The sequence below is a fragment of the Lineus longissimus genome, chromosome 1 (genome assembly GCF_910592395.1).
Source record: "Lineus longissimus chromosome 1, tnLinLong1.2, whole genome shotgun sequence".
Lineage (NCBI taxonomy): Eukaryota > Metazoa > Nemertea > Pilidiophora > Heteronemertea > Lineidae > Lineus > Lineus longissimus.
In genome coordinates this window covers 15,999,092-16,575,807 of record NC_088308.1, presented here as the reverse complement: position 1 = coordinate 16,575,807, position 576,716 = coordinate 15,999,092, and the positions used below count along the sequence as shown (strand labels likewise).

At 41.1% G+C, this 576,716-nt stretch overlaps 20 protein-coding genes and 1 long non-coding RNA gene across 48 annotated transcripts; 12 read left to right on the top strand and 9 right to left on the bottom strand.

Moving 5' to 3' along the window:
- Positions 1-9,343: 9,343 nt before the first annotated feature.
- Positions 9,344-15,517, top strand: LOC135488905 (E3 ubiquitin-protein ligase RING2-A-like). The gene is made up of 3 exons (XM_064773837.1): positions 9,344-10,107; positions 10,907-10,969; positions 11,689-15,517. Exons 1-3 carry the CDS (start codon positions 9,363-9,365, stop codon positions 11,868-11,870), a joined length of 990 nt encoding a protein of 329 aa, XP_064629907.1. The 5' UTR covers positions 9,344-9,362; the 3' UTR covers positions 11,871-15,517.
- Positions 15,518-18,234: 2,717 nt separating this feature from the next.
- LOC135488914 (uncharacterized) lies at positions 18,235-53,321 on the top strand. 6 transcript variants are annotated; one of them, XM_064773859.1, is made up of 22 exons: positions 18,235-18,286; positions 18,577-18,742; positions 19,990-20,106; positions 21,854-21,976; positions 22,262-22,366; positions 23,774-23,845; positions 29,443-29,522; positions 30,235-30,346; positions 30,843-30,917; positions 31,700-31,788; positions 38,892-38,965; positions 39,837-39,913; positions 40,911-40,994; positions 43,319-43,467; positions 44,929-44,989; positions 45,614-45,692; positions 46,013-46,107; positions 46,570-46,824; positions 48,354-48,426; positions 49,138-49,319; positions 51,997-52,131; positions 52,718-53,320. In XM_064773859.1, exons 2-22 carry the CDS (start codon positions 18,593-18,595, stop codon positions 52,895-52,897), a joined length of 2,367 nt encoding a protein of 788 aa, XP_064629929.1. In that variant the 5' UTR covers positions 18,235-18,286; positions 18,577-18,592; the 3' UTR covers positions 52,898-53,320. The 6 variants fall into 6 exon arrangements, with proteins under 6 accessions (XP_064629929.1, XP_064629919.1, XP_064629949.1 ...); XM_064773849.1 differs by lacking the exon at positions 18,235-18,286 and adding an exon at positions 18,391-18,440 and having other exon boundaries at positions 52,718-53,319; XM_064773879.1 differs by lacking the exons at positions 18,235-18,286; positions 22,262-22,366 and adding an exon at positions 18,391-18,440.
- Positions 53,322-59,348: 6,027 nt separating this feature from the next.
- LOC135488897 (uncharacterized) lies at positions 59,349-65,834 on the bottom strand. Its single transcript, XM_064773824.1, has 5 exons — positions 63,230-65,834; positions 62,823-63,058; positions 62,321-62,474; positions 61,585-61,712; positions 59,349-61,252 (listed from the first exon to the last, which is right to left on the bottom strand). Exons 1-5 carry the CDS (start codon positions 63,285-63,287, stop codon positions 60,932-60,934), a joined length of 897 nt encoding a protein of 298 aa, XP_064629894.1. The 5' UTR covers positions 63,288-65,834; the 3' UTR covers positions 59,349-60,931.
- A 19,019-nt stretch (positions 65,835-84,853) lies between these two features.
- On the bottom strand, positions 84,854-117,620 carry LOC135488889 (uncharacterized). 2 transcript variants are annotated; one of them, XM_064773812.1, is made up of 6 exons: positions 117,496-117,620; positions 105,225-105,281; positions 98,827-98,951; positions 96,440-96,575; positions 90,678-90,743; positions 84,855-90,143 (listed from the first exon to the last, which is right to left on the bottom strand). In XM_064773812.1, exons 1-5 carry the CDS (start codon positions 117,502-117,504, stop codon positions 90,723-90,725), a joined length of 348 nt encoding a protein of 115 aa, XP_064629882.1. In that variant the 5' UTR covers positions 117,505-117,620; the 3' UTR covers positions 84,855-90,143; positions 90,678-90,722. The 2 variants fall into 2 exon arrangements, with proteins under 2 accessions (XP_064629872.1, XP_064629882.1); XM_064773802.1 differs by lacking the exon at positions 96,440-96,575 and having other exon boundaries at positions 84,854-90,143.
- Positions 117,621-118,034: 414 nt separating this feature from the next.
- Positions 118,035-121,472, top strand: LOC135488870 (uncharacterized). 3 transcript variants are annotated; one of them, XR_010447074.1, is made up of 4 exons: positions 118,035-118,790; positions 119,458-119,521; positions 119,873-119,948; positions 120,156-120,412. It is a non-coding gene; the product is annotated as an uncharacterized LOC135488870 (long non-coding RNA). The 3 variants fall into 3 exon arrangements; XR_010447075.1 differs by lacking the exon at positions 118,035-118,790 and adding an exon at positions 120,447-121,472 and having other exon boundaries at positions 119,271-119,521; positions 120,156-120,226; XR_010447073.1 differs by lacking the exon at positions 118,035-118,790 and having other exon boundaries at positions 119,271-119,521.
- Positions 121,473-129,163: 7,691 nt separating this feature from the next.
- Positions 129,164-134,972, top strand: LOC135488847 (uncharacterized). Of its 6 annotated transcripts, none has more exons than XR_010447068.1 (5): positions 129,164-129,725; positions 131,755-131,823; positions 132,614-133,541; positions 133,925-134,077; positions 134,598-134,972. XR_010447068.1 is itself a non-coding variant. In XM_064773779.1 (5 exons), exons 1-5 carry the CDS (start codon positions 129,648-129,650, stop codon positions 134,618-134,620), a joined length of 363 nt encoding a protein of 120 aa, XP_064629849.1. In that variant the 5' UTR covers positions 129,184-129,647; the 3' UTR covers positions 134,621-134,972. The 6 variants fall into 6 exon arrangements, 1 of the variants encoding a protein (XP_064629849.1); XM_064773779.1 differs by having other exon boundaries at positions 129,184-129,725; positions 133,502-133,541; XR_010447072.1 differs by lacking the exon at positions 129,164-129,725 and adding an exon at positions 130,864-130,953 and having other exon boundaries at positions 132,211-133,541.
- A 1,944-nt stretch (positions 134,973-136,916) lies between these two features.
- On the bottom strand, positions 136,917-143,071 carry LOC135490592 (uncharacterized). The gene is made up of 7 exons (XM_064775848.1): positions 142,913-143,071; positions 141,423-141,644; positions 139,893-139,982; positions 139,306-139,545; positions 138,710-138,868; positions 138,097-138,285; positions 136,917-137,782 (listed from the first exon to the last, which is right to left on the bottom strand). The coding sequence occupies exons 1-4, from the start codon at positions 142,923-142,925 to the stop codon at positions 139,385-139,387; spliced, it is 486 nt and encodes a 161-aa protein (XP_064631918.1). The 5' UTR covers positions 142,926-143,071; the 3' UTR covers positions 136,917-137,782; positions 138,097-138,285; positions 138,710-138,868; positions 139,306-139,384.
- A 1,784-nt stretch (positions 143,072-144,855) lies between these two features.
- On the top strand, positions 144,856-155,173 carry LOC135490471 (glutathione hydrolase 1 proenzyme-like). The gene is made up of 11 exons (XM_064775754.1): positions 144,856-145,173; positions 147,024-147,146; positions 147,437-147,546; positions 148,241-148,436; positions 149,032-149,195; positions 149,407-149,565; positions 150,305-150,441; positions 151,316-151,509; positions 151,936-152,173; positions 152,819-152,932; positions 154,362-155,173. Exons 1-11 carry the CDS (start codon positions 144,998-145,000, stop codon positions 154,512-154,514), a joined length of 1,764 nt encoding a protein of 587 aa, XP_064631824.1. The 5' UTR covers positions 144,856-144,997; the 3' UTR covers positions 154,515-155,173.
- A 4,106-nt stretch (positions 155,174-159,279) lies between these two features.
- On the top strand, positions 159,280-195,395 carry LOC135488840 (multidrug resistance-associated protein 1-like). Of its 2 annotated transcripts, XM_064773755.1 has the most exons (30): positions 159,280-159,666; positions 160,608-160,790; positions 163,957-164,079; positions 164,779-164,916; positions 165,287-165,445; positions 166,401-166,462; positions 167,022-167,165; positions 167,677-167,694; positions 168,015-168,209; positions 169,375-169,552; positions 170,710-170,964; positions 171,528-171,731; positions 174,108-174,339; positions 174,930-174,996; positions 175,471-175,597; positions 176,324-176,500; positions 177,153-177,320; positions 179,895-180,081; positions 180,460-180,547; positions 181,023-181,140; positions 182,780-182,993; positions 183,849-184,159; positions 186,791-186,990; positions 187,808-187,934; positions 188,502-188,603; positions 189,132-189,278; positions 189,602-189,760; positions 189,943-190,109; positions 191,770-191,964; positions 192,438-195,395. In XM_064773755.1, the coding sequence occupies exons 1-30, from the start codon at positions 159,595-159,597 to the stop codon at positions 192,547-192,549; spliced, it is 4,629 nt and encodes a 1,542-aa protein (XP_064629825.1). In that variant the 5' UTR covers positions 159,280-159,594; the 3' UTR covers positions 192,550-195,395. The 2 variants fall into 2 exon arrangements, with proteins under 2 accessions (XP_064629825.1, XP_064629834.1); XM_064773764.1 differs by lacking the exon at positions 167,677-167,694.
- A 21,707-nt stretch (positions 195,396-217,102) lies between these two features.
- On the top strand, positions 217,103-230,581 carry LOC135488835 (uncharacterized). Its single transcript, XM_064773742.1, has 3 exons — positions 217,103-217,187; positions 228,044-228,221; positions 228,351-230,581. Exons 1-3 carry the CDS (start codon positions 217,138-217,140, stop codon positions 230,355-230,357), a joined length of 2,235 nt encoding a protein of 744 aa, XP_064629812.1. The 5' UTR covers positions 217,103-217,137; the 3' UTR covers positions 230,358-230,581.
- Positions 230,582-243,503: 12,922 nt separating this feature from the next.
- On the bottom strand, positions 243,504-244,922 carry LOC135485423 (uncharacterized). The gene has a single exon (XM_064767466.1). It carries the CDS (start codon positions 244,920-244,922, stop codon positions 243,504-243,506), a length of 1,419 nt encoding a protein of 472 aa, XP_064623536.1.
- A 670-nt stretch (positions 244,923-245,592) lies between these two features.
- Positions 245,593-246,168, bottom strand: LOC135485361 (uncharacterized). Its single transcript, XM_064767344.1, has one exon. It carries the CDS (start codon positions 246,166-246,168, stop codon positions 245,593-245,595), a length of 576 nt encoding a protein of 191 aa, XP_064623414.1.
- Positions 246,169-249,436: 3,268 nt separating this feature from the next.
- On the bottom strand, positions 249,437-250,426 carry LOC135485300 (uncharacterized). The gene has a single exon (XM_064767206.1). The coding sequence runs from the start codon at positions 250,424-250,426 to the stop codon at positions 249,437-249,439; it is 990 nt and encodes a 329-aa protein (XP_064623276.1).
- Positions 250,427-266,687: 16,261 nt separating this feature from the next.
- Positions 266,688-268,988, top strand: LOC135485150 (uncharacterized). The gene has a single exon (XM_064766963.1). It carries the CDS (start codon positions 266,688-266,690, stop codon positions 268,986-268,988), a length of 2,301 nt encoding a protein of 766 aa, XP_064623033.1.
- A 335-nt stretch (positions 268,989-269,323) lies between these two features.
- Positions 269,324-270,676, top strand: LOC135485068 (uncharacterized). Its single transcript, XM_064766837.1, has one exon. The coding sequence runs from the start codon at positions 269,324-269,326 to the stop codon at positions 270,674-270,676; it is 1,353 nt and encodes a 450-aa protein (XP_064622907.1).
- Positions 270,677-282,642: 11,966 nt separating this feature from the next.
- LOC135484971 (uncharacterized) lies at positions 282,643-284,499 on the top strand. The gene has a single exon (XM_064766727.1). It carries the CDS (start codon positions 282,643-282,645, stop codon positions 284,497-284,499), a length of 1,857 nt encoding a protein of 618 aa, XP_064622797.1.
- A 4,014-nt stretch (positions 284,500-288,513) lies between these two features.
- On the bottom strand, positions 288,514-352,214 carry LOC135488812 (transient receptor potential cation channel subfamily M member-like 2). 4 transcript variants are annotated; one of them, XM_064773704.1, is made up of 27 exons: positions 352,163-352,214; positions 349,484-350,453; positions 348,508-348,584; positions 347,599-347,776; positions 346,917-347,097; positions 344,575-344,738; positions 343,814-344,018; positions 343,177-343,342; positions 342,403-342,641; positions 341,541-341,647; positions 340,228-340,362; positions 339,047-339,112; positions 334,081-334,213; positions 325,700-325,801; positions 324,463-324,624; positions 323,188-323,287; positions 307,096-307,321; positions 306,282-306,418; positions 305,587-305,791; positions 303,511-303,654; positions 302,627-302,881; positions 302,206-302,380; positions 301,100-301,262; positions 297,392-297,582; positions 295,065-295,197; positions 294,187-294,306; positions 288,514-293,541 (listed from the first exon to the last, which is right to left on the bottom strand). In XM_064773704.1, exons 2-27 carry the CDS (start codon positions 350,384-350,386, stop codon positions 293,274-293,276), a joined length of 4,935 nt encoding a protein of 1,644 aa, XP_064629774.1. In that variant the 5' UTR covers positions 350,387-350,453; positions 352,163-352,214; the 3' UTR covers positions 288,514-293,273. The 4 variants fall into 4 exon arrangements, with proteins under 4 accessions (XP_064629774.1, XP_064629789.1, XP_064629782.1 ...); XM_064773719.1 differs by having other exon boundaries at positions 349,484-350,450; positions 352,163-352,204; XM_064773712.1 differs by having other exon boundaries at positions 352,136-352,191.
- A 3,046-nt stretch (positions 352,215-355,260) lies between these two features.
- Positions 355,261-527,297, top strand: LOC135488774 (caskin-2-like). Of its 11 annotated transcripts, none has more exons than XM_064773590.1 (20): positions 355,261-355,951; positions 376,308-376,370; positions 387,593-387,644; positions 412,343-412,440; positions 446,321-446,466; positions 468,570-468,665; positions 471,006-471,136; positions 472,538-472,646; positions 473,186-473,294; positions 476,703-476,797; positions 496,474-496,582; positions 498,064-498,285; positions 499,780-500,012; positions 509,189-509,380; positions 512,076-512,186; positions 512,683-512,784; positions 513,228-513,366; positions 514,128-515,765; positions 517,868-517,961; positions 521,778-527,297. In XM_064773590.1, exons 1-20 carry the CDS (start codon positions 355,855-355,857, stop codon positions 521,890-521,892), a joined length of 3,951 nt encoding a protein of 1,316 aa, XP_064629660.1. In that variant the 5' UTR covers positions 355,261-355,854; the 3' UTR covers positions 521,893-527,297. The 11 variants fall into 11 exon arrangements, with proteins under 11 accessions (XP_064629660.1, XP_064629650.1, XP_064629749.1 ...); XM_064773580.1 differs by having other exon boundaries at positions 512,073-512,186; XM_064773679.1 differs by lacking the exon at positions 376,308-376,370.
- On the bottom strand, positions 426,568-477,619 carry LOC135488805 (uncharacterized). The gene is made up of 8 exons (XM_064773693.1): positions 477,616-477,619; positions 431,059-431,079; positions 430,538-430,599; positions 429,878-429,989; positions 429,316-429,382; positions 428,692-428,728; positions 427,885-428,096; positions 426,568-426,792 (listed from the first exon to the last, which is right to left on the bottom strand). Coding segments are annotated over exons 2-8 (618 nt in total). The 5' UTR covers positions 431,061-431,079; positions 477,616-477,619; the 3' UTR covers positions 426,568-426,666.
- Positions 527,298-548,943: 21,646 nt separating the features above from the next.
- On the top strand, positions 548,944-573,546 carry LOC135488767 (RAD50-interacting protein 1-like). The gene is made up of 14 exons (XM_064773567.1): positions 548,944-549,103; positions 550,980-551,221; positions 552,156-552,329; positions 553,864-554,001; positions 554,747-554,906; positions 555,288-555,401; positions 555,658-555,883; positions 556,277-556,414; positions 556,683-556,882; positions 557,764-557,904; positions 558,302-558,465; positions 558,918-559,098; positions 562,833-562,951; positions 563,508-573,546. The coding sequence occupies exons 1-14, from the start codon at positions 548,960-548,962 to the stop codon at positions 563,713-563,715; spliced, it is 2,349 nt and encodes a 782-aa protein (XP_064629637.1). The 5' UTR covers positions 548,944-548,959; the 3' UTR covers positions 563,716-573,546.
- On the bottom strand, positions 565,757-568,245 carry LOC135484797 (protein FAM200A-like). Its single transcript, XM_064766508.1, has 3 exons — positions 568,202-568,245; positions 567,761-567,927; positions 565,757-567,648 (listed from the first exon to the last, which is right to left on the bottom strand). The coding sequence occupies exons 1-3, from the start codon at positions 568,243-568,245 to the stop codon at positions 565,757-565,759; spliced, it is 2,103 nt and encodes a 700-aa protein (XP_064622578.1).
- Positions 573,547-576,716: the final 3,170 nt, after the last annotated feature.

The following is a 576,716-nucleotide window of genomic DNA, read 5'->3' as shown; positions in this document are numbered from 1 at the left end:
TGAGAAGTTTGGTTCTGGCCTTTCACTCTCATGACTCCCTTTCTGTGGTAACAAATTATTACGAACGGTGTATCCCTGGTAAATCTCTGCAATCTGCTCAGCGATGTCGTTGTGTCGCGGCATTGAGGAGACTGACGATATAATGATGAACTCCGACTGGACTAGTCTGAACAAGAAATCAATCGACGTGGAAGTGTAATACATGTAGTTTGCAATCTAACTCCTCCGTCAGTTTATATCGGATGACGACAAACTTTTTCTGAGAGTCGAGATTGATACAGAGTATGTCTTGGCGGGCTTTGATTTTGGAATTCTGGAGCGATGATGGAGAAATTGCATTTTCTGTTGCTTCCATATAAGGGCATGGTGATCATCATAACGGGAGATTGCCAAAAGTCAACAGGAGTTCTCATTAGAATATGGAGGCATTTCATGAGTCATCAGCGCGGAAATATACAGAAATAAATACAAATTGCAAGACAAAATCAGTGTAAATTGTTGAGGTACCTGCTAATGCTATTTATTCTCCCATTTTCTTTCAATTTCAGCTGCTTTATTCACTTTTAACTGAGAGAAACAACCCCTTTGATCTGTTGATGGCTTTGCATGTGATCATGTGATCCATCGCCTTCACCATATGCAAATATTTCTAAACACCTACCAATACTCAACTCCATACTAGGCTCATTGTACACAACAAGATAAGGGATCTTTTTGTTTCGTGGCTTTGGAGCGTTAAGCATACATGTATGGCCCATAGACTAATCTATTTTGTGCGCGATAAGTACAGCAGGTAGTCCGGGGGCCTGATGTGGTGCAAACTTTCTGGTTGAGGGGATTTTCCGAGTTGTGTCTTGGTCTTCCTTTGTTGGCCCCGAAGTTGACTTATGTCACCTTCGCCCCACGCAATACACAACTCCATACTAACCTCTTTGCACACAACAAGATAAGGGATCTATTTGTCTTTGAGGTTGTGAACAGAAGCAAAAAACATGACTTCAATTGTGTCGTCATTCTTGGTCAGCATATTTTTAGCTAGCCATGTGCTCGTCCTGAATGATTAATAGAGTTGTGCGTCATCTGCATAAAAGTGGCGATTAGGACCGTGACTCCTCAACAGGTCACCGAGAGGTTTTGTATACATGGTAAACATCTTGGGCCCCAAGACAGACCCCTGGGGAACACCATATTCTAACAGAATTGGGGTGGACTGAGCATTGTCAATTAGCACTGATTGGTATATGTCAGTTAAGTATGATACTACCCATTATAAAGATGTTTTGAAATCGTTGTAACAGGATGTTGTAGTCGATGGTATCAAATGCGGCTGATGGGTCGATCATAACAAGCACCACAGCATCACCCCCGTCCAATGATTAAAGGATGCCACTTTGCACCTTAAGTAGGGACGGAGACACCATTCTCAGTTTGACCTAGTACGCCAACATACGCCCAGACCGTTGTGCTGGCTCGCCCCATGCTGTTTGGTGTAAGTTTTTACCGTCAGTGCGATCTTGATAGTGTCAAGATGGCGCCCCATGAATGTCACAAAACCAATGAGTTGCCCAAAACTTCCAATAGATTCCTTTCTTTACATACGCATAAAGTGTTCCTTCACAAACGCATAAGAGTGGAGGTTCATCGACCGGTCTTAGATTTAGGTGTAAGTTTGACATTGCGCCGGGAGAGTCCACCGCTCTGGCTATTGAGCCCTTGGTTTGATCAATGAAACCGTTTGACTTCTTTATCGATATTCTCAGTGCAGTTGATACATGGAAAGAGGTCGAAAATACAATTAAACCCTGGGCGTTAGATCCTGGCGAAATTTCTGAATATTACAGGACGGGTAAGTTTAAAGGGGAGACATGAGTAGACTTAAGGGGGAAAGAGTTCGTTAGGAAAGAGGGTTGCAGGTGTTCACTGGTACTCCCAGGTTTCCGTGACTGTCTTCCTGTCTTTCTCCGTGATGGTAGTCTTGGTGTAACGAACTGGCATGTCTGTGTCCAAATGGGTCTTCGGCATAGGGGGCGTAAGTATCGTCGGTGGTGGAGGCGGGACATTCGGGACGGTGCGATCGAAGGTCGACGGGGAAGACGATACACGTACCACGCGAGATCTAGGGATGTAAACTTCGTCGTCCGAAGCTTCAGTCGAACTCAAATTTTAAGTCGCGCTTTCCTACCTCGACTTTAAATCGCACGGAGGCAGAACTCTAGGCGGTGGTGACATCCTGGATATATCCGGCAGGGACGCAACAGGGTCCATAATCTCTTTCATGTCGTGGCGGGTTGACGTGATATCCGCCAAAATTGCGGATAGCAAGTTTGGGGAACAGGTACTCGGTGTAGATGCAGTTTGCATTGGCACCAAAGCCGACAGGACATCCGGTTAAACGTCCTGAGCAATCGTCGCTTCTACTGGGACTGTCGAAACGTCCATGGTGGTGACTTCTTTGTTCGTGTCGGACATGGTGAGAGGCATCATTTGGTTGATCGGGGTAGGATCTGTGATGACGGAAGGAACGAGATTAGCCGGAGACATTGTGAAGAGTACTAATATGGAGTCGCTTGCTTCTGGGTCTACAACGACGGAAGGAACGTGAAGATGGGATGGAGACATTGTGGAGGGTACTCGGGAATCGCCCGCCGCTGGATCCATGATGATGGGAAGAACGAGAAGGTGAGATGGAGACTGTACTGATGGTGATTCGCTGTCGTGGATTGCTATTCCGGCCTCAACCCCAATGTCGCGCTGGTGTTTTCGGCGGTAGATGGTAATAAGGACGTCAACTCCTTCAGCGACACGGTGCCGTGCATTTTTAATTGATTCATGACCTCCGGCTGTATCTTGCCGTTCTTATCGAAAATGTTGATGGAATTGACGGACTCGCTCCTATGTTTATCGTGGCCGGTCGACTTTTCTGAATGATGTTTCGGATGCGACCTTTTTTTGGACTCTGGCGATTTCATCTTTGGTCTATTTCGTGGCCGGTTTTCGTTCGTTGATCTTGACGTCTTTATGCGATGAGAACAAGAGTTGGTGCTGCAACGACCCAGTTGATTTGAACGACCTATCGCAGTCTCTGCACTTATACTCGTTTGATGTCTTCATTATAACCTGAAGAGAAGAAAGCAGCTGGTTAAATCCATGGCTAGGCTGTAGAATTCTTAGTAAATTCTTACGTGTAATTCAAAATTATTCTCACCCTCCTTTCCATAGTCTCCATCTACCACTGAAAGTGAAACGCCCCTTTGTCCAGTACAGCAAGTAAGACTGTCATTCCCTTTTCCCCCTTTAAATTTAGCTCCCTGATTACTACCTCCATCACTCGAGCCTTAGTTTGGGTTTGTTGTATGTGAAAATACAGATACTCTAGTTTGACTGTTTGAGATAAGAAATAAGCTTTTGAATCCGAGTTGAGTGCCATAAATCATCAAACTGGTCGCTTCTTCACGTAACGTAACAGTATAAATTGTCTCTGTGTGTATCACATTGTGTGGTCCATTGTTATGCTCTGTGTACATTTCGTGTACATTGCACCGCTACGGTTTTCTTAATGTTTACGTTTCAAAACTCCATCTAAAACATATTTTCTTCCTCACCTAATCCTTTATTACGCCCAGATGATGTATTTGCGGTCACTCACCTCATATTCTTGCTATGCAAATCATGATATGATCAAAAGTTTGATGAAGAAATCAGAGATTTGATAGGACACTTTTGACGCGCCGTCGGACTCTTCTCCGCGCGCCTGGATGACAGTTCTTTCGGACAATCCACCGTGTATGGCAAGCCAAAGCGGAATTTATTCAAGACTTTAGAATTACCATTCAAGAAGTTAAATATAAGTTCAAGAAGGAAATATATGTTCAAGACTAAAATATGTTCAACCTTGAATCAAATGTTTTCAACCTTGAATAAAATATGTTCAACCTTGAATAAAATATGTCCAACCTTGAATCAAATGTTTTCAACCTTGAATAAAATATGTTCAACCTTGAATCAAATGTTTTCAACCTTGAATAAAATATGTTCAACCTTGAATAAAATATGTTCAACCTTGAATAAAATATATTCAACCTTGAACAAAATATATTCAAGACTCACGTGACCATATTCAAGACGCACGTGACCACAAAATTGATGACGTAGAGCGTAGAATCTGTGGTACTTCTGATGCGTTCTGTTTCACGACATGATAACACTCGAACATGTCAAAAGACAACGAGAATCCGATACAGTGGTGTCGGCAAAGGTGAGAGGCATTGCGCATTTTGAACCTATAATTTGCCTGATATGTCTGTGAAACATGTATCGACTCTGACATTCACTCGGCATCCATGTCATGATGTGTAGGATTACAGTACATGTCAGGTGTAGGCGGCTAGGTACGTGTACAACCATGTGTCAAAACCTCCTGCGAACAATTCGAGCTCCGAAACGCAACACAAGTACCATATCAATTTTGTGGTCACGTGCGTCTTGAATATGGTCACGTGAGTCTTGAATATATTTTGTTCAAGGTTGAATATATTTTGTTCAAGGTTGGACATATTTTATTCAAGGTTGAACATATTTTATTCAAGGTTGAAAACATTTGATTCAAGGTTGAACATATTTTAGTCTTGAACATATATTTCCTTCTTGAACTTATATTTAACTTCTTGAATGGTAATTCTAAAGTCTTGAATAAATTCCGCTTTGGCTTGCCATAACCGTGTGCCGATTGAAATAACGTCACGCCTATGCATACGATCTCTCTCATGTTTTAAGACTTTGTAGTCAGAGATATTGTTGAGACAATGGTGTACGTCATTTTCGGGTTATGACTCCATCTATGATACTATTTTTGCAAGTTTTACGGGTCACGCCTTCTACGTCCTGTGATCCGCGTCAAATCACTTTACGTTGACAACGACGTACACTTTCGGTCTGGACACACGTCCCTCAGTCATTCTTTTATATTTCCTAAACCGTACATCAAAATCTCACTAAATCCTGAAAACGAATTCTTATTTATGTCAACTACCAGTAGTATGTAACCATTTTAAGGTTATGTGCTTTGAGTTTAAGATATTTAATGACAAAGCTAGATAAAGTGCGATTTCGTCGTTTTATTCTACTGACGTAATACCTTAGACGCTCGAGCTTCCAGTGTCCGACACCTGTTTTAGAAGTTAAAATAATGTAAGATTTAGACATGTAACCATTATCAAAATTTGTATATATGATCTTGAGAATCATTAGAAAGATTTGGATGGGTACGATTGAAGGTTATATGTTTCGTTATAGAGTTATCGAGGCGATCGTATCGGTATAAATTGAGAATGCGACTTCACATCCATTTACGTTAAAGGCTTAACCATTACGCATGGCGGCGTCATTTCCTAGATGCCCTGTGTTTAGTTCAAAAGTGCTCAAAACTCTTCCATTAAAAAGCCATGGAAGTTTTTCCTATCTTTTCTTCTAAAAATATGGGATCAATTCCATGTTTCAGTTTTCTGGTTATTAGAACCGCATGCTTGCCGTTTCGAATTATATTCGGCATTCCCTCTCAAAAATTGACTAAATTTCGGGTCACGTGACGTGATTCTAGCCTCGTGATTGGATGTGGCGTGACGTCGTGAAGCTATGAAAGACGTAAAATTTTGTTATGTAATCACTCTTGACTTAGGTCTCAAGCCGGAAGGTTGGTACTCAGGCTCCCGGCGGGCTCCGTCCCGTCGGGACGCCGCTGGTGTAGTTGAAAAGGGTCGTGAATACACTAATGTTCTACTTTAAATGGCATCGGGCCACCCATGGCTTATACTAAATATGAAAGCAAATAAATGAAACGACAGTTAGGTTATGTTGCTGAGCAAGGTTATGAGCATGATCGATACAATACCTTATGAGACAGAAAGATGAAAAGAAATCTATGTTTTCGATAAATTGATGACTTTGTTGGCCATTTATACCTACCCACAAACTTTGTAGCGGCGCCCTTCGGATAACGTACGTTGGGATCATCTATAGAGTACTTGGGTTATCCTATTCATATATTAGACTTGTCAAGACAAGTCTTTAACCAGGTTGTGATAAACCACAGTAATGGTTGTGACAATGATCAAGTGTGACACTCCATGGATGGTGCTATATATCAGAAGCATCCGGTACAACATCGAGTCAACAAGGAGGAAAATCGCTATAAGGCTGACAGTCCCAACAAGATGCATGTATGTGGGAAGGTGACAACTATGCAGACACCACAATTATCAGAACCGATTTACACGGAAATTCTTTTCAAAAGCAATTTTTTTTAAATCCGCAAACGAATAGACATAATTTTTTTCTTTTGTAGACACCGTTCTTTTTCCGACTTCCCTCCGTTCCCAGACGTTGCTTCCATCCTCCGTCCACTTACTTAATCCTGAAAATCCATGTCTCTATTACGCGTTCTGGTCTCCCTTCGTCCTTACCCTTTCACGACGAAATGTCTCTGTTCTCTCGACCAGTGTATCCAGGCTTGGTGGGAACACCATCGCGACTGTCTGGGTCGGAGGTGCTTGTGGACCGGGTCCTCTTCGAGCTGGAGCTGGTCTTGATATGGGTCGACTACTGTGCCTTGATTCGGGTCGGCCACTGTGCCTTTGATTTGGGTCGGCTGCTGGGCCTTGATTCGGGTCGGCTGCTGGGCCTTCTTCGAGCTGCAACCCTGACTCGAGGTGTGCAGTTGTTGTCCTCGCTGACTCCTCTGCTCTGTGCCCGGTATGCAGCAGAGTCCCTCGCCGGCTGATTCGATCCGGCGATCGCACCAGCCGGTGGCCCTGACGGTTGACACCTCAGCTGATGCGATCGTCGAGCTCTCCTCAGCCGGAATCGCCTTCCGCATCCTCCGCAGACAAACTCTCGTATACTGTAACAAAATAATTGCACACTTTAGTCGTCATATCTTTTTGGTCGTTGAATGTTCCTCTTGGTTCTCACTATTCCGACGTCTTCTTCGATCGAGGGCTGAATACACGTCGACTTCACCTCGGTATCTATCGTCTCCGGCACAATCTCGACGATTGGCCACGGCTCTGCTTTATTTCCCAAATACAACTTTAATCGATCGTAATGAATGACGCGTGGGGCTACATTTTTGTTCTTTTGAATCCTATAAACAGTATCAGAAAGTCTCTTTATAACTAGATGCGGGCCGCTCCAGTTGCAACTCAATTTGGTGGTCAAACCCTTCTTATACTTATTTAGGATTGTACACCCACACAAAATCACCGATCTTAAACGGACGTCCATGATGTCTTTGGTCATAGGTCCTCTTTTGCCTCTTATGTTGATTTCCGATCTGTTCTCTCGGGTCTTCAAATGCTCGTTCAAGTCGTGAGCGTAAATCTGTGGTGTATTTGGACTTCGACTTCCTCTTGTTCGGGGCTTCCGTATAACACGTCTACGGGGAGGGTCATTTCTCTTCCAAACATCATGTAATATGAGTTTTCTTTTGTGGTGCTATGTATTGCGGTGCGATATGCCATCATGGCGAACGGCAGCTGTAGATCCCAATCCTTTTGGTTTTTCTTGACCATCATGGCCAACGATTTTAGAAGAGTTCGGTTCTGGCGTTCGATCTCTCCATTGGATTGAGGGTGTGCTGGAGTGATCCGTGTCTTTTGTATGTCAAGTATCTTGCATACTTCCTTTACCCGGTTAGACTCGTAATTTGTTCCTTGGTCAGAATGTAACTGTCTGAAAGAGCCGTATCGACAAATGAATTCTTTCACGATAGTCCTGGCTTACGGTCACAGCTTCTTGATTGGGGAGGGCATAACCCTCTATCCATTTCGTAAAATGATCGCCCACTATAAGATGATATATTTATTCCTTCTGGCTGTGATGGGAAGTGGACCCAAGATATCAGTGCTAATTCTTTCCATGGGGAGTCCTACAAGATATGTTTGAAGATGTCCTTTGTTTCTATGTGGTGGAGACTTCCTTGATTCACATTTGTCACATTTTCGACAGAGATCAGTAATGGTGTCCTTCATATTTTTCCAATAAAATCTTGCTTTGGCTTTCTCATAGGTCTTCTGGATGCCAAGGTGGGCTGCTGTTCTAGTACTGTGCAGGTGATGAAAGAGTTCCTCTCGAAAATCTGACGGCAGAAGTGCATGGTTTCAATTTCAGTGTCTTGCCGTCATCCGACTCGTATCGTTGGCACAACACTCCATTTTTAAACTGTAACTGATTCCACATAGACCAACAGTGTTTGTCACCTTCACCATTCAAAGACACAGTCTCCCAGGAGGGTCTTTTCTCGTTATCTTCCATTGTTTTGATGATCCAACGGAACTCCGGTTCAAACCTTTGTGCTTCATGAAGGACATCATCAGACCATTCGATCGCTCTTTCAATGTTAACCTGAGCTACTTTCTTAATCGGTTTACGTTTCTTTCATTGCGAAACCTAGTGGCGGCAGAACCAACTAGCATTTATGATTTGAGTGCAATATGCATGCCCGCATGCCCTCATGGACTTTTTGTGCGATGGTGAGTGATTTATAGGCCTAAAAATATCACATTTTTATAATTTGGCGGGAAATCGCCACAAATCGGGCGGTCACGGTCAAATCTTTCGACGCTATACTGTCGAGGAAATCGGGTTCTCCCGTCTCAGTTCTTTTTGGACAGGCCCCACGTTGGGCGCCAGATGTTAAGGTCGATTATCTCCTCCTTTCAGTCCGCGTTTTATTGAAAGATGACTCGTGGTTACATCATAAATACCAACTTTTATTCTCAAAATCTGAACTTCGTTTGGAAACTCCAAGGGCGTCACCGCAGTGCTGAATGTTAAAGGGGCAGTGGCCCTATATGTGCCCGCCACACATATCAATGCTTTGTAAGTGTGGAAAATTCATACCTGCAAAAAGTTCGATCCCAACTTTTTTTGTACATGTGTCTGATTTTTTAAAACTTCTTATAGCTAAAGCTCTTACATAACATGTTGCATAATCCAAAACTATTCATGTTGTAATACTCAAGAGTCACCTCTTTCATATCCATAGCTTGGCTGTTTCCATGGTTACCGGAAAATGAATCAAAAACATAGTCAGGGGCTACAATTAGACCGGGGCTACAATTACCCCATTTTACCTTATAAGTCAAAATAAAATCCATTCAAGTAAAAGCATCCGAATTTTTTTTCAATTCCCTTATTTCTATACATACAACACCCTGTAAGAATATGCGCCATCTACGCCGCCATCTACCGTGTATTGATGACACCACTCTTCGTTCCGTTTGCCGTATCGCGCCGACTGTACCCAATTTAGCGTTACCCCATACACATGGACTAAAAAAAGCCCGGATGTTGACAAATTTGCAAAGATGTCGAGTGAAATTCCTCCTCCAAATAAAACCTGGGAGCTCAGTCTCTATGAGCTGCACAGGACGCCGCAAGAGGCGATTACCGATAATACAGAGATAGCAGTTTCTCCTAGAAGTCTGCATAGCGAGCTGATGTGCCCGATTTGCCTCGATATGTTGAAAAATACGATGACAACAAAAGAGTGTTTGCATCGCTTTTGCCAGGACTGCATCATCACTGCACTACGCAGTGGAAACAAGGAATGCCCCACTTGCCGCAAGAAACTGGTCTCAAAAAGATCGTTAAGACCTGATCCAAACTTTGATGCCCTTATCTCAAAAATATACCCCAGCAGAGATGAATATGAAGCGCATCAAGAGCGTGTTTTGGCCAAACTAAACAAACATCATAATCCCAGTTCGTTGAGTCATAGCATCGAAGAAGGTCTTCGGTTACAGGCGATGAATCGTGCTCAGCGAGTCAACCGGAAACATGCACAAGATGACAGACTCGATGGCCTTTCTGATGCTGATGGAATGAACAGAAAGCGACGGGCACAGTCTGAAGAATCCGGCGCCGAGACGAATTCATTACACGAAGCGGGTTCTGAAGCATCGCACGAGACGAGCAGTATCGTTATGCCTAAAGGTTTCAATGAGATAGAACTGTTATTTAAACCTCATCCTAAAGACCTCATTAGCACAGCTCCAGAGGATACTTCCGTAGATGATATAAGATACATCAAGACAACTGCCAATGCCACAGGTTGGAACCCTTATGTATTTTTTGGTTGCTAACTCTGGTCATCCTAAACAGCATCCACCAGGTTTAAAGTCTGGTAAAGTCATCAAAATAAAATTTAGTAGCCATAAACGAAATAAGTACACCATAAAACACATTCATTTCCTGAAAATTTCATGACATTTAGGTGTAAGGTAAGGGAGCTAATGTCTAAAATCACAAGGCTCCTGTGGCAGTGGGAAGCCATATCATTTCCTCCAAGTCAAATCCAACATGACCGCCGACTGGCTGGTGGACACTGGTACATTTTAATCTCGTACACAAATGTCATGAAACGTTCAGGAAATGTGGAAAATGTCCTGATTATTTCATTTATGACCATTAGATTTTATTTTGATGACTTTAAACATGCTTTTAAACCTGATGGACGCTGTCTAGTATGACCCGCTGACTGTACTATTGAGCTATTCAGTTTAATCGGGAGCTGAAGGGATGCATGCTAATTTAATTAATAAATACTGTTGTCCCGAAGAGTGTTCTGTCATACTCTCATAGTATACTTAATTTTGATTCCCTCATTGCTAAAAAATGCAACAGCTTTTGTTTGTGCTGCTGTCAAATGCATTTTGCAATTGTTAATTTTCTTTTCAGCTATGGTTATGAGCAAATCAGTTTATCCGAAGAACAAGACAGTTCAATAAGTTCATAGTCCAGTCGCACCATAAGGCGGTCCACCTATTATATACACTTGAATTGACATTGACTCGGCCAAGAGAAACATGGAATATTCATATTCTTAATTTTCTGCTGTTATATTTTTCAGTGGATCATCTTGCTAAGTACTTGGCCATGCGTCTAGCTCTAGAAAAACAAAAGAATTCGGATGGTAAGGGTTACTGCTTCATTGTCTTTTCAGAAGATTTGTCAAATCAAATCAGTCAGTAGATACTGAGTCATGAACTAGACATTTTATTTTTGGGCAAAGTGAGCTCTTCTTGAACTGTCATCATTAGTGGAACCCACCGAAATGTATGATTTCAATGTTAAAATAGTGTTAGGCAGTGAGGAGACAGGTACATGTATTCTCATGCTAACATCAGCACAGTTGTCAGACTTTCTTGACCTCTTTGATATTAAGACATCAACAGAACTGAATGTAAAGGTCAGTCAACCTGATACATGTACATGTCCTTGTGAAAGTCCTTATATGAGCTAGAGGTAAGCATTAGTGTAAGGAAGTACAGTAGAACCTCCCATTGTGGACACCTCTCTATTAAGGACACTAGTTTTGGTCCCAAATTGGTTGTTTCCATTCAATTTGACCTCTCTAATCAGGACACCTCTCTATTAAGGACAGCACTTGTCAGTCCCATGGATGTCCTTGATGGAGAGATTCTCCTGTAAGTAGAAGTAAGTAAACAGTGTCTTGTATAGCGCCCTTTCCATGTGCACTTTCACAAAAAGTACTCCTTAGAGAGCATGGTCTTTAGCCCAGTCTTGAACCTGGCTGTGTACGTTGGCAAGCAGGGGTATTTTCCTCCTCGTCGTCAAAATCCCACACACAAGTTGACCCATTTTACATAACATCCTACAACTTGTTTTCAGGTGCCCAAGGCACTCCAGTAGAACAGCTCAAGTACAGCATCTACGTATCTGAAGGCGGCGGAACTTTCGCACTCTTGAATGGATCATTTACTCTAGATCAAGTGAACGAAAAGCATTGGAAAGTAAACAAACCGTTGGAAATGTATTACACTCCAAAAAAGGCAGAGGCCACAGAGAAATAAGTGGAATCTGACTAGACAATCTGGTGCTTCATGTGACATAAACTTCTATGGGTCATCCATAACGAACATAAACATACATTTTGGACATCAGGCCTTTTCAGGAGATTTTTGTACGGGAGCTATCGGTCACTCCCGCAATTCTGTCAGGGGAGCTATAAAAAATCACTTCCCTGGGATGCCCCAGAGGTGAGTGATCACTCCCATCAGGGGAGTAATCACATCATGCGCAGTACATTTTATTCTCGCCATAGAACTAAGGAAATTTCTCGCCCAGCAGATAGGTTTGTCTCAGCACTGACAGTAGCGCTCCTCGGTTTCGGAGTTGCATTATGATAATGAGCTGCACTACGCGAGGGTAAGTTCCCAATGTTTGGTCATCTCACTAAATAGTCTCGCACAACTACCTCACTTCAACGTTAGTTGCGGTGCCGATGGAAACCAAAATGCACATACTCCGGCAACAAAGACTTGTGTGCGATACTACGGTGTGAGTGAATGATTGCCTTGCGCATGACTCACGATTCTGCGAAAAGTGATCCTGCTGATTACGAGGTATTCTGGGACGCGACATGCACTGTCGGATGCAAGATGACGAGTGTGAAGGTGCCCGTAAATAAGTTTTCTACAGTCGCGAATATCGACATAATCATTGACGAGCACGAAAAAAAGAACCTCTCAAAAATTACCACAGGCGTTGATTTTGTCACTCTCTCGTCTGTTTTCACGGGTGTAGTGAATCACGCTGGAATGACCAAAGTAAGTTACAGGCTTGTACGGGCGCCAGCGTGATCACGCCCGTCTCCTGAAAAGGCCTGGGACGTGCCATATATCAGTTGGTTACCAGTTGGAATGTCTTCATACCAAAAGGTCCTCAGGAAATGAAAGTGAAACAAATAATTGCTTTAAGATTCTGTTCAAGCTCTACTACAGTCTATCTTTTAGAAAACAGTGTTCTTATTTGATTTGTTTTGACTGTTGGGTTGTTGGAAAAAGACTAGTTTGATATTTAATGCATTTTGTGTACTTTCTCAGGACTCAAAAATGAGAAAAGGAACAATTGAGCTTAGAGCCTACAAAGTTGCAAGTAAGTGTGCAGCAAATGCAACCAAAACATGTATTTTAATTGAAGGTTACCAGTTGGAAAAAAAGATTGGTGATTTTTCAAATTTTAAACTATTATAGCTAGGGCGATTAGCTGACCTGGTGAGGTTTTGGCATGAGGATGTTTTGACTGGACTCCTATCCGTGTAAAAATCCATGTATAACTTGCTAATGTTAAAGCAAATGTATTGTGTTCTTAAATGGGTCATCCTAAACAGTGTAACCAGATTTAAATTTAAGTTTAAAAGTTCGCAAAATAGAATGTAATGGTCATAAACAAAATGAGCAGACCATTTTCCACAATTTTGAATATTTTGTGATTAAGATTATGGAGGTGTTTAAAATGTACCAGCATCCACCAGCCCAACCAGCGGCCATCTTTGATAGACTTGGAGGAAATGATAGGGCTTCCTGAATTACCAGAGGCTTGCGATTTTTGAAAACCACCTCCTTATCTAACACCCAATATGGCATGAAATTTTTAGGAGGCGTGTTAGTCTACTTGTTTCGTTTATGACTACTCAGTTTTATTTTGATAACTTTAAACCTGACTTTGAAACCTGGGGAATGCTATTTGGTATGACCACTTAAATCTGATGATCCTCATTTCTCTAAGTAGCAAATTGTGCTATTTGGATGGCTCAACTGTGCATGTCAGTGCTGAGAAAACTAAGGAGTGAGTGGTGTCCAAGGTTTGTTTTTAAAAAGGCCTCTTCAGGATGTGCTGAAAACTAAGCTAAAATTGGCATTCTTTAATTCCAGGAATAGAGAAGTGGCTTCAATATCTTCCAATGTAGAAACTATAATGTGTTCCATACAGGTTATTGTACTAACTCAAGATAATTTCAGCTGATACATTTACCACATGCTGTAATGCAATACATGTATCAGTCTAGCAACTACTGTCAAGTATAATTTCTAACCTAGTGTTGCCTTAATAAAATTAATGTGAATACTATGTGTTACGCCAAATAGCATAATAATTATTGACATGTCATAAAAATGGACATAAATCAAAAGTGTTATGTAAATGAATGTGATGTTTCTACACTACAATAACATGTATCGGTAGACCAACAATTTGGGATTTCTCTTGCAAGTTTTCTGGTACCTATCTGTTTGTTTGAGCAGAAATGAAGTAGAAACATAGTGGAAAAGCATTTTACCTTCTGCATCCTAAAGCAAAGGTAAAGTAGCTGAATGCAGTGATGCCTTAGGCTAGATCTATTATCGAGTTCACGTTTTCTAATGTAACGTGTCACCTCCACCGGTGAAACGTCACTTGTGACATGAAGAACGAACAAGTCATTTCCATGACGTGTCACGATGTCACTTTTCACCCTCTCGACTTGTTTTTAACCTGTTAACCGCGTAATTTTGTATTTGTTAACTGCGTCCTATTGCGTGATTAAATAGATAACACATGCACATCCTCATCGAACAGCCGCTCCGTCTTGCATGCTTTAGCCATGATTCAGCTCAAAAAGTGGTGCCAGTGGCGACCCGTAGTGTTCTGAAAGGAAACTACACTGTAATGACGATCTGAGAGGATTCCCCATCGAGTTTCTGAGTGTTGTTTGGACTTAGGTGAGTCACAAATATAGGACGCCATATGACGTCTTACGCAATGCACGGTCTTTAGGCCAGGACGTCATATGGCGTCTTACGCAGTTAACAGGTTAAGTATGACAAGTTACAACATGGACCCTACATAACTCTAGTCTAATCAATTGAAATTGAAAGAATTTTGAGGTACTGATTTTGAAGTCAGTATTGTGTTGTACATTGTGTATGGGTTTCTTGGAGTGCCAGGCACTTTTGTCTGCATGGCAATGAGTTTGTGTTTTCAGGGATGATCAGGAATGAATTTGGGTAAAAGTGGAATGCAGTTTTTTCCGACTCTCTATCCAAGAGTCATGGGGTCAAACCCCATGGTCTGGTCGCTGTTCAGTCCACGGGTTTAGTTCTAGATAGCACTACATGTATATCAGGTGCAGTACCTTGAGTGCTTCCTGAAAGGGCTGTAACAGTCAATTGTGTAGACTGCTTGTCAATTTACCAGTTCTGTGAGGCAATTTCTAAAGCGAATATTCAGACATGTCTTTTCAAATCACCTGGATAGTGCAAAGCTTTTTGATATACTGTTTATAAGAGGCTATTCATGTTGTAACAGAGAGTTCCATTTGTCTTTAAAATTAAGCCAAGCTAATGTAGCAAATGCAGTAAATATATCTCGGAATGTGCATGAAACTTCAATATCATTTTTGTTTGTAAATCTTTTCTGGCTAGTAGGCCTACATGTTCGAGATGGTAATTTCTGTGATTTTGGAAAGTGTAAACGTCATTGGGTTGGATAATGAAAAAGAGATTCTTCATATTTTGTTGATGTACATATCAACTGCAATTTTTGTGTATTGTGGTAAAACACGTACTGTTATGATTGTAGTATCTTCAAAACTAATCAGTGACTGTGTTAAAGTGTTGTACAGTAATTCGTCATCGTGTAAGTTACTGTGTTTTGTATAAATACATCTCTTGTAAAATTACATGTAGACGTTTTGAGTTTTTTCGAGGAGATGGCGTTGTTCACCGGCTCAGAGACAATGCACCTGATCAGAGAGCGCACTCTTGCAGCTAAACTGGAGGTAGTACATTGGAACCTCCCTTAGTGGACACCTCAGTAATAAGGACACACTCTTTACTAAGGACAATAGTTTTGTTCTCAAATTAGTTGTGTCCATTCATGTTGACCTCTCTAATCCGGGAACCTCTCTATCAAGGACAGTACTTGTCAGTCCTGAGGGTGTCCATAGTAGAGAGGTTCTACCGTATTTGTAATGCCATGACCAGGACTGCCTGATGAAATTGTCCATAGTTTGCAAATGTTTAAAACTACGAAGGAGTCGTAAAAAAAACCCGAAATCATGGCAACGAGGTGATTTGGCAGGTTGTGACTATTGTCCCCTAAGTCCTTAAAATTCAGAAGTCGAGACCATTCAGCCTACTGTTCTCTTCAATGCCGCGCAAGATGATAATACAGCCCTGCAACGGTCAACTCTACACGTACACATGAGGAACATCTGTCCATCTACCAGTACCCCAGCAATCTACTTGCTCTTCCATTTGTATCTGCCCTGACGACAAGCTGCTATGAGCAGTTTTTCAATAAAGCTCCAAGGGCGCTGACGCCTGTGGCGACCAGAACAGTTGAGTTGGTGGTTTGTCCAAAAGGCACACCTCTTCAGTCCTGTTCCTTTCCGACCGGCAATGAAGGGAAGAAAAAAAACGGGAAGTCAGAACTTGGCAATGCGAGGTAACATCTACATTTACCTAAAGATCTGAGCATGCAAACTTGGGCTGGCTGGGCTCTGGGGGGAAGTTGGTATATATTCCTTTATGGTCTCTGTGAAAACCGCTCACAGTCATAATCACCTGGCACCTAGACATTTTGGGAACATTGTCACGACTATACACCGGTTTTCGTCCAAACTTCCGTTACTATTGTTGCATTCTTCCACAGGCCAGGGATACGAATTCATGTTAAACCAATGGGGGGGGGGGGGGGGGGTGTCTTCGTCAAGCGCGTAAACGGGGATTGCGTCATTGCGTACTATTAAGTAAAAAAGACAGCTCGTCCACCTCTGAAGTTAACTTCATGATCATTAATTTACCGAACCCAATGAGTAAGAGAACGCAATGGATCCCGCCAATGGATGAACACTTTCTGTTCACCACCGGACTGAGAAAAAATCCGAAACGACAAACAGTTTGAATAGGAAAAGGAACGAACTTGGCCGAAACTGCAAGACATTGTTATAATCAACGGGGACACACTCGGGACAACCTTGATTAAATCATGACACACACGTAGGACATGGACGGCAAAATATTAGGACACACTCAACATTATCAGTTTAATGAATAAATGTAATATATAAATGTCAAATTAACCCCAAACCTTTAGCAGTGACGATATGAACACACTCCGTGGTGTATTTTGCTTTGCAGTCCACGAAACTCCACGGTAACCCATGCCCTCCGAGTTCGTATGAAAGTAAACGGGGGTTGCTTTTAACCAATCAATGTTTCCTCATCATCATGTCAATTGGCGGAGTTTTATCGCCGAGAAGTTCCTATAAACAGATTATATAAGTCCAACTTTGGGGCGATTATGTGGTAGGGCGGTCCCCCATAAAGGCCAAACATATTTAATATGATACTGACAAAGTCCCTATCAAACTCGGCATCTGGTTGTGACGAGGTCCCTACAAAGAACAAAAAGCGTGCCGTGTGATTTGATTTGACCTTCCTCGGCTCTTATCGAGTCATTCCGAAGCCACATTGTGTCGCTTCCCCCAGGCTGTGACTGGAAGGTTAATAAAGATTGAACCTCGTGGTGTTATTTTGAGTGTGAGGTCGTGACAGTCTCCAGGTTGTGACTGTCCCCATAATTGCAATATAAACCTGACTCAAATTGTGACATATTGCACAAACCTGACATATGTCTCTTGGTTGCTTGCGACTGACGGTTACTGATTACAAGTTGTGACTATTGTCTTTAGGGAGTTTTCACAAATCCCCCGAAACGCCAACGTGAACGCTGATCTCATTGTTCAGCAGGTTGTTTGAGCTCCAGATAACGAAGTCGAACAATGGGATAGGTATTCACGTGGACGTTTCGGGGCCCTTGTGAAAACCCAAGTCCCTATCTGACTTGTCCCGCACGTAGACAGACCTGACAGGAGAGCCTAGCCATCGAAATCCCCACGCTAGAAACAGCGAAAAGGGCCAACATGTTAGGCGGTGGTCAAAAGTAATCTCATGTACAATAGCTGTCGGCGAGTCAAGAAATAGAATGAAATTACTGTTAACATTGACTCAATAGGAAACTGATAACAGCATTTTCAATTGGACGATTTGTTCGAAGGTATCTTATTTCTATACCCACGTACTTTAATCCGTCGACGAACAAAACAAGTCCGACAAAAAGTGCCACAGGGACACAGAAATTGATATTTAGGCCAGCGATTGACCTGAGCGGATTACAATTCCAGACCATATAAATCAACTTCTGACCTATAAAACAATAGTTTAGATCGATAATCAATGTCAATAGTGTTATGACAGCTAATCGTTATTTATAAGGTCGATGTGACCATTTCATTGTTTCTAAACATTGTTTTAAACAATTCAAAATTTGGTTATTTATCGTTAGATGGTTACTAGCTGTCCAATGATTGCTGACAATTTACAAGACGAGATTGTTTTCTTACCGATCCATTACTTTTGGCCTTAATTCCTTTCCGTATTGGCTGGTGAGGCGTGTTTTAATAACCCATCATGTTTTACCGGGCTTAGTGACTAATATCGTGATAAGTCTTATCACAATCCAATAATAGTATCGATTTGTTAAAACAGTATTAGGCCTACTTGCACTCATGCTGATATTAGAGAAAATACAAATTGATGGTAAGTCCTTGAATTTTCACCATGATTCGTAATGCTGAAAATCTAATTTGCTAAGATCCTGGACTCAGCAGCTAGTGTCAATGTCCACGTTTCGTGCCGTCTGTGTTAATTTGAACCATTTTCTGTACATTTCTAGATGAGTAGGAATAAAAATGGCCGAATTCGACGGCCATGCGACTTCGCTCTTCCAATCAAAACCTCACCCTATACAACGACGCGTGAGTTACGACGACCACGTGACGCTGGCGAACCAAGTACAGTCTGGAGAAAAGCTTCTGAAGCGGAGAGCTACTGCGAGCAGAGTGAGTTTCATTATCATGTGAAAAAAACCGAGTTCATAATGTACAATTACAAAATGTAAAGTCACGGAGCACACGTTTGATAATCATTCCTAATTGCCCAGGTGGTGAGGAAGGTTCCATTGTCGAATTCGGCAAGTTTTAAGACACAATATTCAGTCTTTATTAGTCCTTAGGAGATTCCCACATTTCTTCAGGCCATTATAGGTTTTCATTGAAAACTATACATTAAACCTGGGCCTCCAATATGAAAACTGACTGTGCACAAATCGCCTGTAATCATTTACTTCGTCAGCGCAACATGTAGAGGTTCTCCAAGTGCATGAGGTCATGTAATATGGCGCAATGCATTAGAAATTTTCCTGACTTGGCAGGATCTCTCAAAGGCCCAAGCCCTCACACGTACCGCAACCCATTGGCAGTCAGTTCTGTACTTTCAAGGCCTAAGGAATTTAATTGAAAAAGAAATATCTGACCTTCGGAAAAATGGTTTTCTTTAGCGCGTAAGAGAAGGTAACGCTCTTCAAGTATTTTCTCCTAGTACAACAAGAAAGTAATCGAGTTTAGAAAAAACTTCATGATTGTAGCTTTAAGGGCCAGGATAAATTCTCAACTGGCTTCCTAAACATTTGTACTTCGTTCACACTTAGTTGCCAATTTACTCGTTCTGGCCACCAAAACTAGTCACCCGTCTGGTTTCCTTTGCCACAACAATAGCAATAACAAAAACAATGATTAAGTTACTCAGTGAGAAATCATTACTTAAAGAAGTTTTTGAAGTAACCTGATCACTTCAACTTGGAGGCCTATCTGTCAGAAATGTGTATTCTTCCGAAAACAAGTGGTTCAGTTTAAAGTTCGCCTGTCACCATGATAGAGGAATTCTTTAATATGTCCGAACAGAAAAGCTACGATAGCAAGCAATTTAAAATGGATGCATTACGTCGCAGGCGGTCGGAGCAGTTGATTAAGGACCATTTCCGTATCAAAAGGGGCTCTGCACCAGCCACGGTAGGTTCAAGAACCATTTTTACCGACGAATATTGAATATTCTCCCCGACACAATCTAACTACATGTAGTTTACAGAGGTCGAAGATCACTTACTGTGTTCCCAATGCGACTTCAACATTGTGAGCGAATTACAGGCATGTGATTCATGACAACCTCGATAAAACCATGTTACCTCTCCTATAACTAATACCACATCTATCTTTCTAACAAGTGTCGTTTTTCTTCCCTATTCCTCAAGCCTTCTTCACTAGATTTAGATAGCAGTGTGATGTGTAGTAGCGATTGCAAGGAATGTACCGTTATCAGTCCCAAGTACAGTCCTGATGGTATCACACTGGGAGGAAGCACAGACAGGGTAAGACCATAAAGAAATACTCATGGTCATGCACCTGTATCAAACCAATCAGCTCACGGTTGTGCACGAAAATACTCGTTCAGCTTGAGATCATTGCGTGGTCTCACCATACCAGTTGAATGGTAATTTCCATTTAGAATATAGTTCTTCTTGAATTGTGAATAAGTGTGTTTAAACTGAAGATAATGGTGAAGTTTTAGTCAAATTGGCTTACTTATTTGGTTTTGGGGCTCAAATTGATCAACTCGTCGTGGTCGAAAAGCTGATTCGTGGGTTAAATGCCGTCAAAATCATCCCCCTAACTTCAGGCCCCCCAAACCATGAAATTATCACACATAAGGCTGACGTTACATAGGCCTCATTCGTTCACTTCCCACATGTCACGTTCCATCTTTACTTAACGTTCCTCGGTGGATGCACGGCCTTGTGGCATGCATTCAGTGAGGAACGAACGCATTAAGGGGAACGTGACATGTGGGAAGTGAACGAATGAGACCTATGTAACGTCAGCCTAACGTACAACGAAAAGCGATTTTTCTTTTTTTTAAACTGGCGGAAAGTACTCATAAACTGCATTTGTAATTGGCTGTTGATTCTAAAGCAATATTAACACGTTTTTATTCAGTTAATAAGCTCTTCCCAAACATGTCACATGGACCGGGATCGGCTTGATCTGATGCATCTGATGTTGGTATTAAAATGCAACTGGCGTGCTGAGTCAAAACAGACACTAATGAATTGAAGGCTTGACACTGGTTCACATCCCCGGTGTAACCGGGTGATTTATTGATTGCAACAATGATTGGTTATCTTCTGCTGCGATCCGCGGGATATGTAAACAACACAGCAACAGAATACAGATGCAGTGTTGACCTTCTGATCATCAACTCGTAAATGGATGACCTTAGTTTCTGAGTTGTGGTGGAATTCTATTTTTCTCGACTGTTGCAAATGGCAACTTCTTCATAATATGCGGGCAAGGATTAGCCTGTAAGAAATTGGAATGTTGATGGACGTGATTCAGCTTCAGCATGGAATGTATTCTGACCAAGTAGGGATCGTCCAATGTCATTGCCACTGGTGGCAGTTAATCTGGTGGGTTTTCACGTTTAGCCGTTTTAGACCTGAACCGCTTCTAATAAGGCTAAACGTGCAATACCCGCCTGATTTGCTACCACTAGTATGCTACCTCATCCAAATGATCTCCATTTCTCATAGGATCGATCGTTTTCAACACGTCAGCTAGCTCTGCTGATGTCGTTTTTTGAAATGGTTAAATTCTGTTTGTTGCTTCTGATTTTGGAGCAAGTCCTTGGGAGATGGATTGCCTCTCCTTTTTTGGCAAGCCAATAGAAGATGGTGCCGTGCATTGTATTTCAGAATCAACGCTTTTTTACTTTGAATGCACATGATATGATACATTGACAGCTTACTACAGTGTATTTCAGCTTTATGACTACAGCTATACCGTAGCTTTTCACCTTTTGTGTTGACCTACTTTTAACGAGGCCAAAAGCGGCACTTAACCCTGATGGGATGAATAATATCATAGACATACTAGTTTCTTTGATATTTGTTTTTTGATTATCCATGCAGTTAAAAGCTAAGTGACAAATTATGGAACATAAGGCGAGCTTGGAACTCCACCAGCGTGACAGCGCGTCATAACTGCATGCACATCATCAGGAATAATATAGACTATTTATTATTTCTTGCTATAATTGATCTTTTTTATATGAATGTTCAGATCCCGGAGATGCCCAACTACTTCGAGAATCCGATGGAGAGTGGTGTGATCGTCCCGTCCGCATCTAAGAGGCCAAGCTTCCAAGCCATTGCCAGGCGCCAGAAGAGACGAAGTCTAGAAAAGGTCAGCAGTATTGCCATACCGCGCCGTATACTGATTTCTGTCAGGAGGCCCAGTCCGTCAGACAACTACTGAAGTGTAGATCAGTATACGAAGATCACTTAACAAATAGTTGATGCTGATACTCAAGTTGAATATGAGAAGTAACGTCTAACCTGTAAGCAATACAAACACCGAGAGCAGCTTTGGTTTGCTTTAGTGTCGGGTTAGAGGAAAATTCCTCTTTTTTCTAAGCGTAAATGCATGTAGTTAAAACTAAAAAGCTCTGATCATGACACAATGTTACAGATTAACGAGGCCTCCGAAGATGAAGTATTCGACTCACCAATGCCGAGTCCAAGGCTTAAAGAAAGGAAAAGCAACAAGCTTCAAAGGAGGCTTAGCGCCGATGACGTAAATGTGCATTTCATAAAAAGTTGCTTCTGCACGAAAACCCTTGCTTCTAGCAAAATTTGTTAGCTTTGGCTCGGATTGTTGACCGCTACGACATGTCTGTAAGTTCTTGTACCATGCTTGGCTTTTCACCTCTGCTGCGATGCCGCCTTGTTGTGCTTACATTTTACATTGCATGTGCTAGAAAACACCCGTAGGTCTTCCGTTACAAGCTTTTCACATGTTACGTTGTTTTGCCCAGGTGTGACAGTATCAACTTCACAGCGTTGTCAGTGATATCTGATCACTGAAAAACCACCTTGCCCGCGGTCAAGCACGGCACGGTCCAGCAAATCCCCACACAATATGGCGATTGGAGATCAGCTTATTGATACAAAAATGTGCGGTCTTCGAACGGAATTTTCTCCGTCATTGGTAGAGAAAAATAAGTGATGTTTATACATATTGAAGTTGGTCACAATCATAAAAACGAGTTATGTCCATTGTGCTCCACGTTGTTTCAACGATTGATTTTCATTTTCAAATAGAAATATTGGCCGGAATTCCCCACCAACATGGAGAATGTCAATTGCACACTCTTGTAAATCGCAAGACAGTATTACACACATCCTTCCCGAGGGACGATTCATACACGTCATATTTAAATGTTTCACGAGATTAAAGTTTAATATAGGCCTATAACATCTTCATCGTATCATAATTCATTAATCCTTTTATCCGTTATCACTGAGAGCGGTGAAAGACCGTAATCCAATTATGGAGAAATGTTGACATTCTATCTTGTCTGTGTCATAAAACCACCAGGTTTGAATTCAGGTGAAAAGTAATGAAACTTTCATTTTTGATGCGATCCCATTGAAATGCAGACTCGGATGAGAGAGATTCTGCTTGAGATGTGGTGAAATGTTCATGCTTGACCTGGTTAAAGCAAACAATACAAAGGTTGCCCAGCATTAATAAGAGATGGATGACAAAAGTGGTAGGCATGCTGCGCGCGAACTGGATTGCATTTATGGATAGCGTGATTGAAGTTGCATTCCCCAAATCATGATCATGAAGAAGAAAAAAAACACCGGCCCCACAGTAGTATAAGAATTCCAATCATATCAACTTCCATTTTATCGATGGAAAATTCCTCGATTTGAGTCGGCAGTTGGGAAACCAGTGTTATTTTCTTCACAATTTGCTTGCTTCTTTTCAGTGTAGTTTTTTAAACAATTGGTAATGTATGAAAAAGGAAAGATGATTACAAGAAACTACAATGTAGGATATTTGCAGAACATGTCTTTGACTTCCTCCAGGAATTACACTGTACATGTACTATGATTTCTGGCAGTAAACGTGCTCTTTGGTTTCTGCCTTCACTTTCAACACTTTTGAAAGAGTTTCTTCTCATTTATGTTGTAGGCAAATGTTCTGTCACTCCGTAACCTTGGCTCACTGGCGAGGTGGAGAGTCCGAGGAAGGATTAAACCAAAGGTAAGAATCTAATGTCAGCATTCAGAATTATTACTTCAGGATACGTAGCAACGTAATATTTTTTGACAACTTCCATTCATGGAGATTCCTTAGATCGCCTTTTATCAGATACTCCCAATTGTAAATTATCTTCCCCGAAAAGTGTGCTCATTCTTTGTATAAAACCTGACCGGGACTTGATAAGACTTGATGAGCCTTACTTACAAGGCCTTTCTTATGCTTTACCTTCCGCACAGAAAAAAAACATGAACATTTGAGGTGAACTGCCGTATAAATGTCAATATTAGCTTTGAAAAGAAAACTGTTCTGCGAGTCGGTATTTGAACATACTACGAATTCGGCGTTGAATATGTTTTTCTTACTTGTGGAAAGCAAAAGATCTGACAAATGAAGTCTCGTTGGTTTAATGAAGTCACGTCGGCTTAATGTTCTGGTCCTTATCGGTGTATCCATCTACTTGTACCTTGATATTTCCCGTGGTCCTTCGGCTAAATGTAAAATGAATTGCAGATCTGTAACGTGGCTAGATAAAAGGCCTAAGTCGTTTACAAAAAAATTAAATTCGCAATTGAATTTGAAATTTTTCCATTGCGTAAATATGCAGTAGATATAAAGTTAAACATTGCCGTTGTTTAGCTGGATATGAAAATACAACCGATTGCCAAGTTTCAGCAAATTCGTATGCATAATAACTGCACTATGATATTGTGTATAACTGCATTTCTATTTTCCTGGACAACCAGTAATTACGTACGGCCTACGCCTTCTGATATGAATTGACATGTCCCTATTTGGGTTTTTACGAGATTAAAGTCAGTATATCATGTAACTTTGCAACTGTTTTTGTGGATACTTTATAATTGTGATATAATCACCTGATTCATCATAATAAGAGTAATACTCGGATTTGACCATAACAATCAACATTACCCACAAGCTCGCACCCATTTTGGAAGGAGAATGAAATGAAACACTGGTTGGTATGATAGAATTATGCCATAAGCCTGTAAACGTGCTCCTTTGCTGATGTGGCCTTGCGTCCAGGACATGGGGGCCATTAGTCCCTATACCAATGATGTACATTTCATTTAGCTTCCACCTGAGGGCGAGCTTGGGGGTAATGTTGATTGTTATTGCCAAAGTCATGTATTACTTTGCCTCCAAAATGTTGTCACGAGTGACACTAACATTTTGTATTTGGCGGTGCGACCTATCACCAAACATTTAGCTTAGATAGCCCAGAGGAACTCTCATAGCAAGACAAAAATTATTTGCTTGCTTAAAAATGGGGGGGGGTGTGTGCTTAAAAACACACATTTTCATGCAGAAAACACCTGCACGAGCAATATCGTGATTGTCTTCGCAAACAAGCGTATTCTGTTAAATTGGAGTGCAATCAAGCATACTGTGATAAATTTGGAGTGCAATCAAGCATATTGTGATAAATTGAACAGAATGTTCAGAATTCGTCACCTCATTATAGCAAAGAGGTGTCAAAGGAGTCATCGTTTACCCATTCTTAGGAAACATAGCTTATTTCGGTTCCTTTGATCAGAAAGGAGGGGTTTTAGAGATCCCACTCCAAATATCAAATTGGCCGAACTCAACAATCAGGCCCCGTAGAGGACATTCAGAAGTAGATTTCTACATGTAAGGGCATCCAAACAGAATGCTAATAGGCTTACAGAGCATGATATAACGTTAGCATAGGCCTACAAATAAGTAGGTTACAAAGCGTTTGTAGTGTAAGCCAATGTTTGCTAGTTTTAGTGTATAGTGAAGAATCAACATAATATTTATTAACTGTCTATTAGTTTAGTGACGTATATTTTGTAAAGTTGTTCATGATAGTTTCATTTGATCTTGTTGGCGGTTAATTTTCTGTTTGCGAGTGCTTCTGACATGTACATGCAAGCATGGAAGAAGCAGAACTGTAATCGGAGCTTCGAAACGATCTAAGCGATTTGAGGATCACACGCTTCTGGATATTTCATTCGTTTCTCACAGGACTGCGAAGACTATGGAGGGATTCTAAATTGCCGGAAATATTTCGGTGATAGTATTGCCCGGATCAGCCCACGTTTGCTACAAGGTTCTTCAAGTTAGTTTTCCGTGTTCGTTATGCTGGCGGGGAGCACACCGAGGTAGTATGCTAGATCGTGTCGAAGAGGTCTGTAAAATCCTTTAGAAATAGAAATATCAGAATATTTTAACGTCATTTGTCATCTGAGACATAGGCAACACAATACCACTGACACCAACAAAATGTCAGAGGCATATAGCGCTCCTAGCCTTAAATCCAGAGGCACAGGCCGGGGTTTTGCGAAGTTAGAGTCCGATGAAAGTCGCTGGTTTTGAAGAGAAGATCATATTGTATATACACTTAGAAGTGAAGATTTTTGAGCTTTTCAAAAAGCTTTTAAATGTTTTTCGGCCAACACAATCCCCGTAGAGTTCTTTCTGTAAAATGACAAATCTCCTACAGTTTGTGAGATTCTGAAAACACGACGCTTGAAAACCTCATTGGGGTGCATATTCGTGTTGGCTGAAAATCCTTTAACCTTAAGGGTTTTTCAAAATAAAGCTCAACAACCTTTATTTCTAAGAGTGTAGTGTTCTCTGCCTTGTGGCCAGTAGGACAATTTGACCCACAATGTTGCGTATTCAGACACAAAAGGTCTCAAATAATTAATAACGCTTTCATCTCTCAGTGACAGGAGACATCGCACTCATAATCATATTAATGCACATTCTGTGTAAGACAATATTGACACAGCAAGTCACGAAGACGATCTCTGGACCACCTCTCATGCAACTGATTTCAGTCATCAGGTCAAGCTGAAACGTATTCTTTAGAGTCTTTACAACGATTTCGGGATATCTTGATCTTCTGTTTCAAGACAGCAGAAGGCTTGGGATTTTCACAAAATCATGCCCGCTATTCGGATGCCAAAAAATTGGCTTGCCGTCAAGATTGACTTCACCTGATCTTTTCACCGTTGCGGACTGAACGCCAAAGATTAGCCTGCTGGTCAGATGGCAACTTGCAGTTAGCGGAAGGTTGAGGCTCGCGTTTTGTCAAATACATTTCTTTGAACAATCCGGAATACAGCCAGAGATACATGTACAAACGATAAGGAATGGCTATTGCATTATTTTCCGCTGTGGAAATCCTTTGAGTGATCGTTCAGTGTTATAAACAACCAGATTCAAATTCGTACGGCGATTCTTATAACGGTGATTCTTCTATGGATAAGTAAGAACTTGTCTTCACGAAACTTGTTCAAATTTCTTCACTGGATTATATTGACCAAAAGATCAACGAATCGTCGGAGCCTGTGGTGTGGTGAATAACGGATGAACTCTTGTACTGAAAAGGAAACGAATGTACTTTTATTTTGCAAAAATGGCTACAGTGTCACTCCCTAGACTGAAAAACGTAACGGAAAACCGGAGAGGTTCGGAACCAATTGGGCTAGCGAAATCCCGCCCGAATGAAAGATCCTCCCAGCCAAACAGAAGAGGATCGGAGAACCTCGGGGCTCAGATAGCTGGCCTCAAGCTGAGGTACCGGCACGGATCGGAGCGGTCCATCAGAGAAGGCGTGGAACATCGGGCAGGTCGTCGAAGAGGTTCGGAGAACTTCGGGGAGAGGTCAAAGCCTTTCGGTGTTCTCTTCAGGGATGATTCCAGCGTGAAATCGTATGCGAGTGTCACATCTTCAACGAAAGTCAAGCGAAGGTTATTCAATCGTTCGAGGTCGTCGATAGACGAACAGAAGGTAAAATGATGGCAGGTCTACCGAGTTGGCTATATACATGTATGCGACGGTGTGTAATTTACCATGTACGTGTACTCTAAAAAAATCCAAATCCAAACGATATCCTGAGAGCCTATCCAATTTGCGTTATTCCTGTTCAGAGAGACTACTCCTTCTTTAACAACCAATATTGTAGATGGCATCTTGACTTACAAGGGCTTTAAATACAATATAGCTGATTCATTGATAATGAAGTGTCGCTAGTGGACGCTGTTTAATTAGGATGACCACTTGTGATATAGAATCTGCACCGTCAGGGGGTCCTAGAATGTGTAGATGGGTACCTTTATACAATAATGAATTTATTAAAAAGTGGGATGGCCCGGCCCCCTCCATTTGCTGTATTTTGTGGTGTTGGCATCTCTATACATGTATACAGTGATGAAGTATTCTTATCAGACTCGCGCCTATTGCCGTCAACAAAGAAAACGCAATGCCGAAATACAACATGTATCTCATAAATGCACTGATCCGACCAATTTTATTTGTATGAAACAAAATACTATATCGCGTACGGCGGATCGAGTGAATATATAGACCAGTCTTGCAATATTATTTCAAATAGAGAACATGGTCTCTCTTACTTCTTGCTCGTTAGGTTTTTATAAAACGTTTAACAAGATTTGAACATAAACTTTAAGGGCAATTAACGATACTTGGGCGTCAAAATGGAGAAGTCTAACCATTCAATGTTTTTATAAAACTAATTTCTTTCTTTCAAATGCCTTGGGCCAACAAGACAAATATGGGTCATTTGGACTCAGTTATATTCGAAAACATTTTCTTTAGGGCTTAAAATCGCACTTTAAATTCGGATCTGCGATATATTGAGCGGTCAGTCCGTTAATGATCAACGAGAAGCGGTCATGTCAGTTTAGGGCAAACTCGAATTATTGATCTGTCACGATTTGTTTTCAAAGTGGCTTTTGAGAGATATTACATATTCTAAGTCAGTTCAATCCATTGATAAGTTTAACCATTTAACAAAATGCCATTCTAATGGAAATATTTTCTTTTGTTGGTAAAGAAATATGAACGGCGAAACAGGAACCACAGAGGCTGATTTAGTGATAATAAATTTGAAAAATAAAAAGCCATAGAAAATTCTTGAGAGCCCTGCTTGATTTAAAATTTCTTGATTCATTGAGAAATATAAAGCTGACTGCTTTGTTGTTTTTTTCCTTCTTACTCACACTTTGTGTTTTGACAACCGTTCATGTAAAAGAACACATTAACAACACAGTGAGTGTAAGTAATGAAATCGTGGCCTTTGTTTACAGTGTAGTGAATTGTTCCCTCTTTCTTTCTGAGTTAAATGCGAGAGAATGTTGTGTTTTTTTAGGAATTGATACCGGTGCTAAAAAGGGCTTGGTTCTCTCACCAAACACTGCGAGCGTGGAGCTCTTATTTAACCAAAACCTTGATTGCCGCCTCGTTTTGGCCAACATGGCTCCCACGTTCTTAAAAAAACTGCGTTCTGATTGGTCAATTTAATGTCAACACTTAATGTGAATTATGTGGGACATAATTCTGAATTAGTGTTGATATTAAATATATTGCGATGTGTCCACTCCGGCCAGCGATAGACGTCAAAATGAGACACGGTGGACGCATGGTGCATTATACATGTAGCCTACACTGTAAACTTTGGTTAATCAAAGTGTTTAGAATACCCACCGACGCCGTGATTGACTGCTGATAATTTATGCAGTGATCAGTACTATTATTATCAATTTTTAATAAAAACAGGTTCATTGAGATTTTCATTGTATTTCAGGTGCCACCGCTTGTGCGGTTTAAAAGAATTGGACGAGTTGTTCTCATCTGTGTCGCTTGGTGTCGTTATAGCTTCCAAAAGTAAGGTTGTGTGGGTCATTCGTTGCTACAGACAGGCTTCTCCTCAATCTCAATCTCCAAGCCTCGTGATACTTGCAACGTGTACTAGCGTACTTTGCTCCGCGGCAAATGCTGGTTATCCCCCTCATTGAGAGATTGGCCCATTCTGTCAATAATAGCGTTGAAGGCTATGGTTTTTATTTCACCCGGCGGCTTATGTACCGAATAATAATGAAGAAAAAACAAAACTCTCGCATCTCCAAGAAATTATATACTGTAGGCCCGATAAGTGTGGAGAATTGCTACCAGCGCCCTGGTGGCAGACTTAAATGACGACGCAGCAGACCAAGTGGAATGATTGTGAACCAAATAATAAGTAGAAAAATAATTGAAAATGGAATACATTACGAATATTACTATTGAGTATATACACGTATCATTTTCAATAATACTTAGAAGGTTTTTAACAGGATTAGAACATAATTTCATAATTATATACTTATCACTCTTGCCTGGAGCTGTAATATTTTTTGTAAAAACTCTTTTTGTCGGTTGAACGGGGATCAACACTCGTCTGACCATTTGAGGGACGAAAGGACGGAGTTTGTCGTGCCGTACGGCAATGGACAATTCGCCTAATAGGTGAACGAAACGGTCATTTAAGCACCCGTATATCGTGTTTTGTGATTGACCATTTTTCATATTTTACGCTATATTCTTCTTGATGTTCCAGAGCAGAGGAGGTGAAAGACCAACTGTTGTCTATCACACAGTTCAGTGACGAGCCCCTCGTCGCTAGCAAGGACTTACTGTTTGATGTATCCATGTACAAGGCCACGAGACATGTAAGTAGACTGTCTTGACTTTTACTTGACCGAAAATGGTCCGCAATTGACATTACCACTTTCTAGCGCAAGATTTCCCGGACGTCTACTTGCCTCCACCATAATAATTTGTCATGTTGGAAGATTTTGTGGGGTGGCGACCCCTATACCCCCCCCCGCTAAAACACACACGCCCTCCCCCCCCCGCGAGGGCCTATTGCGATTGGCCAGTACAACATGAAATCCAGGGAAGTTGTTGGAGGTTCCCGTTTATCGTAAGTGCTGCATATGAGCAGTATATTACTGATGAAGTATGACTTGAATTCCTGGTGTATATTCAGTTCCGACATTGGCGAACGCCAAGCTATCTAATATGCAGTTTTGTATCATTTGCAAGATATGAAATAATGTGGGAACACGCTAAATCATGGTTATGCCGACCACACGGGTGAGTTTCATTGGTTTCTTGCTGACGGTAAAAGTGGCAAGTGCTTTTATTGTCGATTTCCTGTTTTAGGAACGAGTCTCACAGGAAGCAAAGCGAATTTTACAGTTAAATCCAGAACATAGGACAGAAAAAGACATAAAATATGTGAGTAGAGAAGCAGCATTATCAAGTCCATAGCTAAGATACGCAATACTACTGCTAGTAACTACAGTCCATCCGCAAATGTTATGTCCGCATCGTTTGAGGCTCTGGAAGACGAACTACTGGTCGGATTTCCTTTTAGTTTGGTTTTTATTGACATTGCCTCAAAACCAAGCATGATTGTTTCATTTTAGTAGCCATGGTAACGACATAATTTTTTTGTTTGCATTTATATGTGTACATTGACGCAGTGCATTGAATTCGGACATTTTCCGCTCTGTACGGTTTATTTCCCGACCTATCTGGATGAAATATTCAGGTTATTATTTTCAGGTTATTATATTTTTGTGCCCATCTAATCATGGGCCACAAATGAATAAGAAATATCCAGAAACCAAACATGGCCATTCCAGGCATCATCCAAACGACCCATTGGACTTCGCTGAAGAATTGCTTTCATTTCTGCCTTGAGAATGCTGAACCCTTAAAATCATGTTTGGTTTTGAGGCAAGGATCGATAAAAAACAACCTTCAAAGCAATCCGACCAGTAGTTCGCCCTCCAGAGTCCCCAACGGTACGGACATAACATTTACAAACGGACTATAGTAAACTGTTGGCTGATATTCACAAACAAAGGAAACTTTGTACGATATGAATAAATACATTCTCTGCGAAAAGGTTAAAATAGGAAAATACAAATATTTACTCTCATATTTTTGACGGTATTGTTAGTTTATACTAACTTCTGTGTTGGTGCCAGTTAAATTACATTTTTCTCTTTCAGTTACAAATAGCTCTACGAAATATCAATGCTTTTGCGGAATATCCCAAGAAAATACAGAAAGCAATGTGCCAGGTTGGATGGTGTGAAAGGCAAGTGCAAGTCTTCTTCTTCGCTGCGATATCTCATGTTCTTGGCAGGTTTTGCAACCCTTACGAAGAGCAGCGGACTGACAACGAATAAACGATGTGTGTAGTGAATGAATTTCATCGACAACGGTTTTCAAGAGTTCTCTTGGTCCTATATGTACGCTGAATTACGAGTGTCGTGTAAATGAAATTGCGCAAGACACACACCATCGTACTTCGTCCAATGTAAGGTAAAATTGGGTAACTTTTTTACCTATAACTTAGGTAATGCAAGAGATTTCCCAGCAGATTCACAAAAACAGCCCGGGATATTGTAGTGGCACCTCTTCCAATAATGCTGCAATATATACAATGACCCAGTGGCTTTGGGGTAATTTGCCCTTGATAATTTCAAATTACTTGTTTTTTATGCATAAGAACACTTTTTTTCGCAGGTTTATGGTCTTTATTTGTAATAAAACATTTAGTATTATCACAATCTAGGTTGAGACGTGATTTTGCTGGTATCAAACGGTATTTATTGAACACATTAAGAGATATTCGATGCAATCACTTACCAACAATTTGAACATATCGTCGCAAATCAGACTGATTTTAAACTGGTGTTAAAACACAAAGTTCTATTTATCACCTCTGTTGTACATAACACCTTGTGTCAGACTCTGAATTGAGTGACGGTCTTGTCGTGCGCCGTTAAAAACTTTAGTTTCAGGGATGGGTCATGTATCAATCCCAATTATAGCTGGCATCACTTTAATGGTAATGCAATGTACATGTACCATGCGAAATGCTGCTATCCAGTCAGTGGTGTGGCTTAAACTAGAGACCCCAGTGACTTTGAAAATATTTTTTTTCGAAACAATGTTAGATAAACTAGTATGAAACCTCAAATGTATCATTGTTGGTACATAAAGGGTTACCATTTTATCTATTTTATCTAAATCAGATAGATTTATGATCAAATAATATAATTCAGGTATAAGAATGAAGAAACTTAGCATCTTCATGATTCTTGACAGGCTTATTGAGCTACATGTATTTATAGGGGCTACAAATCCCCCGAACCAACGGGTTACAAATTACCCGAGGTTACTTTGGTCAGAAAAGTGTATCTGGAAAATTTACTTTTAACAATACAATACAATACAATGACATCAAATGCCACATACAACATTTTGTACACTCAATACTAATCGCCTGAACCACGTTTCAAATATATAATTGCTCTGTAAGTGTGGAAAATTCATACCTGCAAAAACTTCGATTTGTTTACTTCTTATAGCCAAAGCTCTTACATAACATGTTGCGTGATCCAAAACAATCTATTTTGTGATACTCAAGAGTCACCTCTTTCATATCCATGCTTGGGTTGGCTTAATAATTCCATGGTTATCGGAATATAAATCAAAAACATAGTCAGGGGCTACAATTAGACCAGGGCTACAATTACCCCATTTTACCTTATTTTGCCGTTCGTAATAAGAATTACTAAGGCTGCTTGTTGTACAGCCATCCTATTACGGGTATTCGAAAAAGCTGGACCGCTGGTACACTAGATCTTGACTCATGGAACACCAGCGCGTGGATTGGAGATCGCTCAGAAAATGGGATGTTACATTTTTAGCTCACCTCTTAGCAGAGGTGAGCTTATCCCATACCGTGGCGTCCGTCGTCCGTCGTCGTCGTCGTCGTCGTCGTCGTCGTCGTCGTCGTCGTCGTCGTCGTCGTCGTCGTCGTCGTCGTCGTCGTCGTCGTCCGTCGTCCGTTAGCAGGGCACGTTTCGTAACTGTTAAAGCTATTGAGTTGAAACTTGGTACACATGTAACCTTATGTAATGACACCTGGGAGACCAAGTTTCGGTCCGATTCGTTTCATGGTTTGGCCACCAGGGGGCCAAACGTTAAAAGTGAAAATATGCAATATCTCCCTTAATAGTAGTCGGGAAATTTTGAAAAAAATATGGTAGGTACTTCTAGCAAAGGTGCATCATATATCCTCCGGGTTTTTGATTTGACCTCCTTTTCAAGGTCACAGAGGTCAAATGGTGTAAATTGGCCGTTAGGATGTGACGATGGCACGTTTCTAAACTGCAATGACTATTGATACCAAATTTGGTACACATTTACCCCTTAGTCAGCTGATCTCAGGGACCGAAGTTTTGTCCAATATGATTCACCACTTGACCACCAGGGGGCAAAATCCAAAAGCCTTAAAATGTGATTATTCCTTAACTTCTTGCCCGATTGCCACCAATTTGATATCATGGGTACATCTAACCACCATACAGTATATGTCACACAGGTTTTTAGCTCAGCTGACAAGCTGAGCTATTCATATGAGTAAATGGTAGAATGAATGTCCGTCTGTCTGTCTGTCTGTCTGTCTGTCTGTCTGTCTGTCTGTCTGTCTGTCTGTCCGTTAAACAGGCACGTTTCAAAACTATGGTGGATAGGCGATAGATTTTCCCTCTGAGGCATTGAGACCCTTCAGGACTCCTGAATAGACCAAATGTGGGTCCGGCAGGATGAGCGGTTTGGCCACTAGGTGGCACCGAGCGAAATTTTCCAAAAACTTTGCCAGCAGCTGATTTCTCCTAATTCTTCAAGTTGGGGATCATGAATCAAATCTAATCTTATAGAGCAAAGCTTTCTCTTTCATTATCAATAGGCGTGGTTCATGAATTTCTCACCAGGTGGTGTTACTGGCGCAATTTAGTGAGCACCCCCAAGAAGAGCATTTTAAATTTCGCGCGAGTTATCCCATGCGCAGCGAACGTCACGTCTCGGAGTCTGCGCAGTTCAGACGTAAGGAGACCATGCTATGGAATAGATCGCGTTCTGTCAATTCGGAGGTAAGTTCTCATTAAATCCACAATTTCACAGGCGATAATATTTGGCTGCTTGTGTTATTGCATGTTGATGACATTAGGGAAGGCTTGGATTGTTTAATTGGATGTGATTAATTTGAAATAGTTCGTCGACGATCGTTGAAAAACGATCTGAAATGCAGCTTGGTCTGAGAAACGATGTCAAAGTCCGGCTTTAAAGCATGGATTACTCAACAAATAACTCTTGTCACATAGCAGAACTAATGTGAATAAACAAGACAATAATAAACATCGTTCCGATATCATCGGGTAAGGTTGCCAATGTACATAAACAGTGTAATTGAGGATCCACTCCGGCGATTTGAAATGTCAACAAACAGTAAATGCGATAGCTGATACACACTGACACATGCACACTGTACATAGCGCAATGCTTCAAACGGGGCCGATTCATCACTCTTATCACAATGTATTCTCAATGAACTTCCTTGATCATTCGGCCCTAGCGCCTTATCAGTTGTTGTTGGCCTTGTATTTGATATAAAACTTGGCTAGCTTAGCTATCTATCAAAATTAAAATGTTATCTCCTCATCATGTTTTGCAGGAATGATCTGCACTACTGCAGCTGCATTTGAACATATTTGGTGACCACATCACAGATGACCAAGAGAGAGGATCGAGCTATGACTTTGCACATCCCATCGACTTCGGTGTTCACCAGTGCAATCATCAGAAGAGCCATTCAATTTTAGTATTCAAGTATTTCATTCTGTACCTCAAAATTGACTAAATAAAGAAAACCGCATGTGGCAGTTGGTTAAAAAAATCAAGTCTATCTGTTTAAAGTTTTTACTTGCTATCAACATTTCAATGGTGGCATTCTGCTAAGGTTTGTAAGAGTTTCACTTGACTTAAGCAGGGTGTACACTAGTAAAATATTAGCAACATTTTTACAACAATTTTGCAACAAGCCCTTCAAGGCCCTGTGTACACTAGCAACAAAATTGCAACAAATTAGCAACATTTTTACAACATGTTGGTAAATTGTTGCAAACTTTTTAGTGGGAACAAAGGGAAATGGGTATTTTGGAGGGAAAATGGATGATTCCAAGGAGAGAAGATGTGTTTTGAGTGCTACTGCAGCAATTTTAGCTGTCATTGTTGAGAGATGGAAGAGGCGGCGAAATAACCAAAGAGAATATGGACCAGGCCCTGGATCAAAATGAGGGTGGATCATGGGGCATACCACTGCCTGTTAAAGGAGTTGCGGCTGACTGACAAGCCGTCATACAAAAACTTCCTGCGAATGGATGAAACTTCTAGAAAAGGTTTCATCACCCTACGAAGCAAGACACTCACTTGAGAGTTGCTATACCTGCTTCTTGTTCAAGTCACATGACTTCAGGTAGATCACATGACGCAAATCCTATTTCTGATTGGCTGAAGAGTTTGCAACATTTTTACAACATGCAACAAAGAATTGCATTGCAACAATTTTACAACAATTTTACAACAATTTTACAACAATTTACAACATGTTGTAAATGTAAGACGCGTTTTGCTCTGTACACACTACGCAACATTTTTGCAACATTTGTTGCAACTGGAAATGTTGTAAAAATGTTGCTAATATTTTACTAGTGTACACAGGCCTTTAGGCAATAATAGAGTTGGGTAGGGCATTTTGTTAATGTTACCCTTTTAGTTAGGGAAACTGGTGCCTTCTGCATTAGGTGGACCCTACTTGCTCATCTGTCAGACCGGCCTCACACGTCGGCAGTAGAGTTTAAGGTCCAGTCTGCGAGATTTACCCATTTCTACCCAGCCAAAAGCGGGTGATTGGGCTAGTCTCTCCATGTGATTCAATTCGCATGGATTCTTGTGTCCTGTGCTGAAAGGCTCCCTCCACAAGGGCAGACTACATCCGGTGGCAATAAAGTATGGAAGAAAGACAGAAGACGACCAATTTGCGAAAAGGATCATCATCATCATCATCATCATGGTAACAGCTGAGGATGAATCATGTTGCTGTGTGTAGAATTGATGGTCCAATATAGGTTAGGTTATCTGTTAGCGCACACATTGCAAGGGTGGAGCTTGCTTGAAGTAGATTGCGCCAGTCTACCGTAATTCACTGTTACACATCCAGAAGCTAATATCCTCAGGCTTTGAGTCCTTAGTTTAGTAGAGTTTGACGAGTAATGTAATATATACGAACAACGCAGCAACAACTCAGCTGAGCGCCGGGCCCTTGGGCCTCTTGTTAATTTGACCTTCTTGTCAAGGTCACAGAGGTCAAATGGCGTAAATTCGCCGTCAGGCCGTAACTATGGCACGTTTCTTCACTGCAATGACTATTGATCACAAATTAAGTACACATGTACCCCTTGGTCAGGTGATCTCAGGTATCGAAGTTTGGTGCGATCTGATTTGCCGTTTGGCCTCCAGGGAGGGGGGCCAAATCCTAAATTCTTCAAAATGCCATTATTCCTAGTAATGACTTGCCCGATTGGCACCAATTTTATATCATAGGTACATCTAATTCTAACAACCATTCAATGTGTCACCCGGGTCTTCTTTGATTTGACCTACTTTTCAAGGTCACAGAGGTCGAATGTACTGTAAATTGGCCATTTTGGGGAAATTGTAATTGCTTGGACCTACATCAAACCTAACACTACATGACACAAGACCATGCTCTTTATCCATCTTTCCTCCACATGAGGTGAGCACAATGGCCCTGGCCATTTTTCATTAAGGAAGTGACTATTTGGCAAGCCCGGCTCACCAAACAGCGCCTTTTTCATGCCCTAGATGGAGAGCCGAACTCATGCATATTCAACCATCCAGGAGCTCATTATCATTCGTGGCAAAACGGTCAGCAACACTGGAGTTACAATGAAACGCCTTTAGAAATGCACACTAATGCATTTAACATGCTTATCAGTTAAATCACGTTTATGACTTTTTTTGTAAATCCATACAGTCATGTACATGTACATGCTTCTTCATGGATTATTGACCAAAACCCGAGTTTAGTAACAGAAATTGAATCGAGAGCGGGAAGTCGGCCATTGTTAAATATGCGCATATAAATTCGAATATGACGTCACTGCTCTCTGATTGGCCAACATGTTGTAACCTCTCCGGCTCGCCAAAGAGGGTAGTATTTTTGCCCTGTTTGGCAAGCCCGGCTTGCCGAACAGGGTGGCTTTTTAGTGCTGTTTGGCAAGCGGCTCTCCAAACAGGACAAAAAAAGATGCCTGTTCGGCGAGCGGCTTGCCAAATAGACCCGGCCATAAAGCCTATATTTAATGCACTACATGTTGTACTGTAGTGTAGCCTACCGGTAGGCCTACATTGCCTGCTGCAATACTCAGCCTCATGCTGTCTAATCGAATGCCGCGACTCAAGTACATAACCATTCACACATTGACTCAGTAAGTTCGTCAGCTACAACACAAACCTTCTGTCAGGTTTGCAGTTCATGTAGAACCAGCGGTAATAGCCCTGAGATTTCTCTGGAATCCATGTTGACAGTGCCAGTGTGCGCACTTGAGGCACATGGTGGGAAATGTTACTGCATGTTGTACTGTAGTGTAGCCTACCGGTAGGTCTACATTGCCTGCTGCAATACTCAGCCTCATGCTGTCTAATCGAATGCCGCGACTCAAGTACATAACCATTCACACATTGACTCAGTAAGTTCTTCAGCTACAACACAAACCTTCTGTCAGGTTTGCAGTTCATGTAGAACCAGCGGTAATAGCCCTGAGATTTCTCTGGAATCCATGTTGACAGTGCCAGTGTGTGCACTTGAGGCACATGGTGGGAAATGTTAGGGATTTTGTAACTTGGCAATCCATTCAGGCGGTGGCGATCAATCAGTCACAGTCCAGTTAATCCCGCAGTCCAGCAGATCCAGCTTTTTCGAATACCCTCCTAGTACAACATACGTTCTTGTCATCTCCGCATAAATCCCCCCCCCCCCATAACGGTAGATTCGGTATGCCATTTTGGTAGGGCTGCACCTCTGTATTGGACGACTGGGTTGCTTCGCCCACAATAGGCATGCTAGGTGCAACCGGTCACTCTGAGATAACTTTATGATATCAACGCGGGCGATGATAATGGCACAGATACTAGTGCAGTCATTCAGCAATTCTTGTATATTTCAAGGTGTACAGTTTGAAATCCTGGTATACATGGATATGGGAAGAACTTTATTGTGATGTTGTCAAATTTTATATTCATATATATTTAATCTTTTCGTTACAGCTATGAAAGTAAGCGTGCCATTGTGCGACAAGGTCATCCTCCAGTAGCATTTTATTTCATCTTATCGGGAACAGGTACGTTGATGCAGGTTTAAGTCGTACATTGTTTATCATGAAATTGACTATAGTATGTTTTGGAGTCTTTTGGGAGAGCGCAGTGGCACAACGGATGAGAGTCGGCCTTGTGAACGGGAGATCTCGGGTATCCACTAGTGGGAGGCTTTTTCTGACTTATCAACGGTTTCTCTAACTTTTTCCTGATTTGTCCAACATTTCTCCGACACTGTCCAACCTTTTCCCCGACTTTGTTCAAAATGTCGGATTTCCATGAAACCTGTGAAAAAAATAGTTCTTCCCAAAGTAGGCCATTAAAGAAGTGCGAATATTAATTAGCTCCTCTCATTGGAGCCTTTGCATGTCACACATGAGTGCATCTGGGTTGATAAGTTGCATCAAACCGTTGATAAGTCGGAAAAAGCCTCCCACTAGTGATCGGTGCCGCTGTGTAACTCTCAACTGGCCTGAAATGACATCGTGTGCGCAAGCTTGTGACTGCTCTTGGTTCTCCAGAAAGTGTTCTGGGTAGGCTGGGTTATAATATTTGCGATTTTTATCAATCCTACATGTAATAATAAACTAATTTGCTGAAGATGACAGGGCACCTCGTTGGGCTGTTTCCTTGCTATAAATTTTACTGTTTACCATTTATCATCATTCCAAATATGAAGGAGAGACAGAACCATAACAGTTAGCCATGCTAGCCGTATCTTTTACAACCAGTTTAAAAACGTTTAGATTTCATGTGAACAATTTGATCGAATATTGTGAAATAAAATTTGCAATGGAAATCTATGTCGAATGGATCAAATATTTAACACTTGCAAACAAATTCTATATTTCAACATGCAGTGAAATTTATGACTGTTTTTTTTCTTCTTATTACTAGTTGTGGTGACAGTATACGACAAGGAGGCTCAAGTAGCGCGGACGATATGCTTCCTCCATAGGGGAATGGAGTTCGGGGTAAGTTATTCTAACACAAGCTAAAATGGGAAGACGTTTTTTTTTGATTAAAAAGATCTTGTTTTGGGCCCTATTTCACACCCCTGACCCTCAAATCAGCCAAAAACGCCATTTTCATGTAAAAAAATAGCCAAATTATAGCCGCTGACCGTTCTCAATGATTGCATAAATGTATTGGCTGCAGTCAGGCAGTGTAGTTATAGCCTATGATATATACATATTTAATCGACATCGAAAGACGAGTTTAGTTTTGTTTCATGAGATGATATCGTAGAAATATAGGTTTTGGAGATTTTTGAAAAACCTTTTAGCCGACACAAATATAGCTTACCCGTAGAGATTTTTCAGCGAAAAAACCCCAAAGCTTTGTGTTTTTGGAATTGCAAAATCAATTAGTTGTTTTTGATAATCTTACCGAAAACCTCCAAGGGGTGCAGTGTTGGTCGAAAAGCCATTAAGCATTCCCAAGAGCTCAACAACCTTCGAATCATTTCTAAAAGTGTAATGCCTGGCAAGGTGGCTCGCCCGATAACTCAAGCCTTGGCGACGTTTTGTTGAACGTTTAAAGCAGGCAAAAAACATATCAGACGTTACATCATGTGTTGATTATTACGTACATGCACTGAACAAACTAATTGATAAAATGCCTGTTGGGTTATGTCATATTTCGGGGCTTTCAAGCTACCAAGTATCGTATCCGCCGTTGCTGATCAATGTATGGTCATCCAATTAACAAATTGCTGTATTACCTCAGTCCATCACCAGTAAAAACTACACTGATTGCCACAACTACCAAAGAGTCAATATCTCTACCACACCAATATGATTTATAACGCAATAGGCTGCGTATTGAATATCTAATGTCAATTTAATGTAATGACGTGGTTTGAACGCATTGTTCCGAATAGACTCTCCAGCTTATTTAGATCACTCCATATTGAACTGTTCGTTCAATCAACGCTCAACTGCTAAAAAAATGTTTCTTGGTTTCCTGCAGGAGTTGGCATTAGTAACGCGGAGCATACGACAAGCAACAGTTATCTCGAAGAGTGCTGTAGAACTACTCTGTATCTCAGTTGAGGTAGGTGAAATATAGACAAGCAGCAATCTTATTGAAGTCTGCTGTGGATCTATTCTGTATTTCCGTAGAGGTAGGTGAAGGACGGACAAGCAGCAGTCATTATTGAAGTCTGTTGTGGATTTACTCTGTATGCCAGTTGAGGAAAAGCGGGCAGTGGCCCAGCAACAGGGATTGAAGTCTGTTGTGGAATTACTCTGTGTGTCGATGAGGTAGGTGAAATATAGACAAGCAGTAATCATATTGAAGTATGCTGTGGATCTATTCTGTATTTCAGTAGAGGTAGGTGAAGGACGGACAAGCAGCAGTCATTATTGAAGTCTGTTGTGGATTTACTCTGTATATCAATTGAGGAAAAGCGGGGAGTGGCCCAGCAACAGGGATTGAAGTCTGTTGTGGAATAACTCTGTGTGTCGATGAGGTAGGTGAAATATAGACAAGCAGTAATCATATTGAAGTCTGCTGTGGATCTATTCTGTATTTCAGTAGAGGTAGGTGAAGGACGGACAAGCAGCAGTCATTATTAAAGTCTGTTGTGGATTTACTCTGTATGTCAGTTGAGGAAAAGCGGGGAGTGGCCCAGCAACAGGGATTGAAGTCTGTTGTGGAATTACTCTGTGTGTCGATGAGGTAGGTGAAATATAGACAAGCAGTAATCTTATTGAAGTCTGCTGTGGATCTATTCTGTATTTCAGTAGAGGTAGGTGAAGGACGGACAAGCAGCAGTCATTATTGAAGTCTGTTGTGGATTTACTCTGTATATCAGTTGAGGAAAAGCAGGGAGTGGCCCAGCAACAGGGATTGAAGTCTGTTATGGAATAACTCTGTGTGTCGATGAGGTAGGTGAAATATAGACAAGCAGTAATCATATTGAAGTCTGCTGTGGAACTATTCTGTATTTCAGTCGAGGTAGGTAAAGAATGGACAAGCGGTAGTCATTATTGAAGTCTGTTGTGGACTTACTCTCTATATCAGTTGAGGAAAGCGGTGAGTGGCCCAGCAACAGGGATTGAAGTCTGTTGTGGACTTACTCTGTATATCAGTTGAGGGAAGTGAAGGATGGACAAGGAACAGTTTTTTAAGCCTGTTGTGGAATTACTGATCAGTTGAGGGAAGTGAAGAATGGACCAGCAACAATTTTCTTTAAGTCTGTTGTGGAATTACTCTGTATATCAGTTGAGGTGAGCAAAATATGGACAAACATCAGTCATAATGAAGTCTGTCAATTGTGGACAACACTGCATATCAGTTGAGGAAAAGCGGGGAGTGGGCCAGCAACAAGGATTGAAGTCTGTTGTGGAATTACTCTGTGTGCCGATGAGTTAGGTGAAATATAGACAAGCCGTAGTCATAATGGAGTCTGTTGTGGAATTACTATTACTATCACTGATACACAGTGTTCCCGCTTTTCCTCAACTGATGATATATAACTGTATTATCAGTATAACTGATATTATCAGTTGAGGAAAGCGAGGAGTGGGCCAGCAGCGGGAATTGAAGTCAGTTATGGAATTACTCTGTGTAACAGTTGAGGTAAGCGACGGTGGGCATAAGCAACAGTTATATTGGAATTACATACAGTTGATGTATGCGAGGGATAGGCAAGCAACAGTTATACTGAAAATTATACTTGAGGAATTGATACCGAACTGGAGTATTAGTTGACTCTACGCCTCGATTTCAATCCCGGCGGTCTACATTTTAGCTCGACCCCCGCGGTTTGGTGAGATATCGATTTCTATTCTAAAACATCACAAATTAAACAACGAATAAATGTTGAGGTAAGCGAGGGATGGACAACCAACAGATATGCTGAAGTCTGTTGTGGAATTACTCTGTTTATCAGTTGTGGTAAGCAACGAATGGGCAGAAGCAAGTTATATTGAACTCTGTTGTAAAAAAATGATTTTGCATATCAGTTGAAAGCGAGCATTGGCATTACCAACAGTTAATTGTGGAACCACTACATGTATATAAGTGTGGAATGAACATGCAACTACAGCTATATGGAAGTCTGCTGTAAGTCGGTTATACCATCTCTAAGATATTTCACAAGTGCTTGAAATCCTAAAGCAATTAGAACTCCTTCGAAACGTGGATGCCAATTTCAAGGATGGGAGTCTGTTCTATGTTTTCAGAGAACAACCGTCGAGGTTAAAATTGGCATTCACTTCATTTAGAAGGAGTTCTTATTGCTTCAGAATTTCAAGTTCCGACCAAAATGTTGGTACCTATGGTCAACCCTTGAGGTAGGGACGGTTGGCCCACAAGCGCCAAAACTCTCTGCTAACACATCCTTTTTACAAAATACTTTGTATTCTTTGTAGGATTTCGAAGACATCTTCATGGATGGTGGATTGAAGAACGTGCTTGACCCGGACCACCTGAAATTCCTCAAGAATATCTCGTTCATGAAAAACTGGCCATTGGAAAGACTCAGCGATGAACCGAGGAAGTGTCTCTTTCACTACTTCAAGTAGGAATTGGCTTGATTTTTGCTTCTCATACAGTCAGGTTGTATGAAAAGGACCTCGGTCCGTGTATTTCCATTCAAAATATGATTTTGAGGTTGGCTGACGCGTTGTAAATGAAAAAAGGGCTACAATCTTGAATTTGAATTATCCATGTTATCTATATGTATACCGGCGTCATAATGAATATTCTTTCTCTTGGTTGTTTTAATAGACTTATTCATTAGAAACAATGGTTGTTTTCTAAAAAGCACCAGTTGGTAAAATAATGCTATTCGTTTTCTCCCCAAGGTTCATTAGCTCACCTCTTAGCAGAGGTGAGCTTATCCCATACCGTGGCGTCCGTCGTCCGTCGTCGTCGTCGTCGTCGTCGTCGTCGTCGTCGTCCGTCGTCGTCCGTCGTCCGTTAGCAGGGCACGTTTCGTAACTGTTAGAGCTATTGAGTTGAAACTTGGTACACATGTACCCTTATGTAATGACATCTTGAAGACTAAGTTTTGGTCCGATTCGTTTTATGGTTTGGCCACCAGGGGGCCAAACGTTAAAAGTGAAAATATGCAATATCTCCCTTAATAATAGTCGGGGAATTTTGAAAAAAATATGGTAGGTACTTCTAGCAAAGGTGCATCATATATCCTCCGGGTTTTTGATTTGACCTCCTTTTCAAGGTCACAGAGGTCAAATGGTGTAAATTGGCCGTTAGGATGTAACGATGGCACGTTTCTAAACTGCACTGACTATTGATACCAAATTTGGTACACATTTACCCCTTAGTCAGGTGATCTCAGGGACCAAAGTTTGGTCCAATATAATTCACCACTTGACCACCAGGGGGCAAAATCCAAAAACCTTAAAAATGTGATTATTCCTTAACTTCTTGCCCGATTGCCACCAATTTGATATCATGGGTACATCTAACCACCATACAGTATATGTCACACAGGTTTTTAGTTTGACCTTCTTGTCAAGGTCACAGAGGTCAAATGGCGTAAATTCGCCGTCAGGCCGTAACTATGGCACGTTTCTTAACTGTAATGACTATTGATCACAAATTAAGTACACATGTACCCCTTGGTCAGGTGATCTCAGGTACCGAAGTTTGATGCGATCTGATTTGCCGTTTGGCCTCCAGGGAGGGGGCCAAATCCTAAATTCATCAAAATGCCATTATTCCTAGTAATGACTTGCCCGATTGGCACCAATTTCATATCATAGGTACATCTAATTCTAACAACCATTCAATGTGTCACCCGGGTCTTCTTTGATTTGACCTACTTTTCAAGGTCACAGAGGTCGAATGTACTGCAAATTGGCCATTGTGGGGAAATTGTAATTGCTTGGACCTACCTCAAACCTAACACTACATGACACAATACCATGCTCTTTATCCATCTTTCCTCCACATGAGGTGAGCACAATGGCCCTGGCCATTTCATTTTTACGTTACAATTCTGTTTTTCTTCCAGTCGTGGCCAAGTGCTTGTTAGGGATAGTAACTACTCTGATTGGATATACATAGTGAAATCAGTGAGTAATCAACATTTTGCTCTCCTTTACACTAATCACTGTACATGTACATGATGTATGGTGTACGGGATTATCGTAACATATGTTACTTGCACGATATCTGACTTGCGATACGACGGTACGATCTTTCGACTAGGTTTTTCTGCTAGGTTGGACGTTGCACCCATCCAAATTGATGCTTAAACACCCGAATCTATCGATTGCCTCAATTATCAGCCACGTGACAGAGTAAATTCATGTTTGCTTTTTAACACCACTCATGCAACTGTGTCGTATCAGGTGACTAGGTAGCCTGCTTTTTTATAACAAAATTGAAGTTTGCTTTGATATCAACTGCGGTAGACACTTTAACCCCGTCCTGGACCCTGTAAGATGTAGTGGCTTGAGTTCTGCATCTTACCCCTATACGTCCGATTTCCACCTTGATAAAATGCAGTCTTAGCGCGTTCAAGTGACTTAGCGTGGGACTTGAAATTTGTGATCTCGGAGCCTTGTGTGTCAAGATTGGAGTAATGAAATTTTATCGACCTTAAAGTTAATATCGTAGTCACTGCTTTGTAATTGTCGATGCAAAAGGTGAAAAAAACCATTAGAATTTCAAATTTTACATTTTTTTCTTGGCAGGGAAGTCTGTCAGTGATGAAGAAACTGAAACAAGTTCGGCCGAACTTACACGAGAGAGTGGAGGTGAACACAGACGACGGTAGGCGCTCATACTTTGTTGAGAAGCTTTTAGCTTATATCGACATTTTGTCGTTCTGGCTGTTGAGTAACGGAATGAAAATAAAGTATCAATGTGGCACCCATCTAAACTGTGGAAATTGTCCCGAAATTATAGCTAGGGTGATTTTAGCATTCAGCAAGAGCGGACATCCCGTGTGGGGGCCAATAACACGGCTACCTGACCCGTCTCTCCCTAAGAACCGAAGTTGTGCCATTATAACTCTTACTTCTTGATCGATCCCTAACAGAACAAGGTCGCCATCTTTCACGAGTTTTTTGTTGTTAATGCTCCTGTTTTAGATGACAGTCCAAGGGATACTGAGAAGAAAAAACAACTTCCGAAAAAATCACCCGACAGACTGCCGCGAACTCTTTATGAATTGGAGAGACAAATGGTAAGAAAGTAGAAATAGAGAGAATAGGAATGACATCCTAATGAAAGATGATGTTAAAGGGTGGCGGACGACGTTCATGCAGAAACATGTGCTAGTACAAAAGTAAATCATGTTTCGGCCTATTATATTGTCACTAGTATCCTAATGAACGGGCCAGGCAGAGTTTGCGTATGTGACACACTCTTACAATTTCCAGTCTCAGTGTCCGGCGCCAGTCGAGAAAAGGGGCTGAATTGTACACCCTGCAAGTTGGTGGCCAACTAAGCCGACAGCATCGGAACGTGCTGCCAGCGGGCGTCGTACCAATGTCCTCAGCACATTATTTCGTGAAAGAAGTTATGTCTAACACTTTGTAGTAATTCATTTGTCGAAATACAGTTTTTGATTGGACAAAGCTACCGGAAGTCTCCCCAATTTCTATTGTCGGAAATCTCTGATGTGATGTTTTAACCCTTCCTTTAGGAAAAATCACTGCCTGGTATCCACGACCGCCGAGAGAGACTGGGAACCATAGATTACGACACGATCATAGAACAACGAGTACAACAATTCAGGGAATTACGTCATCAACGCCATGCAGTGCTGCCGTCTATTGAGAAAGTGGCACAGGAACCCGAACCCGACCCAGACAAGAGTCCGGATGTTGTCTTGGATGAGCTGTCCGAGGAAGATGAAATCTTATTTGAAGAGAATCCCCTAATAACAAAAACTACCAAGGTTTGTTCATTTAAGGAATTGAACCTTGGTTGAGTTACCAAGACACTCGAGGGTGGAGCTATAGGCGAGGGTTTGGACGAAATTTTAGCTCCACCCGAGAGTGTCTTGGTAACTCAACCAAGGTCCTCCGCCGAGGGTTCAATTTCTATTCTAAAATACCTCTAACTTAAAAAGATAGGCCACGAAAATAACTTGAATATGTGCGAATTTGGCAAATTCCATCCATCGCCGGCCCGGAGCGCCAGTAGCGCCGTTGTTTACATTATGTTACGGCAACGTTACAGAAAATGAGACATGTACATTTTGTACAGCGCGCATAGGAAGTCCGCATCGGCTCGCTCAAGTGATGCTAAAATCCGCGCAAATGGGCTATTTGGAGCGTTTTTCTCGGCAAATATGTGTAGTGCTCATTAAAAAACTTAGGGTGGTTGATGCTTCCTTGGCTGATTTGTGTTTGAAGCAGTGTTTTGAGAGCCTCAAACTTCTGAAGTGAGCTGAAATTCCGTACGGGGTGACGTGTGCATGGTTTCCACATTTTAGTGCAACCCGAGGGAACTTTGGTAGAGCATCTTGGTTGCGTGTCCAAAACACTCCACTCTCAGAACGAGGCTTATGCATTTTCCATTTAAAAGTTGACTTTACGGTACCAAGGTATTTTAGAATACTCTATAACACCTACAACAATGATTCATTTTAAAGTGGATTATGTATTTGCCTCGATATGACCATAGAGGTTTTGGTGAGAACCATAACCTCTTGGGTTGGCATAAAATGTGTCGGAAGCAGATTCTCGCTGGCCCTAACCCATGGCTGTCTCACCAAACACCGCTTTGTCATTTCTCCCACTGTTATTTAATAATACAATTCATCAACGACCAAAACACTCCTATATTCATAGGTGAAATCGACGCGCGATTGTGCTGTCATGAGGTATTTGACCTCTACACGTCATTCATCAACACAAAAAAAATTATAATCACATACATGTACATGTATTGACATTTATTTGTCATTACTCAGTGTGGTGGTATCAGCGTTTTTATTCGGAGTATTTTATTTACCATATTACATGCTACTGTAAACATACAGTTACCGTACAAAATGTATATTCAAAGCTCCCCTCCCCATCACTCAATTATCCTCGAATACGTTTATCAGTTGCATGCTCCTCCCCTTGCACACATCGCTGAGTTCTGTCTCTGAGTTGGGAGTAAAAGGCCCTCGACGTCAAACTCTTAGAGTAACTTTGTAAAGCTGAGCGCACACATAGGTAAATGTCTACGAGAACATGTCGTGAAGGTCTTTAAAATTCTTTTTAATATTTATTTCGTTATATAGAAAAACGAGCTAGCATTCTATGTTATGGCGTCAGTAGTGTGGTGTAACCATAACTGCCTAACCTGTGCGAATGACCTCACAAACATTACCCCTGCTTTCCTATCTTTAGCAATCCAAAGGCATGTGGGTGTCCCGATCGGAGCTGAATGGCATCTTGACTAACATCCTGACCAATATAGTATTTTCTTCAGGGTGCGTTCCTCTCGACTGGTAAGCGAAAAAAGCCTGTCTCCAAATGGAAGAAGGAAAGGAAGAAGATGAGTAGTAAGTTTGTACTTACTTTTTGTGACAAATGTTGAGGTTTTTCATAGCATGTCTGACGGATAAGTGCACTTAGGGTATACGATGAATGACTGGAAAAGGTTTAAGGTTAGCTAACGGTCGTGTAAAAAGACAAAATCAAAACACTATAGAAATCACTAAATGGACCTTCAAGGATAAGTTCGTTCTCATACATTGTGAATGCCTTCATTATTTGCACTGCAAATGATTAATATACTGGTCAACAAGTGTGAACTACCGACACTGACAGGCTTGTTAATATCATTTTCATCATCATTTCTGCATGCTGACTTCATAGGCTGATTTGGGTACTCCAGTGTCTGTGTGATTATTCAGCAATCATTGAATAGACTGTCGACAAATCTCTGTTAGAGTTGATTTGGGCTTAGACGCCTCCATTGCTCAGGGGTTAGTGAACTGATCTTGTAAACCAGGGGCCGCGAGTTTAAAATCTCCCTGGGCGCTAAGTGTGTAAGTTCTTTACCCATTTGGAACAATGTCACAATTATCGCCTATCTACAGAATTATTTTCCCTCACACAATGGATACACAATAGATTTCTATTGTGCAAGGGAAAATAATTCTGAGCCACTCGTAGTGGGGCAGAGCCTTTATTATCAGTCGGCACGAACGTTCATTTTGGCTGATTACCTGGTACAAATTAGATTTAGGAAGCCATCGTTGTCCTTTCAGAGAACTTACAGGCACTAGAAGCAAAAGTAAAAAAAGGTGACGACACGCTCGGACGCAAGACTTTAGCAGACGACCTCGACAACAAACCAACAATCTTGCCATTCGGACGTGAAAAGGCCACGGAGGCTGATCTCCATCCAACATTCATCGTGGTCCAAGTCCTTGAGAGAGGGCAGTATTTTGTGAGTCAGTTATAATTTACGAACTAAACGAGTTTGCTTTTGGAACGGATAGTTTTGCTAACGAGGCAGTCCATTACACCCTCATCTGTGACGTTTGCTTTGAAAATGACCACGGGCAACCCAAAAACAAGCAGTCTTTAAAAAGACTGAAGGGGTGGTTCGAATTGTGGGCAGGGCAGGGACTGAGTTTTTTGCGCATATGATGGGGGCAATCTGGGCAGGAATTGTTGAAATGTGATGTGGTATCATCAGAGGAACCTGTCGTAGATGTTTTCATTGTAAATCTATATACTAGGTAGCAGCGTTCAGGAGAAATTACCGACACACATACTGTATGCATTGAATTAGCTGGCCACCACCAGGAGATCAAAATAGGCCTATATTCATCATTATACATGTTCTAGGATGACTGGGGAAATAGACGCATGATCAGTCCCATAGGAATTGTCCGCATTCAGTAGGCCTATGAAGCTTAGGGATGCAATTGCGAATTGATCTATGATGGCTTATTGCTAGAACATATATAATGACAAATATAGCCCTATTTTGATCTCCTGGTGGTGGCCAGCGAAATGCATACAGTACTGTATTTATTGTAATTCAACTGTGTGGCGCACCAAATCAGGTGATTCGAAATTCCCGCCACGCTTACTCGCGAACTCAATTGGCTATCGATATGCGGCAGCACCAACAATTTAGACGGCGCGGATTTTTTGGCGACTAAATGTTGAATATCTGCAAAAATCAAGTTGCTAATCCACCAAATCAAGGTGAAAGGCGAATATCACTGTTAAAGGGAACTGGAACCGCCGAGCGATTTATTCAACTTTTCGACTTTCACCGCCCGAGAAAGTCAAACTTCCAACTTCCTATTCGAGTTCAGATTTGTAGCTCCGCCCCCAGTGCCCGAGCATGCGCAGTTCAATTTGTTATTATTGAGAATCATGTGAGAATCACGTGAGTCATGCGATCTTTCATTCATGAGTTTTCGTAGTAAATTCCATAGTAGTGACGTCACTCAATGATTGACAGCTAGGCGCCATGTTTCATTCATGCCTTGTTCTGATCACCCGATACGCGGGAAATGAAAACGAGGTCATACGAACTGGCTTGGTGGTTTCAGTTCCCTTTAATGCGATGCTGCTGTGAAAAAGTGTAGCATTTGATGGCGCCAGCAAGCTAAAATGTGTACATTCACATCGCGTATTGACAGCTTGACCTCCACAAGCAGACAACCGACTCAATATAAGATTACTACGCTATACATCGGCGATGTATGGAACAAAATGGGTATTAAATAAATCATTTATTCAGCAGGTTATAGCGGCTATTAGTAAATTCAAGTGGGCGAATCCAGAAGTATTAAGGTAGCAGGAAGTGTTGGGCGTTTGTGGTTTCTGAGTCTGAGGGGGTTGGTGTCTGTTGACTGTGCTTTAAGTGAGACTAGGCATGGCGCCAGTCTCTCTTAAAGCACAGTCAACAGGCATTTGGTCTCAGTATTTGAGTAAGTACAGAATCAAGGCAGCTCAGAGAGCAATGATTGAACGATGCTGTGGACAAGTCCAAGGATACTGCATCAGTCACGACCAACTTCTCATCAGAAAGCGTCACCACCAGCATATTCAATGTTCAGTTCCAACCTGTACCAGTCCAATGCACGCCTGTCATGGTCAGCAGTGGTCAGCTTAGCGCGATATGGAACATTCTTCCGAAACTCAAGCGAGGGAAGTCTGCTCATTAGCATATCTCGCGCACTGCTCCTTCTTGTCAAACATCGTAGTGAAATCGTAATGGAAAACGTATGGCTTTGCGCCAGACATTGAGACTAATAAGTGAAGAACTAATAGGTAAAGAACTTCTACTTGCGCGAGACTGCTGTGATAAAATTATCATTGCAGAGACTCCGGTAACGTACACATATATTTTTTACAATCAAAAATGCCCTCAAAAGACGACATGGAATGATTATTTTATTGATATTTCCTACTATATACCTTCCAATTATCACTTTATACAAATAGATCGGCGTTAGGTCGCATGCTTTTCTTTCCTGGTGACACTATAAAGCAAAATAGTTGCAACCCCGTAAATGCGCTATAAGTCCAATAATAAGTGACGGTGACCCGTTATAAATGTTTCGCCATCTTCGCTTTTTTACCGCTATGCGGCGCTTTGGGCCCTTGCGTCAAGCTGAGATTAATCTGAGGGATCTAAGCAGAATAGCATTATCTTTTTGGACGTTACAAACATGAGAACTAATTTGTTCACGCAGATGCATACATGGGACTATAGAGGAGTAAAAACTAATTACCAAGCACAGATGGTGGTTCGCAATCGAACCATCAAAAAAACCCAAAACAACGCTCTGACAACGTTGACTTAAAATGGTTCAAAATAAAGCTCATGCTCACATTAGCATGACTAAAGATCTTTTCGTTTGGTGGAATAGCATACTGATGGTGGTTATAACGTTATCGTGGTACTGGAGAGTATAACTTCTAATACGGACACTGGGGCTGACAAATGTCATTGAACAGGTGTCCTGAACACGGAGGTCGGTTTGAAAGAGATCAATGAACAATTCCATACTTAAACAGAGAGCATGGCATTACGGCTCGTGAACGGAAAGTTAGAGTCGCGTTGATACCTCTTTAATAAAAAAAAAAAATTTTTTCAGGGCGTGGGCCAGATGGTGTTCCGGGAGCAAACGAGCCTCAGCATTGTCAGCAATGGCGCAGAATGCATCATGATCTCGAAGAAGTTTTTCAAGGAGCACTCAAACGATATGATCATGCGGGATCTAAGGAGAGGGGTGAGTTTAAAAGCCAGTATGTTATTTAACCAAGTTTATGAACTAATATGTGGAGATTCAGTCAAAGTTTTTGCGTCCAAACAATGATAACCACTACTAGTACTCTGTCGGTGCTGTTACATATTACAAATATTATATGCCTTTTGTAAGACGTCACCAGCAAAATAGCATCGACACCGAACAGTATGTCAATATGGTGTACCAGTTTTGAGTGTCCCAAGATTGAGCGATTTTTTCTACTATCAACGTGCCATTGCGCCGCATGCTTGAAATGCATCACATTCTGTGTGACAGTCAGTGTTATACTTCACTAAAATGCATTTGCAGCTAAACATGGGTCGGATACTGACAGTAGACGTTGAAAGTGCTCGGAAAAATAGTCAAATAGCTTGGCTGTCTAACATTATATTCTCGTCGATTTAGAAATCGGAAGTGTTTTTTCTGGTGACACTATCGTCCTGTAACGATCTTATTATCACCTGCCATTCTGTTCTGTAGTGTTCTTTTCGCAGATATTCACCATTTCCACAATCTGATTAGGATTAAACGAAACAGACATGACAATCTTCTCTCTCGATATTTTCAGGAAATACCCTATCCAATGGAAGAAGAAATGCAGGCGAATCTTCAAAACTCGGTCAACTGGGAATCCCACCGGGCTAAGACCTACAACACAATCGCCGAAATAGTCGAAGCCAGGAAGTTACGAAAACGGCAACTTCTTCCCCTGAGCATTGAGAGCATTCATAAATTTGGAAATACGTGACAAGACATGACTCGATTTGTGTTGTCTCCCTAAATAGCGCGCTGCAAAGGACCCTTATTGTCAAAATGCATCACAGGTACATAAAAATAGTTCTTACTGATCTATTATTAGATGAGTGTTGTCAATTGGGCTGACGTTTTTATCTTCATGTGCCTGTGAATGCATCTATAGTCATTATGCAAACCGGATACCAAGATCAATATAATTGGATAAATTGCATATATGGATGTAAACATGGAGCAGGTTTTGGTAAAATTGGTTTGGTCGAAAAGGCCATTTTACTTCATGATATTGGTTTTTTTGCTTATTCCCAATAAAGATCATGCCGATCCACCGTCGTTGTGCGTATATCCATCCTTCACCGCCGATAACTCCCCCCTGATCGGCCGTCAGCACTCAGTGACCTTTGTGGGCATGTTTTCCCCTGTGGAAAGCCTATGGAAAGCTGTGGACAGCTTAATTGAACTTGTTCAATTTTTAGAGATGGGACAGGAAGATGGCTACGTGGGATTTAGAAAAAAACATCAAGATTTTGTGATCTTTGGGGGGCGCAAGAATGTCTTTTCAACGTCAAGTCCCCTCTGTACCGGGTATTAATAAACAGAGAAACAGAGAAACGAAGAAATCGAGAACTTCCCCCATCGACTAGTTAGGCCTCGTCTCCCAATGCATTGCTACACAAAATCAGTACTTGTGTGCCAACAGCCATTTTGTTTTGTTCAAAATGAAGTAGCATCAATTCAAAACAATTAAGGGGCGTATAGCCATGTAGCAAATCCTGACCTAGCTTGGACAGTTTTGACTGTGTATTAGGTTATTAAAACCAAGAAAACAACCACTAAAAACCAATCAACCAAGACTTTCGTTGGGCAATTTTAGACCTGGTAACCTCGTCCCTCCTGCTTGTTTGGTCCTGGGGACGAGGCTTGTTTCGTAAGGCGGGTAGCGTCTGGCAGGGCAACAGAGTCGAGAATATCGGAGATGAAATGCTTTATTTCTCACGTCGGACTACGATCTACTGTTACACCGGGTAGATCTAAAATACAGACTTTGCTAATTAAGACTGGACTATGCTGAATACTCAACAAGGCTGAAATGAGATATGAAGTGGGGGTGCAACTTCGCCGTGCCAGGTGTACATCGGTGTTTTGAGAAGGGACGCAGATGGGAACCATTTTACTGACACTTCTCTTAATAACTGAATGGTTTCATTCTCCTATCCAACCAGTAAATAAACGGTCTTAACTTCTGCACTGGACATATTATACACCTCCAGAAATGCACAATCACTCTGTCTGCAATGTGGAATTAGCATACCAGAAGGGCCTTCTGTGCCCGGCTACAGTGTTTCTCCCTCATGGGTTGAGCCAAAAATAGCATGCCAAATAGCATTAAATTTCACGCCGTACATTATAGACATAGGTTTTAAGGCCTAACTACTCGATATGGGAAGTTCTCGATTTCTTCGTTTCTCTGTTTCTCTATTTATTAATACCCTCTGTACCACGATAGGAACGCAAAGAGGAAAAAGATAGCCGAAATCGCTACTGAATTGGACAACACTCACTCGTGGTTGTCGCACGAGACACGCACTGAAAGCCATCATAATTGAAGACCAGGTGTTCAATGAGTAACGGTTCCAGGGATGCTCAAGTGACCCAAATGCACAATGCATGTTGTATAGAAGAACGGTAACTTGATCCGGAGGTTGGCACTCTCAATTCAGGCCGTCATTTAATTACTTTGTGTCGAGCAATTTGATTGGTCACCCGTTTATGATGGTGTGTCCGACAGATTACCTGGCGGGAGTTATCGGCGGTGAAAGGAGGGGACTTCAGGACTGATAAGTCGGCATGAATAAAGATACGTCATTGACACAAAGTCGCTCATTTTTGATCCCCGATAACAACGTATAAACACGTATATTTGACAAACACATACATGCTGGATATGAACACTGTGCTTTATCAAATGCATGACAATGACAGAGTAGCTGGCCAGAAACTTTGCATGTTATAAAAAGACAGTATAGAGTAGCTCGTTTTAACACTGAGAATGCATATAAGTTATTCATCCTAGATCGAGGGTCACCCCAGGCATACAATTAGTAGACAAGTGTGGTATGATAGATTTATATAATGATAATACACAGGTAAATAGGAAATTTTCTAAAAGTGATAGGAAGGCATTGCTGTCGAAAATTCAGGATGCGCTTTTGACTAGGTATATATATTGCTGATTGACAAAACCGGCGGGCTGACATGCCAAAGTTGCGTACGTACAAGTTATTGAAAAGGATTTTAGTGTGGATGGTTATGTGGTTACGCCGCTAAGTAGAGCGAAAAGGTCAATCCTTGCAAGAATGCGAAATGGAACTTTTCCGCTCAATATCGAACACGGACGATACAGGGGTATACCACTGAAAGATAGAATTTGCCGAAATTATGATAAGAATAGTGTTGAAGACGAATACCATTTCCTTCTGGAATGTGATAAATATGACACAGAGAGGAACCATCTATTTAATTATACCGCTACGTCATTTGGCGTGGACCTCATCAGAATAAAAAATGAGTGTGCTTCTGTCTGGCTCAGCGGCTGGTCGGGTTGCGGACTGCATACGTCACATTTATGCGGGTATTTTGGCGAGTTGCACATCGCAGTTAAGACAACTGAACTTATACTGCGTGCTATATGCTATTCCTAATTACATGTAATTCAACTGCCTGCTAATTTCTTAAATACTGTATTGATGTGTGCTTTAAGACGGTATGATACTATGTGAATTGTCGACAGCATTCCATGAGGCAAGTGGTCTCGATCCGGATCGAACCCGCACCGTCTAAATGGGACTAATCAGCTTGCTTGTGTAATCACGCCAACGGTTCAATATAGATAATTAAAGCCGGACACCTATTAGTGAAACCAGTCAACATTGCAGGGTGGTCTATACGCCAGGGTCTACATATCGTGTGTAGGACAGGTGTAAAAGGAATGGACGTCCTAGGAATGCAGGACCCCATACACTCTAAGAACTATTTTATCATTAATAGTAAAATTGTTACTATTTAATGGATTAATATTGCACCCACATAGAAGTAGTAATTTTTACTACTTCAAAGTAGTTAAGATGTTTAACCAAATAAATGGTAACTTTTTCTACAATTAAATAGTAATTATTTTACTGTTTTTGATAGTTATTTTTGATAGTTAACTATTCCTGGTGGTTTTGGTTGAACACTCCTCTACTGCTGTAGAACCACATAAATAGTTAAATTTTTACTATTTCTGAGAGTTGTTGTTGCCATTACTATTCCTTGGTGGTAATATCCGTGGGCCGTATTTTGGGGCAGGAAAACATGATTCTGCTGCATTTTTGTATCCAACAGTCAAAACAAGCATGCCATTGGACGCCAGTCTAGTTACTTTAGTCACTTCCATCCTGCCCTCACCTAGATGGAGACGCCACAAGACATCCAGCTGAATCTATAGTCTGTCCACAACAGGAAGAAAAGAGTATTTTAATTTTAACAACAATTTAAAATTTATTCAATAAGAAACATCAACTGCAGTGTACTACCACATATCACATAGTTTGAATCATAGTGTATTACAACAGTAAGTACCAATGCTTCCACCCCACCCCCCCATATCACTGTAATAAAAGCAATGGAATGTATACATAAGTATAAATACACAAATTGCGCTCCCTCTCTGAATAGAAATTCATTGGCCCATGTCAGTTTCAAGTATTTGCTTGACAGCATAACAATTCAAATAACAAAAAAAGATTTATATCACAAAACACCTTGTACTAAACAACATACAATTTAATGTCCACCTATGGATATAAATTATAACAAGGTAATGTACATGTATATGAATGAATATCAATAACAGTGATAATATGTGCAATATTAATCTCTTCATTACACGGGTAATTTTGTCCTTTCCTCGCCTAGACCCCCCCCCCCCCCAGAATATAGTTTTTTTTTCTCCATATATCTTAAAAAAAGAATGTGTCCTATATCATATAAATCAGTGTATCAAGACTTCTTGATAAAATACATGCTTACCATTTTTTATACATGTACATTTTGAATTTATGTATACACCCACAAGAGATATTATTTTTTCTATATTGGACAAAATGGATGAAAAGTACCATTGCAATATGATCACAAAGTTGGGCAATATCACTTGATTAAAGATATTACACTGAAACCAGTACTAACATTCTCTCCAAACACAATATGACTAGAGTCGAATAAAACTTCACAATTTTAGCCCCCCTGTGATTTGGCAACAAATATTAAAAGTGGATATGAACACAGTGGAGATCGAGATTGGCATTTCAAATTTTCATGGTGATTAAGATTATTTTGACAGATTTTGGCACAAATTAGATACTAGTATTAGGAATACACTGCCATCAGTTTTCATATGATATTGACAAAATACGGTTATTAAAGATGGTTGCCCGTATCCCAGAAGGTAAGTCAAAGTGCGATAATTTTTGGTATGTCAAATTAAGTGGTCATAAGACATCCACACACAAAGTTTCAACTTTCTAGATTCAAGAGTAAGTAAATAGCCACCATTGTTGACAGACCGATAGACAATATTATGAGCCAAAAAACAACATCATTGACAATGGGAATAAAGTACTACCCGATTGTACCAACATTAAGACATCACTGCCATAAATCAAACAATGAACATTTTACATGTTTTTACAGGTCCTCTACCTTTTTGAAATCAACTCAATCTGCATGAAATCTCACAGTCAAAGGGAGTTAACTGTTCTTTCCGTAGAGCCAAAGTCAGAGCCATACTATAGATCTATACACTTGATTGGGAACATCGATCATTTACAAAAAAGTTAACATGCCAATTCATCTCATTGGAAAATACATTTTCGGAAGATTCTTCTGCTAACTTTTGGAAGACTTTTTCTTTCCAATGGTATGCTTTACTTTTCGATGAGACCATGAGATGAAATGGCCAGGGCCATTGTGCTCACCTCATGTGGAGGTAGATGGATAAAGATCATGGTATTGTGTAATGTAGTGTTAGGTTTGATGTAGGTCCAAGCAATTACAATTTCCCAAAATGGCCAATTTACAGTACATTCGACCTCTGTGACCATGAAAAGTAGGTCAAATCAAAGAAGACCCGGGTGACACATTGAATGGTTGTTAGAATTAGATGTACCTATGATATAAAATTGGTGCCAATCGGGCAAGTAATTACTAAGAATAATGGCATTTTGAAGAATTTAGGATTTGGCCCCCTCCCTGGAGGCCAAACGGCAAATCAGATCGCACCAAACTTCAGTACCTGAGATCACCTGACCAAGGGGTACATGTGTACTTAATTTGTGATCAATAGTCATTGCAGTTAAGAAACGTGCCATAGTTACGGCCTGACGGCCAATTTACGCCATTTGACCACTGTGACCTTGACAAGAAGGTCAAATTAAAAACCTGTGTGACATATACTGTATGGCGGTAAGATGTACCCATGATATCAACTTGGTGGCAATCGGGCAAGAAGTTAAGGAATAATCACATTTTTAAGGTTTTTGGATTTTGCCCCCTGGTGGTCAAGTGGTGAATCATATTGGACCAAACTTCGGTCCCTGAGATCACCTGACTAAGGGGTAAATGTGTACCAAATTTGGGATCAATAGTCATTGCAGTTTAGAAACGTGCCATCGTTACATCCTAACGGCCAATTTACACCATTTGACCTCTGTGACCTTGAAAAGTAGGTCAAATCAAAAACCCGTATGATATGTGATGTATCCTTGCTAGGAGTACCTACCATAAAAATGTTATGAAAATCAGACCACTATTAAACGAGCAATCAAACATTTTAACTTTGGACATTAAATTTGGCCCCCGGGTGGCCAAACTAAGAATTTTTCAAGATGCCCGCCTGGCACCCATATTGGCTATCACATTTGATAAAAAATCAAGGATTTAGTAGAGAGTACATAGATATACATCCAGATCAAATTTGGTTGCAATCCGATCATTAGTTTCGGAGTAATTGTACTGTGTTTATTTTTCAAGATGGCTGCCTGGCGGCCATATTTGATGTCCGAACGGCCGAAATTTTAGGGGTGGAATAGAGAATCCCCAGATACATGTCCACACTGGTTTAAAACCTTCTAGCTAAAATAGATAGGAAACATGCTACTGTTCAGTGAATCAGCAAACTTTGACCTCTGTGACCTTGAAAAGGAGGTCAAATCAAAAACCCGGAGGATATATGATGCACCTTTGCTAGAAGTACCTACCATATTTTTTTCAAAATTTCCCGACTACTATTAAGGGAGATATTGCATATTTTCACTTTTAACGTTTGGCCCCCTGGTGGCCAAACCATGAAACGAATTGGACCGAAACTTGGTCTCCAAGGTGTCATTACATAAGGGTACATGTGTACCAAGTTTCAACTCAATAGCTCTAACAGTTACGAAACGTGCCCTGCTAACGGACGACGGACGACGACGGACGACGACGACGACGACGACGACGACGACGACGACGACGACGGACGACGGACGCCACGGTATGAGATAAGCTCACCTCTGCTAAGAGGTGAGCTAAAAAGCAATAAAATAGAGTGGCAAAATTTATGTAAATCTTGTTCCCAATTAAAAGTATGGATCTATATTTACTGGTATACACTCCAAGGCAGTGCACATTGCACATAAGAAACATCTGATTTGAGATACTGCATATCTTAAGGAACCACTAACATTTTCTCAAAGAACTTACTTGTTGTGTTAGAAAACTGCCAAAGTACCAAAAAGTAGCATCCTGGGCCCAAAGCCAACAAATTTTTATAGCATGTTTCTTACCAGTAATAGGACCTTGCAAAATTCCAAATGTGCTTAAATAATGAGATTCCAATGATCACCTGTGATAGGGTTGTTGTAAATCTAAGATTTTTTCTCACAGTTCTTTATCTAGCAAAACTGCCACTGGCAGGATGAAATGGTCCATGAATCATGTGCTCACGTGTGTGTTCAAATAGATTCAGCTGACTTTGACCTCTGTGACCTTGAAAATAAGGTCAAATAAGAAACCCATTAGTTCTGAGATGCACCCTTGCTAATGTACCTACCATCAAAATTTCGTGAAAATCTGACCAATTAAACATTTTAACTTTGGACCTTTGCCCCCCCCCTGGTGGCAAAACAGTGAACTATAAAAGACCCCAGTTTGGTCCATGAGTAGGGGTCACCAAGGGGTACATTTGTACCAAGTTAGGAATCTGTAGCTAAAGCAGTTACAAAACATGCTGTCTTGCAAAATGGCAGTGCCATAGAAAAACGTTTATCCCATGCCCGATGTCAGTGAAATCCAGTGCACAAAGTCACGTTTTGTCGTATCAAAACATAATTATTCCACAAAACCAGCCGAAATTGGCGCAAATGTAGCCCACAACTGTTTTCGAAGCACGACTGATGGTTTATGATAGCCCCAACGCCAGTGATTGCATATTCAAAGACAATAAACGACCGGGGAAATCCGACTGAAACAGCGGTCAGTCCGGCCATGAGATAAAAATACCAGATACCACACGTGCGAATCCAGACTTGCATTGTTGAAACAGTGTTGCAGCCGAAATCAAACTTCTTGCCCAAATTTTCACTAAAAATGATCGAAAGAAATTTACATACACAAAACCACTCGAGTGGGATTTCTGAGGTATCAGACTACACCCCGAGTGATGGTCTTTGGCTGGAAACCCCCGAGAACCTCTGTGACCTTGAAAAGTAGGTCAAATCAAAAACCAGTTGCTTATTTGATGCAACATCACATTTACTTGTCAACATTGAAATAATTCCTTAAACTCGTCACATCCTGCAGTCTCGGGGGTTTCCAGCCAAAGACCATCACTCGGGGTGTAGTCCGATACCTCGGAAATCCCACTCGAGTGGTTTTGTGTATTTACCTCTGTGACCTTGAAAAGTAGGTCAGATCAAAAACCAGTTGCTTATTTGATGCAACATCATATTTACTTGGCAACATTGAAATAATTCCTTAAACTCGTCACATTCTTACTGATGGCTGTTTGCCCCTTTCTGACAGGCACTTGGTAAACCAAATCCTGCAGAAACTCCCAAACAATGTGACAGCTTGCTGGATAAGCGATGTCCAGAACAAAGAAAAGCTTGAAGCAGCAGTCAACTGCTTTCAACAGAGATGTCTGCTCCACTGCATTGCGCTCAACAATAACAAATGATTGAGTTGGTTTATGGCGATCCCCAAGAGCTAGAATGAATGGTTGGACCTCTCCCTCTACAGTGTCGAGGAAGGCTGCTATGTTTGTTGTTGCCTGCAAGTACAATTCAAGATAAAAAATCAAGCATCATGTCTTGTTTTCCATTGCATTAATTCCGTATCATATTACAAACAAACAATAATGTAAAACATCAGATGAAACATTAAAAATCAGAATCAGAAATAAGAAATAATCACAAATAATCCTGTGAACTGATCAGAAGTTACAACCCCATTAAAGTGTAAGGAGATAATGATCAGTAGCAAATATAACTCCTGAGTGAATTACACACAACACCAGGTTCATTAATACTTCCGAGTCCAATTTTCTTTATATAGCATACATGTAGCAGGCACAAGGCATGTATGCCTACAACAGATATTTACCTGTTTGAACCTGATGAAAGCATTGGCTGCTTCCAAGTTTGATGGTCTATGTACCACATTTGATGACTTTATTGGCTTTGGTGGTAGTATGTGTGGCAACAGTTGGAGGGCCACCACACTTTCTTCATCTAAAAATAAAAGATGAGATAAATAATAAAATATGTTGTCCTTCATAATGGACCAGGGCTTGTCTGTTCAAAGCTTTGCTGGCTGCTAATGGTGGTAAGGTGGCCGCTAAGCATCAGTTTTCTTAGCGTGCTGCCATGCCAAGTTTGTGCCATTAAGCTGAGCGGTCGCTATGTCACTGCTATGTAAGTTGAATCACAAGGCCTCCGCCATGGGGTGCCACTAAGTCTTAGCAGCACCTCAAGGGTGACCCTAATATAGTGATAGCGGTCACTAAAACTAAGCGGTTACGAAACTAAACCAAGCATGGAACAACCGTGTCGTGGAGTGTGGTCGTTTTGTGTAAGGCATTATGTTTGTAATCCCAATGTCGTGGGTTCAATTCCCGTCACTGCCAGCATATGGCAGCAAGTGTCAAGAGAGGGTATATGCATAACCTGTTGTGGACTCCCTCCTATGGCCAGTAAATATTACAGTAATACAGCAATCACTCACTTCATTAGAATGAATGCCAAGAGAGAGAGAGATGAACATTCTGTTGGTACTATGATAGCATTTACTTTGAAATTATAAAAATTGTTTTGTAGTGATGTGAATGAACAACAATTACCTTCATTCAGGACGTCTTTGACACCTAACTTCTCACGCCAATTGCCACGCTTACCAGCTGAGGCATATGTAATGATCCGTTTGCCAAAAAAGCCATCCCAGAGTTTGGTGAGTTGGCTACCATTTTCGAATAAACAATCATAATCCTGTTCAATCTGAAAAAGATGAAATAAATCAACAACTGACATGAAAATGATTTTCGAATGAGTTTTACAAGTCTAATGAATACCTAATAATGCCTTTCATGTTGACAAGGGCAGGATCACACCAGGAATGAAGCTATTCTGAAAAGTGACATCATACTTTTATAGGGCTGTTTGTGCCATTCATTTGCCTCTGATGCCGATTCAGCACTAAATATTATCTTTGCAGAAGTGTCGATCATTTCGATGTACTGCGAGATGCGAGAGGCCCATTTTGGCAACTTTGAGTTACTCAATCTTGCCTGCTAAGCTGCTGCCTATACTGTCCCTTTAAAGTACTCAATCCCATAAGGTACTTACCATACCAGGATCTAACAACCTTGGATTGGATGCAAGAACCGATTTTATGGTCAGTTCTGGGTTGCTTGACAGGTTCCAGTACCTGCTGATTGCCGTCTTCCTCATGCACTCTCTCACCCGTTCCTTGGGAGCGATGTTGTGGCGTAGCCATGAAATCATCTGTTCAGCTTCTTCAGGTGAGGTATCGTCCTCCAGCTCACTAGTGGCTGTCAGTGTAGTGGCTGTCACTGTCATGTCTGTAAAAAACAACAACATTACACGATGCGTCGTTGGAGGTACCTCCATGATTTCACAAACTTTACAATATCTTTAGATGGGGTTTCTTTTGCAGACTGATTATGAACAGTTCACACAGCAGTACATGTAAGCATGGCTTTAGATGAGTGGGAATACAGTACAAATTTTACCTTCATCTTCAGTTGTAGTGACAAAACAACTTTTTGCTTTCTTTCCCTTGGTCTTCATCTTTGCCTCCTGCTTCCGTATGTTGTTTATTCTGTCATGAATAAAGCCTTTGGCAGGTTTCCTATCTCTTGCCTGCTGATAGAAGGCTTGCTGGAAAATGGATTGAAGTGTTAAACAAATGTTGCAAAGCTGAAGCACAGGGGTGTATACTGACCATGTTCAACTTCAGTTGACTTAAACAATGTGTCACAATTCAATACAAGGAAGATCAAAGCATGGTTGCATAGGCTCACCACAAACCAAAAGGTTTCCATCTCCGGTAGCAGTTGAGTACATGTAAAAAGCATTGGGCTACACTGAATTTGAATTACAACCTTATGCACACTAGGCGCTCACATTGAAACTGGTCTGGCAAACTGATTTACAGAAATCCTTATGTAGAGTCCATTGAATTGATATTAAGGACAAGATCAGGACTGCATTGTCTTGACTTTAGACTGAATGTTTTTTTAGGTCTTGGGCCCAACATGACGACAAGAATTTGGTTATCAAAAACACCCTGTGGAATCAACTGCAACCTCTCCGAGCACCTCCTGCCTCACCGAGAAAATGGCCAACAAAGCAAATCTAGTCTCAGACTGTGGGGTGAGAAAGGCCTTATTATGTTCACCAGATTTCAGTGTTTCCACTCAATAGACTATAGATAGACCGCAACTTTTCAGTAATGTGAGATTGTAGAACTAGAATATCATTGACATTGAAGGACGTATGTTCAATGTATAATTATGGATTTATTTGACCGATTGATATGGGAATGCACTTGACACTTCTCTCGCCATGTTCTCTCGACCAAGATACAGCGTGTGAGGTCATGATGTATATCCCTCCTTATGTTTGAAATGAAAGTCCTCAAGTATAATGTTCAGTCCTATGCAACACCAGTCTTTTAGAATCAAAATATCACTCAGTATGCAAATTACTATTGAGAATTCACAAAATAACTTGAATGAAATTACAATTGTCCAGAATATAACCAGGAATAAAGAACAGGCAACAATTGTCCTCAAATACAGACCTCAAAACCTGGAGGTTGCTTTTAAAACGCAATTAACCATAAACGAGTCTCAAAACACAGCTACATGTAGACCATCTGAACCATGAGAACACACAAACTATAACAGAGTCAGGGTAGACAACCTGAACTCTGAGCTCAGTACAGGGTATTATTCTGACCCTAGATCTATAGTACTGGCTTACACGTGTATATATATCGCAAGTATTAAAATAAACGTTTATCTAGCATTGAGTATCGATACGTTTCGTTTGAACGAGTGTCAGTTGATTACACAAAATCGTTGAGATACGCCGGCGTTTTCCTGTCTCAATTTGAGCGTCAGGGCGGTTCATCCCTTGCGGCTGCCGGTATGATTGGATTTCCTAGACGTTGTTCCACGATTTTTCGTCTCTATCTCCGGTTGTTGACTAAGCCCAGTGGCTGTTGTATCTCTGTCAATAACATGTCAGGGTGTCACTGGCATGACCATGATGACTGGTCATGACACGTACAGCAATGTAGCCAGCTTGAGATTGTTAACTCCTGGAAAACTTGTCAATCTATCTTTGTCGGTTCCCAATGTCATGAATGTCAATGATGATGATAGGCTGAGCTACTACGAGGCCTAAAAAAGGCCGAAGCGAAACACTCTCGTCAAGTCTCGAAGTCAAAACACCACCACAGCCACAGTGTCAGTGTCAGTGCTGACAGGGCGACAATACGGTAGTGTCAGAATACGCCAAGTATTTGACGAATATATATCGCCCTTATTCGGTTGTATGTCTATCAAATCATGCAGTTATTAGCCACTGATTAGCTACGCCACAAAACAATTGCACAAAATGTAAAATCTACGCCGGAAATGCCGGATGTTGTCAGTTCTGAGTGGATGCTGCGCCACCATGACTTGAAAAATTGAACTGAATTGTTCTTGATGACGACATTCTTTGGCGGGATATTTGAATTTGTATACTATTTTTCTAAGTCCCCATTCCTAACTTTGTCTCTCCGATTTGCCTTGTTAGTGGCGAAAAATAATCCCAAATATCATCTAAAACATTTTCCGATATGTTTTGCCGCTATAATTCCATAACCAGACCAGATGATTTCGGATTATTGAAGGCCGAAAAAATTTCCTATAGCGCGTCCGTCGCAATGGCGGCGGCGGGTGCGCAACTTGAACACGGCTGACAGAAATCATGATTTTTTTCAGTATTGATCGATAAATATATATTTATATTTCTTTCTTCAGGTGCTACAGATATTCTTACCTTCAAATATTGGAATGAGCTCCTCCATCCCCCATGCTCTTAAATGATTTTCCATCTAAATGCTGTTGCGCGTCTTGGAAAAAATCGAAGCGGGAAAAAATGGCGGCGATTCTAAATTACCGTCTGCGCACGGGAAGCTCTTTGATTGGTCGAGACGTTTACTACCAAAGTAGTAAATGTAGGAATAGACACTTTTGATTGGTCAATTCAATTAACTGCACGGAAATAGTAAACAGCACATACTAAAACAACTGCGAAAGTAGTAATCAGAACCTCTAATAATCATTTAAGTAGTAATATGACGTTAACTTCTCAAAATAGTAAATGAATTAACTACTTTTAGCCCGAATTTTTTAGAGTGTACAATTGCTGTGTATTGTCAACGAATGTAGTAAATGGTTTGGTTAGTGTAAGCTACATAATCTTCAACAAAATAACTCGGCGACTCTGCATTTCTTTTACACCGGGCATGTAGGTGACCTACACGTAGGCCTTTATGACAGATCGGTTATCGGTTTTGATAAGCAAGTAGCCCTATAATTGCAAAGGCAAGTAATCTTAGTGCCAACTGCTTAACACGCAGTTTCCATGTAGCCAATCATTTGTGTCCAGTACCCTATGAGTTCCAGTTGTAGAAGTCTAGATTGTCCTCGGATAGAATGTCCGGGATTCTTTTTTGCGCTTGAGCTTATGACGTTCATGGCCATGGCCATCCGTCAGAGAATAGAATAGGCCCGGACACTTTTTCCAGGGGGACATTATCTACCTCTACAACGGATTATGTGGGTTTGCATTAGACTCCAGTCAAAATGATTCATTGTGTCAGAGCTTTAGTTTACAATGCATCCCATATAATGCATCCCAGTGTGTATAGGGACAGAGATAACATGACATGTCAGGGGAAAGCTCATTGTTGTGTTACACAGAACGATATAACATGGTATTCAGCCGTTGTTACGAGTATCGTATTTTGATGACCGAGTTACAACCAGAATGCAGGGACAAGTTCACCTTAAGGGTCGACCACGGGAGTATTTCAACCACGGGAGTGTTTCATCAACGAGTCTCTATTAGTAATCCACCGTCCCGCAAGGCGATAACGCCTGGCATACTCCGCAACACCACGTACATGACCATGTTCGATAGCGGTTTCACAATCTAGTACATGCCTAAGCCTGGCTGCAACAGAATGGCTGTTATGCCGTCTTGGTACACGTCCCTGTGGCTCATTCCCATCGTTTTCTTGGTTCATACCTCCTACGCAGGGTATGTGCAGACGCATTGTCAGTTTGAAGGCACCCTGCAAACTTAAAGGGACAATACCAACATGAAGTACATGTACCTTGGCCTACTTCAGGAACACACGATTGAACCCATGGGCCTAATAAGAGCACCAAAGAAAAAATATCCATCATGAAATCAACGCCAGTCATAGCCTTTTTGTGTCTGCTTCACTGATCACACAATGCGATCAAACATAACCACATAATACCCCTATTTTGGGCCTCGAATATCTTCGAAACCAGGGCCTACCACATTTCTGATCCACCACCAACAGGTGATTTTACTGTATCACTGGACCTTCAAGTTGCTTCGTCTCATATACATGTAGATGTAAATGTTGACTAATTGTTCCTCTCGAGCTGAGAAAAGTATTTTTGGTGTTTCTGCACATGCACATGCACATGTATGTATAAGCACACGATTACTACACTGTCTGTAACGGTAGGTGATAAAGCTTGGAACCAGTGAAACCTTGAAACCAGTGATAAACCTTGGAATCAGTCCTAAAAATGCATAAAAACATGAAATAATGCCATTGGAACCTAAGGTGGTTACGAATCAATATTTGGAGCTTATTTTTACATGATCAGATCGGCATTTGACGGTAGTTTAGAAATCAGTCGCATATCCGATTCAATAATCAATATTTTAGAACAACCCAGTCATACCTCGCCTCCAGTGTACATTACTGATCTCCCAAATATAGGCATGCACGTCACGACACGCCCACCACACACCCATAATATGGACCAATCAGCGCTCCGCTTACTACGCCACCACACAAGGCCTAATTGAACTACGGAGCGGTGTGATCATACAGGGTGATACAGAGAAGATTGACTACATCATGCAGTACCGGCTGGCGCTTATCCGCAGAAACGTAGATGAAGGTTTATTACCGAAGGTTTTAGCCGGGTTTGGAGATGAAAAATGTGAATAGATTCCTTCGCTGTGAGCGATTTCGTACATATTCATGTACACATCGAGGGGTGTAGAGATATTTTCGTGATGTAACCAGTTCAAAGTGGACACATTTTTTAGTGATTCCCGTGTGCATGTTTGTCATATCTACTGAGCTTTATCAGAGCATTATATATACAAATGTTTCTTCTAATAAAAACGTTTTATTTTAGTATATGGAATACAAAACAATCACAAAAGCTTACTTTCATCGAAGAGAAATAATTAGATATTTGCAAATGGCGGCCCGTCATGAATATAAGTTTATTTTTTAACGACAACAACACATTTCCAATGCATTCAATGATGACGTCATCCTCCACAAAAAGGTTGATTCTGGAACTACCTGCAAATTGCTATCAATAAAGTCAGCTTGGACGAGATTGGCAGTTGGGAGGGTATAAATCGTGGAAGGAACGCGCCCGATTTCACGCGGTTCTTGCACAGTGATTCCACGGTTTAGTACTGACTATTCCAAAGTTTATCACTGGTTACACGGTTTCACTGATTCCAAGCTTTATCAACTACCGTCTATAACTACTTGTTACGAATAAAAATCTATATCGTATGCATATACACTGTACATACATGACATAGATAAGGATCAGCTCTACAAAGAATAATATTACAACAAATTGTGATGTCATCAGGACTAATGTAAATTGTTGAGGTTCTGACAATTGCTATAATATTGTTCAATCAGCCAATGAATGATGTGGTTACACTAAAGACCATTTCATACAGTTAAAACAGCTATTGCACAAGTGGAAACTTCAACAATATCATATGGTTACAACAAATTGTCCACTAAATGTGATGAGCTGTCAACAATGCCACTTAGTTAAAACAACGAGTAGATGTTTTGAAACAGCAACAACATCATTTGTTAAAGTACAACTAATATTGCTGCGAAGTCATCAGTCACAATGCAACTTGCTAAGATTCACTATTCCGATTGGTCAAAGTTACTACGAAATGGTTAGATTTTAACAGTTGCGACATATTTCATATGTCAACCATTTACCTGTGGTTATGGTAATCAACTATTGAATTGCTGTTCCTAATAATCGATTTATTGAATCTGGTTAGTGATGACCATAACATATAGTTGATTTCAACCATTTCATTTTTTGATCACTTTCGCAGAAGAAAAAAAGACCCGGTACTGATTTTGATCACTCTCACAGAAGACAAGTAGACTCAAGGCGGATACCGATCACTTTCACTACAGACAAGTAGGCCCAGTGCTGATTCTGATTACTTTCACAGAGGTCAAGTATAGGCACTGTGCTCATTCGGATTCTGAAGACAAGTTGGCTGCAATTCGCCAATTAAGCAGAAGCATATACCCGTGGCGCGGGCTGTTCGAGGTATAAAAATCGGATTGTGTGGGTGCTGGTATGTTGTGGGTTTTGTGTAAATGGGGTGCTGGTTTGTGAGCAACACTTTTTTTCATGAGTGCAATACTTCTTGAAAACGGAACAATGTAGCCATGTGCATGATGTACAGGCGTCCACAATACTAAACCAATTCTCGGAAAACCAAGATGGTGCAGACTGGTGATGTACTCGATATCAGCCAGCGATTAGCGCCAGAATGGTTTAAGTTACCGGTGTGTGCGTAAATCTTGTCTCCCGTTGGGTACATTGTGTCCTAAGATGAGCTATTTGTGAATAAATGGCTGTCTGGAGGTGGAAAAGCAGCATTTTTCCTTCAGATATGGGCGCCGCCATCTTGCATGCTGGCGTCAGTGACGTCGATTTTGATTGGTGGATGATGCGCGCATGGAAGGGACCATTTGAACAGGACATCTGATTGGTTGATAGCGGAGGTGGGAGGTGGCTCGGCAATTTTCGTGACGGTAATAATGCAGAGAAATTACTGATGGACTTCTCGGCGAAGAGATTACTTGGAGCTCTCCAGTTGACGTCATCTCCACAAAGTTGTTATTTATTCCAAAACCACCAAGATATTCGACGTATGACACCCTCAGTGACACTCTTACTTATGATCCACACCTACGAAGCCAAAAGTTGCAAGAATTCGTCGCATTTCCGAGGCCCAATTTTGAAACAAAAATCGCCTCCTATTTAGTGGCCACAACGCGCATTATAGTATAAATTAAAGCATATAGGCATGGAATATAATCAAGGAGGACGCGATATATCCGCAAATGCATTTAGTGACACTTAATTGCCAAAGTGTGACCGGCACAATATTCCTCCTTCCCAACAACCTCAAACCGGCTCAATGTATGCTCCAAGAGTCATGAGGGGTCGCTTAAATGCGAGTGAGTTTGTTTTCTAATTTCGGTTCATTGTGAAATTCTGGGCCTTTTTGACTGTTGCAGAAATGACATCTTTATCCACGATCATCATAATTCATCTCTACCATTAAGACATCGTCACATTTCCTGTTCTCTGGGCCCGAGAACAAATGAAAAAAAAAACATTTGAAAACAGACTATTGCTTGGTCTGTGAAAACCTAAAGTATGTGTACAAAGGGGAGCAAGTGGCATAAAATGTCGTCAAAAATGTGTGCTAGACTCTTTTCAATGATATGCATAAGTACATTTCAAACGATCGACTCATTTAAGCAAGACCTATGGCAATCTTTGCATAACAATGCATCTTGTGATCCAGTAGCACCGTTAACACCGTACGATGGTAAGGCGCCGGCGGACCCTCGTGGGAACGAACCCATGTCAGGGTGTCATACTGTATTTAGCATTAAATGATACTAGCATTGTACCCGTGGCGCAGGCAGGTTCAAATGGGCTATACCTTGAATAGATTGAATTGCAATGAAAATATAATGCAATATCAAAGGAGCAATATCGAAGAGACAAATTAAACCAACCATTTGTCCACAGACTCGGACCCTGTGGTGTGCTGTATGCGTGCATATAAAAGTAAATCAATTGGTCCGAATGAGATGATGAGGCAATGTGAATATACCTCGTTCTTTAGTCAGCAATATGCCCCTTTTTATACGGAGATGAAGGAGAACCCAGATAGGCCTTCACATGTCGGCCTCCAAATGGCTCGGACCAATTGCACTATCACTACTAAAACTTTAAAATGCGTGCTCCTCCTACATGTAGCATGATCTCGGGCAAGGCACTTAGTCGACAAGCAAGCTAGAAGTTCAGCACCGTGAGCAGCTCCTTGATAAGGCCATGCCAAGTTCAGAGTGCCTCTTCAGATACATCAAGTTTTGAAAGCTGTGGTGAGCACATAAACATACCATTGTAACCTTAATTTGAAAATCCCTTCATAATCAAGGGCTAGCTCTGGCTAATACAGTACCAATATACGATAGACCATCAATTTGACCCCAGCTCCTTACTGCAGGAAAACCCAAGTCCAGCAACCAAATGTATCAAAATACATTTTTGTTTACATTTGAACTGCACACATGCGTTTGTTTACAATTTCTTTCCCGCGAAATCTCGAAGATCAGGTGACCTACAATCGTGGATTGAAAATAACATTAACCTTGGTTCAGCAGGTCAACACGTGTACAGGCTGTTCCAATCATCCCCCTACAGCCAGCCGTTCAACAGGTAGTGTTAGTCACCCCACAGGGAGTGCAGGTGATTCATTAATCCCCTGCATAACTGAACAGCAATGGCTTGGCTTCCGTGAGTGATAAGGAGAATTGACCGTGTCCGATTAAAAATCCCTCATTACTGCTCCGCTGAAGTAAATTTCCGAAAATAAACATGACGTTGCATCAGGATAACATATCACCTGCAAACGTGCAAAATTTCGAGACGAAACACGACCCCCAAATGGCACTTTAGCGAGCCGCCTTATAGTATTATGATATAGATCAGCACTAGTTGCTAGTGCATCCACATCGTATCATCTCTAGTATGTATTCTTGGGCAAGTTTGGCACCATCCATTGGAATGATGGCTCCATAGTGTCATAGTGACCTAGCTGTTACTGACATTCTTCCATCTAAACCCTCTATAAGATTCACAATACGGGTTAGTCAAAGTTACAACATAGATGTAAAATGCTTATATTTTAACAATTGTGTCAAAGGATTGCTTGAAAGTGAGCCAGTGTAGAAGTAGAAAATGTCACGCAGTCTTGCCGTGACGACAGTGGAAAAAACGGGTATTTCGAAGGCAAAACAGTAAACGAAGCGGCAAACTTTGTTAGTTGCTTGGTAAATTGCTTCAGTGGAATACGGCCTTCGGCACCCTCAATAATTATCTCCCCGTTTTCCGAAAAAAAATTGGGAGATATTGTATTACCGTTCGCCGTCAGTCCGTATGTCTGTCCCTCAGTCGATGTCAGTCCGTTCGAAAGTGATATCTCCTCCTAAACCGTTTAAGTACCAAGTTGAAACTTTGGTGCATGTTTGGTACTCCTCCACTGAGGACATATTGCGGGCCGAGTTTGTATATGGTCCTGTGAAAATATTTCGCGATGAAAATTTCCGCTGTCGAGGTCAGCCATAGGTGGCCAGAAGTAACACTTTATAATTTTCGTTAAGATGGCAGGGAGTCTGCTTTGTTTTCCCATATCTATGCAAAACAGTACGAAATTCCATGAAAGTGCTGAAGACCGTTGATATAAAAGCTGAATTATTTATGATATGTCTGGCGCCTAAAGGGTATAAATACGTGCCCGATTGCAACCAATCTCATATCATGGGTACATCTAGCCACCATACGGTATATGTCAAATCAGTTCTTGATTTCATCGAATTTTCAAGGTCACGGGGGTTAAATGGCATAAATTTCTCTGCTTGTTTCAATAACAATTAAGCGTTCAGGAATTTGATAGCGTTCCTTATGCGGCTTTTATCTGAAAATATATCTGATCTGGTGCGGGACACCAAGCAGGATATCCGCTACATTTGTAAGACAAGAACTGCCTCTCGTACAGCCAAGTCACCTCCTGGTCTTGCTTGAACCACTCGGGACATTTATCCCAAAGTATTCTCTGAAATTGAAACGTAAGATCATAAGGTAGATGACATGTACTGCGACCAGAGGGGGCCTGCGTATATGGCAAGCCGTCTGTCTAATAATTAAGAAAACCAGGTTTTATTGAAAAAAACCTGGTTTTCTTCTTAAAAAACTTAGTATCATGGAAGAAAACCATGTTTTCTTCCATGAAACTAGGTTTTCTTGCAAGAAGCATAAGTTGATTAAAAAAACCTAGTTTTCTTTAAAAAAACCTGGTTTTTTTAACAAGATAACTTGGTTTTTAAAATCAACATATGCTTCTTCCAAGAAAACCTAGTTTCATGGAAGAAAACTATGTTTTGTGGAATAAAACAAGGTTATATGCATTTCTTTTTCAAAACCAAGTTTTTAATGAAAAATACCAGGTTATTTTCAAAACCTAGTCTTTTTACCTCGTCCCGGACAGGCCCAAGCATGGCAGGGGAGAGGTTGGACTTTGCTTACCCGGGTTAGCAACTCGGGTTACGGATTCCTCAGACCTAGCACACACGCCCCATTACGCTTACGCTGCATGCGCAGAGAGCGCGTCGATCGCACATGTCAGAGGTCGAATGTCACAATCAATAGTAAGTTTTCTTTCTCACTTTTGTGCCCGGTTTTTAAATGATTTGCTAGTGACTCGTTACTCAAAACACTCAGCTTCAAATCAAGAGAAAGATCGTTGCGTTTCTACTACATGTATGTTGATTTCAGTGCGCTGATGATGCTGCATGTAGGCCCTATGCACAGCTCTGACCAGCTCAGTGAGCTGACAGTGACCTAGTGACAGCATCGCAATCGGATTCGGAGATAGAATGTGTAGATGCATGCGAGATGCATGCGTAGGAACAGTCGTACCAAAGGCTGTGCCACTTTGTGATCGAGTGCTCTGACAAAGACATCAATATTTATAGTCAAATCAAGTCCATTTCAAACTGGCAACATGCATAAGTATACCTAACGGACTGTCGCTGTTCTCCTCATGTTGCAATGGCAGTTTATTCACGATTCAGCAGTAGTAATCAGCAGTAATCGATCAGTATTTCTTTTCCAACTTATATGTTTTCCAATCCCTGGGTCAAGACAAACGTTACAGTTTTTCAGCAATATCTCCAAAGGTATTTGAAATAAAATATCGAAGTCAATCGACTCTCTTTGCCATCGTGATAATTCGACAAAAAAAGTCAGCGGAGCTCAGCTTTGAGCACATGCCAAGGTTTTCCACAGGCTCACCAGTGCGATACTCAATTGAAAGGTCCTTTGTTATGTGTTGTCTTACCTTATCTACTGCTAATCCCGTTTCCCTTAAGTCCACGCGGGCCTCGCCCCGCATAATGCCGTCCCCAGGTGATGAACAATCTCGGCATGAAAACAGGTCAACGTACTCCTCATTCGGGTTATTCCTCTTAGCAAACTTGTAATGAAATTTTGCGTATTCCAAAGTCTGGCATAATGAAAGAAATAGCAAGTGTTTATGACAAGATGAGCGACATCAATGAGATATGTTATTGCCTACCTCCACCCCAACACACCCACGCACGCGTATACGAAATATCTTCATTAGGATTAGTCTTGGGTGCTCAGCAGTTAGTTTCAAATATCGCAGTTTATCAGAATTAAAAGGAAGAGTAATGATACCGGTGTAACGTTTAAGGTTGTTCCCCATATTTCGGCAGTGTTTCTAAACACGTGGCAGCCAGAGAGACCATGACTTTTTAATCGGGGGAAACTGAGAAAAACTGTGAATCTTTTGTTTTGGGTCCCAATGATGGCCGACACACAGAAACGGAAAAAAATTGGCACTAATGCATGTTAACCTATGCATGTTTACTGCTTTTGTTGTCTGTCATTTCCTGTTCATGTAGAGGGCGGTTCCAGGATTGATCAGAAAATGTGAACAAATGTTCTGTAACCTATTTCTGCACAATTTATACTGTATATCTGCAGTGCTCTATACAGAAACTCCGTATTTAACACAAGAACCGGCCCCTGCGTCCCAAGTAATGCCCAAGTAGGGGGCGAAACGGAGTTAATCGCGACAATATTGTGTAATTCGTCCATTTATTTATTTCTTTTTAATACTGTACGGGTACGACAATAACAGATTTGAAAACTCAGGCCGATTCAACGGTGAATAATCCCTATACTACTAGTCTATGGCACTCGATGTGGATTTCTTGGTAGATATTTCTAGATGATAACTTGAGCACATCGTCTAATAGGTTTGTATCAGGTGTAGCTGTCCTGAATAAATAGAGAAAACAGTCTTTTTGTAATCCTATGCCTGTTTCAGGGTACAAATTGAGCTTATTTCAATCATGTCTGCATAAGTTGTGAAGATTATTGCATGTGCTGTGTTGTGTAGCATGTACAACGGAATAGGCAGATATGATCATAAGCACTTGGCTGAAAGTGTTCTACATGTATAAAATGACTTAATATGCAATATAAGACGGCAGACTGTCCTCTGTGGTTACTTTCATGCACTGCCTTGGCCGCTATGGTTACACTTGTACAGTCATGACAGTGACATACAGGTAACCATAGCGAACAGTCTGCCTTCTTATATTGAATTTTAAGACACTTTGTAGAACACTTTGAGCCAAGTGCTAGTTATCATATCTTTCTATTCTGGTGTTTATGCTACACATCACAGCACGTGCAATTATCTTCACAAATTCAGAAGATATGGGAGAAATCAGGGTAGTTGATAAAACTTGGAATCAGTGAAACCATGTAACCTGTGCTAAACCATGGAATCAGTCCTAAAAATGCATAAAAACATGAAATAATGCCATTGGAACCTAAGGTGGTTACGAATAAATATTTGGAGCTTATTTTTACATGATCAGATAGGAATTTAACGGTAGTTTAGAAATCAGTCGCATTTCCACAATCTATATTTTAGAACAACCCAGTCATACCTCGCCTCCAGTGTACATTACTGATCTCCCAAATATGGGCATGCACGTCACGACACGCCCACCACACACCCATAATATGCACCAATCAGCGCTCCGCTTACTACGCCACCACACGAGGCCTAATTGAACTACGGAGCGGTGTGATCATACAGGGTGATACAGAGAAGATTGACTACATCATGCAGTACCGGCTGGCGCTTATCCGCAGAAACGTAGATGAAGGTTTATTACCGAAGGTTTTAGCCGGGTTTGGAGATGAAAAATGTGAATAAATTCCTTCGCTGTGAGCGATTTCGTACATATTCATGTACACATCGAGGGATGTAAAGATATTTTCGTGATGTAACCAGTTCTAAGCGGACACATTTTTTAGTGATTCCCGTGTGCATGTTTGTCATATCTACTGAGTTTTATCAGAGCAATATATATACAAATGATTCTTCGCAAAAAAAACGTTTTATGTTAGTATATGGAATACAAAACAATCACAAAAGCTTACTTTTGCTTTCATCGAGGAGCAATAATTAGAGATTTGCAAATGGCGGCCCGTCATGAATATAAGTTTATTTTTTAACGACAACAACACATTTCCAATGCATTCAATGATGACGTCATCCTCCACAAAAATGTTGATTCCGGAACTACTGGCAAATTGCTATCAATAAAGTCAGCTGGGACGAGATTGGCAGTTGGGAGGGTATAAATCGTGGAAGGAACGCGCCCGATTTCACGCGGTACTTGCAGAGTGATTCCACGGTTTAGTACTGACTATTCCAAGGTTTATCACTGGTTACATGGTTTCACTGATTCCAAGCTTTATCAACTACCAGAAATCAGCGCATTTTGTACCCTGAATTAGGCATAGGTCAACAAAATCTAGCTTTTTCTACTTATTCAAGACAGCTATATCAATTTAAACCTACCAAAAGATGTCTTTAAGTTATCATCTAGAAATGTCTACCAGCAAATCCACGTCAAGTGCCACAAAACAGGAATTATTCGCTGTTGAATCTGCCAGAATTTTCAAATTTGTTGTTGTTGTCTGCAAGCGCTCGTGGTAACCATAGTGACTTGCTGACACTGTCCGAATCCCCAAAACTGTACATGGTATATAAAGCAGCATATGGTGAGCCCGTTTTTCGATCACACAGACCTCACTTTCCATGACCACTGCGATGCTAATATGAGCTGGATATAGCCAACAACTTCACAGGCGTTGCCCTTTTTATCATCTCTGAACGCAGTGTTCAGAGCGCAGTGTTAAGAGGTGATAAAAAGGGCAAACACGCTACACTTGCCGAACATATCAGAGGGCTGATCGGAGCAATAGCGATGGTCAGCGGCATCACGCTAACTTGTTACCATTGTGTATGGCCTGTTATGTGTAGCACTATGCGATTCACTGATTCATTCAATATTTCAGTCAGAAATCGAATGAATAGTTTCTTTAGTGAAAAATAAATCAAATAAATTGTCAATCGAATCGAATGATAGGTTGTTTTATCAAAAATGTATTGGAAAGAGTTTAAAATATCAAGACCGAGATCAAACAATCTCATTCGATTCTTACAAATCACCTATTCAATATTAATCGCATAATTCGTCATATAGATTAAAGTACATTTCGATATAATCAAATAGTTCTTACAAAAAATTGAATGATAATTTGATTTTAAGAATGAATGTTCATTCGATTCCATATCAAATGAAAAGCAATATTCGATTTAAAAATCAAATGGTCTATTTGATTTAAATCGAATGAGTATTCGATTTCTAAATCAAATGGTCTCATTCGATTCTGCTCCTATTCCATTCGATTCTAATTGGTTGCTAGTTTGTCACGTGACTATGATTGACCAATCAAAATCGAATAGAAACCTACAAAAATCGAATGACCTATTCGGTTTTAAATCGAATGGTCTATTCGATTCTGCTCCTATTCCATTCGATTCTAATTGGTTGCTAGTTTGTCACGTGACTACGATTGACCAATCAAAATCGAATAGAAATCTACAAAAATCGAATGACCTATTCGGTTTTAAATCGAATGGTCTATTCGATTCTGCTCCTATTCCATTCGATTCTAATTGGTTGCTAGTTTGTCACGTGACTACGATTGACCAATCAAAATCGAATAGAAATCTACAAAAATCGAATGACATATTCAATTTTAAATCGAATGGTCTATTCGATTTTAAATCGAATGACCTATTCGATTTAAATCGAATGAGTATTCGATTTCAAAATCGTATATACTTCTTATTTGATTCTGAAATTGAATATACTTTGATTAAATTGAAAGATTTGGTGTAATTAAAATCGAAAATGCTTCGTTTTTTGACCAGTTAATGCGATATATTTGAATCTGATTTTGATCTATTTCTTTCACCTTTTGATTTTTTCTAAGTTATATTCGATTATGAATTTATAGTGTTTGATTTGATATACAACAAGAACAGTATTTTTTGTTGATAAATGTTTGAAAAAAATCGAATGAATATGCAAAAAAATCAAATGATTGAGGGAAGAATCGAACAAAGTTGATTAAAATCGAATAGATAGACACAAAAATCGAATTTTAATTGCAATGTTGCTCAAATCGAATTTTGCTACAAAAAACATGCCATAATTGTGTGTACAGTGATGCCGTTTATATATGAGGGTAGGTGATAAAGCTTGGAACCAGTGAAACTGTGAAACCAGTAATAAACCTTGGAATCAGTCCTAAAAATGGATAAAAACATGAAATAATGCCATTTGAACCTAAGGTGGTTACGAATCAATATTTGGAGCTTATTTTTATATGATCAGATCGGAATTTGACGGTAGTTTAGATATCAGTCGCATATCCGATTCAATAATCTATATTTTAGAACAACCCAGTCATACCTCTCCTCCAGTGTACATTACTGATCTCCCAAATATAGGCATGCACGTCACGAGACGCCCACCACACACCCATAATATGGACCAATCAGCGCTCCGCTTACTACGCCACCACACGGGGCCTATTACGAACTACGGAGCGGTGTGATCATACAGGGTGATACAGAGAAGATTGACTACATCATGCAGTACCGGCTGGCGCTCATCAGTAGAAACGTAGATGAAGGTTTATTACCGAAGGTTTTAGCCGGGTTTGGAGATGAAAAATGTGAATAAATTCCTTCGCTTTGAGCGATTTCGTACATATTCATGTACGCATCGTGGGATGTAGAGATATTTTCGTGATGTAACCAGTTCTAAGCGGACACATTTTTTAGTGATTCCCGTGTGCATGTTTGTCATATCTACTGAGCTTTATCAGAGCATTATATATACAAATGATTCTTCTAATAAAAACGTTTTATGTTAGTATATGGAATACAAAACAATCACAAAAGCTTACTTTTGATCTCATCGAAGAGCAATAATTAGATATTTGCAAATGGCGGCCCGTCATGAATATAAATTGTGGAAGGAACGCACCCGATTTCACGCGGTACTTGCAGAGTGATTCCACGGTTTAGTACTGACTATTCCAAGGTTTATCACTGGTTACATGGTTTCACTGATTCCAAGCTTTATCAACTACCGTTTATGAGTGAGTATAGCCGATCAACTTCATTTGGAAATAGATTGCATATAAATGCATGCTGTACTTTTTCGTCAAGGTATTGACGCGCGCTGTGTGGAAGCTGAGCAATGTCAATACTTTGAGGGTCAAGATGACGTACCTGCGGATTTATCCTTATTTTCATGAAGACAATCCTTTGGCTGGCCTGATTGCAGCCTAGACGTCCCTCTATTTTAGATCTTCTGTAAAACTTTGTATAGCTCATTTTTCGTAGTGTGACATACTCACTACCCCTATCAGTTGAATTATCAAAATAGCAATATATCCTGATAGAAACATCAGTCTGTCCACCAATGAAGAGATTATATTCGCTGCCTACGCCACCGCCCGTTGGATAGACATCACTGCATTTCTCAGCCTTTGTGTGGTAAACATTGCATTTGCTTTTGCTGAAACGTTCGTGAAGCGAATGAGACAGCCGGATGGCCCAAACCACTCCATTGATAATTTACTAAATAACCTAAAAAGCCAGCAAGAACAGTGCGAAAACGGGGCTAATAACAATCACAATACAGTATAACATATGAAAATAACGTCCTCCCCAACATTTTAGACTCGAGCTTGTAAACTGCTGGTCAGATTATTTTGAAATATGATATTTCGCATTTCTAAAAGGTGATTCCAACCCGCATATTGGTATCGGGCTGTTTTACTCCTATCTCGTAAACAATTTGAAATATCGACAGGCTGAGTGTATTGAAAACAACTGGCGCCAAGATGGGGTACCCGTACGTTCGAGTGGGAGATATCGTCGTTGATGTACTTTTCACTACTATCAGTAACTCACAGAAACATAAAAACCTCAGAATAAACTGATTGCAATACATAACCGACGTTGTTTGAATCCTACAAAAAGTCTATATAAAGAACCAGAAAACAAGATACCTCCGAGATTGATGGTGAAAGAAAAAAATATTTGGACAAACACTATGTAGGCCTACAGTAATCGTGAAATATCAAGGACTTCTGAAGAGTAAAAAGAGGAAGTACAAACGGGAGCAGAGCCCAAATCTATTATGAAGATTTTGTCACCCCTCGTGGGAGAATGGTGAACTATTTAAGTGGCGATGCTGTAGAGCTCTGCTACTTCCTGTACTTAGAGCAGGCTGGTAACTCTAGATTCCGTTCATGCTATTTGCACTGCCTCTTTTTAATCTCCAGAAATAACCTTCCCCATGATATTATGATACATGTATCTTAAAAACTCTCTCAGGAATGTGTATACTGTCTCAGGTTGACCACAGGCGTCAATATTTTGAATAAAACTTAAACTCCTATAGCAATGCTATAGAACTCTTTAATAATGAAGTGAATGCCACTTTCAAGGGTGGTATTCTTTACTCTGGAAAACAAAGAACTGACGCTAACCCCTGAAGTCGGCATTCACTTCGTTTTGAAAGTGTTCTAATTGTTAGGCTAGCTGAATTCTGGGTTGTTATCATCAACATTCAACTTTACCTTTCAAATAACCTTAAAGAGTCACACCCATCCTGACAAATAATCTTGCTCCCAACCAACTGGCATCTCATTTCAGCACTGGTATATTCAAAAGTAATGCATTGATTTGATAGCAAACACATCATGCTACAAATGAATATGTTCCTGACTTCTAAGGCCGAAGAGAGAGCAATCAGTGGCTGGCCCAGAAAAACGTTTCTGTAATATGTTCCTGTTACGTTGCTTAATGAAACTCTTGAAGTCATGTTCAGTATACCTGGCCGTGAGACACTCATACAGTTGAAAAGCAACACCTGTGAAGAGTTGCACCATGGCTTCACCTTGGAGCACACCGCGGTAAAAGTCTTTAGATCGTGTCGCCGAGGTTTTCTCAATAATTTCTTGGCTGGATTGCTTTTTCAAATTGAGTGCAGCCGTTTTTTCTTCCATTGGTCTAGGTTGCAAAAAGCTTCACCACTCTTCATACAAATATATGTTCAATTATAGTGATTTGAAATCATTGTGATGCAAATACTTTTCAGTGCCACTTTTGAATTCACATTTTTGCCCGCAGCAATATTAGAAGTAATCGATCACTAATTCTTTTTTTCTTGTTCTAAATTCGCGATACTTCGGCATGAGTAATGAACATAGCATATTCAGAAATTCGATTTCTACTGTAAAACGCTAGTGGGCTACCTTGTTACTCATACTATAAGTCGGTAATTTGCTTGTCCATATAAATGTCCATTATTTTGGGCACATTTTCTAAAACGGACCGAGATTCAACAACAACACAGCGACTTTTTTCGAATAAAATAGGTTTTTATTAAATTTCTCACCAGGGTTGTTCGACAGGCGTGACGTAAAATTTAATTGATCAAGATTATATTTAAGGAATTGAACCCGAGGCGGAGGACCTTGGTTGAGTTACCAAGACACTCGAGGGTGGAGCTAAAATTTCGTCCAAACACTCGCCTACCAAGACACTCGAGGGTGGAGCTAAAATACAGGGTTTGGACGAAATTTTAGCTCCACCCGAGAGTGTCTTGGTAACTCAACCAAGGTCCGAAGCCGAGGGTTCAATTTCTATTCTAAAATACTTCAAACTTAAAAAGATAGGCCACGAAAATAACTTGAATATGTGCGAATTTGGCAAATTCCATCCATCGCCGGCCCGGCCGGAGCGCCGGTAGCGCCGTTGTTTACTTTATGTTACGGCAACGTTACAGAAAATGAGACGTGTACATTTTGTACAGCGCGCATAGGAAGTCCGCATCGGCTCGCTCAAGTGATGCTAAAATCCGCGCAAATGGGCTATTTGGAGCGTTTTTCTCGGCAAATATGTATAGTGCTCATTAAAAAACTTAGGGTGGTTGATGCTTCCTTGACTGATTTGTGTTTGAAGCAGTGTTTTGAGAGCCTCAAACTTCTGAAGTGAGCTTAAATTCCATTGACGTGACGTGTGCATGGTTTCCACATTTTAGTGCAACCCGAGGGAACTTTGGTAGAGCATCTTGGGCTGAGTTCGACTGTAACTCTAGGGTCGGCTTAGAGTTCCTCAGGCGATGACATCATGCCTTAAATGCGCATGTCGAGTAGGGGTAGCACGCGAACGCAGTCGAGTCGGTTCGGGTTGATTTGGTTTGTTTAAACATGGCGGATATAGCGGCAATATACGAATTTTTAGACTTCATTTTTCCCAATAGTACAATAGATGTAGAGCTGACAAGTTAAGAACATTTATGGACACTATGTTTGTTCGCCAGAAGGAAATGGGTGCCCAAAATAACTGGATTTGCAGAAAATGTTATCCCGCAATTCAGTTTGCAGGACTTCAGAGCCCACTTCAGAGTTGGAAGGGGGGTGTTCGAGACACTTTTGACCGAACTTTATCCCGATCTGGTTTCCGAACATGTCGGTGGTACAGAACCTGTTCCCCCAGAAAAGCAATTGCTGCTTTTTTTATGGTACATGGTCAACGAGGGAGAATCGATGAGAGAAGTTGCCATCCAGTTTGGATATAACAATGTAAAAATCACGAATTTATCCCTTACGTTTTCGAGGCCGCCATTTTGTCACGTGGTTTTTGTCGAGTCTGCTGAGTTCAACGCTCATGCCATCGAGGGTTGAGCCCGAGTAGCTAACTAGGTCAGATATGACGTCACTCGGGTCGGTACCCGCGGAATAAATGAAGTTCGACTGGAGCTCGACCCGACCGAGTCCAACCTCGGGTTACAGTCGAACTCTGCCTTGGTTGCGTGTCCAAAACACTCCGCTCTCAGAACGAGGCTTATGCATTTTCCATTTAAAAGTTGACTTTACGGTACCAAGGTATTTTAGAATTGGCGTCCATAATGTATGTCGTCCGACGTAACGTCTTTTGGACGTATTGTTAGGCAAAGGCGCTGGGAGAAACACTGCTGAGCTGTTGAAAAACCATGGTCACAGTTCCAGGAATTTGATTTGCCCGAGCAGTCACAGTTGCTGATGTAGGCCAATCAAGAGTTGGTACAGCAATGTTTTTGGGCACGAAATTTGCTCTAAATGGGTAAAGTCGTAGTGGGCAGGAGAAGCACATTTCAGTGGGTACTGGGCATGTCCTCACTAATCAGACTACATATGTCCATTCGAACGACAAATGAACGAGTTGAACGTGAACCCTATGTAACACACCCAAGAAAAAGGACGGATGAATCGTGACGCGTGAATCGTGACGTGTGAAGAGTGAATGGGTCACGTATGGCAAGCCAAAGCGGAATTTATTCAAGACTTTAGAATTACCATTCAAGAAGTTAAATATAAGTTCAAGAAGGAAATATATGTTCAAGACTAAAATATGTTCAACCTTGAATCAAATGCTTTCAACCTTGAATAAAATATGTTCAACCTTGAATAAAATATGTTCAACCTTGAATAAAATATGTCCAACCTTGAACAAAATATATTCAACCTTGAACAAAATATATTCAAGACTCACGTGACCATATTCAAGACGCACGTGACCACAAAATTGATGACGTAGTTGCTCATGTTTTGATGCTTTACGGACTTTCCCGAACCCGCGTCCGGACTTTCCCGAACCCATGGTACTTGTGTTGCGTTTCGGAGCTCGAATTGTTCGCACGAGGTTTTGACACATGGTTGTACACGTACCAAGCCGCCTACACCTGACATGTACTGTAATCCTACACATCATGACATGGATGCCGAGTGAATGTCAGAGTCGATACATGTTTCACAGACATATCAGGCAAATTATAGGTTCAAAATGCGCAATGCCTCTCACCTTTCATTCTTAAGGCCGACACCACTGTATCGGATTCTCGTTGTCTTTTGACATATTTGAGTGTTTAGGCTATACAGGCAATCAATCATGTCGTGAAACAGAACGCATCAGAAGTACCACAGATTCTACGTCATCAATTTTGTGGTCACGTGCGTCTTGAATATGGTCACGTGAGTCTTGAATATATTTTGTTCAAGGTTGAATATATTTTGTTCAAGGTTGGACATATTTTATTCAAGGTTGAACATATTTTATTCAAGGTTGAACATATTTTATTCAAGGTTGAAAACATTTGATTCAAGGTTGAACATATTTTAGTCTTGAACATATATTTCCTTCTTGAACTTATATTTTACTTCTTGAATGGTAATTCTAAAGTCTTGAATAAATTCCGCTTTGGCTTGCCATAGTCACGCGTGAAGAGTGAAAAGTGAATAATTCATTCCTATGTCACGTTGCCCAGGATTCACTTTGTCACTTGTCACGAACTAACTAACTTAGGCTTGAAAACACGACGTGAGGATGAAAAGAGACTTCGTGAATCGTATGTAGCCGGTTCCTTGGAAATGACTTGTTCGTTCTTCATGTCATGCATGAAACATGAACAGTGACGCGTTATATGTGAAAACGTAAACTGTATGTAATCGTGCACCAGGGTAATCAAGTCACAAAGTTTGTGCAATTGTCGATCAGTTCCGGCGTAGATGTGTATGGTGTCTTCATATTTGAAAAAAAAAATCTTTTCTGAAAAGCCAGTTTATTGCGTCCTGTCGACCCAATGTCAGAAAAAAAGAAGTATGTGATAACCAAGCAGTGTGGACTACTCGAACACTACTTCCCATTACGAACCAATTGCAAACTGTACAGAAGGTATGTATTCATAAAAATCACCGAAGGGTATGTCACAGCATGCACCAGAGTGTACAGAAGGTGAGGGTTGCGCCTAGCAACACCAGACAGAGAGCACGTGTTACACTCCAGAATCAAGCAACAGAATCATCACATCGACACATTAATTTGTTTTAGCAAATTTTATTTCGCACATGAAAAAAATAAAAACTTGTACTCTAGACTCGTCGACCTACGACCGTTTTGGAATATGCAAACCAAGCCCCCAAAGATGTTAATATGACTTTTGTCATTTGATGCAATTCAATATAGTTCAATCGAGATAGCCAGTAGCGCGGCGACAGCAAGTTGGATAACATTTCTGATCATGCAACATGTCTTGCCCTTGACGTTTTTGTGTCGATTTCTTCAAACTGCAAGGGCAGATAGGCCCTGAGCTAATCAGGTATGAAGGGGCCTTCGCCTGTCCAATGCGTATTGTGCTGGGGGTGGTCATGCCCCGAGATGATGAACCGGTGTTAGAACGGTGAGTCTAGAGTATTTCGTATCAATTGATCACAACGTGTATATTTGGACAATCGTCTAGGCTGCATGGTCTATACTATACTTGCTGGTTTACCGAAGAAGACACTTGCTCCATTACAGCGTGTTCAAAATACTGCTGCTCGCATCGTTTGCAGAGTCAGGAAGTTTGATCACATAACACCCACTTTGATCAAGCTTCACTGGCTGCCTGTGGCAGAAAGGATTGACTTTAAGGTGTTGCTTCAGGTGCACAAGTGCGTGCAGGGTGCAGCTCCCCAGTATCTGAGAGACCTTGTTTCTGGGAAACCTGCTCCTCGCACAACCCGATCAGGTGCTTTCTCGGAGCTGGTGGTTCCCAGAACCAAGACTTCTTTTGGGGATCGTAGTTTCAAGTGTTATGGACCGCGTCTATGGAATACTCTTCCATGCCACATTCTGGACACTGTGGACACTGAAAAATTCAAGGGAGCGATAAAGACCTGGCTGTTTGTGCGAGCTTTTGGAGAGGGAGCGCTGTGAGCAAGGACTCTGTCCATGGAATAGCGCTATAAAAGAGACTGTTATTATTATTATTATTATTACTATTACATTCATCACGAATACAACATTTATTTAAAATAAAGGAAAAATCGGCCATTCCCCAAGGTAATGTCCAAGGTCGAAAGACCATATTGTTAGAAGCTTCTTACTTATCTTATCTTATCTTAGTCAAGATTCTTAAAACAATCTTACCGTGATTCTTGACTGGGGGAATTTTACGCGGGACCCAACTGTAAAGCCGAAGCGTTCATATCTGGTGCAAAAAAAAACCAAAAAAAACCTTGGAATCAGTGAAACCATGTAACCTGTGCTAAACCATGGAATAGTCAGTACTAAACCGTGGAATCACTGTGAAATATTGATTCGTAGCCACCTTAGGTTCAAATGGCATTATTTCATGTTTTTATGCATTTTTAGGACTGATTCCAAGGTTTATCACTGGTTTCACGGTTTCACTGGTTCCAAGCTTTATCACCTATCCTCATATATAAACGGCATCACTGTACGCACAATGGTAACAAGTTAGCGTGATGCCGCTGACCATCGCTATTGCTCCGATCAGCCCTCTGATATGTTCGGCAAGTGTAGCCTGTTTGCCCTTTTTATCACCTCTGAACACTGCGCTCTGAACACTGCGTTCAGAGATGATAAAAAGGGCAACGCCTGTGAAGTTGTTGGCTATATCCAGCTCATATTAGCATCGCAGTGGTCATGGAAAGTGAGGTCTCTGTGATCGAAAAACGGGCTCACCATATGCTACTTTATATACCATGTACAGTTTTGGGGATTCGGACAGTGTCAGCAAGTCACTGTTCACTATGGTTACCACGAGCGCTTGCAGACGACAACAACAAATTTGAAAATTCTGGCAGATTCAACAGCGAATAATTCCTGTTTTGTGGCACTTGACGTGGATTTGCTGGTAGACATTTCTAGATGATAACTTAAAGAATCTTTTGGTAGGTTTAAATTGATATAGCTGTCTTGAATAAGTAGAAAAAGCTAGATTTTGTTGACCTATGCCTAATTCAGGGTACAAAATGCGCTGATTTCTGGTAGTTGATAAAGCTTGGAATCAGTGAAACCATGTAACCAGTGATAAACCTTGGAATAGTCAGTACTAAACCGTGGAATCACTCTGCAAGTACCGCGTGAAATCGGGTGCGTTCCTTCCACAATTTATACCCTTCCAACTGCCAATCTCGTCTCAGCTGACTTTTTTGATAGCAATTTGCCAGTAGTTCCAGAAAACACCTTTTTGTGGACGTTGACGTCATCATGGAATGCATTTGAAATGCATTGTTGTCGTTAAACCCACTCGATTTCAGTGATTTTGAGCTCGTTTTCATCTCCAAACCCGGCTAAAACCTTCGGTAATAAATCTTCTTATACGTTTCTTGTCATGCTTAAGATTATGTACGGATAAGTGCCAGCCGGTACTGCATGATGTAGTCAATCTTCTCTGTATCACCCTGTATGATCACACCGCTCCGTAGTTAAATTAGGCCCCGTGTGGTGGCGTAGTAAGCGGAGCGCTGATTGGTGCATATTATGGGTGTGTGGTGGGCGTGTTGTGACGTGCATGCCCATATTTGGGAGATCAGTAATGTACACTGGAGGCGAGGTATGACTGGGTTGTTCTAAAATATAGATTATTGAATCGGAAATGCGACTGATTTCTAAACTACCGTCAAATTCCGATCTGATCATGTAAAAGTAAGCTCCAAATATTGATTCGTAACCACCTCAGGTTCCAATGGCATTATTTCATGTTTTTATACATTTTTAGGACTGATTCCATGGTTTAGCACAGGTTACATGGTTTCACTGATTCCAAGTTTTATTAACTACCTTTACAAATAGGTACAACATCTACCAGATACCAGATACTCATGTCGATTTCTGACAAATTTTGGAAAGATCACATAACTGACACCTTAATGTCTGACGTTAACGTGACGTCATTGACTCAATCTTTGATTGTTGCGTATTATATAGAGAAAACGCTGAAACGAACATACATGTAGCTATGTTTTTTGTTGATCAAATAAATCGTCTGTTTGTGCATAATGTTAATCTGATATCCTTGTTATCATATATACCAACGAGTACCAAATTTTGATAGTATTGTCCTTTAGATTGGTCAGTTCCTGTTTTAGGAACAGGAAATTATTCAATGACATGAATAGGTCATATTTAAAAGAGTCAATCAGATGTCAGGGATTTTGTCATCCGCCAAAATAATTAGCATACGACCAATAGCCTCTCTGACTAATTTATATCAACCACAGCCCAGATGAAATCAGGGGTTGATGTTTGCTTCTGTTCCCTGCACACAAACCCCTGAAACATCCTCTCTCATTGGCGGAAGTGCTTGCACAAAGCCAAATGCGCCCACCTGTGGTGTCTTATCTCTTCAAAACGACCGGTACCCTTGAATGTCTAGTATTTTAAACACTTTGGGAATCCATAAAGCAAAACCCCCTTAAGCTGTAAAACTAAGACCCGATGAATAACGCCTTAGTAATGGCTGTGTATCATCACAACATGAAAACTATGCTTGAATAACTACATAATTAGTGATGTTTAAATTTAAATAAAACTAATACCATCTAAGCAATAAAACTATATGCAAGACTCAACTCTAAAACTAACACCACATATTTTATGCTATAAAACTATAACAAACCTGAAATTAAGACCCCCTCTAAGAATGACCTCACTGATATCTTTCATTATCAAAACTTATCAACTTGACAACTACCGGTACCGATAACAAAACACCTGAACAACACCTCAGTAATGACTGTGCTCATCGAACTTGAAAACTATGCTTGAAATCTAGAGAAAAGTCATGTTTAAAAACAAATAAAACTAAGACCCACCACCCAAAGATGAGAGAGAAGCATTTTTCTCAAGGGTCTTGTAGTATAGGAGGATATTGGTTAAGGTGCATCGGGATCTTGGTATGGTAGTGGGTTTCAGTTGTATAGAGGTCTGAAGTCTTAGTTCTATACACAGCCTGTTAAATGGTAACATGACGTCAACATGGCGTCAAAACTAAGACAAAAGTTGACGGCATGTCACAATAATGCAAGACCCAAGTGACAGTCGGCGCCATGTAGCGGTGGCTGTAGTTTTGCTGGTACATCTCCGATGATTTCTGAGCAACTTCTGCTTCGAATTTCAATGAAACCTGCTCATCACATACATTGCTTGTCATTCTTCAAAACAGTAAATTAGCTTAAAAAAAACAACAACAACAAATAGTATGAATTACGCAGTCTAGACGAATAATACTGGTTAGAATCAATCAGTATCAATTCGCAACCTACGTTTTGTGCCTATTTCAATTATAAGTAGCTGAGATGGGCGTGGTCGAATAGCCATTTCTCTTTGTCGCTCAGTCCTGGTTTGACGCATGACATATGCACTGCCTTCCAGCCAAGATGACCAAGCTTCATTTTACAAGCTGTCACGTTTAGAAACACTGTTCGGTTTGTGCCAAATCGAATTTCAAATGTGCAACTCAATGGTGATGCGTTGAAAAATTGGCCTGTGGTGATTTCCAGAGTCGCCCCAGGCGTACTCCAGGTGTCAGGATCGATAGTGCTGCCGAGGACCTTTCTTCAGAGATACAGGTCTTGACGTGCTGTGACTTGACCAAATAAATAAAAACTGGCTAGATTCGCGGTAACCAGTATGATTGTGACGAGCGCGAAAAAAAAACGAGCAAATTTTGTCTATTATTTAGTTCTCTGCTAGCAGCTATACGTTCCAGGGGCTATATGTTCTCCCTTTCATTCAGGGTGATGATATTTTTCTCTGGTAAGACCACATGAAGAGCTCTTCAAATTAAAGCATGTCAGATGGGCATATACAATATTGTGATTGAGTTACGACAAAGAATGAAACAATTGGTCAAAAGGAGGTTAATCTTCATGTAGTGACCTTTCACTTTGCTGATAGTTCAGACGAGGGGTGTGGAACGGACCCGGAAAATAAAGGTCAGTTCTGATTCTGCAGCAGGGCAGTTCGCCGTGTTTAGGTTCGATTTCGTTTGCTTCCTCGCCGTCACGTCTTCGCAATTGCTCTTTCAGGTCCGCCATTATTTTCTGCAAACTCTCAGCAGCATCATTCAGTCTATCCGTTGCAAACTGAGCCGGATTTTGACTTGGCGATCCAAAGTTGATCTGCCCCCTGATTGTTTAAAACAGAAAAAAAATTGTAACTGGGATGTGGTAAGGTAAATGTAGTAACCCATTAACGTCATGAGTTCCTACCAAATTTTCAATCATTGATTATCTGTCCGTTTTGTTTCGTGCTCTGAAGCACAGGTGTGACGTATTAGGTGCATCATATTACAACAGATATATGACCAACTAAATATACTATACTCTGCTGGAAACTGCATTCAAATATCTTATTTTTTATCTCTGTGTTATTTTTAAAAAACGGTGGACATTCACTTTTTGGTAGGACTGTACACGAAAACGTATCACCAGTGACCTAACGATGTCAGCGTTACCATTGTATCTTATTTACTCTTATTTTTGCCAAGGTCGAATAATTTTTGATTATTCAATTTTTGAGATCAAATTCTAGGTCTAAATACTCACTTTAAGGTTTCTGAAAATACCTTTATTCCTATGAGTGTTGGGACTACAGTATCTTAGGCGGTTGGATCAATTAAATTTCATTTTTAAGATTACTGCACGATACATAAAAGCTTACCAGAGCATTGTATTTATTTGTCCAGTCTGCATATCGTAATCATCATCATCTTCTGTCTCGGTTTTCCTAAAAATGACAAAAAGCAATTTAACCCAATGTAGCCGGGTGTTTTTAAACCCAAGACCTAAGAATCTATAAAACTTAGACCCAACTATAAAACTCAGACCCAGAGGACTATAAAACTAAAACCCAACTATAAAACTTAGATCCATAGGACAATAAGACTAAAACCCAACTAGAAAATTAAGACCCATAGAACTAAAAAAACTAAGGCCTTTACAGAATTTCGGAGAGAATATAAGAGTCTTTTAATTAGCTCAAAAAACATCTTATGGCCAATATTCATCACATTCGTAGAAGTAATATATATTTAACCCACTTTCCCGAGCTATTTTCACCAATTTCAGCCCAAAAGACCCCATTTTGTGGATTTTCTTGGGATGTCTCAGAAAAACACCCCTTTTTGACATTTTTTTCATATCGAAAACCTATGTATACAGTAGAGCAGAATCTGGCTGAGCTGACTATAGTCATATCCTAAGTTATTGTGGTATTCGCTGACTGTTATATAATCAAGGTCAATGCTGATAAAGTGAATATGATATAGAGTTCACTTGAGTTGCTGCTTTATTAACCATATCTTGTTCTATCTATACTTGACATTCAATAATAATGTAGCATATAGAGGTTTTGGTCTGCAAACTATTTCTGATTCTGGCTTCCACTCATCGTAACCATTACTCCATCCTACGAGAATTTTGGTCTGATTGTCCCTTTTCTTGAACCATTTGTTTCGATATAGAAAAGTTCGGTTTAATCTGTATAATCCACGCGCCATCTCTTCCTCAAGTTTGGGGGCATCGTTGTTTTTCCTGCAAACAAAGAGCATTTTTTTAAATTTGGCACAAGGTACATCAGCTAAGGAACACATTCAGTTGACAAAGTGAAAAAAATGCAGAGAAATGTCACAAAGAAGAATTAAGAAATGTACTTACATAAAAGCTCCATTATTCATCACCCACAGAATTCGAAACAGAGTATTTTTGTACATTTCAAGTCACTTTACAAAGTGCGATTGTCTCCAGCCTCAGACACATGGCATTGTTTAGAGAAAGGTGTCATTAGAAAGATTTATTTGTCTACTTGTCCATACCACTTGGAACTTTTCGGCTCTTGGTGTCTGGGGTGAAGAAGATGTCACATTTGATGAAAAGTCGGGGGCGCAAATTGCTATTTGATGCCTGTTGCATTGTAAAAAAGGCTGAACTTGAACTGTCCAGCGGAAATTTCTCCATGAAAGGAAAGCTTGCATATTCACATAATGCATGTCATTGGAAATCTGAGAACCTTGTGTTTTAAAACCGATTGGAAAAAAATGACTTCATTACCAGCAGAGGCTCGAGACGGGTTTAGGTGACAAAAACAGGGTTGCAGCATAGGGAAATAGCTCAGCCTTATCCATCCACCGCAACATATTTGGTGGGAAATGATATTATTGGAGTTTTATAATTGGGTCATAGTTTTTTAGTCCTATGGGTCTTAGTTTTCTAGTTTGGTCTTAGTTTCTAGTTTGGTCTTAGTTTTCTAGTCCTGTGGGTCATAGTTTTCTAGTTGGGTCTTAGTTTCATAGTCCTATGGGTCTTAGTTTTATAGCTGAGTCTTAAATTTATAAAGTCTTAGGTCTTAGGACTTAGGTTTATAGACGCCCAATGTAGCCATATTGATCAGTATCAAAGACGCGAATAAAAGGATCGGGCAAAGTAAACCGGGGTTTTTTAGATATAAATATCTAATAGAATCTAATAATTTTAACCGAAAGCGTCCTTCAAAGGGACGGTTTTTGTTGCTGCGACCTGCGACCATTCGAGCCGGAAAAATCTCTCTATTGCGACAGTCAACAATCGGTATTTAATAGCTGCGCCCTGCAATGATCAAGTTACATAGCAATTACCGGTTTTACCCCCAGACGAGTGGTATTTGTATTGCTAATCGCAGCCATAATTGCGAGACGTTGCGATGAAAATCTTTTGTTTGCAGGGTACTGACGAAACGAGTGCAAGCTGTGCCTTGCGATATTGTAGAGCCCGCACTCTGACGGAAGCATCATATACATAATATGTATTATACGTTATTGAGTTTGTACATATTATGTACAAACTCAATAACGTATGCAAACTGGGTATATTCAAATGGGACACCGCCATGTGCACTGCCTGTTCTCAATAGACTGCTCTGTATTCCTTGTTCTAACCGATTCGACAGTCCGCAGCACAGAATCTCATCAGCGAACTTCATTAGTGCCGGTGTAACAGCCTTAAATGTCCCGAAAGAAAAATTTTCTTCGCTATCTATATGGTGATAGATAAAGGAATGGCCTATAATATGCAATAAAGACCTGTAATAAATAAAGACCTATAATATGCAATACAATAGAAATGAGACATATCCCAATCTTGACTAGTTTATACTTGATTGTAGAGATTCCAGAACGTCTTTTAATATTAATTGCAGCCCCCAAATCTGACCACATCATGACGAACTGGCAAACAGTAGACAAAGGTATATAGGACCACTATAAAAAGTGAAAGTTGTTAGCCTATCTAAATATCCAAAGTAGGTTACTAGGCCATGACCCACTCTGGAGATTTTACACCATATCCAAACTAGGTCACTAGGTCAGGTCAACTTTCAAACTTCTCACACACAAAGTAGGTCAGTAGGTCACTAGGTCACTAGGTCAAAAGTTCATAATTTTCCCCAAGTAGCCCATATACTACTCCCATTTGTGTCGTATATCACTGGAAACGCCCGATTCCCCTGATTCTGCAGGATGTTAAATCGGGCATTTTATTTCTTTAAATAAATCATAAGCGTCGCATTTGCTCCTAGCTCTGTTCACCATCCCAAATGGCAATGTTGCCAATTGGGCCGGACAATCAGGGAAAACCCCAAATATTATACGTTTCTTCCTGAATAATTCTTACAGTGACCATTCTCTCGTGAAAGACTGTTGCTTACGCTACACAAAAATCAAAAAAATATCGAGGGTCAACCATTGAACTTTTGAGATATGTTGAATTTTGCACAAATCAGCGAAAAACGCACCAACTTTCAACACGGGGCCGACGCACATCCCAAGTTCAGTGTACACATACGTCGGCTACAACAGTAAAATGCGTAGTTTCTTGTTAGCCGCCTATTGAGTAGCGCTCCAGGTTTCTGAAACTCCAAAAAAAATGTATTCGCCAAAACAACTGCTAAATCAACACTAGCGTACTGTATGGCAAGCCGTTTGCTTCAAAAAGTCGAGATGATTTTTTTCAAGTCGAGATTTTTTTTTTCAAGTCAAGAAAAAATATTTCAAGTCAAGAAATTTCTTCAAAAAGTTGAGATTAGTATTTTCAAGTTTACATATTTTTTTTTTCAATTCTACAAGTTTTTTTTTAAGTCGACTTTTTAAATATATATACATATTTTTTTTTTAAGTAAAAAAATTTTCATTAATTTTTTTATATACAACTTATCTATGGCAAGCCGTTTGCTTCAAAAAGTCGAAATGATTTTTTTTCTAGTCGAAATGATTTTTTTTCTAGTCGAAATGATTTTTTTCTAGTCAAGATATTTTTTTTCAAGTCAAGAAAAAAAATTTGAAATTAATTTTTTTTTCAAGTCGAGATATTTATTTTTCTTCTCATTTAACTTATTGAAGTTGAATCAATTAATAAAAATTTCACTGCGAGAAAAAAATGATTATAAAAATAAAAATAGTGTTTCTAAAATATAATAATGATATACCGAAATAGTGTCGAAAGTAAAAATTTCATACTCGAGTAAAAATTTCGTACACGAGAAAATAATCAGTCGAGCGCTACAAAAATAAAGTCGAACATTATGACGTCATCCGTTTTTGTGTACATTGCGCGCGCTGTTCCAATTCAACACCTGGCCAGCCGCGATCAGGCCCGTGTGTCGTGTTATTCTGCAAACCCTCTATCGCGTGCAATACCTGATCGTTAGTGCTGTGCATATGCACCAAGACCTCCGCAAAATCTTCTGCCAAAACGGAACCGGCACCGAAGTGATCGCATGCACGTATATACAGCGCACTCAGAATTCCTAGAATGTCATCTAGTAGCCTGGAACAGTTCTCTAGTTTGTTTTGATCTAATGATTGTCTGGCCCTTTCAGATCGCCGGACCAAAGCGGGACACTGACGCAGACACTCGGCAATGTCAACAACATCGCCTCCTGCCATCTTGCATACTGTATAGACTGGTCCCCTGCTATGTATATATGTGGGCATTAGAATGCGAAGTCAGCAAGAGAACGGCTGGGGACGAGTCGACATACTGTACACGAAAAGTGATGACGTCATAATGTTCGACTTATTTTTCTGTCTCGAATGTGTTTTTTTTTGTTGAATAGGAAATTTGTCATTTGCAATAACTTTTTATCGACTTGAAAATTTTTTTTTAAGAATTAGAAAAATAATCAACTGATAAGTTGTATATAAAAAAATTAACGAAAACAAATTTTTTTTACTAAAAACAAAATATGTATATATATTTAAAAAGTCGACTTAAAAAAAAACTTGTAGAATTGAAAAAAAATGTGTAAACTTGAAAATACTAATCTCAACTTTTTGAAGAAATTTCTTGACTTGAAATATTTTTTCTTGACTTGAAAAAAAAAATCTCGACTTAAAAAAAATCATCTCGACTTTTTGAAGCAAACGGCTTGCCATAGTGGGACATGAAAATTTCGTATTCGGAAAATCTGAGCTACCTCTCGACTTGGATTTGTCTCCGGACATTAGCCTGTAGGTTCTGACCTTAAAACTTACAATGTTACTGGCCATGTTGACAGAACAGCGTCAACAAACACTTTATAGCAAACTAACGGTTTCCGCGTGTTCCCTTAGTGAGAATAGGTGCAGCTTTTATAGAGATTCTCTCTTGAAACAAAGCAGGCCAGGTTGTCACTCTTCTACTGTAGAATTAGTGGTCTTTCCTGATAATAGAGCCTTGTGTGTTGTTGCGCACATCAATTCTTATTTAGAGCGAACTAGAGATCTCAGAGAGGATTCCGCTGACAATTTGTTGCTTAGCTTTGCTCGACCTCACAAGCCTGTTTTCACCGAGACAATTTGACGATGGATTAAACTGGTTATAGAACTGGCTGGAGTTAACACCAATGTGTAGTGTATGAAGTGTATGGATATCCTTCGGGGCTGTATGGTCTACTCTACTGCATTAATCACAAATTGGCAATAAAAAATGATAATAAATATAGAAAATATGGGCCATTTTCCAAGTTAAAGTATTTACGCGTGACTCATCTATGAAACCTAAGCGTTCAGACATATTGATGATGTCACATCACTGGCATCCAATCATGCATATGATCACGTTACTAGCCTAATCTGCGATAAAACAATCAAACATATGTCTCGAGGTAAAATGTCGATGATTTTTTTTCTTTGTGATCCCGAGGCTTTTTATCTAAAAGTTATCAGAGACACATTTTTTTTGAAATTGGTAAGTCATTGACACTGCGATTTTTGTGGCGTCCTACCAATGCCGTTACTGTTCAATAGTTCTAATTGCTGAAATTAAGACGAGATATGACGCGAGATTGCTTCAAATTGTGGACACTTTTGTCAATCCATCTGCTGGATATAGGACTTTAAAGACAGCAATTTTTTTCTCAATTACCCAATATTACCGTGAATTTTTAGAAATGAACACTAGTTAAGTACCTACCGGTGACGATGAGTTGTATGTTTGACCATAGCATTTTGTCGTTGTCCAATCTGTATCGCATTCAGGACTATCGTCACGCTTCGCATTCCGACTTCTAATATGTTCTGAAATCGCCAGGCCGTGAGGTTCGCAAAGTCTGTTCATAGAGAAAACAATTTCAGTGGCGTTTGAAATTCACACGCAGCATGCATAAGGGTTCTGCAATATTGATGATGCGGAAAAGACTAGTATGAAAATCCACTTACAGGACAAATGAATTTCGTTTCGATATACAGTCAGGGCGGTGTTACAGTTTTGCTGTACGATGGGTATTTCGTGCCCCCCCCCCCCCCGCCCCTCGGCCAGCAGACGATCTTTATCAAAGTGGTTTAAGGAATTGATACCTAACTGGAGGTATTGGTCACCCATACCGTGAGGGTGGGGCACAAAACGACCAGTCTTTCTTGAGACATTGATGTCCATGTAAAAGGGGTAGGTACCGCTTCTGCAAGCGTCGAAATCAACATCTGATTTGCTCCATTTGAATAGGAGCAAAGTCATCGTTAATAATATCGAGGTGTTAAAAACAGCCTTATTACTGTACGATGGTAAAACCTCCATCCATGCCTTAAACCACGTTGACCTGTTAGAATTTCATCTCACTGACGATTTGGACCAATTGTAAAGCATCAAAATACCGATTTTATAAATGAAAATGTTTTCTTTAATTGGTTATTGTGGGATTTCTATCCTTTAAGTCGTCGTTTCCGTCGTAATTTTCCTTGAATATCATGATTATTCGCCTTGTGTTTTTGCATGGAGAGCTATAATCTTTTTTATTAAGTCTGGGAAATTTTGTTTCAACACGGACCGTCCGTGGTTTCAATTTCAACTTTTAGGAGATGTTGATTTTGGACCTTTTTTACACTTGTGGGAATATACGATTTTCATGGTACAAGATATAACAAACGAAAATATTCATTACCAGGGGATTTGTTGTTGGCCATCGGCGTTCGCGCTCTGAAAGCCACAATGGCTGTGTGAGGAGACAATGTCGTCGGCATTTCGAATAGGTAATCCCGGGTTCGATCCTTGGTCTAACTCAAACCTCACTAATCGTTTGTTTCTTTTCGTTTCTTTTCGTTTTTTCGTTGGATTAGCCTCACTAACCATACACGTTCAAGACGGATCGTATAAGAAGAAGAGAAAGAAGTTGGCTGGTAAATTTGAGGGGCCAAATAGTCCCTTCGAACGCTTTCGAAAGCGTTTGAAGGGACTGATGGTCAGTTGCACCTGTGCAGAATCAGAATAAAATACTAGAATTCCGAAATTTGCTGGTAGCAAATTTGATAGTCCCCAGGTAGTCGTCATGTCAACAGAGTAGAAAGCGAGAACATTTTGCGCCGTCGTATTCCGATTTGACTGGTTAGTGGTGAAATCTGCTTTTACTTTAGTTCTAACGTTGTCTGAATTAAAGATGCTTTCCCAATGCTTGACTGGTCCGGCAAGAGGCATTGACAGGAAAACGTGACGTCATTTTGGCCATTCTTCTTACCGCACGCCCTCCCTCTCCGTAAAACTTCCAGACATGGTGTGAAGTGGGAGGGCGCACAATGGGAACCACACTGCCGCGATGTTAATAGTTTCTATTTATAGAATTCAGCGGCAGAGATTTTAATCAGAGAAAAAGTAGATTAACTCGGCTAATCTCAATGGATTTTACCCAGGAATGTTTTCAAGGCGAGAGAAACATCTGATTTAAGTACTGCGCTTATTAGATTTCATGTTCATGCCGAAGATTGGCCTAAAACGTGGACGAAAAGAGTGCATTATCGAGTGTTGGAGAGGTCACGTGATTGGACGAGAAACCTGAGCGAAAACAATACTGACTCCAGCTCCCAGAGAGGGAGGAGTTGGAGTCATAAAAACGCATCTAAAGCATCGAAATATTCTGAGTTTTGAAAAATCTTTTTGCGATAGTCCATGAATCGAATTGGGTTTCTTTATAATACCTCCATCGTCCCATCGCTCGACCAACTCCTGAGAATAATGACGTCATTATGACGGGGCGGAGCTTATGCTAATATATCAGCGTCTCGCCTCTGCGCATGTCACAGCGCATGTCAGATTGAATCGCAGCTTGGGCATGTTGGGAGAAGACGATCAGACGATATCTCAGCAAAAATGCTTCAAAAGTATCGAAATACTCAGGATTTAAAAAATACTTTTGCGATAGTCCTTATATGGAATTGGGTTTGGTGGTGTAAGGGTGATTGATTTCTGGTTTATGTAGCCGTTTTGCTGGACTACCGCAATAAATGTGTTGGTGGAAGAAAATAACAGTTTCGAGAATTCCAGTGATAACAATATAGTCCCCAGACGGGATCTGGGGCCTATAATTACTTTACCTTTCTTTCTCGTCCTCATTCTTCCTCTCTTTGGAAGGAATTTCGACTTCGCTATTAGGCTTGCGCAAGAAGATACACTCAGCTTGCTCTATCTTTTTCTCCTCTACAAATTTTTTGACCTCAACCTATGATATATAAAAATGGTAAATTTTAAGCAAGTTTTCCAGAACCACTGATATCGCATTCTTGACATTGGCACCGTCAGTATTGAAAGGCCTAACACATCTTAATAGCTTGCTTATAATATCACAAGTTAAATCAGGCCCGATTTTCAAAGATATGGATGCAAAAGCGACTGCGTTATTGGACTTTTAACGAGGGACATTTAAAAAAAAAACACATATTATTATATTGTTTGTACTTTTAATAATCAACAACGGAAAAAATCAAAAAAGCATTCGGCCGACATCGTTAACCTCCATAGTTTTCGCAAACGTGAACACCTATCATGATCAGGAGGTCGAAGAGGTAATGGTTTTACGCTGGCGTTGGTTTTACCGAAAAATTCATCAATTTACTTGGATTATTTTCCTGCGGACTGATACGTTCTGTACGGGAAATTGGCAAAGGTATCTTTAAAAAATAAAGGGATTTTTTTCGGCAATTGCGTGCACCCCTTGGAGACTTTTTACCTAAATGATTCAGAATCTCAAGCTCTTATTCATATTTTACTGAATGAAATGGTCCAGGGATCATGTGTTCACCTCGAAGAATGTTGATGCATGTCATTTGCAGTATACATGTACAATACTCAACCAACAAAGGAGCAAATTTAACAAGTAACAGCAGAATTCGCAAGTTAGTGCAATAGAGCAGAACAAAAGCTTAAAGCAGCAAAACATGCAGGGCACGCCTGTTAAAGGAAACATGCGATTCCATGTAAAAATTGCAGTAAGCATTAATGCCACGTTTTTTTAATTCGTTGGTTTACGGGCCCGTCGACATTGAAACATGCTAAACCGGGAACAAAAAAATTGCGGGTATAATGGTTATCGAATTAGACTAAAAATCAGAGATGCTGTAGTGAGTACATCGATATATACATGAAATTTGTTTGCTATCCAATTATCAGTTTCAGAGAAATAGGGCGTTGTTCAATTTTCCAACATTTAGTTTCAGAGTGGGCCGGGCCAATTTTTTTGGGGTAGAATAGGGTGTCCCCAGATACATGTCCACACCTAAGGTTTAGAACCTTCTAGCTCAATTGAAACGAAACGTGCCACGGTGATTTAGCGAACTTTGACCTCTGTGACCTTGAAAAGTAGGTCAAATCAAAAATCCGTATGATGTGCGATGTATATCATTGCTAAGGAGTACCAGCGCTTCATTGCACTATGCATCGAATTCATGTCGATTGACGGAGTCGAGGTTAAGGTGGCAAACGGCCCGGTGCGGAATCTTGGAGTCATGTTCGACTCTGTGTTGTCTATGACCTCACATGTGAATAGCATTGTGAGCTCAGGTAATTTCCATCTCAGAAACATCGCGCAGGCTCGAAACATGTTAACACGAGACGCGACAAGAACTCTCGTTCAGGCTCTTGTGTTGTCCAGGCTGGATTACTGCAACAGCCTATTGTTTAATATATCCAGTGAACTCTTATCAAAACTACAAATGGTGCAAAACAACGCCGCACGTCTGGTGACTCGCACTCGCAAACGGGACCATATCACATGAGCGCTTTGAGACCTGCACTGGTTACCCATACGAGCGCGGATTGAGTTTAAAATCCTAACAGTTGTCTACAAATGTTATCGCCAACTGGCCCCGAAATATCTGGAGGAACTGTTAGTGCCGTACGCACCAAAGCGTGCACTTAGATCTGCGGACAAGAACCTTCTCGTCACCCCACGGTTCCAAAGCTCGAGTTTTGGCGGGAGAGCTTTCAGCTCAGCGGCCGCATTGGCTTGGAACTCTCTCGGCCAAGGCCTACGCCAGGAAGACACTCTGAACAAGTTCAGGAAGGCTCTAAAAACTAAGCTTTTCAGAAAACATTTCTCACGCAACTAATGACTGTCAACTATAGTGGGGAGCGCTTTTGAACATTTTCAAATGGAAACAGCGCTTTATAAATTTAACTTTATTACTTTATTATACCTACCAAAAAATCATGCAAATCCGACCGAAATCACGGGTCCTATTGCATGTTTTATGTTTTTGCATTACGCCCCGTAGCGGCCAAACCAAGAATAATTTTGGAACGACATTTGGTGTGAATCGCCCCAGGGCCCTTTGCAAAACTGACATATCACATTTAATAATCGCGAATATCCGGACTTGTGAGAAAGATAAAAACATGAAACCGAATGACATGAACGTTTGTACCGTTAGGTCATTCAATGAACTAAATCGGTTTCAAAGTCAGAGCTCAAGGTCTTCTCATTTAAAAGACACCTCACCCACTACGGCTCCAAAACATGACTGAAGCTTATTTCTCGGACTTCCTGGCTCTATTATTCCAGTACAAGTCCATCCCAAGGGGGGTTCTCCTGGCAATCGACTCTCCCGGCCTTCCTTTTCTTTCTTCTAAATATAAAGGCAACTCAGGATGATCCGATCCTATCACCAATTCCACTGTCTTTCTTCCCGGGCTTCTAAGGAATGGAACAACAGCCCAGTGTTCCCAATTATACCTCTTCTTACACCAATCAAGGATGTGCACACTTCTGCATAGGTCGACCATTGTCTGTGCTCCTATCCTTCTTCTGGTATTATCATCTAGGCTCTCCGGACATTTTACATCAGGCTTTGGCTTCGCAGTATTTGGTTTAGCAGGTGTCTTGCGCTTGGGCTTCGAGTTTGAGGTGGCAGCGGTCGACGTAGAGTTCTGGTGAGATCTCCCAAACTTCTTGTTGCTTCCGGCATTTTGGTTGGAATTCCCCTTATTGTCACTGTCACCATGGGTGGATTCCCTTATCTCACGTAGCTCCAATCTCCTATTCACGTATTCGGACAACCAACCGCTAATAGAGATGAGATTCTCATGATCCGGCTTGCTATCTTGGTACCTGAGAAAGAGTTTCTCCGGGGTCTTCTGGATGACAATGGAAAGGATGGCTGAATCTCCTATCAATGCAGACTCCCCACCTTGTTCTCACAGCGCCATAACGGCATCTTCAATGTTGTCAGCAAATCGTTCAAGGCCTTTTAAATCGTCTTCCTGAACTCGGGTTTATGACATCAGCTTTCTCGTGTGACGTTGAATGAGTCGTCGTTTACCACCACAGCGATTTTCTAACTTATCTAAGGCCGCCTGGCACTAAACTTGAGTGTCGCCGTACTTCTCAATCAACTGAAGGTGTTTTCCTTGGAGAGCGGACTTAAACATAACCGTCTTATGCCGGACTGGCACTTGGACTTGGTCGATAAATAAATCGAACTGCTCACGCCAATCAAAATAATTGTCCTTTTCCCTTTAAAAGTGCTTCAGCTTTGGGTTAGCTATTCCCTGGAAAAACTGTCGTAAGGCTTTATCATCAGTCTCCTCAGGTAAGTTGGTAAACTGCCTGGATGGGGTCCTACTTCGTTGACCTGGAGTCTCAGCTGCTGTTTCATTGAATAGGGATGACCGCTGTGCGTCCTCTGAGTCCTGAGATGAAGGTCCTCATGCGGTGTCTGGTAGCTCGGCTCACGCTTCGTTGAAGGTAAAATCGGCAATATGAGGTAGATCTGGGAGTGGTCGGAGTTGGCCTGTCAACCTCTCTGGCTGCTGAAACCCGATCTTCGGCTTCACATCGCTCCCCGGCTTTACACCATCTAGTAGATGCGCTGATCATGTTGATCTCCCAGTACCAACGTTGGTTCCTCTTTCAACATCCCAATATGAGAGTCCGCTTTTTCTATTTCTGTATTCTTGGCCTCCATATCCTTGTTATCCTCAGGCTGGATTGCCCTTTCTTTCACTTTAGGTTTTGGTCTTTTCTGTTACAGGTTCTACGGAAGCTGAGTTCTGCTCCCCGACATTTTGCTGCTCTTTTGGTAGGTAAGCTCCCAATTCACGTCTGCAAGATTCTTTCAACAACTGCATCACGTTCACCCCACTGAGTATATCAGTGTGAAGGCTTCCCATGTACTCTAATGGCTGCTCATCGTCTCGGGCACCAAGATGCTGAATGATGTTGTCAGATATATCCTCAGCGTACACCTGGCAGGTGACCCTCCAACCTTCCATCTTGTCGGGACTGTCGGCATCACCCATCGTTCTAAGCTCGACACAAATTCAAATTCCCTAGTTCGATTTCTATAAATATCAAAGATTCTATGAATATCCGGTTCCTATATCTCCGGTTCGAAGGACCATGTTTTGGCGAAGGCTGTATAAACTATCAAATATAGATGGCGTACAAGTGCAATTACGATGTTCGAAACCAATGGTGATTCTTACAAGACAAACTGATCCAGTTGGTTTAGAGTATCACACGTTCAAGGTCAAGGGGATCGGCACAACTGTGGTTCGCCTTTAGACTATTCTCGATCCAGATACGGGGGTAGTGCACCAACAACGGAGGAGTGTAGTCTGACGAAGGTTGATCCTCTTGGCCGGTACAGCTTCTGGTCGGGTGGCTTATAGAATCGCTTTTTCAATTCTTCAAGGGCATTGGTATAATGGTGGCTTGTAGCCGTGTATAACACTGACGTTTGCTAACTATTAACTGACAGTGCGCTATACGTAACGAGTACGAGAACGGTGCTTCACACAAATACACACATATAAATTGATGACTTGAATATATAACACGCTAAGCGTATTGAGATAAGTTTTAAATATAGCTGCAGTACGATCTAGTAACTGAAGATTGGCATTCCCGAAACTGAAATCTTTAGAAGTATTTCCGACTAAAATTCTATACTAGATCGCACCAAAAGTCGTATAAATATGTCCGAAGGAGCAAACACCCCCCTAACGGAACTTCACCAACATCAAATCTATATATATAACTGCTTGGCAGGTGGCGACATCTGGTTGCTAACAACGATTGGCAGGTGGCGACATCTGGTTGCTAACAACGATTGGCAGGTGGCGATATATGGTTGCTAACGACGATCGGCAGGCGTCGACATCTGGTTGCTAACGACGATCGGCAGATGGCGACATCTGGTTGCTAACTACGGCGACTGGCAGGTGGCGACATCTGTGAATAACTATACTGGCGGTGTCGACATCTCTGGACTACAATTGTAGACAACTACGACAGACTGGAGGAACCGTCCAGACCACAAAGGGTTAACCAGCCTAAACTACGACTGCCAATGCATGCAACGAAAACCTCTCAAGTGCATCAAATTGACTACTAAAATTCTATAAGTTTCTAACTAAACTCTTTCTGTAGACTGAAGTCTATTCATGGTTTTAGTTTAAGATTAGAATTAATTGGCTTCCGAACTAACTTCAACTGAAAAGGACAGCCAATAAGTATACATGAAAAGGGGTTACTTTACTAAAGACTATACACTGAATGCATGTACAAAATGTACTATGGGTGGCCGCCCTTATAAAGTAATATAAGTTTTTATAAGATCATAAGCTTAGGCAGAAACGTCTTCAAACCAGCTGACAATTTCACACTAATAAAGGCATTCACAGTCTCATACTATGAACTTGCAACGCAATACATGAATAATACTTAAAAAGAGCCCTGCCCGCTCCTCTCGGCTGCTCGGAAGAACTTTTCCGTCATCAAAAATGCCGGTCAGAAATCGGTCAACTGTACTCGCTCACAATCAATTCGGGAATGCACCGAGTAGCTAGCAATTTCCCGCGAAGTTACCAATTGTTAATTTGACCTTCAACCTGCTTTCATTTTATTTTCTATGGAACTATTTCCCAGGATTCCATACGCCACCGAAGGTCAACAATGGGGAATTCTCCAGGCGAACTATACTGTGCATTTGGTCGGAACATTTGGGTCTAACCTGGTTTTGGTAATACCGAATAACCATGTTGGAACTATAAGAAATTCAGAATGTCTATCTTCTTGATAAAGTTGACATTTGTTACAAAAGGTTATCGCAGACACAATGGCGCCGATTCCGCCGGAAATGACATTGCATTTTGTTTGATATGTACTTTTTTTTAAATTAACCACTACAAGAGTAATAGGATGACTATTGGTTTGAAACATTTATAGCGCCTATATCATATGAATGGCAACGAGAGGGCAAAGTTTCAAACCGTTTCCGTTTGATACTAGATGACACATTTAATTTAAAAAGCGGGCGTTTTTTTTAGTTCAAACGATATATATATATATATATATACATTCTATATGCTACAATACGACTAACTGGGAGTCCTTAATCATGAATATAACGGTTATTTGTTCGACAAGCAAACTAATTCTGGCATATCATATCATCGGGCCAGTGTTAAATTATAATGGAGCGATCTCTATACTTACCCAGCTTATTTTGTCTTCTCCTTTCAAGTCTTGGTCGGGTTTCTCATGATCGTTACTCTAAAAAATACAATCAATCATGTAACAGAATTGGGGTATTAATAAACAGAGAAACAGAAAAACGAAGAAATCGAGAACTTCCCATATCGAGCAGTTAGGCCTTAAAACCTATGTCTATAATGTACGGCGTGAAAATAGACTAATATGCTAGCACAGAAGGCCCTTCTAGTATGCTAATTCCACATTGCAGACAGAGTGATTGTGCATTTCTGGAGGTGTATAATATGTCCAGTGCAGAAGTTAAGACCGTTTATTTACTGGTTGGATAGGAGAATGAAACCATTCAGTTATTAAGAGAAGTGTCAGTAAAATGGTTCCCATCTGCGTCCCTTCTCAAAGCACCGATGTACACCTGACACGGCGAAGTTGCACCTCCACTTCATATCTCATTTCAGCCTGTTGAGTATTCAGCAGAGTCCAGTCTTAATTAGCAAAGTCTGTATTTTAGATCTACCCGGTGTAACAGTAGATCGTAGTCCGACGTGAGAAATAAAGCATTTCATCTCCGATATTCTCGACTCTGTTGCCCTGCCAGACGCTACCCGCCTTACGAAACAAGCCTCGTCCCCAGGACCAAACAAGCAGGAGGGACGAGGTTACCAGGTCTAAAATTGCCCAACTAAAGTCTTGGTTGATTGGTTTTTAGCTCAGCTGACAAAGTCAGCGGAGCTAGTCAAATAGCTATTCGATTGGTGTCCGTCCTTCCACCCATCCTGCCATCCTTCCATCTAGCCATCTGTAGACAAAGTTGGGCATTTTGTAATCATACAACCGAGGCACTTCAAATCTAGTCTTGCTTATAAACACCGCAGAAAATGTTGCTTACGGAAAAAAATTTGGGCGATTCGACTCAAATTCAGCTCCCCAGGGGGCAAAATGCGTAAATGAAAAAACAATTTTTTGACGCTCTATTCCAGCAGATAAAAGCTTGAAATAAAGTTGAAAAGGTCTTCATGATACAGAAGTTTTGATATAAAATAGATTAGTGTCGATTTATATCACCAGTTGGCGGTAGTGAGCAAAACTGTTGTTTGACCCCGGATGACCCCACTTTAAATTTCCCGCCGCGAACTGACATGAAAACCTCGAACCAGGGAATACCGGACTGCTGGTATTGCCAGTGCATCCACTGTATGAACGGCTCGTCTGGGATAAATTGACCACTGCGCGGTCGAGGTTACCTGGAGTACTATCATCAAGAAAATGGCGGTGACCTTTTTATTTCTACCGGAGCGATGATTTTGTAAGTGACAAATTTTCTTATTTAAGCCTTTACGGAAATGTATTTTGGTACGAAACTTCACACGTTTATAGAAAAGATCAACGAGAATGTGTTCAAATGCCCTCATAACGATGAGTTCAACGGAATTTGGTCAAAACAACCTTCGAATGGAGTCAACTATCTTTGCGAAATTGAAGCGACGACCTCATTATTTATCGTAATTTATCAGATCTGAGTCCAGCTGATGGGTGATGTTCTGATTTGTGTTCAAACTATTGGAAACTTCGGAAATTACACGTAGTTCTATTAGTTCTACTATTCTGCAGGAGTATATTATAGCCATTGATGTTGACAGCTAAAAGCACGAAAACTTTGTTTTTTTATCGAACTGTATCGAGTGTGATCGAATCGAATGGATGTGTCGATCGTCGGGGCGGATTGATATGTGGTTGTGCGTCCAAGGCGATTAGGTCATTCAGTTAGTTTGAGAAAGATCATGATCACGAAGATGCGTGTTGTGTTATCATAACCGGAAAATAAGTTGAAGTTATTAGTAGTACTACGATTCTTACATGAGTAAAAAGTACGTTTTAAGCAACACAATAATGTTACTCTCACAAAAAAACTGTCAATTCTCCTTACCACTCACAGAAGCCAAGCCATTGCTGTTAAGTTATGCAGGGGCTTAATCAATTACCTGCACTCCCTGTGGGGTGAATAACATTACCTTTTGAACAGCTGGCTGTAGGGGGATGATTGGAACAGCCGGTATACCTGCTGACCTGCTGAACCCAGGTTAATGTTATTTTCAATCCACGATTGCAGGTCACCTGATTTTCGAGATTTCGCGGGAAATGAAATTGTAAACAAACGCATGTGTGCAGTTCAAATGTAAACAAAAATGTATTTTTGGTACTTTTGGTTGCTGGACTTGGGTTTTCCGCAGTTAGGAGCTGGGGTCAAATTGGTGGTCTATTGTTTATGGATGCTGTTTTAGTCAGAGGTAGTCCTTGATTATGAAGGGATTTTCAAATTAAGGTGACCATGGTCTTTTTATGTGCTCACCACAGCTTTCAATACTTGATGTATCTGAAGAGGCGCGTGGAACCTGACATGGCCTTACCAACTGAACTGAACTTCTAGCTTGCCTGTCGACTAAGTGCCTTTTTGGCCGAGACATTGCTACATGTAAGAGGAGCACGCATTTTAAATTAATAGTAGTGATAGGACAGTTGGTTCGAGCCATTTGGCAGCCGACATGTGAAGGCCTATCTGGGATCTCCTTCTTCTCCTTATAAAAAGGGGCATATTGCTGACTAAGGAACAAGGCATATTGACATTGCCTCATCATCTCTATCGGACCAATTGATATACTTTTATATGCACGCATACATCACGCCATTTCAGGGTAATGTCTGTGGACAATTGGTTTGATTAATTTGTCTCTTCGATATTGCTCCTTTATTGCATTAGATTTTCATCGCAATTCAATCTATTCAAGATATAGCCAATTTGAACCTGTCTGCGCCAAGGATAGATTGGTTCCCGATCGACTCACTAGGGATACGCAGTAGAGCACAATGTCATGAAAAATGACCCTTTGTATTGTAAATTCCAATCACCTGCAGGACAGGTCAATTTCTCTCAATAAAATTAATTTTGTTGACTCCTGTAATCTCTACCTTATTAAAAAAAAAGACAGTGGTGTTAGTCCCAAACTGGTAATTTCTATTTATTTTGACCTCTGTTAAATCATGATACCTCTCAATTACAGACAGCATTTTGTATCCTTGTGCTGTACAACCCAGCCTGGACATACCACAGTTGTCCATGGAGAAGTCTCATCCTCTCTGACACTTCTTTTCTGTAAAGCTACCGATACAACATACTGAACTAGGGATATCTTCCGTTGCCTCCTGTAATATTTACATACCATGGCTGATTAGTTCAATCATATTTCATCCAGCTGGCAGCTCTGCATTGAAAATTTTAGTGGTATTTTTTTTTTTTTTTTTACAAAGAGTTTATTCGGTTTATATTGTACATGTATTTTACAGTTAAAAGCCGAAGGCTTAAACTACTGCAAAATAAAAATATATGCAAATAGTTACATAAGTCTATGAAGATACGAATAGTGACATAAGTTTTTAAAGATGATTTGAAGAGATATACAGAATATATAATTGAGAAACATGTGAAGTTGATATGTAGTGAATTTCGAAAAAAGAGAAAACAAAAAGGATAGATAGTTTGGAAAGTGCAGGGGGGCGGGGGTGCAAGAGTTAGGAATGATCATACGAGTTTGGGGTTGGCGGAAACGGAAAAGAGGGGGGGTCAGATATTTTTCTTTGAGTTAGATTGGAAAACGATTTGTGGATGAAATGAATTTTAGGGTTGATTTGATAAGGAGAGCATTTTCGAGGTTGGAGAAAGATGGATGGCCGTTGAGAAGGATGTTTGAGTTTAGAGTTGCATTATGGATGTGTGTTATTTGGAGGGTATTGGCGATTAGGGAGTTGCGTTGGTTTTCGTACTTAGGACAGTCGAGAAGAAAGTGTGAAGAGGTTTCTGGAACATGCATTGGGCACATGAGGCAAGTGGGGGTTTCCGAAACGTGGTTTAGGTATAGGTCAGATGTTAGTCCGCTGCAGTTGCTTCGCATACGTGTGAGAATGATGTTAAGTGGGCGAGGGCCGATGTCTAGCCAGGAGGGGATTGGTTTGATAGAGAATTCTGGCAGTTTGGTTAGGGAGTATTTGTAAGAGTTTAGAGTTGGTTTCGCACGTATAGAAAGGTCGAGAGCATTCCAGTCACGGATTGTAGAAGGGAAGAAGCTTGAGTAGAGGCTATTTGTGCGGCAAAGGAAAGGTGTTATATTGTTGTTTGTAGCTAAACGTGTGTTATGGTAGTGACTATCGACGGTTAGTTCTGGGATGAGGTCTTTGAGGTAGGTTGGTGCAAGTCCGTTTAAAATTTTGTAGAACATTACGAGGCGATGGAATTTCCTGCGCTTTTCGAGTGGTAGAAGGCCAGATTCTCTGTAAAGGTCGCGGTGGTGAGAGCTGATTGTTAATCCTGTTATACATCGCATTGCATTGATTTGAGTTTTTTCCAGTTTTGCTGCTAAGTTCTGGGGGAGTCCGTCCCATACTACGTCTGCGTATTCGAGCTTGCTTCTGACAAATGTCTTGTAGAGCGATAGTAAAGTTTGTTTATCCGTTTTGTATTTGATGTTTTGTAGTATGCCAAGTCTGCGGTTTGCGGTCGTAACGATTGACTGGATATGGTCTTCCCAGGTTCCTTTGTCGTTGAAAGTTAATCCGAGGTGCTTGTGTGACTTGGCTTGATCAATTACGACGTTGTTGAGATGACAGTGGATAACAGAGGGTTGTCTCCGCCTGCTCGTAATCAGATACAGCGTTTTTGTTGCGTTGTAGGTGATGGCCCATTTCATTGCCCATGCGTAAAGTTTGTTTATATCCTGCTGGATTTCGGGCGTGCATGCTATGAGGTTTCGTGATGCGAATGCGTTTGAAGTGTCGTCGGCAAACAGTCTCGTTCTGCCGTTGGTTTCCTCCGTGACGTCGTTTATGTAGACCAGGAACATCAGTGGGCCTAGGATAGATCCTTGGGGGACGCCAGCGTTGACTCGAAGCCACTCTGAGGATTTTCCGTTGATTACAACCCGTTGTTGCCTGTCTTGGAGGTAGCTCTTGAACCATGATAGCAGGTTTCCTCTGATGCCAAACTGGTAAAGTTTCGATGCGATGCCTTTATGAGAAGTCTTGTCAAAAGCTTTGGAAATGTCACAGAATAGTGAGAAAACTTCCTTCTGTTCGTCGAGGTCCATTAGTAATTGATGGTTTATTTCAAGGAGTTGGGTAACTGCAGAGTGGCTAGCCAGGAATCCAGATTGGTTCTTCGAGATGAGCAAACGGAGATGGTTGTAGACATTTCTGTGGACAATTTTTTCGAAAAGTTTTCCTATGACACTGAGGAGGGAAATGGGTCTGTAGTTGGATTTATCATGCCTGTCACCTTTCTTGAATATGGGGGTAATGTTTGCTTTTTTCCATGTTTCTGGGAATATGTTTTCATTCAGGGATCTGTTGAAAAGGATGTGGAGCGGTTTGGTCAATTGGAGCGTCAATGAATGAACTATGCGAGGGCTGATGCCGTCTGGGCCGATGGCCTTGTTAGTGTCCATGATGGCGATTTGATCGGCGATATCCTGCTCTGTGATTATGATGTCGTTGAGCTCGTTGTTGGTGAGGTTTGGGAGTTCTCCTTGGGCGGGTATGTTTGTCTCATCTACGTTGCAGATTTTGGCAAAGTGAGCGTTGAGGATGTTGGCCTTGGTTGTAGGGTCGTCTACGGATAAACCATTGACATTTAGTGAAGGAGTTGTGTTGTTTTTGCTTTGACCGCAGATGCTTTTGGCGAGTTTCCACCAGTCTTTATCCTTTCTTCCATTTTTCAATTTGTCCGTTATCGACGAAAGGTGGGAATCCTTTGCCTTCTTGATCAGTGAGATAACGTGGTTTCGTTGTTTTTTGAAAATATCATAATCGATGTTAGAACCGGATTTCTTTGCTTTTCCAAAGAGCTTGGTGGTGAAGACTTCTACCGCTACATTGAGGTTGGCCGTGTGTAGAAGGTTGTCCCAATCCACGCTTGACATTTCTTGTTTGAGGTCATTCCAGTTTGCCTTGCTGAACTGCCAGATCGGGCGCTTGAATGCTGCTTTGGGGTTGGTTTGGGGTATGTCGACTACCACGGGACAATGGTCGCTGATGCCCTGAGGGAGGACGTTTACATCGGAGAAGAAGTCGGGCTGACCTACAATTATTGGATCAATGAGGGATTGGTTGTGAGAAGTGAAGTGGGTCGGAGCATTGACGAGTTGGAACATGTTGAGGGAGTCTATGAGGAGTGATAGGTGACCTGGGTTGTCTTTCAGTAGGTTTTGGTTGAAGTCTCCAACGAGCATAACCTTTTGCTGACCAAACAAGCCGACGACGTTTGAAACGTTAGCATAAAGTTTGTCCCAGTAGGCGACGGGGAGTGCCGGATTTCTGTAGCCCACACCGATGATCAGGTGGCCCGTTTGGTGGGTCACCTTGACCCATAGCAGTTCCAGTTCTGGTTCTTCGAGGTGATCTAGGCGTTCGCCGATGAGGGTGTCGGAAAGCTGGAGGCAGACTCCACCACTTGCAATGGTCAGATCCTTTCGGAATACGTCATGGAAGCTTGGTACAAGGATATCCTGGTCTGTGATGGAGTTGTCTAGTCTGGTTTCGGATATGAATAATATGTCGATGTCAGGTGGAAGTTCCGCGTAGAGGTTGTCAATTTTGTTGCGTAGGCTGTTGATGTTGATAGAGGAAAGTTTGGGCCCGGGATTTAATTCCACGTCTCCTGATAAGAGGATTAGATTTGAAAAGTTGAAGTGTGTGGTTGGGATTGTCGTGACGCTAGTCCCAGCATGTTCCGATGGAGAAGTGATGGCGAGTAGAATGCAATGTACGGAGAAAGCTAGCGAAGCTAGGAGTAATATATACAGAATGTACGAGGGCATGGTGTCAGGGGATGTGTTACACCTGTTTGTGCTCAATTTCCCATTTAGTTTTAAGGATAGTGCCTTGATGTTGCGTTTCGAAGAGATGAACGAAAACGATATTTGTTGGAGGGTGATGTAGGACTGGATTGAGAAGGGGTTAAAACGGTTAGCTTCAGGCGCGTGCCTGGATGAAGTGTGGTGCATTGGTGCATGAATGACAAAAAAAACGAAGAAGTAGAAAGCAGAGCGTCTAAGCATAGCCCTGTACAGGGCGAGACAGTTTATGAGTGGCGAAAGTGATCGTGGTGAGTGGGCCGGTAGGCCTTGTCGGGTAGATTAAATGGATAACGATTTTAATGTTGTGGTGGGATGAAATTGATTGTGATGACGGATAAGTTGAACAATGATGATAGAGCATGTTTTTGGTAAACATGGAATTGGTACATGTAATTGTGGTTGAGGTAGGATGTGCTTATTTTTGGAGGATTAAATGAATGAATGGTGAGGTCCTGTGGTAATGTATAGTGAATAGGAGACGATATCTATAATGATATAGAATTGTGTGGAATTAGTGGCTGCTGGGTTCGAGATAGTTTCTATCAGGGTGACAACTGGGGGTGCTGAATAGGAGTTGGCTGATGGTACTGGTAGCAGTTTTGGCTAATGAGAGTCAAAAAGGAATCGTGCTGAGGATGGGCCAGGAAGGCCAAAGATCTTATGAGTTGGTTTGAAGTTTTTAATAGCCGATGAGAAGAGTTTAGTTGGGTCGCTAGAAGGAAAAAAAAGTTTCAAAAGTTAAAGGGGCAGGTCGGAGAAACGTTACGATTGCTACATTGTTGGCTACGATAAAGAGAGATATTGATATGGCGTCACATACGTGATTTAGCCCCCAAGAAAGGCCATAGATACAAGTGTTACAGTTTTGACTGCTATATGATAGATGTTTGGTGTGGCGCCACATTCATAAATTAAGCCAAGGGCAGGCCACAGATACTAGTGTTAACAATACTGTCTGCGATAATGAGATATATTGGTGTGGGGTCACATTCATGATTTAGCCTGGGGAAGGCCACAGATACCAGTGTAATCAATTTCTGACTGGAGTGGTATAACGTGTTCTCTTGACCTTCAAACAGTAGTATAAAGCCGATATTTACTACTTTGCACCATCAGTCCTATGTTATTAGGTCATCCAGCTGAGCGCCAGGGCCTTGGGCCTCTTGTTAGTGGTTGTTTTCTTGGTTTTAACAACCTAATACACAGTCAAAACTGTCCAAGCTAGGTCAGGATTTGCTACATGGCTATACGCCCCTTAATTGTTTTGAATTGATGCTACTTCATTTTGAACAAAACAAAATGGCTGTTGGCACACAAGTACTGATTTTGTGTAGCAATGCATTGGGAGACGAGGCCTAACTAGTCGATGGGGGAAGTTCTCGATTTCTTCGTTTCTCTGTTTCTCTGTTTATCAATACCCACAGAATTGGCCAAACGATATTAATTTAGCTACAGAGTATATAGGATTGAGGAAATTAGCCCACCTGCTGCAATGTTAATAGGTTGTAAGACAAATTGTAAAGTTTTTAAAGTGCGCTAACGACAGATGGGAGTCATATAGATGAAGGAGTCATATAGATGAATAGTGTTCTCAGAGAGAGTGAACATGTGCATTGCATGATTAAAAAATGGCGGGAATTTTGCCCAGAATTTTTGGAGATTCATTTTATTCCTCAAGCTAGGAGGCCGTTCAGTTGACACGGTTCGTATCGAAGCTAACAGAATTTTTCTGAAAATCCTTGATTTAGTTTCACATTTAGGCTCGAGGTGGATCTATTTTGCTTGTATGTTTCTGAACAGAACACTTTTCAAAAGCTCAGATCCAAATTTAGACCAATAATTCGATGAGCTTGACTTCTCTGTCTTATAGAAAGCGTGTTAAAAAGTGAATGGCGGTGTCGCCTCCTTCATTGGCAGATGGAGACATGTAACATACAAAAATATTCGCACCGGGATGATTTCCGGGCACAGAGAAGTGTATCGTGATCAAGTCAGAGCCTTATCAGTCGCACATCCCGGTTGAACCTCTTTGGATGCAATGAATGTCGTCATCCAGCAACATTCCTGGCGGTGAGGGTTTTCGTGTGTCCGAGAAAGGCCCGGAAAAACTCGTCGAATTATTAAAGTCAAATATTGACTGGATAAATATTTCGCGAGTGTATAGAACTTGATGGCAACGAAGTTCTACCTACGCAAAATTTAAGCAGTCAATACTTTGTTTTAATAATTCGAAGTGTTTTTACGGGCCTCTCTCGTACGCCTGGACTATAATATTCTCTGCATGTCCGCGACAAATATACTGTGTCGACGCTATATCAAGCCTGTCTAGCCACTCCTGTCACATAAAAAAAATGTATATATAGTGGGCTTTTCTTCGACACCGTATCTGTCGGGTTTTTTTTAAAGTTTTGAACTCGTCATAGAGACTCACAGATTGACATAAATTCCTCTTCGAATCATAGGACACGCAGTCTCAGCTCACTAACTTTCGCTAGTAATATTTTTCAGGATTTTTTTCTTTCCACATGAGCACGAGCACGTCTGCGACGTGTCTCGTCAATAAGCTTGTTGTTTGTGCAATCAGGTGAAACCAGTCAAGGGGTGTCTGTCTTGCAGCAAATGCTGTTGGCCTTTTGATGGTCGGGCGTTTGTGTTTTCTGGCCGCTGGGGTTTTATGCATGCATGTCAGTGACTTAAAATTAATTCCTCGTCCATGGAATATTTTTTGAAACCCCACTTTACATTTGGATAACCTTTTTTAACCCACATCATGCACGGTACACTGCAACATACGTTGACCTGCTACACAAGTATAACTCAACCCAGAGAGAACCACCGCACAACCACCATCAACCATGTCAAAAAGTTCATCTAGGCTTTTTCTGATCTCCCGCCTGGGCGGCTTCTTAAATGGAATTTCTACAATATTTATTTATGTAACTGACCTCAATTCGTTGTAATGGTAATTACTTGCGTTTTGTATTGGATATACACGTATATATATTTCCGATTCAACGATCTTAACCAGTTTCACTAATAATAGGGATGTGACCGCATGACCATCATGTCCTTAATAAAGCTGACGGGCTGAATATACATTCCCGAATTAGACCGAAGCCAAGCTCTCGGGAATGTTTGTGATGTGCATTTGGATCTTGTACAGAATATACCCATAATCCCCAGTGCATGAATCGAAAGCGAGGCATTCTCTGCAGACTCCGTAGGGTGCACATCGAGTGAGAGCGTCCAGGGATTAGTACATAAAATATTCGGACGAATAAGTCTGAACGAAGTCGATGGGTGATCATGATGCGCATAATACTGATTTTTCGCAAATTCCCCGAAAAGCCAACGCCAACGCCTGTCCCATTGTTCGACATCGTGGTCAGGAGCTCGAGCAATGGGATAGGCATTGGCGTTGGCGTGGGTCCACCTAATGTGCGTCCGGAACTCTGTTTGCGCGTCCGGAGCGCGTCCGGAAGAGAAAGTGCGCGTCCGGAACAATTTCCTATGTAAATATGAACCTATTGTTGCATTAGATGGCTTAAATAGCATTTTAATTCCATGTAGAGAAAATAAAATTGAAAAAAATCTTTTTGGTGACTTGTATTTTACAATTTTCAGCGAGGTGGTTAATTACTAATGCCATACTCATATCCCAACTTCCTTACGCGCCTTCTCCTGTTGTGGTCGTCTAAGTCGGTATGAGTTTGTCTTTGCGTGCCGTTGGATAAGGGGCAATAGCAATTATTGTGAAGCCAATTTGCGCTTTTAGGGGGGAGGGGAGGGGATCGAGGGGGCGGGGAGGGGGTCAACAAAATTCATTTCATGTGCTGAGACACCAGATACCAGTCTAATCCATTACAACACGGCTACTATCGAAATTCTGCAACTGCAACAACAATTGGTTGAGGAGAAACGTCAGTAAACTGGGATTTGATGGCTGTGTAACACCCAAATCACCCCGCTGAAAATTGTAAAATACAAAGTCACCAAGGAGATTTTTTCCAATTTTATTTTCTCTACATGGAATTAAAATGCTATTTAAGCCATCTAATGCAACAATAGGTTCATATTTACATAGGAAATTGTTCCGGACGCGCACGTTGCAAAAAATCAATGTCCTGTCATTTAGAAACGGTCTTAGATCGGTGAATCTAGTGTATACTCATCTCAACACGTATATACTCATTTTTTTTAAGAAGTCGGTGATTATGCCCAGGATTTGGATACAATTCATAGGCCTGCTCATAGAAAGTATTTCACTGTAACTCTTAAGCTAAGCGCACACGGGCGACAAAATGACAAAAAAACCTGAAAACATTTGTTTTCAAATATTTTTTCACAATTTGTTGCCCGTCTGCGGGCGACAAAAACAAATGTTTTTCGAAAACATTTGTTCTTGAAACAGTTTTCGAATATTAAACATGCAATATATTTTTGACCTAGTCAAAATGTTTTTCGTCGAAACGTCGCCCGTTTGCGGGTGACTGCAACGAAACGTAAAACATTTTTTGCGTCATCATCGTCATTAGCCAATCACGATGACGTTCAACGTCATGTGATACCAACCAAGCCAGGTCAAAATGGCAGCGCCAATTTTAAACGAAATGGAGTTGATTGTGGATGAAGAATCGGAATTGTGGATGAAGAATCGGAATTGCATGAATTAATATCTTCTATTTTTCCGTCGGCGACGGCGGTTACGAAGAACGAGCAGAAATGCTAAAATTGTGAGGCGGTTGTTATGCATGGCGACCGCCATCTTGGAATACGTGGGTGTGACCGGGGGTATGACGTATGGCGCAACCATGGTTACCCCTTGTTTTTGACGTGACCTGTGACGTGACCGTGTCATTTTGTCTCCCGTGTGCGGGTGATTGAAACAAACACGACAAAGACGCAAAACATTTCGAAAACAACTGAAAACAAATGTTTTCAGTTTCGCTGTTATTTAGTTGCCCGTGTGCGCTCAGCTTTAGGTTCATTGATGCGATCGCAATTTCGCTTCGCGGGGTTCGAACCCAAACACTTGCATGCGCACCAAATTCTAAGGCGTTGAGGGAGGCGAATAGTTTTTGCAGCATGATATCTCTAAGGAAATGGTTCATTTAATCAGAACCGCGTGTCAGTCCCACACCTAAACAGGGAGTGAAATTTGATTCACATGATTCACTCGATTTCTGAGCAACATGAAATGTGGGGAATGCATGGTGGCGATTCAATTTCAAGTTCTGGGTGAATTTTAATGTCGGTTCCTGACCCTAGACAGGACAATGTAAAGTGTTGGGTGGGGTAGGGTAGGGTGGTAGGTAGAAGCCTCACATTTTAAGTCGACCGAAGCAACCATATCTACTTACAAATACAATACTTACACTTTGCATCGTGGCACTTGTTTAGTTACCAGTACAGATTAAAAAAGAAATTTGTACAATCTCCCAAGAAGACAGTTTTAAACATGGTTTATCTGCTCCCGTTGCTCATGTTGGTTTAATCTGAAAGAGAAGCGTCAATAGCAACTTGTTTTATATAGGCCGGTCACGTTCCGATTAATCTAACCGCATAACCAATAAATAAGCCGCAGTCACGATACTAGACGCAAGGGCCCAACGCGCCGCGTAGCGGCAAAAAAGCGAAGCTGGCGAAACATTTATAACGGGTCACCATCACTTATTATTGGACTTATAGCGCATTTACGGGGTTGCAACTATTATTCACAATGTGATCTTATTTCTGTTCCTGAAAAGTTGTTTTCAGTGTATTTTCTCCTTGAAATCGATCACTTCAGGTACTATTACTGTGCATACCTAGCTAAATTAGTGTCTAGTTTCGTCTCTGATGACATTTATTTCGTAAAAATCGCTGTTTTTTTCTAAAAAGGTGTTTTTGTGGTCATTTTGGCTGTTTATTTCGAGAGTACGGTAGGAGGTCATCGTTCACTCGATAACTCTTTTTAAAATGAAATAAAAGCGTTTTAAGATACATGATATGAATTGATATTAATATTCGTTAAGTGGGATTGTCGGTGGACGTTCATTGGTGAACAGTTGTGCTGGAATTACGAAAATATATCGATATCGTTGAGAGTTCATTCATTAGGGGCCTGCTCTCAATTTTCCTTACAACGCCTCTAGCACTGGGCAATTGCCACCATCTTGAAAAGCAGTGCCGCGGATGGCTATCGCATCCCCACTACGCATGAGAACACGATGGCTGCCCTGCGCTGCATTGATAGTTCGTAATAAATTCACATAAAAACACACCAGAAGATCTCCGATTTTATTTACAAAGATCATATTTTGTTATTTATTGATAAAACAAGCCATTTTACCACAGCAGGTGACACATATTAGGCCTGAATAAGACTTTAGAATTTGAAGTGGTGGTGACGATGCCGATATCCAAGAAGGCGGAAATATACCAGTGGTCAAATCTCATCTATTTTGGGTAATTGCATCATTATTTCTTTTTGTGATTGGTGATTTGTAAAATTGAGAATGATTGAAAAATCAGTATTTTTTCACCCAAAGGCATGAGTGAACATTTGATAAGTTTATTGTGATTTAATTGGTAATTTGGTCGACATTTTGACAATTATATTTAGCAATATTTCGATAAATGCGGACCTGCTTCTTCCTCTTTTCGCAGTGACGGTGTTTCGATAACTCAGGTCAGTTTCACGGCAAAAATAAGTGGTAGTTTTGAAATTCGAATGTGCATTTATTGATGTAACGATAAAGTACATTTCGGAGAATAATTAGTGAAAGTTTCAGTAGGTGTCGATTTTTGTAAAGTAGTGTATAGGCGATGGATTGGCTCAGCCATGTGCTCGTCGTGTCAGCGGGGCGCAAGCCGTCATGGGATGGGGGATGTACACTACTACAATGCACGTGATTGATGGTTGAACATTCATTCTCGTTGACAGTGTATTATTGAAATATTTGATTGTGATGATGGTGTATTGTACTAGGCCTTGCATGCTCCCAATGTGTGGCATATTTCACATTGATACTACCAGTATCAATTACAAAAAAATAGATTGTGAGTAACAATAGGCCTACAAACAATGCTACATGTCATGAGGGTGGGAACGGGGAAGGGGGGGGGGTAACTGTCTCGACGTCCCGTTAGGAAAAAAGGCTTACCCGTTTCCCAATACGCAATTTTAGCCGAATCGTGACGCAAAACACGGCTTGTCTCGAATCCCGCTAAAATAAGGGTGTCTATCCCGAATCCCGACAGTTATTTTCGGCCCATCCCAGTGTCCCGAAAATACCCGTTCTCCCCCTCATACATAGTAGACCATATTGTCACATTGATGTTTTCTTTCATTACAGTTAGACTTCGAGATCTACATTTTCGACAAAGGCCTGGTGTAATATTATTACGTACTTGATGAAGGTAATATTAATTTCTTCAAATATGAAGCATGACGTTAATGGAGTACCAGCACAACTTCATTGACTGCTACGTGGCGCTGGTGGAAACTAAGGTATTGCATCGCTCATATCACTTGAAAAAAACATTTACCCTAGTTACGACCAAAGCTGCTTAGCATAGGGCGATACCTCATCAGGAGCGCCACAATCATATCATTGGTGTGAAAGCATTTGTATGAAGTTTTTCAGTTCTCAATGTGTTCGAAACCTTAATTGTGAATTTGTGCACTTCGAATTCAAATTTACGTCACTACGTTAGTTTGACATCCATTGATGTCACGGTAATTTCACTGTTATGCTGTGCTGCTTTCAGGTTTAATGACACGAATGAGTACAAGTACATTACATTTTTCGACGAAGGCCTTCTGTAATTTCATACGCTTCTTACGGTTAGTATTGATTCATAATTTCTAGTAAAAAAGTTAATTTTGAAAGTGAAAAATATGTTACAATACAATAGACCTGCAAATACCATATACGCAAGTTTTGAACAAATATCACACATATTCCCCAGTTGACTTGTGATGATATTGATAATGGTGGTGGTGGTGTTATCATGTACATGGCTTCTAACGTAGTAAGTGTTTTCTTTTCAGCAACATTCAATAGATTTATTTACTGTATTATCATTTCGACCAAGGCGAATTCGACACTTCAATTACACAAGGTTAGTAACTTTTGTTCACAAAATCCAAATGGAGGCAAATACAGAACAATCAAACTTAGTCATTCCAGTCAGTTACTGAAGCACAGTGAAAACTGTCGGGAGCAGTGCAACTGATGGCATGTCAAACTTCCAGTGACTGTCCCTGTCCATATATTTCAAGACAGTACAAATCTTGTAATCATTTTGTTTATGCAATGTACGTTATTATGTATCATTTCAGCACAATCAAACTTAGTCATTCCAGTCAGTTACTGAAGCACAGCGAAAACTGTCTGAATTAGTGCTGCTGATGGCATGTAATTACTCTACTACTACTACCAGTGACAGTCAATGTCCAAATATTTTCAAGTGTGTGAAATTAGTACTAGTCTACTTCTTAGTGTTATTTGAATGCAATGTATGTTATAAAAATATTTTTTCAACACTATATCAACATTCTCATTCCTGTCAGTTTCTGAAAATCAGCTAAAGCAATCGCTACCAATGCAGCTGATAACAGCAATTCTTTTTGTTCCCAATGCCCATCCATGACAATATATTTCACGCATGTGACAATCATGTAATCATCCTGTTTTTTGTGTTCTATTCATGCAATAAATAAATTCAGTATTTTCAAATCATTGGTGCTACAAAACTATTCTCATTATAGATTATTCATATTTTATAAAATGCTGTCATGTCAAATTTTGTGTCCTAGTATAAATCATAATGAAGTCGGCATTTTATATACAACTTTTGTACTCCTCCTAAATAAACATACAAATCTTGTTTTATGTAAACTTTGTATATGTGACCCGTCACAGCAAAACCAGGCGCATGTCGCTCTGAGCTTGGCAGGTTGAGACGGACTGTTCTAATCTTTCATTAGCGACACCATTTCTTACCAGAGTGCCTCCTTCATTCATACATCTTGTACTTTAACTCAAGATACCCATCTTTGAATATTTTTAGTATACCAAGTACTACAATGTCAATGTATTGAAGTCATGTTCTTGTAGTGTTATTGGCTTTCTATTATCTTGTCAAAATACCACTTGGTTCTCGCAAAATCTCAATAAAAACAAATGCTATTGCATGTATTGCATATTCTAACAGCTATCCACTGTATCGATTTATCCATCATCTGTACTATTTGTCACAAAAATGTTATATTATGTAAATCATATTTCATTACATAATGCACACTGCCAATTACTGCTGAACCATTCATATGTCATTTAAATAAATAATTTTCAACTTTTTAAAACCGTCTTATAGTACTGTTCTTGTCACTTAGCTGAACCAATTGCTCTATAGCATGAAATTTCCAGAAATGCCCCAGGGACTGAAAAGTGCTGTTTTAACAGAGAGGTGTCCTAAACTGAGAAGTCGAGTTGAATGGAAACAACCAATTTGGAACCAAAAACTACTGTCCTTATTAAAGAGGTTGTCCTCAATAGAAAGGTGTCCACAAAAAGTAGGTCCACTGTATATGAAAGTACAAACCCTGGTACATGTAGTGACATCATCTACTCCTCGATGTGGACACCTGCAAATGCAGCGACAATGTCACATCAGTTATTTAATTCATCGTCCTTTGTGCAGATGGCACCACCCATCAAACATGTTGGTGACGAATAGTGTCGCAGCATTTCGTCACCGAGCTTTCACGAAAATGCACTGTCATTCATTCAGCCATAAGTGTAAGACTGTAGGGTTGTTTCCAACCAAACCATGTTCGAAATGTGTCAAGCATTCGGAACACCCAAAGACTGATTAGAGAAGTCAAAATTGAATGGAAACAACCAATTTGGAACCAAAACTAGTGTCCTTATTGGAAAGGTTGTCTTTAATAGAGAGGTGTCTACTAATGTAGGAACCCTGGTTGTGACATTGTCCACTCCTCCAGCTGCACACCACCAAATCCACAACAATGTCACACCAGTTATTTAGTTCATCATGCTTATGGTCATTGTACTTTCATCTTATGTAAAATGTAACTTTTTACACGGTTTCAATAAACGATTTGTAATTTGTAATTTGTAAATTATAAATTTCACTAATAATTTGACGCCGCCAATTCCACTGGTCTTCGAAATACGTAAGCTACACTGTTGACGACTATGACACTCCTCACAAACCACATTGTGAATCAGACGCCGATAGGCTTGTTTTGCTTTATACTGTCACCAGGAAAGAAAAACATGCGACCTAACGCCGATCTATTTGCATAAAGTGATAATTGGAAGGTGTATAGTAGGAAATATCAATAAAATAATCATTCCATGTTGTCTTTTGAGGGCATTTTTGATTGTAAAAAATATATGTGCACGTCACCGGAGTCTCTGCAATGATCATTTTATCACAGCAGTCTCGCGCAAGTAGACGTTCTTTACCTATTAGTTCTACTTATTAGTCTCAATGTCTGGCGCAAAGCCAGACGTTTTCAATTACGATTTCACTACGATGTTTGACAAGAAGGAGCAGTGCGCGAGATATGCTAATGAGCAGACTTCCCTCGCTTGAGTTTCGGAAGAATGTTCCATATCGCGCTAAGCTGACCACTACTGACCATGACAGGCAAGGAGGATACCGCGGTGACGTCACGGCTTTTCCAAGATGGCGCTGTTATATTGTAAACAAACTCGATCCACGGCCAAGGGAAAATCAAGTCATCAAAAAAGTTAGATTTTTGAATCAAATCAGAGTTATTAGTACTTTTCTGCTATGAAATAAGTCTTCAGACAATAAGCTATCATTTGAATAATGAAAAGTGCTGTTTTGATGGGGAAAAATAGGTTTTTTAAACCAAATAGCCGGGCACCGATCTTCCAAAATTAGCGATGGTTTCAAAACAGTCTCCCAGATATGGGGCAATCTCTTCATTATCATAATGGGATTTGGAGGCATGTTTACAGATTTTACAAGTTCGAGACCTGTAATACCTAAAACTCACATAGATCCCCATAGATCCCCTCTATTTGTCGAGTTAGCGCCCCTGTAAGATCATGCATTTTCGGACACTAGAACGAAATCTTCCTGCGGATATCGCGGTTTCGGTGATGATTTAAGGAGAAATTGACTGTTCTTAGAGTTGTATGGGACAGAAATGAGTTCATACTTCATGAATACATGAATATATTATGATATGGGCGGGCTTCTAAGTCAAAACAATAACAAACTCAACTGCATCTCTACTGTATATTGCGTAGTGCATTGCCTAGTGTATTTCGTAGTGTATTTTAGCGGAGACATTATTTCCGCACTTTGGCCACGTCAAACGTCTTTTTATTCGTGGAAGTTAATCTGCTCTGTAAATTTTATTTTACACAGGAAGAATCCATACTAGGTATTGCAATATTTCATGTCTATTGGTGTTTTTGTGTACAGGAGCGCACCAGACAGTGAGACGTGGAGATGTGTTCAGTGCTGGTGCTGTCAGTAGAATGAATCTGATTGGCCATAGCGATCACTAATATGGGTCGGGATCACGTGATGTGACGTCACCGCGGTATCCTCCTTGCATGACAGGCGTGCATTGGACTGGTACAGGTTGGAACTTGAACATTGAATATGCTGGTGGTGACGCTTTCTGATGAGAAGTTGGTCGTGACTGATGCAGTATCCTTGGACTTGTCCACAGCATCGTTCAATCATTGCTCTCTGAGCTGCCTTGATTCTCTACTTACCCAAATACTGAGACCAAATGCCTGTTGACTGTGCTTTAAGAGAGACTGGCGCCATGCCTAGTCTCTCTTAAAGCACAGTCAACAGACACAAACCCCCTCAGACACAGAAACCACAAACGCCCAACCCTTCCTGCTACCTTTTACTTCTGGATCTCTTTCAACGGGATAGGGATGTTGAAAATTGGGTATTTTCGATTTTTTTCCAGCAAATATCCAAATAAGTATTGCTTTTCACTTAGAACGAATTAAAATTTAGCAAACTATCATAAAGTACCTCCTCGTCATAATCATTTGTGAAGTTTTCATAGATTTTGCTGATTTATTCGATCCTAAATTATCCAAAAAAAACTATAAAATATTTAGTGTCTGCCATGCATCGGTGTAAAGGAGACATAGTTCACTGATTAATTTACATTTCTATTATCTCCAACAATAGGATCAATGGAGGCTCCCCCTATTCAAAACAAATTGTGTCTAGGCCTGCCATTTCTGTTAACCGGATCAATCATTTTTTATTCACATTTTTTGGTGCTAATCGGCAACACCAAAACGAACTGGACTGATAATTGAATATATTGGTTGGATGCCCAATGATGCATACCTGAACCTACCTGTAAACATGTACAGTCTATCTCATATTAATATAAACACCTACTTCATACAATATCTCGGAAAATGTAATGCACAAAATTCAATGCAATGAGGAACCGGTGAAAATACTAATAATCCGCGACGTGGCGCTGATACACAACTCGGCCACGACGGTGTCATTCCCCGACTTCTCTGACCAATATATTAGGACCTCTTCGTTAAATTTCAAAGTTTCGATAATATCTAGTATGGAGAATAGTAGTGAATTAACAGATCCTAAAACGTTTGAAATAAAAATTCTGTCAGCATCATACTTTGATAAATAAACTTCATGATATTTACCTCGAGAACAGAGCGAATGGCGACGTCATGCCTTGCGAATATCGCGTCTGAAATGACGGTGTGACGCTGCAAGACGTGACAGTCGTTGTTTTTAATCTGGCTGCGGGTGAGCGCCTCTGTTCAAGGGGTGAATAGTAAAGTTTATCCATCAAATTAAGTATGTTCCTCACGGAATTTTCTTTTTAAACGATTTGGGATCTATTTATTCACTACTATTCTCCATACTAGATATAGAAACTTTTAAATTAAACGAAAAAATTCTTATATATTGGTCAGAGAAGTCAGGGTATACATATTTTCCAAAATAAATGGAAATTAACGTAGGCCTCACTTTCGATGACGCCTTCATCACCGAGTTGTGTATCGGCGCCAAGTCGCGGGTTAGTTTCGGCGCCGGTGCCTCATTATTAGCATTTTGTCAAAATAATTGGTTTTCTAAGCACAAAAGTACATGTACATGATGTATTACGACAGGAAATGTTATTGCTTAAAGTTTTCATCATGAAGTCGAACTTTTTTTTCAAACTTACAAGAACTTTTTGATTGCTAACTTTTGAGAAAGTTTTCGCTGAAATGATAAGAATGTTCACTTCAGTTGTTAGAATTGCAAACCAAGGTGTTGTCGATACAGTTTGTCCCAATTGATGGCATTTGTTTCGTTATATCTCCATCATCCTTTTTTTTAGTTTTGATGAAATATGTAAGTATCAATGATCTTAGAATTTGGTGTTCTGTCGATTTGAGGAAGCCAAGGAATTCTTCAAAAAGATTTTCGAAAATATAAACTTTTCTCATGAGTCTTTTTTTAAATAGCCGATTACATAATGAAAAACATATGCAATTACATTCCTGACATAATCTATGATTTGAAAACAACAATTCTTACAATATGCTAAAAACTGCATTGAATTTGCTGCATTATTTCAGAAGATATAATTATGAAGTAGACGTTGATATCAAAATGAGTAAGACTGTACACGTCCGATACCAGAAAATGATTCGCTGAATGAATGACCCAAAAAACGGTCTGGTATTATCAAAAGGGAATGATTGATGGTGTGGCTTATTTACGTCTTACCATTGCGCTTTCTCAAATGTGACTTTACATGTAAATAGGTTAGGGCGAGTAAAAAATTAAAAAACTTGTTTCTCGACCCCGCCCGCCCAAATTTTATCCACGGCCCCGAAAATATTGAAATTTTTTTATTCCACATTTTGTCACCAAATCATGGTTTATGGTGTTTCCTTAATTCTAGTGTGTGTTGCGGGGGGGGGGGGTAATGTCCTTATGTCGAAGTACAGACGTACTTCCTCCTGAAATCTGTTTAAGTGCCCTCCATCCCAAGGTAATGAAAGGATTCGGACGAGAAACAATGAAAAAATACTTCCCCTCGTGATTACAATTCTTTTGATATACGCTTCCAAACCGCACAAAACTGTTGTACAAAGCGAATAAAGAAAATAAAAAATGAATAAATAAATTCTTATACGGCACTTTATAATATACGACATTCCCAAAGCGATTTGCATACCTCATATATCCTAATGCAGAAACTTTAGAAACCAATTCCCAGGAGCGCACATGCCATGCATACTACGCTCTAGTTGGCCATGTTGGCAAACTGCCTTGGGCAAACTGGTACCTATTTGGCCTGGAACCAACGACCTTCTGATAAAAAATTGACCCTCTTCCACTGGGCCAACGCGCTCCCCAGGTTGTCGTCCCCTTAGATCGTAGAAAAAATATTTTGACTAGGAGGCCATGTTGATTACATCGGAATACCATTATGTGGGTTTGTGAACGTCTCCTAGTCCGAAGGCCCGCTAGTCTGGAAAAAAGGCTCACTAGTTCGAAAGGAATACGTGTTATCCTGAATGTTAGGTAATATTACGCCAACCCAACTTTCTCACCAAAAGAATAATCATCAGTCATTAGCAAAAATTACATTTCTTTCAAATGATGGTTTATTTTTCAATTTCGAATTAGCGGGTCTTTGCCCTAATTTCGGAATAGTGGGTCTATTTATCATTTCAGATTAAAAAGCGGGTCTTTTTCCTGATTTCGGACTAGCGGACAATCGGACTAGCGGGATCTTTTTCAAAACGAATTTTATAAAGTGTACCTTTCGGAATAGTGGCTCTTCGGACTAGCGGGCCTTCGGACTAGTGACCTGTAACCTGTTGGTTTTACCCTCTAGTACCCATATGATTTGAATTTCGAAATTATGACAAAATCTGATGAGTTTCCGAATTAAAGTATTCCTTACAAATTTCATTCAGGAGGTTTTGCAAATTTGACACTAGCATTCACTGAAAACACGTTTTAGGGGTTATCGAGACATTTGACCAAATAGAGAAAATAACTTCAGTCATGGCAAGTAATTGCTACTTTTTAAGAAAAATGTTGAATAGGGAAAAATCACTGGAAATTCGGATTGAAAGTATCGGTTGTCTCGCCGAACACCGCGAGGATGAAGCTAAAATATGGGCGGGAAAGCGTGGCGAGGTGCACTGTTAAATACATAGAAAATGATACAGCATTGCTACCAAGGCGTCCTTTGCCAGCGTTTCTGGTTGATTATCGCCTAATGCTTTAAAATAGCGTAGCTATAATCAAACAGTCAGGAGAGAGGGCTTAATGTATGTTATTAAGCCCCCCTTTAGGAGGGGCTCTTAAGATACACGTGTGTGCGGGAGTAGATAATGTAATGAATGATGAGAAATAAAGAGAGATTGTATATCCTACAAACAATTTTTTTTGGTATTTTTCTGAATTAACTCCGTTGAGTTTACCGATTTCTCCGCGATCTTCCGGTGGTGGTTGCTATCCCATTGGTTGAAATTAATTTAAATCTTCATGGGAATTCGCTACATCATATGCCTAAGAAATTGGCCAATTATATTAATATTTTTATCAGAGAAATATCCGTCCTAAATAATGACAGAAAAGGGTGGTTTATTTCAATTTTGTGTCGACAATCGCACACACCCGTCCAAAAAAGGCACTTTAAGAAAAACAAATACGTTTTTCCAGCTTAAAACCACACTGACGACTAAGTTATATTGGTCTACTGCCCAAATCTGAAGTATCAAATTGAATCACAAACTAGAACTAGCTCTATTTAGCTATAGTTGCGTGAAAAATTCGGGTGAGCGACGTACATTCTGTACCCTAGCGGCCAATAATTAAACTACTTTCAGCCGTCTGCTCCGGTCTCGTTAGGGAGTTTTTCCCAAATGTACGCGATGATGACGTGCCCCATTAACAGGACGTAACATCTATTTTAAAATGCGTTTCGAAAGTGAATGCATGAGGACAACCCATTTGTGTCGTATATCACTGGAAACGCCCGATTCCCGTGAATAAGGTCAATCACAATGTATTACATTACCAAAACAAAAATGTGTCGGAAGGAACTATATGGATGGTCCCATCGCACCCCCCCCCCCCTCCAGCAGTATGACACAGAAGGGCTAGTTGACTGTTCACCGGGGGGGGTTGGGGGGAGCTTCCCCCCAACGCACTGGTAAAAACCTATGTCGACGGAGGGGGGTTTGGGGGGGTGTCCCCCCATTGTAATAGCTGTAGTTGTTAGAGCTTGCACTTAACATATGCTCGTAGGGGGGTTCGGGGGAGCTCCCCCGACCTAAAGGGGGGCTCACTAAGTTCTTGACTTTACATATTAAACCAGTTGGTACGCTGATAATTATCAACTTACTAGTATTCTCAAATATTTTGCGGAACAGACCACTAGATACAATATCTTCACTGAAGCTATATTAGAATTACTAGACAATATTTGAATATTTGGTATGATCTATTTGGAGGAATTGAAAGGGAAATGAAAAAATATCCTGTTTTACGAGATTTCCATAGTCAATTACCGAAGGCTCCGCCTAAAGTCTATTTTACCGATGGGAACAAGATTGGTCTCCAATGTCAACGTAGTCTCCTCCAAACAAACGTGGTATATGTACGATTGACATCTGGCCTTTATATCGTGGGCATTCTACGATTAATGAACAGCCAATCAGGAGTCCGTTATAGTGAAGGAGGTTAGGTTGTTGATCTTTTGTTTTAATATATGGTCACTGCCCGCTTGTCCCCGCTCCCCGGGCGCCCGCCCGCCCGCCCCCCCCCCCCTCCGATTCCACCCTACCATAGACCCTGCATTTAGGCCCTACCCTTTTTAGTGCAGGCAATGCTTTGAATTACCGAACATCTGCCTTTGACGTCCCCGTTATGCGCTCCGACCGTGCGCCCCGACCAGTACGAACCGCCGGTGTAAAAGTAGAAAATGTCCCCTGGAAAAAGTGTCCGGCCCTATTGTATTCTGCTATAATAATAATATTTTTATGGTCCTATTATCGGGTCTATCGAGACCATGACTGACAATGCAATAGCTCAGAGATTGAAGCGCATAATAGAATCCTTTGTTTCCCGGACATTCTATCCTAGGACATTTTAAACTTCTACACCGGTCCAGTGTGATCGTTATTGTAGTCCTCTGAAGATATCAGCCCGAGTCAGCTTGCCAGCACAAGGAAAATAGTGGAAGAGTACCCTCCCCTGATCCCCACCCATAAACGTGCCCGCCCACGGACCCCAACCACCACCACGCCTTTGGCTGCACATTGATTTTTTTACTCTCTCCGCCTCACGTTTGATTGGAAATGCCCCCAAGCTCAGGATGATAGGCCTACTTTTTCCTATTCCGCTGGGTGATGAGTCAACCGAACGTAATCACGACGCCAACGGAGGTTCTTCGAATGCATTGCGAAAGTGACGAAATCAGCGCCTCTAGTCTCAAGATTGCGAAATGCTCCAATTCATTTGTCGTAATATATCGCTTACCATCGGGACGAAATGGATTCTACCAGTAACAATAATGATACAGGTAATAGCATGGTTAATGAAGATTTAGCAGGTATCAATATTATTGTGAAGTTTTCTTTACATAATCGACATTGGCGGCGTTTGGCCAACCAAACCAGCCAGCCCCTTTCGGTACAGCCTGCATACAATGTCAATAACATAGGCCTATGCACATGATGCATCGAATGTAACTGAAATGAAATGCATGAACAGCAGGGCAGCTGCTGTGCAGACTGACAGAGGTATAAAGGGCTAAACTTTAGAATCCCCGATCGGAAATGACGTAGTTTGATCGCATTCAACTATAAATCCATTGAACAGTGGTGCTTGGTTGGTCAACCGATGACCTTTTTTTGGGGTGTGATCGGGGATTCTAAACTCGTTCCGTATAAAGTTATTTATGGACCCTTGACATTTAATAATAAGCGGAATCTTGATTTGTTTGCTTGTTTCACCTATAGGAGATGGGTAGGCCTATTACTATTATTGGTATTATTGTTAATGTTATGTTAGGTGAGCACACTCACTGACAGTGACACTCACACTCACGGGCCATCATGGCCATGGCCATGCAGACGCAGTGACAGTGTGGGCTATTATATATCACATAAACTGTGAGATGCAAACTTGTGATATCGCGATATGGGTAGGTAATCATTAAGTGCATCTCACGGTTTATATTATAAGCCCACAGTGTGACGACAATCACAATTGAATAATGTCGATGCCAAAATCATGAAATGCGAGTATCGTATAGCGAGGCTATAGTTTTGTCCAAGTTTGTTACGAACTGACTACGGGTACGGCAGCCGTATCCCCAATATGAAATTGAATTAAATGCCGAATTTTCATCGTTTACTGAACTTGAAAAGGCAAAAAGAATATATGAAGATGTAAACTTTTGCAAGATGTATACTCGGAGGTCTCGAACGATCGAGAAGTGCCTGAAACGGACGCCGAAGCGGCACTTTAATCCACAACTGCAGTTTGGCGAGCTGCCGTACGAATAGCCAAAAAATGTTCAGATACGGCTGCCGTACTATAAAAACCTAAACGGCAGTGGCAGTGACGTAACCGGAGGTGAATGCTTTTGCGCATGCTCAGATCACTGCCGTACGAATAGCCAAAAAATGTTCAGATACGGCTGCCGTAGGCCCTACCCGTATCCTCGGCCAAGTTGTTATGTAAACTTGGAAATCTGGACTTTTACTACAGCAAATACATTACAGTCATAGGCTTACTCTGAAAAGGTTCCCTTCAAACTTTTCAAACAAAATTGGCATTTGGATTGTGAAAAAAAAGGATGCAACTGTGACTCTTTGATCTTTCCCGTTTCCCTCTCTCTGCAACCAAACAATGGAGAGAATAAAGTTTTAATCCTTCTCGTATTGTTCTGGACACTCTCCACGCATGCGAGGAGTTTGGTCAGGGTCTTTCTCGAAACTGTCTATTGTACTGCCACATCGTGAGAAGATGATGGTATGGTACAAATGTAGATAGCCATGGTATCTAGCACTGCATTTACAGAAGCTTAGCAGCCCACCCGGCCTTCATGTAGGCCTACCGGTACATTGATTTAGTTAATGAATTATGAGTGACTTCCTCACGCACGCTGTTATTGTAACTGAACCACTGAGGACCAGGAATGCTTATTAAAAGTGGACCCACAATGATTATGATGACAGTACAGTACTGCCACTTTTTAAAGGGTAATTAAATTAGCGCCATGTCTGCATGACAGAAATAGTAAAATGGGGATACAAAGCAGACCTGGCGATATATTATCGTGCAATGTTAGCATCATTGGGAATTGCCATTCTAAATTTTAACTTCTTCATCTTTGCGAAAATTCGGGCTGCATAGCAGCCATCTTTTAAATCTTTTTTCTGATTTCATTGCCAATGGTTGTATGCAGAGGTACAAATAATACCCAAAAGATTCAGGAGCAGATACACTGCCACTAAAAGTGACTGACAATAATCTTCAGATTGTGGCATGTGACCTCTTTGCTAGACCGTCTGACCCAGATTTGTTTGCCTTCTCTTTTACAGGCTGCACCAGCAAGTAGGCCTGAGGCAACTTCTCAACCTGTGAACAATAGGAAGTCAGTCAAAGCTAAGGTATGTGTGTGACCAAGTTTCCATCACCGAATTCTTTTTAGACCTTGAGATTGTTCGGACTTAACTTGTCATGTCCAATCTGTCATCATGACTTTATGGGAAAACCTGTGGCATGTTTGTCAAGGTTCCGCAGCAAAACATCCCCATAGCATAATGCTGCCACCTCCGTGCTTCACAGTCGGTACGGTGTTCTTTGGATAACCCCCCCCCCCCCCCATTTTGCCAACGTACTGCTGGTAGTTGTGGCCGAAGACTTCGCTTTTAGTCTCATCAGACCAAAGAACACTCCTCCAGAAGGCTCTGTATTTGCCCACATGTTCTCTCGCAAAGTTCAGCCTTGCTTCCCGGTAGCGTTTTTGAAGTAAAGGCTTCTTTCTTGCCCTGCAGCCTCGTAGTCCACTACGATGCAAGACCTTCTGGACAGTGGACAGTGACACATTTGTCTCTGTAGCTTCTAATTCCTGGCAGAGGTGTTTCTTGGTCGTCTCGGGGTTAATGTGCACCTTTCTAACCAATGTGGGCTCATCTTTGGCTGTCAGCTTGCGCTTTCTTCCTGACCTTGGTAAGGTTGCTGTTGTCCCTGGGTCCCTGTACTTCCGCTTTATTGTCTGAACTGACGCCCGTGGCATATCAAGCTGCTTGAAAATGGCTCTTAGTGAAGTACCAGACTGGTTCAAGTGGACAGGCGACTCTATCAGATCTTGAGAGTACTCCTTTGACCCCATGATGGCTCTAGTCTAAGCTGGCAAATGACCTGAGCAGAAACCCAGTCCATTTTATACTGCTACAGTGGCGCCACCTGAGCTATGACATAATCATGATGGTCAACAGGTAGTGGAGACAAGATAAAAGCCATTGCATAACATATTTGCCCACCTCAAGGCCAAACAACTATAAGGTAGGTGTATGTAAACTTATGACACTCTGAAATATGCATTGTTTTCAAATAGAGCTCATAAAAACAATGAAATTAATGAAACAGAAGTATGTTTTTTAGTTGATGACGAGATGTGATGATAGACTTCCTGTAAACTATATACTCTTCCTGCGTTCTGTAGTTGCAGAGAAAAAGACAGGGTTATATCATCCTTTGAATTGTATGTAAACTTTCGAGCACGACTGTACTCTCTAATTTTTGCCTTGGCCTCCAGAAATAATAGTGTATTTTCAAATTCTTTCTTACCAAACCTGAGTGTGTGTTATTATTGCACCACCAATATCCAATTTGATAACCAGTACGCATGTACCCAATGGTTTGGTTGTCTAATTTTCTAATTGTAATTTCTAATTCTAGTGTAAAAGTCAATAGTTCCCTTTTTTGTCATGGTAATGTTGTGGGCATTTTCTATTCTTGGCTCACATGGGTGAGCTTATATCCTTACGATTTCATCTTGTCCAGCATTGTTGGCTTTGACTTTGTCTGTCGTTAAGCGATTTTATCATATACCCTAAGTGCAGTGATCTGGCAGACGTATATGATAAATAGAAAACTGCACGAGTGTCTGATCCGAGTATCCAGATTGCACTCGATGAATTTCTACGCAGGTCGAGAGCTTTTCAAGCCGTAGAAAATCATCTCGTGCAATCTGGATACTCGGATCAGACACTCGTGCGGTTTTCTTATTGTACATGTAATGTAAGAAGCACTATCAATGGAAACACGTACCACTTTTTTCAGAAAAGAAAAGCCAGCAAGGGAAAAGCAAGCAAGGCGAAGGGTAAGAAATTTTTATTAGATTCAAGTTGCCGTGTTGGAAATAACAGTGGTCATAAGATATATAGAAAATGTAGCACTTGTCTTCATGGCATCATTGCATCACATCATCAGGAGGATAGGATTTTTGATAGAAATTTGCAACCATAAGCTGATTTAGAAATTTAATTTGCGGAGCAAAAACAAACAGTTATGTGATATTTCCATTGAAATAATGGACTCCTCGGAGTGCATGATGCAATGAGATTACAAAGAAACATTCAGCCAAATGTTCAGTTGTTGAAAGGTTTAATGAGGAACTGACCCCTGTATCCTCATATCCAATCGGGGGGGGGACAATTTGGTCGCATGGCCATCAGAATGAAATGTAATTGACTTATTTTGCAGGAGACTATTGCGCAGCTGAGAGAATAGACAACTACGACCCCAAAAACAACACGTATTACATAAAGTGGCAAGGATATGATGCGTCCCACAACTCATGGGTAAAAGCGGAAGACGTAACTTCTCCTCTCATCTCTTCTTACAAAGAAAAATTAGGTAAATCATGATTGAAAGGATTATGGCTGTGTGCTCTATGCAGTTGATGTTGTAGTGGTTGTGAGTCAGGCTGATGCAGCAGTTTCTTAGAGGTAGTGCCCAATTCAAACAACTGTAGCTTATCACATAATTATCGTTTATCAGAATTGTGGAGTCAAAAGGAAGGATTGACAATCAATTTATTGAAATTCCTTCAGATGATACATTAAAAGATGTCATAAAACTCACCTGTCCATTCAAAAGGCTTTTGTATTGCAATTACAGAACGGTTTCTATTCAATAAAAACACTTCGCTGGTGAGAAAATTGTTGGGAACACTTCAAAGCAGTGGAAGTCTTTGGTTCAAAGGCATCTCAAACCAGTATGAGGTTGCAGCATGAATGCAGTGTAATTGAGATTTGCTTGTTTTCTTCGCCTTAATTCCATATATTTTGGTAGTGTACCCTTGAAGAAAATGATATGATGTCGTGTGATACTAATATCTGCATAATAGTGGTTCTTTTAATTTCCTCTATTTTAGGTTTCGGAACGCACAAGAAGTGATGCACCTCATGTCTTTCGATTGTTGAACAAATTTATGTGAATTTGTGCAAATCCTCCTGCCTGTGTTTTTTTGTTCAGTGGAATTCACGTATTTCGGTATTCCTTCTTCACCTCCACGCATTATTCATTCTGACATAAACTCACATGATCACTTTTGATGAAAGATTACATAATGGATAATATTGAATTCGTGCAAATATTGTACAATGTAAACTTATCATATCTTTCAAAGGTCTCATTAAAAGTAAATGTAAGTTACATGTACATGTACTGTGGAATTATTGTTTTTTCAGACAATCTGTGGCTGTTGTATACATGTATCATTCAATAAACGTGGCATTTTTCATATTATTAGATACATATATAGTCTTGCCTTTATCTTTGCTACCTCCCAGCGACTTGACTACATGTATTATAAGGGACCATCTCAAAAGTATTTTGAAGCCTAAAAGACTACGGGTAAGTCATTTAGTCTTTTTGAGTGTGGTCACACCCAAGACTAAGTGACTTGAGTCATTTTTGCTTCAAAAAACATGTACCTGTGAGATGGTCCCTGAATTCATACCTTGAGACAATATCCAGACCGGCACTTAATACTGAGTTTCTCTTGAATTGGCATCCATAGAGAAGTCTGGCTACATGTGCTAGGATTGCAAATTACAGCGTACTTAACATGTACATTGGACTTGGAGCCTCCCTCGGTGGATACCTCTCTAATAAGGACACTGGTGCTGAATTGGTTTGGGTGGAATTCCACAACCAGGACGCCTTTCAATTGCAGACGATATTGGAGTGTCCTAACAGCAAGGTAACACTTTACTTAGACAACGTCACGTCCAACAAGAATACACCTGCCACATACGGAAATACTGCCTTTGAAGACGTCATTCAGAATGTTTGGGTTACTTAAGGATTTGTCACACCCACCCAGAATATACACAAGATGTCATTGAAAATGCTTAAAAAAATGTCACATCCAACCTGAATACGCCGAACGTATGGAAATACCGTCTCTGAAGACATTATCCAGCATGGTCGGTTTACTTTCGACACAATGTCACATCCAACCTGAATATGCCTGATCATATGGAAATACCGTCTGAAGACATTATCCAGCATGGTCGGTTTACTTTCGACACAATATCACATTCAACCTGAATACGCCTGATCGTATGGAAATACCGTCTCTGAAGACATTATCCGGCATGGTCGGTTTACTTTCGACACAATGTCACATTCAACCTGAATACGCCGGACCGTATGGAAATACCGTCTCTGAAGACGTCATCCAGAATGGTCGGTTTACTTTCGACACAATGTCACATCCAACCTGAATACGCCTGATCGTATGGAAATACCGTCTCTGAAGACGTCATCCAGAATGGTCGGTTTACTTTCGACACAATGTCACATCCAACCTGAAAACGCCTGATCGTATGGAAATACCGTCTCTGAAGACGTCATCCAGAATGGTCGGTTTACTTTCGACACAATGTCACATTCAACCTGAATACGCCTGATCGATCGTATGGAAATACCGTCTCTGAAGACGTCATCCAGAATGGTCGGATTACTTTCGACACAATGTCACATCCAACCTGAATACGCCTGATCGTATGGAAATACCGTCTCTGAAGACGTCATCCAGAATGGTCGGTTTACTTTCGACACAATGTCACATTCAACCTGAATACGCCTGATCGAATGGAAATACGGTCTCTGAAGACGTCATCCAGAATGGTCGGATTACTTTTGACACAATGTCACATCCAACCTGAATACGCCTGATCGTATGGAAATAATGACTCTGATAATGTCATTCAGAAGAGTTGGGTTTACCTACGTATGATATAATGTCACTTCCAACCAAAATACTGCAGCTGCATATGGTATGTAATTCAGAATGATGGCTTACTTGAGACAATGTCACATCCAACCAGAATACACCTACCGCATACTGAAGCACAGTCTTTGAAGATGTCATTCAGAGTAGTTTGATTTTTCTCAGTAATCCAACAGCCCGCTACATGTATACGTGTACATGCAGGACAATACAATGGTCAGTCACTTCAAAGCGTGGCCTTCAGGGGATGGCACAAGGACAAGGGCAACTTGAATACACAACCTTTCTCAGTCAAGATGAGGCAGATGCTACTTGACCATACACATCTTTGACACCTGTCTGCTCATTTCCGGCAAAAATTAATGGTTCTTTATACATGTAGGCAGCCTGATAGTATCAGCTGTGTTCACCCAAGGTGAGCAACAATGAAAACAAGTGCATGTATTTTGATGCAAGAATCATTTAATTGCTGCTGAAATTCACATTCAGCCAGTAATACAAATCTGCTTATACATAATTGGTGGATTCACAATATATCAGATTACACAAAAGGCATTTTCCAAGGTCCCTAGTGGTCCGGCAATAATTCTAAGTCGTTTTGGGAGTTGCAGGACATCAGCCTAGCCCCCTGCGGTCAGATAAAAAAATTAACCAGCAGCAGGTACCCCCCTCATGATTAAGTTCGTCCCGAGGGCCGGAACATCGCTGTATCGTCGAACAGTTGGCAGATTCCTGAGCGCCAGACGAGCAAAAAAACTCTCACTGAACAGTTTTGCCTCAGTTGACACTTTTTGCCATACGACGTCATTTTAGGGTCGTCACAACACCTGATTTGTGGCGTAGTTTCCCAATAAACTGCATTGGAAGTTCGAACTTTCACTACAAAAAGTCACCTTATTCACAAACATGCTTCTTGAGAACCTCTGCAAGGGCCTTAAGAGATGCCACAGAGTTCCGAAAACGTTAGCATCTCGTGGCATACTTTGTTAGCTTCGAGTGACATTTGGGGACACTATACCCTTTTAGGCAAACTTAGATCAAATCAAGTCGAAAAAGATCGGGATTTCTGAAATAAATCCGGCTTCAAAGGGTTAATTACACGTACTCAATGCCAATGTCATCACAATCCTCCTCCTCAGAGCTAGACGCATCCTCCTCCGAATTTGATTCTTCACCACCAGGTTGCACCTCCCCTTCCTCAAAATCCACCACGATCTCTATGTCAGTGTCTATACATTCAAATACATCTGTTGCTTCTAGGAGAAGGTCTGTGTAGAATTCCTTTGATTCCAGCAGCAACTTCACCAATCCATGGTTTTCTTAAATAGAAGGAGAGCTGGACATTAAAATTCTGAAGTCATCAACAAAGGCAATGCACATACATCTGCAAACCAATAGTTTATGTCTGTCCAGTTAGATTAATGAAAGGCATTCAGTTTGAATTAATTCAAAGTAGGGCGTAGTACATTTGTATTAGTAAACTGAACCTGAGCTGGGAAAGAACGAAGTTGCAATCAGATCCAGATCAGCATCCACAGCCCAGATTAATTCAGAGGTAGTGCCACAGCAAGACAAGTACATGTATGCATCAACCTCCACAAATGTTGGGTAAAAATAATTGCATGGCCACTACCTTGGTTTTTGATGGCCTCATTGTTCACGGTGTTGATTCCGTCTTCCAAGGTGTTGATTTTTTTCTTGAAGAAAAGAGCAGTTGATACCATCTCTTGAATGAGCACAGGCAATTCCTCGATGTACCTGGTCATGTGTTCATGTATATCAACTATTTTCTTCTTCAAAGCAAATGTTTCTCCCTTGTTCCCTGAATTGAAGAAACAAATATTAGGACTACAGGCTAAAAGTTTCTTGCTCCATCCCTCCTACATGTACATACGAAACGCTGGTAAAAATACATGCTGGATATGTCAGAAATGTGACTATAAGATTGAGGCGCAACTTAACATTTCACTTGCAACCAATGCTACATTGCAACCAAACTGTGTTAAATGTACAAGGTAGAATGTACTTTACATCACTTGAAGACCAATGTACCAGTAAGCCTAGAGCAAAATGCCGACCCAGGCTTTAAACCTCAAATTGCTTGATAAACAACAGCTAAATCAATTTCTCTGAACAATCGAAAATGACTGCAGGACATTACCACTTGGAGTTATTTGTGTCCTGGACTTTGTGTTACATGTACTAAGTGAAGTTTGTGGGTAAATGAATATGAAGTGAATGCCAACCTGCAGGATTATGCCAAGGCAACAAATAGTCCTCTTGCGTGACTTCGTCCACAGAAACATGACAGTCTGCTTTTGAATTGTACAGTGTAACACAATGCTGAAGTTGCTTTCTCTCCTTTTCAAGACGCTTTCGTAGAGAAGCCCAACTCTTTGAAGCATCTGAAATGAAAATGATAAACTTTTAAACTGATCTATATAGCAGTGAACTCGACATGCATCGTAACTGCACAAACTGCTAATATGAAGAAAGCCCCTTTAATACTGTCGTGTTAATTGCTATCTTTCAAATCATGTCATGTTATTTAAACCAATGAACTTTATAAGAATCTGAAAAGAATGAAAGTGTGTATATAATCAAATTGAAAAACTCCCGAAGATAGGGCAGAGGCTGGAAAACCTGGTCAACAAACTGGGTTGACCATGGCACAAGGAAAACCGTGGTGTTCTTGCAGCTTCTATCTTCAGCTCCAGACTCTGAATCACATTCTAGAGAACAAGTTGTGTTTTGATTAAAGAGCTGTGTTCCTTCAGTTATTTTTAGTGCCTGTTACATGTACACTTTGAAAACAAATTTATCTCCTATAAATATATCATACCTGATAACAGCTGACGACGCACATGAGACACAAATTGCACATGATGAACTATGTTTTCCCATTTTCCTAAGTATTGACCTCAATACTGGCTCCCGCACCTCCTCCCAACTCTCCTCTTGTCTTTGCTTCCGGTCAGCATGCGCAACAAAATGCCTTTCTTCCATTCAGATTCAGTGCCTGGCACTTCAGTACTATTGGAAGCCCGAATCCCATTCAGAAGCTCCATAAGTTCAGCTCTCACTGTAAATTAAAAGTGCATTGATAAATACTACCGAGAAAGAAAAAAAAAGTTCCTAAGTGTTGATTCGAAAATACCATTATTTGCCTTAATCAGCAGCCAGTGTTGCCCAATTAACCTTTAAAAAAGAATAAATCATTTGCAAACTATAACCTGACTTGTGATCAACACAAAATTCAAAATTTAGATGAATCAGTTAACGTCGTTTGACCTCTGCAGCCGTAAAAAGTATGGTAGGTCAAATCGGAAACTTACTCCTTATAAAATACACAACTTGATTTGTGTCTTGGAATAGAGCCAACTAGCTGATGAATAAAAAGACCTTAAAGTTAAAAGACAAATCACAAACCTTGCTGGAACACTTGAAAATCGAAAGGTGCATCGATTTCTACTTCATGATTACTTGGTAGCAATTCCTCAGGAAAGTCCTTTAGTTTCTCTGGAAAAACAAGCAATTTTGAAATTAAGGCCAAATGCAGATTACACCAGAAAAGATGCAATTTCTTCCATGGAATTTCTTACATAATGAAATGGCCAGGGCCATTGTGCTCACCTCATGTGGAGGAAAGATGGATAAAGAGCATGGTATTGTGTCATGTAGTGTTAGGTTTGATGTAGGTCCAAGCAATTACAATTTCCCCAAAATGGCCAATTTACAGTACATTCGACCTATGTGACCTTGAAAAGTAGGTCAAATCAAAGAAGACCCGGGTGACACATTGAATGGTTGTTAGAATTAGATGTACCTATGATATAAAATTGGTGCCAATCGGGCAAGTCATTACTAGAAATAATGGCATTTTGAAGAATTTAGGATTTGGCCTCCTCCCTGGAGGCCAAACGGCAAATCAGATCGCACCAAACTTCAGTACCTGCGATCACCTGGCCAAGGGGTACATGTGTACTTAATTTGTGATCAATAGTCATTGCAGTTAAGAAACGTGCCATAGTTACGGCCTGACGGCGAATTTACGCCATTTGACCTCTGTGACCTTGACAAGAAGGTCAAATTAAAAACCTGTGTGACATATACTGTATGGTGGTTAGATGTACCCATGATATCAAATTGGTGGCAATCGGGCAAGAAGTTAAGGAATAATCACATTTTTAAGGTTTTTGGATTTTGCCACCTGGTGGTCAAGTGGTGAATCATATTGGACCAAACTTCGGTCCCTGAGATCACCTGACAAAGGGGTAAATGTGTACCAAATTTGGTATCAATAGTCATTGCAGTTTAGAAACGTGCCATCGTTACATCCTAATGGCCAATTTACACCATTTGACCTCTGTGACCTTGAAAAGGAGGTCAAATCAAAAACCCGGAGGATATATGATGCACCTTTGCTAGAAGTACCTACCATATTTTTTTCAAAATTTCCCGACTACTATTAAGGGAGATATTGCATATTTTCACTTTTAACGTTTGGCCCCCTGGTGGCCAAACCATGAAACGAATCGGACCGAAACTTGGTCTCCAAGGTGTCATTACATAAGGGTACATGTGTACCAAGTTTCAACTCAATAGCTCTAACAGTTACGAAACGTGCCCTGCTAACGGACGACGGACGACGACGACGACGACGGACGACGGACGCCACGGTATGGGATAAGCTCACCTCTGCTAAGAGGTGAGCTAAAAAGGGTGGAAAAGACTAATTTTTCTGGTTTTATTTTAAAGATTGGTGAGAAATTTTAACGAGGTATAGCAGTGATAGGGTTGGATTTGTAGGCATAAACCATTTGTCCAGAACATATAATTATCAGTTAATTGCACAAATGTAAGACTAGTCTAGCAGCAATATTTTTCCATGTATAAAGCCTAATTGAATATTGATGGCTCAGACGAGGTGAAGGCATTTGTCAACCAAAAACAATCTACCTGTCGTTGAGGTTTTCTTCCCTTTTCTTTCTCTTCTGGGAACTGATGGACCATCTATAGCACCATTGATGTCCCTGGATGGAGCCTTCACATATGGCTTTAAGTTCTTTTTAGGATAGGTTTTCCTCTTTTCCCTGCGATAGGAGGCAGCCAACTCTTTGATTCGTGCATAATGCCCTGCATTCTCGCAAGAAGGATTATCACCATTACCATTGGATGATGCTGAAAAACAAACACATAAAGTGACAAATACTAATAGTCAAAACTATGACTTAGCCTAGACAAAATACAGCCTCCATGCAGGCAACACTCGATTTATGATTTTAACAAACACGAAATACTTTTCTACTGAGTTTTGTAACACCATGATTCTATCCAAATGGGCCATTGTGCGCTAGAGTGACAGGCCTTTTAATTACGTGGAGACCTCTACACCCTGTATTTTTTTAGCCTATTTTGGGGGACATGTTTTTTTGCTTTTTGGCTTAATTTGGGGACATTTCATCACGCCAATTTGCCTGAACAGCGATGTCATAAATCAAAGTTAGTGACTGATATCACCACATACACCTGAAAAATCATAATTTTAGGGGAAAACTTTAAAATGAGGCCATTTGGATGAGATTTGGTTATGTTAGGGGTCAAAAAACGCTTCAGGGGGTCATATTTAAAAAAAAAAGAAAAAAAAAGACCTAATTTGGGGACATCCTGTACGGTGTAGGAATCATGTAATTGAGAAGCCTGAGTGACCTTATACAGTCCTTCGTAACTGGGAGTGCTGACCTGCCAGATTTCGGTCTCATGTTCACGGGCTTAGCGCCTTCGTTGCTCAAGAAATAGGCAAAGAACCCCCCCCCCCCCCCCCCTGCGATATCAGGCTACGCCCCTGAACGTTCATGTGATACATGTTCTATGTTATTTTCGAATTGGTCAATCACTGTGCATGAGGTGACTTGTGACAAGACATCACATGGAAATAATTAATGCGATGACAGGGTAATCGGCCTGGGAAATATTGAAACGCCACAATATTTGAGGCCACAATTCATGAATTACCTCTTTTGGCAGAATGGCAGGCACGCCGGTCTAAGTCAATGAATGTGAAATTTTGAATTTATGGTTAGGGCCAGGGGGGCGGCCTGCCCGCCCGGCAAGCGTGGCCACACAGGGTAGGCTAGGCCTAGGGGGTGGGCATGGTGGGGGGGGGGGGACTATCCCTACCATTACATCAATCATGAATCATCATCAATGTGTATGTCAATGATGACAAATAATGATGAAGATGTCCACGCATCGAGCATTTACATACATTTACGGCAGCAGCATGGGGATGCATCTCATTTATCAGGTGGTAGGCCTAGCTAGGCACGTGCCCTGCTGGGCCTGGGCCGGGGCTGGGCGACGGCCATGCTTTTTTCTCAGATCGATTTAGGACAATTAGCCTAGGTGACAAAAAAACAACACCTTGGCGACCATCTGGCTATACTTACCACCAAATTCCATGGTCAGGATATTTGATGCGGTCCTAACTATGACATGGTCTACGTTTCATAGCCTACCGGTACTTCAAACCGTAAATAGCAATGGAATTGAGCAAAACTGAAACACTACAACACCATGAACACCATCCGATAAATCGAATGTCGCACGTTCTGTATCCCGCGAGATCTCGAAACTACTGCGCACAGGCGCGAGAAATTATATAATAGCTCAATTGCCCCCTACCCCTTCAATTCAGCTCAGGCCCCCTCGACTAACTACCTCCACCCCCCCCCCCCAAATGTAAAATGATATCGTTTTTAGATTTGCTGTCGGTGTAGTCGGGGTTTGTTTGTCAGTCAAGGGGGCAACCGAACGGGGGGGGGGAGTTTCACGTGCCTGTGCTGCTGTTTTAGTAGCGGCAGAGGCAGTGGCTAAAAAAGTAGCACGAGAAACGAGGATGAGCTGATATAGTTCTCCAGTAAAATGGGTTGCCGCAAATATTGACAACTTTAAAACTGTCGAAAACTTGCGTGAAGATTTATCAGAATAATTGAAGAGTCATGAAACTATATGATTACTACAAACCTAATGCAAATCTAAAACATTCATACGGGCTGGTTTTGCGAATAGATGGATACCTTTGTTTACAAAATGATGTCACTCTGACGTCACGCATAACTTAAAAGATACTTCGTTGCTATAGTTCATCATTATCCCACTGTAGCGCAATGTCTGTTTAGTTCCACCCCTAGCTGAAAGGTGGGGCAGCCTGATTTGGATCGTGGGATATGTACGTTATAAGCCACTAATACCAATCGTAGATATACCACTATTGTTTGCGGAGAATGCACTGCCAATGTACATAAAATGAATGCGCGTCATAAAACATAACCTCATGCCCGCATCCGAACAATACACGCACCTGCCCGTTTCGGTTGAACTCGTCCTCCCAGAACGAACAGGTGTGCTTGTCAATGCAAAAAGATGTCAAACGAGGCCTTGAAGACCACACTTCGCTCTTCCAAAACAGTATAAAAATCTTGCGGGTTTCCCTACTGTGTCTTCCATAGCCCGCGGGGTTGGGGGTTTTCTTTCACACTTTTATAGCAATAGTTGCGAACGGCTTCGTGGTTAAACGATCATATAGTAAAAATGAAAGCCATTAAATGTCATTTGGTTGCATTCGAATTATGGTCAATGTTGTGGCCTGTTCTCGATGTTTATGGTGCTGGAAATGTCTATAATGGTGTTGCTTGTACAATGTAAATAACAAGCTGGGATGTGGTTGATATGTCAATAACATGCAGGTTGACGCCAAAAGTTGGACCCGAGCGCATTTACTGACTGCCGCCCCCTCAGCGCCAGAACTATGTACGTCATGACGATCCAAATGAAGTTCTGGCGATAAAAAACGTCTTTTGACGTAAGAGGCAATTAGAATATACAAAAATTGGATGTACCGACTAGCCGCAGATGATTTATTCAGGGATACATGTACGTCGTGGTTTCCTTTCATTGTATGTGTGATTTGGTGATATGCTGACATTTGATGTGCCCTGTGCATGTTGATTCAGTTGCAGAATCTGAATCTTGCCCATATGATCATCCGCAAAGACTTGTTTATGTCAGCAAAATAGTGCTCAGCTGCAATATGCCCCGATTGTCATAAGTGCATGCAATAAATGATTGCATGAAGGGTTTGAGATTACGTTTACCCAAGAACCTCTTCTGTAATTACTATCATTAGTAGTGTGATCAATGGACAGGTGGCTAATGCAAATTAGACAAATTATATGTAGTATAATAAATTCACCTGCTGTTCAGTGTGGTGGTACTATTTGATGCTTCAAGAGCAGGCGTATAATATTTAATCGCTGACAGCATTTAAGACCATAAAACATGCATAAAAAAGGAACTCATCCCAAATCAGGCACTTCTGCAATCTCCGTAGTGCACTGCGCTTCGAATTTCATTTTCATTGTCCGAGGAAGAAAACGTGTTAGTTTACCTTTTTGGCAGGGATTAGTTACCCATACCAATACGATTGTTGGTAGACGCAAGCTGTCGGTATAAAGTTAACTGAAGCTCGAATCATGGGTATTAATGCCAACTTGTGGGTTTTTAGTTTCCTGTACGTGTCCGCATATGTCGCACTGCCATTAACGCCACCTTGGAGGAGGCTCGACGAGAAGACATGCATCGGGAAGGAGAAGTCGTTTAAAAATGCCGCTGTGGCCACGGACAACCCACTCTGCTCAAGTGTAGGAAGGTCAGTAAAACGTTGCTCTCTTTTTTATGAATTCAGAAAAACGTCGGCTCCCGGTACAACTTGCATTTCTCCAAAATGTAGGCCTTAATCTGTATCAAGCTTTAGTAGAATTGAAATATTCAAAGCGCGATTTCTATCACACCGATTGGGTTTTAAAGTTACAAGAGCGTAAATCTTCTCATCAGTAAGCAGACGTCAGCATGTTTATCATACAAAAATGTGTATAATGACAGTTTTATCTGATAAACAATATCATTTTATTTCGAAGCGTGACCACATCCAATATCATGATATACAATAGTGTAACAAATAGTGTACAAATGCCCTAGTCTCTAGATCGAGTGATCTTATCTAAGCGCTGCACCCGTCGTACGAGTTTTTTGGATCATGTTTCATGTACCATTGAGACAATAGGGAGTTTTCGCAAAGCCCTCAAAAGTCTACGTGAACGTCTGTCCCATTGTAATTTTCGATTTCGTCATCAGGAGGTCGAACAATGAGCGAGGCGTTCACGTTGGTGTTTCGCGGGATTTGCGAAAACTCCCTAGTGTCATTGATTCGGTGTGCGGATACCTTCGGGCCAAAGACATCATTCAATGTTAAAAACATCCCCAGTGTGTACGTTCCAAGAATGAAATGTACTTCTTTCCAACAACTTCCGGAAGAGTATACTTCCAACCTGAGTTCATGCAGCTCAAGCAGCGCCTCTAGGTTTTTATGCGCCACTACCTTAAAAAATGCCAAAATTTCAAACTCGTTTTTCTCGTAATCACCTAAAACATAGTTCGACGCTTTGCCAGCAAGGCAGTGTAGTGTCTGCTGTTATCCATTGAGAATTTTTTTAAATAAAAAAACGTGAATGAAATCCGTCAAAAGAATATTGTTTCTATACCTTGGTTATTTGGGTCTACGAATATAATAAGTGCGTATCGTTTTTTGATTCAAATGTGTTGAGCTTACCCAAGTTATCCACAAATAATCATGCGGTCGGACATAACCCAAATTTTGTTTCTGGCAATATCTCATAACATTTATTGGCTTAGAATCTCATAAATAGGTGGTCATTCCCAGGTAACCATGGTCTAGCTTTCAGATAACACCATTTTTATCAACACTGAGATACAGTATACAAATTAGATGCCCGACATATATCCTGAGATGTTGCCAATAAAGAGGAAATAACGTCATGACCCACATCATTTGCATAATTCACATACATTCAATGTATAGACTAAAGAACGATGGGCTTATTATGTGTGTAGGCCCTGACCACCTTGGTACAGACACCAACTTCGTGTTGTTATGACGCATATATATGCATGTACCAAGCTATAAGCCAGTTAATGGAATTTCAGTAATACACTTAATTTTCATATTTTGGAAAATGTAAAGGGATATCACATTCTCCAAGCGTCGTCAATGGTGAGCGTCGTCAATGGTAACCATCGTGGCCAAGTCGCCCTCGATTTACTGACTCTGCCGCAGTTGGTTCCCAGCCACCTTTCAACAATGGGAACAATCGACGGCCAAAAATGGTCATAATGGAACGTATCTAAGGTTGGATACGCATGCGCGCAATACCATCGCGTGTTCTACTTTTTCAAATTGGGGGACAAGGGATAGTTTCAGCGTTTCTGGTGTATTCATTTCACGTACTTGTTCAAGGTAAAACTCCGGCCGACAGTGGTACGTTTTATCAATATGACTGAACAAATTGAGGGACCGTCATATCTTCTGTTACTTTTAAATGCCCTGCATGTACGTGTTTTTTTCTTCGACTTCAAAGTTACATTTCAAAGTTACGTTTCATTTTGCGGAAGACAAACCATATCCATTTCCATGTGTTTCAGCTATTTTCTTGAGAAGGGTGGAAGCGTCGTCGATGCTACAGTAGCAGTGTTTGCCTGTCAGTCAGTCGTCGACTGTCATCTCACCGGCCTCGGGGGAGGTGGGCGGATGCTCATCTATAAAAGGTAGGCGAGAATGAATTCTAATACAGTTTTGTAATTCATGTTAACAAATCCTTACAATTCGTGTTTGACTTTGAAAAGTGACCCTGATAACCGAGATACGGCAAATCATTAAAGAGCCACCAGAATGCACGAGATTGACCCATAGTAGCGCAATCGTAGTACAGTAGCAGTGTTTGCCTGTCAGTCGTCGACTGTCATCTCACCGGCCTCAATCATCTTTGGCAGGTGCTGAAATTTGAATCAATTTAATCTACGTATTAAAGCTATATGATATTTAATCTTATCCGCAGAGATATTGGCAAGGTGTTAGCTGCTGAGGCAAGTTCTAAAGTCTATAGTCGGCTTCCGAGCGACCTCTTTGAAAAGGCAGACAATGCGGAGGTGGATAACAAGAAGAAAGGTTTGGTCCTCGAAGTATTCCCTGGGTATTCAGTAAGCCATCCCGCGTGGTAAATGACTATTGTTGTGTTCTGTAGTCTTTGAGCCAGAGACCTGAACGGCGTGGCTTTAGTTAGGCGGGCACTAAACGGCTGGCAAGAAGTAAATGTTGGCGGGATTGGAATTTCAAAGCAGACTTTTATCTGAAGTATCCGGGACCTTTGGAGTCACTGATGGGAGTCGTTTTATCAAATATATAGCTGATTCCACTAAAGCGGTTTACCGTCGCGGTTCTGCCGCTTTCACATGTTTGTGGTCAGTTACAGTTGCCGAGCAATTAACACACATCGAAATCAATCAAACAAGAAAGCAGGGCTGTTTCTTGCTTTTGCAGCTGGCATATTGGAAACAGACCAAAGGCTCGCATTACCACTGCATATTCTTTGTTAGCGGTCCAAGGTGCTTCTCTTATCAGAGGAATTGCCTTAGACCATGCATAACCGTATGTTCTCTGTTCCTCAAGGGGTCAGATCAATTCTCTATATTAGACAGAAGTCTGTTGTCCTTCTCTGTTTCTATAAAAAAGCTATACTAACGTAGTCTGCGCAATGACAAGAAACGTTCATTTTGATTTTATTTAAATGAGTGGCATTTAGTAATCACAGTCATATGGATATCTGTAGCAATATACGTATATCATTGATCTAAATGTATAGGTGGTGCATTTGTGGCAATCCCGGGAAGCACAGCCGGCATATGGGAAGCTCATCAAAAGTTCGGAGTCTTACCATGGAAAGATTTATTTGGGCCTGCCATAGAGATAGCAGAGAACGGCTTTCCAATGGGTGCCTTCATGCACGCTGCAGTCACAGAGAGGCCCTACCCTCAAGTGCTGTCTGATGAGACATTAAGGTAGGGTAACAAGCCTGGAAGTAGATGGAGGGTCATCTATGGGGCTTGTGTAAAACGTCCAATTTATTTCGCTTTTGTTTATTTCTGTAACATTTTGGATAACAGTACTTGAAACCCGACCTTAAGGTGCGAACTAGATGCAATGGATATACATGTATTTGTCGTCGGATTTTTTGGGCTTTCTTCCCCATGGACAAAGTTCAAATAACGAAATGCTATTCCAAAAAACAATGCCAGTTAACAAGCCCAATGTGAAAGAAATCACTCTTAGGAACAAAGGTTTTCGAGCTTCTGAAAACTATTATTCAAAGGTTTTTCGGCCAATACAAAGATATTCACCCCGTAGAGAGATTTAGGTACTATGAAAAACCGCAAGTAGTTATTGAGATTGTCAAAAACCTAAGGGTTCTTCACTACGCTAAAAACCTCTACTGGATGCATACTTAGTGGCCGAAAGACAATAATATTTTTTTCAAAAGGTCAAAAACGTTCATTTCTAAGAGTGTTGCTTCTGGTATACCGTCGACGAGGTGCAACTTTTCAAGGCATCGCAGCTAATTTGCCCAAAACATTATTCATAACATTGGTTTTGTAGGTCAGTGTTCGTCGACCCCAAGACAGGAGATGTAAGGAAGGAAGGAAGTATCATCAGGCTGCCACTATTAGCCAAGACGTTAAAAAGACTTGCGGTGGACGGTGGGACAAGTTTCTACAATGGAAGCCTGGCACGTGATATTGTAGCGGATGTGAACGAGAAGGGTGAGACATGTCAAATCGGGTGGCTCACGAAAGACGAGTCAAGGTTGTCATAGGTCTGTGTCTTTTATATTACAGGCACACTACTCTCTGCCACAATCAATTATAATCTGAGGTCCATTGGTCAAATATTTTGCAAATGATCGACCAGTGGACAAATTTGAGAAAGTATGTTTTAAGACTTCCACGTGACACATAATCATTCTCATTGCAGGCGGCTTCTTTGAATTAGACGATTTGAGTAATTACAGAGTCAAATGGACGGAGCCTTTGAAGATAACTTTTAACGGAACCTTTCGCAATCTGACATTATATAACGTCCCTGGTCTCAGTGGTGGCATCTATCTTCAGTCGCAGTTGCTCCTTTTAGATGGTAGGTCATGTTCTGCTTAGTTACTCTTTTTGGTCCGCCAAACCTTTGAAATTACAATCTAAGTCGAGTGCATGTTACCGCAGGGCCAAAACTATGTCTAAAAGCTTCAGAGATAAGGCGCCAAAAAATATCTTTCACAGTATTCCGAAACTTCTTTGTGGGAGAAATAACTAACAAATTGCCAACAGCGCACCAAAACAGAACAACATTTATCATTGTGTGTCACCCCAAATAAAAAAAAGGGCAAGCAAGACTTGGCTCATGAGTTACTCCTTACTTTCAAACTTCTAAGTCAAAACCCTGGCGGGACGGTACAGTTATTTGTGCGATAGTGATAAGATAATGACGAGGCAATACAAACGCAACCATAATTGCCTCCTGATGGGTAAGGGTTATCATTTAACTAGCCGGAGGTTAACCAAGCGGCCGCATATAGGTTCCTATGCAGCCGCTTGGTTAACCTCCTTTTTCCTATGCGGCAGCTTGGTTAACCTCCGGCTAGTTAGATAATACCTCAGTGGATCTAAGGTTTTAACGCTCGTTCAAGATACGAAAGATTTACCAACTAGGCAGTCAGGATTGGTATATATCTACAGCTATGTAGTTAATATCCATCATTTCAAGTGTCGTGGCCTAGCGTGGGGAGGCTTCCCATAAGCTAGAGCCGATTTGCAATTGTATAAAAGCTGTTTTACAATCCTACACGGTGATACGAGTAGTATATGCTGTTATTTTACAGGATATAATGTTACAAAGAAAGATGGGTTGACCATTGAGGGTCAAGCAACTGTCCGCCATAGGCAAATGCAGGCGGCACGGACCAGTTTCTGTTTCATGAGCCAAATGCGAGCGCAGGATGATGATAGAACACTTCAGGTAAGTGACGTTACGGTCCGAAAATACAGCGTCTGCTTCTAAGACTCATCTCAGTCTGCTTAGTTAGTAATTGTTCCACATTTATTTTATCGATCATGATTATAATTTGGCGGTTACTGCGCTTAATACCAGTGTTTATATACCGGCCGCGAATTTTTTTTTCCCTACGAACTTTTTGTCCCCATTTGCATATGCGCATGCGCACTCTAGTCAAACATCCACTTTGCCGCATCGCATTGACAGTGACAATGGAAGAACTCGACCGTGATAGTTTTCTCGTTGAATGCGAGCATTGTTCGCCATCCTCTATCAATAAAGTTCTTTTGGCGGTAGGTTTTGATGGCAGAGAAACCAACTGTTTGATCAATCTGTCAGTAGCCTAGATCATTGTTATTTGATCCAAATCGCCGTAATTTACTCATCAGACTGAGCTACGTTTCCACAGAGATGTAGCCTATAGGCTACATACATCATGTACATGATACACATGTATTAAGATCCAAGTTCTTTTCACTGTCAATGCGGCAAAGTGGATGTTTGACTAGAGTGCTCATGCGCGTATGGAAATGAGGACAAAAAGTTCGAAGGAAAAAAAATTCGCATACCGGCCACCCAGCCCCAGAATAGAAAGAAAAAGTAAAATTCTCACAAAAACCTGCCTCCTGTCTCTGTTCCAAGTGTCTTGAATCTTTGGGTGTTATCATTCACGCCATTCTGATCCACTCCTCACCAATTGGAAATGAGCAGATCTATTCGCGTACAGTCATCCTTGGTGGGTAAGCATGCTCTGTATTGAGTGGCAGATTTGAAACAAACTGAGTCTCAACGTCTCACTGAAAGGTAACATGCTCTAGTCCTGAAAATATATTTTTAGGTCATGGAGTACATGCGCGATCCGGCATTCATGGCGACCATTCGAAATGAAATGAGGGATGACTCTAAATTACCATACCCTGGTATTTGCGACCAGCCAGAGTTCCACCCACCGTCCTTTAACGGCACATCTCATATTTCCATTGTTGCTCCCAATGGCGATGCTGTGGCATTTACTTCAAGTATCCATAACTAGTACGTACAGTGGAACCTCTTCAGCGGACACCTCCCTATTTAGGACACTACATTTGGTCCCAAATAATGATATAGGCGTTCGCTTTGGCGTTTCGGGGATTTGCTAAAAGAACCTCCTTTTTAGTGAGTTTCCGCAAAGCCCTCACAACGTCATCTTGTCACCATGATCAGGAGGTTTAACAGTGGGAGTCGTGGCGTTCGCGTTGACGATTCGGGGGCTTTAAAAAAAAAAACAATCATCATTATGGCCTATCGTCTCAAATTTCTTCTAATCAGACACTTGTGAACATTTTCGACATGACATTTCTGCACCTCCGATGTAGCGAAAATTTTTGGATGGGTGTAGTCATGTGTAAATCCGAAAAGGGAACCAGAGTTTTACCGTGAAATTTTGAACGCACATAAAATTATCTTACTTTTTCGCAGCCTTGGTTCAACAGTCATGGGAAGGAGGACTGGAATTACATTTAATGACGCCATTAATGACTTTACGGACCCGATGGAATACCAGCAGTTGGGGTTGGTACCTGTTAGTAACAGATTGGAAGCAAACGCAACCGCCGCGGGCATGCAAGCGCCCAGTATATTCACAGATCAAGATGGCAACATTAAACTCGTCACCGGAGCTTCAGGCGGCGGCAAAATTCCTTCAACCATTGCAACGGTAAGTCCTTAATCGAGTGTTTGTTAATTTTTGCAGCCAGTGGCATGCATAGAAAATCGGAAGTGCGTCCACTTTTAAATGGATTTTAGGCTCGGCCAGTGCTACTCGGTAACTAGCCAGAAATGGTAGAGCGTGGCACAGACTGTGCGCTTTTATGATTTCCACATGAAAGTTTCTTGATTAGGCTCAGTGGAGAATGACTGTAAAGCGCTTTGAGACACATGTGCAGTGTACTAGATAAAAGGCGATCTAAATGTTTAAAGCGCACTGAAAGAGCTTTCTTGACGATTAGTTGTCTTGTGTTGATACCCTAAAAAATTTATCTATTAAAATACATAATGTAAGTCCTGTGGCAGCTGCTAATTAAACAAAGTAGATTTGCAAAAAGTAGGCTGATCAACATCCATTAACCTTTTTGGAAAAAAAATAAAGACAATTACATAATAATTATATTGGTTTACATAATAATTATATTAATAATTTGTAAACGGAATCGGGATTTCCAAGAGCATTGCGTGCCTTGTCTGAAAATTGTGAAAATTGTGAAAAAAGTGCAGGATGGGACCTATTGATTTTGGTAACCCAGATGCTTGACTCCGCTGTCTGACTGTGCAATCTAACACGAATTTGAACATGTCTTTTTAGATAGCAAAGGATGTCCTGATATTTGACAAGACAGTGAAAGACGCAACCGATTCACCGAGACTTTACCTCCACAGGTTTGCAGGAATAGATCAGTTCGCTGATTGCTATCCAAAGGTACACATTTTATCCTACCCTACATTAATCTGTGCAGTCTGGTATAGGAATCACACACGTTGTCGGGTGTATGATTCCCGCACTGGTACAACAATCTGCACTCGTAACCTGGCTTCAGCATTGGACGTCAGTCACTACACAACCTGCACACAACCTTAAGGGTGGACCCAAGACTGGTATATATCCCAATTTCCTTCGTATTGAATGGCAGGGTCCCAATCTATTCTAAACCGGGACATTGAAAATCCGGGTTGATACGGCAAAGGGTTAGAATCATTCCAGATTCCGGCCGTGTTGAGCGACAACCGACCAACAAGAGTGGCATTGACAAACTACACTACTATGTTATTATTCACAATGATAGTATGCAATACGTAAATCAATCCCCATTTTACATGATGCCGCCAATTAACAGGTAACGATGAAGGGCAAACTTCTCGCAGACTTCAAGCGGATGAGCGGATATTACATGAACAAAAATGTTATCAGAACTCAATATGAAACATTTAATTAACTCTGAAATATCGACGAACTGTTCTTCTGACGCATGAAAACAGAAAGAACGGAAGTTGAAGCGTGCATAGTGTGAGTCAGGCGGCGTTGCTACATGGACATGCAGCACACACGCTGGTGGGCAATTTTGGCTGGAAAACCTGAGCATGCATTTCGTCCCCGGATTTTTCTACTTCACTAACGCGACCGATATAGCCGATTCAATGGAAAAATACAAGATTTGTATTGCTTACAAACAGCCTGCAAAACAAAATGATATGGTCAATAGACTCTACTTCCGGGAAGCGGCTTCCGGGAAATATAGCTTGATCGTTTGTAAAGTGTTTTTGGCATAGTGTGGACAGAACAGAAATTGCCGGTCTCTCATGTCTGTGACGTTTATTGAGTTTGGCGACAGATGTCGTTGTGTCCTTGTCGGCACTGTCCCCCAGCCGGTCAACTTCTGAGTTTTTGCAATGACACCGTAATGTCAACGTGAACGCCTATCTCATTGTTCGACATCGTCATCATGTGGTCGAACGATGAGATAGGCGTGTCACGTTTGCGTTTCAAGGTGTTTGCGAAAATTCCCTATTGTGGACGCCACTAGAAAGGTTCCACCGTATATTAGCATACGTGTAATTGACTACAGAATTCCTAAGCGAGCCTCATCCCTTTTTCAAACAGTATAAATAGATGGAAATTAACGTCAGTGTAGAAGTAGAAAATGTCCCCCTCGAAAAGTGTCCGGGCCTATTGTATTCTTACGAATTATGGCATATGGTAGCCATGACTGCAAATAACTTAGAAATTTAAAGCGCATAATAGAACCTTTGTTCGTTGGAAATTCTATCCCTTCCGACATTTCATTTCACTGGTTACTAAATGTTCGTGGACTAGGCTGTTATTTACACAACTATAATTCTTGTCCTTGCAGGCGATTCTCAAAGAGCTTCGAAAGAAAGGCAACTTGCTAACTGCCTTTGACGAAGGAATCAGAGAATCGTGCGCGCAGTCAATTGTCATGAAGGACGGGCGCCTCTCCCCGTATTCTGACCCGCGGAGGCAAGGCTGTACCGATGGATATTAACAGATCAAAGGCTGAATAGGACCACTTCTCAGGAAGAAAATTCTCATTTATAAATTGTTGTGAGAGTATTGTGTTTGAAGATATTACAATCGAGGCATAGAACCTGAATCATCTTGAGAAAATCGCCATACAGAATAAGCGGGAATATTCTAAAAAAAAGGAATAAGACAGGACAATTACAGACAGTCACGATTGGGATTATCGCAATTCATTTCGAGCTTCACTGACCTACGGATAGATAGTAAAGTGGATATTTTCAAAAGGTCTCCCAAGGAAGTGGCTTCGATCGTTCTCAGACCCAACATTATTCATTATCGTCAATTCCAAGAGGCGACTATGGTTGTTCATGCCACTATATTTACAATCTGTATTAAAAACTACTGGTATGAGCCTTGGACATCATAGACCTTGCAAATTTATTTGATTTTATTCAAAAAGCTAGTTCTCTCTTTTACTTTCTTTTCCTCATTGTTTTACATGGCATGCCAAAGCCAAATTTACTCAGGACAGAGTTTTTACATCAGGACTGTATCTTACGCCAGAATCACGCTTCAAATTTCGAAACTGTACAAAAAAATCTCTCAGGACAAAAATTTTACAACAACAGGTAACCGATTTCTAACCGTATAATTATTTTCCTTCAGAATAATTCATTTTCCAGTTTCAAATATATTTGTCAGTACCGCAAAACAGGCCAGGATTTTGTTTTCGTTCAGAATTTTTCCGGCCAGGACACACGTGGCTCATGCAGAACGCACGCAAACTGTTGACGTCATAATCTATCCAATCTGGCCTACTCGATAGTTTAGCTGGAGACACCCTCCGCACTAAATGGCTGGTTTCAGAGAGGGATACGGAAAGCGATGTACGAGCGACGAGAATTCCCTCCCCTCAACAGAAGTTTGAATCCAGCGAACAGACTCGAACTTCATAATAGTCTTATAACCAACACCAGTTGCGTAAAACTCTAAAACGTCAATGGATGGAGCGTAGTCCGAGCTGATATGACCAGCAGAGTTGAGCATACGGGTCTGCATTAATATACATTTACTTCGTGATCAGGAAACTCTGGTGTGTGTCCGGTGTTTGTCCGAGTTTATTCTGATTCCACTACAGGATCTCCGGGTTAAATAAGCCCGGAACTAATAACACCGGGTTTATTATACCCGACGATCATCGGTGGGTTTCGCACCCAGTTCTGGATCCGGGTTTAAAAGCTGTAGTCGAAGTAAGACTTATATTCTTGGTGAGGCTTTTAAGCAGGTTCAACCTCTTTACGCAGAGGTCATTGCGTGCTCTATGGTCGCTTTCACTAACCCCTCGGCCTGGTTGTTCAAAACAAATGTTGTCACTAACGCTGGCGTTATCTACTTCAGTCAAGCCTTTAGACTTAATGCCAAGGTATGTTAACCTGACGCCAGCGTTAAGGACAAAACTTGTTGTGAACAACCGGGGCCTGGTCACATGTTAAAATGAAACATGTTTGATTCGATCAAGGGCAGCGTCAAATAGACCCCCGTCAACCGACAAATCATGCATCAGAGGCACCATTTTCTATACATTTCTGGGTTCGTATGAATCCAGAGAAGACGTCTACGGCATTTTCATTGCATTTAATTCATAAATGAACCGATAGGTGGCGCCAACTTTGACACCATTTGGATCCTGAAAATGGTAAAGAATTGACCAAGATCTTCAAACGGGTCTAAAATCGGTTCAAAATGAATGATTTGGGAATAACATTACCACCAGCTGATAGCCAAATGCACCTTGTTTCTTTATTTGATGCGAAAACATGGGGTCATCTTGGGTTTTTTTCTCTATGTAGCCTTGTAATATTGACACTCACACAACTACGCCCAACCTCGCGTGGCACATGGAAGGTATGTTACATATTAAGAGCAAACTGGGGCTTGGGACCCGCTTCAAATTGCACAGATGCTACATGTAGGCTCATAAAATCACCAAACAATACTCTGCACATGGAAACTAAGACCAGGGCGTCAAAGCAAATTGGAACAGAATGGACCCATTCATGAACACGGAAACGACCCGCGTCTTAAGAACTTCATTTCTTTGAGGGGACAAAACGGACCCGTTATCACTGTGTAGTGCCACCTTTGGAATGCAAATAAGATGTAAATAATGTTTTGACTGGTGACAAAACAAACGCACTGGTAGTCACGTGGTTCAATATTTGTCACATCTCAAAACAAGAGGAAAAAATGGTGACAAAGGTCATCAAAAGAAAGAATGATGACCGAGAGTGATGGATTGCTGTTAGTACAGTACCTTATGCCCGCATGCATGCGGCATGCTGTACAGTGCCGCACGAACCATGACAATGAAAAAACACACCCATAAAGCTCAGGGGAAAGGGCCGCAGTCATCCACAAAACCATTTACTTTAATGCGATCACAAATCAATTGACAGAAAAACAGAACTTCATAGACACGGATAATATATGAGCTAAGGTGATATATAGCATCAATGCCATCACAAGAAACAAGAAAATAGCGTGTTCTCGGATCAATTAAAAAGGATACATAGAAGAAGCACGTGTTACAAATGCCAATTCCGGCGGTCACGTGGTATATGACGTGTGGGTGTTACCAGAAGCTACGGAGCAGGCATTTTGAATTGCTAAGCAGGTAGTCCCCGGATGAAGAGGTTGAAGCAGGTTGAGCCAAGCCTGTTACACTCTGGGGCCCTGTACACAATTAAATTTCACATACATGTACATTCCCTGTACATTCTATGTAAATACATTTTTCTGATTTAAAAAAAATCAATGCTGTGTTTTTCTTCAAACCTTCCATGAGCATAGTCCTATATCTTGACAACTCTATGTACGAATTTAAAACAATTCCAATGATTCTAACTTGTGTTATTGACATTTGTCTGAGACATGTCAGAATTTGACACGTTATGGAGCCATGTTTACCCTACAAGACCATGTCATTCCACCTAAGAAAACCATGAAAAGGAGTTCCAATTTTAAAATCGACCTGTAGTGTGTTAGTTAACATTATTCCAAATCAAAAAAGTCTAATACATGTATCATGTTTACAAACCAAAAAACTAACATTCAACACCTTATTCAAGCATGGCAGGACCTTTTTAGCATTTTATCATATTTGACCCATGGTCTCACTGAACAGTTAATAGTGACCTCAGCCCTTTGGCCTATTACATGTAAAATAGCCCTCATCTACTGGCGTCCCGAAACCGGTGTGACAGCGGATATAGTCCCCCTGGAGTCATAGTCCGGTAGCATTGTATTTGACCAATTAAGCAGCATGATCTATTGTAGCAATGCGGGCTATTGTTACACGGACTATCAGCCCTAGGACTACTATCCCTTGCACACCGGGACAGTTTTACGTAGTCACATGCACGGCTATCCCAAATCAAAAGTGCAGCATATCATGTATCGAGTTATTTAAAAAAGTGTCTCTCTCTCTTTCAAGATATGTATTAACTAGGTGGACAGATAAAACTTGTCTAAAATTTGTACCCATCGCAGAAGTCTTGTCATACATTTTTTTTATACACATTTGTATTAAAAAAATTCATATATCAGGCGTTTGGAATATGTGTTAAGTCAGGATGACAGTGCTTTTATATTGCCCTACTTTCCGTCTTTGAAATAGTTCGAGTGGGTCAAAATAGAACGCCAGTCTGGGCCTCGCTGTTAATATTCGAAAAACACGTATTGCATACTTTTATTTTTTTCCAATCAAATTCTCTTGACATCATTCTTTTCTAGGGCGAACTCAATAGTGCTATTGATAGTGGTGTAAATGGGCGCAATCAAGATACCGTGAGGCCAATATGCAAAACGATTTAATCGATTGAGCCTATGTTGATTGGTTAAAGGCCTACGTCGATCGTTAAAAGTTTTTGAATTTGTAATTGAATTAGAAAATTTCCAATAGCGAAAATACGTACTAAATATAGATTTCAACATTGCCGTTGTGTAGACTTTAAAATACGAATCCTATGAATACCAAGTTTAAACAAATTTGTATTCATGATAATTGCACTACGGCGAATTCTATTCAACTGGACCACCAGTTATTACGAACGGTGTACCCCTTTAAGAATGGCATATTGCGTTTTCATTTTATGGCACACGAAATGCAAATACTTTACTGATCATTTATCTTAAAGGTGACCTGAAACGCATTTATTAAAATTTTAACTTGGGGTATTAATAAGAGGACAAAACATAAGACACACAAGTGTGAAAACCGCTTTAAAATAAAACTACTCAGTAATTCAAACATTCCAGGTGGTGCAGGAAGAACAAATTGATGATGTACATTGTGCTGTACTGAAAAAAAGTTTTGATAGCTTCATGCTTATATGTTAATTACCTTGTCACAGGTATGAGCTTTTAGTGAACATGTTTATGTACAATTTTAAAATATAGGCATGAAACTATAAAAAACTTTATTTCGGTACAGCACAATGTACATCATCCTTCACCAACTGGAATGTTTGAATTTTATACTTGCCATGAGTTCGATATTGATGCTGTTTTCACCACTGTGTTTGTTATCTTATGCCCTATTATTTTTTCCCTGAGTTAAAAAGTGTCGCAGGTGACCTTTAAATGGAGATTTGCAAAATCATGTCAGTATAAATAATCATATGTTTGAACAAGTGGGTTGGCCGACATGTAGGTATACAAAATAAATTGGGTTATTAGTACAATGATGTTTATGATATAAATCACAGGACACAGTAGATGAGGATATTTTGTGTTTCCGACTGGAAGACTGTGATATTCAGTTCTGGGATTCCGATCGGATACATTAAAATACACATGTTCGTGCAGCTGGTTCGTTGCCACGGTTGGAGAAATACATTCTGATGCTGCATCGCAAGCGTATCGTTTGATATGAAGTCAGATCAGTAGAGAAAGGAATAGGAAATTGATCAGAGTGAATGCATGATATTCAAGTAACGAGGAGGACAGGTTTTTTTAGTTGTTTGTTAGCCATTTCTTATTAATTGACCAAAGCAAGTCCAACCAAGGATAGCCGATTAGCTGTTTGCGCTTCCGCCATCAGGATGGTGGACGGGCAGATTTACTTGGATGGCTGGTGTGGCAACGCGTCATCTGGAAGAAGCTGGGCGTTTTGGGTGAGTTGATTGACCTTTTCTGTTCTGTGACAAATAATTATGATTGTTAATTAAGATTCGAATAATTAAGATTGCCGGTGTGAGGCTCGTGGTTATCCCGGCAGTTATTCGCTCAATGTAATGGCTACTAACGATTAGTTTCTGATTAAGTATATCGGAGAGCGGCAGCAATCTTATCCAGTGAAAGTGGATTATATAGGTCCCCAATTTTAATAGTTCTTCCAGTTTTTGCGTTGTAAATCAAGAATGTGTTACTAAAGAGAGAGGTCTCGGGGCACGTCTTAATAGACCAGACTACATGATCACACAATGGAGTACGTAATTTTGTTTCATGAGCAGCAACAGGCCGTGATATACTGCTCGTATCATACAACCAAGTCGTAAAACGAATAGTACTAAAGTGCCCTTGGTTCTTTCTCGTATATCGATAATGGTTTCCCGCTAAGCTGTCAGAAGCTCAAACATAACGATCGTACCCATGTACCTGTATAACATAGACCGTGAGTACGAGAGTAGTGATGTTATCTGTTTGGTTTCGATTGCTATGCACAACCGGACGGTTTCCCTGGAAACTGTCCTATCGCTGGAGTCACGCATAAGGGTCACGTCGAAACAGAAGAATTCAGTAGATGATCCAGAAAACTGGACTAAGACGTGTCATTCAAGACGTTCATTACGTTTTTATAGTGAAACTTCAATATAGCATTTTGCAATAATGCCTGCAGATATGCTCTTGTGTACTATTATCTAAATTTTCCAGACGAGTTTTCCTTGTCTTAATCATCCGCAGCCGATTGATGTAGGGAATTCTCCCAATCTCCTAGCTTCGTCATAGTAACCGTCGCGAAGTGAAAAAAGTTACATCTTTCGGGAAACCCCTTAGCATGTGTTTGGCATTCTCACCAAGTATTTTAGTAATTCCCTTTGCTCCCTTTATCCAGGATGACCAGATTACGCTCAACACTACCGTGCCGCACTTCACCGAATGCTTCATGTTGACAGTGGTGATGGGCTTGCCATGCGCCTGCATCATCATACCAGCTCCATTCTACATCTTCTATCTCAGCACGCTGGCAACAGTCAGGACCTTCAGACAAATCAGCAACCTGAATATAGCGAAAGTGGTGAGTCAACTACTACATAAGCTCGACGCAAGGACCCAACTATTTTGTTGTATATTGTCACGAGGAAAGAAAAGCACGCGACCTAACGCCGACCTATTTATGTAAAGTGATAATTAGAAGGTACATGTATATAGTTCAGGAAATCTTAATAAATAATCATTCTATATCGTCTTTAGAGAGCATTTTTGATTGTAAAAAATATATGCCTACGTCACAGAGTCTCGATCTGCAACGGTCATTTTTATCACAGTAGTCTCGCGCAGCCAGAAGTTATTTACTTATTAGTCTGGCGCATGCCAGACTTTCTTTGTACGAGACGTTTTCAAGCACGATGTATGTGGGCAGAAGCAACGCCGCGCAAGATTACCTCGAGCAGGGGCTAATAATACATTATGCTAATGAGTATACCTTCCTCATTGAGTTTTCCCAGAATGGTCCATATCGCGCGAAGCTCGGGACGGCATGGTTCCAAAAAACACCTGAGTGCCTCAACAATAACAAAATTACTTCTTTTTCAATGCTTTCACCATTCAACACTTATTCTGGTCACATTTTCGCATTGCTACAATGAAAGACCTTATACTAAAACCACATGTCTGTTGACTGTGCTTTTAGAGAGACTGGCACCATGCCTAGTCTCTCTTAAAGCACAGTCAACAGACACCCCTATACTCCCTCACACTGAGAAACCACAACCGCCCACCCCTTCCTGCTACCTTAAAACTTCTGGGTACTAAGAACGATGTTCTCAATGTTATATTGAATTTTAAGAGTATGATATTAAGTTGTACTACGTCTTTCTACTGATCGACACTTAGATTTGGGGTCAGACACACCCAGCGCTATCCTCGCCACTGATCTTTATAACACTGGGCATGGGCGCAGTCCTTGACATGCAGATTATTGGCTTCGCACTGGTACTCTCCTTAAAAACTTATTACAAAAATTTATCGGCCCAATGGCCTGGTTTCAGTCGATCATGGGCAATAAGCCAAGAAAAAGCTCAAACGGGAAATTACATTATTAAACGGGAAGTTCTGCTGTTTCACTGGTGATTTGGTAACCACAATACACGCGAATAGGATAGGCCCTTTGGACATGAAGGGAATGAAGCGAACTGTAGTAACACAACTGTAACTGGTGGTCGGTGGCGATATTTTTCGAATTTTTTTCTTGCAACTTTTCTCTTTTATGGGTGGACGTATTTGAAAAAAAAATTTGTATAGTTTTGCCACGTATGCATTCCAGATAAAATCACTCTTTATTTGGACGGGAATGTAAAATGTTAAGGGAATTGTAAATCTACGTATTTTGGCATCAAGTTGTGTATCCAATCAAGGAGACAAGAACGAAGTTTGATGCAAAAGGAAATAAATACTAAAGGTTGCCTTTACATTTTCTTTCTTTATGTTAAAGATGTTTTTGAGGAAAGCTAAGCGCACAATAATGCACCGGACCCCAGTCTTTAAGGCTTGGCCAAATCAATACGTGTTTACATATCATTATGATAACAAGTGTGGGTTTTGATGTCTTAACTGTAAAGGCCACTCACTGAATGAATTTAGGGCAAGTTTGTTGGTTATAGGCTGCAATTAAAAAAAGAATATGCTCAATCATTAGATGAATGTTCGCCGTGCTATGTTCCTGCATGATGATATTGACATTAACAATGAATGAGATATCTCAGATGAGCCGCAATGAAAACAATTGGACTATCAAAAATGATATTTAGCTCAACTGGGGAGCTAATGACATCACGTATTATTGTCCGTCGTCCGTCGTCCGCCATTCGTCGTCCGTCGTCCGTTAATAATGGTGGCACGTTTGCTCACTGTAGAACGTTGAAACATGGTGTGTGGATGTCTTATGACAACATGACTGGACACACAAAGAATCATCGGCATTTGACCTATTTTTTGGGCTCCAGGCGGCCATCTTTGAAAACCTTATTTTGTCAATATCCCATGAATGCTGATGGCTAGAACCATGTCATTTTTATTGTCAATAATTCTGATGAGACTACATGACTTCCTATATGGGTTTTTGATTTGACCTACTTTTGAAGGTCACAGAGGTCAAACTCTAAAATTTCAGCAAAGGTGGCAAGTTTCATCAAGTTCACAGAGGTTAAACTCTATAAGTGTCATTGATAGTGCCACATTTTGTCATATTAAAAAGTCAATTTAACCTCCATGTCTCATTTCATCTACCACTTAATCATTCCCAGGTGAGCACAACACCAACAATTAACACTTTTCCAACCCCAACCCTTGACCTGACCCAGTGAACATGGTGTAGACACATCTTGTTTACGAAAAGTATGGCCGTCCAGCTTGTATAGTCCACTCTTACATTTATCACAAATGCGAAAATCATAGTATGTACAAAATGCAGACTATTTTCAAAGTTATGGTTTGATACTCTTGATTCATCTGTAAAACCTCATCGCGCGTAAATAGTGATAACGTCACATCAATGGCAGCCAATCATACTAACTAAACCTGCAATAAAGCAACCAACGTGTTGGGTGATATTATTCTTTAGGTTGAATGTCGATGTTTTTGTTTTTGTTGTTGTTGTTTTGTTGTTGTTTTGTGTTCCCGACTTTTGATGTTTAATCCCAAATTTATCACTGGCACATTTTTTTAAAGAACATGGTAAATCACTGACACCGTCCTACAAAATGTCATCCCTGTTTAATAGTCCCAATAGCCTCTGTGCTGAAATTTACACGAGATTTGTACATCAGAGATGTATAGGCCTATATAGGTTTGGTGGACTGTGGACGATTTGCTTCGTCCTTTCAACGCAAATTCAACAGACAAAAACCTTTCGGTAAATAACATATTCGTTGCATAAGCATACAGTAGAACCTCTCCATCACGGACAATCTTTGAACTTTACTAATCCTGTAACTTAATTGAGATGTGTCCTGATTACAAAGAGGACAAATTCAATGGGAACGACCGGTTTGGGTACAACCGCAGGGTCATTAGTAGAGATGATGTCCTTCATAAAGAATTGTCCGCTAAGGTAGGCTTCACTGTAATACCTTTTCAAAAATTTCTTCAGTTAAAAAACTACCAAGACTACTCTGAACTACCTCACTGCATGACTGGGGTGCACCAATTAAGGTAAAAATGTACATGTATTCTGTTTTCTTTAGGTAATCAACATTTTGGTGTGTATATTGGTGCTGGCGGAGCTGGTCAGACAAACCGTTTTTCCAGTCGATGGTTACCTGATGCCCGTCATCTACGTCATGTATTCAATTTATTCTTTAACACAGGTAAATCTAGCAAGCGTTGTTATCAATCAACATTATTATGACCTCAAAAGCGATAATTTCATAAAGATCGAAAAAGAATTCCCGATCCTCTCTTTGCAGATCTATGCATTGGCAACGCACTGCGATTAGCTTCATGTATGTTGCCATGACGTCACTCCATTTCTTTCTGAGTGAGCATGCGCAAGAGCAAAACTGTCGTTTAGTCGTGCAACTTCCATAAAAAGAATCAGCAACTAGAATTTCAGTTCGGTACGAAGTACTTATCATGATGTCACAACACTGCAATTAAGCATCTGATTGGTATTTGCAATAGTGACGTCACCTGGACATCACCAAGACCTCACCAAGACACCTGGACGTCACTAAGACATCCTGGAACTTGGCATTCACGGGTTGAGCTTCAGACCCATCCTTTCTAGCCCTATATAGTCGATAACATCATTTAACAGTAATGACAGTGCATAATTTCAGGAATAACACTGGATGCATGGATTTTGAGACCGTTTTGAAATAATGCACCTCAAATATTGTTAAATTGGCAACCCAATATTTCCTGGGTACAATAATGGTCACTTTTAAAGCCCGTCAATAATCAGAATTGGTACTCTGTACGAGACTTTAAAGTATTGATTTCTTATCTCTGTTCTTATGAGTTTTTGTTTCATTCACCTATCAAATCTGCTTTTTGTTGTGTTATAGATTCTTACGACCATCATCATGCATGTCGAGTACAGGAAAGGCTTTCATACTTCAGGCCTGATGTTTTTATTCTGGTTGATCCTGTCCTTAGCTGGCTTGATACCCTTTGTCGCCAGGATCACTGCCGCTGTAGAGGACGTAAGTAAGAAGATCACAACCAGCTATATGTATCCGGAAAAATTATGATAGCATCGGGTTTCCTTTTAGATTATAGACAAAACATCAATACTGATAAAAACGTCTTGACATGGTGCAAAGGAATGTCTCGGTCCGATACGGGCAAAAATTTTGATATACTTAAGTGTGAGAAGTATTTACGTCTCGCTGCATATGATGACAAATAATTCAGGCAGAAGCAATTCAATAAGTTCAACGGTTATTGAAATAGAGCTAATTTAATTACCAAAAGTCCATATTATATTCAAAATTATAACTAAGTTCTAGTTTTTTCACCCAATAGCTAGTTAGTTAAACATGTTTGTTTAATCCATACTGATATCCATTTCAGGAGACGTACATCAATCGCATTGGAGTGTGGAAATTTGCGTCATTTTACATAAGTTATATTCTGATATTTGTTGAACTGGCGCTGCAGTTTAAGGCGGATATGGCGGCTCAAGACTGGGACAAATACATTTGTTTGGAATCTTATGATAAAAAGAAATCGGTAAGCTAAATATCTATAATTGAGCATTACTAATACATTTGACAATCCTCTTGACTTCCACATCCAAACATGCGACATATCAACGCCAAGAGAAAACCAAATACGAAGCGGAACGAAGTAGAAGAAGAACGTGTAGGCTGTATTAGATAAGAATTAATACTAACTTAAAGTCATTCTGAGCCAGTTACATAATATGACAAAAACTAAGTATAATTTAGGATGTGGCTGGAACTAGCTTCCCAAGTTTGACAACAGGGGGCTAAAGTGGCTCCTATATGGTCATCGCTCATACTGGTTGTCTGTCATTTGGGTATCATGATAAGATAAACAAAACTAATCTGTACTTTTAAAGCCAATGAATAAAAAAATGGTACATGCATATCATAAATGATATCCTAAAAGCCAACTGAGACATGCAAGGGCCCATTTTAGCCCTAGCAAAGGCATATGAAATAGAGAATTTCGCTCTCTGGCGAAATGCCCTATGTTACAACTCTGACAGCGAGATATCTTTATAACTGAACTGCAGTCATCGAGTGTTATCTTCGATATCGGTGAACTCAAAAAAGAAGAATTTTCAAATCGATAAACCTGGTCTTTATATCCGCAGGACTATTTAAAAATCTTATCCGAACATGATTTCCAATTAAATATTATTCTGATATTCTTTTATGATACATCTCTGTGAAAGCGTTCTTATACTTAATGAGGTGGAGCTAAAATGTTGACCAAAACCGAGGCGTAGCCAAGGTTTTGGCCAACATTTTAGAGGACACTTATTATTACCTTACATTATTATTATTATTATTACAACATCATAGAATGGTTACTGTATTTATAGTAAATCCTTTCCCACATTTCATTAAAGGCAATTGGAATATTGCAAACGTTTTTCTCGATGCTTCACTGATACTAATTGAATTCTTCGCCTAATGTTTTCTCTTTTTCCTTCCAGAAATGCTGTCCGGAGCTAAAAGCATCATTTGCTTCAAGAGTGATGTTTGCGTGGATGTTTCGGTAAGAGTCCATTTTGTGTATCATGAGGATTCATTCCAAAACTGCATTTTCCGGGCATAATTTCATTTAAACTCTATTGGCGTTCTACATTCGTTAGGGAATTTTCGCCAAGCCCCCGAAATTATCCCAATGTTCGACATCGTTATTAGAGGGTGAAACAATGAGATAAGCGTTCACTTTCGCATTTCGGGGGATTTGCGAAAACTCCCTAATGATTCGTAAATGACGCGAAGCAAAAGGGATGTCAATTGTGATTTGGACTGCATTGTAGAACATGCATAACAAAACATTGGTAGTAACTTTAAAGGGACAATATAGGCAGCAGCTAGACAGGCAAGATAAAGTTACACAAAGTCGCCAATAGGGGTCTCTCACATTTCACAGTACGTCGAAATGATTCACGCTTGTCTGAGGAATATATTTAGTGCTGAATCTGACATGACCCAGTGCTCTTACTGTATATATTAGCCACCTGAAGATGGCCAAATTAGCCCCTCTGCTCCTGCCTATATCTTCCCCCTACTCTATAAATATGTTATACATGCATATATCATTTCAGTCTCATGGTTCAAGGCTACAGAAAGACACTAGTATTCAATGACCTTTGGCTGATGAGACCTGTTGACTCGAGTAAATACATCTTTGACAAGTTCGTAAAAGCTTATAGAAGTCAGAGGTCCAAGCAGAGGAGAAAGGAAAGAAGGTATATTTCTCTTGTTCATCACACATCTTAAATACTAAGATCCGTGCCTTTCAATTAATCATATCACTGATGATTATATGTAGTAATGATAATACATCATACACACGTAGGCGTCTAACATGCTGATCAAACCGCTCTCCTCACCAAAGTGAGTGATTCATGAAGAATAAAAAAAACGACTCTTGAAAATGTCTTTGCTTGGGTTTAACACTATTTGCTCGGAAAGACCATGGCCTTTGATTATATGACAGACGCACACAATAAGATTCCGCGATTTCCAAAACCTGCCCTAGATATCTTGACAGAAAAACGAACAAGGTGTGAATATGGCCGGGTTTCAACCCTCTTGTACACCACCAGTTAAACTTTGTGGACACTTCTATCTTGATTTCATTGGCAGCCAATAATGCAGCTGCAGTGTTAGTTGATCTACTTCTGCCTCCCTCCCAACACTCTACCGGTATAGTTATCATGTCCATCAAATCTTTCAACACGCCATTTTACTTTTCAGTTTCTTTGACATTATCAGGTATAAAAACCTTGCGTTATTTCTTGGCACGTGGCATGAATAACTCTCTTGCAATTTACACTATGCTCTTACGATTTATTTACACTAATGATCTTACAATATACGCTGCTGCTATTTCTTTACACTTTACACTCATCAGATTCATGCTTTCAATTTTCACTACAATTCTTGAATGCTTTAATCAATTGTATTCATTCAAAAGTTTTACTGCACATGTAAACTAGTGAGGTGAAACAAATTATATGCATGCCTCTAAAAGGGCCCATACATGCCTGAAATGTGCACTTTGAAAGCGAACGTCATCGTCATTCCGTTTTCAGTAGCAACACCGTTGAGTTCACTGCAAGTGTTAGTAATGCCGATCAACCAGAAGTGATCATTAGTGATAATGGAGGAGAAAGAAGAATATCCATGATGAGCATTTATACCAAGGTTTTCGGATGGACATTCTTTCACTCGGGCATCTTCAAGCTTCTCTCAGACGCCATTACTTTTGGTCAGCCGCTTCTCCTTAAGTGAGTACAAACTGCATTGGCTCGCTTGTGTAAAATGATTCATTACTTTGTAATAAAGTGTAAGATAAGATGCTTGTCGATTTTTTCAAAGATATATTGCATCTTCAGAGGTTTTTCACCTTAAACTTGTCCTGAGAATTCTATCAGCTGAAAAAAAACCGACAAACGTTAATATTTAGCACGATTTGGGGCAAAAATGCGCTAAATATACGCACTATTCGAATTTTTCTTTGCAAATTTGGTCTAATTGACAAAGAATACAAGTTACCCCATCATATAACTTTGCACAAGCCGTTTTCTCCTAATTTTCTATGCTAACATTGTATAGTCGAAATATCAGTTTTTAGCCTAACTTGCGCTAAACATACTTTTCAAATACAGCCCGAGGACTTCATTGAGACTTGTCATATTTTATAATCATAGACACCAGTTTTCACATAAAGACATTTTCTAATCACGTCTCGTTAGACTGCGCATGCCTAACCTTGAGAGAAAATAACGACAAAAATGAAAGTTCGCCGGAACATTATTTCTCGATTTCTCATCCGTTTTTTTACGCATGCATGCACATAAATACATATCCATTGGTTACGGCTTGGAACTGTAACCCTAGTTAAATCAAGTATGGATTAAAGATCTATACTCGGTTATATCAATGCACATGCGCACATGCGTATACCCGGATGCGAAATCTAAACATTTTGTGCTGGCTTTTGCCGACCGTTTTGTTCATTCAAAGACCTTAAAGGCCGTGTGTAATTACTGGTGGTCCATGAAAATAGAAATGCAGTGACACACAATTTCGCAGTGCAGCTATCATGCATACGATTTCTCTGAAACTTGGTATTTATAGTATTTGTATATCTGTCGACACGACTGCGATACTGAAATTTGTATTTAGTACTGCGTGTCAACGCCATTGGAAATTTTCAAATTCAATTACAAATTTCAAATTCTTAACGAACGGCGTAGGCCTTTAAAGAAGTACTGTACATTTCCAACGATACCCAATGGCGTCCAGATATTCCATCGAATGTCCTGCCAGCACTTCCTGAGGAATGCTGCGCAGGGCCGTTAAAGCGAACATTTACTCCTGATGTCCACAGGATGTGCCAGCAAGGCGTTATCCATATTTTTCCTAACGCTTATTGCGTTCTCTTTTCAGTCTTATGATACAATTCATTGAAAGTAATGATAGCTATCTGTGGAAAGGTTACCTATTGGGTGTCTGCTTGTTTGGCGTGTCATGGCTGAGGGCCATCTTTGCTGGACACCATATGAATATCAACCAGATACTTGGAATGAGACTGAGGACCATGATCACGGCAGCAGTCTATCGGAAGGTACGGCAGCGACATCGTGGATTTCGTGAATAATAACATATCGATTAAATTCACAAAAATTATGTTTGATTGGAAAAACCAAAGTTAGCTTTGTAATCCGCCAAAATGAAAATGATGAAAAATCTACTTTTGCCAAACCTCTATTTTGCATGCGCCGATTCGAGGTCTTTCCCGTCAGGATTTGTGCGTACAAGAAATAACGAATAACGCGTTGAAACAAAATTGGAAGGGCATCAAACACATTTAGAAAAATAGTTTACTGATGAACCACAGGAAGAACAAACATACTGCCATAAAAAGTCGCCCATTCCTTTAAGTTTGTCCCCATATTGTTTTTGGTTTGTGGGACCACGTCCATTCGTCCCGAAGTAGCTAGTGGAATTCAGATTGTCTCACTTGTGCGCTTATTTTACCTTCGGAACGAGATCTTGCCAGAACTGTATTATACAACCCAACAAAAGACTAGCACTGGGCGATATCCTGGTGACCTCACTGAACGAGGGATCGGCCAGGTCAGGGCAAACCATATCAATCAGATAATGGAGCAAGAATGGTAACCCTTTGCCCGACTGGCTTTGGTTTTTGTGTTAGATCACCCGGTCTATACACTTTCTCACTCAAGGAGTCACACCAGCTGTAGTAAATGGGATTCAGCAGGTTTGGGGACTGGGGTGGGCGCTGATCCATATGGAAAGATTGTTTCAGACTATGGCATAATATCTGTCTAGAAAAAAACATATCCAAAAGTAATATACGGGTGCTCCATGACATTTGATTGACATGTGTCGATCACCTGGGACCCGGGACACCTATGCAGGCAACGTCTCTGGGACCATTTTGGACATTGGTTCTTTGGCAACTTTTCTTTAATTGGTTAGAGAGAACAAAACTTTCTGCAATATTTTTTTAGAATAACGCATGAAAATACCAGATCTACTATGAAAGAATTCCCACATTAACCGGGCGAGTAAAAGAATAGGGATTTATTTAACCTTGAAGTTCTTTATCCTCCCGATATACGTTTGTGGAATGTAGATACTCAGATAGGGAAAGTTGTAGAACATTAAATATGTTAAAGGGTTATTTGGCGAAAGATTGCTTGAAATACCATTATGCAAGTTACCTGCTATACAATTAAGATGCACATTCGTTTGCAGTCGTTGCTGATAAACAGCGAAGCTAGGAAAGGATATACCTCGGGTGAGATTGCCAATCTGATGTCTGTGGATGCGCAGAAGATGCAAGATGTTCCCATGATGTTGCACTTCACGTGGGCAGCACCTTTGACGATAGCTGCCGCGCTGGTCTATCTTTGGACTATCCTGGGCGTCGCCACTCTAGCCGGAATCGGTGTTCTTGTCATAATATTCCCCGTCAATGTTATTTTTGCAAAATTGTCAAGGACCTTATTGGTAAGTACTGACATTTAACCAATGGGGCTGACTGTACTACATTTTCGCAGAAGGATAGGTTCTTTCATTTGAACTTGAGTTTTAGTATATGGAAATACATCCCAAATACAAATTCCAACATCGAAGTGTATTGATATGGTGTGTGTATTAACTGATCGACCTTTGTGCTTAAATTTGTATCCTTGTCCGGGGATGCCTGTTCATGGAAGGAAAGCCTATGCTTTAAAACAGATGTTTCATTCGTTGAGTTTGTATTAAGTCGAGTTTTCATGACTTGGATATAGGATTGGAAAAAAAACCCACAAAATAACACTATTCGAGAAAAACGTTTAGGCATGATGTTATTTTGCCCCTTACCTCGTAGTGAAAAGAATTCAATTCTCGACTAATACACGGTCCCCTTGTCTATAAAAACAAAGCCCGCTCGCACCTCTAGGCCCATTATTCTACTGTCCTACCAAAGGGTTGTGAGGGCAGATCTTGATGATAAGGACTCCCACGAAACAGCTTTCATGCTAGGGGCCTTAACAAAATAAAAGTAATGGCCAAATTTAAACTTTCAGTTTGGCACCATGAGATACAAGGATGCCCGCCTGAAGACGATGACTGAGATCCTGTCCGGAATGAAGGTGCTCAAGTTATATGCCTGGGAACCTGCCTTTGAGGAGAATATAACAGAGATCAGGAAGGATGAAATGAAAACACTGAAGTCAGCAGCTATCATTGATGCTATTGCCTACGCCACCTGGTTTTTGGTTCCATCTTTGGTGAGTGCATGTATCGATTTTCATCTCCCATGACTCAATCCCTTTATTTGATGCCTTATACACAATGCGCCAGGACAGGAATTTAGCTTTTGGTGAACTTTCTGACAACGGAGTATGTCATAAATAGTTAACAGTTTTCACAAAATGGGCATGAGTGTGGAAATAGGAATTATCTGAAAATGCATTGACTTTTCACAACACATTGCATAAACTTATATGCGCCTCCTAGTCCTGGCCGACAGAAAAATTAATCATTGTCCAAATAGTTTGCACTAAACTGTTCGTATTGACTTCAAGCATCCCCCGAGCACATGCAAGCCCATATAGAATACTCACAGCTGGAAAATATCATTCCCTGATTAACATCAGGTCCGCTTAAAATGGCAAACTTTATGAATTATCATCCTATCCTAGGCATAAAATGTTCTTCATTGGCTCACCGTAAGGGGAGTCTATACGATAGCGCTGTGTCCGTCGTCGTCGTCGTCGTCGTCGTCGTCGTCGTCGTCCGTCGTATCCTGTTTCAGAAACAGTGGCACGTTTCTTAACCGCTAGGGCTATGAACTTGAAACTATGTACACAGCACCCCCTAGGTCAGGTGACCTCTGACACTGAATTTCGGTCCGATCTGATTCTCTACTTGGCCACCGGGGGGCCAAATGTTGATATCTAAAAAGTGTGATATCTCGCTTATTAGTGACTTGTTTTCGATGAAACTTTTGTTGTAGGTACTCATAACAAATATACATCTTATGTCGTACGGGTTTTTAATTTGACCTACTTTTCAAGGTCACAGAGGTCATGTGGCGTAAATTGGCCGTTAGAGTGTAAACTATGGCACGTTTCTTAACCACTAAAGCTATGAACTTGAAACTTAGTACATATAACCCCCTATATCAGATAGCCTCTGGTGCTGAAATTCAGTTTGATCTGATTTTCAACTTTGCCACCAGGGGGCCAAAAGTGGAAATCTAAAAAGTGTGATATCTCGCTTATAAGTGACTTGTTTTCGATAAAATTTTTATGGTAGGTACTCTTAGGAAGAATACATCTTATGTCGTACGGGTTTTTAATTTGACCTACTTTTCAAGGTCACAGAGGTCATGTGGCGTAAATTGGCCGTTAGAGTGTAAACTGGGGCACGTTTCTTAACCAGTAAAGCTATGAACTTGAAACTTGGTGCATATAACCCTTACATCAAATAACCTCTGATGCCGAATTTTGGCCCGATCTGATTCTTTATTCGGCCACCAGGGGGCCATAATGGAAAAAGTAAGAAGTGCAATATCTTGCTTATTTTTAGTGATTCGTCATCGTTTTCAATAACATTTTTATGGTAGGTTCTCCTAGCAAGGATACATCACATATCATATGAGTTTTTGATCTGACCTGCTTTTCAAGGTCACAGAGGTCAAATGGCGTAAATTGGTCGTTTGATTGTAACTATGGCACGTTTCTTAACCACTAAAGCTTTGAACTTGAAATTTAATACACATGACTCCCGACGTCATGTAACCTCGGACACCGAATTTCGATATGATCTGGTACTCAACTCGGCCACCAGAAGGCCAAAACTAAAATAGGTAAAAAGTGCAATATCTCGTTTATTAGTGACTTGTTTTTGATGATATTCTTATGGTACTTACTCCAAGCAACGATACATCACATGTCATACCGACTTTGGTTTGACCTATATACTATACATGTACAATGTTTCTTAATCTGGATGAATTCCATAGCACCAAATATCTATACGGTGAGCCGTTTCATTTTTATCATCAAATTCATCGTATCGAATTCCAAGCGTATACCTTCAGATTATGCGGACCCCCTGACACACCTGGGCTGGCCACAGGTTGTTCAAAACTACGATAGCTTTACTACAGAGATTAAGTCTAACATGCAGTGAACGATTTATTGGGATTTACTAACAGAAATAGGGTCTTAAGGATACGCTATGGATACGCTATGCGTCCTATATGTAACCGCTGGTTACATATAGGACGCAAGTTTTGTGCCCTGTTGAGAGGGCACTACTACATGTACTAGACTTTACCGATCACCAGTTACCGGCCGTGGTAGCTGGTTTTCTAGACCGCAAATCCCGAAAAGGGCCATGGCGCTGCACAAACCCTTCATCGGGCACCGAGCGCGCCAACCTGAAACAAGCTAACATGGGATGAATTAGCCAAGGGGCAACTTATCCTCGGGATTAAATATATCTGGAGACGAATTATCCTAGATTACATGGACACCTATGTACATCAGTACTGTTAGGATGGACCGATTGCGACTGCCTGTTGTCACTTAAGGACTAATCGCAGCAGCAGCATTCAGTTTTATGTTACAGAATGTTTTTGTGGTTTTTATTTGCAGATGGCCCTCTGCTCGTTTGCAGTTTACGTAGAGATTACTCCCAGTCATTCCCTCTCCCCGACGATTGCCTTCGTATCTTTGAACCTGTTCAACATCATGCAAGCCCCTATCCTCGTGCTCTCCAATATGATCCGACAGGTCCTCCAGGGCTATGTTTCCACAAAGAGAATCGGTAATTTTCTCAGTGTTGCTGAGTTGGATCCAAATGAAGTAAAAAAGGACGGCAACATGGGTAGGTACAAATGACAATAAAATAAGTATATTTGATGTTTCGATATTTCGATATTTTTTCGGTGGGCTGGTTCGATTACAGGTGGCACTTACTATAGTACATGTACATCGAGGAGGCCAACCCGCATGCAGGCGAGATTTAAGCCAAGATGCCTGATTTATTCCCGAAGAGCCTGCTTAGACGCAGATGTAGGCATTCATTACAATACAACTTCAGATTGGTATAGCTGCAGGCAATGCATCTACTATGGCTTGGGACACCTATTGAAGCTTTCAACCAATTAAGATGATGGTGTGCCACCTTTGTCACCACCCAGATCATGCAAGGGGTTCATGTAACACACATAAATGAACTTGAATGTTCACCATCTAAATATATCATGCCGAAAAAGATACACTTTGCAGCTTTGGAAAACCAGAAACTCGTACTTTCTATATTTGAAGGAAAAAGAGGGGTGCTGCTCCTGCCTTTGCTAGTCAAGATTGGCGTTTATTATCTTAACTTCGGGACGCTTTTATGTACCTCTTTTGGTCCCTGAGGCAAATATATATTGAAGCCTTGATAATGATGTCTCCTTGTCTGCCTTCCAGATGAGGCCATCAAGATCACGGGAGCCGACTTCAGCTGGGGCAAGAATGAGGAGCCATCACTTACCAAGTACGTTTTGAGTAAAACTAGAGACATTTCGCAAAATCAATATTTTCTTTTACTTGTGGGACTACATGTATGTGTGGGAATATCCTCCCAATAGTAATGGCGTAATATCATTTAGCCTGATGATCTAATTCTCACAGGACCCTTTTTCGATTTTCAGTCATGATCAGTTCATGTGTACTTCAGTAATGTTTTGGAGTGTTCCCGTCATTATTCTCGAAAATAAGCATGTCATGTTTCTCTGTGTTCCCCAAATAAACAAATGGTCTCTCCTGTTGTCTGTTGTATGGAAACACTGGGAACATAAAAAAGTATATTAGTCAGTCTACTACGTTCAAATCGACGGTCTGGTGTTGCTGTAGCTTAGCTCATTTCCTTAGAACATCTAAGATTGGCAAAAGCAGAAGTAAAATAAGTATAACTACAGCTAACAATATATTGGCATATGGATCATGTATTTGTTTTTTACTTTCCTAGTATCAATCTTAATGTAAAAAGTGGGAGTCTTGTCGGTGTTGTTGGCCCTGTTGGAGCTGGCAAATCCTCGTTGATAAATGGCATATTGGGAGAGATGGACATTATTCAGGGCAGTGCAAAGATTAATGTAAGTCAAAGAAACTACTCTAGTTTCTTACTCCTAACTGATCTTTGAACAGTGCACATTTCTAGGCACGTATTGGATCACTCCCGTCGTGGGCCTACCAAAATGTACACATACACTGGCTTACTACAGTGGACGTTAGGCGTGCGAAACTAGAGTATTCACTCTATACATTGATAGTTAGTAGAAAATCAGCGCAGCTAGGTCTCAGTATCATTGAGGAGTACCCAAAACGTTTTCGTCCGAATAAGACACAAAATGATCCTCAGGTGGTGACCGTTGGTCACTTCACGCCCGTTGTTGAAGTTACGAGACTCCGTCATGTTGCAAAATACCTAATCTGTACATTTATACGTACATAATTTATTTCTCGGTGGATTTGAACCCTTTTCTTAAATAAAGAGGCATGACATTTCACCTGAGATGAATAAATGATAAATACTAAAAGTTTATACGATTGGCGGAAAAAATCTCAACGTCTTCATAATGTGTGTGACTTCCTGGTAGCGTGATGGGGACCGAGAAAAGTTGAGGTGCGTGAGGTAGCCGATAAGCCGCAAACGGAGGCAATTCCTTGTACCTGGTATCTCTCTGTCAGGGCAAACAAAACACCTGATCCAAATGGACAGTAGCTTTAGCTCGAGGTGGAGTCACTTATAATCTGAGGACTATCTTTATTAACTTCAGTCACAGATTTTCAAAGGTTACACATGTCTGTTCGGTTTGCAGGGTTCCGTTGCATATGTTCCGCAACAAGCCTGGATACAGAATGCTACTCTCCAGGACAACATACTGTTTGGCAGTAAGATGCACCGAAAGAAATATGATCGGTGTGTTGAGGCATGTGCCCTCGAGGCTGATTTCAAGATCCTACCTGGTGGTGATTTCACCGAGGTGGGAGACAAGGTAACTATGATCGATGTGCGGAATTATGTACCCTGTGGTGATTCGTTTCGTGTTGTTTAGTGCAGTGTTGGTTCTGGATTTTCAGCTTAAGAGACCATGCTCTCTGTACATAATATGTTCACAGACTATTCAATTTGCCCTTCCTTTTACGGTCACAGGCCTCAAATGACATTTACTATTGACAGGTAGCATAAGACCAGGACCTGGAGTTTCGTCCGATTTTTTTCAGTCACCACCCACCTGGTTATTCAAAAGCACATAATTCACGTTATCCCTCACGGCAACGTTAAGTATCCTTCAAGACGCTATATTTTTTTAGGTAATCCCATTGAAATGTATTTCACGTCAAGACTATATAACGATTTCCTTAATGAAAAACACAGTACAGTTTTGAACAACCCATTCCCGCACTTAGTTGTTTAAAAGCATGTCAGCTTTAACGGAGTCGTTAGTCTTGACGAAAACCGAAACCGTCAATCTAATAGTACTTTCTTTAGCATCAGGGCCGATTCGCACTAATTTTATACCTAGGTCTTTGATGATCAGTGCCACATCAGTCCAGTATCTCCCGCGACTGCCCCTTTGATATCTCTTTTCATTGTTATCGAGAATCATCCAGCACCAATCACCAATTAATGCTTTTTTCACCTAGGGTATAAATGTCAGCGGCGGTCAGAAGCAGAGGATTAGCCTGGCGCGGGCTGTGTACCAAAACAATGACATCTACCTCCTGGACGACCCTCTTAGTGCTGTTGACTCGCACGTTGGAAAACATATCTTCACCAACGTAATCGGGAATAATGGATTACTCAAAGAGAAGGTGGGGCAAAGAAAACGGTAGCCTTTTGTCCGTAACACGCTTTTTGGCTCACCGTAAGGGGAGTCTATATGATAGCGCTGTGTCCGTCGTCGTCGTCGTCGTTGTCGTCGTCGTCGTCGTCGTCGTCGTATCCTAACAGTGGCACGTTTCTTAACTGCTAGGGCTATGAACTTGAAACTTTGTACACAGAATGCCCTAGGTCAGCTGACCTCGGACACTGATTTTCGGTCCGATCTGATTCTCTGTTTGGCCACCAGGGGGCCAAATGTCGATATCTAAAAAGTGTGATATCTCGCTTATTAGTGACTTGTTTTCGATAAAACTTTTGTTGTAGGTACTCATAGCAAATATACATTTTATATTATACGGGTTTTTAATTTGACCTTGTTTTCAAGGTCACAGAGGTCATATGGCGTAAATTGGCCATTAGAGTGTAAACTATGGCACGTTTCTTAACCACTAAAGCTATGAACTTGAAACTTGGTACATATAACCCCCTATATCACATAGCCTCTGGTGCTGAATTTTGGTTCAATCTGATTCCTAACTTTGCCACCAGGGGGCCAAAAGTGGAAATCTAAAAAGTGTGATATCTCACTTATTAGTGATTTGTTTTTGATGAAATTTTTATGGTAGGTTTTCCTAGCAAGGGTATATCACATATCATACGTGTTTTTTGATTTGACCTACTTTTCAAGGTCACAGAGGTCAAATGGCGTAAATTTGCCGTTTGAGTGTAACTGGGGCACGTTTCTTAACCAATAAAGCTATGAACTTGAAATTTGGTGCACCTGATTCCCTACATCATTTAACCTCTGAAACCGAATTTCAGTCTGATCTGATTCTCGACTTGGCCACCAGGGGGCCAAAACTAAAAAAAGTAAAAAGTGCAATATCTCGCTTAATAGTGACTTGTTTTCAATTCTATTTTTATGGTAGGTACTCAGAGCAAGGATACATCACATATCCTACGGTTTTTGATTTGACCTTATTTTCAAGGTCACAGAGGTCAAATGGTGTGAATTGGCCGTTTGTGTGTAACTATGGCACGTTTCTTAACTACTAAAGCTATGAACTTTAAACCTGGTACACATGACTCCCTAGGTCAGATGACCTGTGACACTGATTTTCGGTCTGGTCTGATTCTTAACTGGGCCACCAGGGGGCCAAAACAAAAAATTTGAATAGTGCCATATCTCGCTTATTACTGATTAGTTTTTGGTAAAAATGTTATGGTAGATACTCTTAGCAAGGATACATCACATATGATACGGGTTTTTGATTTGATGTTCTTGTCAAGGTCGCAGAGGTCAAACGGCTTAAATTGGCCATTTTAGCGTAACTGTGGCACGTTTGTTAACCCCTAAGGCTATGAACTTGAGACTTTGTACAAAGGACCCTCTAGGTCAGCTGACCTCTGACCCTGAATTTCAGTCCGGTTTGATTCTCGACTTGACCACCAGGGGGCCAAAAGTGAAAACCTAGAAAGTGTGATATCTCGCTTATGAGTGATTCGTTTTCAATAACATTTTTATGGTAGGTTCTCCTAGCAGGGATACATCACATATCATATGAGATTGGTCGTTTGAGTGTAACTATGGCACGTTTCTTAACCACTATAGCTATGAACTTGAAATTTGGTGCACATGACTCCCTACGTCATGTCACCTTGGACACCAAATTTCGATCTGATCTGGTACTCAACTTGGCCACCAAGAGGCCAAAACTAAAATTGGTAAAAAGTGCAATATCTCGTTTATTAGTGACTTGTTTTTGATGATATTCTTATGGTTACCATAATGGTACTTACTACAAGCAACGATACATCAAATGTCATACCAACTTTGGTTTGACCTATATACTATACATGTACAATGTTTCTTAACCTGGATGAATTCCAAAGCACCAAATATCTATACGGTGAGCACAATGGCCCCTGGCCGTTTCATTTCAGTAACACACTTCTTTAAGTTGCCGTGCAACAAGTTGCTTGGAAATCTTCTAGCAAACATCCAAACAGCATGCTTACCACGTAAAGGTTAAACGGTTTTGTCATCCATGATGATTTCTACAGTTGGCAAGTATAATAAAATTGCCGAAGTCATCACAATTTTGGTTCAACAAGCGATTATTGACGCATGACCTCGGCGATCATGATAGCATGCGACAGAAGTCGCTCGACTTTGGAAGTCATCGCATGTCCCTTTAACAAGAATCTATGATCGCGGCGACATGCGGCGACATGCGATCATGCGATCATCACCTGAAGGTACATGTAGGCTTCCACTAAGTGTGATTGCGAGAATGCAGGCGTCACGTCTGTGTTATTAAATTCTTGCTTTGCATCGTCGCATGCGCTGTTGACTGAATTCAAGCAAAATCGCTTTCAGTGGAAACTTACCCTAATTCAGCTCTACTGTTATCGATTATCCCAGCGATGATTCTCGCATGTCGCAGCGCCAAAAATTGTTTGTTTCACGGTGATCTTTTATATTCGTTCTGATATCTGGCCGTGCCTTTAACTCATCTTGAATGCACCGAAACGTGAATAATGCCAATATAATTTTTTTTCAGACGCGGGTGTTCGTGACGCATGGTCTTCTCTACCTGCCTCACACAGACTATGTTGTTATGCTTGGCCAAGACGGCAATGTCCTCGAAGACGGTACATTTCAAGAGCTGCTTGTAAAGAATGGAGCTTTCGCCGATCTTGTGAAGAATTACATACAAGATGATGATGAATTCGATGACGATCCTCATTGTAAGTAAACTGTTCCATACACGCGTATAAAACGTATGCATATTTGTCATACAAATTACAAATTCAAATACAAACACCGCCATTACAATGAACCACGGTTTATAAAAATAGCACCATTTGCCTCCGGACTGATTACCTACCAAACCGGCATGATCCTCATCATTAACAAATTAAACTTGAAAGAGAAATCAACCTTGACGGGCTAATCAAGTTGTGGGCAATTCTTCAGAGCGTTGTTTTTCTAGGTAATTTGTTATTTTTCTGCTTATTGCACATATAAGAAGCGTCAAAATGACCGGAATAACATCGTCTCCCTCATTGACATCACCTACCTGTTTCATCTGGTTAGGCCTTGCTTGAAGGTTCTCTTCATTCCAGACGAAGAGTTCAAGGCAGATATCGTGAGCAGGATATCAGCCTTCTCTGATATCAAAGAGGAGCCCAAGCAGAAAAACCTCAGGGTCAGGTAAGACCGCTATGTCACACCCTGGGACGTATAGAGTACCGGTGTTACGTTTATTAGTGTTACCGTTTTTGTTTGTTCCCCCTCAATGCTGAAAGTAAGATTGATACGTTTTTCTGTGTTTTCCCCCTATTGAAAAGTCATGGTGTCTCTAACTATTGTATGGAAACACTGAGATGCTGCACTGGACCGAGAGTCCGTGGGTTCGAATCACTTCATTTCAGGCATTTTTCCGCTTTACAATCTTGTAGTTCAAAGGTTAAGTGCTCGCTTAGCTGCTCCCGCACATATTCCCCAAAAGACTTTATAATGACTAAGCACTTTGAGCAAGTACACATGTGCTATACGAGAATCGTACTTAGCTTTACCTTAAAAAGATGTCTTGGCAGTAACTACCATTATATGATTAATAAGAAAAGTATATTGTCTTTAGAGCATTACGTTTGTCTCAGTCAGGGGATCTTCATTTATTTTGCAGACGAATTTCACGTCAAATGTCTCGCCAGTTGTCGCGAGAGGCTGACAAAGAGCATGTCGAGGAAGATTTGGAGAAAAAGAAAAAGCTGATAACGGAAGAAACGATAGAAACTGGAAACGTATGTAAATCTGTAGCATCTTAATTTTCGTTTTTTATGCCCGGCTAAACTAGCACTTCTTCTGATCATTCCAACTTAATCAGCTCCACAGATAATCCGTTTGGCAATACCATTTATTGACATTTCAGCTAATGCCATTTCGCCACGAAAACTCCCTATTTTTTGCCACTTGTTATTGTAAAACGTAATTTCGCCAAATTCTCATTTCGTCGTTTCGTCGAATCTTTATATTTTCTAAGCATTACTTCAAGAGTGGATTCTTTCATTGTGGGGTCTTGGTATTTTGCAATCTAATGCACTTTTGCAGAGAGCTTGACCTGACAAATGCTGCGGGGCGCCGACGTGAGCTCGTAATTCCAAGGTCCCGGGTCTGACTGTCAGAGGAACACAAACCTGATTCATTGAGACATCAAGAATCACACTCAGCCGTGCAAAATGGCGACTGGTGTAATGGCAAATAAACGAAATGGCATTTTCGCGAAATGACATTGGCAATTTTGTTAACATGACGCTCCGATATTCCCTTGGTGCGTCTTTACTAAGTTTTGACTCACGCAAGATTATCTCGTCATTGCTGCACAGAAAACGGGATTTCGGTATTCAAAATTATTACCATGCTCTGTGCATAAAAATGACAGGTAGTCGCTAACACTTTTGCATTGAGTCCCAACACTTCCCTGCACGTTGTTTATTGTCCTTATAAGGAATTAGTCAGTGATAGTCGGCGATTCAAATTACTGCTTACGGAATAGACAATAAACTCAACGGAATCAATTGTTGGCTGGCGAAGTTAAAAGATGAAACGCACTGCTGAGTAGTTTCCTCTCCTCTCTAATTTCCCTAGCCCATAAAAAGATTCCAATGATAGATTTATTTCGGACGGCCCTAACCAGTATCGATTTTAATCACCAAACTATTCGAGATACAAATGTTTTATTCCACTCTCTGTTCCACCGAATTTAAGGGTGTATCGACTCCCCGTTCTCGAACCAAGAACGGTGTTCTCGAAAGAGTCGAACGCGCAAGAACGCGTTTGGGGACCGTTCCTGTTCCCAAATCCCACACCACCTCGTCTGCTGGTGCAGCGGGAACGAACCAAGAACAAAGATGGCGGACAAGGACAGTTCGTCTGCTTATTACGTACTTTTTTCTCCGTTTTCAACAATAAAATAAAGTATTGAACAGCTTTAACCCGCTCTACAACTAAAAAATGTAAATATGCACTTGTATGAATTAAATTTTTAACATAGTCGACGAGACGTAAGACGGAAAATCGATTTTATCGCACCTTGTTCGTTTACCAAAATAAACTTGCCGGCCAGGGTTTTCCCGTGGTTCCGGTAGGGTAGCTATGACAACAGTATTAACCTGTTCGAGACTCCGGAACGTGTTCGCCTGTTCTCGGTCCGTTCCAGAACGGTGGGGAACAGGGAGTCGAATACACCCTAGTAGTTCATTTCATTTCTTCTCAGTGTAGTGTTGTTTCGAATAGATTCGCCCTAAAATCACCCTTCAGGTGATATGATGCTTTTACTTCAGTTTTGTACGGAAAGGCCAAGTGTAAATGTAAATGGAGTTCTCCGTATAAGCAATTACTAGACTTTATTCATATCACCTATTGTGGTTCTTTTTGTTTCAGATCAAGCTGAGCGTGTATACCGACTATTTCCGAGCCGTTGGGATTGTTGCGTCGTCAATCATCCTGATCTTCTGGTTAGCTTACATAGGTTTCTCAGTCGGCGTCAACACTTGGCTGAAAGAATGGTCAGAGGAGCCAATGATCAATGGTACCGTTCCTAAATATCGCTCTGACCTTCGCCTTGGAATATACGGCACTCTGATTGCGTTACAAAGTAAGTCAGTTAACAATTTGGTGTATGATCCTGGTTAAAGGACTCATTAGAAGTTTGCTCCTTGGGGGGAGGGGGATGCATCATATACCCTACCCTGCGCTTTATACGGCCCTGAAATAATGAGAAACTATCAATGACACTTTTGACAGAGGATATGTAAATAATGTGGCGCCCTGCAGGGTGCACTGTCGAGTATGTCAGCAAAGTTTTCAGAGTAAATCAGTTCCATGGATGAAAATCACTCATGATCTGAGCATCCAGTTTGATGTCGAAATCAAGGAGGCTGTACGGACTTCGAAGAACGCAGTTCTGATAGTGTTGGTCACGACCGCGTCGGAGAAATCACTGATGATCATGAAGAGTGTGACTCTGAATAAAGAGCCCAACAGAAATCTGATATTTATAGCAGTCTGGATCGAGAAGGCACATGTTCGTAAACAAAATCCGCATCAAGCGCTGCGCAAACAGCGGCATTGCCTCCGTTACCTCCGCCCATACTCGACCCATATCTGTAAAGCTTAGCAATGTCAATACATTGAGGGTCAAGATAGCTGCAACGGAGCCACTACGATTAGAATGCGGCCGCAAATTGGTATGCAATCTCTTCTCATGTCATTGCTCAAAATCGATCGTTTACGCGCCGCTTTAGTTTATCAAAGTCTTATTACATGTCAAGATGGGCAAATGCATCCTGATTCCACCTAAGAAAACAATTACAACACACAAAAGTGTGCAACATTTAGTTGATGAATTACAGGACTGCATTGACATACCTTTATTTTTTCCCGCCCCGTTACTTGGTACATGGTGCATGGCGAATGAGAATTATGTACAAAAATGCGTCTTTTCTTTCAGCTTGCGCCATGCTCGGGATGTCGTTTGCAGTTGCCATCGGTACAATCATTGCATCCAGGGGTCTTCACGACGGCATGCTTGCCTGTATCCTGCGGGCACCAATGTCCTTCTTCGACACGACTCCTCTCGGTCGCATCGTCAACAGATTCTCTAAGGACACGGATATAGTCGACATCAATATTCCCATGCTCTTGAAGATGCTGCTGGCCACGTTTTCTATTGTTCTTTCGACTCTGATCATTATCTGCATCAGCACCCCCATTTTCTTGGCAGCTCTGGTCCCGCTTGCTCTCATCTATTACTTTATTCAGGTATATATGGCACGCCAAAGCGGAATAATTGCAAGACTTGAAAATATGATGCAACATCTTGAAATATATTGCAACCCTTGAAAAAACATACCAACATTTCAAAAACTTATGTCAAGATTTTAGAATATGTACCAAGAAATTTGAAAATATAATGCAACATTTCCTAAAAATATATGTCAACTTGTTTTCAAAAATATGTGGCAACCCTTGAAAAACACATGGCAACATTGAAAAAAACATGGGAACATTTTGAAAAAGAATCCTCGCAATATTCACGTGACCAAACAATACAACGTGACTTTCCTTTATGGGCTTGAAAGACCTGTAGGCGAGCTTGCTGTGGTACTTCTGTAAGATAGCGCCGAGCGTGCTTGCTTGTCCCGCCGTTTTTTAAATTTGACGACAGAAGATCAGTTTATCAGAATGAATAGAAGAGATCTTGATCGTGTGGCGGATGCCAGCGAATTTCAGGATCTGAGAAGGTCGTGCACGTATGGACTACAGGTTTCCCACAGAAAACTACCACATTAAAGCTCGTTCCTCAGTGGAAAAGGAAGGTCAAGTGGTATTGTTTGGTCACGTGAATGTTGCGAGATTTTTTCAAAATGTTGCCATGTTTTTTTCAAGGGATGCCACATATTTTTGAAAACAAGTTGACATATATTTTTAGGAAATGTTGCATTATACATGTACTTTCAAATTTCTTGGTACATATTTTAAAATCTTGACATAAGTTTTTGAAATGTTGGCATGTTTTTTCAAGGGTTGCATTATATTTCAAAATGTTGCATGTTATTTTCAAGTCTTGCATTTATTCCGCTTTGGCGTGCCATAGGTATGTTCATCAGTTTAATCAATTGACATTATATTCAGAGCTATTTGCAGTGGTAAGTTTAGATCATGTTTATTGTTTCAAGACTTGCGTTCTGGAAAGAAATCGGTTTTAACTTGTTTTGCATTTGAAAGTCTCATTCCTGAATGAAACAAGATTCCGTCGTTATCAGCGGGACTTTGAAAGGCGTTTTCTGGTTATTAAATCATTTACAATAGTATGGTACGGACACTTTAACATTGTTTTTACCCGGGACGTGTCGCCGCTGAAGGTTTCATATTGATTTCATAGAGCATGCACAGCCCCTGTTGCTAGTCATTCCAGTATCTTTTGCGGCTTTTGAGTGTGTTTGTCGAAATCATTTACCTTATACTAAATCAATGTCGCAGTTAGGTTGCAGAATAGGTTTCGACTGAATGCGTGTTGACGCAATATCAAGTGTATTCAACTACGCACGCGATTTTTGCTTTGTTTTGGTGCAGCGCTCCTGTGGCGTGTATGGCAAGCGGAGTGTCCAGTAATTAAAAAAACCTAGATTTATTCAAAAAACCTGGTTTTTTACCTAATAAACTAAGTTTATTTGGAAAAAATATAGGTTTTTTTAAAACAACCTTGTTTATTAGCTAATAAACCGAGTTTCTTTAATAAAACCAAGTTTCTTACCTAATAAACCTTGTTTCTATCCACAAATGTCAAGTTTAACTAATAAACTTGGTTTTATTCCCTAAAATATAAGTTTTTCATCCAGTGGTAATAAACTTAGTTTTATAGAAAAGAATCTTGGTTTATTAACAATAACTGGACAAATGGCTAATTAACCTACCTTTTTACGTGAAAAACTTGGTTTTATACAAAACAACTTAGTTTGTTGCAATAAAACCTGGTTTTATTGTAAAAATGTAGGTTTTTTTGAATAACTGGACAAGCGGCGTGCAAAAACCTACTTTCTATCGAGAAACTTGTATTTTCTACCTCGCCCCATGTACACAAATCCGCGATGTTATCGGGACGAGGATGGGCAACCTCGGCACCACGTGGTACTAATGCTGCACTGCACTGCACTCTGTAAACTAGTTAGTGAGACCCTAACCTCATCCCAGATAACTCAATGTAGGTAGGATCGAGGTTTAAAAATGTAAGTTTTCTAATAAACCAGTTTTTTTTAAAAACTAGGTTTATTAGTGGTAATAAACTCAGTTTTTTTAAATAAACTAGGTCGTTTTGGTAATAAACCTTGTTTTATTGAATAAATTGACATTTCTGTACAGAAACTTATATTTTATACGATTATTTTGTAAAAAACCAAGTTTTTTAGGTAAAAAACCAGGTTTTTTAGCATAAAATGTTAGTTTCTGTTAAAAAACCTACTTTATTAGGAAAGAAAGTAAAAAAACTTGGTTTTATTAAAGAAACTCGGTTTATTAGCTAATAAACAAGGTTGTTTTAAAAAATCCTATATTTTTTCCAAATAAACTTAGTTTATTAGGTAAAAAACCAGGTTTTTTTTAATAAATCTAGGTTTTTTAATTACTGGACACTCCGCTTGCCATATCATGGGCCGACCGAATTGAAACTCCGACAGTGCTGACAGGACCTAACAGAGTATAGTGTAATGGTTAAATGCTTTACACTATTCTCTGTTGGGCCCTGTTAGCGCTATCGGTGTTTCGATTCGGTCGGCCCTAGACTCCGGACCCTATCTAAATCTAGGTCTACAATGTTTTATACATGATTGGTAACGGAAACATACAGTAACAATTTTCCATGTATGTATCATGGGTTTCTTACATCGTTTCCAGAGATTCTACATTGCCACCGCAAGGCAGCTGAAGCGTATTGACTCTATCAAGCGTTCCCCTGTTTACTCTCACTTTGGGGAGACAGTAACCGGTGCCCCCTCTATCAGGGCATATGGCCGCAATGAGGAATTCATCATTAAAGCGGACAAGCTTAACGATGACAACAACATGGCTTACTTTCCTAATATATCATCGACTAGGCAAGTAGAATGGTTTAATTTCTATAAGAGCAGCTCGTTCGATTTGGAAGAACTGAAGGGGGTCGTGAACAACAACGCAAATGTTGTAATTTTGTATCAGTGAAAGTTCTTCAGACCCCCTTTGAAATCCAGATCGTACAATTCCGATATCGGATCCAAGGGTCGAAACCACGATGACCTGATTATTAGCTTGGCGCTCTAACCACTATGCTGCTGATCTAGTGTCTGTTGCTGATCAGATGAGAGCAATCTAAAGGTCTAGACAACCAACTTTATTAAAGGAGTGGAATTTTCAAATTAAAAAGGAAGATATTTGAAAAAAGTTCCAGAAATTTAAGATTTTCAACAGCAGCCTGACACACTCCCCAATAAATTCAGACGTTATTACGGGTTTTTTTCTTAGTACACGATCGTTCTGTCGAGATGTTAGTACATTTGTTTTTTCCTATTGTTTGTCCTGCATATTACATTTAGCTGCAAGGCAGTAATCTTCGATCAGCTTGAAAATCTCCATGAGCGCCCCGGAATCAAGATTGCAAGACGTTGCATATTAGGGCATTGAATATCTTAGCAAACCACAGACGTCCTGTCCGTCAGCAAGCCGATAGTCAACTACAAATCTTCGTTTCGACTGTAACAGTGGGAATTCGCAATAGTCTTTTCGTTTCGACTATAACAGCGTGAACCGTCGCAGTAGTCATACAATTGCAATTGTAAGTCTTGAAAGAGGCTTAGCATTGACACTGGGTTACACGTTTGCCCAGCCACTTCATCAATTCTGACTGATTAAAATGAGGTCCCATTTCATAATTTCCAGATGGTTGTCAATGTGGCTTGACTTTATGGGTGCGCTAGTGGTGCTGGCCGCCTCGATGTTTGCTGTTGCTGCAAGAGATACCATTGGTGCTGGAACCGTGGGGCTGTCCATTTCCTATGCCCTTTCTGTAAGTTAAGCGTCGTTTTAAAAGGACACAGGGTAAATTACAGAAGTCGAATTTCTTGATGAATTTCTGTTGCTTTGAACATTATAGACCTACCAAAGGGAGTATAGTGGATTCAGCAGACAATTCCACCTCAGAAACACCTAGCCAAGATTGCGCACCCCAAAACATGAATAAAGTGGTCTTTATCTTATCTATTGGACAGTAGACAGGTCTCTAGCTTCCATTTCCGGACCTCAGTTTCGTTCTACGTGGTGAAACAAATCATAATCATGGTGATCATGATCATGATATTGAGTTCTTTTATAAAAAGCGCTTTTCCATGTTTGCCTGATCAAAGCGCTTTTGGGATACCATATTAATAGCTCGGTCTCCATAGAAATCAATCAGGGGTTTCAAGGAGCAAACAGAAGGCAAGCGTGGTGTGGTTGTTGCTTAATGAATGTGATAGAAGAGGCACCTATCAGCGTCTTCGCGAAACTTTATCTTGAAAACCTGGCTTATTCTCTGTTACGCGACCAGCGATATTTTACACCAACAATTTCTCTTCTTATGCTATATTTTCTTCAGATAACTGGTATCCTGACCCGGACTGTTACCACCACATGTGATATGGAGTCGAGTATTGTCAGCGTTGAGAGAGTCCAGGAATACACAGAGGTTGAGAGTGAGGTGAGTAAACAGTTAGCGACGCACTGCTGTCAAACTTGGCAACCAATTCTCCGGAACGTAGTTGCGCGCGTGTCGTTGTTCACAGAGCCGATACCGATCTAATGAAAAGGAACTAGCGGATTCTCGGCAGCACGTCTCTTCATTACACCCACATATAAATTTGAACTTTGACGTTCATTCACCACAGAGTGAAGGACATATTCTCATTCACCCTCGTATGGTTCAATTTGGACACTCATTTTCTTTTTAAGAATGTGTTCTATCTAATTTTCAATTTGGTCGCTCAGTCATCGACCAAGTCCGAGAACCAAATGAGGAACGACATATCGCCATACACCCTCATACCCTAGTGCTTTCCATTCCGTCATTCCTCGCCAAAGTCCGGAGATCAAGTTCAAAGGACATTATTATCCTCAACACTTATTTAAACGACTTTAGTTTTGGAGGATATGGTCAAACGTAAAGAACCTATTACATCTGAGTTTATTCATCGATCTGCCATTGATAGCTATGTTATTTTCTCCGCAGGCTCCTTGGGAGATCCCAGAGAAAAAACCGAAGGACGACTGGCCTGACGCGGGTCGTGTTGTCTTCGATGAATACTCGACCAGGTACAGAGAAGGGCTTGATTTGGTAGTCAGGGGTATTGACTGTGCAATGAAGCCAGGCGAAAAGGTGAGAGAAAACAACTTTGGTGTCTGATGTGGATTCTAATGATCTTTGCATGAGAGTCCATTAATTTGAAGGCATTGAAAGTCTTGTTTGTGACATGAGAAAGGTACAGACGCCCTTTAGTCGCATATACTTTGTGGAGTCATTCCTATGATAAAGGTCTAAAGATCCGTTCATAAAAAGCAATGCTTACTTTGCAATCTTTGGTATTATCTCATCTGATGATAAATGATAGAAGCAGGCTTCTGTCATGCCCTTTCGAAGCTAAAGGCATAACTTCATTCAATGATTAATTTAAAGCTTTCTTCGCGTGTATATTTCTTCAGGTTGGAATCATTGGTCGCACTGGAGCAGGCAAATCATCGCTGACGTTAGCTCTGTTCAGATTGATTGAACCAGCTGAAGGAAGTATCATCATTGATGGCCTTGATGCAGCTACCTTGGGACTTCATGACCTCAGGTCGAAAATCACTATCATTCCACAGGTTAGATATTATTTCTTTAAAATTTCGTGAAGAATATTTTATTCTTTATCCTTACCCTCGCTCACCATTGACAACTTGGCCCAAATAAACGCTCGTATTGGTGTGCTTGTTGTCCTTCCTAGAGTAAGATCTTCGATTTGAAATTTATCCATTTCTTTCTTGTTTCCTTATGTCTTATTCAGGATCCTGTTCTCTTTGCTGGAAGTCTCCGGATGAACCTAGATCCATTCGATGCTCATACAGACCAGGACATCTGGTCCTGCCTCGAACTAGCCAACCTAAAAAACTTTGTGACTCTACAGCCAGAACACCTTGACTTCCTCTGTTCTGAAGGAGGAGAGAACATGAGGTATACGTCGTTATGTTTTTTTGTCCCAGCTTTTATATCTGATGTTATATCTGATTTTATATCTGAGCTGATGTGCAGCAGTGATGAAGTTGGCAGTTTGTAAAGCGTGGAGGCAGACATAGCTGGCATCGAGAGTATAGGCCTACTTCGGTACTTGGATGTGGCATAGTCAACATGTTTATCATGTTGGCAGTGGTGCTGTGTGAGGGCCTTACAGTTGGGGGAACAAGAACTCTGTGAACAAAGATACGCACCCCCTTCATAGCACAATCGATTTTACCTGAAAAATTATGACGTAATGCGAATTTGCCCTCATGGCAAATGCCGATCCACACCTCACAATTTGTGACCTTTTTGCCAAGGGCCTTGCCCAAGGACCTACACCTCACACTTTGTGACTCTTCTGCATGCCAAGTGCCTTACGCAAGAACTCACACCACTACCTTCGTGACCATTCTGCCAAGTGTCTTGTCCAAGGACCCACACCTCACACTTAGTGACCCTTCTGCATGCCAAGTGTCTTGCCCAAGGACCCACACCTCTACCTTCGTGACCCGTCTGCCAAGTATCTTGCCCTAGGATCCACACCTCGCACTAGTTACCCTTCTGTATACCATGTGCCTTACCCAAGGACCCACTCTCGACTTCAAACAGTACACCCAATTCCCACTCGAATATCATAATGTTGACAGCACCAAGGCGGTGGAGAGCGATGACTGTCAGTCCAGACGTTCCCAGTCCAGTCCAGTGTTTTCCAGTACCCATTGAATACACCGTGCTCTGTGAAAGGCTATGGCGGGCGAAGTGTTGCTTTATTCCAAAATAAATTTATTGATACAATAACATTTTTATATATGTAATAATATTTCTTTGTGTTTAATGTTTTTATTTTTATGCAATAATAATTTCTTATGCAATAACTTTCATATGTTCACGCGTCAAAAATCCTCATTGCATGTTATTTTAGTTTGGGTGGCAAAATTTTATTTGCGAAGAATTTTTTTATATGCTATAAATTGCATTCTGGGTAAGAAAGTGACGTCATCGGCCCGTCATCGTATATACTGTAAGGGCCAGTAGCGACCTTAAACTGACTAGTTGTATAGGGTGGATCACCTGGCATGACTGCTGACGAGTGGAAAGCAAATAGAGTCATTATTGAGACCACTTATTCGCACAAACTGCGGAAAACTAGCGGAGGTCGCCATGACTGACACTGACACTAACAGCCGACTGTGTGACAGCGTGCTCCGCGCCTGAAAGCACGTGGCAGTATTGTTTATGTTTTCTAACCAATGAGGAACGTAGTTACTCATAAGTGATGACGTCACCTCCTTTCCCAGAATGCACGTTATCGAACATATGATATATTTTCGCACATATAAAATTGCGAATGTTTAAATGAGGATAATTTCATTATCGCATACAAAAAAATTATACTGCACAAATTTTTGTAAACAATTGCATAGAAAACTTGTTATGAAATAGAAAAAAATTATTGAACATAAAAGTTTTAATGTCGAATAAAGCAACACTTCGCCTGCCATAAAGGGCAGTACGCTTTTGATGAGTTTGATACTTCCGTGGTGCATTTTATAAGATTCCATGAGCTTCGCTGGTCGTCACTCCTTTGCTACAAATTGTGCGCAATTGTTTTCAGCGTCGGTCAGAGACAGCTTGTTTGCCTGGCAAGGGCATTACTAAGAAGGACGAAAATCCTCGTGTTAGATGAAGCCACTGCTGCTGTTGACCTGGAGACTGATGACCTAATCCAGTATACAATTAGGACACACTTCAGGGATAGCACGGTCATCACTATTGCCCATCGTCTCAACACAATCATGGATTATGACAGGTGAATTACTTTAGTTTGCCCACTCCGTTCGGGTTACTTTCCTTTCGTGTTCTGTGATGAGAAGAAAATGATATGTCTGTTGGATAAGGTTTCCGAGGACAAATGATTTGATGATGGGCTATCTGAAGGTCATGGGTCTCTTCTGAAAATTATTATACCTTAATCCGTCACCATGAAATAGGGTATAGGGATTGGGTCTAATAGAGAAGTACACTCTTTACAGAGGTCACAGTTTCAAAGTTAACGGGTTGTCACTTTCTCGGTCCAGATTGTCATAATGGTTGCAAGAAGACCTATGAAGAGGAGATATCAAATAGGCGTTGTAGACTGGAAGGCTTGTTTTAACCTAGAGGTTACGATAAATATAGATCTTGATTTCAATCAGCTGGTACTTATAAAGTATATTGGCAAGTCGAGAACATGTCTTTGAGCATCCTTGAAAGAGGAAATTTCATGATGTGATTTGATTCCAGGATCATGGTGTTAGATAAAGGCGAGATCAAGGAGTTTGATAGTCCCAATGATCTACTTCGTGATGATACGTCCATATTCTACGACATGGCCAAAGATGCGGGACTGGTATAATGACGGGAGCGGCACAATCAAAGAAATAAAACTTTTACATTTTTTCTACCGCGTTCCTTAATTTCCAGATTCCCATGACAAATTACTGTTACGCGTTGTATGTTGTTCCGGAGTCTTTTAAAAGTCTTTGAGTCTTGCATTTGTGATTTTGCTAAATTAATGAACATGCCGTAGCTATGGTCTATGGTTGATAGATGAGGATAAGCCAGATATAGGCACGATACATGGTCATAGGGTATAGAGGTATAGTGCTTCATGTACAGAGGAATGGGGTGATAATGAGAAGGTTCCGGTAGGTGTTACCATATATAAAACTACTGAACCAAAAGGACATGCGATATAGCTGACCGTAGTCGGTGTGGAAGTCAATGACACGTTTTGATAAAATTGCTACGTCTTTACATTGATAGAGTCTAGTTTCCCGGTTACCTTTCATGTCGGTCATGTCAGAGGCCTAACGTGCACTGATGTCGTCCATCGGCTGATTGAGAAGCGTGCGGAACTTATCAGCAGAAGCCTTGTTTGGTTATCCAAGCTGTGATATGATGAATTCTGTGAGTAAGAGAGTATTAAGTAGAAACAAATATATATTATTAATAATTTATACTTTTATGCTCCAGTTACCCCCTAATGAGTAAGACATTTCGTGATATAGATTATTATTATAGGACTGGAAATGCTATAAATACATTTACATTTGTTGACAAAATAAGGAGAGACCGGGTCAGCAAAACTCTACGGCCAAACCCGAGAAAGGTCATACGAGAATAATTGCGACGCATGGCCAATATTTCATCGGAGATTTCCTTGCTATTTGATGGGTCATTTGAACTTGATATGATACATGTATAATGAAACAGACAATTATTTAAGACGGTTGAGAGGGTACCGCCACAGAACCGAAATAAATTGAGTCCAAAAGCTGAAATTGTTGAGGCCGTTCCATTTTATCCCTGTCATACAATGAACTTCCGTGAATAATAACACATATTCTTAAAATATTGCGTACTTACCTACATGTATGTAATATAGTATGGAATAAAGATTGTGTCCTTTTCACTGTAACACCGTTCCTGTATATGTATGTTAGTAATCAAGTTATGCGTATATTAGTAAATCATATATGTTTGTTTATTTCGTACAAAATTGTTAAACGTACTATCCAGGGTGTACAACACTCTTATCGGATCCGAGACCTCATGCTTGTAAGGGTGTACACAGTTTTAGCATCCGACAAATTGTATTGTTCAGAATGTACATACATAACTCTTGTCGCATCCGATGCCTTGTAATTTGTATAATGGTAATTTCCTCTCGGCCGCTGGTTGAAATGAATTGAATGCATCTTCTATGGTAACGTTAAATATAATTATTTACAAAATTCTTACACTGTTTGCTATCACCAAGTGATATAACATATATATATATATCATAGAAATGCTGAAATTAACCTTGTGTTATTGGGCCGAATTTAGAGCTAAAGAAATGAGAACGCATATTACAGAGTATGATACTATCCAGAAAAATATAAACAAATCGTACAAAATCGCTGATGATACCAACCTACTGAACCCCAAGGCCCAGTTGCCCAATCGTCGTTAAAGACAAATGCCAGCGTTACTTCAACTATAAGTATCTTCTTTAGTAAATTTTATTTGACAGTAGCGTTAGGACCTAACGCTAGTAAAGCTATATTGCGAGCACTGATTGAGCAGTATAGGGCGAAGCCCTTACGCATCATCAGTTCACCTGCATTCCGTGCAGGAGGTTTAGCGATGTCAAAACATTGGTGCAAGACACGATTGGAAAATAGTTTCGCACCTTTTATTGTGTGCCATATTTTATTGTATTGTAATTTGATACATTTCACATACACAATACATGTTGGCAGTATGTGTACGTTGTAATTTGATGTCATTAGGTTCATGATCAGTCAGCATTTTTGTAGGGCTAGGTGACCACATTCCACGTATGGTTATCAGCAAAATCCAAGGTCGGTAGATTTTTAAAGCAACAAACAATTATGAACGATGAAGATGAAATTAAAGAAAATGTTACTAAAATAGTAAGTTTTGTCGTCATTTTCAGGAAAATGTGTCGTTGTATCTTAAGTGGAAAACAAAACTTGATATTCAAGACAGGAGATTGTCAAGATTGTATATCGAGTTATTCAGAAAAAACTGCCCGTCTTTTAAAGTTGTATACCTGCGAGATACATGTAATAGACGCACAGAAAATGTCTAAAATTTTTGCACATCCACCATCGACAGATATTAATATCCCGTGTAAATTTCAGCAGGGTGGCTGTATGTTTTACAAGGCCATGAATCTCGCACATTAAGACGTTTAGTATAAAAATTCAGGTTTTTATCAAAAAATTCGCCAAGAGCAGGCATGCAATATTTGATTCAATAACTTGATCACCACAAAGTATTTACTTTGACCCATTTTTTATGACAATTGTTAAATGAGACGTCATTAGTGACATAAATGTACTGGGCGTTTGTGACCCGATATCAATGCCAACATCTTGCTGTCGCTCCAATGTCGTCACCACCCCCACATGTAGTACTCAAAAGGGGTCACAGTCAATTATGTGAAAGTATATTTTAGTGTGTGGCCATCATTCCGGGCTGTACAGACTACCATTACACTCATCATAAATTCAAAAAGTACTAATAGATATAGAAAATATTGGCCAAGTTGCAAGTTAATGAATTTACGCGTTACTCGTCTGTAAAATTGAACTGTCACATCGACCACATCAAATTATGTACATGTATCTGATCACGTTACCAGCCAAGTCTGGTATAAAAAGTCAAATAGACGTAGGCTAATATTCGTAAACGCTACATGTTGATTTGTTTATTTTGTGGCTCCTAGGCTTTTAATCCAACACTTTATTAGTTGGCACACTTTAAAAGAATATCGAAAATCATCGATACGGTATTTTGTGAGTTAACCTTCTAAACAATGTCGCTGTTATTATTAAATAGTTTCAATGGCCACTTACAGGTATGCTGAGGTGTAGACAACATTTGGATACTTTTTGTCGCCCCCCCCCCCCCCCCCCCCCCCCCCCCATTGTAGCTATAGAACTTTAAATTCAAAACAGACAGTTTTCTACCTGATGAATAATTAACCCGATACGTATAGCTGGTGCGACTTGTGATAACATCAATCTCTTCTCAGCCAGATTTGATGTCACAAGTAATCCTGGTTTCCCGAGACAGTTTAAGAGACACCAAGTCCATCACTTAGATGGGAAGTGTCACATCCAGTCCTTGACCCTGTCATCCATAATGTTACAATTAGCAGTGACGTCAAGTCCGTCTTGACCACAGGCAGTCTGAGAAGACTTGAAGCTCACTCAGGTCAATGTCATGTCACACTCATGCAGTCGCTTATCAATTGGAATAGGTGGAGCCACATCCATCAGAGTTCATCTTGTCTTTTGGGACATTATAGTCAGCTTCATACCAGTGTAGATCATCCATGGAATAGCTGTGGTCACATCTGAGGGCAAACCTTTACTAACCCCCAACCCTAACCCTACACGAACCTAATCCATGCAGTAGGCGCAAGGGCCAACGGCAGCACATACATTCGGTAGCATAAATTCTACAAGTTTAAAAGGCAACAAGTAGGCAATTCGACCATTGGCAGAAGTCCCCCTAAGTCCACGAGACAGTAAAAAGGCATAGGTCTTAATACGGCAGCATAGATTCTTTAAGTCTAAAAGGTAACACATAGGCAACATGGCCATTGAGCAAAATATCGCCCTAAGTTCAAGAGACAAAGAAAAGGCAATTGAGACAAAGAATAGGCAATGGGGTCTAAACCAACGTTCATAATGCATAAGAGGCAGTGAATAGGCAATTTATGCACTACAACATAGGTCGTGTTTTTGACAGATGACTGTGGGACATTCCCATTGGGTCTTGTTAGATTCAGCGCTGCATGTATTCCTTGTACAAGCTTGAATAGTTGTGACGGACTTTGAGGGGTGAGAGACCCCTATCGGCTACTTCGTCTGACTTTATCTTGCCTACCTAGCCTCTAGCAATAGTGCCCCTTTATCAAGACTGAAACCACTGTGCGGGGCTAAGAAATTACCTTTACAATCCTAGTTGGATAACCACTGTGTCGATGATTTGAAGAGTGCTCTGTGGATGTGTGCCTGTAATGTCAATGAAAGTATGATGAGGTGATGACGATAGTGCTATTATTAAATATTGGCAAGAGATGCTACCACAAGATAAATCGTGTTTCGACAGATGACTATGGGGCATTGGGTCTTGTTAGATTCAGCGCGCTGAATGTATTCCTCGTACAAGCGCGAAAAGTTTCGACCTACAAGAGGTAAGAAACCCCTATTGACTACTTCATGTACCGGTAACTCTATCTTGCGAACCTAGTTCCAACCTATAGTGTCCCTTTAAGACGGAAACCCACTCAGGCCACTGTGTGGGGATATTGATATTTACCTATACTGCCACTTGGATAGCCACTGTGTCGTTGAATGGAAGAGTGCTCTGTCGACGTGTGCCCGTAATGTCAATGAAAGTTTGATGAGGTGATGACGATAGTGGAATGACGAAATATTGGAAAGATATCTATTCCTAGAAGAACATAAGTCGTGTTTTGACTAGGTGGCGCATTTTAGAATCAGCAGTGAGCACTGCGTGTAACATGGTGGAGGCAGCGGAGATAATAACTGTGTCGAAAGTATTGTTATAGGGCCTTCCCTAGGCCCATCGGGTTAAATTTACAATCCCCGATTGGAAAGACGTAGTTTGATAGCATTCAACAATAAATCCATTGAACAGTTGTGTTCCTTTAGTCAACCGATGACCTTTTTTGGGGCCATGATCGGGGATTGTAATCTCTAAATGTATTATGGACTGGAAGACGGGGGAAACACAAGTGAAATATACCAAAACAAGTGATTTTGGGGCTTTGGTTTAGACACATGCGCCATGCGGGATTATACGGTTCATGTTGTTGACATCTACATGATCTAGTGCTGTTATTGGTAATGGTACATGGTAGGCCTAATCATCATGCCTATATGTTTCAGGAAAAGCTCGGAGTAAAATGAACTGCTGATGAATAATGATGTTGTTCATGTTTACCATGTTTACTAGTACATAGCCATAGGGTATGCACTGGCCAGTGCACTTTCTGCACGTCGTCATGGTCATGCACGTGATCCCTTGCACATCTTGTTCTTTGCATGCGCATGCTTTTTGGGCAAAATCACTTGCACCAACACTAATGAATAATGTCTTCTTATCCCTATGACTCCATACACAGTGAGGGCATTGTCCCATTCCCATTAAATGGTGACTCTGAGTACCGTATTAGGGTGGAAGTTTGGGAGCAGAAACCTATCGGCGCACGACTGTCATGGTCAGCAGTGGTCAGCTAAGCGCGATATGGAACATTCTTCCGAAACTCAAGCGAGGGAAGTCTGCTCATTAGCATAACTCGCGCACTGCTCCTTCTGGTCAAACATCGTAGTGAAATCGTAATGGAAAACGTCTGGCTTTGCGCCAGACTAATAAGTGAAGAACTAATAGGTAAAGAACTTCTACTTGCGCGAGACTGCTGTGATAAAATTATCATTGCAGAGACTCCGGTTACGTGCACATATATTTTTTACAATCAAAAATGCCCTCAAAAGACGACATGGAATGATTATTTTATTGATATTTCCTACTATATACCTTCCAATTATCACTTTATACAAATAGATCGGCGTTAGGTCGCATGCTTTTCTTTCCTGGTGACACTATAAAGCAAAATAGTTGCAACCCCGTAAATGCGCTATAAGTCCAATAATAAGTGACGGTGACCCGTTACAAATGTTTCGCCAGCTTCGCTTTTTTGCCGCTACGCGGCGCGTTGGGCCCTTGCGTCGTTAACTGTTCCTGGGCGACACCATTGGCCTCCTGCTCTTCACCATGGGAAGTATTGGGGAAACAACAGATCTATCCACAGCGAAGAGAGGGAACCATGGACACCCCAGGTCCAAGGGAGGGAGGGGGGAACAACCTCCTGCTCAATAAACAGCGGCCCCTCCAGCATACAACTGCTTCTTCTTCAAAACATCCTGACACTCCCTCTTCCAGATCTCCTACCCTCTATCATCCAAGAAGAAGAGGCTGGTTCAAAGCGAGGCCGCCTGGTGTCGCTCAGGACGTTAACTGTTCCTGGGCGACACCATTGGCCTCCTGCTCTTCACCATGGGAAGTATTGGGGCAAGAACAGATCTATCCAGCAAATCACTACCATGTCCTATTATACACACAGAAATGACTACACAGATACCTCTCCCACTCCCAATACTCCCATCACTCTCCCAAAACTTCCAACAACTGATGCCAACACAAATATAAAACAAAATAATTTTATTAAAACCTTAAATCCATCAGAAAATAACATTTCATTATAAAATAAACTTTATGAACACCGTAGAATCTTTCTACACTATAATGTCTGCATAGTAACCGAAAAAACTCAACACTTTTTTTTTTTTACACCTAGACAAACTACCGCGCTTCGCTCAACAAATTGTCCCCAAACATGTAATTTTACTTGCTCACCCTGGGTACCCAAAAAACCTGCCACAGAAAACATCAGAAAATCGTTCTACCAAATAACACACATACTATAATGGCACAGCAATCGCGTACTATATCATATGTACTAATATATCGACATTATGTATCAACCTTGACACTTGAAGAAACGAAAAATGGTACACACAATTGAACTACACCCGTAATCTACATAACATCAGAACTTACAATAGTAGCTACATGTAGGGTTAACTGGGAACATTTTCCCAATACATATACACTTGCATGAAGAAGGAGACAAAAATCTGAAACATACCCCTTGAGACAGCATCACAACCATACTCTAGAGACAACAAGGCGACTCACATTACAACCAAGCACAATATCTCTAGATTGCATTCTGCAAGCCTGAAGTAACATGTTGAAAAAACAAAGTTTCAACTTCCGCTGACCTTGTGGCGGCCTGAGCCAACTTGTCTGCCACAACAGCCGCATCAGAGAATTGCCTAGCCCTTGTGTAATACAGGGCAGACTTGTCAGTTGCCCACCCAACATGACTCATGATCTCCTCAACCGAGTCGACTGCACCAGACATATCCATCAAGATGGAACATCCAGCTCTCAGGCTATGTAGCGTCTCCCCTTCATACAATGCAAAGTAACCAGGTACTCCACAAACCTTGAATACATAGTACAGTAAGAAACCGGCTTGTTGAGAACTCTGCCAGACTCATCAACTAACCTAACAAATATCCCGTGGACAAATCCACCCCCCATGTTGCACACCAGTCAACATACTTGTAAAAAGCAAGGACGGGACAAATATCCTTGTCAATACAACGCTTGATAACAAATCTGTTCACCTTGCCGTCCCCACCACGCATGGTCTTCGATACGGTGTGACAAAACAAGAGACCCGAACCACCAGGCAATCTCTTGACTTCCTGAGATGGTATCTCACAAAGATCTGAAGCCCTATCACCAGCAAAAAACTGGAGTTTGAAAAACGCCTGGTCCCTGACCAAAACAAATCTCTGTCTTGGAGTAATATCTGGCCTACTCAGCTGTCTATCAATATACACACCGATCTTGGCTATCTTGCTCAAAAATACTGGTTTTGCCTGCTTAGGAACTACATGTGACTTCGCTTGCTCCAAAGCTATGTGCTTGTAGTAATCTTTTACACAAGGAGCACAAGCTGGATTTCCACTACACCTCTTAACTTCCCACAATCTATCTCGGCCTGCTGATTCAAAAATACGAACCATTTTCTGAATCAGACCATCAACAGTAGAAGCAGCCAGTCTGACCGGACAATGACATTCAACCTCAGACTGCGATTGCTGACCTAAATTTTACGCACCCCACTCTATGGACCTTTGTCTTACCAAAGGAATCCTTCCAAATCAAAAACTTAATGACATCATAGGGGTCACAAGTTGTCAAATCAGGTTTATGACTCAATTGTGCAAAAAATAGTTCCAAACTATTGGCTATACAGACTTCCTCCCAGCATTATTCGAATTCTTCCACACACTGTGTATCTGAGCAAGCCTGCCCTCGATGGCCTCGATATTGATAGGCAGCTGAGCCTGGAAAACAGATGTACAAGAGATAAAAGACTACTCACTTACAACAGGCTGGAAAACAAACCTATAGGCCATCAAAGACCCAGCCAAACCCTTTCGATCTGCAACAAACCCCTTCTTGGAGGGCACCAAAAACCACATCACGCTGACCCCTTCTACCCAGAATCTGCTCTGATACAGCAGACAACTTGACGATCGGCATCCACAAGGGTGCTGAATCAGATACTTGTACCACTATGGTACACTTCTCAACCCGCTGCTCAACAAGAAACGTCAACACTGAGAGAACCATGGAAGCTGAAATATCCTGTGCAAACAAATTGACACCAGATGTTAACGGGCTCGGTGCTGGGGTAAAATGTCTCAAGACGACACCCTGACTATCCTTCATAGCATTACTATCAAGGGCCATCAAGTCCACAGAATGGGGCCCATATGCATCTTCCACCTGTTTCCAGACATGGGCAGCTAACATGACATCAGTAGCGACACTAACACTTCTAGACGGTGCATCAGCCAGGTTGTCCTTCGAAGGTACATATGACATATTCAAGTGAATCTTGTTTACATACACCAACTGAAAAATCTGTTTTACAATATCTGTCAACGCACGATCTCTACCCCCCTGGTTTTGCCAGGAACAGAGAAGGGCCTGGTTATCTGTCAACAAATCTACCCTGTGGCCCGCTATACGTGGTAGGAGGGACTCCAACGCAAAGAGCACAGCCTGCGCCTCCTTCAGATGAATCGGCCGATCGTCATCAGCTTGCCAGAAATCAGAGAATTGCATACCCTCATGTTCACCAGATAGAACCACTGCACCACACTCATACAGCGATGAATCCATTGCAAGACCAATCTGCTTATGGCATTCTAACTTCCATGGCATAAAACCATCCCAATCATCCAGAAAACGCCAATGCTCAATCTCTGTTCTGAGATCAGTAGAGATCTTAGCAGTACAATCATTCCTAATACAAAAAGATATCGCCCTATTGACTTCCCTCGTATACAAGGATGCCGCTGGAACCACCAAGGCCATTGAAATACACTTACCAGCAAACCTCTGCAGCGTCCTTATGTCAACCTCATTGGCCGCAAGGATCTGCTCCCTAAGTGCAATGAACCTGTCCAGTTTTTCTCTTGGCAAAAGATAGGCCTGCTTGGATGAATCAACGAAAAAACCAAATGCTTCAACAAGGTAGTGCCATCCAACACACTCTTGTGAAGGGCCAAACAATACCCCAAACGCGTCAACAGTTCAAGGAGAGCATAACACGTCTTGTCAACGCTAACTATCACCTGAGAAGTAACCTTGTTCCTAGCCTCAGTACCAAACCTATCATCAATGTACTGAGTAACTGCCAGACCAAAACTTCTTAAATATGTCGTAGGGACCATTCCCAAAGTCTGGTATACATATGGTGCCAATTTCAAACCAAACGGCAGCGTATTATAAACCATCACATAGCCTGAAAACACTATGCCAAAAAAGGTTCTGGACTCTTTTGACAACGTTACATGATTATACCCAGATTTGTCATCGCAAGACACCAAAAGAGAATCCTTAGCCACCAACCGGTGAAGATCCTTCAGGGTCTCCAACTGAAATGGGCAGTCCCTCACCCACAGATTCACATAACGGTTATCATGACATAAACGCGGTTTCGATGGCTCAACTGTCAGAGGCATGACTACTCTCGGCATCTGGCACTCCCCACCTTCCCTAGGACAGTAATAGCTCCAGTACCAATCATTTTCTCCAACTCAGACGCCACAAAGGCAGCATGATTCAGACAACTAGGGGAGTTGGGGAAATACGCAGCCGGAGGAGTAGAGGAATCATACACCTTCTTCTTAAACTTGCCCTTAAATGGCTTGAAATAATGAGTAACATCCACACCATTAGAGAGCCAAGATCTAATATCATCAAGAGGCAAAACACTACCCTCGAAAGATGACAACACCTTTTCCCACTCATTCAACTGGTTATGAACTTGCCCTGAGACAAAATACTCAGGGTCCCTAAGAGGCAAAGACCGTGTATCAAATGCTGCGTCCCTCAACAACACATCTTCAAACGGTGTAACAACACAGGGAGGGGATCGAGGGCCCTCTCCATCCAACGTAGTCCAACGTACCTCCTGCCGCACTGATGCCATAGCTCTGACCGGGTCAAACCCCGACCGTAACTCCCAGTCTGGAGTATAAATCTTAAATTTACTGGCAGGCAACTGAAATCAATTAATACGAAAAAACTAAGAGAATAGACGCTGGACTACAAGACGGAAAGAGTCCTCTACCCCCACCCGTGTAAGCAAAGCCTACTAGGGAAAAGATTCCCTGGGCAAAGGTTTTGGGCACCCAAAAGATAGACCCTGGTCTACTTATCTCAAGCCTTCTTCATCTTGTCACAATCTTTGATATAATGATCACCATCACAAAACCAACAAGTAGCGGACTTTCCCCCACGATAACCTTTTCCATAGCCACCTCTACCATAACCTCGACCCCGAGAAGGGTAGTACGAACCAGGATACCCCGTTTGACATATTCTTTTCCCGATCGGCCAGCTCCATCACTTCTGCCATATTCCGTCCCGCCACCCGTCGGAATTCCTCCGCCAACTCACTTGCGGTCAATTTTTCCGTCAGACGGTCCAAGGACACCGACGCAAAATCCTTAAAATCATTTATCGAGGCAGCCCTGAAGCGCTTTAGCAGTGGGAGGGGGTCCACCCCCACCAACGAGTGCCGTCTTTTTAACACTGTAGGAAGCACCATGTCTAACACCAGCGGTAGCAGGCAGAGCTCGGAAAACTAAAAACAACAAACAGCAGACTTAAACACAGGCTGGAACATGACTTTTCTCCGATCTGATTCCCCCTCGACACAAAAACCAGATCGTTGCCGTTGGTCACCACACCTCTCTGCAGCGCAGGAATATAGGCCTAGGGCAGGCCTACACACAAACCGGACATAAACACAACTTGCACATAACATACACTCAGGTCACTCAACCACCCTGCAGGCTGCACCCCTCCAGCAGGGGGTCGTCCCTATGTGTCCCGGGTCCTATGCGTCCCGGGTCCTATGCGTCCCGGGTCCTATGCGTCCCGGGTCCTATGCGTCCCGGGTCCTATGCGTCCCGGGTCCTATGCGTCCCGGGTCCTATGCGTCCCGGGTCCTATGCGTCCCGGGTCCTATGCTTCCCGGGTCCTATGTGTCCCTAGCCAACTTTCGCCAACTTTAACTTTTTCGGTCCGGAATTAATATTTCCTCCAAAAACTTTTCTCCAACTTCTAATGCCCACACAGAAAAAATGATCACTCCACACAGAAAAAATGATCACTGCGCCATCGTTTCGAGCTACGCTACATTAGTCGTTGCAATTGAATGAGTGTGTGTCGATTTAGGTCATCGTGCCGGCCCGAGAGGGTTAACTGAAACTGAAACTGCTCTGTGTAGCGAGTACCGTTTCGGGGAATCTCATCTGCATACACGGCACGCAGTGATTTGTTTTATCGTGTAGCAATAGTTGTGCCAAAGTCACACTACGTCGAAGTCGCACTACGTCATGGCAAAAATTATTGCAGGTGAAAGAGGCGGCCTGATTTTGGTAATAGATGGATACCGATATCAAAGACACCGGGTGAATGAAGAAACAATCAACTGGCGTTTTTGGAGGAGGGGTACATGCCAAGCCCGTCTTAGGACTGATAACTTCAATCCAGAAGGTGCAGGTAATGAAATAGACCCCCGAATTTTGCTCCGTGAGGAACACTGCCACGAACCTGATGACAGGATGGTGAAAAGATCCGAAGTAAGAGAAACTATGAAACGTGATGTGATTGACAATCCTACAGCCCCAATAAAACGGGTATATAATGCTGCGGTTGCAAGAATGCAGCACCTTCCCGTTCAGGGAGGTGGAGATCGGCCCCCTAGGGTCGAAGCTTACCATTCATTCATAACAGTCTTGAATCGCACGAGAGTAAGCCAACTCCCAGAGATTCCCGTAGAAGTGGAGGATGTTGTAATAGAAGGACAGTGGGCTGAAACATGGCTACACGAGAGGTTTCTTCTACACCAAGACAATGACTGGGGAATCGCTCTTTTTGCCCCGGACGCCAATTTAACAGCATTGCAGCAGTGCTGTGAAATATACATGGATGGTACATTCCGATGTTGCCCACGCCCATATGTACAGTTCTTCACCATCATTGGGCGTCACCGTGGTTGGATTGTGCCATTGGTAACAGTGCTCATGGCTAACAGAAATATCGGCTGTTACAGACAAGTTTTGACGGCCGTCAAGAGACAAGTTCGCCTCATCACTCATCGTCGCTGGCAACCGCAAATAGTAATATGCGACTTCGAGCAGGCACTGATCAATGCAGTTGAAACCGAGCTCCCCAACGCAGATGTTCGCGGGTGCTACTTCCACTTCACCCAAAATCTTTGGAGAAGAGTTCAAGAGCTGGGATTGGCGGTGCCCTACCGTCGTAACCGCCGTCTGAGGAAATGCATTCGGAAAGTTATGTCTCTTGGTTACCTCCCTATGCCAATCATGCAAATGAACTTCAATTTTCTGCGTACTGCAAGGAGAACGACCAATCTCATTAACAGGTATCCTGCCCTGATGGACTTTTTCGCATACATCATGAATACCTACGTAAATGGAACTTTCCCGCCAGCCCTCTGGAATGTGTATGAGAGGAACATGGACTTGCGTACAAACAACAACGTGGAAAGTAAGTACACAGCCATCCTGAACAATCAGGACTTATAGTAGGGTGGGGTAAGATGGGACACTTGAGAGTTAAGGGCAAAATAACTCCACACATATAATAACTATCAAACGATTTCTTGCTCTAAATGTTGGCACAAACCATACTTGACAACATACACGAGTTTAAATGCGAGGGAGTTTCATTTTCGTCATGAAAAATGCGTCCTCGGTGTCCCATTTTGCCCCATGTCCCATCTTACCCCATCTCCACTATAATCCAATGTTTCTGCAAGGGACCGAGCACTAAGTACCCTGATAATATGTTCAGAATGATATACGGCAGCTTCGCAAAAACCTGAAAAATGTGAAGTGTAATTTAAGTAGAAAAATAGGTCAAATAAAGAACTCATCTGGTATGATATTATCTCAAATACCTAAAGGGTGCCCACTGCAATAAAAAAATCGATAGAAGTTATGAACTGATGACTGCATTTGGTAAGTTTCTCTGATACTGCACTATCAATTTGCAATTAAAGTTGGTGTTTTTTTTCACAGGTTACCACAGAGTGTTGAATGACACAGTTGTTGTCAAACACCCGTCACTGTGGACGTTCATTAGGCATCTTAGGGACATCCAGGCCAACGTCGAAAGTTCCATTAATTCTGCAGACCTAGGAGATGCACCTCCACCGCGAAGACGGAAATGGAGGCAGCTAGAAGCAAGACTTCAGCGGCTAAAAGACCAGTACGTGAATGGAGAGAGAGAGACCTTGACTCATACTGGCAGGCAGTTTCTCACTGCATCGGATATCATTAGATGCAGGACGTTGAAGCCGAGTTGTAACTGGACTGGCAAAGTCAATCGCTGCCTACTGTAGCAGTAAATATTTCATTAAAAAACATGGTAATTGTGTAGTACACTCAGTACACTGTATTGAGTTTGGTAACGCACCAAATATTATGCGTTGCATTTTGTTTAAAAGGTTAATTTTTATATTCAAGTGCTAAACCAACTGATTTGTGGACATAGTAAGGACTGGGCGAGCCCTTTCCATTTGTAATTCGGTATCGGACACAGAAGGGTCGTTTATTTTTCGGTTAGTTATTCTTTTTGTTGCCTGTGATTGATCATGAGGATGGGGCCTTCACCTCTGTTTACATTGTATTGCCATACTTGCGTATATGAAAGTTTTATCTACACTCTAAAACTTGGAACATTCTTAGAACAATTTCTTGTCCAGAATTTGAGAACATTTGATTTTAGAACGTTTTCAGAACATCTTTCGAACATTTAAAGAATACCGGGTGTTCGAGTGTTCTATAAGTGTTCGAAAGATGTGCTAAAAACGTTCTAAAAATGTTCCCAGCTTTAAGAGTGTCAGAATCATTGTGAATCATTTTCTTTGATTTTGTTTTTTAAATAAAAAGTACAAATATCGCAGATACATGTAGTTTGTCCATGATTTGATGAATTCGTCGACTCCACTTGAGAATGAGATGGTGACAAGGCCAGAATCACGAAAAAGGGATCTGGGACAAGTACACATAGGGTCAGGTCAAGTCCTGGGGTTGAGAAAGTGTTAGGTGTTGGTGTTGGTGTTGGTGTAGTGTTCATGTAGGAGGCCTACCCCAACCCCCAACACCGAGCTTGGGTTGGACATCGGTGTAACACTTTGAGCAACACCAGGGTGACACCAGGTGTAAGGTCCCGGTAGGTGTAACACTGGTGAGTTGACTAGGTGTTCGAGTTCGCGCCATCTTATTTTCTCGCTTCAACCAAAAAAATACAATTTTACCCTTATTGGCGATTATTTTCGAGCCCTAAGTGAGATATGAGACCAGGATTTTTGTGAAGACTGCCGATTTCGTCTCGGCGCGGCCGAAGCGGAATTGATGATTACCACATCAGCGGAGTTGACTGCGGAACGGCAAGAAAAAATCGATATGTGAAGCCGCATGTGTGTGGCGGAAAACTGTGTCAAAAGTACTATTTATACCAAAATTCCTTGTTTCTCATATCTTTATTTGGATAAAACATTACTCAAGGATTGTAATGAGTGTGACTGTTTGGAATGTCATCACCTTTGTCGGACATTTGAGTCTTTTGATGAACTCAAAATTTCACAAATTTTCTTAAAAATGGCGGCCGGAAACGTCAACACGATCTGTCACTTCGATATTTTCGAATTTTGTTGTTTCTTCTGTACTTACAAATTAGTGAAGTATCTAGAATAATTTTTAAAAAAAACAATAGTTTGTGTGGCTTTGTTTGGCGTATTTATTTATTTATTTATTTATTTATTTCGTACGAAGTACAATAGACAGTGAGTTAATAGGGTGCATGTACATGTATATTTGTGCAATTACAGGCGTTATAATAAGAACATAGCTATTACATACAGTTTAATCAAGTCTCATCTGTACACACTACATTTAGCATCTGCTCAATCTCTGTTTTACTTAGAATAGAATAATCCCAGCGGTCGCGCATTCTCAATAGGTCCCTAATTACTGGTCCGTTAGGCTCCGTTTCCTCAAATGTCTCCTTCTTTACTGGTAGGTTGTCTATAGTACACTGGAACAAGTCGCATATTTTCAGCAGATTTCGTGATGCACTCGTTCCGCCCAGAAGAGTCAATTCGACACTTATTGAAACTCTCTTGCTTTCACTGTTCATACAGCTTTTAAAGAATCTCGCAAATCTCTTAAAAACCTGGATATCGGACTGTTCATCTCTACAAATAGACGGCAGCAGTATACAATGGGTTCTGCAGGGTAACCTGAATAACTTTCGAATGCAATTTCTCCAAGCAGTGTTGAATCTGCTGAAGGATCGGTGAGAATAGTCCCATAGAGCGCTACCGTACAATGTCATAACATATGATTTAAACAGCCTGTACTTTACTTCGAAATCACAGAAACCGAATAATGATAACAGACAGTTTGTTCGTTTGTACATTTCCGCGATGACATCGTTAATGACGTTATCCTTAACGTCAACGCCAACCATGTGTCCTAGGTGTTTTGTGTGGTCTTGGGCAATAATTCTGCCGTTCCATATAATGAATATCTCCTCGTTTGGCTTCTTTATACCGTAGAAAAGCAAAATGCTCTTTGTAGGATTAAACGTGACATGATACTCCACTGAGAAAGTATCGCATATCTTCAACATTTCCATCAACCCGCTTTTCATTGGAGATAGAATGACAATGTCATCGGCGTAGCCAAAGGCCCCCATAAACACGTGACCAACATGACATCCCAGTTTGGAACATTCCAATCGTTGAAGGAGTACACATATACAAAAAAGAATTGGGGATAAAACTCCCCCCTGTTTAATCCCGTTTTTAACACTAATTGGCCTGCTCAGTGCGGTTTTCCACTTTACCCGACACTGTTGAGTCGCGTAAAGTCTAGCAAGAAATCTGGCTATAAGTGGACAACACCCTTTCTTTTTGAGTAGATTAAAAAGTTTGATATATTGGACTCTATCGAACGCTTTACTAGCGTCTAGGAACATAGCGTACACATTGGACCCATTCTTTCTGAAATAGTCGATAGTTTGTTGCATGGTAAAGGTGCATTGCGGGGTAGAACCTTTGCTTTTAAAACCAAACTGTAAATCTGATGACTTAAACGTGCCAGGGCACTTCTTAATCACAATGTGGTCGAAAACTTTCCCAAGAATGTTACTCAACGTTATACCCCTATAGTTTTCTGAGTCGCTCAAAGACTTTCTAGTGTTTTTAGGAATAGGAATGATAACCGAGTTTTTGAAAGCTTCAGGGACATATGAGTGCGTTAGCATACCCGTGAGTAATGCAGCCAGAAGTTAATCTAAGTCTGTAGTGCCATGTATTAAATGATCCGAGAAGAGAATTTTATGCCCTTCATGCTTTCCTTTGTTTAAAAGTTTAACCGCACCGCGGACTTCTGCCGGTGTGATCACGTGACTTTTGCAAGCACACTTATTCTGCATACAGCCATTGCCGATGTCTCTGTCCAGTGAATTAATCAACTCATTCATTTCTGCCTGGTCGTACCCCACAGACGAATAAAGTTGTTCATATTTGTCAGCAAAACTCTCAGCTATTGAATGTTCATCATTGGCATCGTCTACTTTGTTTGGAGTTGGTTTCTTGCCTCCCTTTACTTTGTTTACCATTTTCCAGAAATCTTTATCATCGTGTTGTAAATGGGCCTCGGCAATATGCATTTGTCTCTGCGCGACGTTCTGTTGTTTTAGTCATTTTATAGCTAAGTGATATCTAGCTCGGGTTGTTCTCCTAATATCAGCAACCACTCCGTTTCGCGGACTCCCGGCATCCTTCCTCGTGGAGTGCCAGAATATTGCACGTTCGCGCACATCTTTAACGTGATCGTTCCACCCTGGAATGCCTCTGTTTTGGGTGTCCTTAGGTCGACCTTGAACAGGTAAACATTCTAAACCTGCGTTAACGCATGCTTTAACAATAGAGTCGTGAACATAGTCGATTTCGGCTGTGTGGTCATTACACATGAAGTTCCGACAACCTGACATCCCGATAGGGAGGTCTATTTCGCCCAACTTATTATCTAGACATGTCTTATACGCTTGAATATCGGTAGCTGAGACCCTATTCCAGTTCACTACCGGTTCATTTCTCACTGCCGCACCATTGTCCTCATAATCAACGCTTAAATCTGTTGTCAGCATAATTGGGGAGTGATCTGACAGGTTCTCAACCTCGTGACGTACCTCGCATGTTAAAACGTTCGGAACCATATCCTCAGACACGAAAAAGTGATCAATTTTGGACCGGGCAAAGTTTGCCTTACTTTCAAACGTGTAATCTATATTTGGCCCGCTACTGGCCGAGCTAAGCGACTCGTTACCAATAAAATATTCCAGTATTTGGGTATTTCTACTGAATATACGAAGTCTGTCCACATTAAAGTCACCACCGAGAATAATGCTGTTAAAGTTTTCGGTAGCGCATAGTGCGCTCACACTTTGTAATGTTTCTAGGAATTCATCAACTTTATCTTCGCCAGGCATGTACACATTGATTATCAGACATCTGTGATTGGCATGTTCAGCGATGACCGCACATATTCGCTTTGAATCCATTTTTACTGGAATTACCTGAGCCTTGATACTATTATTCCACAGTATAGCAGCGCCCCCATACGGTCTCCCAACGAGTAACTCCATTTCGTTCATACCGGACACCCCATAACAGCAACAGTTATCTAGTTCCCTCTCGAATCTATGAAGCCCGTCGCTGAACTGCCAATGCTCTTGTATCAAAACAAAGTCACACTTGTCTAGTAACTTTTGGATATAGTTCATCCTACCGGCCCCAAGGCCTTGAGAGTTGTAGCTTGTAACTATCAAGTTCATAACAAACGCACAGATCAAAAAGATATTGTTTTTACTGTTATTACTACTTATCATCAACTGGTGGTTGAGTGTTCTTAGGCATCTCTGTTTTTCTGCCCTCCCTTGGAGGTGGAATATACTTCCGGACACCAACACCCCGAGGCCACACGGAGTCAACGAACAACTTTGCAAATTGGTCTTTCGGGACAGTTACTTTAAACGATTTATATTTAGCATCCTCATGAGAGAGGCAGTTCACACCAAGCGCATTGAAACCATTTTCCGTTAGAAATGTCTCTAGGTCCGCTTCGCTTGTGGCTCTATCGAGCCTGAAGACGAAGAGATCCCTGTATGTATGCCTCTGTCGTGCTGATGATAAGCTAGTTGACCTGGACTCGTTATTTCACAAAAAAATGTCACTCGACTCTGCACGAAAAAAAGTATAAAATGTGTTGGTTCGAAAAATTTTCATTAGCGATTAATATTTCACTTCACATCGCTCGTTCTTGGTCATACTTCGTCCGATTCTGGCTTAGTAAATATTTTTAGATAGTTTTGACTTTGAAGTTTCGGATGAAATGTAAAATTTTCTTTTCAAAATGTTGGATTTTATGTGCAAAATCAGCAAGTAACAGAGTGCAATTTTTTAATGAAATAATTAGAAATAAGACTAAATTTGGTCTGCAGCCTAACCTTCCTAATTTCCCCTGCATTTGTGGTCTTGTGGTGAATTCAGGCTGCATGTTAAACCATAACATTTCGTCTGCTCATACACACTATAGAAAATTTACACCAGAAGATTCATTTCAAGCCAAAAAATGTCTGAGAAAGCAAAATGGACTGAAATACTAATTGAAAATTTGCTAACATTCCTGCTGAATAACCACAGTGATTTTCTTAAGGCAAAACGTTGCCAAAAGATTCCTGAATTCCATCAGAGGGCAGCAGATGCAATTGGTTTTAATTTGTCTGGGAAGAAGGTGGATGATTTCCTTAAGAACATTGGGAAAGAGTATCGGCAGTTGGTTGTGGCCATGTCTAAATCTGGTGTTGCCACAGATGATTCCAACCTGAAACTCCGTGGCAACGAGACTATTTTCAAGCTGTATGAGGAGTTTCAGTCAGTTTACTACCCAAAGGGGAGTGCCATAAGGCCGCAGCTTTTGGTCACTCCGGGAAGGGTTCAGACCTTTCCTGCGCAGCCTCACACGATTAATTCATCGGTCACAGCAGCCATGCCTGATTCACCAGTTGTTGCAGCGCCCACTTCATGTTTTCCTGGATTGGCAGAAAAAGGCCAAGGCCTATCTGAACCCAGGCCCAGCAGGGTTGTGCGGGAACTTTTTTCAAAGAAGAGGTCTTGTCAAGAAGAGGGGGACAAGTCAAGTGGTGGAAAGGCAGCTAAGAACAGCTTCTTAGAGAGTTCTGTTGACTACCAGCAGCAGTATGTTGAGGCCATCAAAGAACAAAATGGAATTTTGTCTAATATCTTCCGTGAGATGGCGGCATTCCATTTGTCATACCAGGCTGCAAATGGAATTGTCAGTATTGAAGATAATAATATAAACTTTCAGAACTCGCCCACTTATTAAGTTGAGTGAAAGTTGATTATATTATAAATAGTGTAATATATTGTTCTAAATTGTACAGCTAATCTTACAAGTTAATTGAACTGAAATTGAGAGCAGTTGTTCGACAAAGTTTTTAATACTACATGTACATACATGTGTGAATTTGAGTTAATATTTGGCATGTATTGATTTATTCAGAAATTTTAATGCCCATGTGAATAATTTATTTGCAGAACTATTCATTAATTTTGTTTGAATTATCTTAATAAAAACTATATGTTTTTATTTCAATCAATCGTTTTAATTTGAATAAGATTATGAGAAAAATGAACAAATCTGGGTCTCCAGTCCAATGGACTCTTGATTGAAGCTATAAAGAAATGACCAACACAGACTAAAATATGATGAATTATTTATATATATTTTGTACATCCGATCTGCCCGAATAAGCTGACAAGCATGAGAGCTAGACACTGAGCAAAAGTGGTTTGAAATCCTGAACTGACCTTGTTGAGCACTGTGAAAATAGTTTATTGACTACCATACATGTAGTCATTTGTCCATTTAATTAATTATTTTGCTGCTATTGAATTAATATTAATAATTTAACCCTCTAGATCCTGCCTAAATTAATTGTAGCAAGAGATTATTAACTCGTGTAGCAGATTAATGGTAATGATAATTGTCAAAGAAGATGATAACAATCAAAAACAGGGGTGTGATTACAGGAAATCTGTGTACAGATTATTCAAGACACATGTTGCAACTGTGCATTTAGAAGCAAACAATGCGCCATACTTGGCAGGATACCTGTTCTCCTTCATTTGATTTATCCGCCACTTCAGTTCAGTCGTTCCGATTGATCATTCCACAATTTGCCGTAGACGTGTGCATGTGTTGTTGAAGACAAGTTGTTCCTGTGCTAGATTGTTCCCCGTAAACGTATGCAGTACTTTCGGATGGAGATTCCTGTAAGCAGGGTCACCCAACACGACATAATCATACTGGAAGATTGTCTAAGAATCCTCTCAACTCTGTACAGAAATCTGCGGCAGTTTTATCATGGGTTGCGCCAGGCAATCCTGTGATTATATGACGAACTCTTCCGTGTCTGTCGACAATATATTGAACATTCAGGGCATCACAGCATTTCCCGTGCCGCCCGCAGTAGTAGGCATCGCCTGCACCATCCGGCCTCTGTATCTTAATTATGACCCCATCTATGAAGAGCAGCACCTAGGGTAAGAAAAAAGCTAATTTTGGTTTGGTTCGGTAGAAAAGCTGTGTCATTAAGTAATCTGTCTGAGACGCTTTTTAAATTTATTGTATTTTACATTTTTTTACATTTTGGAGGACACAAGTCGGGGGACAAGTCCAACCATGGACATGATGGAGGTATTATACCTCCATGGTCCAACTAACTCATAGGCTACCAGTAAATCCTTGTTCCAGCCCCGGGTTCCAGCCTTCTCGTGGTTATGACGGAATTCAGTTCACATCGTGAGATAAGTGATAGTATGTGTTGTCGTCACAACATGGATTGAGGTAAGGAGGGGGGAGGGGGATCATTTTCAAAGCCGACAAAAGTCTACTTTTGAGTCATATTGGCATGGCAGGCAGGACTGGCGTCTAGTACTTTATAGTATGTGTCTTCATCTTGGTGAATCTTCATCTTCATCTATTTTTAACAATATAAACATGATTAACCGGTAGATATGGCTACAACTGACCTTTCTCTCTCTTCCATCTACATCAATAACTGGCCGCGCCAAATCATCGTACTCCTCCTGATTAGGGAAGGAAATCACCTCCGGGGATATCTCGAAGAAAAACTGCGCACATTCATGTGCATGAAGAATCATTGTGGACTTGGCTATGCCTCGATCTTTGGCCACAACCCTGTAGTAGCCTCCGAAGTACAGAAAATTCTCCATCCGCCGGTGTGTCGCATGCGTCAGACACGGTTTAAAGTTGTTTCGCCCTTCCCGCCATTGATGAAAGGCATCAGATACCTGCTCCAACTGGTGTTGGTTGAGTCTTACATGTTTTTCGACCGGTTCCTCACTTTCCGAGGGTCTTCTCTGAAGATTATGGCCCCGGTGGGCCATCGCCTGCTGGACTGGGACGAAAAACATGGCTGAGCTGAACACCTTAACAACCAAGAAACTTGACCACCTCCAAACACCTACCTCTAGGGGTAGGTGTTACACCTGTACATTTCTCCCATGCATTTACCTTGTTTTTTGTGGTGAGCTGGAGTTGGGGTAACACTTGTGTTACCCAAGTGTAACACTTTCCCAACCCTGGTGTTGGAATCATGGGGAATCCCTTCTCCAACACTGGTATTACACCGGTGTAACCCAACACCAAGCAGGGTGGTCAAGTGTTGGTGTAGTGACGGTGTTGCCTTGGGGATGGTGTTACACCAACACCTAACACTTTCTCAACCCCAATACTTGACCTGACCCATAGGACCCGGGACGCATAGGACCCGGGACACATAGGACCCGGGACGCAAAGCTACGCCCCCCTCCAGCAGGAAGACAACCAAGCCACACTGACTGATATTGTACTAATTGTAGGCCTAAACAACTTGACCTAGCACCCAGCCTACCACTGTAACTTGATGCAAAAAGGGAAAACCTCTTCCCCGTATTATAAAACTACTTGTACACATCACAATCATGGAAACACACTACAGACTCATGCACCCGACTGGAAACAACGTTTACATGACGTAGTGTTGGCCGTCGTCACGTCATTATGCATTTTACATTACTGTAACGTGACGAGACGCGACGTTTTCGCAAAACGCTGGTCCCAATCAAGTGCATGGATCCAAGCCATGCACACACGTGTATCCCTCCATGCATTCCTCTACCCTATGCACACCACGTGCCTCGAGCAATACATCGTGCCGTACATTCTGCACACTGCCAAGATGGCGCCCATCCCGCGGCAACACGCGCCGGTACAAAAAACACTATAATCTCGCCAAATATTTACCCTACACGGTAAAAAACCCTTACTCGGTTTAACTATAGTCCTTGCTCGACCATATTAAGCCCTTCACGGCTTGCCCTTCTCGGCGAAATACGAGATATTTACCTGAACGTGGCGACACGAACCGACCACACCCTCGACACACGGTCATCCAAGAAGAAGAGGCTGGTTCAAAGCGAGGCCGCCTGGTGTCGCTCAGGACGAGAACCAGGACGGTACGACATGGAAATCGATCTTTCAAACAAGTGGCACCTGGCCCTGTGGAATGCACTGCCATTGGCCGTAAGACAATCTTCCAGTCTCGATGTATATAAGAAGTCAGTGAAGACCTTATTTTTTAAAAGCTATTATAATGTTTAAATTTTTACAAGTTTTTACATGTATTATCAATATCTTATCTTTTTCAATATTTGTGTGCAATGAATGTTTTATCTCTGCAAAGCGCCCTAGAGCGGATTTTCTGATTAGGGCGCTATATAAATTCCGTATAATAATAATAATAATAATAATAATAATAATAATAATAATAATAATAATAATAATAATAATAATAGTCAAGAACTTCTGGCTGCGCGAGACTTCTGCGATAAAAATGACCATTGCAGAGATTCTGTGACGTAGGCATATATTTTTTACAATTAAAAGTGCTCTCAAAAGGGTTTATGCCTGTTTCGCCTATTCCTGTTTCGCCTATTCCTGTTTCGCCTACAAAATTCCTGTTTCGCCTATTCCTGTTTCGCCTATTCCTGTTTCGCCTACTTTCCAGTACCCCTACAATAAATCGACTCTCCCACGGGGAACCTTAGGGATGCATGTCCATTTTATGGGGAAAATGTGAGGGGACAATTGGATGATGTTATCGATGTGATGACAATTTGACTAATCAAATGCCATCAACTTTGTTATGCCATGACCGTTTTGAAAGAGTCACCTTGAAAGCGGGGACAGTCCGGGACTTATTTGACCATAGGACCATAGGACCATACTGACACACAGTAAAAACTAATAGATTAAGTAGAGTAAAGCAGTCGTTTATTTTATGAAAACTGAATTCATGAGTTTTTGATAAAAATACATAATATTGTACATTCTCATAATTATTTGATCAAAATCAGCTGTAAAACCCATGTCATAATATACATGTAGGTACAGCACATATAAAGTCAAACAAGGTGGAAAATACATATCATGATATTATGTCAGACAAGGTAACTGATGGCATCAACGTAACTCATTATGTCCCTCTCTCCATTGACGTATTGTTTCAATGCGTACATATGTGGCTCTCCTCGGGTTTGGTCGGTCAGTAAGGGACGGTTCATATTCCTACGTCTGTGGGGAGGTTAGCAATACATTTGAATAGGCGAAACAGGAATAGGCGAAACAGGAATACACCCTCAAAAGATATGGAATGATTTTTTATTAACATTTCCTGAACTATATACCTTCTAATTATCACTTTACTAACAGGTCAGCGTTAGGTCGCATGCTTTTCTTTCCTCGTGACAATATACAGCAAAATAGTTACAACTCCACAATCGCGCAAAAGTCCATAAGTCCCTCGGAATTGATCATTCTCCCGCTGTTACCATCTTGTCATTCATCGCTGTTCAACGGCTTGCGATAATCATACGCCTACGTGTAGCTTTTATTCTGGTTAAATAGCCACTGCAAGCTGTTGCCATAAAAACGCTAGTTGAGAGATATCAAGAATTACATCTAGCGAGGATAGACGATTATATCGCACGATGGGTACACATTCATGGAGAAATACAGGGCTATTAGTTCTATCAGTTTGGTAAGTTCTCGCAAAAACTAATAAAATCACACGAGTTTGATTCCTGAGGTATCAGAGTACTCGAGTGATGGTCTTAGGCTCAAGGAATTGATACCGAACTGGAGATATTAGTTGCCTAACCCAAACTGCGACGCGTATGGTAGGCGGGAGGGGACATAATCAGAATATATCGGCCGATTAATTACTTGCGCCGCAAAGGCCTCCCGCGAATGATGCGCCGCAACAATGCCCCGCTAAAAACACGCCGGAAAAGAATGCGCCGTAAAAATTTGCATAAGTCCCCCGCAAATCGTGCAGAAGACTCCCGCGAAAATACCTGTGCCGCAAAATTCAAACCGTCCTTGGCTCCTGATTGGTTTAAATTGGGTCACGCGGCGAGATTTTTACGGCGCATTCTTTTGCGGCGTGTTTTTAGCGGGGCATTGTGCGGCGCATCATTCGCGGGAGGCCTTTGCGGCGCAAGTAATTAATCGGCCTACCATAGACGCGAGGGTGGAGCTAATATTATCAGTGCAGTGCCCTAGTAAGCGCGCAGCGCCTTTAGGTTGGGGGGAAACCCCCCAAACCCCCTGGTTGGGAACCTGCTATAGTTCCTTCCGCCAATTTTTTTGTTTTGATAGACAGTTTTCTCCGTGTATCTCTTTAGCAGTAACTCAACTCCATCATCATTAATAGCCGGCAAAGAAATGGAAAATGTCCCCCCCCCGAAAGGTGTCCGGACTAGATAGTCTGGCACTCTGGCAGATTCTAATGTAAAGTGCAAGCTCTATTGAACTCACGCAACTGTCGACATGGAGAGCCCCCAACCCCCCCCCCCCTTCCACCCCCGTCCTTCTGACATGTTTTAGCTAGTGCATTGGGAGAAAGGCCCCTCAACCCCCCTATTGGCCTCTCAATAAGTCCTTCTGAGCTGCTTACCCTGGGGCGCTTGAGTGGATGGAACCTCCAAACCTTTATGATGGTGCAGTCCTTTGACATGTTTAACCCAGAGCGAGGAAGAGGTACTCCTTCGATGGTACCCTAACTGCAACCCTCAACCATCATTACCCTTTCTTTTCACTGGCATGATATTGGCAAGACTACCAAGAGGTCGTACTGGTGGCTTCCTTGAGACAATTGCTTGTGGTCGTACCTGGGCAACCAATTCAAGGGGTCAGGGATCAGGTTTTTCCCCCACCAACATGTTGCCGAATGGTTAATGCATAAAAAATTGGTTGGAAAGGGTTTTTGCAGGCCAAGAGACTTGAAGACACTTGACTCTTGAGGAACACCAGACTGATGAACAAAGAACCTGAGAAACATAGAACCCTCTTCATACCTGGGAGAATAAAAAGCCTGCTAGCGAATATTATATATATATATATAGTTTATTTATCGTACTCTTGTACATTTTACAGTATTGTGCATTGTGCGCTTACAAGAAAAGGTGCATTGAACAAGACAAGAACGTAAAAACAAAATACATGTATCAAAGTCTATTTATGAAAGAAAAATTCTTATGGATCCTCTGCCGCGGGGGGGGGCAAAGGTCAACTTATCATTCGCATGCTAGATGCGTAATAGCATCTGACAGCTCATCTCTATCAAAGAGGTGATAGTCACCCCTGTCTCTCATCAGTATAAGATCCCTGATCACACTGCCTATGTCATTCGTTTCGATATCACCAACTTTGTTACCCCTTCTGATAAGGTTGTCCCTATCGGTCCCTATCTTCTCACATATTACATTGATGTTTCCCCCGACGGAGGAACTACTTCCGTAAATGACTAATTTCGCAGACAGTTCAACCAGTTCATTATTACTTCTCAGAGCAGTCTAAAAAAATTTTAAAAACCTGCTGTGCATCTGAAATTCCGGATTGATATCCCGGCATATAGTAGGCAACAAATTTGAGTGTGTCCGATACGGTAATTTGAATAGTTTCCTTATACATTTCCTCCAGGTCGTAAGCAGTCTATCCATGTGCCTAGAAGAAAAATCCCACAGTACGCTGCCGTATAAACACATGACATATGTTTTGAACAGGCGATATTTTACATCAATGTCGCAATGACCAAATGCAGAGACAAGTGCATTAGTTCGGGCAATCATGTTTCCAATAGCTTGATCAATAAGTGTCTGCTCGGCGTGGGGGCATATGATATGGCCCAGGTGATTTGCTATATATTCCACCTCAAGTCTGTTGTTTTGCCACCTTAAAAAAGTATCGGCTGCTTCTTTTCCAAACAATAGGAAGTGTGTTTTAATGACATTGAACAATAATCTATACTCCTCGGAATATCTATCACAAATTTTAAGCATTTCCTGCATGCCATGTCTAGTGGGGCACAATAGAACTACATCATCGGCGTACGCCAATGCCCCTACAAATTGTTGGCCAATATAACATCCGTAACTCGACTTTTTCAAGTCCAGTAGCATTTCATCCGAGTAAATGCAGAATAAAATAGGGGACATTACTCCACCCTGCTTTATACCATTTTTTACATTAATTACCCTACTTAGAGTGTCCTTCCATTTTACTTGGACATATTGACACGTGTACAGCGTTGTCAGAAATTTCACAATCAGTGGACAACATTTCTTTTTTACTAACAAGTTGAACAGCCTGGTGTATTCAATCCTGTCGAATGCACGACTGGCATCTAATAACGTCACGTAAACATTACTTCCATGCGAGAGATAATAATCAATAACTTCTTTGAGCACAAATGTACACTGGGTGGTAGAACTCTTTTTCTTAAACCCAAATTGCAGATCAGATGTGCAAAAAACCTGAGGGCATTTTTCCATAATGATGTGGTCTAACACCTTACATAAGGCACTACTTAATGCGATTCCTCTATAGTTATCAGAATCGTTAATAGACTTTCTCTTGTTCTTGGGGATAGGAATTATAATCGACCTTTTGAACGCCTCTGGTATGTAAGAATGGGACAACATGAGCGTGAAAAGCTCCGCTAGCTTCTTGTCGAGTACCTCTGTACCATGTATCAAATGGTCACTAAATAGAGTCTTCCCGCCATCATGTTTTCCTTTGTTCAGTTTGAAAATTGCAGATCGAACTTCAACTGCTGAGATAGTGTGGCTAATGCACCCACATCTGTTAGTTTCACATCTAGAGTCTATGTCGTTGTCCAAGTCTTTAATTATATCACTCATCTGATCCTTGTCGTAACCAACCGATGAATATAAAGCCTCATATTTAACAGCAAACCTATCCGCGATGGATCTGTCATCCATAGCATCATCAATTCTCACCGCGTAGGTCTGTTTCTTCTTTTTTCCCCTATTGATCAACTTCCAGAAGTCGCTGTCATTCTTTTCCAGGTATGCCATTGCTATTCTATTACTCTCAGCTACCTTATTCTCCTTTTTGGAGAGTTTGACGGCATGGTGGTATCTCGCCCTAGTCGTTTTACGGATCTCGAATACGACCCCTTGCCTTTGCGACCCCCCGGCCTTCCAGATGTTGTGCCAAAGCAGCGCCCTTTCTCTAAGCTCTCTAATGTTTTCGTTCCACCCTGGAAAAGGTTTCCGACCTTTTGCCTGAGCATTGACCTGACAAGGAAAACATTCTTCCCCTGCAGTTAAACATGCGCTGATGATATCATTGTGTAAAGCCTCGATCCCTTCCTTGTGGTCATTACATTTGAATATATTACAATAGTCGCGTGCCGTTCTTTCAATGGCGTTCACCTCCCTGTCTAGATTAAACTTATATTGCACAATGTCTTATGGGGCGAGTGAGTCCCATTTAGGCACATTTCCTCGGGCACCGGCTGACTGCCCTTCATTATAAACATGTTCAATCTGCATGTTAAACTCGACAGAAAGTGGCGAGTGATCTGAAAAGTTATCAACATCGTGAGTCACTCTATGGTCAGATATGTCCCCCAGAAGATTCTCTGTGATATAGAAATGGTCTAACACTGACCTGCTGTTGTTTATCTTACTCTCGAATGTAAAATCAATCTCACCAAAATCGCTGATAGTCTTCAGTGACTCTGACTGCAGGAATATCTCAAGTTGTTGAGTCGTGTTCAGATGCGTTCTGACCCAATCTACATATTGATTATTCTTTAGAAAAAACCAGAAGATCTGCAAAACCAATGGTACCCCATAAAAACATACATTCCTCCTTCAGGTATCTTCTGATCCCACCACGGCCCATGTGGAATACGTTCAAAAGGTTTATTGAAATCTCAAAATAATTTTTTTTTTCTCGAAACGCCTGCACGTCTTTTGCTTCATTATTTCGGGATTATATCCATTTTAAGCATCTTTTGGATATTATCACTAAAGTATCAAAAATCAAAACACACATGTCGGGGGGTAAACCCCCTGAAATTGAAGTGTGATTAAAAAACAGTGTGAATATTCATGTGGTTCTCTCTCGGAGCTCAGAATAGTCGAGTTGCTTTATTCGCGCGTTTATCTCTTCTGGCGGCCATTTTAAGTCAAATTTAAGCCATTTGAAACGAATCCATGGACTTGAGAAACATTGTTTACATTGGATACGTCGTATGCACGTTAACCATAGTAGCGCTTCGCAGAAAAGCCTTCGGCCTTCGGCTTTTCTGCTGCGCGCTTAATATGTAGACCAAAACCTCCGCTACACCTCGGTTTTGGCCAATAGTACTTGAGCTCCTCTCGAGCGGTGTGGGTGTGACAATCAATACCGACAGTGTGGTAGGCCTATCAATTTCTATTCTAAAACATCTCAAATTAAATATCAAATAATATGGTTTGAAATGCTTTTGAAATGCTTTTGAAATGCTTCCACAATTTGTACCAACACAAGCAGTTTGGGTTGTCTCACCCAAACCTCTCTGGTGAAATAATTAAATTCATTATCCATTATGAAAATGAAATACACTATTTTCCTCTGTCTGAGGGCCTTCATAAAATACCAGGTTGACATCTCCTTGTGACGCATGCACTGGGCATGGGGCTGGCTTTTATTTTGAATGGCCAGTGTCGTGGAGGCGAAGGGTAAAGTTGACTCTCTTGACAGCTCCATTGAATGTCAAAAATGGTTGTCGTTTGAAATCGATTGGTGATCAGGCCATGAGCGGAGGAGTCTTTTGTACCGAATGGTGTTTGTACAGGGTGGCTCAAGGAAATGAGGATTTATACGGGGTGGTTCAATCAAATCGCATCACCTCTTTTTGTGCTACGATTGGGACGCCCAGTATTGGACATAAAACATCAAAAGGGCCTGAGATTTGTCGCGCCTTCTGGAAATGTTTTAGGATGTGAGAGACTAGAGGGATGTTCACCTTTTAGGAAATCACGACAACACACTTTTAAACTAAATGGTGCAATTGAACCCTTCTTTCTAAATCAATATCCGAATTTCCCGGCCGATTTTGACAAAAGTGTTCGGGTTATAGCCATGGCGTTTCGCTGAAGCATCAGTCCATGCATTCCATTGAATTGCACACCACCTCAAACAAGGTTAGCCATAACCGATTAGTTTGCAGTTGTACGGTGATGTTTCGGGCTGGTCTATTGCACCATCATTTCAATACATGTAGCACAAAGCGTCCATTTTTAAATGTCACTTTAATTCATTTCAAAGTCATCACGTTCAACATTCTGAAACTCTACTCCTGGCTCCTCTTCTTCGTCGAGCTGCTGATGTGGTCCGGCGTCGACTGGTGATGCTCTGAAGGCAGTTTCAAATTCGTTTCAATCACCTGTACTGGGGCAGCTTCCCAGGCCTCGCTGACAAAGTTCACCACATGACGTAATCCGATACGTTCACATTGTCCGTAATCATCCGTCTTTTCTTTCTTCCACAACTTCCAACTTTTCCGCATGTGACTCTTAAACGATTTCATAACCGTAAGGTCTAGGGGTTGTACCAAAGACGTACAACCTGCAGGAATAAAGTCCCAAAATCCTTGAAGTTGCGTAATTCGGAAGCCGAAATCTTCTGTGCCATGCACTCTATATATATATATCGAGAAGTAGGAGAAACTGCTCCGCTTTTTCTGCTGCCAGGCACGTGTAGGGCTTCCAACCAGTGTCGCGCCGTCTCCTCCTTCATCCAACCCGTCGCCGAGGAAGATGCGACTACGTTTTCCGGCAGTGGTTCATTGTCGTCTTCAAGGGCGTTAAGCAGTCGCACGAAGCTTTTTCGCGGGAACGTTATGTGGGCTGTTGCCTTGCCTCCCGTCGCCGTTATGGTGAGCGTAACCGTACAACCGAGTTTGGTGTTGCTTCTTGATGTGTGGACGTCAACGGATATTGCTCCCCTTTCGTTGGCTGTGAACAACGGCCGGGACGCAAACAGGGCGAATATCTGGTCCATGTTGAAAACCAATTGCTTTGGGTGTCGAACCGTTCGATTGTCTGGGTGACGTTTGTCCGGAAGACCTGGACCCTGTTGGCAGCGTCTGCTGGGAGCGTGGTGGTGTTCTTATTGACTTTCCGGAAGGAAATATCTTTTCTTGCTATGAAACGTTCAACCCAGCCTGCTGAAGCGTGAAAATCATGCAGGATAGGTCTGGCTTCTGTGATCTCTTGGCGACGTTCGGCTGCATCAAACCAGGTCTGGAAGATGGTCACTCATGGCACTTTCCTGGACATCTTGCACGCCAACGGGCAACCTCTTTTCTCTCACCCCCTCGAACCATTCGTACAGAAGCTGTTCCATTTCTGGCCACAGACCATCCAGTCGCTCCTTGACACTTCTGTAATCGTCCCGACCTTCACCAGCTTTCTCCTCCAGGTCAAGGAGGTTCCATTTCTTCATGGTTGTCACTGGAAACTTGTGGTGATGGCAAACTCTCTCAAGCTCGTTACCTTATCGTCAGTAAGCGCTGCTTCAAGGTCCCACAGGTACCGTATCTTTTCGTTCACTGAATAGCTCCTCCATCACTTTGGCAAGGGTTCTTGTTGCTCCATTTCCACTGATGAACTGTGGCTATTAGCTGTTCCGAATACACATGAATCACCCATTGTGGAGGTTGTCTCGGGGTCCGGGCTTAATTTCTTTCATGAATATTATATGGACCTTAGACAGAGGAAAAGAGTGTATTCTCACTCGGGTGTTTTAAGAATTGGAAACCAACGATTGGTGCCATATGCAATCTCAAGAAAATAGTCCGGTTCATCGCCAGCAAGGTCTCACCAAGGTAATGCTGTATTCGCACCATACCGATTTACCGGCAGTGAATGTCAATCCTAAAGTCTTATGCAAAACGTCGGTAGATCGGCATGGATTCGCACAATCAGGTCAACCTCTACATCCGGGGTCTATTTGATTAGCATTCAAAATGGCTGCACCACTAGACCCTGGACACTGGTGTCATATCACTCGTCACCGCCTGAATCTGGGGGTGACGTAGCATGTTGGACCGATGACCCGTCTATTCGGGCTCTACGTGTCAGCACTGTTTCATCATGACCAAAACCGTTTTGTAGCCGACCAAATACTTGTAGAATTGAGCAAATATCTCTGGGTGAATACAGATAAAGAAGCCTTATACCTAAATATCAAAATAAAGTGTGACCCCGCCTTGACAGAACAAGTCGCATGTCGCTCCGAGATTGATAGGTTGAGAGGGACTGGTTTTTCATTTCATTGTCGTCTACCTTTTGTGAAATCTGAGTACAAAAATGTCTTCTGTAATGTCCTGGTGTCATTTTAGGCTCATCTTCTGTGCGACATGCGACTCTTTTTGTCGTGATGGGTCACATATCAAAAGGGATTTTGAAATAATATTTTCACAGAGCTCGCGCGATTGGCGTTTGTACCACGTGCTTCTTCGGTTCTATTTTGCTCGGAGTGCCCGCATGGTCCGAATAAATGACGCAATTTTCTTGTAGAGGCAATTATTTTGTTACATCGGCATTAGTTCCATATTTTCCGTGTTGATGAAGTTCTATTATGCCGTCAATTGATTTGTGATCGCATTAGGGTAAATGGTTATGTCGACTGATTATGCCGCTTTCGCCGATTCAATATGCCATGAATAATGCCAAGAGTCAAAATACTATTTACACCGTATTTTCATGTCAAACGCTATTCTTTGACCAATCAAATATGTTTTAGCTCAACATGATACCAGGGGCAGTGCAAGTGACAATAGGAACGCGCAATGACCCCTGGGTAAACGAGGTTGCAATCAGGTGCTTTTTCATTTTTTTCATGGCAGAACGACCGTTGGTTGAGTTGGATTCCCCCCGTCATTTTTTGCTCTTGCGCATTGTAATCAGTGTCGCTGTGACTACCGTTTATCACGCTTGCTTTGAAATCGATTGTAGGCTACATCCACGCCAAATGTGGCTGTTTTGATGAGATGTTTGAACCGCCAAAAACATCCGTCCGTGTCCTAGATTTCACTGACCTTTGGCATGGGATACAATTGAATTTACATCTACAGAATGAAACGGCTCGGGCAATTGTGCTCACCTGTCGACCTAGTGGCCACATTTAAAATCAGATCGGGATCAAAATGGGTTGTTAAAGTAGGGGATGCATGTGGCTGCTACGCCACATATGATCAACATCAGAGATCTAGTTTTGACAAAAATAGGCTTTCATGATTTTTTTTAAATGTGCCCCCTAGTGGTCACATTTGTAATTGAATCCGGACTGTAGTTGGTCGTTTGTGTAGGACTTGCCTAGAGACATCTTTGTACAATTTTAGAATTATCTAGGTCACATAGAAATATTTGGAAATGACCCAGCCTTCAGTTCAGGAGAAATAGCACTTTGTGTGTTTCGGATTTTGGCACCTTGGTGGCCAATCCATGGATCAAATCACATGGATATTTAGTCTTTGAGGTAATTTGACCCAGAAGTATTATGGTAGCAGGAAGGGGTGGGCGTTTGTGGTTTCTGAGTGTGAGGGGTATAGTGGTGTATGTTGACTGTGCCTTAAGAGAGACTAGGCATGATGCCTGTCGACGAATGTGTGGTTTCAGTATTATGTCTTTCATTGTAGCAATGCGAAAATGTAAGCAATTTTGGCTAGGTCCGTCATTTGTTATGACCAAGTAGCTTCTAGAGTGACTCAACCACTCTCTTGATTACAGCGGCCGCCTCAGCGCCACCACGCGGGGCCTAATGGTATTAGGCTAAGTAGCTTCCCGCGATATGCGCCATTCTGGGAAAACTCAATGAGGAAGTATGCTCATCTTGCGCAGTGTTTCTTCGGCCCAGATGCATTGTGGTGGAAAACGTATAGTACAAAGAACGCCTGGCTTGCGCCAGACTAATAAGTGAAGAAGGTCTGGCTGCGCGGGACTACTGTGATAAAAATTACCTTTGCAGAGACTCTGTGACGTAGGCATTTACTTTTTAGCTCACCTCTCTGAGAGGTAGGTAGGTAGGTACTCCTAGCAAGGATACATCACATATCATACGGGTTTTTGATTTGACCTACTTTTCAAGGTCACAGAGGTCAAATGGCGTAAATTGGCCGTTAGGATTTAACTATGGCACGTTTCTAAACTGCAATGACTATTGATGCCAAATTTGGTACACATGTACCCCTTGGTTAGGTGATCTCAGGTACCGAAGTTTGGTCCGATCTGATTTGCCGTTTGGCCCCCAGGGAGGGGGCCAAATCCAAAGTTCTTCAAAATGCTATTATTCCTTAATTACTTGCCCGATTGGCACCAATTTTATATCATAGGTACATCTAATTCTAACAACTATTCAGTGTGTCACCCGGGTCTTTTCTGATTTGACCTACTTTTCAAGATCACAGAGGTCAAATGTTCTGTAAATTGGCCATTTTGGGGAAATTGTAATTGCTTGGACCTACATCAAACCTAACACTACATGACTAATACCATGCTCTTCGTCCATCTTTCCTCCACATGAGGTGAGTACAATGGCCCTGGCCATTTCATTACAATTAAAAATGCTCTCAAACGACGATAAGGAATGATTACTTATTAACATTTCTTGAACTATTCACCATCTATTTATCACTTTACATAAACAGTTTGGCGTTAGGTCGCGTTCTTTTCTTTCCTCGTGGTAATATACAGCAAAATAGTTACAACCCCATTATCGCGCTATAAGTCCATAATGAGAACACGGTGACCCGTTATAAATGTTTCGCCAGCTTCGCTATTTTGCCGCTACGCGGCGCGTTGGGTCCTTGTGTCTAGGGGTACATATGTACAAAATTTCAATTCAGTAACACCAGCAGTGACGAAACCTGCCGCTATTACCTAACGGCTATGCCGATAGTGAACTTTGACGTTTGTGACCTTGAAAAGTAGGTCAAACCAAAAACCCGGATTATATTTTAAGCACCCTTATGAGATGCAACTACGGTAAACATGTCATGATTCTAGCTAGCAGCGTTCATAAGACATAGCCAAAAATAGGTTCTCAAAGAGCGCCCCTATATGGCAGACAAGCTGTCAAATTGCGCTAATTTTCATTTTGAAAGAAGGTCTTACCTAGGGTAACCCACACACCAAGTATGAACTTTCTAGGTCAAGTGGTTAAGAAACGTGCCACTCGTTCGTCAAAAGTTTACGACGGACGACGACGGACACCACGGTACCGTATAACCTCCCCTGAAAGCTGAGCTAAAAGGTCAGATTAAAGACTGAATTTCCAACTGTCATGTCTTCCAGACTAGAGTTACGCCGGCTCATAGTTTCATCAGATCATACCATAGTATGGCGATCACCTTTGCACTGCTTTACTTCAAATTTCAAGCAGAAGAGTGTCTGGACCTGCCAGTGATTTTAAAGTCTCTTCCGGAGAAAGTGGCCCACTAGAGCAACATGATGGCATTACTTGGAACTATACCTTGTGATGGTCGAATTCGCTACAACACGACTATATTAATGTGCTTCAATTTGTCTTTTCTAGTTACTCCATGAAGTTTTGGAAAAAAATCATTGGATTGATGGTTTGCGTCACTTTCGTTATTTTCCTGTCCAACCAAATCCAAATCCTGAATGCCAGGAATGACAAAGTACACCAGCGCTTGAAACCTGTTTCATCCAGGTATACTGGAGAGACGAAATCAACTGCTCGATGTGATAAGGTACGCATAATGCTAATAGTGTGTTACATGTATTGTTTATTTGTATTCTTAAATTTTTCTCATAGTTTGTGCACGCCACTTTTACTGTATACTTGCTTGAATCACTATTGATTTTAATAATCTTTCAAGGTAACTCAGCATCAGGGTCAAATGACCTGCGACAAATGGGTGGTGGTCACGACGATCTTCAATTTGACCGACGCCGTGAAGGACCTACTGAAGATGCCAAAGTGGTGTCTGGTACTGGTTGGTGACAAGAAGGGCCCGAAAGTAGTGCCGTCATTTCCCAATCTGATCTTCCTTGACGTTGCCTGGCAGGAGCGCTGTCCGTATCATATCTGCCGGCATCTTCCATGGAATCATTTTAGTCGAAAAAACATTGGCTTCATGTATGCTGTGGCTAACGGCGCAAAGTGGATCTACGATACCGACGATGACAACTTCCCCAAGTTTCCGAAATCTGAGCCGCTTCTGGATTCTTCGATCAAATTGGATTTAATACAGGTCGCTGGACACGTGTACAATCACTATATTCCCTACATCAAACCAAACACAACCTTTTGGCCGAGGGGGTTGCCGCTGGATAAAATCAAGGATTCCAACACGATTGACATGAAAGTAATCGGTTCTATCAAGCCGCAAAAGGTCGCGGTGATTAACTATTTAGCCCAAACTGATCCCGACGTGGACGCTATCTATAGACTGACACAGAAGATTCCGTTTCAGTTCGAGGTGGTGGAGAAGTATCACGCTTTACCACATTACGTCATGTCGCCCTACAACGCCCAGGCAACGATGCATGCTCAGTTCGCCTTCTGGGGTCTGCTCCTGCCTGCAAGCGTAGACGGGCGTGTTTCGGATATATGGCGGTCATATTTCACTCAACGGTTGGTCTGGGACACCGAGGGTCACATCGCTTTCGGTCCGCCATATGTCAATCAAATTCGTAACGCGCATTCGTATATGGCCGATTTTCACAATGAAATGGATGTCTACTATAAAACCAGCCGACTGATCAACTTCCTGGTGAACTGGATCCCGAAAACCGTTTCGTTGGCGCAGAACATGATCGATCTTTACATCGAGCTCTATCAAATCGATATTATCGGGCGTGCGGATATCGAATTAGCCATGGCCTGGATTCGTGATCTGGAATGTGTCGGCTATACCTTTCCGCCAGTCAAAGTTGCGAAAGATTACGTGTATTTGATACAAGGCGCAAGCGTCAGGATGCTCGATCAACTTGTATCAAACTCAAATCGAGATGTTTTATGGCTTACGTACGCAACGGAGTCAGGCGATCTTTACCGGCCGAATAGCACGTGGACCAGTGGAAGGAATTTTCTGCTGGAACACGCGGTTGAACGTGGGAGTCGAATGTCGAAGAAGGGTTTTAATTATTTCATCTTTCTCGACGACGACACTACATTGTCGTTCAGTTATAATGGTACAAGATGGAACAGTGAAGGCCGATGCAATAGCGACGTTGTGTGGACATGCTTTGAACAATTCTTAGGCGCTAACGAGCCGGCAATCAGCTATCCACACTACATAACCTATGGACATTTCTATGACGAGAAATCACTCGTTAATTTAAACTACCATTTCGATGCAATGACGGTGGCGTTTCACCGTGACACATTATCTTTCCTGATGCCCTACAGTACTGAGTTTGATGCAGAATCCTGGTGGGCATCGAGTGTTATCTGTAATGGCCTGGCCAACATGTTGTATAGCTCCAGCAGGTATCAGTACAATGTTCTTCATAGTAATAATTCGAGAAAAGATCATCCGGGCAATACTAAATACAAGACTAATCACAAGCGATCCATTCAATTACAATACCTGCTATCGGCCCTTCTGCCAACTGTCGATGGAAAGCCGAATCCATTGTTGCACAGTACCTCACCGAATTTAACTAAAGGGGTTCACGGTACGCCCAAGCTGAAGAAAAATAAAACCTACATCGTGGACTACGCGTTCATTAAAAAGTATTTTAAGCTCGATCATAGGTTTTTGCAAACAAGGCTGGACTGGCTGAAAAAGCCCGTGATTAAACAAATTCTATTCGGGGGCAAAGACGTAACTGAATTTCATAATTCATTTAATCCTGATTATTCTTATCCGATGGTATGATTCGTCAGCGTGTCACTTTAACCTCACTTGACCCCAATACCCTTGGAGATAGAGGTATTTATGTTTTGACTGGCTTACTTTACGTAAGAAAGGGTGCTGATTTGCTCCACTCAAGACAGATGATAGCCATTTTAACCCTTGATTCAGTAAATACAGGTTTTTAAATATGAATTTAGGAAAGGAGGTTTTGACAGCCCTATTCAATCTTAAAAGGGGTACTGATCTTAAAAAACATATGCACCACTCATATGCACCACTCAAGACAAAATGTCTGTTTCAACCCTTTTTGGCCAGATAAGAACCATAAGGTATTTGGTAAAATAGTGTTTTTTGGCTCACCGTTCGGGGAGTCTATACAATACTGCTGTGTCCGTCGTCCGTCGTCGTCGTATCCCGTGGCACGTTTCTTAACCGCTAGGGCTAGATGGCTAAAACTTGGTGTTTTGGTAGCTTTGGGCAATATGCCCAGACTATTTGTCTTTTTTGCGATATGACCTACTTTCTGGCCTCCAGGCGGCCATCTTGGAAAAATTTTTTTTGCCTTTTTGAAGCTAATGGTTGTACGTAGAGTGACAAAAATTTTATGGTCTGTGTATCTAATAAGGTTAAAGTATATATCACCTGGGTTTTTGATTTGACCTACTTTTCAAGGTCACAGAGGTCAAAGTTCACTAAATCACCGATTGGTGGCACGTTTCGTTTCTATTTGAGCTAGAAGGTTCTAAGCTTGTGCGAACATATATCTAGAGACCCTCTATTCTACCCCAATAATTTGTCCCGCTCAAACTTCAAATATGGCCGCCAGGCGGCCATCTTGAAAATTAAACAAAGTCGGATTGAAACCAAATTTCATGTGATTGTATATCTATTTACTCTCTACAAAGTCCCTGATTTTCAGTCAAATCCATCGACCAATATGGCCGCCAGGCGTCCATCTTGAAAATTAAACAATGTCCTATTACTCTGAAACTAATTATCGGATTGCAACCAAACTTTATGTTATTATGTATCTATGTACTCTTATCAATATCCCTAATTTTCAGTCAAATCCCATGACAAATATGGCCGCCAGGCCGCCATCTTGAAAATCCAATTAAGTCCTATTACTGTTGAACAGATGTCAACCAATTTCCATGTGACATGTACACTCTTCAATAACCCTGAAATTTAGTCAACTTTATAACCAAAATGCTATAGTTAGATTGTACCGGTTATTTTCTTTGGTGCCATTGAGCCAAGAATAATAATATTATTCAATGGAATCAAAACTGGTGAAACTAGCCAGAAACTGTTCTCCCCATATCCACTGCACATGACATGCATTACATTACCCGAGGTGAGCACATGGTCCCTGGACCATTTGATTAATCCAAATTTTAGATAAGGTTCATTTGACAAGCCTATTTAATGAAAAAAGGGATGCTGATTCCTAAACGAATGCTCATCCATTGACCCCAATCGAGACAAATTGGCCAGCGATTTAACCCTGTTTTAGCTTACATTTAATTGGCCTGTAGTTTGGGTATACTTGAGTAATAAGAACTTCAGGTAAAGCTTATTTGATATGCCTACTTTAAGTATCAGTGGATGCTGATTCCAAGAAAAGCAGGCTTGTTGGTCCAGATTTAGCCGAAATGGGATCTAAGATTTTTGAACAAATTTGACTGTTCATGTACTACATTGGTAAAGTATAAAGTGTGTGTGGGGGGGGGGGGATAAACAGAATTTCTCGTGAGAGTAATTTGTTAAGCCATTTTAGCTGAAAGTCGGTGGGGATTCCTAAAACTGTCTTACTGACCCCACATAAATACAATAGCCTTTTCTTTTACTGAGTAGCTCACCTCTGGTGTCTGATATTGTAAAACATTTCAAATATTAACATTTTCGAGCTATAGACCCTGTGATTCAGCTTGGGATTAGTCATCTGCATCGTCATCATTATTACTGTCCTTAACACTATCTATTAAAAAAACATCCTTAGGCTAAAGGTTTCAAAACGCTTTTTGTCTCTGAGGTACTGATTAGGTCTTTGGTTTCTACTTTGCCGTATGTAAAAAGTGGCCTTCTCTAGCCTCCGAGTATTCCTGTAAAGAACATTACATGAGCTGTGAAAATGCCATTTCTACATCTTGTTTATCAATTCCTTAAAAGGTTTTCATCGTATAAACTGCTTTGTCATGGGCAGGCTATAATTGCAAATTAGTTTGCATGGAGAGATATTCACTTTAATCATCCATAAATGTATATGTGAGGGTTATATTTCATAAGACATTTTTAATGGTACCTTTAAGGCTTGAGCAGATATGCCTTGGTAGTTAATATTTAACCAATAAATTTGAAAGACTCTGATATAGTGATAAGGCCTGTGGATGTCACACTTTCGTAACTGGGTGGGGTGTGGGGGGGTCGTATTGTTTTATTATCATGCGTCTGGGCCGATATCCGGTTATAAAGGCACTGGAAAAAAGGAATAGAAAAAAGGTACTGGAAAAAAAGTCACCAGAAAAAAAGGCACTAGGAAAAAAACACTGGAAAAAAGGCACTAGGTAAAAAAGGCACTAGGAAAGCTCTACCTAGGTAAAAAAGGCACTCCAGGTCAAAATTCACTTGGATGAATTCCTGTGGGTTAAGGGGAGATGTCCTATGATATTTTTTGTTTTCTTCAAGTTCATTTAAGTTTCGACATTTAAATATAAATATTGTGAAGAAAAATGATTTACAGAAAAGAACACACACGAATTCACCCAAATTAATTTTGAACCGAGAGCCTTTTTTACCTGGGTAGAGCTTCCTGGTGCCTTTTTTCCTAGTGCTTTTTTTCCTAGTGCCTTTTTGTCCGTACCTTTTTTCCAGTGCCTTTATTACCTACATTCGTCTGGGCCTATAGATGAAGATGTAAATTAGATAACGGGACTATATTTTGAGCTGGGACGACTTGGGAAGTTCACTCCTCTTGTAGTAAATTTATTGTGTTCTTACACGTTTGGTTAAGTATGTGAACTGTTTATTCTGAAAGATTTTTGAGTGTGGCGAGCCTCGAGCACTGCACTCAACCCTCTCGTCCGAATTTATGTTGTAGCACCGAACTAATCTATCGCTCCTGGAAAGTGTGTGTTATAGCGCTGCCTTTCTTTGAGAGAAACTTCTCTGAATGTGTGATATAGTTGTGCAATAGTATTAGTGTGGACATAGAATATTCTGAGAGAATGCAATATCCTGTTTAGATTGAGTCTATGGTTTATAGTGCGTAAGTCACAGTTGTGACAGAAGTTTGTGGTTGTAAATATAAGAACTGATATGATGACATAGTGTTTGTAAATAGAAGTTTGAAGAACGAGTTAGTGATTGCTAGATGTTGAAGAACGAGTTAGTGATTGCTAGATGTTTGAAGTCAGTTTGCCATTCTTCTATTGAAAGTGACTAAGTCGATGGTTAACAGGACAACGGTCGCGACACATACAATAGGAAATTTTCAGTTATGTGGGGATATTTAAAACTGTTACACCGGTAACCAGGATGACATGAAATTTTGCTTAACTAATTCCAGCCATTATATTTGGTTGAGTTTTCTCTTTACATTTGTTATACTATAGGCAATTTCCAAATGTGTGTTCATCCAGATGTATGCCATAAAAAATGGACCATGCAAAATGAATTTGCATCAGAACATTTTTGCAGGGTGGAAGCCTGCTTGCATAAAAGTCACTCTTTGAATCCAGCCCTCTCGAAGTCGATCAGAACCTCTGTGAGATAGAGCCCATGAACCCCACCAGCGATATTTGACACCTCTTGTAGAAGACGCTCATACGTTTCCTACCTCTTGTTGGTTACGAGAGCGTAGACGCAGGGAAAAATTATTCCATTGCCAGATAATCCATGAAGGGTGTCAAGTTGAACAAGCCTATCGGCGTCAGGTTCACAATGGATGGGATTGGTTAGGCCACAGACCACTGAAACTTAGATAATATCGAGGGCCACAACCCAAGGGAGGTCAAAAGGACAACACAACAGAGCAACTCCCTTCTTAAACCCAAATTTCATGTCATTAAGTTTTCAGAAAATGTGTTTTATGGTGTACTTATTTCGGTTTACTGTCGTTTCGCTACATTGCCAGTTCGCTACCAGTCGTTTCGCTACATGTGGCGGTCGTTTCGTTACATGGTAGGTCGTTTCGCTACATGGGTGGAGTCGTTTCGCTACATGATGGGTACGGTCGTTTCGTTACATGGAGGACTTTTCGCTACATAGGTGGAGTCGTTTCGCGACATGGATGTAGGTCATATCGCTACATCGTAGGTCATTTCGCTACATTATTCCCCTATTACTCCCTAAGTTTGTGCTAAACTCCGGGCTAAATATCTGTTGTGAATTTAGGGAAAAAATGCTCGAGTATAGTACAATTACAGATTCGTCTTCGGGTAATCATCATCATCATCATCATCATCATCATCATCATCATCATCATCATCATCATCATCATCATCATCATCATCATCATCATCATCATCATCATCATCATCATCATCATCATCATCATCATCATCATCATCATCATCATCATCATCATCATCATCATCATCATCATCATCATCATCATCATCATCATCATCATCATTATTCACGGCGTAGTAACCAAATTTGATTTTTGCCGCATGCAGTTTGAACGGGCTAAGTGTGCGGGTGCATGACAAAAGTTTGAAACAAAAACTCGGAAATGTTCTGTTCGTTCCAAAAAAAGTTTGTACGTCACCAATTGCGACAGAGGCTGCGAGGTTGCCCTTGTTTTCATTACATCGAAAATCTCGCGTATCCTGTCGGCGGGAAGGAATGGTAGGGCCATTAACTTCTTTATGTAGTCGTGGGCATTTCTATCGTTCGCGTAGGCCGTTTGCAAGCCGAGTTCTTGGACTTTCCGCCAAATTGCTTGGGTCCAGTGGAACAGACATCCTGTGATGTTGATGCCTGGAAATACTCGGCGGAAAGCCCCCCACATGGCACTTTCAAAGTCAATAACGATGTTATCGACGCGAACCTCTCCGACAATCTCCTTCAACCTTTGCAAGATTGCTTTATAATCGCGCTTCTTTCGGCCGGACATCAATGCAAACGCGAGGGGCAACTGTTTAGTGTCTTCCCCACTCTTGACGAAGGCGTTAATAGAGAAAAGCTGTTTGAAGGGCGACCGGCAAAGTTTAAACGTGGCATCAGCGTACCAGGTCTTTGCTTTACTCAGGAGGTGGATTTGTTCATCTGTTGCGAAGATGAAATGCCGGCGATCTCGGACATTGATGTCAGCTTTAAAAAATTTTTCAGCGACGCGGTCCTCTTGGAGCTCAAATTCCAAGTCTGTGGGATCTTGCGGGCGATTCTTCTGGCGAAAGCGATTAGTTGCTCTGGTTAAGCAGCTCATTTTCGGTAGCGAAGGACATGGGCCTGAGTTCACGTGCTCAAGAAGGACTTCAGTCACAATAGCGGATGCTGACTTGTACACGTTTTCGGCGGCTTTTTCTTTCATGGACGCGGTTATCTTGGAGACGACTGCTGCACCTGGTTGTGCTTGATGGTTATGCGCATTTCTCCCAACAATAAATTGGTCCCCCTTCTGTGTCACCATAGCGCGACACGGATTATGCTTCGGCCGGATCGTGCATTGCCAATCAGTTGTAATATTGTTATTACGACGGCGCATAACGTTGTACGTGTAACCGTGGCTGTCAATCAATTTGTTTCTTGACCGTTTAGTCCCGACGTCAACGATTTGAAACGTCAATTCGAAGTCTTCCGCGGCCGGCGAAATTGAACTAGGTTCCTCAATGGATGATTCATTTATCTCCGGAATTCGTACGTCAGGTCGAAAATTGTATGTCTGATCCCCGCGTGGTAAAGTCTCGTCTTCGAGCAGTGTGGAGGCATGCGTAGGCGATGGTGGAGTTATGTCCCGGAATAGGTACATACTGACGTTGGCGGTGGGGTCAGGTGAGGCGGCGGCGGAAATCTCCCGCATAGGTGGCGATGGACTTTCGCATAGTGTAGTAGAGACGTCCATGTCCATCATTGGTGGTGGATTTTCGCGTGGCGTAGTGACGTCCGCGGTGCCAGTGGAGTCAGGTGAGTCGTCTATCATGGGTGGTGGACTTTGGCGAAGAGGATTAGTGACGACGTCGGCGGTGGGGTCAGAGACGGCGGAGATGTCAATCGTTGGCGGTGCCGGTGGGTCAGCAGTAGTCGGACTTGATGTCATCACTTTGCGCTTGCGCTTGTTGGGCTGTTCGTCGTGGACCAAGGTTCCTTTTCTCTTGTTGTCAACTTTTAGGAGAGGCACAAAATGGCTGGGAGTCCATGTTCCGCGATTAAACGCAGCACTTCCAGAGGACCAGAGGATGTGAATGGCAGCATTCGTTCCCCTGTTCTTTGAAGTTCGCGGAACAAACGTCGTGCTGAGGCGGCGTACAGCAGGGTCCATATGACCATTCATTGGCGGATACATGGATACAATCGAGCGGCCGACCACTGAGGCGAGAGCGTGAAAACACCACGCGGAAGATTCGTTGCGTCGGAGGCAGTCAGAACAGGCGTCATCAAAACTTTGGGTGAGCGCGTCCCATACCGGATCAACATTCTGTTTGATGTAGAAATCGCGGTGAAGAATTAACTCAATGGCCGTTCTTACGCGCAGCTCGGGGGTTTTAGAGAGACTCGTATCTCCGCAGAGCGCTACTGATACCGCGTGATAGAGACAATCCCCATCACCAGGAATGCTGACAGGTAGCCTGTTTCGCACTCCCCCACTCTTCTCCAAGATACGCTGTGCGTTTGTGTCGATAGCGTGTACGTTTTCTTGGTACATAATCGAACTTAATCGAACTTAAGTCTATCCACCGGCAGTCGCAGATGAAGAGTGATGGTGTGCATCTCAACGACGACGGACAACACAGACTGGCACGAGAAATCCGGGGCGGTATCCTTAGGAGGCGCTAGGCCTTTGGTGCAGCATTGATATACGGCCCTTTTCAGGGCCCTCAAAAAAGTAAAAGAGACAAATGTGCATGGCCTACAGATATTTCTAAGCAAGTAATAAAAATAAAGAAATAAATCGTGCAATTCTGACCCTATAGAACAATATACCAACTTTTTTAGGATTTTAACAAAAAATGGGGCCGGGCGTTTTTCGTAGGGGCGGGCGGGGACGATCACCAACTCTTTTTTTTATGTGGCCTAACCCAGGCCAGGACGACAAGAACCCCTTGCGCGCCATCAAACCGTATAAGTTTTTTTACCGGCAAACTGTGCTATAATAAATTTGTAGTCACCACCGGGAATTATAGTAGGGTAAAATAGAGTAAAAATAATGACTCCACCCATATAGCGAAACGACCTACGATGTAGCGATATGACCTACATCCATGTCGCGAAACGACTCCACCCATGTAGCGAAACGCCCTCCATGTAACGAAACGACCGTACCCATCATGTAGCGAAACGACTCCACCCATGTAGCGAAACGACCTACCATGTAACGAAACGACCGCCACATGTAGCGAAACGACTGGTAGCGAACTGGCAATGCAGCGAAACAGCCTGATACCCTTATTTCGCTTATGGCTACTTAAAGAGTAAGTAGATTAGAGCCACACTACTGTATGTAAAAGTTGTAGTTTATGATGTAAACTTCCAAAATAAACTTGTTAAAAATGTACTGTGCAACATTCTGATCATCCATCACTGTCACATTCACTACTCAAATCAATAGGATGAGCACCAGGACCTGGGAATGTACCCTTCCCCTCACTTTCAGACTCAGAATCGTATGTATCACCCTGTATAGTGTAACCTATATGAGGATGGAAGCCAATTAGTCAGGTCAATATATGGTTTAACCCCCAACAAATTGTAACAAAAGCTTTTTCAACGATTTTGTGTGCTATTAGTGGTCAATAACAACATCCAAAAAGTTTAGTGGAGTTTGAGGCCCGGAAAGTGTTTTTTTCAAGATGGCGTCCAAGATGGCCGCCATCACCTTAAAATAGTTATATCTCTCTTATTATTAATGCTAGAGTCTTGGTTTTGGTGTCTATACCCGGGTTTTAGGGGTGAAGGATCACATTGAGACTGTCAGAAGTAAGATCAGATGATTGGTTCAGTGAAAAATTCAAAATGGGGTCCAATATGGCCGCCGCATCAGCAAAATATTTGGATCTTCCTTATTTTTCATGTCAAAGTCATGATTTGGTGTCTATCCATAGGTCAAAGGGCTTTATGTAACCAAAGAGAATATATCGAATAATATAATATAATAGTAATATCAGGGAATTTTATTAACAGTATGATACATAATTGTTTCAAATGAATATCAAAATGGTGCCCGAAGCGGCGAATTCAGCAATATATGACAATTACATTATTCACTGACATTTGAGCTAGGTTCATCATTGTGATGCCTTTCCCATGCTTTAAGGGATTAGGAATGCAGTGAATACCATTACAAATAACATTTGGTTGGTTTAATCAAGATAAAAAAACAGGGCTTCCCAGACACACCTCTTATGTAAAAAGTCATTGCTTTATGTCTGGTCAGCTTCATCGTTTTCCTCTTCTAATGTCTGGTTATGCGGGTTGTTGCATGTATCCAACTGTCACGGTTCACAAGCTGGAGTACACGGGAGATCATATCCTCTACAGCTACATCTCTGACTGCTACAGGCTGTCGCGCAGTTACAATGAACCATCTTTAGAAGGTTATCGGGGGCTGCATTCATGTCACTTTCGATTGGTACCAACTGTGCTCCATCAAGTTTCCAGCCCCACTCGCAGGCCTCAATATCATTGTCTTGTCCTATCCATACCATCATTTGATAATAAACTCTCATGCTGTGAAACTTTGTAGCAGCTGTTGTCGGTGGAAGTCGTTCAGGCGTCACAAAGGATTGAGAACTGGCCACTTTCTTTGTGAACGTTCTGTACCGTAATGATGCAAGAGAGTCAGTTGCTTTGCCTCCAAAGATTACAGCCATTGCTTGACAGCCCTTGCTTTCGATCACAGCTGCAGTCTGTTTCAGTTGAGCAAATGACTTTGCACAGGCCTTGAGTGCGGTATCACCTTTAACAAGCTTCTGGAAAACAGTCTTTTTACCAACACCAAAGATTCTAGAAGTTGAGTCACATCTGGTGTACGCATGAATGAAGAGTAACTGACCACACAATTATTCTCCCAAAATTGTCCTCAGCTCTTTGATTTGATATGGGGCACCTGACCCGAGGCGCGTTTGCGCTGCAGTCTCGAGTCACTTGAGGCGGGTTGGAGCCACTTCAAGACGCTTAATCTCTCGTGTGGAACCGTACTGGCCTCGAGTCACTTTGCGCACGGTACTAAAATCGAGTAGCGCGGTATATCATGATATAGCAGTTCATGTAAACATGCGGTAGAATCATATAGATAACAGGAGTGTCAGTGTACAGTTTATAGCTTTGTTTGATTGATCTCGATGTTGTGTCTATTACATTGATTATTTACTACTCGTGGAGTAGAAGTTAGCCGAGGGTTGAGTTGGAGCGACCAGGAAACTTTCAAACCTCCACCGAAAAAAGAGTCACATGCGCCACCAAGCGACGGGCGAGTGGTTTCAGTGGCCTGAACTGACCTGGGGCCGGCGACTTGATCCGTCTCTGTGTAGACAGCGCAAAGCCAGTTACAGGTGATCCGGCTTCAAGTGGCTCGAGGTGAGGAGGGTTAAGCCTGGTCTACACTAGCAAACATTCGCCAACAATTGTTGGCCAACATGAGCCAACATCATGTTGGCGAATGTTTGGGGACCCGTCCACACTATCAAACACAGGCAAACATTGCCAAACAAGTTTGGCTAAGTTTGGCCGTGTTTGGCATGAATTTGAGGGCAATTTGGAGGGAAAATCAGTCATTTCTCTCCATCTTTCTATAAAACAATGGATACCACAGGAAGAAAGCATGCCTAGGTGCTTCAGCGGCAATTCTTTCAGTTGTGATTAACCCCCGTCGCCGCCGCAACTGACAAAAGCCATACTTGTGGAAAAAGCATGCATGGGGCCTATCACTGCCTCCTTCATGAGTTAAGGGCCTCAGACCCAAAAGCCTCAAGAATTTCCTGCGGATGGATGAAGGTTTTCGTATTCCGAAATTAAATGTTCAATTTCTTGAAATTGCCATGAGACAAGACCACAATTGATTTTTTAAGCCTTTTAGCAGTTAAATTGTCAATGTTTGACCGCGACGCATCAAATATTGCGTTCGGTTGTGCATCTGAAATTTAGATTATGTTATTCCGGACAGTCGGGCAAGTAAATGGTGAGAAATAAACTGGTGATTGACCACGGAAATTTTTTGATAATCGACAAATTAGACAGACTTTGATATTTGCACTCTTTTCAGCCAACTGGCAGAAAAAACTCAAAACACGCCCCCTATTACCCAATTAGCAAAATTCGAAATTAATTTTTTCATCAAATAATTTATATCTGTAGACTTGCCACAAAAAATATTTTTTCAATACCTCTCCAAATATGTACTTGAGAGTTAAAAACATGCACTCGTCTAATTGATATGCCTCGACCCTCCAACCTATGAATATTCATTAGTGGTCTTGTCTCCCATTCTCTATCTTTCATTGAGGCTGCCATTTTGTCCCAGTAGATCAATCACATGATCCAAATCTGTTCCCTGATTGGCTGCTGATTGCCCAACACCAACCAACATGTTTTTCAGAAGGTGCCTGACCTAACATTGGCTAACATTGGCCAACAAGTTTGCTGATGTTTTCACTTGTTTTTCGACCCGTCCACACTGGCAAACAATAGCAAACATGCCTCTGCAACAAGGCCCAACACGATGTTGGCCAACAATTGTTGGTTCATGTTTGCTAGTGTAGACCGGGCTTTAGAACCGTCCTCGTATAAAAGCAACTATTTGCGCTTAGAACAGCTGATGGAATACTTCCTTTATCTCGCTCATACTTTTATGTGGCGTAAACAAACAATCATTTATCACTTCCACTTGGTGCCTGGATATGCACCGTGCCTGGACAAACATGGTATCTGGACATGCATGGTGCCTGGACTCGCATGGTATCTGGACATGCATGGTGCTGGACATGCATGTTGCCTGGAATATTATTAACACCCTGTTTATACTGGTATCATCATTCATCAACGTGTTCGATGCAGAGTTTTAAAATAATAGGCAGTGTTAATCATATTGATCGCAATACACTATGAGTATAGTACAATCGATATCGCTAAATTCAGATCTTGGTTCAAATAAAGTCTGTTTTCAATTATTTCATCATGTTTAAGCGTATGATATGCTGCTCATCTCTAGACCAACGGAAATGCAACACTTCTCGCTCACCGTTGGCAGGATGTCTACTGAACTTCGCATCACTAATTTAGAATAGCAAAATTCCAGGAAAGGTTTCAAGTGTCTGAATAAAGTACAAGCCAGGGCTTGATACTGCACAACTAAATGTCTATTCGGTTACTGGCTACGCCTAATACCATTAGGACCTGCATAGTGGCACCGAGGCGGCCGCTGCCGGGGCAAAATTTAAACGACCCTAATTGACAGACCAGAATTTTGGGATAGCACGATCTTCGGCTAGGAATAAGTTTTAGTGTTGTAACGTCGCAAAACAATTTCTAACAGTTGGTTGTTCATATGAGTTATTTAAGTCATAAATTACACAAATTTGATTGTTAATATGGACAAGCAGATTTAATTCAATAAAATACTCCATGTTTGAAAATCGACGTTTCTGTTATATACGGGAGAATCCCACTTACCTCATATCGGAGCAGAGTTTAAAAATTACTAACTCCGTCAAATTTATGACTAGGTATAAGGGTTGTGTCAAATTAGATGGAACAGCACATTATGACGTAAGCCTAATGCAGGTTATAAAGCCTATTCATTGTTACTGCGAATACGTCACTCCTTTAAGAATGGCATGATTTCTCCATCAAAATGATTTATGAATAAACCCATGTGGAACACAGTTGTCACTGCTGGCCTGGGACATTCAATTCACTGATATTCATGTGGTCAATAAGAAATTGATTAAGAACTGCTGTTGGCTCATTATGTTATTGTTGTTAGTGTCACTTATGCTGCCAGTCCATTTCAATCCAATACCATCCTCTGGTCATTTTCGTACTGTTATTCAATCAGTTTTCCTTGTAACATAAAGGCCAAACAGGTGTGACGTCCGCAACCTTCAAATTTCTAAAAGACAATGTCATCTGTAATAACATATGAATACAACTTTTGCCACTTCATTAGGCAATATAATCGTGACTGTGCTGTCCAAATTGGTTTCTCAGGCAAGTGCCGGTGTAATGTTTTTGAGTGTTTCTGTTTTTGAGTGTTTCTGTTTTTGAGTGTTTCCCCTCATTGTTTGGGAACGCTCAAAAATAGATTGACAAGTTTTTCTGTGTATCCCCCCTATTGAAAAGTCATGGTCTCTCTAGCTGCCTATTGTTTGGAAACACTGACACATGGGAAACAACCACAGATGTTACACCGTATTAAATGTGTTCTCTTATAGTCTCTTCGTCTTGATGTTCTTAGTAGTATACGTCGTCTCATGCACGGGCGACCTCGTACGCATCCTTGGGAAACAAATGTCATCAACGACTCGGTCTCTGTTAACGTCAGCGTTTATATCTCGACTTGATTACCGTGGTTACATCAGCTTAGAATCGTGAACGTAGTGAACGATTATACGATACTTTTAGACCTAACCATCTTTATACAACATACTTCAGCTTAGTCTTCTTTACCGGTACTAGCAATTTTGGCAGTTTTAAATCGACAAGGTTACGGCCTATGCCTAATGTCTTCGCGTGGCAAAACCGGCATTCTTTCTTGAAGCGCCGACAAGTCTTTCTAACAGTTTCATGCGCATGCGCGCGAACATCCCCGCCCCCTAATTGCGGAGATAGTCCTTGAACCGAAGCAATTACTCAACAAATTAATTAACACTAAAATGTCCTAATGATTGCGGACGCAAATATCTACTTATCACGATCCTCTGAGAATGTGCAAGCTCTGGTGTCTCCTGAAGTCTACTTAGCTACTGGCAACAGGGATGCCCTTAGAGTGTCCATCACTTATCAAAACGTCTAAGCTGATTCTAGCAGAAGGCACAACTTCGCTATCGGGCGTGTGAGAGAAGAGTACCTTGTCTTAACGTCAGCGGAACGTACCAGCCCTTTACCGTCCTTTATTACGGATTCTACCTTGGCCATAAGCCACGAATTTCTTGGCGCTGAGTTATCTATTATCAACACAATGTCTCCTGGTTTCAAATTTCGCGATGGCCTGAGCCATTTACGGCGTTCCTGTAACGTCTGCAAGTACTCCGTGTACCATCTTCTCCAGAAGTTGTCAGCTAAGAATTGGATTCTTCTCCAACGTTTTCTCGAGTAACAATCCCGAGATTCGAAGATACCTGGGGGAAGCGGAGTTTCCAAGCGAAGTGTGAGCAGAGCATTTGGAGTTAGAGGAGTTAGATCCTGTGGGTCATCTGATGCCTGAGTAAGGGGACGATTATTTACGATGCACTCTACTTCACAGAAGAGCGTTCTGAGTCCCTCGTCGTCGAGCTTGATAGTTTGTTCGTGCAGAAGTGAGTACATGACCTTGCGAATAGTTCGGATCTGGCGTTCCCATAGTCCTCCGAAATGGGTAGCGGACGGAGGATTGAACTGCCATGTGATGTTCTTGTTCCGCATATAGTCAACTATTTGATCCTTATTCCAAGTCTTGATGGCCTCCCGAAGCTCGGCTTCAGCACCTACCAGGTTCGTCCCATTGTCCGAGTGCATTACAGTAGGGGCTCCTCTCCTGCACACGAATCTTCTAATGGCTTGTATGCAGGCGCTAGTCTCTAGAGAGTGAGCAACTTCAATATGTATAGCTCTTATGGCATAGCATGTGAACACAACACCATATCGTTTATGCTCGCTCCTCCCTATCTTGATGATGAATGGGCCAAAGTAGTCCATGCCAGTACGTGTAAAGGGTGGTTCACCTCCCGTGACACGGTCCACATGCAGATCGGCCATCTTCTGCTGCATGGCTTTAGCCTGGTACCTCCGACAAATTACGCATCTATATACTATTTTCTTGATGAGGTTGATTGCTCTTGGTATCCAGTACTTGGCTCTGAGGTGAGACAGAACTACATTTCTGCCCAAGTGTCCCACCTTTCTATGGAGATCCTCCAAGATTCTAGTTGCCACCGGTGACTTCCTTGGTATCAGTATCTGGTGCTTCTGCTCCTTGGTCAAGGAGGCTGCCTTTCCTAATCTCCCGCCTACGCGCAGGAGTCCATCCTCCATGTATGGGTCACGCCTTTGGATTGAACTGGTTCCTTTGACTCCACCAGAGTTCAATGCCATTATTTCACTCCTATAGAACCTTTCCTGCTCATGCTTGATAATGCACTTCTCTGCATTTTCTAGATCCTCAACAGTGAGTGTTCCATCTTGAGCTTGTCTTGTTCTCCATTTTAACATCCGGGCGACGGCTCCTTTCATGATTTGCCACCTTGAGATTCTCTCGAAAAGCCCTTCTAGCCCTGTAGGTCGATCCTCCAGTTCCACTGCTGCATTTACGACGTCTTCTGTCCCTTTTCGTACCTCAGGGTCGTCGTCACCAATTCTCTTGGGAATATCTTGCTCTGGCCATTTGTCCTCCTCCTTGACGAGAAACTTTGGACCGTTTAGTCAGAAGGCTGTCTCCACTGGATTCTTAAGTTTTAGACCTCTAGACACCAAATCGGCCGGTTTTGTCTTGGTATTAACGTAGTGCCATTGGCTCGGCTTGCTCCCTCATGGATGCTTGTCAGACGATTGGCTACAAATGTATGGAATCTACTGATGGTATTATTGATGTACCTCAACACTGACATACTGTCAGGCCAATATTCGACTCGCTCAAATTCATAATCCAACTCCCTCAAGACCACAGCGGCACTCTTCACAGCAATGGTTGCAGCTGTGAGTTCCATTCTAGGTATGGTCACTTTCTTCAAAGGAGCCACCCTCCCCCTTTCAAATAGTAGACTACTATGAAGCTGAGAGCTGTCTCTGTCTTTGATCCGCACGTAAGCTGCTACACCATAAGCCTTCTCGCTCGCATCAGCAAACACATGCAGCTGGTATGAAACGTCTGTGAATTCTGCAGGTGTAAGAGATCGAGGAATCTCTAAGTTCTCAAGTAGCATGATGTCTGACTTAAATCCTTCTCGTCTATGATATCATCCCAGCTGATTCCCTGCTTAGTCAGTTTCTGAAGTAGCATCTTGGCTGGTAGGACATACGGTGCAGCCAAACCTATTGGGTCGTAGACGGTACTAACAAGCGATAAGATTCCTCTCCTTGTCGCTGGTTTGTGGTCGAGTGAAAGCTGAAAACCCAGAGTGTCCTTTGCAGGATTCCACATCACTCCTAAAGCCCTCTCCTTTGGGATTGTGTCGCTGTTTTCAAAGTTCTTTTGTAACTCCTTAGAGCGGTCCTCTGTTGGTATTGATTCAATGATCTCTATGTCATTACTAGACCAACCCGTGAGGTTAAAACCTCCCTTTTCCAATATCCTTTTGGTGCCTTTCGCCTTCTCTATTCCATCAGCTGGCTTCGTGACGGAGTCGAGGTAGTCATCCACATAGAAACTACGTAGTAGGTGATCAGCAGTGCCATACTCCGAGTTGGTACTGATTGTCTTCTGTAGCGCCACATTTGCGCACGCCGGTGAGGATGCTGCCCCGAATAGATGCACGGTCATTCGGTATTCATTTGGCTTCAGCATTAAGTCTCCTCCTGGCCACCATATGAAACGTAGAAAGTCTCTCTAAGGAGGTCGTTGGTCAGATTTGGCCCCTGCAAAAGTACATCGTTCAGTGACACCCCATGGTGTTTCGCCGAGCAATCAAATACTATTCTAATCTTCTGGGGCTTTCTTGGATGATATACTCCGTGGTGCGGAATAAACCAAACTCTACCGTCACTTCTGCTAAGCACGTCTTGCGGGACCTCCTCCGCGTACCCGTTGTCTATAATCTTGGTCATGAAGTCCTTGTAGTCACTGCTGAACTTCACATTGCCCAGTAGCTTTGCTCTTAATGACTGTAGCCTTTTCTCAGCTTGTTTCCTGTTATCTGGAAGCATCGGGTTATCATCACGAAAAGGCAATCCTATTTCATAGTGCCCATCTACAAGTTTGATTGACTTGTTGGCCTTTTCCATGAACACCTTGTCTTCAACAGACGGCTTTTTCTTCATGTCGATACCCTTCTCTGAGAAGTCCATCTCAATGCTTGCCCTTACAAGGTGCTCCAGTCTTTCATCACTCTCCAATCCTTCCATGTAGAAAGGCCTATTATCCTGTTCTACACGAAGAAAGTTGGAACCGGCTTCGAGCCAACTCGAGGCGGGTCAGGATAATTTTTACCGTGTAGAACGAAATCAGAACCGTCTTCAAGTGACCTGACCCGAGGCGCGTTTACGCTGCAGTCTCGAGTCACTTGAGGCGGGTTGGAGCCACTTCAAGACGCTTAATCTCTCGTGTGGAACCGTACTGGCCTCGAGTCACTTTGCGCACGGTACTAAAATCGAGTAGCGCGGTATATCATGATATAGCAGTTCATGTAAACATGCGGTAGAATCATATAGATAACAGGAGTGTCAGTGTACAGTTTATAGCTTTGTTTGATTGATCTCGATTTTGTGTCTATTACATTGATTATTTACTACTCGTGGAGCAGAAGTTAGCCGAGGGTTGAGTTGGAGCGACCAGGAAACTTTCAAACCTCCACCGAAAAAAGAGTCACATGCGCCACCAGGCGACGGGCGAGTGGTTTCAGTGGCTTGAACTGACCTGGGGCCGGCGACTTGATCCGTCTCTGTGTAGACAGCGCAAAGCCAGTTACAGGTGATCCGGCTTCAAGTGGCTCGAGGTGAGGAGGGTTAAGCCTGGTCTACACTAGCAAACATTCGCCAACAATTGTTGGCCAACATGAGCCAACATCATGTTGGCGAATGTTTGGGGACCCGTCCACACTATCAAACACAGGCAATTATTGCCAAACAAGTTTGGCTAAGTTTGGCCGTGTTTGGCATGAATTTGAGGGCAATTTGGAGGGAAAATTAGTCATTTCTCGACATTTTCCTATAAAACAATGGATACCACAGGAAGAAAGCATGCCAAGGTGCTTCAGCGGCAATTCTTTCAGTTGTGATTAACCCCCGTCGCCGCCGCAACTGACAAAAGCCATACTTGTGGAAAAAGCATGCATGGGGCCTATCACTGCCTCCTTCAAGAGTTAAGGGCCTCAGACCCAAAAGCCTCAAGAATTTCCTGCGGATGGATGAAGGTTTTCGTATTCCGAAATTAAATGTTCAATTTCTTGAAATTGCCATTCTCTATCTTTCATTGAGGCTGCCATTTTGTCCCAGTAGCTCAATCACATGATCCAAATCTGTTCCCTGATTGGCTGCTGATTGCCCAACACCAACCAACATGTTTTTCAGAAGGTGCCTGGCCTAACATTGGCTAACATTGGCCAACAAGTTTGCTGATGTTTTCACTTGTTTTTCGACCCGTCCACACTGGCAAACAATAGCAAACATGCCTCCGCAACAAGGCCCAACACGATGTTGGCCAACAATTGTTGGTTCATGTTCGCTAGTGTAGACCGGGCTTTAGAACCGTCCTCGTGTAAAAGCAACTATTTGCGCTCAGAACAGCTGATGGAATACTTCCTTTATCTCGCTCATACTTTATGTGGCGTAAACAAACAATCATTTATCACTTCCACTTGGTGCCTGGATATGCGCCGTGCCTGGACAAACATGGTATCTGGATGTGGTGGACTGTATCTAAATTTCTCAGGTTTGTAAAGTCACAACCAGTGTGGATGGAAATGAGATGACAGACAACTGTATGTATGAAACAATATATTCTATAAATCAATTATGTACAGATATTACAAGTCAGTCTTTGGTCTTGATCATTGGCAACAACAGCACAATCACGGGTTCATCTATGGGGTGGATCATCGAAGACGATACGAACAGTAGCAAGTAGGTACAATGTATGGTAGCCTCAAGTGGTAACGACAGCAATCAGCACACGAAGACGATCTCGTTACGAACGAACAGCATCAGGTCAATAGCATAGATGCAGATGACTTCGTCTCTCTACAACTCAGTTCAGTTCACAGCGAAGGTACGTAATGATGGCCATATGATGGCATAAGAACGAATATACTATTTCGTCTCCTCTCAACGACTCAGTGCAGTCTCAACGACTCAGCTCACAGACAGTCAGCAATTATCTTGACAGGTATATGACACACACACAGACGATGTGATGGGTGTCTCGTAGGTTATTCAACGGTCCTCGCATTGGAGTAATGTACAGCTGTGTAATGCATGATGGGATGCTATAGTATACACAGAAAGTTCTACTACATACAGAGAAGCACGTAATTCTCGGAATGGCTTAATAAACAGCTCATTTTCTCGATATACGAATGTCACTTTGTCTTAAATACACCAGTTTTAGGTACCCCAGAATCTCATCTTTCACAGGGACGCAAAGGTGTCCATAGAACGTATTAGAATCGATCGAATTCGACGATTAGGAAAATCCGACCTGGCTTAATGGTCCAGGATTTTCCGCCATGCTTCTCTACATACGGGTATTTTTACAAAACAAACTCCCCACGCCACCTAGTAGAACGAAAGGGAACTAAACGAAAAGAAGACAAACTGTCTTCAAGTTGTCTCCAGCACATTCTCCCCCCTGAAATTTTACCTGGGGAAAATTTCACACAAAATTACCATTGTAAAGCTTCAATTTGCAAAGTTAAACTAACATGAAACAACTCAACCAAAAAACACCAAAAAATTTTCAAAGTACCAAATATTATGCAAGTATGTATGCCCTAAGTATTACTAAGTACTAAACTCCAATAGTAAGTACTAAGTATCACCAGTAAGTGCTAAATATGGAGTGACCTAGTAACAAACCAAGTTGTCCTCAAAATTTGTCATGAAGAAAAACCCTTGGCATTATCATGGTCAACCGACTCCTCAGAGTCAGACTGGTCAGTCCTAGCCTCCAACATTCTAAGCTTCTGAATTGGCCTTCTCATCAGTCCCTTCTTGGTCTTGAGAGTAACAGATCGCACCAAGTCATCACGACCAGGATGTACAGCGACTACTCGTCCGCGACACCAATCCAGTTTCCTCAAGTTGTCCTCTGCAACAAGCACGACATCATCCACTTGGAGATTGTCTTTTGCTTCCATCCACTTTCTTTTCATCTGAAGTCCAGCCAGATATTCACTGTACCATCGTTTCCAGAACATCTTCTGAATTCTCTGCTGAAGCACCCAATTGCGTTCAAGTGTGTTCTCAGGTTTCCTCACACTGGGAAGTAGCTGAAGATTTCTCCCAGTGACCAGATGTCCAGGCGTCAGTGGTAAGGGGTCTTGCTTATCCGCTGAAACATCACACAGTGGTCGGGAGTTAATCTGGGCTTCTACATATGTCAACACTGTCTGCATCTCATTGAAGGTCAAGGTCACCTTCTTCAGGATCTTCTTCAGTGCTCTCTTCGCTCTTTGAACTAGACGTTCATAGAATCCTCCCTTCCACGGCGCTCTTGGGGTAATGAACCTCCAATCAATGCCCTCAAGTTTCAACTTGTCTCTGACAGCCAGCTTGTATTCCAAATCAAACATGCGATGCAACACTTTGGAAGAGGCTTTGAAGGTTTGCGCGTTGTCCGAGTACATTATCCGACATTTTCCTCTACGGTTCATCATCCTTCTGAGCCCTTGAAGAAATTCCACTGCAGTCATGTCTGAGGTCAGCTCCAGGTGAACTGCTCTGGTTACCATACAGGTGAAGATCAGTATGTATGCCTTGGCATTAGGTCCTTTACACACCTTGACATACAAAGGTCCAGCATAGTCACATCCAACTCTACTGAAACTCTGAGCTACAGTCACTCTCTCCTCAGGCAGTGGTGCCATCTTTTGTTCTAACTTCCATGCTTCTCTGCAATGTTTGCATGGCAATACCCTCCTAAGCTCTTGTCTTCCATGAAGTACCCAAAATCTGCTCCTCATATTGGACAGAGTCTGTACAACTCCAGTATGAAAGTGAATGTAGTGGTAGTGCTGTGTGATCTTCTCCACTAGCTTGCTATTGGTAGGCAGTATTATGGGATGCTTTGCTTCGTCAGGGAGTAAGGAGTGCTGCAGTCTCCCCCCAACACACAGTAGACCAGTTTCCTCATCCCACACAGGATCCAGGGATTTAAGTTTGCTCTTTTCTGCTAGAGGTTTCTTGGCCCTGACTGCTTTTATCTCTTCAGAAAAAGACTCCAAAATGTTCTTGGAATAGGACAGTTTTCAAGTTCTTTTTGAAAGTGTTCGAGTCAATTTCTTTCCTCAAGTCATGAGCTAGCACGTTCCACATTCGAGGGGCATGCACTGAGAATGCCCTTGCCCCAAATGTTACTAGCCTGAATGGACGCTCAATGAGAAGATGCTGTGTCTCAGAACGGAGTGATCGGGTGGTAGTGTACGGGCAAATGAGTTCGTTGATGTAGAGAGGCGCCAGGCCGTTCTCAACCATATGAGCTCCTCTTCTCTGATCGGTGATATATCCACTAGAGCATTGTTGTCTGTTTGATCCTCATTATCTTGGGTTATTTTCTTTCTGCCTCTGTACTTCTTCACCCAACTCCTGCACACGGCCATGATTCTCAGGAACTTGTTGTATCCTTCAAATTTCTCGATCAATTTCTCCCTTTCATCCTCGTCTTTCTTTTGTCCCTTTTGGACAACATTGGCAGGTGTGTAGGCTTTCGAAGTTGCTGTCTTCTTCTTAGTGTCAGCCTCCTCAGTGACTTCCTGGCTGACTGGTTTTTGCTTGGGCCACTCTTCCTTATCGAGGCAGAGGAATCCTGGCCCCTCCCACCATAACTGGGAATTCACAAGCGTTTCTACACTGCATCCTCTGGAACACAGGTCCGCTGGATTGATCTTTCCCGGGATGTGTCCCCATCTGCTCGGCTCGACCAAAGCCTGGATCTCACTAACTCGATTAGTTACAAACGTCTGCCAGGTGTATGGTGGCTTTCTTAGCCATGAATAGACGATCTCCGAGTCCGTCCAGCAATGAACATCCTCTATCGGTAGTTTTAGTTCCCTTTCCACGCTCCGAGTCAATCTTGCTGTAATGAGCGCTGCCATTAGTTCCAGCTCCGGCAGACTTCTCTTCTTGCCCAGTGGTGCCAGCTTTGTTTTTGAGCTTAGTATGGCAGTATATACTCCGGGGCTGTCTCGATCAGTGACTCTTATCATGACTACAGCTCCATAGGATGCCTCGCATGCATCGCCATATCCATGCAAACTATAACAGGGGTTATTCCATTCAGCGGGGACAAAGCATCTTGTGACCTTTATCGCATCTAGTTCCTGAACCTCTGCCTTCCAATGGGTCCATTTCTCGTGAATCTCCTCAGGGAGTTTTTCATCCCAATCCGTGCCTGCCATCCACGCTTGTTGAAAGAGGTGCTTTGCTCTTAGCTTGAATGGGGACAGTAAGCCCATGGGGTCGTATATCCTGTGTAGTTGCCTTAATAGGGTCCTCTTGGTTTCTGTCTCGAGATCATCCATCTTTTTAAAAAACGAAAACATCAGAACATTCTCAGATGGGACATACTTTACTCCTAACCTCTTTGTCGAGAATGCCTCATCTCCAACAGTGATCTCTTCGCAGGACACACGGTCCCTGTCGTCAAGAGCCTCCAGACACATACTTCTTAAGTGGCAGTTTTCTTATGTCCAGTACCTCCTTGAAATCTACAGCCAGCTCCGATGCCTCCAGGACAGTCTTGTCTCCTGATAAAACGTCATCAACAAACATGTTCTCCTTCAACTCTGATGCTGCCTTGGGAAATCTGTCCTCGATTTCACTGACTAAGTCACGGATACACTGTATACTGGAAAATGGCGAACAGCTCAATCCAAAGGTTACAGTTGTTAGACGGTAAACATCCGGTTCCCTGTCTGTCTCCATATCCCACCTTGTCATTCCTGATAACCGGGTGATGTGGTAGGTACCAAATCTGACAATTCCCGTCCTCCTTGCCATATGTTGGTTCAACAACCACCTTCTCAGCTTTACCCTTTTCAATCAGCTCCTTGATTTGCTCCTTGTATGATTTACAAAGATCTGGATCCTTCTGAAGTCTGTGCTCCAATCCCTCCAATCGTCTCCTCGCTTGTTGGTAGTTGGGCTTCAAACATCTCTCCTTCCATCTGGGGTGTTTGATAAGTCCAGTCTCGAATTGTCCATTCACCACAGTCGTCTTCTCATTGTGCTGTGTGAGGGCCTCCTTTTCCAAATCCGTGAGTTGGTCCTTTGATTCATAGGGCAGTATTCCCATATACTCCAATGCCCAGTGCTTGGTGGCTGTATCTGCTTCATCCGTTTTGACTTGGACGCTGCATACATGTACCGTATTAATCATTGGCCTGTTGTTGGACTTTCCATCGCTGTATGCTCCCGAGAGAATCCATCCAAAATGGCTCTTCTGTCCTATGGGCATTCCTCTAGGCCCAGTAACTTGGTCAGGAAGTAAAATGTGCAACGTGTCCTCTATTCCAAGCATCACATCGATTTCCTCTGGTTCCTTCCTCGGGTAGTTGTCGGCCAGTTGGAGTCCCTGGAGATGTGGTAGGTTGGTCAAATCCACATCCACCTCCTGGAGGGGTGCGCTCGGCTTATCAATCACATAAGCTACAATCTCAAAGGTTTCGCCCTTCCAATCCGGGATCAAGGACGACAAACGAAATTGCACTCTCTGGGTCTTCAGTTTCATGCCACTCCCTCCAGCCAGAGTGAAGTCTGCATCCATCTCCTTCCCCTTCAATTGTATCTCCTTGCTTTTTCTCCTGCTTATGAAGCTGACATCACTACCAGAATCAAAGAGAACTCGCGCCTTTGATACTGCAGACTTTGACTCGATTTTGACCATTGCACTTTTCATGAGTACAGAATGGGGTCCTTGTAATGCCTTCACTAGCCCAACTCCAGCCTTCACAACATCTTTTGAACCGCTACTCTCACTCGCTTCCGGTGGTGGATCCTCTTTTGCCCCACTATCCGCGTTTTAACGTTTTGATTCCCAATGTAAGAGACTATGATGGCGTTTGCTGCATTTCGAACATGACCTAGATTTGCAATCCTTTACAGCATGCGACGTAGACAAGCCGTTAAAGCATGCTCCACGGCCCTTCACCTTCTTGAACCGGTCATCGGTGCTTATTCCCGCGGCAGCAGTACAACGGAATGATGGATGGTCTTTTCCACAGAAAATACAGCCTTGACTTGTCTTCTTCACCTCGTTCACACTCAAGGCATATCCACTAGGCTTCGAGGGTTGACTGTGGCTCTTAGCATGGCTCTTGCTCGATGAAGAAGATGAGCTCTCTTTCTTTGTAGTCGACGTAGTTTCTGTCCTCCGCGCTACTTGTAGGGCCTCCTTCAGATTCTCCAACAGCTGATCAAAGGAAATAGGCAACGGTGAATTCTTCACATACCTAGTCCTTCATCTGCTCACCATCCCACTTTCGGATGAGAACCCTTGGCAACTTTGGGCGGACCAAAGCAGTAAATATCCAACTATTTTCAGTTAGATCACAGTAGCCATCAGTCTTCTTGGTAAGATAGTTCCAATTGGAAAGTAATTTACCATATATCCCTTCCAACTCCTTGGCTCCGGTGCCAGTTACAGCTTTCATATTGGCAATGTCCACTACAGCCTTGTTAATCCTGGCTAGTGAGTTCCCATACTTGTTCTCCAGCACCTCCAGTACATTCTCATAAGTAGGGTCCTTCAATGCTGCAACCATCTCGCGACATTCACCTTCCAGCAGTGAAATGGCAAAGTGTGCCTTCTCAGTCTCTGTGTATCTGGGTTTAGATATCTCTCCCTCTAATAGATTCCTCCACTGATCAAACATCAGTGGGTCTCCTTTGAAATGGCAAAGTGTGCCTTCTCAGTCTCTGTGTATCCGGGTTTAGATATCTCTCCCTCTAATAGATTCCTCCACTGATCAAACATCAGTGGGTCTCCTTTGAACTTCGGGATTTTTAAGTCCCGCTTCCTCTGTGTGATAGTGGCTAGGATCTCAGTCAGCTGATCCCCAGTGATCCCTGTGTTCATATCCTTGAACGCTGATGCAAGACACTTGGTAAATGTATCAGGGGAAAATGTGCTTTTGATGAACCAGACTTCTTACTTGGCGCCTTGTCGGCTGGGCCATGCCATATCCCCTCCAATCTTTGGATCTTTGCGTCCATCATAATGTAGGCATCCTTGTATCGGTTCTCATCGGCTTCCTCCTTCGCTTGGGCATCCCCCGACATTCCTTCATTTCGGGCATCGTTATCTGTATGGTAATCGATCTCATCTTGAACATCCTGTTAGTCCGAATACATCTCTTTGAGCTGTGCCTGTGCCTTGATGGCAGCCCGCACCTCCAACTCAAACTGTTCCTCATCTCGCGGTTCTACAGCATTCAACCCCATGGCTGCATCATAATGCTTCCGAACAGTAGTCTCTGTCTTGGTGTAACGCCGGCTAGCATGTGTCCTCTTATCCAAACACACCTCTAATGTAGGAGGATCCTTGTCTCCCATGATGCTAACTAATGCCAATTTTAGTTACCAAAAAATATATTTCCCAAATTTGACTTACTCAGGAAAACACTCACATGAAAGCCCCCTGATGATTGTCAGGTCAGATCAGTCGGAGGTACCTACAGGCTGCCCGCAGGAGGTATTATCACTGGCAACCACTAAACCAGTCCATCTGCTCAGATCAGGCTCTGGCCATGTCAAAACAGGTGTTGTCGGATGCAGGTCTGCCTGTAGGTTTGACTACCCGCCACTGGTATCCTGTAAGCCAGTGCTACCTATTTCAGGGGGGAGACTGGCCTTCTTAGCCTTGGCTGGCAACCAGTCTAGGAGAAGGAACACTCCGAAAAACAAACCCGGGGAGATGTCACTCGTTAGCCTTGGTTGGCAAGACATCTAGGAGAAGGATACTCCGAAATTAAAACACCACTCTAATAGGTTGGCCAGGGCCAATCACCCGACCAGCTGCCAGACGGAGCATAAATAAAACTGGAAAACAACGATTACGAAAGCTAACAAGAAAAACCAACCAACCAGACGACAAAGGAAAGCAAAGCCACAGTCCTTGAGGGACCATATGAAGGATCAGGGGGAAACCGGAAGGACCGCTGATCCAGATAAGTGCCGCCTAGCTGCCTTCAGATCGCTGGTCATTTCAACGTACAATGTGCGAACACTTTACCAACAAGGAAAGATGCACCAACTGTTCACTGGCCGCCAATAAGCAGGCATTGACATTGCAGGCATACAGGAGCATCGGCTGATCACTACTTCTGCCACCGACGAGGTATGGTCATGCGACAGGGAAAGCGTGCTGGTCTACAGCAGTGCGTCCAACAAAAGACAAGGAGGAGTTGGTCTCCTGTTGACCGCAAGTATGTACAGATGCCTGCGCTGCGTGGAACCCGTCTCCAGTAGGATCCTCACTGCAAGCTTCCATGGGAACCCAGAACTTACAGCTACTGTCATCTATGCACCAACGGAATCAGCCACTCCAACTGACAAAGATGCGTTCTATGAAGATCTTGCTAACCACTTTGAGCAGGTCAAGAGGCACAACATGCATGCTGTCACGTACTGGGCGACTTCAATGCCAGGATTGGTCTGAACAGCCACGCAACAAATCCCTCTGTCATTAGAAGACACTGCTTCTACGATACCTCGAATGATAATGGAGAGAGGCTAGTTTCCCTATGCGAGGAACACAGGCTAAAGCCAGCACAAACCGGATTTCCGCAGCCACAGTCACATCGCTGGACATGGATGCACCCCACCGGGTCAAAACACCAACTCGACCACATTCTCATCAATGGAAAATGGATAAATTCCTTAAGGAACTGCAGAGCCTACAACACCGTGGAGCTGGACTCAGACCACCGAGTAGTCAGCATCCGCCTGGTATCCAGTCTGCGGGCACCAAAGCGACAACCCTGCAGACGAGCAAAATTCAACTGGGGAAAACTTCAAGACCCCGCTACCAGGGAACAATTCCAGGTTGAGCTCTCGAACAGATTTGAAGCTCTGCAGTGCAACAGCCCATCATTACCCATCAGCGAGCGGTATGAAGGGTTCGAAAATGCTGTAAATGACATCGCAACAAGCGTAGTAGGTAAACGCAAGAAGACCAACCTGCCATGCTGGGTATCAAGTGAAACCATCGACCTGAAGCAAGAAAGAGATGAAGCCAAGAGGAGGTACATGCTATCTAAGTCCCGGCAGTCCAGAGCCACCTGGCGATCCCTTAATGACAAGCTGAATGCGTCCTACCAGGCTGAGTCCAGATCCTTGGACAAGCAGCTAGAGGAGCTGGAGGAGGCGAACAAGAGAGGCCAGTAAAGTACGACCTGGAAGTTGATCCATGCCCTCTCTGGGAAAAATCAGAACTCGGCCACCATGGTCAAGAACCTCGATGGAACACAGCCATCAAACGACCACGAGCTCCTTGAAGAATGGAGAAAGTACTTCAGCTCCTTGCTTAACAACAGCACAGGACACACATCAGACAATCTCCCACCCCCAGCTGATGAAGACCTACCAATATGCACCGACCCACCAACACGGAGGGAGAGAGAGAAAGCCATTGCCGCGATGAAAAAGAACCGTGCCGCAGGTCTGGATTGTGCCATAACCGCAGATCTGAAGCTCTCCAAGGAGGTGGAGCCCCAATGGCTGAAGTCATCCACAAGTTCTGTGTCGAGGTGTACACAACTCTGCAGCCCCCCCCCCCTCCAAACAGTGGACTACAAACATCATCGTTCCTCTGCCCAAGAAGGGAAGCCTATTCATGATGACCAACTACAGGGGAATCAGTCTCATGTCCATCGCTGCCAAGGTCTACAACAAGATTCTTTTCAATAGAATCCGTGATCAAGTCGATTCACTCCTGAGAAATAACCAGGCTGGCTTCCGGAGGGGAAGAAGCTGTATCCAGCAGACACATACCCTACGAAGGATTATGGAGGACTTCCAGGACCAACAACTCCCACTGAATGTCACTTTCATTGACTTTAGGAAGGCCTTTGACTCCATCAACAGGACTGCTATGTTTGCCATCCTGCGCAGCTATGGAATCCCGAAGAAGTTAGTGGACGCCATAAAGGCCCTGTACACAGACTCCCAAAGCGCTGTAACAGTCAATGGTGACATCTCGGAAACCTTTGGTGTCACGACCGGAGTGCTCCAGGGTGATGTTCTTGCTCCATTCCTATTCATCATCTTGGTAGACTACCTGCTGCAAAAGGCCACCTTAGGTGTTGACAGTGGAGTTGTAACTCATCCCCGCGCTTCTAGGCGATATCCTGCAAGGCGGCTCAATGATCTGGACTTCTCAGATGATATCGCACTCTTGGAGTCTATAACAACACACGCACAGCATCAGATCGACAGAACGACGGAGAGTGCAAAAGACATCGGATTGATGATAAACGTCCCAAAAACAGAGTATATGACACGCCACTGCGATACAAGTACACCACTAAAAGTATATGGAGAACCCATACAGCATGTGACTGACTTCAAGTATCTGGGCTCCATGATGGACTAAAGTGCAGCTGACCTGAAGAGAAGAAAAGCCCTCGCCTGGTCTGCCTTCTGGAAGCTCGAGAAACTCTGGAGAAGTCAAACCATATCGATCAGTACAAAAGTGCGCCTCTTCACTACCACCTGCCTCACCGTACTGTTATACGGATGTGAGTCCTGGGTGATTACCAAACACATGGAAAACAACATCGACGCGTTTGCAACATCATGCTACAGGATCATGTTAAATATCAAGCGGACCGACCATGTATCAAATACAACAGTGTACTCACTGGTGAAGTGGACCCCCCTAATACATTGTGTGCACCTCCGCCAATTGACGTTCCTGGGACACATTTTACGGATGCCAAGCAATGAGCCAGCTAGATTGTATGCACTATACCAACCGACGCACGGCAGGAGACGCCCTGGCCGCCAGCGAATGCCTTATCTGACGTATATCAAATCTCTCATAGGACCGCTGGAACCAAAACAAATTGAGGAATTAGCCCATGATAGGGTTGGTTGGAGGAAGCTTGTGGCCGCCTGCTGCGCAGTCGATCGGTGATGATGATGATGATGATGCTTTTCTAAACCTCAGACTATTCACTCAACGTTGGATGAAGCACTCAATTTTCTAGGCAGTAAGATTTTCTAAACCTTAGACCAAATTCAATCAAATGTTGTATCATACACTCAGTTCCTAGGGCAAACGCTAGAAAACAACTCAGTAAGATTTTCTTTAAACCTTAGACCAGATTCAATCAAGTGTTGAATCATACACTCACTTTCTAGGGCAAACGCTAGAACACAACTCAGTAAGATTTTCTAAACCTTAGACCAGATTCAATCAGGTGTTGAATCATACACTCAGGTTCTAGGGCAAACACTAGAACACAACTCAGTAAGATTTTTTCCAAACCTTAAAAAGACCAGATTCAATCAAGTGTTGAATCATACACTCAGTTTCTAGGACAAGCGCTAGAAATATCTCGAAAAGTCAATTTATTCAATGAAACGATCAGTTGTCATCACTCTCCAGTCCCTGGTTTGAGTCAAGCTCAACAATTTGCTCTTAGAAAGTTTCCAAAACAAAAGAAGACCGGGCCGAACATCCGGTCGGAGAGACCATAATGTGGTGGACTGTATCTAAATTTCTCAGGTTTGTAAAGTCACAACCAGTGTGGATGGAAATGAGATGACAGACAACTGTATGTATGAAACAATATATTCAAATTCTATAAATCAATTATGTACAGATATTACAAGTCAGTCTTTGGTCTTGATCATTGGCAACAACAGCACAATCACGGGTTCATCTATGGGGTGGATCATCGAAGACGATACGAACAGTAGCAAGTAGGTACAATGTATGGTAGCCTCAAGTGGTAACGACAGCAATCAGCACACGAAGACGATCTCGTTACGAACGAACAGCATCAGGTCAATAGCATAGATGCAGATGACTTCGTCTCTCTACAACTCAGTTCAGTTCACAGCGAAGGTACGTAATGATGGCCATATGATGGCATAAGAACGAATATACTATTTCGTCTCCTCTCAACGACTCAGTGCAGTCTCAACGACTCAGCTCACAGACAGTCAGCAATTATCTTGACAGGTATATGACACACAGACGATGTGATGGGTGTCTCGTAGGTTATTCCTATTCCTAAATACCTATTCGGTTATTGGCTAGCCTAATACCATTAGGACCTGCATAGTGGCACCGAGGCGGCCGCTGCCGGGGCAAAATTTAAACGACCCTTGACAGACCAGAATTTTGGAATAGCACGATCTTCGGCTAGGATTAAGTTTTAGTGTTGTAACGTCGCAAAACAATTTCTAACAGTTGGTTGTTCATATGAGTTATTTAAGTCATAATTACAAAAATTTGATTGTTAATATGGACAAGCAGATTTAATTCAATAAAATACTCCATGTTTGAAAATCGACGATTCTGTTATATACGGGAGAATCCCACTTACCTCATATCGGAGCAGAGTTTAAAAATTACTAACTACGTCAAATTTATGACCAGGTATAAGGGTTGTGTCAAATAAGATGGAACAGCACATTATGACGTAAGCCTAATGCAGGTAATAAAGCCTATTCATTGTTACTGTAAATACGTCACTCCTGTAAGAATGGCATGATTTCTCCATCAAAATGATTTATGAATAAACCCATGTGGAACACAGTTGTCACTGCTGGCCTGGGACATTCAATTCACTGATATTTATGTGGTCAATAAGAAATTGATTAAGAACTGCTGTTGGCTCATTATGTTATTGTTGTTAGTGTCATCGGGCCTGTTTCATAAAACTTTTTAACAGACTTCCTTCAAGGTACCATAAAGGAAGGATATAACGTCTATTTAAAGCTGCGTATTAAAAGCGTTTCATAACTCGTTTTTACTCTGCCATTACATTAAATTCAACAGGCCTGCCATTAATAAATGATTGTATGGTGTACCTCATTGGTAAAAAAACAAACTCGAACGCAGAGTGATTTATTGTGTTAAGATTCGTAATACATGATCGGGCCGTGGCAAAATGTGTCAATTTCAGTGTCTTTGGTTCCTATACACTATATGAATGCCCTTTCGACATACGAAACTTCCTTTCCATGCATTAACTCTGTGTCTCGAGGAGGAAAGTCATCATTCCCTGCGTCATCATCAGAGGTCTCGTCATCATCGTCATCGTCATCTGAATCCTCCACTAAGGGCAATCTATCCCGGACGCGAAATTTTTTTCTGCAGGATACTTCTGCCACAGTGTACATCTGACAGCCAATCACAATTGGCGCGATCTTTGACGTCACACTGTTTATTTATGCATGATAATGCAAATACAATGGACGATACCGAGTCGCATGCCGAGTGCCACTTCAACTGTGAATGTGACAATAATTGTCTGACCCCAAGTATGCTCAACTCAAGGTTTGTGTCGTAGTGTTTAGGAATGAATTGCACAGATTCATTGTAAAATTGATGATATTATGCGTACAAAAGAGGCATCAGCTGATCTGATCCTACATTGCAGTGCATGCATTGATTTGTGAAATTTTAAGGGGCAGTGACACTGACAGTGTTGCCAATGTTGATAATTATTAAAGGGACAGTGTATCCGATGTCTCGCGATTTGTGAAATTTTAAGGGGCAGTGACACTGACAGTGTTGCCAATGTTGATAATTATTAAAGGGACAGTGTATCCGATGTCTGCTGTTGAAGGTATCAGGCCTATTTTGGTAGTTTGAACATTGTTGAAGGGCCATTGTATAAAACACATTTTGACTAGCAAACAAAATAAAATTGAATGGTGGCGCCACCTATGCATATACAGCAGAACTAGTTACACGGTTGACAGATAAACATTCAACCTCGGCTATTTTGCCGAGCACAGTGCGCCTTAACAGACAAGTCCAATAAATACAGTCCACTCGACAATGAAAATACATGTTAAGATACTGCAAATAAATATATTTTAGCTAATATACTCCTCTAACCATTTGCTAACTTGTTCTTTCCAAGATTATCAGAACACGTGGCATTGTTGACATTATTGCGCCATGTGGAAAGATGATGTCAACAAAGACACGTGCTTGCCTTGAATTCTGATTGGCTGTCAGATGTACACTATGGCAGAAGTATCCTGCAGAAAAAAATTTCGCATCCCGGACGCGAAATTTTTTTTTTGCACGCTATTTTCCACACGTGCTTTTTCCTTCGACCAATCAGCGCTTTGTTTTTGTTCTAATTTTATCCTCCGGCATTGTGCGTCAATTAGACAGACAACGTAATCGTCACCTGTGACCACTGCCCAAAACAATTAGTGGCGAACCCATCAGTTTTAGAGGTAGGTTAAGGCATGTTTAAGTGGATAGTTGATAGTTTTAGGTTTTTAGATGCAATACATCATGGTTAAACCGTGGGAAGTTGAAGAATATTTGGAGAAACTGGCACTTTTTTGACTTCTACTTTTCGTACAGCGATACGCAGTGATATTCGATAGAGTGCTTTGTACATTATCCATCTGCGTACATCGTATGTAGGAAAAGTAATACTAGACAACACAAACTTTGTTGCTGGTCTCCTTGGGCAGGGCACTTAATCACCAGTGCAGAAAGCAATCATCAAGTCTTACAATGTGGACATAGACATAGGTCTAAAGGGGACTTATGATGCGTCTTGTTAAATGTGCATGTATAGTAGGCCCTATAGGAGTCTGACTCACATAGTTAGGTCTATGGGGATGCACAGAGGTGCTGCCTCAGTACTACCGGTATTGAATTTTTACTATTTTTCCCACAGGGTATTCTACCAAATGGCTACAGGCACTCTGTCTGCAGTTTTGAGAGCACACAAGATGGATCTTTCAAAGCAAAATTTCGCTTGGAGCTGTCAACAGAAAAGGAAGCAAAGGCATGGTTGAAGTCATTTGAAGAGACAAGCCTAAGCACGTATCGGATTCAAAGAACCTATCCAAACATACGAAACACACACAGGAAAATTGAATACAAGTTGGTGTCCAACCCACCGCCCTTGCGAGAAGGAAAGTTATGGGTGGCACCAAACACCGCCTAGGGAGTGGTAGGCCCTGTAAACTTGATGGTAAAGAAAATGTGAAGCCTAAAAAAAGGAAACAGGTTGTCACGCCGCTGTCTTCCCAAGTGCTTCCTAGGCGCAAAGCTCCGCATAATTTAGTCAGGTGTGTTCAAAATAATGAAGCACTGGGGAAGACCCATTCAGCTAAGCTGTAATTCTGCCAGTAATTCTGCTACAGGTTTTCTGCGTCTTCATCTGTTAATGGCAGTATGAGTACCTTGTTCACAAATGGGTTTACTTTGTATTTTTGTAACAATTCTGGTTTTATTTTACATGTAACCTAGCTCAGGGCTGCTCAGGATAACAGCAAATACAATGGCAGTCTGTTAAGTAATAAAAATTACAATTGATTACCAATTAGTCAGTGTTATGTTTGATTCACACATTTGATTTCAGTGAATGCTTAGTAAAAAGGTCACTGTTGCTCCTCTTATTGGTGAGGTTTCACTTCAAGAGAGTTGCTGATGATTTAGGCAACAACCCACAACAACTGTGGTCTTGTTAGCAAAGCTTGGTCTTGTTCACGAGGTTGGCCTCAGACTTTGTTTAAGTCACAGTCCATTGAAATCTGCCCATCCCATCCCTTAGTAGAATTCCCCTTAGTCGATCAAAACAAATGCACGTGTCTGAGGCTATTTATGTCACCGCGAACCGCCGAAGACTGCCGAGGGCAATTCCCGAAGAAATGACATCATCGATTCGGTCAGAGGATAAAATTAGAACATAAACAAAGCGCTGATTGGTCGAAGGAAAAAGCACGTGTGGAAAATAACGCGCAAAAAAAATTTCGCATCCCGGACAGCAATGTTGTGGAGCAGGCAGCAGGACTGAATAATGCTTGCCTTTTGTGGTGTGTATTGAATATCCTTGCGGAGGCATATGAACCGTTGCTTTAGGAGACCGTTGCAACGTTCTATGATGCACCTGGCTCTTATTTGCATCCGCTGGAATGCCCCTTCCTGTCTGGTTTGGGCATTGGCAAGAGGTGTCAAAAGCCACCTCTTGCAAGGATACCCCGAGTCTCCCAACATCCAACCATTCGGTGGATTGTTTTCAAATGCCTGGCCAAGGGCTGAACTGTGGAGAACGAAGGCGTCATGAGACCTTCCTGGAAAACGTGCCACACAGTTATTTATGATCATATCCCAATCACACACTAGCATGACATTAATGCTGTGGTATCCTTTCCGATTGATGTACACGTTTTCGTTGATGTGAGGCATGCGTATACAACAATTTGTCCCATCGATCGATCCAATTACTCTTGGAAAACCCGTGTTATCAAAAAATTTGGTTTTGACCTTCTGGAGGTCCCTCTCGAAGTGAACGTGTTGGTCAATGCGTGCTGCAAACGCGGATGACACAGCGCCAATACACCTCGATGATGTCGCAATGCTCACATGGTTAATATCACCGATACTAGATTGTTCATGCCCGGTTGCGAAATATCGTTATGCTATACACACTTGCAATGATACTGGGAGGGCGTCATTTCTCTGAGTAGAATGCTCCAACTCCTCAGACTGCTGACGACAAAAATCGAAACATATGTTCTTCGCGGCTAAAGGAACTCTAGACTACCTTCAGGTTTAAAGGAACCGAATAAAATAAAGACAGGATAAAACCACTACCTGAACACTGGTAACATTAACCTAGATATTTTAAAGACACGTTTATGAAACGCGTTCTTCCTTTTAGGAGTGACTTTATCCTAGCATTAGGGCTAAAGGCACTTTATTAGGCTTTATGAAACAGGTCCATGGTCATTTTCGTACTGTTATTCAATCAGCTTTCCTTGTAACATAAAGGCCAAAGAGGTGTGACGTCCGCAACCTTCAAATTTCTAAAAGACAATGTCATCTGTAATAACATATGAATACAACTGTTGCCACTTCATTAGGCAATATAATCGTGACTGTGCTGTCCAAATAGGTTGCTTAGGCAAGTGCCGTATTAAATGCGTTCTCTTATAGGCTCTTCGTCTTGATGTTCTTAGTGGTATACGTCGTCTCATGCACGGTCGACCTCGTACGGATCTGTTTCGCTGAAAATGCGAATCTTGGACTTTCTTTTATTCTATTTACCACTTTTAACTTTCGCGCCACTTCGCACTTCGGTTTTGGCGGCACTTTTTACGTCACGAGCTATTTTTACCTTTTAGGCTTCTTTTACGCCCTTTTTGTCATTCACAATTTTTACTGCACTTGGTCTGGAAGTACATATAGTAAGGGCAGGTTCTTTGTCCCGGATAACCACACATTTCGGTTTCGGTAGTTTCGGATTTGTAAGTATTTAATTTTATGCATTTCATTTAGTTCCACGTTGTATTACTGTCTTGTAGGTTCATTCTTTACATATATTCTTAAAATACCAAAAATTATTCTTTTTCACTTTTGTATGTTACTGTTTGTAATTCATGTCTAACTTACTGTCCGGTGCTAAATGTAGTCCATATGTTTCAGGTTTCAAATAAAACTATATATTGAACATCCGAGTATCCGAGTCTTCACCATTTGAAACAACCGTCAAGGACAAAGAACTGACCCGCAGCAATCACCGTCGGGGAAATCACGCTCGCTCGTCCTGGAGGAGGCTCGACCAGGGGCCATCACGCCCGTTCTTTCCGTAGGAGTTCGATCAGGAGCTGTCGGGAAAACCACGCCCAAACGTTCTTTGGTATCGTCAGTTTCACGTATACGTGAAATGTTAATCATGGGCGACGTGGAGGCAACTAGGAAGGCACGGCCAGTGGCAAAATCAGTTCTAACCCGCACTATGACTTCAGTGAAAAACATTCTTGACCATAGTAGACCTTTGAACGAAGTGATAGAGGCGGAACACAAATTCAAGGAGGCGTTGGCCAAAGTAAATAAAGTGCATGAGCATTATCTCCTGTTACTGGACTTAGATAAGATAGATGGGGAAAATGCGTGGATCGAGGACATCATTGAAAAATCCGATAAACTATCCTGGTCTATCAACGATTATAAAACCGAGCTTCAGGAAGATGACGCAGATAAGTTGAAATCAGTGGACGACTTAAGGGGTACAGTTTCAACAACGGGCAAATCATCCAATAACCTCCGCATCAGGACTCAAAAGGCACCGTTGCCTAAGTTCAGTGGGAATATTCTGGACTATTTTGATTTTAAACGTGATTTTCGGTTCTTGGTGGACGGACGCTACGCACCCCAGGGTGAGAAAGACTATATATCTGCGTGGGCGGCGCTCGACGATAAATACGGCAACCCGCGTTTGGCATCGGATGTGTTCATCGGAACTTTGGACAAATTCAAATCTGTCCAGCCAAATGAATTGTCTCAATTCGTAGAATTGCACCACTTGGTCAAGAAAATCTATAACGCCCTAGGCTGATGTTACATAGGAATGAGCTACTCACGCCACATTTTTCATCGACTCACGGCTCATTTTCACGTGTCACTCCTCATTTGTCACGAGTGACCGCGGCGGTTTACATACAGATCATTTTTCGCTCGTTCATTTGTCACTTGGATTTTCTCGGCGACGCACATGGACTCAGAAGAAGAAGAGATGGCAGCCATGCTGCTCCTGATGGAGAATAGAAAACGAAAGCGGAGGCGACGGACGAGAACAATGTGGTACATAAAAGTGCTGCATTTTTGCATTTTTTGTTTCTCATTTCCAATCGAAATTAGCTATTGTATTAATGTGTAAACTAATGAAAATGCCGAAAAGTAGCTATACTCACAGTTTCGAAGGCGATATCACTACAAATGCACATGGACGTCCACTTTCTTTGCCAGCTCATTTCACAAAAAATGAACATGTCCATTCATCGCCTCACGCGTGAAATGACATGAAATGACGTGAGGCGACGAATGCGGGCAAAACTTACAAAATTCACTTCAATGAGAACAGGTCAATAGGTTTTCCAATGTCCATTCATCAGGTCACGAATGACAAGTGACAAATGAGTCGTGAGTCGATGAAACGTGAGGTCTATGTAACTTCAGCCCTAGACGAACTGAAACGTGCGTCAGATATTGACAATTCTACTACCATTGGATTAATAGAGAAAAAGCTTCCATTCTCGGATCGTTTGAAATGGGCCACGCATCAACAAACCAAGGGCATTCAACCGTCAATCAGTACCTTGCTTGAGTGGATGAAAGGCGAGATTTGGATTCGACAAGTCGCTGGTGCTGAAATTCGCAGTGTACATTCTTCACAGAGTAAACATGCTGTAAATCTGGTCGGGACAGACGATAAGGATGTTACATCACCGCAATCACAGGCCCGATCACAACATGGGACAGAGGTGCCGTTTGTTGACAATTCAACCTACCAAAAGCCAGCGGAAATCGGCCAGGTGCCGTCGAGACGTACAAGTTGGAACTGCTGGGTTTGCAATAAAGATGTTCAGCACAAGCCTGAAGACTGTCAAACGTTTAAAGATATGAACTTAGAAACGCGATTGACTGTAGTGAGGAAAGCTCGGGCGTGTTACTTTTGCTTGAATATACATAGGGCTCTGTGTCGCAGTCGAAAACGCTGTGAAATTGTCACTGGTAGTGAAAGTTGTCCTTATAGTCACCATCCGTTGCTGCATGGTGCCTCTTTTGACCGAGCTGCATCAAACACGTCCGTCAGCATGTGTAGTAGTAATTTGTTGCCTGTTCTGAAAGTTAATGGTATTAATCCTAGAACCAATGGAAGCAAAAGTGGCATTCGTCTTTTTGATAGTGGGTCACAGCTTTCATTGATTCGTTCCGACTACGCACGCACCTTAGGCTTAAGTGGTGAAAACATAGTCATAAACATCAGCAAAGTTGGGGGTCAAGAGGAATTGCTCGAAACACAAGTTCACAAGTTACAGGTGCAGTCACTCGATGGAAAATCTCAGTATATAATTAGAGTCATCGCGATTGATAAGATAAGTGCTGATATCGCTTCGGTTGATCCAAAATGCTTGAATATGTGCGAAAACAACTCAGCGTTACTAAATCGAGGAGCAGGCCCCGTCGATATTCTCATTGGTTTTGACCACGCAAAGTTTTTCAGTGGGAGCACAGATGTCCAGGGGAGATTTGCCATTCATCATTCAATTCTTGGGACGGTGATTTTTGGGGCGATGGCAGTCAACCATGGAATGACACATGGACTTTATCAGGTTTCTCTATTAAAACCCGTTGATATGTCAACTTTCTGGTCTACTGAAGAAATGGGAGTAGCATTGAACCCGTGTTGTGCAGGTGTTAAGAAGAGTCAAGATAAGCCACTTGGGTTGATCGAGAAGAGGGAAGCAACGATGATTCGGGACAGCGCAACAAAGGTTGGGAACCGTTGGATGATACCACTACCATGGCGTCGTGATCCTGCCGAGTTTCCAGACAACTATAATCAAGCAAAGGCCAAACTTGTCAGCACAGAAAAACGATTGATGAGAAACCCTGAGCATTGGAAAATGTATGATGGACAAATCAAAGCGCTTGTGGAAAAGGGATCAGCAAGGAAACTAACTCAAGAGGAGATCCAAACGCATACAGGGCCTGTACACTACATTAGTCATCACGCAGTATACAGTCCAGAAAAGAAGACAACTCCGTGTCGCATCGTCTTCAATTCAGCTGCGAGTTATCAGGGACATGTACTAAACGAATATTTGCGGAAAGGACCAGATTTGCTCAATAATCTTCTGGGGGTGCTAACACGATTTCCAGAGAACCACGTAGCCATCGTAGGGGATGTATCAAAAATGTATCACCAAATTCTAGTTGATCCCGTACGTGATGCACACACCCATCGATTCTTATGGCGGGACTTCGAAAAGCGCGCGCCAGACGTGTATGTTAAGCAGGTGCTAACATTTGGAGATGTCTCATCACCAGCACTAGCTAACACAGCTATTGACCTCACCACAGAAGAATACGAAGAGACCTTCCCGGAGGCTGTGGCCACGATCAAGCGGTGTCGCTACATGGATTACATTGGCGATTCGTTACCTACTATCCCAGCAGCAACCAAACGTACTGAGGAGATCGATGAAATATTCGATAGCGGACACTTCAAAATAAAAGAATGGATTTCGAATGAACAACTTGGGAGAAATGGAAACCCAGCAACGGATAATTCGGATCAGATGGGAGACGAGAAGTTTTTGGGAGTGTTGTGGGACAGGGACCAGGACAACATATCAATACCCATGAAGATACCCAAATGTTTATCTCGGCGACCGTGGAACGCACATGCTGGAACATGCCTGACAAACTAACAAAACAGATAGTTCTAAGCGCGTTGGCAGGAGTGTATGACGTTACAGGCCTCGTTACACCCGTTATCCTGACTGCAAAAATTGGTCTACAAGACTTGTGGAAGGAAGGTTACCAATGGGACCAGGAACTCCCTGAATCCGTCAGAACCAAATGGATGAATTGGTTCACAAGTTTGGAACGCCTGAAAACGCTCAAGTTTGAACGCTGTCTGACTCCGTTGGCGTGCGAGGGACGTCCAGTACTTGTAATCTTTTGTGATGCGTCTCTGAGTGGGTTCGGCAGTGTTGCATATCTCAGGTCGGCAACCACAGACGGTTATCAGATTCGGTTCGTTATGGCAAAGTCACGAGTGGCCCCCCTAAAGCTACTTACTATTCCGCGGTTGGAATTACAAGCTGCTGTGATGGCTAGCAGGCTGAATGACTTCATCCGAGCTGAAACCCGACTTCAACTGGAGAAAACCATTCTTTTTTCGGATTCAATGATTGTTCTCTCATGGATAAAGCAGGAACCTAGGAATTTCAAAACATTTGTGTCAAATCGCGTTGGCGAGATTCAGATGAAATCGAACGCACTGGACTGGCGGTATTGTCCCTCCGAACTTAATGTCGCGGATGATGTAAGCCGGGGTCGAACTGTGGATGAAGTGCAAGAACGCTGGATATGCGGTCCTGGATTTCTTAAGCTGCCAGAAGACGAGTGGCCTCTTACGAACGTGACAACAGGACATCGAGACCAAAGGGGAAGCGAAAGTGAACTTAAGATGAGCTGTACAGTGGCAACTTTCTCCGTAGAAGCGCCCATATTGGCACAAATGGAAAAATTCTCATCACTGATGCGTGCTACTCGTGTTACTGCGACACTCATACGATTTGTACACAACTTCTGTGCAAAATGGGGCAACAAGCGTCAAAAACATTCAGGGCCACTGTCTGTCAGTGAACTCAACACTGCTGAGAAGAAACTCTTAACTCATGCCCAATCTGCACTGCATCCCATGTTAGGTAAACAAGGCCTGGCTACTCTCTCTCCGTACATGGACGAAGATGGAATCATACGGGTCGGCGGCCGAGTAGACAAAGCCCCTGTTAGTTTCGAGATGCAACATCCAGCACTTCTACCACAGGGACATTGGTTATCGCGCCTCATCGTTCATCGGGCACACAGGTTTGGGCACTTAGGAGTTTCGGCCACTGCTGCGAAGGTACGCAGGAAATACTGGATCATAGGAGTGACGCGCATTGCAAAAACTGAGAAGTATCGCTGCGTGTTCTGTCGAAAGACAGCAGCCCAGGCGGAAACCCAGTTCATGGCCGACCTCCCGGAGATACGTCTAAAACCCATGACACCACCCTTCCTTCATACAGCAGTAGCTTTATTTGGTCCGTTTCAAGTACGCATCAGCAGAAACAAGCATGACAAGCATTACGGTGTTTTGTTCACGTGCTTAAACGTACGGGCAGTATACTTGGATCTCACAGCCAATTATTCAACCATGGAGTTCTGCCAATTCATCCGAAGGTTTATGTCCGTTCGTGGGACCCCAGCTACAATTCTGAGTGACCGAGGCCCGCAACTAGTAGGATCAGCTGCCAAAATAAATGAATGGTGCTGTGAGAGAGGAACAGAATGGCAATTCTGTACACCCACCGCGGCGCACCAAAATGGGTGTGTGCGGAATCATTGATTCGGTCGTGCAAATCCGCATTGAAACATGCGATTGGCGAGCAAGTACTTACTGCATTGGAGTTACAAACTGTACTGTTTGAAGTGGCAAACCTGATCAACGAAAGACCAATTGGACGAACGTCCAGTGACCCTGACGATGGCGCATATCTATGCCCAAACGACATGCTCTTGGGTCGTGCATCAGCCACAGTGCCGTAGGGACCATTCCAGTCAAACAATCCCAGGCATCGCGTGGAATTTTGCCAGAAGATTGTTGACTCATTCTGGAACCGATGGTATAGGGATGTGTTCCCGTCGCTCGTCCCGCGCAAAAAATGGCAAACCATGAGAAGAGATGTGTCCGTAGGAGATTTTGTGATAGTCATGGAAACAAATCCGTTCCGCGGCCATTGGAAAATTGGGCTAATTACAAGGGTTTTCCGCGGGTTCAACGATAAAGTGCGAAACGTCACCGTTAAAACCGCGACAACTGAATACGAACGGCCAATAAGCAAAATAGTTGTTCTGCTCCCCGCAGAAGGCTGGTCTGAGGATGATTGATTTGGCTCCGGCGCTTTTGCCTTCGTCGTCGAGGTGGGAGAGTGTTTCGCTGAAAATGCGAATCTTGGACTTTCTTTTATTCTATTTACCAGTTTTAACTTTCGCGCCACTTCGCACTTCGGTTTTGGCGGCACTTTTTACGTCACGAGCTATTTTTACCTTTTAGGCTTCTTTTACGCCCTTTTTGTCATTCACAATTTTTACTGCACTTGGTCTGGAAGTACATATAGTAAGGGCAGCTTCTTTGTCCCGGATAACCACACATTTCGGTTTCGGTAGTTTCGGATTTGTAAGTATTTAATTTTATGCATTTCATTTAGTTCCACGTTGTATTACTGTCTTGTAGGTTCATTCTTTACATATATTCTTAAAATACTAAAAATTATTCTTTTTCACTTTTGTATGTTACTGTTTGTAATTCATGTCTAATTTACTGTCCGGTGCTAAATGTAGTCCATATGTTTCAGGATTCAAATAAAACTATATATTGAACATCCGAGTATCCGAGTCTTCACGGATCCTTGGGAAACAATAATGTCATCAACGACTCAGTCTCTGTTAACGTCAGCGTTTATATCTCGACTTGATTACCGTGGTTACATCAGCTTGATTAGAATCGTGAACGTAGTGAACGATTATACGATACTTTTAGACCTAACCATCTTTATACAACGTACTTCAGCTTAGTCTTCTTTACCGGTACTAGCAATTTTGGCAGTTTTAAATCGACAAGGTTACGGCCTATGCCTAATGTCTTCGCGTGGCAAAACCGGCATTCTTTCTTGAAGCGCCGACAAGTCTTTCTAACAGTTTCATGCGCATGCGCGCGAACAGTGACCACTACATAATAAATATGTGGGGTGTGTTTGGGTCATTTATTATGAACAGGCTGTTCTCTTTACTTAACCAGACCTGCTGGTAAAATCGGACTCGGATATTTTTAGGCCATTGACACCGATATGAGGTAAGTGGAATTCTCCCGTCCGTTGTCCGTACGTACAACCTCCCGCCAGTTGGCCAGTGTGTAACCGCTATTGGTCAGTTACAGGCCACTCTCTGTAATATACAGTAGAACCTCTCTATTAAGGACACCCATGGGACTGACAACTGCTGTCCTTAATAGAGAGGTGTCCAGATTAGAGAGGTCAAACGAATGGAAACAACCAACTTGGGACCAAAGCTAGTGTCCTTAATAGAGAGGTTGTCCTTAATAGGGAGGTGTCCGCTAAGGGAGGTTCTACTGATCAAGAGAGTGGTCGAGTCACTCTAGATTTTGGCAAGATGTTTATCTTACTTCATGAGCACATTTTTTTCAAAGATCGACACGTTTAGCCATTGCCAGGTAGGTCAGGGAAAGCCCAGGATTTCCCAGTACAGCAGGTCGCTCAAATCACGGAACCAAAATCCAGACATACACTGGAAATGACGTAGCATCTTGCTGTCAGGGTGACGTTAAAGAAATGGGCGACGTTTTACTTCAATAGGTTTATTCTTCTTCTGTTTCATCTGAATTTTTTTGACGGTTTCTTGAAATTTGTTATTATAAGAAAAACACGATTCTCGTTAATGCTCGCCCTCAACGGGTCAATGAATTCCTAGCGCCTGAATTTCTTTCCCGCTCCCCGGGCCCGGCAGAATTCCGTGACGTCATGTAGATTTCTCCTCGTGAACAGGGTCACTGAGGGAAGTGAAGGCAGTGTTGTTTTACCAAGATTTGGGTGGCGCGGCTTAAGCCTTGCAAATAACGCATTCTTTCCCATTTCTCGACGCAACCTTAGGAAAAGAAGGCGAATGTAAGCAGTGTACTTCCATGTGTTCAAAAAATAGCAAGTAATCTCGTCTGCCACCGAGGTTGCTTTGGGCTCTCCCCGACACGTTTAACAAAAAGGAAAATAGGTATCCGGAGCAAGATGTCACAGTTCAGTGTAGATCAATGGCTCCAGGCAGCGCCTTACAAGTGCATTGGTCCACTTGTAGAGGATTGACCCATGGATGGCTAACTCGGGTCAAATCGGAGTCAACATCGGAATAGCGTGATAATTTAGTCAGATTTTGAATCTTTTTCCTTTTTTTGGACAATTTGTTGACGGAAACCACATGTACTTACTATGTAAAATAGGAGACGACTAGGCAGCGGACCGCTTCGTAATGTTGCCCTTAATACCAATGGTCCCAGTCTAACCTCGGCATGCCCTTTAGAGGCGCGAAAAGATACCCAGGCCAGGATCAAGATGCGAGTGCAGAAAATAACGAACAACGCGTTTTTAAAGATGTTTGATGCGAAACAAAATTAGAAAAACCGTCTAATACTTTAATACTGAAGAAATAAGACGCTTTGTTCTTTAAATGAAATGGCCAGGGCCATTGTGCTCACCTCATGTGGAGGAAAGATGGATAAAGAGCATGGTATTGTGTCATGTAGTGTTAGGTTTGATGTAGGTCCAAGCAATTACAATTTCCCCAAAATGGCCAATTTACAGTACATTCGACCTCTGTGACCTTGAAAAGTAGGTCAAATCAAAGAAGACCCGGGTGACACATTGAATGGTTGTTAGAATTAGATGTACCTATGATATAAAATTGGTGCCAATCGGGCAAGTCATTACTAGGAATAATGGCATTTTGAAGAATTTAGGATTTGGCCCCCTCCCTGGAGGCCAAACGGCAAATCAGATCGCACCAAACTTCGGTACCTGAGATCACCTGACCAAGGGGTACATGTGTACTTAATTTGTGATCAATAGTCATTGCAGTTAAGAAACGTGCCATAGTTACGGCCTGACGGCGAATTTACGCCATTTGACCTCTGTGACCTTGACAAGAAGGTCAAATTAAAAACCTGTGTGACATATACTGTATGGTGGTTAGATGTACCCATGATATCAAATTGGTGGCAATCGGGCAAGAAGTTAAGGAATAATCACATTTTTAAGGTTTTTGGATTTTGCCCCCTGGTGGTCAAGTGGTGAATCATATTGGACCAAACTTCGGTCCCTGAGATCACCTGACTAAGGGGTAAATGTGTATCAAATTTGGTATCAATAGTCATTGCAGTTTAGAAACGTGCCATCGTGTTACATCCTAACGGCCAATTTACACCATTTGACCTCTGTGACCTTGAAAAGGAGGTCAAATCAAAAACCCGGAGGATATATGATGCACCTTCGCTAGAAGTACCTACCAAATTTTTTTCAAAATTTTCCGACTACTATTAAGGGAGATATTGCATATTTTCACTTTTAACGTTTGGCCCCCTGGTGGCCAAACCATGAAACGAATCGGACCGAAACTTGGTCTCCAAGGTGTCATTACATAAGGGTACATGTGTACCAAGTTTCAACTCAATAGCTCTAACAGTTACGAAACGTGCCCTGCTAACGGACGACGGACGACGACGACGACGACGACGACGACGACGACGACGGACGACGGACGCCACGGTATGGGATAAGCTCACCTCTGCTAAGAGGTGAGCTAAAAACGGCGCAGGGAATAGAAATCAGATGTTTTATATAGGTTTAATACTCAACTTAATAACGCAAATTCAGTTTTTTAAAGTAACTTTGCAGAGTCTATAATGAAAAAATATCTAGAACTTTTCTGAACCTTAGCAATGTTGAAATAATCAGAGGAATAAATTATGATAACCCTTCTCCTTCAGACCATGGCTCATCACGTGTCTCCACTGCTCAGCAGTGCATTACACATGGCTATGTATTCTGTACTCTTATTTGATATGGTCGATTCTTTGAGAATCTTTGAGCGAGTGCATTGGGAAGGTTATCTTACCACGAAGGAGGTATCGTTGACGAGATCTCTACTGCAGTGCTCTATTATATTCAATTCGGAAACAAGCGTGGTGAGTTTTAGTGCTGAATACAAAGTGCACGCCACTTGCATATTACATTCATCACAGCATGAGGATGTAGTGGGTCCAAAATTAAACAGAAAAGGAGCAGATATCTGGATGGAAAGGGTAGGTAAGGATCAAAAAGCTATCATATATCCTCGGAGACCCTACTGACAAATATACCTTTTGTAGTTGAATCCGCAAGCGGCAAATCGTATCATCATTCGAACCGGAAAATTGCTTTGCATGAAGCACAAGAGTGCAAGGGCCATAAACCTACCTTGAACACACTCTTAACTTACCCTTAAAGGGACAACTTGGATGTTAAATTTACCTAGCCAGGAGAATACCCCTGCTTGCCACCATGCACCGCCACAGTATTACACTAAACATGGTGATATCTGTTAAAAATTTCCGCCAGTGTTGCGAGGCATTTTATGACATGGCGAATTTCAAGCAGGTCCGAGGCTACATCGCCTTCTAGCGCCTTATTTCAGTTCAATGAAGTTTCTACGATCTTGTCCGGTGAAGTTGCAGTCCCGCTGGAAGCCGATTTTGTATGCAAAACCAACACATCTTATTCCAAAGCTGGTCCTTTAACATGAAGATTTCGGAGTTGGATGAACGCGGAACAGGGTCATAGGCCTCTATACCCACCTTGAAATTATTTGCGTGATCTCAATCGAGTGGGATGTGTTCTTCGTCACGACTCGACGCCAAATGCCTCCAATATCAACCTTGCATTATTTATCAACTTTGTGAGGTATTGCATCGCGAAACCCCAATATCCCATCGCAAACTCCTCGCAAGTTCAGATTTTTGCGATACCTTCGTTGTTATTATTCTTCGAAGTTGCTAAAATTTGTGTGGCGATACTTGCCTTTCGTGAATATGAAATATGGCTTGACAATTGCTTTGCGTGCCCGCAGACTTTGCGAGCTTTATTCTCTACTGAGGGATAGAATTAGATCAGATTTGAATATTTTTTTGTACTTTTTTGTACACCCATCACTGGAGTATCCTTCTTTTTTTCTTGGACACTGATTCCGTGGGAATGCTTGAGGTCGTGCGTTTACAACATGCCGACTTTACCAGCAGTGTTTGTCAATCCTCAAGTCTCCTCCTTTCACCGCCGACCCAATGGGGCGGGAAATCCGTCAGACGCACACTTATATCGGGGTGGCCAATGAAAATTCTCGAAACAAAATGATTAAAACACGGACTAAAGTGATATTGCCAACCTCGCCAAATGATCAGGCTATACTCTTCTTCTATACCACGTGCACAGTGCCTTTGTGTCAGGTCAGCATACTTGGACTCGCCCACAAGCAATTACAGTTGTTACTATCGAACACCTAGTCTTCCTCTACGTACTGACGAGGGCTTTCAGTGCATGTCTCCCGAAACACCCACAAGTATCATGATATGGACGAGTGGGAAAGAAAGGAAATGCACGGAGACTACCACTGACTGCTCTTTTATTCTCTGTACGTCCCACGTCGTACAAAGCTCATGATATCAATGCTATTCGATTTATAAGTTTGGAAATCAGAAATTAGACTAATACACGTATTACAACACAATTGGAGTCATAACCAAATATATTCATGGTTCGAATGATAATATACGCGTAAACGTTTTGCTCTAGACGAGTGGGGGACAAACAAAAATGAGCAACAGCCGCCTTTACTCCCAATCTTGGGGGTCTTAACGGTGGAGGGGGAGGATACCGACACAATCCGACATCACCTCGGCCAAAACTAATAAGTGTCCGGAGTGCAGCATCCCCCAAAGTCCCACGGAAGGCCATATGTACGAAAGCCGAGAAGGATCATCCGAGATCAACCCCCTCTAGTGTCAAGATTGATACCCGTCTTCATTGGCTATAGTAACGCCGCCTCTGATTGTATATTTCAGATATCGGATATCGGATATCGGATATCGGATGTCGGATTTCGCATTTCGGATCTCGGATGATCCTTCTCGGTTTTCGTACATGTGCGATCAAAGACTTTCAGCACCGTCGAATCTCCTGCCGTATAACGTATCCCTATCGATTTGGCGTTGTAGTTTGGGGCGACAAGTCGTAACGCATACGTATAAACGTAAGAACTGTATTCCATACGGGAAGCAGTACGAGTAATATTGAACAATTAATCTTGCATTTGCAGCTAAATTACGTCTCCTATCATAGTTCCATCTGGTTTGAGAAATATTGTAGATTTCGACGAAGATGCATTCGTTTGGGAATTTTTGTTTTGAAAATTAGAGGCGTCTTCATTGCCACCTATCTACTGAGCTGTTCACAGCTGAGTTATCGAAAGTGAAGCTCATTTTTTATGTCTGAATTAAGTATCTCTTACCTGTATGCGACATACAGATGACTGATACGTTTTGACGGTGCTGAAGGTCACCAGTTACCTTCGCGTTCTTCTTGTCTTAGGTCCGAATAGATTCGCTACGTTTCGGCTGCAACGAATGTTTCGACTGGAGAAACCCACTCCGGGGCATATAATGTGTATTGTTTACTATCCTGAACAACAGTTCTTTCTCCTACATTCATGTGGTGGCCATTTCAGATGGATGCATCCTCCATCTTTCATTATTGCATATTTCCCAGGCTGGGTTCCTACACAAAAACATCTTTTTAACCTTCAGGAACGGGTCACTGATGTAGTATGCTTTAAAGCATACCTGCTTGTGTTCATTTTAAAATCACGTCACAGTAGGTTGTCTGTAGATTTATACAGTTATAGCGGAAGGTTTGTATCACGTGTTACTGTGAACTACAGCATGAAGGGTTGCAGATACAGCCCAGCGATGTCAAAAGACATGAGTCATGTGATAATTTGGAATCTTCCCAGAACAACCAAACGCCACGAAATGCCCCATTACGAATTAATTCTATTTAAAATTGACCATCGCTCCGAACAAGATATTGCATTTACTCATAAAAATTTGATAACGTCCGTACCAGCACTTAGATATCAACATGTACTCAGCCCTCATGCAGGGTTGTCGAATGACACCATCTTTGTTTATGATGAACATAAAAGGTCAGTAATTGTATTTCACTACAAAAAGGGTTCCTACAAACTGATCCACAAGGAGAAATTAAAAATTAAAAGAATCCATCCTGGGACATGGGATCAGGTCAACAGTGGATTTATATTTTTCGAAGTGAAGAAAAAAGGGAAATATCGATCCTTTTCACTTTTTAGGTTGTCTTTTAGAGAGGACAACAATTTGATGCAATTGACAAGAGTTCCAGGTATCGAAATGCCGTCTCTATATGGCAATTACAAATATCCAATATTTGAAATCAGTACCAATAGAATACTTCTTCTATCTCGCTCACATTTCATCAGCAAGAAACCAAGTACATGTACAATCATTCATCACTTCCGCATGGTGCTTGGACATGAATGATCGTATTCAAATTGTAACATCCATGATAAGTGTTACTTCCTCTGCTGTGGATCTTTTGGACGTTCAGAAGCCCGTTGAATGGGCTTAAGCCGGTAGTCCAATCCAGCAGGTATAGATTTGAAGTCTGGGTGATTTTTCTTTCTCAAAGGTAACCGAAACTACTAAGCAATTTAAGAGTTTAGTCTCTTTTTTGGCTCATCAGAGAGTCTATACAATATTGCAGTACTGGTGTCCGTCGTTTGTATCACATTCACTTATAAGTGGTACTTTCTTATTTTGTTTCTAAACTGCTACATGTACATGTACATGTAGTTGGATAATATTAATATTCTTGGTCGGTGGATCTGTAATACAAAATAAATAATAAAATCTTGTAACAGATCTGTGAGCAAACACACACCCAGAAATTCTGTCAATTCACACCCTCGAGACGAAACAAACCAGTGACGAAATTTAAAATTAAAATCTCATAAATGCTGCCTTCTTGGATATGGGCATCCGGAGATTCAGGGTTTTGATAATCCTACGTCACCTACAGCGTCACCAGTTGAAAACCGTAAGTCTTAATCAGGCCTTATAAGTGCCACCGGTTTGTTTTATCAAGAAATAACAAAGTATGATATTTGTTGATAAAACCAGACACTTTCTAGTGTGTTTTTTAAAACCCTTTATTTGCCATCGCCGCCGTATTGTGACGAGCGCCTATGCATTATTCACCATTGAGTTTTATTGAAAAGTCGCCTGCTACGCAGTTTCCCACCTACTGATAGAAGGCATGCAGGTAAAAGTTCTTTCCTTTTCTATATCCATGCCCATGGTAGCAAGTATGATGGTAGCCTAGTACCATTCGGCCCTGCGTGGTGGAGCTGAGGCGGCCGCTGCCGGGCCCTAAGGCCAAAAAATATTATTGTCACGTTTCTGGTTTCCGCCCGCGTCAATTCCAACCCACGTGCGTCAGTATCTTTTTATTTTCCCCTTCAGTAACCAGCAGACGATATCTTGCACCTGAGCGCCGCGTGGCGTTTATTTGAACTACCCTATTATACGTCATGATTCATCGTTGGAATTTCCCTCTAGGCGTGCATTGATTTGTATACATTATTCAGCATTGTTTGGCCACACACCGCTAAGAGTGTAAGTAGGGACACGCCACATGAGCATTTCATTATGTTACGGCAGCTAATGTTCATTCTTTCTGAATCTGTGCTGTTTTTACCTCTGTGTTAGTAGATTGGATGTCGCCAAAATTAGCTTACTAAAAGTATCAAAAATGATCAACGAAAAAAAACCTGCATGACCGCAGCCATTTTCAGTTGACCATGAAAGCAGAAACATAACATTAACTTTTTTTTGCCTAATTCTAAACAATTTTATTTTTGTAATCCTTGACCAGAAGTTTGGAATGGCAGGATCTTCGGCTGGGAATAAGTTTAAGTGTTTTAACTACGCAAAAAAATTGGTAACAGTGGTTTTTCATATGAGTTGTCAGTTTCAGTCATAAATTACACGAATTGGATAGTTAGCATGGTTAGTATGGACTAGCAGATTTAATTCAAAAAATATTCCATGTCTGAAAATCGACGACCAACCTCTGTAATACACGTTGTCCCCACGTATAAGCTCGCCAGGTGGCCAGTGTGTAACCGCTATTGGCCAGTTATGGGCCACTCTCTGTTATGTAATCAAGATAGTGGTTGAGTCACTCTATATCCATGTGTTCGTGCCATCCCGCCTTTAAATCTGTCGTGACTCAGTGGTGCCCTCAGTTGGACGTTGGACACTTTAGCGAGTCACGGAGAGCGAATGTCAGAGCCGAGAATAAATTCATTTTTTCCAATGCTGTATGGCAGGCGGCATGTCCAGTTATTCAATAAACTAATAACCAATAAGTTTATTCGCAATAAACTAGGTTTATTCGCGAATAAACTAGGTTTATTCGTGAAGAAACTTAGTTTTTTGCAAAAAACTTAGTTTATTCACCAATAAACCAAGTTGATTGCAAAAAACCTAGTTTATTCGGGGGACAAACTTATACTATTGACCAAAAGTGTAAGTTTGTCCCCCGATCCTAAATAAACCTAGTTTATTCGCCGGAAAGCATAGGTTGTGGACAAAGAAACTTAGTTTATTGAATAACTGGACATTCCGCCTGATTTACCAATAAACCTAGTTTATTTGATTAACTGGACATTTCGCGGCAATAAACCTAGTTTATTTGTGAAGAAACTAGGTTTTTTGCAAGAAACTTAGTTTATTGACCAATAGTAGGGGTTACCCAATAAACTAAGTTCTTTCATGAGGCGGAATGTCCATTTTATTCAAATAAACCTAGTTTCTTTCGAGTAAACTAGGTTTTTTGCAAACAACTTGGTTTATTGGTGAATAAACTAATTTTTTTGCAAAACAATAAGTTTGTTCACGAATGAACCTAGTTTATTCGAAAGAAACTTGGTGAATAAACTAAGTTTTTTGCCAAAAAACTAAGTTTCTTCACGAATAAACCTAGTTTATTCGTGAATAAACCTAGTTTATTTTAAAGAAACATAGTTTATTGAATAACTGGACATTCCGCCTGCCATAATGCTGTGTTTGTTTCCAGTCGTCTCGAGAGTGTATCAAGAATTCTGAGTTGATTGGGATTCGCAATCCCATGCGTCCATCCACATGGGTGACTCGTAAGTCCGCAAATTATCCTTTTTTTGTTTGAGGAAAGTACCGAAAATCTGTTGCTTCTCCGACACTCCAATGATGAATCCAGTGCATTCAGCCTCGTCCAAAAGAGTTAGACAGTCTCACTAGACAGTAGTCCACTCATCGCCGAATTTTTGGTCAACCTCGTCCCCAGGACAGCAGTCTCAGTAGCAAATTCGGGCTACAGTACGCACGTTTGAGAATGACAGACTTGCAATACTATAGGAGATCTTTGGGCCAGTACTCGGGAATTGTCAGACGAAAGTTAGCACGTCTGGATGAAGAGCTTTTGGTCATGTCAGTTGAGGAAATAAGAGGAAGCTGAAAATGAAATATGTTCGTCTGCCACTAAGTACAGGGATCAACTCGAAAGATTTGATGTTGTGGCAATTCCGGTCGAAGCTGGAGTGGCATGGGACAGATTTTATGAGATCGGCCGGGAAATGAAGTTCACATTGGAGGCAACACAGGTGCAGATCCGGTATTTGATGTCAAAGCAAGATAGGGCAAGGCAGAAGCGTCGGGTCGCGCCACTGTTACACAGGAACATGATGAGTTCAGTCTTGAAAGGGACACAGGGTGGTGATTTTACAGTTGGATCTCGGGCTTCTCAGGCAGATGATAGGTTTGAAAGGGAAAATAATGCATTGAAGGAGGAATGCAAGAGATTTGAAAATGAGATTAGTGTGCACCAGGATAGCTGTTTTGGAATTGGGCCAACAGTACCGAAAGACGTCTATAATAGCATTAGGGAAACATGTTCCAGTGGCCATGGGAGTGCTCAACGCTTGTCGTGAAGGCCAGATCCTGTGATTGGCTTTAAGTCTGAAGGTACATGTATAAATTTTCATGCTGAGGGAGCAGGGACGTTTAGTCGCCATATTGGAGATGCTATGTCATCGACACCTAGGACAGGGACTAGTTTGCCTGAGTTAGGGAGGCCTACCAGTCAGTCATTCGGAACGGTGAAGATGGCGCCACAGGTTCGTGTTAGCACTCACATGGATAGTGATGTTGGACGTTTGCAGGAGGATGCCTATGGTGATAGCCAGTTGACTAGTCGCCGAATACCTGTGAGGGAGCCAAACCCAACATGCTGTATCCCTAACCAGTCCGAGTACATTGGTGATTGTGGTCAAGAATACTGCAATGGTATTCAGCAATTGAGAGGAGGAACCCAGGCCAGCGGATTTAAAGGAGGCTATGGGGTGCGCCAAATGCTCCATGAGCCTAGTTTGAGCCAAATCCACGAGAGGGCAGGGGCTGTGAGCCAAAGGCCCCAGACGGTGGCACATCCAGCTGCAGACCTAAGTGCAACACGCCATTGAGGGATGATTCAAGAGTCCCACATCGTGCCTGATGGGGGGAGAGACCAGGCTATGTCTAATGAGCTAAGTTTAGCATTGGTGCTGTAGAAATTAGCGGTCCAAACAGAGTTGCCTACCCCGCCACCTATGTCGTTTGATGGAACTCCGGCCGAGTATACGAAATTTCGTCGATCGTTTGATCTGCGGGTTAGATGCAAACCCTTTACCGATAGCTTTAAGCTTTCCCAGCTGCTGATGTTGACAACCGGTAATGCCCACAAGGCAATCATGCACCTTGATGGTACAAGGGAGGGCTACGCCAAAGCCTTGGATGTACTTAAGGACAGGTTCGGTCGGCCCTACCAGATCGTTAAGTCATGCTTGGAGAAAATCACGTTTGGAAAGAGGATCGGCCCCCATGATCCAAAGGGATTGCTTGAGTATTCCGACCACCTGAACGCTGTCTACGAGACTCTGTCCGACATCGACCTACTTAGAGAGGCGGACACACAAACCACCTTGAAGGCCATATTTGAGCGATTGCCGCCGGCAGTCCAGGTGAGATGGGCGAAGATGGTGTCACGTATGGAAGAGGAGGATAAGTTTCCGCAATTGAAGGATTTGGTTGAGTATGTAAAGAATCAAGCTAAGATGATGAACCATGTGGTCTTTGAAGTCAAGTCAGTGGTAGCGGCAGCGCAACCATCAGCTGCGGCGTGGAAAAACAGGACAATGGCAGCATTCCCACCAAAGGTAAAGGTTACCACACTTTCCACTCAGGCGGCGAGTGAAGAAATGCAGAAGGGCGAAAAACCAGGGGGCGGGAAGCCGCAGTGCAAATTTTGCAGGCAGGAACATCTGATTATCCATTGTCAGAAGTTCGAGAAGGAGGAACCCGCAGTCAGGAGGAGATTTGCTAGGAACACTATGCTGTGCTATGGCTGCCTTGGCAGGTATAAGATTAAACACTGGAGAAAGAAAAGGCTGTGTAAAAGTTGTGGCGGTGATCACCATTCACTCCTCCATACGCCAAGTCGTGGCGCATCAGGTAAGGGCCAAGAGGAATCCATCGGACACCGAACACAGGGAGCTGATGGAGCAGCTCGGCCAACCAGCAGGCAGGATCGTTCAGGTCAAACCAAGACCCACAGTCAAACGGTTGGGTCGGTGGTAGCATCAAAACCGGGAAAAGATGCAGTGTTGCTGAAGGTGGTGCCTGTCCGTGTAATTGCGGAGAACGGAAGATCTTTCACAACATGTGGTCTGCCAGACACTGGGTCTAGCACAACGCTGATTACTAGGGAGTTAGCGGATGCTCTGAAGATGGCCAGGAGGAAGGAGACGATCATGGTTAACACTGTTCTAGCTCGAGGACAACGTCAGGATGTCTCGGTCTGTAGTTGTAGCCTGCAGCCAGTTGGAGCTAACCAGTCAGTAATACCTGTAAATAAGGCCTACATCGTTGCAGACCTTTACATAAACAACAAGTATCATCCAAAGTCTGTCGATCTGAGTGCATGCGATCAACTGCGGGAGATTGAATTTTCGACGACGGTTGATTTTGACTCAGTCACAGTCCTTATCGGAGAGAACGTACCTACAGCTCATGCTGTGCCGGAAAGTCGCTATGGTGAAGAACCTCATAACCAACCTTATGCGGTGAGAACACCATTGGGATGGTGTGTTGCAGGACCCACCAATGAGCTGGCATCGCCAGGGATGAACGTCAGTTATGTCGGGATGAGTCAGGCAAAGGAGTTGGGAGTACAGGGTGGAGTTCAAGATGTTGACCTCACAAAGGCCGTGGAGAAGTTATGGGGAGTCGAGAAGCTTGGAATCGAAAATACGGGAGTACAGATGATGTCAGTTGAAGATCGCCGTTCATTTGCCATGCTTGAAAGTGGTACACGTCAGACTGATGATGGTCATTATGAGATTGGTCTCTTGTGGAAGAGCAGCCACCCAGTACTCCCGAACAACCCAATGTTAGCAGAGAAAAGATAAGCTAGCCTAAAGAGGCGGTTTGACAGGGATCCTGAGTATGCAGCAATGTACAGGGAATCGATGGACGTCAATTTTAAGGAAGGTTACACGAGGGTTCTCACTGCAGAAGAAGCAGCAGCATCCCATGACAAAACCTGGTATTTGCCGCACCATGGAGTGCAAAATATCAACAAACCTGGTCGAGTGCGAGTAGTCTTTGATGCAGCCGCAGAGTATCAAGGCACTTCCTTGAATCGAGAGCTGATACAGGGGCCAGACCTCAATAATGGTCTACTCGGAGTGCTCTTGAGGTTTAGACAGCATTCAATAGCCGTTATGGCAGACATCAAGGCCATGTTTTCGCAGTTCAAGGTCCCTGAAGAAGATTGCCAAGCTTTGAGATTTCTGTGGTGGCTAGATGGGCTTGAGGTCAAGCCTGTTATTTGCCAGATGACACGGCACATTTTTGGCGCGGCAGATAGCCCGAGGGCGTGTACCTTTGGATTGAGGCAGTGTGCAAGTGATCACGGTGCCAAGTAGGACAGTAGAGTTGCTGAAGCTGTTCACCGGAGGTGCTATGTAGATGACTGGCTGTGGTCATTGGCTACAGTCGCAGTTGCAATTGTGCTATCATTGAGCTTAATTGCTCTGGTAGCTGCAGGAAGGATGGAGTTGGTGAAATTTGTCTCCAATTCGCCTGAAGTGATGAAAGCCTTGCCGGGAAATGTCCGTGCAACAGGAGTTGTGGATCTTGACTTGAACTCGCCAACTACTGAGAGAGCTTTGGGTGCTAGATGGAATGTTGACGATGACACCTTGGGCCAACAGGTCACAGGAATTGACAAAGGTGCCGAGAAGGCTAACACTCGACGGGAGTGTCTCTCAGCTGTGAGTGCTATCTATGATCCTTTGGGTCTGGTGGCTCCGGTGACATTGGTCGCCAAGCGTATCCTATAGCTGAGTTGTAAGTCTGGGCTGACTTGGGATGATGAGCTTCCAGACGAATTGAAGACAGCCTGGGAAACGTGGAAGCGAAGTCTGCCAGATCTTACTAAGATTGCAGTGCCAAGGTGATACTTCACATCGGAAGCGGAAGGACGTTATGAACTACATCATTTTGCTGATGCGAGCGAAGTTGGATATGGGATAATAAGTTACATAAGGAAGATCTACGAAACTGGCGTCATCGAATGTGCCTTTGTGATGGCCAAGTCCAGATGCGCGCCAAGCTAGTATGTCTCAATTCCACGCCTGGAATTGCAGGCAGCTGTGATTGCTGTGAGAGTAGACACCCTTCTACGAAGAGAGCTCGACCAACCTATTAGTGACAGGTATTACTGGAAAGACTCGAAGATCACACTTCAGTACGTGCAGAGTGAGAACAGGCGCTTCAAGACATATGTGGCCAATCGCGTCAGTGAAATACGGGACTCGACGACGCCAAGGCAGTGGCGGCATATACCAGGAGTATTGAACCCTGCAGACATGGCGTCTAGGGGAAAATCAGTCGAGAAGTTCTTGGAGTCGAAACAATAGTTTCATGGGCCGGACTTTCTCTGGAAAACGGAAGATTGCTGACCAGATGCCGCTGTACCGTGTTTGCCTGGCGATGATTCGGAGATCAAGGAAGAGAAGTTTATTGGGACGGCTGCTACAGCAGCACCGTCAGTCGAGAATATTCTGCAGAGATACTCATCATGGACCAGATTGCTGAGAGCTGTGGTGATTCTGACAAAGTTCTGCAGATATCTGAGAGACAAGTCTTCAGTTATTCGAGAAATCACGGTCCAGGAATTGGTTGAAGTGAAACTCACGGTTGTAAAGTTGGTGCAGGCAGTTGCGTTTGCTGAAGAAATTGACAGCATCCAACAGACGGGAAGAATCAAAGCAAAAAGTCAGTTGCATCGACTGAACCCTGTGTTGGTCGTGTTGGAGGAAGATTGGCAAAAGCACCGATGTCCTTTGACAGTAAATTTCTGATAATACTGCCAAGCAATGATCACGTAGCGGACGTGCTGGTTCGTTATTTCAATGATGCTGTTGGTCATGCCAGTCAAGAGCACGTACTCGCCAAGTTGAGAGAAGAGTTCTGGATTTGCAGAGCCCATACCCTCGTAAAGAAGGTACTTAGAGCTTGCATTGGATGCCGCAAGCGACATGCAAATGATGACGCAAATGATGGCGAAACTCCCAGACTACAGGCCGAGGGTGTATGATGCCCCGTTCACACGTTCTGGTGTTGACTTTTTTTGGCCGATGCTGACCAAAAGTGGTAGAAGTACTACCAAACGTCGGCCGTTGTGCAGAACCAGCGAAGACAGCGAGGATGAGGAGGTGCTGACACCCGCGCACTTCCTGATTCAGAGACCTGCCATATCTCCAGGAGATTTTGAGGACACAGATCAGTATCACCATCGGAAGTGCCATCACGTCCAGCTTTTGGCAAACCACTTCTGGAGAAGAGTCGTACCCGAGTACATGGCTACCCTGCAAGAAAGAGCGAAGTGGCATTTAGCGCAACGAAATACCAAGATTGGAGATCTGGTACTGGTGTCGGATGACGACAAGGTTCGGGGCCATTGGCCAATGGGCAGAATCACGCAGGTCTTCCCGGGAGATGATGGTCATGTTCGTTTCGTGGAAATGAAACGTGGAGATTCCTTTCTAAAACGTCCAGTTCACAAGCTTTGTCTGCTTGAGGAAAGCATGTAGACGGTTGCTGATAAGGACATTGAGGAGGACGGACTCATACTCTGTGCGAAACTCTTCGTTCGTTGTTCGTTGTTGGATTCAGTAATTCGATCGAGAATGTGATTAGTTTTCAGTACATTTCATGGGCTCACTTGGTAAAGGCCATCACTATTTTAGTTAATCGCTACCGAGGTGTTTTAATCTGGACATCACACTAAATGGTTTTTTTAATTTGCTAACTTCTGGTAGTATTTGGCCTCCTCCAGGTTTGCTACAGAATAGTGCTTGAATATCAATTATTCAAACCCAGTGTAGTTAAGGGTTAATTGATTCAGTGAATCGTGCAAAATTCAGTTATCGGATATCGGAGATGCGTTTCTATAGTGCTTTTGTTCATATCGGATCTTGCATGGCGGTATCCCAAGCGGGAGCTGTGTTGCTATTATGTTTAGAGGGTAGCTTTCTGGGTGTCTGGTTTCGTTGTTTGTATGGGTCCAAAACTTATACAATATTTCTGCCATGGGCAATTTTTCTGCGCACAGCTCATCTTGGTTTGCCAAAAATACTTCGGTCGAGACATGGTGTTTTTTTGTGCATATCGGATTCTATACAATCTTTTCGCGGTTTCTGGACTTGTGAATGTAGATTGATGCAAGGACAGTAATTGGACTTCAATGCCAGTGTAAGTTGTGGCAGACACTTTCATTGTTTTTTGAGTGACATTTTACTTTGTACCAAATACGGTATTGGACTGTTCGAGCGCAATGGAACGTATGGATTAGATGGTCTTCGCGATCCTTAGACCATCGGAGGGGGGGGGAGTATGTTCGTGCCATCCCGCCCTTAAATCTGTCATGACTCAGTGGTGCCCTCTGTTGGACGTTGGACACTTTAGCGAGTCACGGAGAGCGAATGTCAGAGCCGAGAATAAATTTATTTTTTCCAATGCTGTGTTTTTTTCCAGTCGTCTCGAGAGTGTATCAAGAATTCTGAGTTGATTGGGATTCCAAATCCCATGCGTCGATCCACACCATGGTACTGCTTTTAAAGATGGTGGCTACTTACTAGTACTACAGGGTGCCCAGAATTATTTTCCCTCACACAATGGATACACAAACGAATTCTATCGTGCAAGGGAAAATAGTTCTGGGCCACCCTATAGAGGTGCTGTAAGGAACAAAATCGGCGCCTCTACCGTTAAGATTGCAAGATATGTCGTACACCACAACATGCCATAAAGACGGGAACGTTGTGGAAACAAGACAGATCATGTGGACAGAATGCATAGGTTTATAACACCAAGGGCAAACCCAAAATATTATAGACCTATTTCAAAGACTCGATATAATTTTGCTGCAATTGTGATATAACATGTATAATGATAATACTGACAGTATTAAAACCTAAACTCTAAAAATATACTACTTCCTATAAATTAAGAAAACACTACGAAAAATTCATAATGTGACAATGACATGTGTTTCCAACTGATTTGGTTTAAAGTTTGCAAACCCCAGGTCAAATGGATTTGAACTCAGTAAACATGGTGTATGGACAACAAAAACTTGTCAAACTATCACAGTATCATGTGACCTGAATATATGTTGTTCTGGACGGCCCTAATTTACACAGGATTCAGCTATTTATTTTTTTCAGAAATATGCAAAATTGATTTTAAAACTTTAAAACTGGTGTACAAATTGATTTGCAAATTGATTTGCAAATTGATACACGTTGTTACATAATATTCAAAAATCTACTTATATTGAGTAAGAGACTTCTTTAAAGGGACACTATACATGCTTCCTGAAATTGGTGGCTTGCATTGGAACTAACTTTTTCCCCCTTGTCCGTCATCAAAGACATTCAAGTGTGTTGGTCAACCATGACTATCTCCTTTGTCCCTCCACCATAAGGCTTAGTTTCCCATTATGACATCACTATTTCGGACACTCAGCGCCCCATTTCTGGAAAGGTGTATAGGCAGCAGCTAGGTAGGCAAGATAAACTTGCACAGAGTTGCCAATAGGGCCCTCTCCCATCTCACAGTACGTCAAAACTATTCACACTTGTACAAGGAATATATCTAGCGCTGAATCAAACATGATCTTGTGTCGTTACTGTGTATATATTAAAGTCCCCTGAAGATGGCAAATTTAACCCCCTGCTCCTGCCTATAGTACCCCTTTAAGAGTTATCAATCATTCACATCCCTTTTAGAATTTCAAAGTCATCAGGTCCTGCCAATCAAAGGGCCATTAGCACTTCTTCTTGCTTTAGATTTATTTCTTGCCCGAGACACTGGTTTTAACACTTTCAGAGCCAAGGGATAATTTAGCAAAATTCTGCAGGGCTTGGTATTTCACCAAAAACAGACCCCCTTCCCCCTTGTAATCAAAGACAGCTGCATTAGGTTTTACGCAATAGTTTCTCAAGACTAGAGCCTGCTAATAAAACAAATGGCCAAGGGCCATTGTAATCACCGTATAGATATTTGGTGGTTAGGAATTCATCCTGGTTAAGAAACATGCTACATGTATAGTATACAGGTCAAACCAAAGTAGGTAAGACATGTGATGTATAGTTGCTTGGAGTAACTACCATACAAATATCATCGAAAACAAGTCACTAATAAGGGAGATATTGCACTTTTTCCCTTTTTTAGTTTTGGCCTCATGGTGGACAAGTCGAGAATGAGATTGGATCGAAATTCAGTGTCCGAGGTAACATAACGTAGGGAGTCATGTGTACCAAATTTCAAGTTCATAGCTTTGTGGTTAAGAAACGTGCCATAGTTACATTCAAATGACCAATTTACGCCATTTGACCTCTGTGACCTTGAAAATTTGGACAAATCAAAAACCTGTATGATATGTGATGTATCCTTGCTAGGAGAACCTACCATCAAAATTTTATCGAAAACCAGTCACTCGTAAGAGAGATATCACACTTTTTAGTTTTCCACTTCTGGCCCCCTGGTGGCCAAGTCAAGAATCGGATCGGACCGAAATTCATTGTCAGAGGTTACATGACATAGGGAGTTATGTGTACTAAATTTCAAGTTCATAGCTTTAGCGGTTAAGAAACATGTCATAGTTACACCCTAACGGCCAATTTACACCATTTGACCTCTGTGACCATGAAAATTAGGTGAAATCAAAAACCCATTGGATCTGTGATGTATCCTTGCTAGGAGTACCTACCATAAAAATGTCATCGAAAACAAGTCGCTGATTAGCAATATATTGACCTTATTTTAACCTTTTTTAGTTTTGGCCCCCTGGTGGCCAAGTCAAGAATAAGATCAGACCGAAATTCGGTGTCTGCAGTTATATGACAAAGGGAGTCATGTGTACAAAATTCAAGTTCATAGCTTTAGCAGTTAAGAAACGTGCCATAGTTACATTCAAACGGCCAATTTACACCATTTGACCTCTCTGACCTTGAAAACTAGGTCAAATCAAAAACCCGTACGATATGTGATGTACACTTGCTAGGAGTACCTACCATCAAAATTTTATCGAAAACGGGTCAATCATAAGAGAGATATCACACTTTTTAGGTTTCCACTTCTGGCCCCCTGGTGGCCAAGTTAAGAATCAGATTGGACTTAAATTCACTGTCAGAGTTTGCCTGACCTGAGGTCCTGTGTACAAAATTCAAGTTCATAGCCCTAGCGGTTAAGAAACGTGCCACTATTTTTGAAATAGTGGCACAACGACGACGGACGACAGACACTGCGGTATTGTATAGACTCACCTAGATGTTGAGCCAAAAAGTAGAAAACATTTCTCTCTATCTGAGCTGCATGTATGGTAGAAAAGGGGAAAAACCGAAAATGATACCCTTTCCCCCAAAAAAAGATTCCCCGAATGCTTTTCAACGAATATAAACAAAGATATTTAGTCGGTCGCTTACTCTGCCCGAAGATGGTGATTGTGTTATTTTTAGGGTTCAGCCTTTGAAATACAGATAAGCAGCTGGAAGAGAGGTCAGAAGGGCGAGAAAAAACGACGTAGATCTACATTGAATTGTGCCAAGGAAAGTGACAAGACGTCACTTGGCACTGAAAATGTTGAAATGAACAAGGCAAGGGTATCAGGTATTACTACGAAGCGGTAAAAACAGAGGTAGAAAGTGTAATGATAATGAGACCTGCTCATTCTCTAGACAATGTTCTTAGCATCGCATACATACATGTACAGTAGAACCTCTCTATTAAGGACACCCTCAGGACTGACAAGTGCTGTCCTTAATAGAGAGGTGTCCTGATTAGAGAGATCAAATTGAATGGAAACAACCATTTTTTTTGGACCAAAACTTTTGTCCTTAATAGAGAGGTGTCCGCTAAGAGAGGTTCTGCTGTTCATGTATATAAAGGCCTTGAAATGTCTTTACATGACGGTATGTTAGGTCATCAAGACATACAATGTAGATTCTAAACCAAGTTAGAACAGCAAAAGGTTTTGGTTTGAAACTGAGCTCCTTAAAGGCCATATATCTAGGTTTGAAAACATGCTTGATACTCATGAAATATGTTGAGGGTTAAAAAAAACGTTGAGCCGTACATGTTCGAGCCATCAATATCACTAGATCATAATGAGAATGATCATTCGGACGAAAGTGATGAGGAAGTGGGGTTGGTCAAATCGAATACAGATGGAACAGCTGTTTTTAACAAGTGGCATTTAATATTCAGTTGGATGCAGATATCCGGCTTCATGTGATAATCCGTATCGATAAAGTGATCACTGCAAAGTTTGGTCGAAGGCCCAGGCTTCCAACACTCCAAACGTTTGCACTTTCGAATCCACAGCTTCCTCCCCTCTCGTTCAACTGGCTTTGGAAATTAATGAAAATGGGTCCCATCCGTCATTCGATTGTTCTTTGTGCTATCCTTGACACAATTCGGAGCCACACAATACACCATAGTGAATGAAACACATTTCTTCCAGGTGTGCATAATTAATTAAGGCCTCCTGCTTTTATGATTGCATGACATGTACAGATAGCCTGATCTACATCACAACTTTTGCTGAACCCGCCGCCTGGCTCTAACAAGCCAGTTGCTAGCCTGATTAGGTAATCAAGTTGTCAAACACATAATTGGCTATATCTTCAAAATGGATGGAGCTAATTGCATTTGGTTTTCTGTATTGTATAAAGTGTTAGGTACACTTTTGAAATCGTCTTACAGCAGAAAATGGCAAAAAACCTGGAGTTATGGCCTTTAAAGGCGTACGCTGTTCGTTAAAAATTTTGAATTTGTAATTGAATTTTAAAATGTCAAATTGCGAAAATACGTACTAAATATAAATTTCAACATTGCCGTTGTGTAGACTGATATACAAATACTATGAATACCAAGTTTAAACAAATTTGTATTCATAATAACTGCACTACGGCATTGTGTATTAGTGGATTTCTATTTAACTGGACCACAAGTAATTATGAACGGTGTACCCCTTTAACACACTATCTTAAGTGTTTGTCAAATGGACTAGAGTAGACAAGAAGAATTCTTGAAGTGTCTTTTAAATACAGATATCCAAACATAGGTTAAGTAATTATAATATCCCAGTTACTGACAACAGTCCAGCAGCAATCAGTTTGGTTATAGCAAAATGGTACAAGCAACCTTTAAATGGACGGACATTCTCGGGCCTTTCAATTGGATAATTTTGGTCACAACTATTTTTTTCACAAATGAGGGCACTCTTTCTTTGGCTAATTCGGGCATATTGTTTTTATGTTGTGATTAAAGGCACTAGTCGGTAAACTGACCTTTTTCTTGCCAAGAGTTGCATGTATTTTGTTCACTTTCATGACTTCTTATGATACTTTATGGCATTCGCGACAAACTTGGGGGTTTTTAGTTGAAAAAATGCTTCAAACAAGTGATTTATCTAAAATAATGTTTTAGCTAATGAAAAAATTATAGATATTTTCTTTGATTTTTTAAATTTTAAGCACTGCATCCCCTAAATTTGAGTGTGGTCATGAGAAATGTATGTAATTGAAAGGCCTGATACTAATATAATCACAGCAACCTTTGCTAAGCTTTGGCTATCACTGAATGGAATACAACCACACTCTGATGGTTTTCAAAATCCTGGGTCTCTGATCTCAATGCGTGGATGCCCTTTTCTGTCTAGATCACGGCGCTCAGGCATCTTAATCATTTCCCTGTGTTCTGACCCTCCTGACCTATCACTATGAGTCCTCCCAGTCTCCCTATCGGACCCTTTACCCTCAATGATGGTCCGCATGAGAGAGATGAGCTCTATCAGTTGGTTCCCTTGGATGTCCAACCTCTCCTCCAGGCCGCCAAGACGGTCATGCAATGCATCCACTTCCTGCATAGGGTCGAGACTGGAACAGACGAGTTTTATTTCAAGAATGAAATGCCAATGGCAGGGAGCTGTACAGAAATCAGTGAACATCCTAATAGACCTGCACACTTGCTTTCTCTTGTACGAGTTTATGTACGTGCATTCCCTATTCCCATGTCACTAAAACCGTGAGAAAGTGATATCTGCTTATCCTAGTCATACCATGCTGGCATGGGTTGCATTTAAATACTTCAGGTTGAAGATCTTACTGGTTTTCTGGGGTGTTTATCGATAAAATTCAAATGTGCAATCAAAAGCGTGTTTTTGACCTTAAGAGTTATCAATCATTAAAGGATGCACATTTTCTTCCTCCTAATTTGCAACAAAACATACAGTAGAAACTCTCTATTGAGGGCACCCTGGGGACTGACAAGTGCTGTCTTTAATAGAGAGGTGTCCTGATTAGGGAGGACAAATTGAATAGAAACAATCAATTTGGGACCAAAAGTACTGTCCTTAATAGAGAGGGTGTCCTTAATAGAGAGGTGTCCACTAAGGGAGGTTGTACTAAACTTTTATTCCATTTCAAATCATAAAAATTTATGAGGTTTATACCAAGTCAAACCGATGGAAGCATGAAATACCAGCAGCATTTTGTTGGGAAGTCATGCAGCTGAATGCATACCTCATGTTGATGTAGTCCTTCTTCTTTGCATCATCATCATCGTCATCATCCTTGTCCTCCCTATCTTTAAAACTCATGTTATCTTTAATCTCTTCAAGCTCATCAATCACCCGTTCAAGCCTGAAAGAAAGTGGTTCGCAAAATTAGGAAATCTGCCAAGTATTCATGGGGCAGTTGGATAGACCAGTGGCAAGACCAATCATAAGTGACATCAGTACCTTTCACCTCTGACATTGCGCGTTCGATATTTACAGGTTGAGTAGTGTTTCAGCCAGAATTTCAAAAAGGCAGGGCAACTTCGAACTCTGAAAAGGCAGGAGCAATTTTCGGCCAAAAAAGAGGATTTTTCAACGCGGCAATTTCTACTTTTAATTGAAAAATCGACCATTTTTGTTGTTGAAAAAGACAGGGCATTTTCTTTTTGAAAAAAGGGTGACAGAGTGCGCCGCTATGCTTTAGCTGAAATTCAATTGAGCTTTCTAACTCAGCTGGGGGAGACAGGCCTCCTCATATTAGCCCTGGTAGACAACCAGTCTAGGAGAGAGCTCTGATATCACACCGGGTAGTCTGAGATTGTCAGCCAAGAAATGGCAACCAGAACTGAGACAAAATCAAACCTGACTTAAGACAGATCGCACAGGCCATACTGGCATCTAATCTGGAGCGTGCGCAACAACAGGCAGCCAAGGTTGACTGTCATAAATCTGACAGTGCCTGTTTCTACCAGAGTCTTCGGTTCCCTTCTATGACAATCTAGATAGCCTAACCATGAAATATCGTCTATAAATCTGATAATGTCATAATGGACAATCATGGCACAGCAACCTTCTCCCTTCACTCAATCAATTCATTCAAGATGGCCCCTCATACCGACTTACCTATCACCCGTATTTGCCACCCTGGCATTGATGTGTTCTCTTTCCTGCAGTTCAGCCTTCAGGAGGTAGTTATTCATAGCGAGTTTTTCAAACTCGGCCACCTTATCATTGTCTTCCTCTGATAGAGCCACCTCTGCAAAAGTAAATGGAGTTTGGACATCAATTTGTGTGAAAACAAACTGCCGCACATTATGAGAATTTCGTCAGCACCAACATAGAACTCTGCCTCTTACAAAATTTAATAATGGCAAGACTAATATAAAGAAGACAGATATGGCTTCCTCTAAGTATTGACTACTTTTGAGTATAATGTTACATGTATAGGATGCATTTGCTGCTTTTTCTAGTAGTAAATACTTTTCAGATAGATATGGCTGCGCAGTGTTTCAGGTTACCTCTCTGACAGCCACAGTGCTTCAGGTTACCACTTTGATAGCAACCCTTTACACGTTAGAAGAAGCAATGCAAATAATTGAATAACATAATGCACTAAAGAGTTCCTGAGCATGAGCACACGAATGGCCTTGGTATTGGGTGATATGCATAATGAAATGGCCAGGGCCATTGTGCTCACCTCATGTGGAGGAAAGATGGATAAAGAGCATGGTATTGTGTCATGTAGTGTTAGGTTTGATGTAGGTCCAAGCAATTACAATTTCCCCAAAATGGCCAATTTACAGTACATTCGACCTCTGTGACCTTGAAAAGTAGGTCAAATCAAAGAAGACCCGGGTGACACATTGAATGGTTGTTAGAATTAGATGTACCTATGATATAAAATCGGGCAAGTCATTACTAGGAATAATGGCATTTTGAAGAATTTAGGATTTGGCCCCCTCCCTGGAGGCCAAACGGCAAATCAGATCGCACCAAACTTCGGTACCTGAGATCACCTGACCAAGTGGTACATGTGTCCTTAATTTGTGATCAATAGTCATTGCAGTTAAGAAACGTGCCATAGTTACGGCCTGACGGCGAATTTACGCCATTTGACCTCTGTGACCTTGACAAGAAGGTCAAATTAAAAACCTGTGCGACATATACTGTATGGTGGTTAGATGTACCCATGATATCAAATTGGTGGCAATCGGGCAAGAAGTTAAGGAATAATCACATTTTTAAGGTTTTTGGATTTTGCCCCCTGGTGGTCAAGTGGTGAATCATATTGGACCAAACTTCGGTCCCTGAGATCACCTGACTAAGGGGTAAATGTGTACCAAATTTGGTATCAATAGTCATTGCAGTTTAGAAACGTGCCATCGTTACATCCTAACGGCCAATTTACACCATTTGACCTCTGTGACCTTGAAAAGGAGGTCAAATCAAAAACCCGGAGGATATATGATGCACCTTTGCTAGAAGTACCTACCATATTTTTTTCAAAATTTCCCGACTACTATTAAGGGAGATATTGCATATTTTCACTTTTAACGTTTGGCCCCCTGGTGGCCAAACCATGAAACGAATCGGACCGAAACTTGGTCTCCAAGGTGTCATTACATAAGGGTACATGTGTACCAAGTTTCAACTCAATAGCTCTAACAGTTACGAAACGTGCCCTGCTGACGGACGACGGACGACGACGACGGACGACGGACGCCACGGTATGGGATAAGCTCACCTCTGCTAAGAGGTGAGCTAAAAACTAGTAAATACTTTTTACTTGAACTTTGGAGTATTTACTACCATTTATATGCATTTAGTTGAAGTAAAACCTTTTACTTAAAAGTATTTACTACTAGAAAAGGCAGCAAAGATATTTTCTCCAATAGCATTACACTCAAAAGAAGTAAGTACTTCAATCGTATGCATAAAATGAAGTAAATACTACATATTTTTTTAGTAAATTATTCAAAATCCTGAGGTGTGCCAGACAAAGTTTCTTTAAGATAGATCTGGCCAATGGTACTGACCTCTTTTAACCTAACTGTAATAGTGTGATTGCAAATTGTAAGGTTGCACCGCACTGGGCAGCTGGCTTTAGTTGACACCATAAAGTGGCATACCCTGTTTCTTCAGCATTGGTAGGGCCTATTCTATCTGAGGATAATCTTGTGTTAATATGCAACACCACTATTATTTGATAAATGTGATCTCGTCACGCCATTTCTAAGTTCAACTAATGCCTTCGGCCAACACACGCCAAAAAACACTAAAAACACTATTATTTAGTATTTTCGAGCCATCTAAATGTGATTTTGATGCAAAATGTTGGCAAATGGGGATGACATTTCCAGGAAACCGACCTTGAATCGAGGCAAACCACAGCATATGCCCTCGGGAATTGTGCTGCTGATTCCCCAGCGTGTTGATAGAGCACTACTTACTGAAGTCATTATTTGCCTGTCCGTTTTCTCTACAGCAGCGGTATATGATGTATCTGAAGAACCTGTAGATGTGGCTGAAGATGATGAGGGGAGCAGCCAGCGCAGGACGGTCAAAGTACTCGTAGAAGAGGGCGCATCTGTAGTAACGCCACACCAGGTCTGCATTATCCTGGACTTTTTGGAAAGTGTAACTGAAATAGATTATCAACTGTCAAATTAGTTTAAGCAAATTAAAGCTGAAATGCATACATGAATCCCAAGTGGCCAAGTGGCCTAATCAAAAGAATACAAAAGCTTGAGCATTAAACAACCAGAACGATTCGAAACTTCAGACGCCTATTCACTAACCACTCCACAAGTTCACCGACGACAAAGGTCACAGAGATGTTTTCAAGGAAGCAAAAACAAAAAATATTCTTAGCAGGTTTGAACTCGATTGTATTTGAAGCTACAAATGTACACCTGAGTGGTTTACGTAGTTCACATACACTTTTTACAATAATCCTTGTGAAGCACATGGAACATTGCAACTTGAGAATTAACAAGAATGATTCATGGCTGGGAGGGTGCATGCCGATCCACCGTCGTTGTGCATATAGCCATCCTTCACCACCAATAAACTCCCCCCCGATCGGCCATCAGGAGGGCTGTTACTTTATCGGTAGTCTCCCTGCATTCCCTTCCTTTCCCACGCGTCCATGTCGTGACAACACTCACATTACCCTCACTCGTGCTTGTCGCACGAGACACGCACTGAAAGCCATCATATTGGAAGACCAGGTGTTCAATGAGTAACGGTTCCAGGGATGCTGACTTGACCCAAATGCACAGTGCATGTTGTGTAGAAGAAGGGTTAGCTGATCCTGAGGTTGGCACTATCAATTCAGGCCATCATTCAATAACTTTCAGTCGAGCAATTTGTTTGACCACCCGTTTATGATGGTGCGTCCAATGGATTTCCAAGCCCTTTGTGACGACGGTGAAAGGAGGAGACTTTAGCATGTTCAGGACTGATATTCACTGCCAATAAGTCGGCATGGAAGGGTGAGGGTTGAACTTCAAATACTGCAGTCCGACTTCAAACCTGGCAGGAATATTCTTGTTTCTTCAATTCAAAGAAAGGGTCACTGTGGCCTGTCTTATCAGTGAACCTGTTGATTTCCTGGCCCTTTTGTGTCAGCGGTGAAAGGAGGAGCCTTTAGCCTGTTCAGGACTGATATTCACTGCCGATAAGTCGGCATGGGAGGGTGAGGGTTGAACTTCAAATACTGTAGTCCGACTTCAAACCTGGCAGGAATATTCTTGTTTCTTCAATTCAAAGAAAGGGTCACTGTGACCTGTCTTATCAGTGAACCTGTTGTTTGCGTAGCCAAATATGCAAGGTTAGCAATTGAGTGTCCATTTGATGTTTCAATTTCATTTCATCTTTTAATGATCAGGTTTTCTGGTTTTCTGATTTAGCAGCTCTTTCTTTCTTGAAGAGCTCCCAACCTTCCAGTATAGGGCTGTCAGGAACTGTTTCCTAAAAGTTCCTTTTCTTCAGTATTTTTGACCGAAATACTAGTACTTTTCACTCAGTACGGTATTTAAGTGATCTTCAGTATTCCTAATGGATTAGTAAAGGCCTACGCCATTCGTTAATGAAATGGCCAGGGCCATTGTGCTCACCTCATGTGGAGGAAAGATGGATAAAGAGCATGGTATTGTGTCATGTAGTGTTAGGTTTGATGTAGGTCCAAGCAATTACAATTTCCCCAAAATGGCCAATTTACAGTACATTCGACCTCTGTGACCTTGAAAAGTAGGTCAAATCAAAGAAGACCCGGGTGACACATTGAATGGTTGTTAGAATTAGATGTACATATGATATAAAATTGGTGCCAATCGGGCAAGTCATTACTAGGAATAATGGCATTTTGAAGAATTTAGGATTTGGCCCCCTCCCTGGAGGCCAAACGGCAAATCAGATCGCACTAAACTTCGGTACCTGAGATCACCTGACCAAGGGGTACATGTGTACTTAATTTGTGATCAATAGTCATTGCAGTTAAGAAACGTGCCATAGTTACGGCCTGACGGCGAATTTACGCCATTTGACCTCTGTGACCTTGACAAGAAGGTCAAATTAAAAACCTGTGTGACATATACTGTATGGTGGTTAGATGTACCCATGATATCAAATTGGTGGCAATCGGGCAAGAAGTTAAGGAATAATCACATTTTTAAGGTTTTTGGATTTTGCCCCCTGGTGGTCAAGTGGTGAATCATATTGGACCAAACTTCGGTCCCTGAGATCACCTGACTAAGGGGTAAATGTGTACCAAATTTGGTATCAATAGTCATTGCAGTTTAGAAACGTACCATCGTTACACCCTAACGGCCAATTTACACCATTTGACCTCTGTGACCTTGAAAAGGAGGTCAAATCAAAAACCCGGAGGATATATGATGCACCTTTGCTAGAAGTACCTACCATATTTTTTTCAAAATTTCCCGACTACTATTAAGGGAGATATTGCATATTTTCACTTTTAACGTTTTGCCCCCTGGTGGCCAAACCATGAAACGAATCGGACCGAAACTTGGTCTCCAAGGTGTCATTACATAAGGGTACATGTGTACCAAGTTTCAACTCAATAGCTTTAACAGTTACGAAACGTGCCCTGCTAACGGACGACGGACGACGACGACGACGACGACGACGACGACGACGACGACGACGACGACGACGACGACGACGACGACGACGACGACGACGACAACGGACGCCACGGTATGGGATAAGCTCACCTCTGCTAAGAGGTGAGCTAAAAATGTTGAATTTGTAATTGAATTTTAAAATGTCCAATTGCGGAAACACGTACTAAATACAAATTTCAACATTACCGTTGTGTAGACTGATATACAAATACTATGAATACCAAGTTTAAACAAATTTGTATTCACAATAACTGTACTACGGCATTCTGTATTAGTGGATTTCTATTTTAACTGGACCACAAGTAATTACGAATTACCCCTTTAAAGGAAACGTTTGACAATGCTTACAGTGCCACTGTTAACTTACACTACCGGGTACTATTTTACCAACATCTACAAATTTCAGGACTAAAAACTGAAAGCACTGATGGGTACACAGCTTATGGTAACAGATTCCATCCAATTGGACCAAAATTGCACCTAAATCCCTTATAGTGCAATACTTCTTGGAGAAGGACTTCAAACAGCAAGTGCTAATACAGAAGAAGAAGCTACAAATTTTGATGGCAAACATTTTTTAAAACTTCAGTCCACCAGCAAAGCCCCAGGAATGTACATGAATTTAACCTCTTGAATCCCAAAACTTGAAAATCCCGGAATCCCAGGGTGGTCACGTGGTTGTGAAATTGGGCCTGACTTTCACGTTGTATAGCGCCCGCACACAAAAGCCAAAGTCTGGTACCGAGCCATCATCTACCCAGGCATGCCCTAACTGACCCTACTGTACATCAAACATGCTAAAACAAGCAATAAACTAGCGTCCCAGCTCAAGGGAATAAAAATATCACTGAGACGGATCTATCGGTCGTTGGGAAAAAACGTTATTTCAAAATAACCGACTGGTTGGTCACCTGGATTCAAGAGGTTAAATTAATTTACAAGATACGATACAGGCCTATCAGATTTGCGGACTTGCTTGATGTGCAGATTGCTAACTTCATTCTTTACCTGAACATGGCAATCAGCAGATTGAGCAGGAGGACATTGGTCAGCAGCATGTAGATAGCAAACATGAGAGGTGTAGCAGCATTCGCCTCGGGACACTGAGCATAGTTGGGATCGTTTATCCAAACGGACCGATTTCTTGAACACGTGGTCACATCTGCTTGACCTGGGGAAGAATGATATATATTCACATTACATGCAAGTCATGAAAAATCTCTCTCAGAATGCCTGCAAAGGGTTGTAAACATGGTGAATCCAAGCATCGTCTCATCTGGAAACATTTGACACAGGTACTTCTTGAGCAGATGAACCGTTTCAGATCACGTCACCAAAATTGTAGCTTTATGTTCTCGAGAGAGGTTAAGGTTGTATCTTAGCAAATTAGAAAATTGGGCCGTGATAATTCCAAGTACACTTTGTTGCAGACCTCACTGAATTCCGATTGATAAAACTTGAGATACGGAGGATTTTGTAAACCTTTTGATGATAAGGGGAAGTTGTCTCTTTAAAAAGTTTTTACAAATTTGTTGTCGAACAGACAAATGATAACGTTATCAAGAACTTGCCAGTTCAGCAGATGGACAAGTGAAGGGTATTCTTAATATTTTGCAGCAGGAAAAACACCTGTTGAATATGGCAATCATTTGGGTAAACATTTTTACAAAATACTTCTCTTCAAAAAAGTTGAAATGAACATGCGCCTTCCACATGTCCTAGGAATTAAACTGAGACGATTTTTGTTTAACGTCCTGGAAGTCAGTTATAATTGATAAGCATCCAGGTATGTTTTCAAGGCACCCTGGGGTGCATATTTACGCTATCCCTGATTTTGGGTGTACACAGATAACTTGCCACCCTGCAGAAGCATGGGCAGAATGTTTGAATGTCAGAGTGGCACTGTGGAATTATTTACGCCCAACATCTCAGAGGTTCTGGGTTCGATTCCTGCTCGGTTGCAGTTTTATGATAGAATTGGTGACTTTCTTCGACAGCATAGGTCTCCAGGGTCTCAGGTTTCCTCCTACCTTACATTACAAAGCACCCAATATTGTTTATAGAGCTAATAATGTCCAAGTGGAACTCTGCTCTGAATTCAAAATTTGACTCACCTTCAACATGTTCTATGAAAAGCTCTCCGTACATCTGCCAATACGGAATGTAGACAACATCTTTGAGTAGCTGCCAAGAGGGAAGACTGTTTGGGTAGAGAAGCATCTGTGTGGCTACACCGTAACACAGGACAAACACAAGGAAGATGACCAAGAAGAATGCTACATCGTACAACTGCAAGTAGAAATAGGAAGATTATAGGTCAACAATGTACTCTGTGGTGAAAAGCCCCACCCCCTAACACACCAGAGGCACATACATGTACTACTTTTGGCCTTCTTTATAGCATAAAATGACACGCTTCATACCCCATCCCTATTCAATGCAACTGAGAACTCTGAAATAGTATGTTTGAGTGTGTTAACTTTTTATTCAAATAAAATTGTGCGGTGAAATAACGGCAAGAAATTCATTCCTTACCATTCTTTTGATCATGATGACCTTTGGTCCGATTTCTTTGTTGACATAGAAGGCCTGCATAAACCTCAGGTAGAACAATGCCAGTGTCACAGCATAGCCAGTCCTAGCGTACACAAACTTATCATCATCGAGAGTGAAGCGAAGGACCACGGATGTGATGAACAGGAGGTACATGACAAGATCAGCTCTGTTCCACGACTGGTCGAACCAACCTTTCAGTTTATACTGCACGGAACGCGGATCCTTAGTCAAAATCTGAAAGAGAAGAAACATGAGTTTGCGTGTTCATGCTGGCAGGAGCAAATATTTAGTGAAACTATCACACCACTCTTTTTTTTTTAAAACTATGTTGGAGTACCACCATCAAATTTGACATAGATTCTTATGAAAATTGGATTAAAGTTCACCAGCAGCTTCTGTGTTTGCATAAATTAATTTTACAAGTACGATACAAAACGTCACAATTCCAAATTTGACAGATAAAAGGTGTACAGTAGAACCTCCCTTAGCGGACAACTCCCTATTAAGGACAACCTTTACATAAACGACACTAATTTTGGTCCTACATTGGGTGATTTCATTAAGTTTGACCTCTCCAATCAGGACACCTCTCTATTAACGACAGCACTTGTCAGTCCCGAGGGTGTCTTTAATAGAGAGGTTCTACTGTATTTCTAATTTTGACAAAGGTGTATTCCCATAAACGACACTAATTTTGGTCCTACATTGGGTGATTTCATTAAGTTTGACCTCTCCAATCACGACACCTCTCTATTAACGACAGCACTTGTCAGTCCCGAGGGTGTCTTTAATAGAGAGGTTCTACTGTATTTCTAATTTTGACAAAGGTGTATTCCCGGCTGAGGTTACTGCATCATACCTACTTGTCTAACTTCTTCAAGAATCATTGTTCCAGCCCAACACCACACCAGAATCTCAAGGACACCAGGTGAGTTTGGGTAACTAGTTGGATTCAGATCTGTCAAGCACATGTAACTGAACAACGCCAGGAAGGCAATGTACGTCAGCTGAAATAGAATATAAATATGAATAGAGACGAACCGTATGAATTCGCAAATCAAGTAACCGGTCACAGGCTGAGTATTCCAACACCGATGCATCAGCCATTCATCACTTCCTCAGTTGTTCTAATGCAGAGGAAAGGACACACTAAATCTGAACTTAACAAGAGGCCCCAGGGCCTGGCGCTCAGCTGAAATATATGAACATGGAAAGTACCCGATAGATCTCTTTCAACCTCAGTTTTGTCAATATATCAGGCAAACATACCAAATTAAAAAGACTTTTAAATGGTGACAAATATGCCACTTATTAGTCAAATCTAAGTGCCTGAGCCAGGCTGACCTTGAAAAGTAGGTCAAATAGAAAGCCCATGTGATATCATGTAAAGGAGACTTATTGTACACCAACCATAAAATTCATGTCACTCTGGATACAGCAAAGGCTTTAAAATAGAAAAAAAAAACCAAGATGGCCGCCCACCAAATTATTCAAAAAAGTAAAGAAAATGTATTTACAAGTGAAAAAAGTAAAAATTTAAAAAAAAAAAAAATTGACCCGAAGTGGGATTGGAACCCACAACCTTCAGAGTCATACAAGAGCGGGAAATTCAAATCAAGCTTAAACTAGGTCAACACAGATTTTGGCTCAGTAACGCCAACTGGTAGTATCAATCAAAACTACTCTTAGTAGTTTCAAGACCTACATGCATGCGGTCCTTTTCAACTTTATTTCAAGCTTCTATCTGCTTGAATAAAGCGCCAAAAAATTGTTTTGTGATTTAGGCTTTTTGCCCCCTGGTGGCCAAACTGTTAATCCTGCCGGACCCACACTTGGTCTATTCAGGAGTCCTGAAGGGTCTAAATGGCTTATAGGGAAAATCTATCGCCTATCCGCCATAGTTTTGAAACGTGCCTGTTTAACGGACAGACAGACAGACAGACAGACGGACATTCATTCTACCATTTACTCATATGAATAGCTCAGCTTGTCAGCTGAGCTAAAAATGATAGCCCTTTCTCACCATCTTGACCCGCAATGTTTTGAGATCGCTAAATCATTCACCCACTTGTGGAGCTCGATAGTGGTGAGGCAAATGCATGACAGTCGGGATGTTTCTCACTGGCTTGTGATGAAACAATGCAATAAAACTTATGCATTCAACTTTTTTCCTAAATCTTCGAGTTTAAGACCATCATTTTAGCCCATCGTTGTTTTAAACAAAAAAGATTTACCCTTTCAATATATATACATGTAGCAAAGATTAGCACCGAGTATCATCAACATACTTTAATCATACTTTCTTAGAGGAAATTTCAAAATGTTTTGTCTTTGGACAAAGTGCATAACATTCGGTGAGCAGTAACAAACAGAGTTTTTACCATCCAGTCACCTGATTCCACAGACATTTTCAAAATATTCTAAACAACATCTTTTACGGAATTGTTTTGGTGTATATAAAGCACCTCAAACTTTAGGTCTTCTATTCGTTAAGGTGCAATGTCAAATTAGAATTTGTTGATAGATTGATTGATGGATTGATTGATTGATTGACTAATTCATAGACAATTTGAATGAAGGAATGAAATTTGCAATTATATACAGCAAAATCCAAAATATTACTGCTTACAGTCCAAGCCACAAATGACATCCGTCCTGCTTCGCGTCAGTGACACGCATCGTACGTGCTGTGTTGTGCACCAATGACACACCAGTGACGTGCTAATCTCTCTCTATTTCACGTATATTAAACGCGACCTATGCGCTTAGTAGCGCGTGGGTAATGTGCCACTAACGCACCAAAGACGCGAATTACGGGATGTCAATTTTGATTTGGAGTGTATGTGATTCAAAAACGTTGTCTGAAAAGGTTACATTTGATTGACGAAAAGAAAAGAATACATCTCTGATATGCTCTTATTTTCTGATGGACAACTTACTGATGTGAAAATGAATTTGGTAATTGGAGCAGTGTAGAAGTAGAGAATAGCCCGGCACACGTTGATACGTTTCGTTCTTGAGTTGGTATGTCCACTGAAGGAGACCGTGAACAACTTTTTGGATGCACGCCTGTTGTCATGTTCGTCATCATCATCTTCGTCGTCATCAACCACCTCAAGAGCACCGCTCTCAAAGATCTCTTCACTTCAAATGGAGACAAACTAATTAACATATACTACATTCATTCATTCATTCAGCAAAATACTGACAATTTTTCAGGCCATTTTAGGCTTTTTTTCCCTGTAGTGCCAGATTTTTTTAGAATGCTTTGGGGATCCTGTTCAAGGAAACGGAGATATAACAGCAGTGATCCTTCCACAGGTTAAAACCATGACCTCCTCATTGTGAGCCTGGCAATGACTAATGCTTTGCCACTGTTCCCTCTGCAAGAAATTCTCACTTGGTGAGGTCTTTGCATACCCTAGTAATAACACCTGGTAAAGCCTCGGCTTTATGTCTCATTCGAAGGATTGAGCAATTTTATGGTGAAGTGTCATGCTCAAGGACACAAACAAAAAACAGCTCTGGTCCCGAGTCAAATTGACGTTATGATCATGAGCCCGGTGCTCTGACCACTATGCCTCTGGTTCCCCTAATAAACACGATTAGACAAGATGACTTTCGACATGCTCACCTGCTTGGAGCCACCCTTCTACCTGATTCAAAGAGAAAATGCTCATCTTTATAGCCGAGCACTTTCCCTAAGCCACTGTCACCTCTGGTGAACTTGATCCAAGGGATAATGAATGGGATGAAGCAAGCCACAACAACCTGAAAGATAACACAGCGGAAGGTGTGGTGTATCACAACACTTTTATGGATTTGGGAGTAGAGTAGCAGACATGGAGATCACCATGTCTAAATCGTACAACAGGACATTCAGTGTCCAATACAAGAAATACTGGCAAGAACCACAAGTCCTTTCTTGTCCTACCTGGTGGTGTTCACTAAAACAACACAGGGCGTCAGTCAAAAACTGTGTAGCATTTACAATAAATTTGTCGTATAACTTGTTTTTAAACACAACGCCCAGGCACAGCAATGTTGGGCAGTGCCTGAGATTAGTTGAAATGGCTGTAGCGAGCAATGAAAATCAGAACTCTGTTCTTGAGAAATTTTTGAAATCAGCTGCATTGCTAACAGTAGCAAATTGGAATCAACTGCAGAGACCAATAAGTGACGCCAAAAATGGAAAGAAACAACCAGTATTAACATCTGGACCGGCTCACCACCCATGAACTGTAAACTTGAACACACCTTCAACCAGGTCTTAAAGACTTGAATTCCGCACCAAAAATCATGTGACATCATCAACATCAACGAAAGTGTCACTCACTGATGTAGTCCTTTTGTCTACAAAGGGAAACTTTGTTGTGATATTTTCAATTTTTGCTGATGACACAGGACATTATCAATCTGAACCGAAATGGTTCTGAAAGTTGACTAACCTTTAAAGTCGATGTGTAGAGGGCCATGTTGCCTTTCCAGATCTTGTTAAGCCTTGTCTGACAGGCCGTGTTACCCATGAACTCCATGTGCTCACCGGTGTCCGCTATATTTAGACAGGTGGAGCCACCGAGTTTCTCTAGCACTCGGATGAGAGCAAGGTGGGTTTTCATCTTGTCGGAGTTGTAACACTCTGTTAGGACACCAACAGCCAACTGCTCGAAATCCCTGAAAGAAAAAGACCGACAACAATGATAAGTAAAAGAGTCAAAAACAAGATGTCTCAACATTTTTAAAACCATTAAATAAGTAAACAATGCTTGAATAACACAGAAAAGTGACAAAGACATAAAATTTTCACATTTTGGCCAAAATATGACTTAGGCAATTATGCTATGAGACTAACGTTATCATACTGACAGGACAAGGCTACAGCGCAAACAAGATTACAACATGATAAAATTCATAGGGCTCTTGAGGAAATCGACATTTTTGACAACACTGTTAATATTCAATACAAAGTTAACCATGTTTATACTAAAGTCGATATTCAGGCCTCTAATTAACAGCAAGATTCTATGTGAGAAGGCCTAATATATGGAGGCCAGTTAACAAGTGATTTCTTCTTAAAGGGGTCACTCGTTTGTTTCAATCATCGGTCAGGAAAATAGAAATGCAGTTATACACAATGCTGTAGTGCAGTTATCGTACATGCAATTTTGTTGAAACCTGGTAAATGCCCATTTCCTTACAAGAAATGGCCATTTTGTTAGTTCATACTTACCTATGGAACACTTTTGCATGTTACTCCATTTGGGCTCAAACACAAGAGTATCCCTTTAATTTTCTAAAGGGAGAACTGAGTTAACAGCTCGGCCGCCAGGCGGCGCCCTGACCGATCCCGCGAGATCGCGCCGATCTCATGCCGCCATATTTAGTCTTTACTCTTGAGCGTTAATAAAGAGTATGTCCCGTTTGTGGGGACGGCGGGAGGGCCGTGTTCCATAGGTAAGTATGAACTAACAAAATGGCCATTTCTTGTAAGGAAATGGGCATTTTGTGTCATTCAAACTTACCTATGGAACACTTTTGCATCGAATCCCAGCAACCTATTGGAGGTGGGAAACGAGGACTTACCTAAGGCTGAGCTGTTGTTCCATCCAGGAGGCACCACCGGCATATTAGCTAAGGAGGACCGCCAGGGGAAAGAAATGGGGAGAACCGGAGGACCGGTATTTTGATCTCGGTATTACAATCATATTATAGAGAGTAATAGACCCATTCTCCGGAAAGCGCTAGAATTGCGTAATAAAACCATCTTCTTTCCGGCAACAGAGCTTAGAGCAAGTAAGGCATGTTGAAGGGTGTAGAATGAATTATTGCTAAACAACAATAAGAAATTGCGTCCTTTCTAGTCTACTAGGGGTTGCCTGGATGTTGAAGATAGGGCATATCAAAAATGGCGCAAGATGCGCGTTTGACTCTTCAATCGGGCTTCCCCCCCCTTTTTTGATCTAGCCAGGATCAAACAACATGCCCCGCAGACACAATCGGGCCGATTGTGTGCATGCCATCTACGAGGGAAGAAACGTCTCGTAGGTAGAAACGAGAGAATGTGGAGTGATTACTCCAACATGCAGCGGAAACGACTTCTTGAAGAGCAACTCCTCGGTAGTTAGCCCAGGAGGTGGCTAGTGCTCTAACTTCGTGCGCTGAGATGTTAGCTAGCGCACGAAGATCAGAGGAAGTCTTCAAGGTGTTGTAGGAAAGACGAATAGTCTCCACAATCCACCTTGAAATAGTGGCGGCCGCTATCTCTCGTTTATTTCCCTCCTTATAGGACAAAAACAAACGCTCTCTCCCCTGGCGGATACCGGGAGGTTTTTGTCGGGGTAGGACTGTATAATTACTCAACTCTAACTCTTGTAATTCAATAAAACTGTCTATATTCATCTTCTCATCATAATATTCAGGTTTCTTTTCTTCATGTGCTCACAGCATCTCAGATGTCCTCCATCATTTTTTCTCAACACACTCCCCCCAGTGCTGCCACCTATGCTAATTACCTTGAACTACAGTGTGTCCCAAAAAACTAAACTTATACAGGTTGTCCCAATGCGACATACTCCCCTCTGAAATCTGAGCACCGAAAATTTCACGCTTACTGCAACACTGGCTAAAATATTGAAACGAATTATGCGAAATACCAACTGGCAAATATCGCTTGAACTATTCTCTCTACTCGTACTCCACAATTCGAATAAAGTATTTACTAAGTGAACGAAACCCTTAGTTGTATTTTCTTGTATATGTTGTAGTTCTCAATGCTCATAGAATGTCTCTAGTCACAATACTCCACTAACATTGGCTAATCTGGATCTGAATCGCTTTCAACATCCTCTGGCACAATGGTGGTCTCCAATAGCCTCAGCTTCTGTACTGGACGTCTCATCAATCCCGATTTCGTCTTCACCAGTACTGAGCGCACAAGACCGTCTCGTCCTGGAAAGATCTCCTCCACTCTTCCAAGCTTCCAATCCAGCTTCCTGGTGTTGTCCTCAGCGACTAGAACAACGTCTCCCTCATGAAGGTTATCTCGAACCTCAGTCCACTTCCTCAGTTGGTTCAGCTCAGTCAAATACTCCTTCGTCCATCGATTCCAAAAGATCCTTGACAGGTGCTGATTATAGGCCCATCTCTTGCTCACTGCGACGGTAGTATGGCCTGCCAATGAGGCATCAGGCAGAACTTGTAGGCTCCGGCCAATCATCAGGTGTCCTGGAGTGATAGGCGACCAATCCTCTTTGTCTGCAGAGACACTAGTCAGGGGTCTAGAATTCAGTTGTGCTTCGATGTCCGAGAGTACAGTCTGCATCTCAAGGTATGTCAGGTGTGCTTTCCCAAGCACTCTCCTCAGTGGTTTCTTGACGCTTTGCACGAGTCTCTCATAGAATCCTCCGTGCCATGGGGCTCTCTCCGTGATAAAACGCCATGTTATTCCCTTTCCTGTTATCTCCTCATTAAGCTTGTTCTTTCCATTCTTCTGTTTGTAAAGAATCCTCAGCAAGGTGTCTGCCTTTTTGAATGTCTTTGCGTTGTCAGAGAGAATGAATACACATTTCCCTTTGCGATTCATCATGCGCTGCAGCCCAGCCATGAACTCTTCTGTAGTAAGATCTGGTGTGAGTTCCAGGTGCACTCCTCTAGTCACCATACACGTGAAGATCAGAATGTAAGCCTTCGTTGTCTCATCTCTGGACATCTTTACGTATAAAGGTCCTGCATAGTCTAATCCTATGTGCGTGAAAGGAAGACTCATGCTCACTCTTTCCACAGGCAGCGGCGCCATCTTTTGCTCAATCTCCTCTGGATCCTTACAAGCCTTGCACTTGTGAAGAATGCGTCTCACTTCCTGTCTCCCATGAATAAGCCAGTACTTGTTTCTCAAGAAAGCCAGGGTTTGTGCTGGTCCTGTGTGTAGGTTAATCTGGTGGTAGTACAGAACTAACTTATCCACAAATCGGTTGTGAGCAGGCAAGATGATGGGATGCTTAGTTTCCTCCGGCAATGGGGCGTAATGAAGACGACCTCCCACTCGCATCACTTGATCCTTCTCGTCCCACTCTGGGCTCAATGGAGCCAGTTTACTCTCCATGGTGACTTGTCGTCCGGCTTTCAATTCCTCAATATCCTCCTGATACTTGAGCGATTGAGCCCATCTGATCCAGTGCAGCTCCTCCTGACGTCTGTCATTGAGAGTTGTTCCTGGAATGCTTTTCTCCTTGTCAGTTTCTCTCCCCTCGTTTTGATCTCTCCCCTCGTTTTGATCTCTCCCCTCCTTTCGGGACCTATGGATCCTAATCCAACTCCTCGCTCTGCTCATTACCCTGATGAACTTCTGGTATGATGAGAATTTCTCAATGTATTTCTCAGCAGCAGCAATATCCGTCTTGGCTACAGCAGCAATACCAATCTGACGAAGTTTGGGCTTGGCTTTCGAGTCAGCTATTTCCTCATCCTCCTTCTTGCTCTTCTCTTGTTCTGGCCACTGTTCTTCACTTTCAGTCAGGAAGGATGGACCATTCCACCACAATGAAGATTCAACCAGATTCTCAGCAGTAAGTCCTCGGGAACAAAGATCCGCAGGGTTCCATTTTCCTGGAACATGTCTCCAGTTGCAGGGTGGCACTAAGTTCTGAATCTCAGCTACTCTGTTTGCGACAAATGTTTGCCATTTGTATGGTGGCTTGCTTAACCAGTGTGTGACAACCTTGGAATCTGTCCAGCAATTCACTGAAGCAATCGGAAGCTTGAGCTCTCTTTCCACATACTTTGTTAACCTTGCTGTCACCAGTGATGCCATGAGCTCCAGTTCCGGGATGCTCCTCCTCTTTCCCAGGGGTGCTACTCTGGTCTTTGAGCTGAGTAGAGCAACGTGACGTCTCTCAGTTGAATCCTGGCTAGTCAAATAGACCAATCCTCCGTATGATGTCTCACATGCATCTCCAAAGCCGTGTAGGAAATATACTGGATCCTGGAAGTCAGCAGGCACAATACACCTCGGTATCTTGATGCTGTCCAGTAGTGTCACTTCAGATTTCCAGCGTTTCCACTCCTCCTCTATCTCCGATGGTAGCGCGTCGTCCCATCCTCCAGTTGTGACCCATGATTGTTGGAAAATTTGCTTAGCCTTGAGTACAAAGGGCGATAGCATGCCAAGTGGATCATAAATCCGATGGAGTTGTTTCAACACACTTCTCCTGGTCTCGATCTCCACATCCTCCATTTTGTCAACAAATGAGAACATGAGAACATCCTCCTTGGGTCGATATCTGACTCCCAGCGCCTTTGTTGAGATCTCTTCGCCAACCATCTTCTCTGTGAGCTCCGACGCGATGTCTTCCTTGGCAAGACCTGACAAAACTCCTGGTTTGTTGGATAGAAACTTCCTCATGTTCCATTCCGGGCTCAGAATCTCCTTCAGTCCAACTGCCAACTCCGCCACCTCATTATCCTCCTCATCTCCACTCAAAATATCATCCACGAAGATATTCTCCTCAATCTCTGCAGCAGCTTTTGGGTACTCCTCACGATGTGCCGCGACATGATCTAGCACAGTTTTGATGCTTGAGAATGGCGAAGACGTTAATCCGAAGGTGACTGTGGTCAATCTGAAAACTTCCGGCTCCTTATCCGTGTCCAAGTCTCTCCATAGGAATCTCTGGCTATCTCGATCTATCTCGTTCATACTTACCTGGAGGAACATCTTTTCGATATCCGCTATCAATGCAATTCTGTGGCGCCTGAATCGCATCAAAACTCCAGGAAGGTCAGGTTGCAGGGCAGGTCCTGGTAATAAGGTGTCGTTGAGTGATACTCCATCCCGGCCTCTCATCGATCCATCGAAGACGATTCTAACCTTTGTTGTCGTCTTGTCCTCTCTCACTACTGGATGATGGGGCAAGTACCACACACTACGATCCTCCGGCTCCTTTTCCTCACTCACTCGTTCCGCTCGACCTTTCTTGATCAACTCATTGATTTGCTCCTGGTATCTCGCTGACAATGTAGGATCCTTTTTCAGTCTCTGCTCCAGACTACCAAGTCTCCTCATTGCTTGTTGTTTGTTTGATTTCAGAATTTTATCCTTCCACTCCGGATGTTTCAACAATCCTGTCTCATAACCATCCTTGATCTTGATTGTTTTCTCCTTGTGCTGTCTCAGGGCTTCAGTCTCAAGCTCTGAGAGGTGCTGGTTTTTCTCATTTGGTAGGATCCCTATGTGCTCCGTCTCCCAGTGCTTGGTCGCGATGTCTATCTCGCTGGACAGTTGAAATGTTGAATGATTGACTGGCAACGTTGTGTGGCTTTCCTGATCAGCGGGACAGGTTCCGGACACGATCCAACCAATGTGACTCCTCTGCGCTGAAAGACTGTTTCCTGATCCAAAGACTCTCTTATCCTGTAAGATTTTCATTGAATCCTGGATTCCTAACAGAACATCCACCGATTGACGTTTTCTCGGGAACTCATCAGCTATCTGGAGGTCTCTCAGCTGTTCAATCTTTGACAAATCCTCATTGACTTCATTGATATCAGCACATGGATTTTCTAGAACATAGGCGATGATTTCGAACGTCTCTCCCTTCCATTTGGGTAGTATGCTCGACAAATGAAACTTGACTCGTTGGGTATCAAGTGTCATGACCTTTCCTCCTGCTAAGGTAAACTCTGCTGCAACTGGTTGACCATGCAGCTGCAAACTCCTTGCCATTCGCTTGCTGACAAATGTGGCTCCACTCCCTGAGTCAAAGAGAACTCGTCCATGTGCGACTGCATTCCTCGACTCCAATTTCGCTAGGCCTGTCTGTAACAGTACTTCACCATCTGTCTCTCTGGCTTTCACGAAGTAGTGGGGTGATTTCACGGTCTCCTCAGGCTTGTTACCATCTCCACTTGTCTCCTTTTCGCTCGATGTTTCCTGGTTGCTCCCAGTCTTGTTTCCTCCTTGCTTGTCGAAATGTAAGAGTGTGTGATGCTTCCTCGAGCAATTTTTACAGCTAGATGACCGACATGCATCCACAAAGTGAGTAGTCCGCAAGCAGTTGAAACATGCCTTTGACGCTTTCACTTTCTCAACTCGCTCTGACACAGGCATCGACTTCACTGTTGGACAACTTGATGAGAAGTGCCTAAGTTGACAGAATATGCACGATTCCTCCTTGTTGGGTTTCGGTGTCCTCTGAGATATCTGAAGAGCATGACCTGTAGGCTTCTTAGATTCCTTCTGGTAATCCTTAACCCACTTCTTCTCTTTCTCCTTCTCCTTCTCGGGTTTATCTCGTTTGCTTGGCTCCGTTCGCCTCGCAACCTTGACGGCATCTTGCAGCTTCTCCAAAAGAGTGTCGAAACGTATCGGTAATTCCGACGTCGTCCCCATCGACTTCTCCTCTTTGATTATCTCTCCATCCCATTTTTTGAGAAGTCCCTTTGGCAGTTTTGGTCGGACAAGGGCTGTAAAGATCCAGCTTGCCCTTACCACGTGTTTGTCATCTTCTGTTCGTTTCATGATGTAATTCCAGTTGGAATTAAGCAGGTTGTAGAGAGAATCAAGATCCTTTGCTGAGGGCGAACTGACAGCAGGCACTGCAGCAATCTCGTTCACTGCCTTCTGGATCTTTGTCAACACATCTCCGTACCTATTCTCCAAAAACTCAAGGATGTCATCTGAACTTGGATCCTTTAGTCCACTGATGAGTTTGGATACCTCTCCATCAACTAATGATATGACTATGTGGGTCTTTTCCACCTCGCTATAGCCTGGTTTTTCTAATTCAGTCTCTACCAGTTGTTTCCACTGGTCAAACAACTCGACATCACCTTTGAATTTCGGTATCTGAACATAACGCTTCTTGTGCGATAAGGTCCCTAGAATCCTTTCTAACTGATCACCAGAAATTCCTGTTTGTACTGATTCCAGGGTCTCCTTCATGGCGGCGGCAAAGTGCTCAGGTGTGAAAGTATCACTCGACTTCTCCGACGGGGTACGCCTCTCCTTCTCAGCATCCGCTTGCAGTTGTTGAACCATGGCAGAAATGTCGTAGTACTGGGTGCGATACCTCTCCTCTGACTCAGTCTCAACTCTCAAGGCTTCATCGTTCAGTTTCCCTAAATCAGGATGGAAGTCCACCTCAGTCTGTACGTCCTTCAATTCACCGTAGACCGCATTCAGCTCTTCCATGGCATTACCCGTTTTTCGCACGGCTGTCTCAAACTGGGTAACGCGATCTCCTTTGTCGTACAAGTTACATGCTTCCCTGTAATACCTTGTCACAGTGTTTTCCTGTCGAGTGTACTTCCCGCGACATATTTTGCGTTTATCACACAGTGATTGCAAGGTTGGTGGTTCACCCATGGTTGCAGTTTTACTCAAAACTCAAAACTCAAAAAACTCAGATCTCAGAGAGAATGACTGAAATAAGCACAGTAGCAATCTAAACCCTTGGAATTTCAGCCAGTTGATAAATTCCCTGTGTCAATATGACATGAACTCAACCCTGTAGTATCATGAACAGCATAGAGGGCAGCACAAGAAATTTTTCAAACCCCAGATAAACTCAGATGAAACGTTGCAAAATAGAACCTTAGGAAAAGTGTAGCTGTGAACACATGAAAGCGACAATACAAAATGGTAGCATAGAAGTTGGCTTGAAATGCAACTAAAATATGCAAGATGAATTGGCACTGCTAACACCGTACACGTTGGGTGTTATGAACTCGCAAAGTGATATTCCAAGTTTTACCAAGGCCTACTCATAAGCATGACAACGTAACAACAACTCGTGTGTTCTACTCAAGAAAGACGCAAATTCTCCACTTAACACTGATGTGGTAAACTTGCTAACACTGTAAGGTCACTCAAAACCCACAGTGAGACTCTAAACTCAACTCGATGTTGGCGTGTAGCAAGGTCAAATTACAACCTCTACTTACAGCGAAGATTCTCAATCTCGACTCAAGATAGCGTGCAGCAAGGTCAAATTACAACCTGTAACTGCAGCGAAGATTCTCAAACTCAACTCAAGTTAGTGTGCAGCAAGGTCAAATTACAACCTGTAACTGCAGCGAAGATTCTCAAGACCAAATACAGCTTTTAGTCAGAAGAAATACTCATAACTCGTAGTATGCAGTAGGTCAACTTACAACCTAAAGCATAGACTCATGTGGTGATTCTAGTACAAAGGCCTACTCAAACCTAGACTAGATGCTCAAAAACTCCAGACACAGTTACAATGTACATGTACAATGAAATCCCACAGTAAAAGGCCAACTTCTATACCAAATACTAGGCAAAGTTCATAAATTTACTCAATATCTGAAAGAGAATTCAAATATTAGTTCATGCATATCATGTGTGTGACAACAATGCACAAAGCTGGAATGTAGCAGTCCTTGGAAGATGGTGACTCGCTAACTCGGTAATGTCTCTTGGAATCAGAGGCTGGTGCTCGGTTCAAACAGTTCAGTTCATCAATGCAGCACGGCATGGACATCGGATGACCTTGAACTTGGGTGGAAGTGTTACTCGGATATTGAGCATAAATTGACGATGCTCAAAGATGACGACGATACTAACAGCTATCGACGATTGCTCGATGTTGAGAACGACAGTTCTCACACAGGGACGAGGAACGAAGAAACTCGTTGATCGTCTGGCTTTGAGAACACAATTACTCGACAGTGTTCTCTGACTCGACTCGTTAGACGCTCAACACACTCTTGTGTAGGATCACATCAGCCACGAATTTGGCAAATGATGTGCGAATGATGCTCATCGACGATGTACCAGCTACTCGACAATGCTGGGATGTTGAGAACACGACAACTCGACAGTGTTCTCCGACTCGGTGACTCGACGAAACTCAAGCGTTGGTGGGATCAGCAACGACAGGAATTCGACAATCCGCGACCATCGATGTGACATACAACTGGACTTTGAATGTCACTTGACTCTTCCTCAGCATGCTGCCTGTGCTCAAAGCTCACTCGGATTTGAACTGACGTGGTGTTCCAAAATCCAAGGTTGATGGAGGGACAGCACAATTAATGTTCTCTTGTCGTCTTAACGGCATCCAAATTGCAACAGCAGTCCTTCATTTGGATGATTTCAGCATGCATATGCATTTGCACTGAGCAGCATACTAGCATAGGCCAAATGCACAGGCCAACTCTGTACAAAATGTACATGGATAGCACATGGTTTCTCACTTTTTACAGTTCTCAAATGTCACCTCACTGCTCCACCATCCGGTCGGTAAGAGACCTAATGTCGGGGTAGGACTGTATAATTACTCAACTCTAACTCTTGTAATTCAATAAAACTGTCTATATTCATCTTCTCATCATAATATTCAGGTTTCTTTTCTTCATGTGCTCACAGCATCTCAGATGTCCTCCATCATTTTTTCTCAACACACTCCCCCCAGTGCTGCCACCTATGCTAATTACCTTGAACTACAGTGTGTCCCAAAAAACTAAACTTATACAGGTTGTCCCAATGCGACAGTTTTGTCCTATTTATGTAGAACTTTAGGGCCCTGACGGGACATAAAGTTCTGTCAGGAAGATCATAAGAGATCGTTCCTGACAGAGAGGGAATAGTAACCGGGGGCCGAGAGGCGGCCGGTCCCTGGTTCTTCGCCAGAAATCCTGGTATAAAAGCCAGGATAACCTCCCCTCCCTCTCTAAAAGCCAGCTTCTTAAAAGAAAGTGCATGGAGCTCTGATCTCCGTTGGGCGGTAGCCAAGGCTACTAGAAAGACCGTTTTGAGTGTCAGATATTTCATGGATGAAATAGACATGGGTTCAAAAGGATGCCTCATGAGCACCTTAAGGACAACAGAAAGGTCCCATTTAGGGGTGTTGTGAACCGGTCTAGGACGCTCTAATAACATTCCTCTGAAAAGAGGGGTTATTTGGTCCTCCCAACGAAGATCCCAGGTGCTTAAAACACGGAGGGTAGAAGCGATGGCGGACTTGTACCCTTTTATAGCCGTGACAGATAGTTGTCTTTCCGTGAATAATTCAATAAGGAAATCAACTAATCTGTATATAGAGGGAGAGATCGGATTAACTCCGTTCTCCCTGCACCAGGAAGTGAAGGTAGACCACTTTCCTTGATACACATCAAGGGTAGACCCCCTTTGAGGTGCGGACATGCGCTTGACAGCGATGTCCGAAAAGCCTCTCTGGTGGAGATGCAACTGGATAAGTTCCAGGCGTGAAACTTGAAAAATCCAGGGTTCTGGTGGTAGCATCTCCCCAGGGGGTGCCACAGGAGGTGCTTCCAAGTAGGAAGACTCCTGGGGTGATCTATCAGGAGCTCCAGCAAGGCTGGGAACCAGGCCTGATTTGGCCAGCAAGGTGCGATGAGAGTTATTCTCACCGGATGGCTGGTCAAGATATTGTTCAGGACTGGTTGGATGAGAGGGAGGGGTGGAAACGCATATGCGTTCAGCCCGACCCAAGAGGCTGTAAGGCTGTCGACTTCCAGGGCCTCTTCGTCCGGAAGTGGAGAGTAATAGATGGGAAGGCGATTGTTCAGCCTGGTGGCGAACAGATCTACCTTCGGAGATTGCCAAAGGCGACAAAGGTCGTCTACAATCTCCTGATGGAGTGTCCACTCTGTCTGAACTAGCTTGTTCTGACGGGACAGGGCGTCGGCAAGGATGTTGCGATTGCCCGGTATGTGTCTGGCACATATCGATACTCCAAGGTCGGCACAAAGATGGTAAAGCTCCCAAGTTAGCTGGCAAAGAATGCCGGACTTTGTGCCTCCCTGTCTCCTGACATATGCTACTACTGTAGAATTGTCGGAGAACAGGGTTACTCTCCGATTCTTCAGGCGAAGGGAAAGAGCCCTCACGGCAAGAAGGACAGCCTTCATTTCCAATATATCTATTGGAAGAATGGTCTCCTCCCTTGTCCATAGACCTCTTATGGACATGTCCCCGTTGTTCAGATGTGCTCCCCACCCTAGTAGGGAAGCATCTGTGAACAGGGACACTTCTGGGGGCGGTGGAGCAAGATCTACACCGCTTTGGAGACGAGTCTCCGACTCCCAGAAGTTCCAGACGTTCTTGAGTAGGTATTGAGGTATCAATACCAACTTGTCTAATGGGTCCCTGTGGGGTTTCCATAGAGACATTAGAAACATCTGGATGGGACGCATATATAGACAGCCAAGGGGGATTTGGTCTGCTGCCGAATTCAGAAGTCCCAAAAGGCTCAAGCATCGCCTTGCGGGAGCTTGAGTCCTTCCTCTGAATTCTGCGACGAGATGAAGAATTTTCTTTATCCTGTCTAGGGGGGGCAGCATTTTCCCTATGGCCGTAAGGAACCGAACTCCAACGTAAACGAAGTCTTGGGATGGTATGAATTCTGACTTTGTTTCGTTGATAATCCAACCTGCGGAAACTACTTTTTGCTTTAGAACCTGAAGTTGTTGCAGTAGTAGTTCCCGCGATTTGCAACGGAGTAGCCAATCGTCTAGGTAGTGATGGAGCTTGAACCCCATCACGTGAAAGGGAGCGACGAAGGCTGTGACTATCATCGTAAAAATTAGGGGTGCCGATGCCAGACAGAACGGCAGGGCCCTGAATTGATACGTCTTTCCTTCGTAATGGAATCGAAGGAAGTGTTGATAGTCTGGATGGATCGGTACATGTAAGTACACATCCATTAAATCCATCGATACCGCCCAATCGTTGGGCTGTATCGCCGTTGCTATAGACCTGGTGGTTTCCATCTTGAAATGAGGAACATTCAAGAAGGTGTTTAACCTGGAAAGGTCTATGATCAGCCTCCATGTCCCTGCTTTCTTGGGAACCAAGAAAACGTGGCTGTAAAAGCCGGGGGAGCATGGATCTTGAAGGACCTGGATAGCTTGCTTCTCCAGTAATGTCGCGACCTCTGCTTGGAGGGCAGAGGCCTTGACTGGGTCCTTCGGTGGCTGAACTGGGGTTGGATATATGGTAGTCGGGGGGGGGGTACGGTTGAAATCTAGTTTCACTCCGTACCTCAACATGTTTGGGACTGGGGACCCCTTTGGGCACCAATCGTCCCAAATGTCTGCAAATTTTTGCAGACGGCCCCCGACTACCGGAGTCGGCTCCTTTTTGCGTCCGGGAGGAGAAAGGAGGGGGGAGTCACCTCTTCCGGCCAGCACCCCTTGGGCGAAAGGAGTGCTTAGTCGGACCGGATCCACCCTGGTTAGAGGAAGTATTTTTCCTCTTTCCAGTCCGGCGACCCTCCGCTTCCCGTCGGAAGGATCCAGCAGGAGCAGGCTGACTAGGCGGGGTAGGCCTAGGCAGGACCTGCCTGGCGTACGGGATTGAACCCGATGCCTGCTGGGGCCTCTCTATCTTTCTAGCGTTAGGTAGAGAGGTCTTGGCCCTCTGTGTCGCAGTGGGGGCATATAATTTGTCCCAATCTTTCTGTGCTTGAGCCGCCTCTTGTACAGAATCTGCGAACAGGAAAGAACCGTCCATAGGAGCGGTTCTTAAGGCCCCTTCCAGCTGGAGGGATCTGATGACATTGAGAGAGCCCAGTGCGGCGTCTCTACGGAGTAGGACGCTATTTGCTGCGGTCTTGGCGGACAGCGCAATAGCGTGCCTAATCGAATGTGACAAGGATGTCACAAGCGATTTTGTGTCATCAGATAGTGACTCATTATCTTTTAGGGATCTGGCTAGGGCCAGGTTAGTGTGCTCTGCGTAGGAGAGCACCGCTAACGTGTTTTTGGCCAGACCCTCTTGTGCTCTAAGGTCTCGGTAAGCCGAGGAGGAGGTCACCCTAGGCACGAGTTGGTCCAGCTGTATATCGTCCTTTAATATGGAAGTCGATGCTGCAGCTGGACAGCCGGTCGAGCTGACTCGATAATAGTCAGCGCGGTACTGCCTAACGGGAGGAAGTTGTGCCGTGAACAACTTCCCCGGTTTACACCAAGCTTCCGGTCCGACTGCCGGAAGGACAGGGATGGAAGTACGTTGGTGGGCGCCTTGTGAGTCTCTGATTGTACGCTCCAAAAGTTCAGAGACTGCTAACACCGACGGGGAGGGAGGAAGGAATTCAAGTGCCCGAGTGGAGCCTTGAGAAACCTGTGGATTGGGATCCACTTCCTGTCCCCAGAGTGAAAAGGTCGGTGTTGACAAGGCTGGCAGTTCCGGCGGGGTAGGGCACAGATCCTGCGGGAGGTACGCTCTGATCAAGGATCTGAGTGTCCTCATATCCGACAGGATACTGGCCTCCTCTGGTGACAGCTCCTCCTGATTGGGGGAGCGGTAGCCTGGCTGAGAACTCTCGTTCTCAGAAAATTCCTCTAAAATAGAGGAGTCGGATGGTGGGTATCCGATGGGACCAGGCGCACCAGAGGAACCGGAACCCTGCTCCAGATGGCTGAGTCTATCAGAAAGACCTGCTACCATCTGGATGAGCTGGGACAGTTGCTGTCCCGACTCGGGTTCCGGACCCGACGTGCGGCTTCTCTCAACGACGGGCGGTTGAGGCGAGGGTGAGCGCATAAGCGAACCCTGGAAGCCGTATGTGCGGGCGAATGGGTCTTCCGGAAGCGGAAGTTGCCCATATTCTGAACTAGAGTTCAGATGTCCTCTCTGCGTAGCTCGTTCCATGGGAACGACGCCTCTGCTACGAGGAGGGGGTGGCACTTCCGGTTGGTTCCACCCAAGAGGTTGGCCAACGTAGGAAGGTGCCTGCATTTCCGGTAGGACGAAGTCCGAAACCGGAAATGCCCGTAACTCCTTCGCCGGTATGGAGCTACCGGAAGCCCTTTTAGAAGGAGGTACGGAGGGCGGAAACGCTGTTACCGAAGACGCATGGCGTTTCGGAGGTGGCGTTATAAGGTCCGGCCCTACTCTACTGTGTCCGTGAGGACTGGGGTTATTTCGCAGTAAAGACTGAGAAAAACCCCAAGTAGAGTCTTCGGTTACTGAAAAACGGGAACCCGCGTCAGTAACCGGAACTGCAATCGGCGGACCGGAAGCAGGGTGCTCCCGCGGGTACAAAGGGCTTGTACTCGGGGGAGCGGACGACAGGGGAACCGGAAGGTTCCCTGAGGTCCGGGGTATATTAAACCCTTGGAGACTTATTGGATGTAAGTCTCCCTTGGGACCACAGACATTAATAATGTCAGATCCCGCATCCTTCGCAGCCGCGGCCGGAACCGGAACTCGGCTGACGGAAGGGGTGGTGGCGGGAGGTTTGCTAGACCTCCGGGTTATATGCCCGGAAACGGAACCGGAAGAGGGTTTAGGCGTCTTCGCGGCCCGTTTCCCGCCACCAGACGCATTCCTTTGTGGTGAGACAAAGGATGCCGTCGGAGGGGTACGCCATATAAAAAATGGTACCAATGACAATAAAAACACTGGGAACCCCAAGTAGGCCAGAAAGGACGCAATAATTAATGGAAAGGAAAACATGCCTACTTGAATTAAACACTATTGCAATGGATCTGAGTCTTGTTCATTACAATAGAGCGGAGAATAGCCTACTTAACTCTACCCTACCAAGATCAAAATAATGGAGCCGGGTCGACTAAGCTAGCTAAGAAAATGTCTATAATTAAATAGACTGGACAATACTAATGCCAAGATTAGTTTGGCGGTCTACTCCGTAGGTGAATGAACCCAAAAATCGTCTAGACTTGGCTGGTTGAATTTGGTTTTAAATCGAATTCACGGCAGCTTTGAAAAAACGATGTGCTTCGTAGAAGCACAAGAGTAAAGACTGAATATGGCGGCATGAGATCGGCGCGATCTCGCGGGATCGGTCAGGGCGCCGCCTGGCGGCCGAGCTGTTAACTCAGTTCTCTCTTTAGAAAATTAAAGGGATACTCTTGTGTTTGAGCCCAAATGAAGTAACATGCAAAAGTGTTCCATAGGTAAGTTTGAATGACACAAAATGTAGCATTTATATATCTTTTAAAATACACAATGGCAATGTAGAAACTTATATTCAATACATATCAATGAAATTGGAAGCATTTAAATTTCATTTCAAAGGTTTAACCTACTGTGAGAACATCTGTAAGTTTACATACTGTGAGCACTTACATACTGTTTACGTGATGTGAGTACTCCCTCAGATTCATATAATGTGAGTACTCCTCAGATTCACATAATGCGAGTCCTTTTAAAGATTTACATAATGTGAGTACTTCTAGAGGATCTGATTACAGTGAGTAGTTTAAAAGGTAATACATGATGTGAGTACTTCTACAGGTTTACATACTGTGAGCACTTACATACTGTTTACATGATGTGAGTACTTCCTCAGATTCACATAATGTGAGTACTTCCTCAGATTCACATAATGTGAGTACTTTTAAAGATTTACATAATGTGAGTACTTCTAAAGGATCAGATTACAGTGAGTAGTTTAAAAGGTAATACATGATGTGAGTACTTCTACAGGTTTACATACTGTGAATAGTTCTTTACATTTCCATAACGTGAGCACTTTTAAAAGTTCACATTATGTCAGCACCTCCAGATGTGCTATTTCTCAAGGGATACATACTGTGAGTGTTTGAGCAGGTCATTAGCAAGATCAATTTCTTCTTCCTCGGAAGCTTTCTCTGAAAGGTTCTTGAGTAACGAGCTGGCCATAAGGGATGAACCTGAAAATGGGAAAGTTATTTTTGTATTTTAGAAGTTTTTACAAATGTCACTATGGTGCTACAGTCCAAGTCACAATTGAAATCCCTCCTCCTTTGTGTGAGTGGCACGTAAGTTACACACAGTGTGCGCACGTGTTGTGTGCAAGTCACAGGTTAATGGCACGCTGCAAACACAGAATGGGTCAATAGTACTTATTTGACGTTCCCCTATTAAGGTAGGACGATTTAAACAGCCCAGTGAAAGCAATGATTACATTTTAATCACATCGGTTAGATTATTTGTAATCGGGGGTCTACTTTGAAACCTTTTTCTCACAGAATTTGGATAAAATATCTCACGATTCTTGACTGGGAATACGCCAAATGAGTGAAAATTCCAATGACGTCACTCACGGCGCAGGTGCAACACAGGGCACAAATGCACGTCAAAGTGCTGCAGATGACGTCGCGTCATCAAACTTGCAGGCAGGTTATGTGTACGCAACATACGCGCCACTTACACAAGTTAAGGAATGTCAAATGTGAATTAGACTGCTTGTACAAAAATCGTAATTCAATATTAATAGGTGCAGCCTGGTTGCTCAATCACCATTAGCAATAATATTGATATAATGCTTTATAGTTGAGCTAATGCCAATTGAGCAACTTGCCCTGAAGTAAGAAATTCTTAAATGCACAAAACATTTTTGTCACAGGTACAAACTGGATTGACTTGATTCATATGACAAAAAATTTGAGTATTTTTTCTAAATTTCTCTCATGGCATGAGTGACTGGGTATGATTTTGAACTAATGTTGGGTGCCAAAGGTTTCATCATTTGACACTTGACTGCCAGCGTCAATATAAATACTGTCTGTATGAATTACATAATAATACAAGTATGGTACCAGTGAGAAGAACTTAAATGAAATGAACTGATGGTTGCCATAAGCACAACCATTTTGACTAGAACTTGATATCCTAATGTAAAGCAATTAGAACTCTTTCAAAACATAGTAAATGCCAATTTCAAGGGTAGGATTCTGTTTTTTGTTTTCCCGAGAACAGCCCACCAGGTGTAGAATTGGCATTCACTTCATTTTGAAGGAGTTCTCATTGCTTAGGGATTTCAAGTTCTAACCAAAATGGTGGTGCCTATGGTCAGCCCTAAAGGTGAGTAAGGACCACTTCTTACCAATATGGTCTCTTCCAGCCCTCCAGAACATGAGTGCAAGTTCCCTTCTATTAAGGAGAACAGACCATAAAAGGAGTTCCTTTTCCGGACAGGCAAAGTCATCTGCAATGTTACTTCTAGTAGCACGCTTTCGCAAAGTCGGCCTATGCTTGATGCCATCAACTGAAAGAAGGAAAATTTCAACGCAAGTCACAACCAAGAAGGCAGAAAACATGAAGAAATTTTTTATTTCTGACACATCTGAACGGTTCTGAGCTAAAGTATATGTTATAGATACCTATGAGACTGATATAATGCTAAATACAACTGGTTTCAGTCGTGCAAAGCCAATCACATTATTACCCAAGCATTTGGCCAGCACATTCATGATAGAAAGCTCTATTCTCTGGGAGTACAGGTCTGACCTGACACAGCACTCAGGATAACATTCATAGTTTGCCACCTCTGCCAGCTAGGTACTCATTTAATCCTGTGTGGAAAGAAGCAAGTAGGGTTAAGTGCCTTGCTAAAGCATTTTTTGACCTGATACATCACGCGGGATAACATTCATAGGTTGCCATCTCTGCCAACTACATTGAAGGTACTCATTTACTCGCCATGCTCAAACATTTTCAAGGACCGAAAGACAAAACAGTAGTGATCTTTCCGTGAATTGAACCCACGTCCTCCTGATTATGAGCCCAGTGGTCTGACCTCTGATCAACCCTGCAGTACAGTATTGTCAGCTGCTTGATCCCCAAAGTACCTAAAATTTGGATACCTTAAATAGGGCCGGTTGTTGAGAATGGTTTGACACAGACTCAGGCCAGTAACTGCCATCCGCCACATTTTTGCGGGTGTTTTATTTTCGAAGATAGTATGAGTAACCTAGATTCACGAAAATGAAAACCAAGAATAAAGAGATCGATTGGAAAGACAAAACGAAATTCCCCAAATATAAAAATAATGAAAAAAAATTCCAAATTTTCGCATACAACAAAAATAAAGAGACATGCAAATTTGGCAGTATAAAGTGCTGATACATGTATAAGTGGAAGAGTGGGGAGAACGGACCGAGGCACTCATCGAAATAATAGATTAGGAGAAATATTGGTCAAGCACTTAGAACAAGAAACAACCTCAGGAGACCTAATTAGTGGTTGGCTCAAAATTACTGTTGTGTTGGCAGACGTTTACTTGATATTAGCTACTGAAGAGATCATTCTAAAAGGTACATGCAAGTCCAAGGTATCTTTACCTGCATCGTAAGACCTTGTCGACAGCAGCCCCATCTCCTGGCCAATTGCTCGCTCCTTCTTTGGATCATCAACGGCATTGTCGTCAACTCGATACTTGTCCTCTGAAAGGAGACAGAACATTCTGAGACTGCATCATAGAGAGCAGATTTGCAAACATGTTTTGGAACTATGCAAGAGTGTTTAGTTTTTCTTGACAACAAGTGCAATTCACTTCGCTCCACTGGTAGTGCAGCGGAAAGTATTAAGAACAACGAAAAATACTTTTTACGAATTCTTCATTCTTCTCATTATGGTTCAAGCTTCATAAAATCAAAATCAAGGGTCACGTCTCACTCATGTAATGAACGTCACATCAGAATTTTCATTTCAGCTTTGTTAGCCAATGTCAATGGATTTTTATCACAGAACAAACATGAAGAAATTTTAATAACATTACCAAAAGCGCTTGCCAGACGGGGGATTCATAGACGAAACAAAAAAATTAACCCTTAACGCCAGAATGTGGATTTTTGGGCAGGGAAATCGGAGCAGGGAGAGCGAGTACATGTACCTATGGTACTTCCACCAATATTGACCCCTAGGTCTGGTGACCTCTGAATGTAAAACGATCAGGAGCTAACAGTGTTCATCAGATATTGAGAAAATGAAGTATGACAAGCGAAGCCAAGAAATTTATGTTGTTATCCACATTAGTTTCCATTTTTAGACTCAATGGTGAGGAAACAGGCCACCATTGACAGACGGAGGGAGGGATGATGACAACAACGGACACCAGACATGAAGTGACGATATGAACTCACCTATGTGAGTTAAAAGTAAATGGCCAGGGCCATTGTGCTAACCTCCCTTGCCGACAGGTCACTGCTTTTTTATTTGAGCCACCTGGTGGCCAAACTAGGAATCAAACTGGAATATGGAAACTTTGTCTGTAAGGCTTCATAACATGGAGCTACATATGTACTAAGATCAAAGTCAATTGCTCCAGTTGTTACCAAACGGCCGACTTTGGTCTATCTATGCTATTTGACCTCTGTGACCTTGAAAAGTAGGTCAAATAGAAAACCTGTGTGATATGTCATGTATCCTCATACCCACGATAAAAAGTTGGTGATGATCGAACCCTTAGTAAGGGAGATGTGGCACTTTTGTGTTTTCAGTTTAAGCCACCTTGTGGCCAAATCAAGAATCAAACCGGTCCAAACGTTGGTCTTCAAGGTGTCTTTTCATTGGGAAACCTACATGTATGTACTAAGGTTGAGGTTGATACATGTAGCTCTGGTAGGAACAAAACATGCCTTCCTAATAGACGATGACGGACTCTGTGCCATAAGAAAAGTTCACCTAAACATAGAACATAACAAGTGTAAGTATCATTTTGTTTAAATAATTCCACTTTCATAGTTATGACACACTTCTGGTTTCTTCCTGAATGATGGCCTAGATTTTACACATTAAAAATTATGTGGTATTCCCAAAAAACCGGAATCAGATGTCAAGTAGACATGTGATCATCACATTTTTCAGTGGAATTCTTAATATTTATACAACGTAGTACAATGTCAATAGCCTATGTCAATTAACCCACAAATTGAAGAATGAGAAATATTATTATCATCTATCTTGACATTGGACGAGACATTGACCAGAAATTCTCCACGCATGGTTTCTTTTCACTCATTTAATTGGGGATATAGGAAAACCATCAGGCAGGTAAGATCTGACTAAAATGTTAGGTAACTCAAGATGAAATGGCCAGGGCCATTGTGCTCACCTCATGTGGAGGAAAGATGGATAAAGAGCATGGTATTGTGTCATGTAGTGTTAGGTTTGATGTAGGTCCAAGCAATTACAATTTCCCCAAAATGGCCAATTTACAGTACATTCGACCTCTGTGACCTTGAAAAGTAGGTCAAATCAAAGAAGACCCGGGTGACACATTGAATGGTTGTTAGAATTAGATGTACCTATGATATAAAATTGGTGCCAATCGGGCAAGTCATTACTAGGAATAATGGCATTTTGATGAATTTAGGATTTGGCCCCCTCCCTGGAGGCCAAACGGCAAATCAGATCGCACCAAACTTCGGTACCTGAGATCACCTGACCAAGGGGTACATGTGTACTTAATTTGTGATCAATAGTCATTGCAGTTAAGAAACGTGCCATAGTTACGGCCTGACGGAGAATTTACGTCATTTGACCTCTGTGACCTTGACAAGAAGGTCAAATTGAAAACCTGTGCGACATATACTGTATGGTGGTTAGATGTACCCATGATATCAAATTGGTGGCAATCGGGCAAGAAGTTAAGGAATAATCACATTTTTAAGGTTTTTGGATTTTGCCCCCTGGTTGTCAAGTGGTGAATCATATTGGACCAAACTTTGGTCCCTGAGATCACCTGACTAAGAGGTAAATGTGTACCAAATTTGGTATCAATAGTCATTGCAGTTTAGAAACGTGCCATCGTTACATCCTAACGGCCAATTTACACCATTTGACCTCTGTGACCTTGAAAAGGAGGTCAAATCAAAAACCCGGAGGATATATGATGCACCTTTGCTAGAAGTACCTACCATATTTTTTTCAAAATTTCCCGACTACTATTAAGGGAGATATTGCACATTTTCACTTTTAACGTTTGGCCCCCTGGTGGCCAAACCATGAAACGAATCGGACCGAAACTTGGTCTCCAAGGTGTCATCACATAAGGGTACATATGTACCAAGTTTCAACTCAATAGCTCTAACAGTTACGAAACGTGCCCTGCTAACGGACAACGGACGACGACGACGACGACGACGACGACGACGACGACGACGACGACGACGACGACGGACGACGGACGCCACGGTATGGGATAAGCTCACCTCTGCTAAGAGGTGAGCTAAAAACGAAAAGCTAAAAAGCCAAATAGATTTGATCTATTATTATTACTATTATATTTCATGTGTGGACCAGTCTCGACAAAGAAGTGCTAGATATAGGTGATATTTGGAGGTTTCATGCCAAATGACATCAAGGCGGTGTTGTTTAACACTTTCAGCGCCATTCGACGTAATTTTACGTCTTGCAAGTTCACACGGTTGAGCCATCCGACGTAATATTACGTCGCATTTTTAAATTTCCCGCTTTGTCTTCGAGGCGACTAGCAGCGCAGTATAGGGGAAAATAATTTAACTATACAGCGCTTGAGGTGATAGTATGATGTTCAGCCAATGTGCTATTTATAGCCAAGATCGTCTGCATTCGAATAGGCGCAATGGCGGGTCGAAGATTGATGACGGGGGCAGATGTAGCTGAGAGTATGCCAAAAAGCGGGTATTCGGAAAGACACCAGATATTACTGTTCTATGTGTGGGGTACCATTGTGCAAAATCAAGTGCTTTGCTGACTATCATTCAAAATTAGCATTGTAAAGAGATCTAATAAAGAAGAACCAACACAGAAAATTTCATGTAATTATCTTTATTCCTTCTATTGTTTTCATAATTTTGAAAAAGGGTAAAAAGGGGCGTAACCTTGGCCCCTGGGGGAAAGTACGCTAAATATGGCTGGGCGCTGAAAGTGTTAATACTTCCATTTGGGTGTAGAGTGTTTTACCTATTTTTTTAAATAAATACATGATGAAGATCTTATATCTCTATTATCACCAACCTTTGATTAGTTTATACACATCCCCATTTATGCTCTTCTTTTTCCATGCATTTTTTGCCAAAATGTGTTCTCTAGACATTCACCTATAACCCTAATTCATGTCACAGCTCCCTGATCGTGATCATTCACTTTTGCAGGTTATCTTAAAACGTTCTTCCAAAAGTGGTGGTCCAATTCCAGAGAAATTCAAGAACATTGCATCGAACGTAAAGCAGTAAGCAAAGAGAAGTGTTATATGATGCTGACGAGAAACTAGATTAAGCCGCCCCTGCTGTCCCATCCTATTGCTCTGGGAGTAAAAGCTAGTGTTGGCCTTTAGACTATGATCCCACAATGAAATCGATGGCTATTTTAACTACTTTTTTTTCATCTCTCAACACCGCCATAGGTGAAACTGGACCTGCATGGTGAATAGAAAAGACTGAGGTTGATATAGATGCATATCAAGTCAAACAGTGGCTTCCATGGACAATGGCACACTTACATGAAGCAGCAGCAGAGGGTAGTTCTCAGACTGTAAAGGTGTTAATCAACAAAGGGGCAAATGTTGAAGCAAAGAACGATTACAATGATACACCCTTGCACAAATCCGCAGAGGGGGGTCATTTAGGCACTGTACAAGTATTGATAAATGCTGCAGCGGATGTAAATGCAAAGAACAGTTTGAAGTGCACGCCACTGCATAAATCAGCAGAAGGGGGTTATTTTGACATTGTCAAGTTATTGATAAATGCCGGGGCTGATGTTGATGCAATGGACCTGCGGAATGAGACACCCTTGCATAAATCAGCTTGGCGAGGGCATTCACAGACCGTCAAAGAGCTTGTTTCACACAATGCTGATGTGAAACTTAAGAATAACATCGGTTTAATACCACTCTTTCTGGCAGTTCAGGGAGGTCACGCAGAAACACTTAAGGAACTAACAAACTATGCAGACCCAGAGGAACTGTTTACATTACATTCCTTATTACTTGAAGCTAGTACAGATTTTTGTTCTATTCAATCTCTTTACAACACTTGTGGTAAATACAACAGAACTTTACTCGATACAGCTGTGCGCCTTGGTTGTAGTGAACATATTGAGTGTTTTTTATCATATTCAGGAATCAATGTGAATCTCAAAGATGATTTCGGATATAGTCTGCTTCATTGTGCTATGGAAACTGGGAATCAAGTGACAATTAAGCAACTTTTACATTTTGGTTGTGACGTAAAGGCATTGGATTCCACTGGAAAATCAGTTCTTCACAATGCTGCGATTTATGGACACTGCAATCTTGTCACATTTTTCATTGATGAATATGGATTAGATCCATATCAGACTGACAATGATATTAGAAACTGTCTCCATTATGCTGTGATCTATCGACGTGAGGATGTAGTAGGTGTTTTGCAGACAAGACAACGCACTTCCTCGAAGAGTTTTCAAATAAAGGACTACAAAAATAGGACACCGAATGATTATTTGCATATGTGTGAAAAAGACAGTTTGATATCTAAATTCCTTGATGATAGGATGAGAGGCATCGAGATTTTTAACATAAGTCATTTAGGTCCTGATCTAGAGAGAAAATACTGTCCAAATACCACTGATGTTCCTGATCTATCAAAGCTATCAAAACACCCATACATTGGATCCGTGATGACCATTGAAGGATTTGATAACAACACATTTGTATGCTATGTAAAAATGAAGGTTCAGCAAGCAATAAGAGCTGCAATACCTGAGGGAATTTCAGTCGAGGTCATTGGTTGTGGTAGTTCTTTTGAGAAATCAAAGAATGGCTTGCCAGACGAGTTTGATTTCTTGGTAACCTTAACATCATTTAGCTATGATGTGGCCGAATACCAAGGGTATGGGAAGATAAAGAAGAATGAAAATGATTCACTGAACATTATTGGGTCATATGGGATGTGGACGTGGAGGAGACTCATGGCTTACTGGAGTGACTGTAAATCAAGAGACACGCTCAAACACTGTGATGGTGATCGCTGCATCAGTATGCCATTACCACCGCAGAGACATCCTGACCATAAAACATGTACGACATGGACCTGGCTGTATACTGATGGTCTGTTCAGTGATTTATCAATATCAATAGATTTCGTCCCTGCTGTTGAGATTGATAATGATAATTTTTACTCAAGGCAGTGTGAGCGATCAACATGGAGGATGTCTAAAGAGGAGATGCGCCAAAAGAACTACTATATTGTCCCTAAAATCCCAGTTGCTACATGTTCCAGGAAGGTAACAGAGAAATTTAGACCAGGTGAACTCAATCAGCTTGGACGACTATCCTTCCCAACTCTAGAAGTGGAACACATTTCAGATTTGGATTTCAGGGTGAAGGAGGTCTTCATCACAGCAAAATGTGTAAGAAAGGTTGAGGTGTGCGGCTTCAAAGTAAGGAATGAAAAGGGTGAATTAAAAGCAGTGAGTGAGATAGTCACTAGCTACAGATTGAAAACAATATTCTTGCATCTGGTTGAATTGTTTCTGAAATCAGACATGTCCCTTGGTAAAATGGTGCTTATGGTGTATGAACATTTAGAAAAGAGTCTCGAGAGTGGTAATCTCCCAATGTTCTTTCGTCCTGCAATAAACGTGCTGTTTGGGTCGAAGTTGGATATTAACGAAAGTCTTAAGGTCACGAGTATCATGACGAAGTTTGTCAGGTCTCTGTATCGGAGGGATTCAACATTGGAATGCCAGAAGAGAGACTCACAACAAGAGGTTCAGGCAAGAGATAGGGGAAGAGTGGATTATCATGAGAGACAATGCAAGTATGAACAAGAATGGGAAGCATGGATTGCCGACGGTCAAGTCTCATGGGTAGAGCCATCACCCCCAATCTTACCCTTATATCTATCAACAATATATACATGAGGTGACTCAAAAATTGATGTACACATCGTTATCGTTTGTAAGGTTTAAGCCAAATTGCGTGTTCAACAATATTGGAACGGTATACCTCACACCACTTTGCGCTTAAATATGTGTGCCAAAACAAAATCATTGATGGGAAAATGGACCGTTTTTCTAATCTAACTAAACTAGAAACTGGGCTTCAAAATCACAAAACTGTCAAATATCCCATTAAATAACAGTTACGTTTAATTAGAAAAGTTTTAATGGATATAAAATGAGATTTCTTAACATGTGAACATCTAACCACAAAAAACGAGACGTTTTGCATTTTTTCATGTTTTTTTACATTTTTCACCGCAAATGCGAAATTAAACCTGCTAAAAAACTAATTGTAGTTGGTCAAAATTAAGATATGAATATCCCATTAGATGAAAACAAATGGAACCATGTGATACCCTTAAGGTTACCCTCTTTTTTTGACGAGAGCGTCTCACTTTGTCTGTTATTTGCGTGTAACCCATGCAATGCTCCATAGATAGATTAACTGCAGCTTAATGTACTTCTGCTGTACTTAATAGGCAGTAGAACAGACAATATTTTAAAACTGATACTTAACAGGAAGGTTCGTTATCTGAGGAACCACATTTGTACAAAATATGATACAAATTACATGTGACGCCAGCATTGCGAAACACCATTTAATTCACAAATTGAAAAATATCTATTTTGACCTCAACCTCTAGATAAAGAGACTGTGGTGTCTATGTTAAAAATATACTCGAAGTCACTGTCACTGGTCTCAATGTGTTACATTAAATTGCAGTGTCTCTGTTTACTTCTGGTTCATGTCTTTTTATTTGTACAGCTTCAATGAGTTTTCGATGGTAATATTTCTCAAGGCGTGAGTTAAGAATCTGTTTGGTCTGAGTCGATGTTATGGCAATCGTATTTATGGTCTCAAAGTGTTGAGTAGTTAAGCCTATAGCACACAGAAATGGCATTACATGTATTTAAAAGGTGTGATTTGTGCTAATTATGTAGGATCTACGCAGTCTCTTAAATCACCTAGATCGACATAAGGCCTATAGCTGAATGTAACGTCACCTTGAAAACATATGGCAACAATGACATGGAATTTTGCTGACAAGCAAGAGATTTTAGTGACAGAATATTATCGCAAGCATGGCCTACTTGCGAAATTCACGAAAAACATCCTACACACAAAAATTTTCTGTTCTACAGTATCATACGCCTTTATTGAGGTGAAAAGTCATATTACATGCACTCATGTACGATAAATATAAAATGCCCCGGGCCATTGTGCTCACCATCCTGACAGACAGTTCATCAAATACCAGTATGATAAGGAAATTTACAAATGATCAAGCCCTTATCTATTATGTACCAAGTTTCAAGTTGATAGCTCAAGTAGTGACGGGCAATGAGGACAACGATGACAGATGACCAACACTTCACCATAAGATAAGTGTATTATGAGTGATACATTAGGGAATACATTTTCTGAGCACTTTACAAAGTTTTGAAGAAAAATAAACAACTAGATCAAAGTTCTGCTTTGAGCTGCTTTTTGAATGAATTGCTGTCCCTGAGCTCGCAAATCAGGGCCTCTATCTGCATTGAAGTGTTTTTAATGTTAACATTTGGCTGGTTTTGTACAATATTTTTATCTCAATCTGACATGACTTTGTGCTCTGGATTTCACTGACCTCAGGCTTGGGATAAAGCGACAAGACTCACGAAGTGTGGATCAGCCTTTGCCTGTACACGTCACAGGCATACACCAACCAAACAATTACTTTTTCAAACACTAATAGAGTTATAGACTACTGACCTGCATACATGTTATGATACATGTCTCCCATCATGTGCTGCACAACCTTTCCGATGGTGTTAAGAAGATTAGGATGGTTGCCCTTCCATTCGTCAGCAGCACAGCAGAAGAAGAAGTGGTGTTTGATGGAACTCTGCAAAGACAATTGACCTAAACATTAACAGGAGATTCAAGAATTTCAACAGTGAAATGTTTCAGAGATACATGTATCAAATGAATGTACAGCTAACTCAGGTATTCATTATTTTTGCTGTTTAGTTGAACTAATTTTTTTTCTGAGACAGTCTGACTTTCTTTTTTGGATTTTTTGTCATTGAAATTAAAGTCTGAATTTGTTATTTTAACGTAACCAATTTAACTACATGTATATATATTAACTATCATAGGGCTGATTAAATCTACAAAAAACTGCAAATAGACTCTCAGGAGTGAATTAAAAATGAAATGGCCAGGGCCATTGTGCTCACCTCATGTGGAGGAAAGATGGATAAAGAGCATGGTATTGTGTCATGTAGTGTTAGGTTTGATGTAGGTCCAAGCAATTACAATTTCCCCAAAATGGCCAATTTACAGTACATTCGACCTCTGTGACCTTGAAAAGTAGGTCAAATCAAAGAAGACCCGGGTGACACATTGAATGGTTGTTAGAATTAGATGTACCTATGATATAAAATTGGTGCCAATCGGGCAAGTCATTACTAGGAATAATGGCATTTTGAAGAATTTAGGATTTGGCCCCCTCCCTGGAGGCCAAACGGCAAATCAGATCGCACCAAACTTCGGTACCCGAGATCACCTGACCAAGGGGTACATGTGTACTTAATTTGTGATCAATAGTCATTGCAGTTAAGAAACGTGCCATAGTTACGGCCTGACGGCAAATTTACGCCATTTGACCTCTGTGACCTTGACAAGAAGGTCAAATTAAAAACCTGTGTGACATATACTGTATGGTGGTTAGATGTACCCATGATATCAAATTGGTGGCAATCGGGCAAGAAGTTAAGGAATAATCACATTTTTAAGGTTTTTGGATTTTGCCCCCTGGTGGTCAAGTGGTGAATCATATTGGACCAAACTTCAATCCCTGAGATCACCTGACTAAGGGGGTAAATGTGTACCAAGCTTGGTATCAATAGTCATTGCAGTTTAGAAACGTGCCATCGTTACATCCTAACGGCCAATTTACACCATTTGACCTCTGTGACCTTGAAAAGGTAGTCAATTCAAAAACCCGGAGGATATATGATGCACCTTTGCTAGAAGTACCTACCATATTTTTTTCAAAAATTCCCGACTACTATTAAGGGAGATATTGCATATTTTCACTTTTAACGTTTGGCCCCCTGGTGGCCAAACCATGAAACGAATCGGACCGAAACTTGGTCTCCAAGGTGTCATTACATAAGGGTACATGTGTACCAAGTTTCAACTCAATAGCTCTAACAGTTACGAAACGTGCCCTGCTAACGGACGACGGACGACGACGACGACGACGACGACGACGACGGACGACGGACGCCACGGTATGGGATAAGCTCACCTCTGCTAAGAGGTGAGCTAAAAATAAAAGAGGGCCGTTTTGACCAAGGGCCACTTTAGACTCGTAAGCTCTTACTGCCGTTAGTCATGTTAGTTTTGAATATTGCTTTCTGCAAAAATTACAATCATTTTTAAAATCAGGACTACTGAAACCCTTGAACATGTAAAGGCCGCTCAAGAATGAAAATCTTTAAGAAATATACAATGACACAAATGAAAAGCAAAATGTACACACTGCACCACAACCAACAAATCAAGCTGGTGGGAATGAAATGAGTTTTGTTCAGAACTGGAGAACCATCATGGATGAACTATTGGCCATAAGGGGAAGTTGGGACTGTTCTTTTCAATCATATTTCCAGATATCAGCAAAAGATGTACACGTAATTGATATCATGTGAAACAATGGCAAAATCAATTTGATTCTAATTACTGTTTAATACTCCTTGTGCTATAGGCCCTAGAAGGGCGGTAGCTCATTATGTTGGGTCGACATCATGGTTCAAACTTCTACAGAGAATCGGGGAACCACGATAGCTCAATTGGCAGAGCACCAGAGAGGCAATCTGTAGTTCTAATGACAGTCAAGGCAAGATGATTTTTGTGTATTTCTGATATTCTTAATCTTACGTGAAACAACACAATACAAAATGCTGGATTCAATCCAGGAAGTAAAATTTGACCCAAGCAGCCTTGAAAATTGAACATCTCCTACAATGTAAATGATCATTACCGGAATATCTTATTTGACAGTTTAGTGAAATTGAAACTTTTTGCGTAACTTCAATTTAGCTTTTCGACAACCAAATATTTCGTAGCTTGTGGAAAAAGTTCCCCTTAACGATATTGTGAACCGTGAATATTCATGGCCATCTTATTTCACAGTCTTGTGAAATTGAAATTTTTGTGTCATTTCAATTTAAACACTTAAGACAACCCAGCAGAAGTAATTTCACAACTGCATTTTCTTTTGCAGCCATATATTTTTGCAATATCTGTAAACATCTGGTAAATGCAAAGATTGCAAAAGCAAAAAGCACGCAAATATTTCCAGGTTAATAATGATAAATGTACAAGATTGAAAAGTGACACAGAATCACTGAAACAAAGCAAACACAAAGAAAGTAAATATGACCCAGCACACAAAATAACCCAACATAAAATGGAATGAAAATTACCCAACATGTCACAAAAATACTAGCAAACTCATCGAAGCACCAACAGTAACTACCTTGTGGCGATGTGCAGCAATTCTGGTAAGGCGACCTGATAAATTTTGCTACATGCAAGAAAGGAAAGGTTAGGGATGTTTAGATTTGGTGAATGCAGCATGTTTACAGATGGCAAGATGGGAAGACGGAATGGAAGGCCAACTGGATGAGGAAATTAAAGTAAAAATACATTAAGATGGATATATACTGTTCAGGTGAATTTATGGGGCACTGTATTAAAGTGTAACCATGCATAATGAGCCAAACCATTTAAGTCACAGAATTTATTTTATACTCTTGAAGCCCAGCACGCGTGAATGAAACTCTACCGGTGTTTTTAAGGAGACCTCTGATGAATCTGGTTTAACAGGATATAATTTTTTCCTTTATGGAAATTCACAGCAATTTGTCCCCAGTATTAAAGGTTTATGTCGTTATTGAAGTAGAGACCAAGTGGAAAAAAGACATTTAGCTTTGTATTTTTATGCTTTTCAATTCATCCTGAAGTACAATGTAGATGTACAGTGGAACCTCCCTTGCAGAAACCCATCAATTAAGGACAACCTCTCTATTAAGGACACTAGTTTTGGTCCCAAAGTGGTTGTTTCAATTCAATTTGACCTCTCTAATCAGGACGTGCCTCTCTATTAAGGACAGCACTGGTCAGTCCCGAGGGTGTCCTTTGTAATAGATAGGTTCCACTGTACTTCGGTCACCCAGAGTCTTCAGAGGAAGGATATTTGTGAGCTAATAAGCAACGCACTCGTTGATGGGAAGGAGAAAGTTGATCAAAAGAATGAGCACTACCACTACCCACCCCACAACCCCACTGCATCTCTGGAACAAGGTGCAAAGTATAAAATATCAAGGCAGAAAATACATTGAACAAGTTCAAAAAACTTCTCAAGTCACACTTATGTTTAAAACCTACATACATGTATGATATTACAATAATAAGTCAGTTGAGAGGAGAACAGTGACAGAGAAGGCAACCTGGAAAGGCACTACCGGGTATACAAATATTTCATAACCATGTTGTATTGTATTGTGTATTGTGCATTGTGTATTGTATTGCACTGCATTGTATTGTATTTTGTGTTTGTGTTTGTGTTTGTGTTTGTGTTTGTGTGTTGTGTAATATTGTGTATTGTGTATCGTATTGCACTGCATTGTATTTTGTGTTTGTGTTTTGTGTAATATTGACGTATTGTATTGTATTGTATTGCATTGTATTGTAATGTGTTGCATACCCTTGAAAAAAAGAGTGAAGTGGTTTAGCAACAGAACCTTAACATATCAAAGGAGTAGAGAAGAAAATATGCAGTACTACAGGATAATAATACAGCATGGAAAGAAGCTCTGAGTGAGCATTGTTTTAAAGAGACACTTCAATACACAAGTTGGGCCTAAAAGTTGCTGGAACAAAATCAAGACAACATATTTTGCTGAATATAATTCTAGTGAACATAGGGATTACTTGAAGATTAAAGATTAAGAAATAAGTTAATACTATGTTCAAGTTTGGATACACAAACTGCAGCGTCTACAGAGTATTGTACTCGACTGGCTAAATAGCGTCTACTGAATATTTTTTCATCATGTTTCAACATTTCCGTAGAAAACTCGATTTTTTGCCATTAAATCTTGAAAGAACCCATAGTTTAATACATTAGGAGATAAGAAACTACAATACTTGCTAAATTGCACGAAAAATCAGGAACAGGAGTTTATAGTAGGTGCGCATATGGTACTGTTAACCACAAATCTTTTTAAAAACTTTGAAAAACACTCATGGGAAGGGCATTTGCAAAATATGCCTCTAAAATACTTATATCTAATCCGATTTCAAAAATTCAAAGCTATGCATAGAGCTACATGTATGGCATAGATTTTTCTATTTCTGCTGTCATATCAGACCCTTGTCAGAGGAGAGAAAAGGAAATCCTTCAAAAATACAAAAATGTCACATCAGCGTTAATAGCAGTCTTTGCAGGATCAACCAAAACTGAGTAAAATATTCCGACATGTAGTCAAATATATTATGAGCTTGCCTTTATCTTTTGATGTAAGCTTACATCATGTTGTTCAAGACGGAATCAACTTAATTATGAAAATATGGACGGAATCTGAATTTGAATGACAAGCCCTTAGAACTGCAAGAAAAAGTGGGTTTACAGCCCTTAAAGATCAAGTAATACTCATACATGACATACCTCAACTTCTCTGATTAAATTCTTCAGCAAATCTCGGCTATTCCCAGCGTACTTGTCTTTTATAACCTAAAAGAGAGATTAAAAGCTTTTCAATATCATTGTTCAACTCTGTAAAAAACTTATTTGAAGCATCGGAGAACCAATGTAGTGTTTCATCAAACAAGCCAAAACTGAAATACAAGATGAGGTGCCTCATAGCCTAGAGGTTACCACACAATAGGGCACGGGTTCGATTGAGAACTCAAGATTTGTATTCTGGATGAACCGGCGTGAATTTAAGGAACAAAATTTCATGGCCCTCCACAATCCTTCGAATGAGATTTAAAACTTCTTCTTCTTCTTCTTCTTCAGCGTTCAACCTGCCTAAGTAAAACTATAACCTCAGTCCTGTGGCGGAGATGAAGCGGCTTGTCGCCCGAAGGTCCGGCTGTGTTCCCCACAGCTTTTCTTCGACCTTCATGTCTTTAGGCCAGAATCTATCTCGTAAATCCTGGTACAGGGGACAGTCCTGTAGGATGTGCGTTGGTGTTTGCACTGCTGTCTGGCATTGGCATTCTGCTGTGTCTCTTACTCCTATACGTTTAAGATGCCCACGTAGGCCACAGTGGCCTGTTCTTAGACGGTAGATGGTAGTAGCGTCTTTTCGGTCAAGTAGCCACAGCTGATCTGATTGGGGGTGGTGGTTTCCCTGGATTTTCTTCCAGTCATTTCTGCATTTCTGCTTCAGGAGTGTTGTTATTTCTCTGTATGACTGCTTCCCATTTGGCTGGATCTGTAGGCTTCCTTCTTTTGCTAGCTAGTTGCTACAAAGATTTAAAACTGAGGTTCCTTGTATCTGGTGTCTATGCTAGGGCAGGTTAAAGACCCCACCAAGTGAGAAATATTGAGTAGCTTGCGTGGACTCTCCCTCCTTGGCCGAAGGCCCTGGGCTCAATAGTCAATGATGACTGCATCCCAGTAAATTGAAGAAGAACAACAACGATGCAGAATACTGAATACTGAATAGACCATGAACTCATCACAAATATAAAAGGTGAGGTTTTAAGAGCAGCCTGACTCTGCCTCCTTCCTAGGAACTACTGCATTATCGAATTCAATCCGGTTTCCCAGGTGGTCACGTCCACTCACTCGGAAAACGCGAAATTTATAAAGACACTATTCTGGTAAAGAGTTTTTCTCACCTTATAATAAAGATCCCTAAGTCTCGCAACGGTCAGAAACCTTTTCAGTTCTACTCCCATGTCTAGGAAGAGCTGCACGAAGTCAACACGATCCTGGACCAGGGCAGTAAACATTGCATTATGCAGGCGTAGGTGCTGTAAAGAGGTAGGAAATATTTTAATTTCCACATTGTCAACTCCCATTGCTTACACATCTCTACTAAGACACCCTCCCTTTTAAGGACACTGGACTTGGGTCCAAATGTGTCATTTCCATTCAATTTGACCTCTGTAATCAGGACACCTCTCAATTTAGGACAGCATCCGTCAGTACCAATGGTGTCCTTAATTGAGAAGTTCTACTTTACATAGACTGATAACATATCATGTAAATTCTTCAAGAGCAATCATAGAGGCAGTGTTGTGATGTCATTCAGATATTTTGGACATCAATCCGTGGCCCTGACCCTGTTGATGTTGCCTACAACGCGTACCACGTGTGGATAGCATTTCTGACGTCCGTCCACACTTCACTACATCCATTGTTGCATTGAAGACAAAGTGCACCACGTAGTCTGACACCCAAAATGGCGTCTCTCTCTGTAATGACGTCATCTGCATTTCCTCTATACACCTTTCCAGAAATGGGGCGCTGAGTGTCCGAAATAGTGATGTCATAAGAGGAAACTAGGCCTTATGGTGGAGGGACAAAGGAGATAGTCATGGTTGACCAACACACTTGAATGTCTTTAATGACGGACAAGGGGGAAAAAGTTAGTTCCAATGCAAGCCACCAATTTCGGGAAGCATGTATACACCCTATCATTCAGACAGCTATTTGCGGAAGGTATATATTCAACAGTGATCTTGAACTACTATCACGGCGCAAGGAATATGACTGAATGGAACCTGAACTATTCACATCACAGGTATGAGGGAAGTTAAGATCAGCCGGGTTGGAAGAACTATTTTTCTGGTCATTTGAATTGCTGTTGTTTCAGACCAAGGTAGATAAAAAATGCACATGTAGATATACAAACCAAGGATTAGGGGTCAACATTGCTATGGATATTTATCATAATACTGCTGGCCACTTTATTTTTGCAAGCACAGCCTAATATTTTGCAGAGTTTCACATAAGAAGGTAAAACTGTGGACATTATGGCACAAGAAATTACTAATCAGATGATATACATGAAACCATTAGAAAACCCATCCAATTTGCAGAATTTAATGATTTAAAAATGTTGTGGCATCTAAAAGGACCTCTTGTTCGAATTTGTTGCTGCAAATACAAAGGGGTTTACAGAAAAGTGTACAAATTGGAAACTTACCTGCCACTGAGGTCTATTTTCTGGGGTAAATATCTCCTCTCTTGCCATATCACATCTGTTCCAGGCCAAAGCCAAACCCAGCTGAGTAGCTGCATTTGATCTATTGGCTGAAAGAAATCATCAATAAGAATTATCATATTCATCTGTACATTTGGATACAACATTAAGATCTTGTATTAAATGTACATGATAAGTTCACAGAAAAAGTCAATGCTTTCGCAAATTATCCCCTGTCCTTCGTCAGTATTGCATGATTTTAGAACTATGTCCCATATGTGGGGCAGTTGACGGTGCCCCTGTCTTTTTTGAGACTGGCTTATTAGTCGGTAAGTGGATGGACACCTCACCCTGCTGCACATGCACAACACTGAAGCACATGGGATGATGAGTGAAATATTTAAAACTGAACTAAATAAATCTTAAAAGACGGAATAATCTATCAACCCCACTATCAAGTAACTTGATTTGAAAATTCCTCCAATGATAATATTTAACATAACTGGGACTACATACACGAGGGTATGAATAAGCTACCTGTACATTTTGAGGTCAAGCCAAGAAATGCAACTCGGGGAAGAGGCTATTGGATTGTATGATAAACTGAAAGCAGTCGCTTTTCTTTTTCTAAACACAACAGTACGAGCATAGAAAACCATTCATAAACCATAACCATTAACTTGCTGAGGCAGTATTGGTACTAAACAGATGGATATATAACTAGGTCATGGCTGGGTTGTTCAAAACATGACTAGCTCTGTCAGTTTTTAAGAACGAAGACCACTCCACAAAAGACAAAGCATTGCCTAAAGACAAAGGCATACAACACCAAATGCATTCTTTTGCTCAATATTCTAACACCTACCCTTGAGTAAGGCAGTCAAGATGGCCTTGTCAATGTACTTGGATTGCTCCGAATCACGATCATCTAGAGTGTACACCGTGACCAGTTTCCTGTCCACCAAGCACTCACGTGCCATCTTCACTGCATTATCAATATCTTTGGCTTTACTCTCTTCTGTCGCTCGACTCCAGTCAAATAAGTTGGCAGCTCGGAACCTCATCCTGTCATCGAAATCTTTAGGGAAATCAGTGCCATCATCTCTGCAATAGGAAGCAAGCAAAATATCAATAACCTGAATTGTGTATTTCCCCAAGAGTGATTTTAATCTATTATGACAGTTTCTGAACTTTGAATTTCTTTTGGTAATGTATTGTAAACAGCAGATACAGACAGGCCCAAACCTCTGCTCCAACCACGAGTTGAGATAATATGCATGTATGCAAAAAGCAGCATATCCTAAAACACAAAATGCATCTTATCCAGCTATACATGTACAGTGAAGTCCGTTTGATATGTGGGTTTGTATATTTTGCTCCAGAACACCCTGGTTTATGGCATTCAAGGAATGAAACGTAAAACTGAGATTCTTTGTCCATGCTGGTGCCTAATGGCTGCAGGCAAGAGGACCACATCGAATGCAAGAAATTCACTCTGAACAGCATGTAGACTCCTCCACCGTGGCTCATGGATGACTTTCAGCACGGGAATTCTGCTTCGACCAAGGCCTGCTCACTGCAGCCAATGCAGAGAGAGACTGGTCACATCACCTTGTTAGCTTTATGTATTCTTACTCACTTTGTTCTGGCTTTTGTGGTCTTGAAGGCACAAGCCAAGAAGTCTGCAGCACGACCGGATCCTTGAATAAGCACAACTGGCATGTTTTTCTTCAGAGTTTCTGCCGCTGTCTTGAGAGAATTCATTCCCCCCTCCAACACAAGCATAACCACAGGCACATTCACAACTGTAATAATAACATGACAAGATGAACATGCGAGAAAAGAATCATGGACAAGTAGTTCAACTCGACATTTTGAGATACTGGCTGAAAAGATCCACTGACAAGTAGCAAATCTTATCCCACTAGGAGCATACTACAAAATACAGTGGAACCTCCCTTAGCGGACACCTCTCTAATCAGGACACCTCTTTATAAAAGACAGCACCTGTCAGTCCGGAGGTTGTCCTTAATTGAGAGGTTCTACTGAAATACTATTTATGCAGACAAGCTGTTGATGCACCAAAAAAGACAGGATTCTTTCAAATTTCTTCTCTTTTAGGCAGTAGTCAGAGCTATAAAGATGGCAGCGCTAGTGTTGGGCAATACATTATTGACCTTATTTCTGGGTGTATCATGTCATGACATGCAGGGGTCAATTATGAGTACAAGGTGAAAAATTAGACAAACAGTCAAACTGTTAATGTCAATACTCACAGTCACCATCAACTCCTGTCACAGTTTCCATTTTATTCGAGACATACTCCTCCAAAGCAGCTCTGAATGGAATCTCGACACCAGGCTTCCTTTCAGTTCCATTGTCGACCAGGATGAAGTGAGTGTGATTCTGATCAAGGGGAGAGCACCCTCGACGCAAGGACAGATCCTCGATGTTGTAGGTAGCTGGAAACGCACCATTTTCCTGTAAATGAGTCACAAGAGAAGTCTTCTTTGATATTCTAAAACACCTGAATTTCAAATGAACCGCACTCTACAGTGATGCGCCTACAAAGCCAACCTTTGGATTCAGCAGTTATGGGAAGGCAACCAAACCGCTTGGGTTGGTGCAGATTATGGAAGCAGCCGAAGAGCATTTGAAATCATGTTGTTCATTGTTTCATTCGAGATGCGTTTGAATAGAAATTGATACCGAAGTGGAGGTATTGAATGTCTCAACAAAACTGCTCAGGTGGAGCTAAAATGTTGGCCGAAACCTTGGCTCTGCCCAGGTTTTGCTCTATATTTTAGCTCCACCTGAGCGCTTTTGGTGAGACAACTTTTACCTCCAGTTCGTCATCAATTCCTTAAGCCTCTTAGTACCGGGTTTTTTCAATAAATTCTGTTACAGCATATGTTTGAGCCACGTGTTTGTCCAACTTTGACCGCCAAAATCTCTGATAATACACTCAGTTAATGCTAATCTTCCTTTGAGCACTGAGAAAAATCACTAAAAAACAAGTTTTACTTTTTATACTTACGTCTTCACCTTCTAGAGCATCGAGGTTGTCCACATAGCCCCAGGTGGCGATGCCGATTGAAACAATGTTTTCAGCGTGACCACTAGACAGTTGGTGCTCCTTCACTGATTCCCCAACCACCTTCATCACACCAGCATTGAGACCTCCTGTCACTATCCAAGCACCTGAAACATATTTCATGAGGATCATTTCAGTGAAATCTCATTTCCTAGAGTTCATGATTGCTGCTTCGACTTCGTCCATACAATCTTGAAGTAACTTCTTTAGCTAAACCCATGACCTTAGGCAGCAAAGTTGCCCAAGAAAATCAGTTTTAAAGGGAACTGAAACCGCCAAGCCAGTTCGTATGACCTCGTTTTCATTTCCCGCGTATCGGGTGATCAGAATGAGGCATGAATGAAACATGGCGCCTAGCTGTCAATCATTGAGTGACGTCACTACTATGGAATTTACTACAAAAACTCATGAATGAAAGATCGCATGACTCACGTGATTCTCACATGATTCTCAATAATAACAAATTGAACTGCGCATGCTCGGGCGCTGGGGGCAGAGCTACAAATCTGAACTCGAATAGGAAGTTGGAAGTTTGACTTTCTCGGGCGGTGAAAGTCGAAAAGTAGAATAAATCGCTCGGCGGTTCCAGTTCCCTTTAAGCCATTCAGAGTGTCTTGTGCGTTCCACATGTTGTCCCAACCACTTCTTGTCGGCCGAACCCGTTAGTTCTTGAGGAACTGTGAGGCCAGCCTTTGTTGGTCTCCATCCAAGTTTCCCTTGGTCTTCTTTGCCTCCTCCCTCCGGCAATAGTGCCCCGCAAGATGGTTTTAAAAGTGAGCCGTGTCTGGATACATGTATGTGTCCAGTAGCTCAGCTGGGAGTATCTCGTGTGTTCCACATGTTGTCCCTTACTCCCTTCACCTAGGAGATCCAAGTAGTTTTCGCAGGTACTACATGTATCTCAAATGAGTAGATGCGGCACTCTGTCTCAGAAGCACCGCAGTTGCACAGCTTTGAACTTTATTATCCAAGTAACTAAAGTAACAAAGACTTTCTTGATACCAATAACTACTTGGTGTCAAGCCATCCTAATAGCACAAATCCTGGGGCAAATTACAACATAATTTGATTGGAGTAACCCCCCAACATATTTTTAGATTTTGCTACCTACAGTGGAACCCCGGTTGGCGACCACCCCGGTAACGCGACCAACCCGCTAACGCGACCACGATTCTCCGGTCCCGAATGGTTTCCTCTCTAACTACCATTAAGAGACCCCCGCTAAGACGACCACCCCGGTACCCCGACCGCGACCACTGGCTTGGCCGGTCCTAAACTGAAAATCAACCCCGCTAACCCGACCACCAGGCCTAATTGCCGTAATCGGTCGCGACCGCGGCATAGTAATTAGCACCTCGCTGCCAAGCTTTGTTGAGACGGGGACAATGGCAATGGGAATACATATGAAAACAAAAAATACAATGTGATTTTGCAGGTATGATCAATTGTATAAGTGTAAATGAATAAATAAACTTTCCTTTTCTAACGTTTTCATGGTTTGTTTTCATTACTGAGCCAGTTCAGTACCAGACATGCGCACTCAGCAGCAGCAAAATCATGTGATTTGCGTGATTTGCATATGAACTTATAATAAACGACGGGTAGTTTGAAGACCACACTTTTGACAATAACAAGCTTGCGAGACGTTTGAATGTTTTATGATATGGAGAACTTGGTTGATTTACAACAGTATCATTTTATATTTCTTTAAATATTTTGACTGAAAATAGATTTGATTAAAACTGTAGCATTAGTCAACTCATCATTCACGTGGAATCATACGACAAGTTTACTTCAATCGTCACAAACAGTCGGGTACATGGAGGATGATTCACCAAATTGCCCGCAAATGCGTAACGTCGGGCAGATAATGAAACTTTGTGGATAAAATGAGTTACAAAATTACCTTTTCTAACTCATTCTGAGAATGTAACATGTAATTTTATCGACGAACTGTTCTTGCGAGGCATGATAACAAAACTTTAGAGCGTGCATCATCTCAATCAGGCAGCGTTGCTATGGTAGTACAGCGTACACACGCCATGCAGTCGGCAATTTTGGCGGAAAAATAATCATGTATTTCGTCTGGGGATTCCAAACCCCGCTAACACGACCACCCCGGTAACACGACCACTCCGACCACGGTCCCATGAGTGGTCGTGTTACCGGGGTTCCACTGTATTTTGATGAAAATATTAACCCAGCAAATTGACCGATTCACAAGGTTGGATGAGTTATAACAGCATGTTTCTGTACCCCTTTCAAAAAAAGAACAAAAAACCTACTTGTGGTCCTAGCTGCATCTATCAAACCCCTTTTGAAAACTGTATTCAGCCTCTTCTTCAAATGGAATTGTTTAGCGCCCCCAGTGACAGAGATGAGAAGTTTAGGCGGAGGCAGGCACCAATATTCACTCATGATCTTGAAGACCACTTCTGGAGGGGTGTCTGGTGTGATCCGGATGTACTGAAATGGAAGTGTTATACAACATGATTTCAGATTAAAGGGGATTTTGCAACACCAGCAATTCAGTCTACTTTTTATATTTTCTCGGGCAGTGAAAATAAACCTTTTCTGTTTTAAAGTCTGGCGCAGATCAATTAGCTAGATTTGGCCTCATGGACATATAGGGCCTGCAGTAAGGTTCCATTCAGAAACCCGTGCTGACTTGATGATGCATCAATTCCTCTGACACCGACTGAGGCACAGGGAGGGCATTGTCTTGCTCGTACGAAATTCACTTTAACCTGATTTTTTATTCAAAGCCAGGCCAATCTTCTCTTTGTGTTGCTCACCTCTCTTTGTGTCGCTGACCTCTCTAATCAGGACACCTCTCTATAAGGACAGCACTTGTCAGTCCTGAGGGTGAGTGGAGAGGTTCTACTGTACGGTTTTGTTGTTTCCGATTGTTCAAGATCGCTTTCTAATATTGGATAACGTTTTATTTAAAACACACGATCTACTCACCGGGCATTTCTGTTTGCTTTCTCGACCGAAGCCGTTGAAGAAGACTTCACCAAAACAAGTTGGATCAACAAGTTTGGTGTGTGTACCAACGTCCCAAAGGTCATTTTGATTATCGCGATTAACAACAATACCTTCTTCAATATGCCAGGTTATATCTCGTCCACATTTGCAAAAGTCCCTGTAATTAATCGAATGTACGTATGTACATGCAGTTGTTACCATGGTTTCAGTAAAGGTTTAACCACCAAAAAATGGTTGAAATAAACACAGTCATCAAGTCTAAACTCTAAAGCTATACGTGCAGACGACAGACAATATGACGAAAAACAGTATTTTGTGTCAATCTGATCATTGTTTGCGGGTGACAAAAGCAAAAATACAGTTGTGAAATGTTGTTTTCAGATATTAAGCTACATGTATGCACAAAACTACGGACAAAATTACGAAAACATTGTTTTGCGTCACCCTCCAAAGCTGCAGGCTGCCTGATTTGCTTGGCCAGCAGGTCTAAAATGTGTGTCACTGCAGTTATCTTGCACAAATGGTGTTGCCTTGCGCGAATAGTGCAAGCAAAAAGTATCAAAAAGGCATGTTATTGTTGAAATTGGGCGATTTTTGTATTTATTAGGCCTATATTTTCAGACATTTCAAAATTTTCTGTCGAGAGAAAATGTTGAATTTTTGCTGGGTAATTTTTAAAACTACCGGTACAACAACAATTCTGAACTGTATTAGCCCCTTTCTACTGTAGTATTGGAAAGATGGACACTGTCAATGAAAATTCTATGCTCAAGGTTATTGTAATGAAAACTGAATAGCCAAGCTGCTACGCCAAGCGGCATATGAATTAGTGATATTTTACATGCACCATATGATGATCACAAACCGGGGGGCATGCACTTTACTCACCTTTGCTTTGGATCCTGCACGTATGAGATACAATGTCGGTGTTTGATATTGGCTTGAACATAATGCCGCAATGCTACCTGAAAACGAAAGTTCTAATTTAGAATTAGATGATAAGGTACAAAATTAGCAGGGATGAAGAAACAAATCTGTATTGTGCAAAAAGATATATGACCAAAATGATTATTTGGCTGTTGAAAGGGCTGAGGGTTTACAATGCACAATCAGACAATTCTACCGAAGACTACGAGATGACATTGATGTTAGATAGTTGCATCTGCACCAACTTTTTGGTGGATAACTTCATGAATCAGGAACACAATCGAGCCAATGTTGGTATCAGAGACAACAAAGCATTTTCTCCTTCAGCACTGTTCAGTAAATTTCATTAAGAAGATGGCGTTAGGACTTTGCACCAACATTCGCTATAACGCTGATTGGGCAACCCAGCTCTTGGGCCCGGCTGTACAAAATAATTTATTGTAACTTGCCATTGAATTTTACTTGGCATTAAGTTTATTCTTGGCTTAACTGCACCAAGTTAAAGTTGATGCCAGGTTAGTGACTTAATGACCAGGCCCTGATGGACCAGCAATGTGACACTTTGGAACTTCGCTCCCGGATATGACGATGGTGCAGTTTGCGCTTTTACGTGACCTCTTGCGCACCCGATTATGCATGATTGCAGCACAACACAGTGTTTTCTTTGAAGAAGATAGGTCATGTCAGTTAGGCGCCAACCGTACATCTACCATCGACATATCTGGGACCGCAGTTCAAGTGTCATATTGTGTCGTAAAGATTCAATTCCAACATGCAAGTCAGTTAATCAGATCCATCCCGGATGAAAGACTGCCTGTCATCAAGGTTGCTGTCATCTCTTCTTCTGTCTAACCTCCACAGCATTTTACCAGACATTGGTGATGGTGAGGCCTTGTAAAGCAGTCTCCCTAAGAACACACGAAGGTCATTCACTTACCCGTGTTCTCTGGACACCGTGGTGTTTACTTGACTTCTTGAAAAAGCCTGTCTGTCGGGAATCCACTCGAAGTTTATTGAGGGTTGCACCAGTGCGTCGAGCAGAGGCATCTTTGTCCACTGGGGTATAGTCGTGCTTCTTAAAGAAGGATTTTTCCATAGGTTCGCTAACTGCACCAAGATCTGGAGTATCTTTGATCAGTTTGACCTGGTCGTCCTTCTCCTCGACAGTGTATGTCCCTGTGCTACCATCATCCGGTTCACCAGTAAGTTTGGACCTACCTCTTGACCCAGAACGCTTCCGAGAATTGTATTTATCAGCTTTCGTATTGCTACCCCTTCCCCTATCAGCTTCATAAGCTGGGTTAGAATATTCATGCAAGTCTTTCGTAAAAGTGCCAGACAGCTTGGCTTCCACAGGCAAACCTGGTTCTTCACGTATTTTCCTTCTATGACGAGTTCGCCTGCGATGCTTAGCTGTTTTGTCATTGTCACTACTTTTTACAACATTTTTATCAACAACATCCATCTCTGGTACTAAATCCTTCCGGATTGCTACAGAGCGTTCATGTTTTTCTTTCAGCCTTTCAAGTCCACTTCCCTGCCGTAAGAATTCCCTCGCCTTTTGCCTATCACTGCTGCCACCTGGCTGACCAGGGTTCCTAAATGGGTCCTCTTCATTCATATCATCGATCATTTCCTCGTAACTTTTGTACTTTCCATACGGATACAATGGTTTTACTCTTGTTCTGTCTTCACCATAAGCTTCTGAGACTGTTGTCCTCGCTCGCTCACCGAGTTGAAAAGACTCCCCCTCACGATACTGTGGTTGGGATGGACTAGTAAATGGACGGGGTATGTAACTGACACTCCGTGGCTTTTCTCTCTCTTCCTCCTGCTCCATAGCAACAGATGCGACGATGGTAGGACGATGCTTCCTCACTGAGTCAATTCATCCTCACAGATTGCTGCTGAAAAAGAAGATTTAGAGACAATGTGTGATATGAAGACTATAGCAAAATGCTTTTACTTAAAATTTCATGTACAACACTAGATTTTCTGGGCAAATCTGTAGTAAGAGCATTTACTAGCCAAGTCCTATTGATCGATGGAGACAAAGCGCAGGGGAGTAACAAGAGACGCGACAGGTAGGTTTATTAGAGACACTGGGCCTGGTCTGTAGAATAGCCATAAAGAAAAAATATATCACTCTATCTAAGATAAGAAGTAAAGATTCAAAACACTCTTTATACATGTACACATGTTATTAACACTCAAATATCATAAGAATTTAGACTAGGTCTTGCAAGTAAATTTTGACTACAAAACTAATCTGCCCAGGCATGACTGCTTAGAACAATAAGAAGCCACTTAATGATATCAAAAGAAAATGTTATTCTTTGCTTTCTTGATCTTTCATGATCTCCATGTATGCTACATGTTATAAAAACACATGAAAACTTTTAGTTATTCATTTCTTAGAAGTGTTAATGGTCTTCGTCTCTTTGGCATTAAGGTGTAAACGATAATTATGTCAAGTCTAAGCTCCCTTCTTCCCAGTAAAAAGAGCAAAACATTTTCCAGATGCAGTTATTAGAGACATAGAGTTGGCCCCTATATCTGCAGTCAGTAATTTATTTCCAAATACTTGTAAATTGCAGAGGTTTACGAAGACTCACATATAATACTCTGCACCATCAACACCTTATCACACCCCCACTTCTGGAATGCACCACTGTAAGTCTGCACCATTGGCATTGCTGCATCAACCACTGCACTTCCAATTGTTTACGCTACAGTGTATATGACACTCAAGAAGTTGGCTGGAAGTTGCAATAGTACGTTTTGAGTATAGTCTCGCGCATACCGGATATGACCTGTTAAGCATATCACCTTCAAAGAAAATACTGCGTTGCGCTTGCATCCAAATCATGCAGATTTGGCGGGATCGTTAATTTATTCACAGCATGATTAAGCAGTTCAGCACAACACAGTGTTTTCTATGAAGGAGATATGCTTTAAAGGTCATATCCGGTACGCGCGAGACTATACACAAAATATACTGATGCAACTCTTAAAGGGGGACTATAGGCAGGAGGAGAGGGGCTAATTTGGCCATCTTCAGGTCACTATAGTTAGTAAACACAGTAAGGGCCCTTGGTCATGTCAGACTCGGCACTAAATATATTCCTCGTACAAGCGTGAATCATTTCGACGTACAGTGAGATGTCAGAGACCCCTATTGGCGACTTATGTAACTAACTGACTTTATCTAGCCTAGCGCCCTAGCTGCTGCCTATAATAGGCCTAGGCCAGGGCAGGCAATATTGTCCCTTTAAGTCAATTCAATATTGACAATTTTTGTCGTATTGGTATTGCTCTCAATTTTTTTATATTTAGGCCTATCCCCGCTTACGCCATGGCTGACCCCATGATGCAGAACTTGCACGCTTCTAGTACACGTCACGTCTCTCTGCCTGCATGCATGCGTTGAGTAGTGACATCATGATCATCATGGTGTTGTCAACGTATAATCAGCAACTGTAAAGGCGATTTATCACCAACAAACCAGTTTATTTGAGTGATTATCAATTAACAGTGGCGATACACAGCATGAAATACCCTCACAACCTGAGGAACTATATGAACTAACGCGCTCTTCACCGTAGAAGTGCCGTACTTTCGACTTTCGAGGTGTTTTGCTTGTTGCTGTTTACATTCGCCATGTTTAATTCCGGCTTTGATAAACCTCACTTGACAACTTCCAGGGCTGCCGGTGTACCCTGGAATATTGTCCTTCCTTTTGTAAAGGTACGGTTCTGGGAGATCGAGACCAGATATACTGAGTGGATGTGGTTTAGATGGAGGGAGGTGCTTGAGAGCAAACATACCAACTGCACTAAAACTCTTCAAATCATTAATTCAGCCCATCTTGCTTTACTGTTGTGAAATATATGGGGACCTCTCTATTTTAAGAAGCCTACTGAACACAACTTCATGCAACTTTGTGATGGTCTCCCACAAGAAAAGGTGGTTCTAATTTTTTCTAAATATCTCCTGGGACTTTCTCAAAGAACCACAATTGCTGCTGTGAGAGGGGAGCTGGGCATCTACCCTGTCCTGATCCCAGCCTCAACCCAGGCTGCTAAATACTGGATGAATTTTTAATTCATCCACATCATTTGCTATAAATCCGCCTACTTAGAATCCATCTCTTTTATCTGTTTATTCCAAAAAAAACATGGGTGGTCCTTCCATATGCAGAGCCTGTGGAATAGTTTTAATTTAAGTGATATTTGGATAAATCAAGGCTCTTTATACCCCCACAAGATAATCAAAATCCTTAAACAAGCAACCCGTGGTCCTTTTATAGCAAATTGGAAGTATTATCTTGGCTTGTCTTCAGCTGGTGTTGGAAATCAATCAACTAAACTCCGCACCTATAAACTGTTTAAATCTGAATTTGTCCTTGAAAATTATCTCCTATGTATCACAGATCTTGGTGTGAGGAACGAGCTTACTAAACTAAGAACAAGTGCACATGATCTCCGGATTGAAACTGGAAGATATTACAACCCTGTGATTCCAGTTGAGTCCAGGCTGTGTCGGTTCTGTAACCAATGTGCTATTGAGGACGTAAAACATTTTCTCCTTAAATGTCCGTTAAATAACGAACTCCGGACATGTACATGTTACGTGTTTGTATATTGTGAAGACCATTCGGCTGTTATTTACTAGAGGAAAATCGGTGCAAAAATGTTCGTGCGTGCATTCCGGCTTTAAAATCGGGACTTCAGTTCGCTTTCTCGACGTTACAAGTGTTTCCATAATTGTTTGGTGGAAATTGAAAAGCTGTGGTGTTTTGTCCATTCGAGGTAATGGGATTAAAACATGTCACAATATGTACTGAAATGGCAACATAAAATCCAACTGCTCTTATTTAACATTTTTATTAATTGAATCAGTTTTTATCTACGATGAAAGGTAGTAACATTAGGGCCGTTTAGACGACAGGCGAAAAGACCGCATTCGGATCGAATCTGGATGAATCCGGATTAAAACCACCCAAGGCGATGGTACCTTTTTAGTCCGGATGCAACCACATTGATCCGGATCTTTTTGCGTTTACACGACGAAAAATTAATCCGGATTCGGGACGCATCCGGATTTTTTCGCGTCGTCTAAACGGCCCTTATGATATTGACACAGACGTTAAGTGTCATTGTTGTAGGATGGATATAGAAACTTTCCAAAAGAACATGCAGCAGGCATGGATTCGTGATAGTCCTATGCATGCTAAAGCCTGCAGCACTCTAGCCGCCAACTTTGGCGACAAGAAGCGTTCAGCTGACGCCTCTCGACGCCGAAGTTGGCGGCCAGTGGATCCCGGTCAGAGCACACCTGCCCAGAAGCAGTGGCCAGTAATTTGGACCTTGTCCTTAGATTTGCTACTCTAAGGTTTGCAGGGTCAGATACGTTTATACTTTTAATTGATGATTGTGCTAATTTGAGAGACACAAAGAAGAAGGTGTCCGAGTTATGTAATCATTTTTGTTTTCTGTAGGCACTACAATCTGACTGTCTGGTTACTAGTTCAGAAGTACAATTCAGTCAAGGACTTCAGAGAGAACATCAGACTCTTAGTCCTGTTTTTTAACAAGGATGAATCAGCAATGAAAGATGCCTTAAAAGAAAACAGTGTTATTCCTTGGACAAAAGACAGTATTACATAGAAGAACTTAAAGTGAAAAGGGGATCAAAATTAATCATCAGGCTGCAACATCCATTCCGGTTTACTCTCTCATCCTCTTTCTAACAAAAAAGTAGTAGACCCCTAATCCTACAGCACTCATACCTAGGACAATCCATAGGTTCTCGTATTTCTTCATTTCATCACTAGGGCCTAGTGTTGGACACAAGGAACGAGATATAGGCTGACTTCGTGAGATTTCGATTGTGATACGTGTCAAAACTCATATAAAGTTGATAAAATTGGGATCGATTTCCCAGGTGCTTCTATGCGAGGTGCGACCTTAAAGGGACAAATTATATAGGCAGCAGCTAGGCAGGCAAGATAAAGTTTCACGAAGTCGCCAATAGGGGTCTCTCATATCTCACAGTACGTCGAAATGATTTACGCTTTTACGAGGAATAGGCCTACATTTAGTGCTGAATCTGAAAGGGCCCTTACTGTGTGTATTAGTAACCTTAATATGGCAGGCCTCTGCTCCTGCCTATTGTCCCACTTTAATTGACATCGACCTGATGCGCTGTGTACATGCAATGAGATGTAGGTATACTTTGTTGGCCTGCCCTGGGCTACAGGCCATGCAGTCGAGGCAAACACGAAAAATCGTGATTGTTTGAGACACGCTTTTCCGTGATTCGCGTCACCCATCCCGTTTTGTTCTGATTTGAATACAATCAGACTTCGCTGTGATTTGGTTCATTCAAGCTAAGCCGTGATTGTAGCCTACTGTTAATCCTGCTTTCATGTGATTCGGCAATAGAACAATTCATTTTCACAATTGGTTTTTCGATCATCTCTGCTCGGTGTAGTTATTTATAATCATAAAATATCGCCATGTTAATGTTGATTGACGTTAATTCCCAATGAAAAATCTGCCCCTTACATTTCCCGCGAAATCTCAAAGATCACATGACCTGCTCTCCAGCGGCCGTCTCAGCGCCACCAAGCGGGACCTAATTGTACTAGGCTATGGCTCTGGTGGATTCGTGGGAATAAACCAATACAATGCAATAAGCCAAGCCGCTTTGACGTGTAGTTTTAGAGGAAAGTTTCTTGTGGCTTTTAAATCTAACTTTTTCTCGCAGTTTTCATCTCAGAAATACAACACAGCTTTACGGTCATGTAGATTGTGTAATTTTCTAGAGATGTAGTGCATAGTATTCTCTATTTGAGTGGTGTCTTGCCAAAAATCAGTGCTATAATCTTGGAGAACGTTCATATTTTTATTCGTACGTTGGATAGGCACTGTGACTGTCAGTGTCACGCTACATGCCAGTTTTTGTGTACATGTTGACTGTGTAGTACCAGTACATTCAGTACAGAAGTAAACAGCTTTTTTGACAGACCCAAGTGTGTGCATGGTGTGAAGGCTATTATAGGATACATGAGTAGATTGGCTGGCCATACACAACTTAAGATGTAAGAAAGAAAGCAAGATTGCATTTGACATTTGATGTACCGGTTCCGGTAGTTCCAGTAGTCTACAGATCATCAAATGTTTACTCGTACTGACTGACGTGTCGTCACTGACGTCAGTACTATACTATCACCGCTGTCTGTGCAGCTGTGTAAGGCCTGAGCCCTGACAAAATTAGAAGTTGTATTGTAAACAGTGCAATTGGATGATGGGAAAGGATCAGGAACTGCTACGAGCTGTCAGGGATCAAGATGTCCATTCAGTCGAAAAGATTCTCCACAAGAACCGGGCCAGCAAAAGCAGTAAGTAAATGGTTGAAATCACAATAAATAGCACCTTCAATGTCAGGACCCCAAACTTTGCCACATTGCACGTATTATTGCTGTTAACATTCATCATGACACTATTTTCAATGAAATTTAGAAAGACAATGTCACAATCTATTCTAAATGATTGAAACGGCATTAAAATTTGGCAATCCAGTACCAATTTTTACACAATCGGTACCAAAGAGACGTTGGAAACAGAAGGATTCGTTATGTACTACATGTAAGGTAAAGTGATACAATTTTATTGCCTCACTGCCCTCAGTACAGTTAACGATAGAAACTAGTCTACAGTGTAGAAATGATTTCACCGTAAACATTTTATGCACACTGAGGCCGGGGCGAGATTGTATAATTGTAATTATGAATACCTTACTTGTTCATGTTGTTGCTGGAAAGACAAATGAAAAGGAAGTTCGTCTGCTGGTCCAGCTTGCAATCACTGGCATGATTGGATTATATTGCAGGTCTCAGCGATGATTGATTCTTGTCACTGTCAGTGTCACCGCCACAGGTCTGTGCTGCTGACCTCCCCAAATAAGATTTAACTTTGTCGCATTCAATGTTTATTACAGGTTTTTGACCAAAATCTCTCGTTTGCAGGGCAGTCTATTGAGATAATCGTACAAGAAAACACTTGCATGAGTTGAATCATGACTCATGACATGACATGAGTGGGGTTGTGGAATGCATCTTTTGAATTTTTAAAAATAATTTAAACTCGACCAGTAGGCCTACTGTTGTTCTTGTTGTGATATATTTAGGCAATTATTTAGCCTTGGGAAGGGATAGAGGAGAATTTCCTTCACCACCTGCATGTAAGTTGCAAGCAAACTCCTCATTGTACCTACGTGTCTGGCACAGGAATTTGGTGATAGGCCTGTCGGTGACAGGGCATAAAAGAACACTTTTTAGTATCTATCATGATGAATCAAATGGTTCCAAAAAATAGACAAAATATATTCACTCTGTTATCATGATATTTTAAAATACTATTGCTGGACCCTTTCAATTCATAACTCTATCTGATTATTGCACCATGTACAGATGTATTGTACATTCTTACCAGAAATTCATAATGGAGCCAAATACCGTTAAACTGAATAGTGAAAATTCTGAGCCACTACATGTACGTCAACCAAGCCTGGTGACATGATTGAAAGCCTAGTGTACGTTGTGCAGTGCCGCGTTTTTTCAAACATTGCCATCTGTCTATCTTAATCACCTGTTCTCATTGTACTTGTACTGCATGTACTAGGACTTAAGTCTAGTCAAGTCTATAGCAGAATCAATTCAATTGGTCATGTGATGTAAGTGTGTGGTTTGTAACTCGTCTCATCTTGAAGTGCCTTTGTTCAATATTTATTGCATCAGCCAGGGCTTTTCAACCTCATGTAGCAGCCAGCCTGTTGGCGCGCCAGGCTGACCCTGGGGATGCAATAGTTGGCAACATCTAAAACTAGGCTGTATTTCGTGACAGTCAAGTTCAGGGCCGAGTAAAAATGCTTATCACGATGAATTAGATCATGATCACATCAAAAGTTCTGACAAGAATAGTTGCAGGTTACAACGTACAATGTACTGACCTCAATCACGCAATCCCACACAAACTCCAGTTATTTAAGTTCATCCTACTGTATGTAGTTCCGAAGCGGAAAAAAACTTAGATATAACCTATCAGTGTTGCTGGGATCTATATTCAGCATTAAGGATTTCAATCACAAATACACATATCCCAGAAAAATGGGAATTCTATGAAAATCTACTGGTCACTGGATGATATTTAAAAATAATGCATTTAAGACATTTTGCCACCTCCTCAAAACACACCCCCACAACGAATCCTTGTGAAATCCCTGCATACTGGAGATACTGTATACTGCCTTTACCCTGGATCTGCTTACCCTGGATATTTCACCTGGGATGCTTGTATAATCCCGTGACACATCTCACATTTCTGATACCCAGGAACAAAGTACAGTGTATGTTTTGTTAGTGCTTTTATTATAAGACTCAATACTGATTTCTTTCAAAAAGCCTGTTTGATACTTCAAACCAGTTGGTGTGCTTTACCACATTTCTATTACAACCAGGCCCATTTATTGTGATCTTATTCTGAATTACCTTTACAAAGACTATCTTATCGTCTCTGATGTCGTCAATTGACTAATGGCAAATTGCCTCCTATTCTGAAGTCAAAAAGCTAATGATGTCATACCACGTGTCATAATGAAAATCATAATATTTTTGCCTCGGTGAACGTGCTTGGCTGCAGCGTAAAAAACTAAAAATAAAATGTACGCTGCACGCAGGGCATGCAAATGGCTCTTTGCTCATTGTGGTGGAAGTTTGTTGACATGATCGCTTCCCCACATTTCGTCTTTTCATGCATCACCCCAATTTAGAAATGATCAAGTTTCTCGGCATCTTGCTCACAAGTTCCTGGCACATCATGTCGATGTGTGCTTGCAATACCAGTACCCATTTCTATTACAAGATTCGAAATCAAGGCAATAAACGTGTGAAATGTACGTATTGTATTTACACGTCATCTTTCTAATCACAGCCATTATTGCCTTATCTTCTTTTGCACGTTTCACGTTGGGGGAATTCTAATATAATGAGCTGTTTCCCGGTGTATCAAACCATCCTGGTTCATGGACATGAATACAGATTAGAATGTTCGTTGTGGACAGTTCGTGTGGTGAGCTGCTGCTGATCACAGGCAAATCTCCAGTGTATTCCATCGTGGTGTCACTGTCACCGTGTGGCTTTCCCCGAGGGCCGTTCTTTGTCTAATTTGTGTGAGTCATGGTATCGTCTCAAGAGGGTTTCCCTATCAAGCTTCTGTTCATTTAAGCGAAGAGGGGGCATTCACTCAGAATCAGCTCAGAGTCTTTGGTCTATTATTCACAGGGTCAAGACATCACAATGGAAGTTTTGTCTTTTACTTTCATACAGACTAGGGGTGTTTCAAGATCATTGGCCCTTTTTTTTAAAAAAACGTAACGGGGGTCTATTTCAGATATTTGTGCATGCAGAGATGATCTTTTCAGCTTTTTACCTTTCCTAGGGGTTATATATTATATTTGATGGCCCCGCACTGAAAATTGTGCTAAGATCGGCCAATTTTTTGCTACAGCTCGTTTTGTGTCCGGTACATAACCCATTTTGACCATTTTTGTGTCATCCTGGAGAAAATGTCAAAGTTTGAGAGGTTTGGTATAAAATATGTGACCACATAGAGTGTTAGGATTGGCATTTTCTCATCCAGATTTGGCTGAATTTGATACCCAGGAATTTCTGTGATAACTTGTGTACTATTTTTCAACTTATGATTTTTTTATTGAAGGGGTATCTTCGTACACCCTTACCTGTTTTTAACTGACTTCAAACAAGCACCTCAGGATACACCTTCACAAGTGTTTCTATGACAGTGATTTCCTTTATTGTAGTAAGAAATGACGATGACTATGTGCTGCAACTCCTCAGATTTTCAAGAGATGAGTAAATTTTTTATATCATGACTTTTAAAAATGGGATGTGGCGTGTCCCGTACATAACCAAAATTTTCTCCTTTTTTCACCAGTGTATTTTCATGATTAATTGTTGAGCAAACTCTTTTAAATCGGTAAATTTCTGAAGAAAAATCAGTTGAAACAAAAAACTTGTCGTTTTATTTTATAGTGTAAACCAAGCAACAAAGTTTCAGGCAAATCTGAGTTATTTTATATCATTTCATATATGCTGTCATTGGTTCATAACCTGGAAGAAACCATAGACTTCAAACTAATATAAATTGTCAATAGAAAATAGTATTCAAATTCCGTCTTTAGTTCCTTTTTGCTATGAGTATGATGTGGACAATTTGATTCAGAATGGAATTACTCATAATTGGGAGAGTAAAATTGTTTACTCCCTGGTTGACACAAAGAGCCACTGATCTTTAAACACCCCACTACATAGTCCAGAGATTGGAAGAGAAGTTTCATCATGAATATGATGTCATGCATGTCATGGTGACATCATAGTTGTAAAAAATTAAGGAGATTTCGCATGACCAACCATTCAGCCTACTTAATTTTACATTTTCTTGGTAAGTGAAAATGCACCATCTCATTTCCTCAAGTCTTTTTCAATCAATTCAGTCTTGCAATGTGCGCCTTTAGTTTCACAGACATGTACAGAGCACATTGTTTGATGATGATGTAGTGTGCACAGCTGTACAACCATGAAATTCACTGAATTCTTCCAAGAGTTAAGTTTCAGCAATTGAAAGTCCATGTATTGCACAATTTCAGTACTTTGGTGAGTTTTAATTTTTGACTTGTCTGATATATATCAAAGTGTTCTTGAAAATACGTAAACATTTTCAAATTTTAAACTTATCCCCCACTGCAAGTGCAAGGGCTTTCTGTACCACCATCACATTTTAAAAACCGCTTCCCACAATCACATTTATGTCTAATCAGTGAAGAACTGTTTCAACCACAAAATTGTCCCTTTACTATTGGTTGCAATCTGTCCGGGCAGTGATCTTCTGCTGCTAAAAGTGCACTCTAAATGTACATCAGAGACCTTTGGTGGCTGGCGGAGTTGAGAAGTTGAGCCCTCGGGTCACTAGTGAAAGACAATAACTGAAAAAAAAAATGACTGTACAAATGTAAAATCAAGGTTCCAAGTCCCCATTTTCATACGTGTATGTAAATCACAGGTTTAAAGCCTTTTTGCCGAAACTGTTAGCACAGTTTGCACAAACTCTTGCACTTGATTTCAAAACCATATGGCAATAAAATTGACTCCCAGATCACCTCCAAGTGTTTGTCGAACATGAAAGTTTGAAAAAAGTCTTCTTTCAGTTCGTACCATACATGTGCGATGTTAATGTCAAACCTGCAGTGTTCATGGTGTTCCCTGGTTAAAAAGTCAATCACAAGGTTAGTTCAAGCAAACAATTTTTATGGTATTTTTTTATTTGGCAAGTCAGCGTTTTGTGACAGGTTATCATATCAGCAAGATAGATGGTCTACTCCAGAAAATATGACAGAGAAAATATAATAAGCTTTGTGCATTTTACCAATTCATACACCGGGGTGATTCGGGTAGAACAGACTTGACAGCTCAAGTGTGCCCTTGCATTTAGGGCGCCCTGCAGTCTGCACACTAAAAATGACCAACAGAGATGAAAAGGGTATTATTATACTGAAGCTGTCATCTGCCCAGTTACTTTCCACGATGATTTAGTCCCCATTATCTTATTCAATTGCACATAAAATGGAAAAAGTTGTACAAAATCTGACAGAATCATTGCCTATTCAATCATCTGGACCCAAGTGAGCCCTCTGTGCAGTGATCATATTAGTGCAGATCAATGCATTGGCGGCACTCTGTGCGGAGATGAGGAACAGAATAAAACTGGTACCTGTTTCCTTATGATGTATATGGATACAGTACATGTGTACCAGACACTGGGTGGATCGGCACTCAAGATTTCTGTTGACATACATACTCTCTGAAGTTTGGCCTTTAACCCTGGTTGTATGAGGACATGTGAGTGACTAAGCCTCATGGTATTGGGTTGACATAAAGTTTGACGTCCGGGTCAGAGTGTGGAAAGTTCTCGTGCCAGGAGATGTGTGTGCTAAAAACATTGAGTATGTTGGAAAAAATATTTCTACGTACTATTAAGTTAATAGAGTTGAAAAAAATTGGAAAAATGTCAAACGCTTTCAGAAAAAAGTTTACAGACAAAATAGGAAAAGTAAAAACATTTTGAAGAGGTAATCAGCCCATTCCTATGAATGAATATATGTTTGTGCTGATCCAAATGAAATTTTGTTGATCATAAGGTGGTTACGTATTGGCGTAAGATTTATACAACGCCCAGATTCCTGGGATGACGTGATGTCCTGAATGTTTAGTGACATCGTTATATTGGGTTTGAATCAAGGCAGTCCATCAATAGACCACAACAACTTCAAGCAATAAGTGTTCAGTGAATCACCGCAGGAATGTGCAAACCCGTGAGATGTTCATTGATCATTATCTATTAACTTGATGCCAGCCTTCATCGAATCTACCTGGTCATGCAGATGGTAACATGAATTCTGGTGGATGGCATCTGCAATCATTGGCATTGCTAACCAACAACATATGCTCTTCATGTATCATCCAAAAACTGATTGGGGAATTTTAAGTTGTCAGTATGAGTATGGAAGGGTAGAAATAATTCCTCGTACTTTCACCTATTTGAAATGCCTGTGAGCTGATTTAACCTGAACACGGAAGGCAAGATTGCTAAGAAAGTTTTCTTTTCTCTGCGGTGAAGAGAGTTGCTTGACAATCCTAGTTTTGAAACTGTTTACATGTTGCTACATTATTAGCTCTGGGGGTGTTCTGACATTTATATGTAATCTCTACAAATATAAATGAATACATGTATCCAGCATGTCAGTCCCCACCGTGCCTACAGATCCTTTGTCAGACTTGGCTTTGATGCCTTTTTCTCTAACACCTTTCGTCTGTCATCCAATAATGTCAAAACGTCCAACAAGATTAGCCTCCTCCACAACCCTGACTTTCAGGAGTATCAAAGCCAATGAATGCTATGAATGTAGAATATCAGTGTTTCTCCATTCTATGATTGGCTCCGATGGTGAACAAGGAAGAGCAGGAATGCGCAATCTCTCGGGAGAGAGGTAATAGAATATTTTCCATCGATGTGCTCTCAATAATGAGATCAGCCGAGGGAAAATTGTTGATGTTCCTCAGTTGTCAGCAGAGGAAGAGATATTCATTCGTCATTTATTCCATAGATTCAGGGGTCAGTTTTATCCTAAAAAATGTGTGTTGCATGGCGGATATGGTACCACTGGTCTTCTTGTTTGTTTGACAAATGTTCTAGAAGCCTAGGAAACTCCACGTGCATGTATGCGTATACATAAACTTCAAGTAAACTTCATGTAATTTCTTGAGCGTTTTTTTACTCTGCACGGTCAGAATGAACATGGCAAATAAAGAGGTGTGACAGAAAGCTAATACTCATGATCACTTTTAGGTATGAGGCATTTGAAGTGTTGAAATCTTGCTACAAGTAAATGAGAGTGGAAAGTCTCATTTACTGTGGACTTTGACACATCTGAAAATCTGCACCTTTTGTGACTTCTACATACAAGGACAAGTCTTATAGGCAAGCATTGTTGCTTCAGTTTGCTCCCGAAATGGTGGTGGCATGGCTTTATATGCATTTTTATGACATGTACGATGGTGAAGTTTCTATACCTGGTGGTTTGTGGTAATCTGGTTTTGTCATGTTTGTTCATTAAAACGGTACATGTACCATCTGTATCGTTGTACATCCTTCCTACGTATCGTTTAAAAATCTTTTAGAACCATATCATACCATCTGCCGTGTCTGCAGTTTGTGATAAATGTGATGTATACAGAAATTTGGATGACAAACACGTGTATGTAAGTGTTGAAACTGTATGGATAATGGCTTTCCTGAATGGGTTAATAAAGACTGTAATTGAACAACCACTTGTTTCACAGCCAGGTACAAATCCGTGATAAGCGAGCTTGCAGTCTTGACTTAGTGGTAATTACCACAGGTAGCCAACTTTTCCTTGATCAATGTGCTCGAAGGTTCTCCCGCTTCAATGGACATTACTTGAGAAATGGCCACTCACTCGCTTCTGCAACTAGAAAGAAACTGGTATCAGACATGTCAGAAGATGAAAGTTAAAACTGAATTGTCTCCATATTTTAAGGGGATTCTCTCTCCACGCGCTAATGATAGATTTTTGTAATCATTACATTAGAACTTTTCTATTACGGACACCCTCGGGACTAGCGAGTGCTGTCCTTGATAAAGAGTTTTCCTGATTACTGTGGTAAAATTGGATAAAAACAACCAACTTGGGTCAAAACTAGTGTCATTAATACTAAGTGGGGGTGTCCCAAAGAGGTGTCCACTTCAGGTGGTTCCACTCTATATTATCTATCACATCATTCGTCGCTGCAACAAAATAGGCCAATCCCATTGAGGGTAACTTTAGTTTTCGCAACAATAACATGTAACAAAGACTAGTCTGTATCAATTCTTACTTTTAGCTATTGAATTTTGTTTCAGTTGTTGGAATCTAGCACTCATCAATCTGAAAAGCTGCTACAAGTGTTTTACTACAGACCGATAATGTATCATGAATGTATTACCAGTGATCTCACTGTTTGAGGTTTTGTTTATTTCTGAGCCAAGGATTCATTCATACTCATTGGGGGTATCATAAAACCAATCACTCTGCTCAGTGTCCAGTTAGTAATGGATTATTAATTTGGATCAAGGGAATCATGTTTATTACGAGGCTGATTTATCATGGTGTACCTTGCGTTTTCTTGGCTATTTTAGGAGGATGAATTCGACCTGATGGTTATCTTATAAACAAAGGATTGCCATTAGTTAAAAGTTAGATACTTTAGGGGTTAAGTCATATCAGCTAGTTGGGGTTATCCTCCGACTTCAAAGTTGGCTCTAAAACTGTAAAACCGGTATATCCTGATTGCTGAAACTTTTTGTAGACCTGAGGGCCAGCCTGAGCATTACTGACCAGTACCCAAAGACCTGGGTGGAGTTAGTCAAGTTTAATTAGACAAAGAGACCTGACTTGTCTCTCACGATGTCTGCGAGGTTTGAATAGGGACGTTCATGACAGCTAAAAACGAGTCTTAGCCACTAGTCTTAACGGCTCCCTTGGTGAACATGAAATTATCGGAAATGTACGGTAAAGAATTCAATACTGCACATCAAATCGAAATTCTCAAGTTCTAATTTTGATTGACTGTCATTGATTGAGAGCCTGTCATTTTCATGCTGTTTAATAAACCAAAATTAAACTAATTGAAATAGCTGCTGTCAGCATTTAAACAATTTCCAATCATTAAGTGGCTATTAAGGACAACCTTGGGACTGACAAGTGCTGTCCTTTGGAGAGGTGTCCTGATTAGAGAGGTCAAATTGAATGAAAACGGCCAATTTGGGACCAAAACTAGTGTCCTTAATAGACAGGGTGTCCTTAATAGAGAGGTGGGCTAAGGTAGATTCTACTGTAATGATTTTGTTGGGTCGTTGAGCACGGACAAAAAGCCTAGTGGAGAACTCTGAATAATGCAGGAATCTAATGGCAGCAGTTATGTACACACCCTGCGATCAGATTGAGGAGAATGGCCACATAAATTCAGCCTGACAGCAAAAACTTCTTCAGATGAATGAATTTGCTGCATTAATGTGATCTGTCTCCTAGTCAAATTATGGATAAGCTGATTGCGCAGCGCACGCTCACTTTGAGAGTGACTGCAAGGTCAAAGCAATCTACTGATTTTAAATTGCCTTTCATGACAGTTTGATCAACTGACTTCAAAGGGTTTACCATTTGAGAGAAGGTGTATAAGTGTCTTTTTCTCCTCTGACCCCTAATATTGGTGTATTGTCTAGAATTGTATCTTGGGATACATTTTTTCTCTCACTATGCAGTGTATGGTGTCTCAGCTAATCCAGCACTAAGGGCCAGACAAAAGAATTCTTATGAAATGTAGCTAGCTTCTAGGTGATGGTGGAGGCATAAGGTTGTCCTTTGTCAGTTTAGCAAAAATCTGCATGAAAAACACCTTTTTGGTGTACTGTTCTGTCATTTGATTGTGATAATGATAAATACAAACTGAAGATATCTTGCACAAACACGTACATGAACGCCAATTTTTCAATTGCTTGTCAGGTGACTTCATCTGTGAATAGAGAAGTTGTGATTGGTAGTACCGGTAAATTTAAAACGTTTTTGATACATGTTCCTGGTAGGCAATGTCAACGAGGTCGAATGATATTGTCCGGCTTGGTTCTTGATTCTCGCTTGGTTAATATTACTTGTATTTAAAAGTGTCTTGCAAAAAGTATTAGAAAGATTTGGAGCACAATGTCGTTGTAGTTTCGTGCACTATTCTGAATCTTGCTCATAATTCTTTTTCTGTGATGTTGTTTTTCTGGAAGTGGAACGCATACAAAAAAAATGATTTTTCCAGTTTTCAAAAGACTTTTTTCCAAAAGAAATCTAATCTTTAACATTGACAATGCTGCAGAAAAATCTGTGGAAATATCAGGTCCAGATAACTCCTTTTATTCACTATTTTAATATTAAATTGGTGTTCGGTGCAAGTGGAGAAAACCCATAGATCCATTGATGAACAGCGCTGTTTTCTTCAGCTTCTGGGTAGGTGAATCACCTATGCAGAAGCTGAAGCTGAAGAAAACCGCACAGTTCATCTATGTGAATATTTAAGCCACAGAGTTGCCAATTCCCTCAAAAGGATGCTAAATAATCAATATATCATGTCTTTTCTAGCCCAGGCACTCCAATCTAAAATAGAATTGCTCCTCCTTAAGTTAGTCATTGTTGCCTCAACCCATCTTATCATTCTCACAATAAAACTAATTACTTGAGTTGTTCATAGTGAATTGTTATTCCAGTTCTATTAGGATGCTTCTCTTGAGATGCTGTGCAGTTGCTTCAATTTGTATCATCTTTCATTATTGGAAGGCTGCTGAAGCTCTTCATCACATTCTTGTAGGCAAGGAGCCCCTTGTCCTCTGGTTGCACTGGGTGCCTTCAGTGCAGCCCGCATGGTGGTGGCAACTTCTGTCCTGTTTGACCCTTTCTGAGCAGCTTTTAATTCTTTGGCTGCTAGTTTTGTGTTGACTATCATTTAATGCAAACTGAAAAGAATGGTCGTTTGATAGATGTGGAAGTACAAATGGTCCAGTAAAGAGGAATCACATTTGATTTTGTCATGTATCGTCTTGTTGTCGTTGGCATCAAATTTTACTGTAACGTGACATCATGCACTCACACTCCTCAAGTGTTGCCCATGACTTCTACGAAACAAAAATAGTATTTGGGCTGTTTTCCAAAATCAGACCTGGGCGATACTTACAAATAGTTGATCTGAATTAATATTGCATGTTTACAAAGATATTAGTATTGCATACTTCATATAACCAGTTGTACCCTGGATCAGAAGACCAAGGGCACTTCAGCATATCAGTCTATGTAGGCAACAATATCACTATCAGGTTGTTAGCCTATTTTTAAAGAGTTTCCTCGATTTATCAAATTTTATGGGCTCATTTCAATGCGCCACCATTACAAGGAAATACGTGACTGGTTGACCCCTGGTCGCCAGTGTTATCACCGTAGGCACCTAGAGAGGTGTGCAAGAGGTCGTCAGTCAACAACACAAGGTCCCAGCACCTTTGTATTTTGGTGGCTATTGGAGTGTCCATCAAGGGACAGGCACCTGTCTCGATGACAATAGCAGACACCTTTCTCAAAAGGATTGTCAAAATTCGAATTCTACTTCAAACCAGTTTTCTATTATGTTATTGCTGACAGTAGCAATGGGCTGCAAATCGGTCTGGACTTGTTCCGCTTATCAAACTTTTGAACTATTTGCAATATTTTGGCACAAGGTGCTGAACAATAATTTTCATGCAAATATTTGCCTAGAAATTTTATAAGGGGTGTTTTGCCCCCCCCCCCTCCAACTTTAACACAACTTTTAACTCGGATGGGCCTCATTGCCTTTCACCAGAGATTGTGGGAAGGTGACCAGGTGTACCCACCAGCTCATCCTCCCCCAAAAACCATTGTACCACCTTATCAGTAAAACGTCATTGATAGTAACTAATTTTGGGTTCTTGGTGGTGCTAATAATGGCCCCTATTCAAAATTATCTGTGGATTCAAACGCGTCTAGGTGGAAGTGGTGATATTTCTGGCTACAATAAACCATTTCGTTGGATAATTTAGGATCTTGGTCTATTTTATGATCAAATGGAAGCATCAGATTTAGCGCTGGGGTGAGCTTTGCTTGCTGAGATTTGACATGTTGGAATTTAATCAAACATGTCAAGTTATTTTTTGAATCACCACAAAAAGAAAATTACTCGAACCTTTATTTTCAATTGTAAACATTGTTCTTTTTGTTGCCCTTTTATGCAAACTCTTGAAATTCGTTTTTGAAGTTGTCCACATGTCCATGAGAACTTTTTGAGAATATATATGTCAATACATACAGGGGATTGACAGTACCTGGATGAAGTTGTACTGAAACTAGGCCTACCTTATGTTAATTGATGACAGATGATGATCGTAAAATGATGCAGGCATGCATAACAACAAGTAAATCATCAAATATTAATGATTATAATATATGATAAATTACTCATACATGTAATGTAAAAAATAATTTTTGGAAGTGTTTGTACATGTACGTACCTTTGTTGTAAAGAATATTTGATTATATGACAGAGATCATAGTACTAGCAGTGGATGTATAGGGATGAACTGTTTCAGGAATACTGAGCATGCAAGGTAACCAATAAACTCCTTTGTGGTCTATTAAAAGTTAAAGGCCTATGCCATTCGTTAAAAATGTTGAATTTGTAATTGAATTTGAATATTTTCAATTGTGTTAGTACATACGGAATATGATTTTCAGCATTGCCTTTGTGTAGATAGATACTACAAATACTATAAATACTATAAATACCAATGTTCAACAAATTTGTGTATTAAGTGGATTTCTATTTAAGTGGACCACAAGTAATTATGAGGGGTGTACCCCTTTAAGCACCATGGTCAGCGGAAGTCAGAACAAAATTTCCATGTGTTGAACATGCACATTCAAGACTCATTGGTGTGTATTCATGGGCTGCCATTCCCATCCTACCAGGTGTGCTACATGGAAGAAACTGATAGGTCCAAACAGATTATGTTTCTCTCGAAAAGTAGGCTACTTGATCCAGATATGCACAATAATGTTTTAATAAAAATCAAATAAACACCATTATAGTGAATCTCACATGTAAGGTAGAGTGACACAATTATAGCCGGAGTAAAAGCATTCCCAACATATTCTAAAGCAGATAACCTGTAATCTAATGGGTGAATTATCTTCATCTTCATCAAAATTTTAAAAATGTTTTGATGTCTAGAGCTCGCTCAATCCATTTTAAGGGTTGACCCAGCCATAGGCACCACCATTTTGACTATCAACTTGAAATCCTAAAGCAATGTGAACTCTTTCAAAACAAAGTGAGTACCAATTTCATGGGTGGTAGTCAGTTCTTTCATTTTCAGAGACTTGAAATTGGCATTCTCTTCATTTTGAAGGAGTTGTAATTGCTTAAAACAATTTCAAGTTTCAGCCAAAATAGCTGTCCCTATAGATCTGTCCCTGTGGTCAACCCTAAAAGGAGAGATTTTGTTTTCAAAAATAAAAGAAGGAAATTATCCAAAAACCAGGAACTATATATTGTGCTGGCCAACCATTTAAAATGTCATAAATGACAGAAAACTTGTAAAAACAGAAGTTCCAAGCGGAGTATCAGCGCCACTGGTATAGCTGCTTTTGTGAGAATCTTTATTCCTACTACTGATAGACATGGAGATGTACACTGCCCACTGGGTGGGTTATTGAAGTAAGTGTTGACATTTACAGGTCATGCTGTGCCTTATAATGTCAGCTAATAGGTCATTGACTTGTCAACGCCATAAAGGTACAAAGAAATAAATTAACTGTTCGTTTTTGCTTGCCTGATAGCTAGTTTGACCTTGCTTTGGAAGTTGGCCATTTCTCAAGCTAACTAACTTCGGAAAGAATTTAGCTTTGAACTCTAAAACATGAAATGCTGTGAACATACTGTGTTGACACAATGTAGCCTGTACAAAAGGCCTATCATACATGTTCGGGAGCATTCATAAAGTACGTACGTACTGAGGGGGGAGGGGGGTCAATGAAAAACCGTACGCTATGGATACAGGGGGGGGGGGGATATATAGTCTTGCGTACGTACGCAACCCAAGAACCATTTCAAGGCTCAAAATAACTTTTTTCACTTGTATAGCAAAGTTGCTATACAAGGTCTTGACTTGTATAGCAGTTTTGAAGCTATGTATAGCAACTTTTTCCGACATCGGACCAACATGCGTTGATATTTCAATAAATGAATAAAAAAGACTTCCTTTCATTGTTATTTGCCTTTATTTATCAGAAACTGGTGAAAATGATAAATGAATCACAAGAAAAAATAGAGAGAATGCTGTTTTCTTCAATTTATTCATTTGAAACTAACATCAAGTAACAGTACACCAATAAGTTTATTTTAGTCTTGAATAAAAGCTTGCGAGATATTGCCACTGGAAAACAAAGTTTAGCAACTCTACTCCGCTTTGAGGGGAACATGTGCGTCAGAAACTGGCGCCAAAATCTTCCTATTACATATTGTGACATCATCTTTTATTAACAAACAGAGCTAGACCAAGAGAAATCAATATAAAAGCAGATGTCACCAAGACCAGTCAAAACCACGTGCGTTTTGTAGGCTGTTTTACGCTCATCTGACTTGTGAATATTGTGTGTTTTCCAATCATCCTTTACTAAACGCTGTCTTGTCTCCTCGTATGCCTTCTTGGCATCTTTTGGAAGGGCCTGGGGTGTTTCTGCCGATCGCTTGCGTGCTGTGGCAAGTGGTAATGCGGGAGTGCGGTTTCCAAAATGGTCTAGTTGCCTCGACATTTTGGAGCAGACGACAGATGCACACTGAGTAACTGCGCATTTTGACAATCGTTTCAGTGGGAGTAAATTAGAACAACCACCCATGATGCCTTGCGCCACACCTGCGGACATTCTATTTGCCTCCCACTGTCAAAGAACCTTGTTCCCGCTGCTGATACGCAATGCAGTAGACCACTCATTCGCCGTACTTCAAAAGCGCTGGGGACTAGGATAACTTGGATCCAAACAATGTATATCACTATATCATGTACATGCATGCATGCTATGGCGGCGCGGCGAGTAAACTGGTATTTTAAAACATATTTGTATCGCCAGAAAACGCATACTTTTTAGCTCACCTCTTAGCAGAGGTGAGCTTATCCCATACCGTGGCGTCCGTCGTCCGTCGTCGTCGTCGTCGTCGTCGTCGTCGTCGTCGTCGTCGTCGTCGTCGTCGTCGTCGTCGTCGTCGTCGTCGTCGTCGTCGTCGTCGTCGTCGTCGTCGTCCGTCGTCCGTTAGCAGGGCACGTTTCGTAACTGTTAGAGCTATTGAGTTGAAACTTGGTACACATGTACCCTTATGTAATGACACCTTGGAGACCAAGTTTCGGTCCGATTCGTTTCATGGTTTGGCCACCAGGGGGCCAAATGTTAAAAGTGAAAATATGCAATATTTCCCTTAATAGTAGTCGGGAAATTTTGAAAAAAATATGGTAGGTACTTCTAGCAAAGGTGCATCATATATCATCCGGGTTTTTGATTTGACCTCCTTTTCAAGGTCACAGAGGTCAAATGGTGTAAATTGGCCGTTAGGATGTAACGATGGCACGTTTCTAAACTGCAATGACTATTGATACCAAATTTGGTACACATTTACCCTTTAGTCAGGTGATCTCAGGGACCAAAGTTTGGTCCAATATGATTCACCACTTGACCACCAGGGGGCAAAATCTAAAAACCTTAAAAATGTGATTATTCCTTAACTTCTTGCCCGATTGCCAACAATTTGATATCATGGGTACATCTAACCACCATACAGTATATGTCACACAGGTTTTCAATTTGACCTTCTTGTCAAGGTCACAGATGTCAAATGGCATAAATTCGCCGTCAGGCCGTAACTATGGCACGTTTCTTAACTGCAATGACTATTGATCACAAATTAAGTACACATGTACCCCTTGGTCAGGTGATCTCAGGTACCGAAGTTTGGTGCGATCTGATTTGCCGTTTGGCCTCCAGGGAGGGGGCCAAATTCTAAATTCTTCAAAATGCCATTATTCCTAGTAATGACTTGCCCGATTGGCACCAATTTTATATCATAGGTAGATCTAATTCTAACAACCATTCAATGTGTCACCCGGGTCTTCTTTGATTTGACCTACTTTTCAAGGTCACAGAGGTCGAATGTACTGTAAATTGGCCATTTTGGGGAAATAGTAATTGCTTGGACCTACATCAAACCTAACACTACATGACACAATACCATGCTCTTTATCCATCTTTCCTCCACATGAGGTGAGCACAATGGCCCTGGCCATTTCATTTCATTTTAAGTGCCAGGACCGTATTTCTACTCGCCTTTGGCGAATTGGCAAGCGGATTTGTCAACCCCTGTGCTTGAATATTACGGGTGTAGCTAAAAATAGATGTATCGCGATTTTGTTTTTGCCCAAGATCGTTTATATCGCAATTCCTAAAATTTCGGTCGCAAATTGTGATGCGATACCTCTTATTTTGAGCCCTGCATTTTCTGAACAAATTAGAAAATGCTTAAATTCTTAAATGAAAGATTACCGTTATAATCAAGGGAATCATACTGGTATTGCAGATGAGGCCGGAACTTTTACACGATAAATTTGACTGGATTCTGATGACACCCCACCTAAAGGTTCAGAGTGTTTCCCGCGACGTTTTCCCACGTGTGTGCCATGTCAGCGTTAATGCGCAGTCCAACCGCCGATCCGAATGTGGTGCCGGAGGAAGGAAAATAGGCAATTCATTGAAAGTGATCTCTAGGCATACGCTCGTACAGGGAGGGAAGGGGGGGTTGAGGTATTAAATGCGTACAAGGTGCATACAGGGGGGAGGGGGTCTAAAAATCTGCGTTTTCATGCGTACGTACCTATGGATGCTAAGTAGATGCTATTTCTAGGATCTTAACATCTTCAAATATATCTAAAAAAATATACATGTATTTCTATAATATATTGTAAATATATTTTATATACTCGGGTTTCGTACGTATACATTGTGGTAGGTCAACGACAGGAGTCAGTTTCTTTTATGATTGACAAGCAGCGCCAATAGTGGTTTGAATAGAAGGCCTAAAATTTCCCCCATTACGGGCCTAGAAATGTTCACTCTAGCCGCACGTACACCACCTGAAAATGGACCACCAATCTTGGTTCGCAAACCAATGCCGCACCATTGAAAATCCACCAAGCGCGTACACCAGCACTGCAGCTAGTTATAAAATCCGGCAACAGATGGCGCGCAAACAATAAGCAAAAAGCGCCATTTCTAAAGGGCCGCCTGTCGCCGAACCTTCTAACTAGCTAATTGCCGATCCATTAGCGCGTACACCACGACAAAGCCGAGCTTTTAACAAGCCGGGCGAATTTGGACCATCAAGCTTGATGGGACAAATTCGCCCGGCAATTTGTATCGGCAATGGATTGCCGAACCAATTTGTCATGGCAATGTGGTGGTGTACGTGCAATTGGTCCACCAATATTTCGTGGTGTACGTGCAGCTTATGTAAAGATCTGGCTGGACATTACAAGTGAGAAACTAGAGTATATCAAAATATATCAAAATCATCTGTGTTCTAATACACAAAAATTGAAACTCACATATTTGGGTCAGTAGACATCTAAAGGGCCATTCTGCTGTGAAATATATATGTTCTTTTGCACTTGAGTATTTGTCTCAAGCATATGTAGTTATGATTATTGGTGTGCACACATTTTAGTTACAGATATCGCTCAAAACATCACATGGTCTACTGGGGCATTTCATTACAGAGATCACTCAAAACATTAGAGGTCTACTTGGCATCCAGTTAAAGAATTTATATGGTGTGGAGAACACTGGCCCCTGCTGTATCAAATGTTCGCTGCGGCAGCCACTTTTTGGCCAGCGCTGCCATGTACTGACAGTCGACACCAATAATAAACAGCGCAGCTGACTTTTAACTGAATCGTTTGAACTATTCGAAAGTATCGCCATCTATACTAATAAGATGAAACTAATTATTCCCGAGTGCGTTTGGCATATCTAGAGAGGTTGCGACCAAGTGCTGGTGAATAAATATTATAGAAGGGCATGACGTGGTATACCCGTCACCCGCATGGCAAGAGACCATGTACGTCACCCGCAGCGAAAGGGTTAAGCCACCTAGCATTGCTCTGTTTAGCGCTGTTTCCTAGTTTCGCTAATGAGAGATACACTACATGTACCACAAAACTGTAAGGAATTCTTCAAGGTCAAGTTTGGGCCTTCACGCTATGGTGCATGGTACATCATCCCTCTCTTTGATAGAGTTGCATGGTCCTCAAAGTACTAATGATACAACATCTCAACCACACTCCAGGTTCTTTTTAAATCTTGGCTACCTTTGCTAATGGGAGATACAACCAACCACGAAACTGTAGTGTAAGGAATCTTGTCAAGGTCTAATTGGTCTCCTCAGGCCTTTACACTAGGGAGTATGGCACATGTACACCAAAATGTACATGATCCCTCTCTTTGATAGAGTTGCACTTGCAGAGGCCTCAAAGAACTACTGCAACAACATCTCAACTACACTCTAGATTTTTTTAGAGCATGACATTTGATGATTGGGATATGCGTTAAAAAAGCAAACTCAAAATGGAATTCTTCAAGGTTGGGTTAGTCATGTTATTGATGGGATATGAACGATACAGTTCTCCTTTCGAAATCTCGATAGCGGCAAGTTCCTCCTGAAGATTGTTGGGTATCTCTCAAGATCAGCAGGCCTGGATTCCACAAGCTGGCACAACCACAGCAGGAATGTTGCGTGTTTACTTACCATGCCGCCCAAGGTGAGATAACTATTCAAGTCTTGCTTCAAACTCACTATCTTTCTATTCAAGGATGGTGACGTCTGAAGGTAGGAAAGATCTTCATAAATTGAAGTTACAGATATGACTGCTAAATTTGCTTCATTGCTTACGTCAAGTGACTCTTAAATGTTTTAAAATAACTCTTTTTACAACAGATCTCATTCAGTATATCAGATTCTAAGATTTATCTTTACTCTTAGTTGCAAGAACTTCATGATGTCTATGTTTTGTTTATACAAGGTGATATGGGCGAGAATCTTCACTTCTTTGTTTTTTGCTAGACAACAATCTTCTTGCTTCGTGGATGATGTCTGTTTTTAGTGAGTCTATACCATAAGCACAGTGTCCATCATCTGTGAACATTTTAATACCAAACAGTAGCTTGATGTTTCTTTTATTTAACCGCTGAATGAACCGCTGAACCGCTGAATGCCAGGAACTTGAAACTAAGTACACATGACCCCCTCAGTCAGCTGACCGTAGACACTGATTTAAAAAAATCCTATTTAAAGCATTTTATTCAAGAAAAAAGACTTCTCATTTCATCCTATCCATGCATACTTCATTCCAGAAAGTAGTCCCTCTCAATCCATGCATACTTCATTCCAGAAAAATTCTTTCATATTCAAAGCATACTTCCTTCCAGAAAAACACCTTCTTGTTTCATCTTTTTCATGCATACTTCATTCCAGAAAAGACTTCTCATTCCATCATGCATACTTCATTCCAGAAAAAAACTATTCATTCCAGAATAGACTTCTCATTTTGTCCTGTCCATGCATATTTTATTCCAGAAAAAGGTTACATGCTTTCTTCTGTCCTATCCGTGCATTTTAAAATTCACAAATTTTATTCCAGAAAAACAACTTCTTATAATCATCCTGGCCATGCATACTTCATTCCAGGAAAAAAAGATTTCTGATTCTATCCTATTCTTTTGCATACTTCATTTAGGAAATGACTTCTCAATCATCTCTGCATAATTCATTCCAGAAAAAAATGACTTCTAATTCATAAAATTAATTTGAAAATCTCATTTTCATCTTACAGTCCAAATCACAATTGACCTCCATCCTGCTTCGCGTCATTGACATGCAATGTACAAGCTAGCTGTGCGCCAATGACGCACCAGTGACACGCTTATCCCTCCATCGCATAAATTACGTACTACATGTACGCTCGACTTACGCACGACCTACGTGCTGGATAGCGCATCAATGACACGAATTTAGGGATGACTATTGTGATTTGGACTGTATCATTCTTTCACCATGTTTACTTTACACATGCTGTTAACTGGGTAAAATGTTCACGACCGTCGCATTTTTCATGAATTTTGTGATTTGAGAGACACAAAGTTAAACTCGCTATTCAAAAATATCAAGTCTTAATCACAAAACACAATCACAAACTTAAAAGTCTATATCAGAAAACATAATCGCCACTTGAAAGTTCCACTTTCAATTCAGCAGTGGAGACAGAATTCAGTCTTTAGCAGATGAAAAAAGGAGCAAATTCCGGAACTTTTGGCAATGTGAACACAACCCAGTTACCGTATGCATGTTAAATTGTATTAGTTGTGTATGTATAGTTGTCATCATTCCATCAAAATAACACTTTTCATTGGATATCCCATTGCAGAAACACTGAACGGGGCCCAGAAATCATGGCCCAATGGAGAAAATGGGTTCCGAGTGAGAAATGGTATGTTTTATGATGCTTATGAATCACTGTCTGCCAAATGCAAAAGATACTATTAAAGAATCATGCATGAAAATAACAAGACACCGTTCGCTGCTTTTAGCACTCACACACTATTCATGCATGCACATGGTGCAGCATCATCAGTTACACCCTACTTGTCTGCCTAGCTGTTGCCTATATTGTCCCTTTAAATCAGTCCCACAATCTGCACACACTGGAATAAAAGATCAAAATTTTGTACATGTATCTGGTTACACACATGCATCCCAAACACTGCTTAGTTATAGATTAATAGCTAGCTGTAAAATGTACGCCTTTCCATGTTCTGCACCATTTCATATTTTTCTTTTTACTTCAAGGATTTCATTTTACTCCGAGTACTGATACTGAAATATGTTGATTTTCTGTATAACCGTTCTGATTTTGCAGAAAGCCGAAACCTGTCAAAAGGTTGTTTTCCTAAAATCCATAGAAAAATGTTCTGAAAGGTCTCAGGATAGACTGGGGTTAATAATGATAATCTCTGCTGTTGCCGATATCGGGGAAAACCCTAAACTTTTATAAATCTTTACCTTTACAATCTTTATTCCTGTTCCTCAACATTATCCAATGGGACTGAACGTGAAAAGAAGAAGTTATGTGTGAGCCTGATTGCTGATGGACATACCATCTGAGATACCAAACCAAATTTGGTGAAAAGTTAATTGTGCCCTCCATTCCTCTTTCAAATAGCTACTGTTTCTTTAAGTTATGCAGGTCAGGGACCAGGGGTTCCTCATTGTTCACCAAATTTGGTTTGATATCTCCGATGGTATGTCCATCAGCAATCTGGCTCACACATAACTTCTTCTTTTCACATTCAGTCCCATTTGGATAATGTTGGGAACAGGAATAGAGAAGAAAATCTTAGTTCAACCAATATTGTATAGGTGGAACTACTGTTGCTCTTAGGGCAATGGGACTGGACCAGCAGTCAGATTCAATAGCGTTTGATGGCAGGCCTGGAGAAGGAGAGAATGGAAAAGCTGTCTCCCCTGTCGCCATCCTGATGTAATCAGTGGTTAGCTCACCTCTTAGCAGAGGTGAGCTTATCCCATACCGTGGCGTCCCGTCGTCCGTCGTCGTCGTCGTCGTCGTCGTCGTCGTCGTCCGTCGTCCGTTAGCAGGGCACGTTTCGTAACTGTTAGAGCTATTGAGTTGAAACTTGGTACACATGTACCCTTATGTAATGACACCTTGGAGACTAAGTTTCAATCCGATTCGTTTCATGGTTTGGCCACCAGGGGGCCAGACGTTAAAAGTGAAAATATGCAATATCTCCCTTAATAGTAGTCGGGAAATTTTGAAAAAAATATGGTAGGTACTTCTAGCAAAGGTGCATCATATATCCTCCGGGTTTTTGATTTGACCTCCTTTTCAAGGTCACAGAGGTCAAATGGTGTAAATTGGCCGTTAGGATGTAACGATGGCACGTTTCTAAACTACAATGACTATTGATACCAAATTTGGTACACATTTACCCCTTAGTCAGGTGATCTCAGGGACCAAAGTTTGGTCCAATATGATTCACCACTTGACCACCAGGGGGCAAAATCCAAAAACCTTAAAAATGTGATTATTCCTTAACTTCTTGCCCGATTGCCACCAATTTGATATCATGGGTACATCTAACCACCATACAGTATATGTCACACAGGTTTTTAATTTGACCTTCTTGTCAAGGTCACAGAGGTCAAATGGCATAAATTTGCCGTCAGGCCGTAACTATGGCACGTTTCTTAACTCCAATGACTATTGATCACAAATTAAGTACACATGTACCCCTTGGTCAGGTGTTCTCAGGTACCGAAGTTTGGTGCGATCTGATTTGCCGTTTGGCCTCCAGGGAGGGGGCCAAATCCTAAATTCTTCAAAATGCCATTATTCCTAGTAATGACTTGCCCGATTGGCACCAATTTTATATCATAGGTACATCTAATTCTAACAACCATTCAATGTGTCACCCGGGTCTTCTTTGATTTGACCGACTTTTCAAGGTCACAGAGGTCGAATGTACTGTAAATTGGCCATTTTGGGGAAATTGTAATTGCTTGGACCTACATCAAACCTAACACTACATGACACAATACCATGCTCTTTATCCATCTTTCCTCCACATGAGGTGAGCACAATGGCCCTGGCCATTTCATTTTTAATATACTCCGCCTCTCGATATTTCAACCCCCTGATGAAATCCATGCCTTTATGTGGGGATTTAGCGGCAGGAAAAAAGCGCCCAATCAGAGCGTCGCTCTGTATTAAAAGCGGGTTTCGCACGAGCAACATGCACATTGTCCTTCCCACGCCAAAATCATTATCAAAGCAATCTTAGAATAACTGTCATCAAGTTAAACAAGAGTTTCTGAGTGGAAGCCTATTTTCAATATGATCTATCCTTGTTAGAGTAACTGATCTGCACCAGTCTTTTGAACAGGAATTAAGTAGGTACATTTTTAACGCTCGAGAAAAAGTACGGTAAACAGTAGGCTGAATCGGGTGTAGTATGGCGAAGTCCACTATCGAAGGCTCTTTCTTGAATTGCATGTCCCCCGCTGCAAGTTTGTTTCATTTTGAATAAATTCACAAACACACTTCAACAGAATGTTTGACAGCATAAAATCGATGTAAATTGAAGAATCAAAACGTTAGGAACGTGTTTATTGTATTATACCGCCAATCTGAACATAAACTCTTTAAGGTGTGTAAAGTAATCAGAACAGCCACCCTTCCCAGCGGATTATATTTGTACTAGATTTTCTCAGGGTTTTGTATGCGATGGAGGAGTATCGAAAACCTGTATCTCAGGATGCCCTGTCGCTGGCCCCTAGGGAACTAACTGTGCATGCACACGTGCTCATACCTGGAGCCAGGCGTTATATGTTGCTTTTACACGAGGACGGTTTTAGCCCTCCTCACGTCGAGCCACTTGAAGCCGGATCACCTGTAACTGGCTTTGCACTGTCTACACAGAGACGGATCAAATCGCCGGCCCCAGGTCAGTTCAGGCCACTTAAACCACTAACCCGTCGCATGGTGGCGCATGTGACTCTTTATTCGGTGGATCATATATATATGATATACTGCGCAACCCGATTTTACTACCGTGCGCAAAGTGACTCGAGGCCAGATCGGTTCTACACGAGAGATTAAGCGTCTTGAAGTGGCTCCAACCCGCCTCAAGTGACTCGAGACTGCAGTGCTAACGCGCCTCGGGTCAGGTCACTTGGAGACGGTTCTGATTTCGTTCTACACGGTAAAAATTATCCTGACCCGCCTCAAGCTGGCTCGAAGCCTGTTCCAACTGTCCTCGTGTAGAAAGGCCTATTGAGAGTGAGAGGTGACAGGTGCTTTTATTGCATAACACCGTTGTGTGGCTAATCCAAATTAAAGTTGAAATTGGTTCTAGATCTTGAATTATCCAGGTCGCCGCTTGAACTCACGCCCTACTGGTGAAATGCATGGACCAGGTAGGTGTAGTGAGTGTTGCCCTTGATGACTCTTGTTGACTAAGATCAACTGTTGTATCTGAAAAATTCATGCTTATGAGATTGCACCATGCTAGAAGCATGGTGTGGGGCCTTCAACGTTTTTTGCACATCACCCAGTTGAAGTACACGTTTCACTTTGTAGATGTCAGCATCAAGATTGCGTAAGTGAGGTCTTCAAAGACTCACATCTATTAGGTCTAACTTCAGGGAGCCAGGATTGACTCTGACCAGCATATTATATTCTTTGAGCATTACCACATGTACTTCAATCAATGGCAATTCTTTTCCTTGGATATGTTGGCAAAGAGTGTTGCAAATTATGTGCCCATCTTTGATGCAAAAAGAAAATACTTTTCAAGAAAAAAATCCCCACACACTGTGTTTTAAATTGCATCCACAGTAATTACAGCGTGAGTTGAACCTGTATTAAACTCCCAACGGTTCTGTACCTTGACCCAAAAGAGTCTGAAATATGCGATAGGATGAATGTTCCCCTTCTCATTTCTAGTCACAACAATCTTTCATCTCATTATGTAACTTATAGATTTCTCACCCCAATCTATTATTGATATATTATTTTCCAATCATACTTGTACAAAAGACCATTGGTACTTGAGACTTGTGTGGATACAATGGCCAGAACTCCAGGTAAGATGTTGATATAGGAGTGTGTTTGCAGTAGGGATAGTTTCCAGGACCTTTGAATGATCATACTCAAGGAGATAATTTGACTCTTGTTCGTTATCACATTCAATCTTTCTGTCTATTAAAATTCTTTCCATGAATGTCTTTCTGTTTATTTTCACCTTATGTATGGTTTTGAGCAAATGATCTGTCATTACCGTACGTGTCATCTGTATTACTATTTAAAACGAGAGGCAAGGCACAGGTCTGTGACGTCATCGTATCAACTGATCACGATTGGCTACAACGTTAATCAAGTCATGACGTCGCCGCCTTGGTGCCTCCCAGATGTTGAGCCCTGGTGGCCAGCCACACGGATCAGAGAATCAGGCGTGGCCAAGGTGAAAGCTATGCTACAATGAATGCTATCACCAAGCTACTACTACCACGACGGTTGAAGCTACTAGGTGTTAAAATATTTTTCTCAAAAATCCCTTCCAATCTCTATAAATGTAAATGTAGAGAAATATTTATCGCAAGTCGCAGTTGTCCATGACAACATGGTTGGCAATATGTCCAAGACATACATGATATGTCCTCGGATTCCTTGACGACCCCTGATTGGCAAAGCTAGGTCCGCAGGTTGTCCACTCAACAATAAATATATCTTATTTGTACGCGATATTGCTCGTGCATAACTAATTTCGCTTGTTGCATATGTAGCTAATGTGGTAAATGGAAGGTGTAAAGGGTGATTACAAAATACGCTGTCAGCTGCTGTCTCTGGCTGAACAACTGAATAAGTAATTAACAAGATTAGTTATGTATGAGAAACATTGCGTACAAATGAAATAATTCTAATAAGTGACCGTAGTTCAGAGTTATTTCAGACCGGTCACCGCGACAGCCAATTTTCAAAGCAGACAAGACATCTTTTTGTGTCGCATTGCAGAGACATGCGATAATCAAATAGTTTGAGTTTGCAGCAATGACTGGTTTTTGTTGCAGACACCTGCAACGAATCATGCAGATGCAGGGACGAAAATCACTTGTTTGTGGGCATTTAACACATGGCCACTGGGACCTGTTATGGAATGTGTCTAGCTCACATATGGCCACTGGGACATGTTGTACAATGTTTTTGGCCTGGCCTGTTTATATTGTCCCCGTTGCATTGTTGATTTATAATTCATCTGTTGGTCACAAGGCAAGGGAATGATTATGAAATAATATCAAGTGAAATGTGTTGATATTCTGCATATTTCATGGTGTTTGTCGTAATATAATCGAGGTATTTTGGTGCATAAAAGTGTTTTGACAACTTTTGTCAAATTCCTATTCACAATTCTAGAGGACCTTTGAAAATATAATGATCTGTTTGTTTTGTGACACTGCAGTGATCAAAGTTACTGTTTAGCATTTAGAGATGTGAAGTAAAAGAGCCAGTAAGTGCATTTAGAGATTCGAAGTGTAGAAGTCAAAGTTCAGCATCATATTTGATGAAGTTCTCAAAACTTGTCTGTTACAACTAATAATTAAGCCTGATGCTAATGTAGAATTATTTGAGGAAGAGTTGCACACCTGTTTTATTACTGCCTGACTGGTGCATAGGCTGTTATCATTATCGTTCTGACATGTACCTGCTTGGTTTATTTTGTGTTAAGGGCACATTTATTGTTTTTAAGTTGTATAGATGAGATTATGTCATCATGTCTTGTAAGCCTCTCGTTCCTGGTTCATCAGTCAACAGTGGTGGCACATCAGTAGCTCTCCTCCGTGAATCGTGCGTGACAATATCAAGTTTAAAACTGGTGGCACGTCAGAAGCTCTCCTCCGTGAATCCGGCGTGACAATATCAGGTTTAAAACTGGTGGCACGTCATTAGCTCTCCTCCGTGAATCGTGCATGACAATATCAAGTTTAAAACTGGTGGCACGTCATTAGCTCTCCTCCGTGAATCATGCATGACAATATCATGTTTAAAACTGGTGGCACGTCATTAGCTCTCCTCCGTGAATCATGCATGACAATATCATGTTTAAAACTGGTGGCACGTCATTAGCTCTCCTCCGTGAATCGTGCATGACAATATCAGGTTTAAAACTGGTGGCACGTCATTAGCTCTCCTCCGTGAATCGTGCATGACAATATCAAGATTAAAACTGGTGGCACGTCATAAGCTCTCCTCCGTGAATCATGCATGACAATATCAAGTTTAAAACTGGTGGCACGTCATAAGCTCTCCTCCGTGAATCCAGCGTGACAATATCAGGTTTAAAACTGGTGGCACGTCATTAGCTCTCCTCCGTGAATCCGGCGTGACAATATCAGGTTTAAAACTGGTGGCACGTCAGTATAGCTCTCCTCCGTGAATCTGGTGTGACAATATAAAGTTTAAAACATTGCCTAAAATCATGAAGGTGGGATGAAAAAGGAGTGCCTTTCCCCCTCGTTCCACTTGGTATATATAAAGGAAGTCATGTTCCTGACAGCAGTTGCAGTCTAATTCTGATAAAATGCTGGATAGTACATGTTTTTTTTATCCAGATGTGCATGTAATCTTGTATTTGATGGGGTGTAATCTGAGACAATTCTGATTCAGGCATTTTAGGGATTCTTTTTGGAAAAAAAATTATCAAAATGATCTGTACAGGCTGTTTTGAGAAACAATTTCTGCCATCCTCACTAACTGCCAAATCAGATTGGGTTTTCTGTTGACAGTAGGCCCTAAATCTTGTTTAGTGATGATTCTGACAATTTTGTGTTGATCTCTTGGGGGATATGAATGAATAAAGCTGCATCTAAACTGCCAATATATATTGATCCCAGCGGGAAATGTTTACCTTCTGCGATTCAGGCCGGCGAGCTCTCCGAGAGAATTTATACGGACTGTTGCGTTGACGGCAGGAAATTTGTGCTTGAGTGTTCACTCTGGTGCATGAATTTATTCATTTCATCAGCGAGGATTATTGGATGTCTGTGTATCTTGTATTGATCACCGGATGCTGGTTAGCGGGAGCCAATCATTTACCGGCAAGAGGTCAACACTCGTAACAATATTTTGCACTGGTGGGGAGAGTGATATTGTCAGATTTTTCAGCCAGTTGTGGTGGCAGGAAATATTTCCCATTTTAGTCTAAAATTTCGTTCTTCATGCCGAGGTAAAACATTTTTCATCATATACATTTTTAAAAATTTTGAATTCATGCATTTTAATTTTGGATGATTAATTGTGGTTTTTGCAAATGGACTAAAAAAAACGGTTGTTGCCGTAATCAGATGATCGGTGCTGATCAATAGGACCCGGATGTGTTGGTCAATGCAGACCAGTCATAGACACTGGTACATAAGTGATTCGATTTCTGTCCAGTGCCCAACCAAACTGCACTCCATGTCCCGGGCATCGCCACGGCCGGTCAATGAAAACTGTTTGTTGTGACTGTTTATTGTGGTTTTAGTTTCGGATTAATTCTCCATTTTCAATGAGATGATTTCATCAGTCAGTTGCTGCTGATCATTTCTCTGTAAAAGGACCAAAAAATTGTCACTTACAGGATTTTCGGACCTCACCGGCCAAAGCTGGTTGAGTTCTTGTGTTGTGACTTAACTTTAGCACGATCACTAACAATCAGAGTGTACAGGGGTAACAGATTTAAAACAGGTAAACTAATCTTTTAGTGCTCTTTTGGAATGTAGGCTTTTCATAGCAGTCCCGAGTGGTGGATCATGGGATCGAGCAAGCAGTGTTTTAACATAAATTTTTACGCCAAATTTTCCTAAATGTGATTGGCTCGAGCTAAGGATATGCATCTTGCATTTTGGGAACAGGGAGAAAAAGGGAATAATTGAGATAAAAAATCTTTGAAGAAAAAAAAATGTTAATGCCAAAAAAGATTTTATGACTTTTCTGAGTGACTTCACCTACATGTATTTAGAGACTACTAAAGTTATGTAATACAGCAAAAAAGAGGTACATGTATATTATTTTTAAATATTTGTACATATGGACCCTTTGGCCTGAGCCAGTAACAAATGTCATGGTCAACTTCAGAGAATATTCTCAAATAAACTGGAGCATGTGCCGGGAGCATAAGCCCCCCCGGAGTTTTTGTTAGTCACGCTCCTACTGATTGTTCAGCCTGACGAGTACATACTGCACTGCAGTCATTACATATGACATTCTGTCAGACCTTGGCTGGGTTTCAGCCCCGGGACGTTCTCTGTTGCTTATTCCTGGCTTATCTGATCAATGCTTGCCGAGTATGGTGATCGGAGGTTAATTGGGGTGACTGATGTATTCAATGATTGCCATCTCCTCCTAACTTGATGTAAGCTTGCTTGATAACCTTGCTTGTCAGTTTGGCCCTGATTTCATCATATGCTGGTTAGCCAGATCAATATACCATACCATTGGAGGGCCAGGGCCGAGATGTTCCAAACAACGTTAGCTTTATCGAAGACCTTAAGACTTAACATAAAAATTTTAAAGAGATAACGTCCTTAAGGATGCTTAACATAACCGTTAAGGATAACGTGACTTTTGTGCTTTTGAACAACCTGGCCCTCGGATGTTATGCTATCGGGAGGCAATAGGGGCATTTTCACTGGACCAAGCAAATCTCCATTGGATTGATCTAGATTGGTCTACCGTGTAAAATCTGGTCAGGTATCTGGTTCGATGTGGTCTAAAAAGTGGGTTCACTCTGCCTTGGTCCACTTACTTTGCGTAGTGTAGAGGCACCACGTGTGATCTAGTCTCGTCTGGTTTGGTCCCGTGTAAATGACCCTTATGTTCTCCACACTCTTTCAGCAAAGGGCATATCGGGCCAAACAAGCAAATGCTTATCGCTACAACCTGCGACATAGCCATGACAACATGACAGTGATTGGCAGTCACATTCCAACCACAAGTGTTACAGGGATCGAATTTATCGGAGGCATCGAAGCCCTCTAATGCCCTCCCGTGTTACCACGATGCCCTTTATTATTTCTTCCATCACGAAGTCCCTTTTGTTTTCATTGATTCCCATTTTAAGTCTGCCCATTTTCACCAAACTAACAAAAGTGCCCTTTTTTCGGCAAAAAATTGCGTACGCCGCTGGTGGTGATTGTGGAGGAATTATGGTCATCTTAATTTTATGATTCTGCATGCATAATATTACTGGCTTACTGTAGTGCATACATGTACAATGTACCTGGATAACAGATAGCTGATTCGATGGATTTAAAAAAAACCCTCACCACCACACTACATCATTCCCATCACTAACCAGAATGCATTCAGCATACCTGATATAAATCATGACTTGCTATAAAAAAGATGAGGTATTTGTATTGCCAAGAAATTTGAAGAAAAACATTCTCTGCAATAAAATCGATTTTTAGCCTTGACCTGATGACTAAGTATTGAAATTTATAACTAAGTTGGGATGACTATTCAGCCTATCCAATTTTGTACATGTTTTTCAATAGTAATGGTTACCAGACTCATTTTAACTGAGGCATTAGGCCTACATAGTTTGTGTCATGTAGAGGGTGCAGCTTGATCGTTACAAGGGATATGTCAGAATGTGAACTTACTTCCTCCACATATCGCTATAGTATACGGTCCTGCTTCCATCAATTCTGCCCCCTCCTCCTTAAGTTGCACGGTCGCACAACTGATTTCGAAAAGACCCACCGAGTGTCGGCACTCACACATTGTTGTATAGGCCATGTGCAGTGATACTTCAAGGAGAACCTGAAAAGGAAGAGGTTCGGTTGTTTTGTTGGCCAAAGTGGGCTTTTAAAAAAGATTAATACCCTATCAACGCACTACCTCTGGCGGACAAGACTCCGGGATTGCTCTGGGAGAGAATACATGATGCCAACCTCTTGCAGATGGATATCCTTCCGTTAGCTCGAAACTACAGATCATCAGCGACAGACTTCATGTTGACCGAGGCTGATTCAATATTGAAACAGATTTCATTAAAACTCTTATGACACTACTGATAAGATGGCAAAAATCTATTATAGCATGTGCTTTCTGAGTTTATGATATTGAAGAGCAGTGTGGACTTGGTCTCAGCGCCTTGTAAAATAACATTCTCAGGGGGACGGGGAACCAGGAGGAAGGCCAAAGTTCACTGCATTTCTCATTAAAAGTTCTGATGAGTTCCAAAGTTTCATGGTCAAATTCAAAGATGGTCATGAATAAAGAGAGGGGGGTGCAGGATTCCTGAACAATTGATGGCCAATAGATATTTGAAGCATTTACATGTATTGCTAAAATAACCGTCGAATAGTTCACGGAATAGTTCTAAATAGATAGTGGCTCTCATCTTCAGTCAAACATGTCAGTCCTCAACTTAAATGAAATTTTAATCATCTATTAATGATTTTGCTCTCTGGTTGCAAACAAGATATAGGTTTTTCATGGACGAGTGGGTTATAAGCCACATGCACTATACTATAAACTGCATGTGGAGTGCATAAAGGTTGCCTGAATCTATCTTCAACAAGTCTAGCAGTTTTGGGCTAGTTTTTGGTTGAGCACAAAAATGAGTTGACGAAGATGAATTTTTGGGAGTGTTATACTTGTAGCTCAGTTGGCAGCACTGCTTTGCCACCAAGCAGTGAGGCATGGAGGGACCATTGTCTAAAACAGTAATATGACAACTTTCGTTCAAGGGCAGTGACAGTGCTTGCAGTGCTGAAAAATTGTGTTTTCAGGTCCTCTTAAACTTTAGATCACGTGACAAATCAAGTGTTGCATGACATCATGGGTGGAACGTCAGGCACTTCACGATCTAGGAACAACATGTCTGACATCACTTGTGACGTCATGCAGCACTCAATTTGTCACATGTTTTGAAATGTCGGACCTGAAAATTGGATTTTCAGTGATTCTGGTCCCAAATTGATTGTTCTTTAGCAGTTGACCACTGTAATCAGGACACCTCTCCGGTAAAGAGAGCATTTTTCATTCCCAAGGGTGTCCTTGAGATTCTTCTGTATATTGTTTCCAGCTTCTGTGACAGCCTCACGACAAGCAGTTATTAATGTGGTTGTAATTTTGTGTATTTTCAGAGATTATTGGCTCTGGGAAGAGGCTCAACATTAACCATCAGGATAATGATGGGTAAGTATACTCAAATTGCATTGAAAAATTTATTTCTCAAACTTTAGGGAAAAAATATGATTACTGAACTGTGACATCATAGTTGAGCACATTTATATAATCAGTGTAATTGCATGCACATTTTCAGGTATATGTAGTTATATTTCTTGATATGTAGTGAGAAACATTTAAAAAAAACAATTTGAAAAATGTGTTGTCGGCAAAAATGTACCACAGTCATTTGTCCATGACTTCCACTCCACTTTGGAGTCTTATAATTTTGTTTGTATATTTACATGAAAATAAACCTTCTTTTCGGACATAAAAAAAATGTTTTGCCAAGTGTTTTCATATTCTGACAAATGGTTTGTTTCTAGGTGAAGTAGGAGAAGTGCAACAGTTCACTTTTTTGCAGGGACTCTCTCAAAGGAAGCTTTGCCTCACCTGGGGAGTGTACATTTCACTAAAGCTACTCCATGACAAGAGCTTATTTTCTTACCACTAACAACTCAAGGTGTTGCTGTTGACTTTTGTTGAGCATGGATCAACCAGTTTATCGAAAGCAACTTTTGTGTTTGGTGTAGATTTTTGAATGCTGGTCACCGTGAAGGTGTTATCAAGAGCAAGAGTGCTGATTTCAATGATACTTTTAGCAACTTTTTCCATTGACCCACTGTTGGTACTTTTATTGTACTGGCTATGTGTCGGATCTGCCCTCAACCGACAGTCATAGGTTTAAAACCCTGATAGGTTTGAAACCCTTTTGCTGGTTTGCAGGTTATGCATTGTCCTTCACAGGGGCAGCTCAGGTGAGCGCTGAATAAACAGCAGCCACTTGACCTTTATAGCCCCAGTTGCTTGTACAGAGCCTGATCATTGGAAAGTGCCATATGATTTATGAAAACGGGTTTTCAAAAAAGCTGGATCACTGGACTCCTGGATTCACTGGATTGTGACTCGTGGATCACCATTGCCTGGGTGGATTGCCGGGCCAATTCCCAAATCCCTAACATTTCCCACCATTTGCTTCAAGTGAACACGCTGGAACTGCCAACATGGATTCCAATGCTCACACTCTTCATCAGAGAAATCACCGGGCCATTATCAGCAGTTCTACATGAACTGCCAAGCTGATTGAGGAAAGTAGTGCATGTCTGAGATAGATACAAGTGTGAATTTGATGCAACTGTATAAAATCCCAACCTTGTCTACAGTGTGAGTGCATTTTTGGTTGTCAAATGTGACAGAATGGTGTGAAATATTACTGTTTGCCCGCTTCCTCAATCATCGAGGCTGGTATCCGGCATTGATCCTTTTAATGAAGGTACATGTACCGTAACCAGTTGGCCCCATCTATTATTTCCACCCGGAGCCGGAGGCAGTGCTTGGACTAGACTCTGCTCGAACATGCTTTACTTTTCTCCAAGGGCAATGTTTAGAAGATGAAAGAGAATTCAAGAGCTCAAAGTGGTGCTCCAGTATTGAAGAGTTGCCCATAGCCACTTCCATCCTCCTAATACAGAGTCAAGTTTTGGATTGGGAAGTATGCAAAGGCTGACCCTACTCTGGCATTGCGGAATGGCTGTGCACTGAAGTATGTTGAGTATTGGCAGTGAGCAGTTGGTGTTTTCCTTCAGGCATTTGATATGCCATTCCTTCACTAACTGAAGCTAGCCTGTGCCGCTAAAGCTTAAATCATTAATGCATCAAACAGAACATCTGCGATACCACGCCATTGAAGAGTATGGCAAGGTGGTTTCCTACTGGGTATCTTGTAGTCTTGTAGGTTCGAAATTGAGAGATCTTGGCAAAAGTTCTGACTTCCAAGTTGGAAAAAGATCTTGGAATTGAAAGATTCAGAAAGGTTAATCTCTAGCTTGGTTATTTGTCGGGATGAGTTCAAGTTTGCAGACATGCCGGATTCTCCTATAGGTATACACGCGAAATGCAGCCATGGAATTTTCATCTTGGATATTACTGAGCAATATATTTGGATCTTGATATTTCCTGTGGAATAACCTGTCTTCTGATTATGGAGCAACCCGATTCTGGTCAACACCCGTAAGTATAAATCTCTATAATTTTCCATTTTGACCTTAAATCCAGCTTCATAAATCGTTTGAACCTCTTTTTGTTACACTCCGGACGCAGTTACCCTAACCGCTGTGACAAGTGGTGAGCTTTCTTGGGGTTCTGTACCAACGACCACAACGAATTGGCAGATGAATGCGGTGTGATAGTTTATCAACTGGCAGGAAGGGGCGCTGTAGTCGGAATAACATTTTGTGATTAATTTTCGTTAATTAGCACAAATGAAGTGTATAAGTATCAGCTACGCTATTATGTATGCCAAAGCAGTATATGTCGAGCATTCTGATTCAGTGACTGAAAATGCCCTTACAGTTTCGTTACAGCAGTGCCCATTGGCTAATCGTCCAGCCATACAAATTCCCACTATTTGTGGCAGTCCATAAGGAGATCCAATGGGAGATCCAATGGGATGAATCAATCGACTGCCAAGGGAGTCTACTGTTTGTGTGATTGGGTATAAACAGGAACATTAGTGGGTGTAAAATGTTCAATTTAATGGTTTTATTAGCGAAAAATTCTACCATTTGTTGAACTTAAAGGGGATTTCGCACACCAATGATTCAGCCTAGTTTTTTGGCTCACCGTAAGGGGAGTCTATATGATAGCGCTGTGTCCGTCGTCGTCGTCGTCGTATCCTAACAGTGGCACGTTTCTTAACTGCTAGGGCTATGAACTTGAAACTTTGTACACAGAATGCCCTAGGTCAGCTGACCCTTGACACTGATTTTCGGTCCGATCTGATTCTCTGTTTGGCCACCAGGGGGCCAAATGTCGATATCTAAAAAGTGTGATATCTCGCTTATTAGTGACTTGTTTTCGATAAAACTTTTGTTGTAGGTACTCATAGCAAATATACATTTTATATTATACAGGTTTTTAATTTGACCTTGTTTTCAAGGTCGCAGAGGTCATATGGCGTAAATTGGCCATTAGAGTGTAAACTATGGCACGTTTCTTAAAAACTAAAGCTATGAACTTGAAACTTGGTACATATAACCCCCTATATCACATTGCCTCTGGTGCTGAATTTTGGTCGATCTGATTCCTAACTTTGCCACCAGGGGGCCAAAAGTGGAAATCTAAGAAGTGCGATATCTCGCTTATAAGTGACTTGTTTTCAATAAAATTCTTATGGTAGGTACTGTTAGGAAGAATACATCACATGTTATACGGGTTTTCAATTTGACCTACTTTTCAAGGTCACAGAAGTCATATGGCGTAAATTGGCTGTTAGAGTGTAAACTATGGCACGTTTCTTAACCAGTAAAGCTATGAACTTGAAAGTTGGTGCATATAACCCCCTACATCAGATAATCTCTGACACCGAATTTTGGCCTGATCTGATTCTTGATTTGGCCACTAGGGGGTCAAAACTGAAAAAGTAGGACGTGCAATATCTCGCTTATTAATGACTTTTTTTCGATGAATTTTTTATTGCAGGGACTCTTAGCAATCACACGATATTGATCTTATTGATGTCATAGACAATTATTTGTTGGATCATAAACTTATATATACTGCCCTGTCTTATTACTTGACATCAATACACATCTAAAAAAGTCTTCATGCCTGATTGTGTTCACCATATTCACTTCTAAACTAAGCATGATCCTGCCTACTAAATGATGTATACGGTGAGCACAATGGCCCCTGGCCGTTTCATTACATTTTCTCGGGCGGTGAAAATTAACCGTTTCGTTTCCTATACATAAGTCTGGTGCAGATCAGTTAGCTAGAGTTGGCCTGCTGAACATGTGGACAATAGGGTCTGCAATAGTTCCATTCAGTAACTTGCGTATGACTTGATGATGCTTTGATATCTACTGAGGTGAGGGAAGGGCATTGTACTTCTCGTAGGAAATATGCTTTAAAGGAATCTACTGGAATGATGTCTACGTGAACATATACATGCCCCTTACATCTCCATACACCGTTACAAAAAACATAGCCCACACAGATCCTTAATCTGCTAATAATGCAGATAAGAGGGGCAGATTATTGCAAATTTATGTGAATGACAGTATTGACAATCTCATTAACAAGTTGATGTATGGCGGTTTTTTATGGCGAGAGCTAAACATTCATGTCGCGTTCAAGATGAAACTTTGTTGCTTCAGATGTACTTCTCCCTTAGGTATGAGTAGTATGAGCAGTTCAGCAGGTTTACGCGATTGCCAATAATCATATTTCGTTTCATAGCTCGCCTGCTTCCACAAACACAATCTGCTGACTCTTCTCCTGTATGGCCCCTATCATTGCACAGCCTTATAGCAACTGGTTGATGCCTTCCAGATACCAAACATTTGCGATGTTCACTAGGAAAGAACTTGACGGCATGTATAGCTCATGAAATATTGGGACAGTAAACCTCTCTTCATTTTTGTGATTCATTAAAGTTTCAGATAAATATTTTTGTTCTCACAATTTTATGTTGGCGGATAGCGGATTTCTTTCACCCTTTTGGGTTTTTTTTGATCAAAAGTTTTTTCTCTGGCAAATCTTGTTTATGTGCCAAATCTGTGAAAATTAAGCGCTTGTGAAAATTGGGTGGTTTACAGTTTTCTTGAAAATTGATTTCACTGTTGGTGATCCTGACTAAACCCTTTTTCACTGAGGACAGCGCTATTGTTTCAAAGTTCGTTTGGTGCATCAGTCAGACTCAGATTCATGAATTGAATTTGTGACAGAAACCTGTGTCATACTCCCCATAGTGCACAACTGAGAAATGTTGAGAAATCTCTCTCCAGATAAAATATTTTCGGCATGCTTCATGGCGTGCCGATTGCAATTCTGTCATCCAGATAGTGTTTGTGTGGGGAGCGAAGGATGCAATTTGACCTTTGAGAATATTATTCATGCAACTTTGATGCAGTTCAGATGCACGGCTTAAAGTTCTGCAACTGGAACTTCTTCATCGGAAATTGAGATCTTTTGAAAGATGTTGATGTAATTAAAGTGCTTTGATAACTTGGAAAAAAGCTCAAGATCGGTTTGGATTTCTTGAGTGAGATGAGGCATCCATGATGAAAAGTAACGGCTTCAACTGAAATGGCCAGGCCGTTGTTCTCACCTAGTGCTATTGCCGGTAATGAATTTTTAGTTGGCACGCATGGAATCCATGTGGTAGGAGAAATAAAGTGATGACACATTATTCAAAATGAAATATCAGTTCGGCAAACTGTGGAATTCCACAACTCTATACCTTTGAGATGTAAAATTCCGCATTGATACGATACAGAATTATACAATCGTTGCAGAATGTCACATCATTTCTGTTGCTGAAATCTACAACACGCATCGCCGCCGCCATGTTTGTTTTGCCGGTTAGTTCTACTTGGTACCGATAGAGGGCCACACCTCTTAAGACGACATCTGCTTGCGGAAATTCTTTTTCGCTCGTGTTTTCCCCGATTTGAATCAAAATTTCTATGATGTCTGACATAAATCAAAAAGGTTGGTTAATTGATCGATTATTATGAAGACTTTGTCTTTCATAAACTGTTTTTATATGCATTGATGATATTGAAAAGAAATAAAAAAGGAATTTAAAACGGATGACAGAGGGATGTCCGTTTTCACATGCAAGAGTTGTAGAATTCCACATCCGAGAGCATCATAGATGTGGAATTCTACAGCATTGTGGGATTCCTCAGTTTGCTGAACTGATATTCTCCACTTAATATTCTGCAGAAAAGAGTCTGTTTTGGATGCATTCATGAATAAATCAGTTACAACCAGTTGGGATACGATTCTCAAAAATAATCTGCTCAGTCAGTATTTACCATCTATTTCTCCTATTACAGCAAACTAGTCGCACTTCACCAGCAATGAAAGTTGTATTTTTGTGATTTCGGAAATCTCCATTTCATAACCGAGTCATGATGGACTTTTCCAGATATCTTGGAAATCAGTTACTTGACAACCATGAGAGGCTGTTTGTTAGCATGATACATTTTCCAGTGCATATTATATAAAGAAGACTTCTTTTTAGAACATTTCCTGGTAAGATGCGACTGGTTTTACCAGTACGTGTCACACTTAGGCCCCCCTCCACAGACATGCTACACAGAAAGTGCTACATGTACCTCAGTATAACCCCCCCCCCAAAAAAAAAGCACGTTTGCCTTACATATTTTTGGTATAACCTGCAAATAACAGCAGACATAATCCTCTTTTAGAAAAAAAATGTACAATATCATGTACAGTACTTTTGCCTGTATCAGTTGCTGGTTATAATTCACCACGGAGGGCACATGGGATCCAGTGTCAAATTGAATCGGCTTAAAGTAGATCATTGTAGCCATTAAAGGAAGAGTCTGCATACACCAACAACCATCATCATCTTGAGACTGGTGAACAAATGTTTCAGAAGCCCGAGGGATGGAAATGTCGCGAAATTGACTTGATGTTATTAGCACTCATATTTTATTTATATGTTAGATCACACTTGAGAATAAATTTCTCATTTTGCCCATAAAGTAATGTCTTCCTCTAAAAAAAGGTGTTTGCAAGGTTCAATTTTCCCACTTGTCTGCTTGCCCCATACTCTGGCTACGTTTTTAAAGGAAATGTAAGACCATGAGGTTCAGGATGGTCAGCCCTGGACAACCAAATTATCAAATGGACAAGTTACTTCCCTAAAGTAGTTGCCAAGTGGAGAAGTAGAAATTCTTGAGTTTTTGCCGGGCAACTGTCCAACTGTAATGGACAATCAGACCTTTTGGAGCACCTCCCCATCTCGCAACTGCATAGAAAACCTCAAAATTGACCAATGATTTGGCTGTCGGTGCTGATGTATTTTACAGGGTGCCCAAGATGTTTTGCGAATTCCCGGGGCTGGTCATCTGTCGCTTTGTCTCCCCCTCACCACTGCCAAACACAAGGCACCCGTTTCTATGCAAGACGATGCCACTTAAATGAGACATCCTATCAGAATCAAGAGTCATCTGAGTGGTTAAATTGGTCACTGACCCGCACTAACTGTCACTCACATAAAGCTTTACCCCGATTGATGCCTGAAACACCGCATTATGGTCTTAAAGTACATGAACTATATGTATGTCTATGTCCAAATTTTGCTTTGATCATGGGCGACCACAGTTGCTCTCATTCGCGTCTGGGCAAAGTAACTAGAAATAACTGGCTGCCACATGTGTTGGGCTGTGCTGCTGAAACCTGCCTCAACTGAGGCGATCGTCCAAACGGCTGGTCTCAGATAAACTGAGTGGCACAGATTTTGACTGATATCCTCTATGGTTTGTGAGTCCCCTCTTCTGACAAGTCGAATTGTTTGGCAAAAAAATGACAAAAAAGTTATTTTATCGTCAACATGAAATATACAAAACGAATTAGAATTGTATACATGAGAAAGTGCAACCATAACGCAGGTGCTCCCCGTGAAGTCTGTCAGAAATTGTACACAAACATTCTACCAACTGTTTTTGGGGACTTTTGGTTGTTTATCTGTAGCCCCCTGTCCAGCGTGTCCAGGAAGTCTAATGTATACATCAGTGTTTTAGCCCAGCAGTAATGCCTCCTTTAACATTTATCAGACGCGAAGTATAAATCTACCTGGGACATAAAAACATTGTCGAGAGTACATGGAATATTGTTCGGATGTAGCATTACTTTTAAATTTCCTGCCTTTGGTTCATTAGAGTGGATCATTATTGACTTCAAACAGAAAGCAAATCATGCTATTAAATCACATGATATTTTCCCGTTTTTCTGATCATCTTTGCCAATCGGTCTAGATTGATAGCCACGGGGAGTTGATCAGTATAAAGATAAAGACGCTTTCAGTCTGGGCTTTTACAAAGTGCTTCTTAGGCTTCTGATTATCTTGGAGCTAGGTAAAAGGTTGTGTGCGTAAAGTGAATTCCAGTAATTGCTTTTGTAGTTTCCATGGTAATGGTTTCTCAGTACTTTTTGTGGATAGTATACTTTTCCTGCCAACTTTTCTGAGAGTTGAGTAGAGGCAGTGGTTATTTTATGCTGATACAGTTGAATTGTGAGTATGAGCAGGGTGCTCAGTATTATGAGCAGGGAGTGGAGTACTGGTATGGAGTATGATCAGAGAGCTGAGTATTGAGTGCATGATCAGGGAGCTCAGTTTTAGATATGAGCATGGATCAAAGTATGGAGTATGAATGATCTGTGAGCTAAGTATTGAGCATGATCAGGGATGTGAGTGAGTGTGATCAGCAAGTATGATCAGGTAGCTGAGTGTTGAGTATGATAATGGAGTTGAGTATTGAGTATGATTGATAATGGTATTCATCTGTATGTGGAAGCTCCATATCAATTACTCGAGACTTTTACTTTGAAAATTCAACAACATCTGCAAAAATCTACAATTCCATCCTAGTTTATACCCACGAGAAAACAAAGTTTGTGGAATAAAATTGACTACTAGCTACGCCAACGCATCGTGACTATACTTCTCAAAAAAGATGTTATACGTTAGATCCTGAATAACTGGCGAAATATGAATTTGATACTCACTAAATTTGGACCAAATGTAGCTGAGTTTAATACTTTTTGCAATGTTTCCAATTTGTTGGATCTCATTTCCTGCATTAGGTGTTGTGCAATAGACATTTTAAATACATCATTTGCTACTTTTGCACCCAAAAAGGCCAAGTAGGTTTGAATGGGTGTTACTCGTCACCAATCTAACTCTCAGACCAATGCATTATTTATTGCTTTGAGGGTCTCTGGATGGTGTACCATAGAGGTCGTGGCTAATCTGACAAAAACCAACAAACTTTCACATTGCATCACCCTCAGCACATCAACACATTCATGGGTGGATTATTTCTGTGGTCTGAGAGTTTGATTTTATTGATCAATGACACCCAATTAAACCTACTCGACTGCAAGTGCTTTTTGCACAATTACGAATCCAGTAATGACATCTGACAAATTTGGAAGTATTTATCTCAGCTAAATTTGATGAATATTAATCAAACTTTGGGGCAGTTTTCAAGATCAAAAGTATATAGTCATTTTTTGTGTCACCCAGTAGTAACACCAAAATGTATAAGGCGAGCTTATCTATTTTTGGTATAAACACCAACGCAGGCAAACACGTAGGCAAAATCGACTTCTCCAATTTTAGTTTCATGTGTTGAGGAGGCGAGGGCGACATCAATAATCCGTGGGTGATGGCTATATTTGGATGCAATGTTCATTCATGAGTGCAATATTGGAAAAGTGTTACTGTGACAGTCACGTGGCTTTATCACTTAGAAAGTTTGCTTTCAAATTTTCTTTCCAATTTCTACGTGTAGCAGTTGATTTCGGAGATGATGAGGGTGTGGGATATTTAATATTCTGCTCACATGTGCTGTAGATATGTGTGGACTTCATTAAAGAATTTATTAAATTCATTCGGTGGACTTGTACTGTTCGACCTATTCTCTTTACTGGACCGATTCTATGACACCCAATTCATTCACCTGTGTGCGTTCTTCTTTTGACATGTACATTGTATTCGTTATTTTGTTCACTACCAGAAAGGTGTGTGCATTCACAATAACTCAGCAGTTAAACGGGTTGATCATAGGCACCACCATTTTGACTATCAACTTGAAATCCTAAAGCAATTTGAACTCTTTCAAAACAAAGTGAAGACCAATTTCAAGGATGGGAGTCAGTTCTTTCCTTTCCAGAGAACATACTCCCACCCTTTCATCTTATTTTGTAAGAGTTCTGATTACTTTAGGATTTCAAGTTCTAGCAAAATTGGTGTAGCCAATTAATGACCAACCCTTATGACGAAAGTATTAGTTGTCATTTACTCAGTTCCGTTTCCGTTAACCATGGTGGGCTTCTGCAGTTTTGAAATTTAAATTTACTTGTGATGTTTAAAGGGGGACAAGAGGCAGGAGCTAGGGAGTCAAATTTTTCACCTTTTTTAGTGACTGATGTGCACAATTCAGGGCCTGGGTTATGTTTCATTCTGCATTGAATGTTTTCCTTGTACAAGCGGGAGCAGATGTGCTGTCAGATGGGAGAGACCCCTCATTCATGTTATTAGCGACTTTTTCTGGCCTACTTGGCTCCGACTTAGTCTTGACCTACTTGGCCTGTGCATTCCTTTTAAGGCTGTCTGACATTGGTCAATTTGACCTACTTACTTTGGTTAGTAAAGGATGCTATTGACATCACTGGTATTCCAGCTTACAAGAAGATAAACAGCCTACTTCATGACCCCATTTGATACAGACAGGGCATGAAAAAAACAAAGACTTCAGTACATAACAATATGTTTTTTAATCAAGACTATCATTTAGTGCATGATATCCATGTCCTTTAAGATTTTTATTACAGCCCTGGTAATTTCTTTTACTCTGCATATTGCAACATATCCATTATTCCATACTTCTTAGCAATTTGAATAATAGTCAGATATGTTGGTTTTGTTTCCCTTTATTCTGTAGATATTGTACAACCCTGGAAGAGTATAATAAGGAGTTTCATTAAAAAAATGGGCAGACCTTTGATTTGCAACTTCCTTTATCATAAGTGGTATTTTGCTGTTGGTGCAATGTGTAATATTGCACAGTTCTTTCTGTATCATACAATAAGAAGTGTATTGAGCAACATCATTTTGTAATGGATTAGCACTGGCTTGTTCCCATTGTTACTATCTTCCTATTACAGAAAGACAACTTGTTTTTTCTGTCTTTGTGCTGATGTCAGGGCTGTTTGTCAATTGTACCTATATTAGATTAGATTAGATTAACTTGGATGAAGTTGTTGACATATCAGTCCATCTATGCAGAGCATCACAACTTGTTGTAGATGAAGGAAGGATAATATTCACTTCGTAAACCTGGCTCTGGACTTTGGTGTCAACGTATCATCATCGGGGATGCATGATTTGAAGTGCTTTTGACGTATCGGTCATGACAGTGTTGCCGTCATGAAGTCGATCATCTTATATCTATACTTGGATTGTGTGCTGATGTCTTTGAAATATCCAGATAGCTTCTTGTGGATATGGCTCAAGTTGAAATTATCGAAACGTGTTTGGAAAGCGATCAAATCACAGTCCAGTCAATCTACCAGTTCACCCTGACTTGGGAAAGCAAGAGCCTGCTCAAATGTGCCTGCTGATGCCCCTAAATTGTGTTTGAAGGTTTGCTATGTAATTCCATGTAGCTGATGTAGTGAGAATCGGTTGTAAGGGCATTCATGTCTCTCTATAGGGGTAGTTGATATCGCTCATTCAGTTTTTAAAGGGGAAATCCTGCTTGAGGTCAAGCCATCACTTAGCTTCTTGGCTTTGTAACGGTATGCTACTCATGAGTTTCTCTAAACAGAATCGGAGAATAGATGCTTACTTAGGAAGCCTGATAAGAAAGGTTCAGGAAGTGCTTTCCCGAGATATATTTCTAAACAAACAATCAGAATTCTGATATCAATCAAGTCTTTAGTGCATTTTCCTGGCTTCAAAATATTCAAACAAAACTGAACGTGAAGTCTGACAGGTATCAGAATGAACCACTTGGTATACCAGTAGTGCCTTTACAGTTCTCTGACAATTTGAAATTTTGTTATTGAATTTAAAAATTTCCAATTGCGTAGAGTACTGAATATAAATTTCAACATTGACATAATGTAGACGAACATACAAACACTATAAATACGAAGTTTAGCAAATTTGCCTGCTTGATAACTGCACTACGGTATTGTGTATAACTGCATTTCTATTTTCCTGAGCCACCAGTAAATCCTAACAGCGTTCCTCTTTAGGAAACCAGTCATGAGTAAACACTTCCTTCCGAAAAGTTACAGTGCCCACACAGTTCAGATTAAAAGGCTTGATCAAGTCACTTTCACTCACTTTTGCCTAGAATTGATAATTAAATTCTTCTTATTTCAAAGTGGTCCTCAAAGTGTGTGGGACCAGGGATATATCTGACCCTTTTATAAGTCAGGTACTTCATCGAGAAAAATACATGTGCTCATTTGACTGTAGCGTAGGTGAAAGTTCTTCCCACGCACAACCCATCCATGAGTTACCCGATATCAGGATTAACCTTTCACGTTCGGCAAGATAGGAAACTTTCTCGTGTTGTGTGATATTTGTTTAAGCAAAGCAGTTCTTTCTGTGACTCTGACATAGTGGGTTATTGGTTTTTGAGAGTAACATACTGAGGTAACGCACTTTGGTACTTTGAGGCTGGTTTAACATTTCCAATAGAGTTGTTTTAGCGGAGGAAGGGGTTGATGTTCTAAGGTTTCAGTCTGACGTAGGTGTTGATCATAAAACAGGGATGAAAAAGCAGGACAGCTTTTGAAATTTGTTCTTGCTGAAAAGGCAAGATCCTGACCTTCCTCTTCAATGCACTAAATTTTACCTAAATGCCTCCCAACAGAAATAGTTTTCCCTGGTTGCCCTGAAAGAAAGTGGGTGTCTATAAATCTAAGACCTAAGACTCTATAAAACTAAGACCCAACTATAAAACAAAGACCCATAGGACTATAAAAACTAAGACCCAACTAGTAAACGAGGACCCATAGGACTATAAAACTAAGACCCAACTAGAAAAAACTAAGACCCATATGACTATAAAACAAAGACCTTCACAGAATTTCGGAGAGGAATTTAGATTTGTTTAACTCTTAAGGTCTATGTCGCATGACAATACATTGCACAAATTTGACCAGGTGGATGCTGATAGGGGCTTACATCACAATATACCTGAGTGTTAACTTTGGACAAGTGTTTTGTACTTAGGCCACACCAATTTGATTGTTTGGATAGCGGGCGAACAGCCTATTTTTTCTTGATGTTGATCGGTTTATCTGCGTCGGCCACAGTAACATCATATACATTGATAGTTTAATCTCAGTGTTGACTTAAAGGTGATGTGAGTCTGTACTTCACCAAATGAGGGCGAATGTCTCAGGGGTTTGTGTGCAGAGCTGGAGAAGCAAACATTAACCCCTGATTTCCTCAGGGTGAGTTTTATATCCTGTGATTGAAACATGTTTGACAGAAGTCATGTTATTTCAAGCCGTTGGACAAGTGATGCCCCCACACCCATTCGTTAATCCATTTGATATGCCAGAATTTTTCAAATGCTCATCCATTGACTGCTTCTAAGTTCACTATTAAAATGAACCATTTGCCAGATGACACTTTCTATATTTTGTATCGAAATAAAAGCGTAAAGTTTTTCTTAAAGGTGCATAATGATGGAAAATGGGGGTAATCTAGAGTCCTCATCAGCAGAACAAAAAAATTAAATAGCCTCACATTGGAAAAGCAGCTTAGCATCGTATTTTAACACAGTAACTGTGACAATGGTACGTGGAAGTCGAGTGGTCGTTGCTAGGCCAACGCTTTTAAACGAAGGACAAGTTATCGTGGCGAGGACTATAAACTACAGTGCTTACAACCGACTTAGGCATAACTACGGCAACCGTGATAAGAACAAGGTCCGTGGGTTCCTGGTTAGTGTGTGTACCGCGCCTCTTCACTTGTTCGGACTTGGATTCTGCCGGAGGAAAATGGAGAGGGAACAATGTTACCCGCTGACGGAACTTTATAATAATGCATATAATGAAATCTTATGTCAGGAGTTCCCTCTTGGTGATGCCCCTATGTTACCCAACAATAAGTAAGTGAATTGGTGTGCACATTGATTCAATATTGTCCTCTCTGGTGTATCTGGTCCATTTAGGTGATATGGGTTAGCTGTTGTCTACAGGTATTTCATACATGTTTGTTGAACATTTTGTGGTGTTAGATGACTTCTTAAATTCATGTAATCAAAGTGTGATATATCAGTCAAAAATGCATCTGTTACAGTTCACGTCACAATTGACATCCTTCCTGCTTCGTGTCAGTTACGCGCAACATACGTGCGTGTTTTGCGCCAAAGATGCACCAGTGATGCGCTTATCTCTCTGTGTTTCACGTGTGTTGTCCTCGAGTTAAGGGATGCTGATTTGGACGACTAAGGCCACAAAAAAACATTCATTCACAAGTTGAGAAGTTCTTTTCAGGTTTTTGAACTTTCCTTAATACCCTGTCATTGTTTTCTTTCTCTATGCTCAAATCTGTTGTTAAGACGCAGCCTACCAAATATTCTCGCAGCCTACCAAATATTTCCGCAACTCCTCGAAGACTCTTGATCCTGAGTTTATAGCTCTGAGATGTGATACTTCAAGTCTCTTGTTAGCCGTTATTGGATTTGGGCTGCTTCTACTCTGAGGAAATGGTGCCAGCCACACAGCAGCTAAGAAATAAATTGGTTATTATTTTTTTACACGTGGTTTCCCGGTATCATTTTTGGTGACTTATGGTTTTTAAGATGAAATGTGATGTGCTGTCCATTTTATGGCTATTCCTATTATTCACTCCTCTTCTGGGAGAAATTGGAGATTCAGTTTTATGATATGCAAATATTTGGCTTATAGGAAAGATCATTGGTGGTGACATCCATTGTCGAAAACTGTTTCCATCTTTCAAAATGGAAAAGTTCCATTGGTTAACTGGGTGCTTCCTAAGTTGGGGTATGGGTTGTTGGTGGCAAAAAATTGTTTTGCATCTTTATCTTGGGCACATATTATTCTCTGACAGGTGACATATTATTACATTGCGCTGTGTCATGCGACGTCTGGGGTGTTTCATCTATTTTACGACCCAGACCATTTAGTCGAGACTGAAGAGAGTTGATTATGTTACAGAAGATATATTTAGGTATCCTTTAAAAAGTGCCCTCTTTCCAGTGGGAATGATACTTTATTTCTGTACAGAAATTTTTATGCGACAGATTGCGAGTTGTCTTTTAAGCTTGTATCATGACGTATGGCTAAAGCAGCTGAGTCCTGGCTCACTTGGCCTCTTGTTCATTTTAACTAGTTGACTGTGTGTAAGTAAAAAATAATCTGGATAATTTGTTTCATCCATTTTACGACCCAAACCATTTCGTCGAGACTGATGAGAGTTGATTATGTTACAGAAGATTTATTTTTTTGTATCCTTTAAAAAGTGCCTTCTATACAGCGGGAACGATACTTTATTTCTGTACAGAAGTTTTTATGCAACAGATTGCGAGTTGTCTTTTAAGCTTGTATCATGACAAGCAGCTGAGACCTGGCTGACTTGGCCTCTTGTTAATTTTTAACTAGTGAACTGTGTGGAAGTAAAAAATAATCTGGATAATTTGTCCTGCCTGCAGCTAGTTCCAAAAAATGTTATCTGTGGCCATGGGGTGCTGATAATTCAAGGGTGCAACAGATATTATTAGAAACAAGTCGGAGATAGGTTTGTGAGTCAGACATTCATCTCAAGTAATCTGCAATATTTCAAACGAATAGACACCGACAACTCAATTGATGATGAATCAGAAGAGGCAAGAATGCCACTGGTGCTCTGGATCAGTTATTGCCAAGAAGTGAGAGTCATAAAGAGGGTGAATGGAATTTTTGTTGACCGTTGAGGTTACGTTGCCTGCAGTACACATCCTACAGATACTTTAGGGTCTGAGCAAGTGGCTTTTAAATTCTGATAAAGATTTTCTGAGGCATTTATGTTCTTACTCAAGGATACCGGCTTCTGAATGTAGGGGTGGGGACATTACATGTACGGAGGGCCATATCCTAAACAGGGTTTCTGCTGGGCACGGGGTAGGGGAGGGGGTAGACATACCTCCTTGGCTGAGGAAGGGGATATCTTCCCCCTTCTGTGTGCTTACAAAATCCCAAATTGATTATCATGTCCTCTAACTCACGGTTCCCAACCACCCATTATCTTCATGTAACATGAAGTGTCCTCAGAATCTTCGTCATGCGAGGTCAAGGTCATCTACTCTCCAAGGTTTCTCCGCGTCATCTGAAGGACCATTAGTTACTCAATGCTGCTGATAAAACAAATGAAATCATCCAGTCGCCATCTATACCACTAAAACTGTCACATGCATATTCCTCACCGCTTGTCATAATGATGAGTAACCAAGGCGACACAAGTTTCAAAAATGCTATTACAATCTTTATCGATGGAGAAGAGAGCGGCAACTTTAAGCAGCCAGTTTTATCCGTGGAGCGATGCCAGTCCTTTTGTTGCTGAAATATGCCTCACCATGTGCATAAATAATGCAAAATAAAAGTTATGGAGCAAACAGAAAAATCACGCCGGGATCGTCATTCGGTTAAATTCAGTGCCCAGTCTGACTCCAGTGGAATTCATTGACTCGTCATTTGTCATGGATTCGGTGTCATATCATCAAAGGTGGAGACATTTTTGAAAATTATATTCATAACCACTAGTGTAATGTCATAGAATGTTTTATGATTGCCCAATGGATTCTAAATATCCTGGCTGGATTGCTAAATAAGAATGGATATTCACTTTGGAATACTTTGCAGGTATAATATTTTGACATTGTTTTCTGATCAACTTGTGAATTTTTTTTTAAAATTCATTTTCTATCATGTAGTAGCAGTTAGTCCAGCTTGTGTGTTATCTGTACGGAATGGTTCATGGAACACATGAAATGTGGGGTTCGATCATGTCGGATTCATTCGGTATCATTCTGTATGCATGCAAGTCTGAACTGTTTTGAAGTTTGAAGCATCGCCGATATTCAAACAAATGTGCGCTTTAATACGGGTACATACAGTCCAAATCATAATTGACATCCCGTTAATTGTGTCATTGATGTGCTACATGTACCCAGCGTGTAGGTCACACGTAATATATGCGAAACACAGAGAGATACATATAAGCACATCACTGGTGTGTCATTGGTGCACAACTCACGCGTATGTTGCACGTCACTGGTGCGAAACAGGATGGATGTCATTTGTGACTTGAACTGTTTGAAGTTAAAATCTGAAGCGAATGATGACATAATGGTATTTGGTCGATATAAGGGAAACTCTCATAGTTTCTTGATCATGTTGATATCAGAAATAAATCCGTTTATCTCAGAGCATGTCAAAGTCTCTGTTCTCTTGGATAGGGATGATATTCTTTTCAAAGGTCTTGAATGCTGCAGAAAGTGCTCTACATATTTTTGCAGTAGGATTAAGCAATTTCAATAGGATTTCTATAAAAGTTGGTAAAAATTGATCTCAGAAATATCAGTGTTCTATCTTTGAATTATCAAAATTGTTGGCATAAAAGTAGTCGGCAGGTTGTACCTGACAAACACACACTCTGTTGATTAAATTGAGGGTGGAGACCAGAAATCACTGTCCAGTTTGAGGCCAGTTCTTCATTTCCCATTTCTTGGTTAGCAGATGCCAGGTTCTGATTCTTCAAGATGGTAATTGTAGAGCATTCAACATCGATTAGTTTGCACGCACCTGATAGTTGAAGAATATTGCTTGGTCTGTTTGTTTTCTCTAAGAATGGGCAAAGCCGTGCCATATGTTTTACCTTGAGATCTTCGATTTCTATTCCATTGGTAAGCTTACATGTGTATGAGCAGAAGGTGAACTCAGGCTTGCTTGAATGCAATAGTTAACTGTAACCCTAAATGTGTTACAAGCCTAATATTTGGTTGGTTTTCGTGGAACGAAGGGAAAAGCACAAATTTTATAGTGACATGAGTATGTTCAACCTTTTGGGTTTTATTATCCACAAATATATCCATAATCACAGAAATCTACGGCAATATCATGCAAAGATGATCGACAGTAATATTTGCATTTACCTATTAGCCTTTGACCTCAGGTCATCCACATGCTCCACTCACATGAGTAGGCAAAATAAATAAATTGTAGCTCTCCGTTTTACAAAATGATGCTGTCATCCAGTTTTATTTTGAAATATCAATTATGTTTTCCAGTCTACGGAAAGGGGGGGGGGTGTATGAGTATTTTATTTCTTTTCCAAATGTAAGAGCGGTATGTGTTTCATTCAAGCTTGGTTTATTTGCCATGTTCTATGTGCCGGCAGCTTTAGGTTTCTCATATGTTTTCTCTCAAAGTCCGCTGCATTCTTCCCATGGATGTCTTGGGTCAACTTTCACCGTTATTGATTCCCTTTGTTAGCTCAGTGCAATGAGGCACCAGTTGTTTTAACAACAACTTTAATCCCTTGCTGGCTTCCCTGAACGACTGCAACTCCTTTCATGCAGCATTGGGGTCATTACCATCGAAATTGCCCGGTAAAAGGCTCCTAAAGACAGTTACCTCTTGTGTTGAGGATGAATGGTGTGGATTTGGTGGTGAAGTTGAAGAACCTAGAAGTCTCATTGGTCTAGTTGAAGCTATTATTCTGGTGACAAGATGGTTGGGTTTTGAAGCATTAGTCACCAGAAAATGGGTCTTAGAGAGGAAGTGGAGCCTATTCTGTCGATAATATATAGACTGGTCAGGCAGGCAAAAGCCTCAAATGGTGCCTCTTTGATACAACTGTATTCAAGGGGATGAGATTTCCAATAATGATAGACCAGCCCGTATTTTTGTGACTGATGAAATGGAGGGTATGAGGAAAGCATTTCACCCCTCTGAAAGTTTGAGAAGAGATTTGTGAAAGTTTACTTTGGCCCAGAACTGGACTGATCGTTGGGCCCCTTGATATTGTAATTTATATAGAATTTGATTCTCTTTCACTTGCTGGCAGTTCCAGGTCAATCGGACTAGTAGTAAGCAAGCTATCAGCAAAAATATACCACTTGCGGTCAAACCAATAGGCTACTGAAAGGGTTGATATTGCCTTCTTGATGCTGCAAAATAGTGTCATACTCTAGTGGCTTCATTATTGAAGTTTGTTTTTTAAAAAATATATTGTATTACAATACTGTTGCATGTTATTACGGATGTTTTAGGGTACATGTTGTGTTGTTGGAATAGTCCTGATTGCGGAACATTGTAGTTGACTGTTCATTCTAAACAATCATGCTAAAGAAAGACAGAAAATTCAGTCCTTACTTGCAGACATGTACTTATGACTTGCCTGCAGTCAATAATGCCCCATATATCATGATTTGTCAATGCCCCTTTATATCACCAGTGACTGATGAGAAGGTAAATGCCGAGAATGATGGAGGGGATAGCTGCATGACTCAAATCCTGCCAAAGCCGTTTTCTGAGCTTGTGATTGGTATTGAGGTAGGATCAGATTTTATGGCTGGTGGAGTTTACACTTGAGTGACATAATAGGCAATGAGGATACTGGACGTGCATAAGGGGGAGTTCATACGGTGTGACTATAATCTGTTGACGAGGAAGGCACTTAATTGGAAGAAGAAAGGAAGAGAAGAAGAAAAAGAGGTTAAAACGTAACTTCTTCCTCGGAGAATGATACATGAATGGCATCAGTTTGGCAATTATGTTATGCTGGACCATTCAACCCACTATTGTAGTAGTGATGAACATTGTGCTGCTTTGTGATTTAAGTCTGTGATAAACAGGCAATGATTTTGTGAAAACAAGTCCGTAAGAAGCTGATAACATGTTTAAGCATAAATGAGGCCCGCGGATATGACAGACGTCGGATTCCTGCTTGGCCATTACATGTAGGAGATCAATCTACAAAAAATATGCTGTCATAACTCCTAAGATAAATTTGTATTCACAGTGACTTGTGTCACACTGGTTTGCCTGTATAAATTCATCTGGCCTGTTATTTGTCTCAGGTAAACATGCTTGCTAGTTATCTGCCAGTCGGGGATAGCCTCTGGTCACAATAGAGGTTCAGGCTTCATTCGTCTGGCTGCAGCTGACTATCACTGATGTTGAACTATGTTTTGTTGTCACCTGTGTGAACAGATTTCTGTTGGTCAGGGGTTCATGTAGCAATGCCAATGGAAGCTTTAGTGATTCTCCATTCATAACAGCTGTGGACAAGATACCCACTTTAAAACCAATCCCTCCTTTTCAGTTGGGTGCCGGTAATGATTTTCCTTGTTGCACAAGTAAATTTCATGTGAATCTTGCATTTCACAAAATCCCTAATACAATGAAAAATTTCATATTTTTGCACATGATAGTCCTGTTCTTGTAGGCCTTGACAGAAAACATCCTAAGCAATATCTGTTTGCCAATTAAGATACTGGGCAATATGTATTTTGTCAGTTGACATCCAGATCAGAGCAAAGCTTGACGGTGAAAGCCATACCTTTTTTCCCAACCAACATCCTGTGCAATATCTTATTTGTCAGTTGCCAGTCATCATCTTAAAAACCAATATCTATGTTGCCGAGCAATATCTATGTTGCCAATCAACATCCTGAGCAATATCTATATTGCCAATCAACATCCTGAGCAATATCTATATTGCCAATCAACATCCTGAGCAATATCTGTGTTGCCAATCAACACCCTGAGCAATATTGTTATTGCCAATCAGTATCTTGAGCAATATCTCTGCAACCTACCATCCTGAGCAATATCTTATACTTCAGTTGCCAGTCATCATCCTGAGCAATATCTATATTGCCAATGCTGCCTACCAACATCCTGAGCAATATCTTAAGTTGCCATTCATCATCCGAAGCAATATCCATGTTGCCCGTCATCATCCACGCAATAGCCATGATGCCAATCAGCATCACAAGCAATATCGACAAGATGAATGAATCTAGTACTGATGAGCTATGTAATGGCCATCATTATAGATAAGCTGCGGGATGAGTTACTGCCTCTTGTTTAGTCTCACATCCATGGAGCCAATTTCTTGAACTGCTGGCCGCTTACTAATTGTTCATTCCATGCAACAAGTTCATTTGGCTTAGTTGATTTCTTTCGCTAAGCCCGATCAAGCCCACCTCATGTAAAGGCTGGGATTGAATTGATAGACGGTATTCTAGTGTATTACTGAGGAATGCCAATTATTCAGGATAGGCTTACGTGTGTCGGGTCAAATCTGGTAAGGGCAAAAGATCGGAAGATAGATGCTTTTCCCTGTTCATGATGAGCTGATGAAATGATTGCATAGTGAAGGAGATGATGTGTCGCTTTTTCAGAGTATAAGGTTTGTTGGTGTTGTGGATTATGACTAAAACCTTTGCTCTTGGATTTCTAGTCTTCAAGGTAAGGATCTTGATTCCCCTTGTTGTCTTAATCAATGTCAATTTTCAGTTTTCTGATGAACTCTAGGGTGTCTCCAGGGTGTCATAGTTAACAGCAACAAACTACAAGGAATAGTGGTGCTGGGTCTCATTTAAATAACATTGTAAGCAAGTAAGGTGGCTTGCCCAAGATCATAAGGAAAGTATCTATTCATTCTTTTAATCAACATCTTCCAATTTATGTATTTATTTGGGGAATGGAATGGAAACATGTAGGGGCTGTTCCTTGCCTTTTTTTGCCACTGTTTTTAATACGATGTTTTTATCAAAGTAAAAACTATTTGATGCTTCGTTGAAATACTGTTAACGGCCAAGTTTTCATGAACGTTTTATTTTCATGTATTTCGTGAATAATCTTGATTCATGATCCATGAAATTTTGCATAAAAATGAAAAGGCACAAAGGTTTTGTGGTTTACAGTCCAGCTACAAGTTTAAAGTTGACATCTACTTTTATTTTTAAAGATTTCATATGTTATATAAGGATGCTGGGTCTCGTATTCTGTGAAGGTTAAGGTTTGATTCTAATCCATCCAGTATGATACAAATGTATTCCAGTCCATCAAGGTACATATACAGTAGAACCTCTCTTAGCAGACACCTCTCTATTAAGGACACTAGTTTTGGTCCCAAATTGGTTGTTTCCACTCAATTCGACCTCTCTAATCATGACACCTCTCTATTAAGGACAGCACCTGTCATTCCCGAGCTTGTCCTTAATAGAGTGGTTCTACTGTATGCCTTTTACAAAAAAGCATCAATTCGCTTAAGTCTCCTGTATTCTTCAAGTAACAATACATGAGTTGAATGCGAGTCACTTGGGATGCTTGAAGCTCTTCCGAAGCTATTGTCAAAGGGAAGATCAAACGGGATGCACTAATCTTGTTAGGTTTAGAATTCATAACAGGTTATTGTGACAGTTGTCACAAATGCTTCCAAAGAGATTGTACCTGATCCTTTGTTGCTATGTTGCATAATCTGCCTGGCATTGTCGGCTGTTACGGGGTTAGTATAGAAATGTCTTCATTTTGATTCATTACGGAGCAAGAGTGTAATACTGTGATAGAAAGTGCAAGATAAGAAATCATAGCATCGTCATTTGATGCAGTGTTGCGTCATGGTGTGCACTCTGCACTGTTAACGACAATCTTCTGGTGTTTGAGGTAGAAGCTTGTTGTACAGAAGTGATTTCATTCTCAGCAACAAGGCTCATTACATTGTTGCTGTAACAAAAAATGCAAGATAAGGAATCATGGCCTTGTCCTTTGTGGCAATGTTGGGTGATGGTATGCACTCTGCATTGTCAATAAAATTGTTCTGGTGTTTAATGTAAAGGTTGTTGTACAGAAGCGATTTCATTCCCTGCAACAATCATCAATGTTGCTCATCAGTATTGCTTTAAGAGAAACAGAAAAATAAGAAATTATGGCCTCGTCCTTTGTTGCAGTGTTGTGTCATAGTATATGCACTCTACATTATCAACAAACTTCTTCCAGTGTTTGAACTAAAGCTTGTTTTATGGAAGCAATTTCATTCCCCACAACAAGCTTGATTGTTAACCGAAAACAGAATAATGAAAAATGCACTCGGCATTGTTAGCTTCTTCTGGTGCTCGAAGTAAAACTTGTTGTACAGATGCAATTACAATCCCTGTAACACTCATGATTGTTTGTTGTAACCGAACATTGAAACAAAAGAAGCTTCATAGCTTCCTTATTTTCAGTCTATGATGTACTCTTCACATGGTTACCGAAACTCTTTGGACAAGAGCCTAGTGCAAACTAGTTGTATTATTCTATCATGCCATTGTCTTCATTGTATTTGTAATAAACATTAAGGTTTACAAAGACAATCAACTTAAAGATTTTCAAATACAATCAACTTTGGCCACATCCAGACCAGTCCACTGACCAATCTGGCTGTGGCCAAAGTCGATTGTTGGCTGAAGCTGGCACTTTGGACCCAAAATTTGGCTGTTTTCAGTTTGATGTCTTGCTCATCACTATGCAATAAAATTGAATCTGTGCAAAACGTAACATTTTTGATAAAAACGTTCTAAATGGATGTAGGTCCCTTGGTGACTTTTATAATAATGTGTGCAAATTTGGCTGTGTTTCTTGTAATGCACACATAAAACATCGGCCTTTACCAGGCACCTCCCAGTTAAGGCTGCTCAGTAAGTTGGAAGGCCTGCCTTGAATACGCAATGATTCTTGGTCGGTTGGGGAACTGCTTCTCAATGATGATACATGGAAGGTCCGATGAATAAATCACAGTCGATCATCTTCATTTCTGACCTAACCAGTTATCAGTAGCCTATGCTCCAGCTATAAAAATTCCTTTTGACTGATGAGATAAAACTGATTGGTTCCGCCACCATGATTGAGATGATTAGAACGTTTTTCATTGCCAGGGATTTTGAAATAAACAATGATTGATAGATAAAATTTATTTTTAATGTTAAAGTATTTGATTTATTTATGAAATCAGTGTGGATTAAATTTTGTGATTTGTATAATGCCTTACACAACACCTTGTGATGTTGTTTCTACTCCCGACCACTTCTTGAATGCATTTCCTTTAATCAGCCCTGTCAGCTTCGAGGTGGTTAGTTATATCATGTGCAGATGGCAATAGTGGAGCTGCAGTATCAAGTTTGAATGATTGAAGGGGAAGGTTACAAATGTTCTTCTAGCAACATGAGTGAAGGCTTGCAAAATGGGGCAATTTCTTTGAACCACTGGAAGATTGAGACTCAGGTTGGGTAGAGGAAGGTGGCCTTTGGAGGTGAGGAAGGATAGTGCAGGATGAAAGGTTGGGGAGAGACCCTCCTGTATAAGCAACCGCCTCTGGTTTATCCCTCAGAAGATGTCACCGAAACGCTCACTGTCCTCGGGTTTATTAGACCAACAACAATGAGCCGGCCCTGCTGCTTTAAGGGAGATTATCAGTGCTGCGATCGATCGCAAGGAACTGGAACAAAAGTTCTAGATTTTGTACCCGGTTATGTATATATGAATGATGGTTTGTGTGCATTGCTTTCCACTGTAATGGAATCAGAATGTACCAACCAAATGGCTGTGTAATGGGAGATAAGACTTTATTGTCGGGTATGTCAGGTACCATGATTCCGATGGTTGTAGTGTGAGTGTTAACATGATAGCGCTGGTGTTGATGGGACAGATTGATGGGCTACTCTCATGTCAACAGATGTTCCCTTGCCTAGCATGTGGCATTTCACTCAGTACATCTTGGAGAAAACCCAGCTTTTGGAAGAATGCCTGTTGCAGGATCTATTGTCTGTTGAGAAGTCTCAATTAATCTCTGGGTCACACAGCAGATTAGCATGTTTGTGATACTACATGTACACATGAATGGTAGCAATTTACCGGGCACTGACATTGTCGATTTCAGGTTTGTAAACATGTACTAGTGGTGTATGTAGATTTTTCAGCTTACCTTCAGTTGCTAACATCACTGCTCAGCCTCTTCTTGAGGACCAACGTGGTCAGAACCAATCTTATTTACAAGTCTATAACAAAAATGTATTAGACTTCTCATTTGCTTAAAATTTGTATGTTTTCAGGATGGCCGCCTTGCACCAGGCAGCGTTGGTCGGAAACGTGGAGATTCTCCAAGCTCTTCTTGAGAGCGGAGCATCAGTCGATGTCAAGGACAACAAGGGTGAGTCCATCGCTTATCATGTGTTGTTTTGTTTTGTTATCCTGTATTGTTTTCTCTAAATGGTGCTACACATGTCCCACGAGCAGCTAACCTGATCAGTAATGTTTTGACACATTCGATATCTTTTTGGCTCACCGTAGGGGAGTCTGTCCGTGGAAGCCTAAAATGTGTGAGATCTCTCTCATGAGAGACTCGTTTTCAATAACATTTTTGTTGTATGTTCTCCTAGCAAGGATACATCACATATCGTACGGGTTTTTGATTTGACCCAATTTTTTAAGGTCACAGAGGTCAAATGGCGCAAATTGTCCATTTGAGTGTAACTATGGCACGTTTCTTAACTGATAATGCTATGAACTTGAAATTTAGTACACATGACTCCCTACGTCGTATAACCTTTGACCACGAATTTTGGTCTGATCTGATTCTCGACTTGGCCACCAGGAGGACAAAAAAGGGTAAAAAGTGCAATATCTCCCTTATTAGTGACTTGTTTTCGATTATATTTTTATGGTAGGTACTCCAAGCAACGATACAACACATGTCATACCGACTTTTGTTTAACCTATATACTGTACATGTAGCATGTTTCTTAACCAGGATGAATTCCAAACCATCAAATATCTATGCGGTGAGCACAATGGCCCCTGGCCGTTTCATTAGGTTTTATACCGGCTTGAGAGCATTCGCAGCTTGCAATGCACAGATGACATTATGATCATCCAGAGATGCTATGGATAATGGTAAAACAATATTTGGAATTTACGAAGTATTGCACAGGTTCTATCCTTGTGGGATAGATGGCAATACTCATGCCCAACATGTGATTTCAATGTTGGTTGGCGAATATGGCTATTCAACCATTGTTTCACCAATCTAAGGGGCTGTAGCAAAACTTAAGTGAAGCCAATAGAAACCAAATATTTTAGTTTCTCCTCCAACCCCTTCCCCCTCAGAAACTAGTAAAAAAATTATGATTTTTGGCTTCACTTTCCATTGCTTTGTGTTGCACCTTCTATGACCTTTGGCATTTTGTGACATACTCCAAGGCGGGATCTTAATCTACTGGAGGGCAAGTGGTTTAACCGGGGGTTCTGGTAGTAACAGACTACCAAGGAAAAGTAGGAGGCCAGAAAACACTTCAGGAAGGGTCAGAGATATATACCCATAAAAACCTTTTTTTTTGGTGGAGGCATATTAAGAACTGCATTTTCCATTGGTCTGTTTTAAGCAGACCCCCTGACTCCCAGAGAGTAGGTTTGATAAACTTCATGCGGCATCATATTTTTTTGGTGAGCTTGAGTCAACCTTGATAATTATCAATATGCATGTATATACTGGGTCCAATTGTTGAGCACTATGATAATCCATGCAACAATTCTATGACTGCAAATCATATTTTTTATGCCTCAATGAAAAAATGGTGGAATCTGTCAACACATTCCACTGTGTCCAGAAATTAAATGCTTTTTGTTCTCAGCCACTAAAAGCTTTCCTCTGTCCAATGGTTTCATTTGGTTCATTTGTTATGATAAGTGTCAATTTAGACATGAGTCTGCAGTCTACCAAAGATGCTTCCCTAACCACTGAATTAAGTTAATATGTATGAGGAAAGCCTGGCTATCAAACATGGTCATGGTCATGTATTTGGGTTCTAGTCCCATAGCTTACTTTTTTCATGGGGCAAAACGCCTCTTTTGTCCTCTGTCGGTCATGTGAAATTTGGCCCAAATATACTCCTTTTTTTTGCGACACTTGGGGAATTTGCCTGCCCCATCTAGCTACGGTTTTACTTGAACCACTGCATAACTGTAGAAAATGAGGTTTTAATTTAGGAAAGCTCAACTTTCCTTTCCTTCTTGAATCATCTTCAGTTCTGCTCTTGGTGGCACTGACAACACAACAGGAATAACTAATGTATTCAGCTTGGTCTAAAAACCTTTCCTATTTCTATAAGTTTTCACAATCTTTTTGAGTCTCTATTCACAAAATCAGCCTATCAATCTTCCCGATAGATGAATCTTTCCAGTGGGATATCTTATCTGCAACTTATGGTCAACTTGTTCATAATTTTTGATAGCTAACGCAATGTTTAGTCTGACGCCAACTGAAAATGAGCAAATTTGTCAACTTTTAGCTTCACGAACATTTCCCGATTAACATGATGCTTCACATGGTGATCTGAAGTAAAGAGAATTCATGATGAGTTTGATGTCGATTGACTTCTGTGAAGAAAGTGATTCAGCCCTACCAATGCTTGGAAGGAGTAGTAATGGCTGTAATGGTAGCCTCTAATGAATAAAGTATGCATCGGGTCAGGTTTAATCACATCGTTAGCAAGCAATGACTAAGAAAGATAACTTTTTTGCACAGTTTCGCGTTTGAAATCATGTTAACATTTGAAATTGTTATCAGATGCTGCAGGTGCTATCAGTATGTCCCTTCAGAATAACGAACTGTGACTTAAATATTGCCTGTTGCATCTGTAACTTACCAGTTAGAGAGAGAAATAAACTATTGAGTACTTCAGTGATAAATGATTGCTGTATTTAATTGGTATCTTCCGTCCTCTTTGCTGTTGATATTAAAGGGACAACTTGGGCATGAGATATGTTAGTTTTTGATACAAAAATGGCTTCCAGCAGGACCGTGACATCACCAGACAGGGTCATTGAAAAATCGTTGGAACTGCAATAAACAGTGCACTAAGCCATAGGCCTGCCTGAATTTCACAAGCCATGTCCAAAACTGCCTGGTAAAACTGCAGAAAATCATTATTAGAGATCAACATTGGTGTAATACCACAAGTGGCGGCGCATGGTGTCAGGCAGGGGTAATCCCCTCCTGGCTAATTAAATCCCACCCCCAAGTTGCCCCTTTAATGATAGCCTGCCAATTGTCAACATGATGCCATGGACCAATTAAATGAATGTATGGATTTGAGGCAATTTATATCCTTGTGGTCTTGCGTCCTCATACAGTGGGTACATTGACAATATACTGTGTCAATGTGTTTAAGCCGTCGAAAGGGCACCTGACTTACTTTTTGTATGATAGGCATTTGCATTAAAGATGTGCCTCTTCTGGCTTCGACATACTGGCACTGTATTTCATGGAAGTTTTATCCAAAGTACGTGACTACAGTATATTAATAAAGGCTTGGAGAAGCTGTCATGCGTATGCATGCATCCCTGCAATTTTAAGCTAACAGAACCTTCAAATGTTTGCAGTCAATGTTCAGTGAGTGATGGGATTGTTGTGTGCAAAGTTTTTAAAAAGTCAGCTGGGCTGTAGCCCGAGCTGAGAACGGCTCATCTGGCCAGAACTTATCCTGGTGTCCGTAGAGCGACTAGGATATGTAGGAGTCCCACTGGATAGGATGCTGGTCTGTCACAGGTTAACTTCCCAGGCAAGCCTGGTATCCATTTTAGTCGTGGGTGGAGAGAAGCGATTGGGGTTCAGTGCCCTGTCCAAGAACACAAAGATGAAACAGTGCTGATGTGTCCGAGTGTCGAACCTACCACCTCCTGGTTAAAAGCCTGGCGCTCTAACCACTGGTATTGCTTTGGATGCTGCTGAAAGGTATGATGAGACGCAGACATTTTCCGTTCTCTGTTTTGAAGGTTGTTCATTTCAGGTGCTTTTGAAATGTAGCTTAAGTAATACTGGTTGGCTGATGAAGGAAATACTCCTCTTCTACAGGTATTTTATGTGTTTAACTCTCCGATTTGAGAGTCGGGAAAGGTATCGTGAGTGGGTATTGTGTAAAAAGCAGGCATATATTCTTCTCAATTTGTGAGCTTTGTTATGGAGAGTTGATGTCTGTTTCTTGCATTCTCCTGAAGGTGAAGTTAAGAAACGAGGAGAGGTCTGCAGGTTTTTCGTGCTTCTTTTGCGTTTCACGTTAATGGAGAGTTTTAACTGTTGAGGTATCCCCCTGAGTCTATTAGGTTGTGAATACTATGCCTAGGCTTGCATCTTTGAGTAGGTGCTTGCTATCTCTAGTGGCTTCGTGAGATTAAAGGGTATCAAAGGAATTCACAAAGTGGGATTGGATTTAACTCACCTGTGGATACCATAAATTGGATATGAAAGTAATGTAAGTACACAACTTTGACCTAAGACTTGGGCCAATTATTTTCAGCCAGCTTGAATAACTGAATTGAAACCATTATGCTGAAATGATTGCTTTAAGAAATCATACGGCATTTACTGCCACCGAGAGATAATTCCTTCATGAAGTTGAGAAGGAACCTTTAAATCATTGTCACCTACCTATAAATGTCAGCTACTGGAAGTCTACTCAATTAGCTAGCTTTGGAAAAAGTCCCCAAGCAGTCACAAAAACCCTAGTTGAAATGGTACATTAGGACACGGGTTGATGGATTGTATCAGAACCTATCAGTCCTAAAAAATGGCTTTTAGATTCCCTACTCAAATTATGATTATTCCAAAATTAATACAGATGACGGTTGGGATATCAAAATGATACCAAATGAAAGAGGAAAATTTGATGAAAAATTGTGTTTTTAATGAAAATGCATTTTTGGGCTTTGTCATCGTTTTCACATCAATCCGAGCAAGTATACATTAATCCAGACTTGATCGGAGTTATTTCATTTTGGACACACTGTGTAATAATAATTTGTTGGTGCAGCAAACTGCTTTGGGGCTTGAAAACACTTTGCTGGACATTGATGCTGTTGCACATGACTGTCCTCCCGAGGTTCAATAATTTCGCTGTCAAGCCCAACTTATTAGTAGTCTGGCCCATTCTCCAATAAAGTGAATTACAATTTGTAATATCACAACCAAGATCTTGGTACTTCGTTGATGATTTATGCCATTGGAGAGTTGACTCATGCTCCCAGCATGGGGATATCATAATGTATGCTATCTGACCATAGATCAGTGTACTTTCCAATGAAAGTGCTGTTGGAGAATATCATCAGTCTGGTGGTGGACTGTTTGCTCTCTGGCCACTTGTAACAACAGGTTCCTGGATTCAGAGCTTGTGCAAATCTAATTTCTCTTCGATCAAAGTCATATTTCTTGTTAGATATTCTGAGTACAATGTACGGTGAAAGCAACAATTTAATATACCGCCCAATTCGTCCGAGATATTATCAGAGAGTGAAAGATGGAATTGATCAGTTCTGTAGCTTCACACATCAGGCAGTGGTGTGCAGGATGTCTATGACCGGGACACTTGTGGCTCGAATGCTCAATCAATGAGGTGCTGTCAGTTTTGATGCACTTTATAACTTGTAGCAGGAACATCGTGAACTCAACAGGTTTCTTTCAACAAGAAAACTGACAGATTCCTACTTCAGTGTCGACTGGATTTCAGGAGTGTGTTTGTACTTTTCGTCTGCAGCGTAAAGGCTCCACATTTTTATATTGAATTCTGTTTCTGCTGGATATTTGTCATTTAAGTGGAGTGTGATTTGTTGTTGGATGCTACAACTGACTGTTGATATAGCATTGTTGCTGTACAACTGGGGTTTTTTTCGAACAAATACGAGAGTGGAAACATTTGTAAAGATATTTAAGCAACTTAAGGCTACTTTGAATAAAACGTAATGATAATATTTTATCTGTATGAATCTGGGATTTCTTTGGCCAGTTCACTTCAAAACATTGTTCCATTCTCATGGGATAGTCTTGGGCTGCAGTAAGGGACATCTTCGTGGTCTGTTTTTCATTTGATTGGACACCAAATACCAATGTGAGTATAGGCATCCCTTTCCTTGACCAGATTCACCTTTTAAGATATGTAGAATGCCTGGTTGTTAGAAAGCGTGTGTCAGCCCACAGCTACACATTGACAGGTTTTTTACTGCACATTAATGTACATTGTGATTGTAATTGTACAGAAAGTGACATGTTAGCATGATGTTTTGAGCTAATCCGCTTTCACAAAATGGCAAGCCGCAATTGTCAATTTGTGAAACCAATGCCTCTCAGACTTTCTTTACACCAGTACCCCTTTATTTTTGAAAAATCCTTTTCCAATGTTTCAAATCAATTATGGTGCATTTGCCTATAACATTAAGTTGTACATTTTGGCCCCTCAAGTTTATGACTGTACCTTAGCAAAAACAAATGTAAGGCTTATGAAAATAAAGGTGTTTCCAGGTTTATGGGTTTCTTGGTTGCATTTGGCGTGGATGAATGGATGAGTTAGACGTCTACAGGCAATGTCCCTCAATACATTATATTGATTGCTGTCTGGAGAAAGAAAATTGTCTCCAAGGGGCTCCAACTGGGGATTAATAATGTCTGCGGCCTGTGTTTATTGTGACAGTCGTTTACCATACTCTTTGATGGAATGGGATTTGATGGAAATGAGCTGTACATGAAGATTTGGTTAATATTTGAGTCTTAGGCCGGGTTTAAATACATGTAGGGGTTCACGTTGTCACTGTTCATATTTTACTTTTCACGAGTTAACTGACTTTGGCTTAAGGAATTGATACTGAAATGGAGGTATTTGTTGTCTAAACAAAACTGCTAGGGTGGAGCTAAACCGCGAGAGTGGAGCGGCCTTGACCATCTTTGTATGTAAGTAGATCAATCAAGGGAATGGGCAGCTTTTTACTTCATTATGTTAATTGTTCTTCTGGTTAACTCTTCGAGTGCCCATCGATTTTCACGATTTGCCCCTAGTGCTGATGAGCGGGAATACACTCGGGAAGCACATCTGGGGAATCTCCTTCATCGACGATCGTGATCTTTGTGATATTCAGTGACAGGAGGACCTCAATAATCTTCTTCTCCAGTTCAATCTTGCCTAGTTCTGGTCGAGGGAAACCATCGCAAGCTTGTTTTTTCCGTGAATGAATGAATGAATGAATGAATGAAATATAAGTTCTTGGCTCTTTAGTGTCCCAAAGCACTTTACATTCATTCCCAGCCTAATCCAGTAATCATTCCCAGGCCTGATCCAGAAATCAATCTGTAGAAACCAAGGACAGGATGGATGACTTGGATGGATTGAGTCTTTTGCTTGCCTAAACGGTCAAACATTGTACAAAGAATCTTTGTGACTCTTTTGTAGGATGTAGAAGTAATGTGGCATACCCAAGGTCAAACTAAACGGGTATAAAATCCATGTTGTTCATACTTTGTATCTTGACAAACAATACTACATGTATGCCTCCCCTCTGAGACAATGCCAGTGCGTGGCATAATATACCATTAGAATTCAGATTTGCTGTCGTGGAAAAAACTTCGACTGAAAAAAATGGGAATGCCGAATCTGTCGCTACAATTTTTTTAAACAAAACAATTATGGAATTCCTCACAGTATTCATTTGTTGATTGCTAACTTATTCATTAAGCATTTCAGGCATCAGACTTGCCATAATTATGATGATGGAACCTCGAGAGCTCCCATTATTCTAACCTAATTTCATTGATAGATCATTGAGACGAAATTCATTACATACCACCATCATCAGTTCAGAGAGTCCGCTATTTTTTGCATCCATTCCTCCCGACTGCACGCTTGTGGTTGTTCATCATAACTACATTATATTCAATCATTCTGTTGTTTCTCTATAGATACACTTCCCCAATGCATCAGTGCCATGTTTTCAGCCAAAATTGTGAAATAACAAAGTGGCTCTAAATGGTGTGGAATCCACAATGCCAGGTTTTCTCAGTGACAGACACCAATGTGATGTTTCATCGCCATGAGAAACTGAAGAATGCATATTGCTTGGTGTATTGGCCACTTGGCACTTCTCGTGAGTATGGCCTGCAATTAGTCCCCCTCCTTCTCCATGTATGTGGATATTACATGAACAATAATTGACTGTTAACCATGTCCATTTTATGAAAAGAAGTTTGCACCATAATAACCATTGCAGATTTCTTGGAACCTATCCTTTCTTGTGCAAATCTTCTGTCACTACCGTCTGGGAAACCTCATAGCCTAGAGGAGCCTCATAGCCTAGTGGTTAACACTGCTGGCTACCACGCAATAGGGCCCGGGTTCGATCCCAGGGAGAACCCAGAATTGTATTTCTGGATGAACTGGCATGGCATTCAAGGAACTGAAATTCCTGTCCATTCACAACACCTTCTACGTATGAAATACTCGAGGGTCTGTCGGTTGAGACTAAAAGCCGTGGTCCCAACTGTACCTGAGTGTCTATGCCAGGGCAAGTAAAAGATCCCACATAGGTGGACAGTAGCCTATAGTGGACTCCAGACCTCTGGCAACATTCCAATAGGGTTACGACGCCTGTAATGATATGATGATGATGACTACATACATGACATGTAAACACTTCCAGTTTTTCAGCTGGAAATCTGAAAAGATATCCAGACAGGGCAGAAAAGGGCACATCTTAAAAAGGCAGGGTAGAGCACCCTGCTGTAAAAGGAAATGCGTACCATGTACCAACTTGTGAAAAAAAGGTAGGGTGCTGCGAAGAACACTGTTATGGGTCAGAACTGATAATATATTTCTGAAAAATTGAAATAATAAAGTGAGCTGTTCATGCATTTCTGAAAATGCCAATAACGAATAGTCTTTGGCTACCAAACAGAATCCATCATATCATGATAACAGAATGCAACCATCGTCTTTCTGTTTGCCGTTTACATCTTCCTCCTCCAGCGGGTAAGCGTTAGATTCACAGTCCACCAACCAATATTTCAACTTGATGGAATTCTAGTCCCAATGTTTGATCGTCTGCTTCGGTTCATTGCTTGTGATATTTCAAACGATACCACTTATTCTTTGGAAGTTGAGTATGTACACAAGAATGAGTAGACAAAGGCTTCGGGTATTTGGTGGTGATATTTCATCAGTGATGGAAGGTTATCATTATTGGTTGCTTTCTTTTGAATTTGATCATGTTGCTTGCGTGTTTTGATCGAGGCAGACAAACTTTGTGTGGGTTTTCATTCCATCATCAAGACCGTTATATACTGTGAAAAGCATTGCAAGTATCCCAGAATGTAATGTACAATGTGTAATATATGCAATAAGATCACAAGGAAAACAAATATGATTCTTTGCATACATGTATGTCCATTGCAAAAATATTTCCTTGAAGATTTCCCAAGCCTGCCAGTTTTGCAATGGAGCACAAGATCAATCTCTTTGCTGTAGTTTTATGATATCAGTCTGAGTTATTCGGTAGGCCCTTATCTAGGTTTTCTACTTGAACAGGGCTTTCCCTGATGATATCTCGTATGATGCCTTGGCATGCATGAAGCTGATAACCTGTCCATTCTTGCTTGGTTGATAGTTAGGTTTAGTTAGGTCTCATTCGAAGGCTGAGACAATCAAAGTAAAGTTGCTTGCCCAAGATCGCAGGCAGTGTGATTGCAATCTCCGGTAATCTATACTATAATGCGCGTTGTGGCCGCTAAATAGGAGGCGATTTTTGTTTCAAAATTGGGCCTCGGAAATGCGTCGAATTCTTGCAACTTTTGGCTTCGTAGGTGTGGATCATAAGTAAGAGTGTCACTGAGGGTGTCATACGTCGAATATCTTGGTGGTTTTGGAATAAATAACAACTTTGTGGAGATGACATCAACTGGAGAGCTCCAAGTAATCTCTTCGCCGAGAAGTCCATCAGTAATCTCTCTGCATTATTACCGTCACGAAAATTGCCGAGCCACCTCCCACTTCTGTGATCAACCAATCAGATGTCCTGTTCAAATGGTCACTTCCATGCGCGCATCATCCACCAATCAAAATCGACGTCACTGACGCCAGCATGCAAGATGGCGTCGCCCATCTCTGAACATGCTGAAGGAAAAATGCTGCTTTTCCACCTCGAGACAGCCATTTATTCACAAATAGCTCATCTTAGGACACAATGTACCCAACGGGAGACAAGATTTACGCACACACCGGTAACTTAAACCATCCTGGCGCTAATCGCTGGCTGATATCAAGTACATCACCAGTCTGCACCATCTTGGTTTTCCGAGAATTGGTTTAGCATTGTGGACGCCTGTACATCATGTACATGGTCACATAGTTCCGTTTTCAAGAAGTATTACACTCATGAAAAAAAGTGTTACTCACAAACCAGCACCCCATTTACACCAAACCCACAACATACCAGCACCCACATAATCCAATTTTTATACCTCGAACAGCCCGTGCCTCGGGAATATGCTAGTGGTTATTAAACGAAAAGTTTTTCATGGGCCTGCATATCATCATTTCTAGTTTTAGAAATTTGTTAAGAATCTCACAAATTGTTTGATACGTGCAAAAAACATGTAAGTGATGGCAAGTTGTTTCGGTTTGATGAAATCTGATGAAGAGGATTAACCGTCTCAGTGTCATCCTCAGCCTAGAGTTAAGCACCAACTTGATATGATATGAGCATTATTTTGTGATGCTGATTTGGACAATTTGGTGGGAGGTCATCTATTCTGTTCCTAATCCAGACATCTTGTACTTGCCATGCAGTGTGTTTTTGCTTCTTTGTATCACTGTAAACATATGGTAGTGTTGTTAGCTAGAAGAATATTCATTATCTGCAGCATGTGATAAACAATGTTTCTGACTTGGTTTCCCAAGAATCACGCATATTGCTTGTTTCAAGCAAAAATCAAAGTGGGAGACATTCATATACATACATTGTACATTATTGATTCATGGTCAAACATGGTGTACATTGTACATGCTAACTTGGGCGATTGTTGCCTATCTTGTGGGATCAGTCTGTCTGATGCTAGTTTGTTATGCTAGGATCTGGGGATCTCAATATTGATTGGTGTCAATTTGAACCAACCGATGTGTGGTATGAAGGAAGCTCTCTGAAAAACATTAGGGATCTTGCTGGCATTAATCCACACCAGACAAGACAAACCAGTGAAAATGACCACAAAAGGGCCAGAAAAATTTTACGTTCTTTAAGTTGTTAAAGGAAATATTGTAAGATGAAAACCTACCCGAGGCAAAATATTAGTCGCTGGAAGCAGCCTTTAAACCAATAGATGGGACACCCTGGTGATATCTAGGGTCATTTTTCCAAAATTCATAGTCAATTCCAATGATTTTTTAAATAGGGAAGAGACAGCTTATAATTTATTGTGACTCTTTTCAAGTGCTTCTGGGAAGAACAAACAAACAAATAAATGAAATAAAAGTAAGTCTAATATACTAGTTCCAATAGAATTGTTGCTCATATGCACTGGACATAAAGGCTGTTCAAAAAGGGATCGTGAGAGCTGGTATAATGGATGGTGGATAGACCCATTTCAGTGTAGTATGAAGTGCTGTATCGGGCCACAGAATCTTTGTGTTTCAAACATGGTCTATCTGGAGCAATGCAGTTCTTCATGAACTGTTGAGTTTGTGAGTCTGCTTAGCAAGTATTCACCAACCTGTTAATGTAAACACTCGTGGTTGATAGGAACAGCAGGATGGAAGAAAAAACATATCAAGCCACTCTTTCTGTTGGTCCTACCAGAACTCAACTGGTTTACCTTAGAATAGATTAGTTGCACTTAGTGGTTATTTTAGAAGGTACTGCGTAGGCATACCCCATGCATAAGATTGAGAGTAGAAGAGTTACACTACGAGATCTTGGCAATTGCAAAATCTTGCCCTTGGCTTAAAAGTAATTATAAAAGTAAAAGTAAAATGCAAGTTACTTCAGGGCCAGATTTAACTTTTTAGTTGCACATGATCACTTTTTGTTATTTCACCCTTAAATCGGCATTAAAAAGTAGGCAGTATCTAGTTCCCTCGGCATTGGCATTGTACGGAACAGTTCGCTGTCCCGATTCATGACCTATACTGGAAACCGATATATTTTTTCCAGCGTTATATTTTTGCAAATGCACTACCAAACATGAACTTGTCAGATGCAAAGCAAATGCATTAATCATAACGGCAGCATTCACACTATTTTTAGTCTACTGCTGAAGTGAGAATACATGTAAGCTACATGTAACTTTTAGCTTTACAACATTTCTTAGGTTACTGTATGCAATGTGGCCACACACAAATGACTGATGATATCGACAGGCTTTCATAACTATCGATAAAAAACCTTAACAATATCATTATTCACTGCCAAATTGTTCTAGTTCTGATATTCCAATCCAGGACATAATCTACCTTTGATATGATTTCGTGATTGGCCATCATTACATAAATTATCAATCATAATTTGAAATCTAGTAAAGTTTGTATGTCCTCAGCTCCAATTATTGCGACTCGGAAATGGTAGACATCATCATCATCATCATCAATGACGCTTTTATCTCTTTAAATACCGGTTCTGCACCCACTATTTCTTGGTTCTGGTACTGAAATTGAAGGAAGTTTTGTCTTCAGTTTGAATTATTGGAACATCATCCTCATCATCAATAACACTTTTGTCTGTTTAGATATCGCATCCTCTATTTCTCGGTTCAGGTGTTGCCAAACTGCAGTCATGATTGCCAGTTTTGATAGGTTATTTTTGCAGATTTTTGGTTTAAGTTCAGATCTAATTGGATTGAGCCACATGAGCCGTGGTCTCCCGCAAAGATTCTTTAACAGAATTGCAGCGTCTGTTTATAGCGCTCGTCATGCTTGGGGAGCTCCGGAAAGTCCCATCAGGTGCCTGAGTAGACATTCCACAGAGGAGACGATATTGCTGCTCATCATTCATGCTCAGTTGCTGGTCCTGCCTTGCCACTGGCAGCAGAGGCACCTAAATTGCCATTCTTCTTGTGTCTTGTCATCTCTGCTGACATTCATGTTCAGGCTGATTAGAGCGTGCCACCAGCCATCATCCCCTTGTCAACAAACTGACATTCTCCAACATGAAAAATACCATCGATTGAGGGCATTAGTTTGTCAGTGGTGTAGACATGCATTTCCTTGTATTTGCCGGTGAGGCACAGTAAAGTGCACATCAATTGCAGTAGTATCATGTTCCTTTCTCTGCAAAGGAGGGACTGGAACAATGAATTTAACCCTATTCATGGTTATGCAGCATTGGGTTGGCATTGTACTATCAAAGTCTTACAATGTTTTTGCACTTCGAATATATTAGAACCTTGCTGAGTAAGGAGGGTGTCGTGTTAAATTCTGCTGCAGTAAAAGAGAAGGCATTTCCTTCATCTGAGATTTTGGTGGCTTAATCGATAGTGCGGAATCTAGATAATGTGGAATGGCGTAATCAACCTCGTCCCTCAATAATGATAAGGTAAAATACATGGTCAAGAGAGCTCATCTTGCCGTGTTGTCTACTAGATCGCCCAGGAATGTTCACTTCACTACAAGATAGGTTTCCTGTATTTTGCACATCATTGGCATGTGAGACAAGGTGCTTTATTGTTGTAGAAATTTTGTGTGCTAACATTTCCCATGCTGTAACCTTGGGCCTTTTTACTCAGACAGGGGGAATGAATTTTAGAATGGAACAAAAAGTCTCCAGAGTTCGAAGTTAAGCAACGTTCAGTGAGGTCATCAATTGGATGGGTGACTGGCGACCTTCGGCAGCAGAGCCTGCAACTCTGGATTGTAGTTCGGTACAGAGACGTTAGGTGTCGCTAAGTGACTAAAGGATGAGACATCTTTGTCCGAATGGGGAGATGATAACCCCAGTCATATGGCACGGCTTAACCTGCTGGCCATGGAGGAAAGAGGAATTCCTTAATGGCCTCTAATCGTGGTTCCATTGTCTTCAGTTTTGGAAGTTAAGCAACGCTGAACGCAGTCATCAATTGGATGGCAGACCGGTGCAGTATGTTAACTTTTTCCCTGCAAGGTTCTCCAAAATTCTCACAGTTGCACCAGTCCATTTTCTATCACATATCAAACATGTTAACCTTTTGAATCCCGGGATCCCAAGGTGGTCACGTGGCTGCGAAAATTGGGTCTGACTTTCACGATGTATAACACCCGCATACCACTGCAAAAGTCGGGTACCGAGGCGCGATCTACCCAGGCATGCTCTAACTGACCCTACTGTACATCAAACATGCTAAAACAAGCAATAAACTAGCGTCCAAGCTCAAGGGAACAAAAATATCACTGAAACTGACCTGTCGGTCGTTGGGAAAAACGTTATTTCAAAATGACCGACTGGTCGGTTACCGGGCTTCAAGAGGTTAAGAACAAAGTGACAACCAATTTGACAAACACGATTGTTTATGCACCACTTTTATTGACAGCTATTGACAGGACAGACAATAAGATGTAAACAATAGAGTTGGCACTGCAACATCATCTGTCAGTTGTCTTATCTAACCGAGGACTTCTGTGAGTTGTTCCTTGATGTTGTCTGCCAATGCCGCGCCTTGTTCCCTGAAGAATTTTAGGGCCTGTTCCTTGGCATGCGTGGAGAGTTCCTTGGCATGGGTCTTGATCAGCTGTGGAAGGTATTGTACAAGGATTAGACATTTCCAACAGAACATGCTAGAGGAGACTGCATTTTCACATGAGTTTTTAATTCAGTTTTGGGTTCTGTCACATCACTATTATTAACATTAATTATTATTATCTAAATCATTTTATAGTGCTTAACGTTAAAATAAACTTCTAAGCGCTGCACAATATATTAAAACATGCATGCATTCAATAAGTTAGTACACAATATGATTATGAAATTTCGTAATGTAAAAGTACCTTTGTTATATAAATATATAAATTTTTTAAGAAATATTTCTTAAAAAATATAGGTTTTATATTATATTATATTATATGATTGATAGCAAAAATTAATAAACAAAAAAATAGTATGAATCCTACGCTGTAATACATCTATATGCTTTCCACGAATTTCTGGAAATCCATCTTTCCTGAATTCAGGAAATATATCTTCCCAAAAAATAGGCATATAGCCTTTTGATTTTATGTAGTTCAGAAGTAGCTGTGGATATAAGGCTTGTGGCAGGTATTGAATCGTGATGGTCGCGGGTCCTTGTAATTAATGGATACCGATACCACAGGCATCGTAAGGCTGCCAACTATCATTAAATTATAATATTCTATATTAAGTCACATGATAATGAATGTGATTAATTTTTAGATTAATTCAGGTTTTTTTCATTCATTTAAAAAAGAATTTTTTTGTCCCGTAACCCGTTTTAAATATGGAGAAACATAGGTGCCGGGACACATACATGTAGCTACCTGGAAACCTAGGTACTTGGTCTTGGGACATATAATGTAGGTACTAGGAAACATAGGTATTACCCCGACGTGGATGAGGACTCTCACGTTAAATTGACTTCAACTTTTAGTCCACTTTGGAATCCTGAGACATGAAAACTATCCACTGCCAAAACAATTCATGAACAAGGCCTTTTTAACAATATCCCACAGTATATAGATCGAATACCATTTCTATATAGAAGCCTATATAATTCTAGGTTTACATTTCCTCGTAAACCAGGGTACAGCAACCAGTATAGGTTCAGTAGCGGCAGTTTTTCATCATGTAATGAAGAATTGTGTTTTACCTCAAGTGCCATATCTTTCAACTCCACGAGGTCTGGCTTTACTTTTTCATAGACATCACTCAAGAAGTCCTTGGCAAAATCTGCGAATGAACTAAACTTTTCCGAAACCCAGTCTTTTACACTATTCCAGAGGCCGCTTAAGTCCCTGAGGGCCTTCTGATGGACTCTGTCTTCCATTGTGTCAAAGGCTCTCTTGACGTTCATGATGGCGGCTGTAACAAGTTCAAGTTATATATATAAACTGTTTCCCTGTCCACCCACAATAAGCAATGCTTGAAACAAGAACAACATGATGGAGTAGAGATAATTCTGGATAAAGTAAAAGGGAATTTTGCAGAACCAGCTCTTGGCCTAATTTTTACCTTTTCTCCGTCCAGGAAATAGTTTTTTCTTATAACCTGTTGCAAGATTGCCCTGTTATACATGTAGCTAGATTCCATCTGCTGAACTTGTGATCAGGCAGCGTTCTTTTCAGAGCAATGTCAAATTAATGACTTGGGACCCTTATTTTCATCCCACCTTAGTTACCAACAAGAAGCCTGGGGGAAAATAAAGGGGAATTGTATTGAATTTGCAAAATTCTCTTTAACATCGCATCACAACTTTTGCTAATCATGGTCAAAATGCATTCTGAATAGATCTGAGTTCACAGTGAACCTACAGTTCGTCACAACTTATTACAACTTCAGAGTTAATTTCTTCAAGACTTAAAAGTCTAAAAAAATTGAGCTTGATTGTTTAACTTCCAGTTGTGTGAATATGCACTGAATATATATTTCAACAATGCATGAACAAAAAGCAGCTTACCATCAGTGTCAACACTCCTTCTGCGGTCAGTAAGAACCTGAAAAATTTGATTGATGAAAATTGACCAATTATACTCCATTTCACAAAAAAATAATGGTGCTTTCAAAACAAACCCAAAATGGCCAGGAAGAGTTGACAATACATGTACAGCATGTACAGTGGAACCTCTCTTAACGGACACGTCTCTATCAAGGACAATAATTTTCGTCTCAAATTGCTTGTTTCTATTCAATTTGACCTCTCTAATCAGGACACCTGTCAAATAAGGGCAGCACTTGTCAGTCCCGCGGGTGTCCTTAGTAGAGAGGTTCTACTGTATATCACTTTAAAAGACTCATTCTTGGTAATCCTTTGTCCAACTCTGGCAAGGTCAATAATTTTAGAGAACTAACAAGTTTCAGATGAAGTGTAACATTTTGTTAAAGTATTTCATATTCTGCACGAAAACCCTAAAAATCAGGATGCTGTTTTTTGTGAAATGGAGTAAAGCAAAGTATGAATATAATGGAGTGTGAAATGGAGAATAGCACAGTAGGTGTGAAGTGGAGTATAGCAAAGTATGTATATGATGAGGTGTGAAATGGAGTATAGCAGAGTATGTATATGATGAAGTTTGGTACTTGCCTCCCTAACCTGTCTGAAGTTCTCCTTTAGAGTTTCATCAAAAGCTCTCACCAAGCTTCTCTTATACCTGTCAAAGACAAACAATTTCAATCAGTTTCGTTGTGGCTGATGTTATTTGAATGCAAGGAAACAGGCAGAAGACAAAGGCTCAGTTGGGACTGCATTCAGCGATTCATGTTGGGAGCATCAATTGTGGTGCCTAGTTTGCTGAGGAGAGATAAATTTCAATAATGCAGGCCAAAATCGTGATTGCTGTCTGGACAACCACACTCTGGTGGGAGTTGGTCTCTTTGTCTCTCCCCAAGGATGATGACGAATAGACAGCCCCAATATTTACCGTCATATAATAACAGCTTTGGTGCATTGCTATGGAGACCAAAGAACTTTGATAAGGATCTACTGAAATGTTATTTCATTCCCAGGACTTTCCCTCCTGGGGTCCAATATCCCTTCCCCACTGATGTACGGTACACATAGGAAAAAAATACACCTTTTTAACCTTAGAGTTACCAACTCTAAGCTTTAACTCAACAAACAAGGAAAACTGACAGAAGAGTCTTACTCATTTAGTGCATTTTCCACTTCGGGGTTGCCATCTGCCAAGGATCTTATCTTCTGCTCCATGCCATTGTTTAATTTGGCAGTCAGGGTTGAGCGGCGGAATCGATAGAATTCTGAATTGAAATAAAAGAAAGGACAAGTCAGATTCATTTCATGCAGCATCATGGAATAGACATCTGGAAGTTATATGTATCCCAGAGCGAGGAAAAACCCTAGATTAAGAAGAAAAGAAAAAATGTGTTGTTATTATGTCCAATACTGCAATTAAGGCCAGTTTGGTGTTCCAACATGTCTTTGAGGCAAAGCCAAAGTTGTGTTTTTTTCGATGAATCCTGGCTTAAATTTGTCAGCTGAGTGTCAGGTACATGGAGCTCTAGTATTAAAAAAGTTGGATTGATTTCAGTACCTCTACAAACTCCTGACGTATTTGACTCATCCAAAAGCAGTTGTTAAACTTAAAGGGTCAGTTGTTACTAGTAGAGAACCTTTGGGACTGACAAGTGTTGTCCTTAAAGGTAGGTTCTACTGTACCTTTAACCACTACAAAATTGCATGCAGGGACAAAATGAAAATAACTGATGGGTTCAGTACGCTACATGCACAAGTCACGCATGGCGTTTCTAAAACTGTCTAATATGATCTTTTATATGAGATTACTTACCATTTGGGATGGCGTTTGCAGCAGCTATCCCGAGGACAACCAGAACAACACAGAAATTCATCCTGGAAATGAAATCATAGAATATGATATTACGGTTTTGAAAACAATATATTTTTAAGATAGTTTATCAATTGTAGTTGCCTCTCAACCAAGTTACCATAAATTCAGCTCTGTGCCATCCCTCATGTGGACTTGTATCAAGTCTCTGCTAGAGGACATCTGCACATTGTCAACCAAATTGGAAATTGAAACTGACTTCTGCACTTCGTTTATAGTAGGCCTTTCACCATAAATAGATAAGTCAATAAATGGAATACGGTACTCTAGTGTCCAACTTTGGATTAGTTTCTCTTTATGTTATTACTAAGAACGCATCCCCTTGGTGAAACTAAGGGTAAGCCATTCTATGATATGTCATATCATAGAGTAAGATTTATAGTAAAAGGAAGTTCAACAAAATATATTTTCTTTAAATTTTGTACCAATTATTGCAAAGGAAAGACAGTATTTATTTTACTCACATGGAAATGTAGCTTGATTCTCAACTGGAGGACACCGACCGATGACTGTTACAGAAGAGGACAGAGACTTCAATAAATACCCAGAGTGGACGGCTAGGCCACCTGCTCATTTCCTCAGAGTTATTTACCCTCAAGTCGTAAATTAACCTTCGGTGACACGAAACAGAGACCAAGACGTCTGTTTTGATTAAATTTCTATCCATACAATATTTGATCCCATTTGATAAAAAGCATATTTACATTTGCACCTGCCCAAATATTGACCAATGTGATTAAAGTCAGGTGTCACTTGCTTCACCCAGGTCCGTCTCAACATTTTTTGCCTCATCCAGCGACGAGTTCAACTCATCCAGCAACCAGTATTGAGTCATATTCAGACTCCTTCTAGTTTAAAACAGAAACAACATAACTTTTTAAAGTAATATTTTTTTCAAAATCAGTTCATAAAGGCCTTCGCCGTTCGTTGAATATAAGAAATTTGTCGCTGAATTTCAACATTTCAAATTGTGAAAATAAGCCTACCGATTTGATATAAATTTCAATGATGCCGTTGTGTAGATAGATGAATACTATAAATATCAAGTATCAGCAAATTCATATTCATATTCAGGATAACTGCACTACAGCATTGTGTATATGACTGCATTTTTTTCCTGGACCACCAGTAATTACGATCGGTGTACTACCCCTTTAATGCCACATTGAGTCATGAGTGATGAGTATTGTGTTTTATGACTCATTCTGAGTTGGAACAACTTTACTGATGTACACCACCTGGGTACCTTGATCCTTCATTATCTTGCTCTGGAATAGGTAGCAATGAGAATGTATCCCCCCCCCCCCCCCCCCCCAGTGTACAGCCCCACCTATAACCGCCAAGACAATCAAGAATTCCTTTATAGCTCGTGGTTGGTGCGGATGCCCTGAATTATGTGCCATGTACTAACGGTTTCAGCCCTCGGGTGCCCAATAACTGCATTTTGGCATTATTCCAAAATTAATTTTCAGATCCTCCCTTGTTTCCAAGATTGCTCTAGGTGGCCCTTAAGGAAATTTCGGTATCTGCTAAAATTTCTACCAATGAATGTAATATTAAATTATTATATGTTATTTTGGGGCTCAGATTTGTTTTAAAAATACTTGATTCGTTTAGTTTGGCTTCTTTCATTTGGCTCGTTTCAACATTTACATACTGCGAATTCATCTTGAACTCTGTCAAAGTTGCCTTTGTTGGCTGATTGGATTATTTGACTTGCCAAAAGATGTGTCGTCTATTTGCAAAACCTTATTTGATGAATGATGGAATAATGTAATTGAAAAATGTTTGAATTGTTATTGGGCCCAGAATTGAATGTCAATTTTGACTTGTATCTTACAGTCCGGGAGCTGAGCGACTTTATTTAACATGGAAGCTATAAATGATTTGAATGCGTTGAGGGATAGAGTACGCCTACCTGACCATAGAAACCCCATTCTTAAGTTTTTCCAGTGGTGGGTGTAGGAGATAGAGGGGTTCAAATTTTTTTTGTTAATTGGTTCATCATTGGACCAAGAATGGGAGCTCTGTACAGGAGCACAAGCATCAATGTACACGTAAATCTTGAACGGTTGGATTCAGACCCTATAAATGTATTACTAACAGAGAGAAACATGGTGCCTCTGAGTGTGATAAGCATGTTTTAAAAAGCCTCCTTTTGATATGTTATGGGAAGTGACATTTTAAATTGATTTCTATGGAAATCAAGGCAAAATACATAAAAAAGTCCTTTCCAAACACACTGCCACTTAAAAATAAATCAACACATGCTTATCTCATTCAGAGGTAGAAAAGCTTCGCAAAGAAAATGTAGTTACAGTTTACTCTTTTCCTCAAGCAACAGTGGCAATCAACAGCTGACTCAAGATTCTGAAACGCCACAGACATACATGTAGAAAGAATGCAGATTGTTTGTGGAGGAAGAAAAACAATGTCGATTGCAGTTGTTTAGTTTTGTAAGATAATGTTCCTCAATTTGATCTGCTGTTGGATCAGAAAAATATGTCCTGGTGACCTGTGTTGAACTACCATGAGGCCAGGAGAGGTGTTCAGTTTATAAATGCACATAATGATCAAGGCAATCTATACCAATAATTACCCTAAATGAGGGGAGTGCTACATGTTTGTTAGGCATGCTGTATAGCAATGTTTATGCATATTTAGCATAATTTCAGTCATCTCTTGTGTAACAGCAACGAATTATTTCTCCCCCAGTTGGTAAGTGTTAATAGTTATCTGGTGCGGTAACATTTAAAATTGTTATTCCTCCAAAACAGGTTGATGTTTTTGGCTCACCATTAGGGGAGTCTATACGATAGCCCTGTGTCGTCGTCGTCGTCCGTATCCTGTGTGGCACGTTTCTTAACCGCTTGTGCTATGAACTTGAAACTTTGTACACATGACCCCCTTGGTCAGAGGTACTCTGACACTGAATTTCGGTCCGGTCTGGTTCATGACTTGGCCACCAGGGGGCTAAAACTTAAAACATAAAAAGTGTGATATGTCTCTTGTTAATGATCCGTTTTCAATAAAAATTTTATGATAGGTACTCCTAGCAAGGATACATCACATATCATACGGGTTTTTGATTTGATCTACTTTTCAAGGTCACAGAGGTCAAATGGTGTAAATTGGCCGTTAGGATGTAACGATGGCATGTTTCTAAACTGCAATGACTATTGATCCCAAATTTAGTACACATTTACCCCTTAGTCAGGTGATCTCAGGGACCGAAGTTTGGTCCAATATGATTCACCACTTGACCACCAGGGGGCAAAATCCAAAAACCTTAAAAATGTGATTATTCCTTAACTTCTTGCCCGATTGCCACCAATTTGATATCATGGGTACATCTAACCACCATACAGTATATGTCACACAGGTTTTTAATTTGACCTTCTTGTCAAGGTCACAGAGGTCAAATGGCGTAAATTGGCCGTCAGGCCGTAACTATGGCACGTTTCTTAACTGCAATGACTATTGATCACAAATTAAGTACACATGTACCCCTTGGTCAGGTGATCTTAGGTACTGAAGTTTGGTGCGATCTGATTTGCCGTTTGGCCTCCAGGGAGGGGGCCAAATCCTAAATTCTTCAAAATGCCATTATTCTTAGTAATTACTTGCCCGATTGGCACCAATTTTATATCATAGGTACATCTAATTCTAACAACCATTCAATGTGTCACCCGGGTCTTCTTTGATTTGACCTACTTTTCAAGGTCACAGAGGTCGAATGTACTGTAAATTGGCCATTTTGGGGAAATTGTAATTGCTTGGACCTACATCAAACCTAACACTACATGACACAATACCATGATCTTTATCCATCTTTCCTCCACATGAGGTGAGCACAATGGCCCTGGCCATTTTTATAAGATGTCACTAAAATCTCTGTGTTATTTTCATTTTGGGGGAATTTAGTCTGAAATTTAGACTGTTAAGTGAAGCTGTTTGAGTGTAGGGTGAAGGAGGCCATTCACACTAGGTTTGTCAGCTCCACTCTGGATTGGGACATAAAATGATACAACCTTCCAATTCTTGAATCGCAAATACCAATTTTACCAATACCCAGTTACAAAATTTCTGCAACAACCACAGAATTAGTTTCAGGCCAAGCTACCAGTTGACTGTATTTTGATGCAGAAAATTGAATCAGTCTTGTGCTTTGTCTCTTCCACGAAAAGTCACAACTGAAATGGATAGAAATTGGACATGACATGACATGACATTCACCCAGTCTAATGGGAACAGACATGTGAGCCATAGATTCATCAGATCTAACCAAAAGATGAGAAGATCCAAATTGACAGCCTTTTCCATCATGTTCTAATGCGCTAGAGAATATTGCCAAGATCTGGACCGGACTCGAGTCATACCAATGTAACGATGTTGATTACTCTGGCGGTACATCTCAAGTGAGCTCAGCTGGACATGGAAGGGCTGCCGAATCACTACCAAGATGATGTGGAGTGTCATTTTCAAACCTTGTTGATTTCAACTCTGTTTGTTTTTAGCTATAGAAATAGACATGATTACCAATGATTTGATCATAACAGCCAAGTCTCATGGATTTAAAAAAGATTCTAATGAAAAAAATAAAAATATGTTTGGGTTTGTTGAGTCAAAGAGTGATACCTGTGGAATATTAATTTGGTGATCGTATGAGCAAAGGCATTTCAAGCTAAAACATCCCCTTGCCAAACCTTGTGAAAAACATCCCTGGATTGACTATCAGAGTTAAAATGTCCCCTCTATTTGTAGGATACAATGCATTTTGTCTCCTATCTTTTGACTCAAAGATGAGGAAAATAGCCAGTGCCTATTGCCTCAATGGCAAGCAAGCTAATAATTTTTTTTACTTAACACAAGAGGGAACAACCTCTTTAATTCAAAAATCCGCAAGATGTTGAAGCTAGTCAACAAGCTGGATTTTGAATCACTCTCACATTGATCTCCTGTAATTTAATGTAGGTGAATAGTCAATCGATGCTGGTCTTTTGAAGACCCGATGGCTGTAAGTAAAGTTGGGAGACACATAATCGCTGGAGCTTTGACTTCACACTTCAAGGATGAACCACTTTGTATTGAGTCGGATGGAAAGACTTGTTAAGGGTTGCCCACATGCACCACCATTTTGGCTCGAACTTGAAACACTAAAGTATTGAGAACTCTTTCAAAACAAAGTGAATGCCAATTTCAAGGGTGGGAGTCAGTTCTCTGTTTTCCTGAGAACAGACTCCAACCCTTGAAATTGGCATTGATTAACTTCATGAGTTATGGAAAGAGTTCTAATTGCTTTAATCGATTTCAAGTCGGAGTCAAAATGGTGGTGACTATGATCAACCCTTAACAAATGCAGCAATGTGAAATGCCTCGGTACTTTTGTGAGACAACCTGTGCAAAGCCAAAGATCATAAAAATTTGATTACAAGGGTTGGGCATTTATGGCAAGCCAAAGCGGAATTTATTCAAGACCGTGGAATTACTATTCAAGAAGTTAAATATATGTTCAAGACCAAAATATGTTCAATCCTGAATCAAATATTGTCAACCTTGAATCAAATATTGTCAACCTTGAATCAAATATTGTCAACCTTGAACAAAATATATTCAACCTTGAACAAAATATATTCAAGACTCACGTGACCATATTCAAGACGCACGTGACCACAAAATTGATGACGTAGTTGCTCATGTTTTGATGCTTTACGGACTTTCCCGAACCCGCGTCCGGACTTTCCCGAACCCATGGTACTTGTGTTGCGTTTCGGAGCTCGAATTGTTCGCACGAGGTTTTGACACATGGTTGTACACGTACCTAGCCGCCTACACCTGACATGTACTGTAATTCTACACATCATGACATGGATGCCGAGTGAATGTCAGAGTCGATACATGTTTCACAGACATATCAGGCAAATTATAGCTTCAAAATGCGCAATGCCTGTCGTGAAACAGAACGCATCGGAAGTACCACAGATTCTACGCTCTACGTCATCAATTTTGTGGTCACGTGCGTCTTGAATATGGTCACGTGAGTCTTGAATATATTTTGTTCAAGGTTGAATATATTTTGTTCAAGGTTGGACATATTTTATTCAAGGTTGAACATATTTTATTCAAGGTTGAACATATTTTATTCAAGGTTGAAAACATTTGTTTCAAGGTTGAACATATTTTAGTCTTGAACATATATTTCCTTCTTGAATGGTAATTCTAAAGTCTTGAATAAATTCCGCTTTGGCTTGCCATAGGCATTCCCTATTCAGTCTGAAAGCCCCAACTTGCCTACACTTGATGCTTGAAGAGATAATCTTACCATTACTCACGCCTGTCACCCAATCTGCACAAAGTGATATGTAACATTCAGCACTTCTAGCAATTACTTGATGCAGTTTATGAAATAGATTAGGAATTGTTTGCATCTTAAGACGTAACATCCCTCATTGGCGTCGAAGCCATTTGGCTGATGAATTGTTGTCCCTTGAGGATAAGATGTCTTAGTTTTGATTTGCTCAGGCAAATAATTTGGACATTAGTGTCTAAATATTTAAGATACTGTACATGATATTCAGACAGGGGACCTTGAATTTGCGCAGTTTGAATGCGGAAAAATTAATTAAGATGATTAGATAAAAAAAGAGTTGGAAATAGTCTGTAAGTGTGAAGCACTGTACATGCTGATGGATAGAGAGAAAAAGGTATTGAAAAAGTGCTTTGTGTCAGGAATTTTTTTTGAATTATTTTGTAATTTACGGTGGAATAAACTTCTTGAATGCAGCGGGAGAGGGGATCGACTCCTCAAGAGTTGAAAAAAAGGACATCCAAAGATGGTGTGAAGTAAATTTGGGTCAGATCAGAACCTTGGTTACGGGTCACACAATATTGCTAGCTCAAACATTTTTAGCTAAGCATGTCACGTCCAACTGTTAGTATTAATCTTGCATGCTACTGTTTTGGCATCATCACATTACCCTCTGAGGAATGGCAGTGGAAACAATTGCCCGATGATTGGCCGATGATGGCCAATAATTGTTTTGATAATGTCTATGCAATGATAAATGAATAATTTGTATTGGGGAAAAGTACCCGTGACTGTCATACTCATAATTTTGTTGGTGCATGGGTCGAGGTGACGAGTCTGGTGATCCACGAAGATAACGGTAGTGCTGGCAGCCTGCTACCAAGATGGATCCTTGGCGGGAGAGGGAATGACCAAGTATTTTCGTTAATGACCCTTTTACCGGGAGAGGCGGTATCTGTCTAGTTACTGCAAGATTCAGGAAAGGCCTTCCCAGTTTTCTTGTAAAAATCTGTTGTCTTTGTTTTTGGCTTTATTTCAAGAGCATACTTTACAATGCAGAAAATTCAAAAATATGTCTGTAGTAGACTGGACCCATTTTGATTTTCTGTAAATGCATGAGGACTGATCATGTCCACCATACTGGCAACATGCCCCCAGTGAAGTCTTTACATTTTCAACGCTTTCTGCACATTGCTGTAAATTGACGAAAGGTTGGACTGTTAGGTATAACACGTGCAGATTGTTTTGCCTTCTCTCACCAGAGATTGTCGGCGCATGTGAGATTTGAGATGAGAATATTCCTTTGACTAGAATTAAACTTGTGCTGGAATTATCAGCATAATCTTTGGACAGGGAACCTATCTAGGTCTGTAGTATCACCCCCTCTCCCCCCCCCCCCCCCCATCTCCTATCCCACAAGTACTGGTGTTGCAATCCTTAGATAAATCCCTGGATGGATGGCAGTATAACATAGAGCCTTTGATGTGGTGGGAGATCAGGAATGGTGAACTCGTCTTTGCTGCCGTTACATGTAGGTGACCAAACATGCCAAAGGAGTGTGATGGATATTCAGTTAGGCTGTCAGCTAAATCAATTCAATAGTGATTTTGTTGGGTTATCATGAATTGTATTCTAATAGAAACACTGATATTTGTTTAATCTGCCCTGTCAGCCACTCAATTTTTTTACTGATTATACGTAGGGTTATGCTAAATTGTGTTTTGAAGGAAGCAAGAGTATTTGGTTATTCTGCTCTGTCAGGCACTCAAATTATTTACTCTGTTGATTGGGTAATTAGCAATAATATGACATAAACATGTTAATAAGCTTTCTAATAATGTTTGACCATGTATGACAGACATCATAATTTCTGTCTGGCGAGTTTGAGCATCCGTGGCTAATCAGCGTATTAAACTTATGTAGAGTGACAGGTAATTAATTTAGACTTAAATGTTGATATTGATCATTGTCAACAAATACTGTTAACAAGGATATGTTAGGAAGCACTTGTTTTTTTTTTACTTTTGCAAAAGCACTGTCAATTTTGATTAAAAAATCATGAATATTTCAAATGTAATGCGTTGACCATTTAAAGGGGTATGGCGTACATACATGTAAGTACTGGTGGTCCAGGAAAACAGAGATGCAATATACACTGTACCATAGTACAGTTATTATGCATACAAATGTTGAAGTCATCATGCCAAGAAGATTGAGACCAACCTCATGGGGTATAGAAATCTAAGTTATCACGACAGTTTCTTATGAATATATCTATTGGCATGTTAAAAGGTGCATTGTGAGAATGAGCAGTATTTGAAGTTATCGGATTGAAAAACACCAAGTGCAGATAGACTACATGTCTGAGAGATTCTGCAGTCTGAACTTCATTGGTGTATTTTATGATCAAAGTCCATGTATTTGTTGCTTTTGTTTTAAAAGAACAATGCCAATGAAATCAACTTGAACTCTGCTTCCACTTCCATCATTTATTGCGACTTTTTTGGGCTTTAAAGTTCAAAGAGCAAGCACTGGTTGCTGATGGAACAACACAAACAGATATGAACACTGTATCCACTTTCATCATTAAATCCAAAATGTTAAACCTTTTAAACTGAAATCGATATTTACCTCTAAAGAGGGATGCCATTTTAAGCTTTTGATCTTAGCTTTGATTGCTATGATTTAAGGAGTATAATTACTCGTAACTTGTCTGATATGTCATGGGGACCATCCCACACAGGATGAAACCCCAAAAGAGATTTTACTGATTCTTGCTGATTTTCGGTATTTCAAAAGCACTTTATTTTCCATTTACTGGCAGAAAAACAAAGCGTTCCGTTTGTCTGATTTACGTCACTGGCCCGCGTGGCACAGTTTGTTGTCGTCAACCATGATGTAATCCAAAGGTGGTACACTTTGGTTGCAAATTTTAGCCGGGTCAGGGACACAAATAGATGCCTGAAATAGATATCAGACATTATTTCACATCCTCTGTGATGGGGGGAGGCAGTTAACAATAGCATTGATTTACCAAGTATGTAGACGACTGTGTACAAGCATACCAGGCTATACACCCATGGATAAGCGTCCATTGATCATGTTCTTAGTTATGTAGGGTACTTCAATTCACTACTTGCCCAGATTTTCCTTTCAGCTATACACCAGCCGTATGTGCACTTGTTCACCCTAAGTAACAAAGGATGCAACCACAGGAGTATTCTTCCTGCCTGTAAAGCGGGGCATGCATAGCAGGTAATGTCTGTATAGCATGGGATGCTTGTGACGCGTCACTTGTCTATGCATATCCTCAAATTTTCTTGCCTTATATGCAATGTACATGTACAATACAACAGAAACATGTTTAGTTGATTGAATCATGTTTGGGATACATTTAAATTGGGACATTGTGTCAATTCCCTTGTGATTCTTCAGAAATGAATCATTTGCTCATGAATACTTCATTATCTCAACTAGGGATCACACTAATTGTATTAACGGTGTTATCATGATTTTATAGACACATATGAATCTTGTTCAGATCACCCTACTCTAGACATGGTTGGAAGACCATGCTTGCTTTCTCATGAGAACAATCAGGGCTACAAGTTCGAAATCAAAGCTTTCCTGGTGTTCGCTCTGTTTTCTCATTGACTTTGTGGGGGAAAAAATTACAAGTTTCTTGAATAAAGAATTCCTGAAACTGGGCATAGGATGTGGGGTAGCAGTGGTGGCATGGTTCAGTGTTCATGGTACAGACTCCTGATTGGGTGGTGCAGGATAAGAGACTCTTTAACAATGTTTAAGCTATCCATTTGTTTCCATCCAAGTGAGACTTTGAAGGCTAAGTGATGAACTTTGTAATATAAGTTGCTCCACTGGAAGACTGATAAGCGGATGAAGCTCTTTGGGCTGGTATTGTTCCAGGAGTATAAAAAATGTTGAAAAGAAGTTAAACTTCAACTTTAAAATCAGGCTTGATTTGTTGCGAGTTTGGTGGGGCCAGCTGGGATGACAGAAACTGAAGACATTTGTGGATAAGCAACTCAGCTTTCATATGTTGAAATAAGTGTCAAGGTAGATTTATTAAGGGACAAGTTGGCCGTGAGATGTTGGTTTTTCATACACAAAAGGCTTCCAGTTGTTGTGACTTCTCCAAATAGGAATGTTGAAAAATCACTCAACTGCAATAAACACAACACTAGTAGGTAAACTCTAAATTAAAGCGTATTTCCTGCGACAAATACAATGCCCTTCCCTCACCTCAGTAGATATCAAAGCATCATCAAGACATATGCAAGTTACTGAATGGAACTATTGCAGACCCTTTTGTCCACAAGTTCAGCAGGCCTCGCTAAACTGATCTGTGTCAGACTTATATGAATAGGAAACGAGATGGTTCATTTTCACCGCCCGAGAAAATATAAAAAGTAGGCTGAATCACTGGTGTGCGAAGTACCTTTTACCTGAAATTTGCAGTGAAAATCCTTCATAGAGATCAGTTTTAGTGTGATGCTGCATGTGGCAGTGCGTGGTGGCAGTCATGGGTATATCCTCCTGGCCCCCTTAATCACACACCCAAATTGTCCCTATTTAATTTTATTGCTGACCAGACTGGTGTAATGCCTCCTTGGTTTCCCTTGTCAAATTGTTTGAGGTAGGTTTGCTGCAGTTCTAATTTTTTTGTAAACCATTGCAGACATCCTTTCGTGTAGATGTTCCTTCTCCTGGTTTCAAATTCAGAACAGATGCAATGGCTGGGCAGATACAGGTTATGAAAACTGATTACACCTTGCCTGTACAGGTGTATGGTGTGGTGGTGTGTAAATACCAAGCTACATGTAGCTTGAGTTGAGGGCACTGCTAGCTTCATGGGATACCATGACGAGTCGAATTCACTGTAAAGTTCACCTCCAGAAGTCCAAAACAAGATTACCTAAAGCTGCTCATCAGTTCACTGTAGAGTCTATAACTCCAGATGGACAACACAAGGTGCTATACTCGCTGCTACATCATACAGAGTTCACTGTAGAGTCTAACTCCAGGAGGCCAACACAAGGTGCTATACTCGCTGCTACATCATGCAGAGTTTACTGTAGAGACTAACTCTACCAGGCCAACACAAGGTGCTATACTCACTGCTACATCATACAGAGTTCACTGTAGAGTCTAACTCCAGGAGGCCAACACAAGATGCTATACTCGCTGCTACATCATAGGGAGTTCACTGTAGAGTCTACTTCCAGGAGGCCAACGCAAGATGCTATACTTGCTGCTACATCATACAGAGTTCAATGTAGAGTCTACTTCCAGGAGGCCAACGCAAGATGCTATACTCGCTGCTACATCATGGGGAGTTCACTGTAGAGTCTACTTTCAGGAGGCCAACACAAGATGCTATACTCGCTGCTACATCATACAGAGTTCACTGTGGAGTCTACTTTCAGGAGGCCAACACAAGATGCAATACTCGCTGCTACATCATACAGAGTTCAGTGTAGAGTCTACTTTCAGGAGGCCAACACAAGATGCTATACTCGCTGCTACATCATACAGAGTTCACTGTAGAGTCTACTTTCAGGAGGCCAACACAAGATGCTATACTCGCTGCTACATCATACAGAGTTCACTGTAGAGTCTACTTTCAGGAGGCCAACACAAGATGCTTTACTCGCTGCTACATCATACAGAGTTCACTGTAGAGTCTAACTCCAGGAGGCCAACACAAGGTGCTATACTCGCTGCTACATCATACAGAGTTTACTGTAGAGACTAACTCTACCAGGCCAACGCAAGGTGCTATACTCACTGCTACATCATACAGAGTTCACTGTAGAGTCTACTTCCAGGAGGCCAACACAAGATGATATACTCGCTGCTACATCATAGGGAGTTCACTGTAGAGTCTACTTTCAGGAGGCCAACACAAGATGCTATACTCGCTGCTACATCATATAGAGTTCACTGTAGAGTCTATAACTCCAGATGGACAACACAAGGTGCTATACTCGCTGCTACATCATACAGAGTTCACTGTAGAGTCTAACTCCTGATGGCCAACACAAGATGCTATACTCGCTGCTACATCATGCAGAGTTCACTGTAGAGTCTGACTGCAGGAGACCAACACAAGATGCTATACCCACTGATACATCATTAACTCAGTTCCCTGCAGAGTCTAACCCCAGATGTCCAACACAAGATTCTTTGAAGATGCTATACTCACAGTTACATCATTAACTAATAGTTCTCTGTATAGAGCCCAGCTCCAGATGGCCAACACAAGATTCTTTGAAGATCCTATATTATACTCACTGTTATGTTTCTCAATTCATTTTAGAGTCTAACCCCAAATGGTGAACGCAAGATACTTTGAAGGCGGGTTACTTATTGCTTCATCATTAACTCCGATCACTGTAAAGTCTTACAATATTCTTTGAAGTTCCTAGTTACTCACTACTGCATCATATACTCAGTTAACTGTAGAGCCTAATTTAGTGGTCCGACAGGGTCAACTCAAGAGTTGTTGAAAGTGCTATAATCACTGTTACATATCATTAACTCAGTTCACTGTAGAGTCTCCAGAGGGCCAACACAAGAACAGCCTTCTTTGAACATACAGGTCAATATTGCTGACAACTTCATTCCTCCTCCATTCTACTTTGGGACAAGTCATCACAGCTAATATTATGAGTCTTACTTTCCAGCCTGCCTCTCAACCAGTCGTTAAAATGGTTGATCTGTCATCTCTTTCTCATCAAGGATTGTGCCGATCAATAACGTTTGAAATGGCATTTTATAAAGGTTAGAGGGCTATCGATACAGCCAAGTATAACTTGATAAGGCAGATAGAGAAAAAACCTCTGATACTGAGTGCAAGGGTTCTGGGGCTGTTCACCACTAAAGCCGACCACTTCTGATGTGATTCTGATTGGCCTCCTGGGTTTAGCAGCTAGCTTGAAAGTCCCCTGACTGACTCTATGTCTAATACATCATTCTGAGCTTTATTTGTACTGTTAAGGATGTGTGATTCAGCAGCGCTAAGATTGCCTATTAAAGACCCATCAAGAGGCTGAGATTGGGCACTAAGGACACATTCAGAGCTTCTCTCCGCAGCCTCATGCCCATTAGTTTACCAGTGACTTGATGAACATGCAAAGAGCAATTAATTTTCTTGTCTCAGCAGCAGTTAAGATCTTGCCGTGGTTTGCTTACATCGTCATTGGACAGGAGGAAGGCAAATGCGATTTGAAGGAGTGAATCAAACAGACTTATTTGCTATGAACTACCATTATTGGGCTCGGGAGTCAACGTGCTTGCTCACTGATTGCCACTAGACTACAAATCCTTTCCCAGGCATAGTGAAGGGTTGACCATAGTCACCACCATTTTAGCTAGAACTTGAAATCCTATGGCGATTAGAACTCCCAGATTTTGGATGGGCATTCACTTCATTTTAAAGGAGTTCTTATTGCATTAGGATTTCAAATTCTAGCTAAAATGGTGGTACCTGTCGTCAACGTTTAGACTGGTCTTGGGACCATTTTTAATAGGAATTTTAAAAAAATGTAGTCAGCCCGTTGTAAATCGAGAGATTCTTGTATTGTAGCCAACTGACAAATTGAACCTTTTACTTCGATAGACAAAAAACATGTTCCAGGTATTAAAAGCTGAATGAAGTTGCATCAAAAACTGACTCAATACCTTTAAAAACATGTCAAAAGTATTTCCATGTAGGACTACACATCAAGTGGCTTTTTAGCTGTCAACTGTGGCCATGGGTCTTTTCAATTCATCGATGGCCTTGTTTCTGACCAAAAAAGAGTGGCCTGTGTTTCAACTATTGGATAATTGCTATAATTTCAAAGCTTCATGACTAATTGGCCATTTAATTCTTTCTGTACCAACAAAAGTCCACTCCTCGGTGTTTTACGGTACTGTACTTGAGTACATAGTCCCCTTTTTTGCACTTCCTAGCCAACTATAGTGCAAGTCGAAATCTTACTAAAAGCCGATGTTCAAACATGGATCGAAATGTAAAGTGAATGTGACTTGGACCAGCACTGAAATCCCTGCTGAGTTGTAGGGTCATGTGGTACAATCATGCGTACTACAAGATGTGTTCTACACCACAGCAACTATAATTGTCTTGATCGCACTTCCTCAGTTCATAATGTTAACCCTTTATGGGATAAATGTGTGTTGGCGTTTTTAGTCGGAGATTTTTTTATATTATTGTGCATACTCTAGTTACGCTTATTTTAAGACCGCTTCATCAAATACTGCAAGAGCCCAAGGACGTGATGTCATACCTATTGGACTAATTGGTGTCAGCAACTATTTGTCTGTCCCTGTTGAGCATGTTGTCGTCCAAAATTTTGTGCATGATATCTCGCTGGGCTTGACTTGAATATTCAGAAATGGTCTTAGATCGGTGAAAATAGAGTGAAACACTCGATACAGATCCAAAATTGACAAACTGGATGCTGTGACACTTCATAGCTCCAATTTTGGACTATGATGACACGGCCACCTACATGTATGTGAGAATATGCACACAAGTTTCCGATTTCTATATGGTCAACCCTTGGGTCATTTAAATCTTCAAACATCATGTCACATTGTAAAGAATTGTGTTGAAGAGAATGCGCATATTGACCAATGAGGTTAAAGTTCATGGTAATATGCGATGAACACATCAGAATTGTGCAGAACTTCAAGATAACAAGTGAAGTTGGGACTCTTTCTTTTGTGATGATGAAAAATTCGATAACTTTAACACGTTTTACTGTGGTTTCTTTCCACTTGTGCTGAAGCTTGAAAGGTGTGCCATGCAAAGCTGCAAATGTACACCTACTCCATCTGATGGTGATACATTGAACCAGAATACTGCTGCTACAAAATAAAACCACAGATTAAAGGGGTCCCACTACTGAAACTGAGACTGTCACTCGCACTCCTGAAGCCACCCATTGAATTAGATCTGTCAACTTGCGAAAAAAAATTGATACAAAATTTATATATTGGTTTTAGAATTGCACAATTATGCATCTTCGGCATGCAGGTTGCGCCCAGTGGATTGTAATCAAGATTCATGGGTTTACTGTTTTGTGCCTTCTGTCATTCTTGGATTGTGGGGGATAGGAAAAGACAATTCTTATCTTTGTATTGATTGGTATTCGTCCTGGCAAAGTCTTTTACCAAACTGCTTGTGTTTCAGTATAAAGCAATCCGACAGATTGCCATCAAAGGTCATTGAAGACAAAGATTAAAGTTCTTGGCCTCTCTTTGGCTCGCCATAAGCTTGTGGGCATGTCATTCTAAAGCTTCCCAAGCCTTTTGATAAGAACTATTACAACAGCCACTCTCAACTTTACAGACATGATAATTGATATTTTTGATTGTTTTTGCCATTTCAGGGATGCGCCCCCTCCACTATGCTGCCTGGCAAGGTAAAGAGGAACCAGTCAAGTTGCTGTTGAAGTGGGGCTCTTCATCGACCGAAGCAGCCTATGAAGGTGAAACACCGCTTCATCTCGCATGTCAGCACGGACATCATGAAGTGGTGAGTTACTTTGTTTTACAACATAAACGCCATATATGCCTCATGTACAATTCGGTCCTGAAGGAGAAGGCATGGTGTTTCCTAAGTGGGTGAAGGACCTCACTCTACGAGTCCAAGGAAACAGGCACATCACAGACCTTGTTGGCTAGCTCGGAGCATGTACAGTAAACCTTGCTATACCGGATGCCATACACTGCTGCGGATGCTTAATATAAACCAGATACTCACGTACAGCCGACAGGTCGTCCATGTCTGTTGGCAATGTGTGTAACATATTTCCTTTAGTGGTAAAGCCGATTTGAGAAGGATTTGCCAGTATATCAGACATGTCAGTAAGTACATGACTGTATGCATTCTTATTTTGAGGCCACATATAAAAATGATCTGTGTTGAACTCCTCATTCTGGGAAGTACTCAACGGCACCGCAGCATTATAGCCATTCTTTCATCAGAAACTTTTCAGCTTTGTTTTTAAACTGACTGAGCAAGACATTAAAAAAATTGCTAGCCACATCTTATCGGGTCCACAGTGTTCCTTTGAACTCAACAGAAGGGTTAATTTGCCATCCATCTGAAAATCTGTATCAAGAAACAATTAAACTTTTTGCCGTAATTACTGCTGGGTGATTTGAGGTGATAATGGTGCTCCGTGACTATGGATAATTGTGAATTCCGCTGCACTTAATCAAGTGAATGAGCTTTAGCAAATGACTATAATAAGATTGTGACAATTAGTGTGAGATACTTCATTGGTGTGAATCAATTACCATCATGCATTTTGGCGATAATTCTACTACCAAAATTCTAGTTCTGGCTAATTGGTCTTTCTTATCATTAACTCTTTTGGGCTGATCCAGCTTCTGAACCATATGTGTGCATTAGTCCAACAGCCTTTACCACTTGAGCTGTGTCACTAAGCTCATCAAGTAAAAGGCCAAGTTTAGTTCACTTTTTCATGAAGTAAGACAAGCTATACAATTACTATTTTAGTCCAAAAGACTTTACCACTTGAGCTGTGTCACTAAGCGCATCTAGTAAAAGGCCAAGTTTAATTCACTTTATCATGTAGTGAGACAAGCCATACAATTACTAATTTAGTTCAACAGTCTTTTCCATTTGAGCTGTGTCACTAGGCTCATCTGTTAAAAGGCCAACTTTAATTCACTTTATCATGTAGTAAGACAAGCCATACAATTACTATTTTAGTTCAACAGCTTTTACCACTAGAGCTGCGTCACTAAGCTCATCTAGTAATAGGCCGAGTTTGATTCACTTTATCATGTAGTGAGACAAGCCATACAATTACTATTTTAGTTCAACAGTTTTTACCACTAGAGCTGCGTCACTAAGCTCATCTAGTAATAGGCCGAGTTTAATTCACTTTATCATGTAGTGAGACAAGCCATACAATTACTATTTTAGTTCAACAGCTTTTACCACTAGAGCTGCGTCACTAAGCTCATCTAGTAATAGGCCGAGTTTAATTCACTTTATCATGTAGTGAGACAAGCCATACAATTACTATTTTAGTTCAACAGCTTTTACCACTAGAGCTGCGTCACTAAGCTCATCTAGTAATAGGCCGAGTTTAATTCACTTTATCATGTAGTAAGACAAGCCATACAATTACTATTTTAGTTCAACAGCTTTTACCACTAGAGCTGCGTCACTAAGCTCATCTAGTAATAGGCCAACTTTAATTCACTTTATCATGTAGTGAGACAAGCTAAACAATTACTATTTTAGTTCAACAGCCTTTACCACTTGAGCTGTGTCACTAAGCTCATCTATTAAAAGGCCAACTTTAATTCACTTTATCATGTTGTGAGACAAGCCATACAATTACTATTTTAGTTCAACAGCCTTTACCACAGGCCTGCCAACCTGTTACGATTTTCCGTATTTAGTACGGATTTTGGCCGAAAAACGCATTTTAGTACGGCGTTACGGAATTGCTATCAAAAATACGATTTTCAAAAAAAAGTTCAATTTTTTTTCGTTTTGTTGATTTCTGTGCATCGCCAAGTCTCGCGCAAATCACATTAACTTTTTCAAATACATTGGCATTATGATACTGCCAGCGTTTCTCCTGCGTTGCGCACGACTCACTCTCAGATTACAATATGGCGGATTTAGATTTTGACGGCTTGAATTTGATGCGATTTTCAAAGCAATTGACGGAGATTGGACTTTATTAGTGCTTCTCAAGGAACAAAAAACCTACTGAAAGTTTGTGATAATGAGTCATTTATGTGTTACTGAAAGACCCACCCCCCCAAAATACTGAAAAAGAGACAAATTCAGGGGGAAAATACTGAAATGGGTATTTAGGGGTTGGCAGCTCTGTTACCACTTGAGCTGTGTCACTAAGCTCATCTATTGAAAGGCCAACTTTAATTCACTTTATCATGTAGTGAGACAAGCTATACAATTACTATTTTAGTCCAACAGCCTTTACCACTTGAGCTGTGTCACTAAGCTCGTCTGGTATTGTGTAGTAATAATACAAGCTATACAAATGTTGTTAGCAACCTAATTGCAACTTCATTGACTTACAAGAAGAGCTTCCAGGCCCAGAATCTAAGTTAGGTGTGCCAAAGGTATCAAGTTGAAATCCCCCATTGCCAGGATTTCTTTTCCTCCTCAGGACGTCATTGCCATGATCTTTACTGTGGTTTGTGAAGCAGTGCGGGCCTCTATCATGTTTGAGGTCAGTCCAATTTGGCCATTGTCAATGATTGTGGGGTTTCACGCATATAGATCAGCTTTAACCTACTGCTTAGCATACAGCTAACGGATCTATTTTATTACTAAAACATAGAGTAGAATAATTGAATAATGTTTGAAAACTGTTTCATTGTGCAGTCTGAATCGGTGTTATTTTGGTGCAAGGAAAGGAGTGCTTGGTTTCACCGAGAGAACATAGATGGAACTGGTGTATGTTGAGTTCCTGCGATCATGACTTAGAATAGCTTGGGTTGTCGTTTGTTATCATGCCCATAAACTTTATTTAAGGAATTAATACCGAGCTGGCGGTCATTGGTTGTATGATCAAGACCGCTCGGGTAGACCGAAAATGCAGTCCAAAACCCTCGGCGAGCAAACAACAACTCAAGCTAATTTGAGGTCTACCCGAGCGGTCTTGATTATACAACCAATGACCGACAGCGAGGTATTAATTTCTATTCTAAAAGGTTTCAAAATTAAACAAATAAAAATACGATTTGAAAGGTATATATGTTCCGTTTTCGTCAAAGAATGATCCAGCCTGGTGTCCGGAACTCCGCCATATTGTTGCTTGTGAAGATGACGTCACGCAGCAAGGGAATTCCCAGTCAAGTGTCGTGATTTCCCGAGGCTATCCTCCCTACTTCACAAATCCCAATATCGGGGAATACTTCAAAATCTCGTGTTCTTGACATTGTTTTGTGGGGCTGAGTCGTTGCTTTTTTTGTTGAAAATAATTCGTCTGCTAAAATTCAGAATTTTATACCTACCCAGGCGGTCATTGGTTACGATACCAAGACCGCTCCGATCAAAACGAGGCGTAATGTATTTTGTATTAGAAACAATGATATACTGTGACTAAGGCCTTTTAGAATTCAACCCTACGATCTTTTCTTGCCTGCGAGTCAGTAGATGCCTTCGAGAAATTCTGATTATAATATTTTTGAACACAATTCTTACCAGGATTTTCAAAGCTCAAGTCGGGCAAGTTTCAAAAAATAAATTCTGTCTGCTACTTTTATTTCATATTTCAATGAATATTGGATTGTGTATTAAAATCTGTTCATTAGAAAAACCTAAAAATTTTGTCTGGTAAGCACACACTTCATGTACGGTCCAAATCTCAATTGTCATCATTAGCGCATCATTGATGCGCTATGCAGTGCGTAGGTCGTGCATAAGTCGAGTGTAGGTCACACGTAATTCACACGAAACATAGGGAGGTAAACAGGTCACTGGTGCGTCATTAGCATACAACTTGGCACGTAATTCGCACGTATGTTGCGCATCAATGACGCGAAGCAGGACGGAGATCAATTGTGATTTGGACTGTACTTGTGAGAAATTACTTTGTAACATTTCTTTAAAATAAGCAATTAAATATTAAATATATTAAAAGCTTGGTGATTGCCAAATTTTGGTGATAAACACTTTTGGAGGATGCCCAGTGGCTGTGGAAGGCAGGGCTGTCTACAGGTTGGAAAAGTCCGCACCACTGCCACCAGCACCACCATGCACTATCACAAAAAAACTGAGGAGGTGGAGAAGCCTTCCCTCCCCTCACTAACGCCTCTATCACTGCGAAAACAATTTAACCCAGTATATCACTTTGACAATAATGTGACAAACGAGCTAAATTTCTAATAGTTTCCGATCAAGATGATGGATCACTATGGTGTACATTTCATCCTAAATCCCCATGCATTGCAGCCAAGTGACACTTCCTCATTTAGTCTCTCCTTATACATCGTTCAGTTCCATTTCATTGATTAACAATTAAATGAAGTAATTCTCTAATGGCAGTCATAATTCTTTTCACTTTGTTGTGGAAATTCCATTATAAAATTGATGCTACGAGAGCAGCTTGTTTTAGCGTAGGTGTTTCCTTTACCCTTGAACATTCCAGCCGTCGATTTGGAAAGAAAAGATAAGTCAGGATCAGGTCGAAGTAGGGAAATATCATGGGAGAAAGTTGCGATACCTTTTAAGCTTGACTCAGGATTTGACCAAAGTAGCCTCACCTAACAGGACTATTACCCCCCCCCCCTAATGTGATAGTGAAGAGGCCAATTTTGCTCTTCACTTTCTTTCCCTACTATCTATCAATCCATTGGCAGGTCGAGGTGACTGCCAAGTTGTAAAGCATAAACCATTTATTTTTTCCAAAAGATTGAGAAATTTCTTTGGTATTTTTCCTGGGGATATTTTGTGTGTGATTTGCTTACTCCAGGATCCCATTGATTTGATGTTACGATGTCATAAATCATTTTCCCTGTCAGTATTTTCCAGAAATAAGCATTGCCATTGAAATGTCAGTTTTGGCCGATTCTTTGAAGTCTGCCTGGCTTGGTTTGTGTGTGATAAACACTTTAGATCAAGATGTACATGCCCGCCTGTGCCTTTCTTTTTATAGTTGGCTTAGAAAAAAATTCAGGTATGATAAGCACATAGCAGAGGCTTGTTGTGGTATATCTGTCTCACTTCTAAAGCAATGTCAGTCTGACACCAGTTGTTGTATATTATCATGATCCAGTCTCTAACCTGTTCGATACCATGTACTTTCTGCCTTTTGCCTTAACCCTTTCGCTGCGGGTGACGTGCACAGGACATCATGTACATCATCCCATGTCGTGCGGTGACGTGCATAGCACGTCATGCCCTTCTAAAATATTTATTCACCAGGACTGGTCACAACCTCTCCAGATATGCTAAACGCACTCGGGCATAATCGGTTTCATCCTGAATAGTATAGATGGCGATGCTTTCGATTAGCTGCGATGTTATTGGTATTGACTGTCAGCACATGGCGGCGCTGGCTAAAAAATGAAAGGGTTAATAGTATGGCAGAGATGAGATAGGCTATTCCATTTAAGGTTGCATCTCCCATTCCATGTAGTGCACATGATGACTCGAAAACGATAAAATCTTTGGTATTCAACAACCTTGCCATCCTTACACTACAGTAAAAAGGAATCCTGCTGGTGTTTTTGATTCTGTGTTGGAAAAATTGTTTGGTGGTGACATCGAGAGAAACTGGTAGCTGCATACTTAGATATCTATCGCAATGCTTCTGTGATGGCCACTTTGATAATTATTTCGACTGGAGGTATGAACTCTGGTGATTTTGGTTCTGGCTAGATGTGTCTTATAGATTTTAGTTGAGGAGTTGATTTATGGCCCATTTTTAGCTCACCTCTTAGCAGAGGTGAGCTTATCCCATACCGTGGCGTCCGTCGTCCGTCGTCCGTCGTCCGTCGTCGTCGTCGCCGTCCGTCGTCGTCCGTCGTCCGTTAGCAGGGCACGTTTCGTAACTGTTAGAGCTATTGAGTTGAAACTTGGTACACATGTACCCTTATGTAATGACACCTTGGAGACCAAGTTTTGGTCCGATTCGTTTCATGGTTTGGCCACCAGGGGGCCAAACGTTAAAAGTGAAAATATGCAATATCTCCCTTAATAGTAGTCGGGAAATTTTGAAAAAAATATGGTAGGTACTTCTAGCAAAGGTGCATCATATATCCTCCGGGTTTTTGATTTGACCTCCTTTTCCAGGTCACAGAGGTCAAATGGTGTAAATTGGCCGTCAGGATGTAACGATGGCACGTTTCTAAACTGCAATGACTATTGATCCCAAATTTGGTACACATTTACCCCTTAGTCAGGTAATCTCAGGGACCGAAGTTTGGTCCAATATGATTCACCACTTGACCACCAGGGGGCAAAATCCAAAAACCTTAAAAATGTGATTATTCCTTAACTTTTTGCCCGATTGCCACCAATTTGATATCATGGGTACACCTAACCACCATACAGTATATGTCACACATGTTTTTAATTTGACCTTCTTGTCAAGGTCACAGAGGTCAAATGGCGTAAATTGGCCGTCAGGCCGTAACTATGGCACGTTTCTTAACTGCAATGACTATTGATCACAAATTAAGTACACATGTTCCCCTTGGTCAGGTGATCTCAGGTACCGAAGTTTGGTGCGATCTGATTTGCCGTTTGGCCTCCAGGGAGGGGGCCAAATCCTAAATTCTTCAAAATGCCATTATTCCTAGTATAACTTGCCCGATTGGCACCAATTTTATATCATAGGTACATCTAATTCTAACAACCATTCAATGTGTCACCCGGGTCTTCTTTGATTTGACCTACTTTTCAAGGTCACAGAGGTCGAATGTACTGTAAATTGGCCATTTTGGGGAAATTGTAATTGCTTGGACCTACATCAAACCTAACACTACATGACACAATACCATGATCTTTATCCATCTTTCCTCCACATGAGGTGAGCACAATGGCCCTGGCCATTTCATTTGTACTGATTCAGTAAACCGGTAGCCTTATATTTGGTCATATTTGACCGTGGTTGCAGAAAGATTGACTTATTGCTTACCAAAAACTGCCCAAATTAGCCAACAGTGATGGTGTGACATCAATGAATGTTATAGAAAGATTCTCAATATTTGCTTCAAAACATTGCATCTTTCAGAAAGATTTAAAAGGGAGGTCATAAAAATGCATTTCTTTTCAGTCGAGATGGGATGTTTTGAAATCAGATAGTTTGACAAGCCTTTAGTGTGCTGAAATCCTACCCCAATATCTCCAATCTAGCATTGAAGTGCAAGGTTTAAGTCTTCAGATTCTGCTTCGAGCAATTTGACCCCTGCAGATGCGGCTTACTTGCAGCTATTTCAGTACGGAATTGAGATTTCCATAAAACCCCAAACAAAACTTTTTTGTGCCAATGACTCATTTTGCCAGAGGAATCACGGCAAGTACTCAAAGTGTGCAAACATGAGCTATGATGAAGAAAGGTTGTCTCCATTGAAACCTCATGCCCTTGGCAAATACTTCCCCAGGCATGGATGTAACATATTTGATCAATCACTCTATCTGATGGTTCCAATTGTGGTCATGTTGGTGATGAATTTGTCCAGCTTCTGCTGGGTCCTATGAAAACATCATTTGGTATCTTCTTTCACAATTCCATCAAGTGGAAAATTTTATGCGGCAACTTCGTAATGTAAACTTTTGCTCAGTGTACATCTTAGATGTGCTTCTGGTTCTGATTCACTTGATCTCATCGCTGTGGAGTCAGTGCATGAATGTCCTTGACCAGACTGAAAACTGTATTCTGGAAAATGCAATTTTTTTATAATATAGAGATGGGCTATCTCGTTCTGAGATCAGGATCAGGATAGCCTTTCCCAATCCAAGTCTCGGAGGAGGGACGACGTCATCTCCGTTGGGCTACGCGCGGTGTTAGCCATTTTCCTGCCCGGTAGATGTGCGTGTGAAACATGAAAACAACAAGTCCACTTATACCAGCAAATTCATCACTGAATAAATTAAAATTGCCGCTTAACTGGAATTTTCAGAATCATGTTTTAACTAGACATCAGATACGTCATGAAGGACATTTAATGTTATTTCAACGAGAAAGCCATCCTCTCTACTAATGATTGGTGTACCCCAATTGGCCACTTCACAGAATCCCCGATCAGATCCTCTAAAATGATCTGGGAGCACATGCATCCAACCCCCCTTAATTTCTGTTCCATTTCTTCATTTCTCATTTCTTGTTTTACAGATGCCCGATTCTAGGATGTAATCTTTTTCCTGCATGTCATTTCTGCCTGCGGTTTTTGTAAAGTGCTGTATTCGTTTTCTGCCATTGTCATTGCCTCATTAGCATCATCTGTTCTGTCCCTGGAAACCAATTGCCCACGGCTTAGCAGGCCATCATGTTGGATGTGGTGGAATTCTGCAGTACTGCAAGCCGAGAGAAAACTGGTTTCACTCTGATAAGTTGTTTGATAAGCCAATACAAGCAACCATTAACTGTGACTGGGATTCTCAAAGATATAGTAAATGATCCCTCCTGCGATTTGTTTTTGCATGTTGACCCCTTATATTGACTCCCAAATCCCAGAATTTCACATCGCAAGTCATGAACATTTCTTAAAGAGAACTTCGGTCCTTAATTTTCAGGAGGGGGACATCCCCTTGAATTATTTCAGCCGGGGACATATTCCTGCCCCCCTGCCCTCAAGAGAAACTGAATGTCTAGAATAGAATGTATAAGGTGTGTAGATTTAGGCGGGTGACCCACTGACTCTCCTTTACCCTACCGGTGTCTTACTGTCAAAGTCACCAACAGTATTTTTGGTGCTGCAACCTGCAAGAGAACCATGACAACATGATGATTGTGATTGGAATGTCCCCGCCATTTGATTAAATTGCAATCACTCGTCACGTTTTCAAGGCTCTGTTGCAGGTTGATGAGGCTAATATGGCTTGTTTGCGTGGGCGCTTCACCGTACGTGGGTTAGTGTGAGTTTGGTTGTTCAAAAGTTCCCTTGATGTGTATAATTCAGTCAGCGATTGCCATTTTACGATATTTCCTACGTTGTTCATTCAGATATTGCTGACCCTTTAACCCCAGTAATTTGGTCCAGTTGCTATATAATTCAAGATAAAGGCCTCCGAAGCTGACCACAACAATAGAATAGAGCTAATTGTGTAATGACTAACATGAAGCCATAACTTGACCACATAAATCACAGAGTGGTCCATTTCACATTGCATGGAATGATGGTGATTGCTCGAAGGAGAAGCAATCACGTTCTGTTCATGACACGATCAAAGACTCCCGGGGGTTTTGAGTGCATTGGCTTGAATGACTCTGTTGAATCTTGTGTAATTAAAGAGTGTTCGGCTTGCGTAACCATGGTTAGTTTAAGCATACAAATGACATTGTAGCCTTTGTCTCCCATTGTTCAATAGCTATTGCGCAGTGTTCAACGTTCGTTAAACCATTTGCAAAACATTGGCACATTTCTTAACCGCAAGGTGTATGAGCTTAAAGTACACATAATTCCCTAGTCATATGACCTCTGACACCAAATTTCATTTGGATCTGATTCTCAATTTAGCTACTAGGGGGCGAAAAATGAAAATGTAAAAGTCTGTATTAAACAGATCATCAAATGTTTACATAAGGTACATGTACTTAAGCAGATAAGTGATACACAGGTTTTTGAAATGACCTGCTACAAATATGAGATCTGAGCTACATTGCATTGTGTTTGTTTAGTTATTCCTGGAGAGGTGTTAGCAGTTGTGTTTGACTCAAACCATGAGGTCAGAGTATAATGCCATGCAAACAATTGATTTAAGTCATTGCGACAGAGCCATGACAAGTTATTGTTGCAATTCAACCAATCAGCGGCATCACAGGTTGCGGCTACTAAAATCCCTGGTTTGCACATTGCTTAACTGCCCAAGCACCTCTTAGACATCGTTAATTCATTTCCATTTGGTATTCAAAGATGGCACTCATGTATGTCGGCATATTACTGGCTTGACTTTCACGCTTTTTTGGCCAAATTCGGAAATTTTAGGGGAAAAATGCCATGAATCTTTTACCCCAATTTTGGGGCTACTAAATAGCCTCTAATTAGTGCTGATTGGACCATAATTTGATGCAAAAAAACAGTGGAAGAAAGCAAACAGAAAGGGACATGGGGGGTCAGAATTTGTTTTCTCTATTTTTATCATGGTCTTGGCGTCATACTGAACATAAAACTCTATGACTATTGACATAGCACAATATTTATTATGTTATATCCCTTGGAAGTATGGGTATAAAATTTTCTAATTTTCTAAAAGAAGTGTAAAGACCATCTATTATGTAGCCCAAACGCAATAAAACAGCAGCTACATGTACTCAGTTTCTTGGTATGTACATCAACCCCCCCCCCCCTCGTGACCTTGAGAGAAAATGACGCAGTTTGGTTAAAGACGCCAATCCTAACAAGTGTGTCTGTTTCATGTGCTATCATCATATCAACAGGCAGTTTATCGGATATCCAAGTAAATTACCTTAGAAATTGCTACTACTACTACCTTGGCTGATATAAAAAATCACTTTGATTACCTTGTTCCTTGGGTCATAGTACACAGCCATCGGGCTATTCTAAGATTCCTTTCAGGATGTATGTACACAAATGCTAGTTTTTACTGGAGATACTACATATCTGATGGGCTCTAGTCTATAACTCTTTGAGAATGAAAAGTTACATGGAAAACTAATTTCATGGCAATCATTTAGTTCCATATATTGGTTCTTCCGAAGAAGGAAGTTTGCGAGCCATTTTCTGGTTGAATTGGTCATCAGCTGTCTCCCTTGAGACCACAGCTGTACTCATCTTGTGACCATAAGTCCACTTCATGTAATCTTCAATAGCTAATTTTTACATGAAATAGAGGCCTTCCCAAGATAAACCGACAGAAGTGGAGTCAAATTCTTAGGGCCAGGTTGCCCACATTATTTGTGGAGTACCTAACAAATACTAAGGTTTTGAGGAGAGCATTGAATAGTCTAGGTCTAGAGGATCACTTCCTGATACACTCACCAACTTATGCACGCATGGACTGATGTAGCATGCATGAACTGATGCAAAGAAAAGGCAATATACATCCCCACTTTCAAAAAAGGGAAATGATAAATCATGCCACAAGGGGTATAACAAAGTGTGCATTCAGAGCGTCCTAGAGAAACCTTATGTTAGCTTCACAATATTGGCAACTGATGTGTTGCAGATGGCCCTATACGATATTATCCAAAACCATTTTATCTGAGTTGCTGGTTTGAAAAGTCAATCGGAAATATTTGTGCATGGTGGAGCTTTTATTGAGGAACTTTGGACAAATGTAACACTGGTCAATATGGTGACCTTGTCATCAGTGTTGAATCCTTGCTCCATATCAAGCCAATATCCGCATCATCTCAATCGAATATCCTCGCAAACGTGTCTCGTAATTGTTCTTGGGTAAAGTTGTGCATTCCAGCTTGCTAATGGTGGTGATTTACTGATCTGTGTTGCTGATGCTGGCCTTGAATTGACTGGATGTTGATGAAAAAGAGAGCTGCTGTTGAGAGAGCGCCAAGCTAGCTAGCTGATGTATGAATAGGGTTGAATAATGAGGCACGCAAGTATTTCCCAGTCCCCAGTCGCTGAATGCTTTTTGGCCGAAAATTGATAGACTGGAATCTAGGCTGACAAATCTGACGTGTCTTTTTTTCTGCAATTTATTTATTGGTCAGTCCCTCTCATGACACTCCATTAAAAACTTGGAACCTCTTTGTTTTTGCTGCAGATCTCGTAATTTTTTTTACTGTGCATTTTAAAAATACACTTTTCAGTATGTTATCTGGTTATGTTATTAAGTGCCTCAAGTGCTAATTCTTTGTCTTTGACCTCCTGGGTTTTGATTTCTAATCCTTTGGCATCCCTGCACTAAGGGGCCTTGTCCAAATTATTCGCTGAAATTCACCGGCGAATTTCTGGCGAATTTACGGCGAAGTTTTACAAGTTCGCCAAAATTCGCCAAAACCTCCTCAAAAATCGTCAAAAATTCGCCGGAAAGTTCGACAGAATTCGCCATAAAATCGCCATAAATTCGCCGAGAATTCGCCATAAAATCGCCACAAATTCGCCGGAAATTCGCCACAAATTCGCCAAAATTTCGCCGAGAAATCGCCGCTGGTATTTCAATGAACTTCGCCGAAATTCGCCGATCGAAATATATCTGGCTCAAATTCGCCACAAATCGCTACAATCTGGCAAAAATCACCTCCTCGCCGGTTCCTCATTGCAATGTCGTAAAAATAGAAGATCTGTAGCTACCTTGTGTTGGATTATAAAAAATATTGGCCAAAAATAGTACATCCACTGTCAATGTAGAACTGACTGTTCAATGCACGTCTACAGAGCAAAAACATTATAATTATTACTATAGTCCAGGTAACCTCGACCACCGGGGCTGCGTCGATTCACTAGGAATAAAGCCCAATGTACAGCCAATGTACAGAGCACTGAGAAATACTGAACGCTCCGGTATTCAGTAGGCACGAGGATACCTGGGAATCCCCAGCCTAATACCATTAGTCCCCACGGTGGCACATCAGATGCACTGCAGAACATTTGGGCAAGAGCCAGTGCCAGTCCCAGTGCCAGCGTGCCAGTGCCAGGTATTGTCACGTGACTGCCCGATGTGTCCTGTAGAAAAAACAGAGAAATAATCTTGTACTCACCATTGCAGAAATCTCTCTGTTCTCCATTGGACGTACAATGAGGAGGATGACGATACAAAGAACAGGGTGAGCTGCAACTGCTTTCTGGTAAAAAAATGCGCCCAAAAATACGGAAATTCGCCAGATTTCGGCGATTTTCACTTCGCCTCTCCTCGTCGAAATTTGCCTGGGATAAATTTTGCCAACGTTCAATGATAAAAATTCGCCGAAAGTTCACCTGAAATTCGCCTGCAATTCGCCATAAAATCGCCGCTAATTCGCCAAAAATTCGCCGATAATTCGCCAAAAATTCGCCGATAATTCGCCATAAATTCGCCGAAATTCGCCTTCAAAATCGCCCAAACTTCGCCAAACATCATCAGAACTTCGCCAAAATTCGCCGGAGACTTGAGGCGAATTTAAGGCGAATTTGTGGCGTTTTTGGGGCGAATTACGGCGAATTTCGGCGAATAATTTGGACAAGGCCCCTAAAGTCTTCTTAAAATGAACAAAGAATGTTGTATGGCATATCAAGTTGATATTTAAGGTCATGTGACTTACAATTTCTTCAGAAAGGTTGGTTCCTCAACAGACTTTTGAGTAAAATCCCACCTACCTGTTTAATTTTTAGGGACAAATATACTACATGGACTTATACTTTGCTTAGGAATGCCACACAGGCTGCTGAAAACACCTGCCAAGGTGAAGCAGAAGGTGAAGGTCGGGGCCTGATGGCTTACTCAGGATGAAAATGAACTGCTTCCGGGAATGAATTTACATGTGTAAAGCGTTTGGTAAAAGAGTATGTTGGTTTTGAAATTATCTTCCTTGCCTTAAATACTCAGGTTTAAATTCTGATATCAGATTCAAGGTCAGAGCAGTTTTGATGGCTTACTCAGTATGTAAATGAACTTCAACGGTTTAAATTACTTTAAGCTAAATAGAATGTGTGGTTTAAATTAATCTTCACGCTACTCATTTTCCTAAATTTCAGCAGAGTTTGCCAATTTATCATATTTGTGATTAATAAATTAATGAGAAGTACATAAACTGTACTGTATAAACAACATAAGTTGAACTGTTTATGGATGCTGAGATAACGAATATATAATAAGATAATATCAGGATGAATGAAGAGTCGTTTACCGAACTTCACCATTTTCGTTAATCAATTTTGTTGCGATGGTATCAGAATGTTGTATGTCTACCCCTTCATGTTTTATTCATGTCCTTCAGAGTGATGGAGCCAGCAGTACAACCAAGGTTGGGGAACACGCTTGCTAGCTTTAGGCTACAGTTTAATATTCCTCTTAAAGTCTAGATATCAATAGCATTGTGTTATAATTTCTAAATGGTCAATTTAGGATGAGTAATGACAAGTAGATAAGACAATAAGTTGTACATGTAAATCAAGTGGGAATCTAGGACTTGCCCCTCACTCTATTTTGGGGGAGTTTTCATACAGTTTTCTACTGCACTGGAACTTTGGGGATGAGGTAAACATCACATATTTGCAACATTCATTTTGTTGAGTTTCATATTAAGCATCGAGGCGTGACTTAGCATAAAGTTTAATAAGATTTTGTGAGAAAGCAAAACAAACCTCACAGAGCCCTTTGAATTTTAAAATGATCATGAAGATGACTTGTAGGCGGAATTTGTAATTGACCTGTGACTTCTGAGGACTGATTGGTGTATGCTTAGATTTCTCATGGTTTGCACACATCACCCAGGCAACCAGGCTTGCTTTCTGATATCCAATGTCGCGATGAGATAACAACGTTATCCCATTGATTTTTCTGTCCAAGGTTATATTGGCAGGATTGGTGCCCAATTGGAGAAAAACAGCAGCTGTGGGATGTGTCAAATCACTTTTTTCTCAGTCAAAAACATTCTAAATCACTGTCAAAAACATAGTGTTGTGATATGTCTTGCTATTGCCATGGGTCTAGTGCAGTATGTGGAATCAACTTTATAATTTCCATTGAATTTGGCCTTTTGTCGAATCAGTGCTAAAGGGTTGGTGAAAGTAACCTTATTTTTGCTGTATAATATCTTCTTTGGGTATATAGAGGTTCTTCACGTTACGTCACGTCGTGACGTTTTGACGGCCACCTGCCAATGCATTTCCTTTAAGCGTGACCATGTGTGACGGCCAATATGGCAGTGCAAAACAATTGGTAATGTCATCATGTGCTTCAGTGAAGAACCTCTATTGGAGCTTATGGTCTCATGATAAAGAAAATCATAACAGCCGCTGCTTTATAGGAAGAAGGTAGTAAACTCAGAACCATACTAACAGCTTGGGGTCCAGGGAAGTGCTTGAAGGACGAGTGCCCCCCCCCCTTATTTGTAGCAAATCGATTTTTTTGAAATTTGATAGTGCAAGCTAGCCCTGTACCAGGTCACCTCATCTTTTATTAGGCTGCCCTCTGTCTTATACTCCCCAACTCTGGTAATAGAATTGAATTATTAAAACAGCCAATTGATGAACCAGCGTGGGAAGATGTCCCTTGCTTTCTCAATATGGCATTATTGATAATGGTTTGTTTTCATGGAATTATTGGTAATCTTTAACTTCTATTGGTCATGTGTGAACAGACGGCTTGGATGCTGTGATCAATATATTGCAAGGCCATCATGTACCATGTTTGGCAAATCCACCTTGTTGATGTAACGGAGTTGACTTATAGATTATTGATAGAACAAAAAATGTAATTTTAAGATTGAGTGACAAAGGCATGTTTATTTTTTGTTGAAGGCAAGTGCAACGAATTTTTGTAAACTACATCCATTGAGAAAATCTGAATTGTTCTCTTCTGATTCTCAATAAGCTGCTTTGATTGCATAAAACGAACAAAATATTTGTGTATATTATTGGCTTGATTTTCCTGGTCATCATGTTTCTAACTCTTATCTCAGTTCCGTGTCATGTCAATTAGTCTGAACTGAGAACCTAACTAAGAAAGCAGTTAGACACATAATTACTAGAGAAAATGCAGGGAAAGAAAATACTTAAAATCGAAGTCAAGTCAAATCGCTTGTCAATAAACTGAGAAAAAACAGTAAGAATTAAGCCTATTAGCTAGAGAAAATCCATACTTAGCCACTAATAGACTTACGACCCAGCTCTAAATGACGATCTAACAGCAAACATTCATCCCTCTGACATTTTGATCTTTCCTCAATGTTTCATCAGTACTTAAGCTACTTGATCCATTCGACACTCCCTTTTCATGTCTGGGTAAATACATTACAGGGCAGGGTAACGGAAGACCACTTCATTTACATACAAATACATTACAGTGCAGGGTAACAGAAGACCACTTCATCTCTGGATAAATACATTACAGAGTAGGGTAACAGAAGACCACTTTGTCTACATACAAATACATTATAGGGCAGGGACACGAACGACCACTTCATTACATACAAATACATTACTGGGCAGGGTAATGGACATACAAATACATTACAGAGCAAACGGAAGACCATAGCATGTCAAGCCCCCTCTCACACGACATCAGAATATTACTCCATTACTTGTGTAATAACTGAATGAATAGTGTTGTCCAGGCTCACTGAATAATTTACTTGGTCTATTGATCTTGATGTCATGGCCAGTGATAATTTGTCTGGTTAATCGGCTGATGATTCTCTCATAAGCCGGTTTTAGGAATAACTTACACATAGGATTCAGCTCGCTTATATCAAAGGATTTTGAAAGGTCTGTTTAAGCATTAAATCAATTTCAAGTTTTGAGATCATTTGATTCTTACTGATTCAATGGTCAGCTTTGCCTTATTTTCCTACCACAAAAATCATGTTGTTAATCATTGCACTTTATGCTATTCCAAAAGCCTTGGACAGAGTTGAGTATTATTACCTCAAGTCTAGTAATAGTAATGGCATTCTTTCAAATGAACTCAATTTGTGTTCCTCAGCTGGGTATAAATGTTTTCAGAAAATTCAATCTCATACTAGCGATTTTCCAAGTCGTGATTCCAGTGACAGGGTGATCATTGTGAAAGATTTGATTCCATTGTGGCGACTTGGGGTCACTTGGAGGTGCTGGATAAACAGAAATCCCCAGCCATATTTGAGTGCCATCATGGCAGGAGGTGTCTTATATTTTCGTTAAAAAAAGGTTATCATTAGCTTGATTTGTTAAACAAATTGGACCTGTGATGTTATTTTTGTTCTAAGATGATGTATGAAAATATAATCATGGTCTTTGAGTGCGAAAGTATTTTTGCATTTTCCAAGAACTCAGTCTGTTTGTCTGATGTTCTTGACCCATAATAAAGTATGGCTGAAAACATTAGCTGTGTTGTCTGCTCGGAAATCAGCATAGTTTTCTTTATAACTAAAAGTTTAACTTCCCTGGTTGTTCAAGGTTTGAAGTTGTATGCTGTGAATGGCATAAGTCAAGTATGAGGTCAGAAAGTTCACTGGACTTGGACCCTTTTGGCCATGGTGGAGCCCGAATCTTCCAACGCATTAAGGGATTTTCTGCTTGTGTGATTAAGTTCACCTTGATGCAGATTCCCTCAGACGAAAGCCCTGAGGTGCAGGACCCCCTGTTTTAGCATGGCCGAGGTGGATTAGGAGGCAAAGAGTATCAATTTTGTTATCATGTCAATTCTAATCATGCCTTACCCTCTCATTCTGCATGACCTGTTGTGAGGTATAGTCTTCACTGATGTTAAGGCGAGTGCCTGGCAGTCACACTATCCCCAATTCAATCTGCCTCAGAGCAGTTCTAACCTGCACCTTTCTGATATTAGGTATCAAAATTCAGTTTAATCTGATTCACCACTTGGCCTCCACAGGGGACTAAATTGTAAAGCCTAAAGATTCCTTAATGACTAATTGTATATCATTTTTACATGCTGTGACTGTACTCGAAATGTCTCCTGCAATTTCAATTTGAGCTAGTTTCAATGCCAAATGGTGTAAATTGCCTTTTTGGTTGAAACTATGGGGCGTTTCTTGACGGACTTTCCCAGTCCAAACAGGTCGGCAAACAGTCCCTACACAATTTGTTTTGAGATATTTCAAGCAGCACTGCCTAAAACAGATGCGGGTAAGCTTGTTTCTAAATACTGTGTCAAGGTTACAGTAAAATTCTTAAGTTAGTTAAGTACTCACAACGTTATCTTTCTTTCCAGTCGGCCTTCCTCCCTGATTGCAAATTCCTAAATTCTAAATAATTGGCATCAAATGTGTACGTTTTTAATAATGAGCTCAAAATTGGTCTATTTATCAAAGCAAAAACACTTTGAATTGATTCGTGCAGACATCGTTCATTAGATTGAGTATAATTGGTAATAAACTCGCTTATTACACATTCTCGTATTCTGGCAATTGCAATTAAATGTATGTTCATTAAAAGCTATGTTTATGATGAGAAGCATGCGGTCTCTTTCAGAGGTGCATTGAACCGGTGGCTCACCTTGAGTACTACATTTGTGGGATACCTCTGACCATGTGAGAGCAGTAGCACACATCTCTGACCATCAGATGGGAGAGCTTTGAAGCACATCCCTGAAGTGCAGAGAGTTGCAAAACACATTATCTGATCATCAGGTACACAGAACTGTAGAACACATCTCTGACCATCAGGTACATGAGAGATGTAGAAGTTAGAACACCTGTGGCCAATACTTCCAGAGATCTGTGAAACATATCTTTGACCAAAAGTTGCAGAATGCTAGAACACATCTTTGACCATCAGGTGAGAGAGATGTAAAACTCATTTCTGACCATCAGCTGCAGAAAGTTGTAGAACATATATTTGGCCCTCAGTTGCAGGGAGTTGTAGAACACATCTTTGACGATCATGATCAGGGCTGAACAACACATCTCTGACCATCAGGTGAGAGAGATGTAAAACACATTTCTGACCATCAGGTGCCCAGAGTCGCAGAACACATCTTTGACCCTCAGGTGCAGGGAGGTGTAGAAAACATCTTTGACCGTTAAGTGCAGAGAGCTGCATAACACACCTTTGACCATCGGGTATGAGAGCTGTTTTAGTAGAACACAATCTCCGATGATTGGAGATCATTTTACTGTGCATGGGAAGGTATTGACAACCATCAAAACTTATTTCAGTGATTGCCTCCAGTTCCTGTCTCCCTGAATCTAAAGAAGGGGCTAGATAACCACCTTCTTAAAATGTTTGAGCCATTGAATGTGTCACAATTCAATGGCTTAGTAAAGAAAACTACAAATTATGAATTATTCATAGATGATACTAGATGACAGGGTTTCTGTCTACTCTATTGACTACTGTCAGGATAAGTAGTGCCCAACATCTTGACACTGCAGTTGTCAGGTCAAGTTTGTTGAGTTGTGTCTTTCTTGAAAATGTTATGGGGGGTTTCAAGTAGCAAAGGTCAAGAAGGGTTGTGGAAAGGTAAAGAGGAGTGGTTGACTGTTTAATAGGGCCTACTGTTCCCTTTTCAAATATAATGTTATATCATAAATATCATACCAGTTTATCTATCCCAGGAGAGTAGGTCTACTTCTAACATTTGATTGCCATTGTCAGTGATTTCAGTGGATTGTCAGTTTTTAGGGACATTGTCGTGGTGACCTACACTGTACACGTTTTGTCTTTCAATATTGTAGTTCAAGTTTCTTAGGTATGTTATATTGGCCTAAATGTTCAGGATTTGTTTTCCCATGGAATTTTCTTCTGGACTAAAAAATGTAAATGGGAGTTGTGTCTATGTTTCTGCTTGATGAGAGTTATTCCTGATTACTAGACCTACTATAGTTGGTCACCCCAGCTGCATCTGCCGATTCCTTCGTGCTGCAACAGTTTGAATTGACAGTTTGAGGAACCTCACTGCCTAGTGGTTTATACCACTGCTAGCTGCCACGCAATAGGGCCCAGTTTCGATTTCGGGGAGAACCGAGGATTGTTTTTCTGGATGAACCGGTGTTGCTTTCAAAGAAGTAAAATTCCTGGCTCTTCACAACAAGTTTGCGGCTCAAAATAAAATGAATTAATTAGGGTCTGTGGTCTGAGACTAAAAGTCTTGACCACTCGTACCTGAGTGTCTATGCCAGGGCAAGTAAAAGATCCCACATAATTGGACAGTAGCCAATAGTAATGATGATAATGATGATGATGATATATGTCATGGCTTAGCCCTCTAACTGGTGTTCCGTTCTAAGGTTAGGCCTAGTTGTTGCCCTGCACTAAAACGTCTAGTGAAACTTTGCCAAGTTTCGGCAAGGTTTTGTAGGCCTACGTGTATTTAGCAAATATTATAAAGAACAAAATTATGTTGGAGCATGGAAGTGATTAAAGTTAAAATCACATACCCCCTGGCTTAATTTGTGGCATGAAAATATTTAGCAAACTTTTTTCAAGTGAATTCTTCAATATTGTATGACGGGAGGTTACGATTGATGTAAGAATTATTATTTAGTGTATAAACATTGAAAAGTGGGTGATTGAGCTGCCCTGGGTTCTGGGTTTGCATGTTTTGAAAATGGTGGTTCCTTTCGTTTGCTGGTGTAATGAACTTGGTGGACAAATGTGGTTTCTGAACATTTACCATTCCCGTGAAGTGTTATCAATTTTTTCCAGGATGAGAGCATACCAGTGGTTTTTCATGAAAACTTCATTGCTTTAAAGAAATCCATTCGTGGCACAAAATACTTATTTAGACTAGCTGAACGTACAAGTAGTAAAATAACTAAATTGGTTATTACATGTAGCTCTTATGCAGTTCATTGACTAGAGTCAATAATGTTATGCAATGTTACCCAGATGCCCAGGTCACATAATCAACTACCTGAGGGGAACTCAAAACTGCTAAGATTTATCAATGGAAGCTTATTACCACCTTTGGGTTCAACTGGGCTGTTCAAAACTCCCCATTTTTATAAGCGTTTTGTGATAGGTTTCCTTTAATGTTGGTGAATCTTTCAGTAAAGGAAGGAATGTTGATTTGAAATGGCTGCAGGTGTCCACCGGGTCCTTCCCCTCCAAAACTGCAACCAACCCAACTGACAAAGAAAGTCCGGCCTAAAAGATGATGAATCAGCATCAAACACAATGCAAAATACAAATTCGTCCTCTTTCATGGATACCAGGTGTTGCCACTAAATTATCACCACAATGGAGCATATTGAGATAGTTTGCCCCTTTCAATATCAAGAGGCATAATCTCGCAGAACCAAGTCACACCGCTTGATATCACAATAACCCTTATAACCCTTTGATCAAATTAGCCCTAGAACACTATTTTGATGACAACTGACTGCATTCCACGGATGCAGAACTGATTTAACTGGTGTATCTCTATGCTATTCCTGACCTGGGACTGATAGCAACTTGTCCTTCAATCCTGCAATTACATTACTGTAGCCTGGCATAGTGAATGTAATCACACTGCCATCAAGTCTCGGCATGAATCTGATTAGATCTCGTGTTAGATCCCTTTGTTGTGCTGGGTCTGGCTGCAAAAGTTGATCTGCAAATTCCTGCTTGAGACTTGGTGACATGATAGTATTTTGGTTGTGGTTTATACAGTCTCAGGTATTCCTTAGGATCGCCAAAATTGAAATAATAAAAAATCAAGTCAGTCTTAGTTCGCTATGCCATCTTTATTCATGATACACTAGTTACTTCAATTTCTTTGTGTGCTGAGAAACCACCTGTATCACATATTATGTACTTGCTCTTCAATTCAAAATGGGATTGCAAAGGGTTGCTGTCGGAAGTTTGAATTTTAATCAATGGAACTGTACGTCATAGAATCTGTGACATATATTAAACACAATAGATTTTAAAATGGGCCATTAATGATTCTAATAATTCTATGGTGGAGAATCTCCATCAAAGAATCATTGAAACACATGGTCATATCTACCATGTGCCCATCACTGATTGTATAATGGAATCCGTTATAGAATTATTGACATCAACAAATTTATATTGGAATTGGTTAACCACCTTATTTTCCAGAATTCTGAAGATTGTAACTCTAATAGGTTTATACTTTCATGCTTACGTGCATTTTGATGGGACGCACCGTCGTAGGGTGTATAATGGAATTTCCATTATAGAATCTACCATGGGGTGTCGTAGAAGCCAGGATTGGCTCCGATATAAAATGTGGTTCCTGATAATCTTCATTTATAGATTCAAGAATATGGGACCTTCTATGATTCTGCATTATGGAAACTTTTGCTTGTGTATAGGTGCCTGTTGATCTATTTGACACAAGGTTCTCCTAATTACAATTTCCAATGTTTTTTTTCATTCCAGGTAAACATACTCCTGTGCTATCACGCTGACTCTACAAGTGTCAACAAGGACCACAAGACTCCTATAGATCTTGCTTGTGAATTTGGACGATATAGGGTAAGCATCAACACAACAAATATGCATGTATTTTACGTCAAGTGCAGTCTGCCAAATCCAGAAATTATTTCTGATGACCCCTAGCTGTCCCCAAGGATCTTGTCCTTTGGTTAAAAATCCTCTTGCTCAAAGCTAGTACATGTAAGTGCATCAAAATGTTCAGTTTGAGCAATCAAGATTTTATGCCATTCGATTGATTGAAAATGCTTGGAAATTTGTGTTCAAGACGAATATGATTTTGTCATTATCATCTTAATTTGACCAAAATGTCAGAAACTACCTTTCGCAAAGGCATCTTTCAAATTTAATATCTCACCATTTGCATGTTTTCAGCAGATTCCCTGAGAGTGTTCACAATTGACTTGATGTGACGCATCCGTTCTGTGGACTAATAGTATTGTTCCATCTCCAAAGTCCCATCTGTGTCATATCATTTGGCTCTAATTTCAATAATGCATCTGGCCTCTACCAGATAACAAAACCATAAAAACCAAATCAGTAAACATCATCAAATATACTGAAGAGCTATTAGATTTACATTAGCTTAGGGTATCGTACTATAATTCTAATAAAATTCCATATTGTCGCCTCTAAGATTGTCACTGGAGGCCATTGAATTTTGCTATTGGAATTGCTCCGTATCCCTGCAGCACATCTGTATTGACAAAGTTCATCGACTCAATTTATTCTGTTTGCCTCCTAAATTGGCTAAAGGTCTGAGATTGGCAATCCGTCATGGCGGGAGGACGACTGGGCTGATTGCTCTATGGCTTCCTCCATGGCCTCTTTGCCTCTTTGTGGTGACTGATGATAGCGATGCTAACTATCCTCGAGGCACCATCTGATTTCACTTGACTGTTGGGAGTGATCTTGTTGGCAAATGGAGGGCTTTGCTTGATATTCAGTGTCACGTTGTCGGTTTCTTTTATCGACCATGTGATAACCGGGCCTCATGATGAAAAAATATTCTTGTCTTGTGAGAATATTAAGTGTCCTTTGTTCTGGAGATGACGAAATTTCCACGAATTATGCAGTGCCAATTCCCTGTCCACACTCTCGACTATTGAATTTTGAATTCTCAGAAGCTAAATTGTGATGAGATCAGCAGCATAACTGGAATCTGATGAAGCAAAAAGAAAAGAAAGTAGATATCAGCAGATGTCAGGAAACTGCTACTATATCTCCAACAAACAGTTGTTTTATGCCAATTCAATAAGACTCTCCCGCTTTCTGTTGAAGTTCTTGGTTAAATGTGTACCACGTTTAGCCAGACACAGTATAGTAGAATGCATAACTATAACAACAGAGGGCTATAAAATTTCCCAAATTGTCCATTATTCTCATCATGCTGCAGTAATGTCTCTCACCGTTTGCCACTGACCCCTTGGTGGCCAATAAACCACCTCTATTACTACAACATAATAGCAGCGCTAGACGATTTGTCAAACTTTTAAAAGACATTTTCCTCATAAAGGCATACGCATCATAAAATGATACACACAGTTTCCCCTTTGTGATGGTGCTCATTTGCCTGGGCTCCTCAATTTGTTTTAGTCTTTTGCCATGCACTGGATAAAAAAGATGAGAAATTACTCTCTTCAAAGGCTGAAAGTTATCCATGTTCCATGTGTAAGACAAATTACCATCTCCCAGCTGGGATGTTCCCCTGGGTTAGAGTATGACTCAACCTGCTCTAGCTACTTCCCGTTCCATGTACTTGATGTTAATAGTCCTTGAATATTTTTTTACATTCGTATTGCTTTTATATAGCGAATGACGGTCTTTTTTAAAACAAATGACTTCAGCTGAGAAGAAATACCATAAAGAATAGTATAAGAGGGAAATATTTGTGTTGTTTTCTAAGAAATGCTCTCCCGAGACTATCTTGTGTCATGGCTAATGGTATTCTCTGATGTTGTTTATATTACTGCATGGTCAAACATGTCAGGTCAAAATGTCGCTGGGGTTAATACCCGAGTCAAAGTGTCCCTCAGCTCCTTCTAGCTTCTGTCCAGGTACAGCTAAACCACAGTCTACCATAAAAAAGTATCTATCTCAACTTTTAAATCATTACGTTTTTTGGAAAATATAAAAGATTGTTAGATAGATTGACTCTGTACCCTCCTCTGTTAGTGATGCAAATTTTTCATTAAAGACACTCAGGGGTACAGAAAACAAAAATTTTCATTAGTTTTATGCTTAGCGATATTTGCCAGGGTGTTAAAGAATATTTACCTGCGAATACAAACAAAATTATATCAAAAGGCCAAAAACGATAAAACATGAAGTATAGTCTCTACCACGAATCAGTGCCATACGGGTCCTTTAATATAATTGCAGGTTGTTGAGCTGTTACTGAGTAGCAATCTATGCAGCAGTCTCCTCCAGTCCAGTCCAAATGATATGTTAGATAACAACCGCACGACTTGTTTACACTTAGCAGCAAAGAACGGTCACTCAGATATATTAAGGTAAGGATTACACGAGTCATGCTCAAAAAAAGAAGTGTGTCAGTTGAAATCATTCAAAATCAATTTTAGCCTTGGCAATTGAGGCTAGTTCTCTCTGGCAAAAGTCGGCGCTTGTGGCACATATGAAAATGTAAAAATATCATATGGAGAAAAGGGGAGAAGTACATGTTTGTGTAGGGAAAAAGGTAGTATAAAAAATTATTTTTTCGAGGAGTTTGTTTTGTATAAGTCATATGAGCTTCCTGATAAGTTGTTTTAAAGCTGTCTGGAGGGGATTCAGTCGAGTAGAGCATCAAAGAAACTGATTTTACTATCGGTTTTCCTTAAACTCATCTTTTGATGAAGTGTTCTAAAAATAAAAATGTGAATGATTTAATATGTGTCTTGAAGTTTATATCTCAATCAGTTCCCAAGTGACTGACGAATATGATAAATCGTTTTGAAGTGAACTTTTTGCACAGTTAGCCCATGCCTGAATAACTCAGTATCTGTCTTCAACCCCAGGAGCCTACTTTTGACAGAGCAGGCAATCACAGTTGGTATCCAACAATCTCTAAAATAGGTTGACCCCATCCTGTTAGATAATAAGACTTCCCTGTTACCAGTCACAGACTTAAAGCATCGTGATCCATGCTCACGTTGAACTTGATGGATACCCATTGCCAATACTTGAAGAACATTTTTTCTCCAGATTACCTTTATTCTAATGTCGAAATCAAATTGGTTGCCTGCTGAGTGAAGCCGATTAACATGCTGGAATGGACAATTGCGCCACAACATTTGTGTTTTTGCGCTCAAGTTGCAAAATGTACACATGCGGTTATACAAAAAAAGGAAAAACGTTGAATTAAAAAAAACAGTTACCGGAAGATAGATCTTCCCAAATGTTAGCTTCACCATGTGTGACTTTTCTTTTTTGCATTACTTGAGTGCGATGCCAGCAGCTCCCGTGAATGATGAATACATGAGTTATTCAACACCCACATCAAACAAGAGCAAAATATATATTGAACTGTCCTACTTGCAAGCCAAGGAAGTTTTTATAGGATCATATCCTTTGTCTGCCATTGCCATAACATCTTCCGATATTGGCATTTTTCGGCTAATCTTTCAGACAGCAGATGGTAGCAGAGTGAAAGTTCTCTGTAAATTAAAGTGGTAGCCCTACTCAATTTAATGCATCAGACAGTTTGAAGCTAAAAAAAGTAGCACATCCACCAAACCATAATTCATGTGGACTGCTCAAATGATCAAACAGAGTGGTCAGGTTTGCATTTAGTTGATACAAGGAAAATTTGTAGCCCAACAGGAACCAACTGGTACCAACATAGGATTGTAACCTGTTGATGTGTGTCGTTAAAAACTGAACAACAAAATTCAAAAATCCTTTTCGTCTTTCAGATTATTACTTTATGCTGGTGTTGACATCAACCGACAAACACTCCAGGGAACGTGTTTACATGAAGCGGCACTCTGTGGAAAAATAGAAGTAGTTAAATTATTGTTAGATGTAAGTATATTAGAGCGAGGCGGAGAGGGTCACATCCTGGTCATCTGTGTCCTCGGGCAAGGGAACTATCAAAATGAGTGATTGTGTCACTAGCTAATTCCTTCCAATGCCAGCCATGACTCAAGTAATGAGCAAAGGAGTTATTTTTTTGTGTAACCTCATACAAACTTAATACAAAGTAGATTTTTTTGGGTGAAAACGTGATCAATTTTGTGTAACCTCGTATGAAACACCTTAAAATAAAGTGTATTTTTTTGGGGTGAAAGATGTGTTCAATTTTGTTTTCGCCGTCCTTAAGATTTTTTGCCATGCATTCACGTATGTGCTTTGGAACAGCACTTTGAAAAGTCTTGATATGATTTCATCTGAATTGACATATGAATCATCCCAATTTCAAATCAAGTGTTTGTCTATTTGTTAAAATCCTCTAGGGTTGTGTCATTCCTGTTAAAAAAAACCATTACATTTTTGCCGGTCTTTAGGTTAGGAAATTTGCCAATGAGTGTTAACTTAGTGCAACCTATGACAATCTTTTTCAGTGTGGAGTAGATGTGAACAGGTCTAATTCATATGACCAGACTGCCTTGGATATTGTAAATAGATTCACCACATCACGTGCAGCTAAAGAACTCAAACAGTTACTCAAAGGTAAGAAACAATTACTAGTACCCAGAGTCGCTCTTGTATGGGAATCAGCACGAACGCTTGCTTTGATACAAAGTCTACTTTCCTCCTAATTAGCCAGGGATTGAATCTGAAGATGTACAAGATGATATGAGAGATAAATAAATGAGGGTCTTTCGGATAATTAGACTGAAGCCATGGTCCATTGTACCTGAGAGAACAGGGCAAGTAAAAGATCCGACACAGGTGGACAGTAGCTTGTAGTAGACTCCATACCTCTGGGAAAAATCCAGTAGGGTTTGCGATGCATTAAACGATGATTCAAATTTTTATGCTTGTGATTTTGGAGATTCAGCTCGAATGAAAGTTTTTTGCGAAGGTTCTTTAAAATCACCGAACAGATGTTTTAAACAGGACGATCAGTTTGCTTGCTAATGTTAATTTTTCATCACTTGAGAAGTGGACAGTCTTGTAATCGACACATCCACGAATTTAGAGACAATAACTATTATACTTGTATTTTTTTCTGTGTAGACTATATGGTAAGAAATCAGTGGGTTAATTCAATGAGATGTACCTAGATTTATGGAGCCAAATCAGAATCATTGACATTGATGTGGGTGATCTCGAAACAAGCTAGATTCCAAGCGCTATTCTCTTTTGAAAATAGTTTAATGCCTAAGTACATAGTTGTGTTTTGAAAAATGTTCTGTCTGAGTAGCCAGTATAAAGTAGGTAAAGCTGATGTATCAGTTTACTCTGAAGTCCATGATGACTGCTTAAATCTTCTGTGATAGTACAGTGTACTGGAGAACCTCCCTAATACCAGGTCACCCTCTCTATGGGGGGCACTGATTTTGGTCACAGATAATGGGTCATTTTATACAATTAGACCTCTGTATTAAATCAGGACACCTCCCTATTAAGGACAGCATTTGTCAGTCCCACTTTATCTGCAGTGGTGTGTCTGAAATTTGCAGTTGTTAATATTTAATTAAGAAAATATAGCTGTTTTTTGGGCAATATGAATTTTTCCGTCCATTGAAATGCGATTAAAACCTGGGCCTGCGGCCTTTGTGCGATGTTATCTTCCTTGGGACGAGAAAAATCCATATTGCCCTGACAAAGGGCTGTATTTGATAAGTATCTGGAACAAGACTAAATCATGATGGTCCTGGCCCAATTTCAGCTTTTTAAATTCATTTGAAGCAATATTTGATATCAAATGCTGCAGATTCAGCGATATTAAATCCACTGGCAGTAAGCGCCTAAATTTAACTTAGTCCCAGTGATAAATGTGCCATTGATTGGTTCCTCAATAGACATTCCATTGGATGAAGAGTTGTTTATCACACATCTGCATGTTCCCGTGGGAGTCGGTCTTGTCACGTTCCTTCTCTCCTTGAGTACCATTAAAATCAAGGGTGTTAATGTTCTTGTGTTTATGGCTTGTACATCAATCAGAAGCACAATCATTTTCTAAAGTGCATCTCGTAAAATGCAAGGAATGGGTTTCTATGACGCAGCCCGGTGAATACTGAATGACAGGATACTACTGCTTCATTCATCATCCACCGAATCGGAAATGATGAACTTGGTGACTGTCTCAGTCACTGCTGCTGGGTGAAAATGAAAAAGTAGTAATAATGTAAAACGCAGAGTTTTCATGGGGTTTTTTTTTGTGGATTTTGCAAATAACATGAATAACCTAGATTTGTTGAAATCGATATTTAGAAAAAAAGGGGGGTTGGAAAAGGCGCAGGAAATTGAGTGGCATTGTATCGCTGATGCAAAATTCACTTTGAGTACTACCCCTCACCCACCCCACCCCACCCCGCCCCAAACATCACTATCCACTTTCCTGTAAAAAGTACAATGTGCCTTAACTCCTTTGTTGGACATACACCTTATGACTGCTTGATTCAGATTTTGAACATCACAATTTGACTTATAATTCATTTCCAGAGTCCATTTGATAGATACCCAACTTTCTGTAAAAAAATATCCTCTCTTTAAAGTTTTTTTCTTGTGAACATTTTGTGTCCCTTTTCATTTGACAGAAATGTTAAATCCAAATCAATTTTATCTGATGTATCAAAACAATACCGATCCCCTTGTGAGTCAATCACGAAGAAAGTCACCAATTGGTCATGTCCGTTAGATTTTTTGAAGAGGAGAGAAAGATGAATTGAATTGTCATGCTTGTCCTACAGACTTGAGGTTTAAAGTGGTTGTGCATGTACATCAAGACCTTGAAGAGTGCACTTATCTTAATGAAAGCAATGTGACGGTGCAATATTTCCTCAGAAATAAGTTGGTATTTCTGCATCTCATGTCCCTTTCAGAGATCTTAGCCCCAAATGGGAAATTATTCTACTGAGGTATAGAATCTTGGGATTAATTCATAGGGTTTAATTATGCTATCTAATTGATTGTATAATTTTTTTGATGTAGCCCGCATGTTGAAGTATAAAATGTTGATGACCTGATTTAAAGGCTTGAGCTCTTCTAATGTCATGACGCCATTTGGTCTTAAATGCATTTTAAATTTCAGTCTTCTCATATACTGTAAAACACTGTTATATGAACGAGACCCTCAGGACGGACAAGTGCAATGCTTAATAGAGGGGTGTTCAGATTAGAGATGTCAAATTGAATGGACACAACCAAGTGGGGGGGGGGGGTAAACCTATTGATCTTAATAGAGAGGGTGGCCTTAATAGAGAGGTCAACTAAGGGAGGTTGCACTGTACCTTCTTTCAACATTATGCAAATTGTATTTCAGCGGGGAACACTTTTGCCAAAACACTTTTTACACTTTTACACCATCACTCTTCGGATTGCAATCATCAATATAACCTTCCCTACTTGTAATATTCTTTGCCTACATGAACCCAAAGAAACGACCAGAACAACACCTAGTATTAGTTTATTTCATTATCCTTCAAAGAGGTTTATTAGATTGGAAATTACCATATGAATCTCTTCATTTTATTTTGCCAGCCAATTTCTTTGACGCAGTTCGATCACCCTGGTCGATTCAGGTTACCCAATTGACTTGGTTTTGAGTTGAGGTTGTCTGGGTCACATGTTGTCATCATCGAGTTCATTTGTTTTTTTCCCAAAATATAAAATGGGGTTAAAACATTTATATCCATAAAATATAGTACTGTTTTTTAAACCTGAAAACTACACAAGTCATGTTCTTTATCAGTGGCCAACAAGTACATGTACATGTAGTTGCAAGAGAATAATTTAACGCTTCATTATCAATTGGCATCAAAAAGTTTTCTGAAGAACCAACCTCTTCAGTATTTTAATGTTCCTAAATGTTTTTTCAGTAATCCCTTTGTCACGTTATCATTGATATGTTTTAGATGACATGCTAAACCACAGTCTGAATTAATACTCGGCGTGTTTGTATTTTTACAGAAGCCAGTTTCGCCCAACCTGCCCAAGCAATTCAGGATTACTCCAATTCGAATGATCCAGATGCCATCAGTTTCCGAGAAGGGGATTTTATACAGGTAAGGAGAATTTCATCTCTTTTATTCAACTGCATTTCAGGAGTCTGTTCATATCTTTGTTTCAGATACAGAATCGCCCAAAAAAGTATATTTTTGGTATTGCTAATACACAAATGAACCAATTTTTGTGAACAAAATGCTGAAGACTCTATTTAGCCTGTTGAAGGGCACTTATGTCAATTGTATGTGAAACAGATGTGCCAAAACTGGCTTAATAGCATCTACACATTATACATGTACTAATTCATATACTCTGAATGAAGACACTCATGTTTGATAAAAGGGTTGTTGAGACCAGTGACTTATCACGAATCCTTGTACAGATAAGGATCAAATTGTCCTCTTTCTTCAGAGTGTAAGGATTGGTGATAAGTTGCTGTTCTCTACCTGAATGAAGACACTCGATGTTTGATGAAAGGGTGGTTGAGACCAGTGACTTATCACAAATTCTTATACATATAAGGATCAAATTGTACACAAAGTTTGTCCTCTTTCTTCAGAGTGAAAGGATCTGTGATAAGTTGCTGTTCTCAACCTATTACAATTTGGATGTGACTTTCGGCCATTTTCCTTGTGAGGCAGCCATTCTCCAAGGGCTCAAACAGCACTATCCAGGGCAGGCTGCTTGGTATAAAGTTGGAAGGGCTGATACACAACATTCCAGGGCATCCCTCTGTACTGTCTGACAGATAGAGTTATCATTGTCACCAATTAGGCTAAAAAATATCAAAATGCCTCTCAATTAGTGACACATAAAGTCAACTAATGAGTGCACTTAAACATGAATCGTTCCCAATAGATTTGGATCTAAATGTATCAAAATTGGAGGAAAATTTGTAATAATTGGTGCTATCAGCAATATGGAAGGTCATTGTCGATATAGATGTGGAGTTTTATGGAGAGTTGGTAAACTTTCTCTTTAAAGTGCAGTAGGCATAGGCACAGCTAGTACCAGAACTGAGTATCGTTTTTGAGCTGTACGGTCCGAGGAGGAACCGACGACGATCCGAGGACCGTATCATACTGTGCGCTTACTGTGCAATGAATTTTTGTGGTACAGTCCAAGAGAAACAAGCACCCAACCCGAAAAAATTCATAGCACTGTCCAATAAAACATATAGTATGAGCCGATAGAAATCGAAGTACAATTCAGTCTTGCCTGAGTATCCTCTGAATACTGCATGACGCGACGAAATGATATGATACGATGCACAGGCCAACCCACTACACAATTTGTTTACACTGCCATTTTTCTCGCTAAATGGTGACTTGGTTAATGTCAAGCGTATCACCGGATTGGTCTTGATCTCAACTGAATTGAAAAAAAGAGGTTTTTTTAGTGAGAGAAATGCTTAAAAACGGTGCTCTAGGGGTGTTCAGCGCCCCTCCCTTTCTCATAATCCTGGATCCGCCCCTGTCATTTGCCCTGGTGGCAACCAGTCTAGGAGAGAGAACACCAAAGTCTCACCAATTAGTCTTTATCAGCCGGGCTTTGGCAACTAGACTAGGAGACAGAAACTCTGGAATAAAACCTGACTGAAGGCAGAGCGTACTGGTTAAACTGACATTCAACACAGCCAAGTGGCCATACTAGACAGCACATTTTGTGGAAAAGTTTCAAAGGGAGCCAGATGATTTCCAACTTGGCTTGTTGGACAAGCTTCCATCTCAAAGGAATAAAACCATGCTGAAGAGTCAGTTGACGTAACTGCTCCCGGTCCCCATGATGATGTGGTTGTGGAGGATCATTATCTGCCAAAGCTGTGGCAATAGTACACCCATTATTGAACTAGATCAACTTTCACCTGCCTGTCTAGCCAATATTCATCATAAAACAAATGAAATGGCCCAGGAACCATGTGCTCACCTCGGGTAATGTAGTGCATGCCATTTGCAGTGGATATGGGGAGAACAGTTTCTGGCTAGTTTCACCACATTTGATTCCATTGAATAATATCATTCTTCTCGGCTCTATGGCACAAAAGAAAATTACCGGTACCATTTAAGTATAGCATTTTGGTTATAAAGTTGAATGAATTTCAGGGTTATTGAAGAATGTACATGTCACATGGAAATTGGTTGACATCTGTTCAACAGTTAAAGAGTAATAGGACTTTGTTGGATTTTCAAGATGGCGGTCTGCATGGCGGCCGTATTTGTCATGGGATTTGACTGAAAATTAGGGATATTGATAAGAGTACATAGATACATAATCACATGAAGTTTGGTTGCAATTCGATCATCAGTTTCGGAGTAATAGGACTTTGTTTAATTTTCAAGATTGGCGATGGATTTGACTGAAAATCAGGGATGTTGTAGAGAGTACATAGATATACAATCACATGATATTTGGTTGCAATCCGACTTTGTTTAATTGTCAAGATGGCCATATTTGAAGTCAGACCGGGACAAATTTTTGGGATAGAATAGATGGTCCCTAGATACATGTCCTCACAAGTTTAGAACCTTCTAGCTCAAATAGAAACGAAATGTGCCACCTATCGGTGATTTAGTGAACTTTGACCTCTGTGACCTTGAAAAGTAGGTCAAATCAAAAACCCGGGTGATATGTCATTAGACCTTATTAGGTATACCCACTATAAAAATGTTGTCACTCTACGTACAACCATAAGCTTAAAAAAGGCAAAAAACAATTTCCAAGATGGCCACCTGGAGGCCAGAAAGTAGGTCATATTGCAATAACGAAAAATACGTCCGGGCATATCACCCAAAGCTACCATCACACCAAGTTTTAGCCATCTAGCCCTAGCGGTGACGAAACGTGCTCCGCTAACATACGCCGACGGACACCACAGTATCGTATAAGCTCCCCAGGCGTGAGCTAAAAATGAAATCAATAGATACATTTTGTCACTTGGGAAAAAGCGACACTTTTTCTGTATGAAAGGGTTGAATCACATTGGGTTACCATAACAAGCCTAACATGGTCGATAAGGCAGCCAACGTATCAGTCTATGCTCCACGATTGCGAGAGCTTGATCGCTGATTTGATGTGGGTCATTAATATCACATTTGTCACACATATTTGATGAAGGATCCCTTGGTATAATTACCCGACTGCTGGATCTGTCATTTTTAGATTCAACCCTGTTCAGGGATAATACCAATATTGGGTATGCAGCGTTGTTTGGGTGAGATGATGTATGGCTGCCATTCATGAATGTCATATACACAGAGAGATTTCTAATGGTACTTGATTGAATCACATTGTGATGTGGTTTGAAATGGGGAGGCCAACAAAATGCGTACTAGATATCTGTCAGGCCTGAAGTTCATAACATTGATCTTGCCGTTAGTTAGGCTACATTGTAATTGATTGATCTATAGATGATGATGATGATGAAGTCCAACTACTTTGGCACATTTCATTGAAAGAATAATGCAAATCATTTGGCAATATTCTTCCATCAATTGTGTATCGTACTCCCAGGTATCTGAGATGGCCACTTGATCCATCTGTGGAGGAATTGTGATTAACGTACTTGGTCCCATCACAAATGTTAAACAACATCGAGAGCACTTCAGTGGATGTGTGACCGAGAATCACCATAACTTGTAAACTATCCATCTTGCAACCTTGGAGTATAGTTCATGCAGACATATATGGAAAGGGGCACCAGCTTGTGTAGGACGAGAGTGACTTTGTCCGAAGGAAGAGATGGCGTATCTTACTCCCATGCATAAGAGATGTTCAACCATCCCTGCTGTGGAGGAATTTCCCCCAATGGAGTTATGATTGTCTTTTTCTACCTCATCACAGAAGTTCTGCAATGCTGAGAGCTGGTTAAAGCAAACTTCGTAGGAGCAATACAATGCCCTTCCCGCGCCTCAGTTTATAGTATCAAAGCCATTGATGCATCATCAAGTCTCTGAATGGAACCCTTTTGCAGGCCCTATCGTTCACATATGGTCATAAGGCCAAGTCTCGGTTACTGATCTGCACCGACTTTTAATCAGGAAATGAGAGGGTTCATTTTCACCAACCAAGAAAATGTAAAAATTTGGCCGAAACATTGGTGTTCCGAAATCCCCTTTAGTCGGTGGATAGGCAACAGAGAGAAATATAACTGTAGGGCCTATCTATTCAACATAACCTGCTCGCTTCCTTCTTCTTGCAATCACAGTCCATCATAAAAACAAAAAAGCCTTGCCTGGAGGAGTGATCAGCGATTCAATAACACTGTGTTATTTATCCTCAAAACACCATATAACAAGTTAATTATCGCACCTTGGTGACAGGCTTGTTGGTGTAACATGGGCTGGGAAGAATAATGTTTTCATTTGCTGCCCCATGTCATCAGAATAAGCAGCGCAGGAGACTGGCTGCAATAGGCTGGTGTTGATGACTGACTGTATTGCAGGCCGTATCTGAACATGTTCGATGATCAGAGGAGGTGAAAGTTCCTTGTATCATTGCCAATCTACCGATTGACCACTCTTTACTTCTGTGATGGGGCCGAGTACATCAACCACAAATTTATAGGGGGAAATTCCTCCATAGAGTGGAGGGCTGAACATCTCTTATGTTGGGAAGTATGAAACAACATTCCTTCCTTCCGACAAAGTCACTCCTGTCGTTCAAGCATTCTCGTATATTTCCGTCTATGTCCAAAACTAAACTCCACGGTCACAAGAAGGTTAGTTTCCGAAGATATAACATTGTTTGCCGGTCTCACAGGCCCAAGACAATTGGCATGGAGTCATTTTGTTTTTGGAAATGTAGGTTAAAGATAGGGACACATTGGCCTATGTCACTGTTCACAAATGTTATATAAGGGAAATTGGGGGTCTCAATTAAATTTTGTTTATGTGATTATGTTGATTTTTTTGTAGTCCCGTAATTTCATCTTATTTGACCCAAGTATGAACCCGAATGACAACACAGCAAAAATTTGGCAAGGTTGCATTTTAGATCACATGGGAATCGTTTGTGCCAGGTCAGATGCGTACCTGCTGATCCTTGAAATATATTTATTTCACCCTTTTTTTTCTCAAAAATGACGGCGTACGGAGTCAACCTGTTACAATAGTTATATGGAAATAAGACCTGTGTAAGTGCATTAAACAGCAAGTTTTAAACGATATAATGGCTTGGAAAGTGCATGTAAATATATAGCCCATGATTGGAACAATGAATAATCTAACAGATTTACAAGATGACTGGAAACTAGTCATGGAATTAGCTCTGTCACTGTGACATTTGGACAATTATCTTGATTTCCTTGGCTTGTTATGGTATGGTTACCAGGGACAAAACACATTCCTAGGGGTACCCTTTCAACACAGAGAAGGAGGTACTTCATAGGCTTACCACTGGAATCCTATTTACTCACAGTGTTGACCTGAGAGATGTACAGTTGAATTCCTGAAGCATTTGAACAAAAACAAAACAATGTCTTAATTCGTTTTACTTGGTCCCAGGTGCCCCTACTTATGTGTACTTGGTATTATTGCCCTTGTCTTGGTCCTTTCATAATATTTGCCCCAGGGTGGACTTGTGACCATACTTAACTTCATGATTAAATCCTCTTGAATAATTTCATGAGTTTAGTTCAAAAATCCTTGAAGCACGTGGCCTGTGTGCAATGGGTATAGGGTAATAGTTGCCGACCTGGTGCAAAATACTGCTGACAAATACCAGTGAACGACAGGCCTACCACCATCTTCTTTGCTGGTCATGTGAAAAAAAAGGTTGATTGAATGAAATGCGTACTGCATGTATAGCCTTAAAGGGAACTGAAACCGCCAAGCCAGTTCGTATGACCTCGTTTTCATTTCCCGCGTATCGGATGATCAGAACGAGGCATGAATGAAACATGGCGCCTAGCTGTCAATCATTGAGTGACGTCACTACTATGGAATTTACTACGAAAACTCTTGAATGAAAGATCGCATGACTCACGTGATTCTCACATGATTCTCAATAATAACAAATTGAACTGCGCATGCTCGGGCATTGGGGGCGGAGCTACAAATCTGAACTCGAATAGCAAGTTGGAAGTTTGACTTTCTCGGGCGGTGAAAGTCAAAAAGTTGAATAAATCGCTCGGCGGTTCCAGTTCCCTTTAAAATACATAAAACTTGGAAATTTACTCGGTCAATTAATAATTTGTACATATATGTACCAAACCATTTTATAATATTAGTGTAATTGACTCATTATAATAGCCTGCCCCTCAACTGGGTGAGTTTAGTGCAAATGGGGTGATTTAGCCTACCCCTCAACTGATCTAATGGCTACTTGACCAGGTAAAACCCATTGCATCTTTATAAGTTATCCTCTTGATCTTGTTCTTGAGACAATATATACACTCATGATCCTGATAAACCCATTACCATCTGAAGGATCATCATGCCCTTCATGGCCCTTCTCTTCCTGGACTCTATCTTTGATGTTGGATCAAGATGTATAAAGAAGGGTTTTACATGGTTGAAGTATCTGAATCTGGCTTGGTATGATATTATGTTCCAATGTTTGTGTACTTTCATTTCCTGCAATTATAAGATGGATTCGATATCATTTTGAGCAAGATTTCTTCCCAGTTTTTAGGGCGGTTTCAAAACAAGGATGGCTTATCAATGTTAACTCCCCAGTAAAGATCACAGTCCCCACTTCAAACTTCGCAAAAAAGGCCGTCCTCATTCCTTGTTCAGACTGAAAGGTTGAAAAGTCTATGGATGGACCAGTATGTTATATTATATCAGATCTTATCAAATGCTCAACTGGACCAAACAAGCTTTTGGCACATGGTGTACTTCTCCACTTCAAGTGACCCTCAGAGATGGGTCAACACTTTAATTAGACCCACGCTAGACATGTTGACAACAGATCAATTAGTGGGCATATCCAAGCGACTATATCCATGTTGACCTGGGGACGCCCCATCAAGACATCTTGTATCCATTCACCAAGGTCAAGTAGCTTTCTCTTGACCCTCCAAAGTTCAACTAGGCGATGACAAACAAAGAAAGGTGTTTCATTACAGTGGAAACAAATCAATTAAAGCGAACTGGAACCGCCAAGCCAGTTCGTATGACCTCGTTTTCATTTCCCGCGTATCGGGTGATCAGAACGAGGCATGAATGAAACATGGCGCCTAGCTGTCAATCATTCAGTGACGTCACTACTATGGAATTTACTACGAAAATTCATGAATGAAAGATCGCATGACTCACGTGATTCTCACATGATTCTCAATAATAACAAATTAAACTGCGCATGCTCGGGCACTGGGGGCGGAGCTACAAATCTGAACTCGACTTTCTCGGGCGGTGAAAGTCGAAAAGTTGAATAAATCGCTCGGCGGTTCCAGTTCGCTTTAACCATTTCCGATGCTGGCATATCCCTTGGACAAGGCAAACTCACGTTTCCTCATTGAAAAGAGCAAGACTAGTACCAAATGCATTCCTTCATGTCCCAAGCAAGGATGCATTCAGGAGACTGAGAAAGGGAGGTTGCCCTTGAAAGTGAAGGGGCACCCTGGCGGCTTTTAAGCTCAATTTCCCAAAACTCACAGTCAGTTTCAACAATTTCTTCAAAAAGGTAGGAGTTCTGAATGCCAGCCACCTCCTCTGCATTTCCCTCTGGAATCGACTGCCAGGAGAATCGACAGGACTGCTATAAATTGATCTAGTGTGGTATGAGCACATCAGAATTGTGGGAGTTTTAACCCATGAAGCTTCAAGATTATATATATACAAGTTTAAAAGATCAGACCTAGTCTTAATAGGTGGTGAGCTTTTTTGTTGTGGACATTTGGGAGGTGCCATATACAGTGTGCCTAACTGTAAGTCACTTAAAGGACCTTCTGCACAACCTTTGGTGACAGATAGTGGCTATTAACTGTTAAATTCATGCAAGAACTAAACCAGTCATCAAACATTGTTTCACCGAGTGATTTCAAGGACATGTGTTTTCTGGGCGATGGTGCAAACTGTGTTCTTTAGCAATTTGCAACCATCAGTGGGCAAAGCATCTTGATATACAAAGATTTCTAAAGTCACAAATTCAAATTGCGTCTGCAAGTAGTTGGCAAAATTAAATCATAAGTAACCTTTTAATTCATATAATGCTATATCTCCCCACTTCAACATTAATGAAATATTGGCAACGCAATCTGTATGACCAAGGAACTCCCAGCTGGACTATGTCATATATATGTAAGTGGATTTCACTGACTGGCGTGGTCAAAGCAAATAGTGACTGCTTGGCTTGGGGCAAGAAAGTCATGAGTGTGGGGATTACTTTCAGTTGCTGGTGATACTGCACTGAGTGAGCCCTGGGCATGAATTTTGTGGTGTGGGTTTTCCATAACATATTTCAAAGAAAAAATATCTTGAATCTTGCAGTGTGATTAGTTTTATACATTGAAGGCTCTCAATGTCTGAGATAAGAATCAAGATGATAAATTACCAGTCTACTCAAACCCCCATCAGGAATATCAAAATACCAAGGCGACTGAATCATGGTGATATTTAGGAATTGAAAAGGCTTTATTTTCAATCCATTTTATATCATTTCATACATGTATGTTTTAGCTTGCCGATTGGTCATCTGTTTGAAATTTTCATCTTATCCCAGAAGTGCGTGTGTAGGTCTGACGAACATTGCTAACAGGTTAGCAGGATGTTTTAGCTGCCTCTTTCAAACAAGTAACTGCCAGCTCAATTGAATCAGATTCTTCGTTTGACAAACATACCAGTGATAGCAATGATAGCCATGCTGTATGTTTTCTGATATTTCCTTTGATATCTTGGCTGACATGTATCGTCTATGTATCTTTTTCCTTGCGCTGCTAATGGTCTGCTTACGTAACATTTTCATCAATGATTGATCTTGCTAGTATACGTCAGTAATCTTACTGAGAAAATGTTAGCTGTTGGTGAGTAATTTTATATTCCATGGCTGATGTAATCATAGGATCTCTATCAATCTTGTGTTCATTGCCGCTATTTTAACAAGGGTTTAGGGTTTTCTTCTTGGCATGCAACTGCAATAAAGTTTGGTAGTGAAATTGCTTGCCAAAGGACTGAGAGGCTATCAAAGCAAGGCCTGTTTGGTTTGTCTCAGTAATTGGCCTGAAATGGAGTACACAGTAATAATGAAAAAATCAAGTTTTTTATAGTGTCACTCCTAATGAACGGATTGGTCTTAATTTGGCACAGGAGACACCCTCCAAACTCCTTTGTCTGCAGTTGCATATTTCACCCAATGTTTTCCAACACTTGGGACCTTGGGACCTATTCTAGCCAAAGCTCCCAAAGACCTTGGGGACAATTGACACAAACAAGATTACAATCTATAATGCCAGGTGCCTAGTGACCAACTGGCGACTTCTGAACAAGCTGCATTTGGGCCTCAAACCCATGTAGATGCCTTCACCACTAGGCCATCCAAATCAGTACATTATCTTAACTATATATGAATAGGTTTAGTAATTTTGTGATGATGAGAATATATGTTGGCAGCTTTGAGTGACTCTTCCTGGGGAAATAGGGGCCCAATCAGGCAGGCCAATGTTGTTCCTACCACATGGAGGATGTTCTCATCTGTTGATTTTGGACCAGTGATGCACAGGTGGATGTCCTATTAATTAATCACTTCTGATAATGAAATATTTGGCAAATCGCTCATAATGAAAGGAGGATGTCCAAATGTTCTGATTGTTTTATCAAGGATGTTAATTACGGATTGGTTATGTCCTGGTATGCTGTTCATGTTGGTGGAATATATGACAACCGGTTCATTTCAGCTTTGAAAGTGGAAGTGCGACTTCCTTTTCGAGTATTTGAAAATGATGGAAAGTTTCACTATCATTCCTGATGAAGCTTATTTTAAAGGCCCCTACTTTGTTTGTCTCATCCTCTGTGTAGATGGGTATATGATAATCTGATCACACTTCAAAGCCAGATCGGCCACAATGTTCTTTGTATTTATCATTCATATGAATAGAATTTCTAAATGAATGGACTATTCACATCAATAGAATTCCCAAATGCATGATGATGGACCTTTCAGAGCAATAGTGTGTATATGTTTAGAGTGGGAGTCGCAAAAAAATGAGATAAAGCTGCTTTGTTTGGTCTGCTTGACTAAAGCAGACAGACACTGTACCAGCTCAAACAATTTGTGTCAATAGATGGGTTTTTTATGGAGAAGTAAGTTAACGATCATATGGCAGGCATCAAAAGGACAACTTAACTAGGCCAGACACTTTTTGGCTGTCGGGGACAACTAATACACTGCAGGGTGCAAATTTTGTGTGTGTTAACAGTTGAATAACCTATATAACCAGTGACTGTGGTGGATTCTAGTTTCACTGATGTTAGGCCGGTTGGCCATGGGGCAACTTGTTGACAGCAACCGTGTGTTTAAATTGAACATGTTGAAAGACATCGCATGTGCACATAATATCATGCCTGAATTGAACTTTCAGAACCAGAACCAGTCTTAGAGTCTTGGGGTATATGGCTGGCCCTATGCCATGTTGTGTCAAATGATAGTCACATTTTGGCTGTCGTGAAAAAAATACTTTTAGCTTTCCTTTTCTAAGGGCATAGGCCTACCTGGCTTTGTGAAAGATTCCAAACAACACTTTTGACCTTTCACGAAAAACATGTTTTTCTGTGACCTGGTGATATGATGTGGGGTGTTTCAACCCCCTAGGGTAATGGGACCTATTAGAATAGTATCTGTGACCCTCATGTGTTAGCTTGATATTCCGTGTTTAATCTGGTAGGCTACCCCCATGGTAGTGACATGCCCATGGCCATCTATGCTGATTATTTTGCCATGGTAACCATGGGAAATTCTTCTATCACAGATATGTGAGTGTGAACAGATCAAACATACATTACAAACAACAAGTTAGACATTTTGCTGTCTGTGTTGACACTATCATTGTAATCCTTTTGGTGTCAATTGTCCCCATGGTCTTTGGGAGCTTTGGCTAGAATAGGTCCCAAGGTCCCAGGTGTTGGAAAACATTGGGGTGAAATATACAACTGCAGATTTCATCTGGCCAGAACCTAGATGAAAGTATCATTTTGCATCATATTTCATTAGAATGATAATATTTCTATGTCAGGTATATTCAATAGCTGCATCAAGTACTTTTGGCATCTCCAAGTGAACTTGAGGAGATGAAAGCACTGTAATAGTTTTTTCAAGATTGAAAACTATCGGACCTTGAATTGACCGAGTTCGGAACTACTTCAATGCAGGAAGCTTTTAAAACTAGTAGCTGTCAAACAGTTTTCCAGTTAACCCTTTTGCTACGGATGAAGTCGATAGCATGATGACGTTTATAACACGGCATCATCGCATGCAGGTGACATGCATTGTACGTCATGCACTTAGGTGCCTCAGGACACATGCTATTTGCACACAAGAAAACATCAGCTTGATTCAAATATTATAGATGACAACATACTTTGATTATTTGCCTGTTCAGATTGTACAAAGAACCACTGTTTGGCTGACTTATCCTCTGCTCAGATTGGCCAAAAAGTGACTTCCGCAGCGAAAGGGTTAACAGCTAATAACACTGATATCATTTGTGCAACATGATTAGGATGGATTGAACAAACGTTGAAACAATTAAATTCTCTCTGGGGATGAGTTGGCCTGTCATGGTCAAGTTTGGAGAAATTCTGAAATGAAAGAGGCCGGAACCCCCTCTTAGTTTTTGGCCAGAGGTCCAAGCTGAACAGCATTTTATTTTCTCACCGCTGGTGCAGGAAGACAGTTATGGTAAATTTTCAATATACCTAGAAAGGTTTTCTGCTGCATGCATCACTATCATATTTGGACCTTTCACCAAACAGTGTCGTTAACATACCCCGGCTCCTGGCCATGACTGGCCTTATTTGATGAACTGCGCAACAAAATTCCAACATCCCTCCAGCTGAGGATAGGACTGTGTTATTTTTAGACATCAGAATGCAAGGGGTCAATCGCTTATTTTGTTCCCCTGTTTACAATAACAAATACCCTTGCTAAATATGGAGGAGGCATTGTTGGACCCTTCACCGGGACCAGTCAGCCATACCAGTGGCATTGAGCCAACCGGGGACACTTGCACTCCACAGCCAGCTCTCCCTGAGTGGAGTCTACGCACAGCCAGCATTGGCCAATGGTGTTACACACAACCCAATCAGAGGGAGTAATGCATTGACAGACTTCGCTTGTTTTCAGTGCGATTAGGCTAGTTGCCAATGGAGGTTCTCTCTGGTTTATTACAGCCTTACAAGTTCAAATACCTGGCATTTTTGTTGGAAATGTTTCAAAGTTTGTAGCTTATATGTAACGAGTTTGTTAGTTTAGGAAGGCCTACAAGGATAGCATATTCAGTGGGTTATTGATTGGAGTAGGAGGTTCATTTATACTTCATGTATGTTACATTAGCAGTGTATTAGTGATCACTTGGTCATGTTGTTCGGGGAATATCACGGAATAATCTTCACCACAAGCATTGGATTTACACACTAGGCTAGAGAGAAGGATATAGCAGCACTAACGACACAGCTATAAACCAAAAGGATCACTTTAGACTCTTTGGAGTACCGCCACGTTATTTGGAAAGGTTGTGGATACCTGTGGTGTATTGTGTTGGTGGAGTTCCAGAGATTGTGACTGAGAGTGGATCATGAAGTTCTTCAAGAAAAAGAGTAGAAAGAAGGAGAAGCCTGATGAGAAGTCCCCGGAGAAGCCTCCCCCACCAGATCCGATGGTAAGACCTTTCGGCTCCATTCACAACTCGGTCTTCTACCACCTATTTCTAAACCTGTGATTCCCGCCATAGTCCCAATTAAATCTATTATCATGTTGTTGACTGTTGTACAGTACATGTTCATACACTATGTCAATGATGATATGTGCTATAGCGTCTGTTCTAACTTTATCATCAACTACATAACCGAATGGTTTTTGAACATACAAAACTTTGTCATGGTATAAAAATCAAAACTCATGCTGTGTGTTATGTAATAATTTGTAGTCTTGTGTATTGTTCGTTAGACTCTATAGTCAAAATCTTTGGACTTGAGGACATATAATACATGACGTGGAATTATGAAAATATCTTAACGGAAGACATATGTACTGGGCCACGTGGAAACATTGAAATACTGTTCTACAATTCATGTGATATTCAAATGTAAAGCTTAAGGCCCTATTAATTATATCTGGCTGACTCAAAAATATCAGTACATCGACATCTGGTAGGCCTACATGTGGTGAACATTTCATCTGCTCTGTTCGCACCAGTGCTTTTGAATTACTGTCACTGTTTCACAATTTCTGAGTAACCTACTAAATAGCCTTAGGCCTGGCCTGAAGAAAACAGGAGATTTTGGTTGCAGCGATGCAGGATGATCATCACAAGAGACAACAAAAATCTCTAGTCTTAGGGATTGTCGCAGGTTCCTGCAACAAGTATTGGTCATAGCTGAGACCTGCACCATATCTTGGATGCTGCTAATCAGGGTTGGCAGGGGTGTTACTAGCCAAATGATCAAGACTTCACCCTGTTTTTTATCAAAGAGGCATGATAGTTCCTGAAATGTTTCTTTCAATCAGACCTGTCCATACCATCATCATATCAAAACTGTTCGCATAATTTACACTGATGAAGATTAAACCATAATTCAGAATTGGAAGTCCAGCTGGTTTACCAAGAAACAAAATTCATGATCGACATGGCCTTGAGGGAATATGGAGTTTTCCACTTGATATTTTCTAATTGATGATACCTCATCAGATAAACCAACTGAGTGACCAGTCCACCTGCATAAGTTTACATAGTAATAGTGTACTAAATAAGTAATATTATAGATCAGCTATAAACAAACTGGTCTTTACCAGTAATCCTTCCCTGGAAGAGTGAATGGGTACACCCCGATAGGAGGTACCAGTACCTGTAGTACTAATGCATTGCACTACACGCATGACAAGGACTCCCCTATCCGGCAAATAGTTTACTCCTTTAACACTTCCAGTCATGTGCTTGATTCTTTTCGCAATAGTTTTGTTAGAACAAAAAAACAGCCAAGATGGGGGGGGGGGGGGCTAGGCTATTGAGCAACCAGTCGGAGAACCCAATACATGTCTTAAAACCCATGATCTATGGTAACAGTTGTGGCACATATATGACTTTATAAAACCATTTAGCCCTTGCTTTTTGACCATGCAGCAATTGGTGGGTAAGACAATTACCCTGTGATTTGACCTGTGTAGTAGGTGTTAATGGTGGTCAATCAGGGGTCTTTGAACCAATCATGTCCCCATATAGCAACTGAACTTGAACAAATGCCCATCACGTTTAATTGTTATTCTTTAGGTCCAATTGATTTTTTTTCCTTAAGAATAACTAAGTCTTGTAGTGGGGGAGAGCGAAAATGATAAAAAAAAACTATGTGATGAAGACATGACTGCAGATGATAATGCTGCTCAAGAAAAAAATTTCTGCACAATACTGTTGTAACTCTGGTGTGAGATTATGAATAAATAACCCTCTGTCAATAGTGGCATTTCAAAAGTAGACCAAAATGTTTGAATGTGCACATTAAAAAATATCATTGATTTCCAATTTCAATTTTCTAAGCAAGGTGATTTCTAAAGAAGTTCAAAGTACCTGTCAAAGCGTGTCTCTTCTGTATAGAGATATGTGATTATCAAAGCCAACGGGTGGCCCATGTCATGAAAATTGGGGTCCTGATCCAACAATAAGAAATATAATATCTGTGTATGTTTTGTTGTGAAAGGCCTTTATGTGCACTGAGCACTGCTCAGTTTGTATGAGCAAAATTATTGTGGTTCAAAATTTTTTTTTAAAGCAAACTGATTTTTAAAAATATTTGTATGGAGAGTTTTGGATGTTCAGGTGCTAGGTCCATAGAAAAATTGGAAGTAGGCCTATGAGCAGTTGGGCAGTTTACCAATTTAACTCGCAGACCAAAACATTGCAGAGCATATATGAGAAATCCCCGTTGTAAATTTTTCATGGAGTTGACATCATCACATTTTAGACCTCATGACTATTTCGTACGACTGGGCAGTTTACCAAAGCAAGGGTAATGAGTCGAGTTGAAAATTATGTGGACTTTGTGTTATTTGGATTCGATGGGTGCCCTAGACTCAGATTTTGACAAACCAACAGATAATGTAGGCCTTCGTTGATATAAAAGAGATATAAAATATCTGGTGAGAAGTTCCTCATGATTGTCATAATGATTATAGATTTATTCATTTGTATTTGGCCTACTTATCTTGTGTGTTTAGACCATCATGTGTGCCTTGTCTTGTCACACAGGCTGCTTGGGGACAAATTTCTGTCTGTGTTTGAAATTGTCATGTTCTCAAGTTAGTATCAGTGCCTGTTCACGATTTCATATGTTGTAAGATTATGCCTGCCTGAGCTATACATGAATAACAATACATTGTGCACAAATCCTCCATTTGAGTACACATCTTTGAATCATTTCTTTGACAGAACGATGTGATATCTTTCCTTGCTGAAATGCACTTTAAAATACAAAGAAAATTAAAATATGGTGTTGTTGTGTGGCAGCATGACTTAAAAAATAGTAGAAGTGGTGAAGTTGGTGCAGTGGAACCACCCTAAGCAGACACCTCTCTATCGAGGACACCCTTATGACAGCATTTGCCAGTCCCCAGAGGTTCTACTGACTGAAGTTGGTACAGCTATCTAGAGATCACTAGACACTACCAGTTATAACTAAATCTATTAAAAAAGATGTGAGCATTACATGTACATCCCGCAATGTGCATCCCATTTGTGTGCTGTAGCACCCACCTTCTGTTCTCAGTTCATTGTTTTCAATCAGTTTATCAATATTGACTATTGGCCAGTTAACGATAAATTAGCGCAGTCTCAGGGCCATTGCAAGTAGTAAAGCCTGATCATTAAGAAAAGACACTGTGGGAACTATTAGAATTGCCACAGTCTTATGCCTTGGAAGATAGAAAATTGTAAAAAGGGGGCTGGAAAATACCCCACATTACCCTAATATTTTTCTCAGTCTGTGTGCCGGCCTGTATGTCTTTTCAACGGGTGGGTTCTATGCATCCTGAGTTCTATGTTTCTGTGCGTGCCAGATGTGATGTGTTCCAAACTCTGGGAGTCCCCAACTCAAAAGGGTCCTATTTGTTCCAATTTCTATCTGGTTTAGTTCCTGAAAGGCTGAATACTTTCTAATGAGGGTATTTTCAATCAGCAGCCTGACCCTATTACCCCAATTTGACCCTAACCCCAATTTTCTTCTACAACTGGGACTCAAAGAACCCAGGACACATAGAACTTGAGATGCATAGAACATGCTTTAGATTGGGGATACATAGAATCTGGGACACATAGAACTTGGGATGCATAGAAAGAACATCCTTTAGATTGGGGATACATAGAACCCGGGACACATAGAACTTGGGATGCATAGAACATCCTTTAGATTGGGGATACATAGAATCTGGGACATATAGAACTTGGGATGCATAGAACGTCCTTTAGATTGGGGATACAGAGAACCCAGGACACATAGAATTTGGGATGCATGGAAAGAACATCCTTTAGATTGGGGAAACATAGAATCTGGGACACATAGAACTTGGGATACATAGAACATCCTTTAGATTTGGGATACAAAGAATCCGGAACAGATAGAAATTGGGATGCATAGAACATCCTTTAAATTTTGGACACACAGAACCCAGGACATATAGAACTTGGGATGCATAGAACATCCTTTAATGGACATATAGAACCCAGGACACATTGAACCCGCAACACATAGAGCATCCTTTAGTTTTGGGACACATAAGGGCCGTTTAGACGCTTTCTAAAAAGACCGCATTCCGATCCGATCCGATCGAACCCCATTCCAGACCGGATGTGGTCTCATTTTAATGTACCCGTTTAGACGCTAACAGCAATGAGGACTGATGTGGACTAATTTCTTTTGGTTCCACCAATAATCCGCAGGATGTCGCGGTGGCGTCACCGATTTAGCGCCGCAATGCGGGTTATAATGGTACTAGGCAAGCTCGTTCTTATGGTAGCTGCTGTCTAGCTTCCGCTGAATGGATTGATCGCTCCAAATATGTATGAGATCGAAAACAACCGTGTCCGTGAACTTATCCTTCACCATATTGGAATAATGAAAATAAGTCCAGAGAAAATACTATAAAACTGACAATCAAAACGACATTAATTCCCGCGAAAATACACGTGTTTATAATGAAAGGAAGTATTGCCGAAGTACCATATCCAATACGCATTAGTCCAGATAAGACCGCATTAGGCCCGATCGCGTTTAGACGACCAAATTTGATCCGGATGCATCCGGATGCATCCGGATTAGCCCCGATGGAACCAGCAAAAGAGGTGGACCACTTGAAGACCCGATGGGACCACATGAGACCCGATCGGTTTGCGTTTACACCAGGGAAATTTAGACCGCATTCGGATTCGATCGGATCTCATCGGGCCTTTTTTCTGTCGTCCAAACGGCCCTATAGATTCTGGGATGCTATTATCGGGGTGTGGACAAATAGAACCCATGATACGTAGGTACAAACCCCTTCATCAAAGGGAGGTTGGGAACAGTGACTTATCAAGGATCCATACACATTTACGGATAACTCTGTAAGAAAGAGTACAAATTTTGTTGAGGCTCCATGATAAGTCCCTGATCTCAGCCTCCCCAATACAGGAGTGCCAGAACATCAAAATTTGATTGGTAACATTCAGAGGTAAACAAATAATGAATGATAGTGTTTACACACGAGTTCACTGTGTTGGTAAACAGTTGATGAGTAATAACCAGCTAATTATAGATGAGTAACATGGAACACTTGTGGGCATTTTCATAAGAGATGAGAATACAAAAAAATTACTTGTCCAAACACTGTTAAAAAACTGATGTCATTTTCTAAGTTTGTGACTAAAGGGTGACAGATGATCACTGTAAGTCAAATATAGAAATAAGTACCACCATTTTATCAAACTGATCTTCCAGCGGTATAGAGGTTATTCACGTGACGTCACGAGGTGACGTTTTGACGGCCACTTGCCAATGCATTTCCTGTACATCGTGACCACGTGTGACAGCAAATATTATGGCTGTACAAAACAATTGGTAACGTCATCATGTGCTTCAGTGAAGAACCTCTATTGCCTCTGTGCATTGTCTGGATGCTGGGCAGTGTCAATCCATCGAGAGTCAAGATGCCATTTAATTGACACAAGGTCTAAGAAGTATAATAACTACCCCATATATGTTTGATATGTCTCCAGATGTTTAGCAAACCAGCACCTATTGTCTGAGTAATTTTCTATCACAAACCATAACCTTGTTTCCATTTGCCTAATAAATTTGAAGCTAGTTGACAATCTAGACAAACCTGTCTGTCTCACTTTCAAGATAGACTTTCTTTGTATAGGGTAGCACATTTCTGGGTAATCAGTTTTAGATAAGATCAGAGATTTACAGTTGTCCTTGTCCATCTCAGAGCTTGCTGGTCATTTCTGTGGTCAGTTGAGCATAGCTGTGACAGGTGGACTTTCACCTATTTCAGAGTTCACCAAAATGTCACTGCACTTTTACATAATGACCAGGTGTGTTATCGATTTGGAGAACTGATTACAGACAACTTTGTAATTATATTCAGATCAATTTTTAAATAGGTATTATCAATTTGCACAAAATGTAAATGCTAATCTGTTGTCTTAAAATCTTAAATGTAGATTATGTGTATTGCCTTTGTGATACTAAATGATAGCATTAAAACACTTCAGGTAAAAGTGTGTTTTAAAAAAAGGATTTTTCGAGGAAGTGACAAGAGTCACAGTAGCAGAGTATGAACCTGATAGGGGCGGCAGGGGTAAAATTGCACCTTCCACACCAGTGTTACTGAAAAACGTGATTTTCATGCAGTTTATTATGTGCCTCAGCTAAATGCCAAAAGAGTTTCCTCCCCATTGTAGGTGCTGGGCCAATGATAGTGTGTGTAACAGTTGCATGATGGAGGGCTGTTTTCTTCCATTGTCAGTGCTAGACCAGCGACCAGATATCTTACTCCATTAACCCTATAACACCTGGAGGCGCCCGATGACGCCCGAACACTCATATTCAAATTTCGCGCACTTAGCTACCAATCTCCTTCAGAAAGCTGCTTATTATTTGTCGATGAAACTTAAGCTTTCAATTGCCCAGATGAACAGTAGTGGTTGCTGTAGATGTTTTAGTGAAATTTTATGTTTAAGTTTTTGTTTCTCTTCAAGCCAGTAAATGCAGGACATTTGAATTGATAAATGGATCGTTTGTTTGATTCCGATTTGGATGTACCCTATCTAATAGGAAATTTCATCTTCTTTCAAATATTATACATTATCTGGAAGTTCACCTATGTCATTATGTGAAAAACTGGACCCACCGCAAAAAATGTGATTTCCAGGTAAAAGTACGTTGGGCCTAGGGGAAAAAGCACTTGCGCTGGCAGTGGCTCTAGGAGTTATAGGGTTAAGTCCAACCCCCACTGTTATAACAGACAGTTCCGTTAAGGGCGATTTCAGAGCTTGTGTGTGGAAGGGTATATATGTCACAGTAATTTCAATGGTGTCTTCTTTGTCTCATTGTAGGTGCTAGACCAGCGGCCCGATGGTGTGTGGAAGGGCTATGTGATGCAGGACAGTCACAATCAGACGGGCTACTTCCCTTCTTCAGCTGTCGATCTCTTTGACAAATCAAGTACGTACACCTTTTCTCCATTTTACATTTACGAAAGTATATCAAGTGTTTGCTTGGGTCAAGGTATTTTTGTGGAATCATACATATTTTGTGGTTTAATTCTTGGGAAATTTAGTAGGAGCTGTGATATTAAAGTGTGTGTGTTGGGGGAGGGGGGGTCGGAGGGTTAAAACTCTTGTGTTCTATCTACTTCCTGCCCTCCCTCACTTCCCCCAAACTCTAAATCCTGAACTGTGTGGCAGCTGTTTCGTATCACTCTGCCATCTATTGATAAAGGATTGGACTACCAGGTAGTTTCATGATTATGATATAAAAGAGCACAACATTTTGATATCTAGCAATTGACTTTTTATTGAGACTTTAGTAAAAAAAACTGTATATTTTACATTTTGATGTGGTTGATTTTAGCATGCTTGTATTTGCTTACTGTCTTTTGCCAGTTTCTGTTTGCATGATAACTGTTGTGAACAAAAGGGCTTATTCCTTTTCTGTGGTTAGAGTAAATAACTGAAAGTTCAATTTGTTTATTGAAAAAGGTGCACCTGAAAAATTATAATTGGAGGAGTATTGGTTCATTTTAAAAATGCAGAACTTGGAAGTCGATAAGAATCTATTAGCCTTATGAATCGAACTATTTTCTTTTGTTGTTGAACCTAGCATTTGGTGTCACCAAAAGTATATATCGTCATCGCAATACTTTTTTGGGATCATGGATACCATTTAAAGCTATGCACAATTTTGGGAATATGCAAGGGTCAGTTCTTAAATCAGTTCAGAGACTTGTCCCGAGGCAAATCACCATTTTATATTTATTTCTATTTTTGATGTTGTCACCTCGCCATTGTAGTTTCCTGTTCTGTATCCTTCAGTCTAAGTTCTGATCAGACTTTCGTCCGCAGGCAAATCCCAAATACAATACACGTGTGTGATGGTTGCAGTGTGTGTCAGTTATGACACTTGATCAGTATCAGATATGACGCCACATCTTGTCAGTTATGACACCTCATTGAGACTGTTGTGGCACTACATCAGTGACAGTTATGACACTACATCAGTATCATATATGACACCACATCATGTCAGGTTTCACACCACATTGAGTCGGTTATGGGACTGCATTAGTGACAATTATGACACCACATCATGTCAGTTGTGACATGTCATTATAAGTTTGGTGATTCAACTAATAGAACGCATTTGGTCAGTCGTCCAGTTGGGTCCATTTCAACAGAAGACAGTGTCATTGACACATGTTTACTTGTGTTACAGGGGCATTCAATCAAAGTTTCATCCCTATCACAGTGATAAACATATCCCAAGTCCATTGTGTTCCCCTGAGGCGGAACCAACCGGGCGAACTTACAACACGTATCGTATCGTGTCACCTGCATAACCACACTGATTATAGCAATCACACGTTTCTACTTTGGGATCTGTCAACCTTATTTGTGTTTTATTCCTTTCTTTTCCTTGATTTCCAGTTGCCACAAACAGAGCTATCTCAATGAAGCCGGTTCAGACGCGCAAACCGCCACTTCCACTTTCACAGCCAGACCTGATCAACCGCTCTCATCTCCCACCCCCTCCGTCAGTTTCTAGTCATTACAGCTCGGTCGGCCATGATGAATCATTCCCACCACCTCCGCCATCTCAGCTCTGCCATCAAAACAACCAGAACAGAAGTCCTGGTCACAGTCGACAAGGTATACGTGCGGGTCCACATGGGGGGAGGGGGGACTGCTTACACAGGGTTCCAACTTAATAAAAAAAGGTTTCATTAAATTTTACTTTAAACAAGTCCAGAAATAGTCATGGAAAATGGCCAAGTCACATAAAATGATTTCCTTCTTTAATAATTCCTAATTTGTCGCTAAATTGAAAATCAAAATGTCACCACGTCCTCAATCCCTTCCCGGAAAGATAATAAAAACAAACTTTTTTTGTCGTTTATAGTCCTACAAAAAGACAGGCAATTTTTAGTTGAAACCCTGTATGAAAACAGGGTGCCTCAAAAAAACCACAGCAGTACACAGTACAAATGTTCAGATTTTCGGGGTATGTTCACCACCAGATTGAATATATGCACGGAAAAATATACTACAAGTAAAAGCAGAATATAACCTCCCAGCAACAGGCAAAGATCCGGGAGGTGCCCTCCCCTTTTTGAGAAATTCATCAATATTGACCATGAAATTTGGGGGTATCTTTAATAGTCTTCCAAGGCATGACATAAAACTTGCAAACCAGAAGGCTTGCAGCAAGAAATCTTTCATATGACATTTTTGAGAAACTGTCATGCCTTTCCGCTGCGAACGAAAGTTTCAAATGTGATTTTGTGCCTTCTCAATAAGATTTGTCTGGAGTGCACTGCCAACAACACCACCGATCTTCAGCTTTATGTCTCGATCCCCAAATAGTAGGTTAGTGCAGAAACCTGTACAACTGCTTCAGTGTTGTCATCCTTCACCAAGGAATTTTTCCCATTATAATCATTCGGGTAGATAATCATTTAACCTTTTTAATTTGGTGGTGATACCTCTTCTCAATAGGTGTGCTATTTTTAAATTTGCATGTTTCACCACATTTAGTTGCCAGATTTTAATTGTAATCTACATGTATATAACGCTCTTTTCGATCTTGCTCCTCTTTCTTTATGAGATGTTTATTTGCGATGCAAAGCTCTCACAGCAGAAGCAGTCCTTTCCAAAGGCACTGGTGCATCAAAAATGTCAAGTTTAACTATTTTGATGCTTGTTTCTGAGTTGCCAGGGGCTACATTACAGTTTTAATTGGATTGGGTACCTGGAACATTCAGGAATTCCTTTTATGTCATTGGATACATTAGCAGAATACCCAGAAGGCACGGCACATAGCTGCACAGTATTGATTTTAAACAATTGAATTTCAAATTTCTGTTGTTTTGTCTGTTAGGTAAAAATTTTAAATGCAAATTGTTTACTATCTTAAAATGAATATACAGTGTGGAACCTCCCTTAGTGGACACCTCACTATTAAGGACAACCTCTCTATTAAGGACACTAGTTTTGATCCGCAATTGGTTGTTTCCATTCAATTTGACCTCTCTAATCAGGACACCTCTCTATTAAGGACAGCAATTGTCAGTCCTGAGGGTGGCCTTAATAGGGAGGTTCTACTGTATCTTCAAAACATCATATTGAAAGATTTCTCTATTGCAGAATCATACGATTCGGGACATTCTGGCCTCGTCTTTCAACCCCAGATCCCCTACTCCTCAGGAAAGTTCAGCCCAAGCCCGATTGAGCAGATGGACTGGTCCAACCGATATGGAGATCCCAATGACATGAGATCAGCTAGTCCCAACAGGGACAGCCCAAGCAGCAGTAACCGCAACAGTGCTGCCAGCAGCGACAGTGGCAGGAGTCATGGATCATCTTCCTATGATGGAAAGGTTAGTATGTAGTATGATTCAGTTATAGAATTTCAGCCAAAGTAAGGAGTCACTGGGCCAAGGTGCTGTGCTAAATTCTTCACCGAGATGCATTTGCTGTCTAAACAATGTGGAAAAATATGAGCCTCCACAATCCACAAAGATAGATGTGCAATGCTGTTATAATTTGGGGGAATGTTGTCACAATATGTGTGTCAGAGGACCTGCATAGCCCGGTGGTTGCATGAAACCACTGTTGGCTACCATGCCAATTGGCTCAATTTTGATCCAGTGTGAGAATCTGGATCTTCAGATGTTCCAGCAGAGATTCTAGGACTAAAATTCCTGGCTCTTCACACAACACAACGTATGATTATTCGAGAGCTTCACAGACTAAAAGCTGTGGTCCTATATACCTAGTGTCAATAGAGGGCAACAAGTAAAAGATCCCACATAGGAGGTAGAAGTGTAAATATGTAGTGCCACCATGCCTCGGCCAAATAGAGATAGATATGCTATATGACCGAACTGAAGACATTGCTTTATCATCAATCTTCTGATCAATGTAATAATGCTGTATTGGGTAACCACTAGAATGGGTTAGTGTCTGTTTCCTTTTTGCTAGGAGGCACCTTTGAAATATATTAAGGGTTATCCCCACAAGACTCTGTTCAACTTTTTATGCCTAATCTCTGTGCTCAGACCTTAAAACTATGACGTGCATGGGATTATTATGCATGCCAAGTGCATGTTCTGTGTGGACTGTGTGGTCAGAAGATACACGGTACTGAACCTGAGCAGAGGCAACTGCATTGTGAAAAAAAGTGAAAACGGAAAATTGTGCATCTTCGTTTTCACATCTTTGCACAGCTCCTACCCCTAGATGGCACTAGGAGTAGCTGGCTGTTGGTGCGCTACTTTAGTAATAGTATGCACCTATTGGAATTGGAAACATTTCAACAGGTATATCCTCTGGAGAGTATGTGAAACATCTCCCATAAAATGGACAATCTCCAACTGTGTGTTTCTCCTATATCTCCTCTTGAGAGGTTGGAGAACATACTCTAGGTATGAAGATTGCTTGGCATTGATTGGGTGGAGGTGTATCTTGAAGTATATATATGTCGTTCAAGGGGCAGGTGACTTGCTGACTAGAGGTTTAGGGAATACAAAAAAGGGTGGGGATGTCATTGCACCTGGGCATAACTATGTGATCTTGTGGACAGTTATATCTTCACGAACCACTGTTGCAATTTCATTTTGTATTATTCTGTTTCTCATTGATCCTGTCTTCGTCAAAATTTGTCAAATTCTGGGAAAGAGTTTCCTACAAAACTTTCCACCTCCTTGTAGTGTGCAGTCTATCACAGATTAGCTGCAAAACTGCTGAAATATTTGTTAGGCTCTTGACAGACAAAATGTTGGCGCGGTGTTGGAACTTTGAACTGGTAACCTCTTGGTTTCTGACCTGAACTTTTTGTGGATGGCTCATTAAAATTTTTGTCACCTTCTTTTGTTCTATTTGGCCCGAGGAAAGTTTTATGTACCAAAAGTAGGACAAACACATTAAGTGTCTAGTCGATTCAGTGCAGATTTCTAGTGACTGACTACCTCGAGAACAAGGAAACAAGACAAGATGTCAAGAAAGAGCAGGAACACTGTCCAAGTTTAGAAAGGGAAAAAGAGACGTCCAGAAAGAACAGGAACAACTTTCAAGGGGAAATGTTTCACTCTTCATTCTGTCAGGCTGGAACTGCAAGGGCTCTTGTCATGGCTGCTGATGAGGACATCTTATGAGGAATGAAATCAACATTTCAGTTGAGGAGTCATTCTTGAACAGACTGGCGAGGGTCTATGTCTGTGCATTCAGGATGGATACCTTGTTAGAAAGTGTTTCATAAAAGGAAAGTGTGTGCGAAATATGGGTAGATATGGAAGTGGACTACAGAAGTCAGCTGTATTTCGTTTCACATGGATTTATCATTACGTATGTCCAAGTTAGCGAAAGTGAGTAATTATTTGCTTGTAGAAACTAGGGAAAACCTTAAAGGATGAGGTACTTTTGCATACCTACCTGTGCTGTGTCAGAGCTCATGAAGCTATCAAGAGTTGCTACCATTGCTAACATTGAAATTTTAATGAGGATGCATTCAGTGCTCCTGCAACTGTTCATTGCTGTCTATTCAGTTTGAGATGAGCTATGCCAGGAAAACTGAATTTCATCTAAGGAGTGATATTTCTGTCTGTGTCTTTTTAAGGTGTTGTGCTTCGTGAATGTTGACCAGATAGAATGTGGAACCATGCATCTCCGAACTTCGCCTAGTCACCATTCTGTTAGATAGAAAGCATCAGTGTGTGTATGAATTTGAGGATAATAGGAATATAATATTGTGCTGTCAGCAGTTAATAGTGTTCATGCTAGAGTTATCAACAATTACTAATAGACAACTAAGAGTATATGATTGTTATCGGCTCCAATCATGCTATATGATGTGCGATAGCCTACAATATTACCAGTGACAAAACACGACTGTGTGTAGATGCAGTCTCATTTGAGTTGTTGAAGAGCAGTTTTACCCAAAGATAGAGTGGTTCATGTGGATTATTGTAGCTGATGGTAGAGTTGTTTATGATCATGTTGAGTCTGAAAAACAATTGAAAAGAACATAGACTGGTAGACGATGCACAGTTTCAGCCGAAGATAAGAGTGGTTCATGTCGAGTATTGCAGCTGAAGAGTGGTTCATGGAGAGTATTTTACCTTAAAATAGTGGCTATCGTGTTGAGTCTGATGAACATTTTAAAAAGGAGAGAGAGACTGGTACTCTATGAACAGTTTCTACCAAGGATAGAGAGGTTCATGTGAAATGTTGCTGTTGGATATAGAGTGGTCGTCGTTTGGAGTAACTTTGAACAGTTGAAAAGATAGACTGGTCATTTGGAGTACTGTTGATCAATTGAAAAGATAGACTGGTTATATTGTGGAGGAAGAACATGCAGTTTAAAAAAAGATTCTTTAGTTATTGTATCATATGGAGTGTTGTTGAGGTATTTGCAGGCCTACTGTTTACAATTCTACAAGTATCTGTGGTTTCCAAAGACTGATGATCTTTTGATGCTGTTTGCATTACCTGTGCTGAACAAGTGTAGCTGCCTTCTGACGTGGTGTGCACTCGTGATTATAACCAGGATAAGGGAGGATAGTGCACCAGAGTCGGGTAAAAATACATGGAATTGTTCATTTCTTACTGGGATAAACTGTGCCTTGCATCTAGTCTCTGGTTGGTTTCATATGGATTAATGCAGAGCTTCATTCCTGAAGTGAGGCTTAAAACTACACCTCTTTTTAAAAGCTTGTTGGTGCAAATGTAGCGTATGTGGAATGATAAACGCAGGTGGATGCTCAGAATATAGAAGATTGTTGGTTTCATAAGGATTAATGCAGTTGAGGTGTGGTCTTTGGAATAACAGAAAATTTGGTTTCATAAGGATTAATGCAGTTGAGGTGTGGTCTTTGGAATAACAGAAAATTTGGTTTCATAAGGATTAATGCAGTTGAGGTGTGGTCTTTGGAATAACAGAAAATTTGATGGAACGAAGTTCCTCTCTCATGACTATTGACTTTCAAAGTCTGCGGTTTATGTGAAATTGTATGGAATTTATCTACATTCCAGAAGGCAGTGAACACGCACTTTAAAACATCTTGGAATACATGAACAACTTTTTCGATCTTGTTAAATATGAGTTATCAGCTGTTTTCTAAAATTTGCCAGTGAAATGCAGATTCTATTCAAACGATGTTCTGACAGATTTTTGAGATTGTCCTATTCTTTGTGATTCCCCGCAAGACAGTCATGGAGATAGAAACGTATGACAATGTTCCCCTTGAGGAATCATTGGATGCTGCCCCCGACGGTGTTCAAAGTCCATCCGAACCTGGGGACAAGCCGCGAAGTTCTAAAAACTATGTTGACTTTACTCAGTGGAATTCCTTCCTCGATCACATGTTGGAGTTCATGCAGTACAAGCCTGGAAGGTCGTCCATGTCATTAGATCAAATGCCCCTGGATTGCGGGATGTATGCTCAGAGTCGTCTGAGTATACAAGGTTCTGATGGGGATTCTTTGAACTTGGAAGATCTCGGTGTCCTCCTAGAGACCCTGAGCAGTGGATCCTCAAGCACGGATGAGAAAAGCTCTGAAGCATCTGGTGATTCCCAGAGTCTGAAGTTCTGCATTGATGAGAAGAGGTTAAGTCAGTTAATCGTGGAGAATGGGCATGCAGACATGTTTATAGCTGCTCAGAATCGCTTGAAACGAACCAAATCTGATGCCACGGAACATGGCAAGCGTAATCCAAGACAAAAAGGAGATGTTTGTGAGAAGAAGTGTTGTAAATCTGGCTCAAAGAGCCCGGAAAAGGATCACTTTCGTCATCGTTCAAAATCTGAATGTTGCCAATGCGAGAAATATTCCGTCCCTGGAGTTCCTACATGTTTCAGGCTGAAACCAAAGGAGGCGGTGCCCAGATATCGGATATGTGTGAGTTTCATTTCCATGACATTTTATTTCCACTTGCGAATCTTTTGAATGAGAGCAAGTGGGTGACGTCGTATACACGGAATCACCTTCAGAAACTTATTTTTAACAAAATCCAATAACTGCATCAAGTGTCAAAGATGAATTGTGTTGACATAATGGAACATGTAATGTAATGCAGTTCACTTGTATATGCTATACCATCAAATGAATGTAATTCAATTTGTATATGCTATACTATCAAATGAAGTAGTCTTGGCCATGATGTTGATATGCAGATTTTATGATTATTAATCAGAACAGGCCTTCAAACCAAAATGAGACGTAGCTAGTCTTCTTTAAAGAATATAAAATGCTGCTTAGACGCAGCATTATGATTTCCAAATCATCTAAAACAAACGCTTGGTGCAGGATGCTGAAGCGTTGAGGCTAATCTAACCATGGTGGATAGTGCATCCAACTATATCCTGTGGTTGATATTTCCAACAACATGACATGCATGTACAATGTTTCCCTAGGAAACTTCCAGGATGGTTTTTCCCTCATTCCGTCTTCAGACTATGATACACCTCAAGTTAGCCGTTTTTTAATGTAATCTTATCCTAGAGTTAGCAGACTTGGGTTTCCTCAAGGTAACTGAACATAAAGTTAGGCATGTGAGATATCGTCCGCATACCAAAGAAGCAATCTTAGGCCAATCTCTGTCTGATGAAAAGAACATTCATAATGAACATGCATCGCAGGAGTCATTTTAAACACGCAGACCCATATAAACATCCTTCCCAACTGAGTCCCGATCACTGCAGTCTCGGAGCCTTGCATGTCAGGATGACACAGAAGTTGTCAATACTCAGCTGTACAAGAGCATACATATAGGTATTGATTGGTTGTCATCAACTAACCAATTAGCTGGGAAGGTCACATCACATTGGAGGGCGAACTGCAAGCCCTGATATAGGGCATCTTGACTTATCAAAGTGTCCGGTCCCATTTGCCTCTTGATCTTACTCCGGAAATAAGCAGATCAATTCAAAGAATGTTTAAATATCCATTGATGGGTCGACAAGAAGCTACACAGGGTGTGTGGAAGGGGACCTATCTTAGGCTGCATACATGTATCTATTGTCTGTTGTCCTGGCCTGGATCTCTCCTTGAACTTTAACTTATTTGTGAATGGGATACAACATGGCTTGAAAGAAAGTCTGATAGTGACAAAAGGCTTACATGGTGAGCGCAAGTTGCACAAGTATGTAGCCCCAAAGTCTGTCCACCACAAAAGCTATTGTCTGAAACAGTTGGGGCCCTAATGAGCCATGGATTACCCAACCAATTAATCGCCAACAGTCATTATCACAGAAATGTGGGTCTCTAAAATTGGTATAATAATTGGTGTGAAGTATGGTACACTGAGAACTGTTCCTGATATACCAATTCACCACCACACCTGACTGAGTGCGGGGAGTAACGCTCATCTGCATGAGTATCCGTCTCACACTGGCTGAATGGGGTAGTTGTAAAACAAGAAATACAGAAACGAAACAGAAACACAGAAACGAAACGCAGAAACCAGTCTTGTGGCGAATTCTGGTCTGCAGACTCCATCTTGTTGCCATGGTTGTGGCCGCGAACGCGGGTGTAACTAAAACTGGTATTCAGTCGGAATGGAAGGAGGAATGCTCATTTCCCAATACCCCTTTTAGCCTCATCAACGTGTGTGCAGATTGGCAGCATCCGGCCTTGATCGTGCCAATACACTACATGTATGTACTACACGGCGTAAATAGAAAATAGTCCTTCGAATAGCGAGTCCTGTTCTTTTGTACATTCCATGGCCTGTGCACGACACTAGGCTGAACTTCCCTACTGCTACCTCATTAACATAAACAGATATTTAAAGGGACTATTTAAAGGCAGCAGCTGGGCAGGCAAGATTGAGTTACTCCAAGTCCAAGTCTAGTGCCCGCCCCCCCCCCCCCCCCCACTTTACTCTATTCTAGTCGCCAAAATTGGTCTCTCACGTCTCACATAACGTCGAAATGATTCACCCATGTACTGGTACCGTACCTTGCATTAAGTGCTGCATCAGACTGGATTTGTAGGATGATCCTGGTATTTCATGTAAATTGAACACTACAAGGCAAGATGTTGCACTGCACCTTCATTTAAAATAACATGCTGTAGGAATCGAATCGAACCTACCAAAGTACTACACCACCACCTCAAAAGACTTCACCCATATTGTGCCGCCCCCTCCCCCCCCCCCAAGTTGCTCCATGTATCCCCTCAACAACTCTATTGCATTCCGGCTGGCCGCAACCCACCAACCTCAGATTTTACTTTTAAACGACAATAACAACGGATTGGGCAAGGAAAGTATCGGCGTGCCGCTTGATTCCAACTTTTATGAAAACCCGTTTGATTTTCGTTTCTGCGTTTCGTTTCTGCGTTTCTGTGTTTCTGTTTCGTTTCTGTGTTTCTTGTTTTACAACTACCCGGCTGAATGCTATTTACAACCATTCCAGCTGTAGCAGTGTGTTGCCTTCACTGGGAGTGGGAAGTAAATGTGAATGTTGGAAATACCAGCAACATAATTATGGCCAATGCCAAGCATAGATTAATATATGCTTGCCAGTACAAATATCAACAAGTCTGAGAACCATATGGCAAGGGTTAACCGTACCTGTATGAAAATATTGCAGAACATGTATTGATAATTTTGTGTAGAGTACTCAACTGAACCACTTGTGAGCTACGCGTAGGATTTCTTTACAACTACGCTGTAATACTGGCGCTTTTGTGTCGAATCTTAAGTTACAATCAATACACTTGTGACTGCTCGAGAATTTGAAAGGATTTTTCCTCTTTAGATCTCCATCTCAAGTGCAGAGTGCATTTGATAAACGCTGTAGCTCACGATATCAGAAATGTGCATTCAGGAAGCGTGATTGCTGAGATTCTCAAAATGGAGGCGAGACACGCAACTGCCGCAGATTTCCCAGAATACCAGCTTGAAGATAGTAGCCAATTTTCCTTGGCATTTTATAATTTCTTTTCACTTTAGAAAAGAGTGTTGGTACATATAGTGTAATCATGCTCTTTCAAAAGCTGGTCCAAATCAGTGGATCAGTGCCACCTGTGAGCATGGTGGCACTATGGAAGAACATCCGACTTATGATCAGAAGGTCGGGTTGGGTTCAAAGCTCCACCAGAGCCACTTCGTACAATCTCAACTAGACTGAAATGGCCCAGTGTAGCACAGTATGTGCTCTCCTTGGTTTCGTCAAGAAGGTTTCTATTAAAATTAGGCTAGGGAGTAAATGTAAAGGGCTTTGAAAATGTCGTACGTTAAAATGTCTTTTTTTAAAAGGAACTTACATTTGTTAATCAACTGTGCCAAGCTTTTCAAAATCACTGATTGATTTGCATGTTGTTTAATCTCCTGCTGTTCATATTCTTTTGGTAAAGTGGTTGTTTGGGGTTTTACAGCTCATAACCTCTAAATTGAGCTATCCAACTTGAATATTGGCTCACTACATGTATGTACAATTCATACCCCCTCCAGCAGGTGTTGTTCTTATCTCAGTCCCCTTATGAAAAAAATCTCAAATTCACCATGGTAAATTCTAAATTTACCATGGTGAATTTATAATTGACCATGTTCACTATTGTGAAATATTATACCATCCCAATATACCATGGTGAAAAAGGACACACATTTGCCCTCGGGTCGGTTGTTGAGTTTATGATTGTTCGCTTGGTTGAAAACTAGGGCCTAAATTTGAGAATTGAAAAACCATCAACATTATTTCCAAAATTATTTGTTTAGACCATATGGAGAATGTTGCGACTTATTCCGGTTTATTGAACCAATTATCTTAATTTTCCAGCATGACAAATAGGGCAGTCTTTGCCGTATCTAATCTTTCTTGTATAATTATTTGTTTTCCTCTTCCTGCACAACGTATCATAATTGCATTTGCTTTATTTGGCCGCATTCTTCTTGTATTGGGCCAATTTGTTGCGGTAGATTAATACAGCTGTCAATCACTATTAGACGGCTTTTTAGAGCTATCAAAACATTCGGAAAAATGCATTTCTTTCTGAAGGTTTCTGTGTTATGTAGGTTTCTGTGGTCTGTAAACATCCACAGCACTGCCTGTAACAATTTCTCTTGATTCTTTTTTATGGCTGTAGTTTTAAAGCCATTTTTGTGTTGTAAAAGAGTATCTCCATTTTTTTGTGGGGATTCGTTGTTAATCAAATCTTTCTTTCACCATTTAATTTGAATTGAAGAAACAATGCCTAAGAAGTCAAGTTACGTAAAAATTAAAAATTATGTTACCCCTTTTGCTGCGGCAGCCATTTTTCGGCCAGCACCACCGATACCAGTAATAAACATTGGAGCTAACTTTTTACTGTACGGTCGAAACTATTCAAAAGTGTTGCCATCTATACTGTTTATACATGTAGGATGAAACTTATTATCCTTAGTGCGTCTGGTGTATTTAGAGAGGTTGCGACCTAGTACTGGTGATTAAATATTTTAGAAGGGCATGACGTGCTATGCACGTCGCCTGCAGCGAAAGGGTTAAACATATGATGAAATTGGTTGAAATTGAAATGTCGCTTTGCTCAAAAATCATCTTGCTAACTTTTTCAGGGTATTCCCAATTACGTGAACATCCAGCTGAGCCAGCATCGGTTGTCAGGGCAGAGCTACGAATCGGGTGTGTCCTCCCGCCAGAGCTACCACAGTACGTCGAGTTCAAGTTTGGGAAGCCTGGACCGATTGGAGGAGAGCGGCTACTCGAGTCAAGTGAATGTAGCAGAGCTAGTCCAGTCTGGCATGAGTGTGAGTATCAATAGAGAACAGGGTGGAAGCTGGCCGTAGGCATGCACTGGGTAGAAGGTGGCATGGTTTCTGTCAGAATTTGTTTTGAGGTGGGGGGGGGTGAAAAACCTTTAAAAAACAGCATAGGTTTCCTCCATTTCATCGAGTTTCCTCCTTCTGTGCAAGTCAGGCAGATATTGCCTAAAAAGCCAATAATGAGCCAAGTAACTCGCATGCTCTTGACTCAATATCTTAAAAATTTATACGAGTGTCCCGAAGACACTGATGAATTTCCTGATGAGTGTCACTTCATACTCAAATATAGTTCATCTCAGACCATGGAATACAATCAAATATTCGCCTGGGCTATTTTTATGATGAAGGGCTGTCAAGCCCTGATGCATGTTAGCATGAGTTTCACTCTAACTATCACAAATATCATCATGCATATCACATTATTTGCACTGCTCTAATATGTCTTCAAATATGTTATATATTCCCATCTGAAGTTCTGTTTCACACTAAGCAGAAATACTGACTTGAATGGATTGCTTTGTTCATGCACTGCTGTACTGGTTCTAGTGCGGCACTTAAAGCACAGGTTCTCGTCAACTCAACAACAGCTTTCATAACGGACTTCCGAGCGACTTTGATGAAGATTGGAAGTATCAAATCAAATGATACTCCAAACCACGCAATTTTTGTGCTTCTTGCTTTTTGTAACTTGCTAAATTTTTCTAAAACAATAAAGTTTATGATTTCTGTTTTTGGGGATTACGAAGTTTCTTTCCACTTTACGAACAAAAGAGACATATTTATGTGATTTTTGGTTATCCGTGAAAATACACAGCTCCACAAATATTTGGTGGTCAACAGTAGGGAAATCCTCGAAAAGTGTTGTTTATTCATGTTGCTTTTGAGACATGCATAGGGAGTTGGAACATCTCATTCATTTGATTGAGAGCCCGATCGATTCCCTGCAGCAAATTACCAGAGCTGCTCAAATCTAATTTGATCATAAGAGAAACGGAACACAGATTTCATCTGCCAGGTTTTGATGGGCTCCTCGCATAAAAGAGCATTTATTGCCATTTGATGGCCAGAGTATCAAAATCTATTCATATTAAATTGTTGAAGTGATCCATATCTTGGATGAAGTGTGGAGTATATGTTTATATTAGTGTATCATAATAGATATAAATGGAACTGCTTCTTTACTTCAGCTATTCCTAATTGCCCTTTGAGAGAAATCTGCCAATCTATATTTGCCTCGAAGTTTAATAAGGACATCCGAATTTCATTGGAAAAAAATATAACAGTATTTTTACCAAAAACAGAGTAGCCTATTAGGCACAAGGCAGTGGCCAAGAAAATTTGAATTGTGTGATTATAATATTGCTGAATTGTGCTCATTTATAAATAAATCTACATCAATGGTTCCGAAAAGTACTGTCCAATGTACATGTATGTTCAGTCATACACTGCTCTAGTACACTGGGTACAAGTAGCAAAAGGAAATATTTGTGTCTGGTATTTTTTGCCCGATCCAAGCAGTCAGAATGTTGCACAATTCACACTTACGACTTTCTGCAATTCAAACTGCAACTTATCAAAAAATCTGTTTCTCTCTCTTGTTTAACCTGAGTGAAAATCTCTTATCTTATCACCTGAGCTCACATTTCATTCATTCACTGCTTCAGTTCAGTGCAGTGGCAGGAAAAAAATTTCCTTCTGTTTTTTCCAATGTGTCTTAGTCATGGCAATGAAAACACTAATAAGATTCATTCCCAGGTGAGCATGTAGCACTAGCCTCCAATATGTGATGACGAATCGAATAAAATATGCTCTGGGCCAGGCTAACATCTGTTTTATATTTCTTATTAGTTTTCTTCTAAACTCACTCATGAAATTAGCTCAATCGTTTAACCTAAGCGTGGCTTAGTAGACCTGTAAGAAGAAATTTTGTAAAGACCTGACTGCAGCTACCCTGAAATAATGAGAGTAGCTAAGTCACGATATCACTACCCCCATTCGGATCAGCAAAATTGTCTGTCCATGGAACAGAAAACAATGCATTATATCGTTTCATAACAAACACTATCTACGGTATCCTATACCAAATGACAGAGCAAAGATTTAACTTTAGCAGTCTTGCATTGACATATAATGTCATCATTGCTGTAGAAATATCTGTTTTATTCATTTCTCATTTTGCCATTTATGGTACCGGTAACATCTTTGTTTTGCGAGTGTGATTTCACTGCATGTCAGCTATGGATGCTTTCGAAGTGTCAGCATGTGTTAGTGTAACTCAAGATATAAAACTTTCTTCTGAAATATCTACCTTTAAAAAAATGCTCTATTCGTTCAGTGCATTTCTGAAGCCGTTTCCTTGATAGTTAACTCCGCGGTATTGAAAACACAGGGACTTGAGGCAAAAAGTGCCAATTATGTCAAGAAATTAAATTTTTTGCAGAGGTTCTATATCATTACCAGTATACTTCTGGCAAAAATTTCCATAATCAGCACATTTTGCCTCAAATCCTTTTGATTGAAAAAGCATTCATTTGCTTGATGATGCACTGGCCTATTCTGAGGCAGTTCTGCCATCTATCCAAGTCAGATGAAGGAAGTTTCCTGCTCATGAATGCTGCATGCTGTCTAACTAAGTTTAACTGGGTCAGTAACTTTTTATGGTTTTTCTCTTATCAAGCAGGACCATGAGATAATTCATGCGTGGCTGGCCGATCTCCGCTATGAGGAGTACTACAATAACTTCATCATCAACGGTTATGACATGGGAACGATATCTCGCATGACTCCAGAGGTAAGTAAGAGGAGAGAAAAGCATCATACCATCTAGAAATATTTTCAAACAGATTTAAGATGAAAAAATGCTGGATTAAAAAGATAATTTGATTGTCTTGTTTAATTTAGGATGAAAAAAGAGGTGCATGTCGCTCAGAAGATGAGCTTAAATGACGACAGGAGATAATGGAAGAAATTGATGTACTCAGATTCCACAAAAGGCAGCCAACAGTGTTTTAGAGTATATAGGGGAATCATATTATATTTTTAAAACACCACAATTACAGCTGTTTTATATAGGGTTTACCCACTGACTGCAGTCTGCTTTACAAGAACAGACTCCTTTACAGGTCTCCCAGAGGAACACTGTGCAAGGAAGGTGTGCATAAGTGCTCATTTGAGATCTGCCTTCCCAGTTGGACCAGAACACACATGGCTTATAGGGGTACACTTCCTCACACTTTTAAAATTTCATCAATATTTCAATGAACTCATCCCCAACCACTTTGTTTCAGGACCTGACAGCTATTGGTGTGACGAAACCAGGTCATCGGAAAAGATTAAAGGCTGAAATCACACGGCTTCATATACCTGATGGCTTGCCAGATTACAAACCGGTTAGTAAGATGATGTGCCACTAATATTGTATACATATACGTAATTGTCCCAAGCTTGATTGGGCCCTGCCGAGAGTGATCAGCTAGATCAAGTTCAAGATATAGTCAATGTTCCCGTTGGATCTTTTTCTTCTTTCTTCTTCCTTCGCTCTGCTCTTAGAGGTGATTTTTTTGTTGGGATACATTATTATCCGGGATTTTACATTAGAGCAACCAATAAATGTCATGTGGTGCCACCAATGCATTTGCTGTCAAACTATTAAGACTTACGAAAATTGGATAGAAATCTTGATAAACATCAATTCTATAAATCTTACCTCTGTGGAAAACATTTGAAAGTTGCTGCACTAAATTTTAGAAACAAATTTAGTGCTCTGACGAATTTGAGTAGATTCTTTAGAAGTGAAATAATGTTATAATAATTAATGACCATTTCTTTTCAGAGTAATCTATTTGAATGGTTACAAGCGCTGAATCTGGTTGAATACCATGACACTCTCAGTCGCCAGGGGTATGAGAACCTTGATCTGATCACGGATATCACTTGGGAAGACCTGGAGGAAATAGGCATTAAAAAACTAGGTAAAGATTTGGAACTGTTGTAGTCTGATTATCATCAGACTTTGGCCAAAACATCAAAAATTTGTCTTGAAAATGCAAGTTGGGTATCTAGAGGACGTATTTTTGAGCTGAAGGGAAGGTCAAAGGTTTTGAGCACTGTTGGTAACTTTTCCCGATGCCACCAGTTTGTCAGCAACCAGCTAGTTAGATATTGGGTACAAACTGCCTTCTCGCCAGATGCCTAGTGTTTTAGGTGGGAGTTTCAAAGTAAAGAGTGTCTCAGAAGCAATAATCAACAATTTTACTTCTTTCTTGATAGAGACAAAACTTTTTAAAAGGGCTTGTCTTTTAATAATAATAATAATAATAATAATAATGAGTCTTTTATATAGCGCAATTCCGTGACACTATAGTTCTCGCTCAAAGTGTTTTGGAATATCATATTATTACCCCGGTCTCCAGAGAAATCAATCAGGGGTTTCAAGGAGCAACCAGAAGGTGCTCACTTGAACTCGACCAGTAGGGGAACTAAGCAGTGACTCGGCCGGGAGTCGAACCCACGACCTCCTGATCATGAGGCCGACTCTCTTCCACTGCGCTACCGCTGCCCCTTTTGCTTCTAGTTGGGACCACTTGATCAGTTCACACGTAAACTAAACGGAAACTTCTTTGTTTACACTCCTTCAGCTTTCTCTTCATTGCAATTATGTTGTGTTTTGTTACATTGCAGCTTTAGTTAACTTGCTGTATGTTTTAATGCTGTATTTTGATTTCTTCTTCAGGCCACCAGAAGAAGTTTGTACTTGCAATTGACCGTCTGAAAAGGATTGACAGTGGTGCCAAGCGTCAGTCTATCTCTATGGACCGCCGAGGATCAAGTGAGATACTCGACGGGCCTCATGTTGTCCACCATCATGTGCCTAGCCGATGGGCTAACGAGTTGGGAAACCACCCACAGTTTAGTCAGGAGGTGACAATCGTTCAGCCTCGGAGATCTCCATCGGGAGAAAATGTCAATATGATGCCACCAGAAATGAAGTCGTTTCAGCACCCAGATGGGATAGGTAGTCAGGAGTTGCTGTATAGGAAACCTGATGTTGTTGCGATTAACGTTTCAAGGTCACGACTTGGTTCAACTGATAGTGGAGGTGGTCATAGCAACCGCAGTGATTCGCCTGTGATGTTTCAGTCATTTCACGGCATGGCAGATTCTGAGAAGGAGGGTGAGATGACCCCGACGAATGAGCGGTCCTCAACCCCTGATAATCTTGACCGTGATGGGTCGCTCACGAGACGTCCAGCCGCTGTTGTCAGTCCACGAATCAGTAACAAGCCCAAGCCTGTGGCTATGATTGTTGCCAAGACACGTCGAGGGAGTCGGGATGGGCCTCCTGAGATAATCCCCATGGAGAAGCCAGACCCCTTATCCAAAGACTACATATATAATGAAAATCACGATTCAAACTCATTAAAAAATAGTTACTCACCCGGTCCAGGGTCGCCCAAATCTACTGCCCCGCCTAGTTTGCTTCTTGCTGCAAAGTGTAAAAAGGTGCCACCGCCCCCTCCCCCAAAAAGGACTAACTCGGTGTCGAGCATAGATAGTAAGATTAGTGAGGATGAAGAGTTGCAGGAGTCTCAACCTTCACTGCCAACTGTGTCTCAGGCCAGCTCTAATCTGGACAGTAATAACTCTGCGAGTGTAAGAAGTCTAGCTGGTAGATTCCAACATCAGACGAGTATAACGGAGGAAAATTCAAAGCCAATGTCGCCGAAAATCAAAGAGTTGAAAAGTGCTGCGCAGCTAGATAATTTTAAAAATAAGCCGCCTCAGTCACCTGTTGTGCATCAGCCGCCAATTGTGCATGATAAACCTTATCATAGTGGGCCTGGGCCTGCTGTGAGACCAAAACCTATTCTTAGTGAGACTGTGAAAACGAAAGAAATTCTTAAATCGCATGAAATCGTTAAACCTAAGGACATATTAAAATCGAAAGAATTCATGAAGAAGGAACCACCTAAGGTTATGGAGAAACCTCGGCGTCTTTCGAAAGAAGATATTGCTTCACATAAACCTGTTAGCTCATTCAACCCATTACCGATGGGGAAACCACCGATTATAGACAAGTCACCGGCACAGTCTGATGGCGAGGAGGACACGCAGACAATCCGTCGTGTCAAGGTCAAACGGAATGAATCCACCACGAGCATAGACTCTAATCTTTCTACGTGTAGTACAGACTCCAATACTCTTCCATTTGCTAATGAGAATGTGGGTACGATAAAGCAACGCAATGCCCAGAGTAAACCTTCGATAGTTCCTGTCAGTATAGATGGCGAAGACAGTGATGAGGACGCGTATGAAGAAACGGCCACGATGAAACGACGACCAGTGCCGAGACCAGTAGGATCAGAAAAAGGTGCGTAAAGGGCCTTCTTCCTAACCACAGTGCAAGCCATAACATGATTACTGACACTGTCTAACCTTTAAATCTGTCATTCTTGAGATCATTTCCATAGTTTACTTCCCCCATCTTCAGTTGGGCTAATCTGGATTGAGATGAGGGCCTAGAGCTTTGTTATTTAGTATTTGACTTGTATTTGTAGACTCCTGAAAGAATTCTGCCTTGAATTTTTCTCCTGTTAATTGGATTTGAGACCTTTGAGTATATAGTTAATAACCATTACCGGATTGATGCCTGTACCATTGATTAAGTTTGAATTTTGTTTGTTTTATTTACTATACTCAATCCTCTGTCTTGTGTGCCTGTGTCTTGTGTTTGCTTGTTTAGTCTTGGAAATTAACCCCAAATCCTGAAATAAAGCTTGTGCTACGATGTATAATTGTAAATACCAATATCTGTAAATGTGTAAGATAAATGACTGGTGGTGTGTTCATCTGTAATGATGATTATCTTGGCCATTGCTTTTCCTTCCCTCAGATCCAAATACAAATTCATACCCATGTCACCTGACAACATCAGTTGTTCACTACGAAACCTCATAGTTTTTTGGTCCAGCGCCTGTTCATACTAAAAATAACAAGGATGTCCTACTATTGAGTGAAAACAAAATGCGGAAAAAGCAAAAACCTTTTCAGAAAATGGCTTACTCATGATGCAGGAGAACAAAGATATTGAACACTGTGAAAATATTGAATACCGCATTCCTGTAAAGAGAGCAGTTCTTGCATTCACCAGGAAATGCACATCATTATATACATGTAACAGACAATGTTTTTTACAATTATGGCTGGCGGCACAAAAACATTGTTGATGAAAAATTTTTATAAAAGGCAATGATATTGTTCTGCTCAATTAGTGGAACATAGAAGATAGTTAAAAGATGATATCATATTGCTGTGGTATTTTTGGTATAATGCCCGAAGGCACAAATCGAATAAAACATTTAGTCTGCTTATGCTAGAAGCAAAAAGAATGATCAGTCCACCAAGGAAAAATATAAAAAATGGTTGATTGTGTTTATTTTAAACTGATTTTGTTCAATATTTTAACTCACCTAATCTTTTACATTTGTCCGTTTTCACAGAATTATGTTGCAATTATTTTTTTTAAGGTACATGTAGTTCAATTTAAGTTGTTTTAATGTTCCAGTAATCAATATTTCCGTTTCTTTTTAAACCAACTGCTTCATGTCTAAATCCATATATTCAATAAGATCTTGTGAAGTGACCTACAAAAAGTCTATCGAAATCTGCAAAATATTAGTGTTTGCCATTCCTTTAAATAAACTACAGCAACTGTTTGTAAATTAAGAACATTAAAGTACAAACATCAAATAAAATTGGTTCCCAACATGTAAAATAGTGATTGAAAATTGGAGATGTATTGATTGTATAACCTTGTTGGATGTCCCATGGAAATCCATTTGTATGTATAGTGATTGTCTGTAGAATATGTAGTGTACATGTGTAAAATACAAAACCCAACAGATAGCCTAAGCATTTTACCATAAAAACCTCTTGACAGTAGAAACATGTGTGTGCTGTCAGCCCAGTCTACGAGACTTTCAATGAGAAAGTATAAGATTTGTTTTAGAGTATCAGTTGGGTATGAATCCCTATCAAGAGATATCTCTCCCCAGCCATGGATGGGTGTGCTGTACCCTGTGTTCTATCTTACGTTGATGATGTGTAAAAGCACTGGTAGTTTTTTTCTTCCACAAATCTAACCCCTTTAGTTGAACTCTTTATTGATACATTCAGCATGATCATGAATATTATTGTGGAATTCAAACTTCAGAGTGTCATTGACTATGAAACCTCACAAAATTGTCTAAAACATTAGGCTGACACACGCCTCTGAAGTGCCATGCAGGGCGTCATACATGTATGACCATATTCAGTGTGAATTTCTGGTTAGATAAGAATCATGCACGGTGCAAATTGGCATCTACCACACAGTAGTTTTGAAAACTAGTCTGTTGGGCTATTTGTTGGGCGTTGACGTTGAGCATGACCAAGAGTTCCTACAGCCACATTGACTCCTGCTTGTTTGCACAGGTGCTGCCAATACAGAACCCTTACCCGAGATGCCGGTTTCTTCCAACTTTGCCAGTTTAACTGCTGATTATCCAGACTCCATGGAGGATGCATTGTAAGTAGACGCAGACTATTTCATTGTGATTCCTGTGAGAGTGGTTTCTGGTCACCCTGGCAGCCTGAAAGTCTATCTCCCAATTTTTCTCTGAAAGGCTCGCAATCTGGTCACACTGAAAAAAACCTTAATTGCTATCTGTTTCCACATATGGGTGACTGGAAATGGACCTTATTTTCTTGAGACTATTTCCAGTCAAGTCAGCCATTGGGATGGAGTTTGGCCTCCATTCTGACTGGAGCTTGTGTGGTTCCAAAATACTTTTTCCTTTGAAATCAACCTCGTCCATCTTGATATGGTGACTGCCCATAAGTCCGAAGGTCCACAAGTCCGAAGGTCCTTAAGACCACAAAGGAAAAATCCCATTTTCAAAACGACCCATAATTCCGAAGGTCCATATTTCCGAAGGTCGGAAGTCTGAAAGTAATATAAAAGGGTCCACAAGTCCGAAGGTTCACAAGTCCGAAGGTCCATAAGTCTGAAATCCCATTTTTAAGTGCGTGTATGTGATTCTTAGTTACCTGTCTATGTAGCATCAATAATATGCGAAATCATCAAATAGAGCCTACGTGGAAACCCGATTCTGCGAATCACCCTGACCCAGCATCACACATTTTTCTGTGCAGGTAGTCATTTTTAGCATGGCGTACGTGACAAGAGGGCTGAGGAAGGACTCAAAAGTTTTAATTTTCAATGACTTTCGCTACCATCGTATAAACAAGAATGCCACGGCAAAGATATACTGGCGATGCTGGATTATTTTTATTAAGGAGTAAAATCGGGGGAACGCTGGCCCCCCACGGAAAACACTGAAAAAAGCCTTGGCGCTGAAAGTGTTAATACGTGGAAGATTTTTGGTTTAATAGGCCAAAAATTATCAATTTCAAAATTTTGTTTTCGTACTTATGGACCTTCGGAATTGTGCACCTTCGAACTAGTGGACCTTCGGATTGTGGACCTTCGGATTATGGACCTTCGGATTGTGGACCTTCGGACTTATGGGCAGTAATCCTTGATATATTTGATGTGGATTTCGGATCAGGGACATGCAGTGTGGTATCCTCATAGCTTTCCTTTTTTTCTGGGAGACCACAAACAATTGGGAGAATGACCTTAGGCTGTCCAGCAATGACATTGAAATAGCCGCACTTGTATCGCTGATCCACTGCACTGATACACCAACTATCATCCTCAGTAACCCAACTGTGTGTTTCCCTAAAACATACGAATCATGTGTCACAAAACTCATAAAACATAGACAGACTGCCAATAATCATCTTTCAAATTTACAACCAATTTTTTACCCTAAAAGTCAACAAATGAAATTTTGCATCTCCCCATTTGCCTAAATTGCAATAACAACCGAACTTGCCTATTTCCATCCCTCAGCTCTGTTATTCACTGCGCTTGAGCAAAGGCATAGTCAGGATTTCAGGAATGAGGACTTTTCAGTCAATTTTAAAGATCTGCAGCAGCTTCTGTGGTAAATTTCGGCCGGTTTTCCCCAAACAGGGGTTGTTGGCACCCCTGCTATGTTTATATCCAGTTCTGGTTGTTGTCTGTGCAGCGTTCAGCCTCACTCAAGCTTAGCTACACTGCACATCATTACACAGGTGGAGTATTGTGTTACAGCTATTATTCTTGACAAGATAGGGGACTTTTTCTGTTTGGGGTGTGGTCACTTCATTTAAGCACTCTGCCGATGCTTGCAATTAGCAGTGATATTAAACTATATCTGACTGTCCTCCTGACAAACCATGATGAGTATTCACCATCTCTTCCTTAATAGTAACAATAGGATGGAACATCAATTGTCTGAATTTTCATCAGAAGCACATTATTACTGAAAATGATGTTTTTTTGTATGTATGAGGAACGTTGTTACTGTTAGGAGCAGTAGTTAGCTATCCAATGCATAGTAGATTTCCAGCCCATGTCAATTTCTTTCGCAAATACTTTGAAGTACAGTCCAAGTCACAAATGACATCTGTTCTGCTTCGCGTCAGTGACGCGCATCGTACCTGCGAGTTACGTGCCAATGACAAACCAGTGACGCACTTATCTCTCTATGTTTCGCGTGACATACGCGCAACTTTAACACGCTGGGTAAAGAGTCAATGACGCGATTTACAGGATGTCAATTGTGATTTGGACTGTAGGTTCTATATTGAATAGTAGTGGTAGCTAATGCTGCCACCTTTTGGCAGTAAAGTCCTTCATTGCGATTGAGGTGAAGCTCGAGTATGCATAATGAATTTTCTGTTGGTGCTATCGCAGATCAGTTTGTCTTGGTTAAATGAATAAAATATGTTTCATACATCGCAAAATAGCATGGAGGTGGCCATACTTGTTATTTGTTTTACATAATGCGACCATAAACAATTTTAAAAAGTCAATCATTTTTGTCAATCAAGTTTTTTTTTTGTTCACTATTTTACTGATGCATGGATGCATTATTACCATTCAGGTAATACAATGTTTACAAAATGTTACCGTCAAATTATAAGTTTAAGCCCTCCCTATGCAAATTATTCACAGTGGGCTTGTGCTGTGAATATGCTTGATTAATTCTTGCTGTTAATTTGCATATGAGCAGATTACTTTTCTGACTATCTAATTAGAATGATATGCATGACTTTGATCCTTTAGAATGAAACTGTTTCCATACCTTCCACTTGCCTCATCCTCCTATCAATGAATCCTGTATCACAGCTACTGTGGCGGGTAATAACATTAACATTATAATACAGGGACAGATCATCACAGGTTCTTTATTTCCAGTGCTGATCATGTGGCAAAACTGATAGGAAGCTGATTGTTTATATTCCTTACATTATGAAAGTGGGGACAGTCAGAGATATATGATCGCCAGTAATGTGACCTTTCTCACAACAAGTTTCATTCTACTAAAACAGAAACAGGTCTATAACATTCGTTTATCGGGAATATCATTTTGAGCTTGCTATTTAATAGAGGTGGCGATTCAAGAGTCCCAAACACTCATAATATGACATTTTAACATGTTTACATCCATAATAAGGATGTCATTGTTTTATTTCACCCTGACAGAGCTGGGACTTGTTGTGTCAGGAACAGTCAACAACTCTAAGAGTTGTACATGACTTGAAGTGATGTTTGTGCCATTGTTGTTTGCCGGAGAGAAAAAACCTTTGGCATCATTGTCAACAAGTTCACTCGCAACACTGCCTCTTATCCTTTTTCATCAACGCCAAACAAACACAACACTACCTAACAGATTGAATATTAATCAGTGCATGGTTGTCATACAATGTACCCAATGACATTGTGTTTCCCCTTTATAAGGGGCTGTAGCATAATTAAAGTGAAGCCAATAGAAACGAAATATTTTAGTTTCTCCTCCCACCCCTCCCACCCCTCAGAAACTAAAATATTATGACTTTTGGCTTCCCTTTCCATAGCCTTGTGTTGCACCTTTTGACTTCAGGGACTTTGTGACAAACTTCGAGGTGGGATCCTAATCTGTTTGAGGGCAAGTGGTTAAACAGGGGGTTTGAAAGTTCTGGTAGCAACCAGCTACTCAGGAGGCTACCAGCCATTTAGGAGAAGATTTTTGCATTTTGAGGCCCAGAAAATGCTTCAGGAAGGGTCTTAAATACATTTGTATATACCCAGGCTAAAAAAAAGAAAATCGGAAAACAAAACGAAAAAAAATATAATGACACCCTGACCCCTGACCCCAAAACGAAATTTTTCGTTTCTTTTGGCTTCACTCTAATTTTGCAATAGCCCCTAACATCTATTTCTCTTACTTACCTGAGATTTTTTCTCTTCCAGGTCTGGGGAGCAAGGCAAAGAATCTGGTGATGTCCTAAATGATATAGGAAACATGCTACAGGATCTAACAAATGAACTTGATGCTATGTTGGACTTGGAAGTCGAAGATAGCTAGGGGAGGTCTATCTTCTAGTGCATTTTGATTCATTAGTATAAGGATTGTGCATTGAGCATTCTCCTGCCAAAATATGGTGATATAATTATTTAGGATATGTGTAGATATGTGGACAATGGCAGCAGTTGGTGGCATGTGGACCACAGCACGCTCCTCTTAGACTTTAAGGGTGCTGATGGATATAAAGTTCCCAGAAAAGATGAGGAGGATTTGAAAAGAACGTCTTCTCAGTTATATGTACACTCCACCTGGGGTGTACGGATTTAGAAGTTTGAGTCCTTATACGATAAACTATATACTTTGATTTGAGAAATTCTGGAGAACCCTCTTCAATGAGATTGAGTTGGGTGCATCTTGGCCTCAAGTGCTTGGGAACTCTGTGAACTATGTCGTTGTATACTTTGCCTTGGCAGTACTGGAGATGACGACTGACATCCTCGATACAGCCGTGTTGCTACAATGATTTTGTTGCAGTCATGATCCAAGAAAAAACGGAAAATCTAACACTATTAGTGTTTCATCAAGTGCATCTTGATTATACGTACTGGTAACACTGGGACATTAATCTAACACTAATAGTGTGGTATCATGAGTACTTGGACATTACTCTAACGCTAATAGTGTGGTATCATGAGTACTTGGACATTACTCTAACACTAATAGTGTGCATATATGCACTTGGACATAAATCTAACACTTATAGTGTGGTATCATGAGTACTTGGACATTAATCTAACACTAACAGTGTGGTATCATGAGTACCTGGATATTAAGCGAACACTAATAGTGTTGTTGGAGGAGTGCTAAGTCGCAAACAAGGCCTTATTATTGTTGTTGTTACTCTGGATAGAAATAACGAAGACAAACCTTTTACTGTAAACTGCCAAATATTTGTTCCTCATTATTTTTGTGATTCACGAGAAAAAAAGTTTAAAAAGCGTTTGAACAATTTTTATTTTGGCAATTGTGATTGATATTTCCTGTCAAATTTTTTTCCCTGGGTCTTTATTTTCAAGGATCTCAGTTATTCGCAAAATAAAACGCCTACGAAAGATTGGTAGTTTACAGTATTTGTTTGGATGTACGTGTAAAACACAGTTCATTTTGATGATTGGCAGTGATTTATACAAAGCTGTACATGAAGAACATTGTTACATTGAAACCTAGGTGCCTTTCTCAGGAATTATAAACACTGTTTGAGTGGTAACAAATAGTTTGATAACTTGGAAATCAAAAATGTGAAGAGACTTAGGTGTGGTGTTTTGAAAGTGTAAATTTAGTTCACACCTTTAAAACACCATGTACATGTATGACGTATGTATTCAGTTACACAATCAGGTTAGCCTCATATCAATTTAAAACGTATTTTGGGAAATATTATACTATATTTGTTGTATATGAATTCTCATGTTGAGCTCTACAATATGAATGCCTTTTAACAGTAGTCAAACATGCATAGAATATAGCCACAACCATATGGGCCAAAATATGTGTCTCGTCAGAAAAAAAGTTGTGGGGGCCTTTTTTTTCATTGTGTCATCTGTGCTGTTATTTCTGAAAGTACTGGGGCCTAATTCTCTGTGGTAATCATGCTATTAGTTATTCTAAATGTCCTTTTAAAAACAACTCATTGTTCCGGAGGAAATGGAGATCATCTTACCGTGGGAAGTCGGCCACTGGGTTCAAGAAAACAAAAAAAGAAGATATATTTCATTGAAATAGTTAATATAAAACAGTAAAGTTCTATGTGGTGGTCACATTCATCCAGTATACGTTCAGTGACATCCTGAAGTGAGGAATCCCATATTTTTTCCTCATAAAAAATGTGCCTCAAGTCCATTGGTAAATGGTATGTCCGCATCGTTTGCGGCTCTGGAGGACTAACTACTGGTTGGATTACTTTGAAGTTTGATTTTTATTGAACCTTGCCTAAAAATCAAACAGGATTTTAGGGGTTCAGCATTCTCGATGAAGAAATTTAAAAAAATCTTCAGCGATGTCCGATGGTAATTTTGATGGTCCCCTGGATAAGCCATATTTTGTTTCTGGATATTTCTTATTCATTCTTGGCGCATGAGTAGATTGAAACAAAAAAATATAAACCAAAACATTTCATCCGGATTGGGCGAGAAGTAAACTGTACAGAGCAGAAAATGTCCGAATTCAATGCATTGCATCAATGTACACTAATGCATACCAACAAATTTATTTCATTACCATGGTTACTAAAATCAAATAATCCTGTTTAGTTTTGAGGTGAAGACCAATTAAAACCAAACTTCAAAGAAATCCAACCAGTATTTCGCCCTCTAGAGCCCAGAACGATGCGGATATAACATTTACGAATGGACTATAGATATGCTACCCCAGCAGCCTGTCGGCCCCAGGTGTAGCCTATCGGCTTTCTGGTGTCCCCTGGTTCAGCATGTCGCCGCAACAACCTGCTTACAGTAGTTGGAAAGCCCCTGCCGCTTGTTGTGCTCCCCTGGCCACATGATTTCCCGTAGCTTTGGGGTAATTTGGCATTTCTGTATCAATATATTAGCTCTGGATCGAAAGAATTAGGTTCTATTATTTTGGATGGGTTTTATCAGTCAAACAATCAGAGAAAATGTCGAGGTATATTTCTTTAGACTAAAAAGAAAAATTCGAACATTTGCAGCGCCTTTCATGTAAATAGAATGTAGTTGTTATGCCTTGTTGAAAGAGAAATAATGAGGTATTTTATATGCATGCTTGTTTTCTCATTTAGAAGTGTCTTTTATTAGAAAAAGGTAATTTTTGCCAAATACCCAGGAGTCCATTTTACGAGCAGCCATGGTAGTTATAATTTCACGCTGTATCAGTCAATAAGAACAACTTTCGTCTGCAGAATGACATTTATAACGAGTTAAATCAGATCCTTAAAAAAATTATTAATATGGTTTCCTTTTCATAATTATGATAGTAATAATTTGAAGAGGACAGGAAAAGAAATGTGTGAAGGAGGTCCTGTTAGTTTCAAGCAAATTTGATCCCCTATGATTAAAATTTGACTGTGATGTTTTGTAAAATGGAAGATTCAAAGTATAGGAGGTTTCTCAACTTTATCCATGTCTATTTTTGTTAGAATCTGAATGAGAAATGATTTAAGTTGCTTTATGTTAATGCATGCAATTATGTAAAAATGGTTGTGTCAACGGACATGCCAGATTGTGTATTTTGTTCAATTTATTTATACACTTTAAAGTGATGTTGTTAATTTTATGTTGGGTTGTTAAGATCTTGAAGAGAGATTTGACGTGGATTAATGATGTTGCAGAGTGAGCAAAAGCTCAGTGTAAGGCATTTTGTGTGGGACTTATGCAGAGTGTCATTGACCGACTCGGGTTCACTGTGGAAAATGAACGAATTTCATCATCAGTATTGGGTTTTCTAGGCAACCCTGCAGCCTGGCAAATTAGGCCTGAAATATATTAAAAATGGTAATTTCCCTGGTGATGACTAACATATGATTACATACAGTTTCAATAATTTTCTAGCACTGGAATAATAGACAACTTTGTAAACTAACTGATTCTGCAACACTATGCGTATCTGTTTCATCAACCAGAGTTTCTTTTGGGAAGAATCAAATTTTGGTGTTATTATTCAGAGAGAGAATATATACACTTTTCACTAGGCATCCATTCAAACCATTCATGAAATATGCTGGTTGACAAAAAGCCCAGAATTCTGAGAATTGTCGATTAACAGTAGTTTAGGTGGTACCACTGGTCTCATAATTGCTGGTTCTCTTCAGCCTTGGTTTGCCAGCCCTCTGGCCAACGTACCATGAAGTAAAATGTAAGTTATCCATGTTTATTTTTTTGCATCAAGCATTCTTCTTGAAACCAGTTAAACAGGGAAGATTGTCAGGTTAAGAGTAATAAAAATTTGTGTTTTTTATGCAAGGTGCCTAATAATGAGTCTCTTCTCCCTAAATTATCGAGAAATATTTAATTTCGTCTCATTTTCGTATTTTGGTTGCCATTAAGTTTGCTTTCAAGTGATGCATACAAAATATACCTCACTTGACTAATCTTTGCTGTTGTTCATACTTCATATTGGTTGTGCCATTGTGGTTTCGGTGGTGCCAGCTGGATGCCTCATGGCAAAACTCACTTCATCCTCATAGCCAGGAGTTTGAATGTGCGCTATGTATATCAAACTAGTCGTTTGAAATGTTTTAACGACATTCTGTAATTCTCTACATTTTTGGGCCATTTTAATTTGGATTTTATGTGATTTTCAAAGATTTTTGAAAATGTATTTTGCAAAACTGCGAAAATAAAACATAAATTCATAGGTCTGTTGTATCTTCTTGCAGTTGTGTGTCTCCACTAAGTGTACACTGATCTCGTGTAGGTTTTATCTTTTGAGTATTCCAAGAGTGGCTTTCCAATTAATTTTAACTCTGTAAAGCAAAACTGGCTCTTGATGAATTTCTCACAACGAGTTGTGTATAGTTGTGCATGGTGATAATACATGTCCAAAATAAATTGATGGTCCAAAATAAATTGATGGACTGGGTTTTCAAAAGTGAAGAAAAAAAGTAATTTTGAACCAACACGTTTCTCAGTATTTACCATTGTACTAATAAGTATGTCTACTGACGGTGCTATATTAGTAATGATGACTCCAGAAGATCAATAGACACCTTATAGGACATTTCGATAGAGCTCTGTTAGGTTTGCTTGACAGTATTAACCTACATACTAAGGAAAGTTGTAGCGTTATAAGTAGTACGTCCACTACATGGAAAACGCCGGCGTTTTTAAACCCCGGGGATACTCTGAACCAGAAAAAGCCCGGAGAAGACACGGCGAGGACTTACACTACATACAAAGTAGTTACTAAACACGGCGACAGATAGCATGGTTTTTCTGCACTGTTACCTTACCAACACCGGCGTTTTATGTAGTGGACGCGACACTATTGTTTCTTTCTTAAATACCTCTTGGTATTGAATTTGGTTCATTATTGTAAAGTAGATTTATGTGCAGATTCTTACCATTTGGTCAGTGAATATGATTTCACTGGGACTTTAGATTGAATTTTCATTGAAGATGTGCATTAGGTATATCTTCAACAAGATTTGATCAACATTTGCATCTACCCGAGATGATTCGTGTATCGGTGCCAGCAATTGCTGTTTTCAAATGCGGGTTGCAGTAATACTGATAGCATTTTGGCATGTTTGCTTCAAATTCTTTGCTTCCGGTATTTAAATTCTAGCTCCTTGTGTCCTTGTGTAGAGACACAGCAAAGTGCTTTATAAGGAAACAGAGGGTCTGCACACCCAGTTTCCAAACATGATGCCTTATTTAATTACTACTTGTAACATATAGTACTCGACTAATAAATTTGGGTACCTATTTGAATAATTCTGTTGTTTTTACTTAAGCTTACTGGGGTTTGCTTATGAAAATGATAATGATATAAATATCAGCCTATTAATATTGTATCGACGCTATTTAGTCGGTTTTAGCGCGTCTGTTTCACACAGACCTATTAAAGTCGTAGGAAAATTGGACCATAAAGCAGTCCATTGCAACCAAACTTGATCTAGAAACATGTGCATAGCTTCATCTTGGTAGTGCTGATTCCGGGCTACTGGAATTCAGTAGGTTGATCTAGTTTCCGTTGACTAGACCACCTGTGCGTGCTCCACTGCCTTATGCTCACAGTGGTGTGATCAAGTTAGCATGCAACATGGACAGACTGCTGTCTAACTTCCTATGACTGATGCAATTTCAGCTCTTTTCTCTGGTAAACCTTGCTCCAAGCCCTTTTAAGGAATGATGATTATTCCGGTCTCCACAGAAATCGGTTGGGGGCTTCAAGGAGCTGCTGCAAAATGCCTATTTCGCAATGTATAAACTTGACCTGTGGGGAAATGAGGGCGACGCTCTTCCACTGTGCTTCCACTGCCCCTTGCCATCCTACTAAGTCACCCTGGAGAATGAGTTCTCCAAATTGCAAAGAACCTTATCAGGCCTTTCAACTTATCGAGCTGACTGCTCTGGATTGTGCTTCTTGAGGCCTGGGAGAATGGCTGCCTCACCAAAAAAAACATCCAAAATGTGCGCTCATTGTTAATTTAAAAAAATAAACTGTCAATCTGGTAACATGGACAATATATCAGCGTGTGCACTAAATTTCGAGGTAAATTGACCAGCGGGTCACTCACTCGGGCACAAAATCAATCCTGCACAATTCACAATTTATTTGCTTTCCATAGAACAAACAGATAGGCCCTACGTAGTGCATTTTTAGCCCGCTTGGTCATAGACCAATAGATGCTGTGCTCGTAATATTACGCCTATAGCGTAATATTACGCCTCGGGAGCAATCATTATTTTCTGACACTAAAAAATGACATGGAAAAAATATAAACGGGACATATCGGAGCTATAGGTCCGTCCTCGTGCCTTTATCCCTGGTAAATCATGTGTGGTAAATGTATTTAGCAAAATAATAAACACTCCCTAACCGCAAGTAGTAGACCCCGTTCCCGATGTCCAATTGCATGCATTTCATCGTGTGTTCCTGAATCGGTATATAGAAATAGGTACCACTTTTGGTGTTTTCATTGCGCAAAATGCAGTAAGCCGTGGTGGTCTGTCGTGCGTCGGGCCGCGTGTCCGTAAACTTTTTGCCTTGTAAAGTGCTCTACTGTCTTCATTTTTTGACGGATTATTTTCATCTTCCATATATGCATATATGGGCCCAAGATCTAGGCCAAGTTCGATTTTGAGCGCAATTCGATTCCTAATTTGGCCACCAGGGGCCTTTTTGTAAAAAATTAAAAATGGCTGTTTGCTACTCATGCTTTGAGCTAGGGTGCTCCATTTTTTATCACAGGTACATCTATTGAGGATACATCATATGGGTTTTCGATTTGGCCTTGTTTTAAGGGAAAACTAGGGCAAATGGCGGAAAATGGCCGATTCCTTATTGGTGCCCTTGTCAGCGCTCTAGCGTCTTCAGTTTTTGACGGATCCTTTTCATTTTTTATATGTATGTATATGACCCTGAAATCTAGCTCGAGTTCGATTTTGGGTGTGGTGTGATTCTTAGTTTGCCCACTAGGTGGCTTTTTCTGAAAAATTTAAAACTGGTCTAGCTCCCATATCCTTTGAGCTGTATATCCTTTGAGCTAAGATGCTCATATATCTACTGTAGGTGCAACTACTAAAAGTACATCATATATAATACAAGTTTTTGATTTTACCGAATTTCAAAACATCCCTCTCCCGAATTCGTACTGCCAAGCAGGCACAGTTCCCTTGGCACTATTTTTCTCATCTCCTGGGTGTAAGTACAACACCACTTGAAGTCTTCCGCAGGAAACCTTTACCCCGGGAAGAGTGCTTTGATGTGCCTCTGGAAAAGAGACAATGGGTATGGGTTGCGGATTGATACCAACCCATGACACTTCCATTTGACTTGGTTGTAGTTTAATGGGCAATCAGTATCTATGTTTGGACTATACTCCTGATAGTGATTTTCTGTGTGGCTTACAAAACATGGTCATCGGGAGCTCATAAGCATGCTGTGCAGTGGCAGATCAATTTTATCATCAATCAATGGCAAAACAAGAAGTACACTTGCTGCCACAGACAGTGTCGAGACCATTGTCTGACGTTGAGCCGATGGATCAGGTCACATCTTTGACGAATGCTCAATATTGGACAGATCGATATTGGCATCCATGAGCAGACTGGTTCCCAGTGCAGTGTCCAATATTGAACAGATGGATCAGGTCATCTTTGACCAGACTGCTTGTCAGTGTCAAATATTGAACAGATGGACCACACTGGTTGTGTCGGTGTCCGATATTGAACGGATAGATAAAGTCATCTTTGACTACACTGATTGTGACAGTGTCAGATTATATGGGACAGTTCGATTCAGGCATCTTTGACCAGATGATATGGATGATATGATATGGAACAGCTTGATCAGGTCATCGTTGAGCAGACTGGTTGTGACAGTGTCCGATATTGAACAGATAGATTAAAAGACTGGTAATGACACTGTCTGATTGGAACAGAAGGAGCAGGTTAACTTTGACCAGACTGGTTGTGACAGTGTCAGATAATGAACAAAAGGACCAGGTTAACTTTGACCAGACTGGTTGTGACAGTGTCAGATAATGAACAGGATGATCAGGTTAACTTTGACCAGTCGGTTGTGAAAGGATCTGGTTAACTTGACCAGTCAGTTGTGACAGTGTCCGATATTGAACAGAATGACCAGGTTAAATTTGATCAGTCGGTACCAGACTGGTTGTGACGTTGTCCGATATCAAACAAAGAATCAGGCTATTGGTTGTGACAGTTTCCGATATTGTCAAAAGACTGGACATCGGTTGTGACAGTGTCTGAACTCTTTGACGACGCAGGACTGACCCAAAAGATCACCAAACCAACCAGAGCCAACAGCACCCCAGATCTTTTCCTCACTGACAACGAGACACTTATATCCAACTGGAAAGTGGTAGACAACATATCTGACCACGTCAAGGCGGTAATCATCGACGGTCATCATCCCCCGCCCAGACTGAAGCATAAACCCAGGCCAATCCCACTGTATAAAAAAGCGGACTGAACTAAAATGAGACATGCTATGAACAACCTCTACATTGAGCTGAGGGCCAAAGCAGGAAGCACGGTAGAGATGATCTGGACCTCTTTTAAGGACACACTATCAGATGCCAATGACCACATACCACACAAGACCGCCAGACGCAAGGACCAGAAACCATGGATAACGAAGAGAATACGAAAGCTGATGAAAAAGAGCACAGCATGCACTCGACAAAAGAAGCACAAGAACACCTACACCCACCAAGACAGCCAAAAACATCGTGAACTGAGATCTAAAATACAGAAAAGCATCAGACAGTCTGACTGGCATTACATTGTAGATATCCTCACCCCCGATTCCGACAGCATGGAAGATAGATCCAAGGAAATAAAAGGTTCTGGACCCTCATCAAGCACACCAAGAGGGACAGTGTAGCCACATCCCAGCTGAAAAAAGCCTAAACGGTGAGACAGTGATAGACAGTAAAGGGAAGGCAGAGCTACTGAATAACCAACTACTATCAGTAATTAGCAGAGTTATACCACCTTCACTGAGACAGGTGTGCAAAAACCACACTGAGAAGAAGACCCCCCCCCTCGATGCCAGACATCCAGCTAGGTGTCAACGGACGGGATCCTCAAACTCCTAAAAGACCTGAAACCCTACAAAGCGGCCGGCCCGGACCAGCTCCGCCCGAAGGTACTACAAACAATGGCAACCAGTATCGCCCCAATCCTCCAGCTGATCTTTCAGAGATCCCTAGATACAGGAGAGGTACAATGTACCGCAAGACTGGAGACAGGCTAATGTTGTCCCAATCTACAAGAAAGGTAAGAAGAGCGACCCAGCAAATTAATTACCGACCCATATCCCTAACGTGCGTATGCAGCAAGCTACTTGAGCATCTGATTACCAGCAATACCATGCAGCACCTCAAGATGCACAATATCATGCACAACCACCAACATGGATTCAAGGCCAGGAGGTCATGAGAGACCCAACTCGTCCAGTTTGTTGACCAAGTCCACCAAGAGCTTAAACCCGGTCAAAGAGTCGATGCCATAAAGATGGACTTTAGCAAAGCGTTTGACAAAGTCTCACACACAAGGATCCTCCTAAAACTGGAACGATATGGCATCTCCAAACAAGCCAGAAACTTGATCCACAACTTCCTAACCGGACGCAAGCAGCGGGTAGTCATCCAAGGGGAGTCATCCCAGAATGAACCCGTCACCTCAGTAGTACCGTAAGGATCCAACATAGGACCGATGCTATTCCTGATTTACCCAGTTCATAAAGTCAAGTACTGATGAACAACAGCTAAAAGCCGACCTCCATGCACTCGAGGACTGGGAAAGAGAGTTGCTCATGGAATTCCTCGCTACATGTCCTCCTGTAACGTGAAGTCCTGAAACTAAAGGCTTCACGGTATTCATAGGGTTAATTTGTTAAAAGGATAGGAACTGGCTTTATCTTAATTTGGTAAGCTCTTCGCCTTTGTTTCGCACCTTTCTTAGTTAATCTCATTAGCCAAAGTTCGGGAGTTAGAGTCATGCGTTCGAAGTCTAGTAAACAAAGTCTTGTTTTAAAGGGATAGCTAGTAAGTTCCTCTCATAAAAGTATTACTAAGCGTCCCGGTCCTGGTCACCTGTGACGTGGCTGTCCAATCACGGCTTTCCGCTGGTATATGACTACCAGAGGGAGGCACCTGACATGGTCAGTTCTTTCTGGACCCCCTCATATCAGATGGCCTCGGCAATTCTTTAGTTAAAAAGTTTTCATAATAATTCAAATCATTTGTAGCTTCCATGTTGAATAAAAGTCGCTCAGCTCCGCTCCTGGACTAATAGGCCTATGCGAGGACCAAGAGGGGTGTGATGAGATGGGATTGAGATCCCTCGGGGACCGCAGGAAAGACCAGCGACTATGCCTTTAAAAGGGGTGGTGGCCGTGCCGGAGGAAGCCGTGGACTTATTCAAGGGGACCTTAGCATACTAAAAAATTATATAAAGTAATCAGGACAGAATGATTTCAAATTTGCGTGTGTCCCTAGAACGAGTCCGACGTGGAACAATTCGCATCACAGTCCGAGGAAAACCGCGACCATAAAGATGTCCATTGTGTCATGTTGGGATCGTCAACAGAATTCGAATGGACTAAGAATATCCTCTTATCATGTTATAAGTTTATTCACTATAATGTCCTAGACAAGAAGCCACATCAGGGCAGGAGTCGGATGACCAGCAATAGACAATAGATAGGGCAACGCGTGACCTATAGAGACAGAGGTCCGCGCACTTCTGATCGCTTGACCCAGTTTATACCTGGAGATCAGCCTCCTTCCACGTGGTCACGTGACGGAGGATCCTAACGCTGAGGCTCCTCATGGAAGGGTCTAAACTATATATAACATCCCCCTTGTTCAAATTACAAACTTGATTAAGATAATAGTTTAGCTTTTTTGTTTTAAAATCTTTGGAAGTGTTTATACATTCCGATCACTGGGGCATTTAAACTTCCAAAGCGTTTATACAGACAATCGGAAACAGGGATACCTTGCTTGTAGGTTACGTAATAAAATTGAAGAGGCTGTACTAATCTCAGCTAAGTTTAACAAAGTCAGAGAGTGCAGTTCCACAGTGGAACATAATTAAACTGGTCATCCGAATACATGAAGATAGTAGACATAAAAGCACAAGAAAGTGAGCACAGCTAGCCTGAAATGAAATGGTTAGTTATGCAGGGCTTAATAATAATAATAAATAATAATAATAATTTATTTGATTTAAAGTGCTAAAATAATGGTGCATACATTTTCTAAGCACTGTACATAATATTAAATGAGTACATTAAAAGTGGTGATTTGATGAGGATAAAAAACAGTTTAAAAACATCCGGAAAATATCAATATTTAAAACATGTATGGCCTACTCTGAATATGTCAGGATAAAAAGATGAGTTTTGAGTTTACTCTTAAAAGTGTTTAGCACAGTGACATCACGTAACCAGCTTGGAAGGGCGTTCCAATATCACTACTATAATCCTAAAAGGATTGGCCTTGTTCCAAAAAAAAATTTGACAACAGTCATTGCCAAAAGATGAAAAATATCTACTAAAAACTTCTCAAAAGTTTGTACAAATTTACCAATAATTGCACAAAGTTAAATTTTAAACATAGTTCTGCATGAGAACAACAACAATAATAATCAAAGAATGCACTATCATATTGTAATGTTTATGCATCAGCGTAACCATAGTGACTGTACACATGTATGGTGGCTATGGCTAATGTACACAATGTACTTTAAGGAATGTCAATATTGACATCACATGACTTTCCTAGAACTGAATCCTGGACACAGCATTGAGTGCATTTTTAGACAGAATATTTGGCACGTAGCCCAAATGATGCAATGAAAAAATTACCAAAACACTTTAATCCAAAAATGTTACACACATATACTCATAAATCCACAAACACGCTTTACAGTGAGGCGATATGATGCTACGTACTCAAATTACCGTTAAAAATTGGCCATCTATTTTTAATGCAGTAATGATGATGTTTTTATTCAGTAGTTGGAGCACAGCTGTGTGTACTTTCGATTCTCATTTATGATCGAGCAAAGCTTTGTATACGCACAAGTATCCAGAAGTATTAGGGTAGCAGGAAGGGTTGGGCGTTTGTGGTTTCTGAGTCTGAGGGGGTTGGTGTCTGTTGACTGTGCTTTAAGAGAGACTAGGCATGGCGCCAGTCTCTCTTAAAGCACAGTCAACAGGCATTTGGTCTCAGTATTTGGGTTTTGATTGCCATGACTGTACCCCTGTAAAAGTCAGAGGAGAAGTTTGGAATGATGAAAGCATTGAAGAAGAAGAAATGTTATTATATATTGAGGAAAGCAAAATTTATTATGAGACTAGAAGGCAGTGTCCTGACTTGATTATTTTGAAAATGGCAGTCTGAACACATTAAAAGGTGGAACATGGCATTTTATCGACTTTGAAGTGTTCCGCAGTTAAAGGGAGACTATAGGCAGCAGCTAGGTAGGCAAGATAAAGTCATACAAATTTGCCAATAGGGGTCAGTCATATCTCTAGGCATGGCGCCAGTCTCTCTTAAAGCACAGTCAACAGGCATTTGGTCTTAGTATTTGGGTACAGAATCAAGGCAGCTCAGAGAGCAATGATTGAACGATGCTGTGGACAAGTCCAAGGATACTGCATCAGTCACGACCAACTTCTCATCAGAAAGCGTCACCACCAGCATATTCAATGTTCAGTTCCAACCTGTACCAGTCCAATGCACGCCTGTCATGGTCAGCAGTGGTCAGCTTAGCGCGATATGGAACATTCTTCTGAAACTCAAGCGAGGGAAGTCTGCTCATTAGCCTATCTCGTGCACTGCTCCTTCTTGTCAAACATCGTAGTGAAATCGTGGTACAGTGGGGCGTCCTCGAGGATTGCAGCTGGTCGGACAGACGTGAGGTGGAATGTGGGCGGCTGCACTTCTTCGTTGATGTGCGATGGCAGATAGCACAGTTGTTGCGTTGTATGACAGCTGAAAGTGAATGTGATATCATAGAACTGAGGCGTTTGCAATGAGACTATAGGTGAAGTAGAAGCAAGGAGTGAAATGGGCCATCTTCCAGTGACTAATATACAGAGTAAGGGCACTGGGTGTTGTTAGATTCAGCATTGAATGTATTCCTCGTACAAGCGTGAATAGTGTGGACATACAGTGAGAGGTGAGAGACCCCTATTGACTACTTCTTGTAACTTTATCTTGGATATTATATTAGTGTTGAACTTCTAGCCATGGATTATGAAGAAATTGAAGTTGTAGGCATGGAATATGAAAAATTATTCAACGTTGAAAGACATTATTCCATGAGGCTTTGCCGTGATCGCAAAGGACGCGACGCGATTGGTTTACATGCTAATGAGGTATGATAATGATAATTACCTCTATAATGCTACTTGGATAGCGACTGTGTCGTTGATTGCAACAGTGGTCTATGTCAATGTGTGCCTGTAATGTCAATGAAGTATGATGAGGTGATGACGATAGTGCAATTGACTAGGTGGCGCATTTTAGAATCAGCAGTCAGCACTGTGTGTAACATGGTGGAGGCAGCGGAGATAATAACTGTGTCGAAAGTATTGTTATAGGGCCTTCCCTAGGCCCATGGGGTTAAATTTACAATCCACGATTAAAAAGACGTAGTTTAATCGCATTCAACTATAAATCCATTGAACAGTTGTGTTCCTTGGCTTTAGTCAACCGATGACCTTTTGTTGGGCCATGATCGGGGATTGTAAACTGTAAATGTATTATGGACTGGGAGACGGGGGAAACACAAGTGAAATAGACCAAAACAAGTGATTTTGGGCCTTTGGTTTAGACGCATGCCCCACATGCGCCATGCGGGATTATGCGGGATTATACGGTTCATGTGAACTTGTTGACATCTACATGATCTAGTGCCGTTATTGGTCATGGTACATGGTAGGCCTAATCATCATGGCAATATGTTTCAGGAAAAGCTCGGAGTAAAATGAACTGCCGATGAATAATGATGTTGTTCATGTTTACCATGTTTACTATACATAGCCATAGGGTATGCACTGGCCAGTGCACTTTCTGCACGTCGTCATGGTCATGTACGTGATACCTTGCATATTTTGTTTTTTGAATGCGCATGCTTTTTGGGCAAAATCACTTGTACCAACACTAATGAATAATGTCTTCTTATCCCTATGACTCCATACACAGTGAGGGCATTGTCCCATTCTCATCAAATGGTAACTTATTGTACCGTATTAGGGTGGAAGTTGGGGAGCAGATACCTACCGCTGCACGGCTGTCATAATCAGCATGCAGTGATGAGCTTAGCGCGATATGGAACATTCTTCAGAAACTCAAGCGAGGGAAGTCTGCTCATTAGCATATCTCGTGCACTGCTCCTTATTGTCAAACATCGTAGTGAAATCGTAATGGAAAACGTCTGGCTTTGCGCCAGACGTTGAGACTAATAAGTGAAGAACTAGTAGGTAAAGAACTTCCACTTGCGCGAGACTGCTCTGATAAAATTATCATTGCAGAGACTACGGTGACGTACACATATATTTTTTACAATCAAAAATGCCCTCAAAAGACGACATGGAATGATTATTTTATTGATATTTCCTACTATATACCTTCCAATTATCACTTTATACAATTAGATCGGCGTTAGGTCGCATGCTTTTCTTTCCTGGTGACACTATAAAGCAAAATAGTTGCAACCCCGTAAATGCGCTATAAGTCCAATAATAAGTGACGGTGACCCGTTATAAATGTTTTGCCAGCTTCGCTTTTTTGCCGCTACGCGGCGCGTTGGGCCCTTGCGTCAAGGCATTGACTTGAAAAGTTATGACTCCATTGTTCACTAATAAAACTACTTTTTAGTTCTGAACTCTGAATAATGAGCACTGCTCGCACACAATTGTGGAAGAAGAACAATTCTAAAATACCTTGGTATCGTAAGGTCAACTTTTAAATGGAAAATGCATAAGCCTCGTTCTGAGAGTGGAGTGTTTTGGACACGCAACCAAGATGCTCTACCAAAGTTCCCTCGGGTTGCACTAAAATGTGGAACCATGCACACAGCTCACTTCAGAAGTTTGAGGCTCTCAAAACACTGCTTCAAACACAAATCAGCCAAGGAAGCATCAACCACCCTAAGTTTTTTAATGAGCACTACACATATTTGCTGAGAAAAACGCTCCAAATAGCCCATTTGCGCGGATTTTAGCGTCACTTGAGCGAGTCGATCCGGACTTCCTATACGCGCTGCCGTAACATAATGTAAACAACGGCGCTACCGGCGCTCCGGGCAGGCGATGGATGGAATTTGCCAAATTCGCACATATTCAAGTTATTTCGTGGCCTATCTTTTTAAGTTTGAGGTATTTTAGAATAGAAATTGAACCCTCGGCTTCGGACCTTGGTTGAGTTACCAAGACACTCTCGGGTGGAGCTAAAATTTCGTCCAAACCCTCGCCTGTCGGCTCGGGTTTGGACTGTATTTTAGCTCCACCCTCGAGTGTCTTGGTAACTCAACCAAGGTCCTCCGCCTCGGGTTCAATTCCTTAACCCTATAACCACAAAAGGCAAATTTATACGTCACTAATGACTTCAAAAAGTCTACATGAAAACTAACAAAAACCTGATGGTTTTCTCACCGATATGAATACCTTGAAGATTATACAAATGCATGGTTTCTCTACCATACGAATACTTGTATGCACCGTTGTAAACATTGTATCACTCACAAAGAATACAAGTGCTTGATCAAGTTTTGAGGCGATCCAAGACATCTGACTCGATTGTCTGGATCCAGGATGGTTTCAACTACTTGTGGGCAGTTGATATCACACTGCGGATCCCACCAAAACCTGTATGGCTTATCACGCAACGGGACAGACAATAAGAGCTGTATGTTGGCTCCTTTGAACCTAGCCCTTTCAACAGTATACACAGCCTCAGAAGATGGGGCATTTTCTAAGACCTTTAACAATGTTTGTTGTTGCTGATCAGAGAGTTTGCACGGTGCAGCAAAACCATTGTTGTGTTCCAAACATTCCGCATAAGACTCCAAATCCAAAGGATTTGCCTTAGCATAGAATATCATTTCACAATCCGGAGCGGAGGGGAGCTGTTGACCAAGCTCATCAATGAACTTGTACTCAGTAGTACAGTTTGTCGACTTGACTTCAGTGTTTTCACTGGACCTCAAAGCCTGTCGCAATTTCTGCAAATTGCTGATGTTCTTATGATCCGTAGCTTTTAAGAATGCTGGTTTTAACCGGTTGAAGTTAAAAACATCCTTCAAAATTCTACCTTCTAAATCTGACAAGATGTAGTGGGTGCGATCAAGAACCTGATGAATAACAAAAGGACCTACCCAAGACGCAGTGAATTTCTTTGCGTTGGCAGTCAAGGAGGAGCTGGATGGTTTATGCAGATAAACCAGTTGACCTTGTTCATAAACCTGACACTTATGAAGCTTTTGAGCAACCTTCTGATTCTGAGTTTGTTGTTGATGCTCTTGCAGCTGTAACATTAGCTTTGAGACATTCTGAAATTTGTCTTTCAGATGTTCGACATACTCAGATTGCGAGTGTGACAATCCCAAGACTGGTTTGAAATTTAGTCCGGTAATGTCAGTGGGCTCACGCAAGAAGACAAGGTAGAATGGGCAATGACCACCGAGGTAACTAGAGCAGAATGAATTGAACGAATACTGAGCAACACTGTAATAGCGAACCCAATCTTGTCCATATTGCCTGAGATTCACCTTGATCAAATTGGCGACGGACTGAATTTGACGCTCGACATGAAGAGAGCCGTGATTCCCGACTGAAATGATTTTCTGAGAGATGTTAAGAGTTTCACACAACAGAGTAATGATCTTGCCGGTCAATGATGTCGCTGCATCACAGATACTGACTTCGGGAATACCAAAATCACACAGAACACGCTGAATGAGAACTTCCGCTATTGTCGCTGCCTCTAAATTCTTTAGGGGCACACAGACAATAAAACCTGATCTGGACGGAACCATTGTTTTGAAATCAAGTGAGATTGTCTCAAATGGACAATATCTCGCAGGAATCTGCTCATGGTATGGTCTGTCCTTGTCGACTTTTCCTTTGAATTGCTGACAATTGCTACATGATTGAATATATGATACAATCCTCTGGTACATTGACGGAAAGTAATATGACTTGCGCAGTGTCAGAAATGTGCGTACACAACCTTGGTGATTGGCGGTAACGGAGTCATGATATCGGCTAATGAGTGGATCAATAAACTTTTCAGGGACAGCGAGTTGAAAACAGTAATTACCATCACTATTTGCTAGGAAGAATAACCGAAACAAGATATTGTTGCATAACAAATACTGTTCAGACCTAAGCATGATGGACCTAGCGGATTTCTTGTCGGCTGGGGGAATGTTGTGAGCAAGATAGTCGAAGAGAGGCTTGAAGAATGGTGACGTCTGTTGGGCAATGCGAAACTGCTGACCGTCAAATGGCAAACTGTAATCCCGAATGACCTTACGCTTGATGACTTTTAGCACTTTGTTCAGTTCAGCTTGATTAGGTATGTGGCTTGCAGTCATGTGATCAATCTGTGGTACTAATGGCTGAGGTGTTAGCAAAAATTCTGGTGGACACTGTTTGATGTGTTCTTCCTGAACTTGATCATTCTTGTTTATCACTCTGTCAACCAATCTTGGCTCTGGTACTGTAATATCAGCTGGCTGGGCCTGTTGTTGGACGGCTGGTGGTGGCATCCTTAGTCTCGGGGTCCTGGCAGGACTGGCTTGGCGTCTAGGTGGCCTGGGTGCAGGAACAGGTCTTGGTTGAGGGACGGGCCTGGGAGGCGGTGGCACAGGATTATCGACCCTTTGTTGTTGGACTTGGGGTGGCCTCACAGCTGGACGTCCGTCTTTGAACAATGGTGCAACGGGTAATGCATTTTGTCGCGCAAATGACCTGGTTACGGGTCTTGTAGGAGCACTTACAGTAGGATAGGCACAATCTAGGCAACCAAAATGACAACTGTCTGAACTACAGAATTCAAGATGCTGAGACCTGGGCACATGCCATTCTTGGGCTGGGAATGCAATGGGCATGATGCGATCAAATTGATCATCATCATCCAGTGGTGCTCTTGACAAGAAATCACTGACAACTAGATCTGTACCTTTTTTATAGGCCAACTCAAATGAATAATGAGACAATCTCTCAAGAAGCTTTTGTAAGCGTAGTGTGCATGGCTCACTCTTACTCTTCACAATTTGAACGAGACTACTGTGATCAACATATGCTAAGAAGGAATGTGACTGCAAAAAATAACGAAAAGCTGTAACATTGATGTACAGTCCAAATAACTCAAGTTCACTGACTGAATATGTTGCTGCAGCTGGAGGAAGACGCTTTGAATAGTAAGCAATGATACGTTCTTTGCCTTGAACCCTTTGTGCCAAATATGAGCCTGTGGCTATACGCGATGTGTCTGAATACAGAACAAACTGACCTTCCGGTGCTGGGGCACACAGAACTGGGGGTGAGGTAAGAAGCTCCTTGACCTTCTGGAAGGCTTCTTCGTGCTCAGCTTGCCAGCTGAAAGTGGCATTGCGTTTGGTTAACTCATGAAGGGGTTTAACCAATTCTTGGAGGCGTGGCAAATAGAGACTGAGAAATCCAACAGCTCCGATAAACCATTTGACCTGTTTTGGGGTCCGAGGCTGTGGCATGTTACGAATTGCTGAACATTTATCGTTCATAGCCTGCACCTGAACTACACCTTCAGCATTGATGCTGATTATGTGGCCAACAAATGTGACTCGTTGCCGAAACAGTTTACACTTTTGTGTAGACAATTTGAGTCCATGCTTTTTCAATGCCAAGAGTATGCTTTCTAAATGCCTTGCATGCTCTGCATTACTTTCACTGAACACCAAGAAATCATCATGAATGGGAATGACAAATGTGTCCGAATCAGGAATTTCAGCAAGGATTGAGTTGCATTTTTCAGCAAAGATACCACTTGATACAGTGAGACCCATTGGTAACCTACGATACATGTAATTGGGAGAGCCAGGATAAGGACAAATGCCAGTGTAAGATTGAGATTTTTCCGAGAGGGGCAGACTGTGAAAAGCACTTTTGAGATCAATCACTGATAATACTTTACAGTTTGAACGCCCTAAACGAGCTAGAACACTTTGTAGGCTGACAAAATTTTGATTGACAGTTCTACAACGACTATTCAAATACCTGAAATCACTGACTATCCTCTTGTCAGTTGTACCCTTTTTGCCAATCAGCATGACCGGGCTGCTGTAGGCAGAACAGCCTTTCTTCAAGATACCAAGATTTACCAGCTTATTGAACTCTTTGTCAATTTGCTTGCGATTTTCCTCTGGGATAGGATATAGGCGGACGAAAAATGGACTGTCATCCTTCAATTGGATGTCCACTTCAAAATTGGGGCACGTGCCAATTTCGCCGTAGAGGCTGAATGCCTCTTTGTTCCGTAGAAGTAGCTCATACAAGTGCTGCTTCTCATCCGCACTAAGAGTGCTACCTTGCAGCGAGATTTGCTGCTCAATTATATCCTGGGGTGACAACTTGGAGATAGGATCATCGATATCCAGGTGAGGGTACCTGAGCAGATTTTTATAATGAAGGTCAGATACGCACTGTTCGCGTGTGACCCTATTATTCAAGGAGCCACTAGGGACTAAGTGGGTAGCATGAATATGATCTGACAAATCAGTGAACGCAACAGGACGATTATCACGGAAAGTGACATTTTTCTTTGAATTGTTCGTAACCCGGAGAATGGCTGCACTTTTCCTGAGCTTTACCAACATGTATGATGGACAATATTTACTGAATTGCTCAGTAGGCTGCAGCAAAACCTCAGTATGCTTGAGCAACTTAGGAACTTTGCCTTTGACTACAATACTCCTAGTCTGACCTGGTCTCAAAGTCACTGTCTGTACAGGGGTGAACTGGATACGCCTGGGTCTGACAGTTAAGGTACTGGTTGAAAAGTCAAGTGTACCATTCAATTCCGACAGGGTCCGAGCACCCAAAAGCAAATCTGGTCCGGTAAGGTTGTCTGCAACAACAGCATGAATGCGGAGCTTATGACCTTGGATAAGAAGCTCAATATTTATAGCCTTTGTGACATGCAAGAATTCACCCTATGCGAAAATGTATTGGATCAATGTCCATCTTGGGCAATTTTGAAAGATAAGGAGACTTTTTGACAGATGAACCAGAAACTAAAGTGCGTGTTGCACCTGAGTCAACAACAATTACTAATCCCTGCTTCTCTGGGAGGTAGCCTTTTACATAATTTTGTGCAGTGAGTTTTAGATCAATTGGCTCTGGGCCCAAGTATTCAGATTCATGGGATGAAGAATGTACAGGATTATTATTTAAAACATTGTTACAACTAGGGGGCGACACAATATGGCCTGTTGACCGTCCCCTATCTAAAAATGTGGCTGATTACTAGTATAGTTGGTCGTCTGTTGTTGTCCTTGATTGTTGTTAGCAGAAGGGTCCCAGTAGTTTTGCTGTTGATATGGCTGCTGCTCAGACGGGCTATATGTAGGCTGGTGCTGATAATTGTAGCTTGGTGGACGTGGTCGTTGAAACCTGGTATTTGCTGCTCGGGCTGCTGGTGGGACGAAGTCAGAGGGGAGCTCTCCTCGGGCGACTTGAACCTGGAAGCGGTGGCAATAATGCCAGAAATGACCAGTGCGGCCGCAAAAATGGCAGGGGTGGCTTTCACGGGTTCGTGGACGGCTTGGGGATTGCGACCGTTTTCACTGCTTGTGGGCGTAGTCGCCGCTTCGAGACGGGCGGCTGGATCGCGGGTATGGCGATGTGGGTCTTGGACTGCGTGGTGCGTCTATGTCCTGGCTTTGGAAAGCTGCCTGGGCCTGCGGTGGCGAAGCTTAGTCCATCTTCAGGTCGTCCAACTTGGCTAGGATGGCATGGAGGACGTGGTCTGTGGCACTGGTGGCGTGAACTTGGTCCGCTGCTGTTGAGAAATGTACGCGCTGTGGTGTGATATCAAGGAACCGCTGCGCACATTCGGCGATGGCGTTTGAATCGTCGTCAGCATCCATTGCCATGATAACGGCTTTCTGACAATCAGGAGGCAAGGTTTGTAGCAGTTTGTTTTTGATCTGGTTATCATCATACCCAATGGGGAGTGCAGCCAGCCTAATTTTACTTAGGTGCTGTTGTGCAGTCTGGTTTGCGGTGTAAGTAATCGACTCAAACTGCTGTACATTGGCAAAGTGGGAGTGGGTAGGGGAAAACCTACTCAGAAATTGTGCCTTGAGGTCAGGCAAGTCCTCAAATTCTTGGTCCTCGGCCCAAAGGCGAGCATGTTTAGACAGGCGACACTTGAGAAGGCGCACAACATTGTTCATAGCATCGTCATCACCTGGTTCATGCAGGTTATGTGCCTGAAGATAGTCATGGAATGACAGCCACCAAGATGTGGAGAGTTCATGACTTAATACTTCACCATCAAAGTATGGAGGCAATAAATCAGTGGGGCGCAACACCATTTTGGTTTATGTTGTCAATCTATTATATTATGGGAAAAAGATAATTCTCTAATTCCTTGAAAACTATTTGACGCAGCATGTGGACAAGCCCACGCGGTATAGAACTGGGCATAGGCCAAGTCTGCTTGACTTAATACTAACAAGAGATGATGGACTAGTGGACGATATCGAATACCTTCCACCTTCCACCGTGTGGTACTGTGTGTCACTCTGAAGGTGGGGGACAAAGTCATAGGTAGACAAGACGGGGGTCAGACCTTGGGACGTCAAAAATCTCTGAACTATGACAGGGCTGACTTTGAAAAAATGCGCCAAAATGTGAACGGGGAGATGTTATTGGACTGTGTATTGAGGTGTGACGTTGACAAAGCTTGGACTGAGATTAAAAATAAAATCTTTGAAATAGAGACCAGATTTACTCCAGTAAGAGGCAAACCCAGAGCCAAGAAAAAGCCACTGTGGGCAAACCCAGATGCTCTCAAGAAAGTCCGTAAAAAGAAAGAGGCGTTTGCAAGATACCTGAGAACTCGAGAAGGACAAGACTACATAGGGTACCAATCAGCAAGGAGAGAGGGCAGCTAGGAAAGCTACGAGGGAGGCGGTCAAACAGCATGAAGCAAGGATTGCTCTCGATTCCAGGAGAAACCCGAATTGGTTCTGGAGATATGTGCGAAAGAAATGTAAGTCCAAGAGTAAAATTCCTGACCTTAAGGTAAATGGCAAGGTGGTGACCGATGATTATGAAAAGGCGGAGGAGTTCAACAAATTCTTCAGCAGTGTTTTCAAGGTGGAATCACATTTTGAGGATGAGAGTACCGATAGTGACGACACCCAGGCTAACATTGTCATAAAGACCGAGCAAGTAGAAAAGAAGTTGAGGGAGCTGAAGCCTGACAAAGCCCCTGGCCCTGATTTGATGTCCCCAAGAGTTTTGAAAGAGCTTGCTCACGAGCTAGCTCCACCACTAGCGGCCCTTTTCAACAAATCGCTGTTAAATGGTCAGATACCACAGGATTGGAAGAAGGCCCGGATAGCCCCCATACATAAAAAGGACCATAAGTATCTGGTGGGTAACTACCGGCCAGTAAGCCTAACATCGGTTGTGTGCAAGGTAATGGAGGCTATAATACGAGACTCGATAATGGATTACTTACAAAAAGGCCAGAAACTCACAGAATCCCAGTATGGTTTTGTACCTGGTAAGTCCACCGTGGACAATTTACTAAAATGTAACGAAGATTGGTCAGCTATCCTAGATAGGGGGGGTGCGTCGATGTCTTATTCTTGGATTTTAAGAAGGCATTCGACTCTGTGCCTCATAGTAGACTATTATCAAAAGTGAAGAGCCTGGGGGTAAACGATCAGTGTGTAAGGTGGATTCGCTGTTTCCTAGAGAGCCGGTCACAATTTGTGGAAATAGGAAATGGGAGGCCGAGAGAGTCTCCAGTAGTCAGCGGGATGCCTCAGGGCAGTGTGCTTGGACCACTTCTGTTTGTTATATTTGTAAACGACATTCCGGCTGGTATTTGGAACACGCTTATGCTTTTCGCTGATGATGTGAAGTTGTACAGGGAAATCAAATCTGTTGAGGACTGTGAGTCCTTGCAGAGAGACTTAGACTGTCTTCACCGATGGGGAAGACATTGGGAGATGGATTTCAACCCATCCAAATGTCAGTTGCTACGTCTGGGGAGAGGGGCGCCAGCATTTAAATACCGGATATGCTACGAAGAGATTGTGCCGTCAAACTCAGTCAAGGACCTTGGCTATACCACATCGGTAAGCCTGGACCCAGAGGAGCATATTGCCCGAATCTGTGCAAGCGCAACCAGGGTATCCTTCACTATCAAAAGGACGCTAAGGCACCTAGATTCGAGGACGGGAAAACTCTTATTTGCCTCCATGGCTAGATCCATATTAGAGTATGCGGCCCCAGTCTGGAACAGTACGAAAGTCAAACACATAATGAAAGTCAAGAAAGTCCAACGACGTTTTACAAAGATGATAAAGGGAATGTCAACACTGACCTACAGCCAGCGGCTAAGGAGTTTAGACATGTTCTTACTGGCGCACAGGAGGAGGAGAGGTGACATGATCCTCACATACAATCTGTTTGAAAAGAGCTCTCCCCTCCTGGCGCCATATCATCATGTGAATGATAGATACAATACCAGGGGCAACAGCAGAAAACTGCTAGTAACGAGGCCAATGACACTGCAAAGAAAGAATGCGTTCATGGTTAGAATTCCAAAGGATTGGAATAGCCTTCCAGAGAGTGTGGTGATGGCGCCGTCAATAGATTGTTTCAAAGCGAGACTGGACAGGCACTGGGCAAACGAGCCAGGAAAGTTTGCCGAGGTGTAGTGATAGTATAAGGACGGAGTAGTATGTACGCAAATAAACTGTTATTATGAACATTGTAAATACATTGCACAGTTCCCACCCTTTTTGTGTTTGAGATTAAGGCAAGTCAGTGGTGCCCGCACGCACATGTTTTCAAGTTAAATCAAGAAACGGAAACCGCAAAAATCGACTCGGTTAAATAAGCGGAATATCTATGATGATGATGATCTATTGGAGGATGAGGGTGGTGATACTGTTCAGTTGGCTGGAAGAAAATGCTGAAATGGCGGTGAAAAGTTAGTTACATCAGGATGTTGCATGTACTGGAATGGGCGGAAAAGTTAGTTACAATACATTTCAATGGCGAGGGGCGAAGGGGCTGTCTTGGTGAACTGAAACAGGGCAAGAAATTTTATCACAGCATGGTAATCATAAGGCAAATCAACAATCACATGTAAGTCTATTAAGGAACAGTTGATCCATAGTCTCTGCTGGAATGTCACTTGGTGATGTCACAATCACTAACAGTCGGCAAAGTCTTGAATGAAGATTATGATGAAACACACAGTCTTGACAAACGGAGGAGACCCAGTCTTGGAATCTGGATGAAGATTACGAGGAAACACAGTCTTGGATGATGATCATGAGGAAACAGACGAAGTCTTGGAGAATACTTGGTACTGGCATATCATGGTACGTGTAGACATCAGGGTCAGCTGATAAGACAGATAGTGACGGGTGTCAAAACAATTTTTACAGTGTCTCGGAAACGGGGATCACAGAGTTGAATCCACAACGATGAAACACGTTTGCGTATAGATTTGCATGGTAATTAGTTACGGTAGAGCCAATCAGAGGCGGCGCTCACAATCACGTGGTGCTGTGACGTTTAACAATCCATCGAGCAAGGCGCTCAATATGGCGTCAAGAAATCGGCACGACCAGTTTCTAAAATGATGAGTTCGGGACGGAATTGGTGATATACAATCTGGCGGCCTGTTGAAGTTGAAAATCGGTCCTACAGTAGAGAGTAGTCCGTTATAAGATGTTCCGCTTGAATATATTTGCCAAGATGTCCATTGTGTCATGTTGGGATCGTCAACAGAATTCGAATGGACTAAGAATATCCTCTTATCATGTTATAAGTTTATTCACTATAATGTCCTAGACAAGAAGCCACATCAGGGCAAGAGTCGGATGACCAGCAATAGACAATAGATAGGGTAACGCGTGACCTATAGAGACGGAGGTCCGCGCACTTCTGATCGCTTGACCCAGTTTATACCTGGAGATCAGCCTCCTTCCACGTGGTCACGTGACGGAGGGTCCTAACGCTGAGGCTCCTCATGGAAGGGTCTAAACTATATATAACAATTGCAACCAAACTTGACCTAGAAACATGTGCATACTACAGGAATTCAGTAAGTTGATCTAGTTTCGGTTGACTATGACTACCTGTCTGTGCTCCACTGACTTCTGCTCACAGTAGTGTGGTCAAGTTATCATATAGCCTAACATGGACAGAGCTGTCTAATCTTCCCTATGACTGATCAGAAAATCGAGGCAGTAACATAGACTGACTCACTGCAATAACAGCGCCGCGATAACGCAACTCAACCCCTCAGCCTAGGCTGGCAGGCGGTATTTGCACCACGCCACCACGGGCACCACGCGACCACCACGCCACCACGCGAACAGGCGGCGCGATCATAATGACGATATCAAAATAGCGGTCGATTCATTGGATCATGGTTTCTTGGAACAATTATAGATGGCGTTGGCTGCTATCCTAGCTTCTCTGATGCCCGTTCTTGGGATTATTGGAATAAAGGCGTACGCCAACTACGGAAATACGTACTGAATTACCGTTGAGTAACTAGACCTACTCCAACTGACGACTGACCTGCAAAAACCATACGAGTACGAGTGGGTTATATAGTCGATCTCCCTTTAAAGGGGTGGCCGTTCGTTTGGGTGGGGTGGGTTGGGGGGGGGGGGGGGGGGGGGAGGAGTTAGATTTATCACTCACTCGAACACGTGTGCATAGTTTCAACATACTGTTGTGTGAGAGACCCTTATTGGCGACTTTATGTAACTTTATCTTGCCTACCTAGCTGTTGCCTATAGTTTCCCATTAAAGGGGGACTATGTAGGAGCAGGGGGTCAAATTGGCCAACTTTAGCTGACTTATAAACAGAGTAAGGGCATTAGGTCTTATTTGATTCATCACTGAATGTATCCCTGTTACAGGCGTGACTAGGTTAGGACAAACTGTGAGAGGTGAGAGACTCACTGGCTACTTTGTGTAACTTTATGTTGCCTACCAAGATGCTGCCTATAGTGCCCCTTTAATGGACAAGTCTCTGTACAACACGAATTCGCAATAATAGGTCTCCGATCTATACTTTCTCCGCAGTGACAGTATTGTGATAACAATAATGGTGTGATAAGATCTCTCATGACAAACGGTTGGACACGGATGTATAGCGGCTTAATAATAGCCCTGCTTTTTGCGAATGCCATTAACAAGTAATAAATACTCGTAAATCCCGTCAGGCAACAACGCAGTATACCAACATGCCATCTATAATTGGTAGGTGTAACCACAACTCTCAAGTGTCTGTGGTCTGATGGTCTGTTTTGATATCGTCATTATGATCGCTCCGCCTGTTCGCGTGGTGGCGTGGTGGTCGCGTGGTGCCCGTGGTGGCGTGGTGCAAATACCGCCTGCCCTCAGCCTAATACTCCTTACCGGATGACGGTGACTGCTGATTATAGTTCTAGATCACTCCTGAAGAAAAATGTCTCTGGCAGGGAAAGTAATTCGGGGCCACCCTGTAATTGGCACTCGTATTTCCCGCGCTTTCAATTTAGATTACGTCATCACATAGTTGGTTCAACTCGCAACGTGTATATGGAGGGTTTATGAAAGATGTAGGAAATCGCGAGTAGCCTCCAACATGGCAGATTCTGGCAGAGAAGATCAGCACGATTCTGTGTTGTCATTCATTAATTCCGAGTTCTCGGAAGATATCAAAGATCTAGTGAAGGCAAAGAACCTGTATGAACAGGTTAAAAGAGAAAATGATGAAATCCGACTTCAGGTGAATGAGTTTTTGTGAGGTGATTTTAGGAACTTTCACTAGCTTGTCGTCTATATGGGAAGCCATCTCCGACAAAATTGCCAAAAATGTAGGCAAGGGGATATTGTTGTCACGTCTGTCTGTCCTGTTTATTCCAAAAAGTCATTAGGCCTAATTGGTTTCACCAATCTTGACCCTCAATGTATTGACATTGCTAAGCTTTACAGACTCCGCGTGTCAACTAATACACCCTCGACGAAAAGTACAGCATGCATCACGTGGCATGCATTTGTATGCAATCTATTTCAAGTTGACGTTAATCGGCTATTACTCATTCATAAATGGCATCGCTGTACACACAATGGTAACAAGTTAGTGTGAAGTCACTGACCATTGCTATATTGGCAGTACTGCTCGATCAGCGGTCTGATATCTCGGCAAGTGTAGCCTTTTTGTGTCTCATTCAAAAACCACAACACAATATCCTTTGCGTTTAAACTTACGCAGTATCTAGAGAAGATTGAAAGGTTAAACCCTGTGAAGTTATTTTCAAATCCAGCTCATATGAACAGCGCAGTGGCCATGGAAAGTGAGGTCTGTGTGATCGAAAAACAGGTTCACCATAGGCTCCTTTATTTACCGCATTAGAGATAGTGTACATTATTCCATGTGGCAGAATGAGCTCAAATTTGGGTGGGGTGCAACGTTAAGTGAGGCACGCGATATACAGAAAAATGACATATATTTCTTCAGTGGTATGGACGCAGGTAACAGAGGCAATACCGCTGGAAGTTCAGTATGTGTGTACCGGGGGTAGGGTTAAATAGGAGAAGGGCTTAGATCTATCCAATCTTGACACTAGAGGCGCTGATTTCGTTCCTTACAATGCCTCTAGAACTAGTAAGATGCCACCATCTTGAAAAGCAGTTCTGCGGATGTAGATCAGGAAAGAATCTTTCTTATTGCTGTGAGGCTATCGCATCACAAAGCCTGTGATGCCCTACGCTCGTTTGTAGTTCTCCGTACGATCATCTTAAAATCCACTATTAAGTTTCAAATTTTATTCATAAAGATCATATTTTGTTATTTATTAATAAAAGAAAACGTTTTATGGGAGAAAGTGGCACTAATTCGAATAAGATTTACAGTCTGAACTGGCGACACAGTTTATGACCCATAGGATTGTCAAAACCATGAATCTCAGGATGCTGACATCCAAGATGGCTGTAATTGATCAATTCCAGTGTCTGAAATTTTTTAATTTTGGCACTGGGCCGAGTTTGAGATCTATGAATAATGTCATCCATCCATGACCGACCATTCGCCGCTTTCCTCAACCAGAAATCATGTAGGACTTTCTGTCAGGTGACAGGTTTTTGACCAATCAAATTCCCTATGGCCTATATGTGATCATGGCCGTCCTGTCTGTGCCGAACAAGCATGATTGTCGATTGCCGTCTTCTGAGTGATTGGTCAATACCTAGTAGGAATTGAAATGCTGGTCGTGATAACTACAATGATTTCGAATAGAATGTTCTCCCAAGATCCAGATTTCAGCCCTCCAGGCCTCATCAGTTGGGCTGAGTCTTGCTTCAATGATCGGACCTGGACGGCCGAAATCCGGATCTTGGGAGAACATTTTATTCAAAGTCATTGCAGTTATTACGACCAGCATTTCGATTTCTACTCATTGGTCAATACCTGTCAGGAATAAGGAAGTCCCAATGTTCAGTGTCTTTGACGGTTGCCTCGGAATATGACTTCAATGTACTAGAGGTCAAATGATGTAACATTGCTGTTTGGATAATAATTATTAATTCCCCAATGAAAGTTTGAGCTGTTGACACACCAGTTCATATTTTTCTTTTTGATTACTCATTTATTCCATTTTCTTAAGGTTTCATTGGTAAGCTCTGAGGCTCCGGGTAAGATTGACTGTGCTCTAAATCAGGCCAAAGATGCCCTACTTCAGGCAAAGGTCTTATCATCAGATAGGGACAGACTCCATGAACAGAGTAATGAGCATTCTGTACTCATGGAGCCAAAGGTGAAACAGCTCACAGAACTAACTGAACAGGTTGACGAGTTGGAGAGATATGTGTCATATTTAGAATGGATTGCAAGGCTCGAAGAACTCAGGTTTGTATGAATATGATCCTCAATTCAGATTCTGGGCTTGTCAGTGCCCAAACTTGATACAAACATGTAGATTACTCCCTTTAAAAAAAAAAATCCTGCAGGCTAAATTGACAATTCAAAATTAAAGGGCGTGTTCAGCTAAGGATCATGGTTGCCAGATTACCTTTTCTGGTACATTAACTAGTGGAGTTCAAGTAACATGTATGGCTGAACTCTGAAGATCTGAACAAGGTTATGGGAAACATGTTTACCAGTATGTTAAACTTGAAATGCATACCTTTTCAATGACTTGAAAAAAATGCTATTTTCAAGTTTAAAGAGTAAGTTGAAAGCCTTTAAAACCTTTCGAAATACATACGCCGTTAGACATTAACTCAATATTATCACAACTGACCAAATTTTCTAGCCGAAATATGGCCACATGGCCTATATATCGGGGATTTAAATCGGGGGTTTACGGGGCAAATATCTTGGTGCCAAAAAGAGACGTCGGCCATGTTTTGGAAAATGATGTCATACCATGTAAAATCCAAGGACATCCTCGTGTCATCGACAGGTCAGGTGCTTACGAAATTTACGCACCTCTGCGCAATAGTGGTCGATATGATGTAGCATACAATTTTCTGACGTCGTACGATGTAAATTGTGGCCTCCATTGTCATTGACCAGTGCAGTTTTTTGGCAGGAATGGCCAGCCAAATGTAAATGGGCCCATAGAAGTCATATACGGCCTGATATCCGCTCAGAAGTTTCTGGGTTGTTTTAAATGCTCGCTGTGACTACAGTAATGAAAAGCAGTGTGGCTCTATTCTACTTACTCTTTCAGACAACTTTTTCCTAGCGCTTATTCGAAGATTCTTGGATATTACTTTTGCCTTTGCCATTATGCCTAAATATAGATTTTGTGTGTATGTTTTGATATGTTTTGTTTCAGTTCTAACATACAGACAGCATTGATCATCAACTCAGTAGAAAGAGCTGCTGGTCACTTTGCTGAGATGGCCCAGCTGATGGAGAACCTGCAAGCCTCCCATTGCCTCAACCTGATCAAGTTTGCACAGGACACCATCATGTTCTGGTACAAGATCCTAAAGAATAAACTGGTCAGGTATGCAAACATCTCTCATTATGTTGTAATGTTACAGTATTGCAGCTGTACAGGTAGATTTAAATTACATCTTTTTAAGCGGGATTCTTAAGAGCTGAAAAAAATCCAGGGACTTTGGTGTTCCCAGCTTAGAGTTTAAGGAATTGATACCGAATACAAGTTATTGGTTGTCTCACCAAACACTGTGTAGAGTGGAGCTAAAATTTTGGCCAAAACCAAGGTGGCAGGCAAGGTTTTGTGTGAATTGTCAATGACAGCTCCAACCAAGTGGTGTTTGATGAGATGGCCAATACCAACAATGTCTATTTCAAATGACCTCAAACTTTATTTTTGCGTAATCCTCAGAGAGATTATGGTTGTCCCACCAAAACCTACATGTATGTGGTCAAAATGAGGCTAATTATCCACTATGAAAACAAAACATTGTAACCAAGGTGTGAACAACTCCATTAAAGGGGTACACTGTTCCTAATTACTAGTTGTCCAGTTAAATAGAAATCCACTAATACACGGTGCTGTAGTGCAGTTATTGGGAATACAAATTTGTTTTGAAGATTGGTATTTATACATGTTTCCCGAAATTGGTGGCTTGCATTCGAACTAACTTTTTCCCCCTTGTCCGTCATTAATGGCATTCAAGTGTGTTGGTCAACCATGACTATCTCCTTTGTCCCTCCACCATAAGGCCTAGTTTCCCCTTATGACATCACTATTTCGGACACTCAGCGCCCTATTTCTGGAAAGGTGTATAGTATTTGTATATCTGTCTACACAATGGCAATGATGAAAATTCTATTGAAAATTTTCAAATTCAAGTACCAATTAACGAACGGCGTAGGCCTTTCAAGCCAACATGGTGTAAAATTCTTATTAAAATTCGTATTCATGACTTAAAAGTCTTATTTTAAAACTCTTTCGTTACCGCACCCGGTACATACCGGGTTCGCACACCGTACTACTGGCCCACAGTAATGCGTACTGCTGAATTTTCCCCAAGTTTTATCGTTCCACCACTGTCCCTATTACTATTTGGTAGGTCACACCTATAAAAGCAGATGGCAGCACTGTACTCAACTCAATGAACACATCGTCCCTAAGATTGGATGCCAGCTATTTTACAATGAAACTTTTCCTAAGCCAAGTTGGGATCCAGGCCGCCCGGTCTATACCGGTTGTGGACCATGGGTATAGGACACTTCAAAATCCCTGCCGTAGCGAAAGAGTTAAGGGACAATGCATTTTGTGCTTTTAACAACCAGGTCCAGGTAGCTCAATATATCTGCTTTAAGCTGTCGGCAATGCATTTTATTTAAGTTATCTTACTTGGATTGCTTGGAATGGAAGTCATTCAAGCTTGAGCAGGATAATCAAATATGCTTCCTTAGACTCTGCAAATTCCATCTTTTGAAAAAATGCAGGGATTTTGCTGAAGTCATGTGAATTCTTCTTTAGATTTCTTGGCATAGAAATGAAGTCAGTTGCTAAGTATTTATTGCTTTGTTGGATCATAATCTTACCATTTCGTTTTTTCCAGTGAGTTTGAAGAAATCTTAACTGCTCTCGGTTGGCCATTTGTTTCTGCTACTGTGATGCCACCATCAGCACAAGATGTAGCTGAGTACAAGGATCGCATGAAGGTTCTGTTTGGCCAGTTAGTCAAGCTGCAACTACCATATCCTATCTTAACAATAATTATTGCAATTCAATGGTAATCTGATGTACTGTATCCCACACGACTTAAGCAGTCGTTTTGACATCCGTGCACCAGATGTAATAGTTGTCCACTACTGACGACAAATCCAACTTGGTGCGGCAGAGAACTGTAGAAAGCTTTTGAACCTGGCTCTGTTTACCTTTTACAAATGAGTAGTGGACAACGAAATAAATGGTGCAGAGACAACAAAGCGACTGCTTAAATCACATGAGGGTTATTTGTGTTGTTATACATGTACATATCGAGGAGTTTGTAAGGTTCAATTTCTTCCAACCATAGCACACATTTTCTTAACCTGTGTTTTTACTGAAAACTTGCTTTTACTGTGGTTTAGTTAAAAGATTATCATATAAAGTGCCCGAGCCAGTATGACTCCTGCTGTGAGGCATGGTTATGACAGTACTTTTGTTGAAGTGCTTTTCCTATAGAGCCTATAGGTCATTTCAGCGTCACCAGAAGTTCTCCAGACACATTACATGTATATTGAACGTTTTTGAGTGCAGACAGTATTCACAACTCCGGTCATATTTTTCAACATTCTCAAAGAATAGGCATCTTGCTGTGATCCTTTTGAAGATGCAGGTAAACAAATCTGATTTTGGCCATGTTTAATGAATGAAAGTTTTGTTTCTTTGGTTTCTTTTGGACACCAGAGTAAATTCCAGATTGTCATTTGTAATTTCCTTAACCAAGCATGTGATAGTGATGGTATGGCTCCTGACAGTCAGATCAACCACCCGCTCCTTGCTCAGATCCCTGGATGGAAACCAATCCTGATGCCCATTCAGTTACTCATCAAGCCTCTCAAGAAGAGATTCCATTATCACTTCTTTGGCAACAAGCAGACAAACAGCATTGATAAGGTAGCTTCAAATAGATATCAATTCTGCTTAGTATTTTCACCTGTTGCTTTTCCAATGAACATGTATAGCTGTCAATTTCAAATTACTTGTGAAAATAAAAGGCCACTACATGTAATTTCATTTTCCCAAGTGAAGTTCGTACTTCAAATCGAAAAGAACAAAGAATATGAATGGACTATGGGAAAAAGTGGTTAGAGCACCAGGTTCATATTCATAATCAGGAGGTTGTGGGTGCGACACTTGGAAGGATCACTGAAGTGCTTTGAGCAACTGAAACCAATTAGATTTAGCGCCATACAAACCTCATAATCATTATTATCATGCCTCAGCAGCAACAGCCGATATCCGCCTGAATGTTACTACAGTGTATCTCTCTTTTAGCCGGAATGGTTCTTCACGCAGATCCTGAGTTGGATACGAGATCATCGGGACTTCCTGCGCACGACAATACAGCCAATGATGAGAGAGGCAAACCTTGGTCACATCGATTGTCAGGTATGTGATTTGGGATGCTGTGTTGGTTAAAGCAGTTAATCATGAAAATTAGTGGTGTTAATTGTAATGCCCTGCGCTGTAGCACTCAGCAGATGCCTTTTACTACATGTTTAATGTGAGGGGCTGCTCATTTAGTACATGGTTGTAAATTTGAGGTGCATTACACGTTCATGTGTGTACAGGTGAGGGGACCTTGAAAAGGTGATTTGAACATATTGAAATCTGATCTATTACAATTACTTTGCTCTAATTTCAGGTTGAGTTTATTCGTGGTCTCCTTGTACTAGTGATTGAGAGAATGGCCACTGACATTCCTGACTTGTTGTACGATGAACACCAGTATTCTCACCTGATAGATGAGGCATTGGCATTTGATAAGGAGCTCCATTTCTCCTACAACTACCCTCAGAATCAACCAAGGTGTCTACATGTCTTGACCGAGAAAGAGGCCTTTGATAAGTGGATTATGATTGAAAGGAAATGTAAGACTACTGCTTCTTTTTCATTTGCTCATCTTGTTGCCATTTATCATTATAACTGTGTACAAATTCGGGTTGATGGCATAATTTTCGTCTGGGGACATGTGGAAGTGGCCATCAAAAAAACAGCTGATGTTTTTATCATTCGTCTTCTTCAGTGTTTTCTCTGCACTTTGAGGTGTTAAGTGCAAGAAGTACGGGCACAAGATGTTTAGTAAATGCCCCATTCAAAGGTCATTGTGGCAAACGAAGTAAAGTGTCTTGCCAAAGAGCACAATGGATGTGTCTGTGTGTCAACTTGGTTACAAAAGTTGGGATGTTATTACAATAACAGTCGTGAAATTCTCCATACATAATCGAAATACTATATACACATATGATATTTATATTTTCCAGTTGCCCTTGAGAAGATGGATGCAATGCTGTCTTCCCCCACTGCTTGGCAGTCACAGTATAAAGATATACCAGATGTAGATGAACTGAAGATACCAGAGTGTGGGGAGGCCTTCATGACATTAATGTTGACCATAACAGGTGAGTTGGTGCAACTGGGGTAGGGAAATTCAAAAAACGGCTATGCTCATTTCATACGTCATTAGGAAAGCCCCATGCAGTACTTAATCAAAAGCTAGTTATTTCTCATTTATTGTAAATGTCTGTTCACCTTTTAACAAACTTTCACTTGTGTCTTTTGGAAAATATTCCCCTATCCAGAAATATGCATTTTACTGGGACCTAATGATTCAGCTGCAGACTCGTTTGAAATAACATAGCATGATATTGATTATTGATCGTCTTTCAGAGCGCTACAAATCGCTGCCATCTGCCGCTCACAGGATCAAGTTCATGGATCTACAGCTCGAACTGTTTGATGATTTTAGGATTCGTCTACTACAGGTCATGAAGGAGGTCGCTAGTACACCAACCAGTAACGTGTTTTGTGCCATCTTCAACTCCGTCAACTATATAATCGACGTGGCCAAGCAGTGGAATGAACTGCCTGTGAGTACAACTGCCTGTGAGCACACATTGGGTATTGTGGGTGTGTAGGGGTTAGAGTGCTGGAGGCTTGTGTTAAAATGCTTTCCTGTTCCAGCATGTCCAATATTAAAAACACTTTGTTTTTTCTCCATTATAGAGTTCAATTAAAGGTTTACTGATGAGCAGATGTCTCTTGTAATCAGTTCATTGGATGGTGCTGAAAAAAAAGCTGACCCGACCCTCTTTTATTATTTGGGGTGTAAGGTGACAATGCTCTGATAAAAAATACATTGATGACTCTGGTAATCAGTTTATGGGAAGGTGCTAAATAAATATTAAAAATGTAAAAAAACAAGTGTTGGAATGTTGAAGGTTGAAAATGTTCCGAGAAAATACATTACATTTTGCTCTCCTTGCCAAAAATGCTGCAGAACAGTTTCGTGCATTTGTGTTGTCATAATGGTGGCCTTATTGTGAAAATGCAATGTAACTTCCTGTTGGTGTAACTGCCAGGACCTGCTTCGTTAACGGCCTGCACCGTTCAAATTTGTAATCGAATTGAAAATTTCCAATTCGAAAATACGCATAAAATAGAAATTTAAGCGTTTATTTGCCGTTGTGTAGACATGTACAAATACTGTGTGTTCCAAGTTTCAGCAAATTTGCATACATAATAACTGCACTTCTATTTTCCTTGACTACCAGCAATGCAAACGGCGTACCCTTCAAGGTGTGTATATATCACACTCACCGTGTTGTATCTAACATTGTTGTGAAGGTCTGACTTGTAGGAAACTTTTGGCTGGAACATCAATGTGGATTATTGAGAATAATCCTAGAATTGGAATGAAACTGTCTTACCCAAAAGCCTCTTATTCATTTTCTGTTGCTCTTTGTTCCAGTTCTTCATCCAACTGCAGTATTATCGCTGTGCTCCTCTAGTCAGTCAGTATGCAACACCGATGGCTGGTTCACCAAGGTCCCCTCTCAGCCCTGATAAAGACATCAGTTCGCCCCTCACACCAGCCAAGAGTATCATGCAGGTAAGAACTGTTTTTGTCACTCACCAAGTCACCCTAGAGAATCAGTTCCCTAACTGACTCAGAACCTCATTAACTTTCAACTTACCTGGATAGTGATGGTAGAGGTTTGGAAAACCTGTGCATCACATTAGAAAAAAACAAAAATGTGTGCTTGTTGGTAAATTTACCAAAATAGCGTGTGTCCATCCGGTACGTAACTAGCACAATATGACATCATATGCACTATATTTTGAGGTAGCTTAACCTTTTTCGCGTGTGTGGTTGATTTTGGGACATCCTGTATTTTTAAAAATTGGGCCCGGTCATATCTGCACTGTAGGACAACGAATGTTCATCTTCAGCAATCTGATCTGAATTACAAATCAAATGTGACTCCTTTGGTGGTTTTTTTCTTCAGATTTCTATGGAATTTGATGAGAGTCTCCTTGACAAAATTGAGGGTACAGTGTTTGATAACACGATCAAACTTTATGAACACATCAAGTTTGATATGATGAAGAACATTGTGAGTGATGTAATGATGGATGTTAAAGCCAGGAGTCGACCATATAGAAGGGAGAGGTGTGTACAAAATAAGCAGTTCTTGTGTCCGGCCCGAATTTTCTTTTGCAGCCAGTTGAGTTTCATGGTCCATGGACCTCTTTAGATTTTATATTGGTGGAGAAGAAATTTTATTCGTTTCCCAGCAAAATTAAGTCAGACTCAACCTCAGTTATTGAGGAGGGATGTTTGTGACCAAAAATGTATTGAAAACAGTTAAGCTTTATCTGTGAAGGTTCTGTATACTGAAGCCCTCAAGATGCCTTTGCTGTCCACTAGTTATTAAGAAGTTGACCTCATTTTATCCTTGATGCATCACAAATATCATGCATGTTTCTGCGACCCAGACTTATCATAAAATGCTTGTTTTTTGGAAAATGCGTGTATCTGGCTGTTAATAGCATACTCCAAGATTTGACACAAATTTGACTTGAAATTTCTGTTAGTGATGAAAACTAATTTTTCCCTTCCAGATGGATTTGTCTGGCTTCTCAGAAAGATTTAGTAGCGACGGGCCTGTCATCATCTGCTTGTGAGATGTTTATGGTGCTTAGGGACTGGCTGCATGCTGTGCAACAATTACTCAGCAAAGGATTATTTAGGATATTCTGGCAAAATTTAGCGGAAGATTTAAATAGATTTATTTATAAAGAGGTAAGTAAATTTTTCTAACAAGAATTAAAACTTTTCATGAGGTGGTTCTGTTTCTTCTGTGTTCGCTGATTTCACATCGATTTCAATCACAGCGATTCAAGAAAGTAAGAAATGACAAAATACTTAATTGAAAGAATGAAAGAAAAATTTTGTATGCCTTCAAAATAGATATACAGTACAACCTCTCTATTGCAGACACCCATGGGACTGGGCCCAGGTGTCCGCAATAGAGAGGCTATGCCAAATCGTCCGATAGGTGGATTTGAAGTTCCTGCCTTGCAGGTCTTGGTTTTCTCTGTGTCGACATCTAGCGTAGAAACTTTGAACCTGTTGGCTGATCGGTATTTGCTTGTGATGTTGCGTTGAATGACGTGAGCTACTTTGGAACTCAGAAAGTGAATAATCTCTCCAGTAAAAGGTGCCCCTTTTATTGCAAAATCTCCTTGACATGTCATAATGTGTGAAAAAAAACACCATCATTTCTATCCATCAGCCACCTTTGATTAATGATAAATTTTTTCAAATATCTCTACTAACGCATATTCGCCGCAACACTGACAAAACCGCGTGGATTTATGAGTGTCCGTTGACACAATAGGCCTATGTGATTAGTTGAAAAGATGAGTAAACAAATGCCGCGGCTTAATTAGGATACAAAAACACAATGGGTGATATGAATAAAGACTAGCAAATGCTTTTACTTCAATTTTGTACAGAAAGGTCTAGTGTAAATGTACATGGAGTTTTAGATAAAAGCATTCGCTAGTCTTTATTCATATCACCCAATGCCATGGGGTAATTACGTTGATTAATTACGCAAATATCACACCTGTCGGGCTTAGGCTACTTGACTCTCCAAGCGCACGTGGGAAACCATTGTTTTTGCCTATTGTCCGTAATTGGGAGGGAATTGGACCAAAAATTGGCCATCGCCCTGTCCGCAATTCGGAGTAGAGAGGTGTCCGCCGTACAGAGGTTTTTGTTATTGGAAATGACTTAGAAAAAAATCGGGACTGGCCGGACGTGTCCGTAATGTAGAGGTGTCCGCCTGACAGAGGTGTCCGCTAAGGGAGGTTCTACTGTATACCTTAAAAGCTATTTTTAGCTCACCTCTCTGCTTTGGCGTCCGTCCGTCCGTCCGTGGCGTACGTCATCCATCGTCCGTCAGCAGGGCACATTTCGTAACTATAAGAGCTATTGAGTTGAATCTTGGTACACATGTACCCTTGTGTAATGACACCTTGGAGACCCAGAAGTATTAAGGCAGCAGGAAGGGGTGGGCGTTGGTGGTTTCCGAGTGTGAGGGGGTATAGTGGTGTCTGTTGACTGTGCTTTAAGAGAGACTAGGCATGATGCCAGTCTCTCTCTGTTGACTGTGCTTTATGAGAGACTAGGCATGATGCCAGTCTCTCTTAAAGCAGTCAAGAGACAGGTGGTTTCAGTGTTAGGTATTTCATTGTAGCAATGCGAAAATGTAATCAATTTTGGTTAGGTCCGTCATTTGTTATCACCAAGTAGCTTCTAGAGTCTCAGTGCCACCACGCGAGGCCTAATGGTATGTAGCTTCGCGCGATATGCACCATTCTGGGAAAACTCAATCAGGAAGTATGCTCCTCGAGTCATTAGCATAATCTAATCTTAACTCCAGCTCGAGGTAATCTTGCGCAGTGTTTTTTTCGGCCCAGATACATTGTGGTGGAAAATGTCTAGGTCTAGTACAATGAACGCCTGGCTTGCGCCAGACTAATAAGTGAAGAAGGTCTGGCTGCGCGAGGCTACTGTGATAAAAATTACCAGTGCAGAGACTCTGTGACGTAGGCATATACTTTTTACAATTAAAAATGCTCTCAAAAGATGATAAGGAATGATTATTTATTAACATTTCCTGAACTGTATACCTTCTAATTATCACTTTACATAAATAGGTTGGCTTTAGGTCGCGTGCTCATGACAATATACAGCAAAGTAGTTACAACCCCATAATTGTGCTAGAAGTCCATAATGAGATCACGGTGACCCGTTATAAATGTTTCACCAGCTTCGCTATTTTGCCACTACGCGGCGCGTTGGGTCGTTGCGTCAAGTTTGGGCCTGATCCGATTCACAGTTTGCCCACCAGGTGGCTAAAACCTAAAACACTAAAAGTGCTATATCTCCTGAACTAAGGGCTTGATCATCACCTAATTTTATCATGGATGCATTTAACAATGCTACATGACATAAGACCCAGGTTTTTGATTTGACGTACTTTTCATAATTTCAAGGTCACAGAGGTCAAATGGCGTAAATTGGCTGTCTGAATGTAACTATGTCACGTTTCTTAACCGCTAAAGCTATGAACTTGAAATTTGGTACACATGGCTCCCTATGTTATGTAACCCCCGACTCCGAATTTTGGTTTGATCTGATTCTTGACTTTGCCACCAGGGGGCCAGGAGCTGAAACCTTAAAAGTGTGATATCTCTTTGGGCGACTCATTTTCGATAACATTTTTATGGTAGGTTCTCCTAGCAAGGATACATCACATATCATACGGGTTTTTGATATGATGATTTAACCACCATACAATATATGTCACACAGATTTTTAATTTCACCTACTTTTCACGGTCACATAGGTCAAATGGCGAAAAATTGGCCGTCAGGCTGTAACTATGTGGCAAGTTTCTTAACCGCAATGACTAGGCCTATTCATCAAAAATTGAGTTCACATGTACGTTATTGCCTGACCTACATCAGTTTTAAGGGTTAACCGTAGGTACCGCCATCATGGCTGGACCTCCAAATCCTAAATTAACAAGAACTCTTTCAAAACGCAGTGAATGCTCATTTCAAGGGCTAGAGTCTGTTCTTTGTTTTCCTTCGAAATCGAACAGCCTCCAGGGTTTTAAATGAGCATGCACTAAGTTTTGAAGAAGTTCTAATTGCTTTATGATTTCAAGTTCTAGCCAAAGTGGTGGTACCTATGGTCAACCCTTAACACTACATGACACAATACCATGCTCTGCAACCGTCTTTCCTTCACATGAGGTGAGCACAATGGCCCTGACCATTTCATTCAAAAGTTTTGCCAAAAAAGAATGAAGAAATGCAAAATAATCAGAATGGCACGAAAATTTTGTGGTTGTAGAGAGAATTGAACAAAATGGTGATTTCACACATCTATGTTTGGAAATCTGATCTTAAATGCCATGATCAAAGTGTGGATGGAATGGTCAGCCTAGGCCTTATCATTCAATTCTCTAAAACTGACTTAGGCATAATGTTTTTTCTGAATGGCAATAATCCTATAAAAAAGCTATTTGACATCGTCTTTATTATTGATACTCTACTGAAAATATGTAGTACCATACAGTCCAAATCACAATTGACATCCTGTATATCACGTCATTGACGTGCTACCCATTGCGTAGGTCGCGCGTAATATACATGAAGCAAAGAGGGAGCGCATCACTGGTGTGTCATTGGCACGCAACTCACGTGTATGTTGCGCGTCACAGACGCAAAGCAGGACAGATGTCATTTGTGACTTGGACTTAATTTATTTGATAGGAAAGATTTAACATTGTATCATCAATTTCATCAAACCAAGGTTTTATAGCTTGCTCTTGCACATTTCATGTGTTGTAAATTACGCTAAAACTTGAGCCTTACTCTTAACGAGAAGAAGAAGAAGAAGATTAGTCTACACCAAAGTCCTTTCCAGTTGACATTCAGCATGGCATCTTTTTTCAGGTGATCTTGGACAACAACTTCAATGATGGTGGATCAACTCAGCTCCAGTACGATATGACAAGAAACCTCTTCCCGTTATTCGGCCCTTACACTGCCAAACCTGAAAACTATTTCAAAGAGTAAGTGTGAATGGTGTTGATGTGAATTTTTTAAAGTGTGAATTTGTAATCGGTAGGGTCTAGTTATACTGAACAACTAACTGAGATCTGGATTATTTCAAGCTAATCAAGAAGGGTTGTAAAGATTAGGTCAAGCTCAAAACCAAAAATCATGAAATGTCAAGATTATGGAAATGTTGGAAAAGTAAAACTAAAAGCGACCTATTTTCTTACAAGTTTCTTAGTTATTCCTTTAGTCCATAGAAATTTGGAATTTGGGAATTCATATCGACAGCTCATCAATCAAATTTGATTAACAATGTGCTTTTCTGCTTGGCGTTCTCCGATTGACAACCCCTGGTTGTGTGAAATCTTGCTGTGAAATTCACAAATAGTACAAGCAGTGCGGTGTTAAAAATTTATATACACAAATGATATCATTTGTAGGTCAGTATTTCTCTTAGAAATATGTAAGAAAGCTTCATTCCAGTTTGACATCATGACAAATTGTGTGCTGATCTTACCATTGATGTACAATGTGGTAAAATGAATTATTTACTTTTGATAATTTTTCCAGTGTAAAAGAAGCACTGATCATCCTTAACCTGAAGGCAGGATCGGCCATGCTATTGAAGGAGGTACTGAATACGGCCCTTCACGTGGCGCTCATTGACCCTCATGTGCACGTGCAGGATCCCATTGCAGCCTTGCACGAGGCTGGAGTCTACAAACTCTCTCCAGAGGATGTGGAACTTTTACTTTCCTTGAGGACGGATTTAGCCTGATGCAAACTTTTCGAAAAGATTTTGACAGCTGTGATCATGTCAGCCAAATCACAATCGATAATCAAAAAAATTATTGTGATTATTTTGATAAAAAGATAATTTTCCTTGCAGCCATGTAAAGCTCAAATGCTGACTGTACTTGGGCCGTATAGCATGTTAACATCTGACTCTCATACAATATATAGTCGTACTTCCACCTATCAAATCCCCGTGTCTTTTGCGCTTACACCTATGAATTGCCGTGTCTAAATAGACCCGTGTGTCAAATCCCCGTGTCTATTAGCCCCATCGAGCTCGATGGGGCTAATCGGGGGCTAATTTAGACCCATGTTCAACACGGGTTTTTTTATAGGTGGAATCTGAATAGCCCCGGCAATTGCAAGTTCTAAGACCCGGCGACAGATGGTGCGGTGTAGTTGCCTCGGTATTGCGCACGCGAAATTCCCCTCCAACGGGAAAAAAACACAGGAGAGCCCCCCTTCCTACACCCCACCTGTCGCCGGGGCTATTAACCATTATCTAACACCACTGATAGGTGTAAGTCCGCCCCGGGTTTTTTGACACACGGCGAAGAGACGGGTCTTGAAAAAACACGGGCTTTTATGATAGGTGGAACTACGACTAATGTCACTCTGGTTAGCTCACTTCCAGAGATGTGAGCTTATCTTATGGCGCAGCGTCCGTCATTCGTTGTCGTTCGTCGTCATTGTCATCATCGATTAAGAGTAGGTTTACCCTGATATACTTTTATGACTCACTAAACAACTTGAACACCGTTAGAGGAAGGCAGTCGCGTTAATGGTATCAAACTAAAGGTATTGAAATAGCAGTTTTGCGCTGGCCTGCTTAAACACAGATGGAGCAAAGGCACTGAAGGTATTGAAGAGCGGATGTGACAAAAGAACCCCTCAACTACTTCATTCACTGCAGTTCAAATAAAACCTTCACAACTGTCATCCACCTTAGGGTCCAAATTCATTAGACGTGTGTAAATTCTCCCTGATTAATTAGTAATAGGGCCTATTCATATTCTGTGAAGATTTACATGAAGGACCTGAATCTGTCTATTCAGTAGTTAAAAGCTGTTTTAAGCTGAACGCCCTTCATGAATTTGGCCCCATTTGTCTGAGCTTGATTCCATCTAGTCTGTCCACATCTCCCTATCTACCATAAACCTACATTCTGGTACTCGCATACTTGTTCCATTTTCTTGTCATTCATCTCATTCCTTGCTATTAAATTCCGCCAGCGTAGCTATTCAGGCTGCTAGGCCTCTAGTTTAAAACCTAAACACCGGAGATTGGTAACACCTCCTCCCTTAAAATATTACTATCGTCCCGATAGTTAAAGCATACCTGTCCAAACCTCGAGATGTTCGGAGCCGACTTTTTTCTCAGAAAAATTATGGATGCCGCCTGGTGTGAGTTTACTGATTTTCCGCAAGAGGGCACCACAGGAGAACACATCGAATTACATCGATTGAAATATAGAATCAGATTTATTCAAAGACAAAAGCATATTATATGGTTCTTAAAAGTTCTGATCCGTGCAAAGTCCGGTTTGCATACAATCATGAACAATGTCCTCGACGTTAAATTCAAACGAATACTAGTTTATAGATTAAATGAATTCCCAAGCAACGGATTGAATCATGATTTTCAGTTAATGGTTTGTTATTTACATGCCTTAATTGATACAAAACGTACATGTTTCAGCTTATTTTTGGGACTAGATGCTAGCGTAGACCGCCCGCCCGAACGTTGGCGGGGTCTGGAAAAATTTTAAACCGAGTTGGTCTCCGGTGCGTTTTCCCGCCATCTGAGAGACAATGTTTAAAAAAATTCCCGATCCCGATAAGGAAATACTGCCTTAGCCCGATTCCCAGTAGCCAAAAATTACAAATCCCGATCCCGGCGGCATGCTTGTCCCGATTTCCCGACGTTTTTTTAGTTAAAGCCCGCATCCCGTTAGTCATTTTTGGCCCATCCCGGCGTCCCGAAAATACCCGTTCTCCCCCTCGTATATGATAATAGCGGTAGCACTAATCTTTTGCTGCACGCATGGCTTCAACAATTGGGAATGTTTCTTGGTCTCGTCTGTCTGTATTCACCATCATGAGCGCATTCAAGTTGTCTTCAGACAAGGAACATCTCCTCACAGTTTTAATTAGGTTCATGGTTGAAAAGCCGCGCTCACATGCAACAGTGGTAGGACTCAGACATAACAAGGTCAGGCAAAATTTCGCAAATTCACGGAATTCCCCCATCTCGTACAAGCGGCAGAAGAAGTTATCGGACCCTGGAGAATTCTCCAACAGATTATCAAGGTCAGATGTGAATCGGTAGGTTCTGAACTGCTCCTTCAGTTGATCATGCTCGAACCTGGCGGGAACATATCTATCTGCAACGGCCAGAATGTTACAGTGCTTAAGACTGGCTAATGCACGATACTCGGGAACAAGGAAGCGCATATTCTGAACGACGAAGGCTAGTTCAGGGAACCTAGTTTGGATTGCCTTGGCAGTGTTCAAAACGTACTTGTAGCAATTCCTATGTACTTCATCCGCCATCCGTGGGGTCAATACACCATGTTCCACTAGCTGGGCTTTCCTTGCATGAAAACCAGCAGAGTGGAATTCAATGTCGGTATTGAACCCCTTCAGGTTTTCATCTGACAGTAGGTCATCCCATTGCCGACGTTCATCCCAAACGATCGGTTCAATGAATTCTCTGATTGAATCACTTATGGTATTATATGCCGTGAAAACAGTTTGTCCGGCGACTTGCAGTGTAGCATTCAGTTTCGCCAGAATCTTCAGTTCTGCCTGCAAGAAAAGCAAGTATAACTCAAAGTCCCCTCCCGCCACTGCCTGATATAATTCTCCACATATTCGACGAACTTCAGCCTTCCCCGTGGTCGACTCAGTCTCAAAATATTGGGCGACCTCAGTGTAGAGAGAAACAAACCGATTCACACAATTGGAGAGTGATAGCCATCGGACGGCTTGGTACCTGACAAGTTGGTTATACTCATGCTCTTCATCCGACATTGCTATAATCTCTTCCAACTTGTCGGCCCTGACATGACTGTTCGCAAAAAAGTCAAGGACTTTTTTAATGGTCTGCTCCACCGTTGCTGGTATTGAATTCTTCATACCGTCTTTTGTTCCAAGAACTTCTTTATGCACAATGCAGTGTTGTATGAATAAGTTCTCATTATAGTTCAAGCGCAAGAGACCAGCCACTCCCCTCCCCAAGCTTTGCATTACGCTTGCCCCGTCAGCAGCAAATCCGCACAATTTCTCCTTCGGGAGTTCCTTGTCTGTGACAAATCCATTGATCAAGGTAAACAAGTTGTTGTGGTTGGGTGAACCTTTGACTCGCAGTATCGCCAAAAAAGCCTCTACAACACACATGGCCGACATATCGACATGTCGCTCATACAGGATCGCCTGACCAAAACACTTTTTGTCGGTAGACTCGTCCATCATTAAACTCCACGCTATTGATTTTCTTATGTTACTGATGTTGTCGTCCCGTATGTATTCTGCAAGATCTCCTACTCTCCTCGTTACGGTCTGTCGAGACTTCGGAAACGTTTTCACTGCTTCTTTCCCAAAGATGCGACTTTTTGGATCCGACAAAGAGGCCCATGTCACGATTGCCTCCGATGAATTGTAGGGCAAATGCGCCTTAGCAATCATCAACCCGAGCCTGAAGGATGCGGCCCGCTGCCCTGCTTTCAATCCGAAAGCTTCATTCATCTGGCCTTTCTGTTTCCTGTTATCATCCCTCCATTTTTGGATGAAGGTCCTCCGTCTCTCTTTCGTCCAGTCTTTGGTATCCCCATGCTTTTCAGTGTAATGTTTTTTTAACACACTTTGTTTTACTTTCATTGAAACACCGCATTTCATGCACTGACATTTCCCTGTGTCTAAAGAATGTACAACCAAGAAGTAAAACTTCCCAATCCTTATTGAAATGTCGGTTACAGTCTCCTGCTCTTTTCTTCTTAGCAGCTGGCTGGGTGGATTCCCTTTCGTTGCCTTCAAGGACTACATCTTCAACACCGGTATCAGCCTGATCATCGCCAACAGGCTCCCCCTCGGCTTCTTCACCTTCAGGATCGTCATTCCCTGTCGGTGTTGATGGGCCGGCCACAACGGGTTCATCAACAGAAATATCATGGCGGATAGCAGGAGTATCAGCAGATCTAGCAGAACAAAAAGAAGATTAGACTGGCTTTAGAATTAGATACTATTATACAAAACCCCTGGTACGAAACCCAGTTAGGCCGGACCTATGAACAGAACGGAGCGGCGTGCCCATCTTCTGCACCAAATAATAAACAGATCTAGATTCTACGGTGATCCACACTAGCCCATAGTTTTAGCCCCATGCATGCATGCACCTTTGCTAGTTTTAGCCTTCAGCTAGGCCTAACACTTCCATATTTCAGTTTTCCCTGACAATATTGTCAACCTTACCTTTTTCGTGACCATAGAGCGGTTAAATTGAGCTGTTTCGCCATTGTGTCATTCGAAAACGAAAGTACGAAAACTGCGACATGTGCGAATGCGCACGCATGTATCAGACGTATCAGAGGTTAGTTTCACCCTATAACAGCAGATGTCACCAACGTCGCATAGCGGCCAACACACCGACATAGTTGCGCCCTATAAAACCAGATGTCACCACCGTCGCATTACGGCCGACGTGGAATCTTAGACAAATTATACCACAAAAAGACGATCACAACCATGATGTTGATTTGGGGTGATTTGACGGGTTCTTGGTGCCGTAAAATGTGGCTACCGATGCCGTTTTTAACGGCACTTTGATTTTTGATAAAGGCCTCGATGCCGCAAGCGGCATCCACTGATTTTTTCCCGATGCCGCCAAATTATTTTTCGATGCCGCACGCGGCTCTCGATGCCGCATTTGGACACGGCTGTAAAGTAGTAAAGAAATTAGAATATTATTGAAGACCCTCCCACTCCTTGAAATTTTAACCTTGACGCTACCTGATACTACAACCAACTACCCCCCCTTTTGCTTAAACCTACACGTACATAACCCTCCACCACGGTATAATGTTCTCTTTTTCTTTATGAATGTATACATTTCCACTTCCGTTTTGCAGTGGCTTCCGGCTTTACGACCGTGGCATATCCTGTCCGCCCTAACACTCCCGTCACATTCTACTTTTGTATAAAAAGATAGAATACTTCCTGAGTCAACCTTGAACCTCAAGTATATATAGATGATACCATTGAACCTATTATCAGAATTCCGCGGGACTGCCAAACAAGGTTCACAAGAACACCCTGGAATTATCTTTTCGAAGATGATGGTTAGGCTGTGCCCTTTCCAGTGTAATTTGGTAGAGGATGAAATCCATTTTATTCTGTCATGTCCAAAAGTTTTCAACTTTAACGAAACCTTTTGTAGAAGACCCTCACAATGGTAGAAGTTACTCTTAGTCCCATTGATTTGTTTATTAAGGTTCTTTACTCTCGCAAATTAATGATATTATACTAAAAATATCAACATTTGTCCATTCACTTTACTGTCTCCAGGCTCTGTCCATTGTTATCTTATTGTAGTTCCTTGTTCATATTACTTGGGCAACATCACCAAGATGCCTTTTATCTCACTGAAACAGTAGACCGAGACAGAAACGTCATCTCTCTCCTGGACCAACAAACACCTGCTTTTCCTATAGGCTGTACGGACAATAACAGCCTTTCAAACATACGTGTACATTCAGCAGGGGTTGGTGAGGACTGAGCTAAAACGATGTCCTGCTGTTTATAGGAATATGGTAATATTGAGAGTTCCTTCACCATGCTTGGCCTGGCTTAAAATTCTCTCTTTGATAATCCTCAAAGGAAACTACAAATCAACACATCAAAAGGACATGTTATAAGAAATCAAAATAGAGAATCAGAATTGACTTAAGTATTCTTTTATTTAAAGAGTAAAACATAAAACAGATTTGATTAAAATATAGAACTACAAAATGATCAAGGTAATATTGATATGACGTGCTCTTTGAAACTCATACAGTTCTTTACTACAACCCACATTTCCCTCTTACATCTGCCAACATGTGTGATTAAAATATTTCCAAAAATAAAGAAATTGTATACTTTGTGTACATTCCTAATTAAAATAGCCCATCCCAATTACAGGGTACTTCTAAGAATCAAACCTTTCTTGCGGGTCATTTCAAAACTATGGGGCATACATAATGCCCCACAACCACTTAAGCTGTACTCACAAACACTGCATGTAAACATCTATGTTTCTGGCTCAAATAATAGTTTTGAACTGTTGAAGTTCAAAATAACGTTGTTTTCGTCTACTAGATTTGTTGGAAAATAACAAAAACGGAGCAAACTATCATCACTCGTGCATTCCATTCCCTCAGAAATCCCACTCAGGTGGGTTTTTTTATACAGAAATTCCTCTATAATTAAACCAGCACATGTACAGTTTTGAACTGAACTTGTAAAATGAATGAAGTAAATTGACATCTTCAAACAGGATGCCAGTACACAGTACACAAGGTGTCCCAAAAAAGTACAAAGGCCAAGCTCGGATGTGCCATAATCGAATTCTCCACAGGTCCTGATAGGACACCTTTTCAATGAAAAATCATTTCACACGAATCAAAATCCACTCGGCCACTACCCGGGATTAGGGATTTTTGTGGTTGGGCTAGCACTGAAAGAGTAAAATGAACTTGAATTACTGAAGCAATTTAAACGCAATATTTAGGGAAATCCTCTCATGGGTTAGGTGGCTTCAAAACTTGATTTGATTGATTTTTCGACCTGTGATTTCATCAAAATGAGTCCATCCCTACCAGAGATGCAACCGACTGTTTTTAGCCGCTATTTCAGAGTGTCATCTCACATGTCTCATGATCAGGATTTAGGATTTTAGGATTGAAATTCTCACTCTTCATTGGCCCTTTCTTTCATAAAAAGAAAGCAAATGATAGCTTGGTTATTATGCATGAAAGCTGTAGGATGCTCATTACATAATCTTCCAGACCTCAAAAACTGCCATAATTCAAGTCAGGAGGTGATCCAACTTTTGATTTTCAATTGAATAGCTTCACATTATTCGGTGGTGGGATTGGGGCATTTCAAGGCCTGACTTTGATTTATGAAAATATCTGGTTTGGATAGAGTGATTTTGATCTAATAAAGATCAATTTTCATTTCAGAACACTTGCTATCAGGATATGTGGAGAAATGAATTATGGGGTGGCTGTATGGCCTGTGCATTGTTTTCTGGGACAACCATGGATATTTATTTATAGCTCCATGACACACCTGACTCTCCCGTCTATCATCTAATAAATTGTAGTACAAAATAACAGGATTACCGGCTAATCAACATGTATGGTCATACCAATTATAAATCCCTGTGTTACACATGGGCATAACGTCGAACCAAAAGAAACACAGCATTGATATAACAAGCAGTTATACCACAGAAATGAAGTGATCCTGTGGTTTTATAGGAGTGGTGAGACACACATCTATTAATTTTACAGGTGTGACCGCAGTTAACTCTTTCAGTGCCCAGGATTTGGGCATTTTTGGGCATTGTCACTACCCAAAATCTCACAAAAATAATTGAGATACACTCATCAAAATTCTTCAAAACCTTTGTCTTTACCTCCTGTTTCAATAAAACAGCAGTAATAAGTAGGGGCATACTAGGATTATGTTCTAAATTTTTTTGAGGGAGTGGTATTTTTGGCCGATTTTCACCATTTTTCACCTAAAATGAGGGGTGGCAAACCCCACCCCACCCTCTCAGTCGAAAAAATTATTCAATTTGGACGCCCCAGGCCAGAGAAACCATATGAACCACATTTGAGTAGCTGGGGACATCTGGTGTCGTCTGGAGGAACTAAAATACCTTAATATTTAGGACGTACATGTACGTCCTTGGCACTGAAAGAGTTAATCCCATTCTGAACATGCAGTGATTTTTGCTAAGTCCCATAATAGGCAAAATCCCCTTTTAACAGTGTAACTAGAACTGATTGGTTTTGGTATATATTTTTTAGTAAATTACACAGGCTGCACCTCAGCTTAACAAACATTTTACATTTAGAAAACAATAAACTTAAGAAACACTTAAATAAAAATCAAATTCTACCATGAAATAGAAATTACTAATCAGGCCAGTCACATCACTAACTTTTATCACTTCAAGCGCTCATAATCTGAACTGGAAGCCTTTCAAGAAGGCAGTAAGAAACATGATAGAACCTGCAGCATTGGTAGTAATAGACATTTGTGTCATCTACTCTCGCATATGGCGTTTTAAATTTGGTATAAAAAAGACTGTCTGCATGGTAATAGGTAAATTGGTGTTTCAGCAAGAGCCTCTTTGGTATCTGGGTGATCAGCTTATTAGTAATGCTGAAAACATGGTTATTTTAGGTAGCACGATCTCTAGTGATCTTTCGAGTGGAAAGGATGTTGACAGCAGGATTTCCAGCTGCAGGCGTGCTATGTTTAGCCTCTCGTCATCTGGCATGATGAGGTATCCCGGCCTCTCTGCCGCAGCTAAGTCTTTCTTGTGGAAGACACTAGGTGTCCCTTCCCTGGTTTTTTGCGCCGAGTCACAACTTATCACCAGCTCTGACCTGAAGAGACTGGAATCTACCCAGGGCACAATTGTGAAAGGTGTAAATGGGCTAGGTAAGCGATGCCATCACTCTAAGTTGCTAAATGCGCTTTATATACCAAAAATATGTGATATTTTAAGGGTAAGTGTATTCTCTCTGTATTCGAGAATTTTTAATCGTAGCACTGGTCCGGATAGGACTTTGAATATTGCTTTACTGGGCAAGTTCCTTGCATCTGGCAGGAGAATAAAGGGCACGCTGCTGGACCGAGTGCTCAGTATGGGTGGTTCACCATCTGGCCTTGCAGTGGGACGGGCACCACGGATGAAGCTTGCTGGTTGCCCGGATGGAGTAGATGTTGTGGTTGATACATTGCGCGGTCTGCTTCATAAGGGCGATTATGGCATCCGTAGTTCCTGTTCCCATCATATGGTCACACAACTTGTGCAATATTAATACCATCAATGTATTGTTTTATAACATGTTTTTACTGTTGTGTATTCTGTAATGTGTTCAAAAGTCCCCACTTTTGGGGTTATTAAAGAAAAAAAAAGTTATGATTTTTCAAAAGCCAGCAAGCAACCAGACTTTGCAAGAGAGTACACTTCAATGGGGTTCTAACTTGAACCAGGATCTGAGCAGAAAGATGACAGGACAAAGTGCTTCATTATATCAAGTATATACTATAGCCAAGAAAACACAAGTTAGATACGGCTGAATCTTGTAGATGAGTTTGTCACTTAATTTTAACAATTTATCAAGAAGAAAATGAGTTGTCTTCAGCATAGAAGGAGAATTTCAAGACAAAAAAAATGACACCTCATTAATGAGAATACTCCTATTCAGAAGGAAGTTATGCAACATTTTGTTCATCCAGGTAAACAACACCGGTTATATTGCCATACAAGAGCATGTGGTCTAGTATTAAATGAAAGGTCCAAGGACCTTGTGCTGACCTGGGTCTTTTTGGAGACAAACTAACTGAGTTATTGCTGGAATGTATGCACTTTGTAATTTCTGTAATAGCAGGACTTACATGTACGTCATAAATATGAAATAATATGATTTACACTGTACCTATGAAAAGAGTGTTAATTGATTATAAGTAATAATAGGTTCACATCAAACACATTTAATCTTTGTTCAGAAGGGCTACACAGATGGCAGCACCATACAGTACTTTATGTCAGCACAGAATATGAAGACATTATCATCATTCTTGTCTTGGACAGCCATACCATTATGACATTATTCCATCTAGTGGCTAGAAATAAGTTCAAACCACGATTCATTTCTGTTTTCAAGTAAATGTCATCTAGACACACCCATACACCAAATTCTTTTCCATTGCTAGAAGTACCCTGGCTACTTTCGCTCGTTCCAGCAGACTGCTCTGCAGCCTATACACATTAGTATGTATGTTGGTGTCATGACCCATATGATCAGCGACCATTTTCAATTCGCTATCTTTCATATCCAATATTTGTGCGGTGGTCGCAAGATATTTTCTCAACTTTGTTGTTCTAATCAAAGTGGGGTCCCTGATAACGTGGCAATTTTTTGTAACAATTCTCATGGCCTAACATCCATCTAACGGCGAGTTGGTTTCCCTAGATCTAGCGAATACATAGGGGCTGGTGTAACCCCTTTTTCTGATGAGGAAGTCGATTTGTCCAACCATATCCGGAGAAAGCAGAATATAGACTTTCCTGATGGATCTGGTACTTTTGCCACGAACCTCAATGAGAGACATGCGTTTGGCCAGGGCTCTCTCAGATACATGAAGTGAAGCGAGTATGTCTTCATTGTCAGTGTTACATTGTCTCTGAAGAAAGTCACTGACTTTAAGCTCTTCCACCTCACTCACCCTTCTTTTGTTAAATAGCAATATTCTCACCATCAGTAACTGACCCATCCATTTCAGATCTTCATTCGAAGGCTCTTTTTTCTGCATGCACTTGTCTAACATAGTGGTTAGCCATTCCTTAAACTTTACTAAGTCAGTAGTTTGTGGAATCTTCTCTGGCTTATTGATCTTACGAAGCCTCTGCCTCCTAAGGGCAACACAGGAAACCATATTGTTCCAATGTGATTCATAAAATGATTTGAAATGATCTGCTTCCTCTTGGATTTCTTTTGACTTCTCTTTGATTCCTATACTTATCTTAAGCAAGTTGCACTGCTTAACATAGTGCCCCAATACCAGTGCAAGCTGCGGTGAATCTGAATCATTGGACAAACTCTTTACACATTTGACAAGAAGTCTAAATTTTGTAGGAGACAAAAAATACATTAAAGGTTTCCATGACACACCATTTTCCTCATTTTGACACTTGAGAAGCCTGCCAATCGCTCGAACTTTCTGCCGTAAGTTTGTAATGTCCTTCCTACGTCGTTCATCTTCATCACCAAGTCTATCTAAAAGGGACAGAGCAAATTCTCTAATAAGAAGATCATCTTTGCAGATCTTTGCAATGCCAGGGTCATCTTTTCTCTCCTTCATCCCAGCCATTAGGTCATCGATCTTCTTTTCGTCATCATCTGCATTAATCCTCAAGAAAGGAGAAATCATCATCAGAGCATTTCTCTTGAAATTAGATTCAGACAAGTCTTCTGATGGTCTTAACAAGCAGTTCTTCGCATGTAGCCAAAGACATTCAGACAAATAAAAACCGAGACAAAATTCACAGGGGAGAAAATCTTCAGCCTTTCTTGCACATTTTTCCCTTGGCCGTCGTGCAACAACTAATTCACCCTCTCCTAGCTCAATAACCTTGGCATTGTGTAAGAAATTACCCCGGTTTTGGAGTGCAAGAAGAGCTCTCTTCCTCTCAATAGATTTGATAGGATACCCTATGATCTCTTTTACCTCTTTTTCATCTGGATGAACAGAAGTATAATGTGTAGATATCTTAGACTTGTATGGTCTTCTGCAATACAGACAGTGATCAATTTTTTGATAATTTCTTTTTTGTTCAGATCTATAGCATGGTATTGTCACATTAGCCATTTGCCTTTTCACATGGGTATGAAGTTCCTTTTCATCCATATGACCTTTACTAGCATCTTCATCTAGTCCATCATCATCACTCACATCTTTGGTTTTCTTCTGTTTTTTTTCTGCAAGTCTGGAGCCTGGTCATTATCATCAGCAGATTGGTCTGAAAATTCTACAGTAAGCTTTGCTTTTTGTGCTGCCTTCATGTTTTCCACATCTTCTTCATCAGATTCAGATTCATTTTCATCCTGATTGGGGTCATAGTCAGGGTCACACACGGAATCATTCGTCTCAGGAGGATCATCATCAAGGCTGTCTTCATTATTTTTTGCGTCAGGGTCAGGGTCAGGCACGGAATCATTCATCTTGGGAGGATCATCATCAAGGCTGTCTTCATTGTTTGCGCATGCTAACAGGGGTGCATTTCCACCAGCATCTTCATGAATTAAGTCCAATTCAGAAGCATCTGATGCAGAGGTTAGCATTATCGCTGTATTGCCTGTATGATTCTCTTCAACCATTACACTCTCCTTGCAAAAATCGTTAGAGTTCAACCTTCCTAATCCTATGCCATCAACATGTACATCAGGTTCTGGAAATGTGCAACTGATATGTTGCATGTCCGAGATAGGCCTAAGACTTTCAGGAACATTTTCATGAGAACTGTTTGCACTTTGATGGGGGCATTTCTGTTTCATTGCTTTTGGTGTGCTGAATGAAACTGGTGATACAGGAAAATTATTATCAGTTACATCTTGCATATTAATTTCAATGTCTACACACATAGTAGGCCTAGTGAGTGGTAACAATGCCTCAGTCTTATCACCATCATTTTCAACATTATTTGAATCATCAAAAATATGTTCAATGGTGCTGTGTAGTGGAACTCTTCCCACTGATTGGTAAGTTTGTGAATACCTCTCATAGTTCGCGCCACCCACTCCGACACAATGTGGATCACTATCCTCCTGTGTTACCAAGATGACGGTTTCTTTGGCATTGTCCTCAGATGAATTGCCTTGAAGTTCCTCTGTGACTTCTTCATCATGATAACATGTAATATGAGGCTGCTTTCCTACTGCACGATCCCCATTTCCATTACTCCTATGAGAAGTATCACTCTGTTCTGATGATGTCACTGCAATCATATAAACAAGACAATATACCGTACTTTTTGTTATACCTTCAATCTAGACATTGTCAATGATTGTGAGCAATTATGGAGATACCCCAGCCTGCCTTGCTCCATGTGTGCATCTACACTACAGGAAATAACCGTAACATATATTTGTTGGAAATGAGCAGAAGCCATTTAAGATGGCCTAAGGCTAGTAGCCATATTGGA

Coding starts and splice junctions, on each gene's coding strand:
- LOC135488905 (XM_064773837.1), top strand. CDS start 9,363: ATGTCGAGTGAAATTCCTCCTCCAAATAAAACCTGGGAGCTCAGTCTC. Junction 10,108..10,906: donor GACAACTGCCAATGCCACAG/GTTGGAACCCTT, acceptor TATATTTTTCAG/TGGATCATCTTGCTAAGTAC. Junction 10,970..11,688: donor AAAACAAAAGAATTCGGATG/GTAAGGGTTACT, acceptor ACTTGTTTTCAG/GTGCCCAAGGCACTCCAGTA.
- LOC135488914 (XM_064773859.1), top strand. CDS start 18,593: ATGGCCGAATTCGACGGCCATGCGACTTCGCTCTTCCAATCAAAACCT. Junction 20,107..21,853: donor TGGGAGGAAGCACAGACAGG/GTAAGACCATAA, acceptor ATGAATGTTCAG/ATCCCGGAGATGCCCAACTA. Junction 30,347..30,842: donor TGTACAAGGCCACGAGACAT/GTAAGTAGACTG, acceptor TTCCTGTTTTAG/GAACGAGTCTCACAGGAAGC.
- LOC135488897 (XM_064773824.1), bottom strand. CDS start 63,287: ATGAAGACCAAGGGAAAGAAAGCAAAAAGTTGTTTTGTCACTACAACT. Junction 61,713..62,320: donor CAAAGACGTCCTGAATGAAG/GTAATTGTTGTT, acceptor TTTTATTTTTAG/ATGAAGAAAGTGTGGTGGCC. Junction 61,253..61,584: donor CTTTCATCAGGTTCAAACAG/GTAAATATCTGT, acceptor TTGTACTTGCAG/GCAACAACAAACATAGCAGC.
- LOC135488889 (XM_064773802.1), bottom strand. Junction 90,744..98,826: donor AATGAGGACGAGAAAGAAAG/GTAAAGTAATTA, acceptor TGTCATTTTTAG/GAAAACCGAGACAGAAGATG. Junction 90,144..90,677: donor CAAATAAATACAATGCTCTG/GTAAGCTTTTAT, acceptor TTAAACAATCAG/GGGGCAGATCAACTTTGGAT.
- LOC135488847 (XM_064773779.1), top strand. CDS start 129,648: ATGCTCCAATTCATTTGTCGTAATATATCGCTTACCATCGGGACGAAA. Junction 129,726..131,754: donor CAGTAACAATAATGATACAG/GTAATAGCATGG, acceptor TCTCTTTTACAG/GCTGCACCAGCAAGTAGGCC. Junction 131,824..133,501: donor GGAAGTCAGTCAAAGCTAAG/GTATGTGTGTGA, acceptor CACTTTTTTCAG/AAAAGAAAAGCCAGCAAGGG.
- LOC135490592 (XM_064775848.1), bottom strand. Junction 139,983..141,422: donor GAAGAAAACCTCAACGACAG/GTAGATTGTTTT, acceptor TTGTTTTTCCAG/AGAAACTAAAGGACTTTCCT. Junction 139,546..139,892: donor TTTTCAAGTGTTCCAGCAAG/GTTTGTGATTTG, acceptor TTTAATTTACAG/TGAGAGCTGAACTTATGGAG.
- LOC135490471 (XM_064775754.1), top strand. CDS start 144,998: ATGGGTATTAATGCCAACTTGTGGGTTTTTAGTTTCCTGTACGTGTCC. Junction 149,196..149,406: donor AGCGGATGTGAACGAGAAGG/GTGAGACATGTC, acceptor TTCTCATTGCAG/GCGGCTTCTTTGAATTAGAC. Junction 152,933..154,361: donor TCGCTGATTGCTATCCAAAG/GTACACATTTTA, acceptor TTGTCCTTGCAG/GCGATTCTCAAAGAGCTTCG.
- LOC135488840 (XM_064773755.1), top strand. CDS start 159,595: ATGGTGGACGGGCAGATTTACTTGGATGGCTGGTGTGGCAACGCGTCA. Junction 182,994..183,848: donor CACTCTGATTGCGTTACAAA/GTAAGTCAGTTA, acceptor CTTTTCTTTCAG/CTTGCGCCATGCTCGGGATG. Junction 190,110..191,769: donor GAAGGAGGAGAGAACATGAG/GTATACGTCGTT, acceptor AATTGTTTTCAG/CGTCGGTCAGAGACAGCTTG.
- LOC135488835 (XM_064773742.1), top strand. CDS start 217,138: ATGGGTACACATTCATGGAGAAATACAGGGCTATTAGTTCTATCAGTT. Junction 217,188..228,043: donor CTATTAGTTCTATCAGTTTG/GTAAGTTCTCGC, acceptor TGTCTTTTCTAG/TTACTCCATGAAGTTTTGGA. Junction 228,222..228,350: donor CAACTGCTCGATGTGATAAG/GTACGCATAATG, acceptor TAATCTTTCAAG/GTAACTCAGCATCAGGGTCA.
- LOC135485423 (XM_064767466.1), bottom strand. CDS start 244,922: ATGAAAGGAGCCGTCGCCCGGATGTTAAAATGGAGAACAAGACAAGCT.
- LOC135485361 (XM_064767344.1), bottom strand. CDS start 246,168: ATGACCGTGCATCTATTCGGGGCAGCATCCTCACCGGCGTGCGCAAAT.
- LOC135485300 (XM_064767206.1), bottom strand. CDS start 250,426: ATGGCACCACTGCCTGAGGAGAGAGTGACTGTAGCTCAGAGTTTCAGT.
- LOC135485150 (XM_064766963.1), top strand. CDS start 266,688: ATGAGTCGTGAGTCGATGAAACGTGAGGTCTATGTAACTTCAGCCCTA.
- LOC135485068 (XM_064766837.1), top strand. CDS start 269,324: ATGGCAAAGTCACGAGTGGCCCCCCTAAAGCTACTTACTATTCCGCGG.
- LOC135484971 (XM_064766727.1), top strand. CDS start 282,643: ATGTCGTTTGATGGAACTCCGGCCGAGTATACGAAATTTCGTCGATCG.
- LOC135488812 (XM_064773704.1), bottom strand. CDS start 350,386: ATGGAGCAGGAGGAAGAGAGAGAAAAGCCACGGAGTGTCAGTTACATA. Junction 341,648..342,402: donor CTTGACTGCCTTACTCAAGG/GTAGGTGTTAGA, acceptor GATTTCTTTCAG/CCAATAGATCAAATGCAGCT. Junction 301,263..302,205: donor TTTCATAGAACATGTTGAAG/GTGAGTCAAATT, acceptor ATTCTTCCCCAG/GTCAAGCAGATGTGACCACG.
- LOC135488774 (XM_064773580.1), top strand. CDS start 355,855: ATGATGGGAAAGGATCAGGAACTGCTACGAGCTGTCAGGGATCAAGAT. Junction 473,295..476,702: donor ACTCAAACAGTTACTCAAAG/GTAAGAAACAAT, acceptor GTATTTTTACAG/AAGCCAGTTTCGCCCAACCT. Junction 517,962..521,777: donor GACTCCATGGAGGATGCATT/GTAAGTAGACGC, acceptor TTTCTCTTCCAG/GTCTGGGGAGCAAGGCAAAG.
- LOC135488805 (XM_064773693.1), bottom strand. Junction 429,383..429,877: donor GTGGAAAATGCACTAAATGA/GTAAGACTCTTC, acceptor TGTCTTTGACAG/GTATAAGAGAAGCTTGGTGA. Junction 428,729..429,315: donor ACTTCAGACAGGTTAGGGAG/GCAAGTACCAAA, acceptor CAAATTTTTCAG/GTTCTTACTGACCGCAGAAG.
- LOC135488767 (XM_064773567.1), top strand. CDS start 548,960: ATGGCAGATTCTGGCAGAGAAGATCAGCACGATTCTGTGTTGTCATTC. Junction 555,402..555,657: donor TTGGTCACATCGATTGTCAG/GTATGTGATTTG, acceptor CTCTAATTTCAG/GTTGAGTTTATTCGTGGTCT. Junction 558,466..558,917: donor CGACCATATAGAAGGGAGAG/GTGTGTACAAAA, acceptor TTTCCCTTCCAG/ATGGATTTGTCTGGCTTCTC.
- LOC135484797 (XM_064766508.1), bottom strand. CDS start 568,245: ATGGCGAAACAGCTCAATTTAACCGCTCTATGGTCACGAAAAAG. Junction 567,928..568,201: donor GCTCTATGGTCACGAAAAAG/GTAAGGTTGACA, acceptor TTGTTCTGCTAG/ATCTGCTGATACTCCTGCTA. Junction 567,649..567,760: donor TGAAGATGTAGTCCTTGAAG/GCAACGAAAGGG, acceptor TACATTCTTTAG/ACACAGGGAAATGTCAGTGC.